General features: G+C 46.3%; 8 protein-coding genes across 11 annotated transcripts; 5 read left to right on the forward strand and 3 right to left on the reverse strand.

Annotated features, from left to right (window-relative positions):
- Positions 1–70,252: 70,252 nt before the first annotated feature.
- Positions 70,253–79,056, forward strand: DPH1 (diphthamide biosynthesis 1; the record flags this gene model as incomplete). The annotated part of the gene is given in 13 exon segments (XM_084237874.1): positions 70,253–70,328; positions 72,063–72,215; positions 72,308–72,371; positions 73,983–74,104; positions 74,462–74,619; positions 74,742–74,863; positions 76,959–77,027; positions 77,428–77,584; positions 77,708–77,808; positions 78,327–78,405; positions 78,654–78,861; positions 78,864–78,913; positions 78,967–79,056. Coding segments are annotated over 13 exon segments (1,434 nt in total). The 5' UTR covers positions 70,253–70,267.
- A 191-nt stretch (positions 79,057–79,247) lies between these two features.
- On the forward strand, positions 79,248–80,416 carry OVCA2 (OVCA2 serine hydrolase domain containing). The gene is made up of 2 exons (XM_084238626.1): positions 79,248–79,446; positions 79,808–80,416. Exons 1-2 carry the CDS (start codon positions 79,263–79,265, stop codon positions 80,302–80,304), a joined length of 681 nt encoding a protein of 226 aa, XP_084094752.1. The 5' UTR covers positions 79,248–79,262; the 3' UTR covers positions 80,305–80,416.
- A 10,773-nt stretch (positions 80,417–91,189) lies between these two features.
- Positions 91,190–93,830, forward strand: HIC1 (HIC ZBTB transcriptional repressor 1; the record flags this gene model as incomplete). Its single annotated transcript, XM_084236412.1, has 2 exons — positions 91,190–91,226; positions 91,564–93,830. The coding sequence occupies 2 exons, from the start codon at positions 91,190–91,192 to the stop codon at positions 93,723–93,725; spliced, it is 2,199 nt and encodes a 732-aa protein (XP_084092538.1). The 3' UTR covers positions 93,726–93,830.
- A 2,591-nt stretch (positions 93,831–96,421) lies between these two features.
- SMG6 (SMG6 nonsense mediated mRNA decay factor) lies at positions 96,422–319,559 on the reverse strand (the record flags this gene model as incomplete). 2 transcript variants are annotated; one of them, XM_084236415.1, is made up of 19 exons in its annotated part: positions 96,422–96,552; positions 99,662–99,743; positions 100,043–100,254; positions 103,210–103,363; positions 113,233–113,379; positions 117,074–117,250; positions 204,595–204,796; positions 217,677–217,845; positions 219,356–219,472; positions 259,275–259,420; positions 266,302–266,363; positions 297,470–297,682; positions 298,061–298,171; positions 309,916–309,994; positions 310,255–310,361; positions 313,963–314,073; positions 314,549–314,741; positions 315,298–317,038; positions 319,436–319,559. In XM_084236415.1, 19 exons carry the CDS (start codon positions 319,521–319,523, stop codon positions 96,422–96,424), a joined length of 4,242 nt encoding a protein of 1,413 aa, XP_084092541.1. The 2 variants fall into 2 exon arrangements, with proteins under 2 accessions (XP_084092541.1, XP_084092540.1); XM_084236414.1 differs by lacking the exon at positions 319,436–319,559 and adding an exon at positions 317,903–317,993.
- Positions 319,560–332,399: 12,840 nt separating this feature from the next.
- Positions 332,400–342,062, forward strand: SRR (serine racemase; the record flags this gene model as incomplete). Of its 2 annotated transcripts, XM_084236417.1 has the most annotated exons (7): positions 332,400–332,567; positions 334,668–334,794; positions 337,963–338,066; positions 340,260–340,379; positions 340,507–340,581; positions 341,313–341,522; positions 341,847–342,062. In XM_084236417.1, 7 exons carry the CDS (start codon positions 332,400–332,402, stop codon positions 342,060–342,062), a joined length of 1,020 nt encoding a protein of 339 aa, XP_084092543.1. The 2 variants fall into 2 exon arrangements, with proteins under 2 accessions (XP_084092543.1, XP_084092544.1); XM_084236418.1 differs by lacking the exon at positions 340,507–340,581.
- A 334-nt stretch (positions 342,063–342,396) lies between these two features.
- TSR1 (TSR1 ribosome maturation factor) lies at positions 342,397–354,392 on the reverse strand (the record flags this gene model as incomplete). Its single annotated transcript, XM_084236416.1, has 15 exons — positions 342,397–342,575; positions 342,695–342,769; positions 342,873–343,013; positions 343,430–343,546; positions 345,911–346,043; positions 348,391–348,501; positions 348,773–348,935; positions 350,458–350,654; positions 350,921–351,075; positions 351,472–351,631; positions 352,377–352,801; positions 353,210–353,344; positions 353,452–353,671; positions 353,989–354,092; positions 354,296–354,392. The coding sequence occupies 15 exons, from the start codon at positions 354,390–354,392 to the stop codon at positions 342,397–342,399; spliced, it is 2,412 nt and encodes an 803-aa protein (XP_084092542.1).
- Positions 354,393–355,623: 1,231 nt separating this feature from the next.
- Positions 355,624–396,192, forward strand: SGSM2 (small G protein signaling modulator 2; the record flags this gene model as incomplete). Of its 2 annotated transcripts, XM_084238201.1 has the most annotated exons (24): positions 355,624–355,680; positions 360,361–360,436; positions 380,624–380,786; positions 381,065–381,226; positions 381,477–381,544; positions 381,643–381,788; positions 382,052–382,186; positions 382,695–382,819; positions 383,236–383,303; positions 383,525–383,685; positions 383,847–383,973; positions 385,611–385,745; positions 389,454–389,607; positions 390,375–390,439; positions 390,528–390,673; positions 391,123–391,251; positions 391,490–391,672; positions 393,339–393,725; positions 393,934–394,058; positions 394,470–394,552; positions 394,750–394,859; positions 395,244–395,340; positions 395,720–395,887; positions 396,104–396,192. In XM_084238201.1, the coding sequence occupies 24 exons, from the start codon at positions 355,624–355,626 to the stop codon at positions 396,190–396,192; spliced, it is 3,159 nt and encodes a 1,052-aa protein (XP_084094327.1). The 2 variants fall into 2 exon arrangements, with proteins under 2 accessions (XP_084094327.1, XP_084094328.1); XM_084238202.1 differs by lacking the exon at positions 385,611–385,745.
- Positions 396,193–402,717: 6,525 nt separating this feature from the next.
- Positions 402,718–413,988, reverse strand: MNT (MAX network transcriptional repressor; the record flags this gene model as incomplete). The annotated part of the gene is given in 7 exon segments (XM_084237875.1): positions 402,718–403,475; positions 403,657–403,849; positions 409,242–409,353; positions 409,515–409,556; positions 410,126–410,736; positions 410,738–410,774; positions 413,921–413,988. Coding segments are annotated over 7 exon segments (1,821 nt in total).
- Positions 413,989–415,544: the final 1,556 nt, after the last annotated feature.

A 415,544-nucleotide genomic window follows, 5' to 3' on the forward strand; every position in this document is an offset into this window, starting at 1 on the left:
GACAAGGAAGCCAGCCAGGGCAGTGCTGGGCTTCCCTCCTCTGTCCCTATGGCAGGACATGGACATGGGGGTTGGGCAGGACAGCTGGTGGCTCCATGACCAAGGCCCAGGGCGATGGAAAGAGCTATTGCTTTGGAGCCAGAGATCTGTCAGCAACCCAACTTAACAGTGTGTCTCTGCTTGCATGGACCTCATTTTTCTCACCCATAAAATGGGTCGCTCCAAGAGAGCCTGGCCCTCTCTCGCCTGCAGATGCCTGTGCCCACTGGCTCTTCCCTTTCTCCGCCTGTCAAACACAAGCTGTCTAAGGCCGAGCTTCTGCTGTTCAACCTCCCACCCCCAGCCTCCTCCACTCTCAGCTTCGTCTCAGGTGAAGGCCGTTCCTTCATCTCCATGATCAGGCCAAGAACCTCCAAGTCCTATCGACTCCTTGCTTTTCTCTCCACCCCACACCCAGTCTATGTGAAATCCTTTCAGCTCAACCGCAGAACTTCCCAGAATCCACTTGCTTCTCTTGGCCATGGCCACAGCCATCACTTTGGGCTGGGCTGCCATCATCTCCTGTCAGGATCATTGCAATAACCTGCGTGGTCCTGGGTCCCCACCCTGGCCCCCCCATCTCTGCTAATATGCAGCAGAAGTCTGAGTCAAAGTGTGTGGCTCCCAGCACCTTCAGTAGAAGCCCTCCAAGTCCTCGCTAACACCTCCGAGGCCCACTTCATCTCCTCATCTTCTGAGGACACGGAGCACTTCCTCTCCCCTGCTGAACTTCCCAGGAGTTCTCCAGGACACCTGCAGTCGCCTCTCCCCAAGTCCCCTGCTCAGCGAGGACTTCCCCAGCAGCCTACTCTAAATAGTGCTTCCCTGTTTTACTTTTCTCCAAAACATTCATCCTCTTCTTTTTTTTTTTTTAAAGATTTATTTATTTATGCATACAAGAACTGGGGTGTAAGCCAGAGGTGCCGGGGGTGAGAGGATTCACCAGAGAGAGTGGGGAGCAAAACAGGCAGATGTACTGAAATACACTGCTGAGGGGAGCAGAGGGTGAGACAGGAGAGGTTTGCTGGGCCATGTGGGTAGCTCCCTGGCTGGGGATCGAACTCACGCTGCAGTGGCTAGCGATAGCTTGATAGCGCTGTCTTTAATCCCTGCGCCACCAGGGAGGCCCACATTCATCCTCATTTAATAAGCTATATGTTTTACTTATTTATCTTATTTTGCCCCCACCAAAAAAAGTGTCAATTCCATGGGGATCGTGATTTTGCTTGCGGTGGCCCCCGTTGTGCCCCAGGGTCCTAGAACAGTGCCTGACACACAGTGCTCAAGAACAAAACCCTAGGCCCCAGGACCGGCGCATAGTAGGTGCTCACAGCAGGTACCAAGTGGTTCCTTTTTTTTTTTACCAAATTGATCTTATTAGCACTGAGGCCGCCAAGTGAGAGAAGAGACTTGGCCTTGGCTCTGTTCCAAGGGCCACTGAGGAGGGGGCATATGGTGAGGAGAACTCTGGGAAGGAAGGGACAGACCTCCAGAGGCCTGAGGCAGGGCGAACAGCTCAGGTGCTAGACTCAGGGGTTTCCCAGGACTCAGGATCTTCAGTGCTAAAACCAGAGTCTTAAACAAACTAGGGCAAGTTAATCACTCTACCCTGCGATCCAGACAGTGACACTCCCCCCCAATAACCTCTGGCTGCAGGAGGGGGAGGGGACAAAACAAGCAGGCAGGATGTGTGTTCTCCAGACACCCTCACCTCAGGCTAGGTCTGGGCCTAGATGGAGCCTGTGTGTGCCCAGGTACATCCGTGCGTGTAGACATGTACCTGAGGACATGTGGGTGCATATGTAAGCACATGGTGGTCTCTGAGACCATCAAGGGGGCTGGCAGGCTGCCCTTCATCTGCGGTGTCCCCGAACCCCATCCCTTCTGAGGAGGGGCACACAGCCCCGCCTTATCTCCGCACTCACTCTGCTTTGCCTTTGGCTCCCACTCTGGTCCTGACACGCTGAATTATGTGCCCACTCCAGAGCCCTCGGGCACACCAGGACAACTCTCAGCTGGGAAGTGGGCGGCCCCTTATTGAAATAACCTTTCAGCTCTCATCTGCTGCGGCTCCTCCCGCCTCCCCACAGTAAGCCTGGCCGCTGTGCTTATGGGGCTCTCAAGCAACGAGGGGTCTTTTTAGAGCAACACTGGGTTCCTCTATCCTCTGCCTATCTGGGAACGCCACCTCCTCATTGTGGGGTCCCTGCATACGGGTGGGGGCTAGAGACTGGCTCTTGGCAGCCCCAGAGGTAGCACATTTCAGTTGGCAGCCAAGGCGGGACACTAGACCTTCAAGGCCTCAGTTTCTTAGCCCCAGAACTGGGGTGGGGGGGAAGGGGTCAGAACCCCTCCTTTATTGGGTATTGGAAGCACTCAGTGAGACTGTGCCCCTGAACTACTTAGCCCCAGATTGGCTGCATGGGAGGTACTCGTAAGGGTGATGAGTGTGTTGCTACCTTGTCATCAAAGAGAGCTGCTACATCCCCACCCTTAGAGTGCTCTCCAAGCCCCACCGCATGCTGGTGCTCCCAGGCCCCAGAGACCTGACAGATCTGATGCTGAGTTGGGGCTCAACCTGAGGTTCAAGTTCCCCACTGGGTTTTGACATCCCCATAAGCACAGCAGGTAGGGGTGGGGGCTTTGACCTCTCTCTGCTCTGTCCCCTCTCCCAATCCCCTTCTGGAGCTGCCAGCTCTCTGCTGGAAGTCCAGGGCCCATGCACTCAATCTTCCCTTTGTGAAGCCCCCAGGGTTAGTGAAATGTATCCCCTGTTACGCCAAGCTGCAGCTTTGAGGATGAACTGGGCTGTGGCAGCCGAGACTCCAAGGCCTCTGAGAGTCATTCCTTCCCGGGACACTTGGAGAAGACTCTGGGCCCTGCCTCCTTCCTCAGAACCCCATCCCTCCCAAAGCACAGTAGACTGTGACTCACTTGCCACCAGACAGGCCCACTGAATCTGGTGGGCTCTTAAGTGTGCTTAATGGGGCCGGGAGCTCCATGGGGGTGGGACAGTTTTCAGAGGCAAACATCTGTTGAGGGGCCTGCAGGGGGCCCGGGCACAAACAATCAAGGGTTGTGAGGGAATGGTGTAGTGATCTATCAAATCCTGGCAGCCCTGGCATTGGGCCACACAGAACAGGAGACAGGTGTCTACCTTTGTGAAGCAGTGCAGGACCCTCCCCAGGAGCCCTGTTCCTCATCCCAGAACAACCTCTCCTACCTTGCTGTCAGTAAAAGGCACCCAGGGCTCTGGGCACAGCCCCTATTGCATTGGCCGCCCCATTGTGAATCTGTCTCCCGAGTCCTTCGTTCATGCAAACCCCATGTTTAGTGCTGCAACAGTAGGAAACAGAGTTTCTCCCCACAAAGAGCCTGCTTCCTGCGGGTGGGAGAGAAGGGAGAGGTGATTAAATACAAGGAATCAGACAAGCCCAAACTGTTGAAAGGTGGTAGGTATGGGGTTAAGACTGAGATGAATGGAAGGACCACCTTTAGCTACGTGCCCAAGGAGGGCCTCCCTGACCGATGATATCTGAATTACAACCTAAAGGACAAGAAGGCACTGAGGAATAGCCTTCCAGAGAGGAAAGCAGGTGCAAAGGCCCTGAGACAGGATGGGACTTGGTGTGGAGGAGGGAAGAGGGGCAGGAAATGTGGTGAAAGAGGGAGCAGCCAGGCCTTGAAGAACCTTAAAAGCCACAGCAAAAGGCTTGGATCTAATTCTGAATGTGGCAAGCAGTCACTGAGGCTCTAAACTGGGGGTAACATGATAAAATGGGGGGGGGCTGCTCTTGGAGGGTGGACTGAGGGGAAAGCAGGAGGGCCTGTGGCTGTAACTTATAAGAGATGCTGGGGGCCCGGAGAGGGCAGGGGCCATGGAGACAGAACAGTGGACAGACCGAGAAATGTCCAGGATGTAGAACTGCAGGCCATACAGATGGAAAGAAGTGTGCAGAGGGGGTGGCGGACCCACAGGGGCCTCCGGAGGGGCCCTCTAGGACAGGCAGAAGGGCAACAAGAGCTCGTGCTCAAACATACAGCCTGGGGAGCTCGGCAGAGATGGTGAGTTGGCAGCAGCTGGACGGATGTATCAAACAGGAGCCCAGAGGCGAGAGGAACACTTGGGAGTCTTCAGCACAGAGACGGCACTTCAAGCCACAGGAATGGATGAGGTGGCCGGCGGGGGTCAGGACAGAAGATGCAGGGTCGAGGCCTCTGGTGACACCACAATTCTGAAGGAGCGTGCGGGAGAAGGGCTGGCCAGTGAGGTCAGCGGAGGGGCACGGTGTGTGTGGTGCCCGGGGCAGGCGTGCTCTGAGGAGGGAGGGGTCAGCTTTAAGGAGGGCTGCTGAGGGTTTCTGTGAGGACAGAGCAGAGTCCAACTGAGTTGGCAACAGGAGGGCATTGGTGGAGCCACACTGGGCTGTGGGGTGAGGAGAGAATGGGAGGGGAGGAAGGGGCAGTCAGGACAGGGTATGCTGGGGTGCGCTGATAGAACAAGGGGCCTCAGGACCTCAATGACTTGCGACAACAATGCTGGTTTCTCACTCACAGGACAGTGGCGGCTCTGCTTGGGCACCCGCATCATTCTGGCTCAAGTCTGGCGGTCAGAGTCAGTCACATGGCCCAGCCTGTCCTCAATGCGAGAGGGAAGTGTATCCCCAGGGTCAGGCAGCCCTCTCAAGCAGCACCCAGAGGTCACTGTGCTGGAAGTTTTACTGTGAATGGGGCAAAAAATGGGGCAGGACCTGGAGGAGCACGGGATATCCAGGGCGTTTGTTTACTTTTTAAGATGGAAGAAACTAGAGCCTGTTTGCAAGCTCAGGAGCAGGATTTGGGGAGGTGGGGGGGGGGGAGAGAGAGAGAGAGACTCTGAGTGAGGGGAGTCGCCAATGCAGTGAGAAAGGACAAAAGAAAGCTAGATGCAGAGCTCCCAGTTTAACAGGAAGAGATGTGCACGCAGGTGAGAAGAGGATGGAGTCAGCCTCTCTTCTGGTGGCTTCTATTTTCTCCACAAAAACACTAGGGGTCATCGGGTGGGAGTGAAGAGAAGGAAGAGGGCGGAAGCTCTAGGAGAAAGAAGACAGGATGAAACGCATTCTGTGGTGTGGGGAAGCGAGCTACTCTTGGCTAACGAGAGCCTCGAGGCGGGCAAGGAAGCAGAGGTGCTGGCAAACAAGTTTTCAGTGCCCAGAGTCTCAGCCTCTCCCCAAGATCTCCTCACCCATGGGGGCTGTCTGGCTTCCAATTAAGTCTGATCACGTCACTCCCCCACTGACAGTGTTATTATCTCAGCAAATATTTGCTCCACCCCTTCTTCTGAGCCAGGCACCAAGCCAGGAGAGCTCTGGGGACAAAAGACCCAGCTCCTGATCCCACGAGCTGACAGTCTTCCCCAAATGCCTTCAGGACAGTATGCTCTGGACATTTGTTACTCTTGATCATCCAGCCACTAAACCAACTTCCCGTATTAGGACGATCCCCCAGTTCATGTAAATAAGCACTTCCCTCCCGAGCTGAAGTTGAAAAGGCCCCAGCCTCCCTTGCAGCTCCAGCAAGGCATGTGGCCTGGGCTCTGCCACTTGACAATCCTGACCCATGCTCTGAACTAGGAGTTAGTGATGCAAATGAGCAGCAACCCAGGAGGACCCAGGCTTGCAAGGATGGGGGTTGTGGCAGAGCCACTGGGGACAGCAGCTGGGGGGGCGGGGAGCGGGCACTGGAGGTACAGGCTGGAGATGTCTTTGCCTTCATCTGGGGTGTTGCTCCTGCTCTGGGAGATTCTGTGAGGTGCCCAATATCCCTTAAATAAATCTACTTTTTATTTAGGTTAGTTAAGGCTGGTGTCTGTTGCACGTAAATAAGAATCCTCACAGACGTGGTCTCCCTCCACTGTGCACGGCTTACAAGTCCATCTGTGGTTGGCCCAGTTCAGTCCAGTTCCTCCCATTCCTGCTCTCCCACAATCATCTCCACTCAGGGACTTCCCAAGCCCCTCTCCCTGCCTTCGTGTGGGAGCAACTCCCCAGTTCCCTTGGGGAGACCACCCTTTGCCCCTTGTAGGTGATACACAAGGCAGGGCTGTTAATGGAGTGACTGAGTACAGCCAGTCACAGTTGGACTCTCTCCCAGGAGGGTAAATGGGAAGCAGAGTGACATGGGTTTCACCCTGTGGGGCCCCCCTGAGGACATTGTCCTCAGTAGTTCTTTCCATCAAGACTGCCTCCTCCCCAAGCCACCCTGGTCCCTGCCCTTCCCAGAGCTGGACAGTTCAACTTCTCCCTCAGGGCCCCATTTCCGCAGAGGTCGACCCAACGCCCCTTTTGTTGACTTTTGGGATCCAAAGTTCCTGCAGCCCTGAGGAGGCCATATGCTCTACAGAAGCTGGGCTCCTCTCCTGCCCAGGGAAAGGGTCTTCTTTGCCTACTCCAGTGTCAGTGATAGGACTAGTTGGCATGTGTGACTCCATTCTGATCACTGAGACACAGAGAGCAGCAACCAGCAGGATCCAGGCTTGCAAGGACGGGGCTGTGGCAGAACCAGGAGACTGCTGGGGAACTTGACCTCCTCTTGAAAAGGGACACAAGGAAGCAATGTTCTCTTTTCTGGCCTCTGAGAGTTTGGGTGAGGATCAAATACATGGTGCTGATGAGTCATTTTTCAGCCATGAGGGGACAGTGTAAAGGCTTGCTGAGGCCTACAGAGCGAGATGACGGTGAGAACCTGGGTCCACGAGGACCACATTGAGCCGATGAGTCCACCCTCTGCTCCTCCAAGCTTCGCGTTATATCACAGTAAATTTTCTTCTTATTTAAGCCATTTTGACTTAGGTTTTCAGTTACTTACAGTCAAGTGTCCTAACATTCCTTCCAATGAATTCCTCTTTTGTTCAGTCAGCTAGCTTAGATTTCTCTTGCTTACAACCAAAGTAGTTTAACTCAAGTAACTGTAGGACGTGGCTGAAAGCCTCCGCAGAGACTTCCGTCTGGGTTAGATGCTCCACTCTCCTTAGTGACACTTCCTCTCACCACTCGGCACTTACCACTCTCTTCGAGTCACCTCTAATCTAAGGTTCAGAACTGCGGGTGTGGGCCTCCCTGGTGTCACAAGAGATTAAGACCCAGCACTATGAAGCAATCCGTAGCCACTGCAGCATGAGTTCGATCCCTGGCCAAGGAGCTACACACATGGCACAGCAGACCTCTCCTGACTCACCCGCTGCTCCCCTCAGCAGTGTGTTTCAGTCAATCCGCCTGTTCTGCTCCCCACTCTGTCTCTGGTGAATCCTCTCACCCCCCACACCTCTGGCCTGTACCCCAGTTCTTGTGTGCATAAATAAATAAATCTTTTTTTTTTTTTTAAAGAAATGCAGGTGCCTGGTCCATAAAGGTGATCTGGTGTGTGCATGAGTGAGTGAGTGAGTGATTTAACTGATGTAATTCTAGCCAAAAACAAAGAAAGCCAGTGCTTCAACTAGCCAAAGTGGCCTTATTGTGGGTAAATATAGATATATAATAAGTGTTACAGCCGGAGGACCCTCATGACTAAGACGATAAATGAGTTTACCAGCACTTCCGGCCTCACCTCACAGACCTTTCTCTTTTGACCCTAGTGCAGAATCTTTCCTGAGGGATCATTTGACACAACCTGCAGGGAATGATTCAAATATCTCTGTGCTATTCTGTGTCTTAGAGTGAGCAGTGGGCTCAGGGATATTGATTTTCTTATTCTCTACACCTGGCACATACTATATTTTGATGCATGCCTTTACTATTTAATAAAAGTAATAACTCATAAAAAAGACCCCCTGCAGAATCTAACTAAGAATCTCAGGTCCCCTATTAATATATTAAAAAGCCATCTGACCGAATGGGAGAAGATATTCACACATCACACAACCGACAAGGGGTTACTATCCAAGGTATACAAAGAATTCATCCAACTCAAAGAAAAAAAGCAACCCAATTAAAAAATAGCTAGCAGATCTGAATAGATAATAGATAATTTTCCAAAGAGGATATCCAGAAGGCCAACCAATATATGAAAAAATGCTCATCATCCCTGCTACTAAAAGAAATGCAAATCACGGGCCTCCCCAGTGGCACAGCGGTTGCGAAGCTGCCCGTGGCCTCTGCGGTGCCAGTTCGATCCCTGGCCACTGGGGAGGGTCCCACACGGCACGCAGACCTCTCCTGCCATGCCCACAGCTCCCCTCAGCAGTGTACTTCGGTCCTTCTGCCTGCTCTGCTCCCTGCTCTGGCTCTGGTGAATTCTCTCACCCTCCCGCGCTTCTGACTGTACCCAGTGTTTGTCTAAATAAATAAATAAATCTTTAAAAAAAAGAAAAGAAAAGAAATGCAAATCACAATGACAATGACACACAGCAAGGAGACTCCTGATAGTGAGTGTTAGTAAGGATGTGCAGAAACAGGAGCCTTTATGCACTGTTGGTGGGAATGTAAACTGGTGCGGTCATTTTGCAGTCTGGACTAACCTCAGAAGCTGAAAATGGAAATATCATGTGTTTCAGCAATCCCATTTTTGGCTATCTACCCAAAGAACACAAAATCATCAACTCAAAAACTTAAATGCTCCAGGATGTTTATTGGGGCATTTATTTACAATAGCTGAGCTATGGAAGCAACCTAAGTTCCCACTGGTAGTGGTCTGGATCAAGAAGATATGGTAAGGTCACACAATGGTGCATTATTTAGTTGTAAGAAAAGACGAAATGTTATCATTTATTGAAAAATGGAAGGAATTTGAGGGGATTATAGAAAGTGAAGTCAGAACGATGGGGACAAATATTGGATGATTCACATATATGTGTAATATAAGGAAACAGAGCAGACAAAGCGAAATAATTATAAATTATTGGACATTGATAACCAGAGTGAGGATTTTGAGGTTAAGGGGTGGAGAGGGAAGGGGAAGGAAGGATCAAGAGGGTATAAAAGATAATGGTGGGGAAAAATAAATTAATAAACAAACAAATAAATAGAGCTATAGAACAAAAAAGAAAATAGCTTTTGTGGCCAAAACAGATTTGAAAGTCACTGAAGTTTTCTGCCTTCTCAATGACCTGGAGAGGCGACCTGGCCCTGGGAGTGGTTAACCTCCTCATCTGTGACGGGGAACTGGGGTGCCCAAACCGTGCTCTTTTCAGTCCTAGTGGGGTGGTGTTAGTGACGTCATTTCCCTGTGTGTTGGCAGCATGTTGATTACTGTTTGGGTTCAAGATCGTAAGTGGGGGCCTCCCTGGTGGCGCAAGGGGTTAAGCACCGCATTATAAGCAATCCACAGCCTCTGCAGCATGAGTTCAATCACCGGCCGGCCAGAGAGAAACCCACATGGCACAGCAGACCTCTCCTGTCTCGCCCGCTGCTCCCCTCAGCAGTGTATTTCGTCAGTCTGCCTGTTCTGTTCTCCACTCTGTCTCTGGTGAATCCTCTCATCCCCCCACCCCTGCATCTCTGGCCTGTACCCCAGCTCTTGTATGCACAGATAAATAAATCTTTAAAAAAAAAAAAAAGATCGTAAGTGGCAGGTCATGAAATTTCAGGCAGAGCAACTGCTGCTCTAGGGGAATGTCTCCCGACCACTAATGGCAGTGTGCTAGGCGCCATCCGTTATTCTGTTTGATCACCAGTTACAACTTGTTTCACCTCGATTCTTAGTCTCTTGGGGAAAATGGGGAGATATACCCCAACTTGAAAGAAAAAAGAATTGCAGGCCCCAGACCTTGAACTGCCTCCTCCTCCCAACAGGTCCCTGTCCTGCACGCCTCCAGGGCCCATGCCTGGCCCACCACCAGCACTGGCCAGTCTGTGATCCCCCGCCAGGGAGCTTTGGCCCACGTAGCACTAAGCACAGGTTTCTCATATGGTCCCCAAACTGTTTTTCCTCATTAGATTTTTCTTTAAAGTCATTCTTTATCATTTATTTTAATATTAAAACAATACTTGTCAGTTGTGAGAAAAGGTGGAAAGTATAGAAGTAAAAAGGAAGAAAAATCACCACAATCCCATTCCCTTGACAACCATCCTTATTGCCTGGCTGTACTTTCTTTCAATACTTCCTTCATTTATGTGGGATATATAAAATGTAAGTAAAATTTTTATTTAAAGAAATAAAATTGGGATCAGCTAGATGTACAGCAGCTCTGTAGATTGTGCTTTCTGCTTAACGTAGACCATTCATTCATTCAGCATCTCTCCAGCTGTTTCCATCAGTGGGGCTCAGGGCAAAGGCAGCCATGGGGAGCCCTGCGGGCAGGGGGACCCACCCTCCAGGAGAATATAGCCTGCTGGGAAAACCTACATTCATCAAAGTGACACATCCATACATAATTGCACTCTGCAAAGGGGGAGAAGAGTGATCTGAATAGCTATGAGAATAATGGGGGCTCCCTTAGTCAGTGGGGGGCTCCCCTAGTTGGGTGGGGTGAAGAGGTTGGGAGATTTCTCAGTCTTGAAGACTGACAACTCCAGTTGTGGAGGGTGGGGGAGCCGGGGGTTAGGGTTTCCAGAGAAAGGGAACAGCATATGCTGAGGACTTAAAATCAGAAGCAACGCACCACTAAGTAACAAAGAATAGGCACGCTTCTTAGAGACGACAGAGTAGCCTACTGCATGGACAGACCATCCTTTATTTATCTGGGGAGCATTTAGATCGTTTCTCCTTTTTCACTGTTATAAATTTTCATGATGAAATTGGTAATATTAGTTGACTCTTGGGAGGGCTACTGGAAGCTCAGGGACTGGGATGATGGGAACTTCCCTATACACCTGTCAGGAACTTCTGGTTTGTTACCATGGGAACATACCTATCGATTCTTTTAAGAGTCAGTTACATTAAAACTAGAAATATTGGGACGGACATCTTTCTACACAAAGCTTTATCCAAATTTCTTTCCCTAAAATCAGATTAATTGATTAAAAGCCCTCTTGATGCCCGATGACAATGACTAGCCACCTTCCAGAAAGTTTGCCCATAAAGTGTTTTTTTTTAAGATTTATTTTATTTATGCATTCAAGAGCTGGGGTGCAGGCCAGAAGTGTGGAGAGTTGAGAGGATTTACCAGAGACAGAGTGGTGAGCAGGACAGGCAGATCTACTGAAATACACTGCTGAGGGGATCAGCAGGCGAGACAGGAGAGGTCTGCTGCACCATGTGGGTCAGCTCCCTGGCTGGGAATTGAACTTGTGCTGCAGAGGCTGCAGATAGCCTCATAGTGCTGAGACTTAACCCCCTGCACCACCAGGGAGGCCCTGCCCTTAAAGTTTTATTATTTTTTTAAAGATTTATTTATTTATTTATACAAGCACTGGGTACAGTCAGAAGCGCGGGAGGGTGAGAGAATTCACCAGAGCGGGGAGCAGAGCAGGTAGACTGACGAAACACACTGCTGAGGGGAGCAGCGGGTGTGGCAGGAGAGGTCTGTCGCACCATGTGGGACCCTCACTGGTGGCCGGGGATCGAACCGGCGCTGCAAAGGCTGCGGGCAGCTTTGCAACCGAGTGCTCAACCACTGCGCCACCAGGGGAGGCCCATAAAGTTTTAAGTTCTACACCCAAAGTCACCAACCACGGGAGCTTTAAAGACCTGATATCTTCCTCTGGTTGCTTTTCCAACTAGACTGTGAGCCACTCAGAGACAAGGCTGTGTGTCTCATGTGACGAGGGACTCTGCGGCAGGACAAAGGAGATAAACGTGTGTTGAATCCTTTCTATGTACCAGAACTACCCATAACTGGGGGCATCCACACACACTCATTGAATATGCCTCCCAAATTGATTACCAAGGTATTCATATGCCCGTTTTACAGTTGAGAAAAATGAAACTCAACAAAGTATGGTGATAAGCCCAAAATGGCAGAGGCAGGATTCAAACCAAGATTGATCAGGCGTCCAGGAAAGCTTTCTCCCTTGAGGTTGCTGCCCCCTTCAGAGACCCTCTCCCTCCCCCTTCCTGCCCCTCGCAGTCCAGGCAGTATCCCCCACTTCCCATGAACGGTGTTGCTCCCTAGCCAATAACTTCATTCCTCCCCCTTCTTCATTATCTATTTCCTGTCCTTGTGCTTCACACTCATGAGGCCTGCGAAACGGACAAGGCAGACGGGGAAGGAAGTGGAAATTCTGTGTAATACCATCGTCTGTATCACAAAACTTGTCTTAAGTGCCAGCCCCAGGGATTTGCTGGAGTTGGTGCGACAGAGGTGGGGCTGAAGGTCAGATTAAATTGGACTAGTAACCCCAGGGGGATACTTGAAAGAGGTTGCTAAAGAAAGCATTTCCAGCAGGAATGCCAGGCAGCTGAGGCAGGCGACTGGCAGTGCGCAGGCCGGCCAGCCGGGTCAAACCTGCTTAGTGGGACTTGGTGGTGACAGCCTGGGTTCACACATCCTCCCCCGGAAACCAGAAATCTCGCCTTTTCCCCCCAATAATGAGTTGGTATAAAAATGGATCTTGAATAAAATTGTCTGCAGTTTTCAAATTTCAAACTGCATTAGTCAAAATATATCAAATTTCCGTGTACTGACTTACCACCTGCTCAAAATCTGATCCTTTTTCAGCTGGAATATATTGAAATATGAATCACCTCCTGAGAGGAAAAAGGGGAAAGAAGCGGAGGGAAGGCCCTCTCAAAATATGCCAGTGGGCGAATTGGAATCCTTTGGGCTCCCCAGCTGCGCCAGGCAATGGCTCTTGATAGCCCACGCCCCACAGCTACTTCCCCTGGACACCTGATTTCAAGTCTGAACCCTCAGCACTGGACACAGTCGGCCTCCCTTCCGGATACACGTTTCTTCACTTCAGAGATAGGAAACTGCCATTGATCCCTCCCACCTTGCTGGCTGCTCTTCTTGGCTTGCTCTGCTGACTGTTCCTCCTGTCTATTCTCTATGTATCCTCATTCCCCAGGGCTCAGCCCTTAGACCTTCTCTCATCCATAGTGACAATCCTCAGGTGAGCTCACCCCAATCCGGGTTTTTAATATCAACACCTTGAGGCTGGAGATCAGATGTGTGTCCAGGTCCAGAATACCAGACCATTCTGCCCAACCACCCACCTCTACAACCACGTAGATACAAGTAAACAGCTCCGACTTAACATGTCCTGCAGGTGCTTCCCACCCAGGCATCCCCGTCTCTGTAACTGATAACTCCATTCCTTTAGCTGCTCCAGCTAAAAATGTCGATGTTTTTCTCCATCTTCCCTTTCCTTCATTCTCTCTCCCTTTAATCCATCAAGTCCTGTTGGCTCTACCTTCAAAACAGATCCCAAGTCTGCCCACATCACTCCATCACTATGGCCCACAGCCTGTGCCAGGCCACCATCCTCTCTCCCCTGGACCACTGCAATGGCCTCCCTAACTGGTCTCTCACTTTTATTTCAGCCCCATCACCATCCACAGCCCATACCACCGCTACGAGGATCTTCAAACCCAGTGGAAATGCTGTCATATTACTTTACTGCTTGAAATCTTCAGTCTTCCCATTGCACCAGTATAAAATATAAACACCTTACCCACCCACAAGCATCCTCATGGCTGCCCCCTCCCCCCTCAGCTCCAGCCCATTCTGTATCGCTCTCTCCATCACTGGCGGCACCAGCCTCACTGTTCCTAGATCACACTGAGCTCATTCTTGCCTTGGCAGGTTTGTTTTATTTTATGGTAAATCCACATGACATAAAATGTACCATTTGCACCATTTAAAAGCAAATAGTTCAGTGATTTTTGATAGGTTCCCAATGTTGAGCATCCCTTATCACTCGCCAGTTCTAGAGTACTTTCAGGGAAAACCCCAGACCCATTAGCAGTCACTCCCACATTATTCCCGCTCCTACCCCACCCTCCCCGCCCCCAGCCCCTGGCAACTGTTAATCTACTTTCTGTCTCAGGATTTGCCTATACTGGATATTTCATACAAATGGAATGATACACTATGTTGGCCTTGGGGTATTAGCATAGGCTGTTCCTGCAAGGACCACTCTGCCCTGGGCCTCTCAGGACCAAGCCTCAGCTCAGGCATCGCCTCCTGGTCTTCAGTCAGTCTTGATGACCTGAGTACCTGCTCTATTTCCCTCTAGGCATTGTTTACATGTTTATTGTCTTTCCCCTTGTCAGCTTGTGCCCCCCACTCCCTGTGATGTTCCAGCCCCCCGGACACGCTAGCACCTGGGAGGCACTCAGCAATGATTTGAGGACAGAGTGAGCAAGCAAACCATCGGGCCTGTGATGCAGCCTCCTATAAAGCTACAGAAACATGGATGAGGGAGGGAGAAAGCCAAGCTACTGGGGCGTGGGCCTCACAGGGAAGCAGCCTCTGAAGCTGAGGAGAAGCTCAGCTGCCATTCCACGGGGAGAGGGAGGCCATTCCAGGTGGAAGGAAGTGCATGGTCAAAGGCCTGGGGGCACCAGAGGGCACATCCACTTTGGAGTCCTTCTATGTCTCCTCTAGTCTGCAATTGTCCCATTAGCTTCCCACAGAGGTGACACAATCTGTCCGCGGCTTGGGTTTGATACAAGATGTAAGGTTCTGAGGAGAAAAATGACAGTCTCATTTGTTTGTTTCTTCTCCCTCCACCCTGGTCCTCGCATGTGCTGGACACCCCCAGAGACACAAAGACGCACAGACGGCTTCCAAGTTTTCTGATTTTGAGTCATCCTGAAATCACCTTTAAGAGAGATGGGAAGGTGGGAGGGAGGATGCGCATGGTATAGGCAATTGTCAGCTGAATTTGGGGAGGGGCCTCCCACACAGGCCCCTCCTCTGCCTTGTCTCTCTGGGTTGAGCCATCAGCCCTCTGGGCGCTGGGCTGTCTGTGAGCTGTGTCCTTCATTTCTCCTGATTCAATCAGGCCCCGCTGACCCAGGCCCTGTGGCTCTGGGAATCCAGTTGAGCTCCCAGGAGAAGAGGCCCTTCCCCAAAGCCAGGAGGCTCAGGAGGGAAAATTCAATTGTGCACAAGGCAGGGGCCATTAACCTGTCTGTGGACCGCGGGGCCCCCACCTCCTTTCTCTTCTCCCAGCCGGGCCTGTCCAGGCTGCCCCTGCCAGCTCCCAGCCTCCCACCACATGCGGTCTCCCTGCTGCCCGGGGCTGTGCCCCGTAGTCTCCTTTGTCCCATGGTGCCCCATAGCTCCCATCACCCCCGCTTCTGGGATCAGAGTGGATTTTGAGCTAAGAAAGAAAGAGTCAAGGGGAGTCTGCCCCATTCTCAGAGGCAAGCCTGGCTCCGGGACTTTCCTATCCCTCCAGCAAGTCACTCTTAGATCCCTAGTGGGGAAGGAGCCCCAGAAGGAGGCTGGTCCCTCTCAGCAGAGAATTCTGAGGTCTCAAGGCCCGAGACGTGGTCTAGAGCCTTGCTGTCCAGCACAGTAGCCACTTGGTGGCTGAACACACGGCCACTTCAGGAAGAGGAATGTTCACCATGTTGATGACATGCTAAAATGGTGACACTTTGAATTTAGCCACTCAAATAACAATGTTTTTACATGGATTTCACCTGTCGCTTTTCACTTTTTTAATGCGGTTACTAGACATATTGAAGCACATGTGGCCACGTCTCCTTGGCTCCCTAGCTTGCTCTTTGGGGAGTGGAGCAGCAGGAGGAGGGCCAGATTAGGTCTTCCAAGATGTACTACTGGAAGGAAGCCAGCCCTGACCCCTACTCAAAGGTTTCCCTAAATGAGCTGGCTGGAGGGGTGTGCCCTGAGAGGTCCTGAAGGTCTGAGGCAGCCCCCTGAGGGGCATGGCCTGGGGTGGAAAGCAAGGGAAGGGCTGCCTGTCATTCCCTCATCCCTCCAGCACAGGTGAGCACCTACCTGGTGCCAGGTGCTGCACAGGCACTGCCATGGGCAGGATTCCATGGCTGCCTGAGGGGCAGCAGACCCACAGACAGCTTCCTGTATCCTGGGGAGTGAGGAACACTCCTGGGGTGTGCCCAGGAATTTTGAGAGCCCCAGAAGGTGGGTAGCTCTGAGCAGAGAGCAAACAGAGCTCTGGGGAGTTAGCGTGGCAGACCTCCAACCTGGAAGGTCACAGACCAGAAAGGAGAGGGGAGAGGGCGCGAGAGAGAAGAGGAAAAAGAAACAAAGGGAGATGGAAGAAAGGAGACAGTGCAGAAAGCAAAGAATGAGAGGTGCCTGTGGGGAATGGGGGGCGTGAGCTGAGGAGTATGCCCACAAGGGACTGGAGAAGGCAACTGGAGGTTCCTGTCTGGGGTGGTAGGAGGCTGCCTGGAGTAACAGGCCCTCTCAGCAGCAGGGAGCCTCGTGTGGCCCAGCGGTACCCCATGGAGGAGGAAGGGGCTCAAGTGGGTTTTCTGGGAGGCTGAGACCCCCACTTGTCCCATTGGTGTCTCTTCTCTGACACTCTCCAACACCCGCAGGACCCTCTGAAGGGATGTGTCACTGTGGGGAGGGCTGGTTGGGAGCCTTTCTCAGGGGTCTGGCTGAGCCTCACATGCAGAGGGGCAGGAGTTCAGGGACCCCGCGGTTCACTCTCCTAGTGAAGACCCTGAACACTGCTGCACCATGGACCACCTGGGGGCCCCCCCACCCCCCGCCCTTAGCCCTGGCGGCCACAAATCTGCTCTCTCAGAAGGTCTGGCACCTTTGCCTGGGGGTGTTGGTTTATCAAATAGCACGACACCATGAAGCACTGTGGCTTCTGTCTCCCCACCCAGAAAGACCAAGTGGCTCACTTTCCCTGCTTCAAAGCCCAAAGTGCCCCTTTAGGCTCTCCATAAAGCTCCCACTTCCTGCTCGAGAATGGAGTGGGCTCGTTTAGGCAGCCACAATGAGGAACAACTCACCAGCACCTCCAGAGCTAATGAATGATCCTCGCCTTTGGCTCAGGTCAGCAGCCCCCCATCAACCTCCTCAGTCCTCTGTGATGGCTCATTATTCCAGCATTCCCAGGGGACGGAATCTTCCCCAACATGGCCTAATTACATTCCAGCTCTACGTGATACAGTGACATGTGTCCAAGCCGCAGACGAGTCCCCATAGGAGCGAGAGGAGAGCATTCCCACAGAGGGTGTGGATGGGGGTGTTTTAATCTTGTGACATGCTTGAGAGCTATTACCTGGGGCGGCCCAGGATGGACCTCCTCTCTAGTCAAGAGTGAGCTGCACCCTGGGCGCTGATAGGACTAGACCTGAGGCCACAGAGAGGCACTCGAAAGAGCCTTCAAAGGAAGGACAGTTGCAGGGAGGGGTGTGTGTAGGAAAGTGCTCTCTTAAGGGTCTGCCACAAGGGGTGGGAGAGGATTCGAGCTTCTCATGGGAATTTAGGAACATTCCAACCTCTGATTGTTGGAAGTGGCTCGTTGGACCGATTCTTTCCCTCTCCCAGACCGGGAGAGTCCCTGGGATGGGGGAGGGCAGGCTCTGTCTTCTGGGGCCTTCTGTGTGTGGGCCCAATCTCGGAGCCCGCCCTCACCCTCTAACAGAGTGGGGGACACTGAGTTAGGTGTGGGAGCTTCTAGAGGGTAAAGCAGTCTTCTTCACCCCTTGCCCTCCGGCCCCTGTTCTGTCACCCAACAATGTAAATTGGGCGGCTATGGGAGCCTGGCTCACAATCAGGCTCCGGGCACTGTAGCTGCTCCCGGCACTGTGGTTATCCCTGCATTATTCTGTGTGGCTTTCAAGGTTCCTGTCAGAGACCACTTTATTTTACTTTACTTTATTTTATTTTTCTCCACCCTCCCTCAGAGGCCATTTTAAACCTTCCCTCTCCCTTAAGTTCCCACTCTTGGGCCCCTGGTCTGACCCCTCCCACCCCCCACATTGTCCTCACATTTGCGGCTTCAGAGCTACAGGCTTTAGGTCTCCTGCCTAAACTGACTCTGGTCCAGACTTCTCACCCTCCTCACCTCAAGATTTCAATTTAAATGCTACAGGGGCCAAACAGGAAACAGAAAGGGGGCAGATGGGCAAGTAGGATGGGGTAGGAGGGTAATTGGGAAGTCAGGCCCCTCTGGAGGGCCCCGGGCTCCTCCTGCTACTGCTGGGAAGGAGGCCCCTGGGTTATAGGGGTCATTTGATTTTTCCAGAGGCCAATAAACAGTATTTCTACATCTAATCAGTTGGCAGCAAATTCAACAAAACACAAAAACAAAACATTGTGTGGGCCAACACAACCTGCAGCCTGATTCCCCCTCAGGCCGTGCTTTTTGACAGCTGCCTCCCTGTCTGGTATGCCCCCTCTTTCTGGTCTTTAGTTCCCCCCGCCCCCGCCATCCACGGCTCCCTCTCTGCTTGTAGACTCACTCTCTCCCATTGAAAGAGAACCCTGTCTTCCTAAGCAAAATCTCCCTGCAGCTACCGCCTCTCCCTTCCCAGCACAGGCAGCTCCTTGACAGGTCTGTCTCCATGGGGTAGGCCCACTTCCTCTCCTGCTACTTGCTCTTCAAGTCCCTGCACCTGGGATCCCACCCCCTTCTCACAAGCAAACTCCCTGCTCATGCCCAAATCTAAGTTTCCAGTCCCTGGCTTGCCTCAATGGCCCTTGGAGCAAAGTACCCCTTGGCAGCTCCTCTCCAGGTTTCCTTAACTCTCTCCTGTGCCTGTGCCAACTGGGGTCTACTTGGGACACTCTTGTCAGAGCCATCTCTTTCTCCTCTCATTTTACCCCCAGTCCTGGTCTGGGGAGGGGGTGGTCAAAGGGGGCAACATGACCCCTGCAAATTCATCTTCCTTTCAGCTCTCCTATCCAAACCCTCAAAGGCTCCCTCACATGGTCCCTGGACTCATCCAGACCCTTCCTATCCAGCATTCCCCAATCAAACATCACCCCCTCCAAACCTGTTCCTGTCTTCCTGGCTCACCTTCCCAGGGATCACCACCTCCTCGGCCTTCCCCCCAAGCACCCTGGACATAGCTCTCCTTCTAGACTCTGCATTGCCCTATTCCCTTGAGTCCAGTTCACCAAATCCTATAGGTTTTGCCTCTAGAACCCCTCCTGAAGGTTAAAGCCACCTCCTCACTCATCAACTTGCCCCCTCTATCTTCTCCATCTGAACAGTTTTTCTAAGACCTGACTCTGATTCTATGACCCCAAATGTCTGCGACCTTTCTTGCAGAAGGCGATTTAGCTCTCAGTCTAGCGCCCCGGGGCCTTAGCCAACATTACCTACCATCAAGCCAGCCACGTCAGTCTGTTGCAGTCTCTCCCACACATGCTACCTCCTCTCCCGTGGCCTCAGCACATGTCGTTCCCTCCACCTGGGACACCCCCCCTCTGTACTGACTCTCACTTGCTCTTCAAGCCTGGTGCGGACTAGTGAGGATCCTTCCCACCTTGGGCTGACCTAGGTGCTCTGTTCATTTGAAATGGCCTCCGAATTGTCGATTTGCACATAGTGTCTAGAGTTAGGTGAGAGACTGAACTACAAACAGGCAATGTCAGACCACATGAAAAATGGGACTCTGACCTCCAATCTGCTGCAGCCAGTCCAAGAAACCATCCCTTACCTATAGGTTGCGCAAGTGAGTGGATGGAAGGATGGGGTCCAACAGATGGTCAGAAGGGGCTCACCGACTTCCCTGCCCCCGGGCCCACGTTACCTTTTCGTTCACACAAACACTGCTCTCCGCTGCTTAACACGTCTCTATTTTTAAACCTCTCAAGCCGTAAGTGGTGCTTAACATTTTTTGAAACCAGGACCCTTTAGGGAATCTCTCAAAGCTGTAGGAGACCCTCTCCCTAGAGAAGGGAGCCTCTGTTATAATCACTCACAGTTTTGCACCAGGTTCATAACAGCTGCTGTGTGCCAGCAACTGCGCAGTGCGACATGTCCACTACCTGCCTTCTTGCCCCAAACACCCTGTGAGGTAGATGCTGTCAACGTTATAGACAAGAAAACGGAGGCTCAGAACAGCTAAGGAATAACCAGAAAGTGGCACGGGGCTCAGAGCAAGCAGGTAGGACCACCAGGCCCATATACTCCCAATCACAGCACCACGCAGGCCCAGGTTGAGATTCCTTCTCTAAGGGATCCTGAGGCACCTTCCTAGAGTCCTGTCTTTATTTTTCTTTATTTATTTTATACAAGAAGTGGGGTCTAGGCCAGAAGCGTGTGAGGGTGAGAGAATTCACCAGAGCCAGAGAGGGGAGCAGAGCAGGCAGACGGACCAAAGACACTCTGAGGGGAGCAGCGGGGGAGGCAGGAGAGGTCTGCTGTGCCATGTGGGGTTCCCCCCAGCTGACGGGAAATCAAACCTGCGCTGCAGAGGCTGTGGACAGCCTGGCACTGCGGAGCTCAACCGTTGAGCCACCGGGGAGGCCCATGTCCTGGCTTTAAGAACCTCGCCAAGTCAGATGATCCTAAGCTCCCCACTGGATTTCTAGCTGCTCCTAGAACACATCTGTTGCTCCCTCAGCCTGCTCCCAGCTACCTGCCCTCCGCACCCCGTTCACCTCCAGCACTTCTTAATAGTAGTCCATCCTCTGAAATATCCTCTCTACCTTCCGTCTTCACCCAAGGGTCAACAAGGTTCCTTTCTCATGGAGCTGTCCTGAAAGTCCAAAGTTTATTCCCTCTCCCACTTAGAGCTCTCACCATTTCCTAAGTAAGTGCCAGCTGCCCGACTTAGCTGGCCATCCCCTTGGGACCAGAGGCCCACCCTCATGCTTTCTCATCTTCCCGCGCAGACACACATATCATCACTAATGGCTCAGACTCCTCCCAGGCCCCTTTCCCTGCTATTGTTTTGGTTCCTGGCTCCTCAAGCCCAAAGACTGAATAAGACTCCAGAATGGGCTGGAGAGGAGCTGTTAGGGACTGGACTTTCCTTTATGTCAAGAAGCAGCAGCTGCAGTGCAGGTTCAAACCCAAGCCCGGGATCCCACCCCTACCTGGTGTCCAGCAGGGCTATCTAGTATCATCTGTTTTTGTGGGTTTTTTTTCTTCTTCTGCATTCTCAGAGGACACCATGTTGCATGAAGCTGTGGCTGCTTTGTTTCCCAAAAAGAATAAAGACTAAAGAGAGTGTACGTGTATGGGTGAGCTGGACAGCTTCTACTGGAGATGACAGGACAAAAGAATTATAATTTCTAGAGTTCCATGAGATTCTGCTCTCCTGGAGCCCTCCACTCCCCCAAGCCAGATCAGCAGTGCCTGGCTCATGGATGGGAAGCAGAGAGCAGTTTGTAACACTGTCACAGGCCAAGGACAGAGGTGACTGACCTGTCCCCACTCTTTTTTGTCCCTTAGAGCTGGCCCCTGAACCTCAAGGCCAGCCTGAAGGCTAAGCTTACTGTCCTCCAGGTCCTGGGTTGAGTACTTTGCAACTCGTTACATGCACACAAGCAAACCATTTAATAATAAAATTCATTTTATAGGTGAGGGAACTGCAGTTCTGAGAAGTGAATGACTTGCGCAGGACCACTGTGTCTGATGTCTGTCATTAGGTAATTTGAGGGCAGTTTAATAAAGGGACAAAAGGACTATTAGGGGGAAAAGGATGTCCTAAAGTTAATTCCATACAGGCTTTGTGGACTCCACCCCAGGCCAAAGCCAAAGACACTGGGAACTCCAAATCCCATCACCACCAAAGGGAGGGTGGCTGGGACCTGAGGGTGGGGTTAAGCAGCCAGGTGGATATAAAAGGCAGACACGTGGGCTTTGGGGGGGGTCCCCCATTTTGGCTCTCCGCCAGCTCGCAGCGTCCGGCCAGCTCTGAGAGTGACTTTGGGTTTCCAGGTCGGCGGATCGGGTAGGACGCATTAAAGACTTTATTTCCCTATTTCCTCCCTGAGTTGTACATTTCCTCAATTCCTTTTCCCTTGTAAATAAACCTTTTATTAATCTTTTGTGTGTGCCTGTAGTGGAGTATTAATAAGACCCTTTTAAGCGCGCGGGTGAGGACCCACAGCCAGGAACCCGTTCAATATCGGGGCTGCTCTATAACAGGACCAAGAAATCCACAGGGATGGTTGAATAAGAGGGAGAAACCGGGCCTCCCCAGTGGCGCAGTGGCTGAGCGCTGGGTTGCGAAGCTGCCCCGCAGTCTCTGCAGCACCGGTTTGATCCCCGGCCACCGGAGGAGGGTCCCACATGGCGCGCAGACCTCTCCTGCCGCCCGCTGCTCCCCTCAGCAGTGTACTTCGTCAGTCTGCCTGTTCTGCTCTCCGCTCTGGCTCTGGTGAATTCTCTCACCCTTCCGCGCTTCTGACTGTACCCAGTGCATGTATAAATAAATAAATCTTTTTTTTTTAAAGATTTTATTTATTTAGTTATACAAGCACGGGGTACAGCCAGAAGCGCGGGAGGGTGAAAGAATTCACCAGAGCCAGAGCGGGGAACAGAACAGGCAGAGTGACAGAGAAATACACTGCTGAGGAAAGCAACGGGTGGCAGGAGAGGTCTGTCGCACCATGTGGGACCCTCGCCTGGCGGCCGGGGATCGAACTGGTGCTGCAGAGGCTTCAGGCAGCTTTGCAGCCCAGCGCTCAACCGCTGTGCCACCAGGGGAGGCCCTAAATAAATAAATCTTTAAATAAAAAAAAAAAGAGGGAGAAACTCTTGTAGAGCAACCTCGATACAAAACGGGGTGCCTGACTGTGGGTCCTCACCCGCGTGCTTAAAAGGACTTATCAATGCTCTACTGCAGGCACACGCGAAAGGTTAATAAAGGTTTATTTACAAGGGAAGGGGAAAGGAGGAAATGTACAGCTCAGGGAGAAAAGTGGGAGACAAGGTTTTAAATGAGTCCTACCCGATCCGCTGATCAGGAATCCCAAAATGGCGCTCTGAGAGCTGGCTGCAAGCTAGGAGCTGTGTAGCCAGGAGGCGAGTGACAGCGAGCCCCCCAAGGCCCACGTGTTTGGTTTTTATATCCAACCTGGCTGCCCAACTCCACCCTCAGGTCCCAGCCACCCTCCCTTTGGTGGTGACGGGATTTGTCTTTCCCAATGTCCTGATGGCTTTGGTCTGGAGTGGGGGTGGAGTCCACAAAGCCTGTATGGGATTAACTCAGGACATCCTTTCCCCCTAACAAAACCACCAATGGCCTCACCCTTGATCTGAAGTGGGAGGGGAGGGAGGGGAAATCAGAACTCAGCAGAGCAGCAGTATGGAGAAGCCCCTTGATGAGAGATGGAGTCTGCCTAGAAGAGGGGGAGAAATACCCAGCAGTCACTCCCCACATTCCCGTTGGCCTTTTGAGGCCTCCTGAGGCTAGAGGGCAGGAGCCCACAGGTGTCAACACACAGGTCTGTTCTGACATGGTGTGTGTTGGGGGAGGACAGCTGTGTTCCCTAGCTGCAGAGTGGGTGAGCTTGCATTCACACTCAGCCTACTCTACCTCCAAAGGCCACACATTCATCCTGTACACTACCATAGTTCCACAGAGGGGTAGCACACAGTCTGGGGTGTCCCCACTGCCCCACATTTTGGCATCCCTGTCAACCCCAAGAATTGTAGTCTGACTCCCACCTTGCTTGTACAGTCTAACCCCAAAGTGGACCTTCTCATTCCTTGAGAAAGCATGTTAAGGGAAGCTGGAGGAAGTATCTAGCAGGGAAGTTGAGATTCCACATTGACCTAAAACTCTATTAGCATGTTGGCCCCAAATACCCACACAAAAATTTGTCTCCCCCATGCCAATTGGCTTCTAGCCTGGGGTAGAGAAAGAGTGTCCATCAAGATGTGTGCTGACGGGCCTCCCCGGTGGTGCTGTGGTTGAGCTCTGGGTTGCAAAGCTGCCCGCGGCCTTTGTAGCGCCGGTTCGATCCCCGGCTGCTCCCCGGCCACCGGAGGAGGGTCCCACATGGCGCGCAGACCTCTCCTGCCGCCCGCTGCTCCCCTCAGCAGTGTACTTCGGTCCTTCTGCCTGCTCTGCTCCCCGCTCTGGCTCTGGTGGATTCTCTCACCCTCCCGCGCTTCTGACTGTACCCAGTGCATGTATAAATAAATAAATAAATCTTTTAAAAAAAGAAATCTTAAAAAAAAAAAAAACAGATGTGTGCTGAGGCTTCAAAATTCAGAGCACCAGCCAAGAGCACAGCCCCTGTGGGTGCAGGACAGGGTTACGTTGCACCCCTGTGATAGGAGGCTCAGGGGGAGCTAAGGCCACATCATCTCACCAAACCCTGCTCCATTTGCAGATTTATTAAATCGAGAGCCAATTCTAACATGGTTTCTTTCAAGCAGTTCTTCCTTGCAGGTGTGCAAAATTTATTTGAGATAAAGAAAACCATTATAGAGAGAGCACAATCTTCAAAGCCCACCTCTGAGACCAGAAAGAAATAAAAACAGTAGCCTGTACAAATGTGCAATTAAGTTTCCAAATACTTGGGAGCCATGAGAAACACCATCCCTGTGGAGAGCAGGTCTTTAAGGCAATTTTCTTGAACTCTATTCACCACTCACTCAAACTGCCTTTTAAAAATAACATATGATTTTCCTCTCTCTCCAAAGGCTCCCTTGTTCTTTCTCTTCCAGGTAAGAATGAACCAGCTCTGGAGTAAGAAATGCAGCTGCTCATTTTGATAGGAGATGATGGACTGTGTTTTCAGGAAGGCAGATAAGAAAGCCCAGCATGCATCCCCGCTCCCTGGTGCAGGAGTCTTGTGGAGGTGCAGGGAAGCCCAGGGCTGGTACCGACCCCACTGGTCATAGAAGATCGCGGTCCCAGAGATCAGACTTGACCCTGAGGACATGTCTACCCACAGTTGTGGCTGGGGGGGACAGACGCCCACTTTCCCCAGGTGGAGATTTGACTCCCTGCATGAGGGAGAAGGTGCAGGCCCACCATAACCTTTGCTAGAATTAAAGATTCCTCTTTCCACATGAGGCTGAGTGAGCTACAAAGAGATGCAAGGTAGAGTCAGCAGTACAGAGAGAGATGGGACTCACATCCCAGCCCTGGCACTCAGTGACAGTGTGGCTTTGGGCAGGTAACCTGACCTCCCTGATCCTCAGTCCCTAGATTCATAAAATGAGACACTTCACAGTGTCTCATGTGCTTTGTCTACAAGACATGTACTTTGTCTACAAGGGCACCCAGCAGGGATTCAGCACATAGCCCCGTTCCTGGAAAGGGTCACCACCAGTCAGCAGGTCAGGGATTCAGAGCTGCCAGCATGCAGAGAGACAGCACAGGCCATGGCTGAATGTCCAGACTTTGGAAGGAACTTGACTTTGAATGTTAGCTCATCACGTAGAGTCTATGTGTCCCTTAGCTAAAGCCCTCGGGGTCTCTGAGCCTCAGTTTCTCTGTGAAATGGCAACATTAATAATACAAAATTGAATGAGCTAATCCATGTAAACTGCTTAGCTAGAGCCTGGCATAGAGTAAGTGCTTAATAAGCAGTTATTATGGCGCTCCCAGATCAGACTCCATGTGCTAAAATTTAATAATGTTGTTTCTTTGTATTTATTTCTGTAGTTACTTTCTATTTATGGCAAGTGATACTGAGTCTGCCTTTACAGAAGTGTTATCAAGTTTCCTTTTTAAATACATTTATTTAAGCGAAAGTGGGTCAATATACAGAAGAAAAAAGAAGAGGAAAAAGCAGTGCAGGTGGCACACAGATGGGTGAGACACTGGAAAGGTGTGAGGCAGAGACTGAAGTTTGGGGAAACACCCAGATACTAACATGTGTAAAGCCGGAAGCCAGACCCAAGAGATGCCCCAAGGCCCATCCCACCGCCATCCCAAGGGTATTCTGAGGCCAGCGACCTTGACGCCTGCCCTTCCCCTCCTTTGGGGGCCTCCTGCCCGGTCCGCCATTTTGTCTCAGGTGGAAGTCCCCAATTTCCCCGATGATGACTGTCCCCTAATGAGGGAGACCGGCGCGCCCGCGGAGGCCCCTTGCAAGCCACCTCCCTCTGGTGCGTGGGTCCTAGGACTGAGCCGCCGACGCCCTAAGGTGCATCTGACCGGAGACCCTGGGCGCTGGGTGTGGACCCTCTGACAAGGGAAACCAAAAGCTTCCTTTCTACAACTTCTGAAGCGAGACTTGGATTAGCCGGGGTATAAAAACCCCGTGCCGCCGCCCGCCGCCGCCGAGGTGTTACTACGCGGTCCCTGTTGCCTGGCAACCGTGCAGGTGTGTGATAGGGCGCGCGACTCTCCCAGGGAGCCAACCAGCGCCCCCGGGCTGGCCCAGGTGGGGGGTGGGGGTGGCCCCGCAGCCGCTCGCGCGCCCCGCGGTGCGTCTCGCTGCCCCCTGCTTCCCAGCTACGAGCGGGAAGCCGCCATTGCCTCTAGGGGTCAAAGTTTGGGCGGCTGCCAGACCCTGGCACCCGTGCCCCTGCCGCCACCACGCTCTCTGGCAGGTGTTGGGGCTCGGCTTCCCATCCAGTAACCAAAGTGGCCTGACCGGGTGCTCGCCAACCTCTTGGTCCCGACCCAGCACCTGCCCCCCACTCTCGCCCAAACCTGGCATTTCAGAGAAACCAAAGATCGGGGTGGCACCTTTCTCTCTGAATACCTTTCTTCTGTACCCAGAGAAGGTGATGATGGAACAGAAGACTGACAGGATTTGGTGGACTCCCAAAACAGCCATCCTGTAGAAGCACCCAGGTGGGCGCTGCTGCCTGCCTCTCAGCAGCAGCCAGGAGTGTGAACATTAGGCCCACAATTGGATTCCAACTAGTGATTGACTGACTGTGTGACCTTGAGCAAGTCACATAACCTCTCAGTTTGCTCATCAGAAAAACGGGGCAAAAGACAGGGCCCTCTTTAAAAGCTGCTGTAGAGGGGGCCTCCCTGGTGGCAAGGGGTTAAGCACAGCAGTATGAAGCAATCCACAGCCTCTGCAGCACCAGTTCGATCCCCGGCCAGCCAGGGAGCAACCCACATGGCAAGGCAGACCTCTCCTGACTCACCCGCTGCTCCCCTCTGCAGTGTACTTCAGTCAGTCTGCCTGTTCTGCTCCCCACTCTGTCACTTGTGAATCCTCTCACCCTCCCACATCTCTGGCCTGTACCCCAGCTCTTGTATACATAAATAAATAAATCTTTGAAAAAAAAAAACTGCTGTAGAGATTGAATGAGGTAATACGTATAGAACATTTAGAGCAGTGCTCCGCACATTCTTAGACCTCAATTAATCTCAGAAAAATAATTGTTTCCATTAGGACCAGACAGCTGTTGCCAACAAGCACACATCACAGACGTCCTGCTGAGACTCCCACCCAGAGCCAGGGAGTCGCAGATACTTACTTCCAGTAACCTGTGCAGCTGGCCTCTCAAGGGTGGGGTGCAGTGAAGGATGGTGGACCACCCTGCTCCCCACGTAGCCACCCTGCCCAGACAGCAGATGACTCAGCCCCTGCATCTGCCGCCTCCTGACACCATTTTCAACCATCTGAAGAAATGCTGAGTGAGGGGGTAGGCAGTGGGGGGCACTCAAGCTCTCTCCCTCTAAGGCAGCACTCCTCATGGAGTCTCCACAGCCTACACTAAGAACTCCGCCTTCCCAGGACTATTTTTACAAACATGTAATTTGTCAGATTCGGCACCCCCAGACAGACATACACACATATGCACACATGTGTGCATATGTGTGTGTGCATGCGCGCGCGCACACACACACACACACATCCCACCCTGGAAGAAAAGGTAAAGGCAGGCCAGCAACTCCAGCCTGGTGGAGCCCTTTCTTTGGAGAGTGCCTTCCCTGGCCCTTCCTTCTGTCCTCTACCCTTCACTGCCTTCCACTTACTGCCAGGCAGGCAGGCCAAGTGTAAAAGCTCTCCTGCCGGGAAGTGTGTGGAGAGGGAAATCTCTGTGACTGCGACAACCCCTAATCCAGGTTTTGGCAGGCTCCTGGGGAGCCTTGTTGAACCCCATGGACCCAGACTCAGTCCACACTCTCTGGCCTGAGGGTGCCTCCAGATCCCTGCACTCCAAATCCACTTGGCTCAGAAGTGTTTTCTTTAAAAGATTAATTCCATGGAATCCCAGGCAGCCTTTGACATTGATGTTTCCGTGGGGTTTTTTTTAAGCTTCTGATTTTCAATGAAAAGCTAATATATTAACATGTTAACAGTTGTGCCTGACTCTGCTTTGGTGTTTGGGCTTTTCCCTCCTGCTTCTTTATAGTTTTCTATACTATTCAAATTTTCCACAGATGGCATGTATTACTTTCACAGAAAAAATAAAAATAAACAAACAAAAGATTAATTAGCGGGCCTGCTCAGCAACCTGTTTAAATCCTTATCAGAAGTGTAGCAGGGTTTCCCGGGGGACCAGAACTGGCCCCTGTCCCTGGCTCCAGACTGCTTCCTGGAGCCATACTGGGCAGGAAGGGCAGGGAGGAACTGATGAGACAAAGTGCTCCAGATGAGCCCCTTGTGACCCCCTCCAGGAAATAGCTGTGGTCAGAGTGGGCAGCGAGAGGCCAGCAGCTTCCTGGGAGTCATCTGCCCAGGGCACTGACCAGAAACTGCCCTCTTGTGAGGCCTTGAAGCAAAGCTAACTCTATTCTGAGATTAATTGAGGTCTAAGAATATGCCGAGCACTGCACTAAATGTTCTATATGTATTACCTCATTCAATCTCTACAGCAGCTTTTAGAGTGGGCCCTGTTTTTTGCCCCGTTTTGCTGATGAGCAAACAGAGAGGTTATGTGACTTGCTCAAGGTCACACAGTCAGTCAATCACTAGTTGGAATCCAATTGTGGGCCTAATGTTCACACTCCTGGCTGCTGCTGAGAGGCAGGCAGCAGAGCCCACCTGGGTGCTTCTACAGGATGGCTGTTTTGGGAGTCCACCAAATCCAGTTAATCTTCTGTTCCATCATCACCTTCTCTGGGTACAGAAGAAAGTGTGTCCATGTGCCAAAAGTATTTTCCAAGTGGGGTGTTGGGGGGGCTGTCCCTCCCTCATTCCTGCAGCTGCCACATTTGCCCACCCTGACACAACCCTGCACAAGTCACTGCCTCCGTCTAGCTCACCTGCTTCCAGCCTGATGCCGCCAACACTGCCCAGGAGCTCTGTTGATGGCTCAGCCCTGTCCATTCTTTGGGAAGCTCTAGGATCTGGCAGAAAAGGAGTTTCGCCAGCATGCTAGAGAGGAAAGGAGATAAATGCCAAGGAACTGGGCTGGCTCTTCCAAACTAATAGTAAGTGAGAATCTACAGGTGGGGACTACAGGACCAGGGCTGGGCTCAGCCTCATATGTGTGAAATCCCTAACCTTCCCAGCACCCCAAGGTAGGTGTTATTATCGGTTTTCTAGATGTCAAACTTGAAGCTCAAAGAAGGTCAGAGGCTGCAACAAACCCACAAGTAGAAATGGCAGAGCAAGAGCCAAATGCGGGTCCTCTGTCGTCAGCCTCTTGCTCACAATAGCATCTTTCTCAGCATCCTGTCTCCAGAGCAGTGCCAGTCACACAGCAAATACCCAACAAATACTAGATGAATGAATAATGCAGGGACAAGTTCACCCATAGCTTCTGTGCCCTCAACCCTCCATCTGCCAATGGACTTGCCCAAAGCCTAGGCCTGGACAAAGCATCATGTTCTGCTCTTCTCAGCAGAAGCTATTGGTGGGAGCAGCGCCACAGCACTGAGCTCCTCCTTGGACACCTTGGAAGACGCCTTCTCCTCTTCCTGCACAGAGGGACACTGCGAGGGCTGACCTATTTCTGGGTAACCCAAAAATGGTGTGAGGGCAGGGGGTGGCTCAGCTGGCAACAAAGTGAAAGCAGGGGAGGGCCAATGGCAGACATGCCAGTATTTACCTAGGAGCTCCTTGAGGGTAGGGCAGCGACAGAAAACTGGGCAAATACCTCTGAGCATTGGGAGGGACAATACGTCCTGGGAAACCATTCAGTGGGTAAGCTATGCTGACTCTTTATCTTTTCTCAAGGACGCTTGACCAGTTACAACATCACTGGAGGTCAATTTATAGTGCTATTAACACACACACACACACACACACACACACCCAAGGCTTTGTACCAAAGCTGTATTCATGACTTGTTATGCTTTTTCATAAAAGACGCCCCCAATTTTATAAGCTTGAGGAAAATCTGGGTCCGGACTAGAATGCCAAAACCTAGAACCTCCCTCCACTCACACCCGGCTCCCCTCTGCTCTCAGGTGTGAGCTGCTGTTCCCCAGGGGACAAAGAACTAGAACCAGGTAAGAATAAGAAGGATTGGTGGGGGTGCTAAGACCGAGGAAACTCCCAGATTACAGTCAGATCTAGATCACAATCAAGGCCATTTATATACCAAATGCACCTCCCAATCAGTCATAATATCACAGAGCTCCCCAAAAGTCTTGTCTGTTTGAATGGGGGAACATTTTGAGAATCTGAGTCTCTTTACTCCCCTAAATCTCTACTGGACTTTGCATTAGATGTTCTCTAAATTCCATCCTATTCTAGAATTCTGATTATTTTTGCAGAAAACTTTCATTTTCTGCAGGCCTGAGAACACCTCCTACCCCGCCAGCCTTTGGAAGAGGGAATAGGATCTCGGCTGCACTAGATTATATGAACAACCATGACTCGCAGCAAGCTTTTCATTCTTTGCCCATTTAATGATCTTGACTACCCCACAGAGCAAATATTCCTTGCTGCCTTTCACAGATCAAGAAACCCATCTGTCAGGATGAGGGATCAAGGAACTTCCCCGAAGTTTCATGGTAAACAGCGGGATTCAGACTTGAACCTGGGTCAGCTGGACTGCACGGAGCCTATGCCTTTCCCATGGCCTGAACCACAGCTCCTGGTCCCTCCTTCCTCTTGTACCCACTGTCAACTCTGCCTTGAAATATGCATCTTTTCCTCCATCCCTTGTACCTCCTGGCCTCAAGCCACCTGCCTCCCACTCTCTGTCCCCAGGGTCTGCTAGCCGCCCGGCAGATGGGAAATGAGGGCCACATTCCCATCCAGCTGGATCGGGATCAAGTCCTACTGAGCCCGACCCCTCCCGGGGCCACTGCTCTGCTGGGGCACACATAATAGCTACGGTTGATTACTGGACACTTAGGCATGAGCAGTATCAACCAGGTTTGAATTCCCAGCCTAAAAGCCCAGATTAATCGCCTTGGGCTGGTTCTGTCACACACAGGGATATATTTTCTTCTTGGAATTTACAAGTAGTTCCATCTGAGAAATAAACAACTAGAGATAAAAATTACATTGTCACAGTGCAGGTGTGATAGATGTAGGAAGCGAGCCATCGTCGTGGTCGCTGAGGAGGTGCTCTGCCGACAAAATCCACCAAATGATACCTTGAGGAGGCCCATGTAAGGAGAATGAGACGCTGATAGGATCTCTGCTGCACTGGAAGCAAGGATCTCTGCAATTTACATTTCATCACTCTAAATCACAGGGTTCCAGTGCCAGCCTCCCTCCTGGAGTCAGGGGAGAGGTTGATGGGCAGGAGACCTCCTCGGGCTGCCCTGCTCTCAGTCACAGCCCTACCCACTGGACCTGCTGCACAATAGAGCAGTCCCTGGCGAGAAACAAGCAGGAAGACACTTGGCAACTCCGTCTCCACCAACATGCCAACTGTCTTGTCTTGGCTTGGCTGGTACCGGCTGAGGGCCTACCGATGAAGAAAGTCACCTGGGCAAAGGCCACAGGAAGACCAGAATGGCTCTGGGGTCAGAATAACAGTGATATTTGCTGAGCTCTTATTAAGTGCTTGGCACTCAGTGAAGAACTCAGTGAGGACATGGGTACTATTATCACCCACTGTACTGGTTACAAATAACAAATTGAGGTTCCAGGAGGTTAAGTGACTGTGCGAGGTCCCTGGATTAGATTGAATGGTGTCCCCCCAAAAGAAATGTCCACATTCGAGTCCTTGTGAATGAACTTATTTGAAGAAAGGATCATTGCAGATATAATTATGTTAAGGATTTTGAGATGAGATCATTCTGGATTACCCAGATGGGCTCTAAATTTGATGACAGATGTTCTTAGAAGAGACAGAGAGAAGACAGAGAAGGGAGAAGCTTCTTGAAGACAAAGGCAGAGATTGGAGTGATGCAGCCAGCAGAAGTTGGAGCAGCCAGGAATAGATTCCTCCCTGAGCCTTTGGAGGCAGCACAGTCCTGCCAACATCTTGATTTCAGAGTTCTGGCCTCCGGAAACGTGGAAATAAATTTCTGCTGTTTTAAGCCACTAAATTTGTGGCAATTTGTTACAGCAACTCTAGGTGACTAATACAGTCCCACAGCTAACAAGTGACAGAGCCAGGATTCAAATCTGACCCCAAACGCCCGTTCTGCCCACCAGGTAATGCTGCCTGGCTCCAAGGCCCAGGTGCTCCACTGCAGTCAAGTTGTGTGACCTTGGGCCTCCCCGGTGGCGCAGCGGTTGAGCGCTGGGTTGCGAAGCTGCCCGCGGCCTCTGCGGCGCCGGTTCGATCCCCAGCTGCTCCCCGGCCACCGGAGGAGGGTCCCACATGGCACGCAGACCTCTCCTGACGCCCGCTGCTCCCCTCAGCAGTGTACTTCGTCACTCTGCCTGTTCTGCTCCCCGCTCTGGCTCTGGTGAATTCTCTCACCCTCCCATGCTTCTCACTGTACCCAGTGCATGTATAAACAAACAAACAAAACAAATAAATAAATAAAAACATGCCTCTAATAAATAAATAAATAAATAAATGAATAAAAAAGTTGTGTGACCTTGAGAAAGTTGCTAAGCCTCAACCTACTCATCTGTAAAATGAGGGTGGCCGACAAGATACATGGGCTGTCTCAGGGGCTGCCACTGCCAGAAAGACAAATGGGGTTCTGAGTAAATAGTCAGGTGCAAGAAGGAAAACAGGCTTAGCAGACCACCTGTATACTACAGCTTGGTGGGTTTCTGGCCACCTGCAATACATTCTGGCCAAACAGCACCGTGATTTTTCTTTGGGAGAACTAGTCCTCCCCAACTCTCCAGACCCACTGCTTTGATGGTGCTGACATAAGTCCCCTCCCACAGGGCAGGCTTGTATCCAATCAGCACGCACTCCCAGGCCTCAGCAACTGGTTCAAGACTGAATTTGGGTGATAACATCAGGCCTGCTTTTGTTCCAAGCATTGAGCAAAGAGAAGCTCTCTCTTTCCAGGGGGAGGGTGGATGTGAACCTGGAGCTGCAGGAGCCTTCTGAGCACAATGTCAGCTCAGGGGAAGTCATGCCAAGAAATATGAAAAGAAGAAACCAAATTTTGGGACTCTGTGTGGTCAAGTTACACCTGCAGGTGAAGCTTGTAGTGTCGTGAGCCTGAAGATTCCCTTTTTGTCCGATTGTTTGGATTTTTGTCATTTGACCAGAGACTCACAAGCCTCAGGTCACCAAGCATAACCATCTTTCAGGGTCCTTCTAGCTCTGAAACATGGTGATTTCAGGCCCAGAAAATCCACTGTGCATGCACTGCCTGCAATGCATATCAGTGTACATTCACAGACCTTCCCGACCGTGTGTCCTTTCCACAGAGGATCCCCCCACATCAATGACAAAAGATTGGGCAGCCTCCACTGCTTGATAACTCTCTAAGGAGGCTGCTGGTCCAATGAGGGTCTGGGTCAAGCCTCATCAATTTCTTCATAGATTTTTCTAGGCCTCTTTATGCATCTAAGGATGGTCCCCCAAATCTCTTCTTTTCTTTAAGATTTATTTATTTATGCATACAAGAACTGGGGTACAGGCCAGAGGTGTGGGGGATGAGAGGATTCACCAGAGACAGAGTGGGGAGCAGAACAGGCGGATTGACTGGAATACACTGCTGAGGGGAGCAGCTGGCAAGTCAGGAGAGGTCTGCTCCCTGGCCAGGGATCGAACTCATGCTTCAGTGGCTGAAGATAGCTTCATAATGCTGTGTCTTAGCACTTGAGCCACCAGGAAGGCCCCCAAAATCTCTTCTTGAGGGCAAGAAATCACTTGGTTCCTTCATGAGTTCCTAACATGATCCTTTTTTTTTTTTCCAAAGCATCTTCACTACTTCATAACCCACAGTCTTTCAAGAGGTTATTTCCTGAGCACTTACTATACGTCATGCATAGGTCAGAGCTGGGGATACAAAGTCAAGAAGAAGATGTAACCGGGCCTCCCTGGTGGCGCAGCGGTTGAGCGCTGGGTCGCAAAGCTGCCCGCAGCCTCTGCAGCGCCGGTTTGATCCCTGGCCGCAGGCAAGGGTCCCACATGGCGCACAGACCTCTCCTGCCGCCCGCTGCTCCCCTCAGCAGTGTACTTCGGTCCTTCTGCCTGCTCTGCTCCCCGCTCTGGCTCTGGTGAATTCTCTCACCCTCCCGCGCTTCTGACTGTACCCAGTGCTTGTATAAATGAATAAATAAATCTGTAAAAAAAAAATTAAAAAAAAAAAAGATGTAACCCTGTCCTTGTGCTACTTATGGTCCAGAGAGGTGCATGCCTAGTCACAGCACTGAGTAGTTAATTGACACAGTCCTTTGACCTCTAGATACCACCCTAGGCCAAGAACCCCCCTCCACTGGGGTGCTGCAGTATCTCAACTTCTCTCTTCTCTCGACCTCTTTATCCCCAAAGTCTCTTCCCTACAGGGCAGTCAGGGTGATCTTCCAAAAATAGGAATCACTTTAAAATGTAAACCAATTTCTCCTGTGGATCCTGCTCACCCTGAGAATAAAATGCAGTGATCTCATCCTGGCCTGCAAGGCAGTGCGTGATCTGACCACAGGCTGCCTCCCTTGCCCCCACCCTGAGCCCAGCCCACTGGGGGTTGTCTTGCCATTCCTACAATGCACCAAGCTCGTGCCCTCTCAGGTCACTCCCCCCGTCCAGCTCCTCTCCTTCCGGAACAGCCACATGCTCCCTCTGCTCGTGCAAGTCTGATCAACATCACCTCCTTCCCAGACTTCCTTGAACACCTTATTCCAACTGTCTTCTTTACTTCCTGTGTCCTCACCCCCACTGTCCTCATCAGCCCTGGCATTACTTTCTTGCCCTTGACCCTCCTGGAGTGTGAGTTCCATGAGAGCAGGCCTGCGTCTGTCTTGCTCACCACTTACACCCAGGAGCATGCCTGGCACCCAGTTAAGTGTCTGCTAGATGAATACATGAGATTTGGATGCTGTGGGCATGTTGTCTGGGGGGTTCATGCCCACTTCCTAAGGAAGTGTCATTTGAGCTGGAAGAGAAGGAACTATCCAAATGAGGGGGGTGGGGAAGGGACAACACCACAAGCAGCAAATCCACTTGTGTGAGGGCCCTGATGAGGAGGGAGGTTGACACACGTGAGGATTGGAATGTCAGTCAGCATGGGGGGCAAATGGTATGAGGCAAGGTGGAGAGAGTAGGCCAGACCAGTTCACAAGGGGCCTTGAAATCTGTGTTAAAAACCAGGACCTCTATTTCCAGATCTGTGGGATGCTGCAGAAGTGATCAAAGTGATGTGATCAGACTGTGTTCCCTAACATCGCCTGTCTGCAGCCTGGGGACGAGAGAAGAAACTAGACCACTGACCAGGAAGCTGGGGCAATGGTCCGAGAGAGACTGGGACTCGGATTTAAGATGGTAGAGGTCGAGGGGAATGGGAAAAAGAGGGCTACGTATAAGCAGCATGCAAGCAAGACTCGATTGGTGGCGGATGACAAGGGAGAGGATGACTCAGTGGGTGCTCAGCGTGAAGCAAAGCAGGTCCCTCATCGTCCTAGATTTGGATACTTCTATTAATGTGCCCAAAGATTATAGATGCTTATTTTTTTAGAAGGCACATCAAACTTTCTGACTCACTGTGCTTGCAGGCAAAAGCTTCCTCATCATAATAACCCTTACTGGGACAAGAAGTCTCTACTGTGAGTGAGCTGGAAGAGCCCAGGAGCCTGTGGCAAGCTACTGGATCACAGCCTGGAGAAAGGTGCCAGGGCATCACACACCAGCTGAGAACCAGGCAGAGAAGTGAGGGGGGGATTCATTTTGAGAATGAGAAAGGGGTCACGGGCAATGGATACATCTGCTCTTCTTCCTTTAGGTTAAAAAGAAATCCTTGGAGAAATGGCAACACTATTACTTACATCTCTGTTTCTAGAAACTTCCATGACTACGACCCCCACATTCTATTGGCATGTCAGTGCCTGTGGGTGATTTCTGAGAACCCACCAGGGACCCCCTAGTGGTGCAAGGGGTTAAGACACAGCACTATGAAGCTAGCCACAGCTACTGGAGCATGAGTTCGACCCTGGTCAGGGAGGTGACCCACATGGTGCAGCAGACCTCTCCTATCTGACCAGCTACTCCCCTCAGCTGCGTATTTCAATACATTCACCTGTTCTGCTTCTGCTCCCCACTCTGTTTCTGGTGAATCCTCTCACCCCCACCCCCACCCCTGCATCTCTGGCCTACATCCCAACTCTTGTATGCATAAATAAATAATTTTTTTTTTTTTTTAAAGGAGGGCCGAGGGCCTCCCCTGGTGGCGCAGGTGGTTGAGCGTCTGTGAAGCTGTCCGCAGCCTCTGCAACGCCAGTTCAATCCCAGCCGGCTAGCGAGGGTCCCACATGGCGCAGCAGACCTCTCCTGCCTCGCCTGCTGCTCCCCTCAGCAGAGTATTTCATCAGTCTGCCTGTTTTGTTCCCCGCTCTGTCTCTGGCGAATCCTCTTACCCTCCCATGCATCTGGCCTGTACCCTGGTTCTTGTATAAAATAAATAAATAAATCTTTAAAAAAAAAAAAAAAAGCAACCCACCAAAGTGAAAGTCAATCTCTGTCTGGAAGATACAAGCAGGACACAGACCAAGTCTGAGCAAGGATGAGCTCCTTAGTAATCAAATGGTCATGGGGAGATGTTTTTCGAGTTTTCTCTATTCTTTTACAATTGAGAGAGGAGTACCATTAAAAATGGTCATCATGGGGGCCTCCCCAGGTGGCGCAAGCAGTTGAGCACAGCGCTGTGAAGCTGTCCGCAACGTCTGCAGCGCCGGTTCGATCACAGCCAGCCGGCGAGGGTCCCACATGGCGCAGCAGACCTCTCCTGTCTCACCCACTACTCCCTTCAGCAGTGTATTTCATCAGTCTGCCTGTTCTGTTCCCCACTCTGTCTCTGGTGAATCCTCTTATTGTCCTGTGCATCTGGCCTGTATCCTAGTTCTTGTATGCATGAATAAATAAATCTTAAAAAAAAATCCCCTACTGATGGACATTTAGATTGTTTCCAACTTCTGCTATAACAAGCAATGACAACATGCATGCTCCTGTGTGTGCATTTCTGCCCACAGGTGCAAGAGTATCAGTTAAATAAATTCCTGGACTGTGCTATACTTAGAGATCTGTGATGGTGACCAAGAAGTCCAGTTGAAGCTGTGTCTCCAGGAGTGAACCTTACCCACCCTAATGCCACAGAACTATACACTTAAAATGGTTTTAATGGTCAATTTTGTTATGTATAACATAAATAATAAACAGAATCCCATTGAAAAAGACAACTACCTCATGCTTCAAGTTCTCCTACAAAATGCCTGCTAAGTGGGCCTCCCTGGTGGCTCAAGGGGTTAAGTCTCAGCACTATCAAGCTGTCAGCAAGGCAGGCACTGCGGCTTGAGTTCAATATTCCAGCTAGAGGCAAAAGTTTGATCCCTAGGGCTGGGGTGGGAGCTGGGAGCTAATCCACTTGGTGCAGCAGACCTCTCCTGTCTCACCCGCTGCTCCTTCCCCTCAGCAGTGTATTTCATTAGATCTGCCTGTTCTGCTCCCCACTCTGTCTCTGGTGAATCCGCTTACCCCCTTTCCCTGTACCTCTGGCCTATACCCCTGTTCTTGTATGCATAAATAAATAAAAATAAATCTTAAAAAAAAAAAAGAAAATACCTGCTGAGTGGTTGTCTTCTAGCCTATTGTTGCACCCATACAAAGCAGGCCATTCACTACCATACTTAGCCGAGAATTCCCTTCTGTCTCTAAGTTCTTACAATAAAACCAAACTGACTTAAAAAAAAATCCTGGAACTTTTGGAGCCCACTGCAGATGCTCTCCGAGTCAGACTCTTTCCAGAACTGGATCTTCCTCCCCATCACACTGTCGTCATTGCATCCTGCTTCTAAAGTCACTCTGAATTGTGTCTCCAGATGAAAGCCCCACACCTACTCTCCTTCCTTGCTCACACAAGCCCCTACCCCCTTGTGCAAGCCACTTTGGAGCATGGATTTGGACGGTGTGCAGGGAAACAGCCCCGCTGGATTCAAAGAGTCAACCTGTGTGGGATTTGGATATCTGACCTTGGCCAATTAGCACCTTGCTCGTGTAACCAACCGAGTCACAGATTCAATTCGATTCTGCAAACATTTATCAAGCATCTCAGTGCCTGTTGATTGTTGTCTGTTCTATAAGTGTGATGGAGCTCAGCCTTCATACCAGATTATAGTTATTTGTATTTGAAGAGGAAAAAAGGTAGATTTTAAGTACCTGTAAGAGGCAGTAATGGATGCCTTGAGGAGGGGTGGGCATAGGATGGGGCTGAGGAGAGAAACTGAGAAATGACCTGTGAGACTGGGCAGCAGGACTTGGCTGAAGACAGAGAAGAAAAAGTAGACTAAGAAGCCTTTAGATAAAGCCTGGGGATTTTTTTTTTTTAAACCTTCCCCTACTTTCTTTTTTAATCGAAAAGATAATGCATGCACATAGTAAAAAAAAAAAAAATGTTTTCAAAGAATACAAAAGGGTATGCAATGAAAAATAAGTCTCCTTTCCTCTCCCAGACCGCCAGTCCCTTGTATCTTTCTTCAGAGGCATCCCACTGTTAACGGTTTCTTTTGTGTCTTTCCAGAAAATTTCTATCACATACAAGTATCTTTCTTTTTAAAACCCAAATAGTAGTGCAGTATATTACCACTGCCTTTTCACTTAGTAATACATCTTGGCTTCCATCCCATACCAGTGCATACAGAGTCACCCATTCCTGGGAGCACAGAATCCCATTGTATGGGGATGCTCTCATCTACCCAACTGATCCCCTACTGATGGACATTTAGGTTGTTTCCAACTTCTGCTATTACAAGCAGTGACAACATGCATGCTCCTGTGTGTGCATTTTTGCCTACAGGTGCAAGAGTATCAGTAAGATAAATTCCTGGACTGTGTTATACTTATCGATCTGTGATGGTGACCAAGAAGTCCAGTTGAAGCTGTGTCTCCAGGAGTGAGCCTTACCCAACCTCATCTCCTGTACGCACAGGCTCCCAGTCCATCCAGCCACATTGAAGCAAGGATATGAACTGCATGCAGGGAGAGAGTCCCCCTCTGGATTCAGAGGGTCAACCTGTATGGTTGGGGACCTAGTTGGGAGCTGAGACTATGTAGAGCTCCAGTTGGAGACTATGAGTATGTAGGGGGATCAAAGTTTAAGGCAGCACATTTAGCACAATGTCTAGCATACAGTGAGTGCTCCATCCATGTGAGCTCTATTGGAATTATAAAAATGACTATTCTTCAGAGGTTGGAATAACAATATATACTACATAGTAATATCTTAACATATAGTGTATTTATGGTCATCATCATCATTCAGAGGTTGTCTTGTCTTGACAGTCACCAAAAAAATTCCTAGGGTTCGTATGTCCAAGAGTCCATTTGATTCAAAGGTAGGAACTGGAAGCCTGCTCAGCATTTGGAACCGGGCAAGAGCTGAGACAGGCAGTTCCCACTTATCACCACTTGGCATCTGGGACTCCCGAGCCTGTGCCAGCACCTAATAAACACCATACTTCATGCCTCACCATCGTCACCCACACATCCCCTGATGCCTGCTGACGACGTCTACCGCTGCACACAGTCAGCATTTCACCCGGCACATGACTCTTTTATGACCTGCTTTCTTTTTTAAGTGGCAAATGCAGTCTGAAATGATGTCACTATGACATTAGGAAACTAAATTTGTATTTAATTGGGGGCAAGGAGAGGTAGGATAGGTACATTAGACTTACACACTCAAAAAAGAATTAGCCTTGAGTTTGGGATCAATCAGTCCTGGGTTCAAATCCAAACCCTGATACTTTACAAGCTCTGTGACCTTGGAAAGTCATTTAAGCTCCTAGATCCTTAATTTCCTCACCTGTGAAATGGACTAAAAGCTTCCTCTAATAGGATTACTGTGAAGAGTAAGCAAGATAATGTATTATTTATGAATTTTTTTATAGACTGGCCTTACTTCAAAAATGATTTCAGGCAGTTGAGATAATGTATGTAAAGTGTATGGCACATGGTAGCAGCTCAATAAAGTATCAATTCCCTGCTCCTGCCCTTCTGTCAAAAGTGGTTTCCTTCTGACCCAAGCCCCTCATTTCAAGGTGCTGCCATCACTTTACAGTCCCAGCTTCCTTTGAACCTAAAAACATAAAATTCCCCAAAAACAAAACAAACCACATTCTGCAAATGGCTCATCCCCTTTATTCACAACACACAGCTTCAAATTACTTTTGGCCTTTTCCAAAAATCAAACCCACCCTTCAAAGGTCAACAATTCACCACCGCCGAGGCTATTAAGAGGAAAACACTGTGAGATCTAAAGCAATTTCCAAAGAACTCGACGACTGTTTTGAGCTAGCACAGCAGAACTGGAATAAGAGCATAGCCTCCTAACTGACATCCCCCCAACCCCTCCAGCGACTCTGAATTGGCCCATTCCTGGGGACACTTATATTGAAACCCCTTTGCAGGAAAATCTGCCTTGCTGCTCCTCAGCCCACTCTCTGGATCACATTGCCCCATCTCTGAGTAAAAGCAGATTTTGCTTGCTGCCTGCTGCCTCTAAGAAGTGAGTGCTCCGGTGGAATTCATAGACACTGGGTGTGAGGATAAGGTGTTGAGAGGAAAGTGGTGGGCAAGAGTGAGCAGATGGAGTGGCCTTCCTTCCGTCTTTTATGGGGATACTGAGAAAGGAGCCCAGGATTCTGGGTAGACGATGCCATGCATCAGGGAGCAGAGGACAGTCTCCCCTGTGACCACACCCACTGTTTTCAAGGCACCCCTTGGCTCTCCTAGCCAGAGAGACACCCACTTGGCCCCTTCTTAGCCCCAGATAGTCTCCTGTGGTAGAGGATGAGTGGAACATGTGCACAGATGGGAGAGTAAAAATGTAACCCCAAAATTAAAAAAAAAAAAAATGCCAAGGGCCCACTCCATTCTCTCCCTGCCAGCTTGTGAGCTCGTTCCTCCCAAATCCATAATTTGGAAGAAGCCCCTGCCCTACATGAGTTCAGACAAGGCTGTGGGCAGCACGGCCCAGTGGAAAGGCCCAGGCCTCCAGAGTCCGCAGCGCCTGTGTCCAATCCCTCAGGCAGTGCGAGTTGACTCCACCCACCTCTAAGCCTCAGTTTCCTTGTCGACATAACACCTATTTGGGCTGGGGTGCAGAGCAGCCAGGAGGGGGCTTATAAAGAGTGAAGGAGATGACGGAGGGGCTCCACAGATGGCAACCATGCCAAGACCCCGCCTTTGGAGTATGTAGCTCCACTGCCCCCACAGGGAGCCTGGGACTATGCGCTGAGCCTGCAGGGATGATGGATGAGCCCCCAACAGCCCGCTGAGCTCTCACTTCAGGTCTGGGAAAGGAGGGCAGGAGGGAACCCCCACCCCCAAATAAAAACAAAAGGATAGCCTAGAATTATCTCTGTGAGGATAGACCCTTTGGTTTGCCCTCACTCTCCTCCTCATAGCCGCATCCCAGAGAGATGAGGGAGCTGAACTCAGGCTGTGGAGAGAGGCACCATCTGCCAGAAGGCAGGGGAGCACAGTGGTTATTCCTGGTACCCAGGAATGGAAAGAGACCTCTGCCTCTTCATGGTCCTTCTTAGATGCTTTGTTGCAAGATCTACAATCAGTTAAACAAGTCCTTATCCTCTTACTAATTAGTTCAAATAGATTGACCTTAGAAGTGAGTGAGTCTAATGGACAACTGGTAAACGATGGCCCCTATGCCAAGCAACCCATGCTCTCAACTAGCTGTCGCTCAAGCAACTGAACAAGGCACATTAACCCAAATTTCTCAGAACAACTTCTCCTGCTAGGCTGCAGAGCCAGCTTTTCCCCCGCTGGGCTAAAACACTTGCTGGGTCAACATGCCTGCTTAAAGGCACTGATGCTCTCAGGCCGCCTGTGATAACAGGAAGGCGGATTCCTTGGGGAGGCAGAGGCAGGCTGGGTCTGTGATAGGAGTCTCTGGACCCTGCCCTGCCCCGGCTCAGGCCACTGGCAGAAGAAGGGGCTGTGTCCTGAGAGCTGGCAGAAGAGCAGGGAGAGTGACTTTTCTGGCACTCACATGATCTGGCTTCCATTGCCTTTTGCTCTGTTTCCTCACTCAGCCTTTTTCCCAGGAAAACTTGGGTCAGTCTCACTGAACCCATCTCTGAGGCTGGGTCACTGCTGCTTTCCAAGTGGGAGCTGATGTTCAGTCTTTTATTATTGCCAGTGTCTGAAATAGTCTAGAAACTGGAAAAGACACCAGACACCAGGAGATGGCCTAGAAATCTTAGCCAGGGTGGGGGCGAACAGCAACTTTTTCTGCCTCTCCTGACGCCCCCAGGGCCCTCCCCTGGAGGGCTAGGGGCTGACCAGCGGTGTCTCACAGCCCGCCAGGGTGGTGGTCAGCCACCCCTAACTTCCTGCTGCTCTTTTAATAAACTGCAGCTGAGATCCATCTAACCCCTCGTCAGGGTTTAAGCCTTGCTGCTGCTTTGCCTTATCAGCCTTGCTTTTCACAAGCACTTAAATTCATGAGAAAAGGGAAAAAGTGAAATCAGATAGAAATGCAGGTTTGTTTGCTGTTTTCTCCAATGAAATGGTTCTGGGTAAACAGCAGACGCCTTTGATGAAATCCCAGCAGGCTTAAACAATAAAGCTGGTTACAAACTCAATCTGGCGGAGATATCAGATCTGAAATTGTTTCAAAAAAAAGTGTCAACATTTTCTAATGCTCCTAAAAAACTTCCTGGGCTGCCCAGTGTGGAGTCTGGGTCGAGGAAATAGTATGGAGCAACCTGGGGTCTTGGCCTCTGCTCAGGCCCCCTGGGATTTTGTGAGACAGAAGCAAGCTGTTCTGGCTGCCAGGGGGTCCCTGTCGGCTGTAGACACCTAAATGGCCACTTCACAGTCATTGCTCAAGACAGGCAGGGCACCAGCCTTGCTCCCACACCCCACTGCCACCACCCCACAACTTGGCCTCCCGAGCTCAGCCTTTAACTCCCTACCTCTATTCCCTACTGCAGCCAGCGGAAGCTTTTAAAAATGTAAATCAGATCATGCCATTCCCTTTGCTTAAAACCCATAATGTCTTTGCACTGCACTTAGAATAAAATCCAAACCTCCCCCTGTGGCCTACAAAACCCTATGGGAACTGCCACTGCCTACTGCTCCCACACTCACCACACTCTAGCCTCAGACACCTCTTCCCAGTCCTGGAACACCAATCTCTTTCCTGCCTCTGGGCCTTTGCACTTGTTATAAACTGTGTGGGATGCTTTTGCCCCGACCCAATATCACCGTTGAGTTCTCTGACTGCCCCAACTGGTGCTGATCCTTTCCCCAGCCAAACACAGGATCACATCACAGATTATTCTTTACACTAAATACAACGACTCTCTGAGAACACCTCATGTAAACACTTATTGTTCTCTCCTGCGGAAAGTAATCTCTCTGCAGGACCCAACTCTGTGTCTCCTTGCAGGCAGCCTATGACTGGCACACAGTAGGCGCTCAATAATTATCTACTACATAAATGAATGAGCAGCTAGAATGTCATCACTCCCTCTAGGCATCCTCCAGGGCAATGCTCAAAAGGTCTCGAGTATAGCACCATAGAAATACCTTGCCAGCCTCTTTATTGGCCTCCCCAGAGGCCCCTGCCCCACCCAGGTTTCATCCAGGCCCCTGGGAGTTCTGGGCCACCAGGCCTTGGAGAGCAGATGGAATCTGGGAGCAGAAGCTCAGGCACCAGAGGGGAAATGGGAATGTCCCCCGCCTTGGATAGTCTTCCTCCCCCAGTCTGCCTCCTCCCACCCCCAAACTCATACTTGATTTCTGAGACAACGTGGGCAGGGACTGGCAGTGGGGAAGCCCTTTGGCACTCTCCCCCAAGCCTTGCTTAGAAAAGTGGGGGCTTGGGTCAGATCAGACTTCCTGGGTCTGAGGGTGGACAGTGATATCACAGGCAGGATTGGGCCCCCATCCCCACCCAGCCCAGGCCACCATCGATCCCTGCCTTTCCGGCCTCATTACCAGGGAGAGCTGCCGGGGCTGGCAGCAGAGCCAGACGACTGTGGAGGGGGCGGGAGGCCTCCTTGGCTCCCTGGCCCAGATTAAATATTTACTATGTTTTGTTTGGCCTTTGGGGGAGGGCAGGGAGGACTGTCCTGTAGATGGGAACTGTGGGCCTGGCCAGTGCAGGCTACGGAGTGAGGGAGTGCCCAGGCCTGATGCCCACCTCCAGCCTCCCACCAGCAAGCCAGGGTCCAAAAGGGCCCCCAAGACCCCCCTTCCGGGCGGGGATTTCCTGCTGCACTGACAGATCTAGGTTACAGCACTGTGGTGGTGCATGCGGGGAGCCGCTGCCTGCCCTGCAAAAGATTACCACCTCCCTCGTGCCCAGGACCAGGCCAGGATGAGGGCTGCGCGACACACACCCCACCTCCAGCAGATTTTATGCCAATCCAGTGTCATCCAGTCCTCTGGTTTAGCCTGAAGACCTGGGAAGGGGCGGCCCTGTGCCCCAGGCTACCGGACACCACAGGCACCGAACCTCAGCCCCCAGGTTCTGCTAAGTGGAATCACTACTAGTGCCGTCTCATCTGATCCTAACAGCAGCCCTAAGAGGGCTTTCCCACCCTATTCTACAGTTGTGAAAGTGGAAGCGGGGGAGGAGAGGGCAGGTGCAGGGCTATATTGGGTCAGGGTGTGCCTCTCAAACCCAGAGCCTCCTCACCAGGCTCACTCAGGTGGCTGATGGTTGACTTGGCCCCTGGCACATTTCCACCCGAGGCCCTGGGGTGCTCTGTCCACCCACTTGGTGGACTCCAAGCAGGAAAGGGGTGGCGTGGGGGTCTGTGAGTGCTCTAAAAACATCAGCTGGGTGGGCAAGCTTGACACCAGCCACCAGAGAGCACCCAGGAGCCCTTTCACACTGGGGCCCGCACACAACTCCAAGTCATCCATCCATACACGGAGCAAGCCCCGCTGGGGGCAGAGTACAGGACAGACAAAGCCCTGGCCCTCGTGTACAGTGTGGTGTACCTAAAACAAGAGCAGTCACCCCCTCCGGTCCCTCTACTCACAGGTACACGATGACACACAGGCACACAGCAGCGACTGCTCCCAACACCCACGCTACATGGATGTACATGCACCCTAACGAGCTGCTCGTATCACATTCCTCACCTATAAATTCATACACACTTGGTAACCCCAGCTGCATTTGCATGTATGTGTACACATAAGCACACATATGTCTTCAACTAAGGAGTGGCTGCTCCACCGCTCACATGTGTGCCCACTACTGTACACACACACACACACACACACACAATTTGCATGCATGCAGAGAACTGCCCCACCCCTCTACATGTGTGTGTATGTGCTGGCACACAAACATTCCCACCAAAGAACACCCACCCCCACCCCACACATGCTGATGTGCAAACGCACACAAATCTAAGCACCCCCTCATCCCCTCTACATGCAAGCACATACATGCACCCCACCCCTATACATGTATGTCCCACTGCGCACACACACTCACAGAGACACACGCGTGCGCATAGACTACAGGCGGCTAGGGAAGAGCTGCAGCCTCCAGCCTTGCTCCTATTTAAAGAGAAGCATTGCTGGAAAAGGAACAAAAGCAAAGCTGGCTATAAATAGCCACCTCCCTCCCCACTTTCCCTGCCCTCCGGCCTGGCGGCCTTGCCTCTCCCTTCCAACCTCAGGCCCAGAACTGTCAGGGCAGGCCTGTCCCCTTGGGGTGGGCAATGGGGGCCTAGAAGCCATGTGGGTGAGCCCTGATGACTGGGGTAGGCCAGAGGCTCTGGGCCTGGGTGGGTGCAGAGGCACAGGGCCCACTACAGCAGCCAACCCTGGGTGTGCCCAGCTCAGAGGAAGGGGGAAGGGAGGCCCACTTTGGCCAGGGCTGCTGTCTCAGCAGAACTGCAAAGGCTGGCAGCTGTGGGCACCCCCACTCTGCAATCAGCCAAGCAGCAGCCACAGCTGCCCCAAGCACTCTCTTCCCATCCAGGCCAGCATTCCCTGGGTTGGTTCCTGGGCCCAGAGTCTGGGATACTGGGTGCCCTGTCAGGGAGCTAAAATCGGTGGAAGAAACTGTGTCAGGACAGGAAGTGGGAGAGGGGATAAAAATTCTACTTTGAGATCCAGTTCTGTCATCCTCACCTGCTGGTCCACTAGACTTGGGTGAAGTCCCTATTCATACCACTCAGCCTCTAGTTCAATCTCCTTTTCACAGGGTACTAGGAATACTGCACAAAACACAGGCATGCTGGGCAGGCCCTTGGGAACTGTGGAGGGCCTTGGGATAGAGAAAGACTGCCATCTGCATCTGAGCAGAAGTAGATGAAAATTATTTCAGGGCCTCCCTGATGGTGCAGAGGTTCAAGTCTCAGGGCTATCAAGCTATCGCCAGCCACTGCAGCATGAGTTCAATGCCCCTCCAAGGAGCTACCCACATGGCACAGCAGACCTCTCCTGGCTCGGGGGCTGCTCCCCTCAGCAGTGTATCTCAGTAGGTCCACCTGTTCTGCTCCCCACTCTGTCTCTGGTGAATCCTCTCACCTCCAGCACCTCTGGCCTACACCCCAGTTCTTGTATGCATAAAAAAATAAACCTTTAAAAAAATCATTTCATTTACAGTATATTTGCCATGTGCTGAGAATTGCACCATCTTTAGTTTATTTGATGCTGGCCTTTTACCTCCTTGTAGATGCCTCTTTTCTTTGTTCTAGACTGCTGTTAAAGGAAACTGTCTTCCCATTATACAGATGGAAAACTGATTTTGGGTTCCTGCTACAAAGGCACACAGGTCCTTAAAAGACAAAGCCAGGGCCTCCCCGGTGGCGCAGTGGTTGAGCGCTGGGTTGCGAAGCTGCCTGCGGCCTCTGCAGCGCCGGTTCGATCCCCGGTTGCTCCCCGGCCACCGGAGGAGGGTCCCGCATGGCGCGCAGACCTCTCCTGCCGCCCGCTGCTCCCCTCAGCAGTGTACTTCGGTCCTTCTGCCTGCTCTGCTCCCCGCTCTGGCTCTGGTGAATTCTTTCACCCTCCCGCGCTTCTGACTGTACCCAGTGCTTGTATAAATAAATAAATAAATAAAAATAAAAGACAAAGCCAGGTTGCAAAGCCAAGTCAGCACCAAGACCAAAGCCATTCTTTCCTGTGTCCTGTACTGTGGGGGCCTGGAGGACTCCCAGTTCTCCGGTTAGCCCCTCCTCGGGGCCAGTGGAGATGGGCTGGGCTGCCTCCCTCAAGCTAGCCTTGGACTAGAACTGGATGGGCCACAGGGAGGGCAGGCAGCATGGTCCTCTGTTCCGGAGGACGCCACCTGGGACTTGCTGCATCAACCAATCCCATGCCCCACCACCCCATCCCTAGCTCCCCCAGGGACTTCTCTCCACCAACTCTGGGGGAGGGGGTAAGAAGGGGTGGGACAACTCAGGCAACCTACTTTCAAGGCTTTAATCCTTTTTGCTTAAAGGATTTTTTTTTTTTTGCTTGGGGAAGACTTGGTCTGATCAGAGGAGAGACGCAGGGAGCTGACAAGCTGCAGAGGATGGGGGGATGAGGAGAGAGAAATACATATTTATTACCCTCAATTATTAAAAAATAGATAGTACCAGATCTTAGGTCCTGGAAGACACTGCAGCGGCATTTGTTCAAGCACTATTTTCTTTCCTCTTTCTTTCGTCTTCTGCTTCATTTTTTTTTTTCTTTTGGTTAATTCTGTGCAGATTGTACCACAGCTAGCTTGTTAGTAAAATCACTCTGGCCAGCTCCAGCGGGTTTATGGAAGGGTTGGACACTAGAGAGGCAAGCAGAGCCTGCGGCCACGGAGCCTCCACACTAGAGAAATAGGGAGGAGCCCGTAGCCCTTGTCCGCAGAGCAGAGAGGTGGGAAGGGTCTCCACCCCATTTGGGGCTGCACAGAGCCCTGCAGCATGCACCCCCCAGCCCTTTCTCTCCCCGCTTCTCCCTCAGGACAAACCCTCCACCGTGGCCAACCTTCCCCATGTTACTGTTCTTTTCAAAAGAGTGTTAAGACAGAAATCGATTCTGGCTCCTCCTCCTCGGGGGGTGTGAGAGCTCTTGCCCCAGGCTTCTGAGGGCTTCACCCAGGGGCACTGTCAACTCCCTAGACACATCCTTTTCAGTGGTCCAGGTTTCTCTCTGCCTGCTGAAAAGGGGACAGGTTGTCAGTTTGGTGCAAAGACGCCAAGAACCCACAAGGGTCTGAAAGCCAGCCAGGTCTGATCCTTCAGGTAGGCAGGTAACAGCCTCTTTTGCTGTGGATCCTCCCACAGGACGGGTGGGGTCTGGAACAAAGGCATCTACAAGGAGGCTACAGTCAAGGAGGTTAAGCCGCAAGAATAGGACTGTGGCATTTTCATTTAGGGACATGGAGTCCCCACAGAATCTGGTACACAATAGTTCTCGGTTCTTGGCCGTTGAGCAACAGAGGACGATGAAGACACAATAGCAGGTTGCACTGAGGCCTAGCTACATACCAGGAAGGCACGTTATATCCACTTGGTGGTGAGTCTCAGAACCCCACGAGGCGACTGGCATTGGCTCCACTTTTCAGATGACAAAACAGAGGCCCAAAGAATGGAAAGCCTTTGTCCCAGGTCAGGTAGCTGGTAAGTGGTAGAGCAGGGCTCCAGGTGTCTCACCTGGATCCACAGTCCTTGCTCTCATAGGCTTTGCTCAACACACAGAAGCAGCAGGAAAGCCTGAGCAGACCAGGAATAAGTCGAAGAGGAACCAGTCAAGAAGCCATGTCTGATTCACAGGCCAAGAGACTGAGGCTCCTGGCTGGGGCGTTGCAACCCGAGAGCCCCTGTCTCTGGGAGAAGGAAGAGGCAGCTGAGCAGAGGCAGGGCTTTGGGCCAGCACCTGGAGGACGAAGCACCAGTTTTCTGGGGAGAGAACTTCAGGCTCATCTCACTCTTCTTAGTGAAAACTACTTGGGAATGCTTCCCACAGCTCCCCAGGCACTTGGAGGGCCTTCTCCCTAGTTCTGGGTACAGGGGGGCAGAGAGTCCAAGACAGTCAGTCTTGGCCAAACAGGGGGTCCCCCTTTGCCCAAGGTGACCTGTCCCAGCTGCTCCTGAGAATCCTGCCCCTGGCCAGGGCTGGCCTGAACACAAGAGGCTCCAAAGAGCAGTTTGGTCCAGCCTGCAGGAAGGATGCCCAAGAAGTTACTGCCACTAAGTCTGAGGGCAGCACCCACTGAGCTCGTATTCTAGGGTACCAGAAAGTGCTGAGAGCTTTACCAGCATGGTCTCCTTTAATCTTCACAACCTGCAAGAGAGGCATTCTTATTACCCCTGTGTTTTTTTTTTTAAAGATTTATTTCTTTATGTATACAAGAACTAGGGTGTAGGCCAGAGGTGTGGGGGGTGAGAGGATTCACCAGAGAGAGTGGGGAGCAGAACAGGCAGACTGACTGAAATACACTGCTGAGGGGAGCAGCGGAAGAGACAGGAGAGGTCTGCTGTGCCATGTGGGTCAGCTCCTTGGTGGGGGATTGAACTCGTGCTGCAGTGGCTGGAGATAGCTTGATAGTGCTGTGTTTAACCCCTGCACCACCAGGGAGGCCCCATTATTACCCCTGTTCTATAGATGGAGAAATTCAAGTTCAGAGAAAAAGGTCATTTCCAGGACTTGAACCTGGGACTGGCCAGATCCTACATGTTTAACCAACCCATTTGGAGATGAAGAACTTGGCCCGTAACTTCCAGAATGAGCCCATCCTACCAGACTCTCCCCTTTTGTGGGAAGATCTACAGAGCAGCCACTAGCACAGCTGGAAAGGCCACCAGTGTGGGCTTCTCTGGGGTAGAAGCACATGGAGAGGCGAGGGGTGGGGTCCAGGATAAGGGGCATGTTACCTGGCAGGATATTCTGGAAATTCTATGGAACATATCAGCTGCACTGCCCCTGCTGCTGTGTGCTGTTGAACAAATTACCACAACTCTGAGCTTCAGTTTTCCCAACTGAGTTATTGTGTTTCTTCTAGCACCAAGTTTGAAAGGGCCTACAAATCTGTCAAAACCACACATATCCCCTGGTCCAAATCAGAAGTGAGGGACAAGTGCTTCCTTATTCTCCCCATCCTCAGGAGCTTTTGGTGCCATAGATATCCCAACCTCAAGGAAAAGCAAAGCCTCTAAATTCACTTCCTCTCTGGTTCGCGCACAGCCTGCTTCACTGGACGCCTAAGCCATGTTCATGATGAGCACACACCTCTGAGCCAAATTACTGGAGGCTTCAGGTCCAGCTGGCTGCTGTGTGGGGTGGACCAAGCCTGCCTGCCTGAGAGGCAGGGTCCTCCCACAATAGCCTCCACTTATCCACCTCCCTGTGAGGGCCTTGACATCTCCCCTATCCTCCCTCCCTTGCCCAGAAGCCCACACACAGCACATGGGCCAAGGCACGTGCACAAGTGTTGGTTGTGGCCTAGTCTCCAACTGCACACCCCAAGAGGCCTGGCAGTCATTTAGCAAAGCATTCTGCTGACATTAAAACAGGTTTTGAATCATCCCTCTACAAAGGTGTTTGAGATACGCTGTTAACTCAGCGAGGCAGGGCATACATGTGTGCATGCAGGGAAGCAGTGTAGACAGCACCCACTGCACAGTCTCACTTCGCTCTGAGTTGTGAGATTATAGTGATTCTTCTTCTGGTTGCCAGTCTATGGTTTCCCAGTGTTTTCTGCCATGTGTGCACACGTTACTTGGGAAGTTCAAAAACTGTACTCCAGGGACAAAAGGCTGATACACAAATGAGTGAAAAAAATAAGCCCATACACAGAACTAAATTCCATGTGTCACATGTTGGAAAAAAAATTGAGGCGGGGGTGGGGGTGCTTGTGGGAACTGATCTCTGACCTTGTACTTAGGCTATAGCTACATTAACAGCCAAGGAGAGATGGCTGCCCCCAATGGGAAGGGAGACTCCCCGCCCCCAGAAAGCCCATTGCTTAGCACATCCCTCCCCATAGATGTTGCTTCAGTCTGTGCTTTGGCTCCTCCTCTGACCAAGTGGTAATGGACTTGGGACTCACCCCATGCGCTGGTCCTCGCCAAAGGACTTGAAACTATTCTATGGGCTACTCCTCATAATTCCTGCCCTGACAACAGCCCCAGCACCAGAGGTAGGCAGTTATCATATCAAGCAAACTCCAGCCTCAGGGCCTTTGCACCTGCTGTTCCCGCTGCCTGGAGAACTCTGCTTCAGAGCAGAAGTAGCTCTGAGAGCTGAAGAGAGCCTTCCCTCGCTTCACTTAGGTCTCTGTTCAAAGAAATGCTTCCTGGCCAACCTCTGTAAATAACAGCTCTCTGTTCCTTAATTAACCTTCTGTAAATTTTCTCTAACCACTTATCCCCACCTGACAGAATATAGTTCGTCATTTATTGTTTCTTTCCCCCTATTAGAATGTAAGTGCCATAAGAACAGGAAACTTGGTTTTTATTCATTGCTTCATCCTCAATGCCAAGCCAGGAGTAGGCAGGCACTCAGTAGTTGTTAAATAAATGTTTGACAAAGGAGAGAGCTTCTGGGCTGATAGAACAAAACACAGCTAGCTCAGGCATGGATAAACAATCCATAGGTGACCGTAACCTAGAAAATGCTTTGACATGGAAAAAAATTGCTGCCTCAACTGGAGTCTTCCTTCTGGGGAAAAAAAAAAGCTGGGAATACCAAGAGGATGAGACAATTATCAGTGGGAGGAGGGGATGACAGGCTGGCTGGAAGAGCAAGCAGTCCTGGGCAGCCAAATTGGGCCGCCTGGTGGAAAGTCAGGGAGCAGGCAGTGGGGCAGAGCAGGAGAGCTGGGCTGGGGGAGGAAGGCAGTAAGGCCATGACAGGGACCCTAGAGCTACCCCTTCCCCTGAAGGCTTCTAGGTCATGCATCTCCTTGAAATAATCCCCCGTTTCCAACAAGCTACCTTGAATCTGTCAAGGAAGACAGAAACACTGCCCATCAGAGACAGAAGACCAATTACAGGAAGATGCTAACCACTGCTACCTCGAGGCAGCCCCAGGGCCAATCACGTCCCATGATTTCATGGTAAAATTTCCCCTTTGGCTGGCATATTCTTCTGAGTATGGCCCTATGAACTGCCCTGGCCTCTGTAACTTTGCTCAGAGGTTCTATTTCAACCGCAGTCATGGGCAACAACCCGGGAGTCCTCCCTGTGAGCGGAGAAAGCAGTTCAAAGTAACGAGTCATTTTCACAAATGGGAGAAAAGACAAAAGAGGCAGCGTCTTCTCACCCCTGGCACCACCTGAGCTCAGCTTCGTCTGGCAATTTCATCTCCTCTTGTTCAGTCCAGCCTCATTAAACATTTCAAATCTCTGAAGCCTAGAGTGCCCACAAGAGGTTTTCATTTGCCACGGAATCAATAGTGCAAATTTTGTTCCGTAAAAATCTGCCTAGTACAACCCTAAACTTTTCCAAGTGAGAGTGCTCTTTCTTCTCCCCCATACCTCCTACCCTGCTGGGCATTCTCTGCGCTCCAGTCTTTCTGTGCTTGCTTGATTCCTGGAGCCACAGAGGAGTAGAGTCAGGCTGGGCTGGGGTGGCAGTAGCCTGGGCCCTAAAGAAGTCACACACAGGGCCTTCCTGGTGGCACAAGGGGTTAAGAGTCAGCACTATGAAGCTATCCATAGCTGGCCAGGGAGCTACCCATATGGTGAGGCAGACCTCTCCTGTCTCACCCACTGCTCGCCTCAGCAGTTCTGTTCCCCACTCTGTCTCTGGTGAATCCTCTCATTCCCCCCTCCCCCCACACCTCTGACCTGTACCCCAGTTCTTGTATGCATAAATAAATAAATCTTTAAAAATAGTAAGAGGGCCTCGCTGGTAGTGCAAGGGGTTAAGATGCAGCCTGTGAAGCTGTCAGCGGCCTCTGCAGCACGAGTTCGATCCTTGGCTAGCCAGGGAGGTACCCACATGGAGCCGCAGACCTCTCCTGACTCGCCCGCTCCTCCCCTCAGCAGTGTATTTCAGTCAGTCTGCCTGTTCTGTTTCCCACTCTGTCGCTGGTGAATCCTCTCACCCCACACTCCTCTGACCTACACCCCAGCTCTTGTATGCATATAAATAAATCTTTTAAAATAAATAAATAAATAAAATAAGAAGCCACATGCAGCCCCTCTGAGCCTCAGTGTCCTCATCTGTAACTTGAGGTTCATAAACCTACCTGCCTTTTCTCCTTTTCTGCTTTGAGGCATTGTACAGTGAAAACTGTGGCGTCTTTATGTCCTCCTCATGGAAAATATTCCTGGTACCTGATAGTAAGTTTCTCTGTTCTGTCTTTCTTTTTTTTTTTTAAACCCTGGATTATCATGATTTAATTGTTCTTATGGTTACAGAACAATTAAAAAATTAGATTTTGGTATCCAGTTTCCCCCCAACTTAAATGTACAATCATTCGACCAACATTGTTAATCAACTCATAAAGACATGACATTGGTTATCGAATCTATACTGTTTACCAAATGTCAGTGTGCGGCCATTTTATTTGGGAGAGGACACTGTTTCAATCACGTCCTGGTAGGAAACAGAGAACACTCTGGGGTTGAGTAATTTGATGAGTGTATAATAAAAGTGAGAATAGGGGGGAGAGAACCTCTAAGAGATAGTATCAGTCTCCCCCTCCTGGGAACTGAGGAAGGGGCAGGAGCACCCACTGAACCTGAGACAGAGCTATGGAGATGCCTGGCAAGCGCCTGGCTGATGATGCGGTGAGGCCCTGACTGGATCCCTTGATTTAACCATTTCTGCACACACCAGCCTGACTTTCAATGCCAGAAACTCTTTCTCTAGCAGTGGAACTACCTTTGCTCACCCACAGAGCAGGCCAAAAGTTCAGGGGAATTAATACGCCCAAAGGAATGTCACTTAGCCAATGGCCAGTGGGAGTTGTGCATTAATACCCCTTTGGGTGAGATAACTTGAGGTGCATGTTCTAGACCTATCCCAAAGTGCCTGAGGGGAATTGAGCTGTGGTTGCCCACAGCAATAACTACTGACAAAGCAGTCATATTGGCTTCCTCATTTCTCTATCTCAAGTCCCCACTTCCCTACTGGTGTTTCCTGGGACACCTCCCAAGTGAGTGACTTACACCTGAATCTTTGTCTCAGGTTGTACTTCTGGGAAAACCTTTGGGTGAAATGTAGTGGAGAGACAGAGAGTCCTTAGTGACTCAACACTGGATAAACCCAACTGGAAGCAAGAGGGTGTGAGAGCCTATTGTCAAAGTTGGACAGGCCAACATCCTAGGACAGAGAATGGGAAAGAGAGAGAGTCTGGAGGGACAAGGGATAAAGAGGAACCATTCTCCTTGTGGAAGTTTCCATCTAGCAGGGAAGTCAGATAATATTAAAGTAATTTCAATACCATAGGTTGAGTACAATGACAGAAGTCCAAAGGATTATGGGACAGTCAGAACCCACCTTCCTAGTCCAGGGGAGATTGGAAGATTTCCCAGAGGAGATGATGTATAAGCTGAGTCCTAAAGAGGAGGAGTGAAGGGGGAGAGACAGCAGAGTGTTCTAGGCAGAATGAGCTGTTTGCGTAAGTCCCCAGAACGAGAGAGAGCAAGATTCGGTTGAAGAATTCAAAGAAGTTCATTAGACCTGGACCTCAGAGTTCAAAGTGGAGAGTGAAGAGAAGAGGCCAGAACAGTAGGCAGGCATGGGCAAAAGAATCTGACCGTAAGCTAGGCAGTCTGGCCATCTCCTGAAGAAAGAGTCACTGAAGGTTTTTGAGCAAAAGAGGGATGAGATCACGTAGCATTATAGAATTTGACCACTGGATTGGGTAAAGGCCAAAGTAGAGGCAGGGAGGCTGCTGGGATGGTAGGGGAGGTGGTGGTGGCCTGGGCTAGTGTGGAGGCAGGAAGAAGAGGAGGTGTGAAGGATACCGAGGGAGAACGAGCAGCACTTCATGATGGACTAATAGGGAAGGCTGTGGGGTGGGGGTGGGGGGGAGTCATCTGCGTGTCCAGTTCTTGGGTTGTGGGAACCTGGGAGGATGATGGTGTCAGATGTCAGGGTGAGGGAAAAGGGGAGGAAGTATGTGTGCTGCCAGCTCAGGTTCTAACTGGGATCAATGTTTCAGGCAAGCCAACTATGAGGCCTGTCTGGCAGGAGTGGAGGTATGTTGGGTGAGGCAGAAGGGGGCATGTCCATTGGAAGTTGTCTCTGGACATCAAAAGCAACCTCTCAGCTGGCAATATGAGGGGAGTCAGCAATGGGCATGGCCGTCATGCTGTGTGCGGAAGCTGCCCAGAGTCCGGTGTCAGAGGACCAGAACAATGACTAGGGAGGCGCCACCTTTAGGAGATGGCAAGGAGTGGTCAAGCTGGCAAAGAAGACTGAAAAGGAGCTGCCACAGATAGGAGAAAGACCAAGAGAGCTGCTGGCAGGGAAGCCACGGGGAAACTATGACCGACAGAGGCAAAGTCCCCAGAGGTCAGGTGAGACAAGAAAAATGTCCGGTTGGGTCAGCATCAAGCCAGATCTGTGACAGTGGGGTGACGGGGGAGACAGCCAGTATTCCAAGGAATGAGAGGGAGGAGAGAGCAAGGAGACTCCAAGGGCAGACAGCTCCTCTCAGAGAGCTCAGTGGTCATGAGGCACCAAAAGGAGATGAAGAAACAACCCAGTTCCACTGCAGAGGCACATGCTCAAACCCCAGGCCCTGTGCACACCACACACACATAGCCAGTGGCCCTCCTGTGTATACTTTCTTGCCAGGAGGCCACAGAGGCCTCCCAGCCTCCCAAGTGGAGGGGCTGCCTGGGTGGCATTTTGTCCAGAGAAGGTCCCTTGTTCCAGCTCTAAACTGTTTTCTTTTTTTTTTTTAAATTTATTCTTGGGCCTCCCCTGGTGGCACAGTGGTTGAGCATTGGGCTACAAAGCTGCCCGCAGCCTCTGCAGTGCCAGTTCCATCCCCGGAGGCTGGCGAGGATCCCACATAGCGTGCAGACCTCCTGCTGTGCCCGCTGCTCCCCTCAGCAGACTATTTTGTCAGTCTGCCTGTTCTGTTCCCCGCTCTGGCTTTTGTGAATTCTCTCACCCTCCTGCACTTCTGACTGTACCCAGTGCTTGCATAAATAAATAAATAAATAAATAAATAAATAAATAAATAAATCTTTTAAAAAAAAGATTTATTCTTATTTATTCATACATACAAGAACTGGGGTGTAGGACAAAGGTGCGGAGAGTAAGAGGATTCACCAGAGACAGAGTGGGAAGCAGAATGGGCAGATCTACTGAAATACACTGCTGAGGGAAGCAGTGGGCGAGACAGGAGAGGTCTGCTGCGCCATGTGGGTTATTTCCTTGGCCAGGAATCGAACTCTTATTGCAGTGGCTGGCGACAGCTTGATAGCACTGACTTTAACCCCTGCACCATCAGGGAGGCCCTGCACTAACCTGTTTTCTACTCTGGGCTGTGACACCAGATGGCACTTGAAGACACTCTCCCCACTGAACAACAATGGGAAAGTCATCAGTCTAGTCATATTGCAGAGGAGGAAACTGAGGCCCAAAGAGGAGAAAATGTGCCCAGGATCCTCATGAGTCAGTCACAGAGATGGAACTAAATGCAGCCTGGACTCCAATTTTGGTGGTCTTGCCACCACCCCACAGTGCCCAGGAAGAAAAGGGCCGTGGCCAGGCAAAACCAGGGCCATACAGGGCAGCTATGAGGCAGATCCTGGCGGCCAGTAAAGACAGACACAGATGGAAAAGCAAACACCCACATCATGCTGCATGCGGCACATTCCAACAAGGCTGCCCATGGCCCAGGGGCGGAGTCAATTTCCCCAGACTCCAACTGATTCCCCATTCAGTGACCTACAGGCCCTGCCTCCCCCAAGACCGGCCAGCCTCAACCCCAAACCCCAACTCACGGCATGCACCTTCCTTCTCTCAGCCTGCTCAGACAAGCCCATGAATAGAACATTAAAGGCAAAACCTTCTAAAAGAAGAAGCAGCTCCCTGGTAGGAGTCACCCCACTAAATGTCAAATGCAGAGCAAGGCTTCCTGCCTTGTGTGCTTCTCATTAATGGAGGCACCTTAGCCTCCACCTTCCCATCATCCAATTGCCCTATAAATAAATCATGGTAGAAAGACTGCCAATTTTCCCCCTAGGGCCTCATGAATCTCTCTATATAAGCATATGTAAAAGCCCCCTTCACTAGGTGTTGGCTCGGGTGCCCAGTGAGGGAGATGACAAACTTTGCTAGGACAATTTTAGAGACAGAAGCAAACTTTCACACCACTTCAGTGAGCTGAGAGCTTTTTTTCTGACTTGGGGGGAGACTTGCTCAATTTCCTGCAGACCCACACCAACCATGGAATCAGTCCTGGAAGTGCCAACAGTCACCATCTCTCGTGGCTACAGTGGCCTTTGCCCCGGCAGACGTGATGAATCAGGCCCACCCTCCTTAACGTGAGCCACACACCCACTCACCAGGCTCAGCTCTGACATGCGGCACATAAGCGCTAGCCCGCCCACTCCTAGGCCCCCCGGTGTGTGGCTCAGCAGCCTGCCTCGGAGCCAACAGCATGCTAGTGGACCTGGGCGTGGGTGCCGACTAGGCTGCAGGGCCCGCAGACTAGGCAAGTACTCTCAGGGTGCTCTGCTCTGCAATAGAGGGCCAAAGGCACTCACACTTGCTGAGCCCTTTGCATGCTTACCAGGTGTGTTTCTGCACGCGAGCTCGTGCACACACAGGCATACGCACACACTCACATGCACACTGTAGTGTGCCAACCCTCTTGCTGGGCCAGCATGGAGGCCTCCAGAGCGACTCCTCGGAATCAGAGAGCCAGGGTTGTTTGCAGTTTAGGATCCCAACTTCCCTGACAGATTAGACAGTAATCACAGATTCTCTGTTAGATCCATTACCAGGTGGAGGGGAGCGCCTCACTCAAGGTGAGCATCTGCTCTTCTATACTGTGAGATCAGCTAAACTCTCCATCTTAGTTTTCTTTCTTTCCAAATCACAGCCAGCATTGGCCTCTCTCTGGATTTAGCGGTTGCCATCCAGCTAACAGGCTCGCTCACACTGGCCATAGGGATGCCCACCAGGAGGAATGGAGGGCTCTCGAAGAGGAGGGGCGGATCCAGGTGGATGGGTCCCATCCAGCGTGTAACTGCTACCCATCTGGGACAGTATGTTCTGGGGCTGTTGCTCCCCCAGACAACCACTGATCAGTCTACAACATCAGCCTAGAAGGGAAGCCAGGGAGAGAGCAATGCATGGAGGGGCTCCAGCCCTCAAACCATGACCCTGCCTTTTTCAGGGACTGAAAGCAGGTAGGATGGATGTAATGAAATCAGAGCAGGAGATAGTAGGTGAACAGTGTGTCCAGATAGGGTAGAAGAGGACAATAAGATAGTGGCTTAGGGTTCCAGAAACCCCACATCCCAGCCAGAGGCATTCCTGAGGGGAAACCAGGGGGTTGTGCATGGAAACTACCAGGGAACTCTAACGAGACATAAATGATTCAGCAGTGCCCAGCACCCCACAAAACAAATGTCATATAAATCAAGGCAGATGGGTAGGTGAGACAGTGAAACACAGAGGTTAAGAGAAAAAGGAAGAGGCAGACGGGCCTGGGATTGCATCCTGACACTACAGTGTGCCAACTGCATGACCAAGGGCAAAGGACCTCATTTCTCTGTGCCTTAGTTTCCTTATCTGTGTAGCAGGGACAAGCACAGACTCAGCTGCAGGGTGGTTGTGGAGATTACAGGAGATGAGGCCTGGAGTATAATTGCTGGGTCCATCAACAATTATAAGCAGTTGTTGTCAGCACCTGCACAGGGATTGGCATATGTGGATCCAAGGCAGTTTGGGAAAACTGGTTCATTCCCTGCTGTCCAGCTAGCTTCCAGCTAGCTAGCTCCCATACCTCCTCTCCCAGCAGGCTCAACCAAGCATGCTCTGAAACCCAAGGTGGCGTCACCTTGCTGTGGCAATGGACACCAACTCAGGTGGGCATCCTGTTCCCAGTTCTGCAACATCTAAGGAGGGAGCTGCTCCTGGGCCCTCTAACCTTCAAGTTGGCCTCTCCTTAGGTCTTCTCCCAGGCCTTGAAGAAGTCCCCACTCTAGGGTCCCTGCTCCACTCCTCACTGCTACTCAGAATGGCCTGGCCAGAGTACCCCAAGGACGGGCTGCTTCCGGCACTCTGCGCGGAGGTCCTGCCTTCTGCTGTCCCTGGAGGCTTTGTTCCCGTTTCGCCAGCTATTTTGCTTCCTTGGCCATCTGTTCCCTCCCTGTCATCTCCTCTCTGCTTTAACCTTAACCACTACTTCACTGCAGATGGTACCAAACAGATCCGTTCTTGACATCCTTCACAATGCCTGCCCCCTCCTTCTCCTCTCCCGCAAGTGAACTTCTGCTCTGTCCTTTTTCAGGCTCGGACTGCAAACTTGGAGTTGGATTCATCCCACAAGCTTCCCTCCTTAACCCCATCTGCTGTCAACTCAGTCACAGGGGGTCAGGGGGCAAATACCTACCCTTCTTCGTGCCCTTTTCTTTTCCTAACAAGACGTTCTCTTTTCAGACTTGGCCAAGAACCTCTCCTGGCATCAGCTACACCGTCTGCTCACTTATCTACCTGGTCTCCACAAATACACCCCTTTAGGACAGAGGGCTTGGGTTGGTGGGCTGAAACAGAGACCAGAAACTCTGGGATCTGTTCCTGTTGTCGGGGAGCCAGTGTGCCCAAGTTGGGTTCTGAATAGCTTCCCTGTAGAAAATAAACCTGAAAACTGCATTGAGGAATTGGCCCCATGTTGGCATGACAGGAACTGAACCAAAACACATTTTCTACGTTGTCTAACTCACAAGGGGCACATTGCATTGCTTCTCTTGCTTTCATTCTGGCTTCTGGTGAGAAAATGCTTGCATAGACTTTATTTAGCAACTCTGCCTCTCCTCTCTGTTGGGGTGTCCTGGTGCTCCCCTAAAATTCCTCCTCTGGGCTTCTGTTTTCTGGCATAAGGACTAGGAGATTTCTAGAGAAAGGCAGCACAGAAATTCCCAATTAAAGAAGCTGTTTTAGAGAGACTGGTTCCAACAGGATGCACTCCTTGAGCGAGACAAAATTGGGCAGGGGAGACCAAAATTCTTCTTCTGTGCCTGGAATTGGGCTAAAGAGCCTCCTACTCAACCCTCTCGAACAGGACTCTAGTCCCCCTCTACACTTCCTCTGCAGAAGAAGAGTGAGTTGGCATCATAGAACACACTCTTCTTGCTCTCTCCACTGGGGCCTAGGTGGGCCATATGAGCAACAGTTCAAGAGGTGGAATCTGTACACCCCTGACCACAGGAAACACTCTGATCACAGGGGAACTTCTGGATTCAACTCAACCAGGCACCTGACAACCCTATGGTCCCTTCCTCTATCTAGCTTCCCTTTTTCCCACAGAAAAGACCTAGTCTAGCCACCAGGCCAGTTCGTCTAGCTATGGAAACCCAAAGAACAAAATGCATCTTACTGGGTTGCAGGCCCTAATCTAGGCCTTGCTGAATTATTCAGAGATGGCATTAACTTATAAATGAGTGTGTTTGACTGATTTTGTGGTTGATGTACAGATAAATTCTAATGAAAGACAGCTACAAGATTTTAAATTATTAATTAGACTGCCACTTAACAAAGCCTATTTGGCACTCTATTTCCTTGCTTAACAAGACAAAAACTTTAAGGTTCTGTATTAGCCCAGAGGCTGTTGATTTGCATTCTGTTTTTGTAGCTCTGAAAATGAAAATCATAGATCCTGACCATAACCAGGCCACTTCTGGCAAAGCTAAACCCCCAGCACGCCACCCTTTCTCCCTGAATGGTGCTGGGTGCCTCAGTGACCCTGCCCGCTTCTCATCTCTGACCAGATGGCTTTTTATATCCCTGGTTCTGCCAGGGTAGGCCAGGAGATGGAAAAGCAGACAAGTAGCTGCTGAAGACTTTAGCACTGTCAGCAACAAGATCCACTGAGGAGTCCAGGCTGTTCTGTTTCACAGAGGTAGGGCTGTGGCTAGTAGAGTCAGTTCATTATGAGATGCAAGGTAGCAACTCCAGTTCCCAAAATGTTCTACGAGGGACAGCGCCAAGCCCTCCGTAAATGAACAACCAGAAATGAGAGACATGACCCTCATGGTCTGACGCCTTCCCTTCCCTTCTTTCTCCTCTGGGGTTTCATACCACTGAATCTCCAAACTCCACAAACCACTCCATTGTCAAAACTATAAGCTCTTCTCTTTGCAGAAAGATATATTTTTTTTTTAAATAGAGGCATGTTTTATTTATTTATTTATTTATTTATTTATTTATTTGCTTGTTTGTTTGTTTATACATGCACTGGGTACAGTCAGAAGCGCGGGAGGGTGAGAGAATTCACCAGAGGCAGAGCGGGGAGCAGAGCAGGCAGAAGGACCAAGGTACACTGCTGAGGGGAGCAGCGGGCGGCAGGAGAGGTCTGCGCGCCATGTGGGACCCTCCTCCGGTGGCCGGGGAGCAGCCGGGGATCGAACCGGCGCGGCAGAGGCCGCGGGCAGCTTCGCAACCCAGCGCTCAACCGCTGCGCCACCGGGGAAGCCCAAGATATGTTTTTTTTTTATACAAAACTTGCAGGTAAACCATAGGTCTGAGGCACACAGCAGGGGAGGGGGAGGGAGAAGGGTCAAAACAGGGACCTTCCTGGTGGCACAGGGGTTAAAGACACAGCACTATGAAGCTATCCGCAGCCACTGCAATATGAGTTCGATCCAGCCAGGGAACTGACTCACATGGCACAGCAGACCTCTCCTGTCTTGCCTGCTGCTCTCCTCAGCAGTGTATTTCAGTAGATCTGCCTGTTCTGCTCCCCACTTTGTCTCTGGTGAATCCTCTCACACCCCACACCTCTGGTCTACAGTCCAGTTCTTGTATGCATAAATAAAATTTTTTTTTTTTAAAAAAAGGGTCAAGGGTCTCCCTGATGGTGCAGGGGGTTAAGACGCAACCTATGAAGCAATCCACAACCACTACAGCGCGAGTTCCATCCCAGGCCAGGGAGCAACCCACATGGCGCAGCAGACCTCTCCTGACTCGCCCGCTGCTCCGCTCAGCAGTGTATTTCAGTCAATCTGCCTGTTCTGTTCCCCACTCTGTCTCTGGTGGATCCTTCCAACCCCCACACCTCCTGCCTGTACCCCAGTTCTTGCATGAATAAATAAATAAATCTTTAAAAAAAAAAAAGAAGGGTCAAAACAGGGAAGGGAAGAGCACAAAGGACTATGGTGATGGTCATGAGTGCTGCTGTGGTGGGATAATTATGGGTACTACACATGAGGGGAAAAATCAAATAAATCAAATATTGTACAAAAATGAAAAATGATACAAGGAAATAAAAAATAAGGTACTTTTTTTTTCTCATTCCCCCTCCCCCCCCCCCAGGATGTAGAGAGAGCTTCATCTTTCAAACACTTTCCAAATCATAATTAAACTATGAACTCCCTTGGGCCCGGGACCCCCCCCCCCCATGCAGGCTTTGCATCTGACAAGCAGGGAACCGGCAACAGCTATCTGAACCCATGCTGTAACATTTTTGCTTGGAACTTTTGGGAATAATCCAAGAAGCAGAAACTTCAATGGCCACCTCCCTTGGCATTAGCCTCAGGCATACCTTTGGCTTTGGGCACATACCTAGAATCCACAAGGAGAATCTGAGTGTCCTGTATGTATGTGCAAAAATGACAAGTCCTAAGGTTCAGGATCAGGGGTTGCGGGGGGAAAAAATTGCCCAGAAAAGGGCCAAAATAAAAGTCCTTTGCCCACACAACGTCCCAGCAGCAGGCTCTAGGCCACTGGAGCCAAACCCAGCTTAGCAAAGGACTTCTTTGCTGTTTCCCTCAGGCCAATTCAGGTGGAAACCTCTTTGTTGGTGGAACCTCTCCCGCCAACCAAGCAGTGCAGGAAGGGAAAAATAGACCGAGTGGCAAACACACGTGATTGCCAAGCCTCCAGTGGCCACCTCTTGAGCAGGGTAAGTGAGCCTCCCCCTCCTGGGAGCGGCCCCCAGAATGCACTGGGCTCATCCCAAGCTGTGCCTCTGGCTTGCAAGGATGGGAGAAGGCTGGCTCCTGGAGGCTGCTCAAGTCTCCCTGGGCACCTAAACCGTATCAATAAGTGTGTGGGCTGCTTCATGGCTCATTTTTAACTGTAAACTGCCAAAAGACAAAAGACCAAAAGGGAAATGAGATGTCAGCTCCTCTCTATTATCTCCATCACAGACCTGCAGCCTAGACATGGCGGCCTTTTAAAATTGCCTGGGAAGCCTTCTCCACTGTGTTAAGTTCATATGCTCCAGGTCCAAGTTTCTCAGACCTGGGCCTGTGCTGAGCTCTGTAAAAAGCACACTCTGCAGAGACATCTAACCGGCACTGCTGTTTGCTGAAGAGACTTTTAGTCTCTTTCTGCAGGGAAGAGGACCTGGGGTTTACCAGTGAACTGGGTTCTCCAACTAGCGGCAGAGACTTTGCCCACACCACGGTGAAAGGCTGTAAGCGGTTTCCAACCCTTCCCTCCCCCACCCCCCCACAACTGCACCGACCCACGTGGAGGGGACGAGTCACACACAAGTTTGTGACTATTGACACGATGGGACAACCGAGGCTAGACCGAGCGAGTCAAGATCAACACGGCCTTTGCAGTTCCGGCAAAGGCGTGGTTTCTTCAAGCACCTGTCCGGCCTGCCCCCCGGCTTCCCTTGGCCCCCGCATCTGCTCCCCTTCGCACATTCTGAGGCTTAGCTTCCCTTCCTCCGCCACCTCCCCCTGCCCATTTTCTCCTTCCCCATCCTACTGTGAGGTCAGAATCCTGTGCTTACGACACCTCGGTCTGTTGCCATGGAAACAGGGGCGGATTAAGGCTGGAGCTCGGAGCGCAGGGATCAGGCCCCTCAGCTACCTGAGCTCCAGCCTCAGCTCGCTCCCGCAGGGCGGGGGCCGCCAGCCGCAGGCGCCGCGGGTCGCCAGCAGCCCGGCCCCGGCCAGAGCGAGGCGGTCTCGGGGTGGGGCGGGGGCGCCGCCCTCCGCGCGGACCCGGGAGGGGAAAGAGGCGGACGTGGAGATCCCGACCGCGGATGGCGGGGCCCGCGGGATCGCGGCGTGGTCGCCTGCCCTCCCCGGGCCCTGGGGACCGCTCCCCGCGCGGCAGCCACGTGGGGGCGCGGCGGGACTTCCCCAGCGCCCAAGCCAACTTTGCAGCGCTGGGCAGTGAGCCGGCCCGCCGCGGGCTGTAGTGAGGTGGTCGCCGGGCCGTCTCTCCTTAAGTTGAGCCTGGCACGGGCCGCGCACACTGCGGGTCCGGCCTCCACTTTCGCATCCCTCGGCTCCAGGCATAAGGAAAGTTTGAGGAGCCGAACATCAGGCGCTAGCCAGTCCTCCTCGGCCGCCGGGTGACCAGAAACCGTCCCCGAGGACCAGGGCAGGTCTGCAGGGAAGGTGCCCGCGTCCGGGCCCCGCCTGGGGAACCAGAGCGCACAGTGAGCGCTCGGGCCGCGCAGTGATGGACCGCCGACCGCACTGGAGCTCGGATTGCACCCGGCCCCTCCAAAGCGGCAGGAGCCGGCGGCTTGTGCCAGAGCAGGGGATAGAGCCCGCGAGTGCAAAACTTTATAATGACAAAGCAAGGGTCCCAGGAGGCTAGCTCCCCTTCCATCACTGACAGCTCACGAAATGACCTCGTGGAGTCAGACCCCTCGGCCTGGCCGCTTGATCCACGGAACAAATGTGTCTCGCGCCGGCCACCGACGAAGGGGTGAGATCCAGCAGCAACCCCACGGCGGGTGCGTCCCCACAAAGCCCGCCAACCCGCCAAGGACTGCTTGCCCGGCCCGGAGCACCCGCACCCGGCAGCTCTCGGGCGGCTCCCGGGCTCGGGGCTCTGTTCCATGATCTTTCACTCCAACTTGCCCCTGCGGCTCCCAACTCACCTTTGCGAAGCATGTTGGCCACGGGGCGCCACTCCGAGGTCGGCCTAGCGCGCTTCCTCCCGGGGTCCCGATTCAAATCCTTGGGTGCCGGCTGCAGCTAATCCGAGCGCTTCGAGGCGGGGGCAAACCGGGGATCCGTTTGTGCCCGGCGGCCAGGCCCCGCAGGGGCATGATGAGCCTGAGCCCCGCGCGGAGGACACCAGAGCCCACCAGCAACCGCGGTGCTGCCCAGCAGCCCCGCGCGCCCGCTCAGCCCCAGGGGCGAACGGCTTGCTCCGCTGAGCCGGCGGCCTGCTTCTGCAGCCCAGAGCACTTTGCAGGCGGTTTTGAGGGGGGACGCCGCCCCCCTCCCGGCCGCCCGACCGTAGCCCCCTCCTCTCCGCCCCCTCGGGCAGCAGGCGCCGGGGCTGCTGCAAAGGGCGCTCGCACGCACCGCCGAGCTCCCGGGAAAGCGCCCGGCGCGCGTTTGCAGGACCGAGCGATCGGCGGAGCGGGGCGCCTCCCTTCCTCCCCCCAGTTTTCCCCCACCTCTCCTCCTCCCTCCCTCCCTCGCTAGCTCCCTCCCTCTCGCTCCGTTCCCCGCCCCCGCTCACGGAGCGCCTCCCATACAAAATTTATGAAAGTGCTCTCAGCTCGCGGTGCCGAGCGCCGTCCTATTCCCAGGACAGCGGCGCTCAACCGCGCGGCGCCGCCTCCCAAGGTGTTTTCGTGGCGCCCGCCCCGGGGGAAGAGCTGCTACCCCCGTCTGTCCAAGTACCTGCCTCGGTCCCCTGGCCGGTCGTCGGGCCACTCGAAAGCCCCTCCCAGGCCCTGTGGGCTTCCCGGAGCTCCAATCCGCAACCCAACCCCCGCCCGCTCGCCCTTCGCGGCTGGAGGTCACCGAGAGAAGCGGCTGGAAGCGTGCTTTCTGCGGGTTTGAGTACTGGGACGGGTGGACTGCCGCCCAGAGCCCCATCACAAGTCCACGTCTGCTGCCCATCTCCCCTCTGACCCTCTAGCCTTCCTCCTGTGAGACTCGACGGCTCTTCCTTCCCAGCTCCTGCGAATTCAGCAGCCTCGTACCCTGTGTCCCAGGACACGTTTTTTTGGTTGTTTTTTGTTTTTGTTTTTGTTTTTTTGGGTGGGGGGTGGCAGGCTGGACTAGACCACACAGCTTGTTTTTGTGGAGGCCCAGCTGCAAATCCTAGAGATAGAATAAAGGATGGATCCGGGACTCAGAATGGGCCATTTCAGCCCACCAGGCCTCTGATCTCTCTCCGTTCACAGACCTTGCCCCGGGACTCCCTGGAAAATAGAGGAGGCACCGCCCAGAAAGCAGGTCTCTTAGGGGGTTGGCTGGGCTGAATATAGAGAAAGCTCAGGTCAAGAGAGATCCTGGGTGGAGGCGGCACCCCCTACTGGCCTAGGATAAGTGGGGTTCTGGGGGAGGAAAAAGAGTGGGTCAAGTCACTCATTCCACACATTTTTTGAGGGTCATATATGTGAAGCACAATTAGTCCTGGAGATTCAGCCAATGAAAAAGAAAATGTCTCTGTCTTCATGGAGTTTACAATCTAATAAAGACAAAAATGAGAAAAGTTCAGATGAATTGGTGTCTGGTAGATAACAAGCAGGGAATGCTCTGGAGTTGACATGCAAAGTCAGGAAAAGCTGCTCTGAGCAAGTGACATCTAAGTGAAGATCTAATTGAAATGAGAAATTGAGGGCCTCCCCGGTGGCGCAGCGGTTGAGCGCTGGGTTGCGAAGCTGCCCGCGGCCTCTGCGGCGCCGGTTCGATCCCCGGCTGCTCCCCGGCCACCGGAGGAGGATCCCACATGGTGCGCAGACCTCTCCTGCCACCCGCTGCTCCCCTCAGCAGTGTACTTCAGTCCCTCTGCCTGCTCTGCTCCCCACTCTGGCTCTGGTGAATTCTCTCACCCTCCCGCGCTTCTGACTGTACCCAGTGCATGTATAAACAAAAAACAAACAAATATAATAAATAAAAACATGCCTCTATTAAAAAAAAAAAAAGAAATGAGAAATTGAGCCATGTGATTCCTTGGAGAAAAACCTGACATGAGAGGAAGATTAATAAAAAGGCTAGTATCATTCATTCATATATGCATTTGATGACACTGAGGCTCTGGGTTTGAGCTAACTAAATAGGTTTGGGCTTGCAGAAGCTTATGGCATAGTGGGGAATGAAAGATTCATAAGCCATCTTAGAAGATGACAGGAGGAGAGTGTGGAAGGGACTCTGTTAGTTCTGTGAGGGAGTAAAGGACCATTAGGGAAGGCTTCACAAGAAGCGGCGCCATTTGAGTTATGTCTTTTATTTTTTTAAAGATTTATTTACGCATTAAGAACTGGGGTACAGGCCAGAGGTGCGGGGGGGGGGGTGAGAGAATTCACCAGAGATGACAGGCAGATCTACTGAAATACATTGCTGAGAGGAGCAGCGGGAGAGACAGGAGAGGTCTCCTGTGCCGTGTGGGTTAGCTCCATGGCCAGAATCGAACTTATGCTACAGTGGCTGTGGATAACTTCATAATGCTGCGACTTATACTCTTGCACCACCAGTGAGGCCCTATGTCTTTTTAATTTTTTTTAATATTTATTTTTGGGTAGAACTCTAATGTAGGGCAGGGGTGTCAGGGGTAAGACAATTCACCAGAGACAGAGTGGGGAACAGAAAAGGCAGATCCACTGAAACACACTGCTAAGGGGAGCAGTGGGCAAGACAGGAGGGGTCTGCTGAGCCATGTGGGTTAACTCCCTGGCCAGGGATCAAACTCAGATGCAGAGGTGATAGTGCTGAGACTTAACCCGTCTGCCACCAGGGAGGTCCTGAGTTATGTCAGGGCCTCAGTTCATTAGCCTTAGGAGGGAAACAGCCATTCCAGGCAGTATAGAATGTGCAAATGCTTGGAGGTTGAGAACATAACCTTGTTCTGAAGACTAATAAAATTAGCCCATCTTGGGACAGGAACAGAAAGAAAGGCAACCTTTCTCTCAGCCTCAACCAGTTGCAGGGCTGGGCTGATCCCACACCTGCCTGAGTCCTGCCAGTCAGAAGCTAAGTGGAACTCTATGACAGAGCTGCAGAGGCCCTCCACAAGTAGAATGAGGCCCAGGGAGGGACTTGCTCAATGTCACGCAGCAGCAGATCCATGTCAAAGTGTGGGCCTGAATCAGGGAACACTAATCCTCCTTCCACCTCCCCAAGACGCCTCCCCGTGACCCCCTGCCCCATAAACCCCAGCATCTTAGGGAATGTTGGCTGGGGCTGGGCGTGAGTGTAAAAATCAGAGTTATTTCAGGCCTCGGGAGGGCTGGGTGCTGCTTTGGAGTCCAGCCAAGGGGTGGAGGCGACTGTAGGCGGGTGTTGTGGTGTAATGTGGGGTGCACAGTGCCCGCCTTCTTGTCAGGCAGTAATTACTCAGCTGCTGAGTAACTCAGGCAGGGAGACCCCCACGGACAGATGGAGGTGTTCTCAGACCAAACTGAATGATAGCCCCCAATGCCCTGCACTGCAGGGTCTTGGGAGACATGCTCACATCTGTTCTTGATGTCTAGGTCAATGTCACATCTGGTTTTCTAATGGGGTCCTGGGCAGCTCGTTCAGAATGGAGGCTGTGGGGCAATGTAATGAGAGGATAGGTGCCTTCCATCAACTGTCCCTACTTTTTCCTAGGGAAAGGCCACAAGGGGTAAGGTGCTTGCCAGGGAGAAACCACTGCTCTGCCGCAACAGATCTTTCTCCCATGGATCTCACAGCTGCAACCAGAGCTAAAGCTGCCCACAGGCTGAGCCTTAGTGTCCTAAATGGGAAGGGGCTGAATTCAGGGGGATCCTGGAACTGAAATCCCACAACCTGGGGGTCCAAAGAACATGGGAAAGATGGGAAATTCCAGGTGAGATTCTCATTAAAGGTGAGAGGAGGTTCCTGGGACCTATGTTGGCCACATTCCTATCCAAAGCTGTGACTGTCCTAAGAGCAGCGGTCAGTGAATAGCCCAAGGGGCAGAAAGAGCATTGACCCTTTCTGATCCTCCCCTTGGCTGCTCACTCCCAGCCTGCTCAGCCATCCCTTGTCTCTGGGCTGCCTCCCAGGCAAGGGCCTGTCCCTGGCTGCTTGTTTTTCACTTCTCTATGCACCTTAATTAGGAGTTTCCAAGCAGGGAGGGCCTCCAGGGGAGCCCGAGGCCACAGAGCCGCCTTAAAGGGCCAGCTGTGCTCACTTCACCACAGCACGGAAAGGAAGATGGTGCCAGGGGGCTGGGTGGGCAAATGGCCCTGGTGGATTATTGTTCTATGGGCAGGCCTTGCTGAAGACCAGTCCAGGTTACTTTGCTCTTCCAAAGGTCAAGGCTGTCTCACTAGCTGCCCTGCCTTCTTTTTGGGATCCCAGGAGCTCAGACCACTGGTGAAGAGAAAGGTTATCTAGATCTCAGGAGCAGCCTAGACAATTTTGACAACGTGTTTTGGACTGCCCTACTTCCTCAGGAAAGCATCTTCAGGATGGGGGCATTTCCTGATAGCAGTTTCACAGGTTAACCTTCCACACTATTGGTTCTAAAGGTAATAAGGACATCTTGGTGCTTCGAACAATCAGCATCAAGACTCAATTTGGAGTTGGGCTGGTGGACTTTGAGTTCTGTCCGGTTCAAGGGGGTGGGGGGAGCACTCCAAAGTAGCTTATGTGTTCCCAAACTCGCAGCGTCCACTGTATATCTGGAGGAGAGGCAGGGAGTGGAGCTGAAGTAAGACTTGGTGGAGTCCCCATTCACAAGACTTGGCCCTCATAATTTGAGCAGGAGTCGGCAAATAGAGGAGCAGTGTCCTGGGAGGAGGCGACCCCAGCGCCGGGAGAGGGCAATCGCGGTGGTCGAGGACCACTAGGGGCTCCCGAGAGTCCCGACCTTTCCCGCAGACGCGGACTACGAATAGCCCCGCCCTTATCTCTTCCTTCTGGGTCTCCGCCCAGCAAATCCCCGCCCCTTGCTGGCCGATCGGCGATCGATCGCGATGTCTGCTCTCTCCGCGCTCTTCTAGCTCTGTCTTTTTACCCCCACGTGGGCAGGCCGGTGATGGCGGCGCTAGTTGCTTCCGAGGCGGCGGAGCCGGGCGGCCGAAACGGCCCAAGCAGAGGTGGGTGCTACCACGGAGCGGCCTCCGGACCTCGTGTTTCCGAGTAGGGCCCCAAGTCAGGGACAAAACCAGTCCCCTTTGACGACGGCGGCACCTTTCTCCTCCAGATCCGGGAGTCTTCGCCGTCTCTGGCTCTGGCGGCTGTCACCTGGAGCCCGGGGGGTTCGGTCTCTCTTTTGCAACCTTAGGGAGCGATCCAGCAGCCCCTCCTAGAAACTTGTAGTCCAATAGCGGGAAGGTTGCCCCCTGCCTTAGCTGGTAGACTGACGCGGGAAGATTCACGGATGAGACGGACCCGACCAGATGGAAAGGAGGCCAGCGCTTTTAAGCTGGCATTCCACAAATTGGCCCTCAGGGAATGCTTTCTGGGAAGAGACACATGGTTTCATTCACCAGGCACTTATTGAGCGCCCGCTGAATGCCAGGCCTGTGCTACGTGTGGGGACTAGAATATAGCTCTGCCCTCAGGGATCTCAGTCTACCAGGGAATAAAGGTGTAAACAGAAGATCACAGCACGTGATACAGGAGGAGGCACCTACTGGCCCTTGAGACAAATTGAGCTTCTAAGACTAGCAGCTCCCACACCCTAAGGAACGCAGGGAACTTGGCTTTTTCAGAGGAGCTTCTGTTGGTCTGGTTGTTTCAAGGCCTTTGAAACAACTGGAGAAAAACCACAATAGTGATAACATTCAAATTTGGTTTCAAGATCCCAGCCTGCTATTTCTCCACTGCACCATCACCACACCACCACTGGCCCTCTCCCCATCCCCAAGGTGCAGATTCAGGTCTGGGTGGATATCTGCTATCATAGTAATGAATCCTAGCAGAAGTTCTGCCACATAGTACAGGCTCAGTAACTATTTGTTCAATAAATTAATTTCTTGGCATGTCACATTTCCATCTGGCTCCTAAAGAGATAACTAGGAATTGAGCTAAACAGAATTGTGGGGAGTAGGAAGCAGATTAAGGACTGCAACCTAATTTAAGGGCTACAATGTTTGCCCCCACTAGACTACTAGCTCCTATAGTGTGAGGTCCATTTTCTGTCCTCTCCTGTTTGCCCACAGTCCTGACTAGAGTGTGTTCTTAACATCTTTCCTAGGGTGGGAGGTGGGATGGAGTAATGGGACCGGGGAACTTGTTAAGTTGGTTATAAATGTGTGGTGTTTATTTCCCTTTTAAATGAGAAGAGGGAAGAAAAAAGAAAATAGGAATTAACCAGTGTAGACATAGTAAGGAGGGCAGTCTTTTAGATTAATGAGTATAAAAGTTTGCCTACAGCTGTCATATCTCGGACCTCAGAACTCCAAGGTGTTCTCAGGAGTCTGGGGAATTGGGCACATTTTCCCAGACTGATTGGGGTGTCTAGGTTCTTGGATTTTCCTCAGGGTTGTTCTCTTACCAAGAAGTTGTATGGACTTTCTGTTTGCCCCTCAGTTCAGTCCCCTGGTGTCACTGTTGCTCTCCCAAGTTAAAGGGTGAGCGCTGTCCCATGCATGGGCTCAAGTGTTTGATTTCTGTTCATCTCACAAAGTGAAAATTAATTATGCCAGTTTCTTCTTTGCTTAATGGGTTGTCTTTTCTGCATCAGGATGAACTCAGTGGGAAACACAGCTGGCCCAACTCTCTTGGCTTCTGGGATCTGAGCCTTAAAGTTGGTTGGCATTAACAGCTTAGCAGGGTTTGGCTGTGGTTTAAGTCAGGCACTAACTCGGACCTTGCATTCACCCTAGGTCGAGCCCCTCGGGCCCGTTTGGCCAATCAGATACCCCCTGAGATCCTGAACAACCCCCAACTGCAGGCAGCCATCCAAGTCCTGCCTTCCAACTATAACTTTGAGATTCCCAAGACAATCTGGAGGATCCAACAGGCTCAGGCCAAGAAAGGTGAGCCTCCAAGCTTTGAATTGGGGTGGGGCAGATGCCCATCCCATCTTCTTCCTAGCCCTTCTCTCCCATGTCTCTGCTCTGTCTTGCAGTGGCCTTGCAAATGCCTGAAGGGCTCCTCCTCTTTGCCTGCACCATTGTGGATATCTTGGAAAGGTAAGGCTTGGGGCACTGGAGAGGAAACTTACCAAGATCTTCCCCATGCCCATCACAATTCTACTTGTTGGCATCATTTCTTCCCTTCTGGATCTCTGCCTTAGTCCCCTTTCCACAACCATAAAAACACACAGGGAAAATCCAGCCAACTAAATTAAGCCCTATCTGCTTATTCAAATAAATCTCCCCGCCACCTCTAAGATATTTGGAAAGGAGGAATGAATCAGTTCCAGTATCTCCAAAGCTGGACCCAGAGCAGGCGGTGGGGCCTACAGACGAACCTAAGGTTCCTCAGAACAGCCCCTGGAATGAATCTGGTGGTCAGCATGAGGTCTTGCTAGGGGAATCGTTTTCTCTGACACATCTGGGGTTGCACGCCAAGGAATAACTCGGCAGGGATAGAAGTGCCTAGGAGATGATACTCAGTTCCTCTACCCCCAGCCATCTAAATTTCTTCAATACAATGAGCCATCCTGGGAAGGGAGGGAGAGTGCTCGGCCATCTGGAACCCACACAGGAATAAGGAGGGGGCATGGAGAAAGGGGAGGTCATCTTGTGATGGGAACCTCCTACTTCCCTGCTGCTGCCCTCCCCCCACCCTGCTTCTCAGCCTGCTGCCACTCTCTTCCCTGCTCCCACCCTCTTGCCCCTTGGGGATGCTCTCTGGGGCTCAGGCCAATTTGCATACATTTTAATCTATAAAAAATTAAGTGCTCCGGCTGACTCAGATGCCTGGGCTGCATTCTAAGGAGCTGAATAATCTGCTTCTGTGCACAGCCTGATTTGGGGAAGGGGGAGGAGGAGGGGAATTGACTGGCAGTAGCTCAGCTTCCTCCAGCACACCCCCAGGAGAGGAATGGGGAGACCACAATCACTGAGCTGGGCCCCCTGCCCCAGGGGTGAGCCTCTCAAGGAGGAGCTCTTCCTCCAGCTCCATTCCTGTGGTGAGTTCAGGGGTGCCAGGTCTTCCCTTCTCAACTTGGTCCCCCCAGTGATTCAGGCCTGGCAGCAGATTCCATGGCAATGTGCTGGCCAGAGCCTACTCTTCCTGATACATGAGGCATGTGGGTGGTGCCATGTGCTGTGGGGGAGTTGTACATGGGTCCCCCCATCCTGGGCATAGAGGGCCCTAGCTAAAGGTGGGGTGGTAGTGGGGGTCTTGATGACAGAGAGGCTGTGTGTATCCACACTTACATAGCCACATACACCACAAAGCCAGGCCATGGGAGTGGGGGCCTCTGCATGTGTGCACCTGCTCAATGCTCCAGGTGGGATGAGTCTGGACATCAGGGGTCTGTGGCTGACCCCGACATGCCAGGCTTAGGCTTGGGGGTCGCTCTCACAGTAAGAGCCAAGGCAGAGGAATCAGGACGCTACAGAGACCATCCTCATACAGCAACAGTTCCAGGAACTGCTGCCAGGGCTGGGGGAGGTAGCAGCTGTGCCCCTCCTACTCTTTGTTGGCAGAAATGGCAGCTGCCAACCCAAGGGATTGGAAGAGGTAGGGAAAGAGGAGCTGGGCCCTGAGATACCTCCATAGGGTTAGGTCTCTCCCCCAACTCATTCCTTTGTCAGTGTCGCATTGCTCCCCCATCCTCCCCCACCACACAGGTTCACGGAGGCTGAAGTAATGGTGATGGGTGACGTGACCTATGGGGCTTGCTGTGTGGATGACTTTACTGCAAGGGCCCTAGGAGCTGACTTCCTGGTGCATTATGGACACAGCTGCCTGGGTAAGACAGACCAGGCAGGGCTGGCAGGGAGGCAGGACTGCACACCCACCTCCATCACAGTACACTCTTGTCCTGCTTACGGGCATGAGATCCCTCCTGGTTACTGGGATGGCCTTGGCCTTCCTGCTTCAGAGGTGAATCTTTCCTTTGGATTTGGTTGCCTTGGAAACCATGCTGCTGTCCCAGATGCTGGTGTTTGAAAGGCTGTTGGTGGTAGAGCAGGCTGGGCCTCTGACTGAGTGACAGAAAAAGAGCTTCTAAGGGATCTGTGTGTCCCAAGCTGCTCAGAGACTATGCATAAGCCAGACCCTGTGCCTCTCCTACTTTCCAAAACAAGGTCTCCTAAACTCTTCCCAGTTCCCATGGACACCTTGGCCCGAGACTTCCGAGTGCTGTATGTCTTTGTGGACATTCGAATAGATACGGCCCACCTACTGGACTCTATCCGCCTCACCTTTCCCCCAGCCAGTGCCATTGCTCTGGTCAGCACCATTCAGTTTGTGTCAACCTTGCAGGTAAGTGGGCAGATAGCACCCAGGGTACGCCTGCATCCCTAAGTCATGAGCTCTACCCTAGTCCTCTGGTCCTGACTCTCCCTCCCTATCCACTTGCTTTCCTTCCCTCATTATCCCTACAGGCAGTGGCCCAGGAACTGAAAGCTGAGTATCGTGTGAGTGTCCCACAGTGCAAACCCCTGTCTCCTGGGGAGATTCTGGGCTGCACATCCCCACGCCTGCCCAAAGAGATGGAGGCTGTTGTGTAAGTGAAAAAGGGAGGATCTTAGGAGGGAACCTAAGATTCACTATATAGGAAAGGAAATTGAAACTAAAGTTCCTTACCTGTGTGTTCAAGGTCATCCTGCAGAAAGAGGACAGATATGATTTCAGGTTTCCTGACCCCCTCTCCGTTGCTCTGTATACCAGAAAGCTATACCCTAAGTGGGGAAGGAATCAGAGGGCCTGATGGAGGATGCAGGTGGGCTAGAAATGGTGGGAATATAATTGGAGAAGATGGATGGGCACGCCCAGGCTGCAGCCCCATTAATTTAGCATCCGGACAGCTAACAAGCAGGAGCAGCGTGTCTCCTGCCGCCTAATTATTTTAGGTAATGGAAATGCTTAATGTTGTGTGAATGCAGCCAGCCTCAGAGCCAACAGCTCTCCCTGGCTGGAAGTGGGGCGGGGAGTTCTGTTCCCAGCTAATGGCAGGGAAAGAGGGCAGGGTACTCCCTTTACTCAGCCTCACCTCAGGGGAGGATGCTAGTTCCACAGGCCTTGCTGCACACACACAGGACACCCTTGCCCTGAGACAGGCCCACATCACGGCTTCCCCGCCCTGACCTGGTTGTCCTGTTCCTGGAGCAATGTTCCCCCTGTGCCTATACCTGATAAGTCTGACCTCATCGATGCCACGTTGGGGGCTTCAAGGTGTATGCTGGAGGGAGGGACACCCTGATTCCATTTGTCAAAATTTGGTGTGACCTCCAAGAGATAAGGAGCTGCTTAGGTGGGTTGTCTTTCCTGCTCTGACCTCTCCATGATCTGGGAAGGTATGTCAGGGACAGCATTTCAGGCACGTCTGGTATGGCCTGCTGTTAAGCCTAGAGTCAAGTTCCAGGTATACTGTTTAATAAGTGTGTAACCTTATGCATGTTTTTTTTTTTCTTAAAGATTTATTTATTTATACAAGCACTGGGTACAGTCAGAAGTGCAGGAGGGTGAGAGAATTCACCAGAGCCAGAGCGGGGAACAGAACAGGCAGACTGATGAAATACACTGCTGAGGGGAGCAGCGGGCACGGCAGGAGAGGTCTGCGCAACATGTGGGACCCTTGCCGGCAGCCGGGGATCGAACTGGCGCTGCAAAGGCTGCGGGCAGCCTTGCAGCCCAGAGCTCAACTGCTGCGCCACCAGGGAGGACCTTATGCATGTTTCTTAATGTTCCTAAACCTCAGTTGTATCTTCTGTAAAGTGGGGATATTATAGGTAGGTTGGAGGACTGACAGGAGTGAGTGAAGTCATACACATCAGGTGCTTAGCCCACGCCTGGTACACTGAAGGCACAAGTCCAATAAATAGTAGCTATTGTGACAACTCACTACTGGACCCAAGAGCCAGTGTGGACAGAAAGTAGCCATCCAGATAAATGAAACCTCATTTATAGCCGAGGTGACTCCTCAAACACTACTTGCCATGTCTGTGTGGAGCTAGGTGAGGGGGAAATCTGTCCGCCTACCGAGTTAGGATCTCTAGAGCCCTGAGAGGCCTTAATATGCTCTTGACTGACCCTTTGCTTTCCCCAAGATTGGGGTGGGGCAGTTCTTAGTTACTGCATTATATAACCAGGAGGAACCTTAAGGTTTTCCTATTCAAATTTATTTTTTTTTATTTTTATTTATTTGTTTTTTTTTTGTTTGTTTGTTTATGCATGCATTGGGTACAGTCAGAAGTGCGGGAAGGTGAGAGAATTCACCAGAGCCAGAGCGGGGAGCAGAGCAGGCAGAAGGACTGAAGTACACTGCTGAGGGGAGCAGCGGGCGGCAGGAGAGGTCTGCACGCCATGTGGGACCCTCCTCCGGTGGCCGGGGAGCAGCCGGGGATCGAACCAGCGCCGCAGAGGCTGCAGGCAGCTTCGCAACCCAGTGCTCAACCGCTGCGCCACCGGGGAGGCCCCCTATTCAAATTTATTTACATGTAATAAAACCAGGGCTTCAAGAGGTGAAGTGATGACTTGTCCCAGGTCACACACACCATCAGCAGCACAGCCTGACAAGTGCTCAGTTCTCTGGATCTGCAAGCCAATGCCTGTATCTTCTGCCCTGCCCTGTACTTACAGCCCCCTTTTACTCCCTGCAGATATCTTGGAGATGGCCGCTTCCATCTGGAGTCTGTCATGATTGCCAATCCCAATGTTCCCTCTTACCGGTATGGGTTGAACTGGGTGGACCAGCTGAGATGGGGGAGGGATCCCCTTCCATTGAGGAGTTCAATGGGCTGAAACATCTCCATTCCCTGGCCCTTAACAACCCCCATCCCTAAAGATCTGGTCAGTTGGGTCCTGACTCTGGTTATAAGACCCAGAGCTGCTGCTGCACAGTACCCATCCATTCCCTAGGATTCAGTGAGATCCTAAAATCCTCTCCCACTCTTGCCTGCTCCAGTTATGGGTCTGATCTTCCTAATAGGTGCTCTGCTCTTGCCTCTGCCCCTGATTACCTGCATGTAGTCTGAAGATTCAGGAGACCAAAGGCTGAGTCAGAGCTGGGTGTGCAGCATGTCTCTTGAGTGACTGTCACCACGATCCTGACAGATGCTTCTTTTCCAGATATGACCCATACAGCAAAGTCCTGTCCAGAGAGCAGTATGACCATCAGCATATGCAGGCCAATCGCCAAGAAGCCATAGCCACCGCCCGCTCAGCTAAATTCTGGGGCCTTATCCTGGGCACTTTGGGTCGCCAGGGAAGCCCCAAGATTCTGGAGGTCAGAGGGACTGGGATGGCCTCTGGAGGTGGGGACTGCTTGAAGACCCAGCTGGGGAGAGCAGTCAGCTAGCAGATTTAGCCTTGGGTGCTTTAGCCCAGCTCTGCCCCCCTCTCCCAACAGCACCTGGAATCTCGGCTCCAAGCCTTGGGACTCCCCTTTGTGAGGCTGCTGCTTTCTGAGATCTTCCCCAGCAAGCTAAGCCTACTTCCGGAGGTAGAGGTGTAAGTTTCCCCACCTTATCAACCTAGCTGTGACTCTAGCTAAAGAAATTTAGGATCTGGGTCCTGCCCAGCACATACTGAAGTTTGGAGTCAATGGGAATTTATTCTACGATCATGAAATTTTAATATTTACAGAGTACTCATCCAGCAGGACTACCCCTGGCTATGGTCATACCTGCTTTGCCTGTCTTTGGGGCACATAGGCAATGGAAACATCGCAGTTCTACATCAGATGAGTGTGAGGGGTGGTTGGCACCTGCATTGTACCTGGCACTGAATTTGGTTCTGGGGATACGATCATAAGTGAACTGCCTAGGCTCTGCCCTCAGAGGGTCAGTCAGTGGAGGAAACAGGAGAAAACAAGCAACACGATAGTGTTATTCTAAACAGCAGGTGACAGTCATTGCTTTAGATTAATATCAAGCATTCCTTGGGTTTGTCGCGGAGTAGTCACTTTCTTCAACGAGCTGTCCAGGAGGCGGGGAGGACTCCACCCTGAGTCTGACCTGTCTTCTCAGGTGGGTGCAGGTGGCATGTCCACGCCTCTCCATTGACTGGGGCACTGCCTTTCCCAAACCGCTGCTGACACCCTACGAGGTAACACCAAATTTTGAAGCTGCCTGGGGGAGAGCGGCCTTGTACCTGGTTCTACCTGAAGTAGATGGGGTGGGGGAGCAGCACTTAGTTACATATGAAGCATTCACAGCTGTGTGGCCTTGGGCAAATCCCTTAATCTTTCTGGATATGGGGATAATAGAACTTTTGTAGGCCGCTGTGAGGGCTGAATTGACTAATCCTGCGCAGAAAATGTTCGCAGATGTTATTGTCCGGTTTTCCACCCTTAGGCGGCCGTGGCCCTGAAGGACGTTCCCTGGCAAGAGCCCTACCCCATGGACTTCTACGCCGCGAGCTCCTTGGGGCCGTGGACCGTGAACTATGGGCGGGACCGGGCCTCCGAGGGCCGGGGCCGACCGGCGCTGGGGAAGGTAGGGCGGGACTCCAAAGAGGGAGAGGCTACCCCTGGGCGCGGACCTGGCGGTGGCCACCTCCCTGACGACACGAGCCGAGGCCGCCGCCCTGCGGCCGCCAGGGGAAATGCACGCGAGCCGGCGGCGGACGTCGCCGAAGCGGGACCCTGACCAGAGTCTGTCACCTCAGGTGCAGGAGCGGCCCACGCTCCCCTCTCCGGCCACGGCAGGCGAGAGTCACTGCTGCAGAGACAAGAAAGCGGAGCCGTCAGCAACTTGAGTCGCTCGGGGCTCCCAGGTACCCGCCCCTGCGCCGGGCGCGCCGCTCCCTGGCGGTGGCGGCGGGAACGCCCGCTCGCTCCGAGGCCCGCCTTCGGGTGGTGCCCGCGCTCGGCCCCGCCCCCGCGCTCGGCCCCGCCCCCGCGCTCTCAACTTCCGCTCGGGGCAAGGCCGCTTCCGCTGCCTCGTGCCGCGAGGCCCCGCGTTATGGCCGCGCAGCGTCCTCTGCGGGTGCTGTGCTTGGCGGGCTTCCGGCAGAGCGAGCGGGGCTTCCGCGAGAAGACTGGAGCGCTGAGGAAAGCGCTGCGGGGCCGCGCCGAGCTCGTGTGCCTCAGCGGCCCACACCCGGTCCCGGACGCGGCGGCCCCAGAAGGCGCCGGGCCAGACTCCGGTGAGGCGAGCGCAGCCCTGGAAAGGCACCCTTAGTCTGTCTTGCCCGGTCCCCGTGACATCCTCGGCTTACCCCACCCTGTATCCTGCCCTCATTCCTCCCGTCCTCCTCCTTCATTCCGCCCATGCCTTCATTTCTCCCGTTCCGCCCGCGCTCAGACTCCAGTCTTGCCCTCCCGGGCTCCCACCTTGATCTGTGCGCCCTGTGTCCCCTTCTTGCCAGTCCGTTCCCGCCCCTCCTATCCCCCACTCTCTCAGCCGTCTCTCCCTCTCTGTCACTCGTAACCCTGCCCCCCTGCTCATTCCTTTCCCCCTGGCTTCCTCTTTCCCTTAACCCCATCCTCTACCCCATGTCGCTGCAGGGCCCCGCCCTCCGGAGGAGCAACCCCGAGGCTGGTGGTTTTCCGAAGAGGCAGACGTTTTCTCCGCGCTGGAAGAGCCCACCACATGCAGAGGTCTGGAGGAAGCCCTGGGAACCGTGGCACAGGCACTGAACAAGCTGGGGCCTTTTGATGGACTCCTTGGTTTCAGCCAGGGCGCCGCACTAGCTGCTCTTGTTTGTGCCCTCGGCCAAGCAGGCGATACACGCTTCCCTTTGCCTCGGTTTATCATCCTGGTATCCGGTTTCTGTCCACGGGGCCCTGGCCTCAAGGAACCCCTCCTGCAGGGCCCCTTGTCACTGCCTTCACTCCATATTTTTGGGGACACTGACCGTGTCATCCCCTCTCAGGAGAGTATGCAACTGGCTAGCCGATTCCCTGGAGCTGTCACTCTCACCCACTCTGGTGGCCACTTCATTCCAGCAGCTGCACCCCAGCGCCAGGCCTATCTCAAGTTCTTGGACCAGTTTGCGGAGTGAAAGAACAAATATGTCTGTTCCTCTAAAATCCCTGCCCTCTCCCCTACCCTGGGACCTCCTCTACTGTTAAGTGTTCCTCACCGTCACCCTTTAAGAGACAAGTATCAATTCTTAAGACTCAAATGATATAAGCCCAGCTCTGCACTCAAGAAAAAGGGAAATCAGAGGTCTTAATGGACTTTGACTTTAGCAACCGATGAAAAAAGCCGTGGATCCCTGAATAAGAGGAGATTGACTTGGGAGACACTGTTAGAGCCACACAATAAAGTGGTGGTTTGGATTTTGAGCATCTATTTCCTGACACAGGAAAATCTATTATAACAGAAGTCTGGATTCTGTGGCCATCCACACAGCCTCCTGGGCAGCACCAAGCAGGGAGGTATTTCCACTTATAGGCCCCCAGGGCAAACTCATGCATTTGCGCACACAGGCATTCACACATTTTTGGTGGAATTCCCAAAGGAAAAAGGCCTCCATGGCTGAATCAGAAGAATTTATATCTCAGACATTTTGGGAAGGGGTCACCTGGCAGGGCCCTGCCTGGGCCACATTGAGTTTAGGCTTCCTCTGTCCTGATCTTTGTCCAACCCTGGCTTCTTGTGTTCACTTTATCCTCCCTAACTGTGTTAGCCCTCTGACCCATGAGTTGGCTGGAGGCCAAAGATAACACAGAAGGGACCCTTTTCCAAACTGCACCCCATTTGTGAAGTTTCTGAGATTTATGCTACCCTATAGTAATTACAGCCAAGGCCCAAAGGCAGCCCACCTAGTTTGAGAGTGCAGTCAGTTTAGGTACTTCCTTTAAAAACTACCCATTTTAGCTAATTTCCGCCTACTTCCAGTGCCCCACCCACCAACACACATTGGTCTCTTCTCCCCTGCTTCTGCAGGACAGTTTACCAGTCTGTTCTGTTTTTTTTTGAAGTTCACAACAGATCCTATTTAGCTCTCAAGTACGTTTAACACCAGGAAATTTAGCAACTGGGCAGGAATTATGATTAGGGGGTGCAATGTAAATATTCCGACCTATCCTATGAGACAGTCGGCTGATACCCCTTAAATTAACTGAAGTTGAGTTCTTCACTATAGATAGACGCTGTTCAAAAAAAAAAAAAAAAGCTGGAATTAGCCTTGGACAAATCCCCAGTATAGGGTTTAGGAGCTTTGCAGCAAAAATGGGGTTGGGGGGCTTCCCTGGTGGCCTAGGGGTTAAATCTCAGAGCTATCAACACAACTGCCTGAGTTCCATCCCCAGCTAACCCACATGTGACAGCAGACCTCTCCTGTCACCTCTTGCTTCTCTTAGCAGTGTATTTCATTAGATCCGCCTGTTCTACTCCCACTCTGTCTCTGGTGAATCCTCTCTCCTCCCTTCTGACCTGCACCCCAGTTCTTTGACAGATCTTTTAAAAAAGATAAAGTGGGGTTGGAAGGAAAGCTGTTTTGCAAGGATTTGTTCCCTTGGCCAAAGTTAGGAGACTGAAATGGACTGAGATACTCCATTGAATTACAGACCTGTTGGAATTGGCCCGAGTTTTTGAAAAATACATGTTTTAGAAAATTTAAATTTGGTTTATAATTTCACACAAAACATGATTGCTAGCTTCTCTGGAAATAAACAGAATGAACTCTGGATCTGCTGCTCAGGGCTCATCTGCCCTCATAGCAATCATAGGCTGCCCCTTTAGCAAGGTCCCAAGAGATGAAGATAACTTGTGTACCTGGGGTTATTGTGAGGATTAAGGGAGAGAAGGAGACATGGGGGGAGGAGGGGTGTGGATTTTAAGACAAGAGAATAGAGCAGGGCAGTGTTGGGTGGAGCAGAAGTCTTCCTGCTTGGGTAAAGGCAAAGAATCCCTGGGAATCCCAAAATTTCCAAGCTAAAAGGAAATGAATCATGTGGTCCACTGGTTCTCAATAACAGATAAGCCAACCCTCATGATGCCCTCCAGAAATAGATCTTTGGGAGTTCTGCCCTTCTTCGCCCTAACCACCCCAACAGATTCTGTGAACCACTCGCATTAGGATCATGTTGGGGATCATGCTCCATACCTACTGAGTCAATCATCGAGACCCAGGATTTTGCATTTTGACAAACCATACTGACATTTTCAAGCAACATAATATTTTAAAGTCACTGCCTTAGTGTAGAATGTAAGTCTCTGGTAAATACTCCTTAAAGAAAAAAAAAAAAAGCCATGCGATTTTCATATACTTCACTAGGGAGGAAAAGTAAACTCCGTGTGCCTCTCCTGGTGGTGCAGGCGGTTGAGCACTGCGCTATGAAGCTGTCCACAGCCTGTGCAGTGCCGGTTCGATCCCAGCTGGCCAGCGAGGGTCCCATATGGAGCAGCAGACCTCTCCTGCCTCCCCTGCTGCTCCCCTCAGCAGTATATTTCAGTCTGTCTGCCTGTTCTGTTCCCCACTCTGTCTGGTGAATCCACTCACCCTCCCACATATCTGGCCTGTACCCCAGTTCTTGTATAAATAAATAAAATAGATCTTAAAAAAAATAAACTCCAGTCAAGAATCATTGATCTGGGCCTCCCTGGTGGCCCAAGGGATTAAGTCTCAGCATTATGAAGCTATCCACATCCATTGCAGTTCGATCCCCAGCCAGGGAACTGACCCATATGGCACAGCAGATCTTTCCTGTCACACCTGGTCCCCTCAGCAGTGTATTTCAGTAGATCTGCCTGTTCTGCTCCCCACTCTGTCTCCGGTGAATCCTTTCACCACCACCACCCCCCATCTCTGGCGTACACCCCAGCTCTTGTATGCATAAATAAGTAAAAATAAATCTTTTAAAAAAAGAATCATTGATCTATAATTTTCAATTTATAACTAAGGAAAATGAGATCCCAAGGATAGAAATAAGGATGCCATTTATTTATTGAGTGCTAACTATGACCTTCTGATAAGCAGGAGCTTTATAGTTGCCTAATTTAATCTCACAACTTCATGAGGTAGGTACTGTTAAGTTTATTTTACAATTGAGGGAACAAGCAGAGAGGTGAAGCAACAGATATAAAAGCTCACTTTTTTGACCTTTACTAAGTTGTAAAGGTAAAAGATGAGCACTGCTATTGGGTTTTATGTCCTGTCTGGCCTTTACCTTATTAAACCATAAAATAGATTGGGAGTAAAGTGCATGAAATGATTTCCAAGATACTGAAAAACTACATAATCAGCCATCTGTGTTTTTTTTTTTTTTTTCTTCCCTCTGACTACCTTCCCCACATAGGTTCAAACTGCAAGACTGGTTTGGAGACTATCCCTACTACTCTATCTCTTACTCCGCTTTAGATTCTAGAGCTTTTGGGAGGGGACACCCATAACAGCAAGACAGCCCCAGCCCAGAGCTTGTGTACAGAGAAATATACCCTCTCTGCTGTTCATTCTGTCTTCCACTATTCATTCTGCCCAAGTGCCCAGAATCTGGGTCTCCCAACACCACCACCCCACACACAAATAGTGCCGTAAATAGAACACTTAAGGTCAAAATAGCATCTTGGATTTTTTTTTTTGAAGGTTTTAACTTACATCATGCTAATTTGATCCTCACAACAGACCTGCCAAAAAGAAGGAATTATTTCATTTTCCGGAAGGCTCAGGAACATGACCCCTAAATAACTAGTTGGTGATGAAGCCAGATTGGACCTCCCACATGCATAAACTACAACCCAGGGGTCTTTTTGGTGGCCTAGGGGTTAAGTCTCAGCTCTGTCACCACAATGGCCTGAATTGCACCCCCTGCCAGGGAGCTAACCCACACAGAGTGTAGCAGAACTCTCCTGTCTTGCCCGCTGCTCCCCTTAGCAATGTATTTCAATAGATTGCCTGTTCTGCTCCCTACACTGTCTCTAGTGAATCCTCTCACCCCCTGCACCTCTGGCCTACACCCCAGTTCTTGTACACAAAAAATAAATTAATAAATCCTTAAAAAATAATAAACTACAATCCACCCATGGATGTTCACTGGATTCCAGAAACAAGTACATATTAATCTAAGACCTCAGGGGCCCTGGGTGAGAGGGAGGCAGCATGTGGATGTTGATTAGCTGTGATACCAGCACCAATTACCTTAGAAGTAGTTAAGAAAAGGAGGGTTAAAGTAAATTTGGATCATGGGCAGGACAGGGTTGCATCAACCATTCTCAACACTGTCCCATGGAAATGACACATCCAATATCCAACAGTCCCCGCAGTAGCTGCTGGCAGTTGACAAACTGTTTTTGAAGGGATTATGTCCACACTTTGCTGGCACCTCAGAACTTCGGCCCTTGTGGTATCCACTCCTCTTAGGGCTAAACTGAGACCGTTTCAATTTGGAATCTAGCCCTTAGAGGTAGACTGGATTTAGGATGTTGATATATTTAGACAATTCTTTGGAAGAGGGCTAACTTTACAAACCCATCAGCCTTATGAGAACTGGGTACCCTTCTCATCCCATATGGCCCAGAGGGCCAAAACGTACGAAGAGGAGTGAGAGGAGGCTGTAACTTCGTAAGGAAACGGGTTCAAGGAAATGGGTTCTCTTTGCCTGTTGCCTATTGGGCTAGGAGATCCTGGAAGAATGAGGTGTGGCATATTTAAAAAACAACAACAGCAACTCTCCTCAGATTACCCCCCTTCAGTCCCTGGGAATCAAACATTTCCCCATGCTTCCAAGTTCCAGCAGCCTCACTCCCACCGAAGAAATAAAAAGAACCAAGTCCCAGAACTACCCTTTCCCTAAGCCATCCCTTAGCTGCAATACCTCGGCTACGACAGGACAGTCACTACAGATGATGGTCAGACATTATCCACACTTTTCTCGCCTCGGTGGACGCGCAGTAGTCAGACCCCCCGTAGCAGCCCAGCTCCTTCAACTACACCTCCCGCCACCCCCGCACACACATGAGAGCTTGACTCGCGGCCCCCGCTTCCTCCTGCTGCTGGTGTCCCCAGTCCCCGACCGGCAGTGCGTAGCGCGGCGCGGCGCGTGGGCGTGCTGCGGGGCGACCATGGCTGTAGACTGTTACCTCCGGTTCCCACAGTAACAATCGAAAGCCACGGTTGCCCTGGAGACGCGGGGGCGGGGCGCGCGCCGCTGACGGCACCGCCGCAGCTCCAGTCCGACTGACGTCAGCATCGCGGGATTGGTGGCGGGGGGCGCTGGCGGCGCGGGCGGGGGGCGACGCGCACGGCCGGGACTCGGCGCGGGGCAGCCCGGGGCTGGGCGAGCTCGCGTGTGGGCCGGCCCCCTGCGCGCCGGGCACTGGAGGGCCCCGGGCGGCGCCGGCGCTGGATCAGCACCGCGGACAGCGGCAGCGAGAAGGGGCTGCGGGACCCTGAGGGACGAGGGCCGGGGACTCGGCCGGCGGTCGGGGGTGTGGTCCTGGGGCGGGGCCAGGCGTCGGTGGCCGTGACTGGAGACTGTTACTGAGGGCGGCCCGGGCAGTAAGCAGTCTAGAGCCAAGGTGCCGGCGCGCTGCCCGGGCGGGGGTGCCTCGGTAGCCCGCAGCTGGGGGTGCTGCAGCTCTTCCTCCCCCTCGTCTCCCGCCCCTCTTGGCCCCAGCGCTCGCGGACAGGCACGCGGCCTTTGACGTCAGAGCCCTGTGACGTCAAAGATGTCCCTGCGGAGAGGCACTTCCGGCGGCGGAGGGGGGATGGTTTGGGGAGGTGGGATTGTCAATGGGGGGGGGGTTGGGCGGGGCGGTCGGTTCAGGCCCCGCCTCCGCCTAGTCCTGAGAGAACAGCTCCTCGCGCAGAGGCGGGAAGTCGGGGGCGCTGCGGGACCTGCCCAACTGGACAGGACCGGGAGGGGGTGGGCGCCCTGGCTGAACGCCGGGCGAGGGTCCCGAGACAGCCGCGGCGGGACGGTGGGAGGTGGCGGTCTGTCCCTCTACGGCGCCCCCGCTCAGCCGGTGGGGGCCGCGAGGCTGAGTCACCGCGCAGTGGGGAGGGGGAGGGGGCGCATCTCCTGGGGCACCAGCACCTTCACCCCACTTTCTTGGGAGGATGGTGCAGGAGCCCCCGGGAAAAGCCGCGGTAACTCCATGGTCCGTGCCTCTGTTCGCGCTCCTGCGAAGCGGCTGCCTCTTCCTCTGGGCGCGGGCAGGTGCTGCCGGGCTCCGCGAACGCCTCCGCTCCCGGCTCCCGCAGCTGCGAGGGAAGTCCCGGGCCCCGCTCAGTCCCCGCCCCACCCCGCAAGGGCCCTCCAACCTGCCGCCTGCCCGTCTCCGTGCCCTCCCGACGTGTCCGTGCATCGGCTCATCTGTCGCCGTCGGTCGGTCGGTCCCGCTTACCTGTCGGGCCGCACCGCGTCGGCGCCCGCTCCCGCTCGCCTCCCGCAGTCGGGCTGGCGCGGCAGCTTTTATAGGCGCGCGTAGTACTCGTGCGGCGGCTCATTCATGCGGCCGCAGCTCCTACACACTGACGCGCTGCCGACGTCAGCAGGGAATTTAGGAAACGGGAAAAGGGGCTATTTATAGTGTCGAGGCGGGGGGGGGGTGGGGACCGAGGCAACGGAGAACTGGAAGGGAGAGGAGGGTGCGCGGAAGCGGAGTGGGGAGGAGGAGCCCGCGCCCCCTTCGCCGGCCCGCAAGGGGTTAACTTTCCGGAACTGCAGGCGGGGGGCTGGCGAGGGAGAGCGCCGCGGGGCGGGCCGGCCCGTGGCTTGTTTATTCACTCCGGGACACCTGGAGGCGCCGCCCCACCCCCGCCGAGCCTCCCGAGATCCGCGCCCGGCCGCCTGCCCACTCCCGCGCCTCAGCCCCGGACCCGACAGCTCTGTGACGTCACATGAGGCCCCCGGGCGGTTTCTAGCCCCAGTGGTCGTTTCGGGGTCAGCATCTCTAGGGGGAGGGGTTAGTAGAGGCAGCTGGACCAGCGTGGGGGGACGAGGGGCAGCATCTCCAGCTGTGGCTTTGGGGGAATGGGGAGGAGAGAAGGGGGAGCCCAGGGGTCTTGGAAGAAGGTGGCGGAAGGTCCCTTCTGGAACTGGAGACCGAGAGAAGGCAGAAAAGTTGAGGAGGGTGGGTGTGACTCCCCTCAAATGAGCAAAGGAAACTGAGGGAATTCCGTGGGGGAAATAGAGGGAAAGGAGGCAGGAGAAGGGCGCCCAAGAGGAGGAGGAGGCCTCAGCAAGTGGAGGGGAGGTTAAGTCAGCGGGACCAGTTTTCCAGCCTGGCACCCAGTGAACTGCTTTTCGGACCCATTTGGAAAACAATGACCATAAACAGAGTTCATGTGAGGGTGGTGATGAAGAAGACCACGGAATTAGCAACTTGGCAGAGAGGAGCATCCAGAAAGTGATGGGACAGAGACTATTTTCTGGAGGAGTTAGAGTTTCTGGAGGTCAGAATTGGCAGGAAGGGTTCATGCCATGTAGAACTGGCTCCTGACAGAAGCAGAGTAAAGCATGATCCCGGCCCATCCGAGCACCACTACCTGAGAAAGACTCTAAATGGGGGAGGGCGACTGTGTTGGGAGACAGGAGTTGGACTGACCAGGGGAGGGGGCAGTGTCAGGTCAAGGCAGGTAGAACTAAAGAGGGAGGGAGGGAGGAAAAAGCCAAAGTCTGAAGAAGAGTGAAGTCTACAGGAGGATAAGGAGGTCTTGACGCTTAAGTATTACTCGGGTCAGATCTGTGATACCCTCCCATACAGATGTAAGGACAGCCTGAATGTAGGGTCCAGGAGCACTGAATTAACCCAGGGAGAGTGTTGCAGAAAAAAACAAAAGCAGTGGGCACAACAGAGTTTGGAGGGGTCTATTTCCACAGCAGAAAGTGCACAGAAAAGACAGGACTGAGGGTCTCCTTTTGGGGTCAGGATCTGGCCCCATTGAGAGAAGAAACATTATAGCAGCAATGGGGTCAGAGAGACCCTGCACACCCTCTAGGATCTGGCCTCCTACAGTCCCCCCCACCTCCCGGGGCCCCTTTTTGGACTTCCAGCCTTTGTTCTCTTCTCCAGGAATGTCTTCCTGCCTTGGGGAAGAACTCCTATTCACCCATCAAAGCCCAGCTCTGAGAACACTTCTTTTCAGGATACCTCCTGCATTCTCCCAGCACTCCACCTCAGTTCTAGCACTCTACCTCAGTCCACAGCATCTCCCTCAGCTAACATTTTTGGGTTCATCCTCCCTAGTGGCTGCCAGTTGCAGAACCCACATTTGCACTCTTGGAACCTCACTACTTCTCTTGTGAGGACACTAGGAGAGGGAGAGACGGAGGAAAGATGGATCCAGATCTCGGAGTGGAAGCAGGGTGAGGGCGGGCTCAGGACTTGGTGGGAGTCAGAAGGAGCTAGGGTGGGCCAGGAGTCACACCATCTGGCCCAAAGACATGAAGTCGCCTGCGGAGGAGAGGGAACCTCTGGGGGGCGCCCAAGACCTTGGTGTCTGTCAGGAACCCCGCAGCCAGCGGCCCCCGGCTCAGTGACTCAGACATTACCTCTAGCGGGGGCGTGCGGGAAGAGGACCGCGAGGTGGGTGGCGAGCGCAGCCCCCACCCGCCCAGTGGCCCTGCGTGGTTGCTAAGCTCTCCAAGACCTTGGAAAAAAGAGATCTGGGCGAACCTCATCGGTTACTATGGTAACTCTGCGCCCCAGCCTCTCGCGCGCTGCCGCCGAGGAAGTCGCAGCCAATCAGAAGCTGCAGGCGTTCTCGGGGACCCACTCCCACCCCCACGTGTGGGCGGGGGTCAGGAGGTGCGGGGAGGAGGCGGAGCGTGGGTCGAGAAGACCCGGCGCTCGCTTACAGGCCTGATGCGGCGGCGGGGCCGCGCGAGGACACTTCCGGAGTAGCCTCGCCAGCACCAGTGCGGGTCCCCCCTCCCTCCCTACCAGAAGGGGCGCCACCTGCACGCACTGGACTTTCAAGTGCGGGTGCAGGGCCTGGTAGGGGATTCCAGACTGCAAACTCTCCTGTCACCTTTCTCTCCAGTCGGGGGGCTGGGGACTAGTCGTCCAAGTGGAGCCTCAAAACGGCTCACAGGGGGAACCTGGGGCTTGGAGTTGCTGCGGGACCCCCTCAGGGGCGCTGTCCAACCATTCCCAGCAGACTGTCCTGAGGTTTCTCCAGAGTCCTGTAAATTTGCTTGGATGACATCTCTGCCCAGGTTCACGAAGTGGGACTTGGATTTCGGAAGAGGACTGGCGTGTTTGTGCAAACACTTGATATCAATGCCTGGAGAGGGTCTGGGTGCCTCTGGGTTTATTCCGTGGATACCTGGGAGTAGGAGCAAATATTCAGCCCCATCGAGGAACGCCTAAGGAGAGTCTCCCAAGACCCCTTTTTACCTTCGCCCTTGGGATTTCTGTAACCTGTTTCCCACTATCTACTCAAATTGAGTCCCCCTCCTGGCGGGCAAGATTTCTCCAAATCTGGCCAATACAAGAATCTAAAAATGTACGCGAGAGCTTTCGACTCAAAACCCAGTAGGCTGTGGGACTCGCAGGTATCGGGCCTGGGCCCCTACGTGGGCACATCTGGGAGTGCGAGCCTGCGGAAAGCCTCCCACTCCCGATTCTCGCATCCAGCTGCGCATCCAGCCCAGGTGCGCGGAGGCAGGTCGCTGTGTGGTGCAAAGCCCCTCGAGGCCGCTAGGTGGCGATGTAGTTTCGGCAGCGCCGGTCGGCCCGGGCCGCTCCAGATAAGAGTGTGCGGAAAGCGCAGCGGGGCTGAGACGCGACCAGGACGCGGGGAGGACGGACCAGCAAGACAGACCGACCGGGGGCCCGGCGGGCGGAGGGCAGCGCAGCGCAGCCACGTCCCCCCTGGATCCGCCGGCAGCCGGGCCCGGGGCTTCCGACATGCCCCCCAGGTGGGTCCTTGGGCTGGGGACCGTGAGGGACAGGGGACCCAGACAGCCCGGTCCTCGCGTGCTGGCCGCCCCGGGCGCATCCTCCAGCGCGGGCGCCCCAGCGCGGCTGGCGTTCCGGGCGGGTGTCACCCCGAGGGGACTCAGCCCCGCCAGACCACTGCTCTGCGCCGGGTTCACCGCGGGGTCAGCTGCCCGGGGCCGGCTCTGCCCGCACATGGGCTGGAGAGGCGAGGGGAAGACAAGGGGAGCTGCCGGGCGGGGCTGGCAGGGGCGCTGCCCTGGCGCTGCTCAGCGCCTGGCAGCGGGGAGGGTGGGGCGCCGGCTAGGAACTGCCATCGCCGCGGGGAGGGAAGCCCGGCAGGCCTGTGGCCGCAGGTAACGGGCCACGGGGCCCTGCGGGCCAGGCGGGGAGCACGGTCGGGCAGGCCAGCGAGCGGGCTGAGAAGTTCAGGGCTCGGCTCAGGCCCTGCGGTCGCCTGGCCTCCGAACCCGGGGTCGAGGATAAACGCTGCGAGCCGAGGGACTGGGACGGGCGCGCTCCTCCCGGCCTGTCTGAAGTTGGGAAACTTTCCCCCAAGTTTGGGGCTACGGAGTTCCCCTGAAGAGGGGGCCCAGAGGAGCTGGGGAGGGAGACGCCTGGCCGGAGAAGGCAGAGCTGAGGCCGAGGAGGCCCGGGCCGGGACGCGGGTGGGGCGCAGGCCGGGGTCAGGGCCGCAGCAGGCAGCGCGCCGTGCCCGCCCGGGGCGCTGCCCCCTCCCTCCCCTGGGAGCTGCGTGGCTCCCCCCTCCCCCCCACCTGCTTCCTGCCTCAGCCTCCTGCCCCGATATAACGCCCTCCCCGCGCCGGGGCCGGCCTTCGCGCTCTGCCCGCCACCGCAGCCGGTGCCTCCGCTCCCTGTGCCGCCGCCCGGGCCCACAAGTGAGGGCCTGACAGCCCCCGGCCGGGGCGGCGCCACGGCGGGCACCGCACTCTCCTCGGGATCACTTCCCCCAACTGGGGCAACTTCTCCTGAGGCGGGAGGCCTTTTTACTCAGCTTTCTTATTCTCCACTGGGGCAAACTTCTCGGTCCTTGAATGACTTTTCCTGAAGCGGACATTTTCCTCAAATCCGGTAACTCTCTCCGAAAGGGTCACTTCGCCCCAACAGTTTTCTCCTCGGAAACCCCCAGAAACCAGCCTGGGTGCCCAGGGGTATCAGGGCCTGAGGGCGCAGACCAGCGTGGTCTCCTCTCCGCCAGCCAGTCCCTTGCTCCTTCTTCTTGCCTGGGTGGCTCGGCCCAGATCCCCACCCTGGGGAGGCCGCCTCCTCTCTGCCCGTGCCCAGGCCGCGGTGCTGCATGCCCCTGCCTAGCTGAGGGGAAGGGGAAGTGGAGGGGAGCCGGGCTGGATCGGGTACCGGCAGTGAAGTCTCGGTGCGGCTCTGACTCGGCCGGTGTGTGTTCCCGCAGGAGATTGTGCTGGGCAGACGATGCTGGACACGATGGAGGCGCCTGGCCACTCGAGGCAGCTGCTGCTGCAGCTCAACAACCAGCGCACGAAAGGCTTCTTGTGCGACGTGATCATCGTGGTGCAGAACGCCCTCTTCCGCGCGCACAAGAACGTGCTGGCGGCCAGCAGCGCCTACCTCAAGTCCCTGGTCGTGCATGACAACCTGCTCAACCTGGACCATGACATGGTGAGCCCGGCCGTCTTCCGCCTGGTGCTGGACTTCATCTACACCGGCCGCCTGGCTGACGGCGCGGAGGCAGCCGCGGCGGCGGCCGTGGCCCCCGGGGCGGAGCCGAGCCTGGGAGCCGTGCTGGCCGCCGCCAGCTACCTGCAGATCCCCGACCTCGTGGCGCTGTGCAAGAAGCGCCTCAAGCGCCACGGCAAGTACTGTCACCTGCGGGGCGGCGGCGGCGGCGGCGGGGGCTACGCGCCCTACGGCCGGCCCGGCCGGGGCCTGCGGGCCGCCACGCCCGTCATCCAGACCTGCTACTCGTCGCCCGCCGGGCCCCCGCCGCCGCCCGCCGCCGACCCTCCCTCGGGCGCCGAGGCCGCGGTGAGCACGCACTGCGCGGAGATGTACGCCTCGGGCCCCGGCCCGGCCGCCGCCCTCTGCGCCGCCGAGCGCCGCTGCTCCCCGCTCTGCGGCCTGGATCTGTCCAAGAAGAGCCCGCCGGGCTCTGCACCTCCAGAGCGGCCGCTGGGCGAGCGCGAACTGCCCCCGCGGCCCGACAGCCCCCCCAGCGCCGGCCCCGCAGCCTACAAGGAGCCGCCGCTCGCCCTCCCGCCGCTGCCGCCGCTGCCCTTCCAGAAGCTGGAGGAGGCCCTGCCACCCCCGGACCCGTTCCGCGGCGGCGGCAGCCCGGGACCCGAGCCCCCCGGCCGCCCCGACGGGCCCAGCCTCCTCTACCGCTGGATGAAGCACGAGCCGGGCCTGGGCAGCTATGGAGACGAGCTGGGCCGCGAGCGCGGCTCCCCCGGCGAGCGCTGCGAGGAGCGCGGCGGGGACCCGGCCGCCTCGCCCGGGGTGCCCTCGCTCGGCCTGGCGCCACCGCCGCGCTACCCCGGCAGCCTGGACGGGCCCGGCGCGGGGGGCGACGGCGACGACTACAAGAGCAGCAGTGAGGAGACGGGCAGCAGCGAGGACCCCAGCCCGCCCGGCGGCCACCTCGAGGGCTACCCGTGCCCGCACTTGGCTTACGGCGAACCCGAGAGCTTCGGCGACAACCTGTACGTGTGCATCCCGTGCGGCAAGGGCTTCCCCAGCTCCGAGCAGCTGAACGCGCACGTAGAGGCTCACGTGGAGGAGGAGGAGGCGCTGTACGGCAGGGCGGAGGCCGCTGATGTGGCTGCCGGGGCCGCCGGCCTGGGCCCCCCGTTTGGGAGCGGCGGGGACAAGGTGGCCGGGGCCGCGGGAGGCCTGGGCGAGCTGCTGCGGCCCTACCGCTGCGCGTCGTGCGACAAGAGCTACAAGGACCCGGCCACGCTGCGGCAGCACGAGAAGACGCACTGGCTGACCCGGCCCTACCCGTGCACCATCTGCGGGAAGAAGTTCACGCAGCGCGGGACCATGACGCGCCACATGCGCAGCCACCTGGGCCTCAAGCCCTTCGCGTGCGACGCGTGCGGCATGCGCTTCACGCGCCAGTACCGCCTCACCGAGCACATGCGCATCCACTCCGGGGAGAAGCCCTACGAGTGCCAGGTGTGCGGCGGCAAGTTCGCTCAGCAACGCAACCTCATCAGCCACATGAAGATGCACGCCGTGGGGGGCGCGGCCGGCGCGGCCGGGGCGCTGGCGGGCCTGGGGGGGCTCCCCGGCGTCCCCGGCCCCGATGGCAAGGGCAAGCTGGACTTCCCCGAGGGTGTCTTCGCGGTGGCCCGGCTCACGGCGGAACAGCTGAGCCTGAAGCAGCAGGACAAGGCGGCCGCGGCCGAGCTGCTGGCGCAGACCACGCACTTCCTGCACGACCCCAAGGTGGCGCTCGAGAGCCTTTACCCGCTGGCCAAGTTCACCGCGGAGCTGGGCCTCAGCCCCGACAAGGCGGCGGAGGTGCTGAGCCAGGGAGCGCACCTGGCCGCCGGGCCCGACGGCCGGACCATCGACCGTTTCTCCCCCACCTAGGGCGCGCCCCGCCTGCCCGCCCCGTCGCCGCTGCTTGGCCACGACCTGCAGCCCCCGAGCGGCGGCGGCGGCGAGTTGGCTCTCGGAGCCGAGAGAACTGTAGTAGCTGCTGCGGCAGCGACGCCTCAGTGGCAGCGGCCCCACCTGGCCTCACTGCTTTGTGCCTTAGCCCGGGGTGGGGGTAGGGGTAAAACCCCGGGACGGGGGTGGGATGGGGGAAGGGAGATTTATATTTTTGATATCAGCTTTGACCAAAGGAGACCCCCAGCCCTTCTCCGCCTCTTCCTGTGGTTCGTTGGCCCCCTCCCCTGGCTCCGTGCTGCTCCTGGGGGGAGGGGTGTCACTGTTGGGGAGCTCCCGGCCCTACCTCCGGCCCTTGCGACCACACCCTTTCTCACTGTGAATCTCCCCGCTGGGGTCGGAGCGTCGGGCAGACTTGGGGAGCAGGGAGGGGACTGAGCCGGCCGGAGGGCCTCCCCGCCCCCGCCCCCGCCCGCCCCGGGACTGATAATGTGAAGTTCCTCATTTTGCACAAGTGGCACTAGCCCCAGGGCCAACCCTTCCCTCCCTCCTAAGTCAGAAGGCTGAGACAGCCCTGGCACGCCCGGTCTCTCACCCCCGAGGTGTCCCTCTCCCTTCCCTGGGGCCCCGGACCATATTTATTGCATGCGCCCAGGGCGGCCCCCATCCCATCCCGAGCCCTTGACTGGGCTGGGACTGCGGTCTCTTTAGCTCCCTCCTCCTCGTTTGTATATTTCCTACGTTGTACACAGGCTCTTCCAGAGCCGCTTCCATTTTCTATACTCGAACCAAACAGCAATAAAGCAGTAACCAAGGACCCTGGACCCTGCTGCTCTCCTTCCACCCTACACAAAGCCCTGGGAGGGCCCCGCTGGGTCAGCGGCAGGGGCCAGACTTGGCACCCTCGCACAGGTGCAGAGGCTTGGGCCTTCTTCCCTACCCAGCCCCAGAAACAGATCAGCAAGAGGTCAAGTATGTTTCATAACTAAAATTTATTAAGGAAACAAAACCAGTGCTGCAAATGGAACAAAAAGGAGAGACAGGTCTCCCGCCCACCCCTCCCACCGACCCATCAGCCTTCATTGAGGGAAGATCTCAAAGGAGGCCAGGGGAACCTTTACTCCATAGAGCCCAGTCTCCTGAGGCCCTGGGGATTTATACCCTAAACTACTGGTCATGGTGTTATAGGACAGGGCTCCCCCTTTCCTGGGGACCACCCTGTTACAATGGCTCTCCCGTAGTCTCCCCTCCTTCTGGCATCATCTTGGGCTTTGGGGCGAGGGGTGTAACAGACTTGCTCCTATCCTCTGGGCAGGGGAGGTACAGTCCACAGTCAGAAGACAGGGGTGCTAGGAGATTCCCCGCACTGGGCTCATCCAAACCTACTCCTTACTCCTCCTCAAAACCTTCTTTCTCTTAAGTCCCCCTCACTCCTGTCCCTGGGTTTGGAGAACACATATCCTGGCTTTAAACACAGGTGCCAGTTAAAGAGGCAACAAAAACTCAAAGGCTAAAGGGTCCCTGTGTTAAGTTCTTCTAGGCAAAGCTAGAAACAGGGTGAATGAAAACTCCAGGCTAGGCAATGGCACTGGCCCACCCTACCTTCAGGCTGGGCTGTACAAGCCTGGAAGTTTCTTGGGCCATAGGGGTCTGGGAAAGAAGGTCAGGGGTGGAACAGTTTTATTAGCTTCCTGCCACAGGTCCCAGAGGAGGAAGTTTTGGAGTAAGAACCCCCATGGCAAAGAACTGAGTTGAGGAAACTGAGGGACTAGGGCAGTTAAGAGGATTAGAATGGGCAAGAGGGTGAGAGGGATGACACAGGAGGGAGAGAGGTAGGCCAGGAGAGGAGAGGGCAGAACTGAGAAGACTCTGAGGAAACTTCTTGGGGAAACTAGAACAAAAGGAAGGTCAATGAGGAGAGAGGGAGCAGGCAAAGGCCACCCAGGAAGTATGGGCCCAAGACCAGATGCCCTTTCCTTCCAGACCCATGACCATCCAAGGGTAAAACAAGTAGCAAAGTGCAATGAACCCAGATTGACAGGGAAGGAAGAAAAGCAGGATGGGTGTGTTTGGGGTGGAAGGGGGAAGGGAGTCTAGGTCTGCTGTTAGTGACATGGTGTCCAGAACCCAACTCGGCTCCACAGGGGAATCCAGGCCTCAGGGAGAGACACACACCCTGGGCACTCTTTTCATGTCATGACTAAAGCTTCTTGGACACATTCAGGACAGGGCTACTGAGAAGATTAAAGGGACCTGTGATTTCACCTGTATCTGATGGAAACTCTAAACCCTCTGCCTCATCTCCACCTGAGAAAGTGGCTGAGTCTCGGGCTGAGGCGGCCTTCCCCCAGCAATGGAACTAGACAGGGGGAGGGAGAAAGGCTGAGAGCATGGACAGCCGATCTGGCTGGTCCACCTGCTGTCACTGTAGCCAGCCACTTCCCTGCTAAATCTTGGCAGCCCACGAGGGTCCCAGCAGCTTCCGCCCGACCCTTGGGAGGGGCTCTGTGAGGAGCAGCTCCCCCACAGCATGGCCACGGCGTGGGTTGGAAGAGGATGGTTTATTGTCTGGGTGGATTGGTGGCTCAGGCACGTGGGCATCTTCTGTGCTACACTGGGCGCCTGGTGGCCTCTCAGGAACGGTTCCATGGGGGGTGGGCCCCGGTGTGGCCCACTCAGCCCACCTGGGCCCACGTGAGGAAGGCCGGGATGTCCCGCACAGGCACATTCCTTGTCAGCGCCTTCACACGCAGGTTGCGGTCATCTGTCAACAGCACCACCTCCCGCAGTAGCCGTATTGGCTCCTCTGTTGGTGTGAGAGAACAGGACTTCACTGAGGGCAGGAAACAGAGGCGGCAGCAGCTGCCCCTTCCCTCTCTGGAGATTTTTCCCTAACACTGACAATCAGCCACGGTGGACCTCCCCTGCTGGCTTAGACAGAGTCATGCTGGGCCAGGGATGGCCTCTGGCTTGGGACCCCCCCTCACCCACCTCCGGCACAGACCCCTGTGCTGCTTTGTGCCCTGAGAGCCGTCCAAACCCGCCATCCTCCACAGACCCCTCTCTCAGCACTATGAACTGAATGTAGGAGAAGCCCTTTTCCTTCTCTCCCTTCTATGTCCTTCTATCCCTCTGCTGGTCCTAGACTCACAATACTATGCTCTTTTCGCACATCCTCTCCCTCCAAGGTCAGCAGGCCAACACTTTAGGTATCAAGAAGTAGAACTAAAGATGAAATAGAAAAGCATAGCCAAAGCTTCCAGACATGAGGAATGGGTTTCTAGATCAAGGGGGCTCTGAGGAGTAGTAGAGGGCAAGGGTCCCTGGCAGATCTGTGCCAAGGTAGCCCTGGGGCTAGGGGCAAACGATCTCTCCTGTGAAATAAAAGGAACCCATGTACGTGGTGGACTCTCCGACAGTACGGGACAGTGAGCAGCAAAGGTAGTCACGGCCATCCTTCCCGCCCTCCCCCTCCCTGTGTCTGTCTTCTTTCCCAGGGGGAGAGCTGTACAGGCTTTCAGATGTCTCCCCGCATGTTTGTAAGTATATATAGGTGTTATGTAAGCATTAGTCCTGCCACATTATGATCATACTAGCCTTGCTTACTTTACCCAAATTTTCTGTATTTTTAAAGATCTCTCTATGCCGGTACAGACAGTCTTCATTCTTTTTCTATGACTTTTTAAAGCAGGATATATCCTACCATCTCTACCCCTATTCCCCTTTTTAGTGTATGGGGAGAATTTAAACCACGGCCATGTGCTCACACAAGGGACAAACCCCCGCCCTAGTAAGGCTCCTTGGGTGGAGGGTTACTCCTCAGTCTTGGCCAGGCACTTCCTGACGGAGGTCTAGCAGAAAGTGAGGTGCAGGAAGTGTCCTGCAGGGCTGGGGGCTGCAAACAACTACACCGAACCTGAGCAGTTTCAGGTGTGCCAGCTCTGGGCAGGGAGGCTGCGAAACTGGCTATCAGTCTCTGGAGGAGTTTGGGGGCAAAGAGAGGGAGATGTTCATGGGATTGCTGATGGTGAGAGAAGGGTAGAGGTGGAAGGAGAATGTGATGGAGGAGAAGGGCTGTGTTGGTGGTGGCCATGGGCAAAGGGGATGCTTTGAAACCATTCAAATGCCTGGGCCTGGCACTTCTGGGCTGTGTGAGTGTGGAGTGGGGTGGTGGTGGTGGTGGTGGTGCTCTGTGGGCCTCCCAGCTGGTTGCCTGATTCTGTCTGCAGCCCCACCATTTCTGCCCTGAGACTTAGACCAGGAGAGTCCCAGGACTTAGGTCAGCCAGCCAAGGCCCAGCATTGCTGGCAGGGGTCTGCAGGGGTTTCTGTGAATACTTTGAGACATTTTTAACAATAAACATCCTCTGTTTTGACACTGGTAACTTCACTTTGTTAGAAACCAGAGACTGTCATCTTGTCAGGCCCCATCCGCCATAATCCACATGATTTTAAAATTCAACATCGTTTACACATAAACATTTGGTGACGGTTTCTCTGTGAATCTGACAAGTTAATCTGCTAAGAATTCACACTGAGAAATGGGGTTTGATTACACCAGCCGTTGCTGATGTAATTCTGATAGGGGCGGTCCCCAGAATCGCAATGGGTTCCTGTAGGCTGTTTGGGGTTAAGGTGGGGGATGGGGATATAGTAGGGACAAAGCCAAAATGTGTCTCTGCTAAGCGAGAAACAGCTCTGAGGCTGGGTGGAGTCACAGCAGTATCTGAACCAAGTATGATATTTCCCAACAAGGCCTTCTGCTATCCAGTCTACCTCTCCCTCAGAAGGTACCCCTCCAGGAGGCTGCATGGGAAGAGAGCCCAAATTCGTCTGGGGTGTACATGGAAGCCTCACAGCAGGGTCCCCTGGAAAAACAGCTGTTGTGGTACAGAATCTAGTTCATTCAGGAAACACACCCTGTAACCTGGTTCAGAGTGAGGGGCTGCGTTAAAGTAGGTGGGAGGAGCAGCAGCAGAGAAGACAATCACTGTACCAGCCTGGTAGCCAGGGTTAGGAAAATGAGCCAAGAAGAGAGATGGGTGACAAGGACTCAGAGAAAAAGACGTGACATGTGTAGATTGAAACCAAATGGTGAGAATTATTAGCTCTGCAGATGACAGCGAACTAGGAGGTACTAGGAATTCCTTCCAAAAGAAATGTCACACTGCTGCAGAAAGCACCTGAGACTTGCTGACTCCAAGGAGTTGTGCAGGACAAACAGTTCTGGTTTAAGGATGAGGGGCTCAAACAACTGGAAGAAAGTCCCTAGGGTGAGAGCAGAGATGGGATTCTGCTCACCAAAAAGGTCTGAGGACTGAGCTCTCAGCTTTCACCTGCCTCCAACTTGGGTGAACCTGCAAAGTGCTACAGCTCACACATGTAGAGACAGGAAGAAAAGGTACACTACTGACTGGGGAACTGCCTCCATCTCCAGCCTATATAGGGTAATTATTCTGGGATGAAGAGGGTGAGAATAGCTGAGAAAAGGAGGTAGGCCTGTCCTTCTCAGAGCTGCACAAGGCTGAAAGGAGACCACGGCTAGAAAAAACTATGTTGAATCATAAAAACATTTTTGCTGTCAGAACTTACTGAGGACCCAAGAATGGAAAAGGATGTATGCTCAGTAGGAAAGCTCACTGCCTAGAGCCATGATTCTTGGGCTAGCTGCATCCTTAGTTGCTCCAGGGTACATATGACATATTCTGGGGGTGGGGATGGAGTCATTGTGACAAGAGGATTGACTTTCAGGAGGGCAGGACACTGGGCTGGCCTCAGACTTCCATCAGGTCTGATCCCTGATTCCTCAAAGTTCCCTGGCCAGAGTTGGTAGAGGGACTCTTCCCTTTAGACTGAGGCTATTGGATGAAGGAAGGTGGGGGAATGGTTGATCCGAAGGCAGAGACAGAATTGTACCTTTGTTGGTGGGCATGAAGTCCTTAGCCTTGTCTTTGCAGTAGTGGAGGCAGCAGGAGAGGATCAGGTCATCGTTGTTACCCTGGAGGAAGACAGTGTGAGCAGTGCCACTGGGCAGGAGGGGGCGCCATGCAGAGGAGGCAACAGGAATACTCTGCCACTGGGGTGGGGGTGGGGGATCAAACCACAGAGTCCCTCCCATACCTGCTTCGCAGGTCCAACTGAGCCAAGAGTGATGCAGGGGATGTCACTCTTGGGCCTGGATGGTGAGCTGCCCCACAGATGCCCAGGTTTACTGACTTTCCCTCCTTAGCTCCTCCCTCCTGGAGACCCTGTTCTGAAGGCTGACTGTGGGCTCTCCCTTTTTGTCGGGGTTCTCACCAGCTGGCCAGTGATGTCCTCACTGCGGAAGGCGATGGATTCGAGTTCATTGCCACGGCTGGTCAGGGCCCGTAGGCAAGAGTCCCGACTCTCAAATCGCCGCTCCAGGAATTCAATGGACTTCCGGGCCTTTTCCTGTACCACACGGGCATAGCCCCCAGCCCGGTGGTCTGTCTCCTGCCCCTTAGCCAGGCCATCCAACTCATTGATCACTGATAAGACACAGACCCACAAGCTATCAGCTTCAGCATTGCCTGCCTTCACCCTTCCCCATTCCATATAATCCATCTTGCCCCATTGCCGTCTTCCAGAAAAATTAGGGAACTGTGTTGGGGGGAGGGGGAAAGCAGTATCCCAGACTTTCTACTCCCCTTCCCTCCTCCTGGGAGAATCTTACAGGGATTTTCTGAAACTGCTGTACTCAGAGGAAGAAACCTGGCCCCTCTATTGCATTCCTTAGTTATAGGATCAAATTGAAAGAGTCCCTCAGGAGAGGTAAGGGTATGTAGCAGCTAAAGGGAAAGAGGCATTCTCCCTCATCCATTTGAGTCCCCCAACCACAGTAGTCCATGAGGGGCAAAGTCCTATACCCCACTCCTAACAAAGTGCAGGGAGGTCACCAAGTAGGAAGCAGTAGTCACAGCCTCATTTGCCATAGCCCTGGTATTCCCCAAAACCATGCCCTTGGCACATCTACTTCCTCTGATACTGTGTGTGTGCATGTGTGTGTGCATGTGTGCGTGTGTGCGTGTGTGTGTGTGTCTGTCTGTCTATCTGCCTGCCTGCCTATGTCTGGGACATGGCTTCATTTTCTGGTGAAGATTCTTTCCAAAATTACAGCCAAAAGCCTGAGGTCAAGTGGGAAATATGCACTCCTTGGGGGCTCCGGGAGAGTTTGGGGTCTGAGGCCTCTCCTCAGTGCAATGATTCATGGCTCGAGGAGTCGGCATGAGCATGCTGTTCCATGGTGAGCCTGGCACTCACTGTCTGGGTATTCAGAGACACTTTCTGGAAAAGGTCCATGTGGGAAAACACACACACACACATACTCTCTCTCTCTCTCTCTCTCTCTCTCTCTCTCTCTCTCTCTCTCTCTCTCCCCCCAATGCCTTCAGCAACCTGAGGCTGCAGTGGTCACACAACGTATAGCTGAGGTTGGGAAGTAGCGGTGGATGGGTGTGTGGTACAGCAAACAGAACATCAAACAGGAAAAACTGGTATTTCATCCCCAAATCTGCTTTCCTGCTTCCAAACTAAACAGGCTTCAAAGGGGAAGCTTGTTTGTGCTTCTGCACCAGGCGGGGCTTCTTGATGCTGGGGTCAGGCCGAAGGAACATGGAGTAGGTTAAAGAGCACAAGAAATAAGCAGGGAAGGCTGTTGGCTTAACCCTTCATGCTCTGTACACAGGCATGGGTCCAGAGAGGAAGCCTCACTGAACAGGAGTCCCCGTTACAGTGCTTGAGAATCCAGGTCCCTGTTCAGTTGAGGAGGGTTCAAAGAGGCTGGCCTGGATTGCTGTAACAGTTGTCATTTCCCGACACTCTTGGGGGGTCATCTATTTATTCTGCATGTATCCTGTGGGTTTTCTCATATATTTGTTCCCTCTAAATCAAGCTTTCCCCACTGAACCAAAAGGTCCTCCAGGCCAAGGACTGCAACTCTGCCTTTTACTGATCCCTTAGGAACAGAGAGAGCACACAGTAGGGGCACAGTAAGAGCTGGTAACCAAAAGCCCTACTAGCCTGGGATGGTACTGGCCCCTTCCAACCGGGACTCCTGACATGTCCGTACCCTCCATCAGTTACAATATTTCCTGATGATCTAGCAAAAAGTGACCCATTTACTTTCTTTCCCCTGAAAATCTCCTGGGTAGAAAATCTTGAAAACCACCACACCCCTGAGCCCGGTGAGGGAAGAGGGAAACTGTACAGCTTGATGGTCTTGCTGCTCTGCCTTGGGAAGAGAAGCCGCTCTACTTTTGAAGAACAGAGAATCTTCCCTTAGGTCTAAGGGCCTGGGTTTCAGAGGTTCTGGCCAGGCCACATGGGGAGGGGGAAGGAAGACAGGGAGGGTGGAGGCGAGACGAGGGCTGCTTCAGTGCCAACATTCTCAGGTGGTGCTAACGTGTTTCCCACAACCCCCCAGGGTTCTATAGCCTCTGCAGGGGCGGATGTTTCCTGCCCTTTGTTTCCACCCTCATCTGGCACTAAGACACTTGGGACTGGGAGGGAAGGCCCAATGGAACATCTTGGCATGCATGTCAGAGGTGGCTTGGCAGGCACACTGCCAGTCTGGCAGCTTTTCCAGAGGACAGGGCTCCTGAATGTGCTCCAAGGGGCTGCTGAGGAAGGGACATTTAAAAAGCCCGGGCTTCTCAATCACCTCCTAAATCCTCTGCCTCCATGGGGCAGTCATCAACTATATTAGTATAGCATCTATATGAGTCAGCAGCCCAGAGCCCAAAGCCCATCCTGAGACCGTAACAGAGCTCCAAGAACTAAGGGTGCCTAGACAGTTCCCCGAGACAGCCGGCTGGATTTCTCTGGTCTGAGGGTAGAAGCAAGCTAGTGGGTCCTGAGATGCTGACCCTGCACCAGCACCAATGACCAGACAGTCATAAGGGCCCAAGTGGCAGGAATCCACAGGCATGAGCCAAGGGCTTATTCTGGAGGGTTTCCGTCGGCCTGGCCTTAGGGTGACACTAGCCAGAAGAATGCTACCTCCAACCAACAGAATGATCATGAAAAGCTACAAGACAATCAGACCAAAGGCATCTAACCACTTCAAAATCCTCCCAGCCTCCCTGCCAGACCACCCAGCAGCACTGCCGTTATCTGCCAGGGCTGAGTGTTTACCAATAACGGGAACCAGCTTTGCTGTTTTACTGCAAGCTTTATAAGGATAAAAACAAGGGCTGGGCTCATGCAGCCTCTGGTTGCTGGGACACAGGAGTCCATTTGCTCAAGCAGTTTAAGCCACGGATCAGCCATAATAATTTGAACTGCTTTGATTATTAAACAATTTTCCCTGCCCCACACATTCTCTACTTCCCTGCAAATCCTGTCTTACACACACAGCAGGGCTCTGCCTGCCTGACCCTTGGGTCGTGGGGCATATGTGCAGTGGGGGTTCTATGCACGTGCATGGCTGCTCTGGCCTGACTCACCGATAAGGGGCACCACCAGGATGTACTTCCTGCTCTCCAGCAGCCGTGCCAGACTGGCCAGGTGGTCAATGAAGCCGTTGGTATCTGGTACAAGGAACAAGGGTCTGATCTCGAGCTCCATCTGCCTCATCTGACTCTGGTCCTCCAGGACAGCCTACAGGAAAGCAGAATGGTGAGTGAGCCAGAGAGTGGGCAGGCAAGTGGTGGGTGAGCCAAGGCCCTGATTCCACAGTGGGTCAGCATCCTGCCTTGTGAATCTCCTCCTGCTCCAGGGCAAGTCAGCTCCTGTCAGGCCTAAGGGATAGGCCCAAAGGCTGGGCAAACCACTGCAATTAAAATCAACTAGACCAATGGCCTGGGGGATGGGACACTGACTAAAATTCTGCCTAGGACTGGAAAGGACCCTGATTGTATTTATTTTTTTTAAAGATTTATTTATGCATACAAGAACTGGGGTACAGGCCAGAGGTGTGGAGGCGGGGTGAAAGGATTCAGCAGAGACAGAGTAGGAGCAGAACAGGCAGATTGAATGAAATACACTGCTGAGCGGAGCAGCGGGCGAGTCAGGAGAGGTCTGCTGTGCCATATGGGTAGCTCCCTGGCTGGGGATTGAACTTGTGCTGCAGTCAAGATTGCTTCATAAGTTGTGCCTTAACCCCTTGTGCCACCAGGAAGGCCCCCTTGACTGTATTTAAAAAAAAACAAAAACAAAAACAAAAAAAACAGTAAAAACAGGTCTCTGAAAGACTTTGGGCTGAGAAAGGGAGAGTTAGGTTCATTGGGTATGAAAATGGTTTTATATACACTGTGCAAAATACAGAGGGGTACACCTATATTTTCTATTTCATAGAAATTTATTTCCCAAGCAATTTATTTCAGTTTACTTCACTGTAGTTAAAAAAAGAAGATGAAACTAAACTCAAAGGCTACACAACAAAAGTGATGCTGGTAACTAATAAAATTTCCTGCGGCAGCAGGAGTCCAGACGGTGTGATGAATCAGGATTGCATTCGCATGTATGCAATGAGCACCAGTCAGACTGATCAGAGTCGCCATCCCCACCACCAACAGTGTTCCCTAAACGTTAGTCTTTTGTGTCCTACTTGTGCTCCTCTGTCACAAAACCATGAGATTCTGTGCCATTATTTATCTGACGTTTTTCTTAAAATGGGTTTTTTTTTTTTTTTTTTGCTTAGCCTTTTCTCAAGCAATTATCTCCACAATATCAAGGATTTAGTCCTATGCTTACTAGTACAAGTTAAATTTCCATATTAAACAGTCAAAGTGTCTCCTTTACACTACTAAGGCACCCCCTCAGGGAGCACCAGTATTCTGGGGACTACATCTTGGGAAACACATGGCCTATGCTAGTTAGTTTTACGGATGCTCACATCTTTTCAGGGAGGCTCCAAGGCACCTCTGTGAAAGCCCAATTTTGTTAAGTCTCACAGAGCCTCATGTTTGTAGCTGAGACTAGCTCTGGGTAAGTATGTCACTAAAGAACCTGGTCACTTTCTGCTGCCTCCTCTTCAGGGGACCATGGCCAAGAAGAAAACTGACTTGCTGGCATCTGTTCAGACAGTGTATTCCTTGCATATGGAGCTGAGGGTGGTAACACAAATCTACCAAGGGCCAGGTGAGCTGGTCCCAGGCTTGTCATACCTTCTTTATGGCCTACTGCCACATAAGGGATAGGGACACAGAAACATGAGGTGGGGGGAGGAGATGTGCGTGCCAACTGAGATGGGGCCACAGTACTGAGTCCTGGCCACGAACAGTTAGTGAGGAAGGCTGTTTGGTTTCACTGGCAATGACAGTAAAACTGAAAGGGCATGCCTTCCAATGCTGGGGGTGGCTTCTCTGTGACCTTCCGGGGACCTTTCCCTATGAGTAAGTCGTTGCTGCCACTGCCACCACAGCTGGTGGAAGGCACAGGCCACAAGACGCTGGCAGGCATGAGAAATCTGGCTGAGAGGCCCAGACAGCTAAAGTCTCCATACTGATCTCACCTCATTTAGGGGAAAGTACCACTGCTGCCGGCCACTTTCCCAGGGGACCTGGGTCATTGTCCCATACCACAGAACTGCCAACTACAGGGTACACGCTGACCGGATTTACTAGGACATTAAAACAATTTTTTAAAATTGAGATATAACTGGCATACATATATACTATGCATATATTGTATATATATCTATATTGCATTTATATATAAATTATGCAATGGCTTGGTATTTTTTGTAAGGTCAGGATACAGTGTCCACTTAGGTTAAGTCCTTCTCTCAACAGAGGGAGCACCAGCATTCCTGTTCCCCATTTCCTTGGCTTTTGGTATTCTCTAGTCAATTTTCCACTGCCAGGAATATCTTTTTTGGTACCATAGGCTCCCAAATCTTTGATACTGGCTGGGGAAGGACTGAAGTCATGGGCACCTATATTGACAGGGGCTGAGAGTCCTAACTGAACATTACATTCCTGCCACCACCCCCCAAGACTCTCACATCTTGGTTTTCAGTCTCAAGAAATGACACTTCAGCCTTGGTTTGACTCTAAGGAAGTGGAACTGGCTGCCACTTTTTACCCTGTGTGAACGAGTTCCTAAACCTGTATCGTACTAGCTTTAGAACCTACAGTAGATAGAAAGGTCTTTAAGCCAAGTGGTCAAGAGAGGTTACTAACTAGTCTACTTGTGTGTTGTGAGGGCGGGATGGAGGAAAAATCTAGAAACAGAGTCCAGGAAGTTCTAACTGTCTGACTTCTCTGAGCTCTGGCTCAGGGCCAGAAAGGTGAACAGAGGCCACAGTCTCTTGGGGAGCTGGCAGCCTTGTTGGTTCCCTGGGGTTGGGGTGGGGTCAAGTTGTGTGTGAGGGTGGTCGGAGCTGTGCTGCCATCATCCGGTCCCAGGGACGCCTGTAGACAACTTCCCTTAACCTGGCTCTGCCCAGTGAGTCACCACACAACTGCTTCCTGTTCCCCACATGCCCTCACGGAGTCTCAGGAGAGTAAATGAAGCTGCCCCTTCTCCTGAGGTACCAGTGGGCTTGCAGGGGGGTCATACGTGGGTCATGAGACTGGTCCAGTCCCTACCCCTTCAGAAGACTGGCAGACCAAGGCAGGGTTGAGAGTCTGCAGGCCCTCTTCTATGGATGTCTGTTCCTGGCTCTCTCTGAGTGGTGGTGTGTGCACGCTAGTGTGTGTGTGTGTGTGTGTGTGTGTGCGCGCGCGCGCGCGCGAGCTTAGCATTTGCCCTCCCAACTTTTCCAGATTTTACCCGTCAGATTCCTGGCAGCTGTGCACGGCGCCTGTGCCGGCCGTCACGTCCCATTCCGATCTCTGGGTCGCACGGTGAGAGAAGGACACAGGATGCGCAGGGAGTGAAAAAGTGATGTCGGTGGGGAGAGTGCCAAGTCCCCACTCACAGCCATGGGACACTTGGGGAGAAGGGGGAAGCATGCTGCTGTGGAGTTCAGAGGCCGGTAGTGAGATTTATTTTTGTTTGTATGAGTAAAAAGCTGCAGAAGCCTCTGGTGGGGGTGAGGGGGGTGCACTTGGAATGCTGTGATTCAAACAGACTGGCCCTGGCCTGGAGTCAAGTGTGCTGACCCGGAAGGAGAGTTCCATAGGAACCCTTCTCATTACAGCTATGGCTGTGCCACAATGTTCCTTGGACAATAAGCTGAGAATCCAAGAAAAGCAGGAACCCTCTGATTGAGACCAACGGCAATAAAGATCAAGTTGTCATAAAGTGTGGGAGAGAAAAGAACTGTTTCTGGAAAATGCTAAGTAACCGACTTTCTCTGAAGTACAGGAGCATCCTTGAGCAAGCTACGGGAGACCTGGGAAAGAGAGAATACACAATAGCATCTGATGAGGAAGCTAGCAGGAAGGGGTCTTTTATAGGTTAAGTTCCTTCTTTTGATTAGTGGGGATGATGTGGGGATGCTAACCCATCGAAAATTGAGACACTGAAAATTACAAATAAAGGTAATGCAACTGGTTCACATGAAAGTTGTGGAACTTGAAGAACCCATGTCATGAAGCAGTCAGATCAAGAAAAGGTCAGTTTAACTGTTCCTGCTGCTTAGGTTTCTCAGGGAGTTATGGCTGCTTCCTTCTCTTTGCAGAGTGATGGGATCACCTACCCCTGGGTCTGTCTGGCCAGAGCAATGTCCTCATCAGAAGTGAGAAGCTTTGTAACATAGCAAATTTCCACATTCACCATGTATGTGAAAGTACCTAGCAAAGAGCCTGAAAACACAGATTAGTGACTTGGTGTCAGTTTTTTTCTTGTCCAATTCCATTTGTCATCTTCTATATATCTAGGAAGGTAGTTATCTGGGGAAACCACTAGGGACCAGAAAGAGAGGTGGGGAGAGGTGAGGCAGAGGGCTGTTGATTTCTATCATAAGAGCCACTGTACTCTGTTTGCTTTTTTTTAACTACATGAATATATATTTATAAAATGAACAGAAAAATAGAAATGAAAGAAAAAATAGGAATAGTTGGTGAGATTACCACCAATAGTGCAGCCAGGCCGTTCCTTCTTGAGCCACATAGACCAAAGGGAGAAGACACTGCCTTTGCTCCAGAATGCAGCAGGGCCCACCAGCTTCCTTGGCAGCAGTATCGTTAACATTTTGGATGCAGTTGCTCACAGCAAAGTTTCTATTTAGGATCCCTTCTCTTCATGTCCAAATTCAGTACCACAGAGTTTAATGTATACTTGCTTTCTTTATAAAAGTTACTTGATGAGAATTGGTCTCATATTCAAACTGGGCTATAGTGAGCTCAAGGGGTACTGCCTTTTTTTTTTTTTTTAAGATTTTTATTATTTTATGCATATAAGAGCTGGGGCACAGGCCAGATATGGGGGGGGGGGGGAGGTGAGAGAATTCACCAGAGACAGAGTGGGGAACAGAATAGGCTGAGAAGATCAGTGGGCGAGACAGGAGAGGTCTGCTGCGTCATGTAGGCAGCTCCCTGGCCGGCCAGGGATTGAACTCATGCTGCAGAGGCTGCGGATTGCTTCACAGTGCGGTGCTTAACCCCTTGCGCCACCAGGGAGGCCCTGCTCCTTTTTTTTGACTATACCTATTACACAGTTTAATTCCTCCTAAGAGGTCTGTGAGCTAAATCACAGAATCTCAGAGTTGAAGGGCACTTTCAAGGTAATCTAAATTTTATCTTCTAATTCTGAGAATGCCCAAGAAGTGTGCCCTTTTCTGATGGAGAGGGAGTGGCAGGGTGAGGCGGGATACCTCTAAGCTTGCTCCAAGCAGCAGCCTAAGGTGTGTTTCAGCTAACAGCCTAACCTTTGTGCAGGAGGACAGGATGCTGCAGGAGCCAGGGAGGTGAGAGCAGCTGGAGCAAAGTGGAGGCCCAGCACCACAGTTTGCAGAGAAGCTGGAACCAGCTCTGGAACTGGCTTGAGCAGGGAGGGCGTTTGCCCAGTTGCACATGCTGATGTGCTTTCCTGCCCAGGCGTGAACGTGCCCCTGACCTGGTAGTGTGCTGGCTCCCACCCTGCCTCCGACAGCTAGGAGCCAGGGCTGAGTGTCTGCCTTCCGCTAGCTTCCATACAGGTGTGGGGGGCTCTGTGCATGCCCCATTGTTCCACAGCGACACCCTCCCTCCCCCCCAGCTGGGTGGCAGTGTGAATGGGCTGCAGCTATATTTAGAGTGAAACTCCTGGGGCCACCACAAAGGAGTGACTGCATCTTCAGGAGGGTGGGTGGGCGGGAAGGGGACAGGGGAGTGTAGCTATTTTCAGAACACATGTCATTGCTGGCTAAAGAGCAAGACTGTGGCCATAATGCCGAGGGAAACAATAGCTGTGGCCAGAGGAAGAGCCTGTTATGTTTCAGGTGGGATGTTTGCAACTGCTCAGGAAACCTGACCCCACCCGACAGCAGCACAAATCACAGTAAAGTCTGGTGGAGGCGGGGGATTCACAGGGCCAGGGTTAGTATGAGGTGCCAAGAGGACACACCTCATGCCTGGAGGAGGATTTCAGTGACTGCTTTGCTCTGGGGGCCTGGTTAGGAAAGAACACTTCTGACCAATTTCCCAGACAAACCATGTACCCTGCTCAGGACTCTGGACACTTCCCAAGTACGGCAATGGGAATGAAAAGAACCCAGGTGGCAAGCAGCAAGGTGAGCACAACCAATCCCATATGAAGAGCTGTCTCAATCAATACGCAAATAGCAATAGGAAAAGCCCAGGCTCAGTTGGATAGGGAGGCTTCAAAGCCCCAGGTGAGTGGACATGGACCCCTAGCATCAAGCTGCACAGACTCTAAAAGCAGCCCACACCCATTTTCTGACCTCCACTCGGCCCCATTCACCAGCCTCCAGGCAAGGCCGGAAGCAGGGAGGGACAGGCTATATGCAGAGGGAGGGCAGGCCTCACCTCCCCCATCTCCACAGATGAGCTTAGGCCCAGGGGTCTAGGTGGATGTGGGGAAGTGGGGGGCGTGTCTGCTGCTCTAGATCTCAGCTGGACTTTATAGCCATCATGGGGGCCAGGAGGATTTTTTTCAACCCCATCTTCATATCCCCTTCCCCAAACATGTGTGGTTCCTGTTTTGCTGCATCTGTAAAAAGTGCTGGGAGCTGGGGACTTGCCTTACACCTCTCGGTTAACACCCCTGGAGACTGATGGAGTTCAGAATAGTGTAATTTATAGCCCATCTCTCCGATCTTAATTCACTCGATGCTCCTCTCTTCCTTATTGTATTAGTGTGACCCAGGTACCTGCCAACAATAATGGCCTCTCTAGCTAGAAGCCTCTCCCCCACTCCCAGGACAATTTATACCTTTTCCTTGGGATTTTCCCCCCTTAAATTAAACAAAAAGAGGAAAAATAAGAAAAGGTTAACATGGGTTTGGAGCACTGCAGCCCCGTGGTTCTGGGCAGGGAGCCAATGGCCCGAGGGCACACACATGTGTGTGCTCTCCCAGAAGGGCCTTCACCGGCCCTGTTTTACAGCCACCTCGGCACAGACTCCAGGGTTCACGCATATGGCCAGACAGATGTGTCTGGCTTACGTTCAAGGCTGGAAAATGAAGAATTATGGAAGTGAAGGGCCCCGGGCATTAAAGCAGGGCGGGGGGGGGGGGGGGAGTAGGGAAGGGGGGAATTTTTCCTCTGCTGAGAAATCCTCCTGTGGCTGTGAGGCTGGAGGAAGAAGGCTGACAGGAGGCAGGGCCGCCAGCAGTGGTGCATGTGGGGCCTGTTCTTAAAGGGGCCACAGCAACCCAAGCCCCAACAGGACCCTAGGCGCCTGGGCCACAGGAGCCTCCTCTGAAGGAGGCCGAAAACAGGCTTCCCAAGCAGGGGCAGCCACCGGAAGTCAAGTCTCAATCAAGACCTCCTATTTGCAAGGTACTGCTTGTCGCTGGAGAGGTCGAGTGGAACACTTGTTCTAGACGAGGCAGTGCTCTGTGGCATGTGCTCCCACAGCATCCTGTACTTTCCTTTTGTAACAACGTTCACACTTCAAATCACTGGCCTTTCCACTTCACTGTATGCTCTGGGATGGGATTTTTTTGTTCATTCCTATGTCCCCTGACCACCACTTACTAATCTGAGCTGAAGACAAGGTACCTGATTCCAAGATGTTCACATTATGATGGGGAGAATAAGTCCAGAAATAACTGTAATCGGAGACATGACATAAGTTTCACAAATGAGGTATAAATCAGTGCCACAGGGATACTGAGCACAGAGATGAATTCCTCCTGGGGGAAATCAGGGAAGGCTTCATAGGGGAGATGGAGTTTCATCTGAGGATTGAAGGAGGAATAGAATTTCAAAAGGTAACAGAAAATGTGTAGGAGAAAAAGGGTACTCTGGTTGCAGGAAAAGCATGAACAAGGCCCCAAGAGAGGGAAAGGACAGAGTATATCTGGGGAGAGAGAGTGAAGGGGAAGGTTAGAGTTGGAAAGGCAGAAAGGCCTTAGTGTCTGGACAGACACTTTATACGCACTGTCTTTCTGAGGTACATGCTGTTACTACTTTCATTTTCTAGATGAGGAAACGGGCTTAGAGAAGTTAAGTAATTTGCCCAATGTCATTTAGTTCGTGGGGGATGGGAGAAGAGGTTGGAAAAACAGACTGGGCATAGATAAGAAAGCCTTCATACACTAAGGCGTTAGATTGTATTTTATTAACCAAGCAAAGGCACTGAGTGGCTCTTTTGAGAAGAGAATGGTGAAAACACGTAAGCTCTTTTGAGAAGAGAATGGTGAAAACACGTAAGATGCACTGGCAGAGTCCAGTATACAGACTGTGTAAAGCCCAGCTATAGAAGGTGCCATTCACAGGTTATGAGGGAAATAGCACCCCCTGGAGTTGTGCAGGGTGAGGACCTTGACTGCTACAATCTGAGTCATGAGTCAGTACCTGGACTAGCACAGCAGTAGTGGCAATGGGAAGGGAGAGAAGGGAAAAATTGAATAAATAGGATTTTATAAGAAATCAGACAAGGGGTTAAAAGTCAGTGAGGAATTTAAGATGATGGTCTAGCTGCTACTGTCTATTAAGTCACTGAGCAAAGACTTGCCCAGTGTCAACTCTAAGTGCTGAGACTAAAAAAATAAGAGAAAGGAAAGAGACCAAAAAAGAACGGTGCTTGAGTGATGTGATAGAGAAAGAGAGAGAGGAAAGATGAGGGTTCATTTATACTACAGTGAAACTGGAGGAGGGTGACTTCAGGATCCAAAACTACAGGGAAGCCAACCTCTACGGGGACACAGACTTGATAAAAAGACAGGTAGCTGGTGACTTCTGACACAACACTTTCCATTAACTGCTGGGTTGAATGTCAAGAAATGAAGGTAGTTAAGTACAGATAGAACTTTTAGGAGGACTGCCACTGAGAAAGAAAAACAGTCTGAGAATGAAGTTGCTTTGTAACAGACGTTACGTACAGACCACGGAAGGGCTAAGGAGGCAGTCACACCATGTTAGATGCTGCTGGTAGGCATATTACATACTTGATTCCAATTGGCAGGAGGGCAGGAATATATCTAAAGAACAATGGATCCCAACTGGTATTCATTCGCCTTTCCAGAGCAGGGCTCTAGGAAGGTTAGACTAACGTAAAACACGAGTGACCCTTTTTAAAGCACATGATGTGTGTGCCCACCATGCTAAGCTCTTTACATGAACTGTCTCCTGTGGGTCTCACAGCAATTCTAAGAGATAGGTGCTGTTATCACTTTCATTTCACAGATAAGGAAACAGGTTCTGTGAGGTTAAACAGCTTGGCCAAAGTCAAAAGAGTTATTAGTAAGAGGTGGAGCCCAGATTGCGACCAGGTCTGCTGACCACATGCACTAAGCCCTATGTCAAAGGAGAAGGGTGGATGAGGAGAGGGCTGGAGCAGACATTCCTGAAGAGGCTTGATGCTTCCTATCGTCTTGAAAGGGGAGAGCATGACTGGTTCTTCCTTGTCTGCCCTGAGCCCCAGAAAAGAGAAAGTGAGCCTCTAATTCGAGAGGATAGACCCATGAGAAAAACTTGCTGAAAATGAAGGTATGCATCCACAAAAGGGCCGAGGCTGGAGGGATCCCTGTGTGGAGACTGTACAGCTTCTCTTTGGGAGGGCTTGGCCATCACCCTGGGAATCCAGACAATCAGACTGTGGCCATGGGAGCCTGCTCCTTGACAGAAGGGGTTCTCAATGGAGACGCCATGGTTTCTTCAGAAGAGTCGGGATAAGATTCGGGGGAACTCTGAAACACCTGAAAGCTCATGTATGTGTGGTGTATACTCATAAATCATTGCTAGGGGAAAAATTCCCACCAGATTTTCTGAAAACCTGCCTTCGTCTTGGAGCCCAGGAGGAAGATTCTAGACACCAAATTTAGTGACTGAAAAAGAAAACAGGGTAAAACTAGATAGGATATTGTGAGATTCTTGAGAGAATCCTGCTCATCCCTATTTCCTGCCTACATCCTCTCATGCCCTATACAGTCACTGCCCTGATGGGAACCACCTTCCCCAGCCAGGGCCCACCTGGATCTTTTCTTGGCGACGCTGCTGCTCAGCTATCTTCCTGGCCAGAGCCAGCTTTTTGGCTCGAAGTTCTCGGATGTCATCCTCGCCCCCGCTGCCCTCAGCTTCTGAATCTTCTTCGAAGTCTTCAATCACTACATCCTCCTCCTTTGAGTAGTAGAGCAGACCAGAGGAAAGAAGAGACTGTGAGACCGTGACACTTACCCACTCTTCTGTCCTTCCCAGACACCCCCACACTCCAAATTTATTTGGACCAATCATTGCAAAAAGCCCCAAGGTAGGTGCTTCCCTCAACTCAAGTAAAGAGTAGAGAGAAGCTGTCACTCCTACCCTCCACCTCCAATCGCTCTCCTTTGCATGCTAGGGCTCTTGCCTCTTAAAAGTGTCATAGAGGCAAACTTTAAGTCATCCACACTTCCATGCATACATTCTTCTTGGTACACACTCACAAAGTCAAACTTTGGGACCATTTTCATTGTAAAATCACCAAAGGGAAAAACAACAGAGAAAGTTAAACTACCCAATTTAAATCCAATTCATGCTAATGATCTGATAGGAATCAACTCTGGCCAACAGCTGGGAGTTAGGCGTGGAAGCTCCTTTGCCCCAGATGGCGTCAGGGAGCAGATGCTGTAGCTCAGCAGACCTTGCCCTGGTTTCTTTTTAAGACCACAGCCTGGCGGTGTGGGGGCTGCTGGGCCCCATTATAGGAATTCACATGACATTGCTCAGCTGCCCGCCTGGGGCAAGGGAAGGCTAGATGGCTGGTTAGCTTAAGAAGTGTAATGCCATGCTGGTGGATCATTCCCCAGGGTTGCCACCTCCCTGCCTGTAGCCTTAGCTTTCAGAAGCCACCACTCCCTGGGTGGTCCCGGCCTCCATTCCTCTCTCTCTCTCACTTTTGGCCTTGGTCAGTAGAGAACATACAGCTGCCCAAGGGAGCTTCCTTGAGCAGCAGGGTTAGCAAGGGTAATAAGGAATGATTTAGTTGAAGATTCCTGTGTTTCTAACTGGATAATAATGACAATGATTATGACAGTAACACCACTTACTGAATGCTTATCATCTGTCAGGTACTGGGCTAAATTTTTTTCATGTTAACTCATTTAATACAACAGCCAGTGCTATTATCATCACTATTTCATACATGAACAAACTGAGGTTTAGAGAGCTAAATAATGTGCTCAAGTTCACAAAGGTAGTGGCAGACAACCCCAAGCATCTGACTCCCAAGTCTGTATTCTTACCAGTACTAAAGGGCAGGCAGCACGGGGCTGGGGTCCCAAATCTAGACAGTGAGCTCAGTTCCAACTCACAGTGGCTCAGCTTTATCAGACCTCCCAGAGACTTGCTGGGAACCTTGCTTCGCTACAGACTGCTCTCTCTTCCATCTTAAGGTGATACTCTGATAGTCTCTTGGCTGAAAATGGTTGATAAAGTGTGGGTAGGTAGCTGATGCTGCTTGTCTTGGGATCAAAATTCAGGGGTGGAGAGAAAGCTATTTTGATAGCATCCCCACGAAACTGGACTCTGCTCTGTTCAAGAAGAATGATGTCTGAAGAAACATCTCCCCTTTCCTCTCCTAATCAGTCTAAGTGATTCAACCCCGCAGTTTGGGGATAGAGGAGATCTCAGGATGGGGCAGAACTGCTACTACCCTAAGATGTCTTAGGGGTCTGGTGTGCTGTCCATAGTCACCAGGCATCTGACAACCCACAGGCTACAGTATCATAAGGGTTCACTTCCAGAGAGGCCCAGGCCATGGGAAGGAGGAAGACTCTTTCTCTACACATTTCCTTCCTTGTTCATGGGGTTAACCTGAACCAGAGTGAGTGGAATAGGATGCCTGACTGGCCCAAGGGGGAACACAGCCTTTGCCTGCTCAGAACAGGGATATACAGGGTTATCATGGGGCTTGGAGTGAGCTTGACTGAGGTCAAAAGAGGGTCAGTGAGGCTTGTCTGAGGTTCACTAAGCTCTCACAGCAAACAGGGAAGTGCGGGGTTATGAAATTACACAGACCAGGGTAGGTAGGGTTTCCCAGGGGCCACTAACATAAAGGAACCCAAGAAGCTCGTGGGAAAAGGAAGAAGTGGGCAGCACGGTGTGGGTCACAACCTTTGTCTGGTCAGTAAGCTTTAGAAGGAGGGAGAATGAGGCACAGCCAAGATCTGGAAACTGAGGGCTGGTCTGTTCCTTGAAAGGGTAGAAAAAACCCCTAATCTTGGTTTTACATTGTGCCCCTCTCTCTGGACCTCACCCGCCTAACTGGATTTGGTGCTACAAGTTCCCTGGCCAGATGATCTCTCTTACAGCCAACTCTGGAGAGCTAGCCTTACTGACCTTCCACTGCCTGCCTCATCCCTAATGAATGGTGCAAGAACTGACACAGGCCATACTCTACCCACGTTTCCTAACGTGGTGCCTATGGCTTGGCTGGCATAGCTTGGTTGACACCCCGATGGTTTTAGCAACCCCACTGTCTCATCCCACACTGACAACTCATTCTTTCCCATTATTCCCTGCCCAGCTTTCATGTGTAGAATCTGGAATCACAGGCTCAGTTTTATCCCTGAAACTACCCCTATCCTGGAAGCTAAAGCCTTGTGTCATCAGGGGTGGGTGGGGTTCTCCAGTTATTCTACTGCAGCCAGTCCAAGACTGCTCTGAAGACTCCGAACCAAAGGTGGCCACTCTATCACTGCTTCAGATCACGAATGACAGCTTCCAGCTGACATCTGGCTTCCCCAGCCCGTTGCTGATTTCATCCCTGTGCGCCCCACCCTGCTCCACCAGGCACTTGAGACTGCTGTGGGCCAAATGACTATGTTGGCCTATGGGTGACCTGGCCTCTGGCTAGAATCACTTCCGTCCCTTCCCTAAGTCCCACGTTCCTTCCCACCTAAGGTCCCTCTATCTTCAGCACTGAGATAAAAAGAAGGAAAGAGTCAATCTTCAGGCAAAAGCGAACTGTATGTGCATACACATCCAGACAGAGTTACCCACACCCAGACACACAGCAGGGCAGCTGGCAGTGATATTAAATGCATATATGTGCCGACACAGTCAAACACTCACATTTACTCAAAACTCAGACAGCAGGGAAGCTGGCAGCGGAGTTCAACTTAAACTGACACACAAATCCAGCACATACAGACCCACTTCAACAATCACTCCCAGGAAGATACATACATGCATGGCAGGGCAACTGTTAGTGGGGCTTAGCAGGGGTGGGCATACAGTTGTGTGTGCGCACACACGTGCACATGCTCTGGAGTGAAGCAAGGGCTACAGGAACAACCAAGGGCAAACAAATAAGAGGAGAATTCCTTAATCACATCAGGATGTGCAGGAGGGAGAGAGAGAGGGAGGGAGCAAAGGAGGGAGGGTAAACTGGGGGAGGGGGTGATTTTCCACATGGGGCCAGCAATGTCAGCTCTTCCTGTACGTGTGCTGGAGGCTGGAGTTCAGGCCTGTGCTGCACTGAGCTCCACACATCTATAAACTTGATCCTCAGCCTGAACCCTAACACCCTCCCCCTTTCCTAAGCCTCCAGAGCTGCACATTATTAAACTCTTTCTTTCCCTCCCTTCTCCTCCAGTGCAACATTAAAAAGAAGCATCTGGAACTCGTAGCAAAGATGGAAGCACTGGGGTGGGACTGGCAGGAAGGGGCACCAGCAGAGTGCACTCTTGAGAAGTTGGCTGGTCACATTAACATCGACACTGTTCTAAATGGTTATAAATAACCAGGGGTAGAAACTGAAGCCTTGGGCAGAGCAGGGATGGAAGGGGGGAAGGGAGCCTTCCCTCTACCACATCGGGCTCTTCCCGCATAGTACCTCATCTTCCAGTTGTTTTCCCTCTTGGCTTCCCATTTCCTTTCCCATGGTGTCTGGGACGGGTGCCACTGACACATATTTTCCACCCTTGAATGCCAGCAGAGGCTCTTCTTGTCCACAAAGGGCTTCCAGAAAATACTTCAGCACCGTGACCCTTTTGCAGTCTGCTGCAATAACCTACAGGGCGAGAGGGAGAGAAGAAAAACAGCATTTATGAAAGGGAAGATGAACATGAGAGCTTACTGACTGAGAGGCAAATGAGAAATGCGTACTGGGTACTGGGTAAGGGAGGCAGGGTGAACGAGCAAGAGTGTGTGTGCCAGTGAGGAGGGCCAAGGGTGGGTTGAAAACAACCATCTTTGAAGGAAGAAAGTCACCAGTGTCTCTCCTTAGGTCATCTCTGGAGCAGCAGAAGACTCTAGAACCAACGATAGTGACCTGTGGGGTTTTATCTTTCTCTTACTAAAGTCCCACTATAAAAAAGAATACATTAAATTCTTCGAAGTTTGGTATCTTATTGGCAGAGGGAAGGGTGAAGTACAAAACACTGGTGTTTGCAGCACAGAGCCTTCTGGTACCCCTCACTGCCACCCTCCGTTCTTCTCCCAGTTCTCCTCTCTCCAGACTCCCAAAGGAAAACTTTAGCCTGAGTGCAAAATGAATGATGAAGGCTTTCTTGGCTGTTTCATTTCAGTCAGATCATTTTAGGCTTCCCCTGACAGGTTCCTGCCCCACCTAAGAGCTTCCCATGCTCAAAAGACTGGGGTCAGGCAGGAAATTGTTGTCAGGAGAAGGGAGACAGGCAAAGCAGGTGGGGGGTGTTTCACCAAAGCTCTGCTCCTCCAGGGGTTCATGCTATCCTGTTCCCATGTGGCCACATCAGCACATAAGTCAATGCTGTCAGAGAAGCTGGAGCTGATTTAGCTAAAATGAAATTCAGTATCTTGAGCAATTGTCAAATTTGTAAGTGTTTCAGATGAAATTTCCATAGTCATTCTGTCTGGGGTCCTTCTCCTATGAGACCACACACACACGCCCTCACTTGCAAACCCATCTGCTTTGCTTGCACCCTCTCTTCATTTTCAGCCCTTGGGGTCCTCTCCTCCCTAGTGGCAGGGGGCCAGTACAGGCACCACAGGAAGTAGATGAGGCAGGCATGATCCATGTCCTCTAGGACACCGTGGAAATGAACACCTCTGTCAGTTGGCTGGCCAGGGAAAACGCAGCACAATCCTGTCAAATGTGTGCTCCATGACTCCATCCTCTGCCACCTCTTCCAGCCAAACTTGATTCTCGCTAACCAGGAGTGGTTAAGTATCTCGACCACCTCCATCTGAGAGGCTGACTGAAACATGCTCAGGTACCCAGAAAAGACTTAAGAAAGGATAGCTGTCTTGAGCTTGGGGTGCCTGGCCCCGGGTTTACCAGCCTCTTTGAAGGAGGAAGGAGGCTCTCCCTGAGTCAGGGCAGGTAACCATGGGTTCTATCGCGTGTATTCAAACATGTGATGAGGAAGGTTAGAAATACAGAAGCAGGGGCTAAAAGGCATTAAAAAAGAGTTGAAATGAGTAATAGCCTGGCAGGCAGCACGCACAGTGGCCTCCCTGCATCCCCAGCCTCTCACTTGCAGAGGAAACTTCTGCATTTCCACAAGACTGCCAGTTTCCTCTCTGTGGTCTAATTTTAACCACCTTGTCGTTACAGTGTGTGTCAGCCACCTGACCCCACTATGACCTCTGACCTTATGACCCAGCTACTGCTTACACTATGGAGAATTATGTAATGGGTCCAGGACTTTCCTTTTCAGTGTGAGGTTGCTGCCACTGAATGGAGAGGAGGTGGAGGTTAAGTGTTGAGAGGCCAGACAAAAAGCTTGTGATGGTTCTTGGAGTCACCGGTACAGTGAGAGGTATACTGGCACTGCTGCTGAGTAGGCAGCAGAAATCTGCCCAGAAGAGGAGAGTGTGCCCATGGCTGTGTGTGTTGACAGGCAGGCAGAATCCCCGCTGTTGGAGCATGAGCTGGCTGGCATGCTGAATGGCTCAGGAAGAAGGTGTGATTCCTGCCAAGAGGAAGGGCTGATGTGTGGACGTGGGACTCCTGGAGATGGGGATTTCCAGGGCACAGCAGGGATCTAGGGATGCAGACATCCTCAGCCTGCCTGCAGCACATCCTTTGAGGACCATTGGGGACTGTCATTCACATGGACAAAAAAACAAAAAGGAGTTGTCATTGTGTCATCCCTCTTCCTCCAACAACCTGGATTCCTTGGGGATTTTGTCTGTACAACCCTTACTCCCCCTGGTAGGGTAGGGGTATTCCTAGATGATTCTCAAAAGGGTTTTAGGGCTCAGTCCAGTGAGCGCTCAGCTGGAAGGTCTGCTAAGAGGTCTGAAAAGGATTCTACCTATTTAGAGAAAAGGCACCCAGGATTTTTTGCAGAGCGTCCTCTCTTCTGTAATCCAACTAACATGGATAACCACTAAGGCTGTACAGTCTCCGAGGTATCTAAAGGACACTGGGGGAGTGAGAAGGGGTTCTAAGCTAGGCTCCCTGCTTGGAGAAGGAGTCTAGATGAAGTGAGTGACATAATCCCCACAACAGTGCTGTTCTTGAGTATACCTGCCCATTCTATATTGGTGCAAAACAGAGAATATATAAGGGGTATGTGCACTGCAGGTCTGGGCAACTCTAGATTATCCACAACAGAAAGGTGGGCAGGAGAGGCCTTCTTCTTGGGCTGCAACAGGGTGGGTTAGACCGGAGCTAGGATCAGGTAAAAGAATTGCTGATTAGGGAATATGCCGGAAACTTGGGACTCAGCACCTTCTCAGTGGCAGCTGTGGCCCTTTCAAAGGGAGGTTCACTGCGCAGGAGATCAGGAATGCCACAGTCAAGGGGCAAAATGTTTCACACAAATCATTCTGGTTAGCTTTGAAAAGAAAATTGGAACTTTAAGTCATGGAAGAGCCAAAAGAAAAGCAGTCAGAGAAAGCCCCTTCCCCTTCCCCTGGAGACCATCTGAGGCAGCGTGCCCCATCAGTGGGAACTGAAACCTCTAGCTTCAGGGCTCTAGTTATCACCCAGATCAGGTCCACACGCAAAGAACCAAAGCAGAAAGGAAAACTGAAAGTGAGATGTGGCAGGGTGATATAGGAGTCTGTCCTGTCCCAGGCTCAGTTCCTTAGAGAGAGATAATGTGAGCATGCATGGGTTAAGTGGAGGTTGGCGCTAAGAGGAAGGTTAGGTCCTGGGGAAAGCAGGAAGAAACCGCTAGGTCAAGAGAAGAAGGCAGACTGGGTTACTAGTCTGGAGTATTTTAGGTGGGGCAGTGGATAAGCAAAGAATGGTGTTCTCAGAAAACTGGTGACTTTCCACCCCTACTCAGCAGGAGACAAGTCCAGCCTGGACAGAAATGCCCAGGAAGGAACAGAAAGATTTAGGCAGGCTTTGGGAAGGTGGGGAAGGGACAGAGGGAAAAAAGCTGGGGGTGGGGGGAGAGGGGGGAGAAGGGGAAGGGAGAGGGGTGGGAAGGAGAGCAGGCAGGGAGAGAGACAGACAGACAGAGAATGAGAATGAATGAGAACGGAGCACCAAGCACCACAGACTGATGTAGCCTGGTACTCTGGGTTGTGAGATTTACACTTCAGAGCAGCCACAAGGAAGGAGAAAAGCCCATTCTAGCCAGGGAGCAGGAAGGAATCAGAAAGCTGAACCAGGCCTCTGGCTGTAAGTTCTACGGAATGAGGGACTTACCCCATCATTATTGGGTCCCTGTTTTCTCCAAACAGGCCTCTTGGAAGGCATGAGCATTACAGTGGCTGATTAGATTTTGCAAAATTTCTTTTTCTGAATTTTTGGTTTCGGAGAATCAGAATTTAAACTTGCACTATCAGCCAGTTCTATTTTTTTCTGGTCTTAAAAAGTCCTGTTTGCCACTGCTCCTCTGGTTAAAGAGAAAATTCACACGGGTTTTCCCCTACAAACTCTAGTTTACAGGTTGTTTTTCTTGTTTCTCTAAATGGAGCCAATTATTCTCACATTTGTTGAAACCTTCAATCAAACTTTATAGCTTGTTAATTTTACAGAATGTCCTTAGAGCAAATAGGATGCAGACAGGAAAAGTGAAGTCTTGTTGAGATTATTAAGAAAGCTTAAAATAGCCTACAAATCCACCACTAACGCTGGTAAAACACAGGCTGCGTGGCTGGTTTCTGAGGTCAATTAGCAATGGGTTAATTATCATCTTTAATGAGCCAAGTATACAGGATTGGCTATAAGAAACTATCACAAATTGGGAAGCTCTAGTTATGTACAACTCACCCTCACAAAGGGTGGGTGGGACAATTCTATAGTGGCCAAGGGTGGGTCAGTCTGAGAAAAGGTCTGCCAATGAAAGTTCAGACACAGGGAATCCTCTGGAGCTGGGTGGACAGAGGAAATGGTTTATTCACATTCCTAGGGGGAGGGGCTTCCAGACAGGGAGCAGACTCCACAGGCAGGAGGGAAGTTGGCCACAAGGATGCACAATCACTCTGGAGACAGAAGCAGTAGCTTTTGATGGGAGACAGATATTTGTAGTCTACTTGAATCGGAATAAACTGGTGTTGAACTGTTAGAGAGGGTCATGGTTCATAGGGGAAGGAGAAGCACCTGTCAGGTGCTAAATGACAAAGGGGACAGAAGGAAACAAGGTACAGGTCTTTGTGCCAGATGCATATCCTGACAATCCCTGGGCGTACTATTCAAGGGGATCAACTCAATCAGTATTTCATTCTTTTCCTATCCCTGCTGCAGCAGGACCTCATTACTAAACAAAAGCAGCTAAGTATAGGCCTCAGTCACTTCTGATTCCAATGTCCAGACTCAGCCCTCCCTACTCTTAGAGTTGATCTGTGCTGAGGGATCAATGGGTCACAAGATGAAATGCTAACATCACTGGCCAACCCACAGCAGCTACACCACTTCCATTCATTTGGTCCTAACAGGTGTGTTTTCTTCTTAGCAGAGGCAATGTGGGCCACTGCTAATCAGCTGGACATGCACAGATGTTTTAGAGTGGTATAACGGCCTGCTCACTCCACCCATCTTTGCTCTGCGCGTGTGTTTGTGTGTGTGCATGCATACATGTGCTGGCCTATAGTTTCTAGACAGTGGCTGGTGGGAACTGGCAATTGGTTAGGTGGGAAGACTTGGAGAAGGAGGCCACTTCAGTAGTTTTATTAAAGATTCCAAAAGGTATAGGTACTTGGTTACTGAGAGGGAGATATGTCCACCCTAGAGGGAGAGTCCAGAGAACAGAGGAATTGTGGAACACATACTGGCAGTGGGAGACTAAGTAAAGAAGGAAAAACGGTTGGAAAAGGCAAGTCAAGGCAAAACAAGGGTGTTGGTCAAGAGACTGAGTTTCACAGACAGATCGACCTGAGTTCAAGTCTTAACTGTCTCATCCTAGCTGTGTGTTATTATACAAGTTACTTAATGTCTCTGAGACCCTGTTTGCTCAAGTTGTTTGTGAGACTTAAGAGAGAATGCATATCAAGTATTTAGCAAGGTGCCTGGGCCCATTAAATGCTCAACAAATGAATGGCTGTTTTTTTTTTTTTTTTTTCCTCCGTGCTGCCTCACTGGTCTTGGAGGCAGGAGGGATATCCTGTCTAACCACCCCACTAAGCCATGTGGAAGCCAGATTCAGAGGTACAGAAGGGGATGGCACAGGCCCTAGAATGCTCACCTTGCTGCTGAAGCAGCTAAAGTATTTTGCTCAGAGTTAAGGTGTTGGATCCAGCCTGCTAGGCAGATCGCTTGGTGGAGGGAAGCCCCAGACACTCTTTAGCTGTTTCTCTTCCGATTCTCCATAAGGATTCCTGGATCTAACCATAGACATGCATGCACAGTACAGGTCTCCAGAGAGCCCAAGGGTTTGGGCTTTAAGATAAGCATGCCACTAAAGCACACATCAGAAATAAAATCCTTTAGTAAATATCACAATGCCAATTTGATCCCTTTATACTGGATGTGAGTGGTGGCTTTGCTTTTGTTAATGGTATCCTCCTTAAACAAGATCTATCTGCATCTTCCCTCCCGATCACTCAATGTAAGAGAAATGATGAGAAGCACCTGGCATGTGGCATTTTCTGTGCACCTGAACTTCCTGAGCTTGGACATCCTAAACAAAGTCAGAGGGATGTCTGGGCTCTCCAGGGAAGAGCATGGAGCTTGCTTTTCTTGAACTGTTTCCTCATGGAAAGAAACTATTTTCTTCTAAACTCTGAGCTTGTTGTCGCGTAAGGTGTATTCTGAACAATGAATTTATCATGGAAAGTAAACTACAGGCAGCAGCAGCATGGGCTGCAGTCCAATGTTTCCCCTGAAGAGCAGCCACCCACATTGGCAGGAATTAGGGCTGTGGACTGGCACTGCCAGCACAAGTCTTTCAGGTTTGGCGGGCTTCACTTGGTCTGAAACCTGGAACACAGGCGCTGGGGCCCTCATTTAGTAAACCAGCAGGGGAGGCTACAAGCTTAGCCCCTGGGGATGAAAGTCTTCAGATCTGTCTCAGTCTTCAAACATCTACACTCAGTATGTTTCTACACTGCCAGTTAGATGTGGGCCAAGAGCACTGTATCTTGGACTCTAGACACTCTGAGCAACCAGGAAAAGGATATCATTCCTTAGGTTTGTGTTCAGGTTCCTTCTCCAGATTTGTTGCTGGTTTTATTTTATATATGTGTGTATGAGAATGTCCCTTCTGAGATAACTGCCACATTCAACATATTTAATCAACATTCGATTCAACAAATATTTACTAAGTGTCTACTGTGTGCACTAGGTACTGTTCTAGATCGCAATGATTTTGTAGAGCACAAAGCAAAATTCCTACTCCAGCTGGGGGTGGTGGTGGTATTGTCACATTCAGATCAGCTACATCCCTATCCAGAGAGAAATTAATCCCCCCTACCCCTCCAATACCTTATTTAGAGCACTAAGCAGAGCAGAAATCTCATTCCTCTTCCCTCACAGGAGGAGGAAGAGACAGTCCAAGGGAGCAGAAAAACTCCTTATAGTTACCTGCCTTTTATTCCTTTTAGGCTAATGGGACAGTCAGAGGCAGTCAGGACAGAGAATTCCCTTTGGATCAGTCTTGCTTCAAGATGAAATTCCAACCTCTCTCAATGCTTTTCACGATCTGTGCAAACCTCCTCGACCCCCCTCCCCCACCACTACCTTTCACGACTCTGCTATTATTCTGTGTTCCTCAACTCCAGGCCCCAGGCAGTCCTGTTCCATAGTTCCCCTCATGCCATTTGCTCCCTCTGGTATCTCTGAGACATTAGAGAGGATTCCTCCAGTCTATAATTACTTTACTAATCAATTAATTCCTTCACCTTTCTTTAAGATTGATGAAAAAGTCTTTCTTTTCAAAAAACCTTTGTATATAGGTGGCCAGCCTATGTTCACAATTTTTTCCCAAGACTCTAAGTGACAGGAACTATACCAGATATCATGGGCACATGAGAGGAGGAGGCAGGCACAGTCTTTGGAGCAATGGGACCGTTAGTCCCGAGGGATCCCACAAATGCCTTCCCAGTTCACAGCTATGTCTTCAGCATCTATGGGGTAGGCCCACACTTCATTCATTTTTCCTGGTCTCATTAGCAGCCCTCAACATCTATATTGCTTATATGCCATAGAGTTAACCACCAACCACCATTCAGAAACACACTAGAACCTCCTCAACAACATTTCCCTTTCTTGAATATTTCAGGTGAAAGGGACTTAAGACCCTCGAAGACTATTTAAAACTTAATGTTGGGGGGCCTCCCTGGTGGCACAAGGGGTTAAGCGTCAGCATTATGAAACTATCCGCAACAACTGCAGCACAGAGTTCAATCCCCGGCCAGGGAGGTGACCCACACAGCACAGCAGACCTCTCCTGTCTCGCTCACTGCTTCCCTCAGCAGTGTATTTCAGTCAATCTGCCTGTTCTGCTCCCCACTCTGTCTCTGGTGAACCCTCTCACCCCCTGGACATCTGGCTTGTACCCCAGTTATTGTATGCATAAATAGATCTTTTAAAAAAAGACAACTTAATGTTGGGGCCTCCGTGGTGGCACAGGGGTTAAAATCTCAGTGCTATCAAGCTATCAACAGCCACTGCAGCATGAATTTGACCCTGGCCAGGGCGCTAACCCACATAAGGCACAGCAGACCTCTCATGTCTCTCGCGTAGCTCCGAGAGAGCAACGGTGTATTTCAGTAGATCCACCTGTTCTGCTCCCCATTCTGTCTCTGGTGAATCCTCTCACCCCACTCCTCCCACCCCACATCTCTGGTCTATACCCCAGTTCTTGTATGCATAAATAAAATCTTAAAAATAAAACTTACATGTTTAAGAAATATATAATTGTTATTAACTTCACTAACAGATTTTTGAGCCGTTTACTGCCAATTCTGACCATGCTGTATGAAAGATCTGTAACTGAACTGTCTTACTAGGGGGTTCATTTTCTACTAGGAAGCCCATTCTATTTTTTGAATTTTCAAATTGGTAGGAATATATGTCCCTTTCAAGTTCAAACCTACCTCCTGTTGCTTCTAATTCTGTTCTTAGAGCCACAAAAAACCTAATTCTTCCTCTATCTCACCGGCCTCAAGTTACATGAAGTCAACTGTATTATACCTTCCTAAGGCTAAACAGATCTACTTCCTTCATTGCCTCTTCAACATCCTGCCTAGTCTCTCATTAAGACTTTCACTAAGACCAGTATGTCTCCCAGAGTGTGTGCTCACGTATGATCTGGCAGCAGAGAACAAGTGCAACATCACCTTGTTCAATTCTGGACACCTCAAAAGGTGTTGGTTTTATAGATGTGGCTAAACAGTATCTTTACCATTGAGTGCAGGATTCTACCATCTATCCCCTTTTACAACATCCATTCAGTGAGGGTGTGTGTATGTATTGGGGGGGTGAACTGCCTGCAGCATCTAAAATACACCTGGGTATATCTGGGTACACTGTGTAATGTGAATCATGTTCCTTGTGTCATATGACACAGATACCCTGGATAGACTCAGAGGTGCTACTTTCTGCTTTGGGTGATGCTCCCTATGGATGTTTGGGCTCAATAAGAGACAGATTGTCTAAAGAGATTTAGTTTGAACTAAGTTACAGCAAGAAGTCAAGCTCTGGGCAGCTGTCTTGTCTTAACAGAAACCTTCACTCACAGAGGAAGGTACTACACACCTCACCAAGCAAGAGGTGAGGCTTACTCTGCTCTCCAAAAGCACCAATGTCATGTTCTGGAAAAAAAATTATTACCCATACAGCAAGAATCCCCACAGCACACTTAAAAAATGAAAAAAAGTAAACAAAAATTGTCCAGATTGGGGTGAGGTCTAAAGTCACTTACGTTGCATTTTTAGGTCCTGTCTCTAGAGATCTGAGTTTCAAATGTGGTCCAGGAGCCTCATAGCTGGAGACAAGACAAACTTTGCTAACTAATTAAAGTTATCCATCGTTTGAGATAAGATTTAAGTAAGTAAAGCAAATGCCCTGGCACACAGAAGCAGCTCATTAAATATTAGTTCCCTTTTTGTCACCTCTGAACACTAAAAAGCCTCTTTTAAAATGTCCTTCAAAAGATTCCCAGGGGCCTCCCTGGCGGCACAGGAATTAAAGACAGCGTTATTAAGCTATCCTCAGCCACTAGACTGCCAGGGAGCAACCCACATGGCGCAGCAGGCCTCTCCTGTCTCGCTGCTGCTCCCCTCAGCAGTGTATTTCAGTACATCCGCTTGTGCTGCTCCCCACTCTCTGATTAATCTTCTCACCTCCCACACCTCTGGTCTACACCCCAGTTCTTGAATGCATAAATAAACAAATCTTAAAAAAAAAAAAGCAGACTCCTGGACTCCAATTTGGACTAAATGAATTAGCAATTCAGGAGCTAGGGCCTTGGAACGTGCACGTTAAACAAGTTAATTATAATAAAGTAAAAATCAAAATCAACAAGCAGCTATAAACCAGAGACATACTACGGGGAGGGGTGGCGAGGAGAGGAGGGATTAGGGTCAAAATAAGGGGGGTGGGAATTGTATGGGGAATATAACCAAGATGAAAATGCATACATTGTGCACAAATGAAAAATGATGTAAAAATATATATAAAAACAAACAAAAAAAAAACCCCAAAAAAACCCACAAATGTTCCAGATACCAACACTGAAGTTTGAGCACTCACTGCTTTAAAATTTGGAGGGCTAAGAAAATGAAGGTGGTCAATTTTAGTCTATTCTTCGCAATGCAACTTTACTGTAGCAAAAATACAAAAAATAATACCTTACATTTTCTATGGCACTTTTAGGATCTAGAAGACCCTCACACACACACTATGAAACAGTAACTATTACATTCAGATAATAATAGAGACAAGGAAATGAAAATCAGTAAGTCAAATGAGATTTGAAGCCAGATGCAATAACTTGCTAGTCCAATGTTCTTGCCACCTCACAATAGCTAGGACAGCTCCCTTGGGTCTTTTCTAGAGCATAACAAGAAAACCCAAAGCATGCCACACTCACCCTCAATAGCTGCAGATAACACACTGAGTAACTGCTACATGCCAGGCACTGTGTCAAATGCTCTACATGCACTGACTCATCTAATCCTCACCACAACTCCATGAAGTAGGTACTGCCATTATCCCAATTTTACAGATGAGGAAATCAAGGCACAGAAGTCACTTGCTCAAGGTCATGGAGCTAAGTAAGCAGAGGAGCTTCTGCCCCTATCAGTATTCCAACTGTCCTCAGCTCTCAATGAATCCAGAGCATTTACCTTTGCTTTGGGCAGGTACAACATTCCCCACATGGGGAAAGAGTTGACCTAGTACAGAGATTCAAAGGGCACAGTCTCTCACTGCTGACTTTGTGAAGACTGAACTCATTCTGCACTTCTCCTGAGCATTTGACAAGTCAAGGGTCAGGAGAAAGCAGGGTCTAGAGGAAAGTTCATTTCATGCTCTGTTAATGTGGGTGCCATCTTGAGCAAATTACTGAAGCTTGTTTGCAAAATGCAGATGATTCTGGATGTCTCTTTCCATTCTTAAAGGTTTCTATGATTCTGGGCAGTCATCTTGGAAAGGAGGAAATACAGTTCTGCTGCTGACCTTGATGCTGGAGCTCAGCTCTGTTACAGGGGACAGTGCCAAAAGCTGGGCTTTGCCTTTCTAGAGAAGCTGAAAATTCAGAATCTGAACTAACGATGAGAGTTTGGATAAATGCCTGATGGAAAAAGGTGGTATAGGTTCTTCTCATATGATAAGCCACTCAGGAAGACTTGGAGAGTTTTATGGAATCATTAGCACAGAACTCCCCACTGGCCACGGAGCAGAGGAAGAAACAGCAGACCAGTTTGTAAAGCTCCAGAGCGGAAAATTTCTGTTGGTGTCCAAACGAAGTTTTTGGCTTTCTGTGAGGCTTGGAAAGACTTATACTGATGTTTTAATCACCTGTTTAGTGTTCTGAAGACTCTTGTCAGCGGCCTCACTGAGCCTGCTCCAGCAGGCAGTGGGGAGCTTGCTGGCTCACACACCATGCTCTTTTTGTGAGCTATTTCTTTCCCATGGCTACATCGGACACCCTGTCTCCCTCCAGGCCACCAGGAGGGTACAAGCCAAACCTGGGAGCCCTGTAGGGGACTGAGGACAAGTTTTCAGATAACATCTCACCAAATCTGAAGCCAGGAAGGGCACCTTAAGAATAGTTAAGGTACAGAGGTAAGGAGTGGTCTCTGGAGACCAGTTTGCCAGTAAAACCTCTGAGGAGGCAGAGGCATAGGGGAGACAGGCTTGCCTTCCAAGAGAACCACCATCAAGATGTATTAAAACCACTGGGTGCTGAGCATGAAAGAAGTCCTCACAAGTGAAAAAGAATATTGAACAAACTCTGGGCAGGGTACATTCTAGAAACAAAAACTCATGAGCATGCAAGCAGGGTAGTGGCAAGTACAAGTCAGCATTTTACTTCCTCTGCAGTTTTCACTGGTCACAGCTTTTTGGTGCCTAAAATATCCCATTTTACTGGGAAAACTGTGGTGGAGATGAAGCAGTGACTGATGGTTGAAAGGCCTTAAGTCATTTCATTTTATTATCACAGCAATCCTATGAGATAGAAAGAGGAAGAGGAAGCTGAAGCTCAGAGAAAAGAAAATATCTAGTCAGTGGTGAAGCTGGGATTTGAACTCAGATTCTTACTCCGGTCTAAGCTCCGTCACTATGATCCACGACCTCTTAGGAAGGTAATGACACTTTGCAAAGAACAGAGGGCACTTCTGGAGAAAGGGACCTAGTTCATGTCCTCATTGGAGGATACTACAGTTCCTCAGGCTCTGCAGCAACCCCAAGGCCCGCCCCCATAACAAAATTAACAGTTCCCATGAATTTGCATTTAGGTGAACACAAACCAAATGGGTGCTTGCGAGGCTAAGCTACAAGGCAAGAAGGGAGAAACTAAAATTAAGTATTTCTCAGAGTACTTGCCCTGAAAGGAATTTCATTCTTCTGATTCATTTCACTTCCTTGGACATTATATAGCAAGACCTGAACTAATCTTTTAATAAGTTGAATACGTATGGGAGACTAGTCACTTGCCAAGTTAAGGTCTATACAGGAATGTCCCCAGAAAGTTTTCTGCACTACAGAGTCTTAAATTCTGGGTGCAGTGTAAGGAGAAAAGTCCATTAGACAGCATGGGAAAAGACAAATGAAATCAAAGCTCTCTTCTTTCACTGGGTACCCAGAAGCTCTACAAATCTGTTAATTTAGGAAACTTTTATTTTTCAAGGACCAGGATGTGTTGTTCATCTAGCAATCCTTGATGCAAGATATGAGGGAAAAAAGAGAGAACAGAAGTTTACTTTTCAGTACAAAGACCAGGCTCAGGGAGTGAGGATTAGTTCTCAGGGAGCAGTTCCCTGCCACAGAATTTTCTCTTTATACCCCATTCCTTTCCTTCTCTTTTCTCTTCTTTCTAGAGGAAGCTTCCTCAGTGTCTGCTTTCTGACTGAGAGTTAACTTCCCTTTGCCTGGCCAGATTGCTTTACACATGCCATTGTTCCCAGCCTTATTATGCCTGAATTCAGGCAGATAAGCCTCCAACAGAGCTTTTAAGGGAGGAAGGGAGGGGGTCTCTCAAGGGAACTCGGCTTACAGAGGGAAAAGACACTCCTGTAGTGGCAAACGGCATATATTGCCCTTCCTCAATAACCTCAGAGGAATATACTTACACAGGCTACAATTAGAGAGAGAAGGAAAGGAAAGAGAGGGGGACTATGAGCGGAGAGATCTTAAGCCCCAGAGGAATAACTCTGCATGAACAAGAAAAAGGCTGTCTTGTCACGAAAGCAAAATTAACCAGGCCCATCTGATTATGACAGAGGGAAGGAGGGTGCTGGGATAGTGAGTGGGACAGAAGCTTACAGACCACTGCATACATGGGGGGAGGGAGATGTGGATATAGGAGAAAAGTGTTCCAAAGTTGATGACAAGGCAGACAGGAAACTTACATGTCCTTGCTGACAGGAAAGAAAGAGTGAAATTCTGGGTCTTCTCTCATCTGCAGGATTTCTAATAGGCGTCTGAAGTTCACCCTCTTCCCAAGGATGTGCTGACAGCTGGGAATACTGCCCTTCAGGTCAGGCAGGGCAGGGATCTAGACCTCTCCAGGAGTTCACAAAGAAGTTCAGTAAGGACTCAAACCACGATCCAAAACACAAATGGGACTGCCATTTCCTGTAGGGTTTCCATGCTGTAAAAAAGTGGAGGAGAAATGCCAACTACCAAGTGCTCTGTCTTCTGTGGAAAATGGAGTATGCAATGTATCCAGCTCCAGGTTCTGACTTGTAAAACTAAGTGAGAACTAGTTGCTAGTTGCTAGAGGATTATAGTGTTAAAGAGACATTACACTACCTGACTTGCCAGCCTTTCTGCTCACTGTCCTTGGATCCAAGGGAGCTAATGACAAAGTTGTCTTGGGCCTCCATAAAAAGGGCAGCCTCAGGCTTTGGCAGCTCCTTCTCTACCCCAGCTCACTGTCCTGTGTTCTTAAACAGATCTGATGGAGCAAGCCATCTGAGCTATTTAGCTTGGAACTAGAAGAGGGTGAGGATGTGGAAAAAATAAATTGAGCCACCAAAAGTTGGGGAGGTTGGGGGGGAGAAGGGGAGGAAGAGAGGAGAGCGGGAGATCTGAGGAAAGTAGGGGAAAGAAGGGCAGGTGGCATGTTCCTGGGACTAAATGCCAGGGCTGAAGAGTGGGGTGAGATTGCAGAAAGGCCAGTAATGGGAAGGACTGGAATGCCTAGGATAGCATGACTGTATTTCCAAAGTGGTATTCTGCTGTTTTCCTTCAAGAGTCACCGACCCTCACCCATTATACGAGAGTCCTGGGACAATATAACTTAAGCACACCAGCCTTGTCTTCTTGGGGGAAAAAAACACAACAAACCAAAAACCCTAATCCTGCCTAATTTCTTGCTGGGTCTGAATTTCAGCCTAAAGAGGAAATTGATTAAGTTTTCTACACCTACAACCGCAAGATAATGCCAATAGTCAAAAGGTAGAAAATGGAGATTTTGGAGGATCAATGAGGAACTTTATGAACTACAGAAAATAGCAACTATAGGATGCAGAATGACCTGGGAAGATATATGGGAATCTGGTGTAGCACTGAACTGGAAATGATCTTTTCTTTGCAGTCTTCCCCTCTACTCACTATGAAGAACATATATAAGAGATTTAATTTTAAAATCTAGGCATTTTCACTTATGTTACTTCCATTTAATTTTTACTGAAATCCTATGAAGGCACTACTGACATTCCCATTTTTTTTTTAAAGATTTATTTTATTTATACAAGAACTGGGGTACAGGCCAGAGTGCAGGAGGGTGAGAGGATTCACCAGAGACAGAGTGGGGAGCAGAACAGGCAGATGGACTAAAACACTGCTGAAGGGAGCAACGGGTGAGACAGGAGAGGTCTGCTGCGCCATGTGGGTTGCTCCCTGGCCAGCCGGGAATTGAACCTGTGCTGCAGAGGCTGCGGACAGCTTCACAGCACTGCACTCAACCCGCTGCACCACCAGGGAGGCCCTACTGACATTCCCATTTGAGAGAGTAAACTGAAACCTAGACCGAATAACTTATCTGGAGAGTTTTAATGACCAGAATAAAGCATAATGAAGACTGTACTTTTTATCTACATCAGGGAACTGTATTTTTTTCAGGTCATTCTGGCAAAATGGCATTAGAGTTGATGGTATCTTCTCTGATCCACTCCTGATCACCAAGCCTATATAGTATATGCTCACAGATTTTGAGAAAGAGACCCAAAAGTGGTAGAATTATATTTTGATTTTTTACTAAGTCTTTCCAAGTCGCTAGACTAAGAACAAGCTTTGAGACAGAAAGTCAGTTACAATGAGTGCTGCTTACTTTTATTTATTTATTTATTTGTTTGTTTGTTTGTTTGTACATGCACTGGGTACAGTCAGAAGCGCGGGAGGGTGAGAGAATTCACCAGAGCCAGAGCGGGGAGCAGAGCAGGCAGAAGGACTGAAGTGCACTGCTGAGGGGAGCAGCGGGCGGCAGGAGAGGTCTGCGTGCCATGTGGGACCCTCCTCTGGTGGCCGGGGAGCAGCTGGGGATCGAACCGGCGCCACAGAGGCGGCGGGCAGCTTTGCAACCCAGCGCTCAACCGCTGTGCCACCGGTGAGGCCCGAGTGCTGCTTACTTTTGAAGCACACACAGAGAAAGACATACAAACAATTATAAACTATTTTAAAGTATAGCTTCAATGTGTCATACAGAGAGACAAAATTTCTGTACCAGTGTGTACTAGGAAAGTCTACACAGAGCCTAAACTTTTTTTTGTTGACAACACTGAACTAAAAGTTGTCACTGAATTTAGGTCATTTAGGTTAAAGTCACTCTTGCTACTGTCATTTAGGTTAAAGTCACTCTTGCTACTGACAAAGTAGAAAAGAAGTTCAATGAGAGCATCGCTTCTAGAAGGTGCGCGCGCACATGCACACACACACATTCACACACACACACACACACACACACACACACACACGGTGGCACTGTGGCTTCAAGTACCAGGACAAACTGAAACTGCTCGGTAATATGTACTTTAAACACATGGCAAAAACAAACAGTACAAAAGGCTGAATTTGAAAAAGGAATCTTCTCACCTCTGGTTTCTTGACCCTCCGTACTCCAGTCCTGCTATCAGTTTCTGGTATGTTCTTCAGAGATATTTATGTATATACACAGCCATATATGATTAACTGTGGGCTCTCCCTATTCCTTTTATAAATATATTCATACAAATAGTGATATATTTTGCCATTAAAAAAAAAACCACACCATATCTTACATATCATTAAGATTATTTGTGAAGCACATTTCATCATCAACAATATGGTTTTGGAACAGATCCAGAAAACCTAGTATGTTTACTGCAACAGCATTTCTCGGTATAGGGAGGACTGAAAGACCTAGCAAAGGCAGCAACAGGACAACAGGAGAAAAACCCTATCCACCAGTCAAGTTTATCAGTCACCATCAAGTCTAATAAGCCTGGGAGTGGTCACCAAAACAGACCCCTCAACCAGTTCTCAAATGACAGCAGGCTGGATGAAAGGAACTGCATTAATTATCAGAAAAGAATGTGAAAAGTATATGTATGTACTCCATCTGCATGTTGCCCAGAAAGAGCTCCCATACCTGAGCAATCAAGGTCAGGCAGGTCTTCAACAAATGTGAAGATCAGAAACACTTGCAACCCTAGGTACTATTGTAAGAGATACCTTGTACATCTGAAGGTTTAGGCACTACCTGCAAGTTCCAGTCAGGGACCACATGTAGCTACCAGAAATATACCACAAATATACTCTGATCTCAGAGTCTGAAGTTCTACCATGTAACTGCAGGGGGCAGGGTATAACTCTCCCCCCAAGTCTGTACTTGCTGAAACATTTTAATGTAGTTCACTAATTTCATTCAGGAGATATTTACTGAGTACCTGCATTGTGTGGCTGGCTTTATTCAAGGCTCTCGGAATACAGCAGTGAATAAAACAATGTTCCTGCTATCATGCAGCACATTCTTGTGAAACTGAGAAACAAATAAGCAAATATAGGGTAAGCAGTGGGAAGTACTATGAAAAAAGTAGAGTAAAGGGGCTAGAGAGTAACAGAGTAAGGGAGAGTGTTGTTATTTTATATAAATGGATGAATGGCTCCTTGATAAAGTGCCATTTGATCAGGAGTGAGCGCAAAGCAGAGAGGGTCTTACAGTGAGTTTCTTGGGCAGGTAACTGGAGCACAGCAAGTCCCTTCTCTCTTAGAAAGACTTGCCAGCTATACAGTGTGAAGAAAGAACAGGCTCTTCCAGCTTAGTTGGGTGAGAGAAGAGGCCTTGGAGAGTTTATGTAGCTTACACGCCTTCCCTGCAGTTTCTGGAGAGTTTCCATCACAGATGAGAATTTTATGTTGAATTTTAAGTTGACCACAAATATTTAACTTCCCTGAACCACAAATGCAGTATCTTCTCTGTGGTTTAGTTGGCACTGAGTACATATTTATGAATCTCTATATGTCTGCCTGTTATTTAAATTTCTTACAGAAGTGCCAAGGTCTTTAGTTGTGACTTAGCCCTCCCACTCCATATTAGTGGGTCTGAATCCTAATCAAGCCTAATTCTTGGAAAAAGGATATATCTTTGTAATCGAAGGTTTAGGGTCTTCCTAGTCAAATTTCCTAGAACCGTTTTCCTCTTCAAAAAATTATCACTGGAGGGGCTGTACAAAATCCTTTTTTTTAAAAAAAGGATTAATTTATTTATGCAGACAAGAGCTGGGGTACAGGCCAGAGATACAGGGGGTGAGAGGATTCACCAGAGACAGAAAGGGGAACAGAACAGGCAGATACACTGAAGTACACTGCTGAGGGGAGCAGCGGGCGAGTCAGGAGACGTCTGCCTCGCCAGCCAGCATCCTGGCTGGCCGGGTATTGAACTCGTGCTGCAGAGGCTGTGGACTGCCCCATAGTGTGGTGCTTAACCCCTTGCGCCACCAGGGAGGCCCTGTACCAAATTCTTATATTTGAATTACTATTTAAGAATTTTGCAGTTGCTTTGTTTTTTTTTCCCCCACTAGAAATTAAGAATAAATTTCAAATGGATATAAGACCTGCAACAATAAAAATAAATAGAAGAAAAGAGCAGTAATATGCTCCAAGATATCATTGATAAAGATGTTTTTAGACTTGACACCTATGGCAAGGGAAATACAAGCAAAAATAAACAATTGGGATTATCTCAAATTAAAAGTTTTTACACAGGGAAATATAAGTAGAGTAAAAAGACAACCTACCAAAAGGGAGAAAGTATTTACACATTACATAACTGATAAGGGATAATATCCAAGATATATAGAACATACATACATACATATATATAATGACTTATACAATTCAATAAAAAATACAATTAATAAATGGACAACTGATATGAACAGACAATTCATCAAAGAAGGTATCCAGAAAGCAACAGATATGTAAAAAAATTTTATCACTGCTTCCAATAAGAGAGATGCAGGTTAAAATCACAATTAGATTCCACCTCACACCTATGAGAATGGCACTTATTAAAAAAAACCCCAACAGGGGCCTCCCCCGTGGCGCAGCGGTTGAGCGCTGGGTTGCGAAGCTGCCCGCGGCCTCTGCGGCGCCGGTTCAATCCCCGGCTGCTCCCCGGCCACGGAGGAGGGTCCCACATGGCGTGCAGACCTCTCCTGCCGCCCGCTGCTCCCCTCAGCAGTGTACTTCGGTCCTTCTGCCTGCTCTGCTCCCCGCTCTGGCTCTGGTGAATTCTCTCACCCTCCCGCGCTTCTGACTGTATCCAGTGCATGTATAAACAAAAACAAACAAACAAACAAACCAGCAAACAAATAAATAAAGCATGCCTCTATTAAAAAAAAAAAAAAAAAAAACCCAACAACAAGTGCTGAGGAGGATTCAGAAAAAGAGGAACCCTATAACACTGCTGATGGGAATGTAAACTGGTGCAGACACTATAGAAAGTGATCTCGATTTACCTTACAAAAACTAAAAATGTAAATACAATATGAACTAGCAATTCCACATTTGGGCATTTATCCAAAGAATGTGAACCCATCAGTTCAAAATACAATATGTTTCAGTGTTTACTGCAGCCAGGGAGCAACCCACATGGCAAGGTAGACATCTCCTGACTTGCCCGCTGCTCCCCTCAGCAGTGTACTTCAGTATATCTGCCTATTCTGTTCCCCATTCTGCCTCTGGTGAATCCTCTCAGTAAACACTGTTTACCCTATTTACAATACTTGGGACATGGAAGCAACCTAAATGCCCACAGATAGAAGACTGGATCAAGAAGATGTGATATAGCCACATAACAGAATACTATTCAGCTATAAGGAAAGAAGAAATGTTACCATTTATAGCAAAATGGAAGGAATTGAAGAATTATGTGTAGTAAAGCAAGTAAGAATGGCAATCGCACATTTACATAGTGGGCAATTCAACAAAAGTACAAAAGCTGGTGGACAGTTTTTTTTTTTTAAACTTTTATTTTCTTACATGTTAATCTTTTCTTTTCTTTTTTTTTTTAAGATTTATTTATTTACTCATACAAGCACTGGGTACAGTCAGAAGCGCGGGAGGGTGAGAGAATTCACCAGAGCCAGAGCGGAGAGCAGAACAGGCAGAGTGGCGAAGTACACTGCTGAGGGGAGTAGCAGGTGGCAGGAGAGGTCTGCGCGCCATGTGGGACCCTCGCCAGGTGGCAGGGTTAGAACTGGCGCTGCTGAGGCTGCGCGCAGCTTCGCAGCCCAGCACTCAACCGCTGCGCCACCAGGGGAGGCCCAAAAGCTAGTGGATGTTAACAAAGTGTGGTTTCTGAAGTTAAGAAGAAGTGGGAAGGAAGAATGGTCAAGAGGATATAAGGGATGATGGTGGAGAAAATAAAATGTTCCACAAAGAATAAAATTTAAAGTTGAATACATTTGCATTAGTTACTTTAAAAAGCAAAACAAATAAAACAGCTAGGTGTAATGATTCCCAAGCTTCTAAGTGTATATTTTTATGTACTTACAATTCCTGAGATTATAATGTGCACTAAGGTTACAAAGAATATAGGTTCCCGAGCTGGATGTTCAACAAGCTGGCTTCAGAAGAGTACAATATTCTGGATGATCCCCAATCCCAGGGTCCATTTCTCTTACCCAGCTGGCCTAGATTGCTATGGAAAGCATAGATTGTCTGAAACTCATGAGTTCAAATTACTCCTACTCCATTCTGGATAGCTGTCTTGTCTTCATCTTTCTAGACTTTTGGACTATGTTGTACAGGGATACAGCCATATTCTGGCTACAGGGGTAGGGCTTTGGGGCTAGGGTCGGGAAAATATCAAGCTGCTGATTTGAGACAACACAGAAAGACTGAAGGGGTATTTTCATGAATTACAGGATTGTTCCTTCCTGAGTTTTATAGGAGAGTAGCAGAGCTACTTATTATGAAGTTACATGTCACATACATTAATCCATGCAAGCAATATTTTAAGAACAATTCTCACCTTCATGAGCAATCACTTTCAAAATATTCAGCTTGGAAGGCTAGAAACTCATTTTAAAAAATCTAGTATTGACTTGTAGTTGGAATGATTTTAAGTACATGCTTCTACTTTTGTTCACCCTCCCAGTTTTCCACTAAAATGACTGGGGGGAAAAAATGAAGAAAGCATCTATCAGTACTAGGCAACCACATACCAGAAACAAGGATTTTCTGCCAGACAAACTGCAAATGGGACTGGAATGAGGAAAAAGATGATGTTCAACACTTAGTTTGCTTGATAAGTTTGTACATGATTTAGTAGAAGTATTCCACCAATGCCCTGATTTTGGAGCAACTGAGACAAGAGATAAGGTGGACTGTGGCACAGTTGGAAGGGCACAATTGGATCCCATCAAGGTAGCAAAAAAACTTGGTGGTAACTGGCGTACAACTGGTGTGGGTGGCCATATAATGCAGAAGGAAAACAAAGCTGAAGTTGTCTTCTAAAAGGCAAAAAACAATCCAGAATAAGAACACCAAATTGAGAAATTTGGTCTACTACAGTAAACAGAGCTCCTAGCTCTTGCTTCCTTTCTACACTCCTCTAGGAGTTTAATATGCGCATATATGAAATGTTCCTCTTCTCTGTCTGCATCTGAAAATCTTGAAAGAGACCTATCTAATTTAAGTTCTCAAATATAGAAAAAAAATCAAAAACACTTGACATATGAAAAGATATTACAATTGAACAGAAGGATATCACTCTACAATCAATAAATACCTCTCTAGGAGAGCCACTGTGAAGACAGGTAAGAACTTAGGAAACTTTAATGTTAATAATCAATAAGACTTATTAGTGCTTGCTTCAGCAGCATGTATACAAAATTTGGAACCACATAGAGAAGATTAGCAAGGCCTTGTGCAAGGATGACACACAAATTCGTGAAGCATTCTATGTTTTTGAATGTTCACAAGACTTACTGAGGCGATCATTTTGCATATAAGTACTGAATCATTGTGTTGTACATCTGCAATTAATACAATGTTTTCTGTCAATTACCACAACTAGAAAAAAAGATGTAACAGTAATGTCACAGGCAGATAAAGAAATCACTGGAGCAGAAAAATGAAAATTTAGAAATAAACCCCAACATACATTATTACCAGACTATGACAACGCACCAATGCAGTGGAATGGGGAAAACTGTTCTTTCAACAAATGGTGCTGAGTCAACTGAGTATCTGTATGGAAAAAAATTAACCTTACTCCTATTTCATGCCATATACAAAAATTAATTTGGCATTGATTACAGACTTAAATGTTCATGAAAAGTAAAATATAACTTCTAGAAGAAAATACAGAAGAATATGTTCATGATTTTGGAGCAGACAAACATTTCTTAAATAGGACACAGAAAACACCAACCACAAAAAAAAAATTGGTAAATTTGACTTCATTAAAATTAAGATCTTGTGTATATAAGAAGACACTACTAAGAGTAAAAACATGAGCCAAAGACTGAGGGAAGACATTCTCAATAAAAATATCCAAAAGGGCCTCCCTGGTGGTGCAAGGGGTTAAGTCTCAGCACTATGAAGCTACTGGCAGCCACTGCAGTAGGAGTTCGATCCCCAGACAGGGAGGTGACCCACATGGCACAACAGACCTCTCCTGTCTCTCCCACTGCTCCCCTCACCAATTTCAGTAAATACACCTGTTCTGCTTCCCCTTCTGTCTTTGGTGAATCCTCTCACTTCCTCCCCACACTCCCGGCACCTCTGGCCTACACCCAAGCTCTTGTATGCATAAATAAATCTTAAAAAAAAAATCCAACACATAACATATTCAGAATAATTCTACAAATCAATAAGAAAAGACAAATCACCCAAGGAAAATATGGGCAAAAATCAGCAACAGGCACTTTGATATCCCTTAAGGATATATAAATGATCTATAGCAAAAGGAAAGATACTCAACATCATTAATCACTAGGGAAATGCAAATTAAAATCACAATGAGGTACTTCTATCTATCTACTAAAACAGCTAAAATGGAAATCAAAATCAAGTATTGGCAAAAATACGGAAAAACTGAAATTCATAATCTTATATTACAGATAGTCATGTATATTGGCCCAAAGACCTTGGAAACATGTTTGGTAATATCTACTCAAGTTAAACATAACAACTACCTTATGATCTAACAATCCCCTTTCTAGGTATTTATCAAAGACTAATTGATTAAGAGCGTATGTCCATTGAAAGATATAATAAAAATGTTCATGGCAGGTTTATTCATAATAGCCAAAGACTAGTAAAAGAAACTTTCATCAAATAAACTGTAGCATATTCATATAACAAAGTGCTATACAGCAATAAAGAATGACTACTCTTACATGAAATAAGATGGGTGAATCTCTCAAAGACTGTGTTGAACAAAAGACGCCAGATACAAATGTATGTACTATATGAGTCCATTTATATACAACTCAAAAAGACAAAACTAACTGATGGTGATTGAACTAAGGATAATGGTCACCAGAGTTAGAGAGAAGATTAATAATAAAAGAGGAGTATTCTGGAATGCTGGAAATATTTTGTATCTTGATCTGGGTGACAGTATGAATATAGTCATATGTAAAAATGTACTGAATTTAAACGTCAAAATAGTGTTTTGACTAATAACCTCCATTATTATATGGAGGTTAAATCTCAGTAAAGAGGTAACTAAAACAAAAACATAGTAAAAATTACACTTCAACCTCAATTAGGCAGTCATATGAGCAAACAATCAGGAAAAATTGCCATAAGTAGCAGTTAAATACATTAGAAAACTGAATTATAAAATAGATGACTTGCTTGAGCCAAATTCTACAACATAGAAGAAAATAATGAAACAGAAATGTGGAACCCTAATCTTTTTTTTTAATAATAAATTTTATTTTTATATTCCCCATACAATTGCAGCCCCCCCCATTCTGACCCCAATCCCTCCCCTCCCGCCCCCGCCCCCCTAAAAGTATCTCTGGTTCACAGTTTTTTGTTGATTTTGATTTTCACTTTCTTATAGTTATTCATTTTCCTGGTCCCTTATTTAAGTTTTCTAGATTCCTGCTATGAGTGAGACCATCCGGTACTTTTCTTTTTCTTTCTGGCTTATTTCGCTGAGCATGATCCCTTCCAGCGCCATCCATGTTGCTGCAAATTGCATGTGTTTATCTTTTTTGAATGCTGAGTAATATTCCATGGTATATATGTACCACATCTTCTTGATCCAGTCATCTATTTTTGGGCATTTGGGTTGTTTCCAAAGCTTAGCTATTGTAAACAGTGCTGCTATAAACATAGGGGTGCAGGTGTTCTTTGGAATTGATGCTTCTGTATCCTTTGGGTAAATACCTAGGAGTGGAATTGCTGGATCATATGGAAGCTCTATGTTTAGTAGGTCCAGAAATCTCCACACAGCTCTCCACAGTGGTTGGACCAGTTTGCACTCCCACCAACAGTGCAGAAGAGTGGAACCCTAATCTTTAAAAAGCTACTTTAGAAGTATCAAAGTCAATGAAAGTACAATAATTTTAAAAAATATAAAGGAGGGGGGAGATGTGTAAAAAAAAAGGGAAAGAATACTTTCCATACCGTATGACTCAGCAATCCCATTCTTGGGCATATATCCACAGAATATGAGACCATCAATAAAAATGGCCTTATTTTCCACAATGTTCAAAGTGGCATTATTTATGATAGCGAAGACATGGAAGCAACCGCAAAGACAGTGATAGATAACTGGATGAAGAAGATGTGTTATAGGGGCCTCCCTGGTGGCACAAGGCATTAAGATGCAACCTATGATGCTCGCAGCAGCCACTACAGCAAGAGTTCGATCCCTGGCCAGCAAGCTACCCACATGGCGCAGCATACCTCTCCTGACTTGCCCACTGCTCCCCTCAGCAGTGTATTCCAGTCAATCTGCCTGTTCTGTTCCCCACTCTGTCTCTGGTGAATCCTCTCACCCCCCCCACATCTCTGGCCTGTACCCCAGTTCTTCTATGCATAAATAAATAAAAATCTTAAAAAAAAATGATGTGTTATATACAAATCATGGAGTATTACAGAGCCCTAAGAAAAGATGAAATACAGCCATTTTTAACACAATGGGATTTGAGAGAATTATGTGTAGCAAAGGAAGTCATAATGATAGGAACAAATACTGGACATACTGGACATTTATACAGCACACAATTTGATAATGTAAAACATTTTTAAAAACTCGTATTGATAAACATCCTGAGGGCTCTGAAGTTAAGTGGGAGGGGGAATGTAAAGGGAGAGGGAATGTAAAGGGACAAGGGGATAAAAGGGATGGTGGTGGGGGAAAAAATCTTAAAGATACTTGTCCAAAAAAAAACTATCTGGGAAAATGAGGTCTCCCTACATCATTTTTTTTTGCAGCTGTTTGAGCAAAATGGCAGGTTAAAAGCCCCTAGTCAAACAGGGGTCTCTGAAAACAAGAAAAAGAAGACATGGTATCAAAAATCTCAGTCAATGCTACTACCATGCTGCAAAAAACTCCAGGGAGTGGCCGTTTCTGCTATCATGTACGTGCATTCCCTTCCCTCACTTAAAAAAAAAAAAGAAAAAAGAAAACTTTGCTGAGAAAGAAAAGGATTTAAAGCCTGAACATTCAAAGGGCATGATAATAAACTTAATAATGAGAACACCTTCAATTAGGAATGGCAAAAAAGTGGGTACTTGGTCTATTTTTTTTTTTAAAGGAATCTGAGGCTCCATTTATGTTCAGTGGGAAAGAATGATGTGATAATTAGTAATTCCTATCTTTGGCAGAGAATGAAAGTACACCTACTAAACATTTGCCATTCTTGTCCCAGACTAATGTGGGCTCAGTCTTTATTTTCCAAGGAGAATGAAAAAAAAAAAAGAAGTTCTATAAGCATTAAAAAAAGCACAGGGGCCTCCCCAGTGGCACAGCAGTTGAGCGCTGGGCTGCGAAGCTGCCCGCAGCCTCTGCAGCGCTGGTTCGATCCCCGGCCACCAGCGAGGGTCCCACATGGCGGGTCCCACAGGGCGCGCAGACCTCTCCTGCCACGCCCACTGTTCCCCTCAGCAGTGTACTTCGTAGGTCTGTGTGTTCTGTTCCCCGCTCTGGCTCTGGTGAATTCTCTCACCTTCCCGTGCTTCTGACTGTACCCAGTGCTTGTATATATTAAAAAAAAAAAAAAAAAAAAAACAAACCCACAATATACACAAATTTGAAAACTCTCAGACTTTTTCTGCCCCAAAACTAGTCCATCATGATGAAGGGCAAAAGAGGGAAATCTTCAGATAAACTAAGACTTAAAAGATGTTTATTTTTAGAAAAAGTATTACTTAAATATGTCTCCCAGTAGAATAAGATATTAATAAAAAAAATTCAAGGACTTGTTTAAATGTAAAAAAAAAGGAAAGGTGGGGAAATTGTTAGACATTAAAAGAGCCTTAAGAGACATATCAACCAAATATAGAGTACAGAGCTTGCTTAGATCTTAATTCTAACAGGCCCATGTGAGATGGCAAATTTGAGATAATCTGGAGAATTTGAAAATGGACTATACGGAATTAACAAATTATTAATTTTGGATCCTATAATAATGTTATAGAGGTTAGGTTAGGGGAAAAGTTTTACAAGTTAGGGATATATACTTGAGCATTTTCAGTATGATGAATAGTATTTGATTTAAAACCCCCAAGAACAAAAATTTGGCAGGGGAACAAGGAGAATGATTAAAACAAACAAACAAACAAAAAAAAAAAACAATAAACTGGTTACACTGTGATTCATTATACTATTCTATTATTATTTTTTTTTGGTATGTTTGAAAATTTCAACAGAAAAACCAAACAAAAAAACCCCCAAAACAAACCCCAAGAACAAAATAGACAATTGTATTTAAAAACAAATGGCAAAAAGCAAAAAGAATAAAAGATAGCTAATTCTATATAAATGATGTTAACAAGATTCTGAAATAGTACAAATGTTACATACTATTCTTCAAAGAAAAGATACACAATTTAAAAAACATTTAATGATAATAGGGTTGATGGTATATAGCGGTTAATTTGGACATTAGAGCACGGGTTTGAACTACTGAACGTGTGACCATAGGCAAAGTACTTAGTATTTCTGGGTCTTTGTAAAATGGGGATAAACCCCAGATAGGGTCATTATAAAGATTAAAGACTGACACACTGTAAGCCTTTCATATAGCTACTATTATCTAAAATCCCACTGATATCTATATAAACTGGAAAATTGGAGGAGATAACAAGGAGAAAGCAGAAAGTCCTACATGTACACATGGGGAGATGTGGCATGTATATTCCTATTTTCACATTACCTGTACTCCTTCTCTCCCTCTGTAGCAGAATTCTTTAATTCTTTTTTTTTTTTTAAAGATTTATTTATTTTTATACAAGAGCTGGGGTACAGTCAGAAGCACAAGAGGGTGAGAGAATTCACCAGAGACAGAACGGAGAGCAGAACAGGCAGACTGACGAAGTACACCGCTGAGGGGAGCAGCTGGCGGCAGAAGAGGTCTGCAAGCCATGTGGGACCCTCGCCCGGAGGCCGGGGATCGAGCAGGCGCTGCAGAGGCTGCAGGCAGCTTCACAGCCCAGCGCTCAACTGCTGCACCACCAGGGGAGGTCCTGTGTCCTATTTCTTTTTATAAGGTAAGCACATCCCAATAATCTAATGTCCAGAGAAAAAACCAACAAAGACAGAAAAAAAGAGGCCAGGGCCACTATGGAAATGTATGTAAATATCCTAGGTAAATTAATAGCAAATTAAATTTAGCAGGCCATTAAAATACAACTATATTGAGTCCAGATATGGCTTATACCAGTGAGGAAAGGTCAAGTCAAATTTAGAAAATATATTAACGTAACTCACCAGAAAGATGACAGAAAGAAGTAAATGATTATTTCAATGGTGGCATGAGAAGGTAAAACTTTAGCATATATTGTTTTTAAATACACTCAGTAAATCAAAAACGGAGACACTTCTTTAATACACTAAGTACTATGTCTTTTAAAACAAAAGCAGTGTGCAAATTTTTAAAACACTGAAGTATTCCTATTTAAAAAAAAAACAAGAAAATAATCCTTACTATCAGCATTATTTAATATTTCTAAAAGATTCAGTCAAACACTGAGGTAAAATCAGAAAATAATCTACATAACATTGAAAAGAGCTAAAAATGTCATTACTTGAAGTGAATATACTCAGAAAATCCAAAATGATCAACTGAAAGCACAGAAGAGTTTGAAGTGACAGCTGGACATGAAAATTTAGGTATTGGGCCTCCCTGGTGGTGCAAGGGGTTAAGCACCGCACTGTGAAGCAAGCCACAACCTCTGCAGCATGAGTTGGATCCCCGGCTGGCCAGGGAGCTACCCACATGGTGCAGCAGACCTCTCCTGTCTTGCCCGGTGCTCCCCTCAGCAGTGTATTTCGTCAGTCTGCCTGTTCTGTTCCCCACTCTGTCTCTGGTGAATCCTCTCACCCTCCTGCATATCTGGCCTGTACCCCAGTTCTTGTATAAATAAATAAATCTTCCCCCAAAAAAGAAATTAAAAATATTTTATAAAATAAAATAATATACAATGAGAATTTGAGTGGGAGGTTGTCAAAGGGATTTAAATTACTCTAAAGCCTGCATGGACCTTAAGGAGATGGAAAAGTTAATGGAATATTGCAATAATATATATAAAGGGGTGTATATAAACTTTCATCACTAGTATTAAAATACAATACAAAGCTACAGTAACTAAAACAGTAGTCAGGTGTCAAGAATTGACAAACATGAAAAATAAACCCAGGAAAAGATGCCAATGTGCAGCTGCATATATATATATATATATATATGTATATATATATATATATATGTATGTTCTAGTACTATTTTCTATCTTTTAGTATATGATGAAGCTTAATTTTTTTTTTTTTTGGTGGGACCCTCGCCAGTGGCCAGGGTTCGAACTGGCGCTGCAGAGGCTGCGGGTAGCCTCGCAACCCAGTGCTCAACCGCTGCACCACCAGGGGAGGCCCCAATGAAGCTTAATTTTTATTTAAATCAGGACAAAGTAAATTATTCAGTAGATGATGCCAAGACCATTTTACCATTTTGATTAAATTAGATCTCTACATCAGCAAAATAAATTCCAGATTTAAGTTTTAATAATAATTTTTCAAAAAGTAAAACAATGAGTAGAAAATAGCATTCATCTGATATGAAGTTAGGAAGACCTATCTAAGTATAAAAATATACTTCATAAAGGGAAAGTAGAAAAATTTGACTATACAAACTTTTAAATAATTTGCATGTGAAAATTTCACTGATATTCACGAAAGATGTGTCAAATTATAGAAAGTATTTTCAATATAAATTGTTGAAAAGGGGTTACAATCCTTGCAATAAAGATCTCTTAAGAAAGTAAGTGAAAAATATTCCAATAAAAAAAAATGGGTAAAGGACATGAGAAGGTAATTCACTAGAAAGGTATACAAGTATCAGTGCTCAAAAGTGTCTCTCACAACTTGTCTTTGTCTTAAAATATTTTCAAAATCAGTTTTTTTAGTTTGAGAGGTAATTATTATTTTTTCAAAGACTTATTTTGTTTTACCTTAAGATGGAAAAACTGAACTTGTTCATCATTTTTATTGTTCACTTAGAATATAATGTGCACTATAAAATATATTTACTACTCTTGACTCTAAGTGTTGTATTCTTTTTTTTTTTTTTAAAATAGAGGCATGTTTTATTTATTTATTTATTTATTTATTTATTTATTTATTTATTTATTTATTTGTTTGTTTGTTTGTTTGTTTTGTTTATACATGCACTGGGTACAGTCAGAAGCGCAGGAGGGTGAGAGAATTCACCAGAGCCAGATCAGGGAGCAGAGCAGGCAGAAGGACCGAAGTACACTGCTGAGGGGAGCAGCAGGCGGCAGGAGAGGTCTGCGCCATGTGGGACCCTCCTCCGGTGGCCGGGGAGCAGCTGGGGATTGAACCGGCGCTGCAGAGGCCGCGGGCAGCTTCGCAACCCAGCGCTCTACCGCTGCACCACCGGGGAGGCCCCTAAGTGTTGTATTCTTAAAAAAAAAAGAAACACAAAGCTAGACTTAAAGTCTAAGATTTACCATCTTAAAGGATATTCAAAAGAATGTGTCATGGGTCCAGAAACAGAGGCCCCAAAACTCTAAGTGACAAAAATAGCCCCATTGTGTACAAATTCCTAAGTTTGCCAGTGCAGAAGTTGTGCTTCCAATATGACCAAGTAAGTTCCCACCAAATTTCCTATGGATAACAAATGATAAACTTAGGGCAAAATTACAAAAACAAATACTTGCAGGCAATGGAGAGTGAATCAAAGCTGACAAATTTCTAGAGAGGTACTGACACTTAAAAGAAGGAATAGGGGACAATTAACTTTGTCCTCTACCCCAAACTTATAGGTGGAAGGTAGGCTACATTTATGGTACTAAATATGACAGCTAAAAAACCCTGCTAGAAAACCCAGTCTTTAATGGCATGAAGAAACAGGAAAATGTTGGGGAAAATCACAGATGCTAGAAAGCAAAAGAGAAAATCCCATAAAAGAGGTAGCCAGAGAGAGGAAGTCCTATACTTTATGAGTTTACTAGCCCCAAATTTCTGGTGACTTTTGAATTGTGCACCCTCATGTTAAATGTAAAAATCAAAACCAAAAAACAGATGAACAGAATGGATGTTTGATCTATTGCAATTTAAGTAGAACCAACTGTATGGTCTACTAAAATGAAGCATCAATCCTTCTCTAGAGGAATAAAACAAAATCCACATAACATTCATAATTCCAGGATAAAATTTAAAAATCACTCAGTATATAAAAGAAAGGAAAATGTGACCTAGTTATAAAAGAAAAGACAATAAAAGAGACCAAATCTGAACTGACACAAATGTTAGCATTAACTGCAAGATTATCAAAGAAGTTATAATTGTATTCAGTGAGGCAAAGGAAAATAACTGAAGTAAAAAGATAAGTCTCAGCAGAGAAACTATGAAAAAGAATTAAATGGAAATTCTAGAACTGAAAAAAAAATAAAGCAACATCAATATTCGAAATAAAAAAGTCACTGAAAGAGCTTAAAACAAAATGGAGATGACAAAGAAGTATCTGAAGTCAGAACAATAAAATTCATCCAACCTGAGAGCAGAAGGGAAAAAAGAAAAAAATGAATAAAGCCTCTGAGAGTTGATAAATAATAGTAAAAGGTCTAACATATGTGTAACTGAATCCCAGAAAGATAGATTAGAGGAAAAAAATAAAAAATTTAGTAATAATGCCTTCAGGTTCCCCAATCAGTGAAAAGCAATTTATAGATTCAGTAACACACTGAACCCCACACAGGATAAACACAAAGATAATCATGCCTGGATAAATAATAGTCAAACTACTGAAAACTAGATAGGGAGAAAAATCCTGAAAGCAGTCAGAGACTAAAGATACATTACAAACAGACAACAATTATTTGAATGAGTGTCGAAGTCTTATGAGATACTACAGAGGCCATAAGACCAGTGACTGGGGGCCTCCCTGGTGGCGCAAGGGGTTACATCAGCACTATGAAGCTAGCCGCAGCCACTGCAGCATGTTAGATCCCCGTCCAGGGAGGTGACCCATGTGGTGCAGCAGACCTCTCCTGGCTTGCCCACTGCTCCCCTCAGCAGTGTATTTCAGTAGATCCGCCTGTTCTGTTCCCCATTCTGTCTCTGGTGAATCCTCTCACCCCCCACACCTCTGGCCTGTACCCCAGTTCTCATATGCAAAAATAAATCTTAAAAAAAAAGACCAAAGAGTAAACACACTGAAAGTACTAAGAAATTCTTATATCCAGTGAAAACACCTTTAAATAAGGACATGAAATAAAGATATTTTCCAATTAAAGAATACTAATTGTTGCCAGCAGATCTGTTCTACTTGAAAAGCTAAAAATTCTTCAAGTCAAAGGAAAACGATAACACTTGGGTGCTGGCTCTTCACAAAGAAATGGTAAATACCTGGGTAAATATAAATAACTTTTCTATGTCCTTTAATTTAAAAAGATACACAGGTTTGTTTACAGCAAAAATCATATTTTACAAACGGTGCTGGGAAAAACTGGTAAGGGAGGTCACATTACTAAAGAATGAAGTTGGATCCTTACCTAACACCACACACATACAAAAATTAATTTAAAATGGACCAAAGATCTAATTGAGTGAGTTAAAAGTATAAAACTCTCAGGAGAAAATCTTCATGACACTGAATTTGGAAATGATTCTTGTACATGTTACCAAAGGCACATACAATAAAAGAAAAAATAGATAAAATAGTGACTTTTATATTATGCATATTTTACCACATACACAATCTTATAAACATAGGACCTTAGCATTATTCAACTTGTTTGCTAATGTTAATAGTAATGAAACTTGAAGGAAAAAAAATTCACTAACATTGTCATATGGGGTTTATAACGTTATATATATATGTATACACACATATGTATATATGTGTATAATAGTAAGTTACAGTATAGAAGGTATACTATAACAAAGTACAATAATACAAGAGAAATGGGTAGCTGGAACTGTATATTTTTCTGTATTTTAAGTGAGATGGTACAACAGTAACTCTAAGTAGACTGAAAAATTGAGGATGTATACTATAATCTACAGGGCCACCAGAAAAAACTTGTAAACAGAGCTTAAAAAGTAAATAAATATGGAATTCTAAAAAAAAAGAAATCTAAAATATGTCTGAAAAGGAAATACGAAAGGCACAAAAGAAAGGTAAAGACAGGATGAACAAAGCCAGAAGGGACAAACAGAACAAATAAAATTGTAAACCTAAATCTAATCATATGATTAATTATATGTGTTAACAAACTAAACACTCTAATTAAAAGGAGAATGAAATAAAAAGTAAGATTCAACTATATGCTGTCAATGAGACACATTGTAGGTATAGAGACACAGACTAGTTAAAAACTAACAATAAGAAAAGATATACCTTACAAACAATAAACACAAGGAAGGCTGGCACGAATTCTATTTATATCAGAAAAAAAGAAGATTTCAAAGCTAAGTATAACTAGAGATAAAAAGGCATTCCAAATTGATAAAATGGTCAATTTTTCTGAACATACAACAACCAAAATTATGTATGTGCCCCAAAACAGAGCTCTAAAATATAGGAAGTCAAAAATGACAGAATTAAAGAGAAAAAATAGAAAATTCACAATTATATTTGGAGATTTTAACCCTCTTCTCTCAGAATTAATAGAACATCTATACAAAATATTTGTAAAGACATAGAGTATCTAAACAACAGTATCAACCACCTTGACCTAGTAGGTATTGATAAAATGCTATACCCAAAACCACAGAATACATTCAAGTACACATTATGTTCCAAGATAGAAAAATGCTAAGCCATAAAACTATTAATAATTTGAAAAGAAATGAAATAATGCAGGGCCTCCCTGGTGGCACAAGGGGTTAAGTCTCAGCACTATGAAGCTATTTGCAGCCACTGCAATCAAGAGTTAAATCCCAGGCTAGGGAGCTGACCCACAGCTAACACTCTCCTGTCTCGCCCGCTACTTCCCTCAGCAGTATATTTCAGTCAGTTTGCCTGTTCTGTTCCTCATTCTGTCTCTGATGAATCCTTTCACACCCCCCCACACCTCTGGCCTGTACCCCAGTTCTTGTATGCATAAATAAATAAATCTTAAAAAAATAAGAAATAATGTAGAATATGCTGGGACTTCAATGAAATTAAATTACAACTCAATAACAATAAGATATACAGGAAAATCCCAATAATTTGGAAATTAACATGCTTTTATATAATCCATATCATCACAGATCCTATACATACAAAAATGATAGTAGGTAATTATTACTGAACTACTTTATGCCACAAATTTGACAACTTAGAGGAAATGGACAAATACTTTGAAAACTATAGCTTCTCCAAGCATAAAAAAACAAAATATGAATAATTAAGTATATTAAGTAAATGATTTCATTATCAAAAGTTGCAACAGAAATTCTAGGCTAAGGTGGTTTTATCAGTAAATGCTGTCACATATTTAAGGAAAAATTAACACTGATATTACACAAACTCTTTCAGCAAATGAAGGAGGTTCCCAAGTCAATTAATGAGGTCAGCATAATTCTAATGCCAAAACCTGACAAGCTATAACAAATGAACAAAATTATAAGTACCCCTCATGAACAAAGACACAAAGATCCTTACCAAAATATTGGCAAGCAAACAGAGCTCTAAAAAAGCAAGGTTTATTCAAGTAATGCAAGATTGTTTTAATGCTTAAAAATCCATTAGTGATTCTCAAAACTTAACAGTAAGAAAACAACCCAAATAAAAAATGGGGCCAAAAATATGAACAGACACCTCACTGAACTAAATATACAGATGGCAAATAAAGCATATGAAAAGATGCACACTACTGGACACTTATTAGAATGGCTGAAAAAACCCACAGATATCACCAAATGCTAGTGAAGCTATGGAGCAACAGGAACTTTCCAGTCATTGCAGGAGGATGGAAGGATGCAAAATGGTATAGTCACTTTGAAGGCAGTCTGGCAGTTTCTTACAAACCTAAACATAATTTTAGCATACAATCTGGTTCCTGTGGCAAGTACTGTAAAATGGGAATGACAGAATTTAGAAGCTGAGGATATGTGAGCTCACTATAAAATTCTTTCAACTTTGCCATATAATAAAATGTTGGAAATCAATTATATCACTAAAAAATAAAAAGGATGTACATTTGGATGCAGTAGATATAGTTACTTGGATTAAAGAAGAAACCTGTCCTTATCCCTGGCACCTTCACTAAACAGCTGTCTTACTCGTTACTAAGGAAAACATGGTAAGTCTGAATGCTGGTTTTGCTACCTAAAAGAAGTCTTTAGCTGCTGTAGCACAACATTGGCTTTCATATAAACCCCCAAATTCTGAAGGATAGAAATATTAAGAATATCAAGGCAGTTTCAATACACAGGAGGCAGGTCTGGGAACTGATATAAATTTGGCTATGGCAGTGAATGGGGAGGGGACAATGGCTGAGCTAAGTTAGAAGTGGCAGGTCACTTAGAGCCTGTCAAGCTCCAGTAGTTCTGTATCTGGGCAATAGCACCATATACTGGCTTAAAACCTCAATAAACTAGTAGGGCTCACCAGTGGAATCAGCCAGAGTAGCTGAAACACGTCCCTGTAAACAATAAATGTTTATCTGGGCAGATAACTTGACAGATAGCCATGTCCTGATCTTAGGCAACTTGAAACCCTACAATGGGAGGCTGAGCATGGAGTGCCTTTGCCACATGGACAGGAAGGCAGAGACAGAAGGTGGTCCTGACTTCCCACTACAAGAGAGGCAACAGGAAGTCACTCTGCAAATGCCAGCTTCTTCTCTACTGGATGGGTGACTGCCAGATTCCCTTAAACACAAAGGGTGGGGACAGAGAAGTCAAGTCAACCAATACTAAACAATGCCACCGCATAAAGCTGGCTGTTACACCACAGCCCTGAAGGTATGAGCAGCTCTGGCGTGTTTGGATGCTGCCACAGGAACCACATTGGCTGAGGGCTTCCCCAGGCCTGGGTGGGAGGCTCGTCACAGACCCTGGCCACACACACAGGCTCAGTCGCCACCTCAGTCAGTCGCAAACAGCTGCTAAGAGGGGAGGGCAGACCCAGGGATGCTGTGTAGTACACAGCAAAATTTGCTACTTTAGGAGATTTCAGACAAAGTTCAAAAGAGCCATGTGACTTAAACTACAAGCAAAAAGATTGTACAAGGGAGGCGGCTAGAAGAAAGGAACTAAGGTGTATTGATGATAGAGACTACTTTCACTGACAATGGTCTCAGTAAGCAATTTTACTAGTAGTTCTGAAAACCCCTAACTGAGGAATTAAATCTTGGCACTGGATTTCCTCCCATCTATATGCCTCTGCCCACACTCCTCTTGGGAGGGTAGAGGGACAGAGAAGAGGAACCCACAGTTGCCTAAAGGGAAAGTTCAGCTCTAGTTCAACAGACTATGGCTGCGTTCTCTTCCAGGGAAAAGAACAGAGATAGTTTAACAAAGGTCCTTTTGCTCTGAAATAGTACCAAAGTTAAGGCAAGCAGAACAATAAGGGTGTGGATCTGGGATGAAGCCTAAAGGAGGAGTTTAGGAGTGAGAGTGTGGAGGTGGGGGGAGAGAGTTTTCATCTTGGGGGTGGGGGTGAGGGGGAAGGAGAGATGCCAATCCATTCTTTTGACTTCATTCACACTTATAGCTGCTCTATAATCATTTCCTGAAAACACAGTAGGAAGAGAGTGGTATTTGCTCACTCCACCCTCCATCTAACACTGCCCCAGCAATCCAACTATGTGCTTTTAACTGAGAAGAAGCCAGCTTTTTGCCTTTGGCAGGACTGAAGGCCAGACATTACCAGCACTCCTGTGAACAGCTCCAGGCTCCACCCAAATAAGACTGCACACACTGAAATTCAAGAGGAATAGCATTTCAGGACAACAACCCAGGAGAGAAAGAGGAAAGCTGAGGAAGCTGGGTGGGACAGTTGGGACACTTGTAAATTCTGACACCAGAACACCCAAGTGGTTAGCACAGGCATTTTTGTAGAGCAGTGATAGAGCAACTGTGTGGGAAAACCCAAATGCTAAAGAAGTTAGCTCCATCTGAGGATAGAGTTGAGAATGAGGGTGGGTGTGAGAGCTACAGGGCAGTAACGTAGAGAAATCATCTTTAGAGAACCAAGTAGCTGCTCAACTAGTTCAATTCTGAACAGAGAGTGATATTCAATCTTCTTTTCAGGAGGACTAATGGGCAGGTTACGGGCAGGCCAGGACATAGAAGTTCTATTTCTGGCAAGAAGCTGAGGGAGGACTACTCTGCAGGAGAGTCAATAGAATATTTATACAAAACACCACAAACCCACTGCTCCTGAATGTCTCAAGCCAAAGGCATCTTCTTTCTCAAAAGCTATCTCTGAGAGCCTTTAGGTTCTAAGGCTTTCAATTTTATAAAGTTTTTCCTGTTTACTCTGAACAGATCTACAAATCTCCCTAGGAAGTCTTTAGAGAAATGCTTGGGAGGGAAGCAGCAGGGAGACTGTTGTGAACAGAGTTCTACTGCACCCTAACATTGCCTCTGACCTGGCAAAAAGAGAGAATGGACACAGATGGCATTAAAGTGTACTTTTTTAAAAAAAGATTTATTTATATATACAAGCACTGGGGTATAGGCCAGAGCGCGGGAGGGTGAGAGAATTCACCAGAGATGGAGCATGGAACAGAACAGGCAGAAGGACCAAAATACACTGCTGAGGGGAGCAGCAGGCAAGACAGGAGAGGTCTGCCTCGCCATGTGGAAATCTCCCTGGCCGGCCGGGAATCAAACTGGCACTGCAGAGGCTGCAGACAGCTTCACGGCGTTGTGCTCAACCCACTGTGCCACCGGGGAGGCCCTAAAGTGTACATTTTGATGTACTGGTATTTCTTGGACTCTTGATCCTCAGGGAAAATGAATTTATTCCCATGAGAAAAGCATTATAGTGATGAACAAGGTATAAGTGCTTTAAAATAATCACCATCTTAGAAGTGAACTTAAGGGCCTCCCCAGTGGCGCAGTGGGTTGAGCACAGCACTGTGAAGCAGTCTGCAACCTCTGCAGTGCAGGTTTGACTCCCGGCCGGCCAGGGAGATTCCCACATGGCGAGGCAGAACTCTCCTGTCTTGCCCGCTGCTCCCCTCAGCAGTGTACTTCGTCCTTCTGCCTGTTCTCCTTGCTCTGTCTCTGGTGAATTCTCTCACCCTCCCGTGCTCTGGCCTGTACCCCAGTGCTTGTATAAATAAATAATACAAATCTTTTTTTTTTTTTTAAAGATTTATTTATTTATTTTTATTTATTTATATAAGCACTGGGAACAGTCAGAAGCGCGGGAGGGTGAGAGAATTCACCAGAGCCAGGAGCAGAGCAGGCAGAAGGACCGAAGTACACTGCTGGGGGGAGCAGCGGGCGTCAGGAGAGGTCTGCGCGCCATGTGGGTCCCTCCTCCGGTGGCCAAGGAGCAGCTGAGTATCAAACCGGCGCCGCAGAGGCTGCGGGCAGCTTCGCAGCCCAGCGCTCAACCGCTGCGCCACCGGGGAGGCCCAATAAATAATACAAATCTTTAAAAATTTTTTTTTAGAAAAAAGAAGTGAACTTAATTACAAATATACATGTTCTGATTTTCTTTTTTTAAAAGATTATTTATTTATTTATTTATTTATTTATTTATTTATTTATTTATTTATTTATTTATACATACAAGAACCGGGGTACGGGCCAGATGTGTGGGAGGGTGAGAGGATTCACCAAAGACAGAGCGGGGAACAGAACAGGCAGACCAACTGAAAGACACTGCTGAGGGGAGCAGTGGGCCAAGACAGGAGAGGTCTGCTTTCCATGTGGGTATCTCCACGGCCGGCGGGGATCGAACCAGCACTGCAGAGGCTGCGGACAGCTTCACAGTGCTGCGCTCAATCACCTGCGCCACCAGAGATGCCCCATATTCTGATTTTCAATGACGCTCACTGGAAACTTCTATGTTACAAACTTCTATGCATGTTACTTCAATAAAAAAGAAATTAGACATGAAATGCTCCCCAATCCCCAATTAAAAAAAAAAGGTAAAAAATAAAATCCATTTTCATTTAGAGAAGGAAATTCTTTTTTAAACACTTGCCCCATTTTGGGGTACCATGGTCTCTGCTTATATGGAAACAAGAAAAGGCAGAAGGAGTTTCATTCCTGTCAGAGGGAGAATCTATCTTTTGCTATTTTTTTTTTTTATGCAAACAGGTACTTTTTGGTTTTGAAGGAAGCTAGATATTTCCAAAAGGAAATCTCAGAAGACAAGGTACCATATGACTTGTCATCTCAGATCTCTGACAGGGATTTCACCTGGAAGGACCTACTGTATGCATGCCTATCTAACTATGCTTTTCATATGGTGCAGTCATTTTTAGTCCAATGATGATTCAACTACTATGAAATCTCTGCAGATGTTATCGGACTGAAGTTTTAGAAAGAAAACCTGAGGATGATTCCTAGAGCTAGTCTACCCAATATGGTAGCCAAGAGCAGTAAGTTGTTATTTAAACAAACTTAAATGACCTAAAGTTCATTACAATTCAATATTCTGCTGCAATAAATAGAAAGACAGCCTATATTCATGGATTGGAAGACTTAATATCGTTAAAATGACAATACTACTTAAAGCATTCTGCAAATTCAATGTAATTCCCATCAAAATCATAATGACTATCTCAAGGGACCCAAAGAGCTAAAACAATCTTGAAAGTGAAAAACAAAATTTGGAGGGGCCACACTTCCGAATTTCAAAACTTACTGCAAAATTTACTATAATCAAAACAGTTCAGTACTGGCATAAGGACATATAGACTGATGGACTAGAATAGAAAGCTGAGCAATAAAGATATTTATTTTCAATTCATTTCAGTACAGGTGCCAACACCATCAATGGGAACAGTCTTCCACAAATGGTGTTGGTAAAGTTGGATACTGTCATGCAAAAGAATGACATATACAAAATACAAATATACAAAATCTAACAAAAGATGGATCAAAGACCTAAATATAAGATTTAAAACTAGTAAATTCTTAGAAGAAAATATAAGGGGAAATCTTCATGCTACAGGATTTGGCAATGATATTTTGGACTAAATGCACAGACAAGACAAAAAACAAATAAAATGACTTGCCTATTAAAAACAAAGACCTCTATCAAAAGAGTAAAAGGACAACCACTAAGTGGGAGAAAATACTTGTAAGTCATGTATCTGGTAAGAGACTGATATCGAGAATAAAGAACTCTTACAATTCAACAACAAAAACCCCAACCTGATTAAAACATGAGCAAGCGACTAGAACAGACAATTCTCCAAAGAAAAAAGGAAAATAGCCCAAGCAAATAAAAAGAGTCTCAACATCATTAGTTATTAGGGAAATGTAAATCCATTCCACAATGGATTACCTACCTTACCTACCTTACCTATTATAAAGAAAACAAACAAGAAAAAGTTTTGGTGAGGATGTAGAGAGGTTGGAGCTATTGTGTATTGCTGGTTAGAATGTAAAATGGTGCAGCTGCTGTGAAAATCAGTTTGGTGGTTCCTCAAAAAGTTTAATATAGCATTACCATATGATTCAGTAATTCCACTCTTAGGTACATACCCAAAGAACTGAAAGCAGCGATCCTTGTTTACAATGGCATTATTCACGAAAGCCACAAGGTGGAAGCAACCCAAGCGTCCATCAATAGATAAGTAAAAAAACAAAATATGGTGTATTTATACACACTGGAATATTAATTAACCATAAAAAGGAACTGATACAGGTTAAAAAAAAGGATAAACCTTGAAAACCTTCTGCTAAATGAACTAAGACAGACACAAATGCACGAGTCTTCTTATCCAAGTACCTCAAATATGCAATTTCATAGAGACAGAAAGTAAACTAAAGGTTGCCAGGTTGGGGAAAGGGAAGAAATGGGAGTTTTTGTTTACTTTGACACAGAATTTCTGTTTGGAATGATGAAAAAGTTCTAAAAATAAACAGTGATGATGACTGTACAACATTGTGAATGCACTTAATGGTAATGATTATACACTTAAAATGATTAAATGGTAAATTTTGTTATATGTATTTTACATAATTAAAAGAAAAACTTATAAATCATTTCTCCTCAGGTGTACCAGCTACACTTCTTTTTTCTAATATAAAAAATATTCCTTTATTATGAGATTTTTATTTCTTTTGTGTAGAAGAACTGGGGTACAGGCCAGAGGTGGAGGGGTTGTGAGAGGATTCACCAGAGACAGAGTGGGGAGCAGAACAGGTGGATCTACTGATATACACTGCTGAGGGGAGCAGCGGGTCAAACAGGAGAGGTCTGCTGGGTTAGCTCCCTGGCTGGGAGATAGAACTCAGGCCAACGTGGTGGGCCTTCACAGTGCTAGCGCTGAGACTTAACCCCCAGGCCACCAGGGAAGCCCAGTACCAGCTACATTTCAAGTGCTCAATAACTACATGTGGCTAGTGGCTACAATAACTGGTGGTGCAAAGTAGAACATCTTCATCACTACAGAAAGCCCTATTGGACTGTACAGCTTTATTAAGGACCACCTGATTCTTTTCTCAGTGGAGTCATCCTGTATGCTGCGTCTAGCTGCCTTTTCCCTTATTCTAGTGCATGAATAACAATTTTACCTACTCACTCTAATAGCCTCTCTAATGACAGTGCCCATCAACAGACAGGTGAAGAGACAAAATACGGTATATATACCCACTGGAATATACAATATTAAAAATTTACAAAATTATAATTTACAATATTATTTCATGTGCCATTCAAAACAACTGACTGGTGTAACGTTCCTTTTTTCCTGATGTAAAAACTAAGGTCCATAGTTTTATAAGTGGGGCTGGGATTCAAACTCTTGATTTTGAATTTTGTATTCCTTTCATCCTTACATCACACTGCATCTCAGAGGGTTTTGTCATTTTCACTATCACTGACATCATCAAAAAAGCACTCACTGAGCAGCACATGATAATGTCCTAAAGGCTGTACAGAGGTGGTCACCATTTCCTTAGGAGTTTTCAACCTCAAACATGTAGTATCCTCAAAGTCTTCCTTTTCTAGTTTTCCCAATTTAATCAGCAGAAGTTCAAATTTTCTAGCTCCTCAGCCTCAAAATTTTGTAAAGATATTCAACTCTCCCCTCCTTTACCCTCTTTATATTTAATTAAATATGAAGTCAAACTCTAATGCTGTCCTCAGAGCAGTCCTTTCTATTTCATTATTGCTGCTGCTAGTATGAACTGTTCTCCTCACCACAATCTTGGACATTACAGCTGCTCTCTAACTGTTGTCTCCTCTGAAGTGTTGCTACCAAAATAGTCCTTTGTATTTCCAATTCTGTTATGTTATTCTCTAAGTCCTTGAATTATACCACCTAATAATATCTAAGGAGCCTGTCCTATCATATTACCTTAGATTTTTTTTAATTTTTTTATAGAGGCATGTTTTATTTATTTATTTATTTGTTTGTTTGCTTGTTTATACATGCACTGGGTACAGTCAGAAGCGTGGGAGGGTGAGAGAATTCACCAGAGCGAGGAGCAGAGCAGGCAGAAGGACCGAAGTACACTGCTGAGGGGAGCAGCGGGCGGCAGGAGAGGACTGCGCCATGTGGGACCCTCCTCCGGTGGCCGGGGAGCAGCCGGGGAGCAGCCGGGGATCAAACCAGCGCTGCAGAGGCCGCGGGCAGCTTCGCAACCCAGAGCTCAACCGCTGCGCCACCGGGGAGGCCCAGATTTTTTTTTTAACACAAAAAATTTTAAAGTATAAAGTACTTATTTATAAAGTACTTTTTTATTAAGTATTTTAAAAAATTTAATTCCCACAACCTTCTATTAAGGTCAGACTGTCCTTTAAGTGTAGCAGATTTGATTCTGAGTTTCTTCTTTTGTGTTTCTCTAACGCAACAAAAGGTGTAACACACAGAGCTTTAGGACAAAATTACAAACATCTGTAACGTATACAGAAAGAATAAGTAGCATACAGGCAGTGGCAGAAAAACACTTAAGAAAATAAATGAAAAATAGGATGTATCTCCTACAAAATAACTATGGATAAGAATATTTTCATCTTGAGGGTAGGTGGATCAGGATAAGAACACATTAGGTAATATTAGGAAGGAAATGATATTCTGTACTAGAAAATATATTTAATAAAATTCAACCCTCATTTTAGTTATGATTATGAAAACTCCAGCAAACTAGGAATAGAAGGGAACATTCTTAATCCGATAAAAGATATCTACCAGAAATCTATAGCAAGTATCACATTTAATAATGCGAATTTTAGGAGCACTGCTTATTAAGGTCAGAAACAAAGTAAAAAATTCTGTTACTATGGCCACTAAAATCACAACTTATAAAACGTAAGCAGATGTAAGATCAACAGAAAAAATAGCATTCATATTTATACCATTACTATTCAACTAGAAAATATGATACAAAAATTAGCTCCCGCCCCCCAAAAAAAAGAAAAACAACTTGTGCAAGGATTTTAAGGGAAAAATTACAAACATCAACTAAGGGAATAAAAGAAGACCTGAATAAATTAACAGCATATCATGTTCACGGATGGAAAGACTCAATATTGTAAACATGGCAGTCTTCCCCAAATTAATCTTTGAATTCAGTACCATTACAAACAAAATCCCTACAGAGTTTTTGGTGGAATTTGAAAAGTTGATCTCATTTGGCAGAAAGACAAAGAGCCAAGACATTTCTGTAAAACAGTATGAAGGTGGGAACAGTTACTCTACTAGTTTTAAAGGTTTACAAACCATAATGGTGGTAGTGACTGGTCCATTGGATCAATGGAACAGAACAGAGAGAACTAAGAAACAGACTCACATCTGATTACAATAACAAGTTATGGATGGATTAAAGATGTAAAATGTTTAAAGTAAAATGTAGGGATACATTCTTTGCTGCCTCAGGATAGTAGGTAAGGCTTTCTTTCTTCCCCTTCCCTTGTCCCACAGAATTGCAATTCTTGATAACATTTTAACCTAACAAAAAGTAGTTTTTTTTTAATTATCAAATGGCAAAGTCTTACATAGAGATAAAAGTAATCCATATATCCCACAAAATTATAACCTTTGGTTTATTATTAGGGTGATTGATTTTTCTGTATAATAAAGCTTTAAGTATATTTGCTGCTAAATGCATTCCAGTGGACTTGTTTTAATTTAAAAAAATTATGGAAAGTCTCAAACACAGAGTCTAATGTAATAAATAAATCTGACTGTCATCACCCAGCTTCAACAATTAACAATACATGGCCAATATCACACACACATCTAGGAAGAATTTCTTAAATATATAAACCAAATTTATCAGGAAAATTTGTCAGAAATATTAAAACACTACAAATAAATTAAGAAAATAAGCTATGGAGTAGGATATTTATAATACACACAGCTGACAAAGGAGTCATATCCATACCTACAAATTAATAAGAACCAATCAGAAGAAATAAGGAGAGAAAATGGACAGACCCTGGAACCCAAAGTGGAAACGCAAAAAATGGATAATAAATGTATGAAGAAATGCTTAACCTCTCCAGAATAAGGAAAATTAAAAATAAAACATGATATACAACTCACAAACTAGCAAAAATTAAAAATTCGTGTAAATTGATCACCTTGGAAAGCAATTTGGCAAAAGCTAGCAAAAACTGATAGCATCTTATAAAAAAGCAATTCTGTTTCTAGATACATTTTTTTTAAAAAGATTTATTTATTTATTCATACAAGCACTGGGTACAGTCAGAAGCACGGGAGGGTGAGAGAATTCACCGGAGCCAGAGCGGAGAGCAGAACAGGCAGATTGATGAAGTACACTACTGAGGGGAGCAGCGGGTGGCAGGAGAGGTCTGCGCACCATGTGGGAGCCTCGTCCGGTGGCCAGGGATCGAACCGCGATGCAGAGGCTGTGGGCAGCTTCGCAACCCAGCGCTCAACTGCTGCGCCACCGGGGAGGCCCTCTAGATACATTTTTTAGAGAAACTCACACATTAGTAGACTTCAGTATCATTGGTAGTGGTAAAAAAAATTGTGCATCAATAAAATCAAGAAATTGTGGCATATTTATACAATGGACTATTATACATCCACTAAAATGAATCAGAACTAAATACATCAACACAGATACAGCTAAAAACTGTAATGTTGAGTATAGAAAGCAAAGCAGATGATAATCATAGCATGCCATATGTATAAAGTCCAAACATGGAAAATAATACTATATTGTTTATGGACGCACAGATGTTAAAAAGATGCATAGATAAAATGAATTCAGAATGGTGATAACCTTTAGGGAAGGAGAAAGAGAAATGATACTTAGTAAGGGTACAAAAATAATTTCAAATGTATTTATAGTGTATTATTTATTTTAAAGCTGGGTGGAATACATACAGGTGTTTGGTATTTTGTTTCTCTTTATCTAAGACTCATTACAACACACACACGCACACACACACGCAAACCACTAGGCAGAGATTAGGTCAGTTACTGACACAGCTCTAATTTTTACAAGGGTAGATAGAGTCCAGCCTTTGTTTATGACCATAATTCAGTGTCAGTTCTACTCTAAGGAGGATAAAATGGTAGCTCAAATGCAGTAGGTGCTTGAACACGGTTATGTGACTGACTCAATCAACTCTCACAATAAGTCTCTCTTTTTTTTTTTTAATTTTAGGATTTTTTTTTTAAAGATTTATTTATTTATTTATACAAGCATTGGGTACAGTCAGAAGCACAGGAGGGTGAGAGAATTCGCCAGAGCCAGAGGGGAGAGCAGAGCAGGCAGACTGACGAAACACACTGCTGAGGGGAGCAGCAGATGGCAGGAGAGGTCTGCACTCCATGTGGGACCCTCACCCAGCGGCCGGGGATCGAACCGGTGATGCAGAGGCTGTGGGCAGCTTCACAACCCAGTGCTCAACCACTGCTCCACCAGGGAGGCCCCACAGTTAGTCTCTTACCAAACTGTTTTATTCAATATAACTTGAACTTATTTTGCTGTAAGGGCAGGAACAGGCACTGAGCAGGTTTTCTATGATCCAGCAGACCGGGTAAAGGAGGAGTCAGAGTCCTCAGTGGCTTTTGTAGTTCTTTTATTTAGATTTAGCAGGCATATGGCAGGCAGGGGTGCTGGGGGGCCATGAGGCTGGCAGTCCTCCCAGCAACCAGCAAATACTCACTCTATCTGGGCTCTCTGGCTTTCTCTCTGCTTCTCTTCTCTCGGCTTCCGTTTGTTCTTGGCTTCTGCTGGCGTCCCTGTGGAGCTGCCCTTATAAACTCAGTCTCTCAGCCCAGGTGTACCCACTTCAGGTGCCCGCCATCAGGCATGCATTCAGGACCACAGGGTTCCCTCGTCTATCCTAATGGCGGAAGGGCAGAAAAGCCTGATACTTTTAACCTTACCCTACATTTGCCTATTTATTTGCCTATTTATTATTTATTTCTGTCTCCTTTAACTATTGTAGCATAAGCATAAGCTCCATGAGCTAGAGGACTGTCTTAGTCACCACAGGATTCCTAGCACTGTGAATAGCATCTAGGCAAATAGTCCATGCTCAATAAATATTCAGTGTTAAATAAATGACAGAAATCAAGCCTACCATAATAAGTTAAGGATAAATAACCCTTGCAGAGAAGCCAAGATTATACTACTCACTGACTATAAAGTTCAGCACTAGTTTTCTGTTAGGTATCCAAGGGAAGAAGACATGAAATGATGAATAGGTGGTACTCTAACCAGCCACAGCTAGAACCAGAACACTAAAGCAGAGAGTAGTGGGAATGAAGAGAAAATAAAAAATTACATTTGGAACAAAGTTTCTATTAACAAGATACAGAAACTTTGAACCTCTGGATTCTTTACAGACACCAAATTAATTACCTAGCACAATCCTCTCATGCAAGTTCTGACATGAGTAAGGATATGAACTTTCTAAATACCTAAAGCGTGTCACTTTTAATTTCTCCTCTCAGTCTCAGTTTTGGGAGGCCAGAAAGGAATAGGGAATAGAAAAACAAGAAAATACTTTACTGTTTTCAAGATAGCTTTTGAATAATCCCTATGATGATAATGATAAGCTGGGAGGAAGGTAGCTGGAAAGAGTTTTCCTCTGGGCAGTAAAGGCCACCACTGACCTGTAGGTGATCACAGCACTTTCCCAAGAAACCGTGTAGAGAAGCAGTGGTTCAGAGGATGGGCTCTGAGATTAGACTTCTTGGGCTTGATCTCTGATTCTGCTGTTGACTATATGTGTAACTCTGGGTGAGTCATTTGAAAGTTTTGTACCCCAGTTTCTTAAAACATAAAATGGAAGCTAATAATGATAGCCCAAAGGGTTACATCCAAAGGGATATTGGAGGAGTAAATGTTTTAATATATGCAAAGCTTCTAATCTTAAATAATTGGTAGCTTTTATTATAATTATCTGGGAGAGAGAAAACTTACATTTAATTCTTGGGAAAAACTGCTATACCCAGATTGTTGGATATCAAAAAGCAGGGGGAAAGCATCAGTCCAAAAATCATAATGTCTGTTAGGGCAGTTTGTCAGTTACCTCCTAATATCCATATCCTCTTCATTTGTAAAAGAACTTTTGATTTTTAGTTGAGAAAATATTTGCCCAACTAGGGTGACTGTATTTCCAGCTTTCTGCAGCAAGGGTAGCCATGTGACTGAGATGTAAGTGGAAGTTCTATATAAAACCTCAGAGTCTCTTTAAGGAGACCTCATCTGTCCTCCTCCATTATGATGCTCTAGCAGCACTCCTGGGACGGGGCCACGTGCCAGGATGTTGTAGTCATGAGCTAGAAGAGATTGTAGCATGTGCCAACTTGGAGCTACCATACTAGCTTTGGACTGCTTTGGACTCTAATTTGAGAGAATCAAACCTCAGGTGTTTAGGTGTCAATAGTTAGGGTTCATTCATATATACTCAACTCAACATTAATGACATATCTGCATTCTTGCCTATTATTACTATATGATATCAGGTAAATAAGTCTCTCTAAATCTTAATTTTCTCTATGTTAACATGTGGACTATACCTCACAGACTTTTGGGAATTAAGTGAAATAAGACATTGTAATAACATTACATAGAATGCTTATGTAATTTTTAATCAATGGAAACAAGAGACACACTCAGGAAAAGCAGGGGATGATGATGAGGGGCACAAATTAAAGACTAAGAAAAGGATTAGGAAAAAGTCTGGGAAAAGACATTGTTCTTATAAAAGTAGAAAACATTTCTTAGAGAAGATAATGAAAAGTAAGCACTTTTGAAAGACAATACCCTGTTATCTGAATCCTGGTAAATACACTATAATATTATCTCAATAGAACTCATAATTTTATTTTATTTTTTTTCTTTTCTTTTTTTAATATTTTATTCATTCATTCATTCATTCATTCATTCATTCATACAAGCACTGGGTACAGTCAGAAGCACGGGAGGGTGAGAGAATTCACCAGAGCCAGAGCGGGGAGCAGAGCAGGCAGAAGGACCAAAGTACACTGCTGAGGGGAGCAGCGGGCGGCAGGAGAGGTCTGCGCGCCATGTGGGACCCTCCTCCGGTGGCCGGGGAACAGCCGCGGATCGAACTGGCGCTGCAGAGGCTGCAGGCAGCTTCATAACCCAGCGCTCAACTGCTGCGCCACCAGGGAGGCCCTAGAATTCATAATTTTATATTCTTTTGGAGTCCATTCCAAAGATATGACCTCTGATTCTTACATGACTTCTATCCTTCATATTCCAGTGTCACCCCCCCCATCTTTCCTGTCATTATTATCAACCTTAATAATCAAGTCTCATTTACCACAAAGCAGAGTGGGCTAATAGAACTTCTACTAATGATGAAAATTTTCTACACCTACTCAGACAATAAGACAAGCCAATATCCATATGTGTCATTTAACCACTTGAAATATGATTAATGTGACTGAGGACTGAATTTTAAATTTTACCTAATTTTAATTAATTTAAGTTGATGCACATGGCTAGTGGCTACTATTATTGGACACTGCCGTCTATACAGAGCAAGCTACAGGAAAAAGAAGAAAATTACATGTAATTTCCTCTTTCCTATCTGATCGATCTCATTTCTTCTCAATACCTATGCTAAAATACTTTCTCTTAGCCTATTCCTGATATGGCCCTAAGTCCTTGGGGAGTCCCAGTTTCCCTATTTGGGTTGATTACCTTCCCAGAGCTATAGATAGATTTGTTACACACACACGCGCACACACACACACACACACACACTCTCTCTCTCTCTCTCTCTCTCTCTCTCTCTCACTCACTCCTGAGTGAAACAGACATTCCATTCGCAGGGCAAAGCTTTACTGAACACACCACAATATCTACATTCATGGAGTCCACCAAAAATGCACCAAAGATAATTAATACCTGAAAAGCCAGACACTTTTTGGCTATTTGGTGTAAAGACATCAGAAATTCAATTATCTCTATTGTAAGTCCTTATGTGTTCAATATAAACCTAGTATTTTTTAATTAAATAAAACAAGAGGAGAAACAGATATGTTCTACTCCTAGGAAAAGATCAAACTAAGAGAAATGGCCTGAAGCAAGGTTACTGACCACGGAAAACAAGTTATAATAAAGTTGTCAAAATACACAATCTGTCAACTTGAGGAATTAGTAACTACATGATGGGGGGTGAAAAGTTGATTAAAATAATACTTGAATAATGAAGGGCCCATACCTCTTAACAATGCTAACCCAACACCATGAAGGACAAGTGGTCTGTTCCAGTTGCCTGGACAACCCAATACATTCTAATTAAGATGTCTGCATTTCAGCTCAGGATAAAGCAACTTCTCTTAGGTTTCTCCTATCAGACTGATAGGCAGAACACAGAGGAAGTTCCAGAAGAAGTTGGTGATAATGCAGACACATGTTTTTCTAGCTCGAAAGACACACGCTAGAACAAACACCATGACCCTCTGACCCCTCCATGCTGCTACTCAGGTGCTTGTGTTTTAGATGTGAGCAAAAGTGTAATTCTTTTAAAAACTCCTTGATGTGAATCCAAGAAATGATGTGACAGTACTTGCTGCAGATTTCCCTTAGAGGCATACCAGTATGACCTTTTTCAAATGCAAATTAGCTTACTCATTATAGCTGTCAGATTTCTTGGGGAGGAGTTCAGAAGAAAAAACAAAGCTCCCCTTTGACTGATATGAGGAGTATGACTGACCCCAGGTTAAGTGAGAAGTCAGGACAAAGAACACCTGGAGAATGACCCCAATGAGCAGAAATCTCCATAATACTTGGCCTGGACAGAATTGATGGGAAATGGAAATCTCTGGCTCTGCAGATTCTTGTTTGATTGGGTTACCTTGATTTTGGCACCCCCTCTTGTTGTGTGGCCTCAGGTATTCACTGATCTTACTACTAAGTCTGAAAGTCTCCCAGACCTCCAAGTCAGGCCCATCTTTTCTTTGGGGCAGGAGTGCCCATAAACCATATCATCCAGCTATGCCCCACTGGCTCATACTCATATAGAAAGTTTTTATCAAGCCCTCATGAGATCAAGAGCACCACACCAGACACCTGGGAATGTCTATAAGAGGGTAAGATCAAGTAGCTCACAAACTAAAGTTCAGTGTGTTACCTTAAAGGCAAATGTGGACAGAAAGGGGTGAGATCACCCTCAAGCATGTCTATACTCAGAAAATACTTCTGGTCTTTCTAGGGTTTATTGTATCACAACAAGGAAATACAGTTATACTTTAGCTTGTAGTTCAGGGGGAAACCCTGAAATTTCAGAAATGAGAGAAAAAAATGTAGGGCCAGGCAAGTAGTAGTTGGAATTAGTGAAAATGACAGGGTGGAAACTTCAGATTCTTTCAAATGTAAAGACCAGGAAAAAGAGGTCTGGAAATTAAAACAAGCATAGATTAAGGAGCCTGTCCACATTTACAGGAAGTTTATCCCTAACATCTAAATAGTCATGTTTTAAAATCAACAAGTTTACTGGTTTTCAGCTGCCACTGACCGGAACCCCCAGTGGCTCTGGCCCACAGTATAGACAGACTGTGCCTAGCCGGAACAGATGAAGACATACAGCCGGAAGTCAGCCAGCCAGCCTGACCCCTCCCAGCTTCGGGAGGAGCATGAGCAAAATGCTACCTAGCTACTTGAGTGGACAAGATAGTTTAACCCTAGAAGCACAGGACTCTATCAAGGACCTTGCATCTCAATCAGATCAGAGTGTAAGTGTCTAGGACCCAAGGGGACTCCAAGAATGAGAACAGAAAGGTACCAGCAAATTCAGTAGGACCTTTGATCCGCCACTGCTCTCCCTCCTCCCTGTCCACTTCAGTTGCATATTCACATTCACAGTAACATATTTTAAAAATTTGATAAAATTATCTCCTAGAAATTACAGTATATAGCCTCCTGGGATCTAAAGCAATTAACTAAAGATAAATTTCTTTCATGGAGCAAGCTGTCAAAGGATGAAGCAATTTCATTCCCCATTTGAAGTGGAAGCTTTGGGTCATGCATGGTTTATTTGAAACAATGCCATCACCTAAAGCTGCTGATCTTATCTCTAACTACGTTCTCCATTTCAAACTGCTGGAGATATGTAGCGTGGCACTGCCTGAAGTTATGACGTCTGGCTCAAGGCCAGCAACAGAACAAGTCAGTTCCTCTTCTAAGTTTCAAGCATAAGAGAAGGAAAATCGTATTAAACGAAGCTAACTATATAGCTGAAGTCTATTAAACCTTAACAAGGGTGATGTTCCCAGGGCATCAGGTGTAACCACGGAGGCACCCTAACAACAGGGAAGTGACACAGGGCATGCAGGAAGACACACCCCACTCCTAACATATATCCTCAAAAAGGGTGGCGTGAAATACAGGCCAAGGAACCAGATTTTTCTCTTCTGGGAGATACCAAACTAAACATTGGGGTTTATTTCATGAAATAGCCTGAGAAATGGCAATCATACTAGGCTGTGAATCAAAGCCCCACATTCTAATTCCAACACTGTAATTGTCTGTGTGAGATTTAGAGGAAAGTTCTCCTTAACTCTTTTTTTTGAACCACAGCTAGTACTTTATTAAAAAATTTTTTTTTCATTACCACATTTTATTTAATTTATAACATACAGTTAGTATGTTACCTAGGTCATATTATTTCAACTTTTAAAAAAGCTATTAAAACTTTTTTTAAAAATGATTTTAAAAATTTATTTCTGCATAGAAGAACTGGAGCCAAAAGTGCAGGGGGTGAGAGGATTCACCAGAGACAGACTGGGGAGCAGAACAGATTTACTGAAATACACTGCTAAGGGGAGCAGCAGGCGACACAGGAGAGGTCTGCTGTGCCACATGTGGGTTAGCTCCCTGGCTGGGGATTGAACTCAGGCTGTGGCAGTGATAGCACTGAGACTTAACCCCCTATGCCACCAGAGAGGCCCTGAAACTTTCTTCAGACAAGATCCATGCACATCAGACCATATCTGAATACAGGTCTTAACATGACCCTTGAAAAACTAGAATTGAATTTCAAGTGTTAGTGCACTGAAATCACTGAGGAAAGCTTGTTAGAAGAGATTGCTGGGTTCTAGTTTCTGGAATACAGAAACTAACATGTTCCCAGATAAATCTCACACTGCTGATCCTGGTACCACAATTTGAAAATCACTGGCAGAGAGGAACCTGGCCTGAAGAATGATCTAGAATTTAACTGCTCAATATAGTAACAGCTAGCATTTGCAGATATTTCAATTAAAATTTGTTTCTCAGTTGCACTAGCCACATTTCAAGTACTCAATAATCACATGTGGCTAGTGACTACCATATAAGATGGTGTAGAAATGGAGCAATCCCATCATCATAGAAAGTTGTACTATTTGATAGTACTGGCCAAGAATCCGATTATACTGGTGAATGTTCCACCTAGGAGAAAACAAACACCAACAGAGAATTTCATGTATATTAAGTCAGGCACAGAAAAAACAGGGAATTCTTTGTGAATCTCTCTAAACCCAGTAAGTGGGAATTATAGAAAAGCAGACAGTGTTCAGTTTGAAAAAGAACTTTTTACTAGTGACTGTCTCATGATATAGCAGATCTGGGAACCATCTGAAGCAGAGGTTATGAGGACATTGGGAAAAAGATGGACTGAAAGGGCCTCCCAACTCCATGATTCTTTTGTAATCAATCTGATTCAATTTTACTACTGTCATGGCAAATCATTCCTTCTTGCTTGTGGGATAGTTTCCTAAAATATAACCTGTAGGCAGTAGGAACTTCCTTTATAAGGGTGGTTTGGTGATAAGTTTTCTTGTTTCTACAGTTTAAAAATGTACAAGTAACAAAAGAAAATAACAATTATGTTTCACCAAAATTTAAAATTTCAAGAATGTGAAACAACAGTCATCCCATAGAATGGGAGTAAATATTTGCAAATAATGATCTGGTAAGATACACAAATAGTCAATAAGCATATAAAAAGATGTTACTAAACATCACTAGTTTTTTTTTTTTTTTTTAAGGAGTTTTCCTTTTTTTTTTTTTTTTAAGATTTATTTTTATTTATTTATACAAGCACTGGGTACAGTCAGAAGCACGGGAGGGTGAGAGAATTCACCAGAACTAGAGCGGGGACAGAACAGGCAGACTGACTGAAATACACTGCTGAGGGGAGCAGCGGGCGGCAGGAGAGGTCTGCACGCCATGTGGGACCCTCGCCTGGCGGCCGGGGATTGAACCACCAATGCAGAGGCTGCGTGCAGCTTCGCAACCCAGCGCTCAACCACTGCGCCACCAGGGAGGCCCTAAACATCACTAGTTTTTGAGAAATGCAAACGAAAATCTACAAGGATGGCTGGAATAAAAAAGAAAAAAGAACTGGTGAAGATGTGGAGAAACTGGAACCCTTACAGATGCACTGCTGGTGAGGATATAAAATGTTGCAGCTGCTTTGGAAAACAATCTAATCTGGCAGTTCCTCAAAAAGTTAAACAGAGTTTGCCATATGATTAAATGATTACATTTCTAGCGATATACCCAAAAGAAATGAAAACATGTCCACACAAAAACTTGGACATCAATGCTCGTAGTAACATTAATCATAATGGCCAAAAAGTGAAAACCCTATTGTCCAGCAACTGATAACAGATAAACAAATCATGGAATTTCGACACAGTGGAATACTATTCAGTCAAAAAAAAAAAGGAACTAAGTAGAGTGACTTACAGTAAACATGGAGATTCTTTCTGAGGCGATAAAAATGATCTGCAATTAGATAGTGGTAATCATTGTTCCACTCTATAAATATATTAAAAACCACTGAATTGTAAAAGCTTTAAAACTTTACATATATATTAAATGTATATCTCATAAAGTTTACTCTTTATATATAATCTACACAAATTATAATTGTACATTACATATAAACAAGTTAAACAGTTAAAAAAAATCATGATCTTCATCAAGAACATGAACATATCTATCACATCCAAAAGTTTCCTTATCCCTTTTTATATCCTGTAATACATTCCTCCCTTCATCCATCCACAGGCAACTACCAAACCACCTTAAATCACCATAGATTAGTTTTCATTTCTCTTTTTTTCCCCAAAGATTTATTTATGCATACAAGAGCTGGGGTACAGGTCAGAGGTGTGGGGGGTGAGAGGATTCACCAGAGAGAGTGGGGAACAGAACAGGCAGACTGACTGAAACACACTGCTGAGGGAAGCAGCGGGTGAGACAGGAGAGGTTGAGACAGTGGGCGCCATGTGGGTCAGCTCCCTGGCTGGGGATAGAACTGCAGTGTCTGCAGGTAGCTTCATAGTACTGAGACTTAACCCTTTGTGCCACCAAGGAGGCCCTGGTTTTCATTTTCTAAAATTTTATATAAATGTTATCACATTATACTAGTTTTTAATTGTTTTTCACACAACATAATGATTTTGAGATTCTATCATTCCTCTTATTGTTGAGCAGTATTCCATACTATGTATATATAGTATATACTATGTATATACATATAGTATGTATATATAGACTTGTTTATCCATTCACCTATCGATTGACATGTGGGTTATTTCTAGTTTTGGGGCTTTTAAAAATAAAGCAGCTATGAATATTTGCATACAAGTCATTGTGCAGAATTGTTTTTGTTTCATCATTTTTGCTTTAAAAGATAGCTTTATAGGCAATAATCATTTTATTTCAGCCTATTAAAGATGTGGGCTCATTTACATGGAGCTTTAACCATGGGAATTCTTTGTGGCCTAAATTGAAGCTAAATTTCTCCAGAAAGGATTTATCTTTACTATGTCAGTCACATTGTGACATTACCTGACAGAAATCACTTTAAATGATTTGCTCAAGATTTTTCAAGTACATGGTATGAATTTGGACTAAAAACCCACGTGAGGGTTAGCTCATGTCATGAATTCTGAGTGAAGCTCATTCCTCAATCACCCTTAGGGTGAGGATCTAGTTCTTTTGGAAACCTAACTTCAGGCAGAGTCTCCTACATGCTTCCTTAACTAGGCTAAGTCCTAAGCTTTTATGTCTATCCCGATATCCAAAGCGGCTTTTAAGTGTAAGCTCAGAGTTTTCAGGGTCTGACAGAAATCCTTAGGGTGAGCAGCATCAGTCAGCTTTCACACTCACTCACCTGTCAGGAATCTTTTATTTATTTAGTTTTTTTGTTTGTTTTTAAGATTTATTTATTTATACAAGAACTGGGGTACAGGTCAGAGGCTTGGGAGGGTGAGAGAATTCACCAGAGAGAGCGGGGAGCAGAACAGGCTGATGGACCAAAGACACTGCTGAGGGGAGCAGTGGGCGAGCCAGGAGAGGTCTGCCATGCCTTATTCATTTAGTTTTTAAGATCTATATATTTCTTGTTTGCATGCCCGCTAAGGATCCATTATATTATACTCAGCATTTTAGTTGTTTCAATTGAGGAAGTCAAGTCAGTGTATCTAATTCCACCATGCTGCTAAAACTGGAAGACCCCATTAAACTCAAGTCTCAAATTCATATAAAATTAGGGGAATTGGAATAGGTTCTTCTTTGAAAGCTATCTTTATTATAAAAGCAATATATATTTAGAGTGAAAAAGAAAAATCAAACAGTGTAGATGAGTAAAACATCTCTTCTGAAGTCCCTACTTCCTTTCTAGAGTAACCACTGTTGATGGTCTCATTTGTAACTCTCAAAAAATAAAATAAAAATCTTCATAATATAATTATATGCATGCATATACACATTTCTTTTGTTTTTCTCCTCTTTTTTTTTTTTAACACAAATACAATTATTTCTCGGGCCTCCCCGGTGGCGCAGCGGTTGAGCGCTGGGTTGCGAAGCTTCCCGCAGACTCTATGGCGCTGGTTCGATCCCCGGCTGCTCCCCGGCCACTGGAGGAGGGTCCCACATGGCGCGAGACCTCTCCTGCCGCCCGCTGCTCCCCTCAGCAGTGTACTTCGGTCCTTCTGCCTGTTCTGCTCCCCGCTCTGGCTCTGGTGAATTCTCTCACCCTCCCGCGCTTCTGACTGTACCCAGTGCTTGTATAAATAAATAAATAAAAATAAATCTTAAATAAATAAATAAAGTTGAATTGATTAAAAAAATACAATTATTTCTCTTTCTCTCTCCCCTCTCTCACATATTTTTATTGAAATAATCTATCTTGGACGTCTTCCCTGGTCAATACTGGTAGCTCTACCACCTTTCTCAAGAGGGGGAATATATTTGTAGTAGTTAAAAATCATAGATTTTGGAGTCACATAGAGCTGGGTTCAAATTCAAATTATTAATATGTAATAGTAAAGTATGACTTTGTGAAAATCACTTTTTGAGCTTTTGTTTCCTCACTCTACAAATGTGGATAGCACAATCATATCTTTCATAGGAGTACTGTGAAGATGAAAGGAAACGACAATGGAAAGTACTGGTACTTAACATGGTGGCTAGCACAAAGTGAGAACATAGTATCATAGTTGTAATAATAAAATTCAAAGACTGACAGACTACAGGAAAAAGAAGGATCAAATAAAAAGACCTTTATAGGTTCTAGAAATGAGTATTGCACTTTAAACAAAGTCACCAAAAATCACAAAACTAAAAAAAATAAAGGAGATATTTGCTTTGTCATTTTGTAGCAGCTCCTGGGTTTACCTAAAGAAACCTCTCTATTCTGTGAACAAAAATGAACCACGTGAACTGAGATAACTTGGATAGCTCAGAAGCAAGACTATACCAAGAGTACCATGCTTACTATAACTTAAACCCCAAGTCTATAAGAGATGAAGTCTTACTGAAATTGATGTTTTCCTCCAAAATTTTCTAGAGAACAATGCACACAGCTTACCTCTGGGTCAGAAACCACTGGAAGGAAAATCCAGCTCTGCTTACCCATACTGAATTTAATTAGGTAACTGTGTGGTAACTGGCAAAGTTCTAAAGGGCACATTCACCTGGAAGTCTAGAGAGATTCTAGATTTAGAATCTGGACAGATTCTAAACTGTAACTGCTAATCAACATATGAATGATGTTCTGATATAAATCTCAATATATGTTCAAGTCTTCTAGTTATTCAGATTCAAGTCTCTCTGTGATGGCAAAGAAACAAAAAGGAGATAAAAACCTAGAAGACATCATTAAATGAAATAAAATAATATATGTGGAAACTCACAATTCCAAATGGGACAATAATGCAAAAATGTAATTAAAATCTGATGAGGTAAATGAAAAACATGAATGTTACTTTTTAGCACACAGTGTCTGTTAGATTATAAAATAACTTACTTTATATGAAAGTGCATTCCTATTCCGAAACAAAGCAGATCAGACTTTGTGGTTACTTGGGAAGTGGGGGCGAACCATGTGACCTTTACCTTAGTTCGGGAGATCATGAACTCCATGCTGGGAGATGAAAAGCTATGAAAAATTCCCCCATGCTTATTACTTTCACCTACCAAAGAAACTTAGAATTTTTGGTGTAAAACAGAAGACTGTATTATCTGTCTTGCCTTCAGGTTTGATGAAGGTTAAGAGCAGCAGACTTAATGGCCCCAAATGATATTATCTATCTTGTACTTTTATAAAATATTTACAAAGTGGGCCTCCCCTGGTGGCGCAGGTGGTTGAGCGCCACGCTGTGAAGCTGTCTGCAGCCTCGGCAGCACTGGCTCTATCCTGGCCGGCCAGCGAGGGTCCCACATGACAAGCAGACCTCTCCTGTTTCGCCCACTGCTCCCCTCAGCAGTGTATTTCTTCAGTTTGCCTATTCTGTTCCTCACTCTGTCTCTGGTGAATCCTCTCACCCTCCTGCGCATCTGGCCTGTACTTGTATAAATAAATCTTAAAAAAAAAAAAAAATTTACAAAGTACTTTCACAAATCTGTTTTTTCCTCACAACAGTTCTTTGAGAGTTGAGTAGGGCAGATAAAAAGATTTCCTGGTTTCACTGAAAAAGAGAAGCCCAGCCAGAGAGGTTATATGAATTATCCAAGGTCACATAACTAACCTATAGCAGAGATAGGATCAGAACCCATGTGACAATCCTTTTCATTCAACCCTTTTCCTTTCCTTCAAAGGCAAAGTTAATGCTCAGTCATCCTAAGGCCAGTCAGTGAGAAAGTAGAAATTATATTTTTAAAATACAATAATAAATAAGTCCATGAGAAGATGCTCAACATCATTAGTCATTAGGGAAATGCAAATCAAAACTATAATGGGATATCATATCACATTCATTAGGATGACTATTATCAAAAAACCAGTTAACAAGAGTTGGTGAAGACGTAGAAAAGTGAAAACCTTTGTGCACTGCTGCCAGAAATATAAAATGGTATAGTCACTATGGGAAGCAATACATTTTCTGAGAAGTTAAACATAGTGCTACCATATGATTCAGCAACCTACTCCGTGTATATAAATATATATGCAAAAGAAGTGAAAGCAGGGACTTGAATATATGTTTCTACACCTCACAGCAGCAATATTCACTATAGCCAAAAGGTAAAAAAAACTTGAGTGTCCAGTGATGGATGAATGGATGAACAAAATGCAGTGTATACATACGCTATATTATTCAACTTAAAAAGGAAAGATAATTTGACACATACAACAATATGAACCTTAAAGACATCATGCTAATTGAAATACCCAGTCACAAAAAGACAAATATTGTATGATTCTGCTTTTTGAGAGTCATAGACAAGTCAAATTCAGAGACAGAGAGTAAAATGGTGGTTGCCAAAGGCTGAAGGAGTCTTAGCTGCAAAACATGAAAAACTCCTAGAGATGAAAGGTGGTAATGGTTGGGACAAAAAAAAAAAGGATATATTTAATGCCATAGAACTGTACCTTTAAAGATGGTAAATATTACATTATGTACGTTTTCATAATTATAATTTTTTAAAATGGAATGCATCTATTTTAAAGAATACAACTTTAAGAAATCTTCCTTCTAAGCTCCTTGCCTTCTTGAACCATCTTGTAAAGGCATTTCACAGTTTCTGGTACTGACAAGATAAAGAATAGATTAAAACTACCAGTGAACCAAGGACTTCCCTGTGACCATGGCACATTCAGAACAAGAAGCAACCTAGGTAGGTTTGTAGTTACTCTTTCCTTCATGGCCTGATTTTTAAGGCAGAAGACTACCGTCATCTCTGTCTGTGTGAGATTCTGAGTTAATGGAAGAAACAACAAAGGATTCTTTCAGTTGACTGCTTATGCACTGGAACCTCCAAGAAAACAGCATTAATTCTTAGTTTTGAAGGCTAAAATTTGCTTTATTGTCAAAATCAAGTCAGTGACAAAGCATCAATTGCAATATTTAAGTTCTATGTCCACAAGATTTTAATGTTCCACAGGGAAGATTCCATCATTTTGTAATCTTCAAAGGCAGAACTGCCTGTTCTTTAATGTTCAGTTTAGCCTGACTAGATACACATTGGATTCTGAGAAGAATGACTTCTTGGGCCAACTGTGTCCATACTCTTAAGCAGCAAGGGTCCCATGTTAATGCACTGGGCATGTGATGTTGGTGTTTTCCATTGTATTCATGGAGATACTACAAAGAACACTGTTACGTCCCCCATCTAGTCAGAAGGTTATGCTACCTCTGAAGCTATGGATGCAATCGGACCTAATTCTGATGGCCATCTTGAAATATTCTTTATATTGCACTAGAGTTCCCTGAGTAGACAGAAGCAAATCCCTACAGATCTCTACCTATATAAAATATAACTCTAAAGTTATGAGACTTTAAAAAAAATCACAAATTGAGTATAAGAATCATTAAGGTTACTTGGCAGTACAAGTAGGGTACACCTTATCTGAGGCTATGAAATACCCTTTCTCCCAACTCTCAAGCCTAGATCTCATTTGAGTGTGTAGAATTTTTTTTTTTTTAATAATCATACCCAGTTGTGACACTTCCTTCCACCTCTACCTGTACATCTGTTTCCTACAGAATGTTGCTGCCTCAAATGAGATGCGTGAGGCTTCTGTAGATACTGGGGAACAAGACGAAACAAAAATGCTTTACACCTGGCTCCCAAATTACAGGAACGCTGGATTGGGGCCAACATAAGCTGGCACAGCACCAGCTGAAATGGACATCAATTAAGGAGCCTGTCATCTTTCAAGACTGCAGGGTCTTTTTTCACTCTGCGATCCGCATTGCTCCACAAACCAGCCGTGGCACCACTAGCAGAGTTTTCCAGATGGGATCATTTCCCTTAGATTCCACACTTGCAGATTTACTGCAGAACTTGTTTTTAACCCCTCCTCTTGTTTTTTAAAGCTTGAACCATTATTCCACATTACATTACTGTTTTATCTTTAATTAAATTTTTTTTTTTTTTTTTTTGGTGGGACCCTTGCCGGTGGCCGGGGAATGAACCGGTGCTGCAGAGGCTGTGGGCAGCCTCAAAGCCCAGCACTCAACCGCTGCACCACCAGGGGAGGCCCCTTTAATTAAATTTGTACTCAGTAAAGTGAGAAATGTGTACCTACATGAGCAAAAAAGGGAAAGTTTTAAACCTACCCAAAAGAAGCTTTGTTTACAAAAAAAGGCATTCAAAAAACTGAGATTAGTGATGTATCACATCTCTCCTACTGGAGTCAGAAGCAAAAAAGCCTTGACTAGACTGGATTATCTTTCAAAAATGGACAGACTTCTAGGACTAAGCAGGTCTCCTCACCATCACATGCAGTGGTAGTGACCCAAGTCATGTGCAGAAAGAAAAACTCTTATTAGTGTCTAGTAAGTGGCAAATGCTGTTCAAGAAAAACACTTTCAGAATGTCAACAATTAAAAAGTGACAGATTCCATATATTATCTTTTCTTGACTTTCATCCAATGGGGAAGGACCTATTTTCTTCCCTGTACCTAAGTGGGCTGCCCTGTGGAAAAAGAATTCCAGACAACATGAAAGAGTCCCATGATAAATAAATATCTCATCCACATTTAATGTATGTTCTAAGAACTGAATTCCATTGCCTCAGGGGGCTGCCTGTTGCTGCCAATTTGCTTCTCATGGCAGAACTCTGTGTGGCAGAGCCTTGACTAGGTTCTGCCGATGCTTGTTTGGAAAAAGAGTCCAGCTGGAGATGAAAGACTCTCTTCAAAGTGGGTGACTCCTTGGAGGCTATCACTTTAGGGCTTGGGAATGATTACTTATCAAAAACAACTTCAGTCTGGAGTATACTCTGGGCAAGAAGCTGGCCTGTTCTCTCATGCATTCTACTGGAGTTAGCACACTGGAGGGGCCTTAATAGGTTTGGACTGATGGCAGGAAGTAAAGAACCCAGTTGAAGGTAAGAACCCAGAATCCCTATTATAGGTGGGACAGGAGAGATGGAATTAAAAAAAGCTTCAGACATCTGTCTGCACAGGTCAATCATGGCCTCAACCCTCTCTTTTATTTTAAATAAACAATTTCCAAAGAGGTGGTCCTCACATCTTTCTGCTGACTAAGGTCTCAATTTCCTTACTTTATTCTACAAGAGAGCCTAGAAGCTCTAAGAATTTTGTCAGTCAAAACTTAAGATGTTGAAGTGAAATGACAGCCCACAGAGAGAAAATATTTGTAACACATATATATTTGCATCCAGAAAATATAAAGACTTCTCAAAACCCAGTAAGAAAACAATTCAATTTAAAAAGGCAAAAGATAGTTCACCAAAGATATACAAATGGCAAACAAACACATGAAAATATGCTTAACACCATTAGTCATTAGAGAAATGTACATTAAAACTACAGTGGAATACCTATTAAAGTGACTTTAAAAAAATGCAAAACAGCAAATAGTACAGCCACTCGGGAAACCAGAATGGCAGTTTCTTTCTTTCTTTCTTTTTCTTTTTTATTTTAAAGATTTTTATTTATTTATGGGGTATAAACCAAAGGTGGGGAGGGGGTGAGAGGATTCACTAGAGACAGAGTGGGGAACAGAACAGGCGGGTTGACTGAAATACACTGCTGAAGGGCGCAGCAGGTGAGACAGGAGAGGTCTGCCTCGCCATATGGGTTTCTCCCTGGCGGGCTGGGGATCGAACTTGTACTGTAGAGGCTGCGGAGTGCTTCACAGCGTGGGGCTTAACCCCTTGCGCCACCAGGGACAGCCTGGCAGTTTCTAACATACAGTTACCTAATAACCCATCCATTCATTCCTAAGTATTTTTTTTAAGATTGATTTATTTATGCATACAAGAACTGGGGCACAGGCCAGAGGTGTGGGGGGGGTGAGACAATTCACCAGAGACACAATAGGAAACAGAGCAGGTGGACTGACTGAAGTACTCTGCTGAGAGGAGCAGCGGGCAAGTCAGGAAAGGTCTGCTGCGCTACATGGGTTGCTCCCTGGCCTGCCGGGGATCGAACTCGTGCTGCAGTGACTGTGGACAGCCTTATAGGTTGTGTCTTAACCCTTGCACCACCAGGGAGGCCCTAATTCCTAAGTATTTACCCAAGATAATGAAAACTTAAGTTCACATGGAAACCTACACATGTTATAACTGAAACCTAACAGTTCTATCCATTATCACATATACTACAAATAATACAAATGTTCATCCACTGGCAAATGAATAAACAAATTGTGGTATCCCATAACAATGGGATACTAATCTGCAATAATAAAGCAACACAGATGAATCACAAATGTATTATGCTATATGAAGGAAGCCAGACTCAAAAAGCTAATTAGTAGGTGCTTTTATTTATATGACATGCTGGAAAAGGCAAAGTCATAAGGACGGAAAGTAGATTAGAAGTTGCGGGCCTCCCCGGTGGCGCAGCGGTTGAGCGCTGGGTTGCGAAGCTGCCCGCGGCCTCTGCAGCGCCGGTTCGATCCCCGGCTGCTCCCCGGCCACTGGAGGAGGGTCCCACATGGCGCGCAGACCTCTCCTGCCGCCCGCTGCTCCCCTCAGCAGTGTACTTCGGTCCTTCTGCCTGCTCTGCTCCCCGCTCTGGCTCTAGTGAATTCTCTCGCCCTCCCGCGCTTCTGATTGTACCCAGTGCATGTATAAACAAAAACAAACAAATAAATAAATAAAGCATGCCTCTATTAAAAAAAAAAAAAAAGAAGTTGCTAGGGACTGGAATAGGAGTAAGGATTGTTCGCATGATGGAGTTTTTGTATCTAAATTGTGGTGATGGGCTTATGTTTGTCAAAACATACAAAGAATAGGGCCTCCCTGGTGGCACAGGGGTTAAAGATGGCGCTAACAAGCTGTCACCAGCCACTGCAGAACGAGTTCGATTCCCCACCAGCCAGGAAGCAACCCACATTACACAGCAGACCTCCCTGTCTTTTCTGCTGATCCCCTTAGCAGTGTATTTCAGTGGATCTGCCTGTTTTGTCCCCTACTCTGTCTCTGGTGAATCCTCTCACCCTTGCCCCCACCCAGCACCTCTGGCCTGTACCCCAGCTCTTGTATGCATAAATAAATAGATCTTTTAAAAAAAAACATACAAAGAATAGGTCTTAGCCTATGTAAACAAATAAACAAACCCAGGTTTCTGGGCAGGGCATGAATTGCAGAAAGATCAGCTATTCTATGATTGAGAATGGATGGATTGGAATACACATAGCTAGAGTGCCATAGGGCTGACAAAGAGCACATTCTTACCCTGAAATTTGAGGCAACATTATAACAGAGCTAAATTTCTGTTGTATTAAAAGGGGCTTTGTACCCTCTGTCCTTAAAACTTTTCATTGTTGCAGAAACAATAAAATTGTCTTGATGCAGATTAAAAAAAACCAACACCACTGTGCCCCAGCCTGGTTTTCCTACTCACCTATCATGTCCTTATTCATTGGGGCAGGGTCTCTATTTCTACAAAGGGCAAAATGTATGCAAGTTTAAGAATCACAGGTCTAGGCTACTGGACTCTCGGATGGAATGGGTTAATGTGCATATAATCTAATTAAAACAAATGCTGAAACATATTTTTAGAAATCATAAACACCTGTCAACCTCTAATTAAAAGTATTCTTCAACAGCTGTGGTACGTATACACCATGGAATATTACTCAGCATTCAAAAAAGATAAACACATGCAATTTGCAGCAACATGGATGGCGCTGGAAGGGATCATGCTCAGCGAAATAAGCCAGAAAGAAAAAGAAAAATACCGGATGGTCTCACTCATAGCAGGAATCTAGAAAACTTAAATAAGGGACCAGGAAAATGAATAACTATAAGAAAGTGAAAATCAAAATCAACAAAAAAAAATGAACCAGAGACACTCTATGGGGGGTAGGGTGCGGGGAGGGGAGGGATTGGGGTCAAAATAAGGGGGTTGCAATTGTATGGGGAATATAAAAATAAAATTTATTAAAAAAATAAAAATAAAAATAAATCTTTAAAAAAATCTTTCAAAAAAAAGTATTCTTCAACAGATTTCTGTCATGTTTTCTGTGAGGTCAAAAAACATGAAATAGGGGCCTCCCTCGTAGCATAAGGGGTTAAGTCTCAGCACTATGAAGCTATCGGCAGCCAGCCAGGGAGTTGCCCACACGAGGCAGCAGACCTCTCCTGTCTCGCCCACTGCTCCCCTAGCAGTGTATTTCAGTAGATCTGCCTGTTCTGCTCCCCACTCTGTCTCTGGTAAATCCTCTCACTGACCCCTTGCCCCCGGGTACCTCTGGTCTATACCCCAGCGCTTGTACGCATAAATAAATAAATCTTAAAAAAAAAAAAGTTCTTTTACTATCATTATTATCTATTGAATAATAATGAAATAATGGGAATGGGCACACCTCCAAAGATATAATTCTTGAGTGAAAAATTATACCTCCTATGATGAGGTCCTAGACAGGGAGCAAGAAGGTCGAGTGAATAAAGATGTATGTTACAGTAGCAGTACCTGGAGTGCTATGAAAGTAGTTAGCCTGAAAAAGAGTATATATTCCCACTCTCATTTTAGTGGCCTATCTTCCAACCTCTGCTTCACAGCTTAATCCTTCCAGTACTCTTTGGGTGCTACAAGTGAGAGGAAGGAAATGGTACTTGGAAACTGTAACTAAGCTAGAAACTCTTAGTTCTCACCTTCGAAGAGGACAAGCATGTAAGCACAAGCACACACATAAATGCAGAAAAAGGGTTTTTTCATTTAAATGGAGGAAGCTGCCATGTCTACCTCTATAAGCAAAAATATTAATCATCCAACGTCTGGTTTTAATCCACCCACTCCTGATCCTGCATCTGAATGTATTGTTATCAGGGGAAGGAGCATTTCTGCTCAATCTTATTCACCAGCCAAAAAACCTGAAAATGTGAAAACCACATTGGTGAAGTGCCTTCTTGGGGACCCAGAAAACTCTGAGCTGCTGCTTTTTTATTGTTTTCTTTTTCCTCCCTCCCCACTTTTTTAAAACTGATGAACAAATGTGAATTTCAGGGAGATTGGAAAGGGAAAAAAGATAGAGTTCAAGTTACAGGTCCCTCATATCTTGGAGTGACACTACCCTCAGGGAAATTAGCACTTTCTCTTCTGTATTTCCCAAAGGGGATTCAGCCACACAACCTGACTGACATCAGCCTGTCAGATACAAGCTTGGGCACCCAGGTGCATCCCTTATAAACACTCACAAATGAAATGGCAAGCCCAAACAGCAAGTCTTTGCTTCTGGTTTGTGCTTTGCTAGCAGTAAAAGCAGGGACTAAAAAAGCACATCTAAGTATGCTCTCTCACTTTTTGTGCTAGAGACCCTGCCCCCTCCTCAGGCTCACCCTAAAAGGATCTCCAAGTCAGTATGTGAGCTTGAGTGCCTTCAAAGCCATTAGTCACCACCCTTGCAGTCTCACTCCAAACTGTGAAAGGGGCCACCCGTGACACAAAAACTCTGGCAAGATTAGGGGATAGCAAGAGCAGAAGAAACCACAATACACCAGAGACTCCCAGGAGAACAATGACTAGTGCTGGTAGGGAACAGACTGACAGACAGAGCAGACAGACTCTAACCAGGCCTCACTCTGTTTTAGATGCAACACAAATGTTTTCCATTAGAAGTTCCCTGCCCCACAAACACTCATGCATGTGGCTATGAAATCCACATACTTAACTTCTGCTTTTCTGGCATTCTAACCTAACTACCTTTCCTATTCCTCTGGAACACAGCAAAATTGAGAGTGAAGAGATTTCTGTGGCCCTGGTATAAAAGGTAAAGGGAAAAAAGCAGGATCAGAAGCATGCGTAGTACCACCCAGCATGGATGTGACTGAGCAGGCGAAAGAGAAGGGAGAAAACAAGGACTTTTTCTTTGCCAAGAGAAAAATAAGTACTGTATAGCTCTGACTCTTACTGGCTGGCGCCTATGCTTTCAGCTTAAAGTTTGGCTTTACTTTCTAGTAAAGTCTGCAGCTGATCTTCATCAGGAGGTGTTGGTCAGTACTAAAAGCAAAACAGGCAAAAACCTCAGAAAACTCATTACAAAGTCTGCAAAACTCTTGTACTGAGAAATCAGGGAATGCTGGCTGATTAGTAACCTATTTTCAAACACTCAGAACCAGCTGTGTACTGCACTTGCGAGAAGAAGCTGAACTAGAAACCCTTAAACCATCAGCAATCATCCTCCCACCACCTGTAGAACCTGGCCCAGGTTCATTTCTAATCAGTCACAGAACTGGGGACATGTGGCTGTCTGGCTAATTAATGTCTTCTGTTAAAAAAGAAAATAGAAAGGAAAACCACAAATAAGAAAGAATTCAAGACAAATAAGAATAACAGTGAAATAAGAGGAAAAGTGGATTTTTAAAATGGCATGTAAGAAATAAAAGGAAATCCCCTATTCAGGCAGCTCTGGAGTTCCCTAATTGCACAAGAGCAAAGGACACTCCCCCCCCCCCCACCATGTGTATGTCTCGTTAAGCAATTGCTCAACCTACACTCATTGTGCAATTCCAACCTTCCAAAGCTTTTTGCTGCACATATGCAAACCATGTTTGCCACTGCACTCTACAATTAAGATTTCTCATTTTTCTCTTCTTCACTTTAGAGGGGTGTGTATGCACGAGCTAAAAAAAAATCAATTGCTTAATAAGCATTCATTACAAATGAAGTTTTATATTATTTCATCTGGTTATCTCTGAGTTTACTGGTAGTTAAGAAACATTTGGATTTACTCTCAGGCAGCTAAAGATCCATTTTTCCTGTCACTGACAATAATGGCATCACAAAAAATTATACATGAAAACATCAAACTTTCAAAAGCCTTTGTTCTAAATGGTCGCAATTCTAGAAAACTTAGAGCAGTTAAAAGTGGCAGTGCCAATTTTACAGCCAAAATTCCACTAAAGTCTGGGTAAATCACAGTATATCTTGTTGATCATAAACCTTTCTTTTCAGAGAAATCAATTTAAAGGATCAGCAAGAAATAGGGTGTACTGGACAAAGATGAGGAAAGCATGACAAGAAAACCCAGTGCTCATATAGGAAAAAACAGATTTCATTCTATAACTTTTAAGTTGTACACTGTAAAAAAATAAGTATGATTACAAAACAAGCTACACACAGAAGAAAATATTCACAAAACAGAAAATATAACTATAGTATATCAAGAGCTGTTATATATCAATAAGAATAATAAATAATTCAATATAAAAATGGGTAAGACCAAAAATATGCAAGTCAGAGAGGAAGAAATATAAACAGACAACAAATTCATAGAAAGGTTTTTTTCTTCCACTGGTAAACAAATGCAAGTTGAAGTGAGATACATTTTTTAACCTAGAAAATAAGCAGAAATTGAAAATATTGATAAGAACACATAGTATTTATAATGGTGTGAACAAACAGACACAGACTGTTAATGGGAGAGTAAACTGGTATGATCATTTTGGAAGGTAATTTGGTAGTACTTGTCAAAATAGTATTCAAGTAATCTTGGAACAAAGCAATTCTTTTTTTTTTTCTTAAAGATTTATTTATTTCTTTTAATTTTTTTTTTTATAGAGGCATGCTTTTATTTATTTGTTTGCTGGTTTGTTTTGTTTATACATGCACTGGGTACAGTTAGAAGCGCGGAAGGGTGAGAGAATTCACCAGAGCCAGAGCGGGGAGCAGAGCAGGCAGAAGGACCGAAGTACACTGCTGAGGGGAGCAGCGGGCGGCAGGAGAGGTCCGTGCGCCATGTGGGACCCTCCTCCGGTGGCCGGGGAGCAGCCGGGGATCGAACCGGCGCCGCAGAGGCCGCGGGCAGCTCCGCAACCCAGCGCTCAACCGCTGCGCCACCGGGGCGGCCCCTCGGAACAAAGCAATTCTACTTGTAGGAATCTGTTCCACAGAAACAGCCCTGAAAGTGTACAAAGATTTAAATAAAAGGAAGTTCATTTCAGCACTGCTTGGAATAAAAACATAACTAAATATCTACCTGTAAGACAGATAAATTATTATCTATCAGAGGAATATGATGTAACTTGGAGAATGGTACAGACTTAAATGTATTAATTTAGAAACAGTTCCAAGGTACATTAAACAAAAAAACCTACCGCCACCACCACCAAAAAACCCAAGTATGTATATGTAGCATGCATTTTTAGTTAAATAGTAATTACTTTGTGTGTGTATATATATATATCTATATATATATATATACACACACACAAGGATGGTTGCCAAACTGATAACAGCAATCAACTTTGGAAAGGAGACACTTATATTCTCATTTTCTATATTCTACATTATTTTAATATAGGTTACTTTTGGGTTACTTTTGTAATTAAAAAGGAAAAACAGTTCTTTCATTTCTGACCATGAGGGAGTAACTGGTACTAAACTAAACATCCCACCATAAATAGCTATAAAATATATGAGACAACTGTTTTTAGGCAGTGCAAGACTTGTCCCTGAGAGAAAAGAAACTCATGATATGAGCCTATGATCACTTAGTCTCCTGCTTGGGGAAAATATCTCAACTTTGAAATGTCTCAACACAGAAAGCTGAACCCAAAAGACATTACAATGATCTTGTCAAGGAGAGGAGGCAGAGAATAGGATCTGAGGCAGGTGAAGGGATGGAATCTGTGAGTAAGGAAACAGAAAGAAGCTGTGTAAAGAAGGGACATCAAGTACATGTGAGATGAAGGACGAACTGTGCATATGCAGGCCAAGGCCACCAGAAGCTTACCAGATGACAGTTGCTACAGGACTCAGAGTGAGACAGAGAAGTATTAGAAGTACAGCAGTGCTGAGAAAGAGTACTGCCTAGGGACCGGGATGTGTGAATTCTAGCACTGCCAGAGTAAAGAGATTTTAACACCTAACACCGATGGCAACCATCAAGAATTAAGTCTTGAACCAAAGGTTTTTAAGCAAAGTAAGTCCTCACTTAAAGTTGTCATTGATATGTACTTGGAAACCATGATTCTATGTGAAATGACATATAGCTATTATAAATTAGATCTTTGAATAACATTGTTTTTGTTCATTGTCAGCCAGGATTGCTTTTCTTTCATTAATGTTATAATGCAATGACACTGAACAAAATTACATCATTAGAGGACCAGCTATATACTGTAGATAGACACCCACACACCCACACAGACATGCTTACATCACTGACTTTTAGGTTTTTATGCATCATTTATCTCTATCAGCCAACTTTGGGTCACTGTTCATCTGTAAGCAATCCTGTGTGCAAAGTGTAGAGTCCGGGACATTGTCCTATCTTCTGATCCTTGGAAGTTGCACTATCTCTACTCTCAAGACTTTTTTGCTCTTAGATACACTTCTAAAACAATGTAGGTCATCCTGTGCATATTCAATCACTGTTCTATATATTATATATTATAGCACTCTCAACGGTTTGTCCCCCCAAATCAAGTTCTTTCGCCTAAGCCTCATATTCTAGATATTCTAGTATCCTTATTACCAGAGCATCCCAATATTAGAAGAACATCTAAGCCAGAGAGAAGGAAGGAGAATTCAATCTGAGCATCCATTACCTTACTATGAACTTTTATTTCTTTGTTTATCCTTAGAACTACTATGGAAGATGAGATAATCTCCCTCAACCAGGTTAATAGTTTCGAAGCAACACATGAGAAATCAAACTCCCAGTGAAAATAAAAGAACTGTCAAAGTTGGGAGGAGAACTGGAAGTACTAAGCAACAGTGTGTTCAATCACCATATTACTATCTTTGTAGTTGTGTGCTCTATCTAGACTTGGATTGCTTGGGTTTGATTCCTTCATTCTTAGTTGTGTCATTCTGGGCAAGTCTTTCCTATACATGAAATTCACACAGGGCTTTTGTGAAATTTAATGAGATAATGCAAAGCATTATAACAAGCCTTGTACATGATAAACACTCACTAAAAATCAGTTGTTTCATGGGAAAGGAAACCCAGATATGTGACTTCTCAAACATAATCAAGAAAAATATATTTATAGCATCCTGAATATATTTCTCTTTGGAAAGCTGCCTGGCAACATGGAGGGTATGAACACTCAAGGTAATGTGTGTTATAAGCCGAAACTAAAAATAGAATCTTTAATATTCTTGTATTATTATTTTATTATTTTTACAAAGGCCAAAATCTTCCCTAGTGCCTGCAACCCTAGTAGTCACCAAATTTCTAAAAATAGTGATTCTCAAACTGTGGAATCCCTATCAACAGCATCACCTGAAAACTCATTAGACATTCAACTTTTGAGTCTCCCCTCCTTCTCACTAATCAGAAACTCTTGGGGTGGGGCCCAGCAATTAAACAAGGCCTCCTGGTGATTCTGATGAACACTAAGGTGTGATAATTACAATCCCAGAACAAAAAGAAAACCTAGTCATTGACCTATTCATAGTATAGGTTTATATAAAGATAACTAAATTCAACAGGGCCTATTTGGGGAATCAAATTTATAAATTAGGCAGTAACTAATAGGATCTTAAGGAACAGTCTGGAGTAAAAGGAAGTGGTAATTAATAATTCTATTTTTTTAATTTTATTTATTTATTTTTTTTTATAGAGGCATGTTTTATTTATTTGTTTGTTTTGTTTATACAAGCACTGGGTACAGTCAGAAGTGCGGGAGGGTGAGAGAATTCACCAGAGCCAGAGCGGGGAGCAGAGCAGGCAGAAGGACCGAGGCACACTGCTGAGGGGAGCAGCGGGCGGCAGGAGAGGTCTGCGCGCCATGTGGGACCCTCCTCCTGTGGCCGGGGAGCAGCCGCGGAGGTTGCAGGCAGCTTCACAACCCAGCGCTCAACCGCTGCACCACCGGGGAGGCCCAATAATTCTATAAATTTATAAATAATTAGTAAAGAGGTGAGACAGAACACAAAAAAAGGTGGCAACAATGAGGTAGGCAGAGAGAAAACCATAAATTGTCAGTTCAGAACCAAAGGGTCACTGTGGTTAAAAGAATCATCAAACAAAGTGGCCATCAAGTGAGAAGAAGTGAGAAGTCCTCCCCATACTCCAAATCTGAACTTTTAAGATTTTCTAGATATAAACCGGAGGACTTTCCAATAACGCTACAGTAACTTTTACTAAGTTTAACTATATCTATATCAAGAACTCCTTCAATTAAACAGGCAAAATGAAAAAAAAATACAGCTCATAATTCATTTCTAAGTATCTGATTGGAAATGATTTTTCCATAGAAAGATAGAAAGGGAGTTGTAAGAAGGACAAACTAATTCCAAGGGTGAAAACAAACAAAGCTGTTTCTAGCATGGTATAACACAGGGCCACACATGTTCTTACTGCCTATAAAACAGAGTGCTATACCTCTCCTTCAAAGTTTCCAAGGTTCTCATCCCATTCTCAATATAGAAACATCTTGGGAGGAGGGAGAGCGACACTCCCAAACACAATTTACAAGGCCACATTATCCTAATCCCCAAACCAGACAATGGCAGAACGAAAAAGGAAAACTACAGACCAACATTTCTAATGAACATAGTAACAAAAATCCTAGACAGTATTTTGGCAAATTGAATCAAGCAATATATTAAGAGAATCACACATAATGACTAAGTGGTATTGATTCCAGGGATGCAAGGATGGATTCAACATATACAAATCAATCAATGTAATTCATCGCATGAAGGAGAAAGAAAAAACACATGATCACATCAATAGATACTGAGAAAACTTTTGACAAGATTCAATACCCATTTATGATAAGAACTCAATAAACTGGGAATAAAAAGAACATACCTGAACATAAGACCATTAGTGATAAACCCACAGGTAACATCAAACTCAGTGGTGAAAAACTGAAAGCTTTTTCTCCATGAACAAAACCAAGACAATGATGGCCACTCTCACCACTACTTTTCAACACAGTATTGGAAGTCCTAGCTAGGAAAATTAAGTCAAGAAAAGGACATAAAAGGAGTAAGGACTGGAAAAGGAGAGGTAAAACTACAACTATTTGCAGATGACATGATTATATACATAGAAAATTCTTAAGACTCTACCAAAAAAAACTACTAGAAATAAGAAATGAAAATGTAGCAGGATACAAAATGAATATAAAATATAGGTTGCATTTCTATATGCAAATAATGAATTAGAGGAAAGAGAAATTTTTTTAAATTTAAATATTTTATTTTATGTAATTCTTACATCTTTTTTCATCTTTGCACAATGTATGCATTTTCATTTTGGTTATATTCACCATACAATTGCACCTCCCCCCTTATTTTGACTCCAGTCCTTCCTTTTCCCACCCCTCCCTCCCTGCTGCCCCTAGTGTGTCTCTGGTTTACAGTTACTTGTTGATTTTGATTTTTACTTTGTATTGATTAGTCTTTTGAGGAAATTAAGAAAATAATCCAGGGGCGACCCCAGTAGTCTAGTTAAGTCTCAGTGCTATCACTGCTGTGGCCTGAGTTCAATTCCTGGTCAGGGGATAACCCACATATGGCACAGCAAACCTTTCCTGTCTCACCTGCTGGTAACCTTAGCAGTGTATTTCAGTAAATCTGCCTGCTCTGCCCCCCACTCTGTCTCTGATGAATCCACTCACCCCCTGCACCTCTGGCCTACAGCTCAGTTCTTCTACTCAAAAAATAAATAAAATGAAAATTAAAGAAAGAAAAATAAATCCATTTGCAATTGCAACAAGAAAGTTGAAATATCTGGGAATAAACTTAAAAAAAGAGATGAAGACCTACATGTTGGAAACTATAGTAAGACTGTTAAAAGAAACAAAAGACGACACAAAGAAATGAAAAGATATCATGTGTTCATGGAATAGAAGGATAAAACACTGTTGAATGGCCATATTGCCTAAATCAATTTACAGCATTTCAGCACAATACCTATCAAAATCCCAATGACATGTTTCAAGGAAACAAAAAAAAAAAATTCTAAAATTGTATAGAACCACAAAAGACCCAGAATAGCCAAAGATATTCCTGAGAGAAAAGGAAAAAAATGGCAGTATAATGTACTTTGACCTAAAATTATACTACAAAGCAATAGTACTTAAAACAGTATGGCACTAAAACAAAACAGAAATGCAGACCAACAAATCAGAACTGAGAGTTCAGAAATAAACCCCCATATATATGAACAGCTAATCTATGACATTAGAGCCACAACTATGGGAGAAAGGGAAGTTTTTTCAACTAATAGTTGTGGGAAATGTGGGACAGCCACATGGCAAAAAAATAAAAAGTAGAACATTATTTAACTCCACATATATAAAAATTAACTAAAAATGGATTAAAGATTGGCCTCCTTGGTGGTGCAAGGGGTTAAGACACAACCTATGAAGCTACAGGCAACCACTGCAGCACAAGTTCGATCCCCAGCCAGGAAGACACCCACATGGTGCAGCAGACCTCACCTGCTGCTCCCCTTAGCAGTGTATTTCAGTCAGTCTGCCTGTTCTGTTCCCCACTCTGTCTCTGGTGAATCCTCTCACCCCCCACACCTCTGGCCAGTACCCCAGTTCTTGTATGTATAAATAAATAAATCTTAAAAAAATGGATTAAAGACTTGGAGATAAGACCTGAAATTATAAAAAACATGGAGAACAAACCATTTATTGCTGGATATCAGCCTCAGAAAGGCATTTGGGGCCTCAACTCCAACAGCAAGGAAAACAAAAGCAAAAATAAACATATGGGAGCACATTAAACTAAAAAACTTTTGTACCATGAAGGAAACCACCACAAAAATAAAAAGGCAGTCAGTGGATTGGGATATTTGTACATTAAGTCCAAGAGAGAGTTAACTTCCAAAATATATAAAGAACTCAAACAACTGAACAACAACAAAAATACCCAGTCAAAAAATGGGAAAAAGACACTTCTCCAAAGAAGACATACAGATGGACCATATGCACAAGAAAAAATGCTCAAAATCACTTATAATAAGGATAATACATATCAAAATCACAATGAGATATCAATTCACACCTGTGGGAATGAGCTATATCAAAAAGACTGGAAATAGGGCCTCCCTGGTGGCACAGGGGGTTGAAACACAGCCTATGAAGTTGTCAGCAGCCTCTGCAGCATGAGTTCGATCCCCCGGCCAGCCAGGGAGCTATCCACATGGTGCAGCAGACCTCTCCTGGCTCGCCCATTGCTCCCCTCAGCAGTGTACTTCGGTTGGTCTGCCTGTTCTGTTCCCTGCTCTGTCTCTGGTGAATCCTCTCACCTCCCCCACCTCTAGCCTGTACCCTAGCTCTTGAATGCATAAATAAATAAAATCTTAAAAAAAAAAAAAAGACTGGAAATAACAAGTTGTTGGCTAGGGTATATAAAAAAAGGAACTCTCATTCACTGTTGGTGGGAAAGTAAACTGGAGCAGCCTCCATGTAAAACAGTATAGAGATTCCTTTAAAAAACTGAAAATGGAAATATATGATCCAGCAATATTATTTCCAGGTATTAAGAATATGGAAACATGGGGCCTCCATGGCGGCACAAGGGGTTAAGCATTAGCACTGAGAAGCAATCCCCAGCTACTGCAGCATGAGTTTGATATCCGGCCAAGGAGGTGACCCACATGGTGCAGCAGACCTCTCCTGTCTCACCTACTGCTCTCCTCAGCAGTATATTTCAGTAGATCTGCCTGATTTGCTCCCCATTCTGTCTCTGGTGAATCCTTTCACTCCTTCCCCCACCCCTGCCCCATACCTCTGACCTACATCTCAGCTCTTGCATGCCTAAATATATAAATCTTTAAAAAAAAAAAGAATATAGAAACACTAATACAGAAAGGTAGTGTACCCCTATGCTCATAGCAACATTATTCACAATATCCAAGACATGAATTCAACCTGAATTCCCAACCTAAATTCATTCTAAATTCCCAGATGACTGGATAAAGACATTGTATATATACTCAATGCAATACTACTCAGCTTTTTAAAATATGAAATTGGGCCTTTTGCAGGTATTATGGATGAAACCTGAAGTGATTATACTAAATGAAATAAGTCAAAGTGAAAGACAATTACCAGATTGTTTCACTCATTTGTGAAATATAAATAACCAAAGAAAACAAACTAGCAAATCACAACCTAAAAAAACCCTCTTAGACTCTGAAAAATATGGTGGTTACCAGAGGGAGAGTGGGAAGAAATGGTAGAGAGTATATATGATAAGAGTAGTGGAGCTTTGGTGGTGGTTGAGAAAAGTAATGTGTACATACCAGGATATGAAGTTATACTCCCAAAATGTTAAACCTGTTTTGTAAATGAATGATAAATCAATAAAATTTGATTAAAAAAACTCTTGTACAGGGTAACCAAAGAAAGTTCAAAAGCTCTTCATAAATACTTTTCATAGGTCATTTAGAAAAAAATGGATGCGTATTCAAATGGCAAAATGGGCAAAGAATTAAGGCAATTTACAAAGAATATAATACTAACACACATAACCAATAAACCTAATACTTTAAAAAATCAATCCTATTAGTAATCAAAGCATAAAAATAAAAACAATGAGATGACAATTTTTTGGCCATCTCTGGCAAAGTTACATAATATTTTACTATTCAGGATTGGTGAGAATGTTAGAAAACAATTTTCTATTCTGCAATTTGAACAACTAGAAAGATTTTTGGAGGATAATTTACTATTATCTATCAAAAGTCTTAAAAATCTACATACCCTGTTTAACCTGCTTTGAAATTTTACCTTAATCAACTAATGAAATATTTTATATATATATATATGGAATTCTGTATAAGGTTGCTTCAGATGGCATCATTTATAAAACTACAAAGTCAGTAACTTCCTAAAATGTCTAATGGCTGAGGACTAAACAAATATGGTAAAGTCCATACAAATTAATATAATGCAGCCATTAAAATTTACATGGGTTAACATGGAAATCTATTTAGGTTATATTGATTGCTAACTGAACAAAAAGCAGATTACAAAACAGTATATATAGTTTAATTCTATTTCTCTTAAGATGAAAAAAAAAGTCACATATGCCCATCCATTCATCCATCCATCCACCCACTCAAGCAGGATGGAAAGATAAAGGAATCTTTTCCTTTTTGTTAATCTAGATTTTTCTAATACTTCTAAAATGAATGACTATTTTGTAAAACAAAAATTATTTTAGGGGCCTCCCTGGTGGCGCAAGGGGTTAAGACGCAACCTATGAAGTTCGCTGCAGCCACTGTAGCACACATTCAATTCCCCCGCAGGGAGCTACCCACATTGCACAGCAGAACTCTCCTGACTCACCCACTGCTCCCCTCAGCAGTGTATTTCAGTCAATCTGCCTGTTCTATTTCCCACTCTGTCACTGGTGAATCCTCCCACCCCCCCACAACTCTGGTCTGTACCCCAGTTCTTGTATGTATAAATAAATAAATCTTTTAAAAAATTTTTAGAAAAACATCTTTAAAAGCATAGATTTCTGAATAAAATGACTCTACTTACACTATCCCAACTGAGGTGATCAAACTGAGTAAGAAGGAAGCATTTAGCTTTCACATGTAGGAAGGCAATTTTTAAAAACATTTCATTTTGTTTGATGTTAATATACAGCTATGAAATTGATTTTTGTATATTCACTCTATCTAGCAACTTTTTGAAATTCATTTATTAATCTTATAATTTGTCCTCATTGGATTTTTAAAGTATATATTTTCTTTTTTTTTGCATAGAACTGGGGTGTAGGCCAGAGGTGTGGGGGTAGGGTGTGAAAGGATTCACCAGAATGGGGAGCAGAACAGGCAGATCTACTGAAATACACTTCTAAGAGGAGCAGCAGATGAGACAGGAGAGGTCTGCTGAGCCATATGTGGGTTAGTTCCCTGGCCGGGAATCAAACTCAGGCCGTAGCAGTGGTAGTGCTAAGACTTAACCCCTAGGCCACCAGGAAGGTCCAAAGTATGTATTGTTGTTGCTGTAACAAAATACCTGATTTTTTTTTAAAAAAGATTTATTTATTTATACATACAAGCGCTGGGTACAGTCAGAAGCACGGGAGGGTGAGAGAATTCACCAGAGCCAGAGTGGGGAGCAGAGCAGGCAGAAGGACCGAAGTACACTGCTGAGGGGAGCAGCGGGCGGCAGGAGAGGTCTGCGCGCCATGTGGGACCCTCCTCCTGTGGCCGGGGAGCAGCCGGGGATCGAACCGGCGCTGCAGAGGCTGCGGGCAGCTTCGCAACCCAGCGCTCAACCGCTGCGCCACCGGGGAGGGCCCCAAAATACCTAATTTTTAAGGGCTTTAAAAAATTACAGTTTATTACTTTACAGGTCTGGAGATCAGAAGTCCCAAGCTGAAGGTGTTGGTAGGCGTTTATTTTCAAGGCTCTATGGAAGAAATCTGCTTCCTTACCTTTCCCAGAATCTAGAGGTCACCTGCATTCTTCAGCTAATGTCCTTTCTTCTATCTTCAAAGCCAACAGCATACTATCTCCAAATTTCCCATTTTCCTTTCCTTTTCTTTCCTCCCCAAATGATTCCAGCATCAATCACATCTCCTTTTCCTGACTGACACTTCTGCTTTCTTAAGGATCCTTGTGACTACATTAAACCCATCTGGATAATCCAGGGTCAGCTTCTATCTCAAGATCCTTATTTTAGTTTCCTCTGCAAAAGCCTACTGCCTTGTAAGTTAATACATTTGCTGGATTAAGATGCGAACCTTCTTAGAAGGACCATTATTATGCTTACCACAAAGGGTGAGAACATGGGGCAGATACATAATACCATTTGGAAACTTCACAACTACAAGTCAGTACCTCTCATAATCAGTTCAGAGAGGCCCAAGTTACATTCCCATACTAAATGGGAAGTGGTCAGAAGGTGGAATTCCCTCTTGACATGGTAGGCCATGGCTCCAGGAAGAAGATAAGAAATTGCCATATTATTTATGTGAAAGAGAGACGGGGCACAGGAGACTAACTCTAGGTATATAGTTCTGCTATATACAGAACAGAAAGTGTAGAATACAAATTAATTTGTAGAATTAAAGTGTAGAATACAAATTAATTTGCACACTACCTGGCCGCCTATTAACTCCCTTCAGGGTGGTGACTCAGTAATACAAACTTGTATCAACCAGCTATAGACTAGAGAAGGGAATTCTAAATTATATTTGCAGGCAAAGAAGGCACCCAGTGAGAACCTACCTAACCTGTTTTGGAGGTTCTTTTGTTCAAAGAAATACAAATGGTCAGACTCAGATTGTAGAAATCCAACAGCATGCAAAGAGAGAAACAAGCTTTTTTTTTTGGGGGGGTGGGGGGGAGTGTTACACAAAAAGATAGTATCTGCTTTAGTCTTGCAATCAAATTTTTAAAATCATAACATTCTATGAAGTATGCTAAAAGTTGTCAACGATAAAACAAATATAGGTAAGAGGGACCTAAATAAAAGACAAAAATATAAAGGTTACTGGATAAAAAAGGGAAATAATGTAAGAAAACAAACAATGCAACAGTATCTTAAAAAGCTGAATTAGAAGCAGTAAAAAGTAGAATTGGCAGTGTAAAAATATGAATCAATTACACAGAAAAGTCCTCTAAGAATAGAGTCAGAGAAAAAAGAGATTAAAATGATGACAAGAGATACCGAGGACAAAGGAGACCATATATATTAGAACAGAAATTAATGAAAAAAGAATAGAATAAACAGAATATTAGCAATCAAAGATATATCGTATGAAAACTTTTCTGGTCCAAAGATAGATCTGGGTCTGCATATTTAAAAAACTCATGCAATGGAATATTACCTATTGTTTCAAGGGCAAGGAAGGAGGCAGAATGTTGACCTGAGTCAAGTTGACACACATGTGGAAGGGCAAATTAAGAAAAATTTCAAAACATAAATATTCAAAAAGTAGTCATAAAGAATGCCCTTGGACCTCCCCTGGTGGCTCAGCAGTTGAGTGCTGGGCTGTGGGGCTGCCCGCAGCCTCTGTAGTGCTGCTTTGTTCCCCAGCCGCAGGCGAGGGTCCCACAAAAAAAAAAAAAAAAAAAGAGAATGCCCTTGATGCAATTTAAATGAAAAGAGCAAAGGAAGGAAGAGAATGTTAGCACACTGCCATTGTAATAGTTTGTGTGTGTGTGTGTGTATGTCTCAACTGATCTACAAAAGACCAATATTAAATTGTTTACATAGGTTAACCCTGAAGGGTAGTTTTTGTCTTTATATATTTTATGAATTGTTTGATTCTCTTGTGTAGTATGCATATTATTGGTGTGTTTTTAAAAAGTTATCTTGTTAAGAAGTAACCATGTCATCTTTGCTGAAAAAAATTCTCATGTTTCATTTGAATAAAAAATGAAGTCATAAATAACATAAGAATGGGAAGTCACAGTATATAAAGACTGAAGGTGAGCATTGAAAATAAAATGAGGGGCCTCCCTGGTGGCGCAGGCGGTTGAGCGCAGTGCTGTGAAGCTGTCCTCAGCCTCTGCAGTGCTGGTTCGATCCCTGCCGGCCACGGAGCAACCCACATGGCATGGCAGACCTCTCCTGTCTTACCTGCTGCTCCCCTCAGCAGTGTATTTCAGTCAGTCTGCCTGTTCTGTTCCCCATTCTGTCTCTGTTGAATCCTCTCACACACACCCCGCACATCTGGCCTATAACCTGGTTCTTGTATAAATAAATAAATCTTTAAAAAAATAAAAAAAAATGAAATTAACTATAAATAATTATTATAATTCTAGAAACATAATGCAATTGTGTAAAAAGCAAATATATATTGTAAGCAGTTCTAATTTCCACATCTTAAATATGGGATACTAATAATCAATTTTTTTTAATGCTTGATATTGATACTTTGAGAACAGAGGATCAAGCATGTTTTTCAACAAATTAGTCACAGGTAACAAGACTTAAATATTTTCCAGACGAACAAAGAAAGATATTTCGCCCCCCGCCCCTGTATGTCTGTCTGTCTCTCCATCCATCTATCCATCTCCACAAAGATACATAAAAAACATAAAACAAAGCAAAGCGTATTTTCTATTTTAAACGCTTTTTAGTAATTATATGCACAACAAACATCAAGAAATGTCACTTAACAAATAAACAAGCAGACAAGCCAGTAGATCCAAAAATTGGACAATTTAAGTCTTATATTTAACCTCAACAAGACATTTTTCTTTTCCTTTTTTTAAAGATTGATTTATTTATACAAGAACCAGGGTACAGGCCAGATGTGTGGGAGGGTGAGAGGATTCACCAGAGACAAAGCAGGGAACAGAACAGCCAGACCGATGAAATACACTGCTGAGGGGAGCAGCGGGCCAGACAGGAGAGGTCTGCCCTGCCAACGTGGGACCCTCGCCAGCCGGATCGAACCGGCGCTACAAAGTCTGCGGACAGCTCCACAGCGCTACGCTCAACTGCCTGGCCACCAGGGGAAGCCCAACAAGACATTTTTCTTAATGAGTCTCTGGGATCCTCAATTCAGATACAAAGCAAATATAAGTGGGATGTAAAGTGAGACTTACAATATGACCTTATAATGTGACATATATTTCTAATCATGCCAAAGAGCAGTCCCATATTAGCTTGTTGAAAAGTTCTCCAATTTGGTCTTTGGTCAGACAATATGGGGAGGAAGACAAAGATCACAGGTTAATCTACAGGGGAGTGTTACAATGAGGACTGTTTGTATCTATTTATGATATTAATGCTGTGGTATACATTGAATAACTAGAGCTCTAGAGCCTAAGAAAAGGCAGGGTCTTTCACTAGATAGCTTCTTATTTAGTATCACCTATAGATACACAATCACATGAGTATATTTTGAAGATGATAATTAAGCCTTTCTTTTTTTTAAAAAAAGATTTATTTATTTATGCATACAAGAGCTGGGGAACAGGTCAAAGGTACGGAGGGGTGGGGGGTGGGAAGGATCCACCAGAGACAGAGACAGAGTAAGGAGCAGAATCAGGCAGACTGACTGAAATACACTGCTCAGGGGAGCAATGGGCAGACCAGAGAGGTCTGCTGCATCATGTGGGTTAGTCAGCAACCTGGCCAGTGAACTCCTGTCATGCTGCAGTGGCTGCGGATAGCTTCACAGTGCTGAGACTTAAGCCCTTGCACCACCAGGGAGGCCGGATAGTTAAGCCTTTCTGATACTGACTAAAGCACAACATTGTAAAACAACTTCCTTTTCATCACATCCATATATGTCTAAAGGGTTGTTGTAGTTTTTTTTTTTTTGAAAGATTTATTTATTTATGCATATAAGTGCTGGGGCAGAGGAGAGAGTTGGGGGGTGCGGGTGAGAGGATTCACCAGAGACAGAGTGGGGAACAGAACAGGCAGACTGACTGAAATACACTGCTGAGGGGAGTCAAGAGAGGTCTGCTGCGCCATGTGGGTAGCTCCCAGGCCGGGCACTGAACTCGTGCTGCAGTATGCGGCTAGCTTCACAGGTTGCATCTTAACCCCTTGCGCCACCTGGGAGGCCCAGGGTTGTTGTAGTTTTAATGAGAAAATACATGTAAAGAGTTTACCATGATGCCTGGAATATAATTGTGAGAGCTTAACTTTGTTATTATTATGGTTTGATTATTTTTCACTTAAGCACTGTAATGTGGCAGAAAAGATGAAGAATTTTATTTTGTTTTCAGGATGACTACTTACCATTCTTTGTAAAACTTATTATTATGGAAAATTTCAAACATTTTCAAGGCAAAATACAATAATGAACTCAATGTATCCACTATTTAGATTTCACAATGATTGATTTCTGACCTTTATTTTCTTTCTTTTAAACCGTTAACTGCTCCTCCACCCCATAGATTATTTTGAAGTAAATCCCAGACAGCAAATCATTCAATTGAACATGAGTTTTAAAGTCATACAGACAAGGGTTCTAATCCTGTACTTCCTTACTAACTACATGACCTCAGATAAACTACTTAGCCTCTGAATTTAGGTACTTAGCAGCCACGTTCTTTCCCCTGGTTGGCTCTAATTGGCTTCAACATCTGTGATGGACTTCTCAAAATGCAACCAGCTCCACTCTATACTTTTACCCTAATTTGTACTTTTTATCTCATTTCTGGATAATCCCAATAGCAATCTGTTTTCTCTCCTCTTGCTTGCCCTATAAGAATACTAATCCTGCAAGATGTTCAAGTAAGTCAAAATGATCAAAGGTGACCTAAATTTGGGAAACATTGCAAAGGCTAACCTTCTTACAATATCACTACATTAAAAGCTCCAAGAAGTCTTTTTTTTGTTTGTGGTTTTTTTTTTTTTAAAGATTTATTTTTATTTATTTATACAAGCACTGGGTGAGTGCTTGTGAGAAGTGAGAAGTGCGGGAGGGTGAGAGAATTCAGCGCTCAACCGCTGCGCCACCGGGGAGGCCCTCCAAGAAGTCTTGCAGTAATGGGTTCTATTTAACATTGCTTTACCCTAACTTAAATGATCATAAAAATACTTCTTTTCGGGCCTCCCCGGTGGCACAGCGGTTGAGCGCTGGGTTGCGAAACTGCGCGCGGCCTCTGCGGCGCCGGTTCGATCCCCGGCTGCTCCCCGGCCACCGGAGGAGGGTCCCGCATGGCGCGCAGACCTCTCCTGCTGCCCGCTGCTCCCCTCAGCAGTGTACTTCGGTCCTTCTGCCTGTTCTGCTCCCTGATCTGGCTCTGGTGAATTCTCTCACCCTCCCGCGCTTCTGACTGTACCCAGTGCATGTATAAACAAAACAAACAAACAAACCAGCAAACAAATAAAAAAAAAAAAAAAGTGAACGAGTGAAGAGAAAAATGCAAAAAAAAAAAAATAATTAAAAAAAAAAAATACTTCTTTTCCCCTATCAATGAAGAACATATAAAATTAGAGTTCCTTAGAAAATGTGTAGGAAATACAATGATATGTTAATGCTATATCTGTGAACCTTAGCAATGCGTTCATGTAGATACTTACCAGTTCAACAAAATTTCAAAAGTCCTCCTTATTATAGGTTCAAAATGACTTATGTTGCTTCTCACATCTTTATATATGCCACAAACTGTCTTCCAAACTAAGAGAATGCAAGTCTGGATCTCACATGCTGCACGTGCAGGACAACAGTGTGATACACATAATCTCAGCAAATATCTGTTGAATGAATATCAAGACTGGATGGGACATGTGACTAGTACTGACCAGCAACAAAACTGCTCATGTTGCTGCTACTGATGAGTCCTCAAGATATTTTACATATCTTAGTGGTGAATACTAGAAGCTGAAGAAAATGTCTTTTTTTTTGAGATTCCTAAAAGGTGAAGAATTCCTAAAGATTTCCTCTGACACATTCATAGTAATCTAGGTCAGTCATGGGAATGACCTACATGGGTTTATCATCATTCTTCACTCTCTTTTTGAGCCTTAATCACCTCTTTTATAAAACCAAGGTACTAATACTTACTTGGCAGGATTACTGTGAGAAGTTAATTATTGTAGGGAGGTACCTAGTACAGGATCTGATAAATGCTAGATATTCAAGATACATTATTTTTTCCTGTCATGGAGAATAAAGCAGAAAAAAAAAGGAAAGAAAGGCAGGTATCATTTTAAAAAGTGTTAGGGTAGCCAGAGAAGACCTCTCTAACGAGGTGACATTTAGAAGGAAATAAGAAAGTCACACAGCTTTCTGGGGACAGGGTATTCCAGGTTAAGTGGAAAGCAAGTGCAAAGATCCTCCTTAGGCATGAGTGTTTGGCTTGTTTGTGGAACAATAAGGACGCCAAAATGACTGAAGCACAGTGGGTAAGAGGAGAGCAGTAGGCACTTAAGTCAGTTAAGGGTATAGAGGTCGCATCAGATTACTGAAGGTATTGAGGGTTATTGTTAAAACTTTGGCTTTTACTCTAAGTGAGAAGAGCAGTCATTAAAGGTTTTGAACAGCAAAACAATGTCATCTTTTTTTTTTTTAATTTTTTAAAGATTTATTTATTATTTACTTATTTATACAAGCACTGGGTAAGTCAGAAGTGTGGGAGGGTGAGAGAATTCACCAGAGCCAGAGCGGGGAGCAGAGCAGGCAGAAGGACCGAAGTATACTGCTGAGGGGAGCAGCGGGCGGCTGGAAAGGCCTGCGCGCCATGTGGGACCCTCCTCCGGTGGCCGGGCAGCAGCCGGGGATCAAACTGGCACTGCAGAGGTTGCTGGCAGCTTCGCAACCCCGCACTCAACCGCTGCGCCACCGGGGAGGCCCCGATGTCATCTTATTGATGTTTTAAAAGACAATTCCAGTTGCTATGCTGAAAATAGACTGCAGAGTAGGAGGAAGGAAGAACTATAGAAACCAGCTGGAAGGCATTTCAATGACTCTAATTAAGGTGCAGCGGTAAGAAACAATTGTACCTGTATTTATTTTGAAGGCAAAAAAGACAAAATTGCTGATGGATTACATATGGAGGTGTGAGGGAAAAAGAGAGGAGCACCAAGAATTTTGAATGGGCAATCCAAAAGGCAAATGTCAATTACCAATAAGGGAAGACTAAAACAAAGTTTGGGGAAGAGAAATTCAAGGACTTAGATTTGGAGATGTTATGTGTGACATACCTATTTCTTTCTTTCTTTTTTTTTTTTTTTTTTAAAGATTTATTTATTTATTTATTTATTTATACAAGCATTGGGTACAGTCAGAAGCGGGGGAGGGTGAGAGAACTCACCAGAGCCAGAGCGGGGAGCAGAGCAGGCAGAAGGACCGAAGTACACTGCCGAGGGGAGCAGCGGCGGCAGGAGAGGTCTGCGCGCCATGTGGGACCCTCCTCTGGTGGCCGGGGAGCAGCCGGGGATCGAACCGATGCTGCAGAGGCTGCGGGCAGCTTCGCAACCCAGCGCTCAACCGCTGCGCCACCTGGGAGGCCCGTGACATACCTATTTCATGGTCCTTGAAATGGAGATCTACCTTAGCCTCAATGAGCAGCAAGTGCCCTGGAGAGCCTTTGAATCATTACTACAGGCTAAAGGCATGATGCTGGCTCTGTGTTCTTCTCTGGCCAAATCATATACTGTATTGTATGGATGTATATAACATACACTGACACTGAAGCTGGGAGAGTTGATGAGAAGATAAGAGTTTAGGAAGCCTGACACTAGTTAGGACATCTTACCTGTTCTGCATTAAAAGACCTCTAGCCCAACAGTCAACTCCCGAAAGCACCAAGTGAAGTCAATCCATCTTGTGATCACAAAAGAATAGTACCTGTTCTGACCTAAGTCATAGTTAGTCAATTTCTCTCATAACTTCTAACTGAACATCTTCAATAAAGTATCAGCTTTATGTTAGCTGTATTCAGCCTAAGAGTCTACTATCCCCTATTATTATACCCTTCTGAGACTAGAAGAGCAAGAATTCAACTTTTTTGCTGGAAAAGCATAAAAAGAGTATTCCTCTTGGGAAGGAGAGGTTGTCACATACTGAAGATTCATTAGCTATTAAATGCAACCATGGAGTATGGAGTTTTGATATGTCAATGTCTAGAATTTTTACCTACTTACAGAAATTTAACCAAAGGAAATATATGCCAAAAAAATGTGCTATGAGGAAACACTTCACAGTTTATAGTGTAAAAATTAGCTTATTATTTGGATCAGTAAAGCAAAGACTAAAGAAATCTTGGCATATAGAATACTAAGCAATCACCCAAAATGATTCTACATGATTAATTATCAAAAATAATTTTAAGGGCCTCCCCGATGGCGCAGCGGTTGAGCGCTGGGCTGTGAAGCTGCCCGCAGCCTCTGCAGAGTGGGTTTGATCCCCGGCAGCCAGGCGAGGGTCCCACATGGTACACAGACCTCTCCTGACACGCCCGCTGCTCCCCTCAGCAGTGTACTTCGTCAGTCTGGCTGTTCTGCTCCCTGCTCTGACTCTGGTGAATTCTCTCACCCTCCCGCGCTTCTGACTGTACACAGTGCTTGTATAAGTAAATAAATAAATCTTAAAAAAATTTTTTTAAGTGAAAAAAGCAGATTACAAATAGTATGCTTAATATGACCCCAGTATTTTTTTTAAAGTATGTGTGTACATATTTTAGAAGTTATAGGTTAAACATTAGTATGTATGACTTACAAAAGTAAGTCTGAATAGAGGGATTACGGCTAATTTTTTTCTTCTTTTTATTATCTACAATTTACATAAACTCTTTTCTAACAAGAAAAAGTCTTAAAATTTCTATATCAAATATAAAATATGTCCTATTTGCAATCAATGTTTAGAACTTAGTTCTTTACTATCTAACTTAAAAAAAAAAAATCTACCTATATCTCTCTACATACTTCATCTAGGTCAAAAAACTTCCTCCTGAGAAGCCATTTGCAGACTCTTCCCCATAGGCCTCTTCCCTGGGGAAAGTGATGCTAAAAACTCTGCAGAAAGGTCAGTCACAGGGTTGCCTGGTTCAGCACAGGAGAGTCTGCTCCCAGGGTCTGTGGGTGCTACTTCCCCAGTCTAACAACTGCTGCACTAGAATGAAGCAGAAGGGTCAGTCCTACTCTCCACACCTGGCCAAAGAGCCAAATGTTAAGCAGAGACTAAGAGTTCCACAGTCCCCACCAGGGCAACAGGCAATGGGTTTTGTTTTCTATAAACACACAGTCAAGAAAAAGTCCAGGTTAAAACACATCCTTAGAGGAAGAAAAATAGAAACCAGGCAGCGGGGAATGCTCCATATTCCTAAAAGCTTTTTTTGTAAGTTAACACATGGTGTCTGCATCTCTCCAGTCACCTATTTATCACTCTCCTCCTTAGAGAAGGGAAAAAGCCCTGGCTGTTTTCCTAGTGCAGAGTTTTGTGGCTGGGGGAAGGAGGTACAGGGGGAGGTGAGGGGGGGAGGGTGCTTTAAGCATGATGCAAACCATTTGGAGTTGAGTGAGAGCACTGCCAACACAAGCTGCACTATTTAAACAAGTGAGGAAATGATCGTATATACAACATGCCAGCAAGCACACACACACACCAAAGGAAGTTGAGAGGGCTTTTTTTTTTTTTTTCAGGACACAGAGCTGGATGTCAGCGGCTAAAAGGTCGATATTTTCCCTTAACACCCTTCTCAATGACTTAATCATGTTCCGTTTGCACAGAAAACTTCCCAAGAATAAAAAAGTCTGGAGAATTAAGAGGAGGGGTGAATGGGGAGGGATGTTTGGCCTAGGGCTGACCTTATCCGAGGTTTTCTCCACGTAGCAGGGGTCCTGAGGGGCTGCCAGCAAGGGGACAAAGCCCGAGAGAAGCCGATCCTCTTCCAGGATAAGAAGGGTGAGGTCATCATCCGGATCCTTGTACAGTGGCACCTCAGACTGATTCACGGCAGTCAATATGTTACAGAAATCAGCCAGCATTGACCACACATCCACAGCAACCCTGTGAGAAATAAGGTAAGAAAAGAAGAGCAGCTCTAAAGAAGGACCAGTTAAAGTATTCTAAAGCAGGGAGATACTTATGTAGGCAAATACTGTCTGTGGCTGATAATCTGCCAGAAATCTTACCTAAAAAACTAGGATACAAAATTACCCCTATGGCAGCAATCTGGCGCATGCTTGTTCATCTTTGCAAGGTTGAATTGATTAGGGGGAGTTTTTAATCCTAACCAGAGAAGAAAAGGAATTTAGAGAATCAGTTGCCTAATGCAGGTCCTGTCACCCTTCCAGACAGTGCGCTTGAGTCACTTACTCAAACACTAGATACATAGGGCCTAAGGCATCTCTCAGAATTCCCCAACTCCCATCCAGTCAAGTATATGCCACACAGATAGCAATGGAGTACCAACTACCCCTCCACCCACACAGTCAGAGGGACCAGTCACACCACTGCCAAGTCAGGTGTCCCCATTCGCTACCAACAATGCATTATAACTATCCTATATATAAGAAGGAAAACAATCAAACACTTTCCCAACAAAAACCTCATTCCTGATCTGCCAAGATCCTCTCAGGAAGGTAAAGCTTCCAATGCCTTTTAACAGATGAACCAGTATCAGTGCTGTCTTTACCACCCCATTCCCCCCCTCCATCCCCTCACTTGTGGAAGGTTAGATGGTTGGGTGACCAACCATTCTGGTTTGTCTAGGACAGTTCCAGTTTTATCACTGAAAGCCCCACTTTTCCAGAAACACCTCCTGGATAAACCAAGATGGCTGAACATGCTAATTACACATTACCAGATTCTGATTGAAGCTAAGAAGAAAACTTGAGAATGCAAGGTCTGGTTCTCCCCACTTCAGACTCCAGGGCAGAATTATAAAATGAAGATTCATTTCTCTGTCACCATCATTTGTCAAAAATTTAGGGCTTCCCTGGTGGCGCAGTGGTTGAGCGCTGGGTTGCGAAGCTGCCCGCAGCCTCTGCAGCACCAGTTCGATCCCCAGCTGCTCCCCGGCCACCGGAGGCGTGTCCCACATGGTGCGCAGACCTCTCCTGCCGCCCGCTGCTCCCCTCAGCAGTGTACTTCAGTCCTTCTACCTGCTCTGCTCCCCAGTCTGGCTCTGGTGAATTCTCTCACCCTCCCATGCTTCTGACTATACCCAGTGCTTGTATAAATAAATAAATAAATAAATCTTAAAAAAAAAAAATTACAGTGGTTCAGATCCAAATTTTGGTGGGTGTTAAGGAGCCTTTTTTTTCTTTTTGTCTTCCCAAAACATAGCTCAACTAGCCAAACTGTGGTCAGCTCCAGGGACTGCCCAGTCTATACACTCTGGCTTTTTCTCCAGAAGACCACCTAACTAGGGAGTGTGGAACAGGCATTACCCTATGGATGTGAAGTTGTATTCCAGAAAAAGTAAGATGCACAAGAGAAATACACAGAAAAGCTTAAAACTAGGTTCAAGAGGTGGAGTAGCAAGAGGAAACCAGCAGAGAGCTATACGAATGAGCTATATCCTGGAATCTTCCCAGAAGAGTTACTGCGCATGAGCCAAATCTCCCAGGGAGGAGTCTCAGACCTAAGCAATTTGTTTCTCCTGGAGACTAGGAATCTCTAGGAGATGGCAGAAAAGTGGCATTCAAAGGATATGCCACTGAAGGTGATGCTGGTATAGGAAGTGGATAAAAGTGTGTGGACTCCCAGACTTTCACCTGCATCCAGGTGAAAGGAGGCAGCACTGGTTTATTTACTGTAATCACTGTACTAGGAAAAGGCAATGAAATGAAACATCTTGTTTTCAAGAGAGTCCTGGGAACCAGGCGGAATACAGTCCCATTAATCACACAACGGCACATAATCAACACACGTGTATGGCAGAAGTAACTCACTTCACAGGCTTTGCCCAGGAAAAAGCACATGTTTGGGAAGAATCATTGGAGGGACAGAGGGATGGGAGTTTTCTAAAGCCTCTCTCTGCACAGACACCGACAACCAGACTCATTCACAAAGCTCCATCTTTTGGCTCAGCCGGGTTTGGCTGTCAGAAATGTTTAAATATGGAAAAAAATAAACAGTTGCAACACGTTTCTGTGCAGAGATCTGCCTGAGCCCCTTTGTGATGTAATGGGAAACGCAGCATTCAGGCTACCAGCTGTAGAATAAACAGAACTTTGAGGGTTAAAAGGAACTGAACTTTCCACGACCCCATCTGCAGAGAAGAAAATAATAAGAGGAATGATGCACTGCCCCACAGCTCTGATAGTTTATCCTCCAGTCCCGGCTGCAGAGACAAGCACCGGATGTGATAGGGCTGCTCAGGGCCGCCTCCGAGGTTAGCGCTGCCCATGGGAGACGCACAGGGAGGCTCTTCCAGCTCCCCGCTTCCTCCCCCAGTGCCCTGCTGGCCACTTGAGCCCACTGCCTGAGTCTGATCCCACAGTGCTGATGAGCTCTGGCCAACAGGCATTGCTCGGCTGCAGAGCAGCAATTTGGAAAATAAACAGGAAAGACGACAGTGAGAAGGAAGAAGGTGAAAAGTCTCCCAGCTGAATTCTTGGCTTGGGGGCCTTGGTTGGTGCTGGGCAGGTCAAGGCTGCTGCAGGACGTTGTTGGGGGTAGGGAGGGGGGTGTGGGCAGCAGCATCCCCAGCCAGGGAAGGGGGGGGGCACAGAAAATTACCCACGGCTGCCACAGTGGGAGGCCCACATCCCTCTCTCATCCTCCCACCCCTACCATCTTGGATCCAAGACGAAGAAATATGTGGTACCATGTGGTTCTCATTATCATGCTCTCCTGTCCCCGAAGGCTCAGATAAACCAAAAATGACTCCTCCCAGAGAATGGTGGCCACCACTAGGCACCCCTGCCCACATCTGCCTTTTGCCCATTACCACCTACCTTGTGCCAAAATCTAAGACTTACTGCCAAAATGAAGTGAATGAGAGTTCCTAACCCAGTGTTGACTATAAAACAGCAGCTGGTGCCAAAGGACATAGGAAGTGTCCTGAGTTCCCAACTCAGAAAAATTAAGTGGCTCAATGTCAAGTCAGACTGAGCAGAACCAAGGGAATAGGAGTATGAAAAAATGCTTCACTGAAAGGTCACTTCAGACTGGTCTTGTGTTTGAACTCTGCTTCTGAGTAGCTTTTTTTCTTTTGGTATCTCAGAGAGAGTTGCCCATGCTCACCTCACATTTCATCAGCTCTCAGACATGAACACAACTAGGCAACACAGACATGAACACAACTAGGCACTCATGGGCTATACAGTGAATTTCTACAGGGAATGAGAGAGATGGGAGTATAAGGAAACTAATGCTAAAACAAAGGGGTACTTTAAAAAACTAGGTGAGGTGCCTGAATTCAAAGCTAAGATATTTGCAAAAAAGATGAGATAATTCATGGTACTCAGACAACATCACCTAGGCTTACCCCATCAGGCCTCTGGGCTGAGAGGTCAGTTCCAAGGGTGAATACAGGGTTTCCTGTCTGAGTAGCTTAACTTAGCTTTTCTGCCCAACTTCCTTATCCCAGCAAGGAGAACCTACCCAAACTTTACCCCACAACAACCCATGGGGTCTAAGGACTCAAGGCTGGCTTGGGCTAAGGAGGCCAAAGTCTAGTCCTGGGTGGCTATGAGAAGTTTCAGACAGCTCCCAATCTTCTGGAAACGCTTGGGCAAACTCAAATCACCTTTGGTCCTAAATGCGCCCTCCAGAATGCTATAGGCTTGGGCAAATCCCTTTGGCTTGTTCTGGTCTCAACACATGTTTTGGGGAAGCTTCCAGAGTCTACTAAAATTAGGGTGCACTCTTCACCAAGCAGACACAAAGCAGTCAGAGAATGAAACTGCGTCCAATGAGTCCGTTTATGACTCTCAGAATGGTGGCAAGGGAGCCTCTCAGCAGCTGTGATGTGATTAGTGAGCAGGGATCAGCAGTTGCAGGGTGACCCAGTGGCCCAACCCCACAGAACACACCACACACCAGGAAAGCAGACCCCTGGCTGGAGTCTGAACACCAGATCCTGGCTTGGGACAGACCTGCATTGGCTACCTAGAGGTATGAACTTAGGACTAAGGCTCACTCACTTCCCCCCACAGACATGCATTCACTTACTCCAGCAGGAAAGGAAAAAAATAAGAGTTAATTTACTTTTTATTGCCTCAGAATTCCAAGGTTTAATGTAGCTGTCAGTTTGAGTGTAGTGCAGCTGCTGGCCGATACAATGCAGCCCAGGCCAGCCCAGGTGACTGGGGAAACACATTTCACAGAAATGAACCAACACACACTTTTGGCTGGTTGTTGGGGGGATATTGACTTGGCGAATCAGATTAACCCTTCAGTCAAAGGGTGAGTTCTGCAAACAGCATTAGATAAGCAGCTTCAGTCCAAGAAACTGAAAAACCCTGGTCTCAGATGGACTAGAGGGCTTCTGTAGTTCTACAATTTTGGAGTTTTCTCATATGAGATGTTATTCAACTACAACATGATCTGAAAGATTAAAGTGTGAGGTAAGTGAAGCTAGTTATACCACAGAATTCTAGCTCCTTCCGAGAACTTAGGAAGAAAGGTGATCTGCCAGCTTTATAGGGAGGAAGTCAGGTAGAACTTTTCTGTAAGCTCCACGGAGGTGGGATGAGGGAGGTAGACAATCTGAGAAGAATAAGTGTTAAGGCCTGACAAGGGCTCAGGACATCCTTCTGGCAAATCTAAGGAAGATTGAGCCCTCACACACCCTTTCATATTTTTACTGGGGGAACAGGCTGACTGGTGATTAATATCAAGTACAATGACCCCATGTTACAAGCCTGCAGGGGCCTGTGGAGGTGGCCATTTCCTGTGTAATACCAGCTTGTTTAAACACTAACATTCAAACTCCACAGCTGCAGAACAAACCCGGAAAGAGTTGAGTGAGAAGAAGCCCTGCATTGTGTTTCAGAGCTATGGAAGATCAGAGGAGTAGTACAGATGGGAAACAAGTTGGGTCTTTTGGATCCTGGGGTGAAGAGCTCTGAAATACAGCCAAGATGGCACAAAAACTAGGCACAAGGAAGCTGAACCAAAGAACACCCACGGGCTATAGACACAAAAGGGAAAGACAAAAGGCTGTAACAAAAGGAATGCTCTTAAGAGATAAAATATTCTCTTTTTAAAACTTTCTTGCCTATGAACCATTATTATGTTCTAGGCCCCAATTTTCCACATAGACCAACATATGACCACTGTAGCCCTAGAAGACTTATCACCCAACTGGAAAAAACTATAAAAGGTGAGCAGCTATGGATGCAAATACAACAAGTCAGGTAGAGTTAAAAGAATAATATCTGATCTTAAAATAGTTTAGTTAAGTCCCTAGGTAAGTCATGGTGTCATACCAACTCTCTTCAGTGGGCTGAAGATCTGTTTCCGGTACCTCAGTGCTAGGCAGCTCAAAAGGTCCTTGGGGTGGGTTGGAAATGGGGGGAAATCTACTAAATTCTCTTGGAGATTTAGGAACTTTAGTATCTCTTCCAGATGCCACCATAGTGCAAAGAGGATACAAAAGTGTCAGGATTCTCTGAGTTAAGACATGGGCAGCAAGACACCCTCTTCTATGAATAACAGCTGTTTATTAGGTGACAACTAAAGAAGATCCCTTCTGCCTTTCTAGTTTATACGAGCAAGTCAACTGGGGCCCCTGGGAGTGTCTAACTTAATGCTATCCAGTAGGGCAAGTCAAATTCTGTAGCCCAGTTACCCTGCACTATTCTAAGAATATAAACTTCTCCGTGTCCTAAGCAGTGCAGCTGAAGTTCTATGACCAATCTCAGGTCACGGTAACCTCATTCCAGGATTTCTCAAGTACTGAAGCACCTCTATTGTGCCTTCCCACAACCTCTGTCTAGTCAATGTCTTAATTTCAGTTCTCCCAAGTTACAGTCATATGTATAGCTTCTGTCACATCCCTATGGTGTGTTAAACCCATCAGCACTGTGTGTTTGGGAAAGAGCAGCCCCCCCAGGGGATCTCGACATCTCCACGGCATGAGTAGAGCCCTCCGTGGCCTCCCTGGTGCGGATTCTCACGGTTCCTGCCTCTCTAAATTTTAGCTGTAACCACTCCAACACGTCTTCTTAGTTTAGCACACACTGGACCCAAATAACCTCAGTCCAGAGCTGGAAAGTACTCTCCCTGGGGTCAGCTGCCTTACCCTGCTGGGGTCAGACTGGAGCCTTAGGCCAACACCCCTTCCTCTCACAAGGAGTCCTGTGGGAGGAGTGGGGAGGGGACCAAAGCTCCTGCCATGGGAGAGATCACATGTGCCCTATACTCAGCCTTTGGAGGAAGAGGAACCCCCTGGTGCCAGGCTGTAGTGCTGACGCCCCAACCCGGAGCCAAGGAGACAGGGTGGAGAGCCAGGGTAGCAAAGGGGCTTCCCACAGTCACCACCACTTCCTTCAGGGAAGTGCTGATGGACTATTACTTAGTGACCTCCTAAAATGCCCTTTTGGGAAGACGTATTAAGAGTCCTTGAAGGGGTGCCGATTAGACTTGGATTAGTTCTTATTTCAGAGCTGCCCTATGTGGATGAGTAAACTAGCTGTTTTTTAACTCGAGAATTTTTATCTCGTCTACAGGGTGAACACATGTAGGCTCCCTGAGGAAATTAACTTACTGCATGTTCCATACATATCCCTGTCTTCCTATATGACAGTACCTCAGAGGGCTCCCCGCAAGTCTTATCCAGCATACTCTGTAGACTATACAAGACAAGCCATGGAAAAGCAGCAAGTCCAGGAATTTCTGGATTTTTTTTTTAACAGTACTCCAATCCAACAGTGTGATAAATGCATCCGAGCTACAATTAGGAAGATATATAGCATCAGAATGCGAAGGTCTGGGCAGCCTGGTGAAACGCGGGCTCTCCAGAGCCCCAGCTATGTTTCCCATTATGTAACCCTGGTCATGGGCAGACAGCCAGACTCCAAATGAAAAAGAGACTCTGGCTTGGCACTGGTTCTATTTTCCTATCCTCATTCGGGGTCAGCGCAGTGTCATACAGCTGCAGAGAAAGCTCTGGGGATTAAACCTGGGAAAGCCTCCAAGACCAGGACCTGGGTTCAAGTACCAGCTGAAAGCAATAAACCAACTGCCACAGCTGGGCTAGGTTTGGATGTTCTCAAAGTCCCCTGACTCTTTCACTTACTGAGAACTAGAGATCAAGATGAGGGAAGATTTGGCTTCAGCAGAGACTACGAAATGAGGTAGGTTGTCCCACTGCCCTAGCCTTGCCAAAGGTCCTGGGATGCAAGGGGTCACTATGCTTAGGATCATGGAAGCCAGTTGCACTGCTCCTCTCCATCACCTGACATTCACGGTTTTTTTCTCATGCTCATTTGGTTAAGTAGGGAGTAGTTGCCTTTTCCCCTAACAAGAGGCCTGGAGCAGAAACGGCATCCAACCTCCACAAATCCTCACAAGTAGATGGCTTCTCCAAATACTGTGGTCTATTCTAAATAGACCAAAACACTCTACACTGTCTTTACAGTGGGCCAAGGCAACTTTCCACACCCTCCTACAGTGGTCCCCTGCAAAATCTCCTGAGATATAAAGTTATCCTATTACAACTCCAAACAGGTACAAATGGGAAGTCAGCTTATCACATGCTGACTCCAGCATACATGCCTACTATGTGCCACCACGTGGAAAGGCACAAATGGTCCTGAAATCCTGCCCTTGTCGTGCTGCAGTGACAAAGATATTCTGTCATCATTATCCTAAGTGTTCAATATGTGGCTAAGTGGCTACTGTCAAGGAAAAGTAGTTTGACCAGAAAAAAGAGGAGAGACTCAAGAAAACGGATGATGAACTTTTTTTAATGATTTATTTATTTATGCATACAAGAAATGGGGTGTAGGCCAGAGGTATGGGGGGCGGTGAGAGGATTCACCAGAGATAGAGTGGGGAGCAGAACAGGCAGATCTACTGAAATACACTGCTAAGGGGAGCAGCGGGAGAGACAGGAGAGGTCTGCTGCGCCATGTGAGTTAGCTCCCTGGCTGGGGATCAAACCCGTGCTGCGGAGTATGGTGATAACTTGATACCGCTGACACTTAACCCTTGCACCATCAGGGAGACCCTAGTGATGAACTTTGAACCACACCCCCCCCCCCCACCAAGAAGGCAGAGGATACTTTGAAATGATTCTCTAACTCTTCAAGCAAAGAGAGCAACAAAATGAAAGAAAGAGATGAAGGTCACATAAGGGTCCAAATGTGTCAGGGAGACACTTTGAGAGTAGGAATTCTGGGAGGCGAAGCAAAGTGAAATGTAGGTTATGTGGTCACTTTATCATTGGATCAATGAGGAATTTGCCTTTGCAGAGGACAAATGCAGGCAAAGACCAAAGGAAGCATGTAAAGGAGAGGCATTAAGTGGAAGCCATTTCCTTCCTACTCTCGAGAGCATTCCCAATCAATCCCTCCAAAATGAAGATCAGTACGAGGACCTTACCGTGTCAGCAGGATTACTGTTCTGACATCCACAGAACTATCTGGAATGTGTTATTTCCTACCACCTTAGAAGAAAAAAATCTCTATAGCATGGAAGACCGGTGGAGGAAGAATAAGATACAACTTTAAAACCCACAGAATAACTGTACCATGCTAATCTCTCAACCATAGATTTTACTCAGTGACTGTTAGGCATCTATATAGAAATTGGAAATGAGGGAGGTAAATTTTTATTCTACTTTTTCAGTGTTTGGATCTAAAAGTTATGAGGTGAATGGTTGTCCGGTCAGATTTGCTCTGTCCAACAGTAGCACCAACCCTCAATCTACCATACCTTACAGTCCAGTCGCAGTACAGCAGAGCTCCTCCTCTATGCTTAAACTTGCATATTCTCTATGCATAAATTTGCTGATCCTGACTGCAAAGAGAGGGAGCACAGAAGGGGGACTCTGTTCCCTACCACCCTAACTTTTCTAGCCTAGACTAGATTAATAGGGGGATATGGCCACAGCGACAGGCATTTGATTACTGAGCAAATCAGATTCGATATATTATTTTGTCAGAATCACTCTCCATGTGAAAAAAAGTTTGAAAAGACAGCAGATTTGAACCAAGTGTCTCAACCCCTCTGCCTGTCTATAATCCAGAAGAAGGTGAAACCAAGCTGGGACAGCTGGAGCTTGGACCACGTGCCCAGATGAAGATTGAGCCCAAAGATGGGCAGCAGCTCGCATGAGTGGGCAACAGGCCATTTGCTAAAACATCCAAAGAGAAAACAGATCAGCACCTCAAGCAAACGAGGCCCAGCAATTCCTGTGTGAGTTTTCCATTTCCCCAAACAAAAGCCAAAGGGAATGAGAGAGGGAGGAGGGATGAAAGGAGACAAGCTGCACATGAGAGTTAACAGTCCTGATGGCCCAGGATATGGGTGAATAGGACCTGGGTGGATCATATGTCATGGACCTGTGGTTGTGAGGTGAGGTGACCCAGGGAAGGCCCAAGCAGACTAAGGACAGATGGTCTGCTTCCCCAACCCCCGAGAGGTAGGGAGGAACCCTCTGTGACCCTTGCACATGCTCAGAAGCAGTGGCTTCAGCAACTTGGAGAGCTCAGCCCTCCCTTGTCATTTTCTTTCCAAAACTGCAAATTGCCTAGTCGGCATTATAGATTAATGGCCTGAAAAGTTTGAGGCTGTACATGTTAACTCTTTGGGAACACTGCTGGGAAACAGCTGTCCCTTGCCAGCAGATCGGTCAGTTCCTTTGTGTGGCCCCAGCTGCCAAGCTCAGGGTTCAACCCTAGCTCACGAGGCCTCAGCCTGGAGTGCATGATGCAAACCTAGGAGGGTTCACAGTAAGGATAAAGAGACCTGTTTGTTGCTGTGTGTATCACTGACACAGTTACAGAGCTAGAGGTGGAGAACATGGGGAGAGCGGGCTTAACAGTCCAGGGTTGCTTCTTGGGGTAAGCAACAAGGAAGAAATCTGATGAAGGAATGTGGGGAAGGAGACTACACAGTCCACACAGAAAGATCAGGAACTGCTGACTAGATATCTCTGCTCCTTCACTTTGTTGGTCACCCGAGAGTCTAGCAGATTCACATGGGCAGGCCCACAGCCCAGAGAAGCACCCCTTCCCTCTCTAGAAGTGTCACTGGCAGGAGCCCAGGTGTCTCTATACCCTATCCTCCAGTATAGTCCCTCCTACAAAGTCCACTGGGGAAGGATAATGAGATGTTGGTTATGGATCCTCGCTCCCAAGAACACATATATACACAACACAGAGCCTGAAAGAGCTCTGAATGCACTATACCTGTCAGAGACCACAACACAGAGAGAATGGGGGATGGAGCAAGGAGGGAGAAGGGAGGGAGAAAGGAGAAATAGGAAGGGAGGAAGAGCCAGCAAACTAACAAGGAGGGGGAGGGAAAGGGGGGAGGAGGGAGTAGAAGGAAAGGGGAGGGGAGGGAGGTGATGGATGTTACAGAGCTGACTCAAGACAGGTGCCTACCTACACAGATATAAAGAAACACTTGCACACACACACACACACACACAGAGTAGCATTAACAAATAAAGGGACACATGGAACAAGAACAAATCAAGAGTCAGCAAACTCTCTGTATGGGCTAGATAGTAAATATTTTAGACTTTGCAGACCATATGGTCTCTGTTGCAACTACTCAACTGCTGTTCCAGTGTGAAACAGCCATAGACGAAGTGTAAACAAGTAAGCATGGCTGTTTTTCAGTACACTGATGTTTGACTTTCAAATAATTTTAACAAGTTATAAAAAATTATTCTTTTGATTTGCCCCCCCCCACAAATATTTAAGAAATGTAAACCATTCTTAGTTCATGGACCTTAGTTTGCTGACCACCAATATAGACTCTCACAAAGAGTAGAGGCAGGCAAAGAGACAGAGAGAAATGGGGACAAGCCAAGTCAGGCAGGCAATAGGTGAGGGAGGCAAGGAGACACAGGTGAGGCAGGCAGAGGCAGGTGGATACAGGTAGACCCACGTAGTCAGAAAACCCTACTCTGAGAGATCCAGACTGACACAGAGACACAGTCACGGACAAATATGGACATGGGAAGCCTTGGATACAAAGACATTCATCACAAACATGTACAAATACACACTTCTACTGAATAGTCTCACACACACAGAGATAGGACCAAAGCAGACATGGATCCTGAATCAGACAAGACACAGATGGATACAGATACGGACATGAATAGATGTGGAGACACATGGAATAAAACTGAACCCTCATGGGGACACATGAACCCCCACAAAGAGGACCATACAAATCCAAGGATAGACAGAAATACACATGGAAACACATACACCAATATGGACAGGTACCCAAAGTCCCAAATACCCAGAGATCCTCACATTCAGTCACAGGCACTCAGACATACACAAACAAGCTAACATAGACAGGTTCATACAGAGAAACAACCTATACACAGAGAGGGACACAGGACAGCCATACATGGTTACACAACAGCGGAACTGTAAAATGCCACTGAGCCATATACAGCTGACCCCTGAATAGCATACAGCTGAACTGCCACTTACACATGTATCTTTTTCTTTTTTTACTTTGTAGATTTTTATTTTAGTGATTTTTACAACTTTACAAATAAGCAAAACAAATAAATATATTAAAAAGTAATAATAAGCCAGGCTAAGACCTGCACTGGAAACAAGGGAATTGCATTTTGTTAAACCTAAATTGAACAGAGTTGAATTTAGATTAATTCAGAGAAAGGCACGTCTGCATGTATTGTACTTTGTATATCTTGACTCATCAGATGAATAATGGAAAATTCAAAGGACTTTTTATTACTCTTGATTTTGGAAATTTTCTGCAGAATATATACATGTTTTTTTATACTGCAGAAGTTTGTGGTTGAATCCATGGATGAGAATCCATGGATGAGGAGGGGACTTGAGCATCAAGGATTTTAGTATCTATGGAGGATTTCTAAAATCAATGCCTCACAATAACAAGGGACAACTGTTGTTTAAGATTTGAGGGAGTCAAAGTTTATATACAGATTTTCAACTGCATGGGGGGAGGTCTGCACCCCTAACCTCCACATTGTTCAAGGGTCAACTGTACTTAAAAATAGTTAAGATGGCAAACATACGGGGGGGGGGGTGTATACAAAGATATATACATACATATATAACCAATATTTCAAAAAGGAAAAGAAAAAATTATACAGAGAACAGATCTATACAGACACACCAAGGCAGACACACACTCCCTGGAATGACACACCTACACTGACAAGTGCTCAGATACCATGCTGACACACAGAGACAGGATATGGGGGGAGGGCACGCTGGGGAAACAGGGATTAAAGTGAATGGAAGATAAAGGTACATGTACTGACCCCTCCTCAGATACTACAATGTCATAAGGGGAAGGCATGGAGATAGAGCTTCAGATAGCACAAAAAGTAGTGGGGTATACATAGCCCAAAAGGTGCATGGAGATAAACTAAAAGCAAGAGAAAGAGACAAAGTCTCACACACCCAAACTCAAGAGGCAGGTGCAGAGATAATGTGAACAATGTGAAGTGAGAATGAGATAACAAAAGCAAGGACAGATAACAAAAGAGAACAAGCTATGGAATGAGAAAAAAAGAGACTGAGAGGAGAGGAGAGGTATAGACCAGAGACTAGGCAAAAATAACCCAAAACATCAGGAGACAAGGAAGGTGTGAAGGAAGGGAAAAAACAAAATTCAAATGAGGAAGGAAGAGAAACAAACAGGCGTGGGTGAGAACAAAGAAGAGTGACTAGGAGAGGAGCTGTGGGTACACAGGTAGACCATGGTCAGCAGTGCCACAGGAATGAAAAGGCTGACTCACTGTGAGGGAAGATCCAGAGATGTGGGTGGAGGATTCCAGGTGTCTGGGTAGCCGAGCATCCAATCTGACCAGACTTTCACACTGGGAAGCAGTTCCTTCAGGTCCGGCACGAAGGAAGATACCTTGATGTCATCTTGGTCATCCTCGTCCTCAGGAGAGGACAGCTGAGCTGCAGAGGCAAAGGGTGAAAACTGGGCCTATGTCTGCTGTGGCCCCCGAATCAGGCCTGGGGCGCTGGGATGGCAGCAAGCTCTTAGGGAAGGGAGACCAAGTCCACAGGAAAGCTGGGCCCAGAAGCGAAGGACAAGTGCCAGCACCTAAGAGGATTCTGAAAAGTAGGACAAAGAGAGAACCAGTGTACTGGGTTTGCCCCTGCAGACAGCTGTTTCTGCTTCACCTGTGGCCTGGCTGAAGTCACTACTCTGGCATCTAGCCCACCCTTTCAGTTTTCCTACTAAGATGGCATGTGAATCTTGCCAAAATAGTATAACCTGAATTTCATCATGAGGAAATAGCGAAACCCAAACTGCAGGACATTCTAAATAAATCACCTTATTCCATTAAAAAATGTCAAGGTCATAAAGGACAAAGAAAGACTGAGAAACCACTCCAGATTAAAGGAGACTAAAGAGACATCATATCTAAATGCAACATGTGATCCTAAACTGGATGCAAGACTAGAAAAACCTTTTTTCAGGATAAATGATACAAACCAAGCAAGGTCTGTAGACTCAATAATAATATTTTACAAATGTTGGTTTTCTGATTTTGATAACTATCCTGTCATATAAGAGAATGCTCTTGTTATTAGAAAATACACAGGCAAGTATTTGTGGGTAAAGGATTATCATGTCCGCAACTTAAAATGAAATGGTTCAGGGAAAAAAAAAAAAAGCGTAGGTGTGTGTGTCCAAATTAATGCAAATATAGTAATATGTTAACAATCAGGGAATCTGGGTGAAGGGTATACAAGAGTCCTTTTTATAATTCTTCCAATTTTTCTATAAATTTGAAATTGTTTCCAAAACAAATTTATCTTTACCCTCCTTCCAAAAACAAAGGAGTTCTAGAAGGTAGAGGAATTCACAAAGCTGATGTGGCAGCAAAGGGGACTCAATACTCAGCAGGACTGACCCAGGAGCTGAAAACCTTTAGCCCTACCTTATAATGCTCAGAATTCCAAGCTAGGAATCCGAAGGGCAGCCTTAAAGGATGTGGGAACACTGCTCAACCCAAGAGCTAAAAATAGCCCCTGCTCTGATCCAGTGAGCCCCTCAATATGGCTGATACACAGAGGTTATTGCACCCACAAGATAATAGACAAAGAGGGACATGGGTGGGGACCAAAACATCACTTATAGACAAAAAAGGAAACTCATTTTTCTGGTTTGTGAAAGTTGCAGGAACACACATTTCATAGGTACAGTGAAAATCCTAACTACTAAAGGAGAAAAGAGGGAGGTGTTCCACAAGGAGGAGAGAAGACAATAAAAGTAACCAGACTGCAAAGGAGGTGGGACTAGTTAGGTGAGCAAAAGGAAGAGGGGAAATTTGGAAAAGGAAGACTGGACAGAAAAGAAAGAAGACACTGAGAAAGCAGCCTGGCATTCTGAGTCTTGTCTGGACAGGACCCAGGCAGCTAGAAAGCCCACCACCCACAGCGCTCCTCATCTGCTTACCTTTGGCAGATTCCTTCAGCAAGTAGGTGCAGCGCCGCACTAGAAGAGAAAACATGGCCAAGCCAAGGGCTGCAGCTTGCTCCTGGATCACAGAACGACATTCCTCGGAGAAGCAGTCTGAGGAGAGACAAACAGAACTCCATCACTACCCTGGAGATACTCTTCCCTCCATTAGTAGGTCACATTACTGAGATCCTTCTCACCTGAGACTGGGGGTAGTAATATTCCCTCTCTCAAGGGTAAGGTTGTAAGGTTAAATAAAATAATGCTCATGAAGCACTTACCATGATGCTTGGCATATGGTAAGTGCCCAATAATGTCATTATAGGGACCATTTACATAAATTCTACATCACATCACTTTCCCAGCACCACTTATCCCAACGTGACAGTTTGAGCTGGAGCTGTAAGCTCTCTGCCTTCACATGGCTACTGATGATGTGAAGCTATGGTAACATGAAATTATATTTAATGAACGCAGTCTCTCTAAGGTATAGACAGCAGGAGTTCAACTATCAATTAAGATCAGAAGAATAGGGCCTCCCCAGTGGTGCAGTGGTTGAGCGTTGGGTTGCGAGGCTGCCCGCAGCCTCTGCAGCGCCGGTTCGATCCCCGGCTGCTCCCCGGCCACCGGAGGAGGGTCCCACATGGCGCGCGCGGACCTCCCCTGCCGCCCGCTGCTCCCCTCAGCAGTGTACTTCGGTCCCTCTGCCTGCTCTGCTCCCTGCTCTGGCTCTGGTGAATTCTCTCGCCCTCCCACGCTTCTGACTGTACCCAGTGCTTGTATAAATAAATAAATAAATCTCTAAAAAAAATACATATTTAAAAAAAAAAGATCAGAAGAATACAAATTTGGAAGTTATCTTCTTGAATTATCAACCTTTGCTTCCATCCTTCCTTACTGCCTCTATGTTCTTCCTCTTAAGAGAACATACGTGACACTTATTTCCACTGAGTTAATTTTATAAAGAATAATGCAGGGCACATGATAAGCACTTAACTAGTGTTAGCTTTTATTGTCACAAATTCTTTCCCCTAGGGCTAAAAAATAAATCTGGCTCCTAGTACTAGCACTTTCTACCTCACTTTCTCAGCCTGGCTAACTTCCTCTGGCTACAGGTCAGTGCAAGGAGCAATGGCCAGAACTATTCTTTGGCAGGAGCTATATACACCCCAAAACAATACTTGTACCTATTCTTTGTCACGGTACTCCCTGAAAGCCACTTCAACCATACTTGAGAGAAATCGGTGACAAACACAAGGCAGCGCTCCAACCTGCAGAAGAGGAGGAGGAGAAGCTCCACACACACAGGAGATAGAATCAAGGGCCAAGCTCGCTCACTCTGGCAGCAGCTAATCTGCTAATTCCCTCTGTTATCCAGAACACTCAGACTCTCCAAGTGTTAAAAGGATAATTAGCCACAAGTTTGATCTCTGTCCATGCCTGCATTTTAACCTCAATAGCCAAGGGGGGGAACCCTCTTCCTCACTGACATTAGTCTTGTCAATGGGGCCTAATTAAAGCTTTACTCTAGGAGATGCTACACAACCACAGTTATTTCTAACTGTCTTTGCCACAGGAACAAACATGACTGGAGTATACAAAGTCAGCCCTAAACCACTTTAGAAAGCCATGGGAGTAAGAAGGAGCAGGCTGCTGCTACGAAGTTCCCAACATATGAATAGCATCAGTGTAGCAATTCCTCTATTGTGGCTTTCCCACCATATTTCCAGATGCCCACTAGGCCTAAATGTCATCCTCTAACTTTCCAATTCAACTGTGGCAGCCAGTAGGAAGTGGTAACAATCCATGTGATTAGAACAGATCACCACTCTCATTCTTCCTCTGGTAAAGCTCTAAACCTGTTAGAGAGAGAAAAAAACAAGCATCCAAACACCAAGGTGGAAGGTAAGGAAGGGGAAGATGTGTAAGCCATTCTATGAAAAGTTGTTTCTCCCCTTCACCCCCCTGAATAGGTCACTGCAGTGTCTTTACTGCCTCAGCTCAGCCCAGGACCCTGCCAGCACTGCCAACAGCCTGCCTTTAATTAGCAACAAAACCTGAAATGGGGGAGTAAGTCCAGAGAGAAGTGAAGGCAGGACTAGTGGAGGCCACATCCTAGTAGTTAACAATCTGAATACAGTGTTCCCTCATCAACTGGGTATCTTGGGCATAAGTCATTTGCACAGAAGGTACTGAGAGGCTGATGAAGGGGGATATCTTAGCTCCAAGAGACTGGCAATTCGAGAAGCACAGGCTTCAACAAGCCTGGACAAGGATAGGATGGAGGCAGAGGGAAATTACTTTCACCAAGTCTACTTCTATTTTTATGACAAATGGTAATATCACACTAGACTACTTCTAAGAGTTCCTGAGTTCAGAGTTCAAGGGATAAAATGAACTGCTTAAGAACAATGACATCCGTGGCCACTGGGAAGCACAGGTTGGCTTCTTTTGTAAGCCTCCTGCAATCAGATCTGGGGACCAAGAGCGCAGGAACAACTGGACCCTGTCTGCTGTAGGTCTGGAAGGGCTCTGAGAGCAGCAGCTGGAAGGTAGTTTCATAGCTGCTCTATTCTTGGCCACGGTTATGTCACCTCAACTCTTCATACCCTCCTCACTCCCCGAGAAGGGTCTAATAATGTTTCCGCTAGATATCTGGTCCAAGTGATGGGGATGTACCAGTAAGCTGTTCTGCTCTGATCAAGCAGGTTGCGATATCATAGTTATCTGGGGGACAGTCCTCTGAGTCATCATTTTATATGGAGTACTTTGATGATGACCTGCCTTTCCTCATGACTCAGTGGTACCACAAGCACATACTGGGCATCTGCCATGTGCTTGACCCTATGTGGGTATTGCGGAGAACACAGTTACAAATAATACAGGATCCCTGCAACCCTAGGATCTTTCAGTTGGTTAAAAAATTTTTTTCAACTTTTTTTTTTAATATTTTATTTTATATAATTCTTACATCATTTTTCATTTTTGTTACAATGTATGCATTTTCATTTTGGTTATATTCCCCATAAAATTGCACCCCCCTTATTTTGACCCTAATCCTTCCTGTCCCCCTACCCCCACCCCCCGGGGTGTGTGTCTGGTTTATAGTTGCTTGTTGATTTTGATTTTTTCTTTTTTTAATCCAAGTAACAGTGGTAATGTATGCCCCCAGTGAGAAATACAGTAAGAGCTATGGTATCTTCAAGAATGCTCTTCACCTCACTTAGGCTTCTGAGTTAGAAGCCATAAGGTGCCACTCCTGGAGAAAAGTATTACATCTTATACAAATGGGTAAGAAACAGCACCCAGATTCCCTAAGACCACCCACTTTGGGTCCAGATCTAGGAAACTAGGTGCTGTTGAATGCCTGAGTGAGTATGTGTGTGTGTGTGTATGTGCGTATATATATATATATATATATATATATATATATGTATATATATATATCTCTCTCCATTCCTAGAGTTGGGCGGGACCAGGCTAACAAGTGAGCTGGGTGGGGAAGGAAAAAGCATTGTTTGTCTTGGTATTTGCCTGGGTTCCTCTGGCTTTGTGTCAGGTACTGGGAGCCTGACATGAGCTGAGGAACTCATTAACAATGTGAAACAGCCTTTCCCCTTCTTTCCAAAAGCAGGCTTGCTCAAGGATTTAGGGGGATGGTTTTGGCTAAGGAAGACAGAAATACTTCTTACCAAGAAAGTTACCTAAAGTCTCCTGACTTTGGTTCAGCTCTTTCCCAAGGGCAATCAGGTAGGCAAGTAACCACAGCCCCCACTATTCCTATGGCCATATACCTGCTCATGCAGAAATATTCTCACTCCTGTGTAACAGGGAGACTTTCTCATTTTTCTGAGAACATATTCATGGAAAACATAAACCAACTGTCGTCAAAGTTGTATGAAATCAGGAAATGGAGCGGCCGGGAGAAGGCTGCCATGTGGCCGGATGTTATGTATTTCTAATTAGTGCTATACATCTTTCAACAGCAAGTGTCCTTCTGCTGGGAAACACAACACACTGCCCTTGTTATTGTAACTGTCAGAGAAGTGCTTAAACAGATAATCTCCAGGAAAAGTGATAAACACGTCCCCTCTCCCACCAGTGTGTGTGCTAGGGTGCTGCCAAAGCAAAGCTGTGCTTGACGGCTCCAGGATGGCAAAGCATCCTCCTGCAGGAAATGGGAGTGAGGCAGGAGGGGTGGAGAGGGAAGAGGAGGGGAAGAGAGGAAGGCCCACCTGTCTGGTCCTCTAAAAGCCCAGCCAAGGGACAGTAGTTCAGAACCATTGCTTCTGATCAACTTCTGGGTCAGGGAGAGCTTTGGAGGAAACCAGCATCAGTAGGAATGAGGTTTGGCTGGTCACAGAAAAATCTGGCAGCAATGGAACAAGCAGAGTTCCCCTTGTGCACACAGCCAGCTTCCTGGCAAGAGAATGAGAAGAGTAATGAAGGGAAGATACAGGATGGATGACACATAAGTCTGATACCCTGACAGCAGCAAAAGGGATTCATTGGGGTCTACTAGCCATTACAGCCGAGAGAACCAACTATTTGCTTGGTTGCTTCACTAATAGCTGGAGAAAAATGCAGCCAAGACCACTTATTTACTGATTCCCTCCCAAAGAAAGGAAATGGTCAGTCACCTCCAAACTAACACCACCTGGAGGTGATTTGTTGGTTCTTATCTTTCAGACATAAGACTGTTTTTCTCATGAGTCAGTCACTAGTCAGACACAGGGTTGGCACCGATCCTGAGGAGTTCACCCAAACCTCTCTGACTACAGGAAGTGGGCAGAGTAAGCATCTATCAGCTGCTGCTACTTGAGCCACAGAGTTCCCTGTGGCAGTCACTGGCTGAATAGGAGGAGGGAAGGACAGGCACTGACAGGAGTCAGACAAAATCCCAGAGCAAAAGCAGAGATGTCCTTGCCATTGGGGCAATATTTTATTTCCTGAAGAGGAGAATGAATTGAGTCAGAATAATAAGGCATCAATATACCCAAGCAAATTATTCATGTACAATGGCAGAGTGTAAGGTTAGTCATATCTTGGTATAGTCAAGAGAAGAAAGAGGGACACAGAAGGTACTGCTTCCTTCTTAAGTGTCCCTTCTGTCAAGCCAGCCATCCCCTCTACACTTTTTAGGATTGTAAGACTTCTTTGAGTGGGTAGATGTGGGGAGGCAAAGAAATCCCAGCCCCCTAACGAAGTAACTTCTCAAAAAATATTTATTCTAAATATATTTATTTGGGTGACCAATTATGGAGACTATAAAGGAAAATAGGATCCTGTCTGTGAGAAGATGATCTATTACACAGGACAGGACGAATACATAGATAACCAAGTAACTATAATTCAAGACAATATTACATGCCATAAGGAAGATGAAACTAGATGCTTTCTGTCACCAGAGGAAAAGGAAATCATTTCCAACTAATACATATCAGAGGTGGTTTCATGGAAGAGAGCACTAATCAAGGGCTGCAAACCAAACATGGATGGAATTGGTAGGATAAAGGAGGGACTTACTGAGTGTGCTAAGGAGAAATGCAGGGAGGGACACACCAGGAGTGTTCCCAAATGACAAGCACTAGACTTGACCACCAAGTACATAATGGGAACCAAAAGCACAGGGTCTGCAATGCCATAGCAAAAACACAGACTTGACTGGAAAGGGAGGGAAGACAGCACTGGCTCAAGGTTTGTGAACAAAGCAAAGGTGAGTATTTTATGAAGATTAAACTAATCAGAGCATTTAGAACAAATGAGGATAGCTGGAAAAAGGTAATAGGGAGGGAGACCAGTTGGGAAGCTAAAAAGGCATGAACTTGCTTGAATTAAGGGAAGTAGAGCACTTCATAAACTTTATAATGTGAAATAAATGTAACATCCTTCTTATAAGAGAGATGGAAGGGGTATGAAAGGAGTGCATGGAGGTGAGAATGCTGTAGAAAGAAATTCATGAAAAGGTTCAGATGATGTGAGGAAGGGAAGAGATGAACTGGAACAGGTCAAGGGCTCTCACTGATGATCTCGGCAGGTTCCAGAGGATCCTGAGACCACAAGAAGGCTATAACACCACCAAATGAGATCCAGGAAAGGGGCAGAAATTTGGGATTACAGAACACCTGGAGGGAGGTATTTCTCAAAGAGCCCCCAAGCTCCCACCCACTTGGCTCTGGGCCAGTTCTGATTTTCCAGAACAAAGACACTTCAGGGGGTCAGAAATACTTGAGGAAGACCTTGCATAAGAAGGCCTGGGAAGTTTGAACTGGCTCTCCCTGTGGAAGCCATTAGATATTCAGCACTTCATTTGTTTCCAATTCTTGTATGAGTACAGCTCCAGGCTGTGGGGTGAGAGGCTCCTCTCTGACGTAATCAGGAAGCAGCTGCAAAATTAAGGAATCCCTCATGACATCATAAAAAGGGTCGATGGTTTACTGGGGAAAGTATAAAAATTAATTACATATTCCCACATGACCCCCCTTCCCTAAATCTGTACACACCCCCTCCCACTCCTGCACATTCCCTCATCAACAACATCCAGAAGTCACCTAACTGAACAAGGTATATAAAAGGGCAAACAAAACCTAGAAGAGAAAGTTCTCTGATACATCCACTGTCTGCACCCTGCATTTGAAACTTAACAAGTGATTCCTTGCCTTAGAATTTATATGTGTGTGTGTGTGTGTATATGTATATATAGCATGTTTCCCAGTAACACAATAAGCTCCTTGAGGACAAGAGATATGCCAAGACACTACCTTCTTGAAAATTAGCACCAGGAAGGGGGTTCAAGAAACAATCACTGCTCGTAATAGAAGGTACACCTGCTCTCATTTGTGTATCCTAACCATAAAGGATATGATTCCACTGCGGGCAGAAATAGTAACTAAAAGCATTTTATTTATATATATATAAATATATATATGAAAGGTTATATAAACAACCTATTTGTGTGTATGTGTGTGTATATGAAACTAAAATAAAAAATAACACCCAAAAGGTGGTGAGGATGAAGAGAAACTGAATCACGCATACACTGTTGATGGGAATATAAAAGGGTAAAGCCATTCTGGAAAGTTTTAGTTTCCTCTAAAACTAAAAAGGTACTTATCATATGACCTAGCATTTTTACTCTCAGGCATTTATCCCGAGAAATAAAAATTTGCATTTGTATGAAAGCCTGTATACAAACTTTTGCAGCAGATTTATTCAAAATAGTATAAAATTAGAAACAACCCAAATATCCTTCAATGGGTAAATGGTTAATCTGTTGAACATCCACACTGTGGAATACCACTCAGCAATAAAAAAAGAACTGATACGTGCAATAACTTGAATAGACCATCAGGGAATTATGCTCAGTGAAAAAAAGGGCAATTTCAAATGGTTATATACTATATGATTCCATTTATATTCCATTCTTAAAATAATGTGATTAATAATGTGAAAATGGGCAAGAGTTGAGGATGTAGGGAACAGGGATGGTTCTTTAAAGGAGTAGCATGAAGAGCTTTGTAGTATTGCAACAGTTCTGCATCTTGAGTGTGGTAATAATTACATGAAGCTACCTGTGTGATAAAATTGCTTAGAACGCACACACACACACACAGTGAAATATATAACCAGCAAATTCTGAATACGGTCTGTAGAGCCTGACAATGTTAATTTCACAGTGCTGATACTGTACTAAAGTTATACAAGATGCTAACACTGGGAAAGGGAAGATGAAGAATGCACAGGATCTCTAAGTACTTTTTTTTAACTTCCCATGAATCTGCAATTATTTCAAAATAAAAAATTTAAAGCAACAAATAAAAATAAACAAACAAAAACCAGTAACATATGACATAGGGTTCTAGAAAATTTCCCATTTATATAGAATTTACATTTTGGGGACATTTTCTCTATTAGTTCATTTCTCTGTATAGATGCAGCATCTCATCTTGCTGCCTGCCCTGAGATGCCCTGTTGTGTGGCTCCTTATCTACTCTGAGCAAGAAACTGCTAGGAACAACCAAAAAAAAAAATAAGAAAATAATGGAAAGTTCACTGAAGACAGAAATTCTGTCTAAAGAACATGAGTAAGGCAAGAGAACGTCATCATCAAGGCTATGACTCATCGGATCAGTAAAATCCATGTCAAGCAACACAAAGTGAAGGTGATGAGAAAGTGAAGAAAGATGACAAGAAGAACGATTTGCAGAAGCTAAGTGAGCTGTTTAAACACGTTTTTGCTGCTCAAAAAATAAGTAAAGGTATAAATCTCAAACCAATGGTATGCGCATTTTTCAAACAAGGGCAGTGAGGGGGAAAAGGTTGCTTAAAGCGTGAGCTTAGCACAGTTTTCTTCATAAATGAAATTGTGCATTTCAGTGCTGCACTTCTGTGGGTCATTAATGAAATGTTTTTAAAACTTGAAACATAACTGATAATTTTTATTTTAGTTTCAGGTATAAAACATAATGGTTTCATAGTTGTATACATTACAAAATGGTAATCATATGGATTATTAAGGATTTTAAGTTGGCAGCATCAACTCTAATACATGGTAAGCTGCCCACTAGCCAATAAATTTGTAAATAAAAATTAAACATTAAAAAATAGGAGGTTTCATCAAAATAAAAAATACTTGCTCTTAAAAAGACAAAAATGAGGGGGAAAGTAACCAAAAAGTTTTCTCCCTGCGAGAAAATATTTGTGAACAGGTATCCAAGGACTCATATCTAGAGTGTATGAAACATCCTTTCAATTTAATACTAAGCTCTAAAAACGAACAAAGAAGAAAAATAAATGGCAAATAAGTAGCGTGAAAAGATATTGAACATTATTAATCATTAGGGAAATGCAAATCAAAGTCCCAAATACGACTGCACACCCACTAGGATGATTAGAATTAAAAAACCAGACAATAACAAGTGTCACTAGAAGTCTTATACCCTGCTTTGGAAATACAAAATGATGCAGCCACAGTTGAGAAGTTTCTTAAAAAGCTAAAACGCATTTGAGATTTAGCTATACCACTCCTAGGTATTTAAGAGAAATGAAAGTATATGTCCATACAAAGACTTATACTTGAATGTTCATAGCAGTTTTATTCATGATAGTGCAAAACTGGAAAAAAAAGCAAATACCCATTAACAAGGAAATGAATAAGCAAACTGGCATATCCATACAATGGAAGACTACTTGGCAACAAAAGAACAAACCACACAATTACTCAAAAACAAAATGAAAATTAAAATCTTCTTGTAAAACAAGTCAGTCAAGAGAGTGACAAAGACAGAAGCGGGGAGAAATATTTTTTTAAAAAGAGGAATGACATTTGAAAGGTCTTTATTTGGATTCTACACTTCAGATTTTAAGAGTTCATAACTTAGAGGCAAATTTGATGAAGAAAACTGGACATCTACTAAGTACCCAGAATATACCAAGGGCCAGTTCAAAGTTTCACATGTTTTCCAATTTGCCACACACAAAAAACCCCTGCAAACTGGCATGATACCCCCAATTTAAAGACAAGGAAACTAAGCCTTAGAGAGGGGTAAGTTAACTTTCTTCATTAAGTTCACACATAGCTGATAAATGGCTGAGTGGAGAATTCAAATCCTTGATCTGGTTAATTCCAATGTTCTTTATAGTATTACAACATAACTGCTACCTTCTGAAGGTGAGAAAATGATTTCCAGAAGTGTTAGGTTCTCTCCTGTGAATAGCTTGGTCTTCTCCCCTTGTCCATACAGAGCTCTAGGGCCAAGTATCGTCCTGAGACTCTACTGATGTATCTTTTTTATTTTAAAGATTTATTTATTTATACAAGCACTGGGTACAGTCAGAAGCGCAGGAGGGTGAGAGAATTCACCAGAGCCAGAGCAGGGAGCAGAGCAGGCAGAAGGACCGAAGTACACTGCTGAGGGGAGCAGCGGGCGGCAGGAGAGGTCTGTGCGCCATGTAGGGCCCTCCTCCGGTGGCCAGGGAGCAGCTGGGATAGAATCGGTGCTGCCGAGGCTGCGGGCAGCTTCGCAACCCAGTGCTCAACCGCTGCACCACCGGGGAGGCCCTCTACTGAACTATATTGGCAAGACTGACAGCAAACCATTTCTACTCTCTATACAAGGAAAAAATGAAAACACTTCCAAAGTGAGTGCTTAGCTCTTTATAGAAATATATATATGATTTAAAAAAAAAAAAAAAAGGTACTTCTATAAGCTTCCTAGGAAGGAAGATACAGAAAGGAAGGAATGAAGAAGGGGAGGGGCAGAGGAAGGGGGACACGAAAGCAAGTGTGTACCAGCCAGTCCATACTGGCTATTTTCATCTTAGTTGTGTCTCCAGAATTAATATTTTATCACTCAGAATTTCCTGCCTGATTCTAGTGTTATTCAAATACATGTCCCCTCTGGGGCAAGAGGAGCAGGTGCCAGCATTCATAAGTCCCTCAAGAATAAGGATCATTCCTCAAACTACTAAAAATGGAGCTCCATATGACCCAGCAATTCCATTCCTGGGGATCTAGTCAAAGGACACAAAAACATTAATTCAAATAGGGATGTTTATTACATCCCTATTAACAATATGTAAGATTTGGAAACAACCCAAATGCCCGAAAATAGATGTCTAGATCAAGATGATGTGGCATATATACACATGGAATATTATTCAACAATCAAAAAAGATAGACTCATGCCACTCACACCAACATGGATGGAGCTAGAAGGAAATATGCTTGGTGAAATAAGTCAGAAGAAAAAAGAAAAACATTCGACGGTTTCACTTATAGCAGGAATACAGGGGAACCAAATAAGGGATTAGGGGAAAAAAATAACAACAATAAAAACAAAACAAATTTAACAGGCAACTATAAATCAGAGACATTCTGCAGGGGAGGGGGAGGGAGAGCACAAGGGAGTATGGTGATGGTGCATGGGTGAACTGGTGGTGGAATTCTATGGGGACTACACCTGAGAAAAGAAAGCAAACATTGTACAAAAATGAACAATGATGTAAAAAATATATAAATAAATTATTTTTTAATAATAAAAAAAAAAAGAATGGGGATCAGCAGAAGAGAATCTGACATTCCAGTATCTCATTTGGAGGAGTACAAGCAGATCTTGTAGTACAGAGTTTCTGCTTATATACTGCGTGACAGAGGTTTTGCAAAGCTTTTGGGAAAAGTAAAGAAAGAACAGAAAAGATGGCAGCTCCCATGGACAAGTCCCTCTGGGATTTAGCTCTGGGGTGACTTATGTCAGAAGTTGTGCAAGGCTGTAGAGGAGAAATGAAGTAGACTTCCTAATAGGTATGTCCCTTAGTCAATCTAGAAAGAGTAGGAATTAATACAGCCACTCTTTTATCTCATTCCACAAAAGATTTGTGACAACATCACCTACACTAAAATAACATTAAAGTAGATGTAGAAGACCAGAAACAACTAAAAGGAAAATGAAATATGTCAATCATGTGGGTTAATGGTCTGCTATGAATGAACTTAAAACTTTGCCTGGGTTCCTGGCAGTCAAAGTAAAAAAGGAAACACAAACAAGTGTATAGTTGTCATTATTGGAAAGGAATAAGTGCATCAGTTCTTCAGGGAAAATAAACCTTTTCTCAGCACTGAGTTCTAAAATAATGTTTTAACATGAATTCTATGCAAGGGATACTGTGTTTAAAAATGAACAATAATCTTCAAAAGGTCTTTATGATACATGGCTTTATATTACATGCTGTTAAAAGATACCCAAGAAATATTACCCAAGATAGTTATCTACAAAATACACATATATTACAACCTAAGAATGTTTTTTCAAAAACAGAGATCTAGGAGTATTTTATATATTGATAGGTATAGGGAGAGCTTTAAGAAAATCTTTAAAACTAAGCTTAAAAATTATTGAATTAGGAGATAATTCTTGTTTCAAAAGAATCCATAAAGGGTTTCTTTAAACAGAGAGATCCCTGATGTCTAATGCATGTGTTTATATAATATTCTGCATGTTAAAAAGAGATGAAGGGGGCCTCCCCGGTGGCTCAGTGGTTGAGCGCTGGGTTGCGAAGCTGCCCGCGGCCTCTGTGGCGCCGGTTCGATCCCCGGCTGCTCCCCGGCCACCGGAGGAGGGTCCCACATGGCGTGCAGACCTCTCCTGCCGCCCGCTGCTCCCCTCAGCAGTGTACTTCGGTCCTTCTGCCTGCTCTGCTCCCTGCTCTGGCTCTGGTGAATTCTCTCACCCTCCTGCACTTCTGACTGTACCCAGTGCATGTATAAACCAAACAAACAAACAAACAAACAAATAAATAAAACATGCCTCTATAAAAAAAAAAAAAAGAGAGATGAAGGGTCAGAGAAACCCAAATGACAAGTGCTATACGCGCAGCTGATCACTAAGGACTGAAGTATTCTAAAATCTTAGAAAAACCCAGATAAATGAGAAAGTTACATACTATAAAAGATTCTTGTTTTAAATACCCAAATGATATACTAATACCTGTATAGGCAATTAAAATATATATATATATATATATATGAACACAGATGTATGGATACGAAAAGGAACTAGTCTAAACTGTGAAGTTCAACTTACGTACATTTTGGATGATATTTCTAAAACAAAAAGTACAACAGCATGTTATAAAGCATAGAGTTGTTTTTTTTTTTTTTTAAGATTTATTTATTTATTTATACAAGCACTGGGTACAGTCAGAAGCACTGGAGGGTAAGAGAATTCACCAGAGCCAGAGCGGGGAACAGAACAGGCAGAAGGACGAAGTACACTGCTGAGGGGAGCAGCGGGCGGCAGGAGAGGTCTGCGTGACATGTGGGACCCTCGCACGCTGGCTGGGGATCAAACTAGTGCTGCAGAGGCTGTGGGCAGCTTCGCTACCCAGTGCTCAAGTTCTGCGCCACTGGGGAGGCCCAGCACAGAGATTTAAAAGCTAAATTTATATTTGAACATTGGTACAGAGAACAAAGATCTATAATTCTGGAATTTAGCACCTTCTGCCAAACTGTTTTTAAGCACTAGGTCAATTTCATTTTGTTGGTGACATTTCCTCCATTCGGAGGACAAAACTGACCTGCTTCTGCCTGGCACAAAAAAGCCAACAAATTTTTTTAGAGACTACTGCCTTGCTTCTTAAATAGGACCCATACCGAAAGATAGTGAATGACAACAGCCAAGAATAAAATAGCAAACCTGCCTCTGTGGCCCTGAATGGTCATTCTTCCACCTCCATTTTCTAAAGCCCAACTTTTTCCCTAAGTCCTTTCTCCAAGACTCAACAAGTGCTAAACTTGCACTGTACTACCCGACTGCCTTCTTCCTCTGAACTACAAATAATTCTATCCATAACCCATACTAGGCATGTGGCTCAAAGCTGCTCTCACACAGGATTTATAACCCAGCAGGCTTCCCCCAGTAGGCTGGAAATCCTACTAGGGGCAGGGTCTTCAGTGCAAACTCCAGTAAATCCCAAGCACTTACCACAGTGCCTGGTCATCAGAGTTGATCTGTTCTGAGTAGTAGCTCACTTACAGCTGGATCAATTCATTTCCTTATTCACATAGTCATCATTTACTAAGCAGTTACTACATGTAAGCCTTGTGCTAAGAATTTAGCTTACTAAGAAGAATCAGACATGAACTGACCAAGGTTAGTTAAAGTCCAAATAGGATTCACACATGTAGTTAATTATAAACCAAAAAGAAAACTGAAAAGTATCCTAGGAGGTAAAAATAATGTGTGAAATGATATGAGGAAATTCACTGCCTCATAGTGGAGACAGAAAAAGCCTGAAAACAAGCTAAAGGTCCATGAATAAAGGAACATACATACAGTGAAACAGCCATTAAAAATATTTTCAACTATTTGTAAAAATACATGTATACAAAAATTATATAATAATTAGGGCCTCCCCTGGTGGCGCAGCAGTTGAGCGCTGGGCTGCAAAGCTGCCTGCGGCCTTTGCAGCACCAGTTCGATCCCCGGCCGCCGGTAAGGGTCCCACATGGCACGATAGACCTCTCCCGCCGCGCCCACTGCTCCCCTCAGCAGTGTATTTCGTCAGTCTGCCTGTTCTGTTCCCAGCTCTGGTTCTGGTGAATCCTCTCATCCTCCATGCTTCTGACTGTACCCAGTGCTTGTATACATAAATAAATAAATCTTTTTTAAAAATTATATAATAAAGGTACTAATTACTGAGTCCTTACTATTTGCCAGAGGTGGGGATACGGCAGAGTGATAAGCCATATGCCATAGAAGCAGAAGAACAGAAAAAAGTTTTCCTGGTTCCAGTTCCTTTTGCAGGCCTGGCAATATCCCTGTCCTCAAGTTCCTTATAATATATTTCCTTTCTTGTTTAAGCTATTTTGAGATAGTTCATGTTATCTTAAAACATTTCTAACACAGGATAAAGAAAAAAAGGACAAAATATGGGGTTGGCATTTGTCAAGACTCATCAAACTAAACATTTAAAATCTGTACATTATTGTTTTGTGTGACTATACCTTAACTTAAAAATAGAAATGGTGAGGCTGAGACAGCCTGGGTATATGGATGACACTGGTAGCAAAAACAGAAATAATTCTACATAAAAGGACAATTCTGGTGGTACACTTGATGATTTGGTGCACTGCCCAGGACTAAAGCACTCAATCTTTCAACTTTGGAGCACGGTAGAAGCAGATCTCAGCAGATCCCTCTCCCAGACTTCTCTCAGCTGAAGTAAAGCATCTCTCCAGGGCCTCCCTGGTGGCACAAAGGGGTTATAAGTCTCAGCACTATGAAACTATTAGCAGCCACTGCAGCTTGAGTTTGATCCCCAACCAGGGAGCTGACCCTCATGACACAGCAGACCTCTCCTGTTTCGCTAACTGTGCCCCTTAGCAGTGTATTTCAGTAGATCTGCCTCTACTGCTCCCCACTCCATCTCTGGTGAATCCTCTCACCTCTCCACACCTCTGGCCTACACCCCAGCTCTTGTATGTATAAACAAATAAATATTTTAAAAAAGAGAAAAGCATCTCTCCAATATCATTCCCCCTCTTCCTAGGGGTAACTCACATCCATTCACTGGTTGATGAGGTTAGGAGGGGGTGTAAGATTCAGCTCTTTGGCGCAATTACTAGTGTAAAGAATTAGCTGAGCAATAGAGCTCCTTATAGAACTGGCTGAGGCCTTTGTTAGAGCTCAGTGCAGCTGAACTTCTCTCTGCTCCAGGCTACTTCTTTCACCTCTACTCAGAAGTCAACACTGAAAGCATTTCCCCACCAGCTTTCTGGGGGATACAACTCTCCACCTTAAAAGTTTGCTTTCTGGGGAAATTGACCTGCAACACGTGAGAAATGGGATTTTTAATGTTTGAAAAACAGGGTTTTTAATAAGCTTGGGTTTCCAAGTGAAAATGTCCAACAAGTAGCTAGAAATGCAGATGAGGAAAAAGAACTGGGGAGGAAAGAGATTTGGGAATGATACACATAGAGGCAATAGTTAAAGTCATGAGATTTTACAATACACTAATGGGGAAAGACTGAAGGCGGGAAAGCCAAGGTAATATCTTAGTGGGTGCTGATATTTAGGATGGTGGGTGAGAAAGGGAAGACCTAGAAGCTGACAGAAAGGAAGACAGAGAGAATACAGAGTTGTGAATACTAAAAGCATTTCTGGAAAGTCTGCAGTCAACAAAGGGAAAAGCTACAAAAAAAAAAAAAAAAAACCCTGAAATGAGACATACAACAAATGCTTAGCAACCCTTATTAATTGAATTGAGAAGGACACATGGCCTACAGGATGCTCAGCTTTTGTTGGGTTGTCTTCAGCAGCTTCCGTCTTATGACTGAAGCTATCTGAATGTCCTATAGCAGTTCCACTGTTAGACTGGTAAGCAAAGAGAAGCTTAAATGGGGCAGTACATAAACCTAAGTGAGCCAAGACAGAGTTCAGCTGCTTGAGCAATTTGGAAGAAACTCCCTTCTAGAAGGTTTTTTTCCAAGAGCATTTCCCAAGGTTCTTCTGAACAAACAGCTGGAATCCTTGAGAAGAATCAATGTCCTTATGGACCAAATTCAAATCTATGATGTTCAAATAGGTCAGATTCTAACAAACTTTTTTTTTTTTTTGGTCACCAGACAAAATGTATAAAAACAGGAGTAAGGCAATAACTTATGGACACTAGCAACATCATCACTGCTTGAATACAAATTAACTCTTTAGCCATGGCACCCTAAGGTAAATAATATACCACACAAACAGGTGTTATTTGATCTCCAAGTCTTGGTTAGAGTAAACAGAAAGAATTTACGTAACTTCTGTACATAGAAAGCAATTTGTCTTCTGTCTCTGTGCCTAACACAGCTATGCAATATTCTTCAATGATCCGCTGACTTTCCCTGCTTTCCACTGGGTGTGGCTAGGGGATCCCACATCTACATTATCTTGTCCCAACTCCTCCTGTCCACCCTTCAATCAAAGGCCAAGGCACAAGTAGACTCCCCAAAAGTCAGTGTGGCAGTTATTTCCTGCAGAGATTTGAAAACCTGTCAGAGTTCTGAAAGTCAGCACCAATTTAAAACCTGATCAGCATCTCTGAAAGTCACAGTTAGCATACAGCTGAATAAAATATTTTTTCATAAATTTAACGCCAGCGTGTCTGTGTTTGGAAACTTTGAAAATACATGTTGTATGGTTTACTGCACTGGAAAAGGTGCCAACAGAGTTTCAAAGGAAGGGAAGTGTATAACTGTTTCCTTTCAAATGCATTTTCCAATGGGATCCATTCAGGGAAAAGGCTGGAACTAACTAAAACATTATTAAAAACTGTTATGGAAAGAGACAGGGAGATGGAAAAAGATAGACCCAAAAAAGTGAAATACATAACCCAAGAGTGAGACAGACATACAAGGAAAAAGAAAGGGGATCTGGGCAGAGACACAGGTTGGACAGGGAAATGGGGTGAGATGGAGTTTTGTCTGGCAGTTGTTGTTCGTGGTCTCATATTGTTGCAGATCAATTGATCAGGGTTGCAGTGCTGCTGGCCCAGTGGCACAAGACAAACCACAGAGTTGGCTTTAAGCTCTGCACTTGCGAACTGCTGACCTTCAGTTTTCAACCAAAAATATTCTTTGGAAAACAGTAATACCAGGTTCAGCCCAACCAGCCAAGCAAAAACAAGGACTACTAACCTGAAGTAACAGCCTATTTAGTTACATCAGGCACCAACCCTTCACAGGCATCAACTGGGAAGTCTGCAAACCTGAAACCACACCCCACCAAAAACTAACTCCAGCTTCTGACTCAATCAACTAGGCAATGATAACCAGAAATGCTAACACAAGTGACATGGTGTTTCAAAGTTGGCTTACCAGAACCTACTCAAGCAGGAAGGCCAGTCCTGGCTCACAGAGTCAGAGATACAATTCTTTCTGAAGTCACATGTGTATTAACGCCAGTGGAATCTGCATGCAATGCTTAGGGCAGGGGTTTGTGTTGATTTACAAAACCATTGCACTTCTAGACTAAGAATCAACAGACTATATAGGCTTTTTGTTTGTTTGTTTACTATGTTCTTCTAAGCTAGTGTAATTTACCTTCTAAACTGGGATACTTGTGAGAATAAAAGGGTGTGCTACTAATAATTCATAAACAGGGTCCATTCCCAGGAAAACCAGGACTTTACCATTACCCTGGCTTAAGCCCATAGCTGATTTTCTTCTCCATAGGTCGGTATTATCAAGTCTCAGCTCAGAGGAATCTTTTTAAAAAGCAGGACTGCTCCTGATTAGTGCCAAAGCACTTTCTTTTTGAGCTCCTCCAATGGAGAGGTAAACAAATCAATTAAGTTAACTGCAAAAACTAACAAGAAAGATTGAGCTGACAATCAGGATTCTGGAGAAGCTGAAAATTCCAGGCAGCAGCTTCAGGGGAAAAGGGAAATGTGCCACAGATGGTGCTGTTGAGGCTGATCCACCAGGCCTCACAGTGCTAGGCCCTGATGCCTCAGCCAGCATCAAACAGCCGAGTACAGGGCGGGCAGACCTTGGTGCAAGTTTGCTGAGTTCCAGGCCATCATTCTTGAGGGTGTAATAACCATGGGCTGTAGCACACATGTTGAGGGATGAGGGAAAAAAATAAACAGAGAGACAAAAGAATGAGGATGCACTGCCAATTTCAATTGTGCAGCTTTTATTTTTAAATGCTTATCAAGCTGAGAGAGAGCAGAGTTCTTGGAAAACAAGGTTTCCTTTTTTCCAATGCCAGCGTAAAACACCCTCAAGGACGGGCACTGCACAGACTGTAACAACAAGGAACGTGGCTCTGCATCCTCCCAGCAGCACAGTCCACCATGGGTCCCACGCTGCTCTGATTTCGGCTCAGCTAAGAGAACCTGAAATAACAGGCCCACTGCCTCTGGTAAAAACTGCTCTTTTTAAATTTTTTATTAATCTCCAAACTGGCTGTTTTAGAATTACAGCCCATTACCTACCAACTCTCTTCACTAATAAAATAAATTTGTAAAAAGTCTAATTACTACTTTTACTGAAGTACATTGCCTGGGGATCAAGTACAGGAAGCCCAGGGCTCAACTAGTTGTCAGCTAGGGGATGATGGAAGGGGATGGGGGAGGACTAAGTCACCAGCAGTAGAGAACATGCGGTTCATAGCCAAACCTCCGAGCCCATACTCGAAAAGAAACAAAAGGGCGCTAACCCTGTTTTTGTTCTCAACAGCACTATAAGAATCCATGCCATCATGGCATTTTGGGAGGCCTGTCACGAGTTACACAGGCCTGTGCTGCCCACGCCCCAGCTCAGCAGAAAAAGAGAACTGTGGTCCAAGACAGATGGATCCTGGCCGGACTCTCAGCAGAGAGCCTGGAGAGTCTGATCAGTAAGGAAACAAACAACTGTCCTTCCCACCTATCCCACTCTGTCCTTCCACCCCAATCCTGGCCCCCAAAGAGGAAAAATAAACAAAACAACAACAACAAATGCAGCAATTGCACAAGAGCAAGGCGGCCTGCAACAATTCTGGGCTGTGCCCTGCACCTCATCCCAGAACACTGATTACAAAGCTGGAAATGTTACTCACACGCTGAGCCAATCAGCCCCTCATCCAGGGCTGGTGCTGAGAAGTCTGACCAGAAACCAACAGTCAACTCTGACACACTCATTTATAATAAAAAAAAAAGTGTATGAAACCAACTAGTCCGAGTTTAGACAAAAAGGACAAAATGTGACTGTCATTCTTAACTGTCCACGAAGAACTCTACTAGGTCAATCCCAAGCATGTCTTGTACTTTGATAAATGGCATTTCTCCTCTGGAGAGCACTGAAAATCAACCATTGCCAAAAAATTGCTTTTTAAAAGAATCCTGAGAAGAAAACATGCTATGACAGGTGAGTTAAATCTGTGGTGGACAATCTTTAGGGGGATGACCAGACTGGAACTTGGCATTTTGCTGAGGCAGAGGGTGTGCAGTTAGTCCCTCCATGCTACATGTCTAACCCTAAAGAACTGAGGAATGCTCTCCACGAGAAAAACACAGCAGCAAATGCTGTGATACCAAAGCCACAGTTCCATGGGCCCCTGGAGCCTCTCAAAATAAGCTGCCAGTTAGGGAGCTAACACTAGCTTTGGATAAAATGCAGTTCTGGTAGAGTAATTAATTTTTTTCTTAACTGGGATTACATTAATTTTCAAGGACTAATGGAGTCCAGCTGTAATGGGAAGAGCGGCTGCCGATGCACAAAGGCACTTGTGCGCACATTATAAACATACACATACACACACACACACACAGACCTATAAAAAGGATCCACTATAACAGGATATTTTTAGTTTCTACAATGCTGCACTAAAAATACAGCCCCGGCTGATACATCATGGCAGAACTATTCTCTCTGTCCCTTCAGGAACAGTTTAAAACATTTATTTTTGTTTCCTTTTGCGATGGTCAGAGTAGAGAGAGAAAATAGAAACTCATTGATAAGAGGAAACGAGAGAGACATGAAAAATTGAAAACTACCTAAAAACTCATGGAGAGGTTTATTTTATTAGTTCTTAATAAATATCTTGCAGATTTCCTCAGGAAATACACCAGATCACATGTAAAATAGTTTGATACTGATGTCAACTGCATCAACATATGAAGTCTATTAGGGTGAAGCCGCAGCAGGGTGATCAGCGTGCTGAAAAACTCCACAGTACTTGGGGGGGGGTGGGGGGGAGGAATCTCACGGCCTTCCAAATTCTTCGAGAGGTAAAAAAGTCAGCCAAGACGCAGAGAGAGAAAGAGGGAAAAAAAAAGAATCCCACATCCTGCTTTCAGCTGCCAGCAATGTGAAGTGCCCAGAGATTAATTCTACGTCTGGCCTGGAAATGTGACTTTAAAGCATGAGGGAGGGGTGCTGGAGGGGGCGGCGTTGAGGAGGAAAGAGGAAAGAGAAGGGCAGGCTAACTGAGGCTGGCAGCAGGCCACCAACCCCCTCCCAAGCCATGTTTCAATGTAGACAGAAGTAAACCCCAATAGACAGCAGCGCCTCAGCCTGCCAGGGCCTTACACCAGCTGCAGCGCATCTCGCTCTCTCCCCTCAGTCCCAAGTGCAGATGTTCCCTACAGCATCACTTCCGCTAGACTTTCTTTTAAAGAAATAGCACACACATGTGGAGGCATATCCACCACTTCCCAACAGGACTCTCTTTGCCTTTAAGGGCCTCAAAGCAAGGGCAAAACTCTTGACAGCAAGTACCACAATGACTGAATGAACTGTTCTACTCTCCCTTGGAGAGGGGCATCCACCGGCTAAGGAGCATTAGTTAATTACCAGGAATTTCTTTATAAATTTGCTTTTTACTCTCTTCAGAGGAAGAGGCCCCCATAATTTGAAGCTAAGAAAAAAAGGGGGAAATATGTCAAAGATTTTAATCATGGTTTCTCAAAGCAGTTTACTGTGCATCACCATATCAAAGGGTTTTATCATCAGGGAACTTGCATGAGATGGTCTTAGAAGAATTTTTTTTGAACATATTAGCATCTTACTGGGCACAATTACTTCGCTACAAGAAAGACTTTTTTTTTTATTAAGTTTGCTAATTTCTCATATGCCTAAATTTATTTCATACAACCCACAGTCCTGGTTAAGTTATTCATCAATTAATTATTATTAAATAACTGCTGATTTTGAAGTGAGTCTTCTTTCTTTCTTCCTCTCTCTCTCTCTCTCTCTCTCTCTCTTTCTTTTTAAAGATTTATTTATTCATGCATACAAGAACCAGGGTACAGGCCAGATGCACGGGAGGGTGAGAGGATTCACCAGAGACAAAGCGGGGAACAGAACAGGCAGACTGAATGAAATACACTGCTGAGGGGAGCAGTGGGCGAGACAGGAGAGGTCTGCTGCGCCATGTGGGTAGCTCCCTGGCCTGCCGAGGATCAAACTCGTGCTGCAGAGGCTGTGGATAGTTTTACAAGTGCTATGCTTAACCTAATACCTTGTGCCACCAGGAAGACCCTTAAAATGGGTCTTGAGGGCCTCCCCGGTGGCGCAGCGGTTGAGCGCTGGGTTGCGAAGCTGCCCGTGGCCTCTGCTGCGCGGGTTCGATCCCCGGCTGCTCCCCGGCCACAGGAGGAGGATCCCACATGGCGCGCAGACCTCTCCTGCCGCCCGCTGCTCCCCTCAGCAGTGTACTTCGGTCCTTCTGCCTGCTCTGCTCCCCGCTCTGGCTCTGGTGAATTCTCTCACCCTCCCGTGCTTCTGACTGTACCCAGTGCATGTATAAGCAAGCAAGCAAACAAACAAATAAAAACATGTTTCTATTTAAAAAAAAAAAAATTTTTAAAAAAATAAATAAATAAAATGGGTCTTGAACACTGTTAGGGTTTTGGTAAAATATCACAGTCTCTTGTCCTCCTAGAGTACATACTCCAATTGAGGGATCTGTACATTTTATGAACATTTTATAACTACAATGTAAAGTATTGGTCTATTGGGTTGTTGGTTTGTTTGGAACGAAAGGAGAGAAGAATCAGCAATGTCAAAAGAAAGCAAAACAGTTGGTAAAGCCTCAGCCCAAAGTTGCTTTGTTTGAAATTCAAGTTCAAGGGAGGAAACAGACTCTACCCTAAGGGGTGGAGAGAAATAGTGGCAATCAATGGCAAACATATTACAGTGAGAAGATTTAATTCAACAAATAATTATTAAATGTCTTAATGTGAGGTACTAGTTGTAGAAACAGATTTAGAAGTGTATGATACAGCAAATAACACAATCAGAATTAACACCTAGTTTTCATCTTGAGGTGAGGCACCCGCTATATGTTCTCCAGGTCTTTTAGAGAACACAGAGTTGTTCTTTTGGCCATTTGTAAGAAAGGTGATACTGAGGCATCAAGGGAATGGACACTGTTCAAAAAGGTATGCCCCACACATTAGCACTGCAAAACTGGAAGAGTCTGTTACCCGCCATGCAGTTAGCATTGCTGTAAACAAATAAGGGCAAGATTCTTGCCAAGAGAATTAATGTTCATATTGAGCATATTAAGTACTCTAAGAGCCAAGAGTGCTTCCTGATATGTGAAAGGAAAAAGACCACAAAAAATAGGAAGCCAAAAGAGAAAGGTACTTGGGTTCAAGTGCTAGCCTCCTCCACCCATAAAAGCACACTTTTTGAAAAGCCATGGAAAGGATCCTACCTAAGTTGCCAGAAGCCCATTCCCTGTGAATTCATGACATGAGAGGTGAGGAAAAATTAAAAGACTTGTAGAGTATTAAAACAAGTCAGAAACTAATTTTGTCTAACTTCAAAATTTTTTCATTACAATTTTTAAAAATATTGTGATGATTATAGAAAGGTACAAAAATATGGAGAAAAAAGAAAATTAAAAATACCCATTATTCTATCATCCTAGAGAACCATGATTCAAGTTTTGATGTATATCCATCAGCCTTTGTTTTAAATGAACATAAATGTAATAGGTATTATTTTACAAAAAAGTGTTTCCTACTGAAAAGTTCATAATCATGAGATCACATTTCTTCAGAGAAATGAAAGATCACATTTTTGGGAGCTGACCCCCACTCCCAAGTGTTAATCACCCAGAAAAGAGAAATGTCATGGCCTGACTCTCCAAATTGGGCAGTATGCATCTGTTCCATCCCTATACTTCTCTTTGAATTCTTTAAAGGGAACAAATTTCAAAGCTATCTCATTCTCTATCCTTCTTCTGCATACTACCCCAAACCCAAAAGAGATACGCGCAATAACTCACTAGCCCAAATGCTGCCGTCAGTACACCTTCCAGAGTGCTCCCAAGTCAAGGCTAACCAATGAAAAGGTTATCAGAGATTATGAGAAACATCTGTATCCAAATGGCTTCTGGCTGAGTAGTGTCGCATGCACTGGTGGCTTGTGGACCCAGCCTTATTACCTTGCTGTTCGCTCAATAAATGGTTTACTCCAAGAGCTTTTACTCCAAAATAAAGATGTATTTCTTGAATAACATTCTGTTACACACAGACAGTTCATTCACTAGTGAAAAATAGGATCGCCAAAAAGGCAACTATCTTCTTTGCTTCCTGAAATGGTAAGGCAACATAAATCATATCTCTTACCAACTGAATAAAATCACCTAACAAATGGTGCTAGAATTCTCTTAGCTGATGGAAATGAAAATATATTGCAGAGCTAGTTAAAAACTTCTTCAGTGGAGGGGCCTCCCTACTGGCACAAGGGGTTGAGTCTCAGCACTATGAAGCAACCCACAGCCATTATAGCACGAGTTCGATCCCTGGCCAGGGAGCTAACCCACATGGCGCAGAGACCCTTCCTATTTCGCCCACTGTTCCCCTCAGCAGTGTATTTCAGTCAATCCGCCTGCTCTGCTCCCCACTCCGTCTGTGATGAATCCTCTCACCCTCCCGCACCTCTGGCCTACACCCCAGCTCTGTAGGCATAAATAAATATTGTTTAAAAAGTCTCTAGCTCTTTCAAGATTAAGAGTAGCGGAGTAAGTCACAAAAGGAAAAGAAAAACATTTTTAAATATAAAAAAAAATTTAAATTTTTGTATATTTAAAAAGCTACAACCATAATTAAAAAATCAAATGCAAATAAGAAAAATGGCAATGAATATAGAAGGGACTAACTATATTTACTATCTGTAAAGCTCAAACTGATATACACAATAATAGGTTAGAATAGTAAAATGCACAGAGAATAAGACTCTACAGAACTACAAATGGTTAATAAATCACAGAGGAAAAATGCATTCTCACATAATCAAATAAATACAAGTTAAAACAAGATAGACTAAAAGACAGTTTGGCAGTTACTTTCAAAATTAAGTGCAGTCTTATCATACAATCCAACAATTGCACTCCTTGGTATTTACCCAAATTAGCTGGAAAACTTACGTGCATACAAAAACCTACACATAGGTGTTTATACAACAGTTTATACTCATAACTGCCAAAACTTAGAAAGCAATTATGACATCCTTCAGTAGGTTAACAGATAAACTAGTGCACTTAGACAATGCACTATTATTTAACATTAAAAAGAAATGAGTTACCAAGCCACAAAAAGACATGGAGGAAACTTAAATGCATAGTTCTAAGTGAAAGAAGCTGACCTGAAAAGGCTACTTACTATATAATTTTATGATTCCAAAGATATGACATTCTGGAAAAGGCAAAATTATGGAGAAAATAAAAAAAGATCAGTGGTTGTCAAGGGCTAAGGGGAAGGATGACTAGGCAGAGCACAAAGGATTTTTGGAGCAGCGTAAGCTAGTCTGTATACTACAATGGTGGATACATGTCATTATATACTTGTCAAAACAACAGAATATACAACCCCAAAAGTGAGCCCTAATGTAAACTAAAGACTTTAGGTGATAATGATATATTAATATAGGCTCAACCAATTTTAACAAATGTCGTACTCTGGTTCTAGATTTTGAAGTGAGCTGGACATGTTTGGGAATAGGGGTATATAAGGGAAGTTTTTGTATTTCCCACTGAATTTTGCCATGAACTTAAAACATCTCTAAAAAACAAAGTCTATTTTTAAAAATGATAATTTTCTTCTATCATTTGTTTTACAAACACAGAAAGCCTACATGATACTATGGACTATAAAATATCAAAAATATTCAATGCTAGCAAAAGGTGGCATATCACTGGGCATTCTCAAACACTGCTGTTAAGAGTGTAAATTGGCACAACCTCTTAAGAAACTAATCCAGCATTATGTATCAAGTGTTGAGACTTTAAATCCTTCAACCTCAAAACCAAGCTTCTAAAAATACACTCTAATAAAATGCTATGAAATGCAGACAAAGATCTTATGTACAAAGATGTTTACATCAGTGTAAGACTAGAAAAGTGGGAGGAGAAAAATCCAAAACAGGATAATGATTAATCAAATGTTAACATATATATATGAGAACATTATTCAGTCATTAAATATGTTTACAATAAGTTTTATAACTTAGAATACCCAGAATGAATAAAAGCAGGAAGATCAAACATTTTATGTTCAGTATCATTTCAAGTGTAAAAATAAAACATTGTATATTCATATATACATATATACATTAGAAGGAATGTCATTGTTTTTTGACATTTATCAGTTTATCGTTGGTTTCTACTTTTCCTCTTTGTTTTTAAGTGTTTAGTACTCTCAACAAAACAAAAAAAAAATTTTTTTAAGATTTATTTATTTTATTTATACAAGCACTGGGTACAGTCAGAAGTGCAGGAGGGTGAGAGAATTCACCAGAGCCAGAGCAGGAAGCAGAACAGAGAGACTGATGAAATACACTGCTGAGGGGAGCAGGGGGTGAGGCAGGAGAGGTCTGCGCGCCATGTGGGACCCTCGCCAGCGCCCGGGGATTGAACCGGCGCTGCAGAGGCTGTGGGCAGCTTTGCAGCCCAGCGCTCAACCGCTGCACCACCAGGGAGGCCCAAAACAAAAAATTTTAATTTCTTTTTTTTTAAAGATTTATTTTTATACAAGAGCTGGGGTACAGGCCAGAGGCACAGAAGGATGAAAGAATTCACCAGAGACAGAGCAGGGAGCAGAACAGGCAGACCGACGAAATACACTGCTGAGGGGAGCAGCGAGTGCGACAGGAGAGGTCTGCCACACCATGTGGGATTCTCGCCTGCTGGCCGGGATCAAACCCACACTGCAGAGGCTGCGGACAGCTTCACAGCGGAGCACTCAACCCGCTCAATTGGGGAGGCCTTAATTTCTTTTTTAAAAAATTATTTAGTTTACATAAAAAGGACAGATGTTCCAGTACTGCAAAAGTAAAAATATGCTAAATGAATGGAAAAGGAGAAATAAGGGAGTAAATATGAACAGGAATAAAGGACAAAGAACAAATAATGAAAGATTTAGGAGAGGAGAAAGGATGGAACTTAGGCTGTTGTCAAAGAAATTTTGCTTTCCAGAGCCGTGAAGACACTGACTCTAGGATTAATAGTAAATATCAAGCATGCTTCATGTATTTTAATTTAGTATCAGGATATAAAATTTGCTTTTGGAAATTACATTTTCAGAAATGTCTCTCTACCTAAAATAAAACAAGGAAAGACAGTAATATTATGAATAATGACCCAGATAAGAGATCTGGGCTTGCCATTCAATCTTCACTGCCCAGACTAACTTACTAACAAACTTTATTCTTGACTTGAACGCAATTCAAAACATTTACTGAGAAGTTACAGCACACCAGACACTGCTCTACATGCTCACAATACATCAGTGAATAAAGCTGGTCAAGGATCTCTATCTGCAGGGACCTTACACTCTTGCAGAGAAGATGTAGGAGAAAATAAATAAACGTATGCACAGCATATAATTACCTAGTATTTAGAAAGTTAGTGAAAAAACAAAGGTGGAGCAGGTAAGGAAGACGAGGAGAACTAGGTAGGAGTGTAGTGAGTGTCGGATAGTCAAGGTAGGCCTCAGGGAGTAGAGAGTTACAGGAAGTGAGTTATTTGCCTTGAAGATAGTTGGAAGCAGAGCATTCCAAGTAGAAAAAATTGTTAATGCAAAGGCCCAAACGTAGTAGAGGCTCTGGCTTATCAGAGGACCAAAAAGGTCAGTGTGACTGAAGCAAAGTAAGCCAGGGAGAGAACAGTAGTGAATGAGGTCAGAAAGAGACAATGTATGGGGGTGCGGAGTTGGGGAAACAGGGGAAGTTCCATATAAGAAGGCCTTGTAAAGACTGGCTTTTACTGAGTGAAATGGGATTCTGAGCAGTGACATGATCTAATGTTTTTAAAAGAATCATTGTTGTATAGAAAGCAGATTGAGTGTGTGTGTGTGTGTGTGTGTGTGTGTGTTTGAGAATGAGAGAGAATATGAATATGTGAGTGTGCATGTTAGGGGTTGAATGTGGGGATAAGAGGAATAACAGAAACCACTTAGGAATTTTGACTCTTTCTCTCTGTATTTAAAGTTTTTCCACAAGGGGTATTTAGGCAGTATCTGCAAAGAGAGTTTCTCTTCAATGTAGAATCTTGAAGAATGTGTCAATGGCCTGCAACTGTGTCCTTAGCAGGCATCTGAAAATAATAATTACCAAACATTTTCTCTGCTTATTGCCCTGACATGAGTTTTTGGGCATCACCCTCTCTCAGGGGAGAGGTGAAAAGAGGTTATGAAGAAGAAGCAGTGATAACAGGATGACGTCATAAATGTGCCTCAAAGAAGCCCCCAGTGAGTTCAGCTCATAACTACTCTACAGTGATTTATTCTACCCTGCCAACACCAGCTGGAGAAGAGATGAAGAAAGCCAACACAGCCTTAAGCCCTGGGCAGGCATCATAAGATCTTTCCCCCTCCAGTCCCTTGCCAGCCCCTCCCCTCTTTCAACCACTGATCCTTGCTTCAGTAGCCAAAGTGTGAACAGCACGTGTCTGGGCTTCAGAAACCTGCCCAGCAGTTGGAAATTCCCTGCAGCGTGTCAATTGCTGCATCTGCTGTTGGCACTTGGGGCACGGGATCACATGGGCATTTTCTGACACAAGCCTGAAGATGGAAGTCTTATATCTAAAGAGGGGACTAAAGCAGCCAGAAAACTCCAATAGCAGTAAATAAATCCCTAAATATATGACAGTCTTTTATTTTTTTTTAATATTTATTTATTTATTTATACAAGCACTGGGTACAGTCAGAAGCGCGGAAGGGTGAGAGAATTCACCAGAGCCAGAGCAAGGAGCAGAGCAGGCAGAAGGATCGAGGTACACTGCTGAGGGGAGCAGCGGGCGGCAGGAGAGGTCTGCGCGCCCTGTGGGACCCTCCTCCGGTGGCCGGGAGCAGCCGGGGATCGAACCGGCGCTGCAGAGGCTGCGGGCAGCTTCGCAACCCAGCGCTAGGAAACTGAGATACAAGTAAATCAAGCAAGCTTTAAGAATAGTAGTAGTCGAGAACAAAAGAAAAGAGCACCCTGACTAATGGAAAGGATTTTAGGGGACAACAGGGTTCACCAGATATATAATACAACGTGACTGAAACTAGAAAACATGCTTTTCCAGATCTCTAGTTCATAGCTTTTGAGTAATAAATGACTTCTATCATTTCAGCTATAGGCCTTCCCACACCCTTTCTTTATCTTTCTTCCCCATAGATCAAGTCCTCTAAGTAGTCTATACCTTGAACATCTTGGAAAATTTTAAATGTGAGTTTAATAACACCACCTGCCATAAAACAAAGTTGCAGGAGCTACCCTTTGAAAGAGCACTCTACAGGTCCTTGCCACCCTAGATACAGAGGCCCAGGTCACATCGCTCACAGGAAGAGCTTACTGATGTTCCAGTCTGAGGGTAAAAAGAAAAAAAGAATCATAGCATTTCCTCTAGTAGTAAGGTAGCCAGATCCATTCTCTCAATGAGACAATTATCCTGGAAAAGTACTTTAAAAAGCAGATAATGAATTAAAAAGAAATCCTCTGATCAGGAATGAGTAAAGGTAGGAGATGTAAATGTAGACTACAGAACATTGGCACCCTGATGAACTTGAACGTTCGTTTCTAAGGCTTCATAGTTACCCCTAACATAAGAGGATGCCCAAGGTCTCAGCCATAGAACTAGAATCCCACAGGCTACATCCAAAATATAAGGGCGAATCAGAAATAACCGTTTGCCCCTTAAAAAGACAGCTAGAGGGGGCCTCCCTTGTGGGCAAGAGATTAAGACACAACCTATGAAACTGTCCACAGCCACTGCAGCAGCATGAGTTCGATCCCTGGCCGACCAGGGAGCAACCTACATGGCACAGCAGACCTCTCCTGACTCTCCCGCTGCTCCCCTCAGCAGTGTATTTCATTCTGTCTGCTGTTCTGTTCCCCACTCTGTCTCTAGTGAATCCTCTCACCTCCCACACCTCTGGCCTGTACCCCAGCTCTTGTATGCATAAATAAATAAATCTTAAAAAAAAAAAAAAGACTGCTAAGTTGAGTATGTCAAACCCAAGGACTGATTAGAAGAGGAAAAAAATATGGCACTGAAAATAGGAACTATACACTAGCTTTACAAGGATGGGCAGCCTAAATTTACATCACCTGGGAGGTCAAAAAATCCTAAGTACAGGGCCTCCCTGGTGGCGCAAGGGGTTAAGCACCGCACTAAGAAGCAATCGCAGCCTCTGCTGCACAATTTCAATCCCCAGCTGGCCGGGAGCAACCCACACAGCGCAGCAGACCTCTCCTGACTCATCCGCTGCTCCCCTCAACAGTGTACTTCAGTCAATCTGCCTGTTCTGTTCCCCACTGTCTCTGGTGAATCCTCTCACCCCGCCCCCCCACCTCTGGCCTGTACCCCAGCTCTTGTATACATAAATAAAAATAAATCTTTAAAATAAAATCCTCAAGCAGATATTTTAGAATGATTATTTTAGACTGTCTGCACCAGGCTGTGAACAAAAGTAAACCCAAATTATTTCTCAATTTTCACCCATACCTCCAAGAACTCCCACTTGAAATCCTGCAGAAAATAAGATTACAAAAAAAGTTTTATATTACACAGGAAACAATGCACATGAGCAACAACCAGCACAAACAAGAAATTAGCAGAAACTCACCTAAAAAGAACCACTTCATCATGCAATCACTAAAATAGCCACTTTTACTTTAAAGAAAAAAAAAGCCAAACTCACAAATATGTTCAGAGAACAAGAAACTATAAAGAGCAGATTTTTTAAAAAAAAATACCTGGAAATAAAAACTAAGTGGGACATTCTTAACAGTAGATTAGAGATAGCTAAGGAAATACTCAGAGAACTGGAAGTCTGAAATATAACACAAAAAGCCAGGAAAATGAAAGAGGTTTAAAAAACATAAAGACAGAGTAAAGTCTAATATATATCTGATCAGAGTCATAAAGAAGAGAAAGCATGAGTATATGCAGTTATTTTTTAAAAGAATATTAAAAATTTCCCAATACTACTGAAAATAAAAAATCAACTCACAACATGAAACCCAACAAATCCATAGGAAAAATAAAAAATAAATCCAAACCCAGGTAAATTTTTAAAACTGCAGGGGGGGGGGGAGAGGGAGGGGGAGGGGGGAAGAGGTAGGGAGGGGACAAAAGACCTGAAAAGCACCAGGGAGAACAGATTACTTTCTGAAAGACAAACAACCTGACAGCTGACCTTTAATCAGCAATAGTGAAAGCATAAAGACAGTAAAATATCTTTAATGGGCTAAAGGAAAGTAACTACTAACCTAAAATTCTGTTATGATAGAATGTAGAGCTTTTAGGAATAAAACAAAAAAGTTTTATTCAGTTTTTGTCTGAAAAAGCCTGTCATCAAAAGAACTTCAATAAATAAATCCAAAAAACATACACTTCAGAAACAAAATGATCTGTTGGAGGATCTGAAATACAAAACAGAATGAAAAGAAAGCTGTAAATGTATGGGTGATGAGTCTAAACATTTACTATCAAAATAAATAACTATTTAAAAAATGAAAATGAAAAAATTTGTCTTTTAAGATTTAAAAGGAAAAAAAGAATTAAAATACCTGAGAACAGCAGCAAATAAACTGAAAAGAGAAACTGGGAAGAGAATAAATAGAATTTAAGTATTCTGTAGTCCCTGTATAATTTAGGAGACTAAACATACTAGAAAACTTTTGACTTTTGGCAAGGTATATATGCATAAATGAATTCCTAGGGTAACCTCTGAAAGAAGAGGAAATTAATGAGGAGGGATAGAGAATAAATGGGGGGAGAGGAGGGGAATCCAAAAGAACGTAAGTAAGGGGCCTCCGTGGTGGCTCAAAGAGTTAAGACACAACCTATGAAGCTATCCGCACCATGGCATGAGTTCGATCCCAGGCTCTGGGCTGGCCAGGGAGGGCCTGGGAGCTACCCACATGGCGCAGCAGACCTCTCCTGTCTTGCCTGCTGCTTCCCTCAGCAGTGTATTTCAATCTGCCTGTTCTGTTCCCCACTCTGTCTCTGGTGAATCCTCTCACCCCCACACTTCTAGCCTGTACCCCAGTTCCTGTGTGCATAAATAAATAAATCATTTTTTTAAAGATTTATTTATTTATTTGTTTGTTTGTTTGTTTGTTTGTTTATATAAGCACTGTGTACAGTCAGAAGCGCGGGAGGGTGAGAGAATTCACCAGAGCCAGAGCGGGAACAGAACAGGCAGACCGATGAAATACACTGCTGAGGGGAGCAGCGGGCGCAGCAGGAGAGGTCTGCGCGCCATGTGGGACCCTCGCCAGTGGCCAGGGATTGAACCAGCGATGCAGAGGCTGCGAGCAGCTTTGCAGCCCAGCTCTCAACCGCTGCACCACCAGGGGAGGCCCATAAATAAATAAATCTTAAAAAAAAAGGAAGGTAAGGAGAAAAAGTAAAACCTGAATAGGTAGGGTAACAAGAAAGCATTGAGAGAAAATATTTGCTAAATATTTTATATCCAGATTATATAAAGAACTCTTAAAATAATAATAAGACAATTTAAAATATTGGCAAACGATGTAAATAGACGCTTAACAAAGAAGATATACAAATGGAAAATAAACACATGAGAAGTCACGCCTCATTCTCAGCTGCTAGGGAAATACAAATTAAAATCAAAATGAAATAGCACCACACATCAACTAGAATAGCTGAAGTAAAAAAGGCTGACAACATCAAATGCTGGCAAAGATGCAAAGAACCTGGAATACTCACACACTGCTGGAAAGAAGTAAAAAGGTCCAACCACTTTAGAAAACAGTTTAGCAGTTTCTTAAGAAGTTAAACATATACTTACCATGTGATCCAGGAAATTCAATCCTATTTACCCAAGAAGAAATGAAACATGTTCACAAAACACTTTCATACAAATGTTCAGACCCTTTTATTCATACCCCCATATTAGAGGCAATTCAAAGGTTCATCAACAGGTAACTAGGTAAACGACCTGTAGTATACCCATGCAACAAAACACTACTACTGCTCAGTAATACAAAGGAATGACATGTAACAACACGAATAAATCTCAGAAACATTACAATGAGCAAATGAAGCCAGACACAAAAGAATACACACTGTATGGTTCCATTTATATGAAACTTTAGAAAAGACACATCTGATGTGTGGTGACAGAAAGCAGATCAGTGGTTGCTTGGGGCCAAGGACAGGATGGAGATAACTGAGATAGGCACAAAAAGAACTTTTTGGGGTGGTGAAAATGTTCTACATTTTGATTGTGATGATAATAAGTTACATGTGTACATAAATTGGTCAAACACATTGAAATGCACACTTAAATTAGGTGCATTGTATTATATGTAAACTTTACCTCAGTAAAAATGATTTTTTTTTTAAAGATTTATTTATTTATTTATTTGTTTGTTTATTTATACAAGCACTGGGTACAGTCAGAAGCATGGGAGGGTGAGAGAATTCACCAGAGCCAGAGCGGGGAGCAGAGCAGGCAGAAGGACCAAAGTACACTGCTGAGGGGAGCAGCGGGCGGCAGGAGAGGTCTGCGCGCCATGTGGGACCCTCCTCCGGAGGCCGGGGAGCAGACGGGGATCGAACCGGCACTGCAGAGGCCGCGGGCAGCTTCTCAACCCAGCGCTCAACCGCTGCGCCACCGGGGAGGCCCAGTAAAAATGATTTTTAAAAATGGGATGGTACATATAAATCCAAATATACCAGTAATTCAGTAATTGTCAATGAACTCAATGCCCATAAGAACCCCCAAAGAGAAAACAACTCAAATATCAATAAACAGACTGGATAAACTGTAACAGATGAACAAAATGTAGTATTATAGCAATGAAAATGAATGAACTGTAACTGTACACATTAACATGGACAGAACTCACAGAGGTTACACAGAGAAAAAAAATAAGCTAGAGAAAAAAGAATATAAATAGTCTGATTAGCATGATTCCACTTACATGCAGGCAATAACCAAAGTTTGTGTTGTTCAGGGATGTATACTATAAAGGGTAAGAAGCAAGGGAAAATTAATTCCACAGGTAAGGATAATTACTGATAAGGTCAAGGGAGAGCTATGAAGGCAGAAGACACGCAGGGAATCTAAGGTACTAAGAATAATATATTTCTTAACCTGGGTATATTTCTTAACCTTCCCTATACCTCTAGCCAAAAAAAGAATCACCGTCTCATCTAAAGAATGGCACCTGAAAGCCTCTTTTTTAAAATAAGAGGGATACTAAAAAAGATGGTAGAAATAAGGAACAGTGTTCCTAAAATATCTTTCTTTTGAAAAAAGAGACACTACATAGTCCAAATCAAGTGAAAGGCAAACACTTCTTTTACCAAGTGGTCACCCTCACCCACAACAGTAAATATGGACCCCAGCCAGAAAGCCTAGATTTCCCCAAACCATTCTTTCTGCCAGTTCATTGCCTCTGAGCCCACTTGAATCTGAAGCAACTTGGGAGAATTCTGATTCTCCCAACTTGTTCATTTCCACTTCTGTTCCTCTTCAGATCAGATTCAAGGATCATTTTCTCGATCAGAGAATAGCAGCTGCTCAGATTGGGGTGGGGAATAGGAACTGCCTACATTGTTTGGCTCTCAATTAAGTCCAAAGAATTTTTTGTATCTTCTGATATAGAAGGCTGGACACTTGAGAGCTGGGTGAATTTATAAGCTGTACATCTTGCTTAAGTTACTTAATCTTCTGATATGTTTCTCATCATCTATAGAACAGAAAATATCTATCCTACCTGTCTCTGAAGGTTGACAGGAGAAATCAAATGAGAGTATGTAGCAATTATAAAAAGTCATCTGGTAGTATCACAGTGTTCTTCGATGGTCTTTATTGGCCATGACCTCTGAAAGCTATAATTCTTTCCCAGACCAACGATTTAATTGGTTAGGGCCCAAAGTGCAATACACCCCCCCCTCCACTCCTAGTCCATACTTACTTTCTCTGTGTATTCAACAGTACATATTTGGCCTGAGCCCCTGTAAGCACACATTTAGATTTTACTCCTCTGGAAAAGCTTAAAGACCTTGGAAAAAGCAGTTGAGAGTACTTCTGCCAACACTCCCCTCAATGTCTTCCTTTTAGAATATGCTCATTCTGGAGCAAAACAAAATCAAATTGAGAACTTATAAAATAGCAATGAAGATGAAGTATGTTGCCCACATAAAATTACTAGGCAAAACTGCACTTCTATACTCCACGACAAAGTAGCCATGGACAACAAAGCATACAGTCTGTCACCTTGGGGAGAAAAGAGGCCATTTTTGCAACTGGTATGATAACGTGGCTTAACTTTATAGTCAGGTATGACTGAACTAATATGACTGATTTTCATTTGTTTAGTTTTTCATAATGGCTTCTCCTGTCCCAGTCTACAGTAACAGATTCATTCTGAGAACAAGAAGGACCCTGGGATACAGAGTCAGGAAAGAAAAGAAGGTCACTTGACACAGTCACTTTTTAAACTTTTTCTTCTTTTCCAGGAAACTGTGAGGGAAGTCTATGCTACGCAGCCTGTTGATATTTACATCTCCCCCAGAGGGACAGAGGCCATAGCTCAGGATGCATCCTCCTTAGCCTGCCTTCCAAAGACTAGCCTCTTCTGACCCTTGAATCTATTTCTCACAAAATTTGTTGGCCAGATTGGCTCTTGTCAATTTACTCTAAATGGAGCAGTTCTATAAATAAAGGTGTGACAGTACTGATTACCTGTAGAAATCTACTCATGGATCATTGTGGAGAAAAAGTTTCAGGGCTTTTTCTACCAGAGATTTAGAAGGAAGAGTAAAAGGGACAGTTTATAAGGTTAACCTCAAACCTAACCCCTTTGTGATGAAAGGTGGATTTCCTATACAACTGTACTGACAAGAGGAGGATTAGGCACATCATACATTCTGCTTGGGAAGAGACTCAGACAGAAATGAAGTGCCACAGTGGAGCAAACTGTTTTAATGAAGGTCTGAAGATTGTTGTATGGTGTGTGACAAGGAAATTTTTACTGTGAACTGAACTTCTCAATTAGAGTCAATTTCCATACACAACAGTGGCACAGAGGTGAGGTCCCCATCTCAAGTGCCCCACACATCTTGAGTTGAGCTCTATTGGCCTATGTAGATGGTCATGGTTTTCTATCCCTCTAGAGGTGTATATATGGTACTCCTTTGACCTCCTGCAATTTAGAATTACTAACCAAACCATAGAAGCAATCATTAATGATAAAGAAAGGAATGCTAGTCTACCTACCTCAATCCCAGTCCCTAATGTTCTCTAAGAGCAGGGAGTACCAAGGGCACACACAAGAGGTGTCTCTTGGGTGCCCTCTTGCTGCCACGAGGGATTTTCTGCAAGGCTGAAATGGAGGCATACTCTGACTATGAACGGATTGAGGCGGAAGAAGTGGAGGAAAAAGAGGAGGCCAGGGCACAGAAAAGGGAAGTTATTCCAGTGGTGGCCAATGAATAACATCCAATGATTTATAGGAAGTATAATCCAATAATACAGTAAAATAAAACAGTGTGTGCCTGAGATGGTTTTGATTCCAGGAATTATAAAACATATTTTTTAAAAAGAGAGAGGAAAGGGGGGAGAGTTAAAGGAAGGGGGAAAAAAGGGCCAGATTGGAGCAAATTGGGCACAGATGGGGGATGCAGTGGGGTTTCAGTGATGCCCTACCACAAATGTTGCTTCAATTATTCTTCTTCTAGAAACTTGAGTTTTATTTCCTTAAATTACAGAATTTTTAAAAAATTAAAATTCTTGTAGCGCTTGTGGTTTAGATCAAGAGTTCACCCTCCAGCATCATGTCAACCAATCAGATGGCTACTGAAGTGTTAAATGCTGAGGCACATGGAGAAGGCCCGTTTCTCCCTTCAGGCTTGGGAATGCCGCAGAGAGATTACCAATCATGACATCACTCTGGGAACCACCTATCTCACCACCACCCATCATTCACTAAAGGAAGATTTTGGACACTGGCCAGGTAAGAAACATACTTGCCCAAAACTGTGGCCTTCTTCATCCATGCATTCAATACTTACTGAGTGCTTAATAAATACCAGGCACTATGTTAAGGACCTCTACATATCCCTCAGATTTATCTGTCCATAGGCACTTCCATGTAGAGTATTAAGATTCTAGACTCTCTGTAGTCCAAGTAGGGTAATAGCACAGGGTTCTTATGAGATGAGGAGTTAAAGGTCTCCCCAGCAATAGCCCTGAATCCTGAGTTTTAAGAAGGTGCTGAAACCAGAAAGTTTACATGGCTATGTGATGTAGCACAATTTGACTTATTTTCCTCTAAGAGAAAGGATGGGGGCAAATCTCACCTCACAACCTCTACCTCCCTGAGTTGCAGGGAAAACTATAACCTAGGAAAAGAAGATGGTTTTCTATCATCACCATCTAAGGCTTTTTCCTCCATTTTGCATTGTAGGTGCCCAAATCTTTCAAGTATTTCTTGTCTCTTCTGAGCAAAGTATATTTGAAAAATAATCACACTAAGGTGTATTATTTCCACCTTAGTGTGAAGATGGTATTTTGAAAAGAAGCGAACCATACAAGGATAGCACTGACAGAAAAAAATGAATCAAGCATCAGCAAAGGAGTTTAGTAAGGACTTCCCTGTTACTCTCCAAATCACTCCTGAAGTACCACATCTACAGGGAAGGCCCAGGCATGGACTGAGAGGAGCCTGACTGTGCCTTGGGGGTCACAGATCACTCTGTTTCAGGCTGGAATGCTCCTTCTCCACAGAGTCCAGGAACTGACTTATGCAAACACCCACCCAGAAGGACACGTCCAAGAAGAAATGGAAAGAAAAATGATGGCCCAGATGTTCTGTAACTTGCAGTGACTGCCAAATCACTACAGACCTCAAGCACCTGGGAGGGCCAGGCAACATCAGGCCCTTGCTTCCTGGTTTCAGACAGTCAGGGACCCGCGTGGCTGGGTGGTGACTCTGACAGCATGCAGACTGGCCTGGAGAGAAGCCTTTAGAAGGGCACTGGCTGACAGGACTTGGGGACTGACCATTCAAGGCTGATTTATCACTTCCTTACTCATAAAAATGTGATTCAAACTGCCGCTGATTAGTGAAGGATTTAAATCTTTACCCTCTCCCCAACCCCCTTCCCTCCCCACCCCCGGCACAGATGCTGCTACTCAGCCACAACACCCCCTCTTGCCACTGTCCATGGAAGCACAGCACAGGGGCCTAGAGAAGATGACTCATGTGCTGGGAAATGGAAAAGTGCATCTTCCCACCAACCAACCCCGCTGAGTGCTCTGCTCACCCCTCTCCCAATGGCAGCCCACACAGTGGGGTCTGGATGGCCGCCTCAGCTGCACACCGGGTACTTGGCAGCACGTCCACAGAGCTCTCTGTCCTAGTCGAGTGTTATATCCTGTGGCCTAGGCTGTTTTTCCTGAAACACCCTTGGAACTTCTGACCATCTCAGCTCATACTCCTTTTGACTCCAGCTGCCTCATGGAAGTGAGCATTAGGACAAGGCCAGAATGAGTAGTGAGAGCTCAACCACAGGTCTTAACATGAGGACCTGGCTAGCAGGTCCTCATTATGACCAACCATGGAAAAGAGTACTAGAAAAAGTATCTTGGCCTCAAGGGGAAGTACCTAGTTCCTTCTTTCTTTGTGGTCACCATCTCATCTTCCTTTCACCCATATTTTCTTAACCTTTACTTAAGAAAAGGACACACTGGTGGCCTGTGAAAAGGCCAAGGTATTCCTTTTCATGGAGCAAAAGCTGTTGACAACAGATGCTTCACAGGCAAGAACTGCAGGTCCTTTACATTTACATCTCCAGAGGTTACAGGTCACTTGATGCTGGAACAATACCTTGCAGAGTATGCAGCTCTGTGACAGGCAGCTCACTGAACTCTGCGGGTTGTAGTTAGAGGGAGGCAGGAAAATGAATAGGAGGGCACCTCAGGAGGTCCCATTTCCTGAGTCCAGGGAGCTTCCCTCTTAGTAGCAGAACTAGCAGAGTGATGATGAAGGAATCAATCTCCCTCCCCTTTGGACTTCACAGTCTCACCACAATGGCACCTTAAAAACTTTATTTCCTCCTTCCTGGAAACCACCACTGCCCCTCAGGACTTCAGGTTTCCTCAAAGCTGATTAAATAAATAGCCATCTTAGGAATAATCAACCAAGTTCAAAACAGCACCAAAGCTGCTGCATCTCACTTTCTGCTGGGAATTCTTAAATACTGTAGCAGGCAGTATGAGAGGAGAAAATTCTCTAGAATTCAGATGTGATTGAAAACCCAGGCCAACTATCAGAAGACCTTGCAGAGTCCCGGGAGGAGACAAGTTTCAAGGGAAAGTGTTGCATACCCACTCATCAGGGGAGAAATTCCCACATTACCAGTAAGCTGAAGCATAACCCACCCACCCACCCCCAAATAAAACACAAATGGGAAGGGAAATAAATCAACTTCAGAGTGAGAGAAAGCACTGAGAAAAGGTGCAACAAGAGAACAAGCTACACTGTCCAGAAACGCCAGGTCTGTTTTAACAACAGTCTCCATGGGGCAATTCCCACTTCTTGGCATTGCAGATAATAACCCTCCAGCCCTGAGACCAAACACTATGTCAATGCTCTGAAATGATTCTTTGGCAGTATGGACCAAATCTCCCTTGCAAACAACACAAAATGATGTGACCCCCATGCTACATATTTCCATTAAGTAAAACCACATCATCCTTACCTAAGTGGGGTGGAGGGAAGGGAACCTGGTGACATCCTTTCCTGACCTGGTCATCAGAACATTTAAAAATTCTGCCAATCAGTCGCACCCCTTCAGCCAACCCCACCACCACCACCCCACCAGCCCCACCAACCTCACATCAAAAAACCCCAGTGTGTTCGGAAAAACATTTTAAAATGTAAATCAGTATATTAGCCCAATTCTAGGCCTGGTGATTTTTGTGTTCCAGATTTGAGTCACCAAAGCTCATCAATTCTCTGTTCTTACTCTCTGGCAGGCTCCCACAAGGGATATCCCGTAGGGAACTAGACTTTTCCATACTGAACAAACAGGGTACATGAGTCCAGAAACAGCTATTCCCTATCCCTGCCAAGCGTATGGTCTCTGCAATGAAACATTTCAGCAATGCCTCTCCCCTGGGAGAGGTTCTGGGTCTGCAGCCTCCAAGAGGCCTTACGGCTGCCTTTAGCATGGCCAGATGTGCAACAGCATCTCTGGGTTTGCAAATTATGCTCTATACCCATGATTCCCTCTTTCTATCCCACCCAAGCACCAGAGAGTCATACAGATTTCAGAGTATGTAAAGATCTGAGAGGCAATGGTGGGGAAGGTGGGGGTGGGGTATGTGTGTGTGTGGGTGTGTATGACAGCATAAAAAAGAAGCTACATTAATCTTTATCTGTCTACATAAAAAAAAACTAGAGGTCTCTTACCTTTCAACTGGGAGTTGTGTACAGCAAACATGTTGATGGTCATTAGCTGCAGCATGCGGGTACTTCCAATAGGAGAGGGACTATGCTGCAGCAACACCTGGAACTCCTTGAGGACCTTCTCAGCTACTGCAGGGAATGTCTCCATCCTACAAATATAGCCAGTCCATCAATGAGGCACATACACAAGAACACTTGGTATATATACACACACTCATTCACTCAATCTCTCTCTCTCTCTCTCTTTCTCCCTCTCCACCCTCACTATCTCCCCCTCCCTCTTCCATTCCCCCTTCCCTAAAAAGCAGACAGCTAGTGCCTAGGACATATCTTTGCTACTTTCACAAACCTTCCTGGTATCCTATGATTGTACACAAATTTAAGAGAAAGACATTTTCAAGGTTCGGTTTCAACTCAATTTTTGGATAAATCACTATGAGTTATTATACTTTGGTATGCTATTTCCTAACTCCTGGCATTATCTATATTCCAGCTGAAATCAAAGTTTCTCCCTGAAACAATCAGTTTTTCTAAGCAGCTAACAAACTTCCTTAAAGCTCTAAGACCTATATTCCCCAAACTCTCTGGTGTGAAAACTGTACTCCATAAAAAGAGGCTCATGAAGCTAAAGATTCTTTACTGAAGACTTTTACTTCAGGAAACAAGACATAGTTCTGCTGCTGTCTTCTTGGGTATTATCACACTAACTGTTCTACCTAAGGATCCTAAACTTCCCCTCGACGAATCCCTAGATCGAGGGCCTCCAAGACTTGTTTCAGTCTTTCTTGTGTGGCTGTCCTCTCACAGGTCTCTACTCATCAGAATCTATATGTTTTCAGGCCAGTGGAAATATAATGCCCTGGCCAAATGCCACTCCCAATACAGGAAGAGTCTGTAATGTAGAGAGGTAGAAATCCAGCCAGTGACCTAGGGCTCCTAAAGAGAGGTCATTCAAACGACTGCCTGCCAAATGTGGCCACTGGCTCCCGAAGAGTAGTGCATGCCTGCAGTTCCTTTGGCAAGAGGGACAAACCACAGCTGAAGCCCTCAGAAATAAAAAGCAAATTCAAACCTGGTGCTAGAGAGAAACCAGGCACATGGGCTTTAGGACCATGCTGAACAATCCATGGTCAGTAGAGTATCTTTAATCCATCTTTAAACCACCCTACCCCTCAACAAACAAACTCTTTATGGTACAGTGGGGCATGGGGTGAGGAACAGCTCCAGGCTGGATTAATAAATAGCTTCTGAAAAGCCACAGGGAAGGCAATCTTTCTCAAAGATAAAAGACAGTTAAGTCCTACAGAAAGGTGCTTCTACTTTCACCTGAACCTTGGCCCTTACCTCACCACATAGTTGCCCTCCTCCCCATATCTGCCCAGGTTAGAAATTCCTGAACTTTCTGGCATCTTGGCAATCCTCCTTCCTTGCCCTCAGATAATAATTCCTATGATTGACCTTCTGGTACCCAGGAGTCATGCCACAACTATGGGTCAATTACAGTTTGTATTCCAGTTCCCTTCACTGTTGAGTTTTGCTCATTTTCACTGGCACAAAACAGGCCATGCATTCCCCCCTACCCCCCCAATACGCATGCCATTTCAAGTGTCCCCCCAACCCCACAATAAATATGAAAACAGTAACAACAAAACCCACTTTTTATTTTTCCTTTTAAAAAGTTTTAGAACCTTTAAAAGTCTTAGTAGGTTTGGAATGGCAGGGAGTGATATGTTTGGGGCTGGAATGGATCCATTTTTCCCCACGGACTATAACAAAGGTTTCATTTTAAATCCTGACACTGTGCAGCACTCTTTCTGGTCGAGGTGGGGAGGGGGGCTAGCACTTCTCATTACGAGAATAGCAGAGTTCAATCTGCTTGAAAAGCAGCCACACTGGGCAAGTTTCAGAGACATGTGTCTCCGTGTTGAAAGGCAGTGGAGAGCCAGCACAGAACGACATGACAGAGTGTCACGTGGGACAATTTTGCTTCTAAGCTGTGTCTGAGGAAGCCTCTCCCCTGGAATGGGAATTGAAACAGATCCATTAACACTCCCCAGGTCAGACTGAAGTTTCAAACAAGCACCAGGCCACATCTTTTTTTTTTTTTAAGTTTTTAAAAAAATCTTCCCTTTGGGGATCCTACACTTTTATTATGGAAATGACATAAACCAAAATTAACTTAATAAAAAATATTTATTAATGTAATAATCCTCCCTTTGCTTTTCAACTAGTCTAATATGATTAAAACAAAAGAAAAAAATCAAATCACATGGATGTGTTAAAGAAACTTCAATTCTGAGATATGAGGAGAAATGAATTTACTCAAAGCCAGCTCTGTTAGGCAATTGCTGACGGATACAAAAATTAAAGACTCATCCTCAGAGTTCAAAAATGAGATTTCTGATTTCCAGGTTTAAAACCAAAATGCTGCCTGATTTTGGCCTCGTTAACTGTAAGTAGTTTTATGTCTTTCTCTTTTGAGAAATAAACTTTGCTCCACCTCACATTACAAAATAAAAATTATACTAAAACTGAGATAATGATAATATTCAATTATAGTTGGAAAAATCCACAAAATAAACATATTTTCATGGGTACATACATAAGTATGTAACTGCTAAAAAAAGTCTGGAAGAATACATAATCTGATGTCTAGAATTATCTCTTTAGAGGGTACAGGAATTGGGGAGAGAGTTAAAAGAAATTTTAGCATCAGCTGTAATGTTATACTTTCATAAGGAAATTTTGTATATTACTTATGTAATAACTATAAAAGTTTTCACCAAGAAGCAGCAACAGCAAGGTCGAAGAGAAGAAAAGAGAGAAAGCATAAGAAGATGGTAATTTGGAAGCAGTGTAACAACAGCAGATGATTAAGATGGCCAAGCCATCCAATTGAGTTCTATCTTTTAAAAGTTGTATTAGATTTGTTAATCATGTGGGCAAAGTTCAACATACATTAAATGAAAATAGTTTCAAAGTAGTTTAATGTGATTTCCTTTACACAAACTCATAAAAAATAAATACTTGTGTAAAGACAGAGGGAAAAAACCCAAGTATTAGCAGTGGATAGTTATCTCCAGATAATAAGAATATGAGTAACTTTATTTCTTCTTATTCCTGATTTTTCTAAATATTTTACAAAGAGCGCCATGCACATTAAAAAGATTTCCCTTACAATGAATAACTCTGGCTTTTATATTTTAAAACATTTATATTTTTAAAAATAAATCAAGACAAAACATATCTAAAAAATTCAAAGTCCAAAATAAATAGGTCTTTCAATACCAAGAGACCTTGAAACTGTGCAAATAGCATAACTAGGCAAGCAAGCAAAAAACAAAAGTGGTAACTTCAACCAAGCAAATAATGGAAAGCAAAATGATTTTATTCGCCACAAATCAAAAGTCTCCAGGCTGCCGGCTTCCCAACCTCTCTCAGTGGAGTGTTAAGCATAAGTCTGATTCTGCCTCTCACCTAGAAAGCAAGTGCCTGTCAGGAGCCATACAGCTACTGACAGATTTTTCGTCCTGAGCCTGAGAGGATTCCTTATCCTTTAAAACTGTAGAAAACGCAATCATTTTCAGGATCTATGTTTCACCTACTTATGTGACTTCTTTTCAAAGTGGTCTCCACAGACACTTTGCCTCATTTGAATGGCAGTTTTAAGAAACCAATCTTTCAGATAACACTGGGACCTAAATCTGGGAGTGACTCAGATGGTGACTAATGGGGCAGGACCCAACTTCTCAGATGCAAAGGAACATAGTTGGGCTAGACAACAGTCTCTACGAAAAAGAATCAGGTTTCCTAATTTCTTAATTTTAAAGACTGAACACAATAGGAGCAACCCAGTAGCAAAAACAAACAAATCAAAAAACTGAGTCGTATGACAGGGTAGAAATAGAAAAAAATCACAGTGTTTCAGAACACAAGCACTGGAATGGACCTTAGAGATCATCTATTTGAACTACTGATTAGGAAACTGAAGCCCCAGAGGTTTTTACTTGCTCACTCTTGAGGTCCTGTAACTAGTCAGCAGTGAAGAACAAACTCCTTTTGGCATTTGATCCTACCTAACATTCCTAACCTCTTTTTCACTGGATTCTGACAGTAGAAGATTCATCTTGCACATAGTAGGCATTCAAGCATATACTGATGCAACTTGCAACACCAGAAAAAAAATAAAGACCAAGAGAACAATACTGGGGCTTTTCAAAAGGCAAGCAGGACAGTGACATGTCTTCAGCTGCTCCCCATTACAATCTCCTCACTCCTAATTCGTTTTCAACGCCTCCCATATTTCACATCTTCTTAGTAATTAGGCAACAGTCCATGATGTTGTGTGTGGCTTGGGCTGACTGTTTTTCTAGTCTTACAGACTTCTATACTTTTTTTTTTCCAATAGAAAAAAAGTTATTGCTGTTTCTGCCTTCCAGAATAAATACGAGGCTCAATTCTCTTTACCTCCAGGAGAGCATCAGAGGAATTCTCATCAAGGGGCTGGAGTGCCTAGAATGTACATACATTGTCTTTTGTGAATACTACTATAACTCATTTTCTATGAAGGTAAAACTAGACTAGCCTTATCTTTTTGCCAACAGAACATGTTATATGAAGGAATAGAAATGATCCTGAAAAGTAATCTGGACCACAACAAACCACCTCTAACAAATGAGATAATCTATTCTTTTTTTAAAGGCCTCTAAAGAAGGAAATTCCCAAACATCTTCCCTCTGTAGAATTTTCATACACTTAACCCAAATCTCTCCAGTTGTAACATAAGCCTATTTTGCTATCATTCCATAAAAATCAAGACTATTTGGTTATGACTAATATTTAAACACAGGGCTCCCACAGCTATCGCTAAACAAACCTTTTTTCACCTTAATTTTTTAAGATACATATTATTCTCTCAAATCCCATTTTTCATCTTTTTAACAATTATTGTGTTTCTCTCCCAAACTTCCTCCAAAATATATTTATCGAAATATGAGCATTTTAAAAGGGAGAAAAATAGGATTCTAACTAATACTAATCTGATTAAAAAAAAAATCCTGAATATTTCTACATTCTAGACCAAGATTTATACTTCTTTAACTCCAAAAGTCTCTAACAGAGCTAAAAAAAATACCTACAGCAGTGGTTCTAAACCAGGAGCAATTCTGCCCCCCAGGGAATATTTGGCAATATCTAGAGGCATTTTCACTTGTCACAAATGGGGATGGAGGAAGGGTGTGTTACTGGCATGTAGTGGACAGAAGCCAGGGATGCTGCTAAACACTCTACAATGCACAGAACAGTCCCTTACAAAAAAAAGAATTGTTTAAGTAATAGAGGTTGAGAAATTATGACTTAGAGAAACATGAAATTTAAAGAACAAAGACAGGAAAAGGGGAAAAGGAGAGAAAAGACAGTGGAAAGACAGTGAGGGACTTAGTGGAAAGACAGTGAGGGAAAGAAATATACGTATTTCTTTAAAATGAGAACTAAAAAACATTAAATAAAAAACTAATGAACCACAGGACTTAGATAATGCAGCACAATATTTCCTGCAGTGATGCATTATTTTATGAAATGATACTGACATCCACTTAACCCACCTCATAGTTCCAACTTGACATTACTCACTAGTGATTGACCTGGGTCTACTATAACCTAATTATAATCTAGAATACTAGATCCTTCTCTCCAGTCTTTCATAATCTATTCATTTCTTATAATGATTCACTCATTCATACAATGTAAGTATGGAGTACCTACTGTAAATCAGGCACTAAGGATGTAAGTGCCAGAGTTTACATGGGGAAGTGGGAGAGTGGTGAGGGGGAGCTGCTGATGCACATTTATTTATTTTTCCTAAGTGAATTACTTTGCATTTACTTCTACTAATAGAGATGCATTGATTGGTATTATAAGTTATTTTAAATCAAGAATTCCCATGTTATGGCTATCACTGTACTCTTGCCCTGGATGATTACAAATGAATATGTAATAAGCATAAACATACTTTCTAATTCACCATTCATGGAACAGTTTTACCTTATAAGCAGGACAAAGCTTTTCAGCTTCTCAAAAAAGTTACTTCTCAAAAGTATAGGGAAGTTGACATAGCTCCTACTCCCTTCCCACTAAGGAAACCTATTACAGATCAACTTACACAGTTATAACAGAAAGTAAAAGGGAAACACTGATAAGACTGGGAGAATAATCCAAAACAAATAACCTCAGAGGATAGTTCACAATAAAACCTCCATCCCAGAAAATATTCAAATGCAGTAGCAGACCCGTCTGTGAGCATCACTACCTATCCTTATCCTAGACTAACGAGGCAGGACATACTCTGCCCAGTGTGCACAGTGGTTCAAGTTTCAGCATCACTAGTTTTACATAGTGAGGAAAAAAACTGATCCAACACAGGAATACTCTAAACCTGATCTCTTTCCAGGGATTTAATGGGTGAAGTAACAGAGTTTTGCATATACCACTTTCCCTGAAATTTATATGTAAATCCATAATGGATGGTGAAACCATAGGAAAGTCTTGGAATTTACTGAGATCAGCAATACGGTACAGGAGCCTGGGCACAGAAGAGACAAAATGTTGGAGGAAAAGGAAATGTCACTCTTTTCTTTAAAGGAAAATTGGTAGACATTATTCTCCCCAAGTAGGATCCCTGGCAGCTTCACCCAAAGATTAAGCATGACTTTCTTGAGGAGCTCACTAGGGGCTAAGCCAAAAAGCAGAGGAAAGAGAAACAAAGGAATCAGGGGTGAGTGTTGGGAAAAGATCATATATATAGGGAATGTGCTAGTAAAGGTAGAAAAATAAAGAGACAGAGGGATGGAGAGTAATGTTTCCCAAACTTCATGAACACAGTAGGAGAGTGAGTGAAGGGAAGAGAAGGTGGAGGCCTCTAAGAATTCACACCCTGTGCCCTCAGTTACAAACACAGTCTAGTTGCTAACAATATTAAATTCCAAAATGACTTGTAATGTAGGAAAATAAAATAAACATCCTGCACACTTACCCAATCCGGGTAAACAGCTTCCCATGGGCATGGAGAAAACTGAGGATGAACCTTTTGTTCAGCTGCATGGGAAAAAGAGAGAGGAGAAAACAATTAAACTTTCCCCAGTTTCCTGTTACTGAACAGTGTCCCTAGTGACACAATAACCTGGCCAGGGTCTAAGGGGTGGGCACTAGGGATGGGAACCAAATGGACATGCCCAAACTCTCACACAGACCTAGGGCACATGCCCAACAGCTGCTGCTCTGCTGAGCTCAGATGACAGCAGACTCGGTGAGTGGACAGCACCCTCTGCTGGCAACGGTGCCTGTGTGCAGGGAATGAAGCTGTGAATTCAAACTAAGCCAGAGGAAGAAGCCCACAGCTCTCTGAGATCTAGGAGCCATGACAGTTCCACTCTAGTTCCATAATTATGGAAATGAAACAGAGAGAGGGCTGGGGATAATACTGATTTTGGAGAAGTCCCCAATCTTATCTATGAGGTAGTTATTTCCTCATCCAAGAAAGCAGGACTTTTCTTTGGTCAACACCAGTGACAAAGTTACCCATCACTCTGCAGCTCATCAAACTTGATTTTTCCAGCTTTTAAAACTGGAAAACTTATAGATCTAGAGTTGAAAATCTAAGTGTCTATTGGGGCCAGGTTTGAAATAAGCTGATGTGGACGGTAGCAATGTCTGGTTATTCCACTCCAGTTCCAACTAAACATTGTTTGAGAGTCCTGTGCTATTTCTTTCCCTTTTTTTTTTTTTTTCCTTTTCAAAAAAAGATGGGAGTTCTTATGTGAAAGTCTCTTTCTTTTAAATGTTGGCTATTAACACAAAAAGATTAAACATTACACAAGCCAAAAACAACGCATTTGTCAGTCATATCAGGTTCATGAGTTACCAAGTGACAATCTCAGTTTAAGGTTCTAAAAAATCTACTATCAAAACTGAGAGGAGAGAGCCCCCTAAACAAAACAAAAATGGTGGGGAAAGTGCAACGCCAATAAAATGGAGATAATCTAAGGATAAACTTTTTATCATCCTCCCTGGTCTGCTAGAAGTAATATGCTCAGGACCCTGTATCCAGATAGGAAGAGAAGTCAAAATCTTGATCTCTAGGGGTTGGTTAGGGCAAGCAACAGTCCAGCACCCCTGGAAACTGTCCAAAAGGTAAGATTTATCTCCTTGCAAAACCGAACACCAATCTACTTCATATGGAAGCTAAGCTTGGCAAAAAGGGTACATTCTCACTTCACCAATGACTTCAATACCAAACTCTATGTACTATTTTTGCTTAACCAATTACACTAAATCAGCAATACTAGAAAACATTGACTTATTAGTTAAAAGGCTCAGGTGCTGCACTGAAGGTAACCTGTCTCTACAGTAAGGTAAATTAGGTTCAGGGACTATGGGTTCAATGAATACAAAGGAAAGATAAGGAACTGCTGCAAAATAAATTACCAATGATTATACCACTAGATGGAAAAACCTGGGCTAGGATGCACATTGCTAGATCTACTAGTAGAGGAAGGTGTTGGAAAATGTGGATTTCCCATAAAATTGACTCGGGTTTAAAATTCTGCCTCTCACTTAACTTATGCTACAGATTCTCTAAGGCAACTGATCTAAATGTTAATATTAATGGTTGGTGCATAGGATTGGCAAATAAATGTCTGACATGCTTTAAATATTCAATTGTTAGTTGAACAGGCTCCCCTAGTGAAATAAAGCAAGTGGTAAGATGTTAATAAATGGAAAACACAGGTGTAGGATATATTGAAGTTCTTTGTATTGGTCTTACAACTTTTCTACATGTATGAAATTATTTTAAAATAAAAAAGTGGATGTGTATATGTGTGTGAATATATTCCTTCTATATTCTATTTTAACCCAATTATCCCTTTTCCACAGTTGTCAAGCATAACTGGTTACCCCATAACCAGGAGGAACTCTTTATAGCTGGTTATATTTATGTATACAAGGTACTTTAGAAGGAACAGGAACAGCCCCTAGCCCCAAGGTTGCTCAGAAATTTCAGTAACTCAAACTAGTAAATGGCAGTTAGAACCTGAACCCAGGTCTTCTGATTCCAAATACAATTCTCCTTCCCTTATACTGCATTTATCTTAGGAAGAGAACTGGCGAGATTATTCTTGAAGGGCTGGTGAGAAAATAAGAGCAACTAAAATCCTTAAGTTTTACTTAAGGTTTTCCTTAACAATTAGGTAGGAATCTCATACTGTGTGGCCCACAATACCTCCTGGAGTAAAATGAGAAAATCAAGAGGTTTTTTAATATTGTAGATTTATCTATATTTCCCAGAGATCCATCCTTTAGGATTAAAGCCTACTTAATTACCTGAATCCACACTTGTCTTTTCTGTAATTTTTACTCTATCAATAGTAAAAAGTGGATTTAAATGCACTGTTTTTCAACTAGCAAGAACTTTTTCAAAATTCGCACACATTCTCCCTGACAATGGTTAATGACAAATGCTGCTTTATTTTTAGTCTGGAAGTATATGTCATCCTAAACTTACTTTCTCTTTGTCACTGAAAACATTTAAGTAGGAAAGGAGCTAAAAATATAGACACATCCTAGAAAGAGGTAAGGTATGTTATATTGAGGAAGTAGATTTGTTACATGTTCATCAAAACGAACCTAAGAAACATTGCAAGTAACAATATGAAGTCAGAAAGAAGTGAGGAAGAACTTTTGAAAAACTCTTACCTGATATAAGACCACAGTAAGCAAAGCCTTAGCTTGAAATTCCTCCCTCTCTGACATATCACCATAAATTAGCTTTCATTTTTGCAACTATTTAATTCTTAACATAAACCCAGATGGTCTTCCTCAAGTAGAGAAAAAAATGTTATTTCTCAAATGGTGAGACTACCTGCTTCCAGATCTTCCTCCAACATTTACATATTTGTTTACCAGAAACTAAAAATATTTCTTGGGTATAGCTCTGAAAGACAGTGTTGGAATTATTAAAAAAGCCCTTGGCTCTTTAGTTCATGTCCCAAACCAACTCACTGTGGACTCCTGAACCTTTTGTACCATCTAAAAGCAATAACCTAAAGAGACACTAATGGCAATAGTTGGGTGAGTAGGTCTCTTGAAACTCACAATCAAATCTGCCCCACCATTAAATGTGGGATTATGCGTAAAATGGTTTGGGTAGTACCCAAAGCATAAAATTCCCACCACCAAGTCACCCATGAACTATCACCATAGTCTCTTCAGCTCTTCCTGCCCATTTTAATCCCTCTCTCTCCCCCTTCCCTGATGAATGTCTCTGATTTATAGTTGCCTGCTAGTTTTGTCTTTTTTTCCTCCACCCCAATCCCTTATTTGGTTCCCCTATATTCCTCTTATAAGTGAAACCATCCAATATTTTTCTTTTTCCCTCTGGCTTCTTTCTCTGAACATAATACCCTCCAGCTCCATCCATGTTGCTGCAAATGGCACGAATTTATCTTTTTTTGATTGCTGAATCATATTCCACTGTGTATATGTACTGCGTCTTCTTGATCCAGTCATCTGTTTTGGGGCATTTAGGTTGTTTCCATGCCTTAGCTATTATAAATAGTGCTGCAATAAACATAGGAGTGTACGTTTCCTTTTGAATTAATGTTTTTCTGTTCTTTGGGTAGATTCCTAGGAGTGGAATTGCTGGGTCATATGGTAGCTCCACTTTTAGTAGTTTGAGGAACCTCTATACAGCTTTCCACTGTGGTTGAACCAGTTTGCATTCCCACCAGTAAGAGAGTTCCTTTTTCTCCACATTTGAGGAGTAAATGTTTTGCCCGTTCTTTGGTAATTATCATTCTAAACAAAGCCTAAGTGCTTTGTGAACTATGGAGCAAAGAAGGAGAAAGAAGCTGCTCAGAAGCAGCAATATAACATAAGAGAGAGGCTTCTGAAATAAACCAAATCTCAATTCCTAAATAGGTGTTCCTGCTTCTGAATAACTACATGGAAAAATAAACTTCTGAAACATGAAACATTTTAAGGAATACAAGAGTACACAGTATTAAAAGGAATCCCAACATACATTTAAAAAATATTTTGGGGTGGCCCTCCCCTGGTGGCACAGGCGGTTGAGCGCTGCACTGTGAAGCTGTCCACAGCCTCTGCACCACCTGTTCGATCCCGGCCGGCCGGCGTGGCATGGCAGACCTCTCCTGTCTCGCCTGCTGCTCCCCTCAGCAGTGTATTTCTTCAGTCTGCCTGTTCTGTTCCCCGCTCTGTCTCTGGTAAATCCTCTCACCCTCCCACGCATCTGGCCTGTACCCCGGTTCTTGTATAAATAAATAAACAAATCTTTAAAAAATTTAGAAATATTTTGGGGAGCATAAGTTAGTCTAATAATTCTGTCTGGAATTTTTTACTTTCATATACCAAGTTGTTTTTTTTTTTATAAAAAAAAAAAAAAAACCCAAAAATCAAAAACCACAACAGTGGGCCACCCTGGTGGCGCAAGGGGTTAAGACGCAACCTATGAAGCTAGTTGCAGCCACTGCAGCACAAGTTCGATCCCTAGCCAGGGAGCTACCCACATGGCGCAGGAGACCTCTTCTGACTTACCCACTGTTCTCCTCAGCAGCGTACTTCAGTCAGTCCGCCTGACTGTTCTATTCTGTTCTGTCTGTTCTGTTCCCCATTCTGTCTATGGTGAATCCTCTCACGCCACACACCTCTGGCCTGTACCCCAGTTCTTGTATGCATAAATAAATACATCTGTTAAAAAAAACAACACAACTCTGTTGTGTCTTAAATAGAAGACTCTATCCTCTTAGATATAAGACAACAGAGGCAGAAATCAAAATTCAACAGTACTGTTAGTAAATGTCCAGAACATTCAGACTATGCAGTCAAAGCCCACTTACACACTCCCAAAAGCAGTAAGATCACATGGTGAAAGGCACAGAAGTGATGCTGTGCACGTCATCCCTGTGCCAGGCACAATCAAGAGTGAAGCATCAAGACACGGTCCCCAATGCCAAGGAACATGTAGTCCAAGAACAAAGGATAAACAAGTAACATACCAACTTGCCAACTACCCATTTATACTCCAAACCCTAAGACAAGGTCTACTGGCTATGAGGGTGCCAGAAGGCAGGGTGTTGCCTTAACTGGCACTATCCCTCAGTCAGGGAGTCTTTGAGGAGGTGAGGCCTAAGAAGAATATTTTTTAAAAATGGAGGAAGGGAGGCTTGGCATGCAAAATGTGGAGCTGGATCAGTAAGTTGTAATACAATAGTCATTTAGCAGAGATGAAAATTATTCATTAGGACTTTCTGTGTTCCTCTTTCCAGGATATAAAAAAAGAAGTTCAGGCAAACAAAATTCAAATGCATTATGAGAAGACCAATCAAATCAAAATCAGCTCGCAAATCCTTTTCTTGGACACAGAGCTATACCACGGTTAAGGTAAAGAAAGAATGGTGATGATTCTCTTTACCTTTCGTTTCTCCACTCCTGAACTGTTCTGAGCAAAATGACAGCTCAATTAGCTCTAATTAATCACAAGTTCCATGTAGAGATGTCCTACTTAGACAGCTGGATCTGAGTCATATGAATTCAAGTGTAAAATGTGTCTCTTAAAACCACCTTTTCCAACTAATGCACCTTTTGAAACAACAGCTCTCACCCTCATACTTCAATTTAGTGCTGCCTCAACAAAGTCTTAACATTAAAGCAATTTACTTCCTATTTCTTCATTATATCTCCTACTTAAAGCCAGCAGACTGGAAGGAAATTGGGCTAAATGTCAAATCAGCAGTCAGCTCCAGAAAACTCAGCCAGCAAGCAAAGACACAGCCGACTTAGAGTACCTGGCTGGTTCTCAGGAGGGAAACACACTAGACAAAGAAAAGGAGTAACAAATGTGTAAGTATTCTGTATTTATTGCTCATTCATTTATTGGGGGTTGGGGGTTGCAAGTAGGATAGAATGGTATGAATAAAGGCCACTGATCTGAGAGTCAAAGACTTGGGTTCAAATTTTGGTTATGCTACTTATCAGCAAATCGCATCAAGGCTATTTCTTCAAGTATAAAATGAGAAGATTAAGTGAGATCAGTATTACTGATTCTGTAACTGAGATGTATATGAGGGGCTTTTGTAAAAAATACAGATATCCTGGTCCTTCAGAAACAAAACCCACAAGGAGAACGGTAAGGGGATAATCAGCATTTTAAAAGGTCTTCAAGCACACAGCTATATTTGGGAACCACCGCACTAAATTAGGGGCAGCAAAATACAGCTCATCGGTCAAACGTATCCTGCCACCTGTTTTTATATTATATGGCCCATGGGCTGAGAATGCTACTTATGTTTTTAATGGTTGATGTTGGAAAGTATTTACAGACTATTTCATGATAGATGAAAACAACATGAAATTTAAATTTTAGTGTCCATAAATAAAGCTCTACTGAAATATATCCACATTTATTTGTTTATTGTCTGACACTGCTTTTCCCTTAACAACAGTGCTGAGTAGCTGCAGCAGACAGTATATGGCCTACAAATCTAAAATATTTACTATTTGACTTTGTACAGAAAAAGTTTGCTGATCACTGGGCTAGATCATCTAAAACAGTGGAGTCTCAAAAAATTTTCTACCTGAACAATACTTGAGGGCTCTCCTACACTTCTATCCCACACAACAAAGATTCTCATGGGCTGCGCAGTAAAGAGGAGCGTGGTTTAAAATAACTCCCACCTCCCAGGATATTCTGATACCTACCTACTTCCTACTACCTCAGGAGACTCATCAATCTATGGTGTTCCCTTCCAATTTAAAACCCCACAGGGCCTCCCTGGTGGCGCAGAAGGTTGAGCACAATGCTGTAAAGCTGCCCGCAGCCTCTGCAGTGTGGATTCGATTCCCAGCCGGCCAGGGAGATACCCACATGGCGAGGCAGACCTCTCCTGTCTCGCCCACTGTTCCTCTCAGCAGTGCTTTCAGTCCATCTGCCTGTTCTTCTCCCTGCTCTGTCTCTGGTGAATCCTCTCACCCTCCCGCACATCTGGCCTGTACCCCAGCTCTTGTATAAATTAAAAAAAAAAAAATGAATGATTCTAATTAAATCTAACCTTTCTTGCCAGTTTCTGAGCAAGCACCATCCTAGCCTATGATATAGCAAAAAACACTAAGTGCCAAAAGACTGTTACCCTCAAAGCTTTTGAACTCAAATGTCTCCAAAGACAACAGAGAAATATGTACAGGGCTCTATAGTTTTCAACTTTATAATCCACTATGGGACTTCAAGTGAGAATAAAAACTACACCCAAGCCCAACAGAAAATTTCACTTAGGCCAGACATTTCCCAAAGCACCCCTAATCAAGGAAAAGTGTCAGATTGAGGTAAATTAATCCCCGTGTTACAGTCTGACAATCTATAGCAACCAGTTAAAAAGTGCCACCAGTTTAGCATTTCAAGGTATATAAAGAAAGTTCACCCAAAGGGCAACACTGTTGCTCTGACTAGGTTACTTTCTGAATGATTCTTCTTTCTGACTCATCTCTCTCAGTGCCTGGGAACTCTTATGCCCACCCACCCATGGGACACCCCATGTCTGAACCGTACCAAGTAAAAGAGAAGAGGAAACTGCTGAAACTCCCACTTGGTGATCAGGTGGGCAACTAGAAAATAGTTCTCCAAAGGCACATACAAAAACTCAACCCATCTTCTGAATGAATGGGCAGTGTGTGAGGATGATGAGGCTCTTCTCACACTGCCCACTCATTCATTTATTAATGCAACAAAAACTTACTGGACACTTTGTAGGTAGAAGACACTGCACACAAACTAGGAACAAGGCAGAGATAATCCTTGCTCTGTGGGTAACACAATTATAAAGTATCATGACTGGAAAATTACAGAATGCTATGTATTTCCACAGCAGGAACATCAGAGATCTCAGAGGAAGACACTCTTGAGTCAAAACCTGAAGGTTGAATAAATTATAAAAATTTGGTCTGAGAAGTGATTACACTGTAGATAGGAATGGCAAGGCAGGAAGGAGGCTGGAGAAGCAGGCTGGGCCGAATTGCAGAAGTCCTTTTTTTTTTTTTTTTAAAGATTTATTTACTTATTTATACAAGCACTGGGTACAGTCAGAAGCGCGGGAGGGTGAGAGAATTTACCAGAGCCAGAGCAGGGAGCAGAACAGGCAGACTGATGAAGTACACTGCTGAGGGGAGCAGCGGGTGAGGCAGGAGAGGTCTGTGCACCTTGTGGGACCCTCACTGATGGCCGGGGATCGAACCAGCGCTGCAGAGGCTGTGGGCAGCTTCGTAGCCCAGGGCTAAAAAGCTGCACCACCGGGGAGGCCCGCAGAAGTCCTTCTTAAAGAGCTTCATCTTAATCAGGCCTCCCTGGTGGCACAAGGGGTTAAGCACCGCACTGTGACGCAATCCACAGCCTCTGCAGCATGAGTTCGATCCCCGGCCAGCCAGGGAGAAATCCACATGGCGCAGCAGACCTCTCCTGTCTCACCCGCTGCTCCCCTCAGCAGTGTATTTCAGTCAGTCTGCCTGTTCTGTTCCCCACTCTGTCTCTAGTGGATCCTCTCACCCCCCCGCATCTCTGGCCCGTACTTGAGCTCTTGTATGCATAAATAAATAAATCTTTAAAAAAAAAAAAAAAGCTTCATCTTTAAGTCAGTGAAATGACATGAGCAAACCTCCATTTTTAAAAGGTCATTCTGGCTTCTGTTTATAAATTCCAGGGAACTTTTATTTGGGGGGGGGGAGGGACAGCTAGATAGAACAAGTGTTAAGAGGCCAGGAGACCAGTTAAGAGAGTGTTGCCATCATCCAATGGCAATGGAAACAGAGAAGAGAGGGTAAAACAGATAAAGGAAATAATCACCCTATACTGAAGGCAATCCCATGTTTCTAAGCAGTGGCCCAGAACCAAGTATCAGTCTTTAAAAAAAAAATAAACTAAAAAACCACGGATTTCATTTTTAAAAATAATTCAGATATTATTTTATTTCCTTTCAATATTTTTAAATGAGTGACTCTATGCTGAATCTGCCTGCACTCACTTTCTTTTTTTTTTTTTTTAAGATTTATTTATTTATGCATACAAGAGCTGGGGTACAGCTCTTGTGTGGGGGGTAAGAGGATTCACCAAAGACAGAGTGGGGAACAGAACAGGCAGAATGACTGAAATACAATGCTGAGGGGGGCAGCGGGGTGAGTCAGGAGAGGTCTGCTGCGCCATATGGGTTGCTCCCTGGCTGGCCTGGAATAGAACTCTGCTGCAGAGGCTGCGGATTGCTTCATAGGTTGCGTCTTAACCCTTGCACCACCAGGGAGGCCCTGCCTGCACTCACTTTCAAGTGTGTACTTTCACCTACAATAAAGCTTCATTTCTAACACACACACACACACACACAAATATATGTGTGTATATATATATATATATAAAAAAATATATAGTTGTTGTAAAAGTCATGTATTTTTTTTGTTTTTCAAGCAAAAATGTGTCATGCCTTTTCCAACAACCTAATGAATGTATGTGTGTACATATATTAAAATTTAAATAGTCTAACATGGTGTTTGGTACTTAGTACATATTAAATAATTATTGAAGAATCTCTTAACATATATAGATTTGCTAGTGATAAAATAGATTAACCAGATAATACATACAAACAATTTACAAGAAAAACAGTACGGGCATCCCTGGTTGTGCAGGCAGTTGAGTACAGTGCTGTGAAGCTGTCCGCAGCCTCTGCAGTGCCGATTCTATCCCCGCCGGCTGCAAAGCAACCCACATGGCGCAGCAGACCTCTCCTGTCTCGTCTGCTGCTCCCCTCAGCAGTGTATTTCGGTCATTCTGCCTGTTCTGCTCCCCGCTCTGTCTCTGGTGAATCCTCTCACCCTCCAGCACATCTGGCCTGTACCCGGGTTCTTGTATAAATAAAATAAATCTTAAAAAAAGAGAAAGAAAAACAGTATGTACTAATTAAATGTTGTAGGAAAATCAGACAGTCATCACTATCTATGAGAATTTATATCTTTTGGAGGATAATTTAGCAAAACCCAGACAAAAAGTATTCAATTGAAAACAAGAGTTCTAACATGATGGATTTAAGGATTCTGATCCTGAGTAGTAATAGTTCCATCTGTTATATTCTAGTCCTAAAGAATAGACAAGGAGAAACCACAATTAACAGAATAAAAGCCAAAACCCAAAAAAGCCTATGTAAAATCTTACTCTACTTCTGCTGCCTCCTGTTCCTTGAATGTGCCAAGCACACCTGCACTTCAGGGGCTTTTGTATTTACACTCTAGACTGGTGGTTCCCATACTTTACAGTGCATTGAAATTGCCTGCAATTTTTTTTTAAAGATTTATTTATTTATGCAAAAAAGAACTGGGGTACAGGCCAGAGATCCCAGGGGTGAGAGAATCCACTAGAGACAGAGTGGGGAACAGAACAGGCAGGTACACTGAAATACACTGCTGAGGGGAGCAGCGGGCGAGACAGGAGAGGTCTGCCTCACCATGTAGGTTTCTCTCTGGCCGGCCGGGGATCAAATTCTTGAGGCAGAGGCTGTAGATTGCTTCACAGTGCGGTGCTTAACCCCTTGCGCCACTAGGGAGGCCCTGCAATTTTTTTTTTCATATATAAATGCTTGGCTTTCAGCCTTAGACATTCTAATTTAATTGGCATGAGGGTAAGACTTGGGCTCAGAATTTTTAAAAGCTCCCTAGGTGATATAGCACTGTGCAGCAAAGTTGGGGAATCACTACTCTAATTTGTCCTGTTTTTTATAGCATTTATCACCAATTTTTATACATACACACACACACACACACACACACAAAACCTGTGCATATTTGCATATTCTGTCCACCATAGAGGGCTCATAGTGGTCTCTCAGTGAATGATAACTAGAATACCTTAACCTCTCCTGATCAAAATGACCAATAAATATTTGCACAAATAGCATTTCCATTCTGGCTGTTGGCTGCTCCTCTAGCCTGCACCCTTGCTGACACAGCCTATCCCTTGCTAAGAAAGAATTATTTGTGGTGCTCTAAATCCACCATGATCTTTCTGTTGCATTACCTTCTTCTCTGTTTAAAGTCTTCTTGTGTATGCCTCCCTATATTTAAGAAAATCCTACTTTTCTTTGCTTAAACCTCAAAAACCATTTCTACCTCAGGTTGAACCTGATACTTTATCCACCAAGCTCATCCATGTCTGGTTTTAGACAGCTTTATTCAATAGAATCTTTTGATAATAATGAAAATGTTCCTTATCTTCACTGACCAATAACAACAACCACTGACATATTAGTAATGTGTATTTTTGAAAGGTAACTACTGTGACTGAGGAATTGAATTTTTAATATAATTTCATTTTAATTACTTTCGACAGCAATACAGTGGTTACCATATTGATCAACAACAGCTCTAGATTGTAAACTCTTTCAGTGACTGATTCATTTCTATATCCTAGGGCCTAAGAATACGTGAATGGAGAGATGAATGGAACGTGCAAGAATTGGCTTCAAAGATTTAATACTCATCCTTATGGTGGGGGCAAGACACATTCTAAAGCACAAAGAAGGTTCAGTTAATGGGAACAAAAGACCGAAAGAAATTACCTGGTATTCTACTCTTTTGTCCAACCTTATAACACACACAAGTGGGGAGTGTAGCTTAACACCTGATTTTAACCTGGACTGCACCACTCAGAAGCTTGGGGACAGTTCCCAACCCAAGTTGAATTTACAGAGTTAGCTCTGTACTTTAGGAATTTAAAGTATCATCCAAACTACTCAGAGACAATTCAAGCATTATAAGCTCAAGTTTTCCCAGCTGAACAAAACAAGTAATAAACACAGTATTATTAATAAAAACAGTATTATTAATAGTCATATCTTCCACAGTCCCTTCTATGTGTAAGGTATTATTCTAAGCACACTGTACCTTTTATTTTTTTTAAGATTTATTTATTTATTTATTTATCTATCTGTTTATTTATTTATACATACATACATACATACAAGCACTGGGTACAGTCAGAAGCGCAGGAGGGTGAGAGAATTCACCAGAGTCAGAGCGGAGAGCAAATCAGGCAGACTGATGAAGAACACTGCTGAGGGGAGCAGCGGGCAGCAGGAAAGGTCTGCGCGCCATGTGGGACCCTCACCAGGCAGCCGGGGATCGAACCAGCGCTGCGGAGGCTGCAGGCAGCTTCTCAACCCAGCGCTCAACCGCTGCGCCACCGGGGAGGCCCCACACTGTACCTTTTAAAACATTTAACCATACAACAATCCTGTAAGATATTATTTCTATGTTATAGATGAGGAAACTAAGCAGAGAGAGAGGAAACTAAGCAGATAGACTTGTCCAAGGTCAACCCAGGAGGTCTGGCTCCAGAGTGTGAGTTCTTAATCTTTCACTTTCAGCAAAGGCAACCTTCTGGCAGACCCAAGAATGACAGGCAAGGTATATACAAAGGCGAAAATCTAAAGCAACTCCAAGCAAAAACCCAATGATTCCACCTATCATTTACTGAGAGATGACTAGGCCAAACCAACTGAAAAGCCTACCAAATTAAGAGGTAAATACTTCTACTCCATATCATATTCATGCAAGTAGGTAGAAGCACTTAACAACTGCACCCTAGGATAATGCCAGCTTGAAGAGAGAAAAAAAGTAAATAGCTCACTTTCCATAACAGTAAAATAGCAACAATGAAACAAAAACTCTAACATGTTTTCTAGATAAATTCACAATCCACAATCTGCATGATTAAAAAAGGAAAATGAACATACACGCATAATCAAGGGACTGTGATAGTCCAGAAAAAATATGTGAAAACATACCCTCCCCTCTGCCTATCCACCTACCACAATACAGGAAAATCCCTAAATCTCTCAGGAAAGGGAGGAACAAAAACTAATTAAGAACCCAAAGGAGAACAATGCTTCAGTTTAAGAAAGATGTGGTCACAAAGGTTTCATAAACCACTCTTCTGTGGGCACCAAAAAGCAAATAACCAGCATACAGGGACCTCTGGCAACCTTGTGTGAGCTTCAGATTTAAACAAGGCACCAAATAAGGGAAGGATTCTGGCGCATCAACTCCCAGGAAAAGTTAAAAATGGTTATTCAGGTTTGGATGTGAACTTCTGTATCTGTTTTTTATCAACAGAGCACCTCCACCTCAATGGCAGCAGCACAAAAAGAAAACTGTTAGAAAAATGGATGACACACAGACAACGTGACCTGGTACAGCCTGGCATTTACCTGGACACCAAAGCCATGGCAATGCAGAACTTCTGAAATTCGACATCCCAGATATGCCCAAAGCATCTCCAGGAGCAGGCAGCTCCCCCACCAGCTACCTAGTTAAACATTAAAGTCGAAAACCACAGACGTTAGGTGAGAGACTCAGTTTCACTGTGACTGGAGACAAGGTCTGCTTCCATCTAGTTTTCTGTCAAGTATATCTTTTCTGTGCTGGTTCCCAGACTCTACCTAGTTCAAAAGACATGATAAACACCTTCAAATCCCTGTGATCCAATTCTCTTCCTTCCAAGTTCTACTCTTCAGTCTCTTTCAGTCTTCCCTTAAGAGTGAAAATCAGTCTTAACAGGCATACCATGAAGCAGGGAAAACATGAGTATTAACTTCTTCCTAATTTACTTACAGTACTTTGGCTTTGTCACTGCTACTACAAAATGTATAGGGAAAATTTTAGTTTAGAGTTAAAAAGAAAAGAAAGAATGAAAGTTGTATAAATCAAAAACCAATTATTTTGCTGGTTACACAAGTATGCTCAGTTTGTGACAATTTATCAATCTGAATGATTTTGACATGTACTTTTCTGTATGTGTAATATACTATAAGAAAGCTTTTTATACTACCACAGTGCTTTCTGATGTTACACCAAAAAAACTTTATTTCACAGATAATACCCTTTGCCTCCTAAGTCCTAAACCCCACCAAGACTCTAACTCTGAGATTTTAGAAATAAAAGTGGCTGTGTCAAAAGTTTGGGACTTCATCTAGACACTGGATCTGTTGAGTAGACTATCACCCTATTTTACAGAAGTAGAAAAAAAGGAGATTAAGAAATATGTTCATGGCAATAAAAATAAATTTAGGAATAGAATCCAGAAGATCTGACTCCTTGTCTACAATAGCCACAAGGGACAGCTTCTTGGGGGCAGCAAGGGCATCTATTAGTGCCTTAGTCAATCTTTTTGACATATGTCACTTTGAAGTATTTAAAAGGCCATATTGTTTTACAGATCTGTCCAGAAGTCTAAAGGAAAATCTGCCAAAGAAATTCCTCAGAGAAAATGTCAACTGACTTACATAGAGCTTGCTTTACAAATAAGGCCTAGCATCTCAGAGATTTGTGGCACAAATCAGCTCAAAATCTCATTAGATAGAATAAGGTTTTAGCATCTTCACTAGGAAACAAACACACCAGAAAATGCAAATCTTCTGAGGTTGTTACCCAACTCCTCTCTCCCATCTGCTTCAGCAGTCGCAGTCCTACTGTGTGTGTGAAGGGTAATAACAGGACTTATTGCCAATGGTTACAACACAAAGCATAACTTATTCCTAAACCAATCTGGGCTTGGCTCAGAAAGCTTTCCAGAATGATGGAAGGCATGACTTTAGGATGACTCAACCTTTGCTAATGCATAAAATAAAGCAGAGAAGAACTATTTGAAGGATACACTTCTACACTTGGGCCAAAACAAAAGTCCAAAAGCATCTACTTTGTGATGAATCTTCATTTCCAGCTGAGTAATTAGACAGAGTCTGTACCACAGCCTAGGTATTCTAAAAATGGAAACGCCTGCCTAGGAATCTTAGAAGTAACAGCTCAGAGTTTCTAACCATACCATGTTTTCATCCATGTTGTTTCTCCTGCTACCCACAACCAAAGGACTTCTTTCACCCTTCAATTAAGGACAATCACCTTTCTAGGTAGCTCTCCCTGTTCATGAGTTAATCTCTTTCTCCTCTGTTATTAACTCTGTACAGAGTACGTTTCTATTATTACACTTCTAACACTTCACTGCAAGTATTTATTTATACATCCATTTTTCCTACAAGACTATATCTTTGAGGGAAGTAACAATATCACTATCTTCCTATATGCAGAGCTTAGAAAAATGATTAATAAAGAGAAGTATTCACTAGATTTTAAATGAAACGACATGAATGAAATCAAGAAGCTTGATCTCCTCGGAGACAATTAGGTGACCTGAGAAAGAGATTTTACAACTTCACAAGGGAAAAAAAAAGGAGAAAAATGTTGATATAAAACTATGAAACTAGTTATTTAAGGAAGCATGCAAAGGTATGTATGCTGTACCACAAGATAAATTTAAAACAAGAGTCAGAGAAAAAAAGATTAGAGGTCACTAGTAGTAAAGTCAATAAAAAATGCCAGGAAGTCCTTCACACTTATAAAAGGAAGTTACTAATTCAACTCTAATCTATGAAACAATTAAAACAGAGAATTATTATGAGTAACAAATTCATAAATATATATGCGATTAAGGGAAAAATGTATACAACACAACTATCTAATACTAAAAGCAGAAATTTCTCCCATAGGTTTCCACAAATGCAAATAGCAATGATTCTCTACCTCTTTATTATGATTTGTCTTAATATAAGCTAACGATCTTGCTTCAAAATACAATTTGGTCAAAGCAATATTATATGGACCAAATATGTCTCCTAGATATATAGCTCTATGACGGTCCCAGGTATGAATGTCATGGAAAGTACAACAGGAGAGATGTCTAGTGATTTCCATAGCAGACACTCAATAAATTTTGGATCAGTAGATAGATGAAAAACAAACAACTGGAAAAAATTACTGAAGCTCTTAAACATTAAAATGTATGGTCAATACATTTTTTAAAAGATTTCTTTATTTATGCATACAAGAACTGGAGTGTAGGCTAGAGGTGCAGGAGGTGAGAAATTCACCAGAGACAAAGTGGGGAGCAGACTAGGCAGACCTACTGAAATACGCTGCTGAGGGGAGTAGTGGGCGAGACAGGAGAGGTCTTCTGTGCCATGTGGGTTAGCTCCCTGGCTGGTGACTGAACTTGTGTTGCAGTGGCTGCCATAGCTTGATAGAGTTCTGTCTTTAACCCCTGCATCACCAGGGAGGCCCTGTGGTCAATACATTTTACAGGAACTCAAACATTTAGAAGAAGTATACAGTACATTAAGTTCCTTCTGGTCTACGTTGCACTAACACTAGGGAAAATAAAACTGAGCTGTAACTTCAATATTAAGTATCCATGAGCAAAGTGAAAGGCTTCCAAGAGGGGAAAAACCCGGAGTTCCCCCTGGAGCCAGTGTGCCGACTGGGGAAAGATCACAATGAGCCAAGAAAACAACTATTTCATATTCTCTATCTTAGTCCAAACATCACATCCAAGAGAGTGAAAACAGAGTAGACAGATGAAATTCTGGAGCCTTTAAGAGAAGGATTGTGGGATGACAGAACTACGAATACATCTCCCCAACAGCACAGTCAGAAACAAAAGCCAATATAGGAAATTGATGAGAAAACAATAGGGGGAAAACCAAAAGGTTGGTGCAATCTCTTACCCCATACGACAGCAGTATGTCGCTATATAAATGAACCGCTCCCACAATAACATCACCCCACTACTCTATTCCTTCCTACAGCAACAACAGATTGAACCCCTGTTCCAATATAATGGTTTAATTCTTATTTAGAAGGTTGTCACAGATTAGGAGCTAAATCCTAAGGGACAATTTATAGCACACCCTCCCATACATTCTAGTTGGCTGAAATTCAACAGCTGATTGCTCCCTTGTCTAACTTGGTAAGAAGCCAAAGGAAGACTTTTCTCAGTCAACTCTCCCAGGCTGGAAAATTCTCAAACCCCAGACTTCTGGCTTAAATCTAGATATCAGGTTATTCACAAGATGCCAAAACTACATCTTTACATTGGCTTTGAACAAGTCTCTCAAGTACACCTTAGATTCCCACACATCACAAAAATATCTGGACATCAAGGCCAAAGATGGCCACTCTTCCTCTCATACAAAGGGGGATATGCTTATCAAAGCATGGACATCAAAACAAACTTGTCAAAATTTTCTATCAATTTCAAAAATTCCTGAAGGGTGAATAAGCAACAAACACTCATAAAATGGCCTTCTTAAAACACTTCAGTCTACCCGAATGAAAGCTCCCTATTCCATTAGCTACTGAAATTCTAAGGTTGATCCCTATGCCACAAAGAGCCAAATCCCAAGTCTGTTTCTCTGAAAAGAAATGAAGCAGAAAAATCTCTCTCTTTTTTTTAAAGATTTATTTTTGCATACAAGAGCTGGGGTACAGGCCACAGATGAGGGGGGTGAGAGGATTCACCAGAGACAGAGTGGGCAACAGAACAGGCAGAATGACTGAAATACACTGCTGAGGGAAACAGCAGACAAGACAGGAGAGGTCTGCCTTGCTATGTGGGTTGCTCCCTGGCCAGCCAGGGATCGAAACTGTGCTTCATAGTGTGGTGCTTAACCCCTTGGGCCCCAGGGAGGCAGAAAATCTTAAGGTATTTCTGACCTCATTAAGCTTCTAAATCTGTGATTTTCAACCAGAATAGTACTGCCCCTCCCATTCCAAGTGGTGCTTGGAAAAGTGTGTGGGCCCACTACTGGCTTCTTCTAGTGGGTGGGGCCAGGAATGCTAAATATCCTGTAGTGATAGACCCACACAATGAAGAACCTGCCCCTTTACATCCCCTCACCCTCTCTCCCCAACCTCCCAAAAGGCAATAACACCCTCATTAACAATCAATGTCCTAGCAGCTCTCTTGCCTGCTTTTGACTTTGCAGGCATTTCTTTTCACAAACCTTTTCCCTTTGCAAAGCAGCAGTGGCAGCTCTTCTGTCTACCTCTGACTTTGCAGGTGCCTCTCTTTTTCTTTCTCCTTTTCCTAATAAACCTGTCCTTTAAAAATGTTAAAAAAAAAAAAAACCCCACAAAAATTAATGTCCTAAGTGAAACACCTTGGCATTAACTACCTTCACCCCCTCCCCAGCTTCTAGAGCAGGCAGTGGGCAAATTTTTTTCTGTAAAATGGTCAAATAATAAATAGTTTAGACCTTATAGGCCATGTAAGTCTGTCACATATTCTTTTTAAGAAACTCCCTATGTGAGAAGATAACAAACCATTCTTAGCTTACAGACCACTGGCAGTCTTTTATCTATCCCTGTTCTAGAGCATGAATGACTCATTATAGTCTGTTTATACTGATATGTTGATTAAAATAAAATGTGATGGAGTGTTATAAACAACTCCAATAATGTATACTACAATTTTAAAAAATGCAGTAACTAAGAGAGTTAGAATTCAGTCTTAAAAACCTAAAGACAGGGGCATGTATTTGACCTCTAATCAGTTAATTATTTTCTACTGCCTCCCCAGAGCATTTCTGTCACAAGCCTTCTTCTGAAAGTTCATTTTCAAACATATTACTGGAAAGAGCATAGGCACTGCCTTTCCCTCTCTCTTCAGGATAGATTACTTCCTATTCACTCTGAATGCCATTCAAACAGTCTCTTTAAAATTACTACTGTCAACATTTTCTAAAATGTCTAAACCAAACCAAAGCCTGGAAATTCTGACTGGTATCTGGGTCCTGACTTTCCGGATGGTAACTAAAGGTCACGTGGGGTGGAAAGTGGCCTGTGGGTAACACAGAATACACACATGCACGCGAACAGGATATGTTGGTAATCCGGTTTCCTGAGACCTGGTGAGTTGTGAGAGTTCTCACCAACACCCTTGAGGAAGATGAAAAACCTTAAATTGGGAAATATTGGATTTTAAGAAAGTATTCATTCTTACAACTAGATTTCCGGCTAAAACAGAATGAGCAGATATATCCTATCCTTCCTTCACATTGTGCTTGCCTAAAAATACAAACAAAACAAACAAAAAATAAACGAAGTGAGTATCTGACAAGACTTCTTCACAGTGTGGAAGCTGCTGTTTGCAGCATGGCTTATGTCACGTCTCAAGCCCAGAAAGACAAAGAGTGTGGTTTTGGTGTTTAACCAGCCTCAACTGCACCCTGGCACTCTGTTTCTTCCCCCAGAGAACTTTGCTCTGTTAGAGGAAAGAAACCAACCTCACATCTTGAATCGAAACGGCTAGGATAAAAATAAAGCCCTGAAGTGGTTTGGTGACCAAGGTCATATGGGGCCTTAAGGGTTTGTAGGTAGGACCAGTGTACTTTGAGAAACTTCCACTCACTGCCAGCCACAAAAAGACAGACAGACATAAGCCCCATAGTCCAGAAGTGATCCAGGTCAGCAGTCCCAGTACTTGCCTGAAAGGGTTGGTGCCTCACTGTACTTAATCAGTGTCTGAAAAACCCAGCCCTGGTTCTGCCTTTCTGTGAACATAATCTCACTAACCTGTTTCTTAACGTCTAAGGAAAAAAGAGCCAATCTATGGCCTCTCCCTATGTAGTGAGGCTTTCATGAATTTGTCATCACATGTTGCCAAATCTCAATCCAAATAGATTCAAATATAATTTCAAAAATCTTCGAGGGTACATACTACAAACGATATTATAAAAGTAAAGAACTATCTATATATAGATATATAGATATAAATATAGATACGTATATATATAAAGTTAATCTAATCCTCATGGTAACCCTGAAAAACTGCATGGTACCCATTTACAGATAGGTAAATCTTCAAATTCATAAGGCAAAAGAATTAAGCTAACTTTCTCTGCCATGATGTTATAATTATGGGATAATGAAACAATCACGTTATCACAGATAAAGTATTTACCTACTAGCACAGGAACTCAATTCTTCTCTTTCACTGTGGATTAAATCAATGCCTACTCTATGCAGAAAAATTTAGGTCAAAAGCTTCTTTGAGGGGGCCTCCCTGTTGGCACAAGGGGTTAAGTGTCAGCACTATGAAGCAATCCACAGCCACTGCAGCACGAGTTTCGATCCCTGGCTAGGGAGGCAACCCACATGGTGCAGCAGACCTCTCCTGTTTCACCCAATGTTCCCCTCAGCAGTGTATTTCAGTCAATCTGTCTGTTCTGTTCCCCACTCTGTCTCTGGTGAATCCTCTCACCTCCCCTGCACCTCTGACCTGCACCCCAGCTCTTGTATGCATAAATAAATAAATCTTTAAAAAATTAAAAGCTTCTTTGAGCTTAATGATAGCACTAGTTCTAGAATTGCCAACCTAAAAGTTCACAATACAGTCTAGGATTTGGAACTCACTCCAACACAAGACAAGCCACTGTGCCCAAGAGAGCATGCCCTCCAAAACCATGCTCTGATCTCTCCCACCATGGGAAGGGCGCGAGAGGGAGCAAATGGGGGGAGGAGGCATTAGATGTGTACCACCCACACCACACAACTTTCTTCAGCACAGTGGTGGCAGTTGTGGGAACAGCAGCAGCAGTAGCAACAGCAGCAGCTCAGGTGCACAAATGCAAGGGGCACTGACAAACAAGACAAATGATGGGTGTGAAGAAATGCCACCTGCCTAACACCTTCAAAAAAAAAAAAAGCCTTTAAGCAAATATAACAGGTTGAGCAAATGAAAGCTCTGTGCCACTGGGTTTAAGAGTTAGTTGGTGAAGCTGCGTTCCTTTGTTAGCCAATGTTTACTTTGCTGGACTTTTGATAAAATGTAAGAAAAAATACACTCATATACTGTCCTGTTTTACAGAATTCAGAGTCTTTAAGAAAAACACCACGGAAACATAGACACAGAGGTCTAGGCAGAAATTAAGATTCCAAAACTAAGGAAACAAGGTTCTCACTTGTCAGAGATTTCAGGTAACTATTAAAAAGCCTAGGGATAGGGAAAAATAACATGAGACAAGGAAAGCTTTTCTCTAGCCAACTCATTTGGTAGGTGACATTCAAACTTTACTACAAACAGCCTGATACTTTTCAGTTCACACACTTAGGCAGTGTAACTTCTCACTTTTCACCAAGTTTGATTGCAACAGGATATTGAGGAAAGCAGATGTCCCAAGCTCTTTATGTAGGCCTCAATTCCCAGAGGTACAAATTTCAACAGGGAACAAAAGTAATACCTTCAGATTCCTTAGGCTCACTACTGGGAAAGAGACAAAGAGTGAACAGTATGTTAGGAGACTCACCTAGTTTCTGGGTCAACCAAATGACAATGCCACATGAATTCCAGGAAAGTACAGATGGTCCAAAATTTAATACATTTCTCTATGTCCGAAGTCAGGCCTTTTTGGAGAAACTTAACAATCCAAACAGATTCTCTGAGAAACAACTAAGTCTTAAAAACCTGGAATGATATAGCCCACTCTGGCAGTACTTTCAAAGCATAGATCACAAAATTAAATACCTATATAAGCAAGATAGATGATGTAAGTGAGCCCTAAGAGTTGCGGGGACTAGAGGCAAACTAGAGAATACAAGCTCCATTAAATGGCTTGCTGCTATTCAGCTCTGGCACATTGTTGTCAGATCTTGAATTTTTGCAAATTAGCTGATAATGATTAAAATTTTATTTTTTTAAAAGATTTATTTTATTTTATGCACACATGCGCTGGAGTCAGGCCAGAAGAGGGTGGGCGGAGTGGGTGGTGAGAGGTTTCACCAGAGACAGAGTAGGGAGCAGAACAGGCAGACTGACTGAAATACACTGCTGAGGGGAGCAGCGGACGAGACAGGAGAGGTCTGCTGCGCCATGTGGGTTGTTAACTCTTTGGCTGGGGATCAAACTCATGCTGCAGTAGCACAGTGGCTGGTGACAGCTTGATAGTATTGAGACTTTAACCCCTGTGCCACCAGGGAGGCCCCAAGGCCATGCTTTTAAAAATGTGTATATAAGCAAAATGCATAGGAATGCAATGACTTGTTATCTAGGATTTGCTCTAAAATACTTTCAACAAGAGGGGGAAAAGAAAAAGAAAAAAGGAAAAGTTGAAACAAATGTGGAAAAATCTTGATAACTGTTGAATATGGGTAACAGGTATATGGAGGTTTCATTATCTTTTATGTTTGAAATTTTTCATTATCAAATTCTCTTCAGGGGCTTCCCTGGTGGCACAAGGGGTTAAGCACCGCACTATGAAGCGATCCGCAGCCTCTGCAGCACGAGTTCGATCCCCGGCTGGCCAGGGAGGACCCACATGGCACAGCAGACCTCTCCTGTCTTGCCCACTGCTCCCTTCAGCAGTGTATTTCAGCCAATCTACCTGTTCTGCTCCCCACTCTGTCTCTGGTGGATCCTGTCACCCCCTGCATCTCTGGCCAGTACCTGAGCTCTTGTATGCATAAATAAATCTTTAAAAAAAATAAAAGAGAGGAGTGATTGCGGTCAAAATAATGGGGGTGCAATTGTATGGGGAATATAACCAAGATGAAAATGCATACATTGTGCAAAAATGAAAAATGATGTAAGAAATATATAAAATAAAAAATAAATAAATAGAAAACATAAAATAAAATCTCTTCAGTCTAACAAAACAGGTATGCATTTAGACAGTGGGCTATCAGTTTGTGAATGATCAAGTCTCACTGTTCACTTTGGTTAGACAGTGAAAAATGTAAAAATAAATCTAAAAGTTTAAAAGATCACTAAAGCATAAACTTGCAAGTACATAACTAACTATCACCATCAACACATAAGAAGTTACACTACACCACTCACTGTTCTTTACATGCACTATCTCACTTAGCCTATCATATCACAATCTTACAGAGGAGGAAACAAGCTCTGCCAGGTGGACATACCCAAAGTGTCACAGTGATAACTAATAAAACAAAGACTTTCCAAAGCCATGTTTTTAACCTCTACACTATCTTGCCTCTGAAATATAAGACACTGGACAAAATTAATGAAAGCTACACAAGCTACCATCTTCTTGAAGGAAATACCTTATGGAAGAATTTCTTAAGTCCAATAGAAGTATGAAAAAAGTAAAAAACCCAAAGATGAATAACAGTTTGTATGACATGCAACTAAGGTAAGAAAAGGGAGACATTTATTTATGTATATATAAAAACACAAATATTTCCTACTAAAAAATTTTTATTAAAGGGCCTCCCCGGTGGCTCAGCGGTTGAGCGCTGGGTTGCGAAGCTGCCCGCGGCCTCTGCAGTGCCGGTTCGATCCCCGGCTGCTCCCCGGCCACCGGAGGAGGGTCCCGCATGGCGCGCGGACCTCTCATGCCGCCCGCTGCTCCCCTCAGCAGTGTACTTTGGTCCTTCTGCCTGCTCTGCTCCCCGCTCTGGCTCTGGTGAGTTCTCTCACCCTCCCGCACTTCTGACTGTACCCAGTGCATGTATAAACAAAACAAATAAATAAATAAAAAATGCCTATATTAAAAAAAAATTTTATTAAAATATTCAAAAAGGTAACCATTCCTTTTGATTTCTACTCCTACTGACCTAGAAACCAACCCTGACATTCTAACCAGGAAACTTCTCCAGCAAGAGCCCGGCTTTCTAAATAAGGTCACATACTTTCTATGCCTAAAGGGCTTCAAATGAATCCTTCATGCCCCAATTTATCATTAACTCAATATACTTACTCATGAAATGGACCCTTTCAGACTCAATCTTTCAAAATAATAATCAGTCCTATTACAGTTAACCTTTCTTGAACTCTTTCCTTATTCGTGTGACTTGAGAAGTTTCTCTTTACTCAAGATGAGAAGATATTATAGTGTCATTCTAAATATATGACTTGCATAAACAGCAACATATAATAGTGTTGGGCCACCCTGGTGGCGTAGGCGGTTGAGAGCCGCACTGTGAAGCTGTCCGCAGCCTCTGCAGCGCGGGTTCAATCCCCGCTGGCCAGGGAGTAACCCACGTGGTACAGCAGACCTCTCCTGTCTCACCCGCTGCTCTCCTCAGCAGTGTATTTCGTCAGTCTGCCTGTTCTGTTCCCCACTCTGTCTCTGGTGAATCCTCTCACCCTCCCACACATCTGGCCTGTATCGCAGTTCTTGTATAAATAAATAAATCTTTAAAAAATATATTTTAAAAAAACATATAATAGTGTTGACTGAAGAAATCAGAATGTTTCCAATCAGATTCTGGGTTAATATTTTGGAATGGATTTCCTCTTCTCATTCCCCAGGTTAATTAATGGGTATTAGGTATTTCCAATCTATGCAGGAAGAACATACCCTAAAATGTTAACAGTGGTTATCTCTAGATGGCAAAAACATATTATTAATCTGCATTTTCAACATTTTTACAATGTATGTTGCTTTTGTAAACTTTTAAAAACAACAAAGTATCAAAATGAAAAAAAGGCTTTGCCCTACTTAATTTTTGAAAGCATCTGTAATTTCCTCCTACAACCAAGACCCAAACACACTGGTATCTTCATGTTTGTGTTCAGAATGCCTAAAAAACTATCTAAAAGAGTCAACTGTGAACTTTAATCAGCAAACTAAGGGGGAGGGGGGAAATTCAGTTAGCTGCCATACTATCAAATGTAATGAAAGGAACAGTATTGCTTTTGTTAAATTAACAATGCAGGAGCAAATGCATTAAATTCCAGACCTGAAAAAATCTCCCCCCAAAAAACATACTGTGCAAAAAAAAAGAAAAACGGAATGTAATAGAAGGAAAAGGAATTTAAGGAAAAAGATCAAGATCACTGGGTGGATGAAATAGGATGAGAGTCAAATAAGGAAAGGCTAAATAACAAGTATTAGGAGTTACTGAGATATAGTCCAATCTGAACCCCAAAATACATTCAGAGGGGCCAAAAAAGAAGGAAGATTTTGCAAGAGCTTTGCAAAATATACAATGACGTTACACTTATCTAAATACATTATTTTCTGCACACAGTACCAAGTATGTTATACGTATAATAGTCACAGTAGGTTGAGGAAAATACTGGGAATGGTAAACCAAATCATGTCGAACTTGAGAACTCACTAAAGTTTCAGAGATAAACATCTGTCGATGGTTCTCATTCTCATTTGTTCATCCTTGCCAGCAAACAGATACATCCTGCATTTCTATTTTAGACGCTGATAAGAGCAATCAGGTCTGAGAAAATCCTTAGCAGTTCCATCAAAGGGCCTCACCTTTCATTGTGCTGAAAGAGTGTGCTCACACTTCTGATGCAATAATATCCTAAATTAACTCACTATCAGCAACAACTCATTTGTTAAGCATTATGCTTTTCTGATTTCCAAAGGGTGCTGAGGCATAGCAGAAGGCACATCCACTAAATAAAGAATGTTTGAAACCCTAGTGGCCTGAAGGGGGGTAGTTTTGCTGGGGGAAGAGTTTAATAGTTTAAGAGGATGCCACTTACAGTTGAGGTTGGCAGTCCCTCCCCAGGTTGCATGTTCAACCCAAACCACATTTCAAGGCTGCAAACCAACAACCCACAATCTAACTCCCTGCAGCCATTCAGAGAGAGATCCAAAAGCCATGCTCAGCAGAGAGAACAAACTAGTTGGAACTTTACTATCATTACAAACAACACCTGAAGCCAACCCACCAAATTCAAGGACTTGAATTTTAGTTGTTTGGGCTAGAAACTCTCTTGGGAGTTGTCAAAGGAACAAATCTTACTAAGGTTAATCACCCAAAAAGAACAACTAAAATGATCAAGGAGGACCTCCCTGGTGGCGCAAGGAGTTAAGACTCAACCTATGAAGCTGTCCGCAGCCTCTGCAGCACGAGTTCAACCCCCAGCCAGGGAGATGCCCTCCTGGCTCATCTGCTGCTCCCCTCAGCAGTATATCAGTCAATCTGCCTGTTCCGTTCCCTGTTCTGTCTCTGGTGAATCCTTTCAACCCTAGCACCTCTGGCCTGTACCCCAGTTCTTGTATGCATAAAAAAATAAAATAAAATGATCAAGGAATGCCCAGCAAAATATTTAAATTACATAAATAAGTGACATAAATGATATGTCTTTAAAATGAATTATCACAGTCAACTAAGAACATAGTAAGATAACGTTAAACAATAGAAAATATAGTCAGTTCTACTCTAGTGCTTGTTTTGAACAGTTTGTTACATCATGATCAATATGTTAACGAACAATTTCAGCATAACATGAATTTTGTGTTTGCTTATGAATGATTTTGTGTTCACAAGGAACACCAGATGAACACAGAAAACTGTACCCAGCTGAACTGAGTCACACAGGAATACACAAAACACACACACACACCCCCCAAAAAACATCTCCCAGCTACCACAATTCACCATGTTAACTCATGTTATGAGCCACACCTATATACATCTGGTGCTGCACCTGCCTGTTCAATTTCAAATAATCCTCCTTCCATCACTTCACAGTAACTTACAAGCTGCAATCTTCCTGAAACCCACTTCCACAAGAAAACTTCATGTCTTTTTCAAAGTAGTATTTATGTATATTTTTTAACCACTGAGTATCTATAATGAACAATTTATCAGGTTCCTACCTCCCCTTTTTTAATAGGGAACTGAGGAAGTTTTGAGTACTCTGCCCCTAAACCTCATTTCCCCATAAGCTCTGTGGTTTTTTTGGTGCAGTTTTGCACACCACAGTGATTTTTAAGAATGCATGTTACCTTATAGCAGAACTAGATGTGTATGTCCAATTGTTAATTTTAAAAAGCAAACCGTAGATTAATATATGTACATATGTAAGTATGTACACATACATCTATCAATCCAATTTTTGTTAAAAAGTACATCTCATGTGTCTACAGTTATATGTATATTATGAAAGCTTAGGAAACGTTCTGGAAGGACCTCCATCAAATAGTAAAAAGTGATGTTGGGCCTCGCTGGTGGCCCAAGGGGTTAAGACTCTGCACTATGAAGCTATCTGCAGCCACTGAGGCACAAGTTCAATCCCCAGAGAGGGAGGTGACCCACATGGTGCAGCAGACCTCTTCTGTCTTGCCCGCTGCTCCCCTCAGCAGTGTATTTCAGTCAATCTGCCTGTTCTGCTCCCCACTCTGTCTCTGGTGGATCCTCTCACCCACCATATCTCTGGCCTGTACCCCAGTTCTTCTATGCATAAATAAATAAATCTTTAAAAAATAAAATGATGCTCTGAAAGCAAGAATACAAGTGTCTCTCACTTTAAGCTTCATATATATTTTGTTTAACTTAGAAATAATATGTTGGTATTACTTCCGTAATTTAAAATATTTCCTTTAAAAAAACAAAATTGGGGCCTCCCTGGTGGCGCAGGAGTTAAAGTCTCAGCACTATCAATCTACTGCCAACCACTACAGCCTGAGTTCAATCCCCAGCCGGGAAGTTAACCCACATGGCACAGCAGACTTCTCCTGTCTCACCCACTTCTTCCCTCAGCAGTGTATTTCAGTAAATATGCCAGTTCTGCTCCCCACTCTATCTCTGGTGAATCTTCTTACCGACCCCCCCACCTCTTGCTTACACCCCAGTTCTTGTATGCATAAATATATAAAAATAAATCTTTAGGGCCTCCCTGGTGGCGCAAGGGGTTAAGACGCAGCCTACAAAGCAATCCACAGCTGCTGCAGCACAAGTTCGATCCCCAGCCAGGGAGCTACCCACATGGTGCAGCAGAACTCTTTTGGCTCACCCGCTGCTCTCCTCAGCAGTCTGTTCTGTTCCCCCCTCTGTCTCTGGTGAATCCTCTCACCCCCCACACCTCTGGCCTGTACCCCAACTCTTATATGCATAAATGGGTGACTCTTTATAAATAAATAAATAAATAAATAAATAAATAAATAAATAAATCTTTAAAAAAATTATTATAAAAGACCAACAGTCCCAGGGATCAGGAAAAGTGATATTTAGGGTGAGAATTTCAGGTTAAGAATGGGACTGATAAAGAGAGAAGAACAATGAAGGAAGAAAGGGCCTGTAAAGAGTTTGAGCCCTTCAAGGAAGCAGCCAGTATGGCTGGAGAACAAAAGGAAGGAAGAGAGGTATACCAAAGTTAGAAGTAGCCAGGGCCAAATCAAGTGGGGCCCAGGAAACTATGTTAAGATTTTGGACCTGATTTTAAGAGCACACAGAAACAAATAAATAATTTCAAGCAGGGAAAAGGATATGATCCAGAAGTTCATTTGGGTTACTGTCTAAAATAAAAAATGTCTAAGAAAGACCAAGAATAAATGTGAACAACCAATAGGTATGTTTTTCAATAGAATGTGGGTTACCAAAACAATGACAGTTTGGAATAGGATGGGTGGTAACAGAAATAGATAAAAGTGGATTGATTCAAGTTATGTGTAGGAAGTAAATTCAATAGCTCTTGGTATTGACTGGAGACAGAGATATAGAAAAGGAAGAGTAAAGGATGAGTCATGTCTCTAAGCAAGAACACTTCTCACACTCTAGTTGTCAGTAATACTGAACTACTTGAAGTTCCTTAAACCTTCATGCATCTTTCAAACTTTCAAGCCTAGGAGTGGAAATGCTCTTACATCATCCCTTAGCTGCAAAATGCCTGAGTATCCAGCTTTATATGCCCAGATTAGGTGCTGTAACTGCCTGCCTCCAAAGACTCATATTTTTGCCTTTATCATAGTATTTGGCACACTGCCTTATAATTATAATCACACACATTATATTATAATCACACATTTATGTTTTTGTCTTCCTTGCAAGTATGAGTGTTCCCTGAAGTTTAAGATCTTTTGGGGTTGTTTCATCTTTATACCCCCCAATACTTAATCACTTAAACATCTGTGAATAAATCTTCACTTCTCATCTTTGTAACTGTGTGCTACAAGAAAAGAGAAAGCAAGCTGAGTTCTTGGGGCCTACTGCGAGAAAGAAAAGAATATGGGAAGCTGATCTGGGCCTAAGAAATCAAGTTAAAAGAAATGGGGGGGGGCTTCCCCAGTGGCGCAGGGATTAAAGTCTCAGCACTAATGCCAGACACTGCCACACTGAGTTCGATCCCTGGCCAGGGAGCTGACCCACATATGGCGCAGCAGACCTCTCCTGTTTCGCCCACTGCTCCCCTCAGCAGTGTATTTCAGCAAATCTGTCTGATCTGCTCCCCACTCTGTCTCTGGTTAATCCTCTCACCCCCCACACCTCCAGCCCACACACCAGTTCTTGTATGCATAAATAAATAAAAATAAATCTTTAAAAAAAAGCAGGTTAAAAAAAAGGCAGTGTCATTGCCTGACTGGATAAACAAAGTGCAGCCTTCTTCCTCAAGTGCTGGTGGTCTACAATTAAAAGACCAAAAAGATGTAAATTTCTTTTTGCACAGAAGAATCGGGGTGTAGGCCAGAGGTGCAGGGGGTGAGAGGATTCACTAGAGACAGAGTGGGGAGCAGAACGGCAGACTGACTGAAATACACTGCTGAGGGGAGCAGCGGGTGAAATAGGTGGTCTGCTGCGCCATGTCGGTTAGCTCCCTGGCCAAGGATCAAACTCATGCCTCAGTGGCTGGTGATAGCTTGATAGCCTAGATAGCACTGAGACTTCAACCCCTGTGCCACCAGGGAGGCCCCTCTTTTTATGTTTTTTTACTTTAAAGATAGATGGTGGAGCTAATGCAATAAAACAATTTATTTCTTATTCATACAAGCTTCCAGTTTAGGACTGTATTATCTAAACTATAGGAGGGCAGCAGTGAGCATTTCTACTATTCAGCAACTCTTCTGAAGCACCTAGATATGTTTAGACCCCATGCACACCATGGCACACAGGAGGTTGGTAGTTTCATTTATAAACAATGACTGCTCTCCAAGTCATCCAGAAAACAGATGAAGACTAAGGATATAGGAAGATAGATGGAAATTCTAAATTAAATCCCAAAGGACAAGTCATCCTATCCCGTCACCTGTGACTCACTCTAAGCAGACAACTATGGCTTTAATTTCAAAGAGAAAATAGAAATCCTTAAAAATGCCCTTCTGTATCTTTTTCCTATAACATCCACAAACTTACAGCATCCAGTTATCTGTTCCTCCTTTCCCTCAAGCACCAGAAGGATGTTTCACCATCATTCAAGCGAATAACTTACAGTCCTCTGCAAGAACTCTCCACGCCATATGAAGAGTTGCCATGCCATATGCCATATCTCCTTTTTTTCAATGATCTTCAACAAGTTTATCATGTATATGTTTTCTTTGAGTTACAGACTCAATTGTCATGACTTTAATATTAATATAAGAAAATGCCTTCAAATATTTTATGCCCTGGCCTAGACTTCAGATAATCTGTTCCTCAGCTTCAGATATATCTCTTAGCCTCTGAATATCTCCACTTCAATGTCCTACAGAAGTGCCAAATCCCAACATGTTCAAAACTAAACTTACCGTCTTACTCCTTAAAACAGCTCCACCTATATATCTTATCTCAGGGAATAGACCATCATCCATCTACCCAGTTTCCAAGCCAAAAACCAAGGTATTACTTTTCATTCCTCCTTTTCCCTTAGCTCCCATTTTCAATTAAATCCTTTGGATTCCACTTTACTAATATACTCATATCTATTTATCTCTTCCCATCTCCAAAGCCTTTTCACATCTATCTTCAATTACTATAGCATCTTCTTATTCTCCTTATTTCTAAACTTGTTCTTCTTCAAACTTTTCACAAAGCAAAAAGAATTGTATTTCTAAAACACATCTGGAATTCCCTTATTTAAGCATTCAACAGTACCCAGTACATTCAGGATAAAAATCAAAATTACTTATTGACCTTCAAGATCTGGTATCAGCTCACCCCAACACCCACTCCACTATGAATTTCACTACTCAAGGCACAAAGAACCAGCCATTTGCAGTTTTCCCACTACTGTGTTCTCTCTTACTAGCGTCACAAAAATCCCACACAGAATTCTAAAACATTATAATGAGAACTTCAAACCCAAAGCAGCAAAACTTCTCATCCTATACTAACTAAATCTTCATTTAGAAAAATGATTTACTAAATTCTACAGTGCCACATAGTGGTGAGAAAGCAACACGCATAGTAAAGACAAAGGCAGCACAGGTGGAAGAGACTGGACGAGGGCATCAGGGAGCATGAAGTGATTTGCCTTCTCTGTGATTAGTGGGAAAGGTCTTAAACGTGCCGCACAGTTAAGTACCAAGATGCCCATGCTTACTTAGCTAGTCTGGCTCATTACATCACACTTAGGAACTTACATCACTGGGGCTCAAGCTGACCAGCCCATTTTCCTGCTCAGAATCCTTTCCAGACTCAGTGCCCTGAGAGGACCGGGGATGGGATGGATGAATCCAGATTTCCAAGCGAGTGGTGTCGTCTCCAACATGGCGAAAAGTAGACTTCTTTCCCTTCCTCCATTGGTCAGGGCTCAGTTCTAATTCCTCGTGTTGCTTCTTTTCCATCTGTTCTGCCTATACAACACAAAAACATAAATTCAGAGTGTCCTGGGATTTAGCTAATAAAGAGAAGCACTCACCTCACCTGAGTTTGTTACCCAAGGACTATAAAATAAAAAGACTTTTTGTCACACTTCCAAAGTAGAATGTCATCTGCTTTGTCTCATAAATTATTAATTCTATAAACTAGATACTGTAGAACAGGCATGCCTAAGGGCTCCATGAGAGTCCTTCTGAAGACGAATTTATTTCTGCACAGGGGCTGACTGATTCCCCATCAGCAGAGCCTGATGGGACCCTTTAAGACCATTATCAGTCATTCCCTGAGGAAACAGAGGCACTATGAGAAACATTCTTCTAGGAAGGAATGGTTCTGCCAGCATCCCTACTCACCTTTCGTTTGGTTTCTTCAAATAAGCTCATGAGACTCTCCTTGGCAGTAAGGATCGGGTTGCTGGCAGCTAAACTGCGCATATAGTAATACACAGCATCAAGCTTCCTCCTCTGTGGAAAGAAACCAGAGACATGGAATTAACCTGAATAAGTTCACCCAGGAAACCCTACTACATATATTCCAACATGTGCCCCAAGATGTGAGCAATTCCATTAAAAAAATCAGAACACTATCCTTGGGAAAAGTCATGCAAGAGATCTCTTCATGCATAGTACTATATCTTGTATGCAGATGTATTCTGAGTCAAGTACTCTTAAGGGGGAGGAAAAAAAATAAAGAGCCTCTTAAATATATAAAGCAATTACGTTTGTTTATAGAGAAAGAAATGTTCAACTCAGCTTTTAGCTATGTACTATTTTAAACATTCTAAATCACAGTAACAATACCATTAATCATAACTAAGTATAAGGCAAGCGATTAGCACTTTCTAGCTCTCTCTAAACCTAGGGACACTGCCCCTTTGGGATTATTATTCCTATTTTAAAGATGAGGAAATGGGAGTTCAAGAAGATAACTACATAACTTGTCCAACAAGATCTTGAAAACAAATCCTGGGTAAGTCAGAAAGGCCTGATTCCTAAGTTCATGTTTTCATTTTACCATACTGACTGTTGAAAAAAGAAAATGTGACTACTCAAAAGAATTCAGCAACTAAAACATTTCAAGTTTATGTCACACACACACACACACACAAAAGAAATAAAAGGGAAGGGTGAGAGAGAAAGAAAAACACTGAAACAAAAGAGGAAAGAATGTCAAAAAGTCTTTCTATCCAATTTCATATACGTTTTTAACATTTTTCCTAACTTCTCAAACTGCATCAAGAATACTACTTTCGGGCCTTCCCGGTGGCGCAGCAGTTGAGCACTGGGTTGCGAAGCTGCCCACAGCCTCTGCAGCGCCAGTTCGATCCCAGGCTGCTCCCTGGTCACCAGAAGAGGGTCTCGCATGGAGCGCAGACCTCTCCTGCCACCCGCTGCTCCCCTCAGCAGTGTGCTTCGGTCACTCTGCCTGTTCTGCTCCCCATTCTGGCTCTGGTGAATTCTCTCACCCTCCCGCACTTCTGACTGTACCCAGTGTTTGTATAAATAAAAAAATTAAAAAAAAAAAAAAGATTTGTTTAAAAAAAAAAAAAACCTACTACTTTCTCCCGAGTTTATACATTCTTCAAAATGAATGGGCCTTCCTGGTGGCCTAGGGGTTAAGTTTCAGCGCTATCACTGTGATAGCATGAGTTTGATCCCATATATGGCACAGCAGACCTTTCCAGTCTCACCCGCTGCTCCCCTTAAGGGTATATTTCAGTAAATCTGCCTGTTCTGCTCCCCAGCCTGTCTCTAGTGAATCCTCTCACCTCCCACACCTCTGGCCTACACCCTAGTTCTACACAAAAATAAAAATTTTAATTAAAAAAAGGTCATATCTTGTATTCAACTAACATGGTTAAAGGTGAGTGTTCTAAGGTCAACTGCCCAAGCCTTAGTATAAATCTAAGTAAGCCATCCTGAGGAAGTTTCCTCTTTAGTAAAATAGAGATATCTACATACACATGACTAAAAGAAAATTAAAGATTTTCATATAATTGTGTACATAAAAGTATATATAATAGTTTATATTATTATCTAGCATACCATTAGAGTCAGTTAAATGTTAACTTTTTTTTGATTATTTATTTTATTTATTTACACATGTAAGAACTGGGGTTTAAATCAGAGGTAAGAGGATTCACCAGAGACAGAGTGGGGAGCAGAGCAGGCAAATTTACTGAAATACACTACTGAGGGGACCAGATAGGAGAGGTCTGCAGCACCATATTTAGGTTAGCTCTCTGGCCAGGGCTCGAACTCAGGGAATCATGGTGACAGGGCCGAGACATAACCCCTAAGCCACCAGGGAGGCCCTTAAATGGTAACTGGTTTTAATATTATTCTAATCTACACTAATCTCTGCCTCTACCAGTCATTTTATTTTAGACTATTTTATCAAGCCCATATTGATTTTTTTCACATTTTAACATGTGAAATTAAAATACAACTTACAACCAATATCTACCATTATGACTTATTTTAATTCACATTCTTCTCCCTGAGCAGTACAGAAAATAATAGTATAAAGCAACCAATTGCATATTTCATCAAATTTAATTTATATACTTGTCTATACGATTCACTTGTCTCAACAAAATTTTTTTCAAGACAGAAACCACATTGCCTACTTATCACACATAGCATATAGCAAAGCATTGTCCATAAGTATACTCTTGGTAAATACCTGAGAGTCACTGAATAACTGAAGGAAACACAAAAGTTGAGAAAGTGATTTTAATCAGACTAGTATTAGTAGTATAAGGAGGAGACAAAAAAATAAGGACAAAGGGGCCTCCCTGGTAGCGCAGGGGTTAAAGGTAGCACTATCAAGCTATCACCAGCCACTGCAGCCAGAGTTAGATCCCCAGCCTGGCAGGGAGCTAACCCACGTGGCACAGCAGACCTCTCCTGTCTCGCCTGCTGCTCCCCTCAGCAGTGTATTTCAGTTAATCCACCTGTTCTGCTCCCCAGTCCCTGGTGAATCCTCTCCCCCACCCCACCTCTGGCTTAGACCCCAGTTCTTGTACACATAAATACATCTTTTTTTCTTTTAATAGAGGCATGTTTTTTTATTTATTTGTTTGTTTGCTTGCTTGTTTTGTTTATACATGCACTGGGTACAGTCAGAAGCGCAGGAGGGTGAGAGAATTCACCAGAGCCAGAACGGGGAGCAGAGCAGGCAGAAGGACCGAAGTACACTGCTGCGGGGAGCAGCGGGCGGCAGGAGAGGTCTGCACACCATGTGGGACCCTCCTCCGGTGGCCGGGGAGCAGCCAGGGATCGAACTGGCGCTGCAGAGGCTGCGGGCAGCCTCGCTGCGCTCAACCGCTGCGCCACCAGGAAGGCCCTAAATACATGTTTTTTTAAAAAAACGACAGAGGGGGGGTCTCCTGGGTGGCGCAGGTGGTTGAGCGCAGCACTCTGAAGCTGTCCTCTGCAGTGCGGGTTCAATCCCAGCCAGCCACAGAGACACCCACATGGCGTGGCAGACCTCTCCTGTCTCACACGCTGCTCCCCTCAGCAGTGCATTTCGGTCAGTCTGCCTGTTCTGTTCCCAGCTCTGTCTCTGGTGAATCCTCTCACCCTCCTGCACATCTGGCCTGTACCCCTGTTCTTGTATGCATGAATAAATTATTTTTTAAAAAAAGGGACATAGGAAGAGAGCCCAAAAGAAGTACTGATTTGGGTAAGAAGTCCATTTTAAATGAAATGGCGAAAATCCACTACGGGAATTCAGTAAAGCTGCTAGATATAAAATCAATACTTCAAAATTAGTTGCATTTATAGTCATTAATAATTAATCATATGAAAGGGAACTTTTCATTTACAATAGTATCAAAAAGAGAGCCTCCCCGATGGCACAGCAGTTGAGCACTGGGCTGCGAAGCTGCCCGCAGCCTCTGCAGTGCTGGTTCGATCCCATGCCACCGGGTGAGGGTCCCACATGGTGTGCAGACCTCTCCTGCCGGTGCCTGCTGCTCCCCTCAGCAGTGTACTTCGGTCCTTCTGCCTGCTCTGCTCCCCGCTCTGGCTCTGGTGAATTCTCTCACCCTCCGGCGCTTCTGACTGTACCCAGTGCTTGCATAAATAAATAAATAAATAAATAAATAAATAAATAAATATTTAAAAAAAATTAAACAATATGGATCAGAGACCTCCCAAATATAAAACATACTACTACAAAAACTCTCAGAACATATAACAAATCTTCTCAACTTTGACTTTGGTAATGATTTCATAGTTAATACCAAAAGTACAAGTTATGAAAGACAGAAAATTGGACTTAATCAAAATTTAAAACTTTTGTGCATAAAAAAGAACAAGAGTGAAAAAACAATTCATAGTCTAGGAGAAAATATTTCCAAGTCATATATATGATTAAGGGTCAGAAAATATCAAGAACTCCTACATCTCCCCCCAAAAAAAACAACCCAGGCCCGGGGCCTCCCCGGTGGCGCAGCGGTTGAGTGCTGGGTTTCGAAGCTGCCCGCAGCCTCTGCAGCGCTGGTTCAATCCCCGGCTGCTCCCCGGCCACCGGAGGAGGGTCCCATATGGCGCGCAGACCTCTCCTGCCACCCGCTGCCCCCCTCAGCAGTGTACTTCGGTCCTTCTGCCTGCTCTGCTCCCCGCTCTGGCTCTGGTGAATTCTCTCACCCTCCCGCGCTTCTGACTGTACCCAGTGCTTGTATGTATAAATAAATAAATAAATAAATCTTTAAAAAAAAAAACCAACCCAGGCCCCCCTGGTGGCACAAGGGGTTAAGTCTCAGCATTATGAAACTATGCCCAGCCACTGCAGCAGGAGTTTGTACCCAGGCCAGGGAGTTACTCACATGTCACAGCAGACCTCTCCTGCCTTACCTGCTGCTCCCTTCAGCAGTATATTTCAGTAGATCCGTCTGTTCCATTCCCTACTCTGTCTCTGGTGAATCCTCTCACCCCCTCACGCCTCTGGCCTACACCTCAGCTTTCGTATGCATAAATAAATTTTTTTAAGGAATCAACAAGAGGGATCAGAGGGAGGGAGGGAGAAGCACAGGGGACTGTGGTGATGGTGCACCAGCGAAGGAAATTCTATGAAGACTATACAGGGTGCGGGGGGTGAGGGGGTAAGCAAACATCATTTAAAAATGAACAATGGGGGCAGACCTCTCCTGCTGCCCACTGCTCCCCTCAGCAGTGTACTTCGGTCCTTCTGCCTGCTCTGCTCCCCGCTCTGGCTCTGGTGAATTCTCTCACCCTCCCGCACTTCTGACTGTACCCAGTGCCTGTATGAATGTATGTATAAATCAATCAATCAATCAATCAATCTTTTAAAAAAATAAATAAAAAATAAAAATAAAAATGAACAATGGGGCCTCCCTGGTGGCGAAGGCGGTTGAGTGCCCCGCTGTGAAGCTGTTTGCAGCCTCTGCAATAGGGGTTCCATCCCGGCCCACCGGCCAGAATCCCACATAGGCCAGAATCCCACATAGCACGGCAGACCTCTCCTGCCTCCCCCGCTTCTCCCCTCAGCAGTGTGCTTCGCCAGTCTGCCTGTTCTGTTCCCTGCTCTGTCTCTAGTGAATCCTCTCTCCCTCCCACGCATCTGACCTATACCCCAGCTCTTATGTACATAAATCTTTAAAAAAAAAAAAGAACAATGATGTAAAATATATATAAAATAAAAAATAAATAAAATGAGAATAAGATTAAATAAAACAAAAATCAACAACGACCCAACTGGAAAACAGAAAGATACATAAAAGGCCAACAAGCACATGAAAAGATCACTTATCACTGACTCAAGTCAAAACAATGCCATACTACTTCATAGCCATTTGAATAAGTAGTATTTAAAAAAAAAAAAACAAAAACCAAAAACAGAAATGATGAGTGCTGGCAAAGCTGTGGAGAAATTAGAATACTTGTGCATTCTCAGTGGGAATGTAATAATGTGGAGTTGCTTTGGAAAATAGTATGGCAGTTCCTTAAAATATTGAAAATACGATTCCCATATGACTCAGGAATTCTATGTTTGGATAAATAATCCAAAAAATTGAAAGCAGGATCCTGAAGAGATTTTGTATACTGATGTTCACAGCAGAATTATCACAATGGCCAAAAGATGGAAGCAACCCAATTGTCCATTGACAGATGAATGGACAAACATCATGTGGTATATATACAACTTAATATTATTTAGCCCTAAAATGGTGGGAATCTTGACACAGGCTGAAATAATGGACAAAACTTGACACCATGCTAAATGAATTAGGTCAATTATGAAAAGATTCTACTTGTATTAGGTACCTAGAATAGACAAATTCATACACACAGAAAGTACCAGTGGTAGGGGCTAGGGGGCAGAAGAGAATGTGACTTATGTTTAGTAGGTATAGAATTTGTTTTTTTAATTTTTTAAAAGATTTATTTATTTATGCATACAAGAGCTAGGGTATAGACCAGAGGTGCAGGGCGGGGGAGGGGGGGTCGTGATTGGGGAGTGGGAGTGAGAGGATTTACCAGAGACAGAGTGGGAAGTAGAAAGGAAGAGATACTGGCACTGCTGAGGGGAGCATCAGGCAAGACAGGAGAGGTCTGTCGCACCATGTGGGCATCTCCCTGGCCAGCTGGGAATCGAACCCGCACTGCCAAGGCTGCAGACAGCTTCAGAGTACTGAGCTCAACCCACTGTGTCACCGGGGAGCCCCTCAAATGACACTTTTTTTTAAAGATTTATTTTATTTATACAAGAGCTGGAGTACGGGCTAGATGTGCAGGAGGGTAAGAGGATTCACCAGAGACAGAGCAGGGAACAGAACAGGCAGACTGACAAAATACACTGCTGAGGGGAGCCACGGGGAGACAGGAGAGGTCTACCTCGCCGGTGGGTTGCTCCAAGGCCTGCAGGGACCAAACTGGCACTGCAGAGGCTGTGGACAGCTTCACATCGCTGCACTCAACCGCCTGTACCACTAGGGAGGCCCAAATGACATTTCTTAATAGCCTTGTCCTTGGGCCCACATGGGACACAGCTGGTGCAGCAAATAGGCACGTGGCCATGGCCCTTTTTGGCACAACAATTATTCCATCTTTTCTTGGTCATCTTGGAAGCAAAAACCCGAGAAAGGTAGAATTTCTGTTTAAGCTTGATGAGGAGAGTTCTGGAAATTTGTTGCACAGCAATATGAAGATACTTAATACCATTCAACAGTTTACTTAGTAAGACGATAAATTTCCTTATATGTGTATTTTACAACAATGACTTTTTTTTAAAGATTTATTTATTTATACAAGCACTGGGTACAGTCAGAAGCATGGGAGGGTGAGAGAATTCACCAGAGCCAGAGCGGGGAACAGAACAGGCAGACTGACAAAATACGCTGCTGAGGGGAGCAGCAGGTGCGACAGGAGAGGTGGGACCCTCGCCAGTGGCTGAGGATCGAACCGGTGCTGCAGAGGCTGCATGCAGCTTCACAGCGCAGTGTTCAACTGCTGCACCAGGGGAGGCCCAACAATGACTTTTTTAATTAAAAAAAAAAGGGGGGGGAGCCTCCGTGGTGACGCAAGGGGTTGAGACACAGCACTCTGAGGCTCTGAGGCTATTCACAGCTACTGCAGCATGAGTTTGATCCCCGGCCAGGGAGGTGACCCACATGGCACAGCAGACCTCTCCTGACTCGCCTGCTGCTCCCTCAGTAATGTATTTCAGTCAGTCTGTCTGTTCTGTTCCCCTCCCTGTCTCTGGTGAAGCCTCTCACCCCTGCCACACCTCTGGCCTGTACGCCAGTTCTTGTATGCATAAATACACGAATCTTTAAAAAAATATGGGAAAAGGGTTTAAATAAACATTTCTCCAAATGGCCACTAAGCATATGAAAAGATGTTCAACACGATATGCCATTAGGGAACTACAAACTGAAATGAGATCCAGAACCCTGAAAATTCCAAATGCTGACAAGAATGCAGAGCAAAAGGAAATCTCATTCATTGCTGATGGACTGTGAAATGGTACAAGCACTTTGGAAGACAATGTTGCAGCTTCTTTTTTTTAGTTCCAAAACTAAACATACTCCTACCATATGACCCAACAACCACATTCTTCACATTTACCCAAGTGAGTTGAAAATTTGTCTAGGGGCCGCAGTGTTGGCTCAAGGGGTTAATTGTCAGCACTATAAAGATACCTGCAACTACCGCAGCACAAGTTCAATCCCTGGACAGGAGGTGACCCACATGGCACGGCAGACCTCGCCTGTCTCATCCGCTGCTCCCCTCAGCAGTGTATTTCAGTCAATCCGCATGTTCTGCTCCCCACTCTGTTTCTAGTGAATCCTCTCATCCCCCACGCCTCTGGCCTGTACCCCAGCTCTTGTATGCATAAATAAATACATCTTTAAAAAAAATTGTCTACACAAAAAGCAACACACAACATTCATAGCATCTTTATTCAAAACTGCCAAAACTTGGAACCAAGATGTCCTGTTGTGAATGAATTCATTGTGAATGAATAAACAAATTGTGTACATCCATATAATAGAATATTACTGAACAACAAAAAGGAATAAGCTATCAAGCCACAAATACAACCCTAAATGCATACTGCTAAGTGAAAGAAGCCAATCTCAAAAGGCTACATACTGTACGGTCTCAATTATATGACATTCTAAGAAAAATAAACTCTTATAGAGACATGAAAAATGAGAGTGGTTGCGTAACATTCAAGGGAGGGAGCAGGAATGAGTAAGTAGAGGGTAGAGCACAGGGTATTTTTAGGGCAGTGAAATTATTCTGTATGCCTACATGTAATTACTATGTATTTGTTCAAACCCATAGATGTACAAATCTAAAAGTGAACACGAATGAATATAGACAGCAGTTAATAATGTATCAATAGTTAATGTATCAATACTAGCTCACCAATTACAACAAATGTACAGATGCAAGATGTAAATAGAGAAAAATGAGGGGAGGGGTTGAGGAAGGACTTGCTCAAATTTTCTCTCGATATAAATAAACCTAAAGCTGACCAAAGGTAAAATGTTTAAAAAAATCTCCAACTAGGAAAAAAAAACCTTTTACAATGAGGTACACTTCACAACCACTAGCTTACTCATAATCAAAGAAATGAAAAGTAACAAATGTTGGCCAGAATGTGGAGAAATTAGAACCATCATGCACTGCTGGTTGGAATTTAAAATGATACAGCTGCTATGAAAAATAGTTTGTAGATTGTTCTAAAAGTTAAAGAAAATTACTGTACAACCCAACAATTCCACTGCTAGGTACAAACTTAAAAGAATGAAAACAGACATTCAAGCAAATGCTTATATTTCACAAAAGCACTATTCACAATAATTAAAAGGTGCAAACTACCAAAATATTCATCAACTGATGAAAGATTTTTTTATGTGATATATTCATACAATGGAGTATTATTCAGACATAAAAATGAAATACTGATACATGTATGGATAAACCTTAAAAAACTATATGCTAAATGAAAAAAGCCAGACATAATGGTTACATTATTATATGATTCCACTTATATGAAACACCCAGAATAAGAAAATCCAAACACAGAAAGCACACTAGTAGTTGCCAGAGGCAGGCAGGAAGGAGAAACAGGAGTAATGGGCATGAAGTTTTCTTTTGGGTAATGAAAATGTCTTTGAACTAGACAGAGTTAATGGTTACACAATACTATTAACATACAAAGCCACTAAATTATACATATAACTAATGATTAATTTTATGTTATATGAATTTTACCACAATTTTTAAAATTCTTTAAAGGGGGAAAGTTAAATGTTTTCTAATTAACAAATGTAACAATTCATTCAATAATTACCAAGAAGAAATACTGGAAAAGGGCCTCCCCGGTGACACAAGGGGTTAAGACGCAACCTATGAAGCTAACTGCAGCCACTGCAAGCACGAGTTCAATCCCCAGCCACAGAGAAACCCACATGGCACAGCAGACCTCTCCTGATTCACCCACTGCTCCCCTCAGCAGTGTATTTCAGTCAATCTGCCTGTTCTGTTCCCCAATCTGTCTCTGGTGAATCCTCTCACCCACATCCCACCCCACCTCCACCCCAGTACCTCTGGTCTGTACCCCAGCTCTTATATGCATAAAATTAAATAAATTTTTAACAAAAAAAAAAAAAGAAAGAAAGAAAGAAAAAGAAACACTGGAGTCAAGAAAAAAGAAGGAAAAATGGATGAGGTATAAGGAAAAAAAGTCTCAAAAGGGTGAAAATAGGGCCTCCCTGGTGGCACAAGGGGTTGGCATGTGGCCTATAGATCTGTCGGCAGCCCCTGAAGTTGAGTTCAATCCCCTGCTAGGGAGGAGACACACATGGCGTAGCAGACCTTACCTATCTTGCCTGCTGCTCCCCTCAGCAGTGTATTTCAGTTAATCTGCCTGGTCTGTTCCCTACTCTGTCTCTGGTGAGTTCTCTTACCCCCTATACCTCTGGTCTGTGCCCCAGCTCTTGTATGAATAAATAAATAAATCTTAAAAAAAAAAAAGAAAAAAAAAAGAGAAATTCTATACATTCAGAAGGACATGGGTCAGTAAACCATATTACTTAATCAACAATTGCAATCCATAATTATTAGAGATTTTTTAAAATTTTTTATGCAATAAAGGGAAATATAAATATCAATTCAAGCACTGTTTATTTGGACAATGAATTTGATAGCATTAAGAAAACTTTCTTAGGGTCCTCCCTAGGGTTAAAGTTCAGCACTATCACCACTATAGTTCAATCCCTGGCCAGGGAGGGAGCTAACCCACATATGGCGCAGCAGACCTCTCTCGCCCACTGCTCCCCTCAGCAGTGTATTTCAGTAAATCTGCCTGTTCTGCTCCCCACTCTGTCTCTGATGAATCTTCTCACTCCCGCACCTCTGGCCTCCACCCCAGTTCTTCTACACTGAAAAAAAAAAAAAAGAAAACTTTCTCCCTGCTAATCTCATTACCTGCTTCTTATATTTAAATGTTTGGTACCTACCATTAGCCCCCCCATCCCTTTTTTTAAAAAGAGTTATTTATTTATGCATACAAGAGCTGGGGTACAGGTCAGAGGTGTGAGGTGGGGGGAGAGGAGACAAAGTGGGAAACCAGAGACAGAGTGGGGAACAGAACAGGCAGACTGATTGACTGAAGTACAATGCTGAGGGGAGCAGTGGGGCGAGTCAGGAGAGGTCTGCTGCGCATGTGGGTTGCTCCCTGGCTGGCTGGGAATCGAACTCGTGCTGCAGTGGCTGTGTATAGCTTCATAGGTTGTGTTTTTTTTTTTTTTTAAAGATTTATTTATTTATTTTATAGAAGAATCGGGGTACAGGCCAGATGTGCAGGAGGATGAGAGGATTCACCAGAGACAGAGCGGGGAACAGGACAGGCAGACTGACGCAATACACTGCCAAGGGGAGCAGCGAGACAGGAGAGGTCTGCCGCGCCATGTGGGGCCCTCACCCTCGCCAGCTGGCTAGGAGCAAACCGGCTGGCCGGGATCAAACCAGTGCTGCAGAGGCTGCGGACAGCTTCACAGAGTGGCTCTCAACCACCTGCACCTGCGCCACCAGGGGTGGCCCCACAGGTTGCGTCTTAACCCTTGTGCCACCAGGGAGGCCCCATTAGCCCCCTTTGATTCAGGTCTCTCACTAGTCAGGCTTCAAGACCTATTGCTCTCTGTTAGAGGCACATTTAGAATTGTTTGATAAGATCTGGAGAGATACTGTGTTTCTGCTAAGAAGGCTTATTAGGGGAAAAGCTAAGAATAAGGGGATGATCTGACTACTGAGGGCTAGTTGAGGACTTTAAGGGAAAAATGTAAAGGGAATCTTATTTTATGCCTAGAAATAAGTAACCTAATTTAATGGATAGGGAAGGGAAGTAAGGTAAGATTCAGAGGAGAATCCTTGGTCAAAAATAAAGAATGGTGTTTAACTAGAGCCTTGCCTTTGAAACTTAAGTGCAGTGAAAGCGGACAAAGTACAGATTTAACTAAAGTGAGCCCTGACAATTTACCTTTGAAAATAACAGTTATAAAAGGAGTTTGAGGATGATAGGCAGGAGATATTCTTTGGGCTACAGTAATCACATGTAATCTTTGATAGCAGCTGATGCTATCAAAATCCTTATTTCTTAATCCTTAATCCTTATTTCAAAATCCTTAATCCTTAAGTTACCACCTGCAAAACGTTTCTCATCTTACCGTATACACTGCCAGCAAAGCCAACTGGTTATAGGGGCGTCCATTCTTGGGAGCAATGTGCTGGGCCTTCAGGTACCAACTAAAATAGAAAAACAATAAAAAAGAAGTGCTAGCTCTGTATCAACTTTTTTCCAATTCATCACTTGATAGTTCTCGCTTTAAGGCATAAGTGGGAGCCTCAGATATAACCCTAAAGCAGTAAAGCATAACTACAGAGACCAACAGGGACAACTAGAGGTCATCCATAGGTAGGCAGTTCAGGTTGCCTACTGCTCCTAACAGGGATTATCTTAAAAGCTACACAGGCAAGAGAAGCAATGAACAAGAGGCAAAAAGTACCTGCGTGCTTTCCCATAGTTTGCTGTGTCATTGGCTTGCTCCCGATACCTAGCAATATCTCCTTGGCAAATCATACATCGCTGGGCACTGATCAAGGCATATTTTACCTTCAGGAAAAACAATCAGTTAGTATAATACCTAAGAAACTCTAACTTCAATCCCAAAGTTCAAGGATGGAGTCAAAAATGACAAAGCAGCATTATTAACTGGCTATGTTTTCATACTACAATGAGGGGAAGGAAAAACTAAATTCCCCAAAAGGTCCCTCTTCTAGATGACCTAGTTTCGGCTGACCTCTTCAGCGCCACTTTCCCCTGCACTCTCTCGTGCCTCACTCAGACTACACTCCTCAGTTCCCCTACACATCATGCCCTTTCCCACTCCACTCCCTCTCTCCATAATGTGGTAGTTCTCACATCTTTAGTACACCTTCACCTGGTCTTAGTTTAACTGTGACTTCCTCTGCCTTCCATGATCCCCTCAGCCCCTTTATCATATACACCCCAATACCATCTTTTGCAGAAGCCACTGCATCTGCAATTACTGATCTAACATCACACCCCTAATTGAACATTCCTGATCATGGCTTTCCTGTTCCACATTTGGCTGCGTGTACCTAGAATGGCACTGGCATATAGGAGGGTCTTTAAAAAAAAATGCCAATTTGTTGTGTTTTTTTTTAAAGATTTATTTGCGCATACAAGAACTGGGGTACAGGCCAGAGGTGTGGGGGGGGTGAGAGGATTCACCAGAGACAGAGTGGGGAACAGAACAGGCAGACTGACTGACTGCTTCACCATGTGGGTTGCTCTCTGGCCAGCCGGGGATCGAACTCATGCTACAGAGGCCGCAGATTGCTTCATAATGTGGTGCTTAACCCCTTGCGCCACCAGGGAGGCCCCCATACATGCCAATTTGTGATAGACTTGTGCATAGCAATTCATCACGAGGAAAAGGGAGACTCTGCTCCATAAATCATACCTCTTTCTCTTTTTTTAAAAAGATTTATTTATTGGGCGCAAGGGGTTAAGCACCACACATACAAGAGCTGAGGACACAGAATTTGTGCTGCAGAGGCTGTGGATTGCTTCTTAAGTTGCGTCTTAAACCCTTGCGCCACCAGGAAGGCCCAATCATACTTCTTTCTCTAATGAATTTTTAACCTCTTCCTTTCCCCCAACCGTTTTCTCTCAATAAATATACTCATGTCTATCTCAACTTAAAAACAAACTTCTCTTGATCCCATATTCTCTTTTAACTACTATCTTTCTTGCATTCAAAGCCCAGATTCTTAAAAGAATGGTCTATTGTTACTCTCTCATTATTATCTATTGCCCCACTTTTCAGAAACTACAATCTGGCTTTCATTCTCTCAAACTAAAACTATAAAACATGATAAGGTCATGCAATACAAAGAACACTTTTTAATGGCCTTAACATTTGATGTCCCATAGCACTTGACAATTTTACCCACCACCACCTTGAAATTTCATCTCCTACTCTGGCCAGCCTTCCCAATATTCCAGCCTCCCAGCTTTACTAACACCTTTACATTGCTGACTCCTGATGGCGTATCACCAGTCAAGCTCTTCCTCCAAATGGACCAACATTCATTTGTTCTTTTTCAAGTTCCTCTATATAAGATTTCCCAAAACTGAAATAAGCTCTTCCAGGCCAGTCTCCTAGGCCACAAACTGGGAGATGATCTAGATTCCTCATGTCTCAAATCTCATCATTCACACCAAATCAGTTAGTAGTTCAATTCTATTTTCCTTCCACTTTTCCAATCTTTCTCTTCTTTTACATCTCCCCATTACTCCCCTACATTACTCTTACCCAACTCTGATTGATCCAAATTCATATATTTGTCAGAGTGATTTGTTCTAAAAACAAATCTATGCGATCCGATTGCTAAAAATCAATCAATGGGGCCTCTCTGGTGGTACTGGGGTTAGACTCAGCGCTATCAAGCTATCAGCAGCCACTGCAGCAAGAGTTCGATCCCTTGCCAGGGAGCTAACTCACATGTGGCACAGCAGACCTCTCCTGTCTCACCCACTGCTCCCCTCAGCAGTGTATTTCAGTAGATCTGCCTGTTCTGCTCCCCACTCTGTCTCTGGTGAATCCTATCACCCCCTGCCCCCATACCTCTGGCCAATACCTCAGTTCTTGCGTGCATAAATAAAAATAAATCTTTAAAAAAAAAAAATCAATCAATGGCTTCTCACAGCTTTCAGAATAATGTCCAAACTCTTCATCATGGCATATTAGCTTATGATCTACCCCTCCTACTCCATGAGGCTTTGCCTCCTAGTCCTCAACTCCACATTACACACACCAGCATACTGAACTTCTTATGCTTTTCCAACAAGGTCTGGTTCTCTCTTCCTGTGCCCTGTATCAAAAATATCACTTCTTAGCCTCCCTGGTGGCACAAGGGGTTAATCAGGAGTTCAATCCCTGGCCAGGGAAGTGACCCACATGGCACAGCAGACCTCTCCTTACCCGCTACTTACCTACTTACTTACCTACTTACTTACCTCTCTTACCCGCTATTCCCCTAAACAGTGTATTTCAGTCAATCCACCTGTTCTGCTCCCTACTCTATCTCTGGTGAATCCTCTCACCCCTTGCACCTCTGGCCTACACCCCAGCTATTATATGCATACAAAAATAAACCTTTTAAAAAAAGTGTCACTTCTAGTCACATTTCAAGACTTCACTTAATAAGCAGCTTTTCTGCCCAACTGTAACTATGCAGGTGCCTCTCTTTCTTTCTTTCTCCTCTTCCTAATAAATCTGTCCTTTCAAAGTGTTTTTAAAAAAAAAAAAAAAAGGGCCTCCCTGGTGGCTTAAGGGGTTAAGCACCACACTATGAAGCAATCTGCAGCCTCTGCAGCACGAGTTAGATCCCCAGCCTGCCAGGGAGCTATCCACATGGCGCAGCAGACCTCTCCTGTCTCATCCGCTGCTCCCCTCAGCAGTGTATTTCAGTCAGTCTGCCTGGTCTGTTTCCCACTCTGTCTCTGGTGAATCCTCTCACCCCCTGCATCTCTGGCCTGTACCCCAGCTCTTGTATGCATAAATAAATAAATCTGTAAAAAAAAAAAAAGAAAGAAAGAAAGAAAGAAAACTCCACTTAACAGTCTCTGAGAAGGGGCCTTCCTGGTGGCACAAGGGGTAAGACGGAGCACTATGAAGCAATTCTCAGCCGCTGTGGCACGGGTTCGATCCCCAGCCAGGGAGGTGACCCACATGGTGCAGCAAACCTCTCCTGTCTCGCCTGCTGCTCCCCTCAGCAGTGTATTTCAATAGACCTGCCTGTTCTGTTCCCCACTCTGTCTCTGGTGAATCCTCTCACCCCCCCCCCCAAACCTCTGGCTTATACCCCTGTTCTTGAATGCAGAAATAATCTTTTAAAAAAAAGTCTCTGAGAAGCCTTCCTTTACTCCACCAGACTGAATCAAACGCACATCCCTCTTTGCCCCCTCAACTCTCTCTATGGTTGTGTGTGTGTGTGTGTGAGAGTGTGTGTGAGTGTGTGTGTTTACCATTACCATAGTACTTAAGACATTACAACTGCAGGTTTAACCTGTTTCCCCCTACTGCTCTGCATCTTTCATTCTGTATCTTCAATACCAGCCCACTGCCTAACAGTAGATAAACACTTACTAAATTAATAAATTTAAGATAAAGAATCTGGCTTACTGTCTTGCGTAATGGCTTGCTGCGAATGGCAAGACCATCCATGTAGTCCTCAAGTTTGAACTTGTAAGTAACCTGTAGCTTCTGAAGCAAATTATCAAAGAAGTCACTCCCCTATAAAGAGAAAAATAAGAAACAGCTGAATCAACCCCTTCTGATCCAATCTACCCACAAGAAAACTGGGGCAAGCGACCATTTCACAGTTTTGTTATTGCTTAGCCATCTCATGTAAAGGGAGGCACATACAGTATACAGTGGTCACAAACAAATTCATGGCATAAGTCTCTGCCGAGTTTAAAAGACCACACACACACACACACACACACACACACACACTCTCTCTCTCTCTCACACTCTTGCCCCCTTCCCCCGACAAAGATATTCAGAAAGCTTCTAAGCTCATAACTAACTCTAGTTGTCAGCAACTTACGGTCACAAGGAAGCAATGGGGGAGGGTAGGCCTACACCCAAGAAATTAGCATGCAACATGCAATTTGTATGGCTGTTCTGTTACAAAACATAGCATTTACAATGTTAAAAACCCAACACACGCACAGGATACTGTACAGGATGCTAGATGACGGTTTACCTCATCCAAGAGCTCCAAAAGTCTGTTCCGAATCTGTTCTGGGTTTTCAATATTCGGATCCTTGAGAAGCTGCCTGAACTTTTCAATCACCTGATAGAAAGCATTCTTCCACAGGATCTGATCCACATTCTGATTATCAGAAAATTCAATATCTAATAGAATACAGCGCTCATACAGCTGCAGCAGTTCAGCTCTGGAATAAAATACATGCAACTTCTAGTTCCAAATATACCACAGGAAAGGCTAAACCCAAGATTTGAGCTTCCTGTAAATTAAACACCTTCCTTGGCAGGAAATCCAAAAGGCCATCAGGTATAGTACTCACACTAGTTTCCATTCTGCACAGCAGACTGTCATTCTAAAGAGAGTTGTGTCTAGCTAAGTAGTTTTTCCCCATATGCCTCTACCTAAATTTAACCATTGAAATAAGATCTTCACCACAAGTTATATGTTGTTCATTTCTTGGCATTCTGGAGTCTTTCCTTTACCATTTCCAGATTCCATGCTCTCTTAAAGATTTTTTTCTTCTTAAAGAAAAAGTGGGAAGTTCATTTTGAAAAAAAGAAATGAAATTTTCTTTTCTGTTCTTTTTCCAATTGCCCCTCCTTTACAAAAATCCATGTCAAAGGGAGAGAACACTAAGTGTGCTCATTTAGGCTTACCTAAAAGGTTTCTACCTTCCTCAGCTATGATGTACACACCTCCAGCTTATCCCCATCTCCCTCTAGAGAGAATGGAACACACCATACCTGAGTTGAGCCATCTTCTCCAGACCCTCAGGACTGATGCGGTCCCTGGAGAGCAGATTGCTGAGCTGCAGTTCCTGGTTGTCAGCCACCCGGAGAAGTCTATGTAACTCCTGTTGCTGTATGTTTCTCATGTGCTGTTCCATCTCCTCAGGACTCATTGTGCTGGCAGGGAGAGGGCTACAAACGTACTGCCCTGATGGAGCTGGGTAGCCTGGGTAGTAAGGTCCTGGGTACACACCATTTGTAGGGCCCATTGGGTACTGCAGAGGGCTATAGCCTGTATAAGGATACTGGGAGGCAGGGCCTGGAGTCTGGGGGTAATAATAGGGATTGTCAGAATTTTGAAACTTATAATAAGATGCTTGGGCCTGGCGTGAGTCACCCCAAGATGTAGGACTGACTTCATCATCAGTGTCCAAGAAATGTAGCTGAGGCGTCTGGCTCTTTAGAGCAGGTTTCTGATCAGGATTGTTAGGGTCCCATAATCGTCGAGTGGTGCCTCCACGGCCCCAACTACGAGATCCCTTATTACCAGATCCAAATAAAAGCCGAGGTCCTAAAGGTGTAGACTCTGGAGAACCAGCTGAATTGACAGATATGCTGGTATGGGCAGGCAGAATCAGAATGCCTCGGCCCCGACCCCGAAGTTCTTGTTTCAGGTTTTTGGACTCCTGCTTCTCACCGCCTTTGGTCCCACTGCTCAAGGCTTTATCAGGCTTTATCCTATCCACATCCTCTCTGGCTGACCTCACCGTGGGGGAATCTTTATTCATGGTTTCTGCATCAAAGGTGACACGAAGAGTTCCTCGATTTTCTTTGCCATTGCTTTTCTGCTCTCCCTCTCCACGGCCAGACCAGCTTCTTTCTAAATGTTTCTTTCTTTCAGAGCTCCTCCGGGACCCATCTGGCTCATCAATTCTCTCCTCATCTAAAGAGTCAGTAGAGGACATAGATACTTGCTTCTTCAATCGTGGTCTCTCCTTGGTCCGATCCTGTCGCCTACGACGACATCCGTTGTCAGTAAGGCCAGCCCCTTCAGCACTGTTGTTGCTACCTGCAGAGCTGGTACTGCAAGTGCGGTATCGGTTCCTTCGTTTGTCTGAGCGGGAATACCTCCTTGCAGAACCGGGCTTCCCCTGTGCAGGCTCATCGTTTACTTTTTTCATCCCCTCTCCTTTTTCAGTCCTCTTTCCTTTTTCTCCCTTTGAAGCCCTTACTCTGTCACCATTTAGGCTCTTTTCTGCCGCACCTTTGTCTGTTTTATTTACAGCCTCCTCTTTTGTATTTCCCCTACACTCATCATCTTCTACTCTCAGTCGTTCTACCTGGTTGAGGATTTCTTCCTCATCCCCCCGGTTAGTCAATTCCTTGGTAACAGTCTGTAAACGCCTTCCAGGCTGATAGATCTGCATGTCAGGTTTTTTTGTTCTCTTGATAATTCTTAGACTTCTATCCTCTGACCCAGCAGTCCTAGGAAAGGACTCCTGTGCCCGAATATTTTCTGGATCTACAGGACCATTTTGCTGTTGATTGTCCAATTCCTTGCAGGCATCTCTAATGAGCTGGGTACCATTTCCGATAGCAGAAGAATCTTTGTCATTTACAATTTCATCCTTAAATTCATCACTCCCAGAGGGTTCCTTGAATTTAGCTTTGTTCCTTAGTCGAGAGAGGCCAGGCTTATAGATTTCCAGATCTGGACGCCTATTATCTTTACGCTGCCTGGGCTCCTTCATGTTTTCTGTGATAATGAAAAGAGTGTTGAGGAGCAGAGAGTAGAAATAAGGAAAAAAGGGGGAGGGAAAAGAAAGAAAATGTCATTCTGGCAAAGTAACAGAGAAGTCAAGAAAGAATTACACATCGAGGGCCTCCCTGGTGGTGCAGGGGCTAAACACAGTGCTACCTAACTATTGCCAGACACTGCAGCACGAGTTAGATCCCCAGCCTGCCAGGGAGCTATCCACATGGCGCAGCAGACCTCTCCTGTCTCATCCGCTGCTCCCCTCAGCAGTGTATTTCATTCAATCCACCTGTTCTGCTCCCCACTCTCTGTGGTGAATCTCCTCACACACACCCCGCCATACCTCTGGCTTACACCCCAGGTTTATATGCATAAATAAATCTTTAAAAAAAAATTAAAGAAAGAATTACACATCGAAATGTTAATATTAGTGGGCAAGGAAAAAAAATTTAGAAGCAGAAATTGTACAAGGTTTACAATATTTGTCAGCAACTGGCAAGGCTAAGAACTTGTGTTGGAACTACCTACACTTGGCTTAGATAAACAGGGGAAGAAAACAAACTCTTCTGTGTTAGCAAAGTCATACTCATATCTCTAAGACCAAGACCCAAACTGTTTAAGCATTATACTGTTCTCAGCTATGGAGCCCTTGAATTCATCTTAATCTTGTCTCCAGCATTTTTTCCAGGATGTTTAGGTCTTTTTAACATACTAGCAGGAGTAGGGAGTGGAGGAAGAGAAAAAGAGGAGTATGCAATAATCCACCGTTCTGGACACTTCTGAAGAAAAAAATTTCCAACTCCAGTCTGTGAACTTGGCCAAGACAATCCTCTTTTTTAGTATACCAATTATCCAATCACATACCTCCTTTTGAAGAGAACAGGAAGCAGTTCCTCTCACATTCTTCAACTCCACTCATGCTCACCAACTCTCTAACAGCAGCCAGCAGAATCATTCCAAGGAAAAACTGCTCAGACTATCATCATTAGAATACTCAGAATAACTGCTACTATGATGATGGAATATGAGTAAGAAAAAGTTCCATAAGAGAGCTTTCTCTGGGAGATGATGAAAGTATTATGACATGCTCTCAAAATACCAAGGACAGGGGCATTCAAGAACACGTTACAGGACTTTAGAAACCACTCCTTAGGCTCAGTGAAGTTACTGAATGATAGATAAGCAAGCTTCTATTTGCATCTGTTACCTTTATGAAAAGGAGACTCCTACAAAAAGTCACTAAACATTTCAGTGGGCAAGTGACAGGAATCACTGAGATTATACAATCTCAGAATACTATGTAAAATCCTAGTATTGTTCTATAAACAACAATGGAAACAAGCCCATTACAGGAATCATACGCTCCAGCATTTCCATCCATTGGTGCAATAAAACTGTAAAAAACACCACCTCCCCTGGAATTTTAAGATACTACTTCAGTAATTTCATAAGCTTAAAAGACAGTTTCAAAAAATAAATAAATAAAAGACAGTTTCATCAAGTATGAATAAAGGTAAAGCAGTTTAACTCCACAGCAGCGCACCTTCAGGAGACTCTGTAACTTAGGTGAGGGGGCACAGGGAGAATCACCACTACATTCCAGGGGGGTGAGAGTGGGGACACAAAGAGAAACAACCTGAATAATCCAATCCAGTTAATCTCTGAAAACCAATTTCACAGATTTTGACCACAACCCTTAAGAAGCATAGCTACCATTCTACACAACTCCACTGCCTAACAAAGGAGAGGTGAGACACAGGACTCTTTTTCGAAGCTTCCCTGGTTTGGCAGGACACTAACTCGCAAGTTGAGCATTCCGATAAAAACTACTCCCACACATGCCAAGGCCAAGCCAGAGCAGTCAACTCTCTGAGGTCTGGATCCCTCCAGTGGCGCACCTTTCAGAAAGAAGCCTACCCCAGCCTCGGGGCGGGGAAAGTTCAGCATGGAAGTCCCAAGCTATTAAACCTTTCTCCTCCATTTCTCCAGTTGCTTCTTGTTAATGCTAAGGTCAGGCCGTGGATGGCTCCTCTGGGAGTGGTACCCTCGGCGGCCTCCCCCAGACCCTGGCGTTCATGGGTTTTCGCATCTCTACAAGGTTGAGAACCCCCGAGCTGGTCTAGGAGGGCTGGGGCAATGAGAACAGTCACCTTCGCGGTGAGAAAGGGGGCGTAGGCAAGAACTGTGGAGGGGCTCTCCCGAGCGGGCCCACTGCGCCCGACCCCACCTGGGCCCCCGGGCAGGTAGAGGGGCCCTGCGAGGACCGCCCAGGCCCCCGCCCCCACTGTTGGGGGAAGGGGCGGAGGCACCGGAGCTCCGCAGACCGAGCCGGAGGAAGAGGAGGAGAGGGAGGCGGGGCGGGCAGGCCCGGCCCCGGAGCGGGGCGGCGCGACTCACCTCTGCTCCCGGCCTGCGGAGCCAGAGTGGCCAGGATCCCTCGCAGCTCCGACGCGGAGATCCGGACACGCTCCAGCCCGTCCGCCATCTTCGTGGCTGCTGCTAAAGCTGCAGCTACTCCGCCACCGCCGCGCGCAGCCAGGAAGCCACGACCTACGGACGGGCGGCGCGCGCGCTCACCCACCTCCCACCCTTTTCCCCGCCCCCTCCCGCCTTCCTCCCCAAACGACGGTGGCCGCGCTGGGAGGAAAAGCGCCGAACGCACGTTCGGCCACTAGGGAGAAGAGCCGCAGAGCGAGGCTGAGGGCGGGGGCGGGGGGGGGGCGGAGGGGAGGGGGGCGGGGGAAAAAAAAAAAAAAGCCGGCGCCGCGCATGCGCAGAGGTGTGTTCGGGAAGGTGAGCTGAGGCTGGAGTTGGAGGCTCGGCGCCTGCGAGGTGAGGTGAGGCCAGGCTTGGCGCGGCGGGCCCGGCCAGGCGCGGCCAGGCGCGAAGGTAGCTACTGTTGCTTCCGTGGTAGCCATCGAGGACACTGGTGCGGGGCTGGGGCGCGGGTTGACAGAGACACCCCACTGTCCGGCCTCTTCAGTCGTCATAGGCCATGGTCTCCCCGCCGCAGGCCGGGGCCAGTGCCCCAGGCTTTTACTGCGGACCTGAAAGACCTTGTTAGAGTAGTTGTTATTATTCCCCTTTTTAGCATGAGGAAACGGAATCCAAGATGGTTGATAAGTACTGGAGTATCTCCTGACGTCCTTTTTAAATACAGTAGAGTTGACTCGGTGAGAGACGGGGTTGTGTGGAAGTAAATCTGGAGGCATTCTAAATCGATCGGGAGTTTCTGTATCACGTAGCTTCGTAGGAAAATTACTTGACTTCCCTAGATCTCAGGTGGTTGTTATTGTTTTTCCCATATTTAAAATGTAAGTGGATGAGGGCCTCCCCGGTGGCGCAGCGGTTGAGCGCTGGGTTGGGAAGCTGCCTGCAGCCTGTGCAGCGCAGGTTCGATCCCCGGCCACCGGCGAGGGTCCCACATGGCGCACAGACCTCTCCTGCCACGTCCGCTGCTCCCCTCAGCAGTGTACTTCGTCAATCTGCATGCTCTGCTCTGCTCTCCGCTCTGCCTCTGGTGAATTCTCTCACCCTCTCGCGCTTCTGACTGTACCCAGTGCTTGTATAAATAAATAAATAAATCTTAAAAAAAAAAAATAACTGGATGAGAAGACTGGTACTTTAACCTCTTGTTCATGAACCCTTGTTCTGAACTGTGGTGAAACACCCTCCCGGAAGGGCTCCCTCCACCTGTTGCTCCATTTAAGTCCTACGCAGTCTGTTGTACCTCGTCAAAGAATACTTACCAGTGTATTCCTTAGTCTGGGCAATCTGACAGAACTCATTCATTTTATGTGACAGACCCTTCACCACCTGCAGGTGGTAAAACAGATGCATAAAAAGATTCAGCCCTTCAAAAGAAGGGGAGTAAGTTGACTGGTCAGAGCAAAAGGCAAGTTTTTAAATAGATATGAAAGAAAATAGGAAAAAAAGATTAAAAACTAATTTGTTTTCACATTGAAATTGGAGAGAACATTGCATTTTTTTGTTTATTTTTTTTATTTTTTTAATCTTTTTTTTAATAGAGGCATGTTTTATTTATTTATTTATTTGTTTGTTTGTTTTGTTTATACAAGCACTGGGTACAGTCAGAAGCGCAGGAGGGTGAGAGAATCCACCAGAGCCAGAGCAGGGAGCAGAGGAGGCAGAAGGACCGAAGTACACTGCTGAGGGGAGCAGCGGGCGGCAGGAGAGGTCCGTGCACCATGTGGGACCCTCCTCCGGTGGCCGGGGAGCAGCCGGGGATTGAACCGGCGCCGCAGAGGCTGCGGGCAGCTTCGCAACCCAGTGCTCAACTGCTGCGCCACCGGGGAGGCCCCCTGCATTTTTGTTTTTAAGATCTATTTTTATTTATACAATAGCTGGGGTACAGGTCAGAGGCACGGGAGAGTGAGAGGATTCACCAGAAACAGAGTGGGGAGCAGAACAGGCAGACCTACCAAATCATTACTGAGGGGAGCAGCGGGCGGGGCAGGAGAGGTCTGTAGTGCCGTGTGGGTATCTCCCCAGGCGGCTGGGAATTGAACCGGAGCTGCAGAGGCTGCAGACAACTTCACAGCACTGCACTCAGTCCACTGCGCCACCGGGGAGGTCCCTGCATAATTTTTTTAAAGGTAGAAAAATAATCTGAAACAAAAACATCTTAGAGAGGAAAAGTATGATTGCCATATTATTTCAACAGTGTGTCTGTGAACTGCAGATGACATATACCAGAAGTTAAATCAGCTCAAGAAAACTTACCAGAATTCCAAAGGAAAAGATAATAGGTAAATAATATGAGATGTAAGGATAGAAAACATGGAGAATGGACCCAGAAAACAAATCATCATATACATTTTTCTTTTTTTTTTTTTAATAGAGGCATGTTTTTATTTATTTATTTGTTTGTTTTGTTTATACATGCACTGGGTACAGTCAGAAGCGCGGGAGGTTGAGAGAATTCACCAGAGCCAGAGCGGGGAGCAGAGCAGGCAGAAGGACCGAGGTACACTGCTGAGGGGAGCAGCAGGCGGCAGGAGAGGTCTGCGCACCATGTGGGACCCTCCTCCCGTGGCTGGGGAGCAGCCGGGGATCGAACCGTTGCCGCAGAGGCTGCGGGCAGGTTCGCAACCCAGCGCTCAACTGCTGCGCCACCAGGGAGGCCCCATCATATACATTTTTCAGAAGGTGATAACAGAACTGAAAAGGAGCAATAAGCAAAGAAATAATAGAAGAAAATTTACTAAGGTGATGAAAATTTTTGAACAACCGTGAGGTTAAAGGGTTCTTGAAAATACTGGATAAAAATTAATGAAAAGACAACCATAGTTAGACCTGTACCACAATTAAATATGTGATACGGGGCCTCCCCCCGGTGGCACAGTGGTTGAGCACTGGGTTGCAAAGCTGCCTGCAGCCTCTGCAGCTCTGGTTCAATCCCCAGCCGCCTGGGGGAGGGTCCCACATGACTCGCAGACCTCTCCTGCCACCCACTGCTCCCCTCAGCAGTGTATTTCGTCTGTCTGCCTGTTCTGCTCTCTGCTCTGGCTCTGGTGAAATCTCTCACCTTCTCGTGCTTCTGACTGTACCCAGTGCTTGTATAAATAAATAAATAAATCTTTAAAAAAAAATTAAAGCCATCTTTATAAAAAAATAAATAAATATGTGATATGTATTGGCATGAAAGAGTCTTCATGTTGCATTGTTAAAATTTTGTTTTTAAAACCTGTTATAGTGGGATTTATAGTGTTGTTTTAGCTGAACTCAATAAAACCATTTATTGCAGATGTAAATTTCTATCTAAGTACATCAAAAAGGTGTGGCAGAATACATACCAAACCTTTTTAAAAGTCGTTATCTTTATGAAAGGGAGATTTGATGGCAGAGAGTGAAAGTGCTTTATATATCTGCAGTGTTTTTTTTTTTTTTTTAAAGATTTATTTATTTGTTTGTTTGTACATACAAGCACTGGGTACAGTCAGAAGCGCGGGAGGGTGAGAGAATTCACCAGAGCCAGAGCGGGGAGCAGAGCAGGCAGACGGACCAAGTACACTGCTGAGGGGAGCAGCGGGCGGCAGGAGAGGTCTGCGCGCCATGTGGGACCCTCCTCCGGTGGCCGGGGAGCCGACGGGGATTGAACCGGCGCTGCAGAGGCTGCGGGCAGCTTCGCAACCCAGCGCTCAACCGCTGCGCCACCAGGGAGGCCCTATCTGCAGTGTTTTAAATTGTTACAGTAGGGGTTTGGTCATATTATGTGGGTAATCCAAAAGACAACAAGCAAACTTGGGTAATGGAGGAGGGAAAAATTCCATTTCTAAAAAACAAAAATCGTGCATGTCACATTAGCTGAGCACAAAATATTAAATAAAGCTAGAAATGTATATAATTTTAAAATTCATTAGAACTTGGAAATTTTGTGTTTTTTTTTAAAGATTGATTGATTGATGCATAGAAGGACTGGGATGTAGGCCAGAGGTACAGGGGATGATAGGACTCACCAGAGACAGTGGGGAAACAGAACAGAAACACTGCTGAGTGAAGCAGCCGAAGAGACAGAGGAGGTCTGCTGCACCATGTGTGGGTCAACATCCTGGGGATAGAGCCCAGGCAATCATGGTGGTATCACTGAGACTTAACCCCTTGGCCACCAGGGAAGCCCTGGACGTTTTTTAAAATGCCAATTTTAAATAATTCATGGATCAAAATGTAAACCTAGAATTGTGTATTCTCTAGAAATTATAAGATTAATGAAAGTACTTTATAACAGAACCTACGTTAAAGGTATACTCAGGGAAATTTGTGGCATTGAGTGCTTTTATTCTAAATGAATGAAAGTTAATAAATTCGGTATTCAACAAAGGTAGAGAAAGAAAATAAAAGGAAAAAATCCAGATAAAGTCAGTACTTAATAAGGAAGAAAGAACAGTAGAGATACTGAAGAGTTTTTTCTTCAGAAATAAAATAAATGTTAAAATGGACACATTTCTGGCCAAAAAGTAGGAAAGGGGAGGGGAAATCCCAAAGACTGTTCTCTCAGTTTTCTGAGTTATCTCATAAGTAGTTTCAAACTTAGTCTTCAGTCTCTAATTTTCCCCTAAAATATTAATTTTTCACTAATCTTGTTATCTCAGTAAATTATACCATCATCTAAAACCAAGAGTTGTCCTTGACACCCCATCTCTCTTACTGTCCACATTCAACTCCATATCAGTATATGTCTCTTCTGTGTCTGTAGTAGGCAACTATGGAATTCATCACCTCAACATTCTCCCTTTTCTCTTGCAAATTTCCCTTCACTCTCTCTCAGAAATACTTTGTCTTTCCTTTTTTTCTTCTTTCTTCCCTTACTTCATTTGTTTGCTTCTGTTTTTCCCTCAGGTACCAAGAATTGAAGCAGTCATACTATTTGGTTAACAATATCAAGGACTTGCTCAATTTTATCTTTTTATTCCTTCATTCCAGTTTCCACTCATGCTTCTCCCTTAGGGACCCACCCTAATATGTTTTATATATGTCCTTGGATATACATGTATCTTTGAAAAATATATAGTACTTTTGTGTATGTATGTGTTTTAAATGTACATAATTAATACTGTTACAGAAATCATTGTTTCTTTTTCATGTTTCTGTAAATACTTCTGGATATTGCGTAGTATTATCTTACATGACTTCATGCCCTTTGTCACTGGTACTGGGCCATGGTCGACCAATCAGAATCCTTACCCAGATTTTTTTTTCATTGAAACTGAGAAAGAAAAGTCCAGTGTGGAAATCATAAAAATGTAAAATACAGGAGCTGTCAGCAACCATGTATCCTGCCATACATGTGGAACCCCCTGATGTGCAATGAAAAAAAATGAAGCCAACATGAAGAAAGCAGCAGAAATGAGAAACAATGAGAGAGTCTTGGAAAATCTCAAGTTCCTCTTTCCAGTTGATCCTGAAGCTCCGTATTCCTGCCATTCCCATGGTTCTCCTCCTCCTTGGACTCCATGAGCCACTAAATTTCATCACTTCCAACTTGTGTCTAAGCCAGTTCAAAATTGGGTTCTATCACATGTAATCTGGAAGTCAATCTAATTGTATTTTCCAACATCTATCTTTTCCTTTTCTCTCTCTCTCTCTACATATATATATATATATATATATTTTTTTTTTAAATATTTGTTGTAGAAGAACTGGGGGTAGGCCAGATGTACAAGGGTGGTGAGAGGATTCACCAGAGACAGAGTGGAGAGCAGAACAGGCAGATTTGCTGAAATACACTGCTGAGGGGAGCAGCAGACAAAACAGCAGAGTTCTGTTGTGCCATATGTGGGTTAGCTCCCTAGCTGGGGATCAAACTCAGGCGGTGGCAGTGATAGCACTGAAACTTAACCTTTAGGCCACTAGGGAGGCCCTTTATATTTTTTAAGTTATGGTAAAATACACAAAATTTATCATCATAGCTATTTTTAAGTGTATAGTTGAATATTAAGTTCATTCACATTGTTGTACAATCAATCCCTAGAACTCTTACAAAACTGAAACTAAACCCATTAAACAATTTGCCATTCCTCCTTCCTCTTACCCGTGACAACCATTCTACTTTCTTTTCTTTTTCTTTTAATTTTTTTATTCTAATTTCTGTGAATTTCATTACTCTGTACTTCACATAACTGTAACCATACAGCATTTGTCTTTGTGATTAGTTTATTTCACTTAGCCTAATATCAAGATTATCCATGTTGTAGCAAGTATCGGAATTTTTCTTCCTATTTAAGGCTGAATAATATTCTGTTGTATGTACATAACACATTTTGTAAGTGGTGCTTATACTTTTTGCATGAATACTATTATGAACATAAATAAATACATTTTTGAGACCTTACTCTCAGTTCTTTTGGGTATATACCCAGAAATGAAATTGTGAATCATATATTTCTCCTTAATTTTTATTTTAAAGATTCATTTTATTTATTTATGCATACAAGAGCTGGTGTAGGTCAGAGGTACAGGGAGATGGGAGGGGTGAGAAGATTCACCAGAGACAGAGTGGGGAGCAGAACAGGTGGATTAACAGAAATACACTGCTGAGGGGAGCAGCGGGCAAAACAGGAGAGGTCTGCTGCGCCATGTGGGTTAGCTCTCTGGCTGGGGATCAAACTCATGCCACAGTGGCTGCTGATAGCTTCATAGTGCTGAGACCTAACCCCTTGTACCACCAGGGAAGCCCCTATTTTTGCTTCATTTTTTGAGGAGCTTCCATACTGTTTTCCATAGCAGCTACATTATTTTACATTCCCAGTAAGAGTGCACAAAAGTTCCAGTTTCTCCAAATCTCTGCCAACACTTGTTATTTTTGTTTCTGTTTGTTTGGTTGTATTTAATAGCAGTCATCTTAATAGTTGTAAGGTGGGGGCCTCCCTGGTGGCGCAAGGGGTTAAGATGCAACCTATGAAGCTATCTGCAGCCACTGCAGCATGAGTTCGATCCCCAGCTAGGGAGCTACCCACATGGCGCAGCAGACCTCTCCTGACTCACCCACTGCTCCCCTCTGCAGTGTATTTCAGTCAGTCTGCCTGTTCTGCTGCCCACTCTGTCTCTGGTGAATCTTCTCACCCCTCACACCTCTGACCTGTACCCCAGATCTTGTATGCATAAATAAATCAATCTTTTTAAAAAATTTTTAAAAAAAATAGTTGTAAGGTGATATCTCATGGTTTTGATATACATTTCCCTGTTCATTCGTGAAGTTGAATATCTTTTCATGTGTTTGTTGGCCATTTGTATATCTTTTTTGGAAAAATGTCTTTAACTCCTTTGATCATTTTTAAATTGTTTTTCCAAAATATATCTTGAATTATTTTTTTCTACCTCCGCCTTTGCCATTCAGAACCCTGTTGTCTTGTGGAAAACTGCAATGCTTCTTAACTAGATTCCTGATTCCACTATTTTTTCTTTTCATTTACCACAATGTGACTGGAGTCTTTTTCTGACAACATGAATTCTGACATGACATTTACCTGCTCAAAATTCTTCAATAGCATTCCATTCCTCTTAAGGAAAATCAATGAATTAAGGTCCTGCATAATCTGGACCCTGCCAATTTTGCTCCTCTCTTGTCACCATCCCCTTTAATAATAGTGTTCAAATACATTGGCCTTTCAGCTCCTGAAATATACAAAACTTCTCCTTCACATGTGTTATTCCCTCTACATGAAACACCCCTGCTCTGCCCATTCATCTATGGGTCACAACTTCAATTTCACTTTTCTTTTTCTTTTTTTTTTTTAAAGATTTATTTATTTATTTATACAAGCACTGGGTACAGTCAGAAGCACGGGAGGGTGAGAGAATTCACCAGAGACAGGGCGGGGAGCAGAGCAGGCAGAAGGACCGAAGTACACTGCTGAGGGGACCAGCGGGCGGCAGGAGAGGTCTGCGCGCCATGTTGGACCCTCCTCTGGTGGCCGAGGAGCAGCCGGGGATCGAACCGGCGCTGCAGAGGCTGCAGGCAGCTTCGCAACCCAGCGCTCAACCGCTGCGCCACCGGGGAGGCCCTCAATTTCACTTTTCAATAGAGGAGCTTCTTTAACTTTCCCTCCAGTTAAATGAACCTCTCCCTCTCCCCATAGTATGCTATCATAACACTCTTCCCTAGTTATCAATATTTATAAATACATTTATTTTGGATTATTTATTATATATTGTACATCTTCCCACTAGACCGTAAACTTTGTAAGAGTAGCAACAAATCATTTTCTAGCACTATGTCCAGTTATAAACCAGTTATTGACCAATCTGACATATAGAAGGGGTTTGGTATTTGTTGATTGAATGAATACCAAATACCACAACTGAAAATACTTACAAGTATTAAGATGTACTTTATGCTAATACATTTGAAATTAGATAATTTTTGCCAAAATATAAATTACTGAATTTAATTCAGGAGAAGGTGGTGAATCTACATAAACCAATAACTAAGAAGCTACTGAAAAAGTTACCAGAGGTATATTGGTAAGGTAAAGGCATATCTTGCAAATGGCATCATTATTTTCTTGAAAAGGATAAGGAGGGGCCTCCCCGCTGCCGGTGAGGGTCCCACAAAAAAAAAAGGATAAGGAAAATGAGCTATAAAATATCTAATACAATAATCTAGTATCCTTATACATGATAAATATTAAAAAATTGTTTGCTTTCATAGACATCATCAGTAATTAAAAGCATTTCAAAAAATCTCCAAGGAACCAAAAATATACTTGGACATGAATTTAATCAGATCTAGACAGGACACCAGTAAACAAATTTTTACTGAGAAACCTAAAATATTTTACTAAATTGAAAGATATTCATGAATGTGAAGATTATTTTAAATTTTATTGATTTATGCATTATTAGATTTATTGATTTATGCATTATCAGAGCTGGGGTACAGGCCAGAGATGCGGGGTGAGAGGGTTCACCAGAGACAGAGTGGGGAGCAGAACAGGCAGATCTACTGAAATACACTGCTGAGGGGAGCAGCAGGCAAGGCTGGAGAGGTCTGCTGCACCATCTGGGTCACCTCCCAGGTGGGGAATCAAACTGGTATTACAGTGGCTGCAGATAGCTTCACAGTGCTGCGTCTTAACCCCTTGTGCCACCGGGGGGCCCAACAACATTTTTAATGTCAACTATGTCCCCATTTATTTGTGTACATTTTACAGCAGAATTTCTGGCAACTTTGATAAAGATATTCTAAATTTCATTTGGAAGAATTGATGTGTAGGAAAAAAAATAGATTTTACAAAGTGTAATCAGAACTTGTATGCATGAATAAAAATAAATCTTAAAAAAAATAACAAGATTCACTAAAGAACAAGAGCCAGTGATTACACAGCAAAAATATCTAATCACTAATAATTAACGAAATGTAAATTCAAAATATTACACCCATTTGATTCAATCGATAAAAATGAAACCGTAAGGGTAAAGGAAAGTGAACATTCCTTAGAAACTGCTGTTGGGAATATAAACTGATGTTTATATTCTGGGAATCTGTTTGCAATGGGTATCAAATGGCTTAGCAACAAGCAATACTTTTTTTTTTAAGATTTAGAATTTTTTTTTTAAGATTTATTTATTTATGCATACAAGATCTGGGGTACAGGTGAGAAGTTCGGGGCGGGGGGTGAGAGGATTCACCAGAGACAGCAGGTAGCAGAGCAGACTGGGCAAATCTACTGAAATACACCACTGAGGGGAGCAGCGGGCAAGACAGGAGAGGTCTGCCGTGCTATGTGGGCATCTTGTAGGCCGGGCAGGATCAAACCCATGCTGCAAGAGGCTGGGGACAGCGTGACTGCGCTGTGCTCAACTGCCTGCACCATCATGGAGGCCCAGCAGCATGCAAGACTCTTTTTTTTTTTTTTTTAAAGATTTATTTATTTACAAGAGCTGAAGTACAGGCCAGAGGTTGTGGGGGGCGGGGGGGGGGTGTCTGTGAGAGGATTCACCAGAGACAGAGTGGGGAACAGAACAGGCAGATTGAAACACATTGCTGAGGGGAGCAACAGGCAAGTCAGGAGAGGTCTGCTGTGCCATCTAGTTTTCTCCCTGGCTGCCTGGGGAATCAAACTTGTGCTGCAGTGGCTGCGGACAGCTTCATAGGTTGCGTTTTAACCCCTTGCGCCACCAGTGGGGCCCAACATGCAAGACTTTTGATGCAAAATGTCATTTGTTGGAATCTACCTTAAGGATATATGGAAATTCACAAAGATCTTGCAACAAGGCTGCTCATTATATCATTATAGTAGAAAATCTAAATGATCAACAAAAATTATGCCAAACTATGGTATTTTTATAAAAAATATTAAGTCATTTAAAAGTTGCATCAATACCTCTATGATAAACTAATTCATAGATATGCATAGTATTTTCTGATAAAACTGTTACCAATCCTGTCAAGAACATTTTGTCTACATATATATGTGAGCCCAAAGAGAGAAACACAAGGCTTAGATAGCAATTGTCTTTGTAAAGGAAGCAGATTGTTTTTCTATTGAACATGTACTGCTTTTGTAATAAGGAAAAATAAAAACTTCATATTTAATTACTACAATAAAAATAGCTAAAATGGAAGCATATTGCACTTGTTGAAAATTACAATAATGAAGACTGAAGAAACCAGGTCAAATGAAATAGGAGTAAATAAAATATCTGATTTTTACTATTGTTATATGTGTATATTTAAAAAACAAGGAAACAGAAAATAAAGTTAACTTATTAAGAGATAATATAGGCAATTTTTTTCCTTGTTAAATAATTTTTTAAAAGCTTTATTTATGCATATAAGAACTAGGGTCTAAGCCAGAGGTGCGGGGGTGGTGAGAGGATTTGCCAGAGAGAATGGGGAGCAGAACAGGTGGATTAACAGAAATACACTGCTGAGGGGAGCAGCGGGCTAGGCAGGAGAGGTCTGTTGCACTATGTGGTTGCGCTCCCTGGCCAGCCTGGGATCAAACTCGTGCTGCAGTGGCTGGCGACAGCTTGATGGCGCAGTCTTTAACCCCTGCACCAACAGGGAGGCCCTGTTAAATAATTTTTTAAGATTTATTTTTTTTTTTTTTTGGTAGAGGCATGTTTTTATTTATTTATTTGTTTGTTTGTTTGTTTTTTGTTTATACATGCACTGGGTACAGTCAGAAGCGCGGGAGGGTGAGAGAATTCACCAGAGCCAGAGCAGGGAGCAGAGCAGGTAGAAGGACCGAAGTACACTGCTGAGGGGAGCAGCGGGCGGCAGGAGAGGCCTGCGCACCATGTGGGACCCTCCTGCGGTGGCTGGGGAGCAGCTGGGGATCGAACCGGCGCCGCAGAGGCCGCGGGCAGCATCGCAACCCAGCGCTCAACCGCTGCGCCACCGGGGAGGCCCAAGATTTATTTTTTTATGCATACAAGAACTGGGATACAGGCCAGAGGTGTGGGGGGAGGGTGAGAGTATCCCCCAGAGACAGAGTAGGGAGCAGAACAGGTGGATCTACTGAAATACACTGCTGAGGGGAGCAGCAGGCAAGACAGGAGAGGTCTGCTGTGTCATGTGGGGTAGTAGCTCCCTGGCCAGGGCTCAAACTCATGCTACAGTGGCTGGCAATAGCTTGGTAGTGATGACTTTAACCAGGGAGGCCCCTTAAATAATCTTTTAAGTAAAAATCTATAGCAGATTTTGAACACAGTTCATCCAGGCAGCTTCATGACAATAGTGGAGACAGAGTGACAGAGCCAAGGGATGGGTGGTATGGGTTGGGGGTGAGATTAAAGCCTTCTGTAATCACCATTAGTTACTTCCTATAAAGCTTCACCAGAAGAAAAAAAAAGTCAGCCTCAAAAGCAAGTTTCCCTCTATGTAGGAAAGCTGGAACCACAGTAATGAGGACAGTTCCCACCTTAACACTACAGGTCCTGGGTCTACCCTCTTGTGGTATACATTTTCTTTTCTTTTCAATTAAGATTTTATTTTTCATAGAGCAGTTTAATGTTCGTGGCAAATTTCATGGGAAAGTACAGAGATTTCCCACACACCCTGTGCCCCCAAACATGCAGTCTACTACATTATCAACGTTCCCCCAATGAGAGTGGAGAGTGGCGGTAATTGGTAAACCTACATTGACACATCATAATCACTTGAAAGGCATAGTTTTTTTTGTTGGTTGTTTTTAAAATTTATTTTTATTTCTTTATGCATACAAGAACTGGGGTACAGGCCAGAGGCATGGGGGGTGGGAGGATTCACCAGAGATAGAGTGGGGAGCAGAACAGGCAGATCTACTGAAATACACTGCTGAGGGGAACAGTGGGGGAGGCAGGAGAGGTCTGCTGCACCATGTAGGTTAGCTCCCTGGCCAGGGATTGAACTCCTGCCATGCCGCAGTGGCACAGTGGCTGTTGATAGCTTGATAGTGCTGAGGCTTTAACCCCTGCGCCACCAAGGAGGCCCTGAAATTCATAGTTTACATTATGATTCACTCTTGGTTTTGTGCATTAGATCTGCATCTTTGTTTTCCTATAGATCTGCATTTTTAAAAAAGATTTATGCATACAAGAACTGGGGTACAGGCCAGAGGCATGGGGGGTGGGAGGATCCACCAGAGACAGAGTGGGGAGCAGAACAGGCAGATGTACAGAAATATACTGCTGAGGGGAGCAGCGGGCAAGTCAGGAGAGGTCTGCTGTGCCATGTGGGTTGCTCCCTGGCTGGGGATTGAACTCGTGTTGCAGTGGCTGTGGATTGCTTCATAGGTTGCGCCTTAACCCCTTGAGCCACCAGGGAGGTCCACATATCTGCATTTTCAAAATCTTCATGAAACACATTGTCTCAGGCTTTGCTTTGACTCCTTTCTTATTCCTGGGTTTCAGAACCATGTGTGCTCAGTACTGCATTTCCTTTGCTGATGTTGAAAAAGCTCATGTCAACATTCAAGATTTTATCTACCTCACACCAGTGCTAACAAGCTCCGTTTTGAATCAAGTAGCAGGGCGCAATCTTTTCTTCAAATGTGAACTCTTCCAGAAAACTGGATCTTTTAAGGTAACAATCACTTTTGATAGTGTATCATTTATCTTTCAAATCCTTTTTTTTTTAAAGATATATTTTATTTATTCATACAAGCACTGGGTACAGTCAGAAGCACGGGAGGGTGAGAGAATTCACCAGAGCCAGAGCAGGGAGCAGAACAGGCAGAAGGACCGAAGCACACTGCTGAGGGGAGCAGCGTGCGGCAGGAGAGGTCTGCGCCCCAGCTGGGACCCTCCTGCGGTGGCTGGGGAGCAGCTGGGGATCGAACCAGCGCTGCAGAGGCTGCGGGCAGCTTCGCAACCCAGCGCTCAACCGCTGCGCCACCGGGGAGGCCCTTCAAATCCTTTTCACGTAAAATTTATTTATCCTTCTGACTACCCAGTGAGGTAGGGAGAAGTAAACTAATACCTTTTTCAGCAGGAAAAAGACTTGTAGAAATTTTCCTTTGCTGATTGTAGGCCACCTTTATACAATCTCAAAATTCCATATAATTTTTTATTACCCAATCTCAGACATGTTTGAGAAGGAAAGGGGGGTGGGTAACTGTAGTGATTAAATCAAGACAACCGACATCAACTTGGACTATTGCAGGCATAACGGGCTGGTGTGATCACCATGTATATATCCAAATTTAAGCATTCACTTTGAGTCAACTTACTATTCATTGGTAGCTTTTGTGAATATAAAAGATCTAAACTTAGCTAAATTCTCATATAAGATCTTTTTCCACAAAATATGTGAACTCCTTTGCAATCATAAAGACAGACTTCTTTGTCTGTTCTTGCATATAAGAACTGGGGTACAGGCCAGAGGTGTGGGGGTTGAGAGCATTCACCAGAGGCAGAGTGGGGAACAGAACAGGCAGATTGACTGAAATACACTGCTGAGGGGAGCAGCAAGCGACTCAGGAGAGGTCTGCTGTGCCATATGGGTCACCTCCCAGGCTGGGGATGGAACTCAGACAGCTTCACAGTGCAGCGTCTTAACTCTCCTTGCACCACCACGGAGGCCCCTGTGTTGATTCTTTACCAGACTTTTCTGACCATTGGTTGAGCTTTAAGATCCTTTCTTTTTTTTTTTTTTTAAAGATTTATTTATTTATGCACACAAGATCTGGGGTACATGCCAGAGGTGCGGGGGGCCGAGGGGATTCACCAGAGAAAGAGTGGGGAATGGAACAGGCAGATTGACAGAAGCACACTACTGAGGGGAGCAGTGGGCTAGCCAGGAGAGGTCCACTGTGCTAAGGGGGGGATCAAACCCTCGCCATAGTGGCTCTGGACAGCTCCACAGGTTGTGTCTAAGCCTCTTGCGCCACCTAGGAGGCCCGAGCTTTAAGATCCTTTCAGGTAAGAATCTGAGAGGTACACTTAGCACTGTGCCTGACAGGTATTGGTATCTGTAAAGTGGTCACTTTAGGATTTTAAGAATCTACCCTTTTCCCCACCCATTAACTGAGAATTTTTATAAAAATACAGGAACTTGGGCTTCCCTGGTGGCGCAGGCAGTTGAGTGCAGCGCTGTGAAGCTGTCTGCAGCCTCTGCAGTGCCAGTTTTCTCTCCGCCTGCTGTAGAGCAACCCACATGGCAAGGCAGACCTCTCCTGTCTTGCCCGCTGCTCCCCTCAGAAGTGTATTTCAGTCAGTCTGCCTGCTCTGTTCCCGGCTGTGTCTCTGGTGAATCCTCTCACCCTCCCACACCTCTGGCCTGTACCCTGGTTCTTATATAAATAAATAAATAAATCTTTTCAAAAGATTGATTTATTTATGCTTAAATAAATAAATCTCTTTTTTAAAGATTTATTTATTTATGCTTACGAGAGCTGGGGTATAGGCCAGAGGTGTGGGTGGTGAGAGGACACCAGAGACAGAGTAGGGAGCAGAACAGGCAGATGTACTGAAATACACTGCTGAGGGGAGAAGCAGGCAAGTCAGGAGAGGTCTGCTGCACCATGTGGGTTGCTCCCTGGCTGGGGATCGAACTCATGCTGCAGTGGCTGTGGATAGCTTCATAGGTTGCATCTTAACCCCTTGCGCCACCTGGGTGGCCCTCTTTGATTTTTTAAAAGACACTTTTAAGTTGATGTATTAATTTACCATCCATCATTTCCAGATTCGTGGGGCCCTGAATGCAATCAGAGGCTTGATTCCTGCCACTTCAGAAGAGAAGCCCAAAGCTGTTGTTACTCACAGCAGTGGGAACCATGGCCAGGCTCTTGCCTATGCTGCCAAGTTGGAAGGTACTTGACTAATTTCTCAAGGTACTGGGTAGGATAATCAGAAAGGAATGGGAAAGTAGCCTTTCTATCAGTGAGATTAGTAAAGCTATAACAAGCAAATTTCCTAGTCCCTATTTAAAAAACTGAACAAGTTTTTTAAAAATATGTATCTTTACACAGAATTTGTACCCCACCACCATCCCTTATGTTACTTTCACCCTCCCCTTCCTTCTTAACCTCAGATACCTCGCTTTCTCTTAGTGTCCAGTAGGTTTTATTCCCCAAGTATTTTTGCTTTGTTGAATTGTCAATGTAAATGTCCAATATTTGTCATTCTGACTTATTTTATTACACATAATTCCCTCAAACTCCTGTTTTGCTATATTTGGTAATGTTGTATCTTTCCTGATGCAATGAACAGTATTTCCTGATGACTGAACAGTATTTCATTGTGTGGATATACAAATCTTCTTAATCCACTCCTCTGCTAGTAGGAACTTAAGTTGTTTCCCTGTCCTAGCTATTTATTTTTAAAGATTTATTTATCTTTCCATGCAGACAAGAACTGGGGTATAGGCCAGATGTGTGGGGCAGGTGGGGGGAATGTTGAGAGGATTCACCAGAGGCAGAATGGGGAACAGAACAGGCACACCGACTGAGGGGAGCAGTGGGCAAGACAGGAGAGGTCTGATGTGCCATGTGGGTTGCTTCCCGGCCGGGGATTGAACTTGCGCTGCAGTGGCTGTGGTCAGCTTCATAGGTTGCGTCCCAACCCCTTATGCCACCAGGGAGGCCCCATGTCCTAGCTATTGTAATACTTCAATAAACATTTAGAGCATATCATTTTTTGAGTTGATAGTTTCATATTCTTTATTTTTTTTAAGATTTATTTATTTATGCATACAAGAACTGGGCCATAGGTTTGGGGTATATGTGAGAGGATTCACCAGAGACAGAGGGGAGCAGAACAGGTGGATCTGCTGTAATACACTGCTGAGGGGAGCAGCGGATGAGACAGGAGAGATCTGCCTCACCATGTGGCTAGCTCCCTGCTGGCTGGGGATCGAACTGGTGCTGCAGTGGCAGGTGATAGCTTGATAGCCCTGTGTCTTTAACCCTGGTGCCACAGGGAGGCCCTCAGGTTCTTTAGATGCCCCAAAATGAGATCATTGGGTCATATAGTATTTCCAGTTTTAGTTTTGTAAAATCAGTCCAAACCACTTTCCAAAAATGCTGCACCAGTTTACATTCCCACCAACAATTTATTATCATTCCTCTTTCTCCATATCCTTTCCAGTGCATATTGTTGGGGGTCTTTTTAAATATGTCCCATTTACGGGCCTCCCCGGTGGCGCAGCGGTTGAGCGCTGGGTTGCGAAGCTGCCCGCGGCCTCTGCGGCGCCGGTTCGATCCCCGGCTGCTCCCCGGCCACCAGAGGAGGGTCCCATGTGGCGCACAGACCTCTCCTGCCGCCCGCTGCTCCCCTCAGCAGTGTACTTCGGTCCTTCTGCCTGCTCTGCTCCCCGCTCTGGCTCTGGTGAATTCTCTCACCCTCCCGCGCTTTTGACTGTACCCAGTGCATGTATAAACAAAACAAACAAACAAACCAGCAAACAAATAAATAAAGCATGCCTCTATAAAAAAAAAAAAGTAAATATGTCCCATTTACATGAGTGAGATGATATCTCATGGTTTCTACATGCATCTCACTTATTAAAAGAGATGATAAACATTTCTATAATTCTATTAGGCTTCTGGGCATCCTCTTTAGTGAACTGTCTGTTCAGATCTACTGCCCATTTATTAGATTTTGTTGTTATTGCTTTTTCTTTAATGTCTTGGATATTAATCTTTTGTTGGTTGTGTAATGTGTGATTATTTTCTCTGATTCAGTAAGATGTTTTTTAATCTGCTTTTATTTTCTTTCACTGTTATGAAAGCTTTTTGAGATAATCCCAATTCTTTACTTTCGCCTTTATCTCCCTTGCTTTAGGAGTGGAGTCTCCAAAGACATCTTTTTTTTTTTTTTTAAAGATTTATTTATTTATACAAGAACCAGGGTACAGGCCAGATGTGTGAGAGGGTGAGAGGATTCACCAGAGACAGAGCGGGGAACAGAACAGGCAGACTGACTGAAATACACTGCTGAGGGGAGCTTGGGGGAGACAGGAGAGGTCTCCCGCACCCTGTGGGTTGCTCCGTGGCTGGTGGGGATTGAACCAGCACTAGCAGAGGCTGAGGACAGCTTCACAGCGCTGCGCTCAACCACCTATGCCACCAGGGAGGCCCCTCCAAAAACATCTTTAGCATTGATATCATGAAAAATTGCTAATATTTTTTGTGCATGGAGTTAAGAGTGATATAATGTGTGAATATAATCACTCTTGTATGTGTGGCCATCTAGTTTTCCTAGAGCCACATTACTCTTCTTTCTCCATTGTATGCCTGTGGCTCCTTTATCATGAATTATTGACATATGCACCATTTCTAAGCTTCCAATTTTGTTCCACTTATCCATGTGCCTATTTTTATTCCAAACACATAGCTTTAATTATTGTTGTTTTTTAATACAATTTAAAATGAGGTAACGTGACATACCCATTTTTCTCTTTTCTCAGGATTGCTTTAGCTATTTGAGACCTTTTATGGCTCCATATAGCAATAAATATTAATTTTTTTTTAATAGAGGCATGTTATTTATTTATTTGTTTGTTTGTTTTGTTTATACATGCACTGGGTACAATCAGAAGTGCGGGAGGGTGAGAGAATTCACCAGAGCCAGAGTGGGGAGCAGAGCAGGCAGAAGGACTGAAGTACACCGCTGAGGGGAGCAGCGGGTGGCAGGAGAGGTCTGCGCACCATGTGGGACCCTCCTCCAGTGGCCGGGGAGCAGCCAGGGATCGAACCCGGGCCGCAGAGGCCGCGGGCAGCTTCGCAACCCAGCGCTCAACCGCTGCGCCACCAGGGAGGCCCAATAAATATTAATCTTTTAATAATATATATCTTTGAAGAACACGATTTGATTTTAATGGGGAGTGCATTAAATCTACACATCACTTTTGGTACAAGTTATTTTGACTATATTGACTCCTCCCATCCATAAACATAGTGTCTTTCCATCTCTTTTGTCTTTGAGCAGAAGTTTCTATCCTAAATTCTCCTTGCTTTAAACATGTTTCTCCCTCCCAGGAATTCCTGCTTATATTGTGGTGCCCCAAACAGCTCCCAACTGTAAAAAACTGGCAATACAAGCCTATGGAGCCTCTATAGTATACAGTGAGCAGAGTGATGAGGTAAGAAATGCTTTCATTGTCAAATTAAACTTCTCTTCCTCATTGGCCACTTTTGTCTCCCGTTTCCTCTTCATCTCTAAAAGCTGGCATGCCCAACCTTCTCTGTATCTACATTCAGATGATCTCATTAGCCTCACTCTTACATTACCTACACTCTAACTTTGACCTTGGACTTTAACCCCAACTTGGGTATCAAATATACAACATGGTTCTCCCACTTGGATAGCTCAGTAAATCTCAAGCTTACTTTCTTTTCTTTTCTTTCTTTTTTTAAGATTTATTTATTTATTTATGCAAGCACTGGGTACAGTCAGAAGTGCGGGAGGGTGAGAGAATTCACCAAAGCAGAGCAGGCAGACTGACGAAGTACACTGCTGAGGGGAGCAGCGGGTGGCAGGAGAGGTCTGTGCGCCATATGGGACCCTCACCCAGGGGCCGGGGATTGAACCGGCGCTGCAGAGGCTGCAGGCAGCTTCGCAACCCAGCGCTCAACCACTGCGCCACCAGGGAGGCCCTCAAGTTTACTTTCTAAAACCAAACTCCTGATCTTATTCTCTGTGTTGCTCCTCTTCCAGTCTTTCCCATATCATTTAATGGCAACTTTTTTCTAGTAGTTCAGTGTTGGGAGTGATCTTTGATTACTGTTATCTCATACTTCATATCCAAAGTTTAGTCCTAATTGCCCCAAAATTTCCATAATCCAACTACCTCTACCTCTTAGACTCAAATATTAGTTCTCCCCTAAACTCAGTAGCCTATCTGGTCTGTTTCCACCCTTGCTCATTTTCAGAACGAGAGCTATCCATTTATTATTTTTGTTTTTTTTTTTTAAAAAAAGATTTATTCATACAAGCACTGGGTAGTCAGAAGCATGGGAGGGTGAGAGAATTCACCAGAGCCAGAGTGGGGAACAGAACAGACAGACTGACGAAGTACACTGCTGAGGGGAGCTGCGGGTGCAGCAGGAGAGGTCTGTGAGCCATGTGGGACCCTCGCCGGCAGCCGGGGATCGAACCAGTGCTCCAGAGGCTGCGGGCAGCTTCGCAGCCCAGCGCTCAACCGCTGCGCCACCGGGGAGGCCCTGTGTTTTGTTTTTTTTAGTATTTATTTATTTATACATACAAGAGCTGGGGAGGTGTGTGTGGGGTGAGATTAACCAGAGAGGGGAGCAGAACAGGCAGATCCACTGAAATACACTGCTGAAGGGAGCAGTGGACAAGACAGGAGAGGTCTGTTGCACCATGTGGGTTAGCTCCCTAGCCAAGGATGGAATTTGTGCTGGAGTGGCTGCTGATAGCTTCATAGTGCTGACTTTTAACCCCTTGTGCCACCAGGGAGGCCCTCCATTTAGTTTTTTTTTTTTTTTTAAAGATTTATTTATTTATGCATACAAGAGCTGGGTTACAGGCCAGTGATGCAGGGAAGGGGTGTGTGTGAGAAGATTCACCAGAGACAGGGAAGAACAGAACAGGCAGATTGACTGAAAAACACTGCTGAGGGGAGCAGAGGGCAAGACAGGAGGGGTCTGCTTCGCCACGTGGGTTGCTCCCTGGCCGGCCAGGGATTGAACTTGTGCTGCAGAGGCTGCGGATTGCTTCATAGTGTGGCACTTAACCCCTTGCGCCACCAGGGAGACCCCATTTAGTATTTTTGAACTTGTCTTTTGTCAGCTCAAAATCCTCCAATGGTTTCCCATTTCATATACAGTGGAAACCACTTGAAATCATCTAAGGTTGAGATTAACTGGTCTGGCTCATTCCTACCTCTCTGATTTCATCTTCCACTGTTACTCTTTCCCAAACACTCCATGCAAACAACTCTTAGTTCTTAGAAAGGTCAAACGCTTCTACTTCATTGTCTGCACCTGCTATTACTTGCTTCCAGGAATATATAGGAGATCCACAAGACTTAACTCAAATTTATTAAAATGTTACTTCATCAGAGGCCCTCCCTGCATACCCTACATGAAATTCACCTTCCTCCATAGCACTTATACATACCACATATAACTGCCCCCCCCCCCAACATTAGAAACCTCACTGAGCACAGGGACTGTTTTGTTCATTCTTATATCCCCAATACCCTAACAAAGTCTAAAAAAGGCAGATGGTCCATACAATGTCAAATGATTGAATCTAACTGGTTGTGAACTCTAGTGAACAGGAACCAAGTAAACTTAATGTGCTCTTCCAGTCCAGAGAAAGTGTTACAAAAAGAATTGTGGAAGAAACCGAAGGAATCATGGTACATCCAAACCAAGAGCCTGCAGTGATAGCTGGACAAGGAACAATTGCTGTTGAAGTGCTGAACCAGGTAAAAGCCTAGTTAGTTCTTGTTTAGCTACTGGTATAGCTTTTGTTTGGCAGTACAATTGATTACATGTACACATAACACTGCTTATTAATAGGCCTATTTATATTTTATATTCTTTTCATTAAAGGTTCCTTTGGTAGATGCAGTGGTGGTACCTGTAGGAGGAGGAGGAATGGTCGCCGGAATAGCAATTACAATTAAGGTAAGAGAACAGGTTATGGAGGACTTCCCACTTCATGAGTAGGGCATTTTATTTGACAGTGTACATTGTGGATACTTGTTCAAATTCCCCATTCACCCCTTACACTTCAGATGAAGGTCCTTCTGTCTCACTACTTTTTTAAAAAAAAAAAATTGATTTACCCTCATGCATACAAGAGCTGGTGCACAGGCCAAAGGTGTAGGGCATGAGAGGATTGACCAGAGACAGAGTGGGGAAAGAACAGGCAGACTGACTGAAATACACTGCTGAGGGGAGCAGGGGTGAGTCTGGGGAGGTCTGCTGTGCCAGTGGGTTACCTCCATGGCCAGGGACTGAATTTGTGCTGCAATGGCTGCGGATAGCTTCATAGTGCTGTGTCTTAACCACTTGCACCACCAGGGAGGCACCTGTCTAACTACTCTTACTCCTCAACTTGATAGTAAAGTTATAAGTGACACTCTCAGTCCTTTTCCTGAATTCCATCTTACCAATCTACTAGCCAAGCCAGGGAGTGCTTTTTTTCCAAGTTACCAGTAGAACAACTTAGGCAACTGAAGACCTGCATTGTGAATGCAATTTAAAGTGCTTAAAGGTCATATTCTTATTATGTTTATCAAAGAAAAGGATTATATTTGGATAGTAATGTGTTACCTTTGTTGTGTATTTTACTGCAGGCATGCAGGCAAATGCTATGGCTAGAAGTGAGATGTTTTTAATATTCCTCTTCCCAGGCTCTGAAACCCAGTGTGAAGATATATGCTGCTGAACCCTTAAATGCAGATGACTGCTACCAGTCCAAACTGAAAGGGGAACTGACTCCTAATACTCATCCTCCAGAAACCGTAGCAGATGGTGTCAAATCGAGTGTTGGTTTAAACACCTGGCCTATTATAAGGGACCTTGTGGATGATGTCTTCACTGTCACAGAAGATGAAATTAAGGTGAGATTCCAAAAGGAAAGGAAATAACAGAATGGAGAAACTTCTTAGCAAATGACCCACTGGGGACTGGTGTTAGTGACCTCAGGACAGACAGGTGGGGCAGTGCCCTCGGTGTATTAAGATAACCCTCTTTGGAAAGTAGAAGCAGAGTTAAGCTAGAGGGGGAAAAAAGCCCCACTCTACACTGGCAAGCACATGCATGTAACAGCAAGAAAATCCACATTGGGCATATAGCTTCACCTGGTCTTCAACTTTAAAGGCCGACTAACTAGGAGCTTTCTCTTACTCTCATTTCACTAATTCTTGCTCCCTCTGTACCAACAGTATGCAACCCAGCTAGTGTGGGAGAGGATGAAACTGCTTATTGAACCGACAGCTGGTGTTGGAGTGGCTGCTGTGCTGTCTCAGCATTTTCAAACTGTTTCGCCAGAAGTAAAGAACATCTGTATTGTGCTCAGTGGTGGAAATGTAGACTTAACTTCCCTAACCTGGGTGAAGCAGGCTGAAAAGCCAGCTCCTTACCAATCACTTTCTGTTTAATTTATTCAAAAGGAAGAGATGAGGTTCAGGTCTCCAGATACTAGAAAACATTGTTTTCTGGTTACCTTCCCATTTTCCCCTTTTAAATAGCTTTCAAAATCCTAATGGAGAGTGGATATTTCAGTAAAATTTAATAATTTTTTTGGAATAAGTAGCAATAGAAAAATATCCCTACTTTACTGAGCTACTCTATCAAGGTCAAGAAAAGCCTTGCAAAAAGGGGCAGCAGACCTCCAGGTTAACATAGAAAACAAGTTTTGCCCAATCACAACCTGTAGGCTCCTATTCCTAGCATGCTAGGTCATAGCAATGAGACAGAATTCCACAGAAACCATTACTCCATGTCCACGTCAGGTACTGCTGAAGAAATCTCACTTTTCACCCAAGGTACTGGTTCTGGTACATAAGGATCATAAGTCCATTTGGGGAAAACTCGCTTATAGAGGTTCATCAGTACTGTATCCTGAGATTTTAGCTTCCCGTCAAAACTGCACTTCATGTGGCCATGAGTACCTAGAAGGAAAATAGATTAAGTTGGTTTTATTGAAATAGAAACATTTAAAGCAGGTTTTCTAACCCAACTGTCATTTAATGGGGAAATCTAGACAAGATCCTAAATCCCATTCTCTTACCCAAAGGCTCCTTGATGTGCCCCCTTCGGCCCCACTTTGTTCTCAGTTCCACTGGTTTAAACCACAGCACATCCTCTTAGAATGAAACACATAGAAGACCAAATGAAACATTTACCCACAAAATATAAACCCAACTTTCACCCCATAAAGGCAATCAGATCCCATTATTCATACCTACCTCTACTAAAGAACATGTAACGCACTACTGCCATCTTAGTAAAAATTTTGAAAGGATGACCACTCAGAACAACTCTCTTGATGACCAGTCTATCAGGATCCACTGACAGTAGATGACCTGTGGCAATGAGGCTGTGTATTCCTACGGGGCAAAAGCAGAGCAGTTGTTCAGGAGTCTCGAGGCCAAAGCCTTCATCTATTGCTCTAGTCCGTTTAAACACCTATGTAAGAGCTTCTGAGAGAATCTTAAAAGAATGTGCTACCCTACCCTCCTGGGTAAATGGCAAAAATCACTAAATGTTATTTCTGATGAACCTACCCAGAATCTATCCTAGATATAGTCCTCTGAGCAACCCCCACTAATTAGCTAAGGTTTGCAAGCAAGGAAAAACTCATTTGTCATTCTAGCCTTAGAACACGAAAAGTTGAGACTGGGATATTTTGAAAACCATCATTACCTTTTTCATACCATCTGGCACCCAAATCTAAATGCAGAAAACAGTGTTAAACCTATTGAAAGGATATACAAACCAGTTCACCTGTGTGAACTCAACTTACCATTGCTATTCTGTTTGAAAAGCAGCACCGATGCAGGAGGAAAAGTGATTGGGGCATATACTGTCACCACCAGGGCCATGTCAGCTGTCAGGAATCTCTGAAATTTATGTTTGTCCGCTGCCATAAGGGTTACAAAATAAAAATCAAAACTGTTTTGAGAAGCTGTAGGTAATCAATAGACCTATGAAAAGCTGTATCACTGCAACTCTTAAACCTAAGCACCTTGTGTCTCTCTCACTTTTTTTTTTTAAAGATTTATTTATTTATTTATTTATTTATACATACAAGAACCAGGGTACAGGCCAGATGCATGGGAGGGTGAGATGATTCACCAGAGACAGAGCTGAGAACAGAACAGGCAGACTGGCAAAATACACCGCTGAGGGGAGCAGGGGGGGAGACAGGAGAGGTCTGCTTGCCCTGTGGGACCCTCACCAGCCGGCCGGGATCAAACAGGCGCTGCAGAGGCTGTGGACAGCTTCACAGTGCTGCGTTCAACCGTCTGCGCCACCAGGGGAGGTCCTATCTCTCTCTCTCTTTTTTTAAAGATTTATTTATTTATGCATACAAGAGCTGGCGTGCAGGCCAGAGATGCGGGGGGTGAGAGGATTCACCAGAGACAGAGTGGGGAGCAGAACAGGCAGATTGAAATACACTGCTGAGGGGGCAGTGAGCAAGACAGGAGAGCTCTGTTGTGCCATGTGGGTCACCTCCCTGGCTGGGGAACGAATTTGTGCCGCAGTGGCTGCGCACAGCTTCATAGAGCTGTGTCTTAATCCCTTGCGCCACCAGGGAGGCCCCTCACCTTGTGTTTCTTTTTTTTTTTTTTTTTTAATAGAGGCATGCTTTATTTATTTGTTTGCTGGTTTGTTTGTTTGTTTTGTTTATACATGCACTGGGTACAGTCAGAAGCGCGGGAGGGTGAGAGAATTCACCAGAGCCAGAGCGGGGAGCAGAGCAGGCAGAAGGACCGAAGTACACTGCTGAGGGGAGCAGCGGGCGGCAGGAGAGGTCTGCGCGCCATGTGGGACCCTCCTCCGGTGGCCTGGGAGCAGCCGGGGATTGAACCGGCGCCGCAGAGGCCGCGCGCAGCTTCGCAACCCAGCGCTCAACTGCTGCGCCACCGGGGAGGCCCTCACCTTGTGTTTCTTTACCTTACCTTTTCTCAAAATATTTTCCTGCCTCAATACAACTGAAAGATGTTATCTAAGCCTACCAGTGATTTTTCAACTAGAAGCAGAATCTTGGAGCTTGGACTATATAGCTGAGGTCTGAAAAAGTTCTCCAGGTGATTCTTTTTTTTTTTTTTTAATTTATTTATTTATGCATACAAGAACTGGGATACAAGCCAGAGGTGTGGAAGGGTGAGAGGATTCACCAGAGACAGAGTGGGGAGCAGAACAGGTAGACTGACTGAAATACACTGCTAAGGACAGCAGCGGCTGAGACAGGAGAGGGCTGCTATGCCATGTGGGTATCTCCCTGGCTGGGGATCTAACTCGTGCTGCAGAGGCTGCCGATAGCTTCATAGTGCTGTGCTTATCCGCTTGCGCCACCAGCGAGGCCCCTATCCAGGTGATTCTGACACTCATCAACCCTATCTCATTTGAGAATCATTGCTTTAATAAAGAATATCTCCACTAAATCAACAGCTCTTAGTCTTTGGCAATGATTGACAATCACTTTCTATAAAGGGCCAAATAGTATTTTAGATCTCATGGCCATATGTAGTCTCTCTTGCAGCTATTCAATTCTGTTACTGTAGAATAAAAAGTCATAGATAATACATTTGGAAAAAAAAAAAAAAGGAAGCATGACTGTGTTCCAACAAAAGCTGGCAGATGGACAAGTGTCTTGAGGACTATGGGGAGTTTCCATTTTTACCTTCAATGAAACCCTATCCTTTTTTAAAGACTGAAGATCTAGGGAAGTAAATTACTATAAGGAACAAGAAGTTAATCTCCCATGGGTGAGAAATTATCCAGAGCATGCATGAATATTGTCTTCCTGATTTCTCTCTAGTCCTTGCTGGGCAACACATCTTCCTGTTCCTATATGTGGGAGATACAATTCTTTTTGCCACAGAAGTGTCTCTTGTTACTTCTCTCCTAACTCTCACCCAGTCTCAACATCTCAGAAGCCAAAATATGGGTGACCCAACTGTGGGCCACTCCCCAGCTTTTACCAACACTGCCAATGGCATTATCAGACACTTAAGATTCCATACATCAACACATCATTTTTATAAAGCTGCCAATCCCTATTCAAAACCCACACTAGAACAAATACTCATGGCAAAGAAGCCTCAGTACCACACAGGTTGCATCACTAGGATGCTTCAGACAGGTTCAGACATTTTGAATGAAAACATCATTGGCTCCTAACCAGAGTACTAAAAATACCTCTGACCCTTTTACATTCAGTACCAAATCCCCTCTACTTCACCCCAAAAGTCATAATCCCTCAGTGTAATACAATTACCTGCAGTGTGCTGAGAGAATAAAGGTGAGGCTCTGAAGCGCCTGAACCCACAGTGGAAGATCAGTTCCTCTTTGGCTTTCACAGGTTCAGTGTTGCCAGGGTGCCGGCTCACCACCATATTTAGTACTGACATCTGGAGGTCAAGTAGATAAATAGAAGCAAATTTAATAGCCTAACTTGAAAGAAGGCATACAAAACTAGCTGATTCAGTTTCACTTTTTAAGAAGTGGCAATGCTAATTTATGGTGGAGCATAGATGATAACAGATTCATCTTTAACCTCTACCAGAGACTGTTTTTGAGTCACACGTAGGCTGATTTTCTGAGCTTCAATGACTTATTTGTGTCTAACATGTAAGAACTCAACATCTGCCATAAAATTAGTGGCCCTAAAGTCATCTGCTCATCACATGTCTCAAAGCTATACTCACTCAAGCCCCTTCTTCCTTCACCCTTACACTGATCTAAGGCCAGAGCTCTCATTTTTTGAAGATATATTTAGTTATGCATAGAAGAGCTAGGCCAGATGTGTGTGTGTGTGGGGGGGCGTGTGTGTGAGAGGATTCACCAGACAGAGTGGGGAACAGAACAGGCAGATTGACCGAAGTACACTGCTGAAGGGAGCAGTGGGCGAGTCAGGAGAGGTCTGCTGCACTATGTGGGCTGCTTCCTGGCCGGCCGGGGGATTGAACTTGTGCTGCAGTGGCTGCAGACAGCTTCATAGATTGCGTCTTAACCCTCTGAGCCACCAGGGAGGCCCAGAGCTCTCACATTTTACTAACCCCCAACATACATGTTTGCTGGCCACCAAGAGAAAAAAAAGACCTATACCTTGGCATAAACCCTCTTTATTTATTTATTTATTTTTTGTTTTTTATAGAGGCATGTTTCATTTATTTATCTGTTTGTTTGCTTGTTTTGTTCATACATGCACTGGGTACAGTCAGAAGCGCGGGAGGGTGAGAGAATTCACCAGAGCCAGAGCGGGGAGCAGAGCAGGCAGAAGGACCGAAGTGCACTGCTGAGGGGAGCAGCGGGCGGCAGGAGAGGTCTGCGCACCATGCGGGACCCTCCTCCGGTGGCCGGGGATTGAACCGGCCCCGTAGAGGCCGCGGGCAGCTTCGCAACACAGCGCTCACCCGCTGCGCCACCGGGGAGGCCCTCTTTATTTATTTTTTAAAGATTTACTTTATTTACGCATACAAGAACTGGGGTACAGGCCAGAGGTGTGTGAGTATGAGAGGATTCACCAGAGAGAATGGGGAGCAGAACAGGCAGATCTACAGAAATACACTGCTGAGGGGAGCAGCGGGTGAGACAAGAGACCAGGGTTGCTCCCTGGCTGGCCAGGATTGAACTTGTTTTGTTGCAGTGGCTGGCAATAGTTTGATAGCGCTGTCTTTAACCCTTGTGCCATGGGGAGGGCAAGGGGGCAGGCAATAAACCTTCTTTATTTATTTAAGAACCGGGGTACAGGCCAGATACATGGGAGGGTGAGAGAATTCACCAGAGAAAGAGCTGGGAACAGAACAGGCAGACTGAAGAAATACACTGCTGAGAGGAGCAGCGGGCGTGATAGGAGAGGTCCGCCATGCCATGTGGGACCCTCACCGGCCGGCTGGGATCAAAATGGCGCTGCAGAGACTGCAGACAGCTTCACAGCACGTGTTCAACCGCCTGTACCACCATGGGAGGCCCAAAACCCTCTTTATTTTTTTAAAACTAATTTTTATTTATTTATTTATTTTTGCGGGACCCTCGCCAGTGGCTGGGGATCGAATTGGCGCTGCAGAGGCTGCAGGCAGCCTCGCAACCCAGCGCTCAACCACTACGCCACCAGGGGAGGCCCAAAACCCTCTTTATTTTTAAGGCTGCCAACCACTGTTTAAAATCTGATCTGGGGCCTCCCCGGTGGCGCAGCGGTTGAGCGCTGGGTTGCGAAGCTGCCCGCGGCCTCTGCGGCGCCGGTTCGATCCCCAGCTGCTCCCCAGCCACCGGAGGAGGATCCCACATGGTGCGCAGACCTCTCCTGCCACCCGCTGCTCCCCTCAGCAGTGTACTTCAGTCCTTCTGCCTGCTCTGCTCCCCGCTCTGGCTCTGGTGAATTCTCTCACCCTCCCGCGCTTCTGACTGTACCCAGTGCATGTATAAACAAAAAACAAACAAACAAATATAATAAATAAATAAATAAAAGCATGCCTCTATAAAAAAAAATAAATAAATAATAAAATCTGATCTGGCAAACTTATCTCAGAGAAGTCTCAGAGCCAAAAAGATATTGCATCACTGAGATGCTTCAGACAGGTTCAGACATGTTGGGAAAAACCATCATTGACTTCTCCAGTTCCTACCCCTAAAAGAAATTTTTTTTTTGCATCTAAATGAGCAAATGGTGAGTCACATAAATAAAATTTTAGAATGTCAGAGAAATCTGTTTGGAAAGTTTCATAACTTCCCATTTTTCACGAGACACTAGCTCACCTTCTGTTCATGAGGTAGTAAAGAAAATGCAATCAGAGGTGTGCCTTGCTTGAAGTACTGAACCACTGAGACAGGAACTTCAGAGACATGAAGTGTGACATACCAGCCAACCTGCCAGAAGAAAACAACCATGCAGTTACCCATAAGGTTTCAATGATGGATTTCTCCAAATTTTAAGTCTCTCAGACTACCCTGAAGCCCACCCTTGTTCCAAATTACCTTTCATAGATGCCTCAACTACCCAGATTAAACTTTCTCAGTTAATATCTGACAGTTATTTGTTCCTAACTATCACTTATCAACAACTCAATGGCTCCTCTTTTCAGCTATGGGCAGCATAAAACAAAGCAAATTATAGGAACAGATAAAGAAAGACAAATACCTCAGCCCCTTCAATCTCTTTTTCCTCAATCTCTTTAAAGATGCGTTTCCTAGTATTAGTAAAGTTCTGAAATTGAAATATCCGTGCATAATCTCGAGGAAGGTTTTCCTTAGGATCCCACGGAGATGTCCGGAAGCTCTTGAGGCCTCTGTATTTTTGAAATCTAAATTACAGGAGATTTTTAAAACATTAACAGTCAAATCTATGTGACACAACTTCTTCACTCAAATCACTTCTAAGGGCCTCCCTGGTGGCACAGAGTTATTAAAGAAAGTGCTATCAAGCTATCGCTGGGCACTACAGCACAAGTTCGATCCTGGGCCAGCCAGATAGCTGACCCACATGGCGCAGCAGACCTCTCCTGTCTTGCCTGCTGCTCCCTTCAGCAGTGTATTTCAGTAGATCTGCCCATTCTGCTCCCCACTTTGTCTCTGGTGAATCCTCTCACCCCCTGCACCTCTGGCTTACACCCCAGTTCTCATATGTATAAATAAATAAATCTTTAAAAAAGAAATGTTTTGTCTGTAGATCAAAAAACGCATCATGATTTCTCAAAATAACCTAATAGCATAAGTCAAAGTCATAATCCAAAATAGCTTGTAATAACAAGTATTTCAGAAAAAAACTCCAGATTCTCACTGACAAAGGACAAAGTATTTACAGTGGCCCCTGGTTCCTATCAAGGAGGGGCTCTTTTACCTAACAAGGTCTTACCTCTCTAATATTCAATATAAACTCTAACTTTAATCAAACTCACCTATGGAGCAGACATGCTCATCTACATCTTCATGCTGTTATTCTTGCTATTCTACTCCAACTCCCCCAAATTTCAAACATTGTATATTTCAACTGAATGTTAGCTCTTACAGGGAGAATCTGCTGATATTTTTTTTCATTAAAGTACTGTAAAACTACTCTACTGCAGTCTAGAACTTGATTCTATATACTGTTTACAGCATACATGTCCTGTCTTCCATGTAAAATGTTAGCCCCTTCAGAAGCAAGAACCATGTATTCTTTTACACCACACTAACATAGTTCTGAGCTCTTAAGTTTTGTTATTTTTTTGAAGATTTATTTCTGCATAGAAGAACTGGGGTGTAGGCCAGAGGTGTAGGGGGGGTGAGGGGAAGAGGATTCACCAGAGACAGGGTGGGGAGCAGAACAGGTGGACTGACTAAAATACACTGCTGAAGGGAGCAACTGGTAAGGCAGGAGATGTCTGCTGTGCCATATTAGGGTTAATTCCCTGGCCAAGGATCAAACTTAGGCTGCAGTGGTGATAGCATGATAGCACTGAGACTTAACACCTATGCCACCAGAGAGGCCCTTGGGCCCATAAGTGTTATTTATTTTTATTTATTTATTTTTTTAAGATTTATTGATGCATACAAAAGCTGGGGTACAGGCCAGAGATGCGGGGGGTGAGAGGACTCACCAGAGACAGAGTGGGGAGCAGAATAGGCAGACTGACTGAAATATGCTGCTGAGGGGAGCAGCAGGCGAGACAGGAGAGGTCTGCCTCACCATGTGGGTTTCTCCCTGGCTGGCCGGGGATCAATCTTGTGCTGCAGAGGCTGTGGATTGCTTCATAGTGCAGTGCTTAACCCCTTGCACCACCAGCCTTAAGACCCAGCCCTTAAGTTTTAAATGAAAACAGACTGATTTTAGATTTGCTGACTAACCGAATTCTAGCAGCCACATCACGGGGGGTATCTATTTCATCTGGAAACATCTCTTCTAGTCTTTCTTGTTTATATTTCTCCAACATTTTTTCCTCAGCCTCCTCATCCACTTTCTCATCATACAGATCATCATGCACAGACTCTCCTATAGTTACAGTTTCACATTCCTCCTCCTCCTCTTCTTCACTGTTTTCATCCTGTAGAGTAAGGATTACAGTTTTGGGGAAAAAACCCATACATGTCTCTATACTAAAAAGATGACTAAGTTAATAAAGTAAATTTTACTAGATACCTAATTCAAACCAGTATCAATTCTAATAGAAACTGAGATATAAAACAAGTTTCATTTCTGGCAACTAAAATGTCCTAAGAAACTGATCGCACATATCCATCAAGGTCAGGATGACACTTTGCCTTCTTGTATCCAGGACTGTAGACAGAAGTAGCCAGCCCATTTCCTTACCTGAGAATCCTCCTCCATAAAATCTTCATGTTCCATATCATCATATTCATCATCCCCACCACTTTCATCACCCTCATCCAAAATCCATTCAGCTTGGTAACTGGACGTTCCTTTGGGGACTTTCTTTACCACCTTGCGTCTTTCCTTCAAGAAGTCTACAAAAATCCAAATAAGTAAATTATGTACCTTCTCTCTTCTATTATTCTGGGTATTCTCACGCAGGCAAGACACTCGATATTACTGCCAACACTCTAAACTCAAGCAAATGCTACAGTCTATTTGCAAGTTTAATTCTGCTCTCAAAAGCAGCAATACAGACATAGCTAATTGACCCTTACAATGAAATCCTGTAAACTAGAAAATAATAAATGATCTTAAGAAATGGAGCAAAGCTGTGCTTGATGTTTGCTTAGTGTAAACATACAGGTTTGGGGGACAAGAGGACAAGAAGGACCTGCAAATGCACCCTCACTCTGCTCCACCTACAGGCCTGCGAGCAGCTGGACAAGCCCAGTGCCAGCACAGGTGGACACAGGTCTGTTGGTACCTACCACTGGCTTCCTTCAGCTCCTCCTCAGTAGGCCAGGTTTGTTCCCCCTCCATTGGATCTGGGATCACTTCTATTTGCAAAGATTCCTGCCTATCAGGGTCTGCCTTCATCAGAACCTTAATGTCTTCCTCCATACCACCTACAGCATCTGCAGCACAAATCTGAAAAACAAAAGTGGATGGTCTGTTAAACACTTACTAAGAATCTACTAACCCAGACATAGTAAACCAGAAAAATAAGGAAACAGCACAGTTCTCAAATAGAAACTGAATGAATAAACAGACAGCCAGAACTTTGCCAAAAATTTTCAAATGTTTCTATTTCCTAGCATTTTAAATCTATACCTCTGCTTGGGTGGAGGCCTCTCATAATCTGGTTCCATTCCTATTCATTTTTAACACACCTTACTCCCATCAAGCTCACTTCTACAAAGAAACCCCTTGACCCATCCCTGTGCCTCAGTTCATGTTTCCATCTTTTAGGATATTCTTACATCTCATTTCAACACATAAATCACAACCTTCTCAACTTCCGTGACAGGTCCCTACCTCAACTACACTTTCTCAATCTTTCTTTTTTCTTTTTTTTTTTTCATGATTGCTATTTTTTCCTGAACTAATTAAACTAATTAAGTTGTCTAAGGGCGGGGGGCGGGGGAGAAGCATCTTATCGTCTTTTATAAAATCAAGAGCCAGCTGTCATGCCAGGTACCTCCAAAGTGGGACAAATATGTGATGTATCAATGTACTTGCAGTCATATTTTGAACTAGCCTCACTCACCTCTAGGGACTCATAGTTATCCAGGTGTGTAGACTAGTTTCTCTGTGGTTAATTCCTATCCTGCACCAGCTTACACTGCATTGTAGACTAAATCTACAATGCAGTCTCTAAGAACATCAGTCTTACCTCCATTGCCACGCCTGGATCCTTTTTGGATTTGCTCACTCTAGGATTTAAGGGGAAAGGGTCCACCGGAGCATCTATCTGCTTCATCTGGAAATCTCCATGTCCAACGATATGCAGCAAGCTATTTACATTCAGAGTCTGCCCACGAACATAGCCAGAGATTTTCAAGGTGCCCACCAAATTATTTTCTTCACTGGGCACAAAGTCAGCAGCATGGGCAAACAGATAGGCCCGCCGATCTCGAAAGGCAATATGTCGTTGCTTTTGGTTAGCCAACTGCCTGAGTAACAGCCCTGCCTCCTGTTGAGTGTCTAACAGGAGGAGTTTGTCATCAGGAAAGCGCTTCTCCACTGCTTTACTTAGCTTCTTTCTGACATCTATTTGTTTCTTTGGTGGGAGGCCAGAAACTCCCTGGACAGCTAGAGCTGAGAACAAAAGAAAGGATTTTGTGCCCTGTGCTACATGTCCCCTGGAAATTGCCCCTCCAGTTCACAAGCAGGTCAACAGTTCAGTTGTGAGCCCAGAAACCACTGGCAAACCCAACACCCAGCTACCTTAAAAAAAAAAAATTCACAGTAAAACAAATTTCATATTCTTCTTCTTCCCCTGGGCAAAGGGGATCCCAAAATAGAAAAGCATCTTAATAGAGAAATAGTAAATAACAGACCAAAATTTAGGCCATAGGTGCATTATCCACCATCAGCTAAATACGAGCCAGTACAAACAGTTGTATTCCCGCATCAAGTATCAGCCAGAGTGTTGGCAAATTATAGGTGCATAATAAATACTAATTCACTTCCTTCCCTGGCCTCCAATACTCCCAACTCACTTACTATAGGTGGGAAGGCCCTGAGCAAAGAGGCAGGAAAGGCAGTAATCTCCAGTGCTGTCCCAGCCTTCTAGTGGATCAAGGAGGAAGAGTATGGTATCAGCTACTTTAGCCATATCTAACACAGTGTGCAGATCCCCTGGAGAAGACAAAGTAGAAAGAAGTGGTTGACACAAGCATATTACACTTTAAAAAAAATCATTACTACTCAGAACAATGATAGGAAATATTATTGTAAACTCTGACCTGGTCTTGCTGATGTGAAAAACCACCGATGTTTCAAGTCTGGGCATAACAGCATAAAGCTATGGGTGCTTCCCCACTCATTCACGTGTACCGTTCCAGTGTCTCTGTCTTGAAGTAGCTGAAAGGCCTCTGGCAAGGAAATCCTGTTGTGCAAGGGCACCACCAGTACCTGATGAGGAGGGCCATCCCTGCTGCCCAGCTGTCTCTTCTCAGCCAGAACCTGAAAACAGAAAGGATTAGAGAACATCTAACTGTTTCAGGACTTCATTCCATTTCCATGTTGCATTTCCAGCAGAACAGATGTCTCCCACAACGAGCATCTTTTTTGTAAAAGGCCACATGTATGCCAGGAAGTAGGCTGGAACGTGGACCAAAGCAAAGAATGCTCTAATGAACAGACCTGTATGCTACCTGACATGTGTTCTAGGGTTAGTATCCATACCGGTCCCTTCCCGGGGACATATTCTCTACTTGGTGGCATTCCCCTCCTAGAAGGATTGTGAGGCCACACCATTCCCCAACTCCCGATCCTCTCACCGCCTCCTTCTTCTGTTTTCGGAGCTGGCTGGCTCGATGCCTCTGGTCTACCCTGCTGAGCTCTTTTCTCACTTTCTTGCTTAGGGTTTTCGGTGCTAGGCGTCCTAGAAAAATGAGAAAAAGGCTCTCGAGCTTGGCATTAGTAGGTCAAGAAGGGCGACGCCTCTCCGGCCACCTTGGAACAGGCAGGAGGTAGGACGAGGTTCAAGATTGGGCATGGAGAAAAGCAGCTAATGCCTACTAAACAGCCTTCTTTCCTCACCCCCTCTCTCCTCACCCCCTCTCTCCTCACCCCCTCTCTCCTCACCCTTGCCATCACGCTGCGCGGATCCTCGACCCCGATGCCTCCCGCCTTTGTGAGCTTTATTCTGCTGCTTCAGCGGGCCGGAGCGGTGGGCCGCCATGGCTCGGCTCACGTGTACTGTCAGCACCACTTCCGGGCGGGACCTGCGCTTCCGGCTCCCGCAGCGGGCGGGGCGCCCCGCGTCCTCTCGCGAGGTCTGCCCGCCGGCGTCTCGGCAAAACCGCGGCGGCAACTTTTCCCGTGACGCCGTCTGCGGTCGGGGGCTTTAAAAGGCCGGGCGGAGCCTCGAGACTCGGGCTCTCCGTCCCAAATGGCCGTTTTCGCTCCCTGGGTGTTCGTCTTTTGCACTATCAGGTTGCATCACGAGATACTAAACGAGGCTCCCATTCGAGCCCGGGAGGGCTGGGCCCCTCCCCTCGCCAAGACGCGAGCGCGCGGCTCCTCGGCGCGGCAGCAGCAGGTGTTCAGCGCTTGGCGCCTCCTTCGCCCCCTCAGCTCCCCCGGGAGGCGGCCTAAGCCTACAGGGCGAGTGTCGCAGAGGGCGATTTGCTCACCACGGGCCGCGTACAAGTCCCGCTCCCCCACCCTGCGCCCCCGCCCCACATGGCTGCAGGACGGGGCGGACGACGCCCCCTGGAAGGGCGGGCGCGACCCGCGAGCCCTCGGGGCGAGCCCGACCTCCTCGGCTTCTGGGCGGCTGCGCCCCCACGCCTTTTCCCACAGTCTCAGCACCCGAGGGCGCAGGCCGGCCGGGAAGTTGGAAGTCTAGCGCTTGGTTTCCCGGTGGCCGGGCGCCAGCTCAAAGGGCCCCGGTCTTGCCCGTCTGGAAAACTGGCGGGTAGAAGCCAGCGGGGCGTCTAGCCGAGCTGAGGCCGGCTTCGCCGCGCCCGACTCCCCCCTCGGCCACCCGCTCCAGGACGCGCCCCGGCGCCGTGCGGGGCTGTGCCGCGGGCGCTCACAATGCGGGTTCGCGCCCTCGGGGCGGGTGCCGGTGCGTTACCATGACAGCGGCTCGCGTGGCGCGCGCCCCGGCCCGCCGCCCCCAGGAGCGCGCAGCCCCTCCCCCGCCCGACGCCCCCCCTTCGCCGATCGCTGAGCGCACCCCCCCGCCCCCGGCTGTGGGAAGGGGCCGGGCCAGCCTCCTGACGTCTGTGCGGGGCTCGGAAGATGGCTGCGGAGCCGAGCACCGGGCAGGGGCTGCGGCGGCGGGCCGGGAGCGCGGCGGGCGGGGGCTCCGCCTTGCGCGTGGGGCGCTGAGCCTGGAGGCGGCGAGTGTGCGCGGGGGGCTTGGGAGGGCCGCTCGGTGCCACCTCCCCGCCACCCGCCGCACCATGGGCAGCGCGGAGGACTCAGTCAAAGAGAAACTGCTGTGGAACGTGAAAAAGGAGGTAAAGTCGGGGCGAGGACCCCCGGGGTGCGCATCTCGGTCCGCGCGGCCCGGGGCGAGTGGAGGTCCGCGCCCACCCGCAGGTGCGAGCGCTCGCCGGCCGGGGCCTGGGGCGGGCGGAGGCGGGGTCCTGAACTGGCTGCTGCTCGCGTCTCTCTCGGGATTCGGAGGAGCGCACCACTGGGGGGCTAGGCTGGTGGTTTGGGGCTTGTTTGCTCCACGATCCCGCAGCTCCCCGCCCTGTGACGGCAGCAGCGCTGGGAGACCCGAGGTCGGGGGAGGGGTGACGGCGATTTCTGGGAGAAGCGGAGCTGCCCATTCATTGCCCGCGCTGCCTGGGGAGGGGGCGGGGCCCGGCGCAAACCTCCTACGGTGCTGAACGGGTGATACGGGGCTTAGATCCGGTTTGCGGTTCAGCTCCTAGGGGTATCTCTGGGAATTGAGTCGCGGCAGCAGAAGGGTTCACCGCACATCTCACCTCACTGCTTCTCCCTCCATGCCCACCTCCTTATCTAGGGACCAGGATTTGGTGGGGGTTTTTTTAGGGGAAGGGCGGGGAGTGGGAACGGTTTTTAAGACTAATTTTTTACCCATTTTGAGGAAGGATCACCCCCATGTCAGAAGGATAAGAGCCCTCTCTACGAGAACGTCCTTTACCTTGTCCCTCCCCTAAAGCCAATTTCAGTTTCATTGTGGGGGGGGAACCCATATGAATGACTCACCCCCATTGCTCAAACACACAGTGAATTAGAATGGATTAAGGCCTCTGAAGCCATGAACTCCTCCTACCTATTCTGTAGTTGTAGCTGCCAGGCTGACTTATCCACTCTGGCACACAGTAGGCACTCAGTGACCATTGGGTAAATAAGTCCACTCGTCTTGGAAACTGCAAGGTCTGGTGGGAAGGCATAAATCTTGGAATAGTCTGAACTTAGCTTTGTGTGACCTTGAATAAGTTACTTAACTTTTCTGACTTTTATTTTCTTCATTTTTAAAATAGGGATCATTATATCTACCTTATTTTTTATAAACGTTTCACCACACTGATTCTTTTAGCACTTCCTAGAGTTTCAGGACTGGAGGTGATTCTGGGTTCTCATAAGATTCTGGAAGACTAAAGGTTCTTCTGCATTAACTGCATATGGCCTGGCTATTGTGTCCTATATTTGTTCCTTATGATTGGTAAAGAAGTAATTGAAGCGATCACCTTTCCAGCTGTGAGAAACCCCATCATACCTTTGCTGTTAGGTGACCAAGAAAGACCTTTTTAGGGGTATATCGAAGAGCATTTAAACCCCAACCCTCATCTCACCAAGGAAAAGAGAAATCTTAAATTTCAGCGATTCTCCTCAGGAAACAAGCTATATAGGGACAGAGATTTACATAAAACTCTATGAACAAGATCAAAAAAGTAGCCTTACTCAAACTGTGGATGGATTTGCTAGGATTGTTGGTGTCACCAAAATTTGGGCTTTTTTTTTTTTTTTAAGATTTATTTATTTATACAAGCACTGGGTACAGTCAGAAGCATGGGAGGGTGAGAGAATTCACCAGAGCCAAAGCAGGGAGCAGAGCAGGCAGAGGGACCAAAGTACACTGCTGAGGGGAGCAGCAGGCGGCAGGGGAGGTCTGCACCCCAGCTGGGACCCTCCTCCGGTGGCTGGGGAGCAGCCGGGGATTGAACCAGCGCAGCAGAGGCTGCGGGCAGCTTCGCAACCCAGCGCTCAACCGCTGCGCCACCGGGGAGGCCCAATTTGAGCTTATTAAGGGAAGATTGGAAAGATTTTTAAAAAGATTGATTTTTAAAATTTTTAAAATTTATTTTTTATTTCTTAATGCATACAAGAGTTGGAGTGTAGCCCAGAGGTGTGAGGGGGTGAGAGGATTCATCAGAGAGTGGGGAGCAGAACAGGCAGATTGACTGAAATACACTGCTGAGGGGAGCAGGGGGCGAGACAGGAGAGGTCTGCTGCACCATGTGTGTGGGTCAGCTCCCTGGCCAGGTATCGAATTCATGCCACAGTAGCTGGCAATAGCTCAATAGTGCTTGCACCAACAGTGCAAGTACTTAGAAGACTGTACCATTCTAAGTAAATGTGAGAAATGTCCAGATTATGCCACAAGTACTTATGTCACCTGATGAAGGTTGCCTGCCCTGAACTCTTAGTTTTCTTCCTCCTTTCAGTGGAGATTACATAAGAAACATCCTTTCCTCTCCTGCGAGTGGAGAAAGTGGGGATAATCGTGAGCAGGGCTGGCCTCTCCCAAAGGACCGCTGGTGTAAGTCAGGGGGCATCTTAGGTCCTCCTATCTCAGAAATCTGTCCCACTAGCTTGCTTCAAATGACTGCAGGTCTTTGAGCTGTGACATGTGTTTAATGCAAATATCCCTTGAGAAGTAATCTTGGGTGGTTTTAACAGTTTAAAGTACAGGATCAACATGATCCTACTTTAACTGCTAACTATGAGCAGTTCCCAGCAGGAAAGAGCCTTTAGATCCTTTGCCCATCATGCTCCCAAACTCTACCATCTTAGGTGAGGGTCTTGGCATAAGGGTAGCTTCAACATACTGCATGTTTTGTCCAAAGAATGGCAAAGACTCACTTTGCCCAAAGCTCACTTTTTTAAAAAAAAAAAAAGATTTATTTATTTATGCATACAAGAACTGGGACACAGGCCAGAGGTGTGGGGAGTGAGAGGATTGACCAGAGACAGAGAGGGGAACAGAACAGGCAGATTGACTGAAATACACTGCTGAGGGGAGCAGCGGGTGAGACAGGAGAGGTCTGCTGCGCCACCTGGGTCACCTCCCTGGCCGGGGATGGAACTCATGCTGCAGTAGCTGGGGATTGCTTCATGGTGCTGACGCTTAACCCCTTGCGCCACCAAAGAGGCCCTTTATCTGTAAGATTTTATACTGGGTTTGAGGTTATCCACCCCTCTATTCTTAAATATCTGTTGGTATTTTTCTCTAAGACAGCAAAAGTAATTTACTTATGTACTTGCTGAGGTGAGAAACTGTATACAATGTTGTTACTAGTGTTACTTTAATAAAAAGAGAAGGAAAAAAGTGCTTGGGACCTATAAGGCTGTCTGCAGCCACTGCAGCATGGGTTCGATCCCTAGCCAGGGAGCTACCCATATGGTGCCCATATGGTGCGGCAGACCTCTCCTGTCTCGCCGGCTGCTCCCCTCAGCAGTGTACTTCAGTCCATCTGCCTGTTCTGTTCCCCACTCTGTCTCTGGTCAATCCTCTCACCCCCCACACCTCTGGCCTGTATCCCAATTCTTGTATGCATAAATAAATAAATCTTTAAAAAAAAAAAAAGAAAAATGTGCTTGGCTTAAGTGTTAAAGATCAGCTAGAATGTCATATACTGCTGATGGGACTATAAATTGGTATAATCACCTTGAAGAATATTTTGGCAAAACCTAGTAAAGCAGTAAAACAGAATATATACATCAGAAATTCCTAGCCTAGAAATAAATCCAAAGAGGGCCTCCCTGGTAGTACAGAGGTTATAGTCTGAGTGCTATCAAGCTATTGCCAGCCACTGCAGCCCGAGTTCGATCCCCAGCCAGGTGGGTAACCCACATGGCGCAGGAGACCTCTCCTGTCTCACCCACTGCTCCCCTCAGCAATGTATTTCAGTCGATCCACCTATTTTGCTCCCCACTCTGTCTCTGGTGAATCCTCTCACCGCCCCCCCCCCCAACACACCTCTGGCCTGTGTCCCAGTTCTTGTATGCATAAATAAATAAATCTTTCAAAAAAAAAAAAAAAAGACAGGTCCAGAATGTTCATAATAGCACTATTCATAACAGCTCCAAATCAGAAGCTACTCAATTGCTAGGCAGTTGTGGTGGGTTCACACAATGCGGAATGAACAATTCACAGCTACACGCAACATGAACAAATCTAACAGTCACATCAGAGAGCAGAAAAAACCCAGTCATAAAAAGTACAAAAACTTGCAAAACTACTGATGTTAGCAGTCTGGATAATGGTTACCGCTGAAGGGAGTGGTAGTAGTGACCACTAGAAAGATGGCAGAATGAGGGTTTCTCTTAATCTGGATGTTGGTTTCCCAAATGTGTTCAGTTTGTGAAACGTCGTCATGCTGTATAATTATCACTATATCTTTGCTCCACATTAGTTAAAAGATGCTTCAGGGTCCTTTGTTTTCTTAAAGAAACTGCTCACCTTATAGGCTATTTGGAAGCATTTACATCCACACAGAACCCAAGCATCAAGTTCTTACCTAGACACAAAGAAGAGTGTGAAGAGTGTCTCTGAGGTCTGGATGAACCTACCCCTAGCACCAGAAAAGGGGGAGAAAAGGAGGGGCAGGTTGTTTATCAACAGAGACATTTTGTCCCTGAAGGACAATATGTCTGCCTACAACATTTCTCCACCCAGTTACACATGAGCAAATAATTCCCTGTCCCTGATCTCCTCAGCAGGGCGTTTCTTCCTAGGCGGAACATCTGCACTGATTGGGTTTATGGAATCTCTTTCCAAGATGCTTGTAGCTGTCTGAGCTGAAGAAACTTTGCGACCCCATTCCTCCTACCCTGTCCTCTATTCTGCAAGTATCTGAACCCAGACCAGGAAAGCAGAGTGAGCTATCTACTTGCTCAGAGGCCTTTGTAACAATGCAGTGCTTCTCATTTGTTGACAGGTGAAGCAAATCATGGAGGAGGCTGTCACCAGGAAGTTTGTGCATGAGGATAGCAGCCACATCATTGCTCTGTGTGGTGAGTGAGTGACTGGGGGGATAATGGGAGGCTGGTTTAGAACTAGAGACCCTGGGGCCTCCCTGTTGGCCTAGGGGTTAAGTCTCAGTGCTATCACTGCTATGGCCTGAGTTCAGTCCCTGGCCAGGTTGCTAAACCACATATAACACAGCAGACCTGTCTTAACCACTGCTCCCCTCAGCAGTGTATTTCAGTAGATCCGCCTGTTCTGCTCCCTACTCTGGTAAATCCTGTCACTCCCTGCACCTCTGGCCTACACCCCAGTTTTTCTATGCAAAAAAAAGGGAAAAAAATTTAAAAAAAGAACTGAGGACACTGCCCTGAGGGCAGGAAAGATGAGTCCTCAGGCTTAATAATTCTCAAATCTGGCTGCAAATCGGATCAACTCAGAAGGCCCATCCCATACCCACTGAATCAGCATCTCCAGGGCTCAAGAAGCTTACGTAGGTTGCTTTTAGTTCCCTAGAAAGTAATTCTAAAATTTTTTTATTTTATTATTTTTTTAAAGATTTATTTATTTATTTATTTATACAAGAACTGGGGTACAGGCCAGATGAGAGGATTCACTGGAGACAGAGTGGGGAACAGAACAGGCAGACTGATGAAATACACTGCTGAGGGGAGCGGCGGGCGAGACAGGAGAGGTCTGCTGCCACCATGTGGGTTGCTCTGCGCCAGGCAGGGATTGAACCAGCACTGCAGAGGCTGCGGACATCTTCACAGCGCTGCACTCAACTGCCTGCGCCACCAGGGGAGGCCCAGTAATTCTTAAATTTTAGTGTGCATCAGAAGAGCATGTTACAATAGATTTCTGGGTGTCAAACCTAAAGTTTCTGAGGCTGTGGTGGGTCTGAGATTTTGCATTTCTATTTTTTATATTTTATTTTATTTATTTTTTAAAGATTTGTTTATTTATGCAAGCACTGGGTACAGTCAGAAGTGCAGGAGGGTGAGAGAACTCACCAGAGCCAAAGTGGAGAGCATAGCAGGCAGACTTGACGAAGCACACTGCTGAGGGGAGCAACGGGTGTCAGGAGAGGTCTGCCCGCCATGTGGGACCCTTGCCTGGTGGCCCGGGATCAAACCAGCATTGCAGAGGCTGCGGGCAGCTTCGCAACCCAGCCCTCAACCGCTGCGCCACTGGGGAGGCCCTTATTTTATTATTTTTAAAGATTTATTAATTTATGCATACAAGAACTGGGGTATAGGCCAGAGGTGTGGAGGTGAGAGGATTCACCAGAGGCAGAGTGGGGAGCAGAATAGGCGGATCGACTGAAATACACTGCTGAGGGGAGCATCGGGTGAGAAAGGAGCTGTCTGCTGTACCATGTGGGTAGCTCCCTGCCGTGCTGGGGATCGAACTTGTGCTGCAGAGGCTGGTGACAGCTTGATAGCACCGCAAGGGAGGCCCCTCTATTTTTTACATTTTTTTTTTAAGATTTATTTATTTATTTATTTATTGTACAGTCAGAAACGCGGGGAGGGTGAGAGAATTCAACAGAGCCAGAACAGGGTATTTTTTACATTTTAAATGGACAGGTTATTATGAAGAGGAGAAAGGAAAAGAGAGGTACTTGTATAGTTACGGGTGGGCAGATAATGCTGATGCTGCTGGTCCAGGGACCACACTTTCAGAACTTGGATTTGGGAACATTGCTTTTTATCCTTCCTTTAACTTTGGGGAAGGATTTACACTTATTGGAAGTCTTCTTTGTCACATCTGTTTTCTAATTAACCTACCTGTGTTGCACCAGCATCCTAACTCTCCAATTACTGGATTGAAGGCAAAACGACATGAGTGCAGGAGAGAAAGGATAGCCAAAGCCACCTTAGACGGGAGAAAATTCATAATAAGCCTTCACTTCCGCCTCAGCGTGAAGACTTTTACCTTTGTAGAAGCAATCCTGTCTCCACACACAACAGTTTTCTTAGATGTCCAGGAATTTGACCTTCTTTTCAGTGCCTTTTCTTTTTTTTTTTTTTTTTTTTTTAAGTTACTTTTTATTTTTTTTTTATTTTTTATTTTTTTTTTTTTTAATAGAGGCATGCTTTATTTATTTGTTTGCTGGTTTTGTTTGTTTTGTTTATACATGCACTGGGTACAGTCAGAAGTGCGGGAGGGTGAGAGAATTCACCAGAGCCAGAGCGGGGAGCAGAGCAGGCAGAAGGACCGAAGTACACTGCTGAGGGGAGCAGCGGGCGGCAGGAGAGGTCTGCGCGCCATGTGGGACCCTCCTCCGGTGGCCGGGGAGCAGCCGGGGATCGAACCGGCGCCGCAGAGGCCGCGCGGTTTCGCAACCCAGCGCTCAACCGCTGCGCCACCGGGGAGGCCCTTCAGTGCCTTTTCTGAAGGGACAAGCAGTCATCTCCCATCTCTGTTGGCCTCTGAGATTGGTGTTTGGGATTCATAGAAGGGCTGTGCATTTCTAAGGGGAAGAAACACAAGGAGCAGATATGGGAAGGGGCACTTTTTGATGGCTTAGTGAGACAGAAGTATCCTTCCATCCATTGACAATAAACACTGAGGGCCAACACCCTAGGGGCTTACATTTTGTGGGGAGACAGACAGAAATCAAATGCACACACAGATTTATTTTATGATGATCGTAATTAGAAAGAAAGGTAACCCAGATGAGGGAGGGTGGGCTGAAAAAGGAGGCCTTTGAGCAATGCCTGAGTGACAGATGGATGATTCATATGAATCCTGGTGCTCTGCTTGATTCTTCTTTTTCCATTATTTTTTTTTTTCATTGTGGTGATGTTGTTTTACAATACTGTATATGACTTTTTGTTTACATCTTAAGTGGTCTTAGTCAGGTTTCTTCTGTCATCCTTGGTTTGTTCCTCTAAAAACAGGGTAAAGATTCCCACCTCAAGGAATTTTGGGGGGGATTGAGATGATCCATGTGAATATTGCTAGCATTGTAAAAGCACAGAAAATGTCTTTCCTTCCCCTTTGGATGTTGAGACTGAAGCTAGGTTTGCGGTATTTAAGTTCTCATCATCTCCCTTTTGGGTACATTTCCCCAGTTCTTTGAGATGATGTAATGATTCCCAGGTTTGCAAGGAGCAGTCCCATCTCACCTTTTGTCAGGCAAAACCAAGGCAAGGGAAAAAGTATGCTAGCCTTGCAGTAAGTGGTTTTGAGGTTTATTAGAATGCTATTCCTTTCCACCTCTGCTGTGTTCTCTCATGTCAGCCATTGGCCATCATTGTCACGAGAAGGGTGCTGCTGGTGGCCAAATTATGTATGGCTTGGTGCTAGACTTCATCCAGAGCACACACAGCAAACAATAAAATACTGCAGACAGCTTGTGCATAGGTGGCTGTCAGGGAGTAGGGGGAGAGAGACAAGGAGAAGTGTGTGGGTGTCCCAATTAGGGTGAAAAGAAACTGACAGCGCTCCCCTGATAGACCCAGGGGCCCCAAGGAAGCAGTGGGACTTTTGCCTTTGTCTTCTGCCTGGAAACCCAGGGCTCTTTCCAGCAGGCAGGGATATCCTACTTAACAGGAATGATCCTTGTGCTTTCAGCCCATTTCAGCTGCTGAAGTAGAATAAGGATCAGTGAAATAAATCCAAGTCTCCAGGATTCTAAAGTCCTCCCAGCAGCATGAGGAGCCCTAGAATACTGGTTCTTAGGAAGTGACTGGTCAGAAGTGCACACTTAAAGGTCACACGGTCGGATGAAAGGTCCTCACAGAAACTGCCTGGGTATGAGAGAGCAGCGTGGTGGGGCTGGGGTGAACTGAGTAGCTGTGCCCTATTTGAAAAGGGCAGCTGTTACTCAGGTCTTGCAGGAAAGCTTGTAATGGCCTTTGCCTTATTCCAAGAGAAGGCAGAAGTCTGGGTTTTTTTAAAATTTAAGTTCCCAATTTTTAAATGCTGATAATAATTCCCATTAAAAAAAATATTGTGTGGGCCTAAAAAAAGTCATCTGCAAGCCTTTACCCATTTGCTGTCTCTGCCTTGGCCTCTGTGCACAGTTACTGAGGGGACCGATAGCAGGAGGAGCTGCCAATAGTACACAGCAAGGTCACACTGGGGCATCTGACACCCACAGAAAAAGGAATCCTCATACCTGTCAAAATTGGTGTTGAGTAGTGAGTTAAATCCCAATTTGGGCTCAAAATAAGGTTGGTTCAAAGCAACGATTATCTACCTTTGTTTTTCTGCCTGTGATCCTTTTACGTCATCACAGAGTAGAATCATAATCAGGAATTCTGGTGGACTGGGGAGGGGAGGCATGATGCAAGGGAATTGATGGAAAACTCCATTCCACCCCTCTGGCTTTTTGGAGAGTCTGATATGCGAGTCTCCTTCATCCCCTGGAAAAATGCTCAGAAATGCATTTTTAGTCTCAAGCAGATCTGGTCTCATACTGGGCCTTGCTGTTATCCTAGTCATGTCCAGAATTCAGCTTTATTCTGGAAGAAAAATGGGAATTCAGGGCAAGTACTGAGAGATAGGAGCAGAGTGAAGCCTATAGAGACTGGATTAACCATGGAGTGAGCATATTCCCTAGAATTCTGGGGAACGTGGGATCCTGGGTCCCTCCTCTCTGGCGTGGCTTCTCTATGCTAGGCAGAGAAGGGCTGGGGTGGCTGAGGAGGGCAGGGCCTGGACAAGATAAGCCACTCTGAGCTTACTTTGAATAGAGGCAATGGAACCAAAAATAGAACCTTCCTGGAGAGCCTTAGAAATGGAACTGAAGAATCCATGACCATGGGAGAAAAAAGAAAGTTGTGCCAGACTTCTGCTTGTGTGTTTGCTGAAGTTATTCCTAAACCTTTCTGTCCAGTTGCTGATCAGGCCCTTGCAGGTAGAACCTTATGAAGGAGCTTTGCTGGCAAGCTGCTGCTGGCAGGGAGAGTGTGCTACTCTCCTGCCAGAGCCAACCCCATCTGAACCCCTAGGTCAGAGGATCCCCGTGACTTCCCCTCTTACTGACAGAGGGTAGGGCTTGGAGAATAGGCCCAAATCTACCACTGTGGAGAGGTATCTTTGGTATCTTCTTTTTATCTTAGAAATCCATGTCCAGGGTCTCCCTGGTGGCGCAGGGGTTAAAGACACGGCACTATCAAGCTATTGCCAGCCACTGCAACGTAAGTTTGATCCCCAGCCAGGGAGCTAACCCATATAGTGCAGCAGACAACTCCTGTCTCGGCCGCTGCTCACCTCAGCAGTGTATTTCAGTGGATCTGCCTGGTCTGCTCCCTACTCTGTGTCTGGTGAATCCTCCAACCCCCCACACCTCTGGCCTGTACCCCAGTTCTTCTACTCATAAATAAATAAATCTTTTTTAAAAATCCATGTCAAGGTTACTCCACAATATGGTCTTTGAAACTTTTAATAAAGACTACTGTTGAGGGCCTCCCTGGTGGTGCAGGCAGTTGAGCACCGCACTGCGAAGCTGTCTGCAGCCTCTGCAGTGTGGGTTTGATCCTGGCCAGCTGGCGAGAATCCCACATGGCACAGCAGACCTCTCCTGTCTCGCCCATTGCTCCCCTCAGCAGTGTATTTCTTCAATCTGCCTGTTCTGTTCCCCGCTCTGTCTCCAGTGAATCTTCTCACCCTCCTGCGCATCTGGCCTGTACCCCCATTCTTGTATGAAAGTAAATAAATCTTTAAAAAAAAAAAAGACTTACTGTTGAATCAAATTAGTGTTTTCTGTTTTCCCAGTGGCTTCTTGAACCCACCGGAGTATGCTGCTATATTTCCTGCTATCCCTTCCCTAGAATGTAAGGTGCTTTTAATGCTTGCTGGGTGGGAAACTCAAGGTCAGGGTTAAATAGCAAATTGTCCCAAGTTTCCCCTTTGAACTCTGCATTTGTAGTAGTTATTTATGTGAATAAAGAGGCACAGTACTCAAGATCCCTGGAGAAGCCATCTTTTCTCTGAGCCTGCCTCCCTTCAGGTCTGGGAGTGCCCGTCTGCATAGTATTTCTGTTTATTCTGATTGGTAATTGAGGTTGGATTTTAACCTTTGGTGGGGAGAGCTGATTTACAAGGCCTACAGAGGTTCCTCCTCTGGCAGAGCAGGTTCTCAGACTCATAATTGTCTCTTCCCCCCAACCCAGGCATCAGGAGCAGAGCAGAAAACTGACCAGGCCAACCCTGCCCCTCAATCTCCAGGTTCCCTGCCCTCCCTCCCCTCTTTTGCAGATTGGTTAACCTGAGGGTTGCTTCTGGCTGCGGATGAGCTGTAATGGGAGGGAGTGGGGGTGGAGTCTGGCGCTGGGAACAACATCAAGGCTTTATGAACCCACTCCTTGTTGCTAAGCAGCTTTCATTAGCCTGGAAGGTTGGTTGCTGCAAGCTTCTCTGGGGAATGGCAAGGAGATGCTAATGAGAGAAGAGGTGCTGGGAGAGAAGCAGGTGCTATGGAAGGATTGTAGCCCACCTGGGATTGTGCCTCCAGAGATATTTTAGCACATTCTGAGATTCAGACTCCAGGCAGTTTTTAGTCTGTCTCTTCAGTGAAAGGAATTCCTTCTCTTCCCACCTGCTCTGAATGAACAGCTGATGCTCAGGATGTCTGACTTCTGCTTCATCTGGAAAGAATCTAGTGAAAGGCCTGCCCTGTGGGTACTGGCACCCCTTTCCCTACAGAGGGGGGACTGGCACCCCTTGCCCTGGGTTGGGGCGTGACTAAGGGCATGTGATGGTGGACTGTAGCTGAGACTTTGGTGTCCGACACACCTGATTTCACATCCTGACAGTGTCACTAGGCATGTGACCATGGCCAGTTATTCAGTAACTCTGGACCTACACTAAGGTTGACGTGAGGATTAAGAGAGTGGTGGGGTGGGGGAAGGGAAACACAGCATGAATCAGGTAGGCAGGAGGTGCTCAATAAATGTTGCTCTTCATCATCACCACCTATGACATTCTGCTTTGCTCTCGAAATTGATCTTACAACCTTTCTCATAAAGCCTCTTAGAAAATTCCCCAGGATTCCATCTAGAAACCGTCTTTCCAGGAATTTGGAGCCTCTGATGGGCAAATTTGAACTCTACAAACTCATTCAGAGAATCCAATAATATTAAAAATTGATTTTTGCTGAGCATGATCCCTTCCAGCGCCATCCATGTTGCTGCAAATTGCATGTGTTTATCTTTTTTGAATGCTGAGTAATATTCCATGGTGTATATGTACCATATCTTCTTGATCCAGTCATCTATTTTTGGGCATTTGGGTTGTTTCCAAAGCTTAGCTATTGTAAACAGTGCTGCTATAAACATAGGGGTGCAGGTGTTCTTTGGAATTGATGTTTCTGTGTCCTTTGGGAAAATCCCTAGGAGTGGAATTGCTGGATCATATGGAAGCTCTATGTTTAGTAGGTCAAGAAATCTCCACACAGCTCTCCATAGTGGTTGGACCAGTTTGCACTCCCACCAACAGTGCAGGAGAGTTCCTTTTTCTCCACATCCTCGCCAACATTTGTTGTTGCTAGTTTTTTTAATATGTGTCATTCTCACTGGTGTAAGATGGTATCTCATGGTAGTTTTGATTTGCATTTCCCTGATTACAAGTGATGTTGAACATTTTTTCATATGCCTGTTGGCCATTTGCATTTCCTCTTCAGAGAAGTTTCTTTTTAGCTCTTCTGCCCATTTTTTGACTGGATTATTTTCTTTGTTTTTGTTGAGTCTCATCAGCTCTTTGTAGATTTTTGTGATCAGTCCTTTATCATTAGTGTTGTGTGCGAAAATGTTCTCCCAGTTGGTGGGGTTTCTCTTTGTTTTGGTTATTGTCTCTTTTGCTGTGCAGAAGCTCTTTAATTTGATGTAGTCCCAGCTGTTTATCTTTGCCTTCACTATCACTGCTGTGGGTGATATGTCCATAAAGATGTCTTTGATGTACATATCATGCTCAGCGAAATAAGCCAGAAAGAAAAAGAAAAATACCGGATGGTCTCACTCATAGCAGGAATCTAGAAAACTTAAATAAGGGACCAGGAAAATGAATAACTATAAGAAAGTGAAAATCAAAATCAACAAAAAACTATGAACCAGAGACACTCTATGGGGGGGGTGGGAGGCATTCGGGGGGAGGGGTTGGGGTCAAAATAAGGGGGTTGCAATTGTATGGGGAATATAAAAATAAAATTTATTTAAAAATAAATAAATAAATAAATAAATTTATTTCTGTAGGTACGGTAATGGTGTTATGTACATGTTCTTTTAAAAGTCATCTGTAGGGCCTTCCCGGTGGCGCAGTGGTTGAGCGCTGGGTTGCGAAGCTGCCCGCGGCCTCTGCGGCGCTGGTTCGATCCCCGGCTGCTCCCCGGCCACCGGAGGAGGATCCCACATGGTGCGCAGACCTCTCCTGCCACCCGCTGCTCTCCTCAGCAGTGTACTTCGGTCCTTCTGCCTGCTCTGCTCCCCGCTCTGGCTCTGGTGAATTCTCTCACCCTCCCACGCTTCTGACTGTACCCAGTGCTTGTATAAACAAAAACAAACAAATATAATAAATAAATAAATAAACAAACATGCCTCTATAAAAAAAAAAAAAGTCATCTGTAAAGGGGCCTCCCTGGTGGCACAAGGGGTTAAGGCTCAGCACTATGAAGCTATTGGCATCCACTGCAGCAGGAGTTCAGTCCCCAGCCAGGGAGCTACACACGTGGCGCAGCAGACCTCTCCTGTCTCACCAGCTATGCTTTCAGTCAATCCGCCTGCCTGTTCTGCTCCCCACTCTGTCTCAGGTGAATCCTCTCACCCTCGCACCTCTGGCCTATACCCCAACTCTTATATGCATAAATGCATCAAATAAATATTTTTTAAAAAGTCATCTGTAAAATAAAAAGCACAAAAAAGTAAAAATTTTTAGAAAGGAAAATTAAGTTATCTTTTCGAGATACACACTGAAATATTTATAGGTAAAAAATGCATTTCTAAAATTTCCTTCGGGCCTCCCCGGTGGCGCAGCAGTTGAGTGCTGGGTTGCGAAGCTGCCCGCAGCCTCTGCAGCACCGGTTCGATCCCCAGCTGCCGGGCAGGGGTCCCACAAGGTGAACAGACCTCTCCTGCCACCCACTGCTCCCCTCAGCAGTGTACTTCGTCAGTCCGCCTGTTCTGCTCTCCACTCTGGCTCTGGTGAATTCTCTCACCCTCCCGCGCTGCTGACTGTACCCAGTGCTTGTATAAATAAATAAATAAATCTTTAAAAATAAATAAATAAAATTTCCTGCAGAATAACCTAGGGATAAACAGAAAAGTGGCTGGAGGTTGTATAGCTGTAACAAGATTAGTCGTGACTTGATCATTGTTTAAGTTGAGTGATGAGTATGTGGAGCTTTGTTTATTATTCTCTTGATTTTTGTATATGTTTGGAATTTTCCATAATAAAGTGAGTTTAAAAAGAGGAGGAGGTGGAGGAGGAATACATAGGAGGAAGAGATTGCAATAGCTAGCAGATAATTTTCTTGATAAATTTTATACAAGGGGGAGCAACTATCTTGTTTTTTATTTTTTTAAAGATTTATTTATTTATTTAAGCACTGGGCTACAGGCCAGAGGCAGGGGAGAATGAGAGAATTCACCAGAAACAGAGCAGAAGGCCTGAAATACACTGCTGAGGGGAGCAGCGGGTGAGATAGGAGAGGTCTGCCTGGCCATGTGGGAATCTCCGTGGCTGGCTGGGAATCGAACCGGTGCTGCAGAGCCTGCGGACAGCTTCATTGCGCTGCGCTCAACCCGCTGTGCCACCAGGGAGGCCCTTTATTTTTATTTTTATTTTTAATTATTTTTAAAGGTTTATTTATGCATACAAGGTTTATTTATGGCCTGAGGTACAGGCCAGAGGTGTGTGGTGGAGGAGGGTGGGGTGAGAAGAGTCACCATAGACAGATGAAAAACAGAACAGGCAGACTGATTGAAATAGACTGCTGAGGGGAGCAGCGGGCGAGACAGGAGAAGTCTGCTGGCCTGTTGGGGGTTGAATTTGAAAGTGCTGCAGAGGGCCTCCCCGGTGGCGCAGCGGTTGAGCACTGGTTTAATGCTGCAATGCTGCAATGCTGGTTTAATCCCCAGCCACCAGGTGAGGGTCCCATATGGTGCGCAGACCTTTCCTGACACCCGCTGCTCCCCTCAGCAGTGTACTTCGTCAGTCTGCCTGCTCTGCTCTCTGCTCTGCCTCTGGTGAATTCTCTCACCCTCCTGGACTTCTGACTATACCCAGTGCTTGTATAAATAAATAAAATAAAATATTAAAAAAAAAAGTACTGCAGAGACTGTGGATAGCTTCACAGTGCTGTGCTTAACCCCTTGTGCCACCAGGGAGGTCCTATCTTGTTTTTTTTTAAAGATTTATTAATTTATGCATACAAGAACTGGGGTACAGGCCAGAGGTGCAGGGGTGAGGGTGAGGGGATTCACCAGAGACAGAGCAGGGAACAGAACAGGCAGGCTGACCGAAATACACTGCTGAGGGGAGCAGTGGGTGAGACAGGAGAGGTCTGATGCACCATGTAGATTTCTGGCCGAGATTGGTGTTGCAGAGGCTGCAATATCTTCACAGTGCTGTGCTTTAACCCCTTGCGCCACCAGAGAGGGCCCCTATCTTGTTTTTTTTTTTAATTTTCTTTTTTTTTTTAAACAATATTTGCTTCCCCCCACCCCCTCAGGTATAGTCCCCATAGAGTTTCCTTCACCAGTGCACCCGTGCACCATCACCTCCTTGTGCTCCTCCCTCCCTCCCTCTGATCCCTCTCCCTCCTCCTCCCCTGCAGTATGTCTCGGGTTTGTAATTGTCCATTTTTGTTTTGTTGTGTTTTGTACTGTTTTTTTTTTTTTACACTGATGTCTTATTTGGTTCCCCTATATTCCTGCTATAAGTGAAACCATCCGATATTTTTCTCTTTCCTTCTGGCTTATTTCACTGAGCATATATCTTGTTTTTTTTTTAAGATTTATTTATTTATGCATACAAGAGCTGGGGTACAGGCCAGAGATGCGGGGGGGTGAGAGGATTCACCAGAGACAGAGCGGGGAACAGAACAGGCAGATATACTGAAGTACACTGCTGAGGGGAGCAGTGGGCGAGTCAGGGAAGGTCTGCTGTGCCATGTGGGTTGCTCCCTGGTGGTCTGGGGATCGAACTCATGCTGCAGAGGCTGTGGATTGCTTCATAGTGCTGTGCTTAACCCCTTGCACCACCAGGGAAGCCCTATATCTTGTTTTTTAATTGCAAACCTTTTCCCTTTGCAAAGCAGCAGCAGTATCTCTGCCCACCTGTGACTATGCAGGTGCCTCTCTTTTTCCTTTCTTCTTTCCTTAATAAACTGTCCTTTTAGGAATGATGTAGGGATTAAGTCTCAGGGCTATCACCTCAGGGCTATCACCTCTGCGGAGTTCGATACCCCACCAGGGAGCTAACCCACACAGCACAGCAGACCTCTCCTGTCTCACCTGCTGCTCCCCTCAGCAGTGTATTTCAGTAGATCTGACTTTTCTGCTCCCCACTCTGTCTCTGGTGAATCCTTTCACCCCCTGCACCTGTAGCCTACACCCTAGCTCTTATATGCATAAATAAATAAATCTTTAATAAAAAAAAAAAAAGGCTTCCCATCCCTCCCTTTCTCTAGGGAAGCTGGTCCTCTGCTGTCTGTCTTGGTTCCACTATCCAAGGCAGTCAGCTTTACAAAATTCTACTCAGTAGTGTCCCCAAAACTCCAGGATCAAAATGTGCTACCAGGGGCCCTCTCTAGTGGCTCAAGAGGTTAAGACACAACCTATGAAGCTGTCCGCAGCCTCTGCAGCATGAGTTCGATCCCAGGCCAGGGAGGTGACCCACATGGCGCAGCAGACCTCTCCTGTCTTGCCCGCTGCTCCCCTCAGCAGTGTATTTCAGTCAGTCTGCCTGTTCTGTTCCCCACTCTGTCTCTGGTGAATCCTTTCACCCCCATACTTCTAGCCTGTACCCCAGTTCTTGTATGCATAAATAAATAAATCTTTTTTTTTTAAAAAAAATGCGCTACCTGTGACTGGCTGCTCAACTCAGTTCTTCCCTCACTTGGGTTCTCTATGGCAACTACAACTGAACTCCCCCGTTGCACAGATGGCAGCTGGCAGAAGTGGGAGAGAGGGACACACACTATACCTGGTCCTGTCCTTCCCAATCTCTCTAGGCTCTATGACAGACTCTGTTATCTCTGGAGCCTGTGGCCCTATGCCTCTACCAAACTGGCCTACTTCCCTGAAGACCATTCAGTGGGTACCCCAGTTACCAGACTGGGCTTGTCCCAGACTCTGGGCTGCTGAGCACAACTTTCAGTGGATATACACATGGGAGCAGGACTTGTTTCTGAGGTGCCCCTGGGCTGATTGAAGATCCTTCTCAATCTCTGCTGTATTTCCTGAATGGCCATTGCTTTAGCCCATTCTTGTGGGATCCTATGACATCTAAGCTTGTCTCAGCCCACTAACTTGTTTCTCTAGTCCCTGCCCAACTCAGATCATCTGTGGCTGCCCTTTGCCAAGCCCAGGTGTGTCTGTGGATGTGGCAAACCAAGCCGACCTGGAGAACTTATTTGCTGAGGGAGCCAATGAAGGAGTAGTTGCCCATTGAGACTTTCTGGGTTTTGTGAGTTTTGATTGACCCCCAGTTTGGAGAGAATCTGTGGCATCACATCATGATGAAATAATTACCTGGGTTGGATGGTCACTTACGTAGTTATTATAACTATTATTTTGAATTGGTAATATATTTACCTGGTTCAAAAATCAAATGGATAGAAAAGGTATACAGTGACAAGTCTCACTCCCTCCCTACCCCTGTTCACCCTTTTCTCCTCCACTCACCAGTTCCCACATGGGTAACCAATACTACTTTTGTTTCTTGTGCATCCTCCCATATTCATTTAAAAAATTATATTCTTTATTTACCCCTGTAAAAATATTTGTTTTTTATTTACTTATGCATACAAGAACTGGGGTGTAGGCCAGAGGTACCAGAGGTAAAAGGATTCACCAGAGACAGAGTGGGGAGCAGAACAGGCAGACTGACTGAAATACACTGCTGAGGGGAGCAGCGGGCAAGACAGGAGAGGTCTGCTGCGCCATGTGGGTCACCTCCCTGGCCAGGGATAAAACTCATGCTGCAGTGGCTGGCGATAGCTTGATGGTGCTGAGACTAACCCCTGTGCCACTAGGGAGGCCCTATTTACCCTTTTTTGTAATCAAGGGTATCATGAAATCATACTGCCTCACATCTTGCTTTTGGAGTCAATTACTACTTCCTAGACAGTATCCTCATTCTTTTTCATATTCATATATTATTCTCCCGTATGAATGTGCTATATTTACTTAATCTCCCCCCTATTGATGAACATGTGGATGGTTTCAATCTTTTGCTTTTATAACTAAGTAACTTTACAGTTGTATCTATAGACTAGATTCTCTGCAACAGGGCAGTTCAGTTGTAGTTGCCATAGAGAACCCAAGTAAGGGAAGTGCTGAGTTGAGCAGCCAGTCACTCTGGCAGTGTATAAGATAGTTCAGTAACTTCCCAAGTCCCATCTCTATCTTACCGATGTCTTCTCCATTCTAAATTGAACTCCTTGGAGTGGTTAGATTGTTGTGGGATTCCATTATCAGATTCCATTAGCACTTGTGGTCTCCAATCCATTTAGCGTTTGTTAATCCACATAACTTAGTAGACTTCGGGGGCATGTCAGAGGCTGGAGGGCCTCTGAGGTGTAGTTCCCAGTCTTTTCCTGGGGAAATGGAGATGGTGCCAGATCTTTTGGGGAGGAAAGATAGCCACAGAAAAGTGCTGGAGTTGAAATAGTTCCATTCCTGCCCACTCAGAGCTGCCATTCTCTGGGACTGTTAGTGGGATCGGATGCACTGGAATGACAGAGAAGAGGGGTATCCTGGGCTCATCTGGCATCATAATTCCAAAGGCTACCAGGACAGGATGGGGAAAGAGGGGCAAACATGTTGAGTCATGTATCTCTCTGTTTTGATTCTTTTACTCAAACCCTAACCAGTGGTGGTAACTGCAGCCAATCTTCAAAAACAGTGTTGATTTTTATTAATTAGTGGGCATTTTCCCCATGTGAAATAAGCCAAATGATATCAGAGTTCTCTCACTCTATTCTGGTGCATTCAGAGTTGATGTTGGTGGTGCCAGTTCCCATGGGGCAAGGGAATCCTGAAAACCTCAAAATGGGTGGGGGGACAAAAGGGCCCAGACAGCTTTGTTAGAAAGGGGACAGGCTCAGCTGAGTGCTTTAGCCATAATGGGTCTCCTGCCACACCCTCCACTCTGGAGATGAGGCAGGAAAAGGAGTGAGGTCCTAGAGTTCCCTGGCTTGGTGCTCTGGGCCTTCAGTCAACAGAGGAGGAGAGGCACTAGCTCTAGGCAGACATGTGCCCCAGGGAACAGTGTTGACAGTCTGTGATTGCCCCCGCTGGGAGGCAAGTATGGCAGACTTGGATGTTGCTGTTGTTGGCTCTGCAACTGCAGTTCTGAGTGTGGTTTACTCTATATTGGAGGGCAGGTTTACGGGGCAGGGAGAGTCTTTTATTTATAGCTCCTGAGTTTCTGTCAGTGGGACTGTCTCTGTTTCTGTTCAACCCGAACACTATAGCAAGGGTTCTTAAGCCTTATGGGATCAGATGCCCCTTTTAAAAGCTAAAAATGATGGAACTTTCATCTAGTTAAAAAAAAAAACAACAACAAACAAACATTCACCTAAGTATTCTGGAGCACCCCAACAATTGTTTTTGTTTTCGTTTTTTAAGATTTATTTATTTATGCATACAAGAGCTGGGTGTAGGCCAGAGGTGAGGGGGGTGAGAGGATTCACCAGAGACAGAGCAGGGAACAGAGCAGGCAGACTGACCGAAATACACTGCTGAGGGGAACAGTGGGCGAGACAGGAGAGGTCTGCTGTGCTGTGTGGGTAGCTCCCTGGTGGGCCGGGGATTGAACTCATGCTGCAGTAGCTGGGGATAGCTTCATAGTACTGAGACTTAACCCCTTGCACCAGAAGGGAGGCCCCAGGAGTAATTCTTAATTAGTATTGTTGTGTATTTCTCCTCCTCATTATTTTGTCTACATGCTGCACACAATAACATCTTTCATTGCATGTGCTAATTCTCTGTGGGCGACCACCCTGTGGGTATGGGGAATGACAAATGTCTGTCTGATCACTGACTAGAGATGGAACTGAGCTAAGAATACCTGGCATGGAAGGTTGTTTACTTTGCTTGGAAAGTGGAGAGGTGAGAGGGATTTCTTTTTGCCCAGACATTGTCTGGCACATTGCCTGGATTTCACTGAAGGAAATTTAAGGGTGTGGGGTGAGCAGGGGGACTGGGCGTGATGTTTGGGCTTCTTTCAATATTCCCTGCTTGTAGTAATTGCTGAGGAATGCCTCCGCTCACCCTCGAGAACCCAGAGGCCTGTGCTCAGAGGCTGCCTGGGAGGACAGGCTGAGGCCAAGTGGGATGGGAGTGCCTCTGCTGCCATTCCCAGGCTCCCAGCCTGGCTGTGATTGCATCGCCTGGGGAAGGCGGGAAGGCTAATGACTCATTATCCCAGCAATTAGTCATATCACCGAGGCATATGATTCCCTGCAGGACTGGTGCCACCTGCTGCCATTCTGGCCTGTTCAGTGCTACTTCTGTTTCATTCTGGATGGGAGTGCAACCCCAGAAAATACGCAACACCTTCCTACAGGTGTGGACTTGTGCCTTCAGCACAAGGTGCTGGGCTTGTCCACACCACAAGGTGTGGATTTGTGCCTGCAGCAGCCCCAGGCTCTAGAGACTAGGATAAAAGGGTCACTCACTTGGATACTCCAGGGCCACAAGAGGCCTCCAGGATCCAAGGGGACTGCCATGGAAAGGAATCTGAATGCTTTCTTTCTTAAGATTCTCCCACATGCCCCCCATCCACACATACACTTGTAGAGACACCTGTCTGCATACACATGTGCACAGAGATGTGTGAACATGCCCTGTGCTTTTTAAGTAAAGTCTGCCAAGGCCCAAGGAGGAGTGTCTGATAGGAAGCTTCCAGGCATAGGGAAGATTGTGACTTGTTTCCTCTTCCCTTGGTGTTCTCACTGGGCTAGAAGCCTCCAGGGACTCTCTAACTTTTTTTTTATAAGTCATTTAGCAATTCAAAGTGTTTTGTTATTCCTGAAGCCATAATTCACCTGCACAGGAACCAGCAACTAAGTTGTCCTCTAGTTGCACAGGGTTGAAATCACATTGAGGAACTGGAATTCCATTTACAGGTATTCCACTTGTTTGTTTTTTTTCTAAGATTTTATTTATTTTATTTTATTTTTATGTTTAATATATTTTGTTTTATATAATTCTTACATCTTTTTTCATTTTTACACAATGTATGCATTTTCATTTTGGTTATATTCCCCATACAATTGCACCCCCCTTATTTTAACCCTAATCCCTCCTCTCCTCACCCCCCACCCCCGTAGTGTGTCTCTGGTTTATAGTTCCTTGTTGATTTTGATTTTTTTCTTTATTATAATTAGTCTTTTTCCTGGTCCCTTATTTAGGTTTTCTCAATTCCTGCTATGGTTTATAGCATTGTGTGTAATTCAGAGGTATAGGATCACATCTCCTTAGATGCGTGTCCTCACACTCACCACAAAGGCACTTATATTCCTCCACATAGCCATTATTTCCCCTTCCCCACTTTGCTTTCCCTCATTCCAGTCAGTTTTCTGTGGTTTATTTTTGGTATGGTTTTATTTGACCTTTGGTTTTTTCCCCATATTCCACATACATGTGAAACCATCCAGTTTTGGTCCTTCTCCTTACTGATTTCATTTAGCATAATCCCCTCCAGTTCCATCCATGTTGTTGCAAATGGCAAGGATTCATCTTTTTTTATAGCTGAGTAGTATTCCATTGTGTGTATGTGTGTGTGTGTGTATGCACACACACCCTATTTTTCTAATCTGCTCCTCTTCCCTTGGGCACTTAGATTGTTTCCATATCTTGGCTATTATAGTATCACAATAAAAATAGGGGTGCATCTGTCCTTCAAATTAGTGTCTTTGCATTCTTTAGGTAGATACTTAGGAATGGGATTGCTCGATCTATATTTAATATTTTTAAAAAATATTTATTTATACATACAAGATCTGGGGTGTAGGCCAGAGGTACAGGGTGGGGGTGAGTGACACAGTGGGGAGCAGAACAGGCAGATCCACCAAAACACACTGCTGAGGGGGGCAGCGGACGAAACAGGAGAGGTCTGCCGCACCATGTAGGTTAGCTCCCTGGTGGGGGATGGAACTTGTGCTGCAGTGGCTGCCATTAGCTTCATAGTGCTGAGACTTAACCCCTTGCACCACCAGGGAGGACCTATGTTTAATATTTTGAGGGTCAAACAAACCTTTTTTTTTAAAAGATTTATTTTTTTTAAAGATTTATTTGTTTATACATACAAGAATGGGGGTACAGGCCAGAGTTGCAGGGGGTAAGAGGATTCACCAGAGACAGAGTGGGGAGCAGAACAGGCAGACTGACTGAAATACACTGCTGAGGGGAGCAGTGGGCGAGTCAGTAGAGGTCTGCTGTGCCATGTGGGTTGCTCCCTGGCCAGGGATTGAACTCGTGCTTCAGTGGCTGTGGTTAGCTTCCATAGGTTGTGTCTTAACCCCTTGCGCCACCAGGGAGGCCCAAGATTTATTTATTTATTTTTATTTATACATACAACACCTGAGATCTAGGTTAGAGGTGCAGGTCAGGGGTGAGAGGATTTTCCAGAGACAAAGTGGGGAGCAGAACAGGCAGATCTACTGAAATACACTGCTGAGGAGAGCAGCAGGCAAGACAGGAGAAGTCTGCTTGCGCCATGTGGGTCAGCAACCTGGCTGGGTATCGAAATCCTGCTGCAGTTCCTGCGGATAGCTTCATAGTACTGAAACCTAACCCTTTGCGCCACCAGGGAGGGCCTCAAACAAAACTCTTTGATAGGACAGTTATTAAAATGAAGGCAAAACTCAAAAGGGCAGTTCCAGACCCTGAAGTTCAACTCATGTGGGTCTCCCAAGCCACACCTTAGTGGTTCCTAATCTTCCCCCTCTTAACTGCCAATGGAATTATTATGCTTATATTATTGTAATGTGGATTTCCCTTAATAAAATCAATTGTGAATATATGTGATAGCATGAATCATAAAGTGAAAAATCTCCATCCATGTAGAAGTTAACATTTTTGAGATTCAAATCTGTTATTACAGAAAGCTAAAATGGTGAGCTGTAGGACTTGAAGGCTTGCATGCATTCTTTGCTGACCACTTAGACATCTGATTTAAGCCCTTTGTTAGAATTATTGGTATTTCTGTGGTTGCTATTTCTTGCACTTTCTACTTCCATGATTCCATGGTTACCAACAGATAAATTAGTTGAAGCATGTTAAGTAATTAGAACAGTACTGGAATAAGGTTAAGAATTCAATGTCAAATATTATTACTATATGTGTCCTTTGCTGCTTCTTCGTTTTCTCTTGATTTTTCATAATGATTTAAATATATGATTGTACATGGTACCCTATAAAAAGTGCCTTCAGAAATTTTATCTATCTTATTTAGTATCGCTGAATTATTTTCTTAATAAAAACGTGTGTTTTGTCCAACTTGAAAAAAAAAAAAAAAAAACCAGGTAAGAACTGCTTTCCATGATTTATTCTTAAGTCCAGTTTTCATATTCTCACAACGCCAGTCAAAATAAACTTGATGGGGTTTCCATTCCCCTGCTTCTAAGAGTTCTTTTAGAAGCATCTCCACCCTCCTGTGTGGCAGTCTGTGATCCTCCCCTAATGCGTCCTCCCTTCCTCCCGCCAGAAGAGAAATCCCATCCCTTACCATTAGCTGTGAAACAGCATCTCCACAAAAAAGGAACCCACATGGATGGAGGTCGTCCTGCATGCCAGATGCTGTCCCCTTGGTATTCAGCTGGTCCTTGAATGACATCATTTTGTTCAAGGTTGTTTCATTATAGTTTTGATGAGAAAAAAACAATCCCCACCTATGTTGAACAAAACATTAAGGACTGATTTTTATTATACATCATTTTGCTTAAAGTTGCAGTTCCCAAGAACGTACCCCAATGTTAAGTGAGGACCTAAAGTACTTTATCTCTAGTAACATTTCACACCAATCCTAATCAATATTCCTCATTTCACAGATGATAATACTAAGGCTCAGAGCATTAAATCACCTGCAGTTTCCCAGAGATAGCAAGTGACTACAGAAGTACCTCCCCCATGCCTGTCCCGTCTGACTCCCTGCCCCTAGCACGCACCATTTACTGGTCATGTGAAAAACACCTGTGAAGTGACCGGTGCACCTCCTCCCATCTCCCCCACCCCCAACTCCCCTGGAAGAGGTGAAAAAGACTTGGGCCAGGGTTTGGGGGCCTGGGCTCTAGTCCCTGCCCTGCCACTATGTGGACATAATCAAAGCCTTTCCCCTTTCTAGGCTTTCCTCGGCCTTTGTAAAACAAATCAGCTTGGCCTCAGTAATGGCCAAACACCTTTTACCCCACAGTGCACACTAATATTTTCAGTCTGTATGTGCCCAGGGCATCTAATCATCCATCCTACCAAACCCCTCATCCTGCAGCATCTGTGTGGTACGCAGGATCCAGAGGTAATCATACGAGCCCCCAAAATTATGAATGAATGAAGGGATGCCCTTCCCGCATGGAAAATTGAAATCTCTAACTTTTGGCTGCTAGACTCATCAATAATTCAAGGACGGTTATCTAGTCCAATCTCTGCAGTTGACTTCATCAATATTTTAGCTCATTCTCCAGAGCCCCGTTCCTTAGCAACCACATTCTCCCTGCTTTCCATGAGGACTACCGGGCTGCATGCTCCCTGTGCTCCACACTGTAGGTGCTGTCCGTGCTTCTCTGTGGTCAGGGGATGATCCCCCATGTCACCTGGAACTGACAGCCTTGGTCCTCACAGACCCAGGACTGATGCTGCACACAGGAGGCGTGTGTACACCACAGTGGGAGAGGGAGGGGGACTCAGTGGCAGGTCAGAGCCCCCACATGTCCACCCTCTACAGGAGCAAAGGGATAGGGAGGGAGAATTCTGGAACGAGGTCAGGGCATAGCTCCCTGCCGAAGATCACATGGGTCCTAGCCCTCTTGTCAGGCTAAAATGCTGGTTCCCTTTGTTGCCCAGGTGCAGTGGAGTCTTGTCTCCTGCATCAGCTGAGACGCCGGGCCGCCGGTTTCCTGCGAAGTGACAAGATGGCAGCCCTGTTCACCAAGGTGGGGAAGACATGCCCAGTGACTGGGGAGATTTGCCACAAGGTACAGGAGTTGCAGCAACAAGCAGAGGGCAGGTGAGCCCTGGACCAGCCCCTCCCTCCTTCCCCTGCTGCTCTCTCTGCTTGGCATTTGCTACTTTCAGGCTGACTTCCTGGGCCCCTTTCTTGCAGGGCCTTTTAGATGAGGGACCAGCCTAAGGGTTGGAGTTGGCTCCTTTTGTCTATAAACCCTACCCCTTACCTTCAACCCTCCTTCCCAGTCAGTTCCCCTGGTTCTTGTCTTATAGCACCAAACCTACTCCCAGTGCCCCCTGTCTAGGACTTAGCCCCTGAAGCCCTTTCCTTCTTTGCAGGAAAACCTCTGGGGGCAACCAGGAGGTCCTGAGAAGACAGGGTTCTGCCAGCAGCAGGGCCCCAGCCCTCAGCCCACAGGCCCTGAAACACTTATGGGTACGGACAGCGCTCATCGAGAAGGTGCTGGATAGGGTCGTGCAGTACCTTGTGGAGAACTGCAGGTGACCACCCATCTCCCCAGCAGCCCAGCCCACATCGTGCACGACTGTCCATACAATCTGTAGGCTTGCCCTGGCGGCCCCACAGCACTCCCAAAGCAGAGGCCACACCAGGCATCCCACCAAGCTCCCATGTCTTCTTTGTGACTGGCATGAATTTGGTTTTTGTGTGATGTTCACACTTGGTGAGCTTGACTGCCCTGGAGCAAGTTTGGGAGCTTAGCAGTCACCTGTCTTTCTCTCCCCCTGGCAGCAAGTACTACGAGAAGGAGGCATTATTGGCAGACCCTGTGTTTGGCCCCATCTTGGCCTCTCTTCTAGGTGAGCCTGGGAGTGGAGAGGCCTATGCTGGGCCAGTGAGGACAATAGGGCCGGTGCTGAGGGGGCACCATCTGAGCTGGCTGTCCCTGTCTCCGCAGTGGGACCCTGTGCCTTGGAGTATACCAAGCTCAAGACAGCTGATCACTACTGGACTGACCCCTCTGCTGATGAGCTGGTCCAGAGGCACCGTATCCGGGGCCCCCCTAATCGCCAGGACTCCCCTGCAAAGCGCCCAGCCTTAGGAGTAGGTACCCCTCACCCCACCCCTTATGCTCTTCCAGGCCATGCCCCTGGGTCTGTAGGGAGGGGAGAATGGCCTTTTCCCTACACTGGTACTTATGTAAATGCCAGAGGCACACAGCTGGTCTGCGGCTAAGGAGCAGATAGTGGGTGACTGAGAGGAAACCCCTCAGGTCAGCCAGAGAGGATCTGCATGAAAACCTAGAGTTCTCACCACCCAAGACTGATTTCCCAGGGCTGTGGACTGAGCTGTGCCTTTACATGCAGATCCGGAAGCGGCACTCGAGTGGCAGCGCGTCGGAGGACAGACTAGCTGCTTGCGCCCGTGAGTATGTGGAGTCCCTGCATCAGAACTCAAGGACGCGACTGCTCTATGGCAAGAACAACGTGCTGGTGCAGCCGGTAGGAAAGCCCACGCCTCTCTCTCTTCTGAAGGCCCCAGGACTGTAGCCTTCCAGCCACTTTCACCCCTTTCCTTAGTGGTTTGACTGGAAAGAAAGGGAGATGAGCACCTTCTGCCACTCCCCTGCTTCACATGTCTCATGCCCAGCCTTGAGCTGGTGGGAGCCACGAGTGGCTTTTTCTCTGGCCAGCTGAGATCCAGGTGTCCGGGGGGACCAGTAGGCAGGGTGAGTGCCCAGCTTGGGTATGGCTCTCTCAGAACACACCTGACATGCAGGAGCCTAAGAGGATAAGGCAAGTCACAGCAGGTCAGCCAGGGAAGGGAGACACCCAAGTCTGTGTGTAGCCCGTGTTCTCTCCTGTGGTGGCTACCCAGCCACAGTCCAAGACTCTGCTGCTGGTCTAGATGGGCTCCCTGCTCCCCCCAGAGCTTACCGTCCTTCAGTTATCCCCAGGAGCCTTCTGGTTCCTTGCTGTCTCTGTCTTTGGGTGTGTATCTTCTCTACAGAAGGAAGACATGGAGGCCGTCCCTGGCTACCTTTCCCTACACCAGTCTGCAGACAGTCTGACTTTGAAGTGGACCCCCAACCAGCTCATGAATGGGACTCTGGGTGACTCTGAGCTGGAAAAGAGGTGGGGGCTTTGGGACTCACTTTCAGGATCCAGGGAGGGGAGTGGGGGCATGCCCCCCTCCCCCCCAGGCAGGGGGCTAGGGAGACCCAGCTTGGTCTAGGAGGCAGGCCTCACTCCTCATGCAAATGCCAAGAATTGAAGGAAGAGGCTACCTGGAGAGAGTCCCAAACTATCTGAGATTGAGCCAGGCCTGGACATGAAGAGGTTTCTCTGAGCCAACCTCTAGGCAGCTGAGACTGCCAGGCACTGTGCCATGAGGACAGCACAAGTCCAGAGGGACTTGGCTGGCAGGGGTCCTGTCTTGGCTATGGTCATCCTGTCTTCAGGGTAGTATCGTGGGTATTGGGGCTGGGAAATGTGGAATGCAGGATGTCTGGTCTTGGGATATAGCCATACCTATTCTGGTTCCTTTCCAGTGTTTACTGGGACTATGCCCTGGTTGTGCCCTTCAGTCAGATCGTCTGCATCCACTGCCACCAGCAAAGTGAGCCTCCCCTGTCCTGGCGTTGGAGGGAAGGGAGAGAGACGCCTTCTCCCAGCTGTGCATAGTGCATGCCCTGTCAGACATTTGTCTTCCTCCTGTCACCATGCTTCAACCCCACCGTCCTCCTACTCAGCCTGAGCAGTGCCTGACTGACTTGGCTGCAGTGATGGCTGGGGGATCTCGGGGCAACCCCAGCCTCACTCAGCCATGTTCACCCCCAGAGAGCGGTGGCACACTCGTGCTGGTGAGCCAGGATGGCATCCAGAGGCCACCACTGCACTTTCCCCAAGGAGGACATCTCCTGTCCTTTCTGTCCTGCCTGGAGAATGGGCTTCTGCCTCGAGGACAGCTTGAGCCCCCACTCTGGACCCAGCAGGGAAAGGTACCACAGGGTTTGGGGGGCTCTGAGTGGACAGATGTGTGTGTGAGGGGGTTTCTCTGCTACCTCCCTTCCTCTCCCTACTTGAAGTTGTAAGGGTGGCCTTGGGTGGGACCCTGGGCCAGACTCTGCCTTGAATAGCTGACCATCCTCCCCCTCCACAGGGGAAGGTGTTCCCCAAGCTCCGGAAACGCAGCAGCATGCGGTCCGTAGACGTGGAGGAGATGGGCATGGGGCGGGCCACAGACTACGTGTTCCGGATCATTTACCCCGGCCACAGGCACGAGCACAGTGAGTGTCCGAGCTTCGTCCGTGGAGGAGAAGAGAAAGGCATGCAGGGAGGTGGGGGAGCACAGCGTCACCCAGGAGGGGCGGCGGCAGGCCCACTGAACAGGCCAGCTTAAGACGAGAGGGTCATTACTTAGACCCTCACTGGACCTCTTTCCCAAAAATCATCCTTCTGAAAAGTTGCTCTTCCACCTAGCTTCTTCCCCTGCTTCTTCACCCTGAGGCTCTTGGCTCCACAGATCTAGGCATCACAATATTCTCTTAGTCATTCTGTTGTGCCCCTCCTCAGGAAAAAAAAATGTGGGGGGACTAGAGACAGAAAGTGGAGAACTCTCCATTTCTCCCTGGCCTTCCTCCTGCCCTCCACAAGGCAGCCTAGGCGTGGGCTCAAGTGCTTCTTTTTTTGACAGTACAAATTGTCCTCTGACCCCACTAGAGCCAGAAACAGTAGCGCATCCCGGCTACTGATGGAGGCCCTTCGACTGGAGTTGGGGGGTACATCTGCAAAGGATGAGACTTGCGGTGGCCGGGGGATTTGGGGGGTATGGAGACTGAAACATGGTTTTGCCCTCATGGTCCTGTCTGCCCTGAACTCGCATCTCCAGACCCGAGGGGCCTGTCTCTAGGTATCTACCAACACCAGAGCTCCCTGTGTGGTCAGCATGCTGTTGCTACTTACTCATGGGTTGCTCTGGGTCAGACTTGTGGAGCTGGGGGTTAAGGCCAGGGAATTTGCCAGCCCAGAGCAATCACTTACTGCCCGCTAGACCACCTGCTCCCTAAATTTCCTAACTTGTGCCAATAAGTTGTCAACAAGTTGTGTCTGTATTAATGGACAGATTCCCTAGAAGGCAGACACTTAACCACAGCACAAGTAGGCCTCGCAGTTTGGAGGACCCATGGGTGGGAGGAGAATCCCATTCCCCTGCCAGACGTGCCTGATTAGGAGACACATCTTTTGTCAGAATGTATTTGCAAACCTGCCATTTAATCTCAGGCTTTTGCTTGGCTTTGATTATTCAGTCTGTACTTCCTCTCTTCAAACCTTGGCATTTCCCAGTTCTGGTCATTTTACTTCAAGAGCCGCTTCCCCGGAGGGCCAGCCAGAGCACCCAGGAGCTGACACCTAGTGGGCGACTCAGGCTCTTCACGAGCAGCTCTGGGAAAACCCTTGGAGGAGAAGGTTGGATTTATAGTCTGAAGGGAGGGTTTGGAGTAGTCTTCAGATTTGATCGAGTCTGACCATGACTGGAGCTGAATGGTCAGGCTCATCTGCCGGCAGTTGTGCCCAGCCTCAGCCAGGCCTGGTGAGCTCCTGAGCTGCCCGCCTGCCATACGCAGTGCCCACCTTTCACTCTCCCTCCCCATCAGTTCTCTCTCTCCTTCTTCCTAGAGAGGCCCCCTAAGAGTGGAGCTCTGTGGCCGCTGCCTGCCCCTCTCTTCCCTCCTCTCCACGATAAATCACCGAGTGGGTGCAGGTAGAATTCTCACTTGCCAAATGGATCATCCAAGAGCTCTCAGGATGCCCTCTTCATGCCCTGCAGGCTCAAAGAGACCCAGACTCTATTCTGCTCCCCAGGAGGGAGTCTGGGGACGAGGGTCCTCATGCCTCTGCCTCTCTCGCTGTTCTCTTTGAGCAGTCACTATTAACTACCACCACCTAGCGGCCAGCCGCGCGGCCTCGGTGGACGATGATGAGGAAGAGGAGGATAAACTGCACGCGATGCTCTCAATGATCTGCTCGCGGAACCTCACAGCTCCCAATCCGATGAAAGGTTTTTATCCCATCCCCCTCCCTGCTCCACCCCACTTCCCACCCCACCCCCTGGGCCCACCTGCCACCCATCGCAGGGGCTCCAACGGCAGTGTTGGCATTATGGGACTTGTGACCGGGGCGGTTCCTTCTAATAGGAGGCAGGTCAGGGTGAGTGGTAGGAGGTGCTGGCAAGCAGAGGAGACGGGACAAAGAGCAATTGGCTGTGGGCTCCCTGTTAATTCTGTGGCTCCCTGTTAATTCTGTGGGTCTATAAGGAGAGGGCTTCACACCTGAGGGAGGACCCAGCAGTAGGAAGTTTTGGTTATTAGGTTGTTTCTAGAGAACCCTGAATGGCTCTCTCAGCCCTAGTTACACTCCTGAGGGCCATGCTGGCAAATCCAAGACTGTCTCTTTCTGTCCTGCTGGCTGGAAAGACCAGCCTCTGGACCATGTTCCTCTGACTTCTGGCTTAACTGAGGCAGGACAGAGGTACCAGATCCTTCCTGGCCAGGGGCGGGGTTGGACAGGTCGTGAGGATGAGTCTGTGGGTCATATGAGAGTTGGGGTCACCATGGAAAGAGACCCAAGGCAGTTTCCCACAGCCCTGAGGGCTGCAGTAGGCACTGCCCAGTGCTTTAGCATGAGATCTAGAACCCTCTGTGCTGAGGCTATAAGCAGTTGTGTTCCCACCCTCATCGACCTCAAAGTCCCCCATCCCTTCATTGTGACAGCACAATACAGGGCCCGCAGTGCTCATTCCTCTGTCCACTGCCTGTCTTTCTCTGCACAGAACTAGGTTGGTAGAAAGGAAGCCCTACTCTTTCTTGGGGAGTGATCAGTCTAGAAAATGAGGGCTAGGCTGGGATGCCTGAAGGAAGACTGGTTTTGAAGGAGTTGAGGCAGTTCTTTGGGTTTAGGGGAACTTCCCATCCCTAACCATTCTCATGCCACAGAATTAATTTCTTCTCCCCTTTTGCTCTCCCTCCAGAGGGCATCTAAAGAATATGTCAAATACTCTCCTTATGTATCCACAAAGTTTTACCAAAGACCCCACTTCCTTAGTTTAGCCACCAAGCCAGTAATGAGTCTCCCAGTCCCTAAGCAACCTACCTACCTAGGTCTGTGGCTTAGAACACATCTGCCACCTACATTTTCAGCACAACCCTGCCTGACGCCCTGTACTCCACCACATACCTGCCCTTGTATCCCAGCCCTGCCGATAGGAGCCTGAAGGACAGTTCCAGTTAGGAACAGCAGAGCCTCACTGGTGGCGTTCATTGCTTGCACACAGCCTGACATCTGGTTCCAAGCAGACCTGGGCTTGGTGCTAATGCTTAGGTTAACTGACTCTGAATACTGTGGGAAGGCTGAATCTAAAGAGAGCCAGGGAACCCTTCTTGCCCCATGAACTGGTAGCCAGGCTGGAAACTGTGGGATCCAAACAGAGCCCCTGTTTCAGCAGACTTGGTGAAAGCAAGCCATCCCTGAGTAGTCTTAGAGCTATGACCTCTAGGGCCAGAGAAACGTTCAGGCCCAGAGACCTCAAGGCTTGTCTGGGGTATCTTCTTGGGGAACTTGGGTGCTAGGCAAACCAAGTATATAGCCCCTGAACCCCCAATAATAGGAAAGGGGAGGAGAGCAGAATCAGCAGGTGGATGGTGTGTGAGCTTCCACCTCCACTCCAGTCCATAATGACAACACTGTTGAGTCCGTTCTGCTAGCCGTTGCTTTTCAGGCCTGCGACATGCTTGACTTGTGCATGTGAATCAAGTGGCGGGTGTCCAGACTCTCCTCTCCCCTCCCCACTTTTCCTGCTGCCACTCCCAGAGCAGAAATGCTGTTCACTCTAATTCTGCTTCAGGCCAGACACCTTTCACTCGGAGTGTTAGGGGCTGTGGGGTTCAACCACCCTGATGGTTTTGCTTCAAACTTTCCTCATGCTCAGAGGAGAGAGTCAGAGTCAAAGCTGGCCCAGCAGACCCCCATCTCCCATCCAGCCTGCTTCCCTTAGCCCAGTCACTCCAGAACTCCAGCTGTCTGCACCGGGTTAACTCAGACATGCAGTGTTCAGTGCTGATTGGTTCAGCTCCTTCCTGGAGAATTAAGGTGAAGAGCATTGACCCAGGAGACTTGCCTTGGTTGGGTCCTGCTTTCTGGGCATGAGCTTGTTTCCTCGTGTGCCCACTCTCTGTACTGGTGCCCCTCCCTCCTGTCCTGCCTGCCCGCCTGCTGCCTGCTGCCTGCCTGGCTGGGCCTGCTCCTACCTGGCTCCTCCCAGGACTGGCCTCTCCTGCCTGCTTCAGGGGCCTCAGCTGAGCTCCCGCCCTACCCCACCTGCATTTCACCTATCTTCCCTGCGCCCGCCCCCCGCCCCACCGCCCTGCCTTCTTCCCAGAGTCTCGGGCATGGCTTGCACGCTCTCACTACAGAGCCACAGTCCCTCCTCACCAAGTGTGTTCCCTTAATTTGCTTCCTGGTGGAGCTGAAGGACCAAATCTTTACAATTACAGTCACGGGGTCTGGGAATAGAGCCCCAGGACCAAGACAGTGTAGCCCACAAGGGGACTTGAGGGTCTCAGCCTAGCCCTCTCCATTAACACACACCCAGCTGGAGTCTTGCTCCTACAAAAACCGGAGCTAGGTCTGCTCCAGACTCAGAGCAGGCCAGGGCCCAGGCCAGGATTCACAGGGAAAAGTACTGCTTGTAAGAAATCTCTTCATTCCACACATAGCTCTCTTGCTTGTTTCTTCTTCCTTCCTTTCTACTCTCTCCTCCCTCCTGGCATCATCTCCCAGTCCTTTTACTTCCTGCCCTCACTTTCCTTCACCTTCGTGACTCACTGGCCCTGCGGGAGCATCTCCCGTGAGCAGTGCCCTGCTCCACCCCGCCTTGGAAGCTCTCAGGGTCTTGAGTTCTAAGTCAGACCAGCTGAGCTGGGTGAGCAGGCTCCATCTTCTGCTGGTGTAGCTATGTCCAAGGAGCTGTCTTCTGAGGCTGCACCAGGGCACATTCTTCTGGATGGTGGAACTGTGTGCTCAGCCTTCTCCCTCATCCTCACAGCAGTTCGGCAGCCCTTGCTACTGGCTGCCTATGTGTTTGTGGGAGGCCACCATGCAGTTAGAGTAGGTGGGGATGGTAAACCCAGGAAGTCCTCACCGAGCTGGCAGCAGGGGTGCCTGACCTGGGCGCATTGCTTCTGCTTAGCAACTCGCCACCAACTCTAGAACCCCTCAGAGGAGCTAGGTTTGCAGACCAGGACAGGTGGCTCAGGGCTCCTCAGGGAGACTCCCTGGCATAGGAAGGTTCAAAGTTTGCAGCATTCCAGGCACCTGCCTGTGCATCTCAGTTTGCTCAAAAGGACCAGGCTGAATCCTTGAGGGCCAAGCTAGTTGGCGGCATTTTAGAGAACTCAGGCTTTTATTGTTCCTCAGGCTCAATTCTTTCTTTTCCCTCTAGAAAAGTTAATGTTTATTCCATTGCTGATAGCAAGATGGAAAGACAATCATCCATGACTCAAAGTATTTTGTCACATGCAGAAAGGCCAAGTGGAAGCTGGGAAGTGTGAAGAGCCCTCTTTTTCTACCATTTCCATTCCGGGCTCTGAACCAGGCATGGTTTTCCAATGGTGACTTCATGCTGCAGCTCTGGGTACAGAGGTGGGCATACTACAGCGTGCTTCGGGGAGAGACCTGCCAGGTCCTAACTGTGTCCCCTTTCTGCCTTCAGATGCTGGCGACATGATAGAGATGCAGGGCTTTGGGCCCAGCCTGCCAGCCTGGAACCTGGAGCCCCTGTGCAGCCAGGGCTCTTCCTGCCTCTCCTGCTCTACCAGCAGCTCTCCATATGTAACCCCCAGCCACTGCAGCTGTGTGCCCGACCGGTGAGTGGGCAGAGCCCAGAGCACCAACTCCTCTTGGGTTTGTCTGTCCATAAGCATGTGTCATTCTGTCCTTAGAGGTTGTGTCACATGCCTGGCAGGATAGCCTCAAGGTGGACAGGTCTGAGTTAGAATTTCATTTCTGCTACCATGTGATTTTGTTCAGTTTTTGAGTCTTTATAAGCCTCTACATTCCTGAGCCTCACTTTCCTCACCTGTGTAATAGGGGCAATACCTGCTCCCTAAGATACTTGTGAAGACTGAATGATACACGTAACTCATGTGAGTGCCCAGAGCTCTACCTGGCCCATAGGAGGTGATCAGTACTTGTAAGCACATCTGTCCATGTGGACATCCTGCCATCAGACTGTTCATCTGCGGATGTGCAGTGGCGATCTGGGCACCTGCCAGGAGACGTGTGTGATGGCATTTGAGTGAGGATCCTTTGCCAGCATATGTTGTTGCTAGGCGCTCTCTTTACCTGTTCTCCTGATGACCCCGAGATGATTCTCTCCACTTTCACATGAGGAAACCCAGATTCACTAATGTGAATTTAGTTGCCCGAGGTCCTTCGGGTGGTTGGAGGCTACACTGGGCCCCAAGCAGCTCTATCCAGGTGCTTGGCAGGGGTGGGGAGCCGGCTATGTGCTGCTGGGCCGTGGATCCTGCTCTCTCTGCCACCCTGAGAACCTGGCTAGAATGTCCTTCTCATCTTCCTCTCGCTAGAGGGGCCATAGCTCTCTCCCCTCTGAGCCAGGTTGTCTTTGCAGGTTGCCCCTTAGGCTACTATGTGAGAGCATGAAGAGGCAGATCGTTTCCCGGGCCTTCTATGGCTGTGAGTGTGGGGTGAGGTGGGGCTGTGAGGGGTGGGGGAGGGGCAGGCACAGTGGCCACAGGTCCCTGGCTCTCCCTGTTCCCCGCAGGGCTGGCCTACTGTCGCCACCTGTCCACAGTGCGGACCCACCTGTCAGCGCTAGTGCATCACAACATCATCCCACCTGCCCGGCCCCCAGGAGCCTCTGGGGGCCTCACCAAGGATGTGTGGAGCAAGTACCAGAAGGATGAAAAGGTGCGCACTCTAGGGGCCAGTCAGTGCAGAGCAGCCTGCTCCGGGAGCAGCTCTGCACACCAAATGGGCATTCGGATAAAACACAGTAGCTGTCAGCTTGGCAGGCTGGGGCTGATGACCATGGCTCGGGTCACGGTAGACTCTCGGACAGTTGGATCTGTGGGTTTCCATGGAACCCAGCCTGGTTCTGTTTTGCTTCCGCATTACTCTGCAGCCTTGGGCAAACCTCTGCATCTCTCTGGGCTCTGTTTTCTGCCCTGGAAGGAAAGAGGGTTGAAGAAGTTAATCCAGCACTAGTCTGGGGTGGAGAGGACGTGACCACCCCAAAGTGGGGTTTGCCTGGGCTTCGGTGGAGTGTATTAACGTCCCCCTCAGTTACCCATGGGATTGGGCCACACAGCTGGGCTGCAGTGACCAGGGGGACATTCTTTACTGTCTTGATTCCTTAGAACTACAAAGAACTGGAGCTGCTGCGGCAAGTTTACTACGGAGGTGTGGAGCATGAGATTCGCAAGGAAGTCTGGCCCTTTCTGCTTGGCCACTACAAGTTTGGCATGACCAAGAAGGAAATGGAGCAGGTAAGGGTAGCCCATTCCCATGAGGAAAAGCTAGGGAACTGGACCAAGGGACCTCAGGGAGGGGGGCTTTGAAAACCTCAGTTTCTTCCTAGCTGGAAAGAAATGAGAAGAAAATGTCAGTAGAGCAGCCCCGCTCCCTTCACCCCTGGGCCTGACCATAGTCCCCAGCTGTCCCAGACCCTGCAGAGAAGGGCTGGAGTACACCTCCCCCGATGGTCGTGGTGTGATCCAAGCGCAGGTGGACGCAGCTGTGGCAGCGAGGTACCAGCGGGTGTTGGCGGAGTGGAAGGCCTGTGAGGTGGTGGTGAGACAGCGGGAGCGGGAGGCTCACCCAGCCACACTCACCAAGTTCTCCTCAGGCAGCAGCATCGACAGCCACGTGCAGCGCCTCATCCACCGAGATTCTACCATCAGCAATGACGTGAGCCAGATGGAACCTGGGGGGTCAGGGTGGGGGTCACGGGCATTTTATTCACAGGAATCCTGACCACCAGCATAATCTCTAGTACTCCCTGCAGCGGAGCCCTGAGAGAATGGCTTAATATGTCTGTGCCCCATTTCTTCCCCCAGAAAGTGGGCTGACCCCTTGCTCTGGTGTTGCAGGAATAACGTGAGATAGTACATTGTGTTCTGTTTTAATGGACTAGAAGGGAAATGGATTTATGGGTATTTTAAAAAGTCCTCCTCCTGCCTCCTTGAGGTCTCCTCAAGGCCTGGAACAGGCAGGGTTCTAGTCTCAGGTCCACTAAGACAAGATGACTGACTTGTTACCCCTGGGCCTTAATGTCCCTCTCAGCTCTACTGTGCTGATTGTAGAGCTTCACCCGGAGCTGTTGACCAGAAACCAGGGAGCAGTTAGATCCATCGGTGTCCACTGGCAAGGTCTCCCTCCCACCACAGTGTTTAATCACCTCTCAGGGTTGACTGCAACGTCAGCTCAGAGCCTGCTTGGTTCTTCTGGGTGTTGTCCCTGCCTTTCTTTTGTGAATGGCAAGTCCCCAACTAGAGCCCAAGCAGAGCTGATACGAAGTTTCACTTTTGAAGACACTCTTCTATTAACTTACACTTTTCCTTTAAAATTGCTAGTTTAGCTAGGGTATGTTCTTGCTACTTTACTAAATCCTTGCTAACGTAAATGGAAAACTTAAGCTGGAGCAAGACTTAAAGAAATACAACTAACAAGGCACACTCCTTTCCATGAACCTTTTCTTCATCTCCCACTTGTGTGTCTGTTCTCTTTCTTTCTGGCTTTGGGTATTTGTGAAATCCTGAGTCTGTACCAGTGCCCCAGCTGCTCAGCTGGGACAGCAGTAGCTTTCCTTGTTGGCATGATCCTGAGGCTCTGGATTGCCTGGGATTCTCAGCCTCCCTTGATACAAATCCAGCAACACTGACGACGGCTTGCCCAAAGTGAAAACTACTTTTAGTTTCCTTTTCCCTAAATAAGAAAAGAAAATAATAGTCTATAGATCTCTTATGTTCCCTGTGACTGTTCCGTAGTGGCGTGGTGGTGGATGGTTTCCAATTGGTAGAATGTTTCCGTTTATTTCTTCCCCTTCCTCAGCTACTCTGAAGCTAATATAACTGATGAGGTACTTGCTGAAGAAGTTTTCCTTTCTTCTGAACAATTAGACTGGGGGAAAAAAAAAAATAAAAGAACTTGTTTTTCTTAACACCTCTAGCCTGTGGTCCTCCGAGTCTGCCTCAGCAGCCACACCAACCACCGACACACTCTTCTGACTCAAGGCAGCCTCAGGCCCTGCTTGGTGACTTTGGGTGTTTGTGAATGACACTTCGCTCTCACCGGCCCCCACGTGTCCAGCTCGTTGTCCTCCTTCCCTGCAGTAGCCACAGGAAGCCCTGGAATGCTTTATACTTTTTCTCATGCCTTAGGGAGAGGCCTGAGGAAGGGGCCAGAAGGCGAGGTCTGGTGCCCGGGGAAGCAGTGTCAGAGCCCAAGGGTAGAGAGTAGGGGTTGTGAAGAGAATTCTCCATTCCTCTCAGCTCTGACTCCAGGAAGGGAGGTGGGAGCTGAGGGAAGGTGTTGCGTGCAGGTGTGAGCCCCGCCATCTGTTCACCTCCATCAGGTGTTTATCTCTGTGGATGAACTGGAGCCCCCAAAGCCCCCAGGCACTGAAGATTCCAGACCAGAGCTTGAGCAGGAAGCGGGAGCTGGTTCCCTGGGAACCGCCATGGTAGAACAGCAGCAGTCAGTAGAGTTTGACTCTCCAGACTCAGGACTGCCTTCCTCTCGCAATTACTCCGTGACCTCGGGCATCCAGTCCAGCATAGACGAGGGCCAGAGTGTGGGCTTCGAGGAGGAGGACTGCGGTGCAGAGGAAGGCTCCGACGGACTGGGCCCTGCTGCCCACGCTTTCTCGTCGCCTGGCGATCCCACCCAAGAGAAGGCCTCTCGGACCAGTGAGCTGGAGGCAGGGGAGGAGCTTGCGGCTGTGTGTGCTGCTGCCTACACTGTATGTGGACGTTTCTGACATCCCAGGCTTGGGGATAGGCTGGTGGGGTGCAGAGTGGGGATGTGCCCTGACTGTCCTGGAGAGCAGCACTGAGCTTCCCCAGAGGACTCTTCCCCGAGTCCCTCGGTCTCCTGCTTTTGCTGCGTTCCTTTGTTTGGGCATCACCTCCAGCCCCCAGCTCACCCCTGAGGGCCCTCCACTCTTCCAGATAGAATTACTGGACACTGTGGCCTTAAACCTGCACCGCATAGACAAAGATGTGCAGCGATGTGATCGCAACTACTGGTACTTCACATCCCCCAACCTCGAGAGGCTCAGAGACATCATGTGCAGGTGCCACTGTGGGGCCCGGCTCACGGCGGGAGGCAGGGGCCCTGCCGCGCTCTCCTCCACCGAATCATGAACAGCTCCCTCTTTATGGAATGCTCTTTCCCTGTAATGCCACACCCCCACCTCTCTTCATTCTTAGAGGCTTTTCAGCTTTCAGTTCCTGCCCTACTTCTGCAGGAAGCCCTAACTGATTTCCCTCAGCCCAGGGCTCCCCAGTCCCAGCATTCCCAGGGGAGTCTAGCAGCATTCCCAGGGGAGGTCATTGTCACTTCCTGAGCCCCTGCATCCCCGGAGCACTGGGCTGTGGGTTGTTCTCTGCCCCAGCGCTTTAAGGAAAGTCTGCCTTCCGAGTGGAAGGCTGCTCTGGGGAGGGGGCGGTGCACACCCACGCTGACTCTGTCCCTGGCATTTCAGCTACGTGTGGGAGCACCTGGACGTGGGCTATGTGCAGGGCATGTGCGACCTGCTGGCACCTCTCCTGGTCATCCTGGACAATGGTGAGGGACTTGGGGGAGAGGGGTTCCCCCAGTGGGATTGGGATTGGGTTGACATAGCTGGTGACAGGAAAAGAAGCCTGCGAGGATCAGAAGGGTGGGGATGAAAAGCAGCTCTGATCTCTGGGCCATAGGACACCCCCTGTGAAGTGAGGTGTCAGGGCCTCCTGTGCTGCCATCTCACTCCAGTCTCCCCTCAGACCAGCTGGCCTACAGCTGCTTCAGCCACCTCATGAAGAGGATGAGCCAGAACTTTCCCAATGGGGGTGCCATGGACACCCATTTTGCCAACATGCGCTCCCTCATCCAGGTAAACTCCACAGCTGACTGGGCACCGCCAGGCTTGTTCATCGTTCACAGGGAGGCCAGGGAGCTTCAAAAATGTCCTTTATGTATAAACTGAATTTCATTTAAAAAAAAAAAAAAGATATTGTTTTCAATGTTACAAATTAAGGAGTGCCGGCTTGTGAATGCTTGTGCTCAAGAAAGTTCTGGTGAGTAGTGTGGTCAATGATGAAATCAAGCACCCAGAAAATGCTGTAACTCCAAAAAGAGTGCACCCCAAGGTGATGGAGGGGGCACATGTGCAGCTGTCAGACCACCTGGAAGAGCCCGGTAGGGGGACTTGAGGAGAGGGAGACCACCTGGGAGGCAGCATCAGGTCGGTCCGACCCCCTGTCTCTGTGCACACCAGATCCTGGACTCAGAGCTGTTTGAACTGATGCATCAGAATGGAGACTACACCCACTTCTACTTCTGTTACCGCTGGTTCCTGCTGGATTTTAAGAGAGGTAAGAGGGGCAGAGGGGAGGTCTCTCTTCCCCAAAGTCAGAGATTCTCAACCTTTACTGCCCTGGCTAAAGCAGTTCCAAACACTAGTTTTGGGAACATCTTTCAAACCAAATCTTCCCCAAGTACTAAGTCCTGTGCTGGGGTTGCGCTGGCTGATGAGAATGCAGGAGCGGCGTCTGCAGGAGCCCACTGTACAGGAATTCTAAGCGGAGGGTGGGGTCTTGCACTGGGGCATGGGCCCCCCTCCCCCACCTTGGGCCAGGTTGTGAGTAATGGGGAGTATCCCAGGACTCTGGCCCTTGGAGCTCTGTCTCCACACGTGGCTCTGTCGGAGGCCTGTGGGTAGCCAGGCTCACCTCAGGCCCTCGCTGTCCCTAGAGCTGCTGTATGAGGATGTGTTTGCTGTGTGGGAGGTGATCTGGGCAGCCCAGCACATCTCATCAGAGCACTTTGTCCTGTTCATTGCCCTGGCCCTGGTGGAGGCCTACCGTGAGATAATCCGTGACAACAACATGGACTTCACCGACATTATCAAGTTCTTCAATGGTAGGAGCTGGTCCAGCCATTCTGGCTGTCCCGGCGGGGACGTGGGAACCTCTACTCTTGGCCTGAGCTGGGCTGGAGGGACTTTCAGGAATGCCTGGTTGCTTCTGCATAAGCAGATGGAAATGGAATAGGGTGGGCACCACAGGGCCTCCCCCACCCCTCACCCCAGACGACTGTCCTGCCCCAGCGTCCCCACAGTTTATCTGTTTCTCCCAGAACGGGCTGAGCGTCACGACGCCCAGGAGATCCTGCGGATTGCCCGGGACCTCGTCCACAAGGTGCAGATGCTCATAGAAAACAAGTGAAGGCTGTAGCCAGGAGGCAGCAGCCTGCCAGAGCCTGGGCTGCAGGTCTCTGGGCCCTGCAGGGAGATGCAGGGATGTCACAGCCAAGACAGCCCTAACCCCCAGCCACTCTGCCTGCCCATCTCTGTTCCTAACAAAGTGCTGTGAGCCTGGGATCCGCCTCCGGGCAGTGCTGGCCCTGCAGGGCGAGTAAGGGAGCAGGATGCCCTCAGGTCAGGGCCAGGATGGGAGGGGTTGGCCTCAGGGAATGGCTCTTGGGGGACCCCCTTACTCTGTGCCCCTCAAATGCCTGGGAATAGCCCTACTGCCACCTGTAGCCTTGGCCTGGACTGTTGCCCATGTCATCTCCCAGGTCAGTCTAGCAGCTAGCGGGGCTGTACTTTTCTGGGCCCCACCACCTGATGAGGGTCGTGTGGGGCAAGGGGACTCTACTGTCTCTTCTGAAAGTCCCTTTGCAAGTCCTGTGCGTGTACGCGCACCAGCCGCCGCTGGAGCAGCCAGGACTGCTGTCAGTTTGGGCCTGTGTCCCAGGGACCTCAGGGGACCTGGGCTGCCTCTGGGCCCTCCCAAGACCGGGCAGCCAGGTGTGGGCCCTGGGTGGGAAGTGCCCACTTCAGTAGCACTGCCACTGCCACCTGAGATGACCCCATGCACCACCCCCCAGCTTGTACAGTGCACCCACGTGTATCTGTACAGTCTCACTGTTGTCACCCTGCTCTTGCTTTACGCATTAGCTGCATCCCTGAAAATGTAAATGACGCTTTTGCCAGCTGGATGACCTGGAATCTGGTGGGAGCATTTGCTCTCACAAGGAATCTCAGGATGGTTCTTCTGGGAGTCAATCCTGTCACAGCCTCCTCTCAGGGATAGGCCCAAAGTTTTTTGGTGGGGGCAGCCCATTGCTTAGCCCAGGCATCTTCTGAGTCCCTGGGGCTAAGGGAAGGTGAGGGTGAGTCTCTGACGAGAAGCAAGGCTAGCTCTGCCTTCCACATGCTTCTCAGGATGCCTAAGAGGCCAAGGGACCCAAAGACCCTCTTGGAGGAGCCTCACTTATGGAAGTGTTAGGAAGGGCCCAGCTCCTGACCCCAGGCCTAGGCACACTGCTTGCTCTGTCATCCCCACTTCCTTCCCTCCCTACCACCCCTCCCCGCCAACACATGCAGGCTAGGCCCCAGGGCAAGGCCACCCTGCCGCTAAGGTGTAGACTTCCTGCATCTGGAAAAGGGAAGGGTCCACAGCCCTCTGCATCCAGCACAGCCTCCCTAGCCCGCCCTTGCTCCTGGGGCACCACACAGCCTGTTTGGGAGCTCGCCTGCCCCGTTCCCACCCTGTCTCCGCCAAACACGGTGGCTGTTGTGCACCTGCCTTAGTGACACAGTGGTTTTGTGAGGAGCAGAATGTGTATGTTTTTGTTGTTTGGCTCAGAAACTATACTCTTCAATGTAACAGACCAATAAACATAGCATTTGGCAATGCTTGAGGCTCTGGGGGCTACTTGCGGGCTGGCGTTGGATAGTGAGTAATTTTATGCGTTGGGGAATTCTGTAAGTTACACTATGGAGGGCAAGAGGGCCAGCCCGACGCGGAAGGACGGCAGAAAGAGCCAGTTTCTAGGAGAGAGGGACCTCAGTTATGAACTGAATGAGGGGAGCTTGGTAGCCAGATCCCAAGTACTCAGGGAGAGCCCTTGGAGGCCCCTCACCCAGAGCCAGTGGTCCTAACACACCGACCAGTGGCTACAGCCTCTTGATGTGCAGGTCTTCCCCGCCCCTCCCCCTGTCCGCCTGCCCTCCTGCAACAGCCAGCTGGCGCTTGACTGGGAATCTGCAGGAGCCTCTTGGCCCTGCCAGCCAGTGAAGGACCCTGTCTCTCTGATTTTGACTCCTGACCGCTGACCACTGCCTTGAGATGCCTGCTTCAGGCTGGGGCAAGGGGGTGGAGGTGTCAGGAGGGGTCAAAACTGCTGGAGCATGGAAAGGGCCTGAGTAGAATGGGCTTTCTGCTGCCTTCCCCCACCCCTCAGCTCCACTGTCCCCATCGTGCAATATTCCAGGTAAAGGGCCATATGGCCAGGGGATCGGGGACACTGGCTTTCTGGGCATTTAGGGCCCTGTTGCCAGTTCACTAAGAGCTGCCCAAGCTAGGAAACCATTTGATGTCGGGAATCTTGGAGCCAGGGAACCTTAAAAGCCCTGTAGAATACCTTCCCATTCCTCAGGGGTGACTCCACTTGAAAGCTCACCAAATGCCCTTAATAGAACAGCCTGGAAGTGGACGGGGTTCTTCACACACTCCCACCTCTTCCTGCTCGGGCACAGCCAAGAGAGCAGGACGCACAAGCTAGGGTGCTGGTTGGTGTAGGGCACTGGAACCCTACACCAGAGGGTTCCAGTAGGGAACCCTCTACTCTGGAGCTAACACTTCCTCTCTTACAGAGCAGGAGCTGGCACATAGAAGCACCTGGATTCCTGTTTGGGACTTTTGTTCCATTACCCTGATCACAGGTGCTTCTTTTGTAGGCTTCAGCTGTGCTGAGGGACTATGCTTTGAGTACAGGAAGGGGAGCTTTGCTTACCCTTTAGATACAGTGGTAGCCTTCAGGTGATTTGGGGTCATTCCTGCCAGGGACATGGTCTTCATCTTTGTCCCAGGTCTGGGCACAGTGCTGACACCGTGTAGGTGCTCAGAAAGTAGTAACTCCTAACCCTCGGCCTTCCCTCAAGTGGAACGGACCCAGTTCTTCCTGAAACTACCAGCAGAGGGAGCTAGCATCTCACAAGTGAAAGGAACTGGCGCTATTGTGGGGCAACAGGGTGGGGCCCTGGGCCTAGGTTTCCTGAGGTTGGTCTTCTTCAGAGAATGGGACCCTAAGACTTTGGTGGCTACTGTTTCCTACCTTAAGGATAACCCCCCCCACACACACAGCTGCAGACCCACTCCCAGAAGCTGAGTCAGTTCCTTTGGTTTGGGGCTGGGGGCGGGGGGGGGGTGGGGGGGACGGGGAGAGGAGGGATACAGCAGGTGTCAGGAACTTAGAAAAGGCAGGAGAGGTCGCCTGCCAGGTGTCGCCCAGTCCAGCTTAGCTCCTGACCCCGTTCTTTCACCTCCCCCATTTGCTCCAGAGACAGCCTCCCAAAGAACTGGTTTACCCTAAACTGGGCAGAGATGTTAGAGGGCCAAGTCTTCCAGACCCAGCTCAGACCATGGCTTTTTGGCCCCTGACCTTCAGTCCTTCCTCTTCTTGTTCCTTTCCCTGAAGACAGCTAGTAAGCACTTCCCATAGGGCCTGTTCTCACAGCCGCAGAACATCCCCTCTCGAGAAGCCCCTCACCCATTGCGCACAGCAGGACCCTGACTAGAGACCCCAGGGCTGGGTGGGTGGCACTCACTTCCTGGGCCTGGGGAAAGGACTGCACGGTTGAGGTCTGACCGGCACCACCAGGCCCCCAGCTTGCTAGCTGCGCGACCTAATCACTCCGCCACCCCATACCTGTTTCCTTATCTGCCAGAATGGACGAGTTGGCTTACTTACCCCACTGCGCTGCTGGAGATGAAACAAGATACTGCTTGTAAAACGGTTTGAGGAAGTACAAAGTATTGCAGAAGTGTAAGGAAGAACAGAGCCAGAGTTCTCAGGGCTTGCTGAGCACTGGGCATTGGGAACAGGTTCTGAATTTTTTCTAGACAGACATGGACGTTGCTTGAGGACCGGGCCCCCCATAACCGGTTAAGGACCCTGCTGTGTGCTGAACTCTCCTGCTAAAGTCTCTGCTTCCTCTCGCAACAAAATGACCCAGATGCTGCCGGCTGGCAGCTCCAGCTCAGGTTTCAGTGCAGGTTTATTTCAGTTTTATATTTTATTCCAGGCAAGTGCTTATTACATGGAGAGTATTCATGTCTCAATACCTAAAGTCTTGGAGCATGAACAGCCACTAGAATACAGTTCAATAGTAAAAATACAATATGTACAAAATTAGGGTTTTTGTAGTTTTTTTTCCCACACAGCAGATGTATCCAAACACATAAAAACCTCTACAGTCTGGGGTCGCTACAGTTTATATTTCAGGAAACGGAGACACAGTGACCGAGTCCTCACTGTAAACAAGGGCCACCTCTTTGAGGGATGGGGGTGGAACCCTGGGAGGGAGAGAAGCTACTCCTAGAGAGTACAGGGGTTATGATGACCCCCCCATCCCCCTCCAGGCATTCCCTGCCCTTCTTTGGCCTCCCCCAAGGAACCAGCTTCCCCCTCTCCCCGAGGTAAAGATTCCCAGCCAGTGAGCCACTCTGAACATCAAAAAAGTAAAACACGCATGAGAGGTAAGATGTGTGTGTGTGCGTGTGCATGCCCATGCGCGCACACTCGAGTCCCCCAGGCTGGAAGGGCTAGAGAGGGGAGGGGCAGGCGGTCCCACAGGGCGAGGACACTCAAGGTCCGGACAGCTCTCAGAGGGGAGATGCCCAAGGATGGGCTGGCCGGAGGCTGCCTCTCTTGGGCACACAGTGTCACAGCATTCACGAACACAACAAAACAACAGCAACAACACCCATTGTCACCAATCTGGACATAGTCATTCGGCACTAGAGTCGGAGGCCCCCCACTGCCGCGGGGAGGGGGCAGCGGCAGGCAGATGAGGTATCTGTGCAGGCCCAGGGGCACTCTGAACTGCCTCGAGATGCGGGGAGAACAGAGCTGAGAGGGCAAGTTCACCAACGCGTCTCTGTTCCCTGGGTGCCAAGCCTGCCATCTCCCCCTCTGCCCTTTTCACTATAATCACTGGGATTCGTGAAACCAGCTCCCGCCAAGAACAAGGGTGGAGGTGGCTGCAGGTGCAGGAAGGCAGCAAGCTTATGAGGTGGGCGTGCTGAGTTGGGTTGGGCACAGGGCTCCCTCCTAGAGGCCTCTAAGGCATCAAAAGGCCTTCCTTTTCCCCCACCCCGAGAACAGACTAGAAAACAGTCCCCTGGGAAGTCTCCAGGACCAGGAAGAAAATGAAAGGGAATTATTAGGTGTTTAAATCTATTCAAGATCTTTGTTGACTTCTGTCTCATCCTGCTGGACACTCCAGATTCTGGGCCCCTACACGGTCACCTCCCCCAGCCTGTCGACGCAGACTTCACACCTAGGGACACTTTTTTCCTCCCCCCCCACACACTGAAAGGCCATTGGTGTGTCCGGGTGGGGAGCTGAGTGTGCATGTGTGTGTAACTGAGTGTCTGACACAAAGGCCACTTGTAAGGAATACCCACATAAAAGAAGCCAAAGTCATAGGCTGAGGCAGAGGCAGAGGCAGGGCAAGCAACCCACACACAGCCCCTCCCCCATCACCACCCCAAGCTCAGCCTTGCCCCCAGCTAAAGAGGAAGGCAGTGGTACACAGCAGCCCACCGGGGTGGGTACACTCAGAACAGCCCACGGGAGGAAAGGATATTCCGGAGGAAGAAAGATGAGTAGAGACAGAGGCACAAGCCCTCTGCTGTCTGGAGGGCTCCCTGCTCCCTCTCTACAGCTTCCCAGGCCATTGGGGAAGGGGCTGGCTAAGCTCCTGGAGCTCAGCTTCCTGACTGTCTCAACAGCGTGGCTGCAGGCTTCTGGAACCAAGGCCAGATGCTGGTCCATGTCACCCTGGCTGCAGGAGGCAACATCCCCTGGGGGCTGGGGGGTGTGCACAGTACCAAGCACAGGCCAAGGAGCCAGGGGACTGAACACCAGACAGAGCCCCTCCCCTCTGCCTTCCAGAGGCCAAAATTTATGCCCATAGGGAGGAGGAAGGGGGGGCAAGCCCCTCCTCCACCCCACCCTCAGCCTGCCCTCCTGAGGACAAGAGTCCGGTGGCAAGGTTTGGAGGGCTCGGGAGCTTGGCAACAGCTTGCGTTTGGTCGGCTGATGGTAGAAGCGTCTTAACTAGTTTCTGCTGTAACGAATCACGGTGACTGCTTTGGGTTGGAGCGCCCCGGGCTGGGTGGAACTCCAGACCAGCCACTTCCTGGGATCTGTACCTGTACTCAGAGCAGGGCGCCCATGGTCCCCAGCTTTCTGGGCCAAGTTGCTTCAGTTCGGCTTCCCCCTTTGCCCTCCAAAGGTGTGGGAAGAGAAGGCTGAGGCTTGGGAGGGGAGGGCCCCCTCGCCAGACAAAGCAATAGCAGCAGCAGCACAGGAAGGCGGGCAGGGTAGGGGAAGTCAGAAAACATGACATCCACGTCTAACTGGTTTCGGGGGATCGGGTGAGGAAGCAGGAATAGCACTGGAGTTGGCACCAGGCCAATGGGTAGCCTGTTCATCAGTCTCTCATTTTATCAAGTCCTAGTGCAGTGAGGGAATCCCCTGCCTGTGCCCAGCTCCCTGGGGCGGCCCCTCCCTCCCCTGGCTCAGAGTCTCTGCACCCCCTTCCCCTAGGAGGCCTGGGGGTGGGTGTGGGTGGGGCGGGCCTGGGCCTGGCTGGAATGTGTGGAGCTGGTGGGTGGGAAAGTGGGGGATAGGTCCCCCTCGCTGCCCCCACTGGGGGCCTCTGAGTGGCCTCATCCTCAAGCCAGCTTGAGTGTGCTGACTGGGAAGGAGGGCATGGTGACCATGGTCACAGGATTGAGCACTGTCTGGCCCACCAGCTGGGGGTGGTGTACCACCTGCGCCCCCACGGCTGGCTTCGCCATAACGGTGGCCGGGGGACCCAGCCCTGCTGTGCCATTCACTTGCTGGTGTGAGAGGGTGTGGGCAATGTGGCTCACCGCCACCGGCTGGCTCACCGCCACGGGCTGCGGGTACAGGGGCAGCTGGGAGCCAAGGTGGGCCACATGGTTGAGCGTGGCAGGGTGCACTGTGATGTGGCCAATGGGGGGTGTGGCAGGTGCCAGCTGCATAGCAGGGCTGGGGGCCGAGGGGGCGATGTGGGCAATGTGCTTGCCGCCTGGACCCTGTAGAACATGGTTCACAGTCTGGATGACTGAGGCATGGGTGGTGGCTGTGTGGGCGATGACCGTGGAGCCTCCCCCAGCTGCGGCCACCAAGTGGGCTGGAGCAGGCACCAGTGTCTGGGCAGGGGCAGCTGGCGGGGGAGGAGGGGCCGGCAGAGGTGTCTTCTGCTGTGTCGGCGGCTGCTGCCCAGGCAGGTGGGCAGGAGACAGGGCCACAGGCTGGGAGTGAGGGTGTGGGTGGGGCGGCAGAGGCGCGGGGGCGGTGCTGGGCGGTGGCTTCGGCAGCTCCGGGTGGGGGCGATGGCTCAGCTTAGGTGGGCCCAGGCCGGCCTGGTCCTCCTCCATATCCTCGTCTATGTTGTCCTCACCCTCTGTGGGGGGCATGGGGACAGGGGCAGGTCAGACGGGCTTGGGAAACGGCTGGAGGAGCAGATGCCCCTGGGGCCTGGGGAGGCAGCGGGGCTGGGGCAGAGGGCATCTTTTCCAGTAGGCAAAGGGAGACTCGCATTTGAGGGGCAGGGGCAACACGGAGCAGGTGGCAGAGAGGCTCACCAGAGGCAGTAGAGGTGGAGGCCTGGTCATCCTCGGGCTGGCCCGTCTGCCGGAGCACACGATCAATCTCCAGCACGTCCATCCACTGGCTCAGCTCGTGCTTGAGCTCGGCCAGCCGCTGCTGCGTGGCAATCTTCTCCCTCGCCAGCCGCTCCATCTCATGCTCGTATTCCTTCTCCTTCCTCTTCAGGGACTGGAGGACAGGGCAAGGGACAGCACGACTCCCTGAGCAGCAGCCAGGGAACTTCAGAATCTCCCAATAGCCACTCACACCACCAGATCCCCCAGGACACAGGGACAAGCAGGCAGCGTCCAGGGGGCTCAAACCAACCAGCTGCTGGACACCAGACCTACCTTGTGGTCATGCCTCTGCCCAGTGAGGCTCAGTGTGCTGGGGACTGTGGGCTTGGGGGAGGTGCCAGTGAAGGAAAACAGAGATCCAGGTCAGTCCCTCCCGGTATGGAGACCCTCTACCCTATCAGCTGTGTCTTGAGAGGCATTACCATCTCTTGCCCCACCCACTCCCCACCCAGCCTCGCCCTCCACGTAGAGAAAGACAAAAAGGGCGACAGGCTTCTCAGGTCGTGCCCCAGGCCAGCACCCGTGCCATTCTGTCAGTCACTACTACAGTCACAAGTGACCCTCCTGGGAATGGGAACCCATTCCCCAAGAACCCAGACCATCCTGCCCTTCTCTCCACGCCATTCCCTGATCTTTCTGGGTGTGCGGTGTCCTCGAAGACGACCTGCCAGACTTGGTGACATCTCCTTTGCCCCCGAGTTCACCTCCGGCTCAGTACCCGCAGCTGCTGGCTCTGTATCTCCTCTCCAAGCCGGGCGACTGCCACGGTGCCCACTTGTGCCGCCTCCACAATGTTCCAGTTTCACGCTGCCTGCAGCCCTCCAGGCTCCCCAGGGTGCAGAACAAGCCCCTCCTTCCACACCTGTACACCAGTGAGAAGTGGCCCTTGGGCTGCGCTACAGCAGCACTGCCGCCGACCGAGCACGCCTGGAGAGGCTTCTGTCCTTCAGCACAGGTTCCAGGCTGTTCCCACCCCCGTGACGCTGAGCCCACCAGCCACTTTGTTAAGAACATGGGGTGGGGGGCGGGGGTGGGAGACACCCTTACCCCCGGGTCATGTCCCTCCCAACTATTCCAGGTCCACACATGACCCTGTGCCCCTGAGACTGGCCCCTCACACAGGTGCGGGACACCACGCCTCACAGGCTGTGCTCCCTCTCGCAGGGCTCCAGTTTCCGCTCCCACAGGCGTATCAGCCGCTGTGAAAAGCCCAGCTCTTAGCTCGCTTCCATACCACACGTCTCTGGCTTACTACCACCTTCTGACTCTTAAACTAAACCGTTTTAAGTTTTGCAGGCTCCGCTGTCGTCGGCTTCGCCTCAGCCTAGGTGCTTTGTGACTATTAAGTCCACTAGCCACGACGGGCAATCCAACCCAGCTGCTTCCCCAGTCTCACCTGTCCTGTTCCTGAGCTCCTAGCTTCCAAGTCTTGCCGGAATGGCCAGATACAGGGCCCACACCCTCACCAGTACAACCTCCTGTCTGTCCTCCAGGCCCTTCTCCGCACTGGCACCACACACCTGAGCATTTAATGACAGTCAAATAGTATTTAATCAGATGCTGGATCATACAACCCTCAAAATACTTTGTGTTTTGGCCTCTCTGGTGGCGCAAGGGGTTAAGCTCAGCACTATGAAGCTATCCACAGCCACTGCAGCACGAGTTCAATCCCCAGCCAGGGAGCTACCCACATGGCACAGCAGACCTCTCCTTCACCCACTGCTCCCCTCAGCAGTATATTTCAGCAGACCTGCCTATTCTGCTCCCCACTCTGTCTCTGGTGAATCTTCTTACCCCCCGCACTTCTATGCATAAATAAATATTTTAAAAAAGTATTTCGTGTTTTGTCTTTCTATCTAAATACATAGTTTCTATCCAACCCTATGAGTGAAGGCAAAGACTGCTCTATAATTAGTTTATATCCCTTTGTTCTACTGATGGCAAGGACAAAGCTAAGCCATCTTAGCGCCAGAGGAAGAATTTGTGAAGATGTGAGCATGTTAATTTCCCTCCACCCATCCCCTTCATCACGGGAGAATCAATTGCCCATTAGACTTGAATTTCCCTGGATTCTGTTTTCTGTGGGCAGCCTTTCTTCACTATTCAGCTGCCCTTCCTGGGCAAGGCTGTCTCCTCAGATCCACCCAACAACTAGGTCCAACTTGCCCAAACTCTTTGCATTTCTTTCTTTTTTTTTTTTTGGTAAAGATTTATTTATGCACCCAAGAACTGGGGTATAGACCAGAGATATGGGGCGGGGGGGTGGGCGGCAGTGAGAGGATTCACCAGAGTGGGGAGCATAACAGGCAGATCCACTGAAACACTGCTGAGGGGAGCAGTGGGGCGAAACAGGAGAGGTCTGCTGTGCCATGTTGGTTAACTCCCTGCCTGGGGATCAAACTCATGCTGCAGTGGCTGCTGATAGCTTCACTGTGCTGAGACTTAACCCCTTGCGCCACCAGGGAGGTCCCAAACTCTTTGTATTTCCCACCTGAAAAATAAGAGATGTCTCAAACCATTAGCGCAACACACAGTCCAGATGCAACCATGCTCTATGGGCCTGAAACCTGATAGCTTTATACTTCTACATATATACTTCACACACAGCCTTCCCTATCATCCTGGCTTTGAGGTTAATCTCCTCCCCCCATTTCTGTAATAAAGACAGTAGGAAAGACTCCACCACCACCACCACCATGACCAGTCTGGCTTCTCACCTGGCTCAACCCTAAGAGGCCAGTGCTCAACATGACATCAGTTGTCAAGCCACATCAATGATGGGGCCTGTGGTAAGTGAGCCCTTAATCATACCTGGCTGCTGGGAGTTGGAAGCAGCTGTCCTAACTCTGCTAGCAGAGAGGCCAGGCTTCTAGGTCAGGGAGAAAGAATGCCAGAGGTCAAAACCTCCTCGCACCTAGCCCAGTTCCCTAGCAGCCCCTGGAAAGTTTTCACAGGTCTAACTTTAGTCCACATTGCTTCATTTTAAGAGGGGATATAGCTCAGTGGCAGAACATTGATTGCAGCACACTGCTTCATTTTAAGCCCATTTGCTTTCTAAGATTACCTTAATCTTAGGTGCATGGATGTAAAGTTCAGTATGGTTTGGTAACTGCCTACTCCTCTTCCTGTCTCAGTACTTCAATGTGCCTTTCATCAGACTCTGGGACTGTTGGGGTGGGGTGTTACTACCTTTCCACAGCTTCCCACCTAAAGCCCTCAGTCCTGTGGCAACCGCCTCCCTGCCCCATCTCTACATGGCAACCATCCTGCCATCTTCAATTTCCAAACCTGCATCCTGCTTCCTCGTGATGCAGAAATTTTGGTCTGCTCTGGAGTCTCTGCCCTCCGCTCTGCCTAGTCCACACCCTGAGACATGCAGGTCGAAGATCAAACATCCTTTCCTCAGGACAAATCCCCTAACTCCCCAGAACAGACCCTGCTGTTCCTATTCCTACTCTGGCCTCCTTACATGGTCCTCTTGTTTACTTGTTTATGATCTGCTGAAAGACCAAGCCTATGAGGACACAGACCCATACTTTTGGTTTTGTTCCCTGCTTTACCCACAAAATCAGACGGGGTTATAAAAAAAAGTACCCAAATGACTAAATAAATAAGCAAGGCTGAGGACTTACTGAAAGTCTTTCAAGTTTTCTGCTTCTGCTTCCATTACCAGCACCAGGAAAAGTATGTCTTATAGACTGTCTGGGTCTGTGTTGTTTCCTACTCAGCCCAGGTGTCCAGATCTGCAGATTCTACATCATACAAAGCTCCTCTCCCTAAGGTATGTGATTACAAAGAGAAATTTGCCATTCTAGCCTTCCTAATGTTCTATAATTACTACAGTTATCACTTACATCCTATTTCCCAATTATCTCTCTTATCTTTTCCCCATTTAGCATCAGCGTAGTGACAGAAAGCTGATACACACAGCACCTGGACAAGGATTTGCTCCCAGGTCCGATCACTGAAGGACCAGGAACTAACAGTGACGCTCATAGGCTGCAAAACTCTCCTGGAAACAAGCCTCCGGGTACCTTCTCCAACCCGAAGCCCGATCCCTGCCCCCTCCCGGGCCGTCGGGGCCCGAAGGCGCGGCCCCGCCCCCGCCGAGGCACACGCGCACCCACGCGGCCCGGGCTTTGCTGCGTCACTCCCGCGTCCGCGCCCTCCCTCCGCGCCCCCGGAGCCCCGCCCCCGCCCGCCGGGCCCGGCCAATCCGCGAGCAGGGCCCCGCCCCCCCGGGTGCCGGGAAGCGGTCTGGAGGCGCGCCCGGAGGGCGGGCGGAAGGGCCCGCGTTTGCTTGAGGCGGGGAGGGAGCCGCCGGCTGGCTGGGAGCAGTCGCGCAGCAGCGCCTCCGCCCCTCAACAAGTCAGGCTCCGGTTACCTCAGGACTGTGACCCCCGCGGTCGAGGCCGGGGGGGAGGGGTGGCGCCCCGCCGCTGGCTCCGCGCCCAGTGGGCCTCTTTGCCACTCGCTCCCGCGGGGATCGTGACGCCACCCGGCCCACAAGCTTCCCGAGAGCCAGGGGGACCCCGATGCTCCCGCCTCCCCCCGCCCCCAGCGCGGCTCGGGAGCCAAAGTCCCTCCCACTCCCCAACGGCTCGGTTCCGACTACGTCTCCGCGGCAGCCGAGCGTGGCCGCCCGCCCCACCCCCACAGCCTCCTTCCCGGCACGCGGAACCCTCCGAGGTTTCCAGGGAAACCGAAACTCAGGCAGCCATGGCAACGATCTTATCTGGAGGGCGCCCCCCCCCCACTGCAGGGGGAAGTCTATGCCCAAAGGGAAGGGACACAAGGTCAGGAGGGCCCTAGAGAAAGGATTTTTAAACAAAAAATCCCAGACGGAAGGACCCGTGATTTCCTCGGGCTCGGGGGCCGCGGGGCTGTCTGTGACCCAGTCACGCCACCGCCCGTCTCCAGCGCGGGCTTCCCCCCGGGCTCGGGTCGTGGCAGGAGCTTAACCCTTCAGGTGGCAAAAGTGCGGGGCTCTTCTGGCGCGCTGCTGAGCGCACGGCGGCACGCCCAGGGGACCCCCCTCCTCACACACCTACACACTCGGGCCGAACGCGGGTTCCCGCTCGGCACGGCGGGCAGGGTGGAGGCCCCGCGCCCCACGCCCTTCCCGCCGCGGGCGCGCTAACGCGGCGAAGTACCCGGGTACTCGGCCTGACACCCACCCGCGGGCGCGGGGGGTGGAGCGCAGATGGTGGGGCTCCGCGGAGCCGCGGGCGGGGGAGGGGAGGCCGCCGCCCTCCCGGCGCACGCGCCCTGCCCGCAGCCCCCTCCCGGGCGGGGAGCCCCGCTGACGTCAGCCGGGCCATGTGCTCAGCGCCCGCGTGGAGGTGGGCGGGGGAGCCGGCGGGGAGCGGAGCGGAGAGGGCGGGGCGGGGCGGCGCGGGAGGCGGGCGGGCGGGCGCGCGCGCGCGGCCTCGGGGAGGAAGCAGCCGCCGCGGCCCCAGCAGCGCCGCCCGCCCTCCTCTGGGCCAACTTCCCCCGCTCCGTACCTGGATGTACCGCAGCGCGGTCCGCAGCACGCTCAGATTTGACGTCTTCTTGTCGTCCACGTTGGGGATGTTGCGCTTCAGAGTCTCAAAGCATTCCTTCAGATGGGCCCGCCTGGGGAGAGGGAGCAGCGCTGGTCAGCCAGCGCCCGGGGTGGTGGGGTGGCGAGGGCAGGGGGTGGGCAAGAGGAGGGAAGGTCCGAGGAGAGCTTGGGGGGCCAAGGGCGGAACCAGAGTCCCAAACACTCGCACATGCGCGCGCGCGCACACACACACCTGTTCTTCTCCAATTTGTTGTGGACTTCTCTGGTTCCGATCCTGAAACCCAGACAGACAGGAGGCTCAGGGAGGAGGGCCAGCTTAGGCGGCCTTCCTACCCCCCACCCCAAATGCCACTGTTTTTTTAAATCCCATACTTTATTAAAGAAGCCTTTGGTATGTTTGCCTTGTGTCATGGTGCACACACCCCTTGGAGGGCACATGCGTGCCCATAGTTCACCCCTTTAATCCTCCATCCCATCAGACCACCTGTAAGGAGACAGAAGGGCTCCTGGGAATCCGCAAACTAGTCACTTGACCTCAGACCTCACTCTTGAGGCCCATAATCCAATACTCTGTCTAAGGGTCTGGAAATGCCAACAACCCCAAATTTGAAGGTGGGGGTCAGAGAAGACAGACGCCTGGGAACAATTTCCCACATCCTCAGTGTGGGAATGGGCACAGTGAGAATGTGTCCAAACATAGTAGGGCCCTTCTCGGTTGGGGACGCAGGACGGGCTGGGCTCTGAGGGCTAGCCTGAGAGGAACTTTATCTTGCACACACAGCCCAGGGCTGGACAGTTCTCGTCTCCATCCCTCCAGCCTGGACTCTGCGACACCTCACTCACCCCCCAGGCCTCTTCTTCTGTTCGCTGGATTTGACTTCTTCAGCTGGTGCCAACTTCAGGGTCCCAAGAGTGGGTGGGGGTGGCTGCTGGGGGGCCAGCTGGGGCTGGACCCCGGGATGTGGTGCTATGGTCAGGATGGGCGTGGAGAGGGGCTGCAAAGGCTTGGGGCTGCCAGTGGGTGGAAGGCTGGTCTTGGAGTCCGGCAGCAGGGGAGCAGGGGTAGGCACCTGTGGCCTGGTGGGTAGGGGGGCAGATTCTTTAATGCTGAGTCCAGGGGTGCTAACCAAAGCTGGCTGGCGAGGCGCCAGGGGCAGAGGCTGGGCTGCAGGGGGCAGTGAGGGGGGCGGGGGTAATGGTTGGGGGGAATTGGTCACTACTGGAATAGGAATGACAGTCAGTGGGGTGGGGGTGGCAAGCGGTGGCGGAGGTGCCGGCGGGGGTGCAGGGGGAGACAGAGGCAGGGGTGGTGCCTCGATGCGGGGCTCCTCCAAGGGCAGGGCATGGGCCAGCCTGGCCAGGCTGCTGGCCTTCTTCTGTTCCTGCTCCCGCTCTCGCTCCAAGCGAAGCCGCTCCTGCTCCTCTACACAGAGAGAACACAAGGGGTGTCTCAGCAGGGCCAACAATCCTGGGTCCCAGCTTCACCTGTCCTCTGATTGTAACCCATCCTCTGACCCTCACCCAGTCAGTGCTCAGTGACAAACAAATAGCCACCCACACTCAGCCAGGCACTGGGCTAAGAGCTAAAGACACAGCAGTGAACAAATGAAATAGACCCAGTCCCAGCCTTTGGGGAGCCCAGGGCCTGGAGGGCAGAGGGGAGGGACAAAGTAAAAGGATAATAATGCAGGCTGGGGAAGGAAAGGAGCTGTGAAAAGGAGGAGCAGCAGCCGTCAGAGAGGATGCTGGAGGCCTGGCAACCCTAAGGTTGAGTGGTCATGCAGGCCACAAGCAGGGAGGGCCAGGAACAACATGGCAGAGGGCAGTGGTGTGACAGATAAAGTGGGCAGAGGCCAGCCCACAAAATACTTTACAGGCCACCACAGGACAATGGAGAGGGCCAGACAGTTCATAGCTCCGGAGGAAGATCTTCAACCATACAAATAACTTCTGGAGGATAAACACCTTCATTTCACAGTTAATTAAGATATGTTAGTTCAGAGAGGCAAGGTGACTGGCTGCCCACAGCACATCACAGGTAAAGCAGACTATGCCCAGCCTGGCAGACACCTGTACTTGCTATCCAACACATGCTCACTGGGAGTACACACACACACACACACACACACACACACACACACACACCCTGGATCCTCACAAGAGTCCTACGCCAGATAGGGCAGGGACGTCACCTTCAGTTCACACATGGAAACCAGGCTCATGGCTCCCAGGCTAGGCCTCACGTCTCTGGTTTCCTCAGGGAACCATACAAAAAAATACAGGCCCTTCTCTGCCTTTTGTCATACTAGAACTCACTTCTCTCAACCCGCTGTGTTTCCAGCAGCAGCAGCAGCACACACTAGAAAGGTAAGAAGCAGAAAGGAGAGCTGGAGAGCAATGAGCTCAGGTGTATTTGCACCCTGGTTGTAGCTCTGTTGAAAGTCCTACTCAGGAGCTGGTTGAGAACAGGAGGTAATGGGGAGAGCCCCTCCTTCTCCAGAAGTCTCTCCCATCTCCACCCTGCTCCATCCTCTCCCTGGTCCCACCATTGTGGTTCTCTGGCTACTGGGCTGGGCCAGGGCCCTGGGGAGTGGCTGCGGTGCCTAGGCCAGGGAGCAGGCTGGTCAACCTGCCTTCCCCTCCTGTCCCGGATTCAGCGCACTGCTGACTAACAGCACTGACAGCACTGACTGGGTGGATACGCCTCAAACACACCACCCCACAAGGGGTGGGGCTGGGGCCCAAGGTGAGCTAAGTGCCTCATAGAAAGATGTGCATCAGCAACCCCCCCTCCCCTTGTGTTTTGGGCTCAGGGGCCCCAGAAAACCTGAGGCCTCAGGGCCCTTTGCCCAATCCACAACTTGAGTGTGAGCCAGGCTTGCTGAGGGCCTCCCTCCCACAGAGGAGAAGAGGCAAAGGAGGAAGTAGAGGGGAGTGTTCTCAGAGGGGAAGCACTCAGTGGTTTCCCAGCAGCCAGAGTTCAAGTGCTGGACGGGTCAGCTTGGGCCTTGGTCTGGGCCTCTTCCCTATCTCCCCTGCCTTGCAGGAAGGGGAGATGCCAGGCTGGTGCAGGCCTGCGTGGGTGAGGGGAAGCCTTGATGTCCCAGGCGTTTCCAGTTAGCACTGGCTTATGTTCCAATCCCAGACAAAACCAGCTCTTGAGCGCCAGCTCTTCACAGCCAAGAGGAAAGCCTACTGAGTTCCAGCTTTGGAGCCCTTATCAGCCCCAGCCGGGGACAGCCCCAGTGCACTCCTCATCCCTGCTCCCCACCCCATTCTTCCAAAACAAGGCCCTGAGCTCAGCACCCAGCAGCCCCATCACCACTACTACCTCTATTCCTTTGACCTCTATTCCTTTGACCGTACCAGGACGCAAACTTCCATGGGTCTTGGGGCAAGGGTTCAACTTTCCCATGAGCCAGGGACACACAAAGCCCCAGGTCTCAAGGACAGGTACCCTGGGAACCCACACTGAAAGCAAATCACATATTCCCCATATTTTAAAAATCTTCAAAGCTCATTCAGAAGATAGCAACCTCCCTCTTACCTCCCTCTCTCCCACTCAGGCAGGTACACCTCACAGATGCCAGAAAGGCCCCAGGTGAATGGCCAAGGGATCAGCATGCAAAGGCTTCACCGCCAGTGAAGGAGAGGGGGTGCCCCAGGCAAGCTCAGCCCATCAAAACGTCCTGCCTCCTCCCCACCCTTGACCTATTCCCTGTATCCTGGAGAGGGGGAAGCAAAGTAGGAGGAGCAAACTGGCGGTCACAGGAGCTACCCTGAAGAACATGTGTTACTTCCCCCAAATGACTCCCACTCCCATACATGCACACACATATTCTGGTCCTCCTTTGGGCTCTGCCCAGAGGGAGCCCACAAAGAATGTAGCAGGACCCCCGGTGCCACCCATGGGTCCCAGGGGGGAGTATGGGCACTACGTCCCCTGCAGCCTCTCCAAGCCACTGTGGCTCAGGGACACAGCAAAGGGCTGGGGTCTGAGGAGTCCACACCAGGCGCCCTGAATGTTTTTGCGAATGCTCCCCTGCTACTCGCTGACAGGGAGCTTGGAGGATAAGGCAGGGTTAGGGTGCACCCAGATCAGGAGTCTGTGGACACTCCAGCCAACACCCTCCAATCAAGATAGAAAAGGGGCCCGTCAGGGTCACCTTCATGAATACTGACTGGCAGTGTCCAGTCCTGGCCATTTCCTCTCTTCCCTCACACACACACGTGCACACACATCCACAGTTCATCATGTGAGCAAATTGGCTTGTCTAGGTCAGGAACGCAACCTTTGAGGTTGAATTGGGGCATGGACAAGAGGATTCCCCTTCAGAGCTGCTCATCATGTACAGACCCGGGAAAGTAGTTGTGGTCAGCAAGTTTCAGTACCACCCATTCTCTCCCAGTCTTCCCACTGCAAATCAGAGGTCAGAACCTCAGAAAGAAGAAGGAAAAAAAGAATAGTGGAGATTAAATTGCCAGGGTCAGGTCTAGCCATCTGTACAGGAGTTTTGCAGTAGATTTGGCTTTCCACCATCTATCCATCCTCTAAGGCCTCCCTGCCCCACCAAGAAGCTCTGACTGGGCAGCTTAACCCGCCTTCAACTCAGCTCCCTGCCCCCCAGTTCTCATCACCTGGAGGAGGGGACAGGGCTCTGCAACTTCTTAGGAATCATTTCAGGCTCCTTCACAACGTTGTACATCATAACCCCTGTCCTTGTTACTGGCCACAGCGCCGGTCGTATTTTGGAAAGGGGTACGGGGAGATAATAGTGAGGGGTCTTCCCCAGTTTCCCATGTGGCCAACCAGCCTGTGGCTAAAGTGAAGGTGAAGTGAGTGTGTTCCCCTGGGTAACAGCAGGGTGAATCTGCTTATTCCTAGCACAGTGCCTGGTACACAGTGGGGACACAATAGCAGCTCTTTCATCACACTGTGTCCATGGTGGCAGCAGGTGATCCAGCCTCTCCAAATGTTGTGCATGTTCTTCCCCTCCCCCTGCGGGGCCAGCATGGGGCCATTCTTGGTCCCTCTAGGTCCACTGCGGGACTGCCCTGGGCCACAAGGGGAAAGGGTTCATGGGCTGATGTGTCAGCCCATGAGTTCAGAAAAACCCTTACATCTAGATCTCACATATCTCGAGTGACTCTTGACCTTGACAGGCAGGTCAAACCGACTAGGACAGCAGCCCCGCGGTCCGCCAGCCCCTCGCCGGTGGCTGTCCCCCTCCCCCCGCCGCCCGCTGCAGCGGCAGCACACGCTGCAGGCGCGCGCCTGCGCGCGCACACACAACACTCACTACTACCTCCTGCATGACTCATCATTGAAGCAACAATAGGCAGAGAAAAAGGAAAGGAGGGCGAAGCACCAAAACCAACCCGGCCGAAGAGGTGGAAAGGGGGAGGTTGGAGGGGACAGGAGTGCCCAGATACGGCACAACGATCCAGGGCGGAGGCCCGAGCAACCGCCGGGAAAGCGGGGGTCTTCCCCCCAGTCCCTGTTTCTGCAGCACACAAGCTGGGGGCCACCAGCAGGGCGTGTGGGGCCGGGAGGCATCTGGAGCCCTCCTCTCCCCGTGTCGAGAGCGTGACAAAGTTTGTTCCTTTTCAGTCTGGCTCGCTCTACAAAGTGGCCAGGGGTGTTGCCAGGAGGTCTGATGAGAACGTCCTCAGGGTCAGTGGGAATGCGTGAACTCTAAGTGTCTCGCCGCTCAGGGATTCTGAGGATTTCCCTCGCCCCGAGATCAAACACAGGAGACCGGGGCCAGAACCGACAGGTGAGCGCCAACCCTCCTTCCCCGGCAAAGGCTCAGCCTGGAAGATGCCCAGCGGCCGGAGTCAGGGCCCAACCCGGCGCCAGGCCCGGCGCCAGCCCCGCCCAGGCCCCGCCCCTGGCCGCGCGCGAGGCAGCGAGGAGGGGCCGGGCCGCGCCGTCCCCAGCGGGAGTGTCCCCCGTGCACGTGGTCGGGGGCGGGGCCCGGCCACGTCACCGCGCGGTGTAACCAACGGGCTGGGGCGGCAGGCACACGCAGCATTCCAGCCGGAGCGGGTCTGGAACGCGCAGACACGCCACATTCCACACCCGCTAAAGTGGGGCGCAGCCAGGGGGAGCCTGGGGGCTGCGCCCGGCGACCCGCGGGTTGTTTCCCGGACGCCCAATCAGCCCGGCTCTGGACCGAAGCCGCGACCGCGGACCCAGCCCAGCCCTGGGAGGCGGGGTCAGGTGGGGCTGGCCAGGATCATAAGACGCGCGATGTCATTT

Source organism: Talpa europaea (genome assembly GCF_964194135.1).
Source record: "Talpa europaea genome assembly, chromosome: 7".
Classification (NCBI taxonomy): domain Eukaryota; kingdom Metazoa; phylum Chordata; class Mammalia; order Eulipotyphla; family Talpidae; genus Talpa; species Talpa europaea.

Bases quoted from the DNA above. Each gene is read 5' to 3' on its own strand.
- OVCA2 (XM_084238626.1), top strand. From the start codon at position 79,263: ATGGCCGCGCAGCGTCCTCTGCGGGTGCTGTGCTTGGCGGGCTTCCGG. The intron at 79,447-79,807 runs GTGAGGCGAGCG...ATGTCGCTGCAG, and splicing joins AGGCGCCGGGCCAGACTCCG to GGCCCCGCCCTCCGGAGGAG.